The following is a 529,689-nucleotide window of genomic DNA, read 5'->3' as shown; positions in this document are numbered from 1 at the left end:
TACACGGTGAGGGGGCTGGGGCGGGCAGGGCCCCGAGCCCGCGGGCTCCGCGCCTCGGCCGTTGGGGCGACGCCGCCCGGCAGCAGGCTGTGAGGAGACGCGGGAGCCCCGGGCTCTGCGTCCCGGGCGGGAGAGCGCTCCAGGCGCCTCGGGAGGCCCAGGGGTCGCGCGCGGCTGTGCCCGCGGCCGCCCGGGCTGCTGCTTCGGCAGACGGCCTTCCCGCTGCCCTCCGGGGGAAGAGCTGCTGCGCCGGCCTCTCTGCGCTCCTCGCCGGGCCCGCGTGACGCGCCGGTGTTTGTTGTCTCGAACACGCGCGCCCGCTTGTTTGTTCTCCTTCTCCGAACACGATGAGTTTTAAAAAAGGAGGTCTCGCAAAGAAAGAGCTCCTGATTTGCTCCTCACTCCGCGCTCAGGCCTGTCACATGTTTGACTGATAGCCTGGCAACAAGCAGCGGAACGGGTTCCGGCAACGTCGATCATCCTCCTTCGTTGCTCAACAGAATAGAACTTGCCTAATTATGACTCTTTTTTACTGCTGCAATTATACTCATGCAATTCCTCAGTATGGACAATCTTGTTCCAGACTAACAAGCACTTTTTGTTACTAATTCTGAACTACCATAGTAATCTGCCAAGATCATATATCCTTTTCCCACCAACATACAGAATAGGATATTTCCGACTGCTTTTCTGGCATTCCTTGTCCTGGTGTTTATGTAGCCCTCCTTTCCTGTCATGGCAATTAATTTCAGTAATGAGCATATAAGAACAGTGGTATTATGTGTTTTTCTCTGTTGCACTAATGACTCTCATTTAAGTTAAGCGAAGCTCTTAATAACCTTGATTATACTGAGGGTTCCTCGTTTGATGTCTATTGCCACTGCACTACTTGAGTTAATAATCAAAACTTAAAATTTTAACAAAAAATAGAAGCAATAATATTAGTTTTACTTAGAGCAGGTTATTACAGGAACCTTGGCAAGCTGAAAAATTAATCAATGAACTATAACAAATGATCTGATCTAGCAAAAGTATTGTACAAAAACCTGCTTTACCAACAGGTCGTGATTTACTTGTAACACTGTTCTTCTTATGTAGCAAATTGTGAATAAGTGGTTCCCTAACACTAGCTAACTAAGCCTGATTTCCTATGGATTGTGTCTCCTATATCCTATATATACTCTTACTTTAGTAACTGTGCTTTGTCCCCCCCGCCTTGCACACTAGTCCTTTTGAGCTCCCTCTTCCTTCGCTATCGTATCAAGTCCCGTAAGTACTAGCAGGAAAGAAGCTGCTTATGCTGTAGCTGAGCCCAGTTTGGTGTGTGCTGATTAGCCATTTGGAACAGTTTATTTGTGGGTAATGCAGCACTGAGAACTCGTATTGCAAGCTTTCCCTCAGCAGGAGCACTAATCTGGATCCATTTCCTCAGCCTACAAAACTGCATAAAACTAGACTGAATACAAGGCCCCCATGTTTCTCTCAAGTTTTGCAGAATTGGTTGACGATGCCAGAAGTTATTGAGGGTGTGCGGTTTGGGAGGGAAGAGAGATGGACAGGTGCCCTAGAACTGTTCAAACCTTGTTTCCCTACAGAACTAGTTAAAAATTGGACTTAAAATTTGAAGGTCTTTAATTGTTGGAGTAAGGTTACCTTGTGTGATTGTACAAAACACTTTCTGTCGTTTAAAATGACTTCTGTCAGCAAAATGTAAGGAATGATAATCTCAGCTCTTCCCTCATCCCGTGCTTGTCAGACGGAGGATGCTCTGACACACTAGCTCTTGTTTAGGCTTGTACGTTTGATGTGTTTGAGCCTGCATGTTGCCTTACAGTGAAGGGAATAGGGATGCTCAGGAATTGGCACCCTTTTCTATTAGTGGTCGTTCTGTTATTTCTGTATCAGGTTTCCCTCAGCCATCAAGAATGAAGTGACTTCAGTCTCTGCACAGAGAACACTGTCAAGAGGAGCTGAAAGTTTGTCATTAACTGTAAGTAGTTATACCTAGGCTGACAGGAACCCTTTTGCCAGAATCAGGTTAGTGCTGCTAGTGGATTTTTTTAAGATTTACAATTGCTTTATATTAAAGAACAATAATCTCAAACAAACCAAAGGATCATGCTTAAAACTGATTACTTTAACCTTGCGTTTCCAGGCTTTTCTATTTTGCGTTAGGCACTGATTAAGGTAATGCATGCGATTAATGTGTGAATTTGTGAAGGCATGCATCACTGAGAAATAATACAAACAAAAAAAAAGATCTGCTGTGATCCAAAAGCTTTTAAACATTTGTTTAACTTCAGAAAGATTGCTTGAAGTTAAGCACCCATGAAAGAGTTTATCGGTTCAGGGATGTAGGATGCAAAGATCTGATGGTTTCATGTTAATTTTTGTTAATGAAATTAATTCCTCCCTGCCCCATAACATTTCTGTTCAGGAACTGGATGGTGTTGGTTATCAGAGCTCTTGATTTGCTTACTTGCTTTTAAAACTTTGAACTCCAATGACTCTTGCAGACACCCTCTTTCAATCTAACTGTAGTGGGTCTTTGATAGCCATGTTAAAAGCAGACAATACTAGAAGCTGAGAAATAATTTGTATAATTCCTAGCTTTACCGCAGAACAGCATGCAGTTCAAAATGGCAGATGCTACTGAAAGGAAGCTCAAGCTTTAGCCGAGGCTGGCCGTTGTTGCTCTCTGCCACACCGGGAAATGTTGTTATTTCCAGTTTCCTTATTCACAGGTTTCCTTTCACTGTATTGCCCTTTCCCGTTTGTGGGAGAAGAGCCATGAAGAACCGTTCCTCATCTCCCCCTTTGCACGTCCATGTGGATGAAAACACCCCTGTCCATGTCCATATTAAAAAGGGTCAGAAAACAACACCTGCAAAATGCCAGGTAGGAGTGTGTAGCCGGGCGATTGTCCTCTGCAAATGAGGAAAGTGAAGGGTCCTAGAAACACCACACAGTCTTCAAGGTCTGTTTTTGCTTTTATGAGAGAACTGTAAAACTCATTGCCTTGTTAACTGTATTCATATTCAATGGTGAATTTTCAGTAGCATTTTTTATGATTAAGATTATTTAAGTATGATACAGAATATATAGTTAGTTTTCATGGCTTGTTTTATAATGTTTAAATGTATGATTGTGAGAAGTGCCGCTTCTGATGGTTTTTAGATAATATTTTAAAAGAATCTTACAAATAATTAAACTTTACATTACACTGTCCTCTGCGTCACAATTTAGGTAAGTAAAATAAATGACTTTGAGTAGCCCCTCAGCCATGGCAAAGCTTGAAATAAAATTAGTCTTTTAGTGTTGAATCCTATCAAACAGAGGCTTTTGTGTGTCTGTTAATAGAACATCTCCCTGTCCTTTTGGCTGAAGCATGGGAAAGTCCTGCTCCAATGCTGTGTGGGTTTGGGGATTTTTTTTTTCCTCTTATTTTCCTGAATTTGTGCCCTGATAATCAAACATTTGTTTTTTTGGCTTCATCCCAAAACTCTTCCTTTTAAATAAACAAACAAAAAAGGTGGGGGAAGGGGAATAATAGCTGGGCATTTCAAGTTCCCTCTGGATTGTATTAAATTCAGTATGTATTTATGAGAAAAGAGAGTCTGGATTTAAACCAACCTTCTTATTTTGCTGAGCTATGTGGCAAAGAATTTCCTGATAGCCTTATCCACAATAGTCTAGAAGGTGATAGTGAACTTGGTTTGCTAGCTATGCGATATCCTCTCTTGTAGCTGGATGTTGTTTATGCAAAAGTGTTCTCAAAAGGTGAGGGAAGTTGCTAGCTCATTCTTCCTCGTATCTGCAGATGTTCTGTTCTAGATCCTCTATTAATTTATCTGTGTGCTTATTGCCAATGGCAAATATTGTAATGGGATAAGGGCTGACAGTGAAATCAATGCCTCCTTCTAGTGAATTCCTCGTGAGCTGCTTTGGAATATCTGATTTTTCTTGTCTAAGGTTATAATTGAGTGAAAACACTTTAATTTTATTTTAGTTCAAGCACCTCAAATTCAATTCAAATAAACATGGATCTATTAGTTGACCAGAAAGCTGGTAAAACACTTCAGGGGCTTTTTATAACCAATTAGACTGCACTATTCTTTTTTCTCTGGTAGGGCTGCTGTCAAATGTTATAGCTGCTGGTTTATGAGATGAATCTGGACTGGAGAAGGGATCTCCCAGGTCATTCCTTCTGCACATAAAGGGATTGTATTACAGTATTTTTTTGTGCATCTCCATACAGAGGACGCTAGGTGGTTTTTTTGTTTGTTTATTTGTCCCCCCCACGCACACACCCCCGGCCTGCCAGGTGACTGAGGTTCTCATTGCGTCACAGGCGCAGAGCCCCCAGCGGTGTCACAGAGTCGCTGTGTGATAGACAGCGAGCATGTGCTCCGTCTAGCCACACTGTCAACTGAATGTGCAGTAACCTTTCCTTCTGCCTGGTGTGACCCTGCTATGACAGCTGCTTGCTCAGCTGAGCTGCCTGATCTGACGTATCATGTGAAACACTAGGTGATATTTTTGCGTGCCTGAGCTTTCGTTTGTTTTTACAGCACTGAAGGTTTTAAATGGTTCCTGTAAAGTCTGTGACTTACCTCATTTTCTCTTTCCCCTTCTTTAGCAAAAGCACCAACAGAAAACAAAAGGGGATACTGTGAGCATGCGCCGAAATGTCCGGGTGAAAACTAAGGCCCCCTGGGTGCCCCCAGGCAAAACATCTGTCCGGGAGTCCACCTACAAATGGGAGGTATGGCTGATTCTGCTTCCTCTTTATAGCAAAATTTCAGGTTTATTTGAGGTTGAAGAAAGCAGTTGGGTAATGTCAGGCTGGAGGAAGCTGCACTCATCTGAAAGAAGGGCGCTGTCACCTTGCATCCATTTTAGGTATCTCATATTCATCCTTTTCACTTTTTAATAAATAAAAATTGAGAATTAATCAGCTGCCTATGTGGCCATCTCATACATTTTTGTCTCAAAAGAACAGACAAATCCATTTTTGTTTATTATATTTCAACTCCTCTCCCTTCAAAGTCTCATATGGGGCACAGAGAGGAACTGCTGCTGTTTGTCTTTTCTGAAATGTGGAGCATTTGTGTAGGAATGCATAATATTTTCTTTCTCATGGCTCAATAGTATTGTCTCTTGCACTACTGGCTCGTGCTAGATGAGAATTTGAACTTACATTATTTCTTCTTCTTTTTCCTGTTTGAATGTTATACCAGCCCCCACGTGTGCTGGATTTAGCCTTCCTATGTTCTTGACCTTTCCTGATGGACATGAAGGAGCTCTGTTCACAAAATTCTTTTTCTTCCTTCCTAACATTATTGCTAGTGATGTGAATTGGTCTCTGTTTTTGGAGGAGTTAAGGTTAGAACATTGTTTACAACTTTATATAAAAAAAAAAAAAATGCTGCCCTTTATTGCTTTTCTACCAGGGACCAACTCACCGCCTAGAAATTACACCTTCAGATTCAGAAAAACTGTTGTCAGTATTGCGCCTGAGTGACCTCTCTACAGATGAGGAGGATGCTGTTTGCTGCAAAATGAACGAATATGAAAAGAAGATAGATAGCTTGATGAATGTGGTGGGAACGCTGAAGAATGAGGTGAGGAGACTATGTAAAGACCTGCAGGCTCAGGCTTCCTGGCTGATCGTTTGGCAAGAGGAAGCTAGAGGCTGGAGTCCTGTCTTGGCGGAATGGAAGGCTACCCAGGCCCTTAGTTAGTTAGCTGGCTTAAAGAGGTCAATCTGATTTGTTTAGAAGAGCTGATCTACACAGTGAGAAATTCACTAATGCCTACTATGAAACCTTTAATGCCTTATCCATTTAAAAAGGTTTTGCTGTGCTTCAGTTCCCAAAGAATCTTGCTCCTGGTCAAGCCTAAAATCTGAAAACCGGTCATTTCAGAAAGTGAAAAATCATTGTATGATGATGTTTTATTGTCAGAGAATCCACTTATTCAACAAGACTGTTCTGATTCTCTTTCCAAGTATGCAACACAGTAATGTTGTGTTCACCAGCTAAACAGCCTCTTAAGGACTTGACAGCATTTAAAAAATGGATAGAAGAGGTTTCCAGACTCCATAGCCTGCTCTATGGTGGGAGCAAACTGCAGTTTTTTTCCCTCTAAGTTTACACGGAGGGTAGCAGATCTTGTATTCTTGTTGCAGTACTCAAATTCTATTTTTATTGACTTGACCTTCAGGTGATTTTGAGTCAAGGATTCTTATAGCAAGCTTTTCTATTTTATTTATGCTACAAAATCTGATGGAATTACTTGCATGATTATGAAACAAAAATTAATTTTAGTATATTTAATACATGAATTGAATCTAAACATTTTGTGGTGTTACTTAAACAAATCCATAATGCAATATCACATTCATTTTCTTAGCTTTACTTCTGTACAAGCCAGGGAATCTCCAGCGACCTTTTTTGCTGCGTAAAGCAACAAACCTGGTACACTGGTTAAAACCCCCTCCATATTCTGTCCTCCTGCACATCTTCAACTGTTTGTAGTGCTCTTAACTGCTGAATGGGACATGCATGTCATTCATGAGGAGTAGTAGTCAGCTTCTAAGCCCCCTTCAGCTCTTGAGCAGTCTGTCTGCAGCTCCCACTGTTCTACCAGTAGTGACAGTGGGCTGCCACAGGACCTCCTGAGTAACCCAGGCTTGAGGTGTTGGAAATGAGATGCCAGGGGCTGTTTTGGTTGGTTTCATCCAGTCCTACTCCGGGCTCCATCTCCCAAAGCAGCAATGGAATGATGAGAGCTCTGGCCATCTGCAGCCTGTGAACTGCTACCTGAGCTCCCTCCCTGTTAGGTCTGAGGTCTGTCACATGTCTCATGGCTGATTACAATTTTTGGTACGTAACTTAAAGCCAGGAAGCTTGGATCTCCCTGTGTTTGTGGGACGCAAGGTATTTCCAGGCAATAAGTAAAGTATGCCCCTTGTGAACTGTCTGGAAGTATCTAGGCAAAAAAAACCGTGGTCTTTTTGCTATTGCTATTTGCTATTTGAATAGCTGGTTCAATGGTTTGAGATGTGTACCACTCTAAAAGCAGCTGTTTTGACTCAAGCTCTATTTAAATGTATCTTTATCAGGCCAAGATGCAGAAACAGGAGGAACAGCAGCAACGGACAAAGCGTCTCCTTGAGGAGCAGAAAGAAGAACTGAATGAGGTCACTCAAGAGCTGGTGGAAACAGAACATGAGAACACACTGCTCAGACGCAATATTGAGCGCATGAAAGAGGAGAAAGATCTGACTGTGTAAGCACCAGTTCTCCATTGTTCCTGCAAACAGTGGTATTTACAGGGCACTTACCTCCTTCGTTGCTAACATCGCTTAAAGCTGTGGTTTGTACCCTAGATCTGGGTGGCAGTATTGCTGAAGAACTGATATTCTTGGGGGTTTTTTTTGTCTTACTTGAGAAAGGTGACTTCAGATGGCAAAAGCTGCAGAGAAGAGCTCTAGCATCATTATTAGAATTGAGAAAAACACTTTGAGAGGAACTTGAAAGAGGTTGGCTTGAATGGCCTACTAGAGGTCACCCTGGCTCTGTTGTTAATATTTTAAAGGTCAGGAGGTGTTGTTTGGGTTGTGATAATATTGGTACAAGAACAAATGAATAAACGTGGAGCTGGAAATTAGAGGAGGATTTTTGGCCTTTGTGGAAATCGTACTGAGACAAGAGTGACAGCCCCTGGGAGGACTGAATCGCGTTTTTCTCTTGATGACCCTAAATATCCCTTTCAGTCTGATGTACTTATATTTGCCTTGTGTCTGAAGAATTAGGGAAGCTTGTGTTTCCAGGGAGACACTAGTTTTGTGAGAGGATCTTATTTTTTCCTTAAAGATCACTTGGAAGTTAATACTGTGTGTATTCCTTTTCTGAAAACTCTGAATACTCCTGAGACTTACAAGTACCTACTAAAAACTTTGAGCTATAGATTTTGGTGTGCTTTTCTGTTTCCATGTTCAGCCATTGCTCATTTGGAAACTTATTTCTGGTAATGACTTAAGTGCCCAGGAAAAACAGCGTTATGTTTGGGATTAATAGTGTGTGCACACTTTGGTATAAGCCCCACTTGTTCCCTCTAAATTCCTTTCATAGTTGAGTTCCTAGCAAGCTCCTGGAGTCTACTGGCTTCTATCAGAACAACTTCCACACTGAAAGAGGGTGAATCTTAGGTGGTACTTCTTTAAAGCTTTTGTACTCATGTTAAAGGGATTTTATCCATTTTAACCCTGGGAGCAGTATATCCATAGTGGCTGGTATAGCTGTCACAGCCACTTCTCACTCTGATGGCTGAATTCTCATTACAGGCTACAGAAAAAGTGCTTGCAGCGTGAGAAGGAGTGTCTGATGTCCAAGCTGAGTGAAGCAGAGAGGGATGGAGCAGCTGCAGCCAAACAGATCCATGCTCTGAAAGATACAATTGGGAGACTCAACGTTGTAGGTTTTGGCTGTTTTTGTTCTTGCTTTTATTATGTTGTCCTGTTATATGGCTGATTCAAAACTGTAATGCTCGTGTGGCTGATCCAGAGAAACATAAGGAAATGTAGAGGGGTTTAACATGCTTAAGGTGTTTGCTAAACCTGTTTGGAATTGGAGTGTTTATTTGCAGCATCCCAACGCCCTTCTGCACATACGGTGACAACTATTGCGCTGCTTATGCTTGTATCAGCTTCATAGCTTAATTTCAGACTTTGAGATGTTGCATGTGAGCACATCTCCCTTTTTTAGGAGAAACACATGAGCAGCTCAGATATTAACACACTGACAAGACAAAAAGAGCTGCTGCTACAGAAACTGAGCACCTTTGAAGAAACCAACCGGACACTCCGAGAACTTCTTAAAGAGCAGCAAAACCGGGAGGTGAGCAGTGCTGTGTGCTTGAACTTGGATGACTACAGGAGGCAAATAGTGTCTTGTGGCCTGAAAATGGAACCTGAGTTTGGAAGCTTTTAACTGTTGTTCCCAACCTTGCTGCTGATCCTGTGTGATAAAGGATGGATTGTTACTTTATTGAAGTAGGCAGAGATAATGAAAGACTGACTGCTGTGGGGATGTTGTAGCATCTGAGTCTCTTACTCCATTAAAAGGCATAGGCTCTACTCTCTTGCCAGCTCTTTCTCATCTGGGTACAGCTGTATTTGCAGATTTTAGACTTGTATCTGTACAATACCCCCCTTGGTTATGTCTTTGGCATCTCCACCAACACTTCTGCTAATCATGGTAGTCTGAAATATTACTGCTATAGTTTTGTTGCCAGAAGTCTGAGGACTAGATGTATCCTTAGCTAATGGTAGCATAAGGATGTTCAGAACTTTATTTTCACAAGCTGGACTGTATGAACAATATACAGAAATGGAATTGCTACTATTCCTGTAGCTTATATCCCATTTGAGTAAAAGCAGGCCAATGGTAATGGTTTTATCAGCTACTAGTGAGTATGGAGAAAAGAATTGAGTGCCTCTTTGTGAGTTTCCCTCAATAGTGAGAGAGTTTTGAAAGATCTTAAATTGCCATTGTGCTTTTTAATACCATCCTTGACGGGGAAAAGAGAAAAAGCTTTCTGGGATTAATGATATTACGTAAAACATGTAGCCAAACTGTTTCTTGCTATCTTCTGAGAACTGCTGCTGCAACAGGAGGGAGATGGTTGATTTCCCCAGTTCCATCTTAAGAATCTGTATAAAATACTGACTTGCTTTGGAAGGCTGTTTTTTGGGGAATAAAAAGTGAATGTGGCTTTTTGGGTAACAATTTTTCTTACATATTTCTCTTGTAGAAGGATGCTCAGAAGATATTGGAGCAGCAGGGAACACTGTTGAAGAGGCTGGCTGACACAGATGCAGAGAAAGTGGTAAGCAAACCAAAATCATTTTTTCTGTGGAATGATAAAGCAGAGATACCTAAAATTGCAAGCTCTTCTTTGTCTTGTGTTCAGCCACCAAGTCTTACACCAAAAAAAAAAAAAAGGCATTTGTTCTAGTCAGAGGCGCTACATTGCCCATCTGGTTAACAGCCCGCTATGCTTCAAAGTGGATAGATTTTCGTAGCCGTAAGAGTACTGCTATGATTTACAGTATTCATCTATAAAGGAGAAGAGGTGCTGATACTTCTCAGTACAAACATAAATGATTCTGCCTTCCTTTCCTTATGGTACTGAATGTACAAAGCAGGAATTGTGCTATATGTGTCTTTAAAAAGAAATCTCTGGGGGTGAGGGAGAAAAAAAATATCCACCACCAAAATACCCCTGACAGCTGGGATAGAATTCTTCAGTTTTCACTATGGAAATCATCTTATACTTGGAGATAGTAAAGCACAAAGAGGGCAGGTTTTCTGTTCCTGCTTCCGACACTGAATGAGTGAGTGACCTGGTGCCGGTTTTGTTTGCTGCCTTATCTGTAAACTGAAAAATAGTTCTCGCATTGCCAGAAGTTTTAAAACTCTCTGTGAGACATGAGCAGTGCCCTTTTCTTGACTGTGAAGTATATAGTGCCGTTAGGTTCTGGTTCTTGACTGGGTATGCTAGGCCCTCTTACGCAATTGTACGTGCTTCCCTTTTGCTTTCTGCTTGAGAAGAATCGAGACTGTTTTTCCTAGGCTGAGGAAGCTGTTGCTGTGGATACCAGATTGAGTGTTGTGCGTCAGAGGGTCTCGGGAGGGAAGCAATTACACCTCTTTCCCTCCCCCTGCCAACCTATATGTTTTTTACTTAAAATCTGAGTGGTGTTTGTTTTCTAGCAACTCCAGATGATGCTTCAGGAGAAAGAAAAAGAGGTGGATGACCTTACCGTTCAGATACAGACAGAGAAGGTAGTTTCCTTCTTCTGTTCTCCCCTCCCTGCTCTACCTTCCAGTTCTGCAGAGGCACAGATATTCCAAAACATAGGTCTGGACTTGTAGACAATTATTCTCTAAGGGATCAGATCACTGGCTTCCTTAAGACCAGACAGATAGCCACCTGTTTCCCACACGATTGTAGATTTAATATTCTATTAATAAAACATCCATCACAAAGATGAACAGGTAGTATTCTCTTTTTGCCTGGGCTTATCAGTGAATTGCCTTTCTGGCTAAGGTTCTACTGGTCTCTAATGTCAAATTCCAGTCTGTTCCTTTCTATAGGAAGTAGAAGGGAAAGGTGGTGGAAGAGACCAGATGTGAAGGATAGTTTATCCTAGAACAAATCTTTCAGGCTAGTCATTCGCATCCAATGTAAAAGAAATGGTTGCTCTTTTGTTGCCCATCTGGGTAGCGAATGGGAGCTGGTGAGGGTCCATCTGAGGAAAGTGGAGGTGGCTGGGGATAGTATCAGACTTCTGCACTGAATGGTCACGTATTAGAAAGCATTTCTTCTACTTGTTTGCCTAGAAAGAAAGTGTGTGTCTTGTTTGTTTCATATTTAGGACCAGGCAAAGACAGCGTGTGAACTCTCCAAATCTATGGAGGTTGTGAGAGGCCACTTACAAGCGCAGCTGCGAAATAAAGAAGCTGAAAACAACCGTCTGACTATCCAGATCCGGGTACATTTTCAGTGGTCTCTGGGGGTTGTCTTTTCATTTACATTCATGAGCCAAATCCACTGACCAGGGAAATAGAATTTACCAACTATTTTTCTGCTGTGTCTGGTAGACTGAAATACTATCTGGTGCTGTTTATGCCATGTTAATGTACATTGTGCCTCTTGGCTGAAGTAACAGAAGAAAAATCTGTTTACTTCTGATGGCATGAGGCAAAATCATAAGCTTAAGGGCAATGTATTTATTGGAAAAAATTTTCTAAGTTAATTAATATGTAATTATTTAAAAGATGGCTTTGCTTAAATCGGCCATCAAGACACACTGTAAACTGTTTAATTTGCTTTCTTGGAAAAATGCTGTGCCATGAGCTCCTGTATTTGATTGCACTCGCTGTTAATGAGGAGGAGAGTGTTCCCCTTGATTTAAAGTTCAATATCTTGATTTAAAGTCTTATGTTTAACATATCCATTGATGTAAAGAACATAACCGTGTTAATGGTTTGGAAGAGCTTTAATTCTGTTAAGCAATATAGCTGAACATAGCAATATTATTATATGTGAGCATTTCAGTTAGAACAAGAATGTTCTCAGGTAGCTCAAAAGCAGACCGTTATCTGTCTTGGTCAGAAGAAGGAGTCAGTATTCTGGACATGAGAAATAAAGGCTCTTTCAGAAACCCTACAACTAGCAAGAAATATTGAGATAAATTTAGTTCTGAAGTACTGAGAGGTCAATAGAGTTGCACTCCTTTAAATTAGGTTGCTGTTTGCCTCACTTCATTCGAGTTTGACAGGCATTTGAGAGAGTCTACTTTTTAATTCTGATTCGTGAAATCTTTTGTATCAAGGTGGAAATACTGGATATAACTTCTGTTTTTTAAACCTTCCTAGAAAACAGCCGAGTTACAAAAGCCCTCTCTCCTAAAGGATTTCTTAGTTTTGGCACCTTCAATCTTAATTTTTTCCTATATTATTACTTTGTAAGTTGCAGCGAAGGGAGTTGTTTCTGTGTGTCCAGAATAGGCTGTGACTTTCTGTTTAAAAGCAAACAGTGTTGGGATTGAACCTATAGCTTTTTCAGTATTATAGAGGTCATGCTGACGTGTTTGTCAGTGTTAGGACAGGATTGTGTAAATGAAATGAGATTACAAGTACCTTCAGACTGAAGGTTTGAGGGCTTGTGTCCATGTCTCTCCACTATTGCTAGGAAAGTAGTTGACCATTTGAGGATTTGGGTATAAGGTGGTTATTCCCTGTGGTGTGTTTCCTCCCCGCTGCAGAATCTGGAGCGCAATGGAGCTCAGCATAAGGTAGAGGTGGAACATATCATGGAACAACTGAAAGAGGTAAGGCAGAAGGCAGACCGTGATAAGGAGGCCCTGAAGAAAGCTATCCGTGCACAGAAGGACCGGGCAGAGCGGAGTGAGGAGTATGCAGAGCAATTGAATGTCCAGCTGGCAGAAAAGGTACCTGATAACAGGGGGAGGAGTGATGTCACTTCAGATCACGCATCTAAATCCTTGACTTCTGGTAGCAGCCCTGGGGAGAGAATCTGCTTTCAACTAATGAGATTTATTTTTGTCCTGATGCTTTGGCCCATTTATGCTAAGTTTAGAACAAATCCACTTTTCTGAGCTGTCGCTATTCACTGCAGTAACTTAGGACATGGAATAACTTGGGTCATACTAAGTGAACAGATCTGATTTTTTCACCTGGTTCTCTAGTACCATCCGAGGGTTGACAAAAGTCAATAAAGCCTTGTGGTTTGGCCTGAAAATTCTGAATGGGATTGGCTGTTAATCAAAAAGCTATCCAGAGCAGAAAAATATAAATAGTTAGAGATGCACTGAAACTTCCTGTTGGAAAAACGGCCAAAGGATATCAAACAAAAGCAGAAAAGCAGGATGAAGACAAATCAGAAAGGACCATGGATATGATGCTACCTGATTCTTTCCTGTTTTTAGAATTCCAGAGACCAGAGCCTCTAGTGAAATCTTAGCCATGCTTTGTATTTCTGATATTTGATTTGCTGCCTTCAAAGAGGATTCTCCTTTCCCTGCTGATATGTATGCTGGCTGGCATTAATGTTGTTGGAGAATGGCCTTCTGTAAAGGGTCAGGAAGAGTTAAAATAAATGTCTTTGGTAACTAAAAGTCTTAGTGAAATCTCTACACTTATCAGTATTCCAGCATATTGTCCGCATATCCCATGTACAGTTACATTTTTGTCACTCTTGCTCTTTTCCTCATGTATTGTATTTCCTTGTTTTGACAGGACAGTTATGTTGCTGAGGCACTGTCTACTCTAGAGTCCTGGAGGAGTCGCTACAACAAAGTAGCGAAGGACAAGAGCGACCTTGAACTGGAAATTATTATGCTGAACAGGTTAAAAAAAAATTAGTGTGGAGAAACTGGCAGAAATGGGGATGAGTTCCTAGTTCAAGAATGAGTCAATGGAACTTCCAAGATTGTCTGTAAATATCCAGGCAAAACCATTACTATCTAAGGGTTAGAACAGAGGTTGGAGAGAGAGAGAGAGAGAGACGTGGTTTCTGCTGCTGGCTTGCCACAGCAAAGGGTTGATTTAAGGGCTTTGTGACCCTTAGGTCTTTCCGTTCCTTTGCCTTTTTGTGATGCTTTAAAATAATTTAGGTTAAGGATTAACCTTAATTAACAATCTCCTTTTGAGATGTTTGAGATCCTTGAATGAAAGGGGTTAGAAGTTACAGGCAGTATAGTTCATGCCAATTTTCTTGTGAAGGTAAATAAATCTGTCAGTATCACTGCAATACAGTTGTTGTTGCAGGAAAATTAAAAAAGAAAAGTAGGTGTGTGGCAGGAGAGAAATCCCTCTTTATCCTGCACATCTTGGGGGCAATGCATCTCAGCTCTGGGAGACAATTCCAGTGAATTCCTAGTAGGCCAAGGAGATCAAGGGAGTGTAGCAACATAAAATAAAGGTGTGCATACCTGCACGGAGGGGAAGATGAAAGGGTAGGGAAAAGCCATATTTCTGAAGCTAACTTTCAAGGACTAGGAGTCTTGTTTTTTCTTGTCATTTGAGGGTTGATTTTCTTTGTATGGCAGCCGTATTACAGACTTGCTGGAAGAGCAGAAAACCCTGGAGGACAAGATGCGAGAGGACAGAGATGTTTTGGTAGATAAATTGCATCGTCAGGCCACAGAGACCACTTCTTTCAAAATGGAGAACGAAAGGCTAAAGGTTAGTGATTCCAGGGTTTGGAGCTGAAATGCTGGAACAAAAGGGAGAAATTATAATAAGTTGCTCTGCCTCTGAGGACAGAGGTGAATTGCACCCACTGCTGCCAATTAATTTTGAATCAATTTTACCATAACCTGAGTAGGACAGAGCAAGCAGGCTGGGAAGAGACACAAGAAAGAGAAAAAGCGAGCAGTCTGGAAGGACTGGGTTTCTTCAGCCTTTTGGGTAGGAGTATATCCAACCCAAAGTCCTGTACCTTCCAGCTGAGATCTTGCATCTTGTAATGATGCTGCTGGCCGGAGATTAAAAACTGTAGTTCACCTAGAGAGAATGGCAGTTTCCATGACATCCTGCTTACCTTTGGTGATCTTGTAGGTGAACAACATAATTTTACTCTTGGAAAGCTAGGCATCGCTCCAAATAAAGAGTGACCCTAATCCAAGTAGTACAGCTCATTCAGTCAAATGTAGAATCAGGATAAAAAGACTGTACGTTCCTTCCAAAGCCACGTGCTTTGGTGTAAATTTGGCAATCCCTTGGAATCTGGAAAACTTGGCTAATTTAGACCAACAAAAGTTTATTCTCCTTAGTCTAGACAGTCTTAGCCATCTAGTATTGTAGTTACTTCCAAGTACTGACTGGAAGATGTTTTCTTTTTTTCAGGCTAGTGTGGTCCCAATGGAGGAAAAGCTGAACCAGGCACACATGGAAGTGCAGCAGCTCAAGAGCTCTCTCAAGAATTATGAAGGGTTGATTGAAACCTACAAGTCACAGGTAGGTATCTTACCCCGTCCTTCAGCCCTTGCACTAAAGTGTTTTCTCCTCTTCCTGTTGTGCCTTAACCCTTTGTCTGCTCTTGGAGGATGTGGAGTTTCATGTGTTTTTGGTCCTTATGTTGCTATTTGCCTGTTTTTTTTTTTCTTTTTTGTTTGTTTTCAAATGGCAGCATTCAGATTGTCATGTGCCATATGCCAAAATGTGGAAGATCTGCCTTCCTCAGTATGTGCTGATAATTAAGTCATTACAAAGAGCTGACTCTACCAGTAGAGATCTTGATTAATGAAAAAAAAAAAAAGGCTTTAATTATTCCATTTTCCCTGCTCCTTTTCTTAAAAGGTAAAGGAAAATAATCATAGTCAGATGCTCTCTATTGCCCTTCAGTGTGGCAAGTGCTGTTCCTTGGCTGCTGCTTTGGGGATTTGCATATTGTGACACTAGAAAGATGAGGCAAAAGGAAGAGAAGGTTTGGTGGAAAGCCCACGTGATCCAGATGGGAGAGGCAGAAAGTGAACTTCCAAACTTAGTCTGGGGTCGTGGTTAGTACTGCAAGAATCCTGTTGCTAATCCTTGAGCAGTTTTAATTACTCCAAAGCATTGCACATTTTTTGAAAACTATAATAGGTAAGTTATGTGTGTGGTTTTTTTGTATGCCCAGGTGTTGAAGAACCGAATGGAAGCAGATGATGTGACAGCAAAACTGGAGATCTGTGATAAGGAGAACAAGACACTAAAGAATGAAATGAGCAAAGAGATTGAACTGGTAACTGTTTCTCTAACAGACTGATTTTTGCAGGTGTTCATGGATCCAACCTGTTCTTAAAGTAGTGAAAAATGGCTGCAAATAGGGAATAAAAGGGCTTATTTTCCATCTGAGTTTGCATTTTTCATTAGTTTGGCTCAGGGGATTGTTCATTCTGCAAAATTAATTGGACATTTAGCAACCTCTTTTGATTATATGGTGTCCTTCAGAGGTGTTTAAATTGCTTAGTATGCCCTTTGCTGCAGAAATGGCAGTTTAGAGCAGTGGACTCTGTAGGTTGCACCATTGTCTGTTGTGAAACAACTTTCCTCAAAAAAGAGCTTGTATATCTAGTAAAATTGAAGCCCAGGATTCTGAATGCTTAGTTGTTCTCTCCCCATAGGGCATGCCAAGTCTTAAGAGAAAGCCTGCTGGAGTAGGATGAGACCCTAGGCTTTGAACTCCAGTACTTGCCAAATATCCACACAGTGTCATTGTGGCAGACAAAAAAAAGCTCCACTGAAGTTAAGAACTTGTCTAGACCTTATAAACATTTCAAAGTGTCTCATGTTCTCTTCTTTGCCTGTCCTGTAGGCTCGTCAGCAGTTCCAGAGCCAGCTTGCTGAGCTAGAAAAGCTCCCCGAGATCCTGAAGATCACAGAGACACGGCTGGCAGAATGTCAGGACCAGCTTCAGAGTTATGAGAAGAAGAACGCGGACCTGTCTGTCATGATTACAGATCTTCGTCAGCGGGTAAGAGACTGGCAGAAAGTACCTGCAGCACAGCAATCTTCAAGTCCGAGATCAAGATGAATTTCTAATCACAGGAAGGTTCAGACTTCGTCTCTGTTCATGTCTCTCATTTGAAATAATTAAACGTGCACTGCAAAATAAAGATGTGTGCCTGTCTTTGTGTAAGATAGCAGCATAGTTAGTAGAATTCCTTGCTATGTAAGAGGTTTCTAATCACTTGGTGTGGAATGTTATTGGAACTTGGATGGTAGTAATGGCAACACTTGGAAATACCAGCGCTCACTTCTGTTACTTTCATCATCTTGTCAGCTTTCCCTCATGCATTTTTTTGCTGAAAGTGCTGTCCTAACCTTGTTTTTTCACCATGATTTCAGGTTGTTTTTCCAAACCGTCCTTCGTCCCTAGGAGGTGTGTAGGTGTTGCAGGCATGGCTTCCACAGCTATGCCTCAAGACACAGTGAATGATCCTGCAGCCTGAGTGCTTTACTTGATTTGCTTGGAGTTACTAACTTTCCTAGTATTTCAGGCTCTAATATTTTTGTGGGTTGCTGTCATGCATATGGCTGCTTTTAAAGTGTGCTTTACTATTATGCTTGCAGGTGACTGCTCTCTATGCAAGCGCTTACAGACCTGGCTGTTCATTTGTGATGTTGAAGAATTGGTCCACAAATGAACTGGAAGCACCAACAAACTGGACATTTAGTGCTTTGCTCTTCTATCCACTGTTCCTTTTCTAGGACTCTCCAGAAATCATGAATTGGGCATGTTTCTTTCTGGAGAGCAATATACATTTTAGGTGGTTGGCCATGTGTATGTAGTGACTATTCTGTAAAGTAATTAATTACTGTAATTTTTAGATTGAGCTCCAGGGGGACAAAATGGAGATGACAAGAGAGAGGTATCAATCTGCCCAGGAGGAGAATAAGCAGCTCACTTTGAAGGTGGAGGAGCTGGAAAGGTTAGAAGTAATAGACGCTCTTGTTCTCTTAACCTTCCCTCTCCATCCTCTTCCCATTGTTTTTTCAGGGGATTGAAACAGCTTCTGATCGATCTTGTTGTTCCAGTCCCCCACTTGCCTCCAGGATTCTTGTACATTCACCTATCCCACAAGGATCTCTAATTAGTAACTATCCACTAGAGAGTGAGTTACAGGTTTTTGAAGCACTTTTTACTAGTATTGTCAGATAGGATCATCGCTTAAAGCAGACAAACCAGCTCCTAGTCCAATCTAGCTTGGCAGTTCTGAGGTTACTAAATATTACGGTGTTTTTACCCATGCTCATAAGTACCTTTCAGTGATGATGTCTGGGAAAAGGCAAGTCTGTGAATACTCTGTATGTCCCTCAACCTTTGAAATTCTAATCTGAGAAGTGGAGAAGTGTTTCTTGGGGCTCTGACCTTTTGAGGGGGAATAGAATCTATTCACAGACTACTCAGTGACCTGACAAAAAGGCAAACTGAAGCACACTTCGTTTAAAATGAATAGGTTTCCTTCCCTTATTGTCTTAACCCAGAAAACTACAGACAACGAGTGCCCAGAACATAGAATTCCTTCAGGTCATAGCAAAACGTGAGGAGTCAATCCACCAGTGTCAGCTGCGGTTAGAGGAGAAGACCCGTGAATGTAGCTCCTTGGCACGTCAGCTGGAGATGGCTATTGAGGATGCCAAAAGACAAGTAAGTAATTCCTTGTGTTTGTGAATCTTCCCAAAATTACTTAGACTGTAAAAGAGGAATAGTGAGAACACTGGAAATACCTCCTCAGCCTATCACTAAATTCATGAAAGTCACTGCATATGCAGTAAAATGCAAACAAGAAAATGTCAGCACAAACCTTCCAGAAACAGAACCCTGCTCTGCAGTTTGCAACAGGAGAGGGGAGAGCACTAGACCGAGCTGCTGCTTATGTCTGAGAATGTGTCCCATTAAACTCTACAGGGCTTTTGTGGGCGATGGAATAGGGTAAAATCATTCTTCCATAGACAACCCTTTAACAAAGTCATTATTCTGTTATCTGTAGGTGGAACAAACACGAGAACGAGCAGCGTCTAGAGAGAAGGCAGCCCAGTCCAAGATGTTGGATTTGGAGACCCAGCTGAGCAGGACTAAAACAGAGCTGAACCAGTTGCGTCGGAGCAAAGACGATGTGAGTGGTTTGCAAGAGATACTCTTGCTGTGCTGGCACTGTCCTGGCAGCTACTGCAGTTCATAAACCAAGGTCCTACGGGCATGCTGCAGAAGACATGCACAGCTTTTTGCTGTGTCCAAATGTGACATGCTGTCATGTGTCCATGACAGATGTGTGACATGACGTGTCTGTTATGTCACTAACTCGGGAATGTGGAGCCTCATTCTCTATTAATTACAGTAGTGATTTGAATGAAATTGCTCTAAATTTGTTTGCATAAGAAAAGAATCAGACCTTTCTTATGTTCAAACAAGATTTGTACTGGATGATACGGAGAGATGTCACAACTCCAACTTTGTTCACTGCACTGGGTTATCTGAGAATGGGGAGCTATTTCGCTTCTGGGGGAAAGAATTTCTTATGACTGAAGAGAGATCTTTCCTAATCTCCCATTTACCCTGCCTGTTTCCTTGAGTTTTACTTGGAATTGGGCTGATACATGGATCAGCTCAAATTCCTCTTGAGAGAAAAGTGTGGTTTATTCCCCAAAACTAGAGTTAATCAGTTTAAAAGGCCCAATTGATTAGCTGTGGTGTCTCCTGTTTTTATCAGCAGGTTGGTGAATGGAATTGGGAATGAGCAGAACAAATTATAAAGTGTTGTAATATTGTGTGTGCCATCCATTGCTGTGTTAATTCGTGCTGTCCTCAGCACTTTTGGGGAATGGCTTAAGGTTAATGTGACTAGGATGAACGTTGCTATCTTTCAGCCTGTGTTTTGTGCTTCTTTGTGTAGGCAGAGCGCCGGTACGAAAGCCGCCTACAGGATTTAAAGGATCGGTTGGAGCAGTCAGAGAGCACCAACCGCAGCATGCAAAACTACGTCCAGTTCCTCAAGTCTTCCTATGCCAATGTTTTTGGAGAAGGTGCCTTGCTGAGCTCCTCCATCCGCTCTCGTTCTTCTCCATGAGGACAATGCTCTCCCTGTCCCACTGCTGTTAAGCACAAAAGGAGCCCTATTTCAAAGCCATATCTTATCTGGAAAATTGGTTGCCATTTCAGGGTAGGGAGAAGTTTTCATATTTTCCTTGCACCATGAGGTGGTAAAACGATGGTGGTATATGCCCTAAATGTAGGGTATCTGCAATACTGGTTTGGTATTGGACGTTGGCATCATGCCATAAATTATGCCCCAAAACCAGATGGTTTTGAATATGTAGAAATGGTCATCTTAAAACCTGGCAGTGGTTTTAGTTGAACATCTTAATGTTTTTTAGAGGTCTTTTCATTTTTATGCATCTGTCTTCATTCTCTGTGTGTTAGGGAGATCATGTTTCTGTGTTGTGGGTTTTTTGTTTTTTTTTTTTTGTAATTTGTAATTTTTTTTACTGTTGCACATTGATACAACGGATGGTGGGAGAGGGTCCACCCACCGGAAGTGTGAAGCTGAAAATAACTTAAGTGCCTGGGCTCTACACTTATAAAAGATTATCTCCTGAACAACCACCCTATTTGTAAATGGTTTTATACCAGAAGCAATGAATGTTATTTGCACTTGATTTTTGTATACTCTGATCCTCAACTTTTATCTCGAGTGTGATCTTAATGCATATTAAAGCTTCTAACTTGCTTTATACCTTCCAAGCAAATTTCCTGATCCCGATTTATCCCCAGAACTGAGCCAAAACTATCTGAATTCAAAGGAAAGATTGTGGTTTAATCTCAGCGGGACTCGAATTGGGGTCTCAGTGTGACGCCACGGGATTTGGGACTGTGCATGAAACGCTGGTTTGGTCTTAAGCCAATTTAAGAGCAGCTTTATTTCTGCTCAACTTCTTTATTGAACCAGGCTGCACCTTCTCCAGGAAAATCAGGTCTTTAGTGCGTCGACTCCCTAAAACTCATGGGCTCTCCAGGGCCCTGTTCCTTCCGGTAAATGGTTCCTAGGGGGAGAAAAATAAACATAATTGTTTTTATTTTCCTCTCTTTCGTATTCTATTTATGTGCGATGCAGTCATTGAGCAGTATTTGCCATAAGGCTTTTCTAAGTTAATCATTATTTGAGAGTTGTTATTTTGTGTGCATGTGTGTAACACTTAAAAAAAAAATTAAAGGTGCTATGGTAGAACGAACAATAAATTACCTTTCACTGGTGTCACATAGAGGATTTCCTCCTCGTTTGTCAAGGCTTCAGGGAACTTGCCGTTTCTTGGGACTTCTTTGGGCAAACAAATCACGAGGGCGCTTGGGAGGGCGGGGGAGATCCGGACCCCGTTTCTGGGGCTTCTCCCCCCTCAACGCGGCGCGGCCCCTTCCCCCGCCGAGACTCTCCCCGGGGCAGCCTCGAACCCGCGGCCCCGCGCTCGGAACGGCGGGGGGAGGGGCCTCGCGCCCCTGCCAAGGGCGGGAAGCGGCCGGCGGCGCCCCGGAAGCGGAAGGGCGGGGCGAGGTGCTGCCGCCGCCTGGCGCGGCCGTTGCTGTTGCTGTTACCGTTGCCGTTGCTGTGGGAAGCTGGCCGCCATGCAGCCGGGACGGCTCCGCTGGGAGACCCTGGCGGCCCTGCGCACCTCCAGCAAGGGCCAGCTGAGCTACTGCCGCCACTGGCTCCGCGACGAGGTGAGGGCTCGCTCCGGGCGGGCGGGCGGCTCGGCCTCCCCGCTTCCCGGCTCGTTCGCGCTGGTAAAACAGCGAAGGGTTCGGCCGGGGGGTCGCAGGAGCGGGGTCCTGCCGCCCCCGAAGGTAGGGAACGGGGCGCTGGAGCTGGGGTTACGAAGCACCTGCTGACCTGCGCACACGCTTCCAGTATCTGCTTGTTTATTAAGCTGTTAATGCCTCGTTGCTTTCCTGGTGCTTTGCGTGTTCACGGAGAACGTTCTCTGCGTTCCTTAGGATATTTTGGAAGGCTGCATGGCCCCGCTGATGCTGTCCTCCTACGCCGGCTGGGTCCTGGACAGAGTGGTCGGGCAATCAGCCCCAGAAACGGCCCCCTCCAGAAGTTCGACACCCAAAAAATCCACTCCTCACTCCGACCAGACTTCTTCTCTTGAGAAGGCCGTTTCTCCTGCTGGCCAGCAGGGCTTTTCACCGCTTTCATCTGCAATGCCATGTGCAGTAAAGGTAGCTGTCTAACTGGCCCGTGTGTGAGCAGCTATAGGAAAAATTATGCCAGCTTGTTGCTGTAAAGTGTCTGATAAAGATCGTTTGGTGGTCTGTTAATTTGTTTGTGGAGAAAATGTGCTCAGCTTTGGCTTTTTTTTTAGCTTAACCAGGAGACAATGAGATTGGGAATATTAAGATCTTGGTATAGTAATGTTTCATAGTAGGCCAAAAGCAAACTCTTTTTCATGGTAACTAAGAAAAACTTAGTTGGAACAGTATAGCTATATGGCTTATTAGCATGGGCTTCATCCATAAGGAAAAATAAGACTACAGAGTAGGATCAGACCTGTTGAGAAAGTCTTTGAGTACTCCTTGGGTTCTCTTCTGCCTGTTCTCTGGAGTCTTTTAATGATTTAGGTGTGTTACAACTTTCTTTTATAAGGCAAAATGGAAGGAAATTGGACTGCAAGCAGTTCAGTTGTGAACATAATGAAGTTGATGAAACATCTGAGAGGGAAACAAATGTATTTTGTTACGTATTAAATGATGGTTTAATTGCATAACAGTGGTATTGAGCTTAAACAGCTTTGCATCCTTTTGGCTCCATTTAGACTTATGAAATATCTTGTGAGGAAACCATCTTAATGAGGCAGCAAAACATGATAAAAGTTATGGTAGAGAGGCTGAAGGCTCTTCCTAAACAATAAATTCAAAGTAGAAACCTCTCTTGGATTCCTTCAGCATAACACTCTCATTGACGTTAGAGGGACCCTGGGAAATCTGGCCTCTCTAGGTTACAGTTGCCTTTGTGAAGGCCCCATAGGCTCTTGGTGTCTCTTTGAGGATGCTCAAAATTTGGAGACTGCACTAATGGGGTATATGACTACTCTAAAGAGTTGTATGGTGGTTGACTCTTTTGTCCGTTTCTCTGTAAATAACGTGCAGTTTAAGAGACTTGATTTACCTGGTTTCCTTCATAAGTTTCCGATATTATAATCAGTCACTGATTTTTGCTCATACACTGACTGTGCAGGGAAATGAAGATCTCAGTCTGTTGGAAACGGATCAAGAAGTCTTTCCAAATGTTCTGCCGTCTAAAGTTACAGAAGTCGAAGGCTATATTCGGATGTATGAAGAGATACACAGGTTGAAAGGAAAGGTAAAAAGAATGAGTGAGGGAGTATGCGAGTCATAGGAGAGCTGTATAATGAAATGTAACAACGCTCTGGTAGAAGTAGCAGGACAGTTATTTACTCTGTGGTTTCGGATAACCACAAGTGGGCTACAGAAATAGCCCACTTTGAGCTATTTCATTTGTATTTCCTTCTGTGTAAATTCCAGTGATTACTACATTGTTGTTTCTGGTATTTTTGCAATCTGCAGGAGGGGCTAAGGCAACGTCAGGAGCAGCAAGAGCAGATGGTGAGGGCAGTGTATGACCTGGCCAGTGAACAACTGAAGCGCTTTGATGAACTGAAGGAGCTAAAGCAGCATCAGGAATTCCAAGATCTGCGGGAAGTAATGGAGAAGAGGTGAGATTAGCTCTAATATGTAGTATCTTTAAAATGTTATAGCTGACTCTTGCTTTCAGAGTTTAATCAAAGTGAGGGTTAGTTCTTGGGCCTGACAATCTGCCCTAGTCACTGATGCTCAAAAATCTCATCTGCTGCTTTTCTTACATTAACTATCCCGTTACTGTTAGCCTTTCAGAGTAGATCTCTGGCTACTTCTGAGGTTTCAATGGTTAGAGGAAGATTGTATTTATCTGACAGTTAACATTCTTTTAGCTTAGCTTAAAAGTAACTTGCATGTGTTTGTATTTTGTTTTCTTCATATCTTGAATATAATAATCCCTTTCTATCTTTATGTGTATTTTAGCTCCAAGGAAGCTCAGGGACAGCAAGAGAAGTTGAAAGAAGAACATCGACACAGAGCAAAGGTCGGAGACTTGTAAGGGTTCTCTTTCATAAGAGAGAGTGACTGCTCAGTGGGAACTGGAAAGACTAATTGATTTATGCCTCCATATATCTAACATCCCTGGAGTGAGAATGTATTTTCTGGTGCTGTCCTAGACACCTGCTGCCTCATTGTGGAAATACAGTAAAGGCACGTGCGTTGTAGGAGCACAACAGTGGAGCCTTTACCTGTGGACTAACATTTCCGTTCAAAGTTTGCTGATGTTCGCGCTTGAACTAGGGCTTTGCTCTCAATGTATGACCAGTCAAGACATTGTCTTTAAAGGATAAGGCTTTATTCTTTAGAGGTTAGTTTACCTTTACTACTTCTGTAGTGACAGACTCTTTTCTCTCTTATATAGAGCGTTCTGATGTTCTTGTGCATATCCTTACAGCTTTGTCTGCTGCTTTCTTTGAGAGAACTTGAAAATACTTTTGTGTTTTGTATTATCCTGGCTTCTAGGATATCAAACAGTCTAAGATTTCTTCTGAATCTGTTTTTCTCCTGTTCTGTGACTCCATGGATGCTCTAGGCAGCAAAATTTGTCGGTCATACTATTGCAGGCTCTCCGGTACTTCTGTGCTGGGAATTCAAACCAGGACTGGGGAACAGATTAATTTATATATATATATATATATATATATATATATATATTTTTTTCTATATGCAGCTTCTCTTCATGGAAGCAGGAAAGATCTGGAGTTATTTTAAGTATTTTGTTTCTGTTTTGTCTTTCTCTCCCCAGGTATTAAACCTAAAACTACGCGAGGCAGAGCAGCAGAGGCAGCGTCAGGAGGAGCTGGAGCGTTTGCGTAAGGAAGAAGGCCAGGAAAGATTGCGTCGCCTTTATTCTATCCAGGAGGAGGTGCTGCAGCTTAACCAGCAGATTGATCCCAATTATAAACACAAGGACCTGCCAAGAATTGATCTTTCTGTGTACAGTAATCGTGGCAACCAGATCTGTGGGCTGGTGTCAGGACTCATCCGCACCACTAGTGAGGTGGGGGCTGATTTTAACTTTGGTTGTCATTGCTTTTTAAAACTTCCTGGAGTTGTCTTCAAAGGTATCTTGTTATGAGGCCATTAAATAAGAAGTTGTCACAGAAAAATTTTTAGATGTGCTTCCTATAAAGCAGCTAATTTCAAAGGAGAATTCTTTTCCGTTGCACTCTAGCTGTTCCCTTGAAAATGGCTTATAAAAATATATGAGAATTTCTACAGGAGGAAGACTGAATATTAAAATACTGTAAACTATTGATGCTGTAGAGTTCTGTTTGGAGACAGCCATGAAATTGGAGTGGTCTGTAATTTGTTCAAGAGGAATACTGAATGCACTGTGACACTGCTAGACTTCCAAGCTTTTTCCAGTAACTAGATTTCCTTGACAGTTTTTCTCTACTAAAAGTGGAACACAGAACTTAAAAATTAAACACTATAATAAGGCTCATCTTCTGTTCCAGTGTGTCACAGCTGTCTTCCTGCAGAGGAAGCAGTCTGGACTTTGCATTGGGGTTCCATTATATATGGGAAAGGGTGCTACTCATCTTTGTTGTCCTAAATCTTGTGAGGACTAGCCATGGACTAAGACCCTATTATGATTATCCTTGTGTACAAATAAATGAGGAAAAGGTCTTTTCGCCAAAGATGATGAAATGTATAGTTGGTTCCTGGACTGCCTAAAGGCTAATGCTTTAACAGCTCCTTGCTCTTCCTCTTGGCCTATGTGTAGCAGGGCTAAAGATTGATGTTATGTTGCCTTTTCTGATTCCTGATAGAGAGGCTTCCCTACTCAAGCAGATGTGGCCAATACTGAACGAGCACTGCAGGAGATGCGAGGGTTGATATCCAGCATGCAGCAAGAAATCGCTGCTGCTGTGGAAGAAAAAAAGAGGAAAGATGAAGAGGAGGAGAGAGAGAAGCAGAAAGAGTTACTGAAAAAAGAGCAGATGACAGCTCAGACTCCTGCCCCTGCACAGCATTCAGGGGGAAAGCAGCAGAAGGAAGGTTGGTGAAGGCCTCCTTTTTTCCTTTTCTTTTCTTTCCTTTCCATTCCCTCCTTATTACACCCTGTTTTGCTGTTTAGGCTAACTCCTACTTCATAATCTTACTGGTGTGATGACATACCTTCTGGTAGCCTTCACTTTTTTAGCACAACTAGCAAAATGGGTATGGAACTGCTGGCAGCAAACTTTATCAAGGACACTGACGCAGTGTAAACTGACTGTGTTAACTGGAGCAAAAACTGCTCTTCCTAGACAGTATGCAGTATAGTAGAATACTAGAGAATAACAGTGTGGCTTCTTGCAAGTGTAGATGGATCCTGCATGGTACCACAAACATACAGGGACAGATCACTGAAATAGCTTCCTTTTTGGTCATATTTTAAGTCCAGAAATTCTACATATATAAGCTACTGGGCTGAAAAACAGGGACTCCTGTGTAGTTTGCAAAATTGTAGTTAATTTATAACTATAACTTTCTAAACTGAATTCTGGAAAGAAAAAAAAAATGCTTGTAGCTGTTGGTTCTTTCCAACTTTTCTAAGTTTTCTTTTAGGTTTTCTAGTGTTCTGGGGCTTTCTTAGTCTTCTGCCATTTCTTTTTTAATACTAGGACTTCAAGTTAAAGCAGAAGAAAGTACCATGCAGTGGTACCAGCAGCTTCAAGATGCTGCTGACCAGTGCATTGCTTCCTTCAGTGCAATCAGCAACTGCAAAGACAACAATGAGGTATGAACAAACGATAATCCTGTTGAAGAGTGGTTATACTCATCTCCAGCGGAAGGAGGACAGCTTTCACTAAAAACAAAGACAAAAATTCTGACTTAGCAGCCTCTATTAATAGTCTGCTCATCCAAACTGTCAGAGTAATAATCAAGAAGAAATGTTTTAATCGTCTGTTGAAAAAATCAGTTTCTTCCAGTGGGTGAGCAGACTTTCCGAAAGGTGCTATCGAGCAGAATTCTAGCCTGTTTTGGGGATTGTGCAGTTTGAAACCGTAGAAGACAAGTAATCTGGTTAGGCTGCTATACAATCTTAAAAAACAATGGTGTGTGCTACCTCTAGTGGAATACTTTTCAGAACTCTTCTGTTTCTCATTTTCATTTATAATTCATTCTTTGTGGGAATTTTTTTGTCAAGTTGGTTTACTGAGTCCTTTGTATCTTAATATTACTAAAACCTTGAGAGAGAAAAATGTTAAACAGTGGGTTCTGAACATTCACTGTGTCCTACTGTTTCCTAATATTTCTTAGTTATTTTCATTTATCATACATTCCACAGCAGAATAATCCATATTCATTGAAGGCTTGAACATCTATTCAGAATGCAAATGAAACAAAACCTGTTAGATACTGTGCATTCAATCTTGCCCTCCCAGGACATCACATATGTGTGAAAAAACAGTAGATCTTCCTTGAGGCCAGACTAAACTGCCTGTCTCTTTTTGTCCTTTTGGAGGCTTCTTTAGCTCTTAAAAATTGTGTGTACAAGAACCTGGCATCTTCTTGTCTCCATGAGGGTTTTGTACTCATTATGTTGCAGGTCTTCAAGGTACAAATAAATGTTAAATTAAATCTTAGCTATTCCAGAGATGAACATCTTGACCTCAGTTCTGTGAGGAATAGACTGCGTAGTATTTTGAGTGGGTTTAATTCCTCTTAAGATCAGGCAGGATTTAGGCCTGAATTCTTCCTTTCAGAATTTGGTCCACAAGACATGTATCATCCCTATGAAAATCTGCTTCTTGATCAGGTCTCTTGTCTGTAAAATTTTCAACAGTATTTTATGTTCTTCTGCAGGTGAAGAAGATTAAAATGGACTTGCAGAAAGCAGCTACGATCCCTGTGAGCCAGATCTCTAGTATAGCAGGTCAGGAGAACACCGAGAACTATTGAGATGCAGTTTCCTGCAATGGTTTTAGTAGGACCCAATGCAGCTGATATTTCTGTATTACACCTACACCAGAAAGCCAGTCTACCTACAGTTCAAGCCTTTGCAGCATAATGTTTGCTTACGTTTTGAAGGTCTGTTGCCTCCCTTAGAGGCATCTTGCTTCATCATGATGTATTTTCTTTAATGAGATGTAGCAAACAAGCTGTCTGAGGTGCCTTGCTCTTCAGCATGTTGGTCTAGTTTTTGTGAAGATGATGTGATCTGCCTAAGGCTCGTCAGCGGTTTCCTAATCTTCTGTCTCTCTGCATTTTTGATGTATTCACAGGCTCTCAACTAAGAGAGATATTTGACAAGATCAATAACCTGCTCTCTGGAAAGTCTGTTCAGAGCGGAGGGCGAACTGTATCAGTGACTCAGCATCCACAGGGTCTGGATTTTGTTTATTACAAACTTGCGGAGAAATTTGTGGTGAGTAATTGTTCTCTTTATTGAGGGGTGAAGGCAGCTAGTACTTTTTTCTTTTGGATATTGTCCTGTCTCTTACTACTAAGAACAAAATTACTTGGAGCTTAGCTTGCATGTGTTAAGTGTTAATGGTCATATTGATTAGAGGAAATGCCTTTTGGATAAAGAAATGAAAGAACTTTTTTTTCTCTTTCCCTTCTCTACCCCACCTCCCATGCTGTTTCATCTTTTCTAGGAGGCAGAACTATTCTAAATTCCAGACTTATTCTTAAATAGCTAAGTACATCGTTAGTAGAAAACAGATTGTTAGTTAATTTATGATCTAGCACAAAATTGTACATGTGCTCAGAACCTTGCATATTGGCAGAACTGGGGGGAAAAAAACACTGCTAAGCTCCAGCAGGCAAGCTTCTGTCCCTGTCGTGTACTTAGCACCTCCCAAAAAAGAAAGTGCCATTGTTTGAAGTTGCTTTTTGAAGTTGGCAGTATTTTTTCTATTATTTTTGCCAAATTTGAACTGTTTGAGACTTACTTTTGTTCCTGCACTGACAAAATATATGCAAAAACTAGCCCATGGAGTAAAAATGGGACTGATTTGTGAGCATTTGAAAATGATTGTTTGGAGTGAAAAGATCTGTGGAGCCTCGTACCTTGTGCCTGTGGCTGCTAACTCCCGTTTTTTATGTCCTGAGCAGAAGTTTATTGGCATCCTTCTCTGTGGCAGCTGAGGACATAGGTCTTATCAGCCTTTCTGTGGGTGGCTACATAGTCACGGAGCCTTTAGTAGAGGCTAAATACAAAAAAAAAAAAAAAAAAAAAAAAAAAAATTGTTGTCTGAGAAATGTCTTGCAGGGGTGGGGACTGACTTTTCCCTCTCCCCTTCCCCAGAATCAAGGAGAAGAAGAAGTAGCTTCTCACCATGAGGCAGCTTTCCCAATTGCTGTGGTGGCTTCAGGAATCTGGGAAATACACCCTCGAGTCGGAGACCTCATTTTAGCTCATCTGCACAAAAAGTGCCCCTACTCTGTGCCGTTTTACCCTGCATTCAAAGATGGGACTTCTTTGGAAGAGTATCAGAGGTAACTTTCTTAACAGAGTCCTTCAACATGAACTCTGCAAGGGCAAAGACTGTCTTCTCCTGAGTGAACTCCACTTTTCCCCATCTTTAATTACTTAGGCACAGTGACATGCTGGCATAGACTCTGGAGATTCACTCACAAGTGTGCAGCTCCCCTGACCCTGCACCCTTGGAGGATGCTGTGTCCTTCAGCTATGGAAGTGTTTTTAGGGGTAATGGATGCTCTTTTGTTTCTTCTTCCTTGTCCTTCTCAAAGAACAGTTGATACCCATAGAAACAGCTTGATTCAAGTTGAAGTGTCCAGTACAGAATCTGAAGATTCTGATGTGGTACAAAATAGTGGAATGTATGATCCAGAGTGTAATGATCAACCTTTGCAATATTCTTGCATGGTTCTGGAGAATTCTTATTCTCGGTATGATTGACTTCAATGTAAGTTGAGAACTTCAGGGACACAAGTGAATATGTTCTGCTCGACTAATACTGGGACATTTTTTAATACTTAGGATGCTTGGATATCAAGTTAAGGATTCTAAGACAGAACAGCAAGATAATTTCCTTAAACGGATGTCAGGAATGATTCGTCTTTATGCTGCTATCATTCAGCTCCGGTGGCCTTATGGGAACAGACAAGGGGTATGTGTGTGTGTGGCTTCATTACTATTACTGTTAAATGTATTGTAAACATGATTTGCAGTTGAAGTTTGGTAAACTTAAACCAGCTGACAATATATTTGAAGGGAGATGATCATAACCATAATCAATAAAGCAATGCAAAAGCAAACTAATTTGTAGTGTAGCCCTTTACTTACTTCCTTTATATTTCCTAACAATCAAGTTTTGTATAAGGCTATTGTAAAATAACTTCATAAAGGAGAAAGTAAACTGGAAAATTTCTGTTTTGAGAACAGCATTTTGCAAGTTATAAAACAAGTGATAGGGGGTTTTTTGCTTTGTAGGCCCATCCTCACGGGCTGAACCATGGATGGCGCTGGCTTGCTCAGATGTTGAATATGGAGCCTCTGGCAGATGTGACAGCTACGCTTCTCTTTGATTTTCTGGAGGTAAATGATGTCCTAGCATGAGCCTGCTTAGCAGCAGCAGAACATTAAAAAGTGTACATAAGCAAACAAGCTTGGGGTCGGGGGGTCTTGCTTGTTTTCTGTGACAAGTTAGTAAAGTAGATTACTGGTGGTTAAAGGTATCTAAATTGGTGATATTTCGGTGTCTGAGATTGCCGACTGAGGTGAGATTCGTTTGTAATTTTTAACAGTAGTTTCTTTAACTTATCCATATCTCTTCACAAAGGAATATGAATATTTTCAGCTTCTTCCAATTATAGTTTTGGAGCTGAATGATTTAAAAAAAAATGAAGTTTACTCAGAGCACGTGCAACTTCTGTTGTTATATTTGTTCCTATGTAAGGTTATTGGTATTTTAGTTACGCAGTCCTGTAAGTTTAAGGTCTGCTAATCGCTTGGTATCGGTTTGTAGGATGCAATGCAGAACACTAGGTGCTGAGGTCTTCCCGCCTGAATTACATGATAAAACAGGATGAATTTTTTCATGTTAAAGGGGGCAGAGCTTGATTATATATTAATCTATATCCTAGGATATAGGGCTGTGTTAAATAAAAGCCAAAGTTGAAGGCTGAAGTCAGGGAAGAGAAACATTGTCAAATACAAGTAACTTCTGTGCTTATCAAATGTCTTCTGAAGAATTTTAGAAGAAGAAATGAAAAAAGTAGAAAGTGAAATACACCATAAGGATTCAGCAAGTAGTGGTGAAGTTTGAGGTAGTCTAAATTGAGGTTGTAAATTTTCCTGTAAATTGACTGCATGGAGAAAGTTGATGAATCCATACTGCAGTAATCAAGACGGGGAAATGACCACAGTATGTGCTAGCAAACGGTATTAAGGAAGGCTGTTATTTTTGAAGGGAGACTGGATTGAGAGGAAGAATAACGTAAAATTGGTGTCAGTGACCTCTGCATGGTCAATAAGAAGACAAGGTGATTGTGTTAGTAATACTGTAATTTACAGGCTTTGCTTGCTTTATGGTAGGTATAGGTGTATTTTTAAAATATTTTATCCAGACATTTTAAAACCTAAGTGGTTGAAAGTGAACAGATTTGTTGAAGTTGCCATGCAAGTCTGAGAGCCAGTTCTGGAATCTGGTCTTTGTGGATTTCTGTACCATAGGTGTGTGGCAACGCCCTCATGAAACAGTATCAGGTCCAGTTCTGGAAAATGATGTTGCTTATCCGAGAAGACTATTTCCCAAGGTAGTATATCTGTTGTTAGGAAAGTGAATAATCTTTGTTTTTCTTCTTATTATGAGTGTTTGCTCTTAAATGACTCTTCTGCCTTCCCCCGCCCCCCTTGTAAATCGACCCCGAATTTCTAAGTACCTTTTGGAACATGCTGATCTTTTTGCAGGATTGAAGCAATTACCAGCTCTGGACAAATGGGCTCTTTAATGCGTTTCAAGCAGTTCTTGGAGGTAAAGCAATTTCTTCAGTCTTCCAAGCTTTTCTTTTTTCCTCCCTTTGGTATACGCATCATTTGGATAATGAGGCCGGTGCTGCTTGCAGCATACCTGATAGTCCAGACCTGTGACTGTGATGTAACCTGCTTTTTTTATGACTTTTTGGTTATTGAGTTCACTTAATCTTGATGGTAGTTATGATATCCAACATCTCCTTTCTTTCCTACGTCACGTGTAACTTTCTCAGGGAAAACCGGTTGCAGTGAGAGCAGACGTAAAGGTGGAGAGGGATTCTGCTGTGTTGCTTCTGTAACAGCTCATTTTCGTCGGAAAACGATGCTTGGTTTTGTGCTATCCATTCTGGTCAGGTATACAAGGAAGCAGGCGTTTTGAACTGCTCTTTGTAGCCTCTATTTAGCACTGTATTCTACATAGGTCTCTTTTTAAAGAAAGTTTACAAAGCCATAAAATACTTCAATTATTTAAATTGCTTTGTGAATGTTGACTTAAATTGTGATATTAAAATACGATAGCTTCAGAGTTTGTACTTTCATTTTAAAATTAGTTTTAATATGCTTTACTAGCGATACTTCGAATGCTTGCAGAACTGTCAAAACTCCTGAGAAGAAATGGTAAACTATAAAACAATTGGAATTTAGGTTATTCTGTATGTATTTCCCCTCTTCATCTCGAAGTTTCACGTTTCTGTTTAAAATACCTTTTTTAATTGTTTGGCAACACTTTGATCTAACTCCTTGTTCAAATTCTTTCAGTCAGTGATAAATTTCAGACAGACAGACTTGATTAATACCTTGCATTTTGCTCTTCCCCTGAAAAATATTTAAGAACGACAAAAATTCCTGTATACTTGCATTTCACTGTTTCCACGTTGGTGGGTACAGAGATTTCTAGGATAATTTCTTCATATTGTTTGAAAATGCTGCTGCTAGTTCTAAGACACATGTTTCTTTTCCGTTGTGTTTTCTGTCCCTGTCTTCGCCAGAAATGTCTACAGCAGAAGGAAATTCCGTTACCAAAGGGATCTCTGCATCCTTCCTTTTGGAGGTCATAAATCAGTTCATGTTTCTTCCGCCCTGGATGTCAGCACTTTCAGACCTGGCTTCCTGTTTACATGTAGGGGCAAAATAAAATTATGTGTATTTAGAGGGAAGGTGAGAGTATATTCAATCAATGTGTTAATGTTTGTTTCATCAAGTTTTAATGTTGGGCAGAACACCAGTAACTCTTTAATTTGTTGAAAATAATCGGAAGTTACCCTTTGCATTGGATTTTTATAGGTTTTTGTACAGTAAATTATGGAAATAGATTTTTCCCTCATATGTTTAAACATGAGGAAGATACCTTAAATATAGTATTATGATTATCTTCTCTGTTGGGCCTCAGAGTTTAAAGACTCTCTTGGATTGAAATTTTGCTCAGTGCTAGTCTGTTCATGGAAGTGGAAATACCTCAAGGCCTTATGAAGTCTTAAGATCGTAATCAGTCTCAGAAACTTACTGGTAAAACTTTATTTTTTGTATTTAATATGTCTAGTTTTTATAATTCAGTTTTAACTATGTTGACATCCTGTGCAGAAGTATGTTGCAAGAACATCTTAAAGCCCCAGAGACTGGTAAAGGTATTTGGCCTAACAGTGTTGACTTGCACCTCTGTTGGATGTTAACTTTGCTCCAAGAGGCAATATACTTAAATTAAGAGAGCTAGGCGCGCTATTTTAAAAAGCTTTGCATATATAATAACTGTATGGGGGAAGAGCGGAGTTCCTGAAATTACAGAAATTCTGTGTTCATTATCCATCACATGGATGGAAGCTTATAATCCATTTTATTAAATTAAAAAAAAAAAAGTGGGGAAACCGTTCATTCTGTCATTTTCTACGTTGCTGATGTTCTGCCGTTGTTTGAGGTGGAAGTTGTATGCTTGGATTGTCTGAGGTGAAGCGCTTAATAGTTTTATAAGGGCTTTCTTATGTAAATGGATTTCTTCCTTATCAATGTTATGGCATTTTATGTATCAAGTACTGTAATACTTTTGTACCAATGGTGAATTATTCTGAGAATAGTTCATTCTAGAAATATGTTTAAATCAATACTAAGTTTAATTTTTAACCTGAAGCTGATGCAGCTTGTTTTTCTGTAGCTATTAAAGATGGAGGTCAAGCAAATCTGTGGCTCCCTTGTGAATGCAGAAGATGGGTATTAGAGGGAACAAGGTGGAGGGAGATTTGTGCTTAATTCGTGGATGCGTTGCTTTTGAGCTATTTTGCTGGCCTCCAAGATGTGAAAATTTGCTTCCAAGTTCTAGAGCTCAATGCCTGTTTTTTGTGAAACACTTGCAAGTCAGAATTATCCTTTTTTGTTTTTTTTACCAGATCAATTTTGTTTGTACTAGAGACTTTACAATTTGAAATTGTAGAAATTGTGGGCCATATAAGAATCCGATTTCACTTTATATATAGACTTTGGAGTCTCTGAGAAAAGGTTATGACATATGTACTTAAGAATTCAGACCTTTAAAACCTTAAACCGTAGGAAGTTGCTCAAATTTAAAATTGGTAAATAAATTTAATTCATAGTAATGTATCTATTTTGTAACCTGGCTCTGGAATTCATTAGACGAGCATTATTGCTGATTGTGCTAGGATGCTGGAAAACTCCTTCCGTTATTCTTTGACCAGCTAATACCTCAGTGGTACAACTTCCCTTAATATCTTTGAAAATTTGCAGCTTGTTTTATACTGAGCTGAGATGTCTTAATTACATCTTGCATATCTACGGTTTTGTCAGAGACTTACTGAACCGAGATAGTAATTGGTGCTGTCTGTTATAAACAATTGTCTGCCTGTTCCAAAACAAGGAATGCGATTTGATCATATACAAGACACAAGAGCTTTCTGCTTTCAGGCTTTATAGCTGTCTGAGGCTTTTTACATTTTGGGGGGGGAATGTAAGTATGTATTTTTATAAGTAATGTAAGCATAGTATCCTTCTCTGCCTCTGTAAGGGACACTGATATATCAATTTCAAAAGCTTTAATAAGAAATTTTTTATTGAATAATGAATGCGGTTGCAAAAAGATCATAATAAAAATATTTTTAGATGTAGCTCAAGGTTGTATCTTCTGCTTGAACTGATGGTTGGCTCCTATTACTGCGTTCGTCATTTTGGTAGTTTGGGATGTTAGCCAATTGGCAGTATGGAGATGCAGTGGAAATAGGGTCTTATGCATGCATGTATTAAAATGATCTATTTTCATAGGCATATTCATTTCAAATATGGCAAGTGGGAGCATCTCAGATGTGAAAAAACTGTATTTGGGCCCAGATGCATTAAACTTGCTGTGACTCATACTCCTTAAAGACAGCAGTCCCAGGCAGTCCTACAGGTTCTGCTGCAAGGGCAGTGGAAGTGTTTCTTCCATTTAAGTACTTGAATAAAAGAAGTGTTATTAACTCAAAAATCATGAAAACCCACTCGCTGTGTTGGACCCATGAAGATATTATTTTAGCTGTCTTACCAGGCCTTTAAAAACATTTTAAAGGGAAATTGGAGTAAACCTACTTCGGGGTGACTATTTTAAACATCTCCTGTATGCTAAAGGCTTATTTTCTTTTGAACTGATGCATTGGCTTTTTAAAAATAGATTGCTTTGGACTGGTACAAGCATTCGTACCCTTCTGATGTTATGTCCTTGTCAAGCTTGTCATTTTGACATTGCATGCACTTTATATAAAACGTAAAATGGGTGAGGCAGCTGCTTTATGTCCAAAGTCCGAGTCTGGCTCATTGATTTAAATTTTTAAAATCTATGATCTCTTTGCCTCTCCATCAGCTAAATGTTTCAAGGGCAGAAAACTGAACCCAGCTAGGGGGAAAAAAAGGGGGAGCAGAAAATCAAAACTGCTTCCATGCTGCAGTGCTATTTTAAATGATTTTCCAGGTGCTGCCTTGAATTTTTGCATGTGCCGAGGGGGCACCCCAGGCTGCCCCCGTTCCGTGCACCAGCGTCGGTGCAGCGGGTCCCCCCCGCTCGCCCCTCGCTCCCCGCCGGCTTCACCCCGTATCACCCCGCCCCGCCCCTCGGCTCTTTCCGGAACCTCTCGGCTCTTCCCGGAACCCTTCGGCTCGCTCCGTCTGCAGGCGCTGGCGCCGCATGCGCCGCTTCGTGCGTTCGGCAGCCGCCGGCCTGCTCCCGGGCTCGGGTGGGTGGAGCCCTCCCCTCCCCGCCCCCCGCCCCCCCTCGCCGCCACCGATCCTTTCCGAAGCTCTTCGGCTCTTTCCGCCAGCCGGGAGACCGTTCTGCGGCGCTGACGTCACCTCCGGCCACATTATAAAAAGGCCGGCGCGGGCGGCGCGCTGCGTCCTTATCGGAGGGCGGAGGGCGCGGAGCCGGCGGGGCAGGACCCTTCGCACCGACCCGGTGAGGCGGCGGGCTCGGGGGGCGCCGCGCTCGGGGGCGGCCGAGGGCCGCGCTTCGCCTTTATCCGGCCGCGCTCGGGTAGATAGAGCCCCCCCGCCGCTGCCGCCGCCGCTGCGGAGACAGGTGTAGGGGCGCGCGCGCTCCCGCGGCGGCGGCGGAGGCTGCGGGCGCCGCGGCGCTGAGGCCGCCCTGCCCCGGCAGCCGCGGCTTCTGTCCTGGGGTTTGTTATCGCGGGCGGCCGTCTCGCCGCCGCCCGGGGTCTTTCTCGGGGAGGGGGGAGGGGCGGCGGGCTCCGCCCTGGGCAGCTCGGGGCCGCGGCCGGAATTTCATTCAGCGCCCTGGGGAGGGGATAGACGGGCGGGCGGATAACACCGACGGCGAATCTGCGGCCGTGCGGAAGGAGCCGCAGGCACCCGCCTCGCCCGTCGCCTCCTTTTCCCCCCGGCGGCGAAGCGCTGCCTCCCTCCTGAGGTAAAACCGCGCGGGGCGGGCGGCGGCGGCGGCGGGGACCCGTTGCACAGCAATGGCTTCCCGGCGCCTTCGCCGGCGCAGCCCTGCCCAAGGTCAGGAGACGCAGCAAAGTGTGTGCGGAGAGGGGGGGAGGAAAGGGGGGATGGAGAGCCCTCTCCCCCGGGAGACAGGCGTCCCCGCGCGGTGACGGACGCGTAAATAGCTTCCCCCACCGGCACCGGCCAGCCCGGCGGGAAGAGGCTGGCAGGAATCCCTGAAATCAGCCCTGGCGACCCGTCGTCTTGCGTGTGCCGCTTCGGTGCGCAGGGCGAGCGCCGGGCTCCTCCGTGAGAGAAGCGGCGCTTGTTCCCCTGGGGAAGAGCCTGTTCTTCCTTTTGACAAAAGCCAAAGACACGACAGCCGCACATTTCTCTTATTTATTGCCTCCGTAGAGCTTAACCTGCTTAGAACGATATAAATCTACGTCGATGGGTCATAAATACGTACCAATGCGCTGATCGTTTGCCCTGATATTTAAGGAAAAACACAAGCGTTATCACTGTACGTTTTTCGGCTCGCCTGTGTTCCCAGTTCGGGATTTTTAGTAGCTGTTTTATGATAAAATAGCTGCGTTTTCCAGTCTTTAAAATGTACGTGACTGTTGAGCAGTCTCTCATACATATTTAAACAGGTTCTGAACAGCAGTTGTCTGGAGATGGCGAATGAACACGTTAGGAAAAAAGAGCCTGAAATGGTCCTGTATCTTTCTGGGAAAATTCTTGTTAAGCTTTCTGTTTGCAGCGAAGTGCCAGAAGATTCTGATGACTGCGTTCTCTGAAAGGTCTCAGTCGGGGTTTCAGATTTGTTCAAAACAAATATTAAATCACTTTGTGTGCCTTTATGCATTTAAATGCAATTAGCATATCAGTTTTTCCATGAAATCTCCATTTGTCATTATTTATAAATTGTGCACAGAAAATAATGAACAAAGAGGTTGAAAATAGGAAGCTTTCTGCTGCATTGTGTGCAGGATCCATAACCACAGTAATGGAATCATTAAGCTGTATAAAATACTTGAAACAGGGTAGCAGGTTACATTGTTCACATGAAGTAATTTATTTCCATTCCTGTTGGAAAAGAAATTGTACATCTGCATAGATCGCACTGAGGTTCAGTGGGCTCTTTTTTTTGCTGTTGTTTTTAATCAAATTTGGATGTTATCCTTCATGAGCTCCTTGACTGGTGAATTTAAGCAAGCATATTTGTGTTTGTTTAAAAAAAAAGGATAGCAACAATAACAAAAATCTAGAATGTCAAAGAGTATCCTTAAAGCCTTATTTACGATTTTCTCCTGCATACAAGAAAGGAAGGAGAAGCTTTAAACCCTTTAGGAGAGGATGATACCTCTTGGTGCACAATTCTTAATTCTCAACTTTTACGTTTATAACTGACCCTATTAATTTAATGCAAATAACTTAGTCTCTTTGTTGCCTTAATTTAACCTTTTTAGTGTATTTATATGGTTGTAATTGTTTTATTCATAAATACATTGCATTTTAGGGGAATTGCTTCCCCTATATCGGGGGAAATAATGTGAATTTCTCCCTCTTCTCCTCTGCATGGTAGTATAGCGTAGGAGTTTGTTTTTTCCATTCGTCCCTGGAGTGTAGGCAGCAGAAAAATGGGGTGGAGCAGACTGCAGATGCTGTTGATGGTGATTGCCAAGTGTAGTCCAGCAATGTGCTCCTGTTGCTGACCATGGATCAAATAAAGTGGCAAGCTGCCTTCTCGCTGCTGCAACCGATCCACATTAAGCTATGCAAATGCCACGGTAGATATGCACTAGCTTCAGCAAGCGCAAAGACACGTAACTGCAGTTGCCCACAAACTGTCTCAGGAATTGCAGTGTACTCATGGGGAAAATGCGGTTAGGGATGCAAGGAATTTTTCATCTTAAAAATTCAGTGCGTTAGGTCTACTTGGCTGTTGCCAGCTACATAACGATCCATCTCAAAAAATATTTCTGTCACAACTGCTACTTGTTCTTTTTTAACATGATAATTGAATGCGAATGTCTTTGTAGATATTTATATTTAAAACCTTCTCATTAAATTTGTTTGTGTCTTTAAATTAAGCCACCCTATTTTATTACTCTGTAGCAAGAAGTGTCATTTGCCAAGTCCAGATAACTTTACTTTTTGTTTCGACCTTCAGATTACGATACTATATTTTTAAATTAACTGGAAAGGTTAGTACGTACCAATGTCAGTTTTAATTAAGTTTTACTGCTGATAATTTTAACCTTTTTGCATGGGGAAGTCTGCCTCTCACAATAGCTTGTGTAACAGTAACTCCAGATCGTTATATGTGGTGAGGAACCAAAAGGATGGTGTGAAGTGTGTGCTGTGACTGAATATGTATTTTGAAGAGGAAGAAGAAAAATTAAACTATGTCCTTACCTAGTAGTTAGTTAAATGTTATCTTGATTTCCCCCTCCCTTTTAGACTCTGCATTCCTTCATCATGTTGTCATCGTTTCGTAAAGTCAAAGTCCAGGTATTTTACGTAATGCATGAAGTGTCATCGCTTATTTATTTGCCTGCCTTTATTGCAGTGACCCATTTGTAACAAAAAGCCATTCATCTGAGAATTTGAACTGTATAGGGCACAAAAATGTAGCAGATGCTTTATTTATACTTCAGTGTTGATTCTGATCTGTCTTTCCTCTAATACTTCAGATTTCCCAATTCCTTTCTGTGATGCATGATGTGTGAACATTTTGTAGTTATAGTTCAGTATGATCAGCTGTTGATGTGGATTGATTTTCTTCTAAGAGATTTTTTGCTTTAAAGAGTTCTTGAGTGATATCTTCTTAGTTATAGCTTCTAAAAATTGACCACGATATGGCTTACACTGTAGAACATTATACATTTAAATTTGGATACCTGTTCCTGCATCTGTAGAGTTTTCCGTTCAATGATGGTAAAATAAGTAGGATGGATGCATCAAACTTTAGTTGGATAATACAGGCAGCTAGATTTTATTTTGAAATAATAGTAATATAAATGTCTATACTACAATTAAAACTATAGTGAAAGATGGTAGGAATGGAAAGCGCTGGGGTTAATTGTACAGTATCACGTTATTTGTAAGCTTTGGATTTCTGCAATGCAGTCAAGGTAATTTGCTTTCTCAGGAGCTTCAGTGCAGAGTGCAGTCCCTGCCAGCTCTGCGTAGTTTCATCAAAGGTCTGGGGTGATATTAAAAACAAACTAAAACCAAAAAAACTTGTACATAAAGGCATCAAATTTAGATAGGCAATTTAGCTGTGTTATACAGCTTCATCAACTTAGGTGCTCTTATGTGACTAGTAGAATTAAAATTAAAAAAGTAAGTGCCTAAAAATGAATACACTTAATGATCTTCCATATTTCACAAGTACTTAGTTAAGGCTGTGCACAAACCCTCAAATCAGCATAAATCACTAGCTTTGCAGCCTGCTTAATTCACATGTAATTTACACTTTTTGATTGCTGTAGTTTCTTGTGTCCCTGTAATAAATCCATAGATTTTGGGACATGTTTGAATTTTACCTGCTCTGTGGTTAGTTTGTATGAACGTATAGCATTAACCAGTGACTTCAACACATCTTGGGTTTTTATATTGCTTTGAGTCTTTAGGTGACTTTTCTTAACAGTAACCAGGAGTATTTGGACCTAGGGTTTTGCTGCAGATATTCCACCATTGAGATTTCTTTATTTTTAATTTTAATTTATAACAAACAAAATTACTGGTTATTAATTTCTTCTCAGTAGCATTTAAAATATGTAGTATATGATATATGATACAATACCCTTCAGTTACTTCTTTGTAACACAATATGCTCTTGCAATTCCCTTTGTAACACCAGGAGCTAGTGTCCCTGCTACGGGTACTTTTCAGAAGCGCTGTTTTATTTATCTGAAGTACTGGTGCAAACTGAGCACTAAACCAGGCAGTAATGGTGTTTCCGTGCTTGAGACGGACATAGCGGCTTACTTCTTATCTAGCGTTTTGAGGAAGCTGTGAATGGAGCAAATGAAAGTCGGAGAAGTGTATGCTATTTTTTTTCCTCTGTTCTTTCCTTATAAAGATTATTTTCATATCCAGTGTTAGAATTCAAGCTCTTTTGCTTAAAAAAACAAAAAAAAATCCGCAATTCATATTCTCCCTCAAAGAGGGAGGCAAGAGAGAGTAGCCAATATCCGAGTTAAGTGCCCTTTTGACAGGGCTTACGGTGCCTAATATTGATGAGCGGAAAAAAGTGCATCAAGTTGCTCTGTGTGTGCATGTTTGGGAAGCAGGAGGAGGAATATTACTCATATTACAGGGTATTGCTAGGAGCACGTATGCTGAACACGCATAACGCGTCAGGACTTGTTTCGAGTAAACGTCATTATTTTACTACATATTAAGATAGTGATCTTTATATACTGATATCTGATTGCTTGTCAGGCAGAGTAGTTTAATTCTTTAAGCTTTGTGTAATTGTTTTAAAAATATGCCAAAATCTTCTATATAGCACTTGACGTCTTTTGCGTTCAAGTTTTTAAATTCCTGAAAACATGTTTTGGTAAGGGAAATGCTGGCAGGTCCGATGTGTGTCTGCCCTGACAGCGTCGCTGCAATTCCTATTTAACCCCCCCTTGATACAACTGTTTTCTGAACTTGAATGATGTTGCTGACATCATCGTTGTTGCACTGCGGCGTCTTTAAATATCCGCAGCTGTATATTCCCATTCAAAAGTCCAGCGTACCTTTTATATAATTTTTCTGGGGAAGGTGGGCATTTTGTATTGAAGGGTGAGAGTAATAGATTAATAGATAAGTCTTTTTTGTTTTGTTTTGTTCACCTCCCAAATTGTATTCCACTTTTTGATGTTTTTGGTAAAACCACCACCCCAATGGAATAGTGCAAAGGAGCACTGCTGATTGATTTTGGTTTTTGTTGGTTTTTTTTTTTAGATAGACTCAAGCTGATTAGCAGTTTTCTAAAGTTAGTTTTACAACATAAAAACGTCATGGCAATTCCCTTCGAAGCAGTTAAGGCAGGTGTGCTGGTTTGGAGACGTCTTTTGGGGGTAATGTCGTAGCTCCGTGGCAGGCCGAGGTTTTCGGTAGGAAACAGCCCCGTTAGTTCAGCCTCCCTGCGCAGCCTGGAACTTTCGCTGGGCCTGACCTTATCGGCTGGGCGCAGGCTGCGCCGGGAGGGGCCGCCCGCCCGCCCGCGGCAGCGAGGTGGGGAATGGCGCTGCGCCCGCGGCCCGCGCCGGAGCCCGTTACCCGGCACAGCCCGGGTGTTCACGTGCATCTGAATTTAAACAGCATTTTTCACGCTGAAAGCATAAAGCCTAACTTCTTGGTAGGGGTCCTCGCGGTAGGGCGGCAGCGGTGCGTCGTAGAGGAAGGTCGATGCCTCTTAATGATGTAAGCGAACCGCGAAGCTTTAGAAACGTGTTGGGGATGACTTCATTTTGAGAGGGGTACTGCAGTTGTAGCACGAAAGCATTGGATACAGACTGCATCATTCTGCAGCATCGATGACTTTTGAGTTCAGAGCTCCCTAGTGACTGCTGATCGCGTTTTGGCAGAGCACAGACTTGCTGACGTCAGCTGATCTGCTGCAGGAAAGAACAGTCTATTATTGCTAGACCAAAGCACTTCTTTTACAATTGACTGGCTCGACTTACTGTAGTTATAAAAAGAGTCTTTCTTTTAACAAATTCCAGCAGAAAGATGAGCCAGATTGCATGGCAAGAGGCCATTACAAAATGTCTTCTATTTGTAAATAATATATAGATATATATTTTTAATTATTTGGACTGTGGAGGACATTTCTAATAGTGAAATGTAAGTTGACAGCAAAAGATTTTACTGTGTTCCAAAGACTAACTAGGGTTTCATTTTTTCCAGTAACGTAGATAACCAGAGTAAACAGAGAGGTAGGATATGGCTGCATAATGCATTTAGACTATCTGCAGCTTTGTTCTTCGTGAACACAATTTAATAAATAAATAAATAAATCTTGGCCAAATCCAGACACAATGTAACAGCACAGAAAAGGAGGTTTTTAGCCATAACTTAGTCATATTTTACTCACTTGCTATCTTTCTGGAGGGAAAAGGTTATGTTTGAAACAGCGTTGAAAAAAACAGCTAGTTTCTTAGGAAAGTGAATCTGTAGCTGAGCTCAAGTTACATTCAGGATTTTGATCTTTAAATATTAAAGTATGCTAATCGAGTGTAGCCTTTGGTACCACTGTCAGGTGAAACTTGGACTTCATTGATATAATACAGTCCACACAGGCGGTTTTTGCCTTGCCCTCTCCTGACAGTAGTGAATGAAACGCCCAGGCTTGGATGAGAAAACACGGCTGAGTTTTCTTTCCTTCCTTAAACTGCCGCAATGCAGTTGGGGCTCAGAGTTCACTGGAGTAACAACTGCTGCTGAGATGGCTGTCCTGTTGCAGGGTGTGACTACGGGAAGAGAGCTCTGGAATGTGCAAATTCGCCCCCGTATGTTCCTTTCTATCAGATGGTCCCTTTGCAAGTGCCGGGATCCAAACAGAAAACACAAGCATATAGATAGTTTCCCAATCAACGGAATTTTTCACAGAATTGTGCAAGATAGGTGTCTAATTAAAGTGTGCAGCTAGCGACTAAATAACAGTTTCTTGTTTAACAGCACGTTTTAGAGATTGCCCATCTTTCTCGATATGCAGTTACACTTGGTTTCTTTTTTATTATTGATATGATTGAAGCTTACATTCAGCTTGATGCTTACCGAATTTATAATAAAAGTAGTGAGCTATACATGTAAACACTTGTACATCAAGGCATTAATTGTCTAATTGTTCCAGCACAGAATATTTGTTGCAACAGCTTCTTGATGTGCATAGTGAGTTAAACAAGTAAATATTCAAACTCCAATGACAATAACGAATACTGTTTTCAATTTGTGTTACAACTCTGTTCTAATGCATAGGTGTCTCATTAAAAATCAAATTGTCTTTGAAAGTTTAAGAACTGAAAATTAAAGGTTATTACACTTCTGTTAGAAAGTAGATGAAGCAGAACAGTAGTCATTTCTTTGCTGTCTATGGTAGCAATAACAATTTTTTTAATGTATAAAGCAATGCAAGAGGATTTTCAGTCAGTGGTCAGAGAAGGATCATTAGTTATACAGAATGCTCTTTAAATTCCTTTTCGTTTTTTTAAGGGGTCTATGTGAGCATGCTGTATTGGCTTTTGAAAGATTATGTAGGGAGTGACAGGTTTACTTTATAACTTTGAGAGAACAGAGAGGATACACGCACACACACATGTACGTATATATCTATATGCACACACACATATGCATACCTGTACAGAGCAATTAGCTGTTCTTAAACAACAGTAATATTCTTCTTGAAGTTTTTCTAAAACCACAATTTTAAATAAAATATTTCCAGATTTCCTGCATTTGTATGAGATATATTTTTATATATACACACACACACATATTTTTAAATTTGTATTAGACACTTGCATGCTGCAGTTTGAGATGACATGGCATTTGTATTGCGGGATAGATAGGCCACAACCATATTTTACAAAACAAGTAGATGCTAAACGCCTTTGTAAGTATTTCCTTTCTCATGATTTTTTTTGCTAGAAGCATGTTTTTATATTTGTCCATGTACACGTGCACACACACGCGCACGCACACATGCACAGAGTAAGACTTGAGTAAACTACATGTGAGTTTAGAAAACAGGCTTTTCTTGCACAGATCTCTTCCTACGCTACTTTTGTTTTATATTACAAGCCAAATGTTAACTGAGTTTTTTTTGGCTTTCAGAAAATGGATCCAAGCGGTGTAAAAGTGTTGGAAACAGCAGAAGATATCCAAGAAAGGCGCCAGCAAGTTTTGGACCGTTACCACAGGTTCAAGGAACTATCTTCTCTAAGGCGCCAAAAACTTGAAGATTCCTATCGATTCCAGTTTTTCCAGCGTGATGCAGATGAGCTTGAAAAATGGATCCAAGAGAAACTCCAGATAGCATCTGATGAAAATTACAAAGACCCAAGCAATTTACAGGTAAGTCCTACTCCCGTTTTATGTTTTTATACAATTAAGGCATATCAGGTCAACTAGAGTAGACAGAACAAATGCTCAAGTGGACCTTGAATGGAGAGTGATGAAGAGACGTGGATGCAAATACCATGGACCTGCAAAGTGTTCTTCAAAAGCCTGACTTCTTTGCTGATATGATTGGAATATTTCAAATAATGGATTAGACACTAAATCAGCATGCAAAAAGTTACTCAGCGCAATGTAGTGAAAAACCAGCCTTGTTTATTTCTAGAATTTGTTGGTCACTTTAGCTCTATAAATCAACGTGAATTAATTCTTATTGTTTCCACAAAAAAAAGATGTTTGTAGAAAATTAACTTGTGTGGGTGGGACTAACTGAATGGGCTCCCAAATGTTTGAACGCTCTGAAGTAAAAGAGCAAACACAATAATGAACTAACTAAAATTGGGATGTTTGAATCCACCTGTGAAGCATATGGTACAGCTATGATTTTAGCTGTGCTATTTTCTTGTTTGTTTGAGTTGGTACTAAATCTTTGCATGAAATGCACTTAAACTTTAATGCTGGGAAATGTGGAGGAGGGCTGTGCACCAAACCTTAGTCACGTTCTTTGATGTTTTACTTTTAGGGGAAGCTACAGAAGCACCAAGCCTTTGAAGCTGAGGTTCAGGCCAATTCAGGGGCTATCGTTAAACTGGATGAGACTGGAAATCAGATGATTAATGAGGGGCATTTTGCATCAGAAACCATAAGAGTGAGTTTTAAAACTTTTTTGCCTCTTAAGTTTTTTTTCCTTCAACAATTTGTGTGGATGATATGGATAACTCTAAATTTTAAAACGCTCTTTAAATTCTACAGGTATTTGATTAGTAAAATCACGGGAGAACTTGTATTTGTAAAACTTACAGGTATTTTTCTCTTTCACTGAGCACCTAGTTCATATCTTTTTTTGGAACCGATTCTTAAACGAAATATCTGCCTACAGAGTCCGGGAACTTGGACTGGAAAATTGTCAGTAATTCAATAACATGTTGAAAAGTACAGGTCAAATGATGAATTATACTTGTGGTTCTTCCCAAGACATCACACTATCAAGAAGCAGCAAATTCGCAAGGCCCCGTGTCAGGGGTCTTGGGCACTACATTTTTTGCTTGTATCATTATGGGTAATACAAGCAGCCACGTCAATAAACTTCAAAGGTCTTATTTCTGTTCCCAAACTGTAACCCAGATCACATCTTTGGTGATTTTAACATTTTGTTTGAATTGTACTGGCCATACATCTGATTCTCCTTGAGTTTGTGTTCCTCAGCTTTTCTAAGACCTCTAAGTACTGTACTCTCCCTGCTCGGTTTATCCAGCTGTAAACATCTCTTAGGACAGCTACTTCCATGACAGCAGGAAATAAGCTTTCTTCAAATCCTCATGAGATCTATTGTTGGGTTTTTTTGTTTTGTTTTGTTTTTTCCTCCCCTTCTCTTAGAATCTCCTGACCTGTGTAATGCAATGACAATTCTGTTTAAAAAAAATCTTTGCTGCTACACTAGATAAGTTTATATTTGACCAAATTTGGATGACTCACTATTTTAAAAAGTCCAAATAAGCTAGAAATTTTAATTGACGACTTAACTTGACAATTGCCCTTACCCCTTCTCTTATTTATTCTCATTTTTCTCTAGACAAATTAGTGTTTCTTTCCTATTCCTGGGGATGCTTTACACAGACACACACCTCACTAGTATATGGTTATTTTTATTTTCCTTCCATCAACTTCTTTTCTAGGACTCATTTTCTTAAATCTGTTTCTGGGCCCTTGGTAAGTTGTCTCAGTATTGGTTATAGCTGCATTTTCTTTAATGCAAAAAAGTGTTTTAAAGTTGTTTAAAGCTCTTTCCTTTACAAGACTTGGATGTGAGCTTGTATAACTTCCCAAAAAGAGGACTCCTGTGATATTTTTGTGGTGATTATCAAACTCACTGATACTTTATTTCATTGAATATAAGAAAAGGGTGGTGACTAACAAAAGCAGAAATGTTTTTTTATGCATCATGTAATAAAGCACTCTAAACTAATCCTTATTTTAGAAATCTCATTGTGCAAGTGCATTTTGATCATGTAATCAGTACTGCAGATGGGAAAAATGTTTTCAGTTGGGTGGTCTTAATAATCTTGTGTCTTGGCTCTGCTCTTCAATGTAAGTTCTTATTCATGTTCTGAGTGGTAATTTGTCTTTTAACGGTTTAGTCTTTCACGCCATACAGGACTGCACAGCGTCCAATAGTAACTGCTACCCAAGTTGGGTGCCACATACGAGTAGGTGAAACTTCTGGCTGTGCAGTGCAACTTTCCTTTGCAATGTGTGCTTTCTTCCATTGCCGACAGTTTGCGCTATGATTTGGGGCAGTGCTGGGAATTCGAGTGGTGTGAGCTGTTTCTTTCCTTGAAACCTACATAATTGAACTTTCTAAATAGATGAAATAAGTGCCCGCCCATGTTAGATGTTCAAAAGCTTCTCTAGCATGACTTTCAAGTTTCAGATCTCGATGTGCGAAGCATTATAGATGATGGGTGGAGCAGATTCTTTCCTGTTTTGCAAGTTGTGTGTCTGTGTGGGAGTGTAGTTTTTTTTTCTAATCGTCTGTAAGGTTTATGGTCTCTCCCAGATGTTTTGGAAGGCAGAGTGCAGCCAGAGAGACTCAGTGTTAAAACTAGTAATTGCTCCTAGTGTTTCAGTATTATATTACTCGTGTTGACTAAATATGTTAACTGACTAGTGCTAAGAGAAATGGTTAGCAAATATTGTAAAGTGGTACAGGTTTGACTTGAAACATAATGTGTGGTCTTAAATAAAAATAAATCCAAAAATGGAGAGAAGACTCGCTTATCGGGAGTTGACTTCCATTTAAAAGAATGAGCATTTGATGGGGATAGCAGCAGTTTTTTGTCTAACTTCACTCTAGCATAGAATTATAATCAATTTTATCTCAAAATGTTTACCCCATAAATAGTTATGTAAACATAACTATTTGATAGCTTCATTAACTAACAACAAGTGTTTAAATACTCAGTTCAGTGATTTCCAACTTGTGTGTTCTACTCCTCTGTTATATCATCTTATATCCTTTGAAAGCTAATGACTGGAGATGAAACTGCTATGTGGTTTGTCCACCCTTTGTCTAAAGTAAGGTTTAGGAACATTAAAAGGAGATTTTTCCCAAAGTTTAAGGACAGGGAATATAACTGCTCTGCAAAATGTAATCTTCCTTGAAACAGGATTTAATATCAACATCCTATCATTCTAGACTCGACTGCAGGAGCTTCACCGACTATGGGAATTACTACTGGAAAAAATGAGAGAGAAGGGAGTCAAATTGTTGCAAGCCCAAAAGCTGGTGCAGTACTTAAGAGAATGTGAAGATGTCTTGGACTGGATCAATGACAAGGTATATTATTATCTGCCTTTACTGTATTTTTGACGGGAAATTTGATTTACTGCGTGGAAATTTTTTATCAACATTTTTGCTGTAGTTCAGGTAGTCACCAGAGAGCTCTTGAATGTGGATACACATTTTATTGAGGTTATTTGTATTGTATAAGCAATAGATATGCAAACCATTATTCTTTCTTTTGCAGCCACAAAAAAAGGTATTAGACTGAGTAAGAGAGAAATTGGTATTTGGAGAGCATAATTAAACATAATCAATTCCCTCCTTTGCTTTAAGGAGACCTTCATATTTCTCATAGTAATTGTAACCAAGTTTCCTGTTAGGTGAAATCTATAGCATGTAAAAACAATTTTTTGTAATAAATGTTTTAAGTGAGCTGTTGGAAAGCGACCAGCCTAGCCACCAAACAGTGTGTACATAATTACATATGACTGGAATATCTTTAGATATACGTTGTAAGGACATTTCCTGCAAGAGAACTGTTTGCTTTTGACTTCTTTGAACTCTGAAGAAACAGACCACAAACCACAATATTGAGTAAAAAAGCCACAAAATGATCATCCTGGTTTTCTTAATAAAGGCTTGCTATTTTGTGTCACTGTGGGTTGGAACTGTAAATCCTACATAACTGTTGCTGAGTATGACAGTGCACTTTTCGTAAAGAAATCTCAGATTGGGAGCCTACAGCAATTATCCATAAATAATCTAAAAATGTAAACAAATTCTTGTCATTGTGTGTTCTCCTAAATAGTATGGCCAGTTATTTTGTTGCTTTGAAAAATATATATATATTTTTTTTTCCCCCATGCATATTTTCTTTCAGTAATTTAGGTTGTTGTAGGAATGATCATCATGCACAGAACACAAAACATGATAGAGAAATTGATAATACTCAGTTACTTGAAAAATGAATAAAAGCAAACAAGATAGAAAAACAACCCCCTTAGTGAACTTGGATGTTTTCCATAATAAAGGAAAGGTGTTTTTATTTGGGAGGGTAGGGTGTGTGGAGGGGTGTTGTCTTTTTTTTTTTTTTTTTTTTTTCCAGGGATAATTTTGTGGGAATATCATGCTAACTTAAGGTGTCATTTTAAAATGGCCTTTAAAACGTAAGGATTGTAACTATTTTTGAACTATTTAAAATGAGGAGAATTTGCCTCCTGAGTCCTGGTAGTGATTTCTCTTAGGTTATGCTGAAATTGACTTTTTTCCTCAATGTGCTAGGAAGCAATAGTGACCTCAGAAGAGCTTGGCCAGGACTTGGAGCATGTGGAGGTTTTGCAAAAGAAGTTTGAAGAGTTTCAGACAGACCTAGCAGCTCATGAGGAAAGAGTAAATGAAGTGAACCAGTTTGCTGGTAAACTTATCCAGGTAAATGGTCATGTGTGTTGAAAATGTCTCCTGGCAAGTCGGGAGACTTGTTCTTCTGCCCTCCTCCTTGTGTATCGGATGTCTATAGTTTATTCTCTGTGTGCCTAGAGACCTGCCTATCTTAATCTTGAATGGGTGTCATTCAGTTCACTCATTCTTCTTCTGGGCAGCTTGAATAACTCTGCCTCAGCTGAGGCAGTTCCTGCAAATGTGGAGAGTAGTAATTTTGTAAGTGAAACTGTCATATTTGAAGTTAAATGTATTTCCCCTGGATACAATTAATATATCTTCTGTTCTTGTATATCATCTGGGGCTTGGGCAAGGTTGGAGACAGGGCAGGAAGTATTGTGCTATAGCTACTGTTTCAGCCCTCTTTAGGTTGACTAATTAGTGCATAGAGAAACATAGGCTATTGGAAGAGTATTGCATATTTACACTATTGTTTCGGGAGAACCATAGATAGGACTGAGAGATCAGGTGGAAAGTGCAGTAATTACACATTGATCTCTTGGAAAATATGGGTGTTTCCAGGATTTGCTGATAGATACAAAACCACAGAACATATGAAAATAACATTTTTTCCATTGCTCACTAGGAACAACACCCTGAGGAAGAACTGATAAAGTCCAAACAGGATGAAGTTAATGCAAGCTGGCAGCGTCTTAAGGGGCTTGCCCTTCAGAGGCAAGGAAAACTCTTTGGGGCAGCTGAAGTTCAGCGCTTCAACAGGTATGAACGTGGTTGGGTCTACTAAAGTGGTGTAATACTTGTGGTGATGATCGCTTGTAGTGATGTCTAATGATACATTCAGCTACATATACTATTATGAGAAGAGCCTACCATCCTCTGTTATGTTTATGCTTTACTCTTTATGACTCTGTGAAGGGAGGATCTTGTTGTTCTAAAATTTACTTAGAATAATTGTTCTGATTTAGCTTTTCAAAACTCTGTGATTCCAGTCATCCTTGCTAGGTGACAGTTTTGCCACCCTTTCCTCTGAGAGCTGCTTTTCCTAATTCCATCCTAGATGAGCATCAAAAGAGGTGGTCCTCTGCTGTTCATGGCATTTTGAAATTTGCTGGAATGAAGGTGGAGAAAGGGCCTTGGTCCAGTGTGGGAAATGGGCCTATTAGGTGATGGTGTCCAGCAGTGCTGTAATTTCTTATTTGCATCTGATGACACCATCAGAAAAATGGGCAGCCAATACACTTCAGGGTTTAGCCTATCTTTTGAGATTTCCTTAAAAAAAGGATGATTGTAGTTGGCTGCAATGTTGATATATGCATTTGTATTGCCAGTAAGTCTGTGGTAAGTGAAAACATCCTGCTTTCTTACCCTCCCCATAAAAGATCGAGTCCATTCAATTTGTGCTCCTTTTTGAAGGGATGTGGATGAAACTATCAGCTGGATTAAGGAGAAGGGGCAGTTGATGGCCTCAGATGATTTTGGCAGAGACTTAGCCAGTGTGCAGGCTTTATTGCGCAAGCATGAAGGTCTGGAAAGAGATCTTGCAGCTCTGGAAGATAAGGTACCCATACGAAATTCATTTTACCTACAACATAAACTATTTAACTTGCTTGTAATAGGCTAGAAGCTTACTCGCTGTTTGTGACGGGGTCTAGGTAAAGGCTCTTTGCGCAGAAGCTGACCGTTTGCAGCAGTCTCACCCAATAAATGCCTCTCAAATTCAAGTGAAACGGGAGGAGCTGATTGCCAACTGGGAACAAATCCGAACGCTGGCAGCGGAGAGGCATGCTCGCCTTAATGACTCCTACAGGTAGGAATGCTGTCTTGCTGAAATGACTTCTTTCTTCCTTACTCAAATTTGGTAGAGGGCTGTTGGAAGGAGAAGAAAGGGAGATAATTTCCAAAGTTTTTGGATGATTCTGGTGTTTTTAGAAACACAGAGTTTTGTTCACTAAATTATATTTTTCAGTGACTTCTAATAGTGAAAAAAATATTTATATGAAAAACACATCTATGGCTTTTGGTTGTTCTCTGGATATGGATTATGAAAACGGACACCAGGTTTTAGGACATACTCACCTTTTTTCCCATCTGAGTTGATACTTGCATTCTGAAGTACATTATGTGACTTTTTTTTTAAGAATATGCATGTTGTAAATCTGTTCACTATGGAGTCATTATTCTGTGAAGTATGATGTATTGTTTTGATGTATTGTCCCAGACTAAAAGAAATACCAGTCTCATCTGTGATAGTTGCTTTGTTGTGGGATTTTTTCCTCATCCAGTCTTGTTCCTATACAAATCTGGTTGTCTAAGAAACATAAATTGTTAGATCATTGTTAAGAAGTCATACTAAAAATAAACTCATCCCAGTATGATGGTTAGTTTACATACTCTCTGTTTTTGTTTGTACTATTTTTTCTCTCCCATGATGCAAGATTGGTGGTAGTAGCCCACAAAATAATCTTTTTTTTTTTTTGCCTTCACTGTCATAATCTCTTCAGATCAATTAACAGCAAATTTAAAAGGCAAACAGAAAGAGATCACATTTGCTGATAAGTGTTAAGCAGATGCCGAAGGCAAAGAATAGTGAAGACATGCTGAAAGGAATCTGAGAATTTGTTTGCCTTTTTTTTTTTTTTTTTTTTTTTGACTGAGGCGTGTGCAGTTGAAATTTTCTGTCAGTCTCTCCCTGCCACTTCTCCTCTCCCTGCCCCCATACGCTGTGTTTGTCACAGGAGCGGTGCTGTGCGCCATCCTGAAACATTCTGCTCAAACTGTCTTTTGATTTCTGTTGCCTTCAACACGCAGACTTGTGGTTAGGAATATGCCGTTTACTTTCAGTATAGGTTATATGCAAAACATGTACTTGAGAAATAGCAAAAGTTATCTCCCTTGATTTTAAACCCAGCATTTTCCTAACTTTAGAAGACTTCTCTCTTGAATTGAGGGCACATTTATTTACTTAATATAATTGCTTTTTGGTATTGTCTTAACTTGTTCCTATCTGAGGAACAGCTTTTACATTTGTAATTCCTTATCTTTGGAGTTGAGGATAGCGAAACTATGCAAACAAATGATTCCCAACCATTTTTCCTTTTGCTTTCCCCAGGTTGCAGCGCTTTCTTGCAGACTTCCGTGACCTCACTAGCTGGGTGACTGAAATGAAGGCCCTAATAAATGCTGACGAACTTGCCAATGACGTGGCTGGAGCAGAAGCCCTTCTAGATAGACATCAGGAACATAAGGTATACTGCTTAGACAGTCAAATCTGATCAGTAATGCTCAAAGACCAATTTGTATGTCTAACACAATCTCTGAATCAGAACTGGTAATGTCGTATCACTAGAATCCTTTGATCATGCAACTAAAAACACTAGATTGCTAACTGTTCTGATTTAAGATTTTTTTACTTTATGGTTCTTGATAGTGGGTAGATACACCCACTGTTTAAGTGTTAAGTGTAAGTGTTTAAGAATGCTTGTGATAATATTTTATTAAAAATAATTAGACCTGACAGCAGTCACTTGGGCTAATGACTTTTAATTTCCCATCATGAGGGATTGCTCTAAATAAGCAGCAAGAATGTGACTTGACACCAACCTTTAGTTTCTGTTTAACATATGAATTTATACTTGCCTTACATCTGTGCTGCAAGATAGTACATTTGATTCTAGTTTCCATGTTCAGTGTAATGTATTTAAAGATGATTAAATGTTTATCAGTCAGGTATCCAGACTGTTGTCTCTGTTATTTTCATTAGCAGTCTAGCAACAGCATGCTATTTTCAATAGCAGTCTTCATGTTCTGACACTCTAATTTAAGATAAATTTTGAAAATGGCTTGTTCACATCCCCTTCAATAGGGAGAAATTGATGCCCATGAAGATAGCTTCAAATCTGCTGATGAGTCTGGTCAGGCTTTGCTTGCCGCTGGGCACTACGCTTCTGATGAAGTTAAAGAAAAGGTAAGTTGGTCAACTGGAGAGCAAGATCTCCTAGAAGAATTTTAAGTCGTCTCGTTCTTCTGTGTCCCTTAAATTAAAAGTTTATTTCTTGTTAAGATCTTAAGCTGCAAAGTATCATATCTCTAGGTTACAGAGCTTTTTTCATTAACTTAAGTAATGTGTGCAAGCTGAGAAAAGGTTCACGCTATCTGATGATGATGGTGTCAGTAACAGGAGAATGATTCTATTACCTGAGAGGTCATTCTCAGTCCTCTGTTAACCACCTTTTTAAAGTTCCAACTTGATTTTACATTGAGATTGTAATGAGCCAGTCTGTTAAATTAAGTGATTATACATGCCTCTTCCCAATCCCTTAGCTAACCATCCTCTCAGATGAAAGATCTGCCTTGCTAGAACTATGGGAGCTTCGCAGACAACAGTATGAACAGTGCATGGACCTGCAGCTCTTCTACAGAGATACTGAACAAGTTGACAACTGGATGAGCAAACAAGAAGTGAGTGCATATCTTTGAACTCTCCAGATATGGTTGATTTTCATTTCTGACTAGTTTTCTGTGGACTTTGATAAATGGCCTTTGTCAGTGGTGGTGACTGCCACTATACATGCTTTAGTGAACAAAATACTTTATAGAGTTCCAAGCTGCCCCAAAGACTTTTTCCATCTAATGCTAGAACTATTAGTTGTGGTGAATTGGCTTGAGATTGCTTTTATGTGTGCTAACGTAGTTTTTGAATAGGAAGCTAAAAAGAATTATTCGGGATCTTTGGTTTTTAGAGGTGTACAAAGAACACTATCCCAGTATATCATCCTTCACTTTCCTATAATGTCATATGTTAGTAAATACCGCTGTCCGTACTTGAGTTGACTTTTAGAGCAGCTGAGGATGGAAACATAAAAATCAGTGATGTGTTTGTTTCTTTACTGTAGGCATTTCTGCTGAATGAAGACCTTGGTGATTCTCTGGATAGTGTTGAGGCCCTTCTAAAGAAGCATGAGGACTTTGAGAAATCCCTAAGTGCCCAAGAGGAGAAAATCACAGTAAGACATTTACATTATGCGATCACCAAATAGGCAAGAAATAAAAATAAGTAAATGTATCGATTGGGTAGGAGACACTGCTGGGGGAATGACAGAGGAAGATGGAGTTTGCTCTGGAGAATGATCCGCTGTGATAAATGCGACGTATGTATTCTCTGTAAAATGGAACACTAATAGTGGAAAAGGTAGGATAGGGCTTGCTTGCTGTCTCAGAGATCTGAGTAACCCAGTACTTGCATATCATGGCAGCGCATATATGGGTGATAAATTGTCAAAAATCTGCCTTCATCCATATATGAGATGATGGTGCAGATGAAGAATTTTAAGAGTAGTTATCTTAATGCCTGTCTGTTAATTATACTGTGGTAAACTTTCAAGAACTAATTTACTAAGTAAACTTGCACAAACAATTTTTGTTATATCAAGTGAATGGAAAACTCTTTTGTCTTTAGGCACTAGATGAGTTTGCTACTAAACTGATTCAGAATAACCATTATGCCATGGATGATGTTGCTACACGCAGAGATGCTGTAAGTATTAAAAATAGTTTAAGACTTCAGACTTTAAATAATGTTCTGGTTTTTTATTTTAAAAGTTATGAATACAGTGAAGAAGTAATAAACATACGGTACAAGTCAGTGGAGCTCTCCCCAAAGTAGAGATACAGTGGTGGTTCTTACAAGCTTAAGAATTTAGTAGTCTTTACTTTTTTTTTCAGCTGCTGAGCCGCCGAAATGCTCTTCATGAAAGAGCTATGTACCGCCGTGCCCAGCTGGCAGATTCTTTCCATCTGCAGCAGTTTTTCCGGGACTCTGATGAGCTAAAGAGTTGGGTTAATGAAAAAATGAAAACCGCAACAGATGAGGCTTACAAGGTAAAAACAAAGTTGAATGCCTGAATAATTTTAAGGCAATGTCAGCCAAAATGTTGCTGATGTAGGCAGTATTAATGCAACAGAAGGAATTGTAAGTTCTCCCTGACCCCAAGAAGGATTGTCTCATCATGATTCACTTGTGCTCATTCAATAGCTTAAATGTTCTCATTTCACAGGTGTGTTTGTGGCAGCAATTCCTCTGATGACATCTTGGCCTGTATATGAATGTAGTCTAATTTTTAAAATTCTGCAGAGATTTATAGATACTAATTCTAGGCTGAAAGGTTCTTTTTCTTTCTTCATCTGTAGGATCCATCAAACCTGCAGGGTAAAGTTCAGAAACATCAGGCTTTTGAGGCAGAACTTTCTGCTAATCAGAGTCGTATTGATGCACTGGAGAAAGCTGGCCAGAAGTTGATTGATGTCAATCACTATGCGTCTGATGAAGTGGCAGCTCGCATGAATGAAGTTATCAGCTTGTGGAAAAAACTTCTGGAGGCCACTGAGCTCAAAGGTAAGACCTACTCAGGAGAATATGGACAATGCTTCTTCTAGAGAGTCTGGCCTGGAGAAGACTGGAAGTGAAATGAAGTGGAAAACTCAAATCTTCCTTTCCTCTCATCATTCTGTCTCACTCAGGAATAAAACTGCGTGAAGCCAATCAACAGCAGCAGTTCAATCGCAATGTGGAAGACATTGAGCTGTGGCTGTATGAAGTAGAGGGACACTTGGCTTCCGATGATTATGGAAAAGATCTTACTAATGTTCAGAACCTTCAGAAGAAACATGCCCTTCTGGAGGCAGATGTTGCTGCCCATCAGGTAAGGACAACAGTCTTTCTTCCTTCCCTTTGAGATCTGCTCACCTGAAAATATTCTCTCCAGAGACCTTAGGAGATAGTAGTAAGAATTTGTATTTGCATGAAAAATTTGTAGTTTCAAGCTTTACAGTTTATTTATCAGAATTAATTTTGAACTGAAGTGTAAATTATATGTCTCTAAGAATATCTTCACAACTTTGACAAAAAAAATTTTTTTTGAAGTAAGATACTTGTATATTGTTACCTGCTAGTGGCACAGCATTGTCCTGTGCAATGATGCTTCCGAGAACCAAGTATGGGCTTAAGAAGATACGCTGCACTTTGCCTGGGAAATAATTCCTCCAAATCACTTGGACTTAGACTCTACATTTGCAAACAGCTTATTCCCATTCGATTCACTTTCATATAGCTCTGTTTTGAAAATGGGAAGGGAAGGGAAAACAGATAATTATTTTTAAATGTAGAACTCTACAGCAAGTGGTTCCTACCTTTGCAGATGGTCTTTAGGGGAACTAAATCCACAGCAAAAAAATCGATAGAATTTATATTCCAGCAATTGTTAATTTTCAGTTGAAAAATGGCTTGTCCTGGCTATTCCCGAACTCAATTAACATATCTGTAAAGTTGTAATTTCAAAAAAAACTTTTGTATCTTTCTTTTATGAAATTGGCAGATTAAAAACAATTGTGTTTCATCTGCTGAATATTATTCAGGACATAATTATTGCCCAGAATTATTGCACTGACAATGTGCAGCTGAGATTCTCTTCCTCTGTCACAATATAAAGCATTATCTAAGACCTGAATCTATCTAAGATACTGTCTGAATGTTTTCAGTCCCTGAACATAGCAAGCATAATAAAAGCCTTGAAATGTTACCGTGATTCTGACCTAATGCTGTCATTGTATTGATTTTAGGATCGTATAGATGGCATTACCATCCAGGCACGCCAATTCCAAGATGCTGGACACTTTGATGCTGACAATATCAAGAAGAAACAAGAAGCTTTAGTAGCTCGTTATGAAGCCCTGAAGGATCCTATGGTAGCTCGCAAGCAGAAACTTGCAGATTCTCTTCGCCTGCAGCAGCTTTTCCGTGACATTGAGGATGAAGAGACCTGGATTAGGGAGAAAGAACCTATTGCAGCTTCAACAAACCGAGGTTGGTCCATCCTGATATCCACAGGATTTAGATGATGAAATTGCTCCATTATAACTTGTCTCTTTATAGGACGTTCTCTGGCAATTTCTGAAACATTTATTTTAAGTAATGGTGCCTGGAATTACCTATTTGCTGTGACCCATGGTTCTTTTCCTGTTACATTATTTGTACAGTTCTGGTGGGTAACTCAATTTTCATAGTGCTCTGTCTGGATTGTGATAATACTTCTTCTGCAAGTTAGTCTGCCAATGGTCACAGCTTCCTTAAAATTTTTGTTTAGTCTAAAGACTCTGAATTATCTGACTAACTGTCTTGTATCTTTCAGGGAAGGACTTAATTGGTGTCCAAAATCTGCTAAAGAAGCATCAGGCTTTGCAGGCGGAAATTGCAGGCCATGAGCCCCGCATTAAAGCAGTCACCCAGAAGGGAAATGCTATGGTGGAAGAGGGTGTGTCTCAATATTTTAATTCTTTCTATTTCAAAAATGCAAAATTCTTTGTACTGTGCTTTGTTCTCTGACCCTGTACAAATAAGCATCACTGCTTGTTTTTATCTGGGCTTTTAAGAGTCCTGTATTCAGGAACTTTGTGCCTGTGATATTTGGCCTGTGTTTTGGAGAAATGTATTAAAGGCTTGTATCTGTGATACACAATCATAATGTGGGAAATAATCATGCCCAAAGACGGTGAGAGCCAGTCATGTTGTTATACAAGTACGCATCTTTATTTTTGACTTGGCATTCTTAACTTCTGGGATTCAGAATGCTTGTCTGAAATAATATTTGTCTGCTGTAGAAACTCTGCTTCTGGAAAGAGATGACCTCTCCTGTTTCATCACTGAGAAGAAATGTTACAATGTAGCTTGTTTTGTTCTTAATGATTCAAATATTCCTAGTACAGTTTGATTGACAGGTACAGTGTTTTCCAGCCTGTGCCAAAAGGACAAGCTGAATTATGCTTTCATTATTCTAGTCAGAATAGCTAGATAGGTTTACAGAGGTCTAACTTCTGTGACTTTTAAGAAGTGCAAGTGACGTTTTTGTCTGTATTATTCATATCTCTAAGTTCTTCAGGGCCCTCTCTCTTTACCTTTCTGTACCTAGGACATTTTGCTGCTGAGGATGTGAAAGCCAAACTGAATGAGCTAAACCAAAAATGGGACTCTCTGAAAGCTAAGGCATCGCAGCGTCGACAAGATCTAGAGGATTCCCTACAAGCTCAGCAGTACTTTGCTGATGCTAATGAGGCTGAATCCTGGATGAGGGAAAAAGAGCCCATAGTAGGCAGCACAGATTATGGGAAGGATGAAGACTCTGCTGAGGTGTGTAACACTGTTGTATGAATCAGTTTTGCACATGGAGAGCATGGACTTTGTCCAGTGGTAAAGAAAGTAAGGTGCTGTGCTGATTTCGGAACTCCTATGAAAAAGGGTGGAAGATTCTTGCTTCAAGCTGCATTTTGGGTCAGAGTCAAAAGATGATAATAGTCGTTTTCTGTCTTAGTTGTTATTTTGCATGGTATTTTGCTGCTCAGTATATTAAACCAATTGCAAAGAAAATTTGCATTTGTATGCACTGTATTATAGGATTTTCATAAAGTGTAATGAGATTAATACCAGTAAATTGTTAATGTGATGTTGCATTTCATTGAGTTCAGTTTTCAGTAATGCACTGGATCTGAAAGTCATTTTATTTAATCTAAGAGTTATTTTACTGGTATTATTCTGTGGCCGAAAGCCACATTCCAGACGCTGCAGGCTGACAATTGCATCGAAAATAAGTGTAGTTTAAAGGCATGATTTCAGCCTTATGCTATTTCCAGAGTGATATGTTGTAGCCCTGGTCAGAACGAAAGAATGCTTCTGAGATAAGGTAGAGGAAAGGCCCCAGAAGCATTAGGACCACTATCCAGCCTGTGAATAAATAGAAGTAGTTATTCTCATGAGAGTCACAAGACTGTGGCAGCTTTGAAGAACCCACATTCCCCATATGTGGGACCAAAATACGTGTTTTAAAGCCCAGTAGCATTTGTACAAATGGCTAGGTGTACATGTTGTTGTTATCATTTGGTTTCAGGCTCTTCTGAAGAAACATGAAGCTTTGATGTCTGATCTTTCTGCTTATGGCAGTAGCATACAGGCACTCAGGGAGCAGGCCCAGTCATGCAGGGTAAGGAAAGATGCTAATCATGTTGCTAAAATTCTTGGGTCAGCAAAAGGTAAAGAAAAAGCTTAATAACAGTTGTCGTTGAGAACTTACTGCAGACTGTACTTTATTTTCCCATAACTAAGTTAGTGGTCTTTTTTTTTTTTTCATAATCATAACAGGCAGCTATGTTGCACTGGAAGAAAACAGCATAATGTGGTGGTTTTCAAGGTTTAAGTCCAGACAGCACCTAAAACAAGCCTGTCTTGCATATATTTCAACAAAAATCATTTAAAAGCATTACAGTAGTTTTAACTAAGGCTAAAATATTTTTTAGGACAATTACATTGATTATAGCGAACATTTAACAATTTCTATACCTTAACTTATTTTTCTTCTGCTCTGTCTTTGTTAGCAACAAGTTGCTCCCACAGATGATGAAACTGGAAAAGAGCTTGTCCTGGCCCTCTATGATTACCAGGAGAAGAGTCCCCGGGAGGTGACTATGAAAAAGGGAGATATCCTGACCCTACTCAACAGCACTAACAAGGTGTGCTCTTACCTTCTGGTTTTCTGAGCTGCTTGGCTCACTCAGTTTTGTGTATTTGTCTGAGTAGTGTTTTTAAACAAGAACATTCAAAGAAGTGAAAGCATTTGCATGTATAGTCCATGTTCCCTTTCTGCGCTTTGGCATGCCTCTTCAGCTCGTTCCCGTGACTCCCTTGTAGGTGCCAGCTTTTCTAAATCGGATAAACAACATTGTTTTCATATGCCATAGGGCATGTGTCTGTGAGGAAAACTTCTTTACCCACTGTAGAGGATTTTTTGACCAAAAACAAGGGGAGAATTGGGAGTAAGACCTAGATTCTTCAAAACGCAGTTTGTTTGAAATGACCTCTGTAAAAAGAGCAAACTGTTAAGATCGTTGATGGTTTTCCTGTGTTAATAGAAGCCTCTAACTTCCCAACTTTCAGCTTCAGACCCTGCTTTATGCTTGCCTAATGCCGGTCGCGTTTTTCTTTTTGTTCAGGACTGGTGGAAGGTGGAAGTTAATGACCGTCAGGGCTTTGTACCTGCTGCCTATGTGAAAAAACTAGATCCTGCCCAGTCTGCATCCCGAGAGAATCTCCTGGAAGAGCAAGGCAGCATAGCGATACGACAGGAGCAAATTGACAACCAGTAAGGTCTAACTGATAAGATATGAGAACCAGCCAGCACTTGCTGGCTTAGCCTTTGCCTTTCACATATGCCAGAAGTTTAGGTTGATGTATCTTACACTAGAGAGGAATTAAATGGAGCAAAACTGGGGGCTCCTTTACCAGAGACACCTTATTGAGTCTTTTTATTCTTATTCTAGATTTTCCTGTTGCTTCTCCCATTTTTAACTGTAAAATTCATGACACTTGAACTCAACTTACTGTCTGACTTCAGTATTTTATGTGTTCCTTTTGTTGTTGTACCTAACAACTTAAACTTGTTTGTGAGTTATATCTGTCCTAAGCAGCTCTTGTATTTGTAGTCGTCACTTCTTACCATGTGATCTGTTTTGAAATGCTTTCTTAAATTTGGTTACATAAAGTACAGTACCCTCCCTATATAGGGCTGCCTCTGCAGGTGACCTGCCTAGGAACTGTGGCTGTTTTGGCACTAGCTTGTTTCTTTTTTCCTGAATTGTGGTGCCATTATTTTTTGTCATTATATGGGTTAAAATCTCTTCCCCCCCCCTTCTTTTTTTAATTTAAAAAAAAAAGAGGAATTTGCTATTGCAAGTGGAGAAAGCTGCATGACCGCTTGCTAATAACCTCTTGGAACGCATGGTAGTTGTAGATTAGTTTGAGTGAGGGCTGTAGGCGATAGATGTGGGCTACAGGCTCATCTTATCAAGCCACTTGGAAGCCAAAGCTAAAAGTTTTGTGTATACTCCCATCTGTTTTCACAGTTACACTGTCACTCTACATGAGAATTTTTTCCCACTCAGTTGTTTTGAGTCACCAGTTATTACAATGACTGTCACGCTCGTCAATGACATACAATGATTACTTACTTTAGCTGTGGTTTTTTTTTTTTTTTTTAATTTAATAAAATAGCTCACACCAGTGAGAAGAAAGGATGCTGGATAATTGTGACACATGGTTCAGGTTTCTGATAATGTGTAACTTTCTCATGGGTTTGCATGGTACTTTTAAGAACTAGAACAGGAGTACCTTATTTTGGAGCCAAAGAGAGGGAACCTTACCCTTCATTTGTAAATCAAATGGCACAAGGATCAGGAAATGAGGAGACCTTATAGAGAGAGTTCAACTGTACTGATGAGGTTTCCTTATGTGATTTGCACTCCTGGTCTGATTTGTTGTGTTTGCTTTTGAATGACACCTAGTTTTCTCCATTTAAATGTGAACTCTTAACCATCTCCTACCACAGACAACCCATGGATGGAGCTGCTGCTTTCATTATTTTTGTTAATCTGACTAATTTTTTGCATGCATTTGCTGTGCTCCCTCTGTCTGTGCAGGACTCTCATAACTAAGGAAGTCGGCAGTGTATCTCTGCGTATGAAACAGGTCGAAGAACTGTGAGTAGGATTAGCCCTTTCTAAACCATGCTGTCTCCATACTGTCACTGCTCATTCTCCCTTTGTTTGTTTCTTTCTTTGGGAAAGCTGCTCCAAAGAGACATGAAGGAAGCAATTTCTGCAATGTGAATTATTTTAGTTTAGATCAGCACCCTGGTATGTGTTTCATGTGTTCTTTACAGCCAGCCGTCCAGCCAGCTGCTTCTCTTGTTGGTCACCTCTGCATTGCTAAATTGGTGATGGTGTTGTTTTCCATTATACTGATTTTTGCTTACCAAATGATGCTTTAGTAATGTCTAGACCATTTTTTTAATGCATATCTTGTGTTTTCTGAGGTCCAGATAAAAATATTACATTTTTCATATATATATGTACACACATACATACACACATGCACACTTCCTCCCTCCCTCCCTCCCTGTGTATAGCATATTGCATATGAGTGCCTTACATGTTGGAAAAGGTGGGGTTGTCATAGTTAAAATAACAGTTATGCTGGGTAGTCAAAATACGTTAGTTTGTTTATATAGGATGATTGTTTGTTATTATAACATTAACTTAATGTTAAAACTTGTGTTCAAATCTGCTGGAAAAAATACCAAATTTGCTTTATGTTCTTGAAAGTTGCCAGGCGATCCAAAGGAATAGTGTTCCCTGGCTGTGCCTCACTGTTTTTTCATAGAGGACATTTCTTGAGAATCCCAAGTGAAAGCGTTGTGTTAACCTCTGTGAACTGTTGCAGAGCAAGTTTGAGAGAAGATCTGCTTCTTAAAGGGATTTGGCCCCAGATCCTCTATGAGCTTTATAAGTATTTAAGACCTAAAATTGTATGCTGAAGTGAACTTCTGCAGTCAGCCGGGCTTTAAAGCTTAGTGTTTCCCGCGTACAGTAGCTCATTCGGGTCAGAGTAGAACGCTTCCATTCAAACCCAATACAGAAAGATTCTTAGTTCCTTTCTATTTGGCCTTGATTCAAAACCAGGATAGAAAGGAAACCACGAGGACCGCTTCATGGAAAAACCTAGAGCTGATTATCAGTTTCACATACAGACGGTCCTGCCCAAGGCATAAAGGCTTTTCTTCAACAAACTCTCACCTCCGAGTTAGAGGTTAGGAAAATGCTGCCTTCTCTGGCTGGGAGGTGTACCTGCTCGGTAACTACCTGTGCGCTCCAGGGTGACAAGTGAAAACGTTGTACGGCTGCCCTTCCCCATTCGAGGCTCCTGCAGGTGTCTCAGCAATGTCTTATATTAACTGATTTAATAACATCAAAATGGACATCTTCATAGCTTAATAAAGAGAATTAGTTGCTGCTGTTAATCACTGTACTAGGTCAACCTACAATCTGATTCAGTATATAAAAAGCATTATAGGTGCAGCTAGAATTTCTTATTTTCCAGAAGACTTAACATAGGGTGATAATGGGTGTTAAGGGTGGCTTTTCTGAGCGCAGGTTCTTTAAAAATGGGCATTATGCTTGTAATGCTAACAAGATTTGTAATTTAGTATCAGTAATGACTGCAAAACTTCTGTTGGCTTTTTAAGCAATAGCTTGGGAAAGGTCTTGTAGGATTGTCTGTGTCTTGTTGGTTGTCAGTACTGTAATCAAATAGGAGACTTTAGTCTTGTGCTTTTTAGAACGGTGATGCTGTTATACTTTCATGTTGGTCTTTTAAGGCTAATTTGCCTGTTCAAATGAATTTTGGAGGTTTTACTTCATATTTATTCTAATGTAAACAAGGAGTAGTTTTACTGATGATGTTGGGAATTCCACAGATAGAAGAACAGCACAAGTAAAATCAAGCAGGTGAATTTCCCACGCATTTGCAGGTATTTGTATTATCGAAGAAGTATCACCTCAGAAAAGTATTCAGCAGATTTTGCCCTGAGTAATGGCTAGGTGAGATATTTTGTGTCCAACGGCTGTGAGCCTAGGGGATCTTAATAATCTCATGGCAAACTTGATGTACTATAGGAAAATACTCAGAAAGTAAGCTCTTTTCCTTGTGTACCTTATGCTGTATGGATTCATCCCTGCACTGCAGTGCTGCTGTAGCTTAAGAGCATACCCTGAAATAAGCTGTGGTTCAGGTTTTGCCCTTGCCCACTGGAAGACTTTCGTTTGGAAGGTGCTGTTTCAGCGTACTTATCCACGGAGAGGGGAAACACGTACGGTTTTACAGCTTACATTTACCTAATCACATACAAGTAGATCATTCTGTAGAACAGTGTGTAGACTTGCAGGGATTTCCCGCGTCTTTGGTGCTACCAGTACATGTTTAATTACTGTGACTCTGCTCATAAATCTGACTGTCCCCCTGCCTTCCTTTTCTGCTTGTTCCAGATATCATTCTCTTCTTGAACTGGGAGAAAAGCGTAAAGGCATGCTAGAAAAAAGCTGCAAAAAGTTTATGCTTTTCCGTGAAGCTAATGAGCTTCAGCAATGGATCAATGAGAAGGAAGCTGCACTCACAAATGAGGAAGTTGGTGCTGATCTGGAGCAGGTGGAGGTGCTGCAGAAGAAATTTGATGATTTTCAGAAGGTATATTGTAATGCTACATTATCTGTGTTGGTTTTAGGACTTTCCCCTCTGACTTCCTGATTATGTGTCTATGGTAATTTCTTTCATCACTGAGTATACTTGAAAAAGAAACATAGTTCTCATGCAAACAAAAATATTTTATTTATTCTGGTCTGTGTGAGTATAGAGAAGAACCCACATTCCAGGGTATCTTCTGTTTGGTTACAGTTTCCAGGTTGCTACATGCTTCCCAGCTCCCAGAGAACCGCAAATCTTTTTATAACGCTTAAATATAGAACCTGCCATCTTTTGCAACAGTTTTCTTCTGTGCAAAGCATAACCTCCATTTAAGCTATTCTTCTTCCCTTTGGTTGAAAGGAAGAGTGTGTTTTAATTCTCATCTGTAGTGTTTTGTAAGATATGAAATGATAGTTGTGTCCGCTTCAAAGTGCGGCTGGCTTTGGGTGTTGGTTCTTTTTGTCTTTTCCCAATGTATGCAGTCCTTGTTTATTCTGCGTACAAGAAAGAATTGCTTGGGCAGATATATTTGTTCTGTCTACTTCAGTAAGATACTGCATGCTGAAATGCAAAGACACCTGACTTTATATATTGGAAAAGCCAGTGATTTGATAATTCTGTGGACATTAACCTCCAAGCCGCAAATGTAATAGCTAACAAACAACTTGAGACAACCTAATATTGTAGGTGAAAAGAGGATACTTTTTTTTTTTTTTTTAAACTAGTGGTTGAACTTAAACTGTGACACCCCTTAAACCTTAAAATCTAACTGCCATTTCCCCACTATTGCTTTTTTAAGCAGCTTCCCTTTCTGCTTTATAGAAAGCTTTTTGTTCGTCTGGATGTATTTAAGAGTATTAATAAAATTACTTATTAAGTTGCTTCCCTTCTAGCTTATTTATCCAGAAATATGGGTGATAGCTTTCGATCTTCATTTTGTTAATGCTGTTATCCTTCACAATTTCAAAGTTAATTCCATTGCTGATCATTAATTAATTTTGTGTATGGAAAACTGATAGTGGCTTTCTTTAATCCATTGATACTGACAGCTGGGATTTCTCGGTATAGGTTCCGTACATTGTATGTCCATTGGTAACTGTAAAGATCAAGTGGGCTTAAAGTCCTGCTGTTTACAGCCTGGGTACTTCTTGGCACCTCTGCTTGTGTAAGCTTGATCCCCATGCTTTGCTTATGTGAATGTTCATTTTGGGATATTTTGCTGTTCTGTACAGGATTTAAAAGCTAACGAATCGCGTCTGAAGGACATAAACAAGGTTGCAAATGATCTGGAATCAGAAGGGTTGATGGCAGATGAAGTGCAAGCGGTACAGCAACAGGTCTGCTTTTCTTTCTGACTTAGTCTAATGCTGTTGAGAAGCAAAAGAATTTCTTCCTTTCTTTGTTGTCTTTTCCATTGTCTTCCCCTTGTGCATGTAAAGGCTTGCTGCAAGATTCTAGGTGTTCGTTTTTGGTCTCTGGTCTGATATTACTGTTATTCTAACAAGACACTTAATGCCCCTTGTAGTGTGGCCATCACAAGTTTATCATTTGAATTGTTTCTTTTTAAATAGTGCTATAGCAAACAGCACTGTCTATAGCTTCCCCCCCCAAGGATTTCCAGCCATTAAAATGATATTAAAAGCCACGGAGAATCCATGCATTATTCTTGCTTCATATAAATTGGGAATTTTTGCCTTCATTTTATCACAGTTAAATGGGGATAATGCTTAAAAAAAAAAAATGAAAGAGCTCAATTTACAGTGCTTTTTTTTTAATCACTAATTTTTGCTAAGTTTTCGTATACATTCCCGTTTCTGTAAATAATTCTATCCAGTATCAGCAGAATATTGAAGCAGCTTCGTTATTTTTGATCTCTAAGATGATATGTTACAGTAGATTATTGAGTAGCCAGACTCCCATTTCTGCTGCACATTTAGGTGGTATGAGCACTATTTGGTTTAATAACATGCTGATAACCGATCTGTAGAAGAAGCTATCTCAAAGGATGGCAGCATATCTTCTGATATCTTCCCTTTCTCAAAAACAGTAAAATTCTCCTAGCCATTCTGTAGAAATAACTAATTGCTTCTGTTTTTCCTTTGCAGGAAGTCTATGGTATGATGCCCAGGGTAAGTGTTAATTTCTGAGACAGTGTGGCAAGTATAACAATATGGGATGTACGAGGTAAAAGTTCAGCCATAATCGTGATTCATTTCCGTGAAGGAACTCATTGTAGATAATGACTTTGAATGGATATAAAAAGATTATCTTTGATCCATTTAGTTCCTTTTCTTTTTTGGCCTCACATCACAAACCAATGCAGAGCAGGATAACCCAGAAATAATGCAAATGCTTATTTGTAACAGCTGATTTACTGTATCAAGGAGTGAACATGGGGAACTACAGTATCTCAAGGATTTTTCATGTATTCTGATAGTTTTAGATTTCGCTTCTTATTTTCTTCGTACATTTAAAGTTGTGTCTTCGCATTTTCAAACAGGATGAAACTGATTCTAAGACAGCTTCTCCTTGGAAGGTAGGTGTCATTCTTCAGTGGCATGCCAAACAGGAAAATAAAACAAGAACTACAGCACATCACCTTTTTCTGGACTGTGCACCCTCTCACGTGCCTTCCTCCCGCCCTTAAGACAGTTGACAAAGTGGGGTCAGTGGTGTCCTAGTCTCAGCTAGCATTTGAATTGATAATAATTTAGGGTTAGAGAATTTCATTTCACTTTGTTTACTTCAGCAAGCGTGTTGCAAAAACCTATAGCGTATTCACTAGGAATTCACCTTCATATACATGCATACAAACTCTCTATTGATCTATAAAGACGCCATATAGATACCACTCTTTAAAAAACAAAAAACCAACAACAACAAACAAAAAAAAGCAAAAGCCACCTAGGCAAAGTTAAATGACTTTTAGGTCAACTCTCTATTTTTGGGCATGTTTATGAGGATAACTGAGACAGTAGCCATAGAAATTGCTGGCAGACTGTTTTTTTACCTCTCTGCAAGGTTACTCTCTTGCTTAGAGGCTTTACTATTAAGACTAATAGCAGTTTTGATACCAACATTTTTAACTATTACAGCGGCCACTGAATGCAAAATCTTTCCCATTTACTTGGCATTAATTCTTTTTTATGTAGTGACCAGAAAGAAATGTTTTTATTCCTGAAAGTCAAAGCCATTTATATCAATATTCCTTTAAGAAGGAATATGCCGTATGTCTGGCAGTATCTTTGTCTTCCATTATTCATCTCTAGCTCATCTTCTACAAGAGTAGAGGAAAACTTTGTCCGCTCATTAGTGGCTTACAGTGGAATAGCTGTTACCCATTGATGCATGAAAATACTTGAATATTTTTGACATTACCTAACATTGTGCTTTCCTCTATAAAATTTCATTCCCATGTTTCATGTCTTACATCCACCCTCTTAGACTTAAAACTGCTTGTACATCTTTTAAACTGCGTGTGTATAGGAAAAACAGCTGAACATGCTCTGATTTGACAGCATTGTAGAAAATGTAGCCTTGTCAACAGGACTTAGTGATTTTTTTTTTGATAAATCTGTACATTGATAAATATGTACATTGAATGGTTGTCTCATAGTAACTTAGCACACTATAAGTTGTTCTCTGTGCATGTCTGCAAAGGGATGAATTTTGCAAGTAATCCATCCTTTTCGGATAAAGATATTGCACACCGGAGGGAATTGGTTATTATCTTTCTAATGAGCCTTCACCAATTTTGAATGTCATCTTGTGCTCTAGAAATACTTGAATTAACTATTTAGCTGATTTTGCAAAAAAATATGCCAGAAGTTGAACAGTTTGGGCAATTAATGTTCTCTGTCTGTGGGACTGAGTTTTGCAGGGGTTTTAATCACCTTATCAAATGTTGTATTTAATTTTCTCTTTTCTGTCCTCATTAAGGCTATTGTTGCTTGTTTTAATTTGCACTAACAAGATAATATTCACATGTAAATAACTAAGAATTTGTACTCTGATCTATTATACGTTAGGTATTGCAGATAATTATTTTTAGTTGCTTTTTTAGTTTACTTACGTTTATTTTCTTATTCTTTACTTCCTGTTTAATATTAAACAGTGTATTCAAAACACTGTTTTAAAGAAGTATTTAAAGAATTCAAGTTTTCATGGAAACTTAAAATCTAGGGTGTTTCTTTTTTTCCTATGTTCTATAAAGTTGATCTAGGCCAAGTTATTATGGATTTTTAAGGCATTTTAATCTGATTTTGGCTCTGATCGGTAGGATATGACTTTTAATGCTACATTTTTATTATTTCTGCCTTTTCATATAGTCTGCACGTTTGATGGTACACACTGTGGCAACCTTTAACTCCATCAAGGTAATAAAACAGCTCATTGAAACTGATTTAAAAGCTAAAAACTTTGTTTCACCCTCCCTTTCCATATTCTTTGTGTCTCAGTACCTTCTATAAATCCTTCTGGATGAACTTGTAGAAAGAAATATTGAAATACAGCATTTGCCTTTCAGGCTATATCAGGATGTTAATAATTTGTTTTTTCCTCCCAGGAGAAACCCTTACCATGCTTTTATTTTGCTAGGTTACTTGAATTTGTGCGTTCTTGTGGAGTTAAGCAGAATACAGTAACTGCATGCACAGAAATTCTGTATCTAGATCTTCACCTGTAGTGAAAAGCCAGTCTTGACCTTTCCTTTATTTTATTGACTGCTTGATGAAATTTGTTTACATACGCTAAAACCCTGAGGTGCAGCTATTTTAGGAAATATTCCAGCATTGCTATTTTGTAATCTTAGCAGACCCCTGAAATAAAGCCTGTAAAGACAGGGATGAAGAAGGGGTTGTTTGCAGAAGTCAGCAGAATGAAAAAGGCTGGGGATCATTGTTTCAACTATCTATTTTTAGGTCAGCTGAAATACAGGTTTACAGGATCCTTTGAAGAAGAAGCTGAAACATTTTTGTACCTTCAGAGAAAGGTTGTTGTAAAGGCATAGTGAACAAAATGTTGTTGGACAGTAAATTTTTCTGTTTGGCATCATAAAGCTTCAGTGAGCCCAATACAGGAGTTTCTTGTTGAAACAAAAATGCTAGAAACTGTACTCTGCAATATCAGTGGTTCTTTTTGTGCAGGAATTGAATGAGCGCTGGAGATCTCTGCAGCAGCTGGCAGAGGAACGAAGTCAGCTGCTGGGCAGTGCTCATGAAGTCCAGAGATTCCACAGGTGGGGTGTTTATATTGTATTTGGTCTCAATTCAATAAAATAGATTATAAGATTTCAAAAACATACTGGGACCTATTCCAATCAACTCATATTCCAACTCCTGGCTTTTTCAGTGGAAGTTGGACCAGCCAGTGGTGCAACAAGAATTCTTTACGTGCTTACTAAAAAAAGGAAAGCTAGTTAACACGAATACATGGAAGTGCTAAGGGGTTGATAGATCTGGGCTACTGTCCTATTTTGCCAAAGTTTGTCTGTATCATCTTAGAAAATCAGTTTAATGGAGCTGTCAGATACTTGAGCTTTTCTGGAAATAGGCAACTTGGTAGATAACAGATCCTAGGATGGCCTTCATTTTAATTCTTTTCACCCTCCCTTCACTCAAATCAGAGATGCTGATGAAACAAAAGAATGGATAGAGGAGAAAAATCAAGCATTAAATACAGACAATTATGGACATGACTTGGCCAGTGTGCAGGCTCTGCAGCGCAAACATGAAGGCTTTGAGAGAGACTTGGCAGCTCTTGGAGATAAGGTGAGATCAAGAGGGGAGACGAAACCAAGAGCTTCTTCTCTTATCCAGCAGAAATGATCAAACTATAGAAAAGACCTTTTTGGTCTTCATTGTGTTTATTCTCCTTTCTCTATTTCTAGGTGAATTCTCTTGGTGAAACTGCCCAACGTCTGATCCAGTCACATCCAGAATCTGCTGAAGATCTCCAAGAAAAATGTACTGAGTTGAACCAGGCTTGGAACAGTCTGGGAAAACGTGCTGACCAGCGCAAAGAGAAGCTTGGAGATTCTCATGACCTGCAGCGTTTCCTCAGTGATTTCAGGTAAAGACCATCCCCCGCCCCCCCAAAATCCATCTTTCATGTATATTACTAGTGAAGTGTGTATGGTTCATTGTTCCACAGGAATATTTCTGGGGAGGGTTGGAAAAGGAACTGCTTTTCCTATTCTGGCTTACTTCAGTGGAGGAAAGGAAAAAACCTCTATTAATGCGTGTTTACAGGGACCTTATGTCTTGGATCAATGGAATCCGGGGCCTGGTGTCCTCAGATGAACTTGCGAAGGATGTGACTGGAGCTGAGGCTTTACTGGAAAGGCACCAGGTGTGTGAAAGATTATAAGTGTATATAAACATCCATAAAAACATCAACAGATGTTTCTTTTCCTGAGACTTTGCATTTACAGTTCCAAAAATAGATCAATTCTGTCTCTTGCAGGAACACCGCACTGAAATAGATGCCAGGGCTGGTACTTTCCAAGCATTTGAACAGTTTGGACAACAGCTTCTGGCTCATGGACACTATGCTAGCCCAGAGATCAAGGAGAAACTGGATATTCTAGATCAAGAACGGACAGACCTAGAGAAGGCCTGGGTGCAGCGCAGAATGATGCTAGACCAATGTCTAGAATTACAGGTACTCTGCTGCATTTAAAAAAAGAAAAAATTCCTCCTTCCGTAAGGAAGTTTACTGTTTTGTAGTGATGACTAGTGCTCATGGTCTGTCTGTCTCACACTTTGGAGTTTTTTTTCTCCTTAGCTGTTTCATCGGGACTGTGAACAGGCTGAAAACTGGATGGCTGCCCGAGAGGCTTTCCTAAATACGGAAGATAAAGGAGACTCCTTAGACAGTGTGGAGGCACTCATCAAGAAACATGAAGATTTTGATAAAGCAATCAATGTCCAGGTGAGGAGTATAGATAAAGTGAGGGGAAAATAGTTCAGGTTTTCTCATGCAGGTTATTAACAAAAGAAGCGTTTGCTCACCATGTACAGCTTCATGGTTCTAAATACTTAGTCGTTTGGGATTTACAGCAGTTTGCAAGTGGCTAATGCAGATAGGGATGTATCGATGTATTTCACCATTACACAGCTATGGTGTAGAAATAATGGCAAGTGTTTGTGTAAATCACTTACTGACTTGAAGTGGATTTTTTTTTTTTTAACAACAGAAAAGGTAAGTATATTTTCAGTTTCTCCTAAAAGAAAACTGCCTGCTTTTTTTGAGAGATCATAGTGCTTTAGCTTGAAGTCCAAAAGATACTTTTCTCCTAACTGCTACAGATGCAAGAGGTTTCTAAGTTGAATACTGTAGTCCTGCAGAAGGTGGTCTTCCTTTAGAGACTCCCATACATTTACGATAATGTATATTCATTAAAAAAAAAAAAAAGTCTTGTTCCATTCCTGTCGCTCATTATCACTTGGCTTTGTTTAAGGTAACATAGTCCTAATTAATGGCTTCTGTTTTGAATAGGAAGAGAAAATTGCTGTCTTGCAGTCTTTTGCTGACCAGCTGATTACTGCTGATCATTATGCGAAAGGAGTCATTGCTAAGAGACGCAAAGAGGTTCTGGACAGGTCAGTACGCTGATCACCCTGTTAGATGGGATGCAGATACTGACTGAAAAAGAACATTCTTTGGTGTCAGTTTGTAGCTGTTGAACACGATGCCATGTGCAATCTTAGTTTTTCATGTTATGTGTGTATTTAATTGTGTACAGGTGGCTTCATCTGAAAGCTCAAATGATTGAAAAGAGATCTAAGCTGGGAGAATCTCAGACTCTCCAACAGTTCAGTCGTGATGTGGATGAAATAGAAGCTTGGATCAGTGAAAAGCTCCAGACTGCAAGTGATGAGTCATATAAGGATCCCACAAATATCCAGGTGAATGTGTTTTTTCAGCTCAAAAATCGGAATGAAAACTGTAACTCTACAAAGCATACCTTATTTTGAAAGAATAGAGGAATCCTTGTTCTATGATAAGAGAATAATGCATCATGTTGGGCACAGTCTCCCTTTTACAAGGAGAAAATGGAAGTTGCATTATGCATGAAAGAAGGCCCGAAATAGAACTCACTAGTTGATAATTAATGTATACAGTTAATAAGATATGTAGTAGCCACAGCAGCAAGCTTCCTGAAGAAACCTCTGAGGAGGTATTGTCTTTTTCCTAGCATCTAGTTAATAAAATAAGGAAATTGAGTTCCCGGGTCTCATCTCTGTCTTATGTTCTAAAGTGTGAAGTCTCATTCATTTTTCAGTATTAAGGAATAATTACTTAAGTTACCTCGTATGTTTTAATACTGGCTAATGAAGTAGTATGAATGCACTGAACTACTTCTTTTCTCGATCTGTTTTATAGCTTTCCAAACTGCTGGTAAGTTTTGTAGTTTGGACTAGCCCTGGTATGTGAACTTGTTTTTTTTTTTTGTATAGCTTATATGTGAGCACAAGGTCTGGTTGCAATCTGTTGCTCCATCCATCAGTTCATCCAATCTCTTTGTTTGCTAATAGTTATTGACGTTCATCCAGGTACAGCTATTGATCTTCATGTTATGGATGTGGCTTTTTTTGTTAGTGCCTCCTCAGCATCGTTTATTTACCTATTTGTTTTGCAGGTGTGTTCTGCATGATCTGTTTAATTTGTGGTGCGTTAGCTGATTAGTAGTGATTGGGGATTTTTTTTAGCAGTTAGTCCATAGAAAAATTGGTTGCTATCCTCCTTTTTCAGAAGTTTGGCAATTGGGTCTGTCATCCTCCCTTTTGGAGGAGTTGTGATAACTCATGACATGTGATGTCAACTTTGTCAGCTTGTGTTTGTAAAATTAAAATTGCTGAAGGTGGAGGCTTCGATAAAGGTGATAGACCTAGTGGAGTAAAGTGAGGATATGTGGAAGGAGAAGACGGAACAAAGGAAAGAGGGGAGGAAGCAACCTTGAGAAGGGAAGGGGAGAGGCACTGTGTTTACTCTAGGCTGTGGTACATCAGATTTTTTTTCTTATAAATCATTCAAATTTTTCTAAAAAAGAAAAGTCTTGTTAGATTTGTTGCAATAGTAATTATATGGAGATATGCAATTGGCAGCTTTGTGTTACTTTTTGATTGAATTTTGCATGTTGGTAAATTTAGCTTTGGAGGATATGTTTTCATGATCTCAGCATTCGGGATTAGCAGTTTCCGAGATAAAGCAGTTCATGCAGAATTGCTCATGCCAGTGCTATAATATTTTCCATCTTTTATTTTTAACTTAATGTTTCCTTTCATTCCATTCTCTCAGGGCGTTGTATACCCATGTCCAGCGTTACTAGCATTTCCAGTTAATACGTGTAAATTCTGTCTTGTCATTTATGTGCTATTGTTATCTTCCTGGTGGGTAGATGGATGGATGCGTGTATATGTGAGAGAGAATTGTATACTTCCTCCTGTACCAAGGCTCCTGTTGTTCTCATGGTGCTCCCAGCTCAGCAGAGAAAAGTTTTCAGCAAATAATTGAAAGTTATTTTTGTAGTGGTTTTTGACAGTTAATTCAGGATTTCAAAATACGTGGTCACACATGATTTTGACTAATACCAAACTGTGCAGAAAGGAAGTAGACTGGAGCAGTGTTTTCTCTTCCCTACCTATTGATTAGGAAGGGAAGTAGAAACTTGTAAAACTAATAGGAGTAGAAAGCATGATCCGCTGTGCTTCTGCTTAGGTATGGATAATTGCTGCTTTCCAGAGGTGATGGCGATGTAAATGAGAAACCTTTACTTGAATAATACCTAAACTTAATACTAGGAATGTTTTATGGGCATGTGTAAAATGCAGGAGACCTTGTCTGAGTTACAAATATCAGCTCACTGTCAATTTTGTTGGGCCAAAGCCTGATGGTTATGCAGATTAATGGAAGAGTTTTGAGCAAATTTGAGTGAGCAAATAAGTATTCTTACTGAGAGAGAGAGAACTTCTTTAGCTCAGGCTATACGCAGACTTCTGTCCATAGACAGTTGTTGCACTCTCTTGTCAGCCTATGAGAACAACTTGGGAGCCCTTTGTTCAGTGTCTCAAGAGTTTTGTTTTGTCATATTCAGAGCAAACATCAGAAACATCAAGCCTTTGAAGCCGAACTCCATGCCAATGCGGATCGGATCCGTGGAGTCATTGATATGGGGAACTCGCTGATTGAAAGAGGAGCGTGTGCTGGCAGTGAGGATGCTGTGAAGGTAGATATAACAAGTCTTAGAAGATTTACTAAGTTTAAATTTTGATTTAACTGTTTGGATAGTTGTGAGCTTTTTTCCATGAAAAAAGACTGTACAGTAAAAATCAGGATAATTATTTTGCTTCATTCTTAAGAGCGAGAGAAGTTTCCTGATCCTACAATCAGGATGTAAAAGTCAAACTGAGCTATAGCGAGGCAGCATGAAATAGTGACTGTATAATTTGCATACCTGGAAACAGCAGCCAAATTTTTACCTTATGCTGATGTTGCATTTATTAGAACTTTTGTTTTATTTTGTTTTTATAGCATTTTTCTTTTCCATTTTGTAACAGGCACGCCTAGCTGCCCTGGCTGACCAGTGGCAATTCCTGGTGCAGAAATCAGCAGAGAAGAGTCAGAAGCTCAAAGAAGCTAACAAACAACAGAATTTCAATACTGGAATCAAGGATTTTGATTTCTGGCTTTCAGAGGTAAACTGCCTGATATTGTGATTATTCATTTGTGAGACTTGTTTTTTCCAATTTTAGATTCCCTTTGCTTATCTCTAGATTTTCTGGAATACATCTTTAAGCAAGTCTAGATTTTTTTGGAAAAATATATTTTTTATGAAATTCTGAAAAGCCTAAAAATCTTGTGGATGTTTTTATTGTTTATGTAATAAAATATCTTACGAATGAAACGGGTGATGCAGCAAAGGTTTGTCCATGTTGTTGAAAATTGAGGAGAGAATTAATTTGCATAATTTTAAAGGCCTTATATCTGAAGTTTTGGTGAAGATGCAGCACACGACTCACCCTCCCTTCCCTTTTTATTTGCCTACCCCCACAGGTGGAGGCTCTGTTGGCGTCTGAAGACTATGGGAAGGACTTGGCATCTGTTAACAACCTTCTGAAGAAGCACCAGTTACTGGAAGCTGATATATCTGCTCATGAGGTATTGCATTCTCTTTTAATTTTGAAAGATAAATCATAGTAATCAGCAAATTCTACAGATAGCACTTTAATCTGTGTTGCAGTCATAAACCTGTTGAAACATGTTTTCCTAACACAAACTGTGACTCGGCTCAGCAGCCAGCTCTTTATTTCTATACTGAGATAACGAACACAGAAATGAGATCCATGTTGTTCACACACCTCTTCACCCGTGTTTCTAGGATCGTCTCAAAGACCTGAATAGTCAAGCTGACAGCTTGATGACAAGCAGTGCTTTCGATACTTCCCAAGTAAAGGATAAACGTGACACCATTAACGGACGCTTTCAGAGGATCAAGAGCATGGCAGCTGCCCGCCGTGCAAAGCTGAATGAGTCCCACCGTTTGCATCAATTTTTCCGTGATATGGATGACGAGGAGTCCTGGATCAAGTGTGTATTTTGGAAGTTCTGGGTGTTGGCGTGAGGGCATGTGCTTATTGCCAACTTGCTAACAACACTCATAGTCTGTAGTATGGTTTTATAACTTGCTTTTCCACAGGTATGTGCCTGCACAAGAAATCACCTTTGCCTCCCAGTCAGGGAAAACTATGTTCAAAATGGCTTCAGCACTAGTCTGGGTGTGGACCTTTTATCTACAGTTTTCTTTGGCCAGACCCCAATAAGAAAAGCTCTTTGCTGAAACAACTAATGCTTTTTAACACTGGACCAGATAACTGAAATTTGACTCTAGTCTTTTTGAGAAAACGCCTAACAAAAATTCAAACCTTACTTTTTTAATTTCAAATACTTAGAAGGTTTTTTTGTTGTTGTTTTAGCCTGATGTAATAATTGATCAAACACATATTGGTGTTAATATCTTGGGGGTGGAGAAAAAGACATGAGCCTGGTAGAAATCATTCAGATTGGAGCACTTTTTTGTCATGCTTCTAAAAAAAAAGAACAGCAAGTAAACTTTACAAAAGGTAGCTATTTTCTTAGAAAGGAAGCAGATAATACAGAGAAACCCTATCCTTTGTACACAAACATAAAGGTAACAGGCCTTCTGCCTTCTCTTCTTTCTTTCCCCCAAACTATTCTGAATGTGCTGCCAAGCGTCAGCTGCTGTTGGCCGATAATTCATGTGTATAATTTTTTACATCCAAGATTTTTGTGCTGTGAAAAATATCTCATCATCTGCAGTGATTTTTTTTTTTCTACCCTATGTCCTCTGTATGATAAGTTACTTGAAAATTTATTAACTTCTAAATACAAGGAACTTTATTAGACACTTTATACTGCTGCTTTCCTGTAAAATATATAACGCCCTATAAACTCAATTAGAACGAGGAACATCCTATAACACGATAAATATGAAGATGTTTGCTCTAGTTGTGAGGTTTGACCTGTGTAAGAATGTTTCAAATTTCATCTCTTTCTCTTTTGAATTTAGAGAGAAGAAACTGCTGGTTAGCTCAGAGGACTACGGGAGAGACCTAACTGGTGTGCAGAACCTTAGGAAAAAACACAAGCGCTTAGAAGCAGAATTAGCTGCCCATGAGCCTGCTATACAGGTAAAGCAAATGTGTCAAGGAGAGAGGCCCTATAAGAAATGTGTTGTTGCATGTTTGTGATAAATGATTCAAATATAAATTTTCAAGTGAAAAAATACCTTTTATCATAAAAGTCAGTATATGCTTAGAGTCATATTTCAGAATTCAAGTACTAGACGATTGAGATTATGTATCAGACAACAGGCATCGTTCTGGTGCCCTTGTAGCTGTTTCTGGCCGAAGAATACGAGATAAAGAAAAGGCTTTAGGCTACTGCAAGAAGTCATTTTTAAAGAAGTGACAGGAAGTTACTCCTTGTATAAACTTGCTACCTCTATGCTAAATCCACACAAATATCTGAACTAGAGAAGTTAAAAATTCACTTGTTAAGTTATGTAAGAATGACCCGATACAAGAAAACCCATAATAGATTTGTAGGAATCCAGTTAAAGTGCACAAGAAGAGAGCAAGTCATGTTCTAATAACTGTGTGTTTGTGTGGTCTGCAGGGTGTCCTAGACACTGGGAAGAAGCTTTCAGATGATAACACAATTGGAAAGGAGGAGATACAGCAGAGACTGGCTCAGTTTGTGGATCACTGGAAAGAGTTAAAACAGTTGGCAACTGCTCGGTGTGTGAGACTCAGCTTTGTGTAAAATGCAATATAAATAAAACAGTTACATGGACTTGTAGTAACCAAATTTATCTAAAAACCTGAAATTCAGTATAGGTCATTAGTCAGTAATATCATGTAGTAGCACCATCCTGGTGGGGATGTTTTTCTGAAAGAAACTCTTGGCAGAAAATGATTTATTACAGTTTTGGATAGCTGCAGGCTTTGTGGCCTAGTGAATTTCTAGAGCTGGTGATATCGCAGTCCGCTGCTGGAGGAGGAGAGACGTGTGAACGATTGTACGTTAGGGTTCAACCTTTGTTTGTTCTCAGGTTCTCTGCCATTGTAATTTGCTTTTACACCTTATGTCTAAAAGTGGTGGAGCAGCAGTAAAGCAGCACTTTAGCTAATTTTGCCTTTCCTTTCCCATACAGAGGTCAGCGCCTAGAGGAGTCTCTGGAGTACCAACAGTTTGTAGCAAACGTTGAGGAAGAAGAAGCCTGGATTAATGAGAAAATGACATTGGTAGCTAGTGAGGATTATGGGGACACACTTGCTGCTATCCAGGTATGGAGAAAGTTGTCATCTCTGTTTTTATCACACTGTTGTTGGCTAGACCTTAATGGATCCTTCCTTTTAATTGTTTTTTCCAATTTGGAGATTATTGTTTGTTCATTTTGAAAGCATGTATCGTAAAACATTAATTCATTATACAAAAACATCCCAAACACTCATTTTCTGTAGAAATGGCTTGCAAATTTGGCATAGTTGTGCATCTCTGGATTTGCGATGGGCAGTTCTGGTTAAATCAAATGGCTTTTATTTGTGCTGGGCAACTGGCTGAATCAGACTAACTCCAAAATTATAGGTATGTGAGGATGGCTAAATGTTTTGCCTTCTCCTTCAAAGTACCAATAAGAAACTCAGAAGTGAAGCAGGACTGTAACCAGAGGCTTAAGACATCCTCTGGAGAGGTTTTTAGTATGTTTTAACTATATAGTGTACCTTACTGTTTTATAGCCCTGGACTTCACACATTTAATTGTATTCAAGCACTTCAAAGAGCTTTCTTTATCTGGATTTGTCTGCCACGTGCTTTATTAAGCTTTGTAAATAGTGTGTAGGAAAAGATTTGACACTGGTCTGAAGTAAATTATTTCTGTGTGAATAGCTCTTTTCCTGACGAGAATCAAGTTTTCCAAGAAATCCAGCAAAGATAAAAGAAAATTAGCTTAAAGTGGTGTTAGAAGTTATATCTAGACTCCTTTTGTCCACAAAAAAACCCCAAGAAGTTGTGTTAACAAGATAAGATTAATAGTTTTGGATAGAAAAGTTTATGCTAGGTGACTTAAAACAATAAATTCTATTTTTCTTTTTGTTTTTAATAAGTAGTAAGAAAGTATTTTTAAAAGTGACTACATATTGTATTTGCAGGGCTTGCTGAAAAAGCATGAAGCGTTTGAGACTGATTTCACTGTCCACAAAGACAGAGTGAACGATGTTTGTGCTAACGGAGAGGATCTCATTAAAAAGGTGAATATAAACTGATAAAGAAAAACCCTCCAAGGCGCTACCCAGGATATTTTCATGTCCAAGTAGACTTACTTTTCTCCCAGGACTGATTTCTCATCTATTTTATTTCTTGGTTTTGCAGTCTGAATAAGATGCAGTCTGAAAAGAATTCTTACTCAGTTTTTGCATTAAGCCGTTGGTCTTAACTGCTTTTAAAGCTGTTTCTTGGACAGCATTGTAGATTGAGAACAGAAAATCTTTCAGTTGAATTGCTTGCTCTGTCACTGACATGCCTTGGAGGACCTTAAGATCACATAGTAATTTTTTTTTCCCCTCCTGTCGTGTAGAACAATCACCACGAGGAGAACATTACCGCCAAGATGAAGGGCCTCAGAGGCAAGGTGTCAGATCTGGAGAAGGCAGCAGCTCAGAGGAAGGCCAAGTTGGATGAGAACTCTGCCTTCCTCCAGTTCAACTGGAAAGCAGATGTAGTAGAGTCATGGATAGGTATGTCCTCTATTGAGACACAGGGCATTGTCACAAAGGAACTGAGATGTTCCTTTATTCCAAAAGATCTCAGATAGCTTCTCGCTTGCTGTTGTAATGAGGAGACATAAACCCAAAGTATTCAGCAGTGCTATACCTGATGCTTTGTTTTATGTTGTTGGGGGTAATTATGTCATTAGACCATGAGGCTTTCCCCGATTAGGAATAGAGGGAACATTTGGAAAGAAGAGATGCTGATGTTTTTATTTAATTTGTTTCATTTCCCAGGTGAGAAGGAGAACAGTCTGAAGACAGATGATTATGGACGTGACCTCTCCTCTGTACAGACACTACTCACCAAACAGGTTAGTGCAAATGCTGCTTCCAGCCTTGTAAGTGATGGAAAGAACATGTGAATGCTTCTGGAATATACAAAAATTTGGCATTTATATTTGCATTTTTGTTTAACCATTCCTATATCTTGTATATATTTCAATCTAAAATAGTTCATTCTTTTTTAATATTACAGGAAACTTTTGATGCTGGACTTCAGGCTTTCCAGCAGGAGGGAATTGCAAACATCACTGCACTGAAAGACCAGCTACTAGCTGCCAAACATATCCAGTCAAAGGCCATTGAGGCTCGGCATGCTTCTTTGATGAAACGCTGGAATCAGCTGCTTGCTAATTCTGCTGCTAGGAAAAAGAAACTCTTGGAGGCTCAGGAGCATTTCAGAAAGGTGAGCAGCGCCCAGACCTCGTGGCTACAAAAATCTAATTGTCATCTTTGAAAAAAAAACTTACAACGCTGTCAACTTATACAGCTTTTTCATTTACAGCTAGTGACTGTGGAGACAGGAATTATTCATAAGTTTTGAGATACTCGCAAGAAATGAGTAATAAAGGCAAATGATCATTTATGCTTGTTAACTGCAGATCATCTCATATAGTGCATTACTGCATAACTGAATAACTGGATTGTTTTCTCTTTTCAAGGTTGAGGATCTGTTCTTGACTTTTGCAAAGAAGGCATCTGCCTTCAACAGCTGGTTTGAGAATGCTGAAGAGGACCTGACAGATCCTGTGCGCTGTAACTCTCTAGAAGAAATCAAAGCACTGCGAGAAGCTCATGATGCTTTCCGTTCTTCGCTCAGTTCTGCCCAAGCTGACTTCAACCAGCTGGCTGAGCTTGATCGCCAGATCAAGAGCTTCCGTGTAGCCTCCAACCCATATACTTGGTTTACTATGGAGGCTCTTGAAGAAACCTGGCGGAATCTGCAGAAAATCATCAAGGCAAGTCAAAGAGAATTTTCATAGCTTATGACCTTTCAAGTCTTCCCTGGAAGTTGTCCTTCCAAGATAGTCAGTAGAAGAGCTCAGCACTCAGAGGAGAGAAAACAATCAAAAAAAACCCAAAACCCTACAAATGGAAATATCTCTAAATTTGGGAGCAAAGAAGAATTTCCATTACCTGTATACTTGTGCTGCTGTTCAGTCATTTTCAGTCTTCCATTTGTATCCTTTTAAAAGGAAACAAAACACGTCCCTCACTTCCTAATTGTAAGATAAATCTAACATCCTTACTATTCAGTAATGTAACTGCTACGTGAGTTCCAATTCTCGAGACTTCAGTAGGAATGTTCTGTGTTGTAGTTTTAGATTTTTGTCTAGCTATCCAAGACAATCTCTGAGTCCTCAGCCTTGCTTTGAGCTTCAGAATTGCACTCGCATGCAGCTCTTAGTTCTGCTTTTTGTTACAGGGTGAAGATAATCACATTAATTCCCCATTTGAAATTATTATTGTTTGTTTCTCAGGAACGTGAACTGGAGCTGCAGAAGGAACAGCGAAGGCAGGAAGAAAATGACAAATTGCGCCAGGAGTTTGCTCAGCATGCTAATGCTTTCCATCAGTGGATTCAGGAGACGAGGTATAGTTTGTCTCGTGAGGAGCTGCCCTTTGAGAATTCCTCGGATAATATTTGTATCCATCTTCCATACATATCTATCTTACATCTAAGGTCAATCAAAGTTGTAAGTGTCTCCTGCTGAAAACGGAGCTCTTGAGCACTTGTTCATTTCCTGCAGCTAGGATTTGCAGGAGGAGCAGTTAGAGGAAACCCCTGAAACACAAGGCTATAAACATGTTTTTGCTTCTGAATTCGTTTTCCTGCAGTGATTCCAGTTATCCAGGACTTGGCTCTTCTCCAGTTATTCCTGAACTAGTCTGCAGTACAATCAGGGGAAAAAACAAATAGCTAGAAGCAGACTGTGTAAAGTGCCAGTGGTACTTCTGTTAACGTTCCCCCTGTATTGATTATTACAATAGAAATCTCCCTAGAGCTTCAATAGAGAAAGACTATGAAAAAAGCTTAAGACTACATTATAAATGCCTATCCAGGGTACTGTCTAATAATATCCGTGCCTGGGGAGAAGCAGTAAAGATTTAACAACTGCTTTGGAAATAAAATATCTCAAGACTAAGAACTGCAGTGAACTGAGAAGCATGTTTGTAGAAAACAGAGGTAGCCGTGCTCAAACACTACTGTTAGCCAATGCTGACATGCATTTGTTGTGATTACGAGGAGGTGAGTTCAGTTTCCATGTAATCCTGTGATTCTCTGTCTCTGTGTTCACAAATAGTTCTGTATGTGGCTTCATGAAATGCTGAGATATAAATATGATTTTTAACTTTTGATGTTTGCTTCCCACCCAAATCTCTGTCCCTCTCTCACTGTCTTGTCTCTGTCCTGCTGCCTGATGTTTGGATCTTCACATTCTACAGGACTTACCTGCTAGATGGGTTAGTATTGAATTTTATATCTTTAAAAATTTGGTGATGTGTTCTGCTCTGTCTGTTTTCTTCTGTCATTGCATTGCTTGTGAAAGCTGCACTGAACCGCCTTTTATTTGAAAAGAGCAATCCATAGCTGAGGTGCATAGACATATGAAACAAGATTTTGGAGTAGATTAAATGAATACAAACCTATAGGGACATTACTTTTTTCTACTTCTGACTGGGAAATAATATTAATGGGTTCCCACTGGCACACTCATGGAAGTCCTTACTTTTGTTCTTCCTTTCCCTGGGGGCTTGCACAAGAAAATGCTCTTAATCTGATGAGATAAGGAAGAACATAATATAATTTGCACTCACTTGTCTTTGGGAAACAGCTGACACTCCTAATTTTCCAGCATTCATAGATCTGCTTAGTGAAACAAACCTATCCGTTTTAACTGTGCTCAGAACATTTCAAGCTCCAAAGTTATTGAGTGGCTTTTGCGAGGGGGAGGGAAGAATCCTCTGAAGAATTTTACTGAAATTACATATCTTAAAACTTTGTAGAATACAAATATTAACTGTCCCTTTTTTAACTTGCTGCATAACTGTGCTCCGGAATAGGTGTTCACTTCACAGAAAGAAATGGCACCTTGATAGCAGCAGACAAAACCTTTCAACGTGAACCCCCCGACTTGCCTGGGTTGGCCGGCAGTCTGACGCATGCACTTCTAAGAAATATGAAATGGCCCGTTTGTGTCTGCAGGAATAGTTCCTGATGAGGATGCGAGTTGGTTATTTGCCAAAAAGTGGAAAGAATAAAATCTGAAACGTCTTCTGACTGCCAAACCCTCCGAGAAGGGTGTCTCTCCAGTTAAATTTGTTCGGTACTAAAAATCAGCTGCACAGTGTAAGCTTTGTAATGAGCTATAATGTAAAACGTTAACAAATGCTCTGCGAGCCTGGTGCCGAGGCTTGTGCTGGCCCTGTGTATAATGCTGGAGAGGAAGCAGGGGCCTTTCTTGGAGAGAGGCTTTTCGTAATAAAAGGCTGGGATTCTTTGCAGATAACTGTGCTGCTTATGTGCTCTGGAATAATCGCAGTGTCTTGTGTCCTGCTGTTTCTGCCAGATAAAAATAATTTGCCCCATTTTTTTGTTGTACGGTTTAATGGAACCGAGCAGATTTTCCTGGAACGGGTGCTGAATTCTCTGCTCTTTTGTAGAGTAATGTTGTAGATTAGTTCTGGTATCCAAGAACGAGCTAATAGAAAGGAGCCCTTCACTAAAAGCTGCGGGGTCAGAGTTCAGGATCAGTATGCCAAGCGCTTTTGTTGAACAAATTACCAGCAGGCTACTGATATGCAAGGCAGGGTTTGTCCTTAATTCTGCGTGAATAGATTAAAAATGCAGGCTTAGCTCTAAGAGGCGTTGGCTGGGCTTAGACGCCTTTGGCTAGAGGGAAGGCAGCGCTTCAGAGAAGCTTCGAGATTAGCAGAGTTGTCCCACGTAGATCTCGCGTCTCGGCGTGCCGCAGCGGTGTGCATGCTGCCCGGCGTTGCCTGCGGGAAGTTTTCTTGGGGGAGAGGAGAGAGTTGCCTTTAACGAATTGGAAATGAGTTAACTGCAAGGCTTTGATTCTTTTCTTAGCAACTCTCCCTTTTCCGTAACTTACGTGAAAATAGTTATTTGTGTGTGCGCGTGCAACCAGTATTTGAGTATTTCTCCTTCATTAAGTAATTGCTTGTTTGCTGCAAGGTGGTGCTAGCTTGGAGTGTGGCTCCGTTGCAGTGGCCATGTTTGGGCATGTTCTTTCCTCTGTTCGTTCTTCTTCCTTTCTGGAATTTACCTGGTTTCTTTTCTTTGACTAGCATAGCGTATCGTCGTGTCATTCGTGTCTATCAGTATGAAGTTGGGGATGATCTATCTGGAAGGTTTTTTCCTCGTATTTTCTTACCTCACTTTGGTTTTCACATGCACTCTTAATTCCGAGGCTCGCTCTCCTTCTAACTAACCTTTCACTGCTTAGAGATGCTTGAAGGTTTGTTTCCCTGTTGACCTTTCCCTTTCCACAGTTGGTTCCCAGCCTCCTGCTCGGGGCTGGGGGCGTGTGCGCTTCATCTCTTTAAACCTGCGTTCTGAGCCTTAACCCTGCGGTGAGAAACACCCAGACGTTTGGTGCATTTTCATTGCTACAGGGTGATTCAGCACTTGAAACCCTTCTCAAGAAGCTCAGGAGTGTTTAGGAGGATGATAGGTTTTGGCGGGGGTGAGCACCTGGGTTTAGAGACAGGGACTTAAATTCCCCAGGGTGACAAGCACAGCACAGCCCATCTCTGCAGCACCCACGCTTGCTGTCTGTACACGGGTCCTTTGGTATGAACTCCTGCCATGAACGTTAGGACAGAGGTTCTTAAAAACTGCTGCTGAACGTTGCTTTGGATCAAAGGGGAAAAAAAGCAACATCCAGAGGCTTTCTGTAGCTGGTCCATGTGGAGTGGATCTTGGAGACCATGACCACCATCAAAGCAGTGATCTTTACCTGCTCGTGTGGGGGGCCGCTGTGTGCCAAGCGGCTCAGTGTGGAGCTCAAGCTGGATACGCTGCTCTGGGCACAGGACAGGAGAGGCGGGGAGGGGAAAAGCAACGTTCCGCCCAGCACTGCGGTGTCGTGGAGGCCTTCAGTTTTCTGTAGTGATCATGCCGTTATTAAGATCACACTTAAACCAAACCAGTAGTTTTCAAGAGGTCTTTTTCCATATTTCCCCTCCTTTCTAGAGCTCCCATATCTAACCAGCAAATACAGCTCCAGTGAATCACCTGTAGTTCGTGCGTGTGTGTGTGTGTCGAGCACAGTGGAGTGGGGCGGGACTGCACCGAGTTTCTAATTTCCTTGGGTCCGATACAGCGGGTGCTTTGGATTTGGCATGAAGTGTGGCTACTGATCACGTTGCCTTTCAAATGGGGCTAGAAATTAACTACATAAAGAAATGAGATCTAAACGAGATGTACATGCGTCTGCCTTATGTAGGATGAGTCAGAATCAAGCAAAACACAAAACCAGTGTTAAAACATCTACAGAAGAATTTTACTGCTGTAAGAAGGACTGTTAATTTCAAGCCCCACCTGCCATTTAGGACGGGCTAAGTGCTCTCTCTCACTGCGACTCTGTGTTTAGGTCTTGTATGGTGGAGGAGTCGGGAACGCTGGAATCGCAGCTGGAAGCCACTAAGGTAAGCAGTGCTCACCTGTTGTTAAACACTTTTCCCAAGAGATACTTGGGACCACAGGGCAGGAATGGAAATATGTGTAATTATACGGTAAAATCTTAAATGATTTTATCAGTTTTTGAATACCGAAGAGATTGTTGGGATTATCTATTTACCTATCTGATGTTTACTTATATCACCAGCCATTAAATAGCACTCTAACATAGTTTTTCTTTTTGTTCTTCTTTTCTAAATGAGTGGTGTAGAGCAGACGGGATACAGTATTTTCAGAACTTTTCCTAATAGAATTTTTGTCTCAAGAACTCGTTTGCAGACCCTGTTGGTTTCCAGCAACAATATGCATGAAGAAATTATTTTGAGTACTACTTTACAGATCCCAGTATATATGTGTGAACATGTAATCCCAGCAGACAAAAAGAATAGTGTCATAGCAGAACAGAGCACACACGAGCCTGTGTTTTAACACACTTGCTCTTTTTTGTGTTCCTTGCTAACCTCCTCTTTGCTCTCCTAATAGCGCAAGCACCAGGAGATTCGAGCTATGAGGAGCCAGCTGAAGAAGATCGAGGACCTTGGAGCAGCTATGGAAGAGGCACTTATCTTGGACAACAAATACACAGAGCACAGCACTGTGGGGCTGGCGCAGCAGTGGGACCAGCTTGACCAGCTGGGAATGAGAATGCAGCACAATCTGGAACAGCAGATACAAGCCCGGTACTACCTACCCCCTGCGCAGTATAAAGTGTGTCTAACTCAGGGGGGGTAGAAGATGACACATCCATCTTTCTAAAAATAAACCTCTGCACGGTCTGTGCTGATGCATCTCTCCTATGTTCTGACTAATCTGCACAGCAGTGTAGAGAGCCTGAGACTCTCCACCATCTCCTGGCCCTCCTCAGAGGGGTGCGGTTGGGAGTTTGGGAAATAGCTCCTGTTGGCAACTAGCAATGATGACATCTCGGAGAACTGGTGATTCTGTTGAGCTATGATTGGTGATGTAACGTACTGTCTGACCATTTGTCCTCACCTTCCAATGTAGATGGCTGGCTGGGGGCAGACTAACTCCAGCGGAGTTCTGTGATTTAGGAACTGCTCACTAGCTTTGTTTCTTCTTTTTCAGAAACACAACTGGAGTCACCGAGGAGGCCCTGAAGGAGTTCAGCATGATGTTCAAGTGAGTTGCAAGGAAAGCATGCCAGAGGAATGCTTGTGAGATATTTCTGGCACACGGATGGCCCCTGTTCACAGTTAGGGTTAACTGACTGATCTGTTTGCGGCTCCTTTACTGTCTGCTCAGCTTTGTGCTGCGCGGCTCTGATCTCTGCCAGATGGCAAGAGCCTCCAGCTACACTTGCTGCTGGCTGGTGCAGCCACACTAGGGGCTCTGCTGCCACACTCTTCGGTTGTGGGCACAGTGGTGAAGGAACCGTCAATGCCAAGGTATCCCAGCTGGGGGATACAGCTGGGGTTTTTTGCTGCTTTTTAAGCAATGTAAAGAACTTGTGCTTATGTTTTACATATGTTAGATATGAAAAGCTTATTGATTCAAACACATCTGTCCAGAACAGTGGACTGGTTATAATCTGTTCCCGTTTTCAGCCCGCTGTGTAGCTTTCAGTCAAATACTACAAAGACTGACACTTAAAACGCATGAGTTTTTGTTTTTGTGTTTTTAGGCACTTTGACAAGGATAAATCTGGCCGTCTTAATCACCAAGAGTTTAAGTCTTGCTTGCGCTCTCTCGGATACGACCTTCCTATGGTTGAGGAAGGAGAGCCGGACCCAGAGTTTGAGTCTATTCTTGACACCGTAGATCCTAACAGGTATGTGAATTGGGACGTTTTATTTTTCTTTTGCAAAATGTTGTATCAGTATCACTTGTGGTTTTGGCTGCAAAGTCTGTCACAGGCTGAGAGCTTTGGTTTCCCCTTGTTACAGAGAGGCTATGGTTGTTTTCATACCGGTTCATGTAAAAAGGTCTCCATGAAGCTAAGACTGACACTTGTGAAAGAGAAATTTAGTTTAGGAAATGGAGTTGATGTAATCTCCTGTGTTAGACTTTTCACTGCTCCCAGAACAGCTAAATCTGCTCTCAAAAGGGTATGTCCGGAAGTGGTGTCTTCTGAGTATTACTGGATGGCAGCGTTCACATGCTGTTTGTTTCACCGGCAGGGATGGACATGTCTCGCTGCAGGAGTACATGGCGTTTATGATCAGCAGGGAAACAGAGAATGTGAAATCCAGTGAGGAGATCGAGAGCGCTTTCCGTGCTCTCAGCTCGGAGGGGAAGCCCTACGTGACCAAGGAGGAACTCTACCAGGTAAGTATTGATTGTGGCCCACCGGGGAGGAACGGATGGATGCGTTCTGTGCACAAAGACCAGCACTTGCTCATTGCTGGGAGGTTCGTGTCACTGTGGTTGAGTCAGCTCTGAATCTGCAGAGGTGTCCTCTGCACCAAACGGAGACGTGATGGTAGGGATCCTACCCAGCTGCCTTCTTGGCTATATGGAGGAAGAGGAAAAGCTTTAACTGCCGAATAACTACTTGGGTTAAGTTTAAAAAAAAGAGAGAGAGAGAGAGAGAAGTACTTGGGTTAAGTTTTTAAAACAAACAAACAAAAGCTCCTCAAAGGCCTGGGAAGGGAGTGTATTCACAGTGCCTGTCCTCGGAAACTTACACTTTCCTTTAATTGTTTGGGAGACTAGAGGGAGATGTTTCTCCAGACGGTGATTCAAAGGAGGAACTTAAGCATCTAAGCTTAGGCAGTATGAACATCTCCTCCCTCTCATTTCCCTGCCAAGGCATCAAGTTTTTCCTGTCTGAATCCCACCAGCTGGCAGAGAAATTAAAGAGGTTGCTCTCCTTCCTCATATCGGTTACCTGTTCTGTCTTCTCTTTGGTGGGAAGACTCAGGTCAGACCTTCCAACCTTTAACCAAATAGTGTAAACAGGAACAGCCAGAACATTTCCATGCCAGTCATAGCTCTGGTGCTGTGGCTTCTGCTCCAAGCTGCTTGCCTCTAGGAATGGGAGGAGGGCTGCCTGTCAATGCTCCATCTACAGCCGCAAAGCGCCTGTCTCCACCTCAGTGCTGTCTTTGTCTTTCAGAACCTGACCAGGGAACAAGCCGATTACTGCATTTCTCACATGAAGCCCTACATGGACGGCAAGGGCAGAGAACTTCCTTCCTCGTACGACTACATAGAATTTACACGTTCACTTTTTGTGAATTGATACAAAACACTAGTACCAAAAGATGCAAAGAACATGCTCACGTTTGCCGACTATAGCTCTGCATGCGTCTCTCTCTCTTTGTGCTCTACAATAATCAATGTTACTTTATGATGTAACCTTAAACTGCTTAGCTTAAAACTCTCTTAGGGAAAACAAAAATATTGCAGTGTGCTTCAATAAAAGTTATTGGTCCAAATATATCATCTTGTGTTTAATGGTTAAATACAAATTCAGCTGCTATTTGAATGAAACTCCAGCTGTCATAATCAGGTGTGTTTTACAGGCCAACTCTATGGACGAGGTAAAGGGGCAACTTTTCCTGGAGTCAGAGTTGCAACAGGCTTCAAAGAGCTGGTTATGTTGCTGTCTCAGTCTGTGACCTCGCTTGCCAGCTGCTCCAGGTGATTCATTTCCCTGAGTCTCTGCTCAGTAAAGTCAGAACTGAGCTGCCAGACCTTGACTGTACCGGTGGCATCTCCTGCTGCCAAGAGCTGAGTTTGCTTGACGTTGAATTCTAAACAGTACACGGGGCTCTCACCCGTGGTCTGCTTTATGGAAACGGCAGGCTTCTGGGAGCTCTTCTCGAAGTCAAACAGCTGCACGTCTCCTTTAAAACACAAATACTTATCATTACATCTGTATGGTGTAACAGCCTTTGTATTTAAGAACAGTAGATTAGAAATTCCCTAGTCTTGCACTTGTAGTGGTTTGTTTTGTTTTGACCTGTTCCCTCTGATGGGGTCTAGACTGTGACTGACACCTGCCATCACTGCAAGACAGTGCAGACTTCTCCTTCCACTGGCAGAGAGCGCTGAAACTAGCTTGCCAAAGTTCTGTGAAATGTCCATTCCTTAACTCAAATATATCTGGGCCAACTTTCTAAGAAGGTCTTGTTTTAAACTATTAGTAGTAGAAGCAAATGCCAAAAACAAGAAAGCTGAAAATAAGTTTTAGCTACAGTCCATACACCTACAAGTGAACAGCTGTGGCAATAGCAATAAAGGTATGATCAAAACCGAAAAATAACTGCTACTGAAGTCTTGGGGAGTTAGAAATGACTCCATTATACTAATGGCGTGGTACAAACAATGGTGATTACCCTCAGTGGAAAGTGCTAATCAGTACAATTGACTTGTATTAATTAAGAAATATCCGGCACAAAACCTTAACATCCTGTCTAAGAATAGGCACCTACAGATACTTGCCTTCCCCAGAAGCAGCTGCAAAGACCAGTGGTCGTACTGGAGACCACCGTACACAGAAGAGGTATTTTTTTGATAATTGAAGAGAAAGGAGGGGTTGTGCCTGCAGCATGGAATGTAAGTGAACGTGTCCATCAGTCCCACAGCTCAGAAAGAGATTCCTGGAAAAATGGAGAAACACTTTACAGGCTGTGGTATAAGGTTATAGAGTAAAACTCAAGAAGCATGACCTGGGCTGGTGTTACTGGTTTTTAAAGGTCTGAATGTGTGTTTCTTAAAGCAGCAGTTCCTAAGCTGTACTCTGGGATGTGGCCTACAGCTGGTCTGCAGAAGCATAGCTTTGTTAGTGCTTTCAATTAAGCTTAATGAGGGCTCACGTTGTCCACTGAGTACTGATGGTGGTTTGTGGGCCAGAGATGCCTGGGAACTGCTGATCTAGAGAGAGCCATTGTTAGTCGTGTTTGTCTAATGCAAATTAAATGCAAACCTGGGCTGGCAGCATGGTTTGTGGCCTCTTAAATGGATGGTGGGTAAACTGCAGGCAGAGATGTGAACTTCTAATTTAAAGTCAGGCAGCTACTAGTAAGATTTGTGAAGGGCACATCACTTTAGCACTGATGAAGTAAGTTACTGTTCTTCAGCACCTTCCCTTGACTTCAAATTGCTCTTTAGTATTAACACAACGTGAAGGATCCTAAAGAAAAGTGTTATGGTCTACAGTGGCCTGAGTGGAAACACTATTTGGTGTTACTCGGGTTCTGCCTCCATGGAGCCCAGTCAAGTGGGCAGCTTCACCAGCACTAATAACTGTGTTTCTGCTGCCATGGGAAGTTACTTTGTCAAATTCAAGATGCCAGGTGACCCTTTTTTGGATCTTGTACCCCCCGGGTCACCTGAAAAAGGTATGTTTAGAGCCAGCCAGTAACTTGTAATACCAGTGTGCTTTTATAGCACTTGCCTGTGGAAGGGTGAGCAGCTCACGGAGTACACTGGTCCGCCGTGCGGGGCGAAGGCGAGCTCTGCTGGGGCCCTGAGGGGAACAGAACTGCCTGTCCGGTGGAGCGCCTCAGTCTCTACTGCTGTGGAGCACTGCAGGGAATAGCCGCCTTCCACACCGACAACAAACATGCGGGGATCAAAGTGTGAAAAAGAGAGCGAGGTGACGCCCACAGCAGCCTCTCCCCGTGCAAGCTAAAAGAAAGAGACAAATCTACAGTCTCCAGGGTAGCACCCGTGCAGTCACAGTGGTATGAACCAGTCTGTCAAGGACCCAGTGAGCTGTTCGCGGCACAACTTGCACCAGCTCTGATATTTGTAGCACTGTTCAGCCTTCAATCCCTACAGCATCCTCCAACAAGGGGATTTGTGTGAATTATTACAAGCAAACAAGTGTTTTTTCTATCCTAGCAGCTTTGCTTTAGAATCGGCTGTCGCCAGTCTTCCAAGGAGTGGTTTCAGTATGAGAAGGGAGATGGGGATCAAGGGTTAGCGTGGCTGTTCAGAAAGGCCTTTGCCTTGCCCTTCTCATGTGAACAGCATGCTCTGCCACTGGGCTCCAGAGTTACTGAGTGCTTTTTTGTCAAATCAGCCCTCTTTGAACTGCCAAACTCACCTTCTTCAGCTGAATGCTGCGAGGGATCTGCTGAGCCACCAGGGCAAATCCTTCGGCCAAGGCCAGCCGGCTGTCTCGCTCCTCTCGCCACACCAGGATCTTTCCATCTGTGGATGCGCTCAACAGCTGAAAGTGGTTCCTGTGCTTCGCATCTGGTAACCAGTTAACCTGCTCCAAACACAACACGTTCAGGAGGAGGGGGACTGTCAGAATCGCCATGCGCCTGCTCAGCAACCTGCCGTCCGCTGTCCCAGCAAGACAACGCAGGAACAGCGCCAGGTGATGTTCAGGAAGCTTGGTATCAGACCAGCTTCTGGGAGGCGCTTGCACACAGACACATGCTAGGAGAGAAATGTGTTCAAGTGTTGAGGGCTGTATTTTGTATTTTGATTTCTGCATTTCACCTGCCATCATTTTCTAACGGGATATTTATAGCACTTTTGCCCAGCTATAAACTGCATTTTCCCAACTTTCAGATGAGGAAATACAGAGCCTGCCTAAAGAGACAGCTCCAAAGTCACAGTACCCCAAAGAGGGCCAGAAAGCACTACCTTTTTTTTCTTTCTTTCTTTTTTTTTTTTAAACTAACCCCTTAATTCAGACTAACCATTAGCAAATTTTGTCCTTCAAGTTCTAAGTAAACTGCCTCAACACTAAGATCCTAGGGCAGTTAGAACAAAAGCCAGCAGTTTGCAGTAGGAGAGCAAACCTAGAAGTATTAAGTGCTCCTGAAAACGAGAAGATAATTTTAGCTAGCAGGAAAGAATCAGCAGCTTGCACTCGGGTGTAAGTCAGGGAGGTCTGAAGGTTCAGTTAAACTACCAGTGAAGTCAGACTGTAAGAACAAATAGTGACCCTTTGTGCAGCTTTAAGTGCTCAACTAAGGATCAGCGCTAATTTGCTTGTACCTTCAAAAGACTTGCAAATATATTGGCTTCATCTGTGCCACTAAACAGTTACAACATGGGAATGGGCCCACTCCTCATTTATCCTGAACAGTGAGAAGTTATTTTTACAGGTAAAGTGTCCAATTCAGCAAATACTGGTTCAGTGGCACGGCTCTGTCTAGATCTGGGGAAAAAAATAGCCCACTGAGCCCACCAAAAGAGACCACAACTGCTGAAACGCAGCAGCCCTCCTGAGAGCGTCAGGTGAAGCAGCAGCAAGTTGTGTAAGAACTGAAGGAACGAAACAGCAATGGCAGCTCTCTCCTTCCCCAGCGACATCTGCTGTGGATATTCTGTTACCTCATAGACTGGATCAGTGTGCGTATCATCTGTCATCCCCGTCCTCAAGATCAAGGGGTCTTCTAGTCTGCTGGTATCCCACACCATCACTTCTCCACTGAAAAGGCCACCTAAAAAGGACAAAGATACCGATAAAAACGTAAGCAAGGTCTAGCAGTGCACAAGATGAATAATGCAATGGGCAGTTTGTGCTGTTATTAGAACAGAGCTGTGGATAATGTTTTTTGTTGCTTAGGATTGCTAGGGAGCATGACCAGAGTTCTGGGAAGCACAGTCCTGCGCAGAAAGGCACAGGAACACAAATGAATGTGGGAACAGGCAGGGGCCTGGCAGCCGTATAGGGCACAGTCAGCTCTGGTGTAAGAGATGCATCACTACGGAAATAAGTACATTCTTCCTACTTACAACCAGAGCTGAACTGGCCTTTACCACCTCTCTCTGAGATGATATCAAGGCAGACATCACTGAAAAAGAGGTAAGTCCCAGGGTCCAGAAGCAACAAGCAACAATGCATTTAGGCTCATTAGTGAGCATTAGTTCCATCCTTTTGCAAGAAATCTTAAGTTGAGCTGAAAGAAAAAGATCCAAACTACAGGAAATATGGGAACATTTCAAGTAAGAGCTAAGGCAAGAGCAACCCACCAACGATCAGTGAAGGCTGGGAGGGATGGAAAGCCACGCACATGACAGAACTGGGAACATCCACCACTAGGTCAGGACGTTGGGGATTCAACCCTCTTCTGTCCAGATTCCAGGTACAAACATAGGATTTTTCTGTGGCCCAGTCCCCATCGTCCAACCTGAAGAAGAGAAGGCTACATCTCATCTCGTGTGTTACAGCCAGGCTCCCAGGCCAGAGGAGCTCTGGTATGTTCCAGTCATCATTTAAGCACGTGCTATTTTGTGGGTAAAAGGAAAACTGAGGTCAAGAGATCATGAGGTGATGAAACTTCTTCGCAGGCTAGTATATTTACAGTACATGTCAGTGCACCTACAGGGCAAAGTGCCTGCAAGTAAATCTCAGGTATGATTCACTATTCCAAGATCAATTAACTGTTCAAATAATGGGAACAATCTAAGGGGCACATTACAGAAAGTTGCTATGAATATTTAGAATCAAAATCCAAAGAGACCAAAGATCTCTCAGTCCAGGATCTGAGAATACACAGAGAGGAAATGTCTTGCCTGGAGGACTGATAAGGGCTGAAAAGACTTACAGAGTCTTTCCTGGCCTGAGATAAGCAGCATGATTTGAAGTCTGGATGCCTGCACAGAAACATAGAACTTTCTTCACAACCACCAAATGATGTTGGTTACCGCACACTAATCATGCTCCGCACTCCAGCTCTACAAATTTCAATACTTGTTTGTCACAAATAAGTGGCTCTCATGAATCTTTTCATTTGGGGATTCTAAAAGACATCTGCCACTCTACTTCTTTTGTTATTCATAGCTGTTTCATTCATTGCACACTTATCAAAATGTAACCCTCTTTTGACAAGGGACAGAACAAATCCAAAATAACGACTACGACAAGCCATCTGCCCAGAGCAGAAGTAACAAGACACCTGCACGTCTACCACTCTAGAGCCCAGTGAATACCCATGGTGTTACCCATTTGCTGAAGCTAAAGGTTTCCCAGACGAAGGTACTTTGAGCTAGCGTATCTGCAAAGTTGTTCAGACAAGTAAGGGTAATGGTAAGTAGGTGGTTCGGGGCAGCTGCTGGCAGAGGGCCTGCTTGCAGGATCTCCATGCGCTCTGTCATTAGTGCTACACTGACATGGTGTCTCATCTTGCTGCAAGGAAACGACATGAAGGACAGAGATCCACAGAACAGCGAGGGGCCAGGACAGGAAGCAGCCGTTCTGAGCCTGACCTCCACTGCCTTTATTTGATGCTCCTAATTCTTGTATTGAGGGAGTGTTTGAGATAGATAGCCAAAAAAAAAAAAGAGCAATTCCTCATGCAATGAGTAGCTGATTTGTGAAACTCCCTATTAAAGGATGTTGCAGATTCTAAAAGCTTACACAGATCCATAGAGAGACTGCACCTCTCTGCTCAGGGAAGGGAAGGGAAGTCTACCGAGAGTAACCATGCACGCAGAAACCACATTCTAATTTGAAAATAGCTGTAGGCTGGGAGAGTAGAAGGGGCAAGTACCATACGTGTTTGCCCTGTTTTATTCTTCCCTACACATTCACTCACGGATACTCTTTTGGGGGGGCTTTTAGCCTAAGAAAACAGTAGTGGAAGGAAAAAAGAATAAGGGCAGCAGCAAGGCACAGAAAAGAGACACTGCTAAAGATACCTTTTGGATTAGATGAATGTTTTGTCCAACTCTCATTTTAGAGAGGGCCTACATCTTCTTAAATGATTGTTAGCACATGTCCATGGCGTTAGGCGCATATGTGAAAAGATGCCAGGTGCATCTAATGCGCTAAGAGACCACATTAAAACAACAAGATCTTCAGTGAAGATAAGTGTGTACTTCCAAACCTCACCCACATATATTTGCGAGTGCATCTGCTCTTTACATTTTCTTTCCAAACAGAATCTATCTGGAAACAAATCAGTAAGAGCATATGTATCTGTTTTATAAATAATAATAATAATAATAATAATAATTTAACATTGCTCTGAGACTTGGGTTTTTTGAATATGGATTAAGCTTTTCAATGTGAATAGGTGTATCTATATCTGGTTTATTACTGTAGACAAAATGAACATATCTAAAACTCAGGTCAGCCTGGAATGTCACATCAACCTCAGTCACTCTCAATCCATCTAGATACTCACCGGCCATACGAACACGCAACAACAGATCCTGTTGCATTCCACGAGACACTGGTGACTTGTAGTTTTTGATCCTGAGCCTCTGGGTATGACAACTTATGCAAACACAACACCTAGGAGAGATCAAATCCCAGCACTGAATCTCTCTGAACACAGAGAGGATCTCTCTTTTGCTGCTGCATATGATCATATGGTCAGAACCCTATGTAGCATATAGATATATAAGTGAAAAAAAAGCTCAGTTCCTACTGGGAGAAATAAACTCCACATGACCCTACCAGAACAACCGTCCTTTCATAATTACCGTTCACAGACTGCACACTTCGGGGGCTGCAAGACATGTCTGGAAGGCCAGGCAGTAAGGTCTTACGGGAGCCTGTCGCACTCACTGAGCTTAACAAGCAATGGTTTGAAAATGACTGTACCAACATGTACAGACAGATCCAAACTGCCTCCGCTCTTGAGCACTGTACACTAAACAAATATAATCCAAATAGGAGGAGCTGCCAAATCACTGACTTCCACTGTTCCTAGACAACTACTAGTCTGGCAAACTCTAAAGGGGCTACCGGAAACTGAAGGTAAGCCTACACCAACTGGAAGCTTCCTTCTCACAAAGCTGCTGCAACACAGTCACTAACAGCAAGAACAGTTTTACCAAGCAAGGTCATCCTGCAAGCAAAGGAAAAAGCTGGAGAAAAAAACTAGAAATTTCTAATTATTAAAATCTGGCAAGAACAATCCTAGTAGTAAGAAACAGAACTAACGCGTTAGAGCCACTGCAACCAGCTCTGCTTGGGTAATGACAAGGATCTGAATTCTGTCAACTTACTGTTTCATTCTGATCTGTCCAGTTCACTTCAAAGCCATCAAAAGCATGACTTTTCCAGTTTTTATTTAGCTCTTTGATAACAACATCCTCCACTCTCTGAAGGAATGATAACAGGTGAGCGGAATCTACTTGGACTTCTTGCTGGAAGTCTTGGGCAGCATCTTTACTTTGATCAGTCTGCACACCAGCATCTTGGCTCGTACGAGACTGTACCGCAGCTTCTGCTGTTGAAATTTCCCCAGTCTGGCAGCTTTTCTAGTAAAAGAAGACAGGCACTCTAAAATCCAAACAGAAAGAAAGAGTGGTGCACAAGACACTTTGTCACTTTGTAGAGCCATTCAAACATATTTGCGCATCTCTGGGTCACAGTTAAAGCAGGGCGTAACTGCCTGGATGTTGGTTATGTACTTGTGTCCTTCGCATCATCCAGCATGAGACAGAGATTCCTCGATACTAGTTAAACACGGGCAGCGTGCTCTGCAACGCGGGACGGGGAGGATGAGCAAAAGGAAAGCGAAACGCAGCGAGTCTTCAGAAGCTGCAGCCGAGCACGATGACAGCGGCTGTGTTTTGGGGTCGCAACGGGTTCTGCAGCGGCTGCGCGTGTATTTGCCACCGCTGCAAGAAGGGGCTAAACTAGGAACCCGCAGAGCGGCAGAAGGCGGCGGCGGCGCTGCGGGCTCTGCCCCGGGACCGGGCTCCCGCGGAGGGAGCTGTCCGGGCCGGGCCGCGGAGGCGCAGCGGGGCCTTTCGCCCGCCGGGCCGGGCCGGGCCGGGCCGGGCCGGGCCGGGCCGGGCCGGGCCGGGCCCGCTGACGCCTCAGCGGGAGGAGAGAAGGAGCGGGCCCGCGGTATAAGAGCAGCGGAGCGAGCCCGGGGCCGCCCCGGGGGCCTCTCACCGCCTCGCAGCGCGCGCTCCGGGCGCGTCTCCACAGCGACCCCACGTCGGCGCTCCCCGCCGTCCCGTCCGCGAACATGGCGGCGGCGAGCGGGGGTCGCGGCGTCACGCGGCCCCCAACGAGCTTCCGCAGGCGCCAGCCCCGCCGGTTCCCATGGAGACGGGGAAGGCGCCGTGGGATGACGTCATCCCCGAGCGACAAGGCCGCTGGCCCTCCTGGCGGTAACTGACCTGGGCGGGTGCCATGTTGGTGAAGGGCGCGGGGCTCCGCGCTGGGCGGGCGGGAGCTTCGCCGCGGGAAGGGGCACGGCCAGGCTGCGGGCACCGGGCCGGCACCGCAGCCGCCATCTTTGCGAAGGCCGAGGGGGCGGCACGCTCTAGCGTTGGCGGCAGGGGTTTCTCCGTGCCCCGCGGCCGTTAGCCAGCGCCGCGCCTGCTCGGGGCCCGCGGCGGGGCCGGACGCGCCGCCGGAGGGGGGGGGGAAGCGAGGAGAGACGAGCAGCGGGGAGCTGCGGCTGCCAGCACTCAAGATGGCGGAGGGGGGCAGCAAGGCTGAGCGCGGGCGGTCGGGCCGGTGCCGCAGGCCGAGGCGGCGGGGCCCGGGGGCGGCGTGCGGGGGGCCGCGATGCGAGGGGAGCGGTGTGTGAGACGATATCTGATACTCGGCGACGGGAGGCACGCAAATGCTTCAGCTCTTAGCGGTGTAAGCTGCCTCCCCGGCGGCCGCTGCGGAGCCCCGCAGGCAGATCCCGCAGCGCAGTTTGGAAACGCGCCTGGAGCGCCAGTCGGGAGCCCTCCACCCTCTGCAGGATGAATTATTCATATTTGCTAGAAGCAGTTTTAATTACCCGGCTTTGACTAGTGTGTACGGTGCCTGCTTACCAATTAAACGGGTGGGGGAACCGACTCTGAACGTGTATGTGCAGACTGGTGTTGTATTTTGACTTCCTTTCTTTTTATGTGCTCTGTGTTTGATGAGGGAATTATGGTCATTTGTACGGTGTGGGAATTGCTGTTCAAATTCCACTCCTAGCTGGCTGAAAACCAGCTCCGTTGTCAGAGCTGGGCACTTCTCCCCCCGGGAGACAAGAACACCCAAAGTCGTGTCTGGAGGGAGCCCCGGCAGTTAACCTGCCGCAGCGTCCGCCCCGGATGCGGTTACGGATGGATAAAGGTCACGCTACTTAGGTGTGCAGAGACATATATGGGTATAACAGCTTCTGTAAGTAGCTATCGCTTAGCATGTATAGCTGTGCTTAGAGGGTTTATTCTGATTGTAACTATTGGAACAACTTAATGATGAACGCACTGGCTAAATTTAGCCCTGACATAAACAGGCACAGATGCACTAACTTCGGTGGAGTTATCCCTGCTATTGCTGGGAAGGAGTTTGGCCTGTGAGTCAAAATCAGGATAACAGGCTACAGAATGGGCGCTCTTGAGACTGGACATAGTCCCGCTTCAGCAAATGTGAATCCGTGTATGCCAGAGCTCTGTGCAGCAGTTCTTCTGAGGCGTTTAAAGCACTTGACAAATAAACTCGTATGATGAAGAAGTATTATAGCCATTTTCTGGATAGTGGAACTGAAGCAGAAAGAGGTTGTTAAGTGGCTCCTCCATCAGGAAGGGGGGGGGGGGAAGGCATGGTGGAACTGAAGTTTCCAGATTTCAAGCCTGTGCTGTACATCTCCTGCACTTCTTCCCCTAGTTCATGAAGACCTTCATAATTTGTAGTGCAGTTCAGAACATAAAAGAATGCATTCCTGGGTTGGACCAATGGTCCTTTTTAGCCCTGCTGTCTGTCCCCGATTAGCACAGGGTTAACCTTATAATCGTCAGGGTCTAAGCTCTGGTTCCAGTTCAGCCTCTCCTATGCTGGGACGTAGCTGATGCAAGTGAAAGCCCTGAGAGTGGCAATGGGAGGCTGCTATTTAGTGGCAGGACGTGAGCCTGACTGCTTTCTGCAGTCCTTTCCCCTTGCAGGCCCCTGGCATCTCTATTTATTTATTTTTTATGATGGTCATACAGAAAAATGGGATAGATGGACTCTTGGTCTGACCCAGAAGGGTATTTCTGATGTCCTTGTTTTCTAGTATGGCTTATGTTTTATCAGTTCAAAGGTCAGGGCATGAGCTAGAAGGCTGAATGACAATGTTTCCTTTGCTCTCCTTTTCTATCAGTTCTAACACAAGTGAAACATATCAAAAGCTACAGCTGAATTAACTCTCCTTTAGATTTTCAACCAGGCTTCTGTAGCTGTGGTTTTAACACTACTTTACCTTCTTCATTCCTCCTCCTCCTCTGTTTCCACCTTTTTTTTAAACCTCCATTTACAAAGCAACATTAGAAGATATAAGAGGAGTACTGGAAGCAATGTAGTGCTTTTGTCACAGCAGGATTACTGTCCCTTGTCTGGAGAAAATACTTGAGGTTCCACCTCATAGTGTATTCATTCAAGAACTAGACTGATGTATCATAACAGTGCTCTGCTCCTGTTAGTGCTGAAATCCCAGTACAGCACTTTCTGAGATACGCTTATTTTTTAAAAAGTTCAGTAGATTGTCCTGCTTGAAGATCCAAAACAGTGACAAGATGATTTGTCCCTTAATGATGGAAATATATTTATTTCCTATTCAAATTTAACAACCCATTAAAAGTATGTAAAGTGAGCTTTGTTTGAAGGGTTCTTTTATTGCAAATAGTAAGTGCAGGAGGTAGAGGGGTTTTTTAATCTGTTTACTTTATGTTGAATAACTGGTACTGAATATTTGAACCCAACAGCAGAGTGTTTTTAACCTCTTAATCCTTAAAAGAAATATTTATCATTATAAATGGATCATCTTCAGTCATCACTAACTTAATTGGCATGATTTAGAACTGCCAAGGAATACTACTGTTTGGTAATAGAGTAAACATTACAAGCATGAATTTGCATACAGTCTGCATCCTAATAATTCTAAGCTTAGGCTGCAATTTAAAAATTGTAACTAACTTGTCACAGGGAATTTGAGAGGAAAAGTGTGGGGTTTTTTGAGTTGGTAAAGTGAAATAATAAAACTGGAATTTGAATATACAAAACAGACCAAAAATAAACCAAAAAATTTTTCCACAAGTAATATGCAAATCTACTGCAAAGGGAGTACACATTGCCCCATAAAATGCTGCATGTCTGGACTTCTTCCCCGAGGATGAGAAAGGAACAAACAGCTCCAGAAGACAGTTCTAAGAAAGTGCTGTTTAATTCTTCTTTATTCACGTATCTCTGATTTGCTGGAGTGTCAATATCTTGGCTGTATTTCAATAAATCATATTTCTTGGTTTTTTTCCCCTTCACATGGCATCATCAGATGCATAAACATTTTTGTTTTGACATAGTAACACTACACTGGAAATAAAGTAAAATCAGGGATAACTGGGGGAGGATTTTTACTAGCCTGAGGCTAGAAAGCCTTTCAAAAGTGGCTATTACTATAGTGCTGATCTGTGCTTTCTTTGTAGTTCTCAAGACAAAGTATTAGTAAGTTTTCACTTTTGCATAATGAAGCAGATAGCATCAGAAAACAAACAAGAACAGGAGAAGACTCTGAATTACTGGAGAAAAGTATCAGAAAAAAGAATGAGGTATAACAAAGTGTGCACAATGGGGATGCAATTTCTATGGCCTGATGCAAAGCAAATATTCTAAGTTAAATCTCACTAAAAATTCACCTGTTAGTGGGTGCAGTAGCTGCCCTATATTTGAGATAAATGAAACGGCTGAGTTCTGTTGTGGCTCCAGATAGCTGAAACAGCAGTTTCTACCCAAAGTGTGGAGCGATGTGCCAGAGCCTTCCCTTTGTACGCCTTCCCCACCTCAAACAGATGCAAGTAAAGAGCAAGAAAACACCAGGCATAGTGGAAACAAGAATGGAGCGTCTGGCCATGAGAAAGAGCTCTTGGGGGCTTACGTTGGCAGCAAGTGGCTTGAAATGGGAACAAAGACGTTGCCTTTCTTTGATGCTTCTACTGTTCAGAGGAACGGAATTTCTTACATATTTTCATTTATAACTCCTTCCACACACACACACACACACACACACACACACACACACACACCAAAACTCTCCGAACACCACAAAGGGGTTGTATCAAAGAAGCATTTCACTCCGGAACCAACTTCTCTCCCCAACTGGAATAACCAGCAATACCCAGTCCAGTTTCCCTGATCACTCCCTTCAAGCCTATGCACCAGCGTATTGCATAGCATGACTAATTTGATTTGGATGAGGCATGGGAGCTTAACTGTATTGCCCTTGAATTCGCTAGAGTAAGCAATACAGATTATGCTGACACTTTGCGCTCGTTACTAGGGTACAGACAATACCTGATCTCAGGTATAAGCTTGCTATTACTAAGATTATCCCATAACAGCACTTTGACCATCGTTGGCTTGGCAGAACGCATTTATACTATGCTGGTGTCTTACATTCTGTGACTGAGGCATTTCTGAGCCAGGACTAGGAGTCTTGAAGTCAGATTCACTGTATCGTTCATCCACAACCCCAAATTTTGGCTAGCTATGCAGATTACAAAATAGGTACAATAGCGAGAGTTGTTGATGGGAGACTAGCATGAAAGGGAAAATAGGGAGAGAATAGGATAGAGAGAGCACAGTGCCAAAATGATTTGCCTTTGAAACAACCTATAAATACGCTGCAAGCCACTTGCAAAACCACCACTATCATCACCATCACACTGGCATTTTATGTATTTATAGGTGGCAGATTAAACATACCAGCAGTTGCTCAGGATAACTTGGGGTCATGTTGCTTAAAGTCTCTGTGTCACAGTTGTTCTTGTTCTGGGACAAGCTGCTGCACGCTATTTTCCCCACTTTCTCTTTGCCTTAGAGCTGTGTGTTTTGGTTTTTTTTAACTTTAAGATAAAAATCTATTGTTTCTGATTATTTGAGGAAATATTTGCATTCCTCTTTGGTTTTGATATGGGAGCAGAGATTAACTAATTTCTAAATGCTTCTTCCCAGTGACTCCTATACTGTTTATTTTTGAACTAGGTCTTGAGTGTCATTTGCTTTAGAATGAGGTTGTTTGCTCTACTGATCTAGAGGTTAGTGTCACTGAGGCTTTGAGGCTTGTGTTCAATGGGAATATCCCTAGAGAAGAATAATCAAGATGGTACGAGTGTGAAAGGCAAGAGGACAGATAAGCAGATACTGTCTAGAAGGAAAATAAGGACTGGAAATCTCCTTGTGTCTGTAGCACTACTGAAAAGCAAATCCCACTAATAGTTTGGTGTAGTCCATTTCTGAAGGCTTTTACTGACAGCAGCCCCCCATCATGCTACTGTAGGTGGTGAAATTGTAGCATATAGTGACGGTGAAACAAGGAACAAGGGTGAAACAAGTAATGGTGAAACGAGGAAAACTTCAGGTGCAAGGGTTAGATAACTTGTGAAATCATACTGGAAATTTATGGCAGAACAATGAATAGGACCCAAGTTCGGAATTGCAGACTGGTGTTTCAAACCGTATCTGATAAAATTTTATGGATGTGCTTGCTGAGGTACACATCTTATTTCTTTTTGTTAGAGATTCATGATTTAAAAATCAGGTGTTCATGCATTCACTAAAACTGAAGGAAAGAAAGGTCACAACAACTGTACAATATTCCAAACACAGCATCTGTGTAGCCAACTGGATGCTCAGTGAGGCTCAAGTCCTTGCATGGACTCAGTGTGCGTTGCCTAAAGCTGTGTGAATCCATCCAGCTATTGCTTTTCCAGTACCATTCATAAAAGGCATATGGATATTCTCTAATTTCTGACCTCTTTTATCCCAAGTATCCTGCTGTAATGCTGTACTCTTTTTGCTTTGAAAACCATACTTTTAAATTTGTCAGAAAACATGTTGGCTTGTTTCTGAAGTTCTGTTACATACAGAGAGACATGATATAAAATCTGCCGCTGCTAAGGTCATGGATCTGCTATGCTTTGTAGAAATAGAATTTTGGCATTTGTTTCCCCTTAAGCCTTGTAAATATTATGATTTTTTTACACGGTAGAGGTATTGCCTATCTCATATCAATTCTTACCTTGATGATGAGACAAAGATTTTAGCCAAGGATCACCAGAATGGGAAGGAGCATAGGGAAAGCCTGCTTTACTGCAGGTGTCAGCAAGCTACTGTAGGGGCGCAAAGACCACGTGCAGGCAGATTTTGAATGGCAAGTAAGAGCTGGCACAGGGCCGAGAGCCATGACATATTGAAAGAGGCATCTGTGAAAGGCTGAGGATCCCAGTTCCTGGCTGTCATGGTGCTCCAAACTCAGTGGCAGCTGGGAGCCTCTGCCTTGGACAGAGGCAAGATGCTGTCAATAAGGTGATTGGCAGTGTCTCTCTCTTTTTAAACACAGCATCCCCTGGTTCCTGCTGAGTTTATACCAGCATGCTCACCATCTAATCTCAGAAATAAAAATACAATCTGGCATGCCACTCCTGAAAGGTAGCAAACCCTTTGCAGTGCTAACAACATGGCAGAAGGCACTGGGATCCCTTAAATTAATCCCATATTCAATAATCATGCATGACTAAAAGTTATTTATCTGTTCTGTGCATCAGCTCACCAACTCATGCTATGTCTACAGTACCTCAAACAGTTGTTAGGATGTTATTTGATATGTATAAAGCACCTGGCTTTCTCAAAAAGCATTACACAGGTGGTATTTGTCTGAATAAATTGATTCTCCTTTGTAGAACTTGTTTCTAAAAGTACATTCAGAAATATGTAGTTACATTCTGCTCAGTACCATCAGATTTAGACTTATAAGTAAGCAGAATTTGCCCAATAGTTTTTGATTGCTCCTAAGAAAGATAGACATGCACACATATATATATATATGTTTGTATTTAATTTCAAGCATCCAATTTTAATTTCTTATACATGATTTATATAAACACCGAATGAGACCTGCTCAGTACGTAAAAGCTTTGCTGGGATAGGAACACGTAATTTAAGAGTGAAGAATGAAATCATGTTCCTACCATAATGTTAGCAAACACAGTAGAAAAGACAGTCACATTTGCAAGAACTCCTTTTACTGATAACTTCATCACATTTAGAAAGTTTGCATATTGTCACTTTATTTAAACCAGCAAAATCTTTCTATGCTTAGTCTGAAAGTCAGTTCTGAAATTGCAAATAAAAATATCCCATTTTGATTAGTCTATGTTATCCTGAAGATAACAAGGATCCCAAAGGATACTAGAAGACATTATACAAACAAACACACAGAGCAACTCTACAAAATTTTATATAAACAAAAACACAGAGCAATTCTACAATGTTATGCACAGCAGAAAGATTATCATCTTGTCAAAAGTACGTGGAATATTAAAGGAGGCAGAATATCCTGTACAGGTAAATTGGATATAACAATGTGTATTACATAAATTGGATATAACAATGTGTGTATTTCTGCTACTGCAAAAAATGCTGAGTGATTTGTAATGATCGGTTTCTTTTTATCTCCTCTAAAAGACAGCACCCTTATACCCTTTAGCAGGATTGTATGATAGTAGCCTGATATTGAGCAGTAACAGAACGAACCCCCAGCATATCCAGCTCGTGTAGTTTTTCCTTCAGTGTATGTGTGTAGGGAGCCCAAGACCAGTAGTGACCTCAGTCTAATTCAGGAAAAGAAGAAATTGGTGTGAGATCATGACAAAACAGGGCACAAGAAGGTATGAATGTGGCTTTCTGGAGAAATGTAAAAGACACCATTGCACCAATTACGTGCCAGTCTTGGAACTCCCTGCAGCCTAAGCCTATTGAAACAAATATCCATAAACTGGAGTGATGGGGCGGGAGCATACATTGGAATGAAGTCTGGAGCTGAAATGCAGTGGTAGAAGCAGTAGGAGAAGAGTGCTATAAACTGGCTGTGATCCTCAAAAAAAAAAAAAAAAAAAAGTCTGGAAACATTTTAATGCCAAAACATGTGACATCTTTCATTCCTGTTTTTCTTTTGTCCTTAATTTTCCAGTTAATCGAATGATTCAAACTTTTCCTATTTGTGCTACCAGTTGTGGAAATGTGTTGCCTACAGGCATTTTTATTTTGCTCCATTCTATCCTGACAAACTCCTGCTTATACAACAGCCTATACCTTTAATAACACCAGTACAACTGCATCAATACTAAAACCCGTATTTCTTAGCATCAACAAGGCCTGAGAGAACTTGCTGCAGCGCTGGGATGTGGGGGGAGGCAATTTATAAGGAATTAACTCTGACACTCACTTTATACAGCTGATTTTCAAAGATCTGGGCACTAAAGATGTGTTAATGAGGCTACTGAGGCTTCATAATTAATTATATTAGCATCTCTTTGTTACTCTCTAGAACAGTAGTGCCTGGTTGACATTTCAATAGGAGTCTGGTAGTATTCTTTGTTATTATTATCCAGGAGTACAGTTATACCTTTGCTCCCAGAGGGCAATGTTGCATGTAAATGCCTCTGTGAATTGCCAGAGTCTTTGGATCTCAGTAAAAGCCCTTGAAGGAGACCCGGCTGGATACTGAATGGATGTCAGTAAAATTTCTCTAGTCTGGAGTCTCTCTTCAGATATGGACTCTCCTCCCCTTTCACTTCTCCTTTCCCTTCCCTCCCCCCTTCCCTTCTACTGTGCTGGTCCTTCTCACAAGGCTTAAGAACAGCAATATCCAGTATTTTCTGAATGTTTAGTTCCAAACATCTAAAGGAAGGAATACTGACCTGAACAAAACAGTGAGCAGAGTAATCTGAAAATAGGGACTATTTTCACACGCTTGAATTTCCAGTGCAATAAAACTAATGCTGCCAGAAGAAATCACAGAAGTGGTGAGTCAGATAACAGATGTACAATTGTGGTGGGAGGGAAATGGTCTCTATTTATTTTTTTTCTCCTAACAAAGAGGTTTTGCCCCTCTTTTAAATGCAGATGAAATTATTTTCCAGTCATACCACTACAAAAGCAAACATGGAGTTGAAAGCTATTTCCTTTGTATGCTTCTGAGCGTAGTTATTTCTGAATCCAAAAGGGGAAAGATGACCTTGTAACTGATGTGAAATTCTACTCTGAAAACTTTTACATCACCTGAGATGACAGTTCTGCTATTTCCATAGATTGGTATGTTCCACTTGCTTGTATTAATTTAAACAAAGCTAACAAAAAAAAAAAATGCTGGTTTTCACACTAGCTACAATTGCAACTTTGTCAGGGTTAGGCTAAGTTAAGGGCACAGTTTGACAAACATTTCCCCTAAATAAACAAGACTTGGGCAACCTGTTCCTTACCCTCTTCTCATTCGTTCCTGCCTTCAAGCGACCTGCTTTCTTCTAACACTGTTCATGCACCTGTAACAGGTCTGAGTTAAAAATAGATGTTTTTTTATGTGAATTACTTAATCGAAATCAGTTTCCTGATTCAGTTTAGCATGGGGCTGGACAAAAAATTGCACTAGCACAATTCAGGGATAATGTGACAGGGAGGAGAGGAGGAATGTATGATGGGGAATGCATAGGCAGGGACTTCTACCAAAAACATTTGTCAAACTATGCCCTGAAAGACTTTACGTTCTTCCAAGCCAGAACCACCTTTCTGTTTTGTGTTCTGATAGCACCTTGCACAAAGGGATCTTTAGTCTCAGAGCTCTCAGGACTCTCGGAGCTATTGCAATACCAACAAATAATAAGCCTTCCTACAGACTGACACAATTAACCAAATTCCACTTGCAGATCTTCACTGTTGGCTACATATGCAGCATTTTATGTAGTTAAAGTTGGAGACTAGTTCTATTCCTGAGTGCTGGCTCTGGCTCTAATGAGGACACTAAGTCAATCTATCAATAAAAGAATTACTTCCCACAGAGCTTTTTATATTTAACTAGATTTTTTTAATGTGCTTTGACATTCTCAGGTGAAAGCAATAATATGTACAATATATTATTATAGCAAAAACCTGTATATGACAGATTCCTACCTATTTTCCTTTGTTTCACCTTTTCTGTCACTATACTCCTACGCAAGACTCGAGACACACTGCAAATGTTTGAATAATGCCAACTTGAAACTAAAGATTTTAAATAATGTCCTCACTCTTCACTGAGCAATGTTCTGTGTGTTTATTTTAATCTAATATTTCCTGGATAGAAACAGGTTGCTCCCCCTGAGAATGCAAATATCAGTAGTTTCTCTCCATAACAAGGGAAGTCTTTCATGATTCCCACAAAAACAGCTGCCACTTGGTAACAGGGAGAATGGACAGGAGACACGTAAAGTTTGTGTCTTCACTGCTATTCATGAGGGGTCAAATCCTGAGGTGTTACTCAATCTTGTTTAAAAGTCAACAAGAATTTTCCTGACATAAGACTGAAGAGAAGATAAATAAGATTTTCAGGAATTGGCCAGAGTTAAAATCCTGGAAAGCAAACACTTAAATTCTATTTGTGGAAAACCTGGCTCCCTCTTAATTTTCCCATGAGTGGAGAGGAGGGAGTGACTCATCTGAAAGTCTCCTTCAGGAAAACCTGCAGAAGACCAAAGTATAGTTTGTCCCAGACCTCTACAGTGTTCTACCTCCAACTGCTTAGTTATCCTAAAACTTCATATCGGCATTCATACAAGTTATAATACTGAAACTTCTGATCTGTATCATTTTGATCTGTATCTGCTGTGTGTAGTTAGAAAGACTCCATCTAGGATGAGACCTCTGCCCTAGCTGTGCTGAAATTAGAGCCTTTCTTGAGACAGAACACCACTGAAGGAAACGGGACTAGTAGCTATTTCCCCATGTGAATTATGTCAGGGCCTTCTGCATAGAAGTGTGGTTGGCCCAGCTAATCCAGAATAACTCCTAGTATAAATATTGCAGTATGCCAGTTTGAAAGTGTCTCTATTTGTGACTGATCATTCTACCTAGGATACCTCTTCTTGTAAGTGGTCCTTTCTTCCAAGAAATTCTCTTTAGAGCGTTCATCAGTCAGAAAGGTATGTAGTAGAATAATGTCTAAATACAAAACCAACCACAACAGATACGTAATCACCAGATGATTCCAGGTAAACCACTTGTTCTTCAGACATTTACTACAAAACTGTTCAAGCTGTATTAAATTGGGTTAAAGTCTTCCATTGCCTCAGCACATGATGGATACTGTCCTACAAAACTAGTAATTGTGTAACGCTACTGATAAGGTTAGAACATCCCTTGGTGTGAAGGCATTAATAAAATCTAAATATCTGCCCTTGCAACACCCTGCAGGTGTTGCAAACGTTGAAGGGCCACATTTACATATGCCGTTTTGTGTTTTCAAACAAAAGCTTTTGTACGTTTCAGATCCTGACTGGGACTGCAAACTCCTCAGGCAAAAGGAAATGGATGTCCACATCTGGAAGTGGTGGTAACACATTTGGGGCCAAGTTGATATTTAAAGATTTTTGCTTTTAAAAAAATGCAATTTAATAGTGCTGGATTAATAACAGCATCTATGTATGTGTCTGATGTCAGTCAGACAACAGTTACAGGTGCAGGGCTCCATCTGAGCCAAGAAACAGGACGTCATCAGTGTCTGAGATATAAAATCTGAATGAAAGTCAAGGAGAAGGTGGGGAGCCCCTCCAATTAAATGACTCTTTGGGCAGGGACTCTTAATTTCACAATACAGAGTATAATTTAATAGTGAATTTTCCAATAAGCAACTTCACCTTTTATTCTGGAAGACACATATCAATTCCCTGCACCATTCACAACTGTACACCACTTTCACAGCCGCGCAGATGGCTTACGTGCAAAATCTGAATAAAACACTCATCAGTACCTTCATATCTTAAAAGCTTGTATCTCATGTTCAGAAGTGCCTTAAGTTTAACTGACTTTCAATTTCATTTAATTTTTTAATATTTTGATTCTCTCTTTATGTCTCAAGCATCTGGAAGCAATGAGAACAAGTGTTACGTGACCATCTAGCTCTCCATAGATTATAGGCAAGTGCTCTGCTAATTTAAAAACGTTGGTGTAGGAAAAATAAAAATCAGATTTAGTTAACTGTCTAATGAGAACTTAAAAAAAAATTTTTTCAAAGAGAATCACTGGATTTATTAACTATATAATATTAGTCGCTCCCTGTTGTCTGTGTTACTGAATCACCATGCTGCTTGAAAGGCAGTTATCAACCCAGAAATATTTTCATCCGAGGGTTTAGACTGCAACAACTGTGAGGACACGTGGAGGATTCTTCAGTCATTATCTAACCATTCAGTCCCCATGCGAGTGCCTGACTGGGAAGGTCTGTGACTAGCGGAGATGAATAAACAGTTGGAGGGGAGGTATTTGCCTGTTTAATATATGTGCCAAACTCTCTTTCCAGGGTCATGGAGACTCGGCAATTCCTGGGGGCTGTCAAACTGATTACATGCAGCAAACCAGCCGGAGCGTCTCTGCCTGCTGCTCAGAGTAAGCACTGATATGCCAGTCAGACTTTACTATCAAGTACATCCTTATGTGTTCTTGAGATGTTTTGCAGCCTTCGCCTCACTGGAGTACTAAGTAATTCAGAAGCTTTCATATACTTTTAAAAATTTCGTCTTGTACTCCAAGGGGGGATCTTTGTTCCTAGTATATAGCCTGAGCCTGCAAGCTTTTTGCGGAGGACGAGGCTCCCAGCATAGATGTGTAATTTTTAAGCAGTTGTTTGCATTTCAGCAGCAGGTAAAATGATCCTTGTTTTACATTTTTCTACCATAATTTCTGTAAAGGCTGTGAGTTCTTGGGGATGGAAGGCTCTATAAAAATAGAAGTTGCTATTAATTATATTGACTTGCATAACTTTACGTATGCTCATTTTGCATGGCACGAATATTTAGAAGGAAATTTACTCTTTTCTTCACACATCATTACATTGTATTTGAGAGGATTTAGCACATTTTCCTGTTTCACTCCCCAAATCAGAGGTCTGTGTTTAAAATTCACAGCTGACTTGACATTCCAGAAACTAAACATGATTACGAGTTATGTCTCTGTCTTGTAGCAGCATACCTAGCTAAGGAAAGAAATATTGTGAGAGCTGAGCTTTTACATTAAGGAGCAAATCTGAGATCATCTTTATGAAAAGGCCTTGTTTTTTCCATTCTTGAAAACATGTATGATATTATCTTATTTTGAATCAATTACAGAGCAGGATGGTAGTCCCCTTGTCCTGGCAAAACTCCAGTACGGTGACTGTATTCTTATTATATAAGTCCCCCCGAAGTTTTGGCTGGAGAACTTTCTTTCTTTACTTCCTATCTTTAACTGAAAAATAAGATTGCTGTTTAACAGCAGTGATGTTCCACATATCAGTAGTAAGTAAAGTGATTTCTGCAAATACATTTCCCTATTTTGGAATCCTTCAGAATCAAAATGATTGATTGTATATATTTAAGATATTACTGCTACACTCTATGTGAATTCTAGGGTCATTAATCATTATCAACTGCCCCCAAAACCCCAGATACCCATAAAGGAAAATGGAAACAAATTCTCTTTACTTGTCTGACAAAGTCACTGCCATCCTGATGGCTGCAAAGATCTAACTCCCTTACTTGTCAGCACTGGAGTACTCTTGCAGTGAGTTTGAAAGATACCAGATACAATATATTTTTGCAGCCTTTACCGCACAACCTGAAGTTCAAACAGGAGCAGGAATATTACCGCTGTAACATTGAGGGAAAAGAGCTATTTGTGATGTAGGCAGAATAAGTATTAAATAGTGTAATTCAGGAAAAAAATGTTACTGTCCTATTATATTTGATGTAATCAGAACTGAGAAAAGCCTTTAAGGAGAAGGTGAGAGAATGGGGACATCATCTTCTCTAATTACACCAACACATCCCGTATATCATAGGAGTATAACCTCCCCCCCCCCACTCTAACCCCTCAGCAGTTATTCAGGGACTGAAACTGCCTTAGATGTCAGTTGCAGGTAATGAAAAATATTGGAAAGTAGTGAAAGGAGGTGACTGAATATTTGTATCTATTAAACGCATAATATTTATATTTTTATAGTATCAGGGATATTAAACACACAGTTGCCTATGAAGTGTCACGTGTTGTTTCTGAAAAAATCTTGTAAAACAGCAGATAACTCATGTAAAACCAAGGCTTTATAGTACCTAGATGCCATTTTCTTTCTTTTTCTAATAAAACTACATGGACTTTCAGATACCAAAACAGAAGAACAGTTTCAGACTGAGCTGAGACTTGTGCTGCTACTTGCTTCTTCACAAATATTTGAGTCATGTTCCTCCTGAGCATACATGTTAACAATGCAGCAAGAACAAACAGTAAATCAATTCAGCTGCAAAAGCTGCTGTGTGCTCTGCTCTCATCCTTCCTAGAGCTCAGAAACTATTCTAACTCTGTGGCTTAGTTTTACTTCTTTGTATCTCTATAAAGCAAGATGCAAAAAGCTATTGACCTGTTCTGGGAGGAGAGTGCAGAGAGGACATTATTCTGTGAAATGTTGTCAAATTCTTTGAGCCAAACCCCAGGAACATGTAAGCACCTGTTGTTTTGAGACATTTAATGAAATGTACCCAGAACTTCGCTTAAGCAGTTCAACTGCCATCTAAGTTCTCTTTCAAAAAGTAGAAAATACAGGCTGTTAAAGTAATTTTAACTGGTCAGTTGGAGTAGAAGGATGGATGATTGGAGAAAGAGTACTGATGGTAACATAACTTTTCTGACGAAGAAAAATGAGGAAGAGGAGAAAAATTAGGAAGCTGAGAACAGCACATCACAAGTGCTAAATGAAAGAAAGCGAGCAAAACAGGAGAGAAAGTAACACTGTGAAAGGACAGTCATTCCTCTTAAAACAGAAGCAAAATCTTTGCTTTCTCTTACTGCATCAGAGCATGGGTTTGTATTTTCTTTCTCAAAATTAAATATATAAAATTTGACTCCTTTCTAATTAATGCATTCTGTTTTCTCAGATAATAGCTAGTTTTAGGGTAAGATAAACAAATCCTTGAATTGTTTTAAACAATATGGCAGTTAAGGTTCAAGATTCCTTGACTTCAGATACATCAAGGGAACATATTAATCACGTACTTCAGGAATACCTAGTAATTTATAGAATAAACAAGGGATTCTAGCAGGGAGCAGGCAGATGCTGCTTTGATCATGATATTCCTGCTTGAAATTGACTTTCAAATATAAGGCCCATATTTTCAGATATTTGTGGTCCTTCGCAGACTGATCTAGAGAATACAATAAATAGTAAATTATAGGAGATAAAAGAGGAAAAAGAAAGCTAAACAGATACAACTGCATAATAGAGAGGCTTCAGGGAAACCTGAAGGAAGAAAACCACATGAGCTTACCTTTTTTAAATGTAAATTCATCCATAATAATCAAGCTTGGGAGATGCAGACAGCATGAGAGAAGTTTTTCAGTGTGATGGGTTTCAGGAAGGCCTCGAGACAGGAGTTGATAATTTTGCATTTCTAACATTGCAGTGTTTTGCTTACTTTTTGCATCCAGCAGTTAACAGAGCTCATTGCAGGAATTACTGCTGTAGGTGAAAGCACAGAGAACTAATGGATGGCAGTTCCTCTCTCCTGCTATTTGCATGGGGAAGCACAATACGAATTGCGGACATGCCACAGCAATTGTGGGTGGCAATGGAGCAAAGACATAGCTGGTGGGAAGTGACAGCTGGGAATATAAAAGGAAAAGCAGTTGGGATTTGGAAGCGAGCACCAATTGGGTTTTTAAAGGCAGAAACAACAGGTGGGAGTAGGAATCAGAAAACTATAGTAAGTCTGCTGAGGAGGCAGGGAACTAATCCAGGCCCTGTTGAATAGTATATTGGAAGGGTAACTTGAAGAGGAGGCAAGGAAAGGAAACAGGAGAAACAGAACGTAGTCTGACTGGAAAGCAAATAACAAAAGGCAAGTTCCTACTTTATCAAAGCTGCACTTGTCTCTTAGCCTATACTAATCTGGGAATGATATGCTGCGTTTTTTGATACAAGAGTGGCTCAGCTGTTACTTTACGTGCAAAATGGACCTAACTAACTATGAAGCTGCAATGAGCTCTTCCACGACAGGTGGGCAGAAAAGAGGCAAAAAGGGTTATTTTAAGGCTGCTAGCTCTTGGTGTTGTGGCAGGTGTGCTGGCAGGCAGCAGGGCTCCATGACCTTCTGGAGTTGTGTTCCCACATTAACTGAGGGGGGGGGGCTGTGACTGACAGGGCCACCGTGCCCTTAAAACGTAACCGTAACATCTGAAGTTATCACCTTGGGTCATGTTCCAGCTCCAAGAGGCAGCGCTCGCCTTTCCGCACCGCAACGAGGTGGGAGCCGCTGCGTCCCCCCAGCCACGGCCGGGGTGGAGGGCAGCGCTCACCTCACGCACCCTCTCCGGGAGCTGCTGGCGCTGTCTCCAGAGAGGCCCCCCCCCCCCAGGCAGCGACAGCAGGCGGTTGGCGAACGGCGGCCTCCCCTCAACCCCGCCTCAGGCAGTGCCGCCGCGCGGCAAGGGCGAGGGCGCGCGGCCGCCCGCGGAGGTAACGGCCGCGTCGCGCGCACGCATGCGCGCGCGCCCCCTACTCCCCACAGGCACACCTGCGCGCGCCGCCGCCCCGCTCTCTCCTCTCCTCCCCCCCCTTCTCCCGCCTCTCGCGCCGTCCTCTGTGTCTCCGCACCGAGCCCCGCCCCCCGCTCCCTCTCAGGGCGCTAGGCGCGGCCAATGGGCGCTCAGCGTGGGGTGGTCGACGGGGGCGGGGCCTGCGAGGGGCCGCTCTGCGGCTGCGCGCGGGCCGCCCGCGGCGGGGAGGCGGTGTCCGCGCGTGCGCGGAGCGGGGCGCTTGTCCTCTCCCGAGGAGGCGAGCGGGGCGCGCCTGCGCCTTCCGCCTCCCGCTCCCCAGCGCCCGGGAGGGGGGCCTGGTGCGCCTGCGCGCTGCGGCCGCCGTCCCCCCCGTGCCCCGGAGGGGGGGGTTGCTGCGCATGCGCGCCGCGCTGCCCGCCCCTCGCCAGCAGCAGCAGCAGGAGGAGGAGGCGGCGGTGGTGGTGATTCTGGCTGTGGAGAGCGTGAGGCAGTGCGAGCGCCGCTGCTGCCCCTGTTATCCGGGAGCCCCAGGTCCGGGCGGAGGAGGCGGGAGCGCCCCGGCGGCGGAGGGAGCCCGAGCGGTGGCAGCAGCAGCAGGAGGAGTCTGTGCCCGGCCCCCCCTCCGCTCAGTCCCGTTACAGCCCCCTCCCTCCGCGCTCCGCTCCGCAGCCACCAACATGTCGGCGCCGGCGGCCAAAGTCAGTAAGAAGGAGCTGAACTCCAACCACGATGGGGCCGACGAGACCTCAGGTGAGGCCGGGCCGGGGGCGGGAAGGGAATGGCGGCAGCCGCCGCGGCCTCCGCCTCGCACCGCGCCGCACCGACCGCCATTTTCCCCAGCCACACGGGCCGCGGCCGGGCCGGAGGCGGGAAGAGCGCGGGGTCGGCCGGGCGGATGTGCAGGCCCCAGCAGCAGCAGGAGGAGGCCATGTTAGCGCCCTTTTGTCTCCGCTCCCCGGCCCGGCCTCCTTCCCCACGGGCGCAGGCGGGGCCGGGCGGGGGGCGCTGCGGCCTTGGCGGAGCAGCGGGACCCCCCCCCCCCGCCCCCCTCCCGGAGCAGCATCCGCGGAGCCTCATTGTGCTCCGCCGCCGCCGCCATGATGCTTTGCCGCCTCCTGGTCTCGGCGGCGCCGCCGCGGCCGCGTGGTGCTGCCCCGCCGCGCGGCGATGGAGCGGCGCCGGCTCCGCCGCCGGGGCCTGCCAGCGCGGGGAGCCACGCGGTGCCCGGGCGGCGCGGCGACGGGGCCGCCCGCCGCTCCCCACGTGCCAGCGCGGCCGCCGCGGCTTTCGAAAGGTCGCCGCTCCGTCGCCGCGCCGCGGGTTTCCTCCCGGCCGCCGCCGGGGGAAGGGCTCGGTGCTCCCCTCCCTCCTTCCCTCCGTGCAGCCCGCCGCCGTGCTGCGCCCGCTCGCACACGTGCTTGCCGCACCTGGCCGCCCCCGCGGAGCGGGAGGGGGCCGCGCATCCGGCCGGGGGCGGCCCGGCGTGGCGACCCCGCGGGGAGAGCTGTCGCCGAGCGCGGGGCTGAGCCGTGCGGGAAGCTTCCCGGGGGAGCGGTGAGGCTGCTGCACTGCTCCAGCCACTTCCCGCTGCCCTTCGTTCGGCTCCCCGCGCGATGGGTAAACAGCCCCTCTTTCACCGAGACCTTCGCCAAACTTTGCCGAGGGGAACTTCTGGTTAGGAAATAGCTGCCGAACGGTGACTTTGAAGTTTTGGGCTTAAAACTTTCCTTTTGAACGTGCCTTTGGGTTTTTAGAAGGCGGTATGTTCCCAGTTACGCTATTTCCATTGATATTGCTGTCCTCACTAAATCGTTTAGTACTTGCATGTTCCTTCAAATGTGTTGGGCTTAGAAAATATGACTTACAACTTTTTCATCAAATTATTAATCTATTATGGTGCACCTTATAATTTAAGATGACTTGTAAAACTGTATAGAGGAATGTGAGCTGAGAATTTTTGTGGCCTACTCAAATTGAGTTTGGTTTCAGCAAACTTTTCAGCACTTAAGTTATAGCTCACACTGGAAGCAGCTGAAGTTTTATGGGGCCTAGTAACCATTATGAAATCCAATAGGAACATCTCCACACTTCCGAAGTAGAGCTCTAGGAGATATATTATGGGAAAACCCTCCAGGTGATTTGTTTGACCCCAGAATTAAGGGATTTTGATGCATTTTTAATTCTTTTTCAGAAAAAGAGCAACAGGAAGCAATTGAACACATTGATGAAGTACAGAATGAAATAGACAGGTAAACATTAAAAAACTTAGAGTGATTTAGCAAAAATTAAAATGTAATTTTTCTTTAAATAAAAACACTAAATATTTCTCGGTAGTAGATTTCACTTTTCAAACTCCCCCAAGATGTGCTTATGTTTTGACCTGTTAGGTGTAAAGAGTATTTGTGTGTGATTAAAAATTTGAAGCACTATCCTGGTTTCTTGTTTAACTATGTATAATTTAAAAAGTGGAACTTGATTTAAAATTGTAAAGTCACTGTGACAGTTTATATTATTTGCTGCTTCAAGTTAACATGTATGCCACTTTACAAAAGTGCGTTAATCTTTGTGAGCAGAACTGAAAATTTGCTTTAAAAATTAGCTTTTATTTTAAATATTTTTACTATACCTCCACGTGCTTGTAAAATAATATGTAGAAAATATCACTGGAACATTAGTTCCATATCTCAAAACTCTGGGTTCTATGTCAGTATTCTGCTGGATCTTATTTCCATGCACGGTGTCCTAGAGCAACTGCAAGTGAGTACTGGGTCTGACCATATGAAGCAGCTTAAGTATCACGGCTCTACCTTTTTAGAAAACCAGTTATGAGTTATGTCTTAAGATTCTACTTGTGTGGGATACAAACTTACTTTGCTTTAGTCATGCCTGCTTGACCAAAAATTATAAAGAGCAGGTGATAGTGTTATATGTTATCCTTCTACAGGTGTTTTGCGGGAAAATGTTTGAGAGCTAAAACACTCCTTTGCTTCACACTAAAGGTTCAATCCTTTATGTCATGCTGCAAAACATACTATGTGTTAAGAATGCTTCATTTAAATCAATGAGACTGCTTCTAGTAGTATGTTTTGTTTTGTTTTTTAATGGTGTTTACTGGTTTGGGCCTCAGGTTTTTGTTTGACAGCCCTCATTTGTTGAGCATGGCTGGCTAGTTTAATTGTATTGTCAGTAGTTAGCTGAAAGCTGAATGGATTTATCTCCTTTAAATTTCAGTTCTCTCTCCTGTGGCGCTGTGGCTAACATCTCTTTCTCTATTACAGACTGAATGAACAAGCCAGTGAGGAAATTTTGAAAGTAGAACAGAAATACAACAAACTCCGCCAACCATTCTTCCAGAAGAGGTCAGAATTGATCGCCAAAATCCCAAATTTCTGGGTAACAACATTTGTCAACCACCCACAAGGTATATTCTCAATAGCCTTCATTTTTTTCCTCTGTTCATTTGACTTCAGTGTTTGCTTGCTTGTTATGTGAGCCTCTTACAGCTCTGAGGGTTTTTAGAGTTGTCACTCAGCATACATTGAAATAGAAGCCTGCTTCATATGCAAACACTTCCTTCTTGTCCTAGAATTTATTTCTGTAAGCTTTATACCTCTTGTATTTGTTGGAAGGAACATCTTGATCACTAGAATCCTGTGTTGTTTTCCTCCCATATTTGAAACAACAGGTTTCCTGCTTTTCTCCTTTAATTGACCCTTTAAAAAAAAAATCTGTATTTTTGGGGGGGGGGGGGGTTGGAGTCAGGACTAATGATAAACTGTTTCTGAGGGAACAAAAACAAGCCTGTAGACTGCTTGAATTGGGCAGACCAAGCTCTAAGGGTAGATATATTCAGAAGCTTTTGCTGCTTTTTTATGTTGTACTGCAGCAAGCAAACATAATCATATCACCTTAGCAAAATCACGGAAATGCAGGTGGTTTCTTGGTTGTTACCTCTTAAAAAAAAAGGGGGGGGGAGGGGGTAGAACAAGTTGGCTCTGGCGAGTATGTGGTTTTTCAAATTTTGCTTAGAATTAACTTATAGTTCATCTCCGTGACAAAAATTTCATAGTTTTGTTAATGTGAGATTACTGATTTTGTTTTAGTATCTGCACTGCTGGGGGAAGAAGATGAGGAGGCACTGCATTATTTGACCAGAGTTGAGGTGACAGAATTTGAAGATATCAAATCAGGTTACAGAATAGATTTTGTAAGTATGTTAAATAGTCCTTCACTTGCAGTTTTGCCGCTTTCTTGAACGTAATTGCGTATTAGGCTGTAGTTTGTAATATAGTCTCTTTAGTTAATCCATGTAGTATCTGTTTTGACTTGGGGGTGTGTGTGTATTTGTTATGTGGTTCCAACTCTTTGCTTTCAATTGCAGTATTTTGATGAGAATCCATACTTTGAAAATAAAGTTCTCTCCAAAGAGTTTCACCTGAATGAAAGTGGAGACCCATCTTCAAAATCAACTGAGATCAAATGGAAATCTGGGAAGGTATGTATCTGCCTTTGGGAGAGATAATTGCTGCTCTACTCAAACAGCCATTTTCACCGTTATGCTCATCTACTAGGTAGTTGACTTGAGCTACTTTCTTTTCTCTTCCCCTCTCCAACCTATTCCCCACTTCTCTACATACATAGTTCATGCCTACCTTGCAGAGTTTGGAATGTACTATTTACATGGAGATCTGTAGTTAATTCTCTTGCTTAGCCTAGCACCATCAGTGAAAGTACAAGTATGACCAGATGGAGAGATTAACGATTACATTAGCTTGTCTCTCTTCGGAATGGATCTAGACAGTGGGTGGTGTTTCCTTAAGATAATTCTTCAATTAGGAATTCTTTGGGTAGCAGGGTTTGGGGGCAGAGGTCAGGGTGTGGTGTCTGGATTGTGGGTTTTTTTTTCCTTCCCTCCTTCCAGACACCACATCTTTGGACAAGTTGCAACCACAAGATAGTGTGGGCATATCTTTTATCTAGAGAGTATTCAAATTAAATTAATGTTCTCTAGTTAGATTCCATAATAGTTGGGAGCACTTTCATGTCCTCCTGAAGGTTTTGAAAGGAGTACTTAAAAGTAAAGCTGAGGGTTGCAGTTAAACTGCTGCTTGTTTTGTCGCCCTCAGACCAAGAAGAAAAATTCATCTTTTTTCATTGAGAACTAGAACTTTTCCAGAAGTTACGGTCCCGTACAACCTAACTGAATGATTTTTACAACATATGGCAAAATTCATGCAAATTCTGGTATTGTTCTTCATTAAACAATGTAAACTTACAAATGTTAAGATTCTATCAAGAAAACAAATAATGGAAGTTTGGAATTACCATATGATCAAAGAAAGCATGGATTTAAATAGTGGCTAGTTACATCTTTTCAGATTTAAGGGAACAGATTGTTGAAAACGTATCTAACTTCTGGAGTAAGGTGGTAGGTGGCAGGACTTGTATGTTCTTGTGACCAGATGTTTTAGTGGTTTGTGTGGTGGTCTGTATTTCCTGCAAAGAATGGCCTGAAAATTTCAAAGGATAAGAAGGATAGGAAGTTCTTTATCCCACTATTGAGTTAGAGCTTAGATGCCTGGAGACAGTGTTTCTTAAAACATGTGTATATGGTAGTTGAGCGTTTAGACTTTGAGAAGCCTTAATATTTCATTAATCACCTGTCACACTTGTGATCCCCTATGATGGGGAAGCATAAAGCCCAAGGTCCTGTTGAGTTTTCAGTGTTTCAGCAGAGACCGTTAAAGGAAACAGAGGTGTTTTTGCTGTTGTTGGGTCCTCTTCATGAGAAATGCAGTTAGGCCACATGGCTGAGTGGTGTCTGTTGCTGTGAGTCCTTTGGGTCCCAAATGTTTCCTAAACATTTTTCCCTGAAGAAGGGAGTAAATGACTTCTTGTGGTTGTTTAGCCAAGTACTTTTCTAAATGGTGCTTGTTGAAAAATGGCCATGTAGAGAGCACTTTTTTAGGGAATTTCTTAACTTTCTTTCCAGGATCTGACAAAGCGTTCAAGCCAGACACAGAACAAAGCCAGTAGGAAGAGGCAGCATGAAGAGCCAGAAAGTTTCTTTACCTGGTTCACTGACCACTCTGATGCAGGGGCTGATGAACTAGGAGAAGTCATCAAGGATGACATCTGGCCAAATCCGTTACAGTACTACTTGGTAACTATAGCACTGAGCTGCTTATCCGTAGCCATGATAGCACTGTGCAAGTAAAAGTGAATTTGATCACTGTAGTTAATGTTGCATATGTGTCTTTAAGGTTCCTGATATGGATGATGAAGAAGGGGAGGGAGAGGAGGACGATGACGACGATGAAGAGGAAGAGGGATTGGAGGATATTGATGAAGAAGGTGATGAAGATGAGGGGGAGGAAGATGAAGATGATGATGAGGGAGAGGAAGGAGAGGTGAGCTCTCTTATCCCTTATTCTTTCAATTTCTCTGGTGTATGAGAATTGAATAGATTTATAAGAGGAAACTTCTTGTAAGAACAATGAGTAATTGTTGCAAAGGTAAAGTAGTTCTCATTCTGTACAATCACTCGTAACGTTTTTTGAGAGGTGAAGCAGAACTGTTACTACCTGAACTTCCAACACAGTGAGAAGTGTGTTTGTGCATGTGAAAGTGCAAATAAGTAGCTTTAGTAAACTTGGAAGGAAAGTGCTCTAGAAGAATTAGAATATTAGTGTCTGGTCTAGTTTAATGAAATTCTTATTAACTAGTGAACATTCTAGCAAGACTTTACTTCTAATTAGCTTTATTGATGTATCTAGTTCTGTCATCCTCCCACCTATTAGTTTATTTTGGCTTATTGTCAGCTACATATGAAATCTGTCTCTGAGTTCAGGAATTAGAAATTTCCTTTAGTAGTAAGTTGGATTCCAGAGACAGCATTCAAGATGTTGATAATATAAAACTTAAAACTTTTGTTCCTGGTAATTGGGCATGATCTGTCTTAACTTCAGTAGCAAAAATTACTTTTGTTGAGATGTAAGGGATGCTCTAGATGCTCTTTGCCATAGAGCCAAATGGTGGTTAAAACCACACGTGCTGCCACTTTACTGTTATATTTCCATGAGCGAAAGAAGAGAAAGATAATCTCAGGCATCTTTGAGTATAAGCAGTAGCCTAACTTCCCTGGGTGTGTAAACATACTTCTGTAATCCTGTCTCTTAGAATTCCCCAGTTAAATGCAAAATATTGGGCTGTGTTGTGTTACTAAGTGTGTTAGCATCTGAAAGATGAAGCATTTTACCTTCAGAGTTCAAAAGGGGGAGGGAGGGAGACAAGGAAACCTTTCAATTTTTTTAGGTGTTAAATTTATATTAACATTGGTAGCAATTCTAAGTCCAGTATTAACTGACTCCTATGTATGTACTCACAGCAAGTGTTACTACTCCTTAGTGAAGAGGGAGAGAGATCAACTTTACAGCATCCTATGAGTAATACCATAGGGCTATAGTCTCTAGGGTAGCGAAACATTCTGGTTATTGCATTTGAAAGTCAGTGTTATGCAAGTTTAGTGATTATATTTTTAATTGTTGCTTATCTTTCAACAGGAGGATGAAGGAGAAGATGACTAATTGAACACTGATGGATTCCAACCCCCCCTTTTTACCTTTTTAATTTTTCTCCAGTCCCTGGGAGCAAGTTGCTGTCTTTTTTTTCTTGTGCTCAGTCGCCTTGTTCTCTTGAGGTCTCTTTTTCTCTCCTCTACACCATGGTTCACAATTTATTTTGGGGGAAATACCTTGAGCAGAATACAGTGGAAAAGAATCTGCCCGTTTCTGTTTCAAGTTCCTTTTTATCCCTTTCTGTCTCAAAACAAAAACTGTTTATGGAATCAACACACCATGTTCTGTGGGAAAAAAGAAAACCTTCTGCTCCCTTCACTCTGCTGGAAGCTGAAGAGTGCTAGGCCCCTGTGTAGTAGTGCATAGAATCTAGCTTTTTTCCTTCTTTCTCTGTATATTGGGCTCAGAGATTACACTGTGTCTCTATGTGAATATGGACAGTTAGCATTTACCAACATGTATCTGTCTACTTTCTCTTGTTTAAAAAAAAATAAAAAAATAAAAAAAAATGGGGTTATAGAAGGTCAGCGGGGGTGGGTTTCAGATGTTTGGGTGGGTTAAGTGGGCATTTTGACAACATGGCTTCTTCTCCTTTGGCATGTTTAATTGTGATGTTTAACAAACATCCTTGCAGTTTAAGATGACACTTTTAAAATAAAATCTTCTCCTAATGATGACTTTGAGCCCTGCCACTTGATGGAGAATCAGCAGAACCTGTAGGATCTTATTTGGAATTGACATTCTCTATTGTAATTTTGTTCTTGTTTATTTTTAAATTCTTTTTTTTTTTTTTGTTTCACTGGAAAGGAAAGAAAGATGCTCAGTTTTAAACGTTAAAGTGTACAAGTTGCTTTGTTACAATAAAACTAAATGTGTACACAAAGGGACTGGTTGGTCTTCACTGAAAGAAATAGTTTTAATACCCTGTTTTGAACTTGCTTATATTTTCTTACTTGGCTTTTTTGGTATTTGGTCAGGATTTGTGTATTGAGAAGCAACCTTGTGGTAGCATGGACTGATCATCAGTTTATTTTCCATTATTTCAGTACTTGGAAAGTGTTTCATTTGATAGTTACTATTGCGCATTCTGTTTCTCTTGAATTGCCCAGCTCTTTAAGACAGGGCCATAGATGCATGTCTGGTGTGAAGGTAGATGTTCATATTCACATTTTGCAACAAGAAAAATGACTTGATTCTTTTTAGTAGCAATGTGCTACTATACCTCCAGTAAATGAGTGAAAAGGTTATGCAAGCTGAGAATAAAAAGACCAAAGATTTGAGGTTCCCCAGTAAGATTTTTGGTATTTTTGCAAGAGTCTTTTCAGTTGGAAATAACTAAATCTTGAAAGTGTAAGCTAATTTTTAGGCTGTTTAAAAGAGCAAGGTTCTTAGTGAAGCTCATATGAATATAAGGAAGTTGCTACTTCACTGCTTTCTTTCCTTGTTAGCAACATGTATATATGCCTTATAGATAAACTGTGCTTTTCCTTTTTAAGAGACTGCATTTGAGTAACTTCAAACAATTTCAGTTAGAAGTTGTTGTTTCTAATACTCCACAAAGTGTAATGAAGCTTGTTTTACCATGCTGTGCATTTGAAAATATTTAAATTGTTGTATCAGCTAATCTCAAATTCAAATAGCTAGTTCTCTTTGGATCTGTAGAGAAGACTGTCTTCTGGGAAGACTTGCTGTTATATTCTGTGGTTCCTTCTTCTTCCCAGAACTTGCTATAGTCAAATAGAGCATTTTTTTGGACGCTTAAGAATGCACTTTGCAGAACAAGATTAATCTCTATTTGATGCATGCTTAAATAACACTGGGGAAAAGTGTTCTGTACATGTCTGATCCAGTTTGGATGCAATCCAGTCGTCGGAGACAACACAATGTATGTGATCAATGCAAAATGAGACAACCATCTACTTTTTTCCATCTCAGCAAAAGCTTCTGCCCTTGCTCTTACTGCTCTCAAAGTAAAATGCTAACTGGTAATAGTTTCTTACTATCTAGAGAAAGAACTAAAACTATGAAGTCTATAAACTTTAAATTCCTTTTTATTCCTTTTCTATTTTTTCTAAGTCCTCATTCTGTTGTGGTAGAGGGTAAATACACTATTAGTTGCCCTGATGCCTTGTGAATGTCACTTAATTTTTATGTAATCCTAATTGATTGTAATTAATGAAGGAAAGAAGCTTTTCCTAGTCTTATTTTAATGCCTTAAGAAAAATACTGTGCCACTGTTGTTACAGCCCTCTCCCTCCCTAGCACAAAACTATAAAAACTGTTTTGAAAGTAATCAAAGCTTCATGTTCTGTTCAGTTATGAATACCATGAACAAGAAATGAGAAGACTGGATAATCAAGTGCTGCATTTTAAACTCTTATACATTCTTCAGGATTGTACGGGGTGATAAATCACCCTTGCTCTAGTGTACCGATAATACTGAATTTCTTGTGAAACTTCTGGGTTTACTCCTTGCAATGGCTAAAGAGTAAACCTTTTAAACCATATTTGTTATGTGTAATCTTAATTGCTTTCTAGCAATGGAAATGAGTAGCGATTAGCACATTTCTTTGCAACACTGAAGTATTACAGATGGCCATCATGTGCTCTGACTCCTGGTTTAATGTCTAATTAATCTAAACATATGTAATGAGTACCCATTTTTACTTGATGTAATTTGTATATGCATATAAAAGCATTTAAAGGTAGAACTCCACCTTGGGTAAGAATGGGGGGGTTCATTCGTATTAAACATCTATCTCCAATTTCTCAGTGCTGCTTGAGCTCCTTGCATTCAGTAATCCTGTTGAGGGAAACTTGTCACAGGTAGAAGCTGAATTCAGGCTTTGTGGCCTCAATTTCCAGGGCAATGGTTAGAATACAGAAACAGAGGCAGTTTGATAAAGATTAAGCTATTGTGTTGGGGCTGTATGAGTTACGTAAGGCTTCAGGTTAGCTTTGTTTCAAGTTTGAACTTTAATCGCTATCAAATGGCATCTTTTGCCTGCAATTCCTAGTGCCAAAGGTAAGCAAATATAACCATGGGTGTGTAAATATAGTTAGAAAGGTTTTTTTTTTAACAGATTATCTGTGTGCTTATTCGTAGTTGTTGACAGTTTTTGTCCTTGTAAACAAGCATTATCTGAATCGATTTCTATCAGTCACTTCTGCCATTCATCTGAATTTGTAAGCTTCTCTTTGCTCTACTTTAAAACAGGTGCAGGAAGGCAGTACTTTGCTTATCCAATAGTAGTGCTCCTGAGTTTTGAAACCATGCTTTTTTTTCAAAAGAGACAGAACTGAATGAAAAGAAACTAATTTCTCTGATGTACCTTCAAACTCTCTTTCTGGTTGAAGGAATTAAAATACCTTTAACTGTTATTTGATGTTACCATTTCTAAGAGTTTTTTTTTTTCTTGTTCCAAAAAGAACGAGTTAAGCCTCTCGTTCTGTGCTCTTTTTCATGGGTGACCCCAATAGTGTTCACTTTATGAATTTCTGATGCCCAGCTGGTGACGGGAGGTCACAAGTGACTCTGGAACAAGAAGCTTGCTTCCTCTGGGGAACAGATTTATGCTTAATCTCTTGCCCTCCCTCTCTTGGATTAAAACCGGAACTTTCCCAGACTTTTCCCTTGATCATCACCCCCTCTGAATGAGTGTGCTCCAGCGGAGGGAGTCATCTAAGACAGAGCTCCCGGAGGGGGCGTAGCGGGAGCTGTCGGAGGCATCGGGGATTTTGGCAGCGCCTGCCCGACCGGGTCTGGGGGAGTAACGCTGCCTCCTTGCGTGCTGACCCGGGAGACTCGTGGTCTATTTTCCGGCTTGCTCCTGCTTCCTCCATGTGAGCCCTCCACACTGCCGCTGCAGTCAAGCTGCCGGGGTCGATACACAGAAACCAGTGCACCGGTAGCAGCTGGAGCGCAGAGCTGGTGAGTCCAAAACAGCCAAAGAGTGAAATTTCGCTTTCCAGCCCTTGGCCGAGGAGGCGGGCAGCTCCGCAACGCCAGGGCACCATTCAGCGCTCACAAGCCTGCAGGCGAGACAGAGGGGGGCAAGAGGCTTTCCTGGCGCTGTGAGTCGCCTATAAGACGTTCCTGCACATGCCCCTTCTCCTGCGGGCTTAGCAGCAGCCAGGAGCTGCCGGTTCGAAAGCAGGACATGTCTCAGCTCCTGCTACTCCCCCGGGAGGTCTTCAAAGAGATCAGACAGCTCAATCCTGCGACGCTACATGCCTCTTGGAAGCTGCAGCCTGTCCCCTGGGGCCAATCACGTGCTCCTGCTTTCCAGGGATGACTTTACCTGAGTGGGATCCACAATGGGGACGGCTCACCCAGGCCCAGGAGTGTCCCAGGAACCGGGAGGAGTCCTGCTCTGCTGGCCAGCGCTTGGGCGCTGACACCTGCTCCCAGCACCCGCTGCCTGCCTCTCTGCTGCTGCCTCCTGGAAGAGCTGGGTGGGCGCTTGGCACTCCCCAGCAGTGACACCCACTGCCTGCCCTGCCCCAAGGGTGGGAGACCCCAAGGGAAGGGGGGGGGGGGAAGCCCTTGTGTGAACCCCATGCTGTGATGGGAAACCAACCTCTGCTGCTACGGCCTGCTGGGGGCTCCCACGTGTCTCTGGCTGCTGTGCCAAGTGCGGCCCCCAGCCCTGTCTGCTGGGACAGGCTTTGTCCGCTGAAGGCAAGGCGGAGTGCCCCAGCCCCTGCGAAACCTGCACCTATTAATTTGACTTTCCATTTTCCAGTATTTCCACTGAATGAATGCAGCCTAATTAAAAGCCTTCCTTAGACACAAAACAGACTGTACCACATTACAAATAGCAGCAGGTTCCAGAAGGGTTTATAATAGTGAGGGCCTGTGATGGGCTCCTATGGGCTTGTACAGACTTGTGCCTGGCTCTGCGGGCTTGTATGGGCCTGGGCCGGGCTCTACAGGCTTGTATGAGCCTGTGCTAGGCTCTGTGGGCTTGTACAGGCGTGTGCCAGGCTCTAAGGGCTCCTATGGGCTCGTTCCAGGCTCTGTAGGCTCACACAGGCCTGTGTCGGGTTCCACAGGCTTGTGCCAGGGTCTATTTGCTTGTACTGACTTGTGCCAGGCTCCATGGGCTCCTACGGGCCTCTGCCAGTACTATGGGCTCATACGGGCTCATGCCGGGCTCTACGAGCTCTTATGGGCCTGTGCCGAGCTCTACCCACCCATACGGGCCTGTGTCATGCTCTCTGGGCTCATACGGGTCTGTGCTGGGTTCTACAAGCTCCTACTGGTGCATGCCGGGCTCTACGGGCTCGTATGGGCCTGTGTCAGGCTCTACAGGTTTGTATGGATGGGTTTCGGGCTCTACGGGCTCGAACGGTCTTGTGCTGGGCTCTGTGGTCTCATACAGACTTGTGCGGGGCTCCATGGCCTTGTACGGGCTCGTGCCGGGATCTCCCACCTCATATGTCCAATGCACTTGCTTTATTAACGACAGCAGCATGTTTAAACCTTTTATAGAAACCTCACACATTTGCTTTAGTAATTCAACTTGATTAAGCTAGATTTAAATTTTTCATTTTTCTGGTGATTTCCTTTTATTAATAATTTACTTGCAGAGCATTTACAAATGCTTACGTTAGAAAACCTGTTCTAATTAAATCAAAGGAAAACACTTCTCTTTCTAGGTATATTTTTAAATGTGTGCAAATACTATTAACTCTAGATTACCTTCTGACTCGGAAGTTGTGTATTGCTCCAGGATAGAAAAAGCGTACGCTTGCAATAACAAGCAACATTACGTAATAGTGCCGAGGAGGGATCGTGGAAGTGGAGGCCTCCGCTATCTGAAAGCAAGAAGGATCTTCTTCACCTGTTTCAAACATTGGGCCTATGACACACTGCATATCAATGCCGCATGACACCATGACATTACAGCAGCCTCTGGTGTTTTTTTACTCACGTTAGGTAGGCCTGTTGTCAGCCTGTCAATGCTTTTGGGTTATTTTTAACTCGAATATGCAGCTGAAGCCCAATATCTTAATCCTGGGTCTAGAGGGGGAGCATTGCGGAGGAAAAGTTAGTCAATACCAGCACCAGAGGCAGCTATTGCCTCCTTTCCGGGGAAGCATCCTACCTAAAGGAGCGTTGCAGTAATTGCCTCCCCTACGAGCAGGTTTTCGAAGTTACAAGTCAATCGGTAGCACTAAGACGGAAAACCAGGTGGTTTCCCCAGCACGGCAAACTGGGCCCAGGCTGGGGCCGGCCAGGGGGCTTTTCACCGCAGTGCCCAGCTCCCGCTTGGAGGGGATGTGAAGAAAGCTGCAGCGCCTGAGTTGAGACCTGTCACTCGGTAAATCCCTGTGGTTTTGGCACAACCGCGCGCTTCCCGGGCACCGAGGGCACGGAGCCCCCAGAGCCTCCCCCTCAGCGGCGGCGAGGTGCGAGCGGCGGCCCGGGGGCGGGAGACACCTCGCTCTCCTCAGCGCCCGGCCCGGCCCGCCTCTGCCTGCCCTTCCCTTCCCGCGCGGCTCCCGCCTTTGCCCAGGCGCCTTCCCGCCGCGCCGTTCCCCTCGCAGGGGCCGGGACCCCGCGAGAGGGCGCTGCCGGCGCCGCGCCGCCTCCCGGCGAGGCCGGAGTTTGAAAAAGTGCCGGTTGCCGGCGGCGCCGCGCGCAGCAATGGCGGCGGGGGCCGCGCAGGTGAGCGGGGGGCGCCGACATGGCGGGCGGGCGGGCCGGGGGGGGGCAGCGGCGCCTCCCGCGGGGGGGCGCGGGGGCTCCCCTAAAAACGCTCCCGCTCGCTGGAAGAAACGCGGTTTGGGCTAAATCGGTGCCCGCTGAGAAAAACGAGCCCTTTTTCCCCTTCCTCCCCAGCAGTGAGGGGTCGTGGTGGGGGAGAGGCGGCTGTTCGGGCTGCGTGAAGGGGAGCAGCCAGCCCCCTCGCCGGGAAAGGCGTTAGTTCCTGGGATAAGCGCCCCCGAAGCGGGGGAGATGCCTTCTTCCTTGGGTTGTTTCAAGCTTCATCTGGGGAAAAAAGCCCTGGAGAGCGTGGCATGAAGCGGTGCCAGGCGCTCCCCAGCTCTGTGGCTTTTCTCCTACCCAACTTGGCAGCGGTTGCGTGGCCGATAAGAAAAATCATAACGGGGCTGCAATTGTCCTTTTCCGCATGGGAAAATTTTCCTCTTAACGAGTGAATGTGGTCGGTGCGAGCCTGCCCTGCTCGGGCTTTGTGGCCACAGCGCAGAAGTGGTGCGAAAAATGGGATTTAAAGCGTCTCGGCAAGAGGGGCGGCCAGCGAGGGAGCTCCCTTTGCGGGTTGATCTGTGCTGCTGGTGCAGCTGTAGAGGCCGGAGCTGCTCTGGGCTCGGTGCAGGTGAAGCTCGGCACCAGCCTGGCCACTGCAGCCCAGGGGATGGGGTCTCTCGGGGCTGCGGCCCAAAGGCCTGAGCGCAGCTCTGATGCTGCTTAAATTTTTGCTATCTGGGAAGCAGTCTTGGCGTTTCAGTCCGGCGTGAGCCTAGCTGCAGCCCTGGGTGCAAGTACCAAAGCAAGCTAATTTAGGATAGCTTGGGTGTTCTGCGTTTATGGATGGCGCTGAAGACGTGCCCTGAGGGACTGACCTGCTCCGGGAGCCCGCGAGCAGCAGTGGCAGTATCCAAATGCCCTGCCAGAGTTCCCGAATCTGCTTGCAAAACGCATCAACCCTGGTGCAAAATCAGCTTTCTCATCTTCCTCAGTATTTTATCACCCTGGTGCAAACAGTGTCTATGTTATGGTACCCTCTGATGGATGGAGGAGAAGAAAGGCTCAGCGAGACATACCGTGCTTTTATTCTAAATATATATAGAAAACGAGCATGGTGCATTAGCTGGCGTTCAGGCTAGTCTTGTCAGAGAGTGATGTGGGGGAAAATTCGTCTGGCGACTGCCCAGTCTGCACCTGTTTGTGAATCAATACCCAGGTCTGTGGATTCAGTACCGTTTTCAGCGTTAATCTTGCACCAGCTACTTGTTCCATTGCTCTGGGCAGAGCCAGGGGGTGGATTGCTTACGCCCATTTGCATGGTTGGAGAGAAAATAAATCTGTATGCTTTTCCTAATATTTATTTAAATGAGAGTTACAAATAAACTCCTTTTAGTCACTTACTACAAACTGGATAAAGAGCTTTCTGATTCTCCAGCTTACAGCTAGTAAAGGTTTGCCTGTGACTCAGGAACTCCATGAGTCAAATTCTTCCTCCTGAAGCTTTGGATGTTTTTCAAAGCTCTGGCTTAATTCCTGGCTTTACTAATTGGGCGAGAACTTCCTGGAATCAGGATGTTAGTCTGAAGTTTTTTGTTTTGTTACCGATCTGAACAACTCCTATTTTGGCTATTGTGTGTCTGTTGCAGACCCAACTTGGTTTTAGGCCAATTTTAAAAATAGATTTTTTTCCTTCTTCTTCTTTAATTTAATTATTTTGCCATGACACTGAAATTATAGCAAAAATGGATCAAGGAGATTTGTTTGGATCTTTGAGATGCTTAACAAAACATGGTAATAATGTGACTAAATAATTGTATGTTACTGTGTGAATGGCATGGGCTTTGGATGCATAGCATATTCTTAAAAAGCAGTAACATATATGAGTAATACAAAACCAGTGTGGTTTATTGTTGGAAATGTGGTCAACTGATTAAAGAATCTGAAAGCAAGTCAGGATTCCTGAGTTCTGTCTTTAGTCACTGACACGCTGTTTGATATTAAGTCAGTTAGTGTAGTGGAGCTTGACTGTGCTACCCTTTTTTTTTTGCATTTAAGTGGGGAATATGATGGGCAATTAACGTTAAGCTGTTAACATAGTAATTGCTATGAATGCCTTAAAGCCACTCCTCCTGTTTAAGAGGAAAGCATAAGCACTTGCTTGGATCTGTTTGTTCTGCTGTTAGGTAGCATCTTCAAGGATAAAGCTTTCCCAGCTCCTGTCCGAGTTCAGTGCGTGTTTGGTCAGTGAGATACCCCTGTGCTGCTACTGCCTGGGCTATGGATGTTCAGAGTCTGTAAATGGAGCGTCTCTGTCCAGAGCTCTCGCTGAGGCACGTTTCACCAGAACAAGTAGTATTGTATAAAACAAAGCCAAGAACCAGCCTGAATGCTGCTAATGCAACTCAGAATAATCAACATTTTAAAGAAGCCTTACTGCATGTAAATCACAGGTAGAACAGACATTGGAACGACAGTCTGTGGTTACCTTTTCGGATGCAGCTGAAAGTAAAGCTGACTCTTTGCTTGCTCAGTTGTAAAAAAAGATGTAGGTTTTGCATTTTGCATTATGGGTGTATTGCTGTATCTTAAAAATGGTTGGATGGTGTTATCTCTGTAATCCTCTTGCCCAATACTGCTTGATTGCAGGGCAGCTGTCTCTTGCAGCTGGGCAATGGGGTGAACTTAATGGATCCAAGCTTCCAGCAAAAACTGGAGGGTGAGAAGGAACTAATTCGTCGAGCTATTCAGAAGGAACTGAAAATTAAAGAGGGAGCAGAAAACCTGCGCAAAGTGACAACAGACAAGAAGAATCTTGTGCATATAGAGCATGTTCTGAAATCCTCCAACCAGAAACTGGAGCAACTGCACTGGGAACTTCAGGAACTTAATGCAAGGATTGTAATAACAGAAAAGGAGGAGAGTAAGACAGGTAGGTTTGGGGTCATGATTGACAGAAAAATCCAGTTAGATAGCTTCAGCACTGATTTATTTATTTATTTATTTATTTTCTGTTGAGGGCTCATGAGTAGTGGGAGTTTCTCTTGTGGATACTCAGCTAATGAAATTAGCTGTGCAGTAAAAAGTTGTGATTGGAGCAATCAAGGTGAAAGGAGGCAACATGAGATCAGTGTGGGCAGAGGACCAGCCGAGAGTGCTGGGCATGGATGATGTTCAGGAGTAGGCTGTAGATGGAATTGAAGAGATTTAAACAGAGTTTCTGGGCAGCTGAACATCCAAGTACCTTGTGGGATGAATAAGTATAAAATTGGAAGAGTGCTTGTTAATACTGGGTCACCAATAAACTAGGAAATATTTACGGGTTTGAGCTTAATTTGAAATTGTATTTTGCAGCTAGTTTTGTAGGTGAGATCTTTTTATACCTTATTTTATAGCATAACCTTCTTTTATAGATTGACTTGTCTATAACTGAGTGAGATGATGCAGGAAAAGGTGACTAATGGTATTGATTGTGTTGTTGCACAGATGGCTCTTTATCTCCAGACCCTTGTCTCTGGGAAAGGAACCCAGACCCCATGGCGAGGAAGATTGAAGCTCTGAAAAGGCAGCTGCATGTTGAAATGAAAGTGAAACAAGGAGCTGAGAACATGATCCAGCTGTATTCAAATGCAACATCCAAGGTAAGAAGGAATAAACAACTATGTGGGAATAAGGATTCCTGGAGCACAACTTGTGTTTAAAGTCCAAGCACAATCTCTGTCTGGTGATTGGGATGTGAAAGAAATCCATTTGTGAGGCCTACTTGACTGAATCCTAGCTTTGCATTTTGGTGTTCAGCACTGTGACAGCATGTCGTGTTACTCCATGGGACAACTGGTATTGTGAATGTTTGTGCATTAGACTTGTTGCAACGTGTTAACAGATTTCAAGAGTTTAGTGGGAATCAGAAAGGAATTGGATGGTGCATATTTCATGCATCAAGAGTTTAAGCTAATCTCTAACTACTGGATGTCAGGAGAAGGTTTTCTGGAAGGGTGGCTTATTCCACTTCTGCCTGTGATGTAATTGTCTCTGCCTTTTTCCGAAGTATCTGGTGGTGATCACTGTCAGAGAAAGGCTATTGGATTGGACAGACTAGTGTAATCTGTCAGTTTTGACCCTTTTAGCGGTTCTGACATGGCAGATACCATTGTGCTTCTGCTCTTGAACATTGCTTAGTGGTATTAATCATAGAGGTGGGAATCATGTTGTTTAATGTTAGTTGTCTAAGCTCCTCCTGTAGTCTCAGTGAAAAGTGGTAGGCACCTACAAAGACTACCTTGTCCTGTCATTCTCAGAGATGAATGGTCCTTTGGAAAGACCTACATCTTCCTACTAACTACAGGCTCTACGTGACTACTTTAGTCTAGATGCCTAACAGTTGACTGAATGCCGCCCTAGAAGTGTTAATGCATCTAACCTCAATGTTCATAGTGACTCTAGATTAGAGGTAGTTTTGAGCTGGAGAAGAGCATCTCACAGGAAATGGCATGACAGGAGTACTATCTCTAGAGAAACTGTTTCAAGCCTGGGAAGACAGCAAGGGCAGTGTAAGAGGTACATTCACTGACATCAGAAAAGAAGGTACAAAAGCATTGGTGTTGTACACTGAGTTGGTGTGATGTTTTGATATGACTAGATAGTTCAGGATAGAGCACAGCATGTGGTGTCTCTTTATGTGAGAGATCTTCAGAGATTTACTGGTTTCCTATTCATCCCACTTACTGAGTTTGGCATAATCATATTTAAAAATCAAAAGGATAATTAAAAAAAATCCAAGCTTATTAAGCTTCATAATTCAATAAGACCAGCGGTGTAAAGGGCTGTAATATTTTGATTTGTTCCAAACCTCTGCTCACACAACTCTGTAAGCACAATTGACCAGTGAGCCATAAGTCTCAGTGACTGCAAGATTTGGTATTAACTGGACATATCTGCAAGGCAGACCCTGTCCCTTAGCAACTCACCGTTTTCCCTTGGTGTCATAGTCCAACAAAGGCTCCTTGACCTGTCCTTTCCCTCTACAGATGGAGGTAGGTATCTTAAAGTCCTTGGTCCTCAGCAATGTTTCCTTTACAGAATTGCTTATGTATGATATATCACGATCATTTATGACCCTTCTTTCAGGTACCACCTCACCCTCATCTCTGAACACATCACCGTAATCCATTTTTTAATGAACATGGTCCTTGGTCCTCTCCTTCCATATGTTCTTTTTCTGGCAGGAGCGGAAGCTGCTGGCTACAGCTCAGCAGATGCTTCAGGACAGCAAGACAAAGATTGAAATAATCCGTATGCACATTGTGAAGGTGTCTCAGTCAGCAGGAGGGATAGAAGATGCAGTGGATCCAGCAGGTAAGGTGTTTTAATTAACTGATACATCTCAGCACAGATGTGGCCAAAGCCCCAGGATCCCAAATACTTGATCAGTTTGCATCCTTGTCATGTTTTATCTCCAAAATGGCCAGCGAGGATGGGGACCACCATCAGTGCTTTGGAGCTGCGTATTGAGGAGCTGAGACATCACCTGCGCATTGAAGCTGCTGTAGCTGAGGGGGCAAAAAATGTGCTGAAGATCTTAGGAGGGAGTCGGGTGCAGGATCGCAAGTTTTTGGCTGAGGTAAGCACTTGTTCAGACCTTCTAAAGAGGGCTGTTTCATGCCTCAACATTAATGATTTAGGATGAATGAGCAGAGACATCTGGGAACTTCCCAGATTCATAACTCTTGGTTAATGACTGTCTGTGAGGACCCACTGATTGGGATCACTTTCCCTTCTAGGCATAATATTCCTTGCTTTGGTGAAATTCCTCAGGAACATTGGAAGTGAGCCTGATGGTGTTTCAGGATCTATGGGAAAATATTCCCTCCTATTTTTGATTAGTAAGATATTAGCTAGTCTTTTGTTGAGGCTGGCTTCAGTAGTTCACAAAGTTCTTTTTTTAAAGTACCAGGACCAGGGCTGTTCATTCAAAATTTCTGCCTGTTCTCTGTTCTACTTCATATTGCTAGGCTCAGGGTCGCTTGCAAGAGTCCTCTCAGAAGATTGATCTGCTGCGCTTGTCCTTGGAACATCAGCTTAGTGAACTTTCTCCTGATCACCCTAAGCGAGCACTCATCAAGCAGGAACTAGTAAATACTTCCTCCCTGGGAGCTCAGCATGGCAGCATCCAACCTACTTCAGTCATCAAACCTACAGCTCTTACAGGTACCTAAATCCTGCATGACATGTTGTTGTGGGGAGGATGTTGAAAAGAATGGGTTGCATTTCTTCTTATTATTGTGATGCCTCTTTTCATATGGACGTTTGATTTTTCTCGGAACTGGATCTATTTCTTCTAGGCCAGTAAAAGCTTTCCAATAGTATGGATTTGCAGACTATTAATAGTCTGGGATAGATTTGAGCTACTAACCAAGAAATCATGAACCTGAGAAGTTCTTGGCCCTCTGTGAGGACAGGCTGACTGGAGTCACTTTGCCTTTTTAGGAATAACATTCTTTGCTCTGATGAAATTCCTCAGGTACACTGGAAGTGAGACTGATGGGGTGCCAGAATCTTTTGGAAAATGTTCCAGGACGTTCCCGAATGGCTAGTTCTTCTCCCATATGTGGCAGCCCAAGTGATCTGAGGTCCCTTACCCGAACACGAGTTGGCCTGAGTATCCATGGCCGTAGTGTTGCAGGAAAGTACCTGCGGAATGAAGAGCTATGTAGTGAGTATGGGGTTCTCTGTTGAATCATGAGTGGTGTTTTGGGGCATAGGGTCTCATCTGAATGCTATGTTAGCCTGATAAGAGTGTAATTATGAGAAATCTGTTTTCTGCAAACTTAAGAGAGAGGCTGAATCACATTATGCCTAATCCTCCTAGAACTCTTACATGTTTTCTCCTTTGTCCAGATGAGGTCCTTGCTGTGCTCAAAGTGGACAATAAAGTGGTTGGTCAAACAAATTGGGGACCAGTTAATAACCAGGCGTGGGACCAGAGCTTTGTCATTGAGTTGGACCGGGTAAGACTGCCTTAGATTCCCCTTGTGTTGTATTTGTTTTTCTGTTCCACCTTACCTGGTTTGCTCATTTAGTTGCCGTTCCATTTGATTTAACTCTGTATAGGCACTGTCCCCATGCCCTTTTATGCACCAGTTGTCTTCCCCCCAAGGCAGTGCATCTCTGGCAGAGCTTCAGCCTGAACAGCATCTGTTGTCTCTCTCTCCCTATCTGAGCAGCTTTATTTCATCTCGCCAGCAAAATGGCTCTCACAGGGATTTCTGAAATGGGGAGCAAAGACAGCCATCTCCAAAAGGGTCTGTAGCTGGGAAGGTCTGAAAAGATCAGAAAAAGTGGGGAAACAGAAGGATTAAAGAAGTTTTTCCTTGCATACTGTCTATTTTACTGAATTGTTACAGGGTAAAATAAAGATCTGTTTTGAAAGTTGCTTGGGGAAAAGCTGTGTCTGTGTGCGTCTGTGCGCCCCATGTCCAGAGCACGGGGCAGGATGTGACTGTTGCCTTTTTTTTTTTTTTTTTTTTCCTCCTTTTCTTTTCCTCCCCAGTCTCGTGAGCTAGAAATTGCAGTTTATTGGAGGGACTGGAGAGAACTCTGTGCAGTGAAGTTTTTACGTTTGGATGATTTCCTTGATAATGAACGCCATGGGATGTGCCTCTCCCTTGAACCCCAAGGAGTGCTTTTTGCGGAGGTACAGGTTTCAGCTTTGTTTCTTTTTCAGAGAAGCCTGTCTGTTTAGGGTGCTCCTGCCCTGAAAGCAGCTCTTCAGCCCAGGATACAAGGAGTGGAAGGAGCAATAATCTGGAAGGAACCTGAAATCCTTTAGAATTGGGCACCTGAAATCCTTTAGAATTGGGATCAATATCACATATGAGAACAAAGAGCAACATGATATAATAGGATGTACACATGCCATAGCCTGGAGTGACTCTTCAGAGCTGCTCTGTAATTACATGGGTGCTCTGTGAAATCTGTTGTTTTTTATTTGCTTTCATTATGAGTCATTGGTATGCTTTAATTAAACATATGGCTTAATGGTCATATTTGAATTACACAGACTGTAGAATCAAAGATCCAGATTCCCTCTGGGTATGCTTATTTTGTCATCTTTCTGAGGCTAATAATAAAGAGCTTGAAGTCTCATCAATGAAGAGATCATCCACATAATCCCTTAAAAGCCTCACTACTTTCTCCTTTGTGTTGTGATAAAAGTTTCTGGTCACCTTTCCAAAAGTAGGATCTTGACTTCATACCTCCCATTTGCTCTTTTTAATTAATTTATTTATTCCCATGGGCTAACTGCTTCTTACCCTACAAATGGCTGCATTATACAGCAGTTCTTTATGCATGGCTTTGGGAATTAGTATAACTTTGCTCTTCACTTTTTAGATTTTTCCACATTTCAGGTAGCAGAAAATTCCAGCATCTAAAACCAGAGTTGAAATAACAGATGTTTAGAGGGTGAAGCTAGAATAACACAGTCTGGAGTCTGTCTGCAGGAGTGACTCCTTGCTTACCAAACAGATATGAACGGGGAGTTTGATGAGAGAGCAGGCATGTGTGCAAATTTGTGCTCGCAGGGTAAATGGAGTGTCCTGACAAGTCCCCTTTACTCCTCTGACAGGTGATGTTCTGTAATCCTGTCATTGAGAGAAGGCCCAAGCTGCAGCGACAGAAACGCATTTTCCCCAAACAGAAAGGTAAGCTGCTAGAGAACTGCCTGCTTACTAGCAAGGGTGAGCGGGTTGAGGGCTAAGGTTTGCAGTAGCAGGCTGGCACGCATTCCCCTCCCCTTAAATTTGTGAGACCCATTAAAGTGCTTGCTGATTATTGCGTGTAGGTAGGTGGACTTTATTAGAATGTGGAAGTTCGTTCTGTCGCAAAGTGCAGGCAGCCTGGCTGCAGTATGCTATGTAATGTTGTGATATTGCAGCAGTATTTCTACTCATAATTAACAGTGTCAGGAAGATATAATTACTAGCTTTTTAACAGACTTCTTAGCACAGCTTGAGTATTGGATATTGCTAATTTAATCAGCAATGCTGCTACTGATGAAAGAACAGGTATTGGAAGATTTTCTGGAAAACTCTGAATTACAGAAGACTGTAGCATGAACAGACTGCTGATTGTCTGTCAAAGCTTTAGAGTTGGCGTCTCAGTCAGATTAATAGTTTAGGGTCTTGAATAACTTGTGTATTTGTTTTTGTCAGCACATTTTTTCCTGTTAGTCTAGATAAGGTAAGACTTTTTATACTGAGGACTCTTGGCAGTGGGGATAAACTAAATTCCATATTTATATTCTTCAAGAGGTGGTAAAAATAATGAAAAGATCACATATGTTTTAGTGTTTGTAAGATGTTTTCAGAAACTTTCAGTTAACAGGCTGCATGATTAAAATGCAGTGTAGAAATAGAAGAAAACTTGGCTAAAATAGAATATTTTTTAATATCTTATGTAACCTTCACTTGAGGATTATGTTATGACATTATAGGGAGCCGAACTTGGTGGAACAGATCTACTGTTTCACCTATCACTATTAAATGTTCTTCTCCAAAAGAAAGCCTGTTTTCCCTAGGGTGGATTGCCTTTAACTCATGGGTATTTGGGTGAAAAAGGTAATTTAACAATTCATGGGATTGTAATTTGTGCATTGTAACCTCATTGGTGTTTGGACGCTGACTCTTCCAGGGAAAGAATTTCTCCGAGCTTCTCAAATGAACATAAATGTTGCAGCTTGGGGTCGCCTGATGATGAGTTTCCTCCCTCCATGTAGTTCTATGAGCAGTCTGAGCCCCTCACTTCATGATCCCGTTCATACAGACTTCTCTCCAGTTCCTCTGCAAAGTCCTATTGATTCAGTGTCCAAACTGGCTAGGTAAGTCCTTTTCTGAGTATTGCTAGATGACAATCTGGAATGGGCATAGAATAGATCTTAAAATACGGTTGCAGCTTTCTAAAGTGGTGGAAGATCTTGATGCAAAAGTTTTATTTGTGGAACTTAATTCATAATTTTAAGGAAAGGCAATGCTGCCTGAAGTTATGTGGTTTTAGTGGGATGTTCATTACTGCCTGGCTAGTTCTGGTTGATTGTTAGCAGTTGGACTGATTTCCAGAATCGCTATCCTACTGAGCAGTGTATTCCAGACCAGGGGAACCTCAGCAGCTTTCTTATCCTCTGCAGTAAGAGCTGTGGGCATAAAAGTGGTGATAAGTAAATGCCATGATAAAGAAGAAACTAAAGCAGATTCTCGAAAGTTGTTTTATATACACAGAAAGATGTTCTAGTTCTGCACTGTAAGGGAAGGAAACTCCACTCATTCAGTGTCTTTACCTGCATAGTAATTGAACTCTATGCAAGGTCACAATGTGATTGTTATAGTAAAAACATGCTCCTCTTTCATGGGATTACATGTACCCCAACCATGAGCCTAACGTATCATTCAAAAGTTACATAAATAAGCTTTTAAATATTCTATAGAAGAAAATGCTCTAAATAATAGTTTCTCTAAAATTGTTGAAATTAATTGTTAGAGAATTCGTTATTCTCTAGAAGAGACTATTCCCACTGATCCACAAGATCTTGCAAAGAAAAAAAGATCAAGCCAACTGCTGTGATGCTATTAGAATCCAGGTTTGTTTTAAATTCTTGATCAGTGAATCACTTATTTCTAAGTACTGGTCTAGCGTTAACTTCATAGCATCAGCGGTCTGGGGATGGAACATGATTCTAACCATCAATGGCTTAATTTAACCATCAACAGCTTAATGACTCATTTTCTTTTAATTCAGAGGAGTATATTTCTTTTTGATACTTCATAGACTTGTGGTGTGAATCAAGGAGTCCTCTTGTCCAATGTGTTGGAATGAACTAAACTTTGTTATATAGCTTCCAGTGATATATTTGTGCCTGTGTACAATGTTGTGCTCCAAGGCAATCTCCTTAAATTTTGTCTTATAAATGCAGTGACTTTCCTGTGGCTAAGCTTACGTTTGATGATGAAGCTCCACCCAAGCCTCCACGCCTTTTTCTGATGGCCAACTCCAAAGAATCAGCACCATCTCCTGCAGACTCTCCGGTAATCAGCTGGGTCAATAGGAAGTTTTTTCTTTTCTTCCAGGGCTCAGTAGTTCTTACTTTTTTGGAGAAAATTTGGAGAAATACTGGAGAAATTAGCTATACTTCAGGCAGGTACCTCCTTATTAAATGAATTATTTCCAGAGATTCAGAGTCCAATGAGCTATTTTGGCACAGGGTCTGCGGGAAAGTACTGCATCCATATATATAATCCTTTTTTTTTTTTTTTTTTTTTTTAACTATTATTATAAGTTGCCTTTTCTGGAGAAGCAAAATGGGTATGAGAATACTATTATTATGGTTCAGACAATTCACTGGTGTACGGGAATAGTCTTATGTGGCCATAGATGATCTGTTTTCATGCTGCTCCTCTCCCAGCAGAGGTGACAACTAATTGCACCATAGCAAGGACTGTGGCCATGCTGGATGGGGACACAGGAAGAAGTTAGGATGTGGGTGTTCAGGTCTGATTTGGTGATTCCGGAGAATGACATACAGTAACTTTCTCTCGGTTCCTAGTGTCTGAAGAGGCTGCATGTTGAGGAGAAGTATTGCAACTCTGCTGTAACAGGATTTCCAATCCAGGCATCTCTAAGGTAATGGTGGACAGCACGGGCTGTCTTGGGTCACAAGTTAAAGAGGCACCGGGCTGAAATATTTGGGCGTGCAGTCTAAAATTGTCCAAAAGATATACTCTGGATTTTCAGCAGCAGACTCTTAGTGCCAAGTGTAGACAGTACCAGGAAAAGTCTGCACTGTACTGTACTTGTCCAAATATCTGCTGTGCCTTGTCTGCTTGTTAACCCCAATACTTACCCTTTTAATAGACTCTGCAGTACAATGTAACAGGTGATTTTAGTAGAAGGTAAAATCACTCAACTGTCTTCAAGTCGTTCTTCATGTTTAAGTGTTGGAAGTTTTCTGGTGTAGCATATTTAGACATGTCTGAATTTGAAGTAGAATATTTCAAAAACACTTTTGGTACTCCTTACACTCTTCTGTTTCTGTTGGTATGCAAGATACATTGTCTTTCATTACATAGGGAGGCATAAAACAGCAAGTTGTTTATAGTCTATGGCAGTTATATATAACATGTATACAACAAGGATACATAGTAGTAAATATACCTAAAACAGGGCAAGTAAAAAAATTAATATTGGTGAACAAATACAGACTGAAAAAGCACACATAACAAAATTTATCTAAGCTATTCGCATGGTTTAAGTACTTCATATGTGGGATCATAGAATTACGTTCATAAGGTCATGGTCACTTTCGAGGGGTCCCATCTTCAAAACCCTGTAGCAAAGATGCAGTCAGGCACCTATCTACCTTCTCTCTGAGAATACTGAGGAGGGAGTACATACAGAGCCCTTCATTTCACTCACCAGAGGAGTATGGAACATCTGCTCCCTTTTAAAGATGATCCTGGACTAAAGCTTTTAATTGCTTTTTTGTTATTCTTTCCAAGCAATTCTGCAGCCTGAGTTTCCTTGGTAACACCCTGTGGCTGACATAACATTCTATAGCATCTCTTTATTCAGCTACATATTTTTTTTTCCAGCAACATCTTATGTCTGTTGTTTTTTCCCTGTTTCATTTTCAATTCCCCTTTGAGAGCTTCTTTTCTCCATATCTGTGTCCTACTGGCACTTGATACGTACACGCTCATGTCTGATTATCACAATTGCTGTTGAGCCTGCTGAAAGGAGTGTAGGCAAAATTGAATTTTACTACCCCAAGGATGGGAAGTAACAGAGAGAGTGAGCGTTGGAGAGGCAAAATTGTTTCTCCTGTTGCCAGTAGGGATGGAAGGCAGAAACTGCTACCGCGGGGAGCAGTTTCCTCAACTTAGGGTTCCCTGCTCCCTTCCTCAGCGGCACAGCAGCAGCAAGCCTAACTTTCCAGCATTTCAGCCTAGGAGAGGAGTGGCTGAGGCAGCTCTTCACTTTGCCCATTTGCTCTACAGAGCTTCCCCTTCTATCACAAGTACACGCTCCTTTGGTATCGGCTCAGCAATTTTGCTGTGTTTGCCTGCAGGAAAAGGACAGTTCAGCTTGAGGATTTTCACTGTATCGCCATGCTGGGACGTGGACACTTCGGGAAGGTAGGGTAGAAATGCAGGCTCTGTGGAAGAGGGTGGTAGGACTGTGGGTATGAAGATGGGCTTCTGCCTCAGAGTTTGAATACAAACGTAGTACCAAGAGGTTTGTTGCAGTGCAGATATACAGAACAAACTTAACCCAACCACAGAAGCAGTCAATGCTCCTGTCAACCATCAAAACACCTGAGGATTTTTGGCTTCAAATCCTGGATAAAACTCTGGGAACTGACAAAATCACTTCATAAAGCCCATCAATACCCTTCCTTTCATTATAAACTGCAATCACTAGTGGAATAGCTTCATTGCTAAAAACTGCATGCATAGCTGCTTGCTGCGAGAGCTCTGAGGTGTTCTCAAAGCACTGGGCCAGCTGTGATGCTGCTGTTTCCGAAAAGAATGCAACTTACAGCAGCATCCTTCTGAACCACTGCAGCGCAAGGAGCAGAAAGGAAGTGCTCCGTCTTTGGAGTTGCTTGAGCTTGGTTTTGAGAATGACTGTCTGGAATGGATGGAAGTAGTTTGTGACAATGGGGGTCAAAGTAATCCAATAAGGAAATGTCAGAATTGTTCGGAGTACAGCATTTCTGTTATCTTTCAGGTGCTGCTGGCCCAATACAAAGCAACTGGGAAGCTGTATGCTATCAAAGCCTTGAAGAAAAAAGATATTATTAATAGAGATGAAATTGATAGGTGAGCTTTGTTTAGAGATGGTACTATTGCCGGACGCTGCAGTGTCACAGCTGTGGTCAACTGTTAGTAGGTATGATGCCTACTAGTCTTGGTACTATTAAGGTTATGATTGGCCTTAAAACTAAAATCAGAAATAGCAGGAAGCTTATAACAGTGCTGCTTCCTAGCTTCTGGTGGAATAATACTCACCTGAAGAACAGACTAAAACTCAAGGATTGGAAGCATATAAGATAAATATTTGTATAAGACCACTTTTTTTTATTTCTGCAGCATAAGGTGTAAAGATTTCCTCCTTCATTCTGTCTTTCTCAGAACTTTCTGCCAAGCTTTAACACTGACATTTTTGTTCTTTGAATCCTGGCAGCTTGAACTGTGAGAAGCGAATCTTTGAAGTGGTCAATTCTTCTGATCATCCATTCCTTGTGAATATGTTTGCCTGTTTTCAGACACCTCATCATGCTTGTTTTGTGATGGAATATACCCCAGGTGGTGATCTTATGATGCGCATACACGAAGATATCTTTCCAGAGCATATGGCACGGTGAGTTAGAGTTAGTCTATTTTCCAGGCACTGTAAATTTTTAACTTGGTTCTCATATATCTTTCCTGAAAACTATTCCTCTTTTTTAGGTTTTATACAGCCTGTGTAGTCTTGGGGCTCCAGTTCTTGCATGGGAAGAAAATTATTTATAGGTAATGCAGCAAAAAATCAAGTATAAGACACTTCAGCAACCTGAAGGTTTATTTTTCCTGTAGCTACATGTCTGGAGCTCACTGTCTTGCTGGGGTTCCTGATCCTTCTGTCTTTTTTTTATTTTCCCCATCTCCTGTTGCTATCGGTGCATGTTCATCATTCATGTCTTTGTTACCTAAGGTAAAGAAAGTCATCTAGAAGATATTCATCTGACATGTTGCAGGTGATTCATCTTCTGTGACATGTCAGTACATTCTGGGGGGCACCTGTAAGTCATTGCTTTCTTTTTGATTGAGACAGTTGAGTAATTCTCCTGTTGTTGTGGGATGCCCTTTTAGCAGATGAATAAGCCCTACCCAGCTCTAAGCTGCTTTGTGAGCCTTTCATTAAGAGCAAAATGTCAGTAAAATAGCCTTTGGGGGGAATCTTTCAAATATTATTTAACTTTATTCTCTTTACTAAAATCTAGTTTCTGCCTCTTGCAAAAAAGCTGTTGGATGGCAATCCTCATCCACTGTTTTCTTTCCCTTCCTTTGCCCTCAGGGATCTGAAATTGGATAATCTACTTTTAGATGTTGAAGGCTTTGTGAAGATCGCAGATTTTGGACTGTGTAAGGAAGGTGAGTCATTCTGGTGAAGCCAAAGTTGAGCCATCAGGATGAAGTTTAGGATCTGCACTCTGGTAATGTGTTTGCAAATACAAATACTGAGGTGGCTCTGTTTAACTGTTGTGTTTATTCCTATCTAAAGAAATCTCATCTGTCTGGCCATGATGAACTAGGAAAGAGTATTTTGTCCTCTGCTCTTCAGGAAACTTATCAAGGAGTTTACAGTATACTTGTTTGCCCAAAGGAGCCAGGATATGGAGTAGTTCAAGATGCGTTCCTGAGTGAGCAGTGGGGTCTCCAGGAAGTTTCCTCATTCTTTGCTGCTTTTTTAAAGCATTGTCTGTGTATTTCTTACTTTGAGTTTTCTAAGCTGAGACTCAAGAGTTGTTGCTGGGAGCCTCAGGCTCCATTCTTCCTAAATGGCATTTACAAGCACAGATGAGAGCTCTTGCACAGTTAAGGACATTAGTTTCTCAATATGGCTTTCAAAGGATAGGACTGCATGTGACCCATTTAGAAATGTGTGCTGGATTTTACAACACTTTTTTTTTTCCCCCCTACAGGAATGGGTTTTGGAGACCATACAAACACCTTCTGTGGCACTCCTGAATTCCTGGCTCCAGAAGTCCTGACAGATGTTTCGTACACTCGGGCAGTAGACTGGTGGGGATTGGGCGTCCTCATTTATGAGATGCTTGTTGGTGAGGTAAGATCACCTTTCTCTAACGGGGTCTCACCAAGCAGCCTTGGGGAGAATTGTACCTGACTCTGTGAGGTAAAATTTTGGTGAAAGTGGCCAACAGCCATTCAGGTGTTTAAAATAACTTCAGGCATGTTTGGGAGTTCCTCATGCGTTCAAACTATGAGTCTTCTAATTGCCTCTGTTTTTTGAAAACAGCTCTAACAGTCTGATATCCCCAGTCTTACCCTTGGCCTTTTTGCCACTAACACTTAGTATTTCTATCACATTTTTCTCATTCATATTGCCTGCCAAACACTAGTTAATCCCTACAACTTCCTCCTAGTCTCATCTCTGTTTTGAGGTGAGAAACAGGTGCTATGTGGGTTAAATAATAAAATGTCATAATTGCAGTCACCATTCCCTGGAGATGATGAGGAAGAAGTCTTTGACAGTATTGTCAATGATGAAGTCCGGTATCCGCGATTCCTTTCATCTGAGGCACTTTCTATAATCAGCAAGGTAATGGGCTGGGGGTTCTCCATGATCCTGAGAAATCTGCATTTATCATAAGTAGATCCAGAGGGATATTGTTCAGGCCAGGTAGCATCTATGTGTGTAATCTGGAGCTGCCTACACAGGCTAAGGAAACATTTAAAATTTACGTATTATAGTTATTTTCCCTTTTTTTCTTTCTACAAAATGCTACTCTTCTGGCTAAGGATGACTAAGCAGGCTTCTTACTGAGGTCTATTGCTGCTAATTCTGAAATGGAGAAGCATTGATTCAAGGGCAGGAATGTCAGAGTAATTTGGAGATGGTTTGATCAGTTTTTAAATGTGATCCGTTCATCATGTGTGCACGATTAAGATGAGATGCTACATGCAGTTTATAGCAGCTATCTTATTGATATTAGCAAGTTGTATGCAAGGAACTATGTCTGAGCTATTACCAGCAGTTTACGACCTTGCTGCAAAAGGAGTGTGGCAAGATACTGAAGGCTTCCATCTCTCTTTTTTTCCCCCCCTCTGGAGCGTTATTTCTGTCCATCCTTGTTCCAGTTGTTTAATTTTGGACTGATTTTTCTTGCAGCTGCTTCGGAAATGTCCAGAGCGTAGACTGGGAGCAGGGGAAAGAGATGCAGAGGAGATTAAAATCCAGGCTTTTTTTAAGGTAGGAGCTCCCTTTATCCTTCCCCTTCAGCTCTTGTATTTGAGCTGAGAGTGATTTGCTTTCTGTTGGTATTGAGGCAAATTTCCATTAGTTATCAGTGAGATCTTAATGGCAGCTTCTGTTGCATCTTGTTGCTCTAGTCAGGAATAAGTGTTTCAAGTTATGTTGGAAATGACATTCCCCAAGTGTGTTTTCTGGGATCTGTAAGCTTCCAGGACCAGTTGTTATTTCTGATTGTGCTACTTCTATGTATAAATACACCTACCTTCTGAGCCATCAGCAAATACCCCTTTTTAGCTCAAACTGCAGCAGTCAAAAATGCTGTCTAGTGATGACAGTGATTGCCAGTTACTCTGATGGCACCTGCATTTGCAGGATATACATGAATCATAAGAGAAATTGAGGTTAAAGACGCATTTGCTTTGGTTCAAGGGTGCATGGCTGTCTAGGCAAAGATGTTGTTAGAAGTTATTAGCCTCACAGCATCTGGCTGGCTTTGCACTGGGGTAAACAAAGAACTCTAATGTTGGCAGAAATCGCTGGGTAAGTCTGCTGATATGCCTGGCCATGGCTGCAGTTTAGTTTTGTCCCTACTGAATATAGTTTGAGCTGTAGCATGTTCTGATGCACAGCCTTAGGCTATGTAGAATCTCTGTATTATCTGGCCTGCACCAACTTTGCTGTTTGTCTTGGTTTTTTTTTTTTTTTTTTTTTTTTGCTTAGTAGAAATTAGGCTTGTTGCAAATGATCTGGGAGGCGGGCTGCAATCCTTCCTCTTACTTTCTATCTCACATTTCATAAATAATCTTAGTGGTAATAATCAGGCCTGTTTGCTTTGTTCTTTCCAGGAAATTGATTGGGATGCCTTGCTTGCCAGGAAACTGAAGCCCCCTTTTGTGCCCACTTTAAGAGCTCCAACTGACATTAGCAACTTTGATGAAGAGTTTACATCGCAAAAGCCAATTCTGACTCCTCCAGAGGAGGCTGCTCTCCTAACCCGTAAGGAGCAGGCTGTCTTCAAGGATTTTGACTTTGTCTCCACACACCTTTTGGATGTTTGACTGATGTGCTGTAAGAAATCTGAACGAGTTGTTACCATCATGAGCGTTTGTAGAAACAACTTGACATGGGCAATGGAAAAGTCGGAAGAATTCATAGAACTGGTAGTGCTGATGACCGTAGGAAGACAGTGTCTTGCAAGCTGAGTTGCTCTACTGTGTTTTTTCAGTCTCAGTTTTTGGAGGGATACTGGATGTGAATTACCTTAAGAAGTAGTCCATTTTTGACTGGGTGTGTCATCTGCCACTGAATAGATAAGGAATTTTGGAATTTAAACTGGACTTAATGAAATCAAATCTTCTCTGCACCCCAGGCTACTCTTTGCAAAGAGCCTCAGTAAGTGGCATAGCTCTTTTAAGTTGCATGATAGCAGGGGGAATGACTACATCCTGCCTGTTTTCTAGAAGAGATATGCAATGTTCCCTCTTTGTAATGTTTTTTATCCATTCCTATTCATAGGTATGTATGCAAGGGAAGGAATGGATTTTAATACAACCAAAATAATGAAGTTTGGGTTTGATAATGATCCAAATGAACTATCTTAAGGAAGAAGACTTCTACTTATTTGATGATGCTAAATCTTAGCTATTGTTTTTAATGAGATAAAAACCCCACAGCTTTGCACATGCTATTTTTTTTGAAAATAAAGATACTTTTCCTTATAATGAAGTCCCAGCTTTTCATCTCGGTGTTAGTTAGCTGAATGTGTTTCAGATCAGGGCTAACCATGTTCTGCTCAACAGAAAAGTATTTTATTTTTCTGTGTAAATGTCATGGTAGTATTTTCTTTCTTCCCTCCTTCTTTCTCAGTCCAGTTTTCTGTGTACATATTGCATGATGTGATCACCTATCACATCCAAATGATTGCAGGCAAGTTCTCTTTGATGTTTTTATCTATGTGTATATCCTATATCTTTTTTGGAACAGCTAATATAATGACAATTTTAATACTGGAAAAATAATAAGCTTAAGTTTATTTCATTTGTCTGGTAACCTATCATGTGTAGTTAGCACTTGATAAGATGCATTTTCTTCTCCTAGATTCATTATACTAGCTTGTAGGGCAAAACAGGGAAGGGTATCTAGAAAGGAAATATCCCCCTGAAAACAAATAGGCACACAGAGCTATTACTCTTTGGTTTATCTTCAACAGAAGTAGACAGAAGCTGAACTATCACAACTGTGCTATTTCTGGAGATAAGGCTGGGGTGCAGTCAGTGAGTAGCCCTCATTAAATCAAGGCTGGTCTAAGTGCTTCAGGATTCAGAGAGGTAAGAGCAGTAAGAGTGTATGTTAGTGTATAACAAAAATAATTCACACTGAACATAATTTTCCTCTTGTCAGAGCTAAGTGTAATTGCTTCTGAAAATTCCAGAATATCCTTTCAACCTCCTGCCATTTAAGGCAGGATACACCTCTTCCTCACCTTTGTTTAAATAGTAATGGTTGGTTTGTTTTTGGTCCCTACAGTGCTGTTTTGTGGCTTTTTTAAGGTCAGGGCTACTGTAAAGTAAATAAGTAGCACAGTGAGTTGTTAGCACAGGTGAAGCCTAGGACCTGGGATTCAAAGGGAGAGGCATAAAGAACCACAAAAGGTGTATTTAATCTTTTAATAGTTTAGAGTAAAAAGACTGTAATTTACCATCCATGTGCATTTAAAAAAGAATTACCAAACAGAGCAGTAGTATGTTTTGAGTATTATTTGGCTGATAACTGAAGAACCAGAAATTGCTACGTGGCAGATGAGCCATACTTTGGTAGATGCCACACTGATATGAATAAATTACACAATCCTTTAGGGATTGTACATCATTATGATGAAAACAATTCTTAATATTCTGATAGCCCTCTGATAAGAGCTTCTGCCCTGAACAAACCAGACTGGACACAGATTACAAGCCCTTTCTGGAACTGGCCAAAAAAAGGATCCTTCAGCTGTTTTTCAGCTTCTTTTGGACTATAGTGCTGTATCAGTGACTCTGCACTTCCCTTTCCTGAGTGCTCATCAACCTTAAACCCCAAGTGCATCCTACCAGCTTGCCAGATGCACTCCTGAACTGGTGTTAACTCCTGAGTTAAGGAAATTAAGGCACAAAATAACTTTAACTAAGACTTTTTTTAACCGAAAAAAGTTGGGACTAAAACTCACAGCCCAGGCTTTTCTGCTTTTAAAGCTGAGAGGTGCTTATCCCACCCTTCCTTGTAGTCCTTCATGGAAACCTGCAGTATGACCTATTACAATGGAAAACAAGTGCTCTTGCTGCTATCCTAAAAAGCTCTCGGCACCCCTTAATGCCATAGAAATAAATAGGACCTAGAATCTTTCCTCTTGCATTGAAATTTTGTATTCTTTTGTTAAAATTTTACTAAGATGTTGAGGTAGCAGTATTGCCACTCCTGTTACTTGAGCCAGGCAAGAAGTAATCACCTCTACTATTAGTTTAGTATTTTTCCTGTGTATATATAATAAATTACGTAAAGGCTCTTTCCCCAGAAGCTACAGTAAAGGCTGAGGCATGAAGCTGTCTGCAGAAATAACCTGGTAGGCAAGTATTTCTTTTGTGTCCAATAAAAAGTGAATGGCGTCATTCTTAGCCGAATGCATTCAAAATAGTCTCTGGACTGTGTACTTTTTTTTTCTTTAAGCTGATGCCACTATTAGGAAGTGAGTCAGGGCATCACAAAGTATTAGGCTAACTATCTCAGCTGAATTTTGTCTTACAGCTGTTTCTCATGCACATTAACACTATTAAACCTCAAATCTTTGTGACAAGCATGAGAGTTAAGCATGTAGTCAAAATGAAACTTGCTTTTGACTATCCATATATTTACTCAAAAATTTCTAGTGTTTGTCCACCACTGAGAAGGCACGGTGGTTCTCACAGTGAGAACTATGTTGAAGAAAGGCCACATTATACTATATTGAATTATACTGATTCTGGCTCACTTGTCTGTAACAGCTGCTGTTTCCTAGCAGCAATAGGAAAGGGAAGCTTTAGGGAGCAGAAGTGCACATACCTTTTCACACTCCTCCTGCATTTCTTCTGGAGAGATCTGGATGCAGTTAACAAAAGGAAGTAAGTTTAAAGAGATACTTCTGCTCAGTCCAAAAAATCTGGCCACCTGGCCTTCCCAGAACCAATGTCTCCCCTTTAACAGTGCTATTCATATATAAAGAATAACCCTAACTATCCTTCTTGAAATGTAATTTGCTTTTATGGACGAGCAGGCTGTGGAACAAGTTGCACAGTTCGTTATATACTGAAGTTCCATGCAAGGAAACAGCAGCAATTGTGTTAGTAAAACTTCATCCAGCAACCTGCAGGTGTGTTGGCACTTTACAAAGCAGGTCCTACTGTGACTAGACAGGTTCACTGTCTCTGTGAAAGTAGATTTTCTCCCATGCAGTGAGGTGGCATGAACAGAAGAATCTCCAAAGGTTGAGGACTACCCCTTGGTCAAAGGGATTCTCCAACTCGGAGTGTTTCAGGTAGGAGATGCGATGATGTGACATGAATTCCCAGGTGGTGGTGTTGCATGAGACCAGATAGAGGTGTGAAATAAGCAGCAACAGGACAACAATGGTGAATATGACTATCAGGAGGAAGGACGTGATGAGGAAAATGTTGTGCTGCAGCCAGTCCCAGGACTGTTCAAAGTAGAGGCCTGACCTTTCAATTCAAAGAGAAACATGCTCAAGGTTAAAGATGTAAAACTAAATTACATAAGCCAAACAAACCTGATGGCACATTTAAGTTTGATTCACAAGTAGTGAACTTCTGATATACTTCAGAGATGTTAATATGCTATAAACCCTTAAGAGACTGCAGCAGTGGTGACTTAAAATCTAAGAAGTTTAAAAGATGCTGGTTCTCCTAACTGAGAGATACAGTAATCTTCTTCAGTTAATTCCTGTCCTGAACAGGTGTACAGCTGAAACCCACTTGGAGTTTCCAATATGTCAATTTGTAAATGAAGATTGTATTACAGTAAGTGAAGCAAAATTCATTAGGTTAATAATCCTGTTAAGTTAAGCTTAAAGCAAAGATAAGCAACAAAACCCAAATTATCAGATTCTGCTTAACTAATTATGGATCAGCTACCTCTTTAAAGAGAAGGGGCTCTGTCTAACTATTCCTCAGCAGATTAGGGGTCTCAGAAGAGCTGAGCGTCAGTATGCAAAAGGAGGTGAAGATACAAAGCTAATCCAATCACTGCTCTGTTCTGCACAAAACCTTCACTAGGGCTTTAGGAGCATCAAAAGGAGTGGTGAAACTGCTGCCTCCAGGACTCACCAAGCAATATACCAAGCCCACAGCAGAACTACAAGCTGCACGCTCAAGTAGACTATGAAGAGAGGGTGATTCTTCTCTCCTACACAGTTCTCAATCCAAGGACAGTGATGGTCATAACGCCGAACACAGTGTTGGCACAGCTGGCAGTGCTTGGCTCGCATTGGTTGCTGCAGAAGAAACAAGACACTAGCAATAGTCCATTCCTGTTCAATTCCCTATTTTGTAGAAAAGAGCATCATGCAAAATTGTCCTCCTCCACAGCAAGGCAGCCCCAAAAGCAACTCCCTCTTGAGATCAAAGTACAACATAAACAGTACTAAGACAAGTAAAGGGGATCATGATCGCCTGGTACAGATCCAAAAGGGGTGAGATTCAAATTAAATGACTCTCCTGCACCTGTATATGTTCTTTATTATCTACCTATAGGGGAAGCCCAGTGTGCAAAGTAGGGAGATATGGCCGATCAATTTATTCAAATAGGCTGTAGCTATTCGGGAAAGCATGAGCAGAGAGTTGAGGTGAAAAACTAGGACCGCTGCTATTGAATGAGTGTGCAGGGATGGGATGTCTTTAGGGGACTGCATAGAGGAGGGAAGTGTCTCTACTTCTGTATGAGCACAAGGCACTTGGGCAGGAAAGCAGCTCAAGTACCAGGGCAGAGAAGATGAAAGATATGGCTGAGGAAAGTAATGTGGATGTGCCTCCTAGGATTTGTTCCCTGAAGCCAGCTTATCCTCTTGCTACAAGCTGATTATTTTTGGCAGATACTCTTCAAGAATACATGGAAGCTGGGATAATACTGGATTTTATTAAACTGATAAGGAGCACTTTGAAAACGGGCATTTCTAGGCTTTAGGCAATCTCTTTGAAGAACTAATTTAATTGCTCTGATTTTTTTCTTCATGCTATGTTTTACAATTCAGGTTAACGTTTTGTTGTTTCTAGGCTTCCAAACAAGCTCACAGCTGCTACAGGTTGTTATATGTTGTGCTCAGCTGCCTTTCTGACTTGCTATCAAAATAACTTCAAGATAAGCTTTTATTGACAATACAATAAGGTCTGACTGGCATGGCAATAAGAACGTAGAATCACAGAATCGCTGAGGTTGGAAGGGACCTCTGGAGATCATCTAGTCCAACCCCCCTGCTCAAGCAGGGTCACCTAGAGCACATTGCACAGGATTGCATCCAGGCATGTTTTGAATATCTCCAGAGAAGGAGATGTAAAATATAATTTTCCCATGGTGGAATAGAGCAAAAGCAGATCCTTCTTTCTCTAAGCTAGCAGGGACTTTTTTCAACCTTGGAACCTTAGCATACATTCCAATTTCTATCATTACATCTTTAGTTGCACAATAAGTCTGGATCACTCTCCCGTGCAGGATTGTACCTGAAATCAATTTGCTAGCTGTATTTGCTTTTGCTGTGAGTCTTTCAGCAAGAGGGTGATGCTGTGACAGAACTGATCAGGTCTGCCATGCCTCCAACCCACAGAACAGTGAGGAGCAATGGCTGAGCAAGAAAACACAGGCGACACCAGCCGTACAAAGATGTTGTCAAAGGAATACAAACTTTTAAATTGGCCATCCCATTCCCTTCGAGCGTGTCATGAATACTTACCTTCACCATGCAGTAGCCACAACGCCGCATCTTAATATTGCTTGAAACTGGGGGTGTCACCATGCTTTGTTCTTCAGTCTTTCCAGCCTACCAAAAATGACAGAGGGAGCGACTAAGGACGTTTCACGTGCTGCTGCCTGAAGTAACAGCAGCTATTAGCCCATTTGGCATAACTGAGCTGTCTGGATCCTTTTACTTCATGAATATACAGTGCTTGTTATCTCTATCATGAGGAATAATTCCTGGAGAAGTACAGAAGCTGCTATGTAAGTACTGTTCCATGAAACTCCACTTTGGATAGTTAAGGTACAGCCAGAGAGAACAGGTTACTGTAACCATTCAAAGGAATGTTTGTGTTCAGGCAGAAATAATTGTTGATAAGACACCACCTGGACCCCCAAACTACATTCTGGGATGTAAATAAGCAAGATCAGACTCTGCTTCCAAACACAATAATGATGTCCTTTCAGTAAAAGCAGTGCTACTTATTCATAATCCAGCCATTTACGTTAACGGTGGAAGATTAAAAATAATAACGCCTAGTTGCTTTTGTCCTACCCAGTCAGTAAGGCAGCGAACCTGGCGTAGGCTCCCTCTCAGTTACCGTAACTTCACACCTCCATTTATCTTGCTGGTGCTTGTTTGTGTGTCTGTCCTCTGAGAGGGCAACAGATCTATGAACAGCTCGATAAATAGTGCTGCCAAGAGTATTTCCTTCCAAGCTTGCTGTTCAACTCGGTTCTTTCTGTACTCGCACCAGGCAGCAGCCGTTAGCCCGCGCCAAGACCTGTTTGCCTTCCACGGGGCCTGGCAGCCTCCGGGGCAGGAGAGGACCCGCACGGAGGCGGCGCAGCGCCCTTACGAAGGGAGCGTGCTCCTCAAGATGCGCTTCAAGTCTGGGTGATCCCTGCTGTTTTTATACATAAAATGAATCAGAGACTTAATCCCCAAAGCTCTGTGCATGTTTCCTTCACGCCAAATGCAACAGAAACCGTTTCAGACTGTTATCTGGCACAGTAGGGAAAAAGCAAAAAAAAAAAAACCAAAAAAACCTACAGATTTTATAGCCCCAGCACTTTCAGTCATGAAGTGATTTACCTGTACTTCCTCATCAGGCTGAACGAACCCCGGATCCATGAGGGACACCTTAAAGTAAAGCAGGACGGAGCACAGTACCAGCAGGACGAAGACCAGAGGCTGCAGCAGCTCGCCGCGCTCCTCTTGCCTCCGCAGATCTGAAAGGTCCCCCAAAACCCCAGGAGAGCGGTAATTCCTTGCCAAAGGTTTAGGGATTTTCTCCGTGCCCCGAGCGAAGGGGTCGCGCAGCTCAGCGGCCGGGGAGCATCCGCACAGGGAATTAACGCTGCTGTCTAGCACCGCTTCCCCCCCGCCCGAGGTTTGTAAAGCAGGACGATCCCGTGTCCCGAGTCAGCGTCGCTCCGGAGCCCCGCTCGCAGCGTTTCCCCCTCCGGCTGCCCGGCGGCGCCTTGCGTAACGCGGCCGTTGGAGCCGCCTCACGGCGCTGGGCGCCGCCTCCCCGCGGCCCTGCTCTGGGGGCCGCCCCGGAGCCGCCCCCGGGCAGCGGGGCGCAGGGAAAGCGAAAGGGGGCGAAACGCGGCGCGAGAGGGAAGTGGAAGGAGCGGGGGAGAGGCGGGGAGCGGGGGGCGCCGGGAGCGGCCGCCGCGGCATCGCCTCAGCGGGGCGGGCGGGCGGCGCGGCCTCACCTGTGCGGTGCAGCAGCAGCCCCAGCGCCAGCGCCGCGCTGAGGGCCGTATGCGCCGCCCGCGTCCGCAGCCCGCCGGCTCCCATGGCGCCCGCCGGCCCGGAAGGGCGGGCGGCGCCGCCACGGTGGCGCCCCCGAGGCGGGGCCCGGCCCGGCCCGGCCCGGCCGAGCCGCTGCGCGGTCGCGGAGCCGCCCCGGGCTCCCGCCCCGGCTCCCCCCACCCCCCGGCGGCGCGGCCCTGTCGCCGCCCGGGCTTGTGGCGGCCGCAGCGCCCCGGGCTCCGTCCTCCCCCTCCGCCGCCTGCCCGGCAGGTGTTCGCCTCGGCGGCGGCGGCCCGCTCGTCCTCGCGGGCCCCGCACGGGGGCCTCGGGGCTTCGGTCGGGCGGTTTTATTGACGCTACGGCGGGCAGTGCTGCGAGGGTAGAGCCGGCTGCGTGCTGCGGCCGCGCCTGGGGCAGAGACTGCAAAAGAGAGCAATGAAAGGGGGCTTGTAAAGACGTCCCGTTCGAAGGAGTCGAGGTGCTGCGCCAGTGCCAAGTCTGGTCCAGCCGATTTGATTATTTCATCTGTTGATTTCCATCCTCTAGAGAGGCGCAGAGGTTGCGCCTGGCTGAACACGTGTGGACGGTCACATTAACGCGAGCCGAGCTTGCAAAACGTGTGACGTAACTTCGGTAGGTGGCTGCCAGGACGGGACTTGATCCAACTTCAGCTAACAGCCAGGCCCCACAGGTCACTTGAATTGTTTATGCAAGACAACAGCACTGAAATGTTAACAAAAATTATAGTCTAAATTTACCTTCCCAGCAATCATTCAAATCCCTTTTCATTCTTCTTTTTTTCCCCCTTAGGTAAATGCAAGGGCTACAGAAATCCTCCCTCAAAACCTCATAGACTGGGCCACTGTTGGTCAAACCTCATACTAGAAGTTCAGAGATGGTCCTGCCTCCTGCATGCTTTAAATATCCTAACAATGTTTCTGTTCCTTTAGCTGCAAAGGAAGCCTTTCAGAACAGTAGGAAGCTCAGCACAGTAACATCAGGCTCTGTCTACAAACAGAAAAAAAGGTGGGTAGTGTCTTTCTGTTCATCTCAGAGAGGTTTAAAATCTAAAGCTTAACGAAGGCAATTTAAGTAGTAACAGCATTACCCATTTCAAAGTAGAAACATTCTGATATTCCAGAATAATTTGTCCTAAGGAACATATTCTCTCCCTCTTTGTGATTAGAATAATTTGGGGTGTGTTATGCTTTTTATCTTTTCTTAAGGCTTTGAAACCTGTCTTACAGAGATCAGAGCTTATCTCTCTCTCAAGGGTTTCAACCTAATGACTGTCTGGTGGAAATTAGGCTTAGTTCCAGAAAGCCTCTATTAGCAGGTTTCTGAGGAGAGAATCTAGATTCTTATAGCGTGTACCCAGCTAGAAATTTCATACTGCTGGAAGCGTGAGGTATGTCTCTGTACCCTTACAGTGATACATTTTCAGTTCCCTAGAGGCAGTTCGCTTTCACAGCATTCCTTCTCCTGTTTAATCCACTTAGAGTCTGATCCTTTAGAGAGTTTATGGTGACCACTGAATTCCCTGGGAGCTGAACTCTTGCGGGATCAGGCTCTTAAGAAGAAAGTCACACTGGCAGTAAGGCAGATTGCCTGTTTTAAACTAGAAGTCTTTAAAGCTAGAAGTTTTAAGCTAAAAGCTTAAGCTAGAAATCTTAAGAACTCAGTTTCTGCCAGTTACAAAGCTTAGACTCACAGATCCGTTACAGAGTTTAGAGGCAATCTGTACAGTGAAGTATTGTCCTGATTTTTTCCTCTCACATTGTTTCATAACAATACTCTCTTCCTTCATGCCTCTCTTCTATTGACAAACAGTACTGCATCCCTTGGAGTGATGAAGGCAACAGCCACTGAACTGCATCATCAACGCATGGCAGTTCTTTCCATTTTTAATGAAATATATGACAGCAAAAGAACCAGTAACACACCTAAATAAACCACATTTATAGACCAAAGGAATAAGACATTGTTAAGCACTAAGTTTAATACACAGCAGGTATCCCAATGGATACAACAGAAAAAAATAATTCATTCAGAATTGTAAGGAAGCAACAGTTGTGCATTTCTTTTTTTTGCTTGGTTTCACCATGTACAAGCATTTGAACCAGGCTTCTCAATGTTAGGCAAATCAATGGACAGAGTAAAAGCAGAAGCTTGCTCATTATAACTGAGATTATTTTCTTGAAGCAAAACAAGGAAATATATATTTGGTTAGCTTAAAAACTTTTTTTTTTTTAACAAGAAAGGAATTACAGAGAGATTCAGTGACAATTATTTGAAATCAAAATATAATCTGTAAAAGCGAAGTGTTTCAGTTCAGCAGGAAATCTCCCTCATTCCTTTTTCAAAGTGCTGCCTTCTCATCCAGCCCCCATGTTGCTTTTCATCCATCACTGACAGCTGTTAACCTCAGTGCTTCTTACCCTCTGGTTGTCGTGGAGACCAGCTGTTTTCTTACTTTTAATTCTCTTTTTCCAGCACAAGCCGTCCTTTAACACCTGAGCTGTGTCAGGCTTCTCCCTCAGCAATCTCAAGGCTATGTCCATTCTTTGAAGTGGTGCCTCAGTGTAGTGCCCCTATCCCCCTGCCCTTCTTCCTCCCATGATCGGAGGGGAATAGGTTCACAGCTCCAAAACTCTTCCTCCCCCTCATCTTTTGCAGAGACCAAAGTGACTCCAACAGGAGCCCAGTGCAGGTGACAAGCTGGGTAGGATTCAGTGCTGAACAGATAGCATTTGAGCCAGCAGGTAGGTGCAAGATGATAACGACCATGATGCAGATGGGACAGATTTGTAGTGTTACTAGTAGCGATGGCTTTTAGTCCTAAACCTTCCTGGCTTGGTCCAGATGAGCAAGTCTGGTACTGCTTGGTGTTAAGCATCACACAAGTAGATGCCAATCTGTATAAGGAGTTCCTCCCACAGATTTTGTAAAATGGAAGCACCAGCTTGCTGTCTTATCTATTCCAGAGAAAATGGCAAACACCTGACATCTGACATGCTGAGGACTGCAGTGCCATTGACCTGGGCCACTGAGACCAGGAGACATCCCCCAGCCAGGAAGGAAACTACTTACAGTCAAGGTAGAGCTTTGTTGGCACAGTCTCTGCAGAGAACTACTGAGTTGTGCTCATGCTCTGCTTGCCAAGCTACTGAATATTAAATAAAATGTAGGAGTGAAAACATGAAAGCATAAGAGTGTGAAGGGGACAACTACAGAACACAAGGTGTCCCTCTGCCATATCTTGACATGCTATGAACTGCTTTTCAGCCTGATTTTCATTTGGCAGATATAACCCCATTCTAGTTTTCTGGGAAGGACTGGTCCTTAGCACTTTAATTCTCTCTGTGCAGTTAAGTCTCCTGTTTCATTCCTTTGCTCCAGCAAAGCTGGAAGGACTGAGAAGCTTCTGTGTAACTGGTGAGTATTTCAGGATATCCAGCTTCCCCTTTTCATGTAAGACCTTCATAAAAATCAGGTACTCTGCTCTCCCCTCCTTTGCAGAATATTGATGTGATGGCTGGAGACAACTGTCCTGTTCTGTCCTGAGCATTGTATCTACAGCAGCAATTCGTTAGCTCCTCTTTGCTTCCAAAAAGTGCTTCAGGTCATGGCACAAGCCTTAAGCCTAGGGTTCAACAACTCCTTTTGTTTCACAGTTAGGGAAACTGAGGTACAACCTAGTTTCAGACTCCAAATCACAGGCATTCCTGGATTATGCTCAGATGTTTGAGGACACCTTTCTCTCTTTTGCTCCTTATTGAAAGGGAAGTGTTATTTTTCAGCTCACAAAACTTATTGGCTTGAAGAAATAGAAGCTTGTAGCCAAAGCTCTTATTACTCCAACAGGGATGCTATATATATATATTTTTTAATGCTGTCTCTGTAATTAATCTTGCTGGTGGCCTGACTCAAAAGCTCATGTGTAGTTAGCTGTCACAGATCAGTTTATGGAAAATCCCCCTTCCCCCTGGGAGCAGTGACAGACTTCATAAAGCTAAGCCCTTCTGGCAGGCTGGCCTATCTGACTCCATTAATCTCCATGTTGCTTTTTATTCTCGTTAAGGTACAGCATGCCTAGAAGGCTCTGCAGGACTTGCCTGATGATATGTGAGCAGTGAGGATGGAGGTTATCTATACATTGTGAAACAAATATTTTATGCAGCTTGGAACTGGTTAGTTTGGGATTCCACAGTCCAGCTGCAGCAGGTGGGACTTCAGTAATGACTGAACTTATAGGGGTGTGAGTTTGAAGAAACTCAAATCCCTTAAGTCCTGATCTGGATGGAACCGAGCCATCTTTTGTTCATTAACCTTGGTGTAGTTTTGCCAAAATCTCAGGGTGAAACCTAATTGTTTGGCTCTGGTTACAGTACAAGGCTGAATTCTGCTCTAGCTGAGAACTCCTGAGCTCCAGCTGGCTCCCCATCATGCCAGCTGCATGCTGGGGACATGGGTTTGTGATACCTGTCACATCTGTGATGTGTCCCTTCTGCTCCACTTCCACCTCCCCAACATAGTCAGAATCCTGAGTTCTTTTGTCACTTGATTTAAGATTTTAGTGGTAGCAGCTTTCAATATATGGCCATTAAAGAGGAAGAAAGCCTGGTGGGCACTGTCACATGAGGCAACTTAAAAAAGACAGCACTAACTGGAGAATTAAATGAGCAAAGCCTGACTTCCCTGATGCATGGAGGCTGGTCAGCAGTATTTGCAGCCTCTCTTAGTTTTGCATCTAGGAGAAAGATTAACAAGTGTTACATGGAAAACAGATCTTGAAATCAGCTTCCCTGTCTCAAAGCTTGTACAGACACAAATTCTTGGGGAACAGTAATAAGAGAGAGAAAAATACATTTGAATCAAACGACTGCAAAAAAGTATAATTTGTCAAGTTTTGCAAACCATATGAAAACAATTCAAAAGTGACACAAAAATATATATGTTTGAAAAATACTTAAAGAAAAAAGTACAGATCTCACAATATCAAAACAAATGACATATGGTTAAAAAGAAAAAAAAAAGACATTGAGTAACACCATGTTGGCAGAAAAAGTAAACCTCTGCAGGGCAGCTGTGTTCTGTCATTTAAAGTGTCAGTTTGCGTCTCTAGGATCTGTCTATAATGTGCTCAGCAATGACAGCATTAACTGAGCATTAGAAGAATCTGTCATAGCAGCGAATCAAATCTGAGAGCAATGTACATGAGGGAGGAGAGCAGTGAGGTTTACTGTGCTATCTCAGAGGCCTGAAATGTCCTAATTCACATGGCCATGGCCTTCTCTCATTGCTACCAGACATAAAATCCCTTTCAAAGGAAGAAGGTTTGTGAATCATGACAAGCAGAGGGCTCTAAGCATGGACTGCACAATGTGGTGTTGAGAGCCTGGCTGTGAGATAGACCTTGGCCTTTGGCTTCTTGAGCCACTATAGTCTGGAGTGTCTTACAAGTGAAAAACACTTTAGTGGGACTCTCCTCTCACTTGCATCAGGATAAATTGGAGGAATGCTGCTGATGTGAGTGGGACTGCACTGGTTAGTGCTGGTGAGAGTCAGATAAGAACAGGACCTTTTGTTCCTCAGAAGAGGGGGGAAGATGCTTGGGGTGGAACAAGAGGTGCTGTCTCATGGGATCACCCGCCAAAGGGTGCCTGGAGACTCCCTGGTCTCTGAAGAGGATGTCAGCACTTCCATCTACAGCATTTGTGCTGCAGTGAACTTTCTACAAGGGGAGACCAATTTGCCATTGAGCATGGCTAGCACTAATGCAGACCAAAGAAGAGTAAAACCCCTCCAGTCCATTACTGGGACTTGTACAAATGGTACAAGCTGCTCTTGCCTAAAGCCTAGTAGAGCTTATTATGATGAGCAGAAACTCACTCTCTGGCATTTGTAGCCCTTCCCCATAAAACAGAAGGCAACTAAAAAGGTGGTGAAGGACTGGAATTAAGATGTGTAGCCCTTTGTGAACAAACCTTGTTCCTTGTTGCACAGGCTCCCTTAGAGAGAAATCTCTGTGTTGCCAAGGTTGTGCAACTGGCTTTGCTGGTCAGCCCTGACCTTATGAGGCCGGGTGGGCTGACAGATCCTACTGTACCACCAAAGGGGACAAAACAGAACTCTTGACTTTAACAGGAATGTTTTACTTCCGATAGACCCACATACAGTTAGCAGTGCTTCCACTAATATGAGTCTTCTATAAAAACCCATTATGGGAATGAATAGACTTGAAAAAAACTTTCTTCCCTGTTTGCTCTATTTACAAATATTATTGAGAAGGTCAGTTCATTTGGTCTAACTCTCTGGTATCACGTCCCCCAACTTCTCTAAGCACATAAATAACTCATCACTGCCTGTAACCCCATTTGGTGGCCAATGCCAGTTCAGGACTGGTGTTCTTGTGGACATTACAGGACCTCATGCAATACAGTGAAAGGGAATTTTCTAAAAAGTGGGAAATTAAAAATGTCACGCTAGCGATCGCACAACTAGGTCTTCAAGCTCACGGTCATCTGAGGCTTTCTGTGTGGTCTAAAAAAAAGGTTAAAAGATACATAATGTAGTTGTCTTTGTTTTTTGTTTTCTTTTTATACAGAAATCATACACACAAAACTTCAATCTGAAACTTCATAACGAAAAAGTCCACTAATTTAATGAAAGCATTTTTTTGTGCAAAAAGTCCCTCCCCCCTCCCCTGTTCACCTTCATCTACTGAGGGTCTCACACACACACATAAAGTTTCCTTCCAACAGCCAAGTTGGTAAGAAAGAGTCCTCCCTATATACAGTGAATTAGAGAGAAGCTGGATACAGTGCTGGCAAGAGGCACTAGATGATTGCCTCTATCTGGAAGTGTCCATGTTCTCCTCCTTAAAGTTACTGCAGTGCTCTATAACTTTCCTATGGATAAAACAAGGACAAGGAGAGAGGGTTTAGTTAAAAGCTTATCCCATTACAGTTGTGGGCCAATAACAGTAACATAAGGAACAGTCCAACAGCATGATGTCTATGTAAATGTACATTGCTTATACCAAGCCGTCTTTCCTGAGATATGCATCAACCAATATCTGAGTCTAAACCAGCATACTCCACAGAAGCAGCTTAGAGCTCATAAATGCAGTTCATCTCCTCTGAATTGTAAGCCATGCTAGTATACATCCAGATCTGTATGTGACCATTCAGTCATCACCCCCATATCCAAATCATCAGATAACTTTGAATCACATCAGGAAATGCAGGCATACAAACATTTGTTGTTCATTCTTCTGTCATTTGTCCCTGCTTTTCCATTTGGAAATTTACCGTTCTTGTGCCGTCCCATCACTTGTTCACTTTCTAAGCCATACGCAATCTGCTTAACCTGTAATAGTATTCTGCTATGTCTTCTGCAGGCTTCTGTCACCTCCAGCATTTAGCAATTTAACTTAGCATTTTAATTGTGCAGTCAGCTCTTCTGGTGACAGACTGGTATGATACTGAACAAGGAGCCCACACCACAAGTATGGAGGAGACTGATGACTGGAGACTATCAGCATAAGAGATGTAACTAGCAGGTTTGGTTCTCCTGACCAACAAGCCACTTCTACAACCCAATTGCCTAGCGCCCATCAAACCTGTCTGTGTACCATCAATCAGTCTGTGTACTGCCCACCTATAGAAACCTCTCTAGGTGCCTGCTTCCATACTCTTATTTTTGCTCTTCACCCATGTTTGCTTCACTCCTCATACACATCAGTACAGGCCTTTATTTGGTAGCCTTACTTGATGTGGGGAAATAAAAACTAAACTGAAGCTAAACTGAATGTTTGACGACAGCACATCATTGGTTTCCTACCGGGCCATTTCCTTGGTCTCTTGTCGTGCTGAGGCCATTTTAATCATGTCCTTCAGAAGGGGAATCCCACCTTCTTTGATCAGCAGTGGGCAGTACTTGTCAGCTGCAGAGAAAAGAATAAAACAGGTCCTTGTGAACCTTCACAGAGGTGGGAGACAGGGTGGCAGGAGGGGAGCTTGCTGCATGAGAAGTCACAGAACTTTTTTATGGAGTCAGCCTGTTACAGGTACGCTGGCTGTGAACACAGCAGACGCAGAATGGATGAGAATGTAAGAACATGGCCAGAAGGATGGAAACATTGAAGGTATTTGCTACGCACTACATTTCATTGTTTCTGTTCTGGCTGTGCTGCCTGGACATTCCTTCACCATTCAAAGACTGTTCTCTCTACTTACATAAAGTTACATTGGGAAGACTTTTTCTTCTAACAAGCTCAGATCCACAACCCCAACTTTTCCAGTGAAGTGAACATGGTTTTCTAAAGTAGAACTTACGGTAGACAGAGACCAGGTTATACAGTGCCCAGGTTGCCCAGTGCTGGCTGACTGGAGAGATCCCTTGTGGAAGGAGTCGAAGAATTGGTTCAAATGACCTGCACAGAAATATTGTAGAAGTGAAAAATCCAAAGGCTGCTTCTTTCAGCAGCTTTGGCACTCAAAGGAGTACAAACTCTGTGCTCATACATACCACAGCAGTAAATCCCATTGGCATGTCAAAGACTGTGGCATCAAAGAGTAAGCCTGTGTCACATGGCAGTACTGGCAGGCTTACAGGCCCTACCAGCTTAGCATAAACATGCTGCCCAGAGAAAAGGATGCAAAGAATTTGACTGAGTCCAGGAACTAATTTCTATCTTGTGTCAGTCATTTCCTTATGACAACTGAAACCCAGCATCACTGATCATTCTGTAGAGCAGCCAGAGTAAAATTACCTCCAGCCAAAGCTGGCTGCTCACGTGCAATGATTTCTCTGTTTCTTCTGGCAACAATAATGTGTCTACACTGCAACTCAGGCATTGGAATACCACTCATTCTGGATCCCTGCCCAGCACTGTGGGAATACAGAGTACCTGATGCTTTCTTAAAGGAAGGGCTTTGGAGGATTCCACCAGTTATATTAGCTCTTGAAATGATTTCTAGGAACTGTGTTTAAATATCCTCCAAAGAAGACTGAAAGCTACAGCGATCCATGTGACTTTCAGAAGGAAACAGACTTAAAGAGGTAAAAAGGACAGAAGTCTCAGAAAAAAAAAATCACTAGGCAGTCTCAGAGAGTCAGATCATAGGTTTCCTGAATTATGCATTTTCACCAAAAACATGCAGCAGAAATTCTGTTGGGCTCCCACATTTCTCCCATAGGAATTGCCAAGCAAGGTGTCTAATTTCAGCAGCCTGTGTGACACACTTTAAAGGAAGATGTAAAACCCTCACTAAAGAATATGTCCCTTCACCCTTGGCAGAGCTGGGCTGTGCCTCTTTCCTCCTGTCTGCTGCTGCTTGTTTCCTGTGACAATCCCAGCTCTTGGGTAAGGGGGCCAGGCTTCTCTATTCCTCACCTGTAATTGATATTTCTTCTGGAGTTGATGTCCCAGCTCTGGATGGCTGCCCACATCCTCTTTACTACTTCTTCTCGGTGCGGCTCACATATGCCCCAGGCCTCTGGACCATCAAACATGATATGGGAGAGCACACCACAGGCGTTATAGGATACCTCAATCCCATCTGCTTTGCTCTCCAACAGGTTGCTACAAAGACAGAAGAGATCATTTAGAGGTGCCTGAACAACCTTACTCAGCATTTCACAGACATTAAAGCATCATGTCTTTGATCTCTACTAGAGAAGATTACTGGAGAGAGTATCTCTGGCCTGAAATGGGCACAGTGCTCTTCAGGGACTCAACTTGTCAGTAGTACTTGTATCACACCTAAGCCGTGCAATCCAAGCTGTCTTATGCTTTCCTTTTAGCTCTTCTTTGAATGGGAAAGCAAGCTGATGCATCAAATGTTTAAAAGTTTCCAGGTGATTCAACAGCAGAGCCCCAACACATTTACCCTGCCTGGGCCCAGCTGTTTGTCAGATGTATTCACCTGAACACACTGATGAACTGGGAGGTCATGAGCTGCGGGCGGAGCTCCTTCACCTCTGCTACATTGCCCAGGAGTCCCAGCATGTTGCGGTGCAGCTCCTGTTTCTCAGGGAACTCCTAAGAGAACAAGAGATGGGATTATACAAAAGCAGGACTGTGGGTAACACTGAGAACAACCAACCCTGGAGAAGGATTGTGCAGTGCATCTAGAAAGGTTGAGTACTTTTGAGTAGTCAGCAATGGTTCTCTAGCAGATCTCTAATGGGATCTCTAGCATTCAAATCACATGAAATGAGAGAATCAAGGCTTGTTATCCACTGCTGCCCTGCTTAAGGGGGACTGTGTTTATAAGTACAGAATAGGAAAAGAGGGGGATGATACATATGAGTAAGTGAATTTCTTCTACTGGGTGGATGGCTGTGAAAAAGAAATAAACTGACAAAATATGCAAGTTTTTATTTTATAGTAACATATGAAGGTCTGATTAAGGATCAGTTCAGCCAGGGATCATGCCCAGGCACCTGCATCTCTACTAGTAATGCCAGTATTCCTCTGGAGAAAACCAGAAATACTTACTTTCAAGCACTCCAAGAAGAGTTTCATGCCACTGTAGTTGAGGAACATCTCACAGTTATCAGGGGTCTCATCAGTGATGTTCCAGAGGGCACTCCAGGAGAACTCCATCACCTGATCACACTATGGAGCCGAAGAGATAGGGACAGAAACAGAGCTTTGCTAATGTGGGAGCCGAGTGCAAACCAAGTACTTGTATTTCATCTCTGGCGTCACCTCAGAGAGCTTCAGAGGTAAGAAGACCTTGTTATTCACTTTCAGCTTGTTGATGAGTGTTTTTTTTTCATTGTTGTTTTTGCCCCTCTGCCACCTCCCCCCTCTCCTTTGGAGAAGATATCCTACAGCACCAGCTGAGATGTCTGGTGTTTGATAGAAAAGCTGGACTGGCACACTGGACTGATCACCATGCCTATGTGAGGCTGAACAGAAAATACTCTGTGTGTATATTTTGGGGGGAAACACTCACCGTTTTATCAGCCAGCTTCTTCTGAATCAGCTTTAGCATTGTCTGTGGGCAGAGGAAGGGGAAGAGTGAGAACAGTTCAGAAATCACAGAGCTAAAACTGACACCTTTAGGCAGTGCAGGGCTGGCTACAGGCAATTGCAGGTATATGCAGCCTCAGAATTTGACCCTTTGTAGAAAACCTAATTGGTATCTCTTCCTCTGATCCAGTGGGACTGGGTTATGTTCAGTGCTGCAGGTATTTGCAGAGCTGAACTATGTCAGAGTCCCTCAGCTGTAGAGTTTACAGTCAAATCTGTTGTAATGTGTATTACAAAGTTAGGAATGTGGTAACTATATCAGAGCAGTTGCCTGAGCAGGTCTTTGGAAAGGAGTGGGATATGGGTGGACATGAATTGGGAAGCTGGTGCAAACTCAGGGGGGATGCCAAAGGAGCTAGGTAAAAGATCATACCAGTTCCAAAAATAATATAGTGAAGAGGGGAGGTATCGGGTCACGCTGCTTCCCTGCTCTCACACAGAGCCTATCTGTGAGATTCTGATTTCCAGTGCTGACAAGCCAGTAAGAGATGTCACATGGAGGGAGAGGTGCCAGGAGAGGTTAGCACTGCTGGGACACAAGTTCCCTCCTGCGATGCTGTAAGGTTGAATCACTGGCTGGATGTGCTCGGTGGACTGCTGCAAGGGAATTGTGGTAGCCTGGGTTAAGTATAAGCAGACACCTTGGGACCATACCAACCATGACAAAACCCATCTTGCCCACAGCTTCTTTATGATCGTTGTCCACCTGGCAGACCAGAGCATTACAAAGGTGTACGGCGATGCGCTGGATAGACTCGTCCTGCCGGCTTTGGTTGAGGATGTTCAGCAGCAGCTCATTGACTCGGCGGTACTGGAACTCCAGCTCCTCAGGGATGCTGAAATTGCACAGTGTGAGGCAGCAGTTCCGCTGTACCTAGGACAAGAGCAAGCAAACGCTGGACCGGGAGGCTAAGAAAACATAATCCCATCACCTCATGTTCCCTTGCTGTTTGGTACTGAAACCATTTTCTTGCCTAACTACTACCACTAAAATTTCTGTTACCCTCATAGCTATCATTGTGCTTTATCTGCACCCTCCCTTTTCTCTTTTACTGTCACTCTAGTATCACACAATCAGCCAGTCTCATCACTTCGCTGCCTATAAACTCTCCATGCAGCAATCACCACTCGACAACCCAATAGCATCGTACTATATAATGTCAGCTAGCTACCAGTACAGTGCCTTAGAATAACATTACTTTCTGCAGACTCAGTGCCCCCAACGCATACACATCTTCACCCCTTATCACCACGATCAGTGCTGGACATCTATGCTGCGGACTGTATGCACCCTTTGACTCACTACCATCACCTAAAAAGGAGCCTTGCTATCATCACTAGCTTCTTCTGGTTCTGGAGAACATCACATGGAGAAGGAGTGCCCTGCATGTAATCTCCATTACGGAGTGAAGGCAAGGAGCAGATCTGGGCAATAGCTTCTCTAGTGCTTGCCTTGGCTCACATCCTGGAGGCTCAGAAGGCCTAGGTGCTACATCAGGCTAAAGACAGAAGACAGGGAAGGCAGGACTATAGGAGCTGAAGGAGGCTGGGCTGCTCTTACTGTGACTTCCTGGTAGGACTCCATGCCATTCAGTACCACCTGGATGACCTGGTGCCGCAGCTTCACACTCTGCTCCATGCGGTACTCAGAGTTGGTCAGGTAGAACAGCGCCGCACTGCCCGTTACCTGGATGTTTTTGTCGTCCTTGTGGCACTTGAGGGCTGTGATCACCAGCTGCAGAGAAGCAACATGCAGTAAGTCAGTGCCACTGACTTGCTGCTGAGTCTTGGAGTGACTGTTATGGCTGTGTGGGGCAAAGACTGTTACCAGCCTGCAAGGAATGCATGGCCCAGGCATTGCAGCAATATGCTATAAGGCATCTCATGAAATCAAGGTATCCAGTTCCACTGCACAACTGGAACTTTCTCCTGAATGACCTGACATGATGTCCCAGGGTAGAGAAGAGGCTGGGCTTGAAAAATCTCCCTTGTGAGGGTGAGGTAGATGCTAGCATGGGCTCACCTGGAGGGCTCGCAGCAGCTGGCTACAGCGCTCGATACGGGCAATGTCAAAAAGGAGGTTGATAGCCCTGGAAGTGATTTCTGGTCGGTGTTCAGTGTAAGCCTCAATAGCATTCAGAACCTGCTCTTCGTTCTTGTCCCCGCTCACCTGGCATGGAGGCAAAAAAGAGGCAGGGAAGAAAGGATGAGGGAGGAAAGCCAACATGAGAAGGAAGCTTTGAGGGTAGATCTAGAAGGTCAAAGGGTGCAACCTCTGTCCTGCTGGTAGGACTTGGCCCAAGATGGGAGCAAAGGGGCTGAGTCACTTCTCAGCCCAAAGGGACAAGAAATGACCCCTTCAGGATAGGAAGATGCTATTCACAAGTAGGACTCCTCTTCCATTGTCTTAAATTTTTGTTTTGTAGTTGTAGACACCCTGCTGCTTCAGGTAGGGTGATTTTCCCAGGCCCTTCTCCAAGAGGCGTATATTTTCCCCTTGTGAAAACTGTGAAGTGCAGGTCTTGCCTTCTGGCAGCTTTCCTGCATTACCAAGTGGCTATTGAAAGGTCAGAGCTCAGTTGTCACACCCCAGAGCCCAAGAACTCCACTCTACTGGCAGCCAGTGATTTTCATGTTCTTTGAACTTTCATCAACCACCCACTGCCAATATTATTGCTGCCTCATTACCTTGTAAGCTGGAATATGTGTCAGGCGGCAGAGAGATGTTTCAAAAAGGCCCAAGAACTGGAGTGGTCGTTTCAGAGCCCGGAAGGGAGCAATGCTGCTCTTTGCTGGTTCAATGCTGAGAAAAGAAGAGATCACTCATGTTGGTACCCTGCTTCTTCAGCTCTCTCCTGCCACCGGGACAGCTATCTGCTCTCCATTCACTCTGACTGCACTGCTCCATAATTGGAGTGACAAAAGCTCCATTCAGTTGTACACCAGCCAAATTCTGCTAAAGGTAACACTAGCCTTTCATTCCAGGTGATCCTGACTGAAGGAGTAAATGTGTTGAACAGAAATAGCAGTAAGAATTCAGGCAGACAGAATACAGCTCTCCCAGACAGAATTTGTCTTGGAAATTGGCTAGCTGGCGTAAACACTTCCTCTTAGGAAAGGGCTGTGGACTCCACTGATCCAAACAAGTTGGGAACTTGATTGCATGTCATTTGATAGACTCTGACAGACTTCTGATAGAAGCATCAGTCTGCTTCTGTGCTCATGCAAGAACACTTGTTGTTTTGTTGCCATGTTCCTTATTGACCAGGAGCCAGTATTTTTTTCACCAGCTTTGGAAAGGAGCCAATACTGTCCCACTTGTTTGCTTTTGTTCCTGAGTGCTTGGGGAATAGGTGGGCAGAGCTCTTGGTTGACCTGGAAAACCAAACTTCCAAGTATGCCCCCACTGAGGTGCACTGGGATTTTCAAAGGCTGATCTGCCTGGCATCAAGGTCAAATCTGAAAATCAGCCTTTAGATTCTAAGTCCCTAGAACACCCAGTCCTCCTATAAACATTCATGTATTGACTCAGTGCAGAAATGCCTCAAAGAGCCTGGACTTTGGTTGGGGTAATAATGTTTTGTATAGAAAATGTGTAAAACAGTTTGGAGTCCTTTCAGAAGAAATATAAACTAGTGCTCAAGATCCCTGGAAGGATGTGTATGGAAAAGAAGGGCTGAAATACTTCTTCAGATATGTATGAAAGACAGGTAGAATGAATTCTTTATTACCTTTAAAGTTCTTACCCGTCACATACAGGAATCACAACTAACTGATTCCCATACTAGTCTTTAGTATCAGGGAGAATTAGCAACAGTTGTATCTTGCTTTTTAATATTAATTAGACCTAAGAAATTTGAAAGCTCAGAAGAGAGAACTGTCCTTAATTCAGCTTTGGCAAAACTTTCCATCCAAGCAGACATCAGTAATTGCTGTTCCCTTACCTTGTCTGGCCCATCTTCTCCTCCATGCTTGGGATAGTGCAGTTCTCCAGCATGGTATGCCCTGAGATATCAAGCGAAGTGAGGTTTACCAAATTTTCCACAAACAGGTTTAGAACCCGCCGGGTCAGCTTGAATTTGTAGTAACTGGACAGATGATCTCGGGAGATATCCAAGTGCCTGCAAATGACAGAGAGCAGCTCAGAGCCTGGAAAGCATCAGCTGGGACTTCCCCCACTCTACCAGGGAAAGATGAGAAGCCAAGGTTTGTTTTTGTTTTTTTTCTTCTTTTCTTCTTCCCTCTTCCTCTCCAAGATACAGGAATATGGTTCTGTAGGATCTGGCAGCAGGATCTGGCTTGTGTCTAACCATAGTCACGGATGCCTACTCAGAATGCAGCACAATGAGTCACTTGGCCACACCATCGTGAAGGCAATTGCTCTAGGCTCAGGAACTGCCTTTCCCAAGCTCTATCACAGCAGCCACCTGAGCATTTCTGCCTGGGGATTAAGATGCACTGGAGGATCTTTGCATCCCCCAAAACATATGTTGCCTCATCCCACAAATTAAGTTACACAAGTTTTTGTCTGCTCCGCAATCTTGTATTATTTTCCACCCCAGGCTATTACTCTCTACTTAGTTCATTTATCTTTAGGCATTTAAATGCTTATGCTTCGGCAGACTTTTGATGCTGCAGGAGTTGTGGGACAACTTGACCAACTGCCATGTGCAAGTGGTGCCCCTTACAGGTCTGCTCTACAGGGCCTGCTCTGACCTGTGAAGCAGTAGCTAAGACTCCTTGGGAGAGATTTTCTAAACTGCCTAAGACAGGAGCCAATGTCCTGTTTATAAAAGTGACTTCTACACGTTGTGGACCAAGCTTCACTGAAAATCATCAGGAGTTGAACTAAGTTACTCAGATTTAGAAAATGCTGTCCAGGAGATTCTCTGAGACTTCTAGGTCATGTGTAAGCATGGTACCCCCTAGTGTTTGCAGCCAGCAGAGTCAGTATTAAAGCCACTGGAAAGTATCCTTTGCTTGAATAGTAAGGCCCTTCTTTTTACCTCGGAAAGTCCTGGATCCCTTTCCTGATACCATTGTGTAGCTTGAATAGCAATTGTCTCAACTCTGTTTCAGGAAATCATTCCACTGTCAGCACGGTTAGGTCCTGAGTGCCTATTTATTTAGACTGCTCTTTCCCTTGGTTGCTCCATCCATGCACAGTGTGCTTCCAGAGAGCAGAGCAGACAGTCTGAGGAGCTGCTGAGAGTCTTTCCTAGTTTTATCTCAGAGCCAGGCTTAAACTTTAGACATTACTGTTTGACCGGTGGTTTCAAGGATTGAATTTCACAGTGTGATTATCACTACACCGGTACCTGTACACATCTACAGCCATTTTCCCCATCTCTCATGTGTTCTGTTATCACTTTTTTAAGGGAATTTCTGCTATGTGAATGGGCTTGATGTTGTTTTGCAAGCAAAACTCAGGCTGGCTTTAGATATTTCAGCTGTATAGCGAGTCAATGACTGAGCTTGTTTATGGGAGAGTTTATAACTTGAAAGCAGTTGCAGGTGGCTCTCAGTTAATTGGCTGGTAACCCATTCCCAAGAGATCTGCATGGCTCCTATCTGTGGAAAAAGGATAAAGAAGGAAGAAGAGGTCTGCTGACCTGAGCTTACGGAGCTGTGCGATCACTTGGATGTGCTCCTCTGAAAGGTCCATGTTGTAAAGCACTAAGGAAACCAGACTGTCCTTCCACTGGGTCAGAAATCCCACATCATTCAGCTGGATCCCAGAGAGATCAAGAGCTGCAAGGGAGGCCAAAGGCCGAAGCAATGTCTCCACGTTTACCCCCTCGATCAAGCGGCCGAGGTTCAGGAAGCGCAAGCGGCTAAAGCCTTCAAAAGTAAAGTCCTTAACCAAGACCTGGCGAGTGGGATTCACCAAACAGTCATCTTCACAGCCTCCAGGGTTCTCCTCCTCGTAGAAGATATTACAGCAGCCAAAGAGGCTAAGGGAGATAAGTGTGTGGCTGAAGCTCACCAAGGTTTGCAGGCTCTTGGCTGTCAGCTTCTCACAGTTAGTCAAGTAGAGCTCAACAAGATCCTGGAAGATGGGAAATCAAACAGTTAGAAATACTTCACAGGTGGAGTGCCCACCCTGTTCCCTACGCTACCTCCTGCTGGGAGAAGCCTGAGACCAGGTATCACCTGACTTGGCCAGTGTCCCCATCCCATTCCCGACAGGGGCTTTGGGATCAGAGGAGGGAGATGCTGAGGTTCTCCCAAAGAATGAATTTGGATGGGGAGGGATGGAGTCTTGGGAATCTCAGGATGCCTGGGATTCTAGCTGGTGCCCACACGTCAGTGCTGCTATGTGATGTGACAACTAGAGGCTGTCAGTGCAATACCACCTGCTTTCTGATGGCCTCCAGGTCCTGGTCCTGCACAATCTGTTCCCGCAGGTGGATCCGAGCTAGCCTGGTGCTCCGTGGATCAGAGAACAAGGTGAAGAAGCTTTCATGGGGTTCAAAGATGCTGTCTGTCTTCACCAACTCCACATACCTGTATCAGGGGCAATGATGTTAGCACAGCATAACACAAAGGCTCAGCTACAGCTCTGCCATCTGTGCTGGTCATGAAAAAATGTGACCGAGTGGGTGAGCACATGCAGACTCCCTGCTGATCATCCAGAATAACCTTTGGGGTAATGGGAACTGGGCTATAATCTCTTCTTGCACAAAACTAGCAACCCTTAGGAAAATCGCATAGGAAGAGATTTGTGCAAGGTCATACATATATTTCTGAGCAAACTGGATTCTGGCAACTATGGACATCAGGACTTTTCTTTCCTACCCGTTTAAAGCTAGTAATTTGATTTTTTTCACTTTCAGAAAATTAGCTGGCCAAGGTTCTCTGCCAGAATCCATGGGCAGTAGTTCAGCCAAGACAGACTGGGATGACCAAGTTATAAATCCCTGGAAGCAGGTTGCTTTGTAAAGCTATAGGAGTAGCAGCCTTAAAATGCAACTTCTGCTAGCACTTTGTGCTCTTATTCCTCTGGCTTGAGAGTTTTAATGCTTCAGTGGTGGGGAAATGGGAAGGTTCCTTTGCTGCTTACTGATGCTCTTGGAACAAATAATGACTTTTTTCACTCTGGGTTTACCTATGTGGGGAAAGGTGACTGCCAAAATTAGAATAGCATATAGTGGTACAATAACCCTTCGGGACACCTCCTTCTGATGTTAATGCAGAGCCATATTTCCAATATGAGGATCAAACAGAAAAAAAGCCCCAAGAATTCCTTCCCATTTTTTTCCTTGCATCCTTCTCATCACTCTTTCTTAAAGAACTTCATTCCCCCTTCCCTGGACTCCCGGCTTTTTCCCAAATGAGACAACAGCTTCTCCACAGGCCTGAGACGTACTCGTTGACAAGTTTGTCACAAATCTCGCTTGGTAAGAAGATGTCAGGATGAAGCCGGAGAGTTTCATTGTCTAGTAGGTAGCAGAGAGTCCCCTCCAAGTTGCGAAGGCAGTAATCTGTGCACAAGGTCATTAGTGACTCCGGGCTGTCAGATGCCATCTTGAAGGAAGGAATTGGAAGGGGAAGCGTAGAAGGAAGCTTTTGATTCAGAAGATCCTCCACGCAAAGGAAATTCCAGGGTGAATTTACAGGGACATCAGGACAGCTATAAGCAGAGGAAAAAAGATGCATTGAGAAAGGGACATTGGAAGTGTTCTGCAAAGCTGTTGTACCAGTGGGATGTTGACAGTTGTATTTACAGCCAATCACTTGCTGACATCAAAAGAACCTGCAGCATTTTGGCTTCTCTGGGAGTGTGCCCTTAATTCCTTGGTATCCTCACTCCCCTGTTGGTAAACAAGGGATAATATGACAGCGAAGCTTCTGGGACACTGCAGGAATGAGTTAATATGAAACACATTTGGTAAAGAGGCTACACAGCAAGAAAATGTTTCCTCACTGCAGGGTTATCTGGCTGATGAAGGGTGTCTGAAAGGGAAGTAACAGAAACCACATTGCTTTGTTCCCTTCAGACTGGGTTGGATGAACCACCACAAAATTTACTGTGGGGAAGATTCTTTGTATAGGCCAAATGGGATACGGTAGCCCCATATCTTGTGCCTGTAATTCTGTTTGCCATCATTCCAAGTGAAGTTTCATGTTTAAGCTGAATGTTTCTTTGCAGCTCCAAGCCAGAAGCTTTGGGCAACTCCTTGAACTAGAACATGAGGCAAACCAGAAGCCAGAGAAAAACATACTGACTGGTTTGGCTTTCCTTTCCAAGTGCAGTGAAAAGGAAGGTTTATGTCAGGACATCTATGCATGCAGCTCCCTGGGACTTGCTCACCTAAACCATTCCAAACTATCATAAAAAAGTATGGGTGAAAGACCTGGAAAAAGGCAAGGGAAGGGGCTTTCTTTTGCCGCTCTTGTTCTTTCATACTGGATAAAGAAGAAAGGAGAATTAGGGGAAGATATTCCTGTCTTTTTTTTTTTTTAAATCTAGTGACTCTAATATAAAGACTCGCTCTCTGGCACTCAATGAGGACCTGTTGAGGGTCTTGAAGTTGTTTAGCAGAAGCGACTAAAGAACGAGAACTCCACTTCACTTTCAAAGGGTCAGATCACATTAGAAGCAACCCTAACGTGAACCCTTCTAAATATTTTCATGCACACGTATAAATTGTTTGAAATGTTTATTTTTGAGGTAAAACCTGTGCCTTTTCAACTGTTGTATCCCTACTGGTAGTCAGGACACCAGTGCCATGGAGCCAGTTGCTCTCCTCTGCGCTACGGTTGAGTAGCCGTTGCTGTTGAAGTTGTTGCAAAACGTTTTTAACTACATCTCCAATCTCTTATCTTCATCCTGTGGCTACAGAGAGCAGGATACTTGTCTGTGTCCCCTGCTCTCTGCTTCTGAGAATTCCTTTAAAGTCTCCTGTGCTCTTTTCTTCATTCCTGCAGTATCATAACAATACAGGGTGTAAGAGTTTAACTCAGTTTCCTCACCTTAATCACTATCTCCAAAGGCACCCTGGATGGATCAGGCACCCTTCTCTCTGAGATGCTTTCAGATGCTCTGTTCAGCTGCTGCCTGGGCCATGACACCATTAGAAAGGATCAGTTAAAACTGAGGATGAGGTAACCTTTCAAATTCAGGCACCAAATGGTCTCTGTGGGAGACAGGAGCACAGCTGTGCCTGAGCCTGCCTGGCAGCCCAGGCTCCCAGCCTTCTGATCCCTCCCTTTGCTGCAGAATGGATTTCTGTGCAAACATGAGGGCAGCACAAGTTGCAAATCAAAGCTCTTTTCTTCCTTCTGTGTCTCATTAATTCTCTTTTTGAGGGCGTGTTTCAGTGCCAGGGACAAAGAGTTGGACAAGGAATTAACCCAACGCAGAAAGCAACCACTCAAGAAAGCAGGCAGCGATCACAGAACTGCTCTTTGCTCAGCAATGGAGGAATTGCCATGCTAGATCAGCCCTGAGGTATGCCTCCTCCAGGCCTTGTCTCCCTGGGCCAAATCCCCTTCTAGTGTAACTGGATGAAACTTTATTGACAAAAGCAGGCACCAGTAGTGAATGTGACTTGTCTTTTGGCTTTACTTGAACTTGACCAATAACTTCTCCTTCCTATATGCATCTGCAGGCAACTGGCAGGATCATGTTTCAATCCCAAAACTCCTTATGACCCGCTGTGTTCTGACCTAGAACTTTCAACAGCCCTTCCAGAGGTGATCTCAGGCAGGTTCTCTGCTGTTCTTGGCTCAAGAGGTAGAAAGGTCTCCAAGCAAAAGCAGATGCAGAGAGTTGAGAAAAATTAAATAAAACTCAGCAATCATAAAAAATGTACATAACATCCAGATGGGAGACAGTTTAAAGGGTGTAACCAGCTTTTCTGGGTCACTGAATCCTGAGCCAGGGTCATAAGATAAAATTACAGCTTCCCAAGGGTGCTTTTATAGCTCAGAGACCTTTGTGATATATGTGGTACAAAGAACTAAAGAAAGATGGTAGGTCTTGAGTCATACTGAAAGAGAAGGAAGTCCATAATCAACAGCCCTCTCCTTCGTAGTTATGTCAGGAGAGAAGTCAAGGACTACACGGGCCATTGACTGCAGGGTATTGCTGCATTGGCAGTTTCCTCCAGGTCCCGACTAGGGAATTGCAGATGGGAAGAAAATGTCCTGGGCTCTGCACTGTGTCTGTTCTGGAGATGAATCTGCTTCACTTCCAGAACAGGTCCCTCTCACAGATTTTGCCTGAAGCTTGCTGGGGAGAATCTTTCCAGAAAGGCAAGATCAACAGGAATATCTGAACCAGCAGGGAAACACGTTCTGCTATTCCCACCAGCTCACCTATGCTATCAGACAGGAGGTCCCTGGAGCCAGTGTTCTTCCGCTGTTTACTACTGACAGCCAGAGAACTCAAAAACAAATTCCCATTAACAACCTGTTATCACATGCAGCTGGAAAAGGCCAGTGCTTGGGACTTGTCCAAGCAGCTTAGAGCACTAAAGGGCAAAGACTGCCTTTCTGTGGCTCTGACAATCCTCTAGGGCCCCTCTCTTGAGACGATTGCAATGTAGCTGGTTGATCCTAGCCCTTGAGAAATCAGCTGCACTTTTAACTTCTGAGCTCCCTATGATCCACCAACAAAATCCCCTACCGAAGGTTATTATAGAGGAAAAATGGTTAAACTCTCCCAGTAAAATAACACCAAAGAAGAGCTTTCAGCCTTGTGATTTATTACCCATATTAGAGCAGCAACCAGAGCTGCAGCTGAGTCCGTGGTCCTTTTGTATAAGACAGGATACAAGCTAGTCCCTCCTCTAAGAAATTCTAAATAGACTCAAGACATGACACGTGGGCAGGGGGAGATGGAAGTAAGGGTGCCAGTAGTGGGACTGCATTGATGAATGTTCTCTCTAGATACAAGCTCAATGTGCTTTGTTGATAAAAATAAATGAACTAGGGATGCTGACAAATCATTAACATTTGCCTAATCATTATCCTCAGGCAACTTTCCACAGGCAGTAGATCAGCAAGTTGCCTGCCTACCAGACTGTCACCAGTGCTGTCTAGTGCGTGTGTTTTTGAAGCATCACAACACATATGTGAAAGATGCAGAAAATTCAAGTGCAGGAATCGAGAAGGCATCGGAACTACGGCTGCCAATCTTTTTATCAATTTATTTCTCCATCAGATTTCCTGCCATCTTCATGCACAAAGGAATTGAGTCCCTTGGAGACAAGGTAGCTGGCATATAAAAGCTGGTATACCAAACTACCCCCAGAAGCAGCCCTATCAGTGGAGTAATAGCACCCTCCCACCATCCATGGACCTAAAGAAAACTGCAATACCATGAAATGCAGCTTTAATCTCCCCTGTCACCAGCCTTCCAGATCCAGACAGCCTCTCCTGCAAATATGGCTTATTTGTGGGCTACATCCGTATTTTCAAGGTGTTTCTGGCTTCACTGGCCTGCTGCTGCTCTTGGCGCTCCTAGGGATGCCTATGCCAGTAATTCTCTGCCTTGGACTTCAGATTGATCTTCTCTCCCTCGCTCGCTCTCTCCTTCAGTCTGCTGCCTGAAGCCAAGCCAGACGTGCTGTGGCTCTGTGCCAACCACATGCCATTTACACTGTCACTACAAAAATGATTGGCAAAGCTGAGTTTTTCAGCATCAGGGACACCGACAGAAACTGATCACAAAGAAAGACTTTAAAAGAACAAATTTAATGTAAACACAGAGTTTGGCACAGGTTAGATTTTGAAGGAAAACTGCACTGTCATTTTGTTCAGCGTCTTGCAGCTGCAAATCATTGCATTTTTATTAATTGATGGGTCACTGCAAGTGGTGCAAGAAATACCACTCCTGGCTTAGAGCAGGACAACCGAAGTAGGAATAAATTGAACTACTCACAGCGGCTGAGCAAAGCCTCAAATTCTGAAACTCCTGCCTGCCCAGATCGCACAAGACGTGGCAAACGAGAGGACTCGTGCAAGACAGGAAACGCACTGACCTTCGTACCTGCCTGCGGCGAGAACGCTCCTTTCGGACTGATGAATTATATGGCGGATATTCTCTCCAAAAGGTCACCCACCCGCGAAGACATCTCCGGGAGCCCTCGGATTGCCGCTCCCGGTGCGCTGGGCAACCGGCGCCGCCGGGCCGCCACGGTCTCCGAGAGCCTTTGGAGCGCCTTCGGAGCGCCTTCCCCGACCTGCGGGCAGGGTCTGGTCAGCGAGGCGAGCGACCCCTGCGCCCGCTGGCGCGGCGGCGGCCCCGGGAGCCGGTTCCTGCTCCCGAGGCGTCTCGAGGTCCCCTCGCGAGGCGGCGCCGCCGCCCTGGGGCGGGGGCAGCTGCTGCCGGGGCCCGGCTGGTCGCGGCAGGCCGCGGGGGGGGGGGGGGGGGGGGCGGACCGCGCCGGGATCCCCGGGCGGCCCTGCCGGGGGCGGAGCGGGGCGCGGGGCGGCGGCACTCACCTGGCGCCAGGCCCCCGCCCGGCGCGGCGGATGGGGGCGGGGGGAGTCCCGGCTCGGGCCGGCTCCGCTCCCGGGGCGGGCAGAGCTCCGCGTCCTCCTCGGGCCGCTCCCCCCGCCGCGGCCTCCGCTGTCAACAAACCCCGCCGTCACTTCCGCCAGCCGGGCCGCCCCGCGCCGGAAGCGGCGCCGCCTTCCCCCCGGAAACACCGGCCCGCCCGGAACGCTCGGGGCCCTGCCCACGGTTCCTGCCCGCCCTCACAGCCCGGCGTCAGCGCAGCGTGGCCTCGCCGCGTTATCGAGCAGCGATGTGACGTCACGAGTGTGGTGACATCACGCCAGGGGGGCGCGATGGCATTATCCGCCCTCGGGGCCCAGGTACGGTGCTCACTGCGATGACATCGCAGCGTGCTGCCGTGATGTCGCATGGTGTCAGGGTGCGAGCCCACTGGACTGCTCGTGTCACCGCCCGGGCCGGCGTGGCGGCGGCAGCCCCGGCTGCGAGCGGGCATGTGTGGCGGCGGCCCTCCGAGGCAGGCAGTGAGGCCTCCCCCGCGCTGTGGGCCGGGCCTCCCCTCCCGGTTCACCGGTTTTGCCGCGAGCAAACGCCGCGGCCTGCCGCTCCACTGGGCCTCGCCTGGGCCGATCGCTGCCGTCTCCTGGCACTCCCTCCGCCCGTGCCAGGCTAGGGATGAACGGAGCTGCTGCAGCCCTGCGCGCCAGAGCGGGCCGCCGGCCCTTCCCTTAGGGGCCTCCCTCATGCAGGCGCTCTATAGAGGCGTAAGCTTAGAGCAGCGCTCGGCCCTTTCGCCCCAGCTCCCCCGCAGAGCCAGCACCTGGCGCGGCCCCCGGGGCGAGCGGGGAGCAGGGCGGTGCCCCGCTGCTCCCTCGGGCGGCCCCCACGAACACCCTCGCCCCAGGGGCCGGGGCCGCGGCCCCCGAAACGCTGCCAGGCCCCGCAGAGGTGCAGCCACGTCTCCTCACGCCGCCAGGGCAGGGGTGAAGGTGGGGAAACGCAGCACCCCTCCCCCGCCGAGGGCGTGGTCCGAAGAGGGGGCGTGGTCTCACCTAGCCCCGCCCACGGGGATGGGAACGGGGCGGGGCCTCCAGGGCCCTGCCCCGCTCCCCCCCGTCTCCCCCCCATCCCGCGGGCTGGGTTTCCAGCCGGAGCATTTAGGCGGCGCGCGGGGAAGGGGCGCGGGGGGCCGCCATGTCGCGGCTGCACCGGAGCAGGTGGGTGCGGCGAGGCCCCGCGGCCCGGCCCGGCCCTTCCCTTCCCCGGGGCTGCGGGGGGCGGCCAGGGGCGGGGGGGGCCGCCAGGCCGTTACTAACCACCGCCTCCGCTGGCGGCTCGCGGGCCTGCTCCCTCCCTGCAGGATCGCGGACTTCCAGGAGGTGCTGGGCGAACCCACGGTGGCGCTGGCCAAGCTCCGCGACCTCTGCTTCAGCGGTGAGTGGCCCCGGCCCGGCCCGGGGCGGGGGGGGGAGCACGGCGGTGCTGGGCCCGGTGCTGCCCCCGCGGGGCTGGGCCTGCCGCAAGGCACCGAGCCGGGTGTCAGGCTCGAGGGCAGCCCGGCAGCCGCAGGTCGTCTCTGCTCCCGCCAATTGACCCGCTCCGAAGCGTTTAACGAAGCGGCGGGTGTCAGGACTCCGTGCCCGGCAGGCGGGTCTTGGAGGTGACGAGCCAGCGCCGCGGCGGTCTCCCGCCGGCCGTGGCGGCCTGCTTGGTCTTCAGGCGCAGGCACAAACTTCCAGGCCGACCCTTCCTTCGCCCTCCTTCTGGAGCGCTTGGGGGTCCTGTCGCTTCCGCTCTGTGTCAGCTGCGTGGTCTCCCGTCCCTCTGTGCCCATGGTGCCTGCCGCAGGCACCTCCTCTGCGAGCGGCGCCAGCAGGTTTGGCATCGTGTATAACCCCTCTAGGGCCCCTTTGGAAGCTTCTTACCTGCGGGGAGAAAGCGTGCTCTCTTGCTGTTTACATGGTGACGCCTGCAAACCGTAGTGAGAAGGCCGGGGCTAACTTAACTGTCTCTCTGCCTGACGTTTCACAGGAATCCCTTTTGATGGTGGGCTGCGCTGCCTGTGCTGGAAGGTGGGTTTTGCTTGGGGAGCTTCTGTTTCCTGCAAGTGATGCTTCGGGTTGCTCAAGTACAGAAAATATTTTGGGGCACGTAAAATCATAAACAAAAGTAAAAATATGGAACTTAAAATCCACTCTAAATTAACAGTAGTCTGTGGAGATTAGCACTGGCCCAACGGCAATAGCATGTACTCATAGGACAGCCATTATTTTGGATGGTAAAAAGTGGCTGTCTGCTCTTTGCATGAGCACAGTATTAAGCTAGCAGTACAACTCAATCAGCTTTGCTATAGATCAGCCATGAGAATAGGCCTATTTTGAAAACCTGTCCCTGCAATACTCCTGACTGTACCTTGGCAAAGCACTAGGCTTTCTGGAGAAAGCTCCCAGTTGTTTGAGAGAGCCAGTTCTAGCTGCTGTGTTTGGTTTGCTGATCTTGCAGGTCTAATAGCTCATGCTTCAAAGACTAATATTTGTGCGTCTTTCTTCTGTACAGATACTCTTGAACTACCTCCCTTTAGAGAAAGCCTTATGGAGCTCTTTGCTGAAGAAGCAGAGGTGAGGAGATCTATACTTGTTCCCTTATTTCTAATGATATCTGTAGAGAAGTGGAATAGTTCCTTAAATAATTAAGTACCTACATAAAAAATGAAGTGTTCTCGTGTGGAATGCATTGTTCTGTAGACTGTCTCATGGGGTTGATGGATTGACCTCTTACTTGAACTCAACTGAAGAGCAAATCAAATGTTTTCTGGCTAGCAAGCTGGCACAGAAAGATCTATTTGAACTCAGTCTGGGTACTTACATTGATTTAATCTTCTGCTTCATCACAAATTCCCGTTTCTCTCGTTAAGGGATCTGTATTCCCAGTTCCTGAAGGAAATGATTATCCAGCCTGGGATTGCCAAAGCCAACCTGGGTGTTTCCAGGGAAGATGTGACCTTAGAAGATCACGTAAGTGCTGTTCAGCCTTTATGTTGCAGAAGGTTCCCCAAAGTTATGAACTGTTGTTCTGGAGTTAAACTCCTAGGCTGCTCTTGGCTCATTTTTCAGACTATTTTGCCCTGCTGGCAGGAGGGAATGTTCCTAGGTACCAGCTCTGCACTTCTGTCTTAGTAGCCTTCAGCCTGAATTATTGGCAGAGCACCAATAGCTATGAAGGGAGCTGTTCTCAACTACACGTATCCCTTCTCCCCTCTTTTGGAGCTGGCTCCCCGGGCTATGGGTCTCCTAGAGAACAGGAGAGGGTCACAAGAGATGCTTCTAGCAAGGAGATGTTCTCCTGGGAAGTAATTTCCATGGATAGACTCAGAACAGGCTACTCTGAATGGAGGCTGTAAAAGAAGCAGCAGTCGAATGGAGGCTGTAAAAGAAGCAGCAGTCGGGTTGGACTATGACCATGGGAGGCAGGAGACTCATTTATTTCTAGTTCTGTTGCTGACTGTGTGATTCTCTTTTAATACTTATTTTATTTTTTAATTTTTGCTGTATCTCCTGGCTTTTTGCTTCTCTGAAAGTGCAATTAAGAGTGTATGTGTTAAGGGAGGGGGTGAAGGAACTGATCGGACGAGACTATAAAATGGTACAACTGCTCGCATGTCTTGTCCTGAACATGAACTCCTCTGCTGGTGTACAGTCATCTGTGCTGCTGTGGTCTCTGGAAGGCTTGGTGCTGTAACCAGCATGTTTGTAACAGTCCAGGCGTTGGCACATTACGATGATCTTTGGATCTCCTGGAACGTTACAGGGTTTTTTCTGTCTCACAGGTGATTGTTAACTTTTCATGGATCTTGATCTAGGGAGAAGAAAGTATGTGCTGGGGTGGGGGAAGAGGGAGTTAAGTTTGTCATATGGGAAAACTGGTCAGATACAGGATAGGCTGTTTGTATTAATATGTATTTCCTTTATCCTGGGCACACTGGTGATGCTTAATCAGCCCTCTCAGAGCTGAGCTGGTGGCGGATACCTGCAACCAATAACTGCAACACGGGAGTACTGAGGGTGACCCTAACACTAGGTGTAAAGACTGTGCCCGTTGCAGGAGCTGGAGCTGCAATCAGGAATCCTGTTCACGCAGGATGGGATACCTGATTTTGCGAATAAAGACATTAAAAGACAGGAGAAAAGAGATTGAAAATGTTGGCTTCTGCCTCTCTAAGTGATTCTGCATCCTCACTTGTTTTCCAGACACTGGTCCACTTCCTGCACTGTAAATACTGTCTGAAGAAACAACACTAAATGTAGCTAGTAAGAACAAAGATTAAACCTGGTGTGCTAGGAGAGTGCTAGTACTGGCTGGTAGAGGGACAGCACAAATGTTAAATCCGTGTGTATTTGCTGAGGATTTGGTACAAATGAAACTTGTTTGTTATGTTTATGTCGTTTATTTCTTTAGCCCCTCAATCCAAACCCAGACAGCCGATGGAATACCTACTTCAAGGATAACGAGGTGCTTCTCCAGATCGACAAAGATGTCAGGTACGTGAGGCATAATGACTCAGGTTTCTGAAGCAGAGTGTTTTAGTTAACACTTTGTACTTTGAAAATTAAGTTTAATATTAAACCAACCCTCCCATTTCAGATAGAGCATGTACTTCCTTCTTCTTATACTTGATTTCCTCCTGTATCCATTCTAGGAGGCTGTACCCTGACATGGCATTCTTCCAGCGCCCAACAGACTACCCCTGCCTCTTAATCCTGGACCCTCAAAATGAGTTTGAGACGCTGCGCAAGCGGGTAGAGCAGACCACACTCAAGTCGCAGACAGTGGCGCGAAACCGCAGTGGGGTTACAAACGTAAGATCTATGTGAGGGCTGCCCATAGGGCAAGGCATCATAGCTGATAAGGGGAATGGCATTTGTTAGGCTCTTTTTCCTCTCTGCCTCTGCTTGTGTGAGGGAATTATACTAATATCCTAGCTGATGCTATGTATTCTAGTAGCTAGACAGTTGACATTCCTGACAGCTGGTAAGGAATTATAGGTGTATTTAATCTTAAGGTTTTTCTTCCTGACTTCTGGTGGAAGTAAGAGTTGCAGGAAGATGTGAGTAGATTATGCCTGACCTATACGTCTTCCTGCATGGGAGCAAGGCACTGAAGGGTAAATTCACTGAAGTTAAATTTGCATAGTCTTCCAGAACTGGATCTCATACCACTGGAGTTAGGGAGAAAAGAGCTGAGTATCTGCAGAAACATGTGTTGTATTTTTCCTCTCGTGAGTGTTAGTGTGTTAACACCGCACGCTTGCTGTTGGGGGAGGCAGCTTGCTAGTATTACAGCTTTGTTCTCTTTCCTCCATTACTAACAAAGTGGAACTGCTACGTTTTCTTACTGCATGGGTGCAGGTTATGCTATGATTTGGGGGGACTGTCTGTTGCTGTTCAGACTGGTTTGTTCTTCAAACATAGCCAGTGCTAAGATTTCAGTGCCTTTGTGCTTCCTGAGTTACCTGTCTTGATTTTTGTCAATACCTGCCTGCTTAGGATATGCTACCCAAATCTGGGGAGCTATGTGTATTAAGAGCCAAGCTTGTCACGTGTAAGAAACTGTCTGTACCAGCTGGTTACCCTGAATCAGCCCTAGTTTTACCTTGCTCTTCAGGTGAGCTCCCCTCTTAAAACACCTCCTAATTCTCTGAGCGAGTATGAAGTTCTGCCCAATGGCTGTGAAGCTCACTGGGAAGTGGTGGAGCGAATCCTGTTCATCTATGCCAAGCTGAACCCCGGGATAGCGTACGTTCAGGGGATGAATGAAATAGTGGGGCCTCTTTACTACACCTTTGCTACAGATCCTAACAGCGAGTGGAAAGGTGAGAGACTGTTTTAGCTGCTCGGTAGTGGCTGTCATACTGCATGCTCTTTGTGTAAAGAACTGGTTCAGGAATGGGACTCTCTTGAGAGAACTCTGGCATGCAGTGATGGGCTCCAGGGGGGGACTGATCTGCAGGAAATGATGTTTACTAACCTGAATTAGTGCCCAGCTGAGGCTTAGGAACAGATTGTGCTGGGAGCTTTGAAACTCAACCGAGAGGGTTGTGTTACAGAGGGGACAGAAAACTATCAAAATACCAATAGTATATTTCAAGTGATCGGGGGGAAAAAAGTGAATAGGGCAAGAGATGAGGAATTTTTAGGACCCTAGTGAACTGACAGAAACCCAGGGGGCTCTGAGTAATAAGGATATGGGAAGTGAGTATTTTCTTTTTGTTTGGTTGTTTTTGGTTTTTTTTTTTTTGCATGGGTCTAAGTTGCACTTTCTGACTGAAACTTAAGTGACTTATAAGCTATTGTTTGCTTGTACTGTACATACCTTATAAAAGAGGATGAAGTGGGAGAACTTGGCCTGTTATTCCTACTTCACTGGAGCTCTGAGGGTGTTTGCAGGCAGCAGGGAGAGCAGATGGTGTTCTCACACACAGATAACTGGTTCCTGACCCCATGTCACGAAGACCTTGTGTTTGATACGAGGTCTGTATTTATCGTGGCTCTGTAGACTCTTTTTAGCCAAAAAAGACTGTGCCTAAACTTGTCCCAGACCAAACAAGCCAAGATCTTGTTGGATCTTCTGCTTGGATCCAGTACAGCTGCCAGGTTATTGAGCAAGAGCAGTTCTAAGTCTGGGTGCCTCTGTCAGTGATGCTTTCTCTATTCCCTCATCATCTTTTTCAGAGCATGCTGAAGCAGACACGTTTTTCTGCTTTACCAACCTAATGGCTGAGATTCGGGACAACTTCATTAAGAGCTTGGATGATTCTCAGTGTGGCATTACCTACAAAATGGAGAAGGTTTATTCCACCCTGAAGGAGAAAGATGTGGAGCTGTATTTGAAACTGGTGAGGAGCTAGGTGTTTCTCTGAGTCTTGGTTGGAATGTGAGGAGTGGGACTTAACAGTGAACCAATCTTGTTAAACTGTTACTGTGCTTGAGTAGAAAGGTTGAGAGAGCATATAAAGAACTTTGCCCACAGGCAAAGGCTGTCTTATCTATGGGCTGAAACAGTCTCTCCTTGGAGTAAGCTCAGAGCGAGCTGACGCAGCAAAGCTTTCCTCCCATGCGTGGCTGTGAAAGCAAACAATTTTGCAAAGCTGCCAGTTGTGACTCTGAAGTGACTTGGCCATGATCCCTGGTCACCTGTGTTGAGGCTTAGTTGGAACTGGAGTCTGTACTTTCTTCCTGTCAGCAGGCCAAACATGAGTTTTCCTGTAAAGTTCCTTGGAAACTGAGGTTACAGGGATTGTGTTTCTGTCTTTTTAATTACAAAAATAAAATTAAAAAAAAGTCATACCTCTGTTGCCACTGAATGCCCTGACAGCACTAACTTAAACTACCTGGAGATCACTGTGGAAGTAAATCCAGCAAGTTGGATCATCCTGCCCATCTAACTCTATCATTTTTCTTCATCCAAGGACCTCTGAGTGCTTTGGGTTGTTTATGTGTTTTGGTAGAGGGATTACAGAACATCTGGAAGGCAGCTTTTGCTGAAAACAACTTGAGGTCTTACAGTCCTTTTAGTGTGAAAGTCCAAGGAGAACTTGGAAGGAAAAGCTGTTCTTGTTACTCCACCCTTCACCAAATCATGTTGATATTTCTTGCATTTAGAGAGCTCAGGATGTTTCTTGTTCTTGACAGACAAAATTCAGTCTGTCAGCACAGTGATGCAACCTACAGTGTTGGTTGAAGGCTGATTCAGTGGGGAGAAAATAAACTGCTTCTGTTTGGCCAGCAGGAAATGGTCTTGGCTGTGCTTCAGCTAGTCCTGGATCATCAGAATCCTGACTCATTTGACCTTGCTTAAACTTATGATCCTTTGGTTTTGACAGTAGAAAACAAGAAAGCTACAGGCTAAAATTGCTTATGGTATCTTTTACTGGCCATCAGTATGAGCTCTGCTCCGTCTTTGTTTCTTTCTGTAAAGAGTAAACTTTTGATAAATACAGGACTTCTGGAAAGGAGAGGCAATCGTGATCAAAACAGTATCTCTGCTAGAGAGGGAGGGCTGTAGCTTCGGAGATAAATGCTGTTCAAATGGGAACATTCAGATTGCTTGGGAAGTTTAACTGGACTAACCCAACCAGTGCCTTTAGGAAAGGAAAGGTTCCTTTACTCCATGTCTTAGAGAGGGGCATTTTCTGACTTGTCTATAGACATAGAGTATGGTGGCGCTGAAGAACTGTCTCTCTTGATCCAACTTAAGTGTAGAGCCTTCAAAGGAGGTGGTGGACTTGCTGATGCTGCAGTGTGAGTTGGCAGCCTGGAGCTATATCAGGGTGGAGATGGGGATGGAAACATGGGGTGCATCTCTTACTTGTAGGGAACTGGCCGAGAGCACGTACTCATTCTTTGCCTGGTGCATGTCTGACAGCAAGAACAGAACATCAAACCTCAGTTCTTTGCCTTCCGCTGGCTGACGCTGCTCTTGTCCCAAGAGTTCCTGCTGCCAGACGTCATCCGTATCTGGGACTCCCTCTTTGCCGATGACAAGCGCTTTGATTTTCTTCTGCTCGTCTGTTGTGCCATGTTGACGTAAGTATAGAGATAGCAGCTCTTTACTGCCCTTTTCTTTCCCTCCTTTGCCTAAATTCATGGATGCAGGAGTCTTCTACAGGCACGTATTAGTGTGTCTGGTGAACGCGCTATAGTCGTCTGTCACAATGATGGAGAAAGTGTTCTCAAAAGCATCTGTAAGGGCACTCTGTGGCCCATTTTTAAAGTTTCTCTGTAAAGAATCAGAAGTAGCCGGATTAATTTCTGTCTTTCAGACTAATCCGGGATCAGTTGCTGGAAGGAGACTTCACTCTGAACATGAGGCTGCTACAGGTAAGAAATAAATACTTTGAAAATCTGAAAATCTCTTGAAATAGTACTGTGAGAGAGCATGATGACCCTAGGAGATGGTAGGAGAATGCCTGGGTGAAGAGAAATACCAGATTTCTGATGGTTGCATGCAGAAAAATCTTAAGCTTGGTATTACAGCATGCCTGTTACTGGAAGTGTGAGTCTTTGCACACCGTGGTCCCCACTGGCAAACTGACCTCGCTTAAGACAAATGACTACTTTAACTGCTTGGGTTTTCTTGGTGGTGGTGTCTGTCTGTCTCTGCTCCCCATACTGCTAACTGGGTTTTCACTTCCACATGCAGAAGATGGCTGTATGCTGTCCATTTTGTTTTCCTAGCTCTGTCTGGATCTCTTCTCCTTCCCCCCTCCTCCCCTGCCTTTTCTGCTACATCTTGGTGCTACAATAGTAGTGGCCCCCATTTCAGAGTAGTGTTCCTTCTCTGGTCTTGTGTTTGTGAGACACAGCACTGCTGTCTGAAGTCCAGCACCACCATTAAAATGAAGCCTTCTTTCACTTATGCATCCTTCCTACCCTACAAAGAACTTCTGTTCTTAGACTAGAGTTTTTTTAACCTTGTTTTGGTTTGCAAATAACTGAATATTTTCCAGCAAAGATGTGAAACCCTGTATAACAGTCTTAAATTTGTTGGCAAGTGGCTTTTGTTTAGTTCTGAGGTCTGTGAGAGCCCAAGGTTGAAAACACCTGCACTGAACAGTAGGATATCTTTGATTCTGCCAGTTCCTGCTTTGGGCTGTGCAAGGTACTGGCTTTGATAAAGCTTTCTGGCATGAAGGTAGTACTTGTATCAAGCCAGCTTAGCTGTACCCTTGGAGGAGAAATAAAAAACCTTCTTGAAGGGTATTCAGGCTTGGTCAGTTACAAAATAAACCAGGAAACAGTTGTTAGGGGAGTAACTGAAGATGATAATATTTAACTTCAAGCTTAGGGGTGTTAGTGTGGCCAAGAATGCTACTGTCAAGGTTTGCCCTGCTTGGATGGAATGGTGCGTGCAAGGAATGTTAAGGAGGCACTTAAATCACTTTGTTTCTTTGATGCAGGATTATCCTATCTCTGATGTTCACCTGATTTTGAAGAAGGCAAAGGAACTTCAGGATTCCAAATAGTCCATGAGCCTGACAAAAGGTGTCAGAGAAACTGCATGGCAGTGGATCCTAGGAGATGCCCCCATACAGTGTGGTGCATTAAAGTTCCTAGAGGTCTCTGCAGGACTTCAAGTTTTGTGTTTTGGCAACTGGCCACCTTGAAGATTTCCTTCTACTCTATTTATTAGGTCAAGGACTGATTACTTCCCCATCTACTTGGGTCCTGCACTCCATATTTTTCAAATCTCAAATGCCTCGTACTGCCAAAAGCAGTTCTTTGTATCTTTTTTTTTTAATGACTTTAAGTCTGGGGAGAAAGAAACCATCTATCTGCATATCCCTCAAGTCCTGTGGGATGAAATCCTTCTGCATTATGGAAGTATGCTCACATGGAGTAACTTCTGATGAGGAAGGGACAGGCTGGACCCAGTGAAGTTGGTGGATGAGTAGAGGAGGATCTTTCTCCTGTAAATAGAATGTATCCCACTGAAGTCACTCATCCTGCCGTTCACCTAGCTTCTGGATTCTTCTCCTTCATGTCTGCACTTAGCCATCGCTGGGATGTGCAAAAAGGAAGACTGCATCAGCTTCTGGTGAGTGTCATCTGACATCCAGCTGTTTGGACTCCATCACATGGAAGAGAGACCTTGAGAAGCTGAGATGGCTGGACACAGTTACAGCTGGCTGCTTTGTGCACTGAAGTTGCCTGAATCCAGAATCGCCTTATCCACAAGGTCTCCTTGAAAGATAGACTATGGTGGTTTTAATCAATGAGGGAAGCGTAGTTTGATTAAGTCGAGCCTTATTACGCACAGCCTTAGAGCAGGAGGTTGTTGCTGCAGGGAGGCTGAGACCTCTAGCTGTCTGTGATCAGCAGCAGCAGTGCTGCTTTCCTAGCTCTGCACTGGAGGACGTCCAGCCACAATCAGGATTCTGAAACACAAGAAATGGGCATCTAGTCGCATGCTGTGAAGGCAGCTGTATTTAGGGGCTTATACTGGCATGACATTGGGGTTTTCTGCCTCGGTGACTTGCATAATACTGCCCTGCATAAGCTGTGGTCACAGTGACCTTGAAATTGTCTAACAGTACTTCTTGCCAGGAAGAGGTTTTCGCTTTTAGGTCAGACCTGCCTTTTTCTGGTGTAATCCAGTGGGGATACAAGCATTTCAGTCACTAGCTTACTCCAGGGGATGGTCCACTTCTCTGTGTACCAGTCCTGTTGGAGTGACTGTCCTGAATTGGACATTTGTCCCTCTTGAGAGGGAAACTTGCATTTCAAATACAGTGGATCAGGCTTAGGTGAATGAGAAATGTTAACCTTCAGGAATGTCAGATTGATCAGAAACCGTAATCCTCCTCATAGGGAGGAACTGGAGCACCCAAGTGCTCCGACTGCGCAAAAGCTCTTGAGTGAACACTAATCCAGCATGCTTTATTCTCTTTTTCTGTGCTATGCTGGCTCACCTCTGCATAGCTGTTTGACACTGCACTTTTCTGTATTTATGGGTACCAATATGTTAAAGGTCAGTCTTTTACTTTCTAAGATCTGCTTATGCTGCTGATGGCCTAGAAAGGCCCTAGCAAGAGGGGTGTTGTCAGCATTCAGCTTTGTACTAGTGTTATTTCCTTCAGCTAAGGCCAGTTCTTTACAGACTACTGTAATTGTCACAAGGATGGGTGAAGAGCAGGTTGAAACATGTTCTTATGTTCTTGTTAGCAACCCCAAGCAGTTTTTTCCTGACTCTTCAGAAGATGCTCTAGTGACAGAGGTGCAGCCAGGTGTTGCTGCTGTAGTGGAGCATGAGCACCTGGAGATTTAAACAATCTGTAGCTAATGCCTGTGGCTAGCAGTATCCCTCTGTGCTGTAATCCTTTCTAGAGGGTAGATTTTTCCTCCAAGAAATATGGAACTGATAGAACAGGACAGATGTGTGATGGGGCATCCTGCCCGCTCTAACCACAGTGATAGGAGGCAGGAAGAGCATCCATCCCGAGCTATTCTAGCTGGTCTCATGGGCTCAGCTCTTAGGTACTCTGCACTAGAGAGGCCAATAGTCGGACCTTTTATGACTAAACATAAAGCTGGTAGACACAAACGTAGAACTGGAGGATGAAACTCCTAGGCAGGACTGGACCTCCTACAAAATGCTTCTGCCTCCAAACTGCTGTAAATATTGTTGCTCTCTTACATTCCATGCACAAGTTTGGCTCTCGCCTCCCTGAATTCCTGGGCCGTCCAGTTCAGGTCCCCCCAGTAAGTGCTGGGTCTCCCTAAGCTGTGTTTTTTCACTGCTAACAGGAACAAGGATTCCTTCTCTGAATGTCTAGAAGTCTCCTTAAAATAACCTGAAAAGGCAGCAGGCTAATCAGGATTCAAACGCTACTTTCTGATGAACTTCTGCTTGTTCTCAGAGTAGTATTTGGGCCCTGAAGTTGGCTTCCACTGCAGTGGAGTTGCCCCAGCTCTGACCTGAGTGTTGGACTGTAGATCACAAACACTTGAGGGAAGATAGCAGGGAGGTGGCTATCGGCGTAGCAGTGCAGAAGGCTGGCTGGGTACAGGCAGCATGCAGCCTCTTTCATTCCTAGGTTGTAAAGGGTCTCCAGTACCTTTCTTTAAGGGCAAAAGTGCATTTTCAGAGGGGAGAAAAGCTTTTGACTCTCCTGATGAGTTACCTTGGCTTCATTCCTTGAGGCTGTTGGTGATGTTGCTGAGGTCGGACAGCATTAACTAGCCCATGGCAGTTCCTTGCTTGTGTGGCCAAGTAACGACTGCTCTGCGCTTGAGACATTTCCACCTCCAACTTCCCCAGTAGCAGATCAGGGATGAGAGCAGCAAGACTGGTTGAAGCAGCAGTTCCTAGAGCCTGAAGGTGTTAGACTTGAGAGGGTGCCTTGAGGAGCCCTTGCTTTGCAGGGGCCCAACTAGAGGAAGTTTAAAGAGCTCTTGCTAAGCATTCCTTGCAGGCAGGACTACTGCCAACCAGGGGAAGGGGGACGCTTTCCTGGGAGGAAAAATAGAAAACTATGCTGGATGTGGGAAGAGATGGTCCCTCCTGATGAGGAAAAAAGATCCACTCTACCCTTCTTTCACCTTGCTGTAACTCAGGCCTCTGGAAATTTTGTAGCTTTGACAATAAGGTAGAAGAAATGGGATATGAGAGATTAAGTAGTCAGTTGTGATCGCTCAGAACACTGATTTTTTTGAGTTTGAATTTCATGACCTAATGCAGAATTATTCAGTTTGGCAGTGAGTGGAATGAAGGTCATAGGCTGCTTTAGGGGAGTCTGGGGTATTTGGGAAAACAGAGGCTATTTTCTCTTAATGAGTGTCAGTGATTTTGTTTTAGCCTTGCACCTTTTAGCCTAAAACACCCTTTCCTAGAAAAAGAGAGCAACAAATCTGGTAGTTTTCCAAAGTAATGCTTTTTATGTCGACTGGAAAGAACTGTGTCAGAACAGGGTATAGAGAACACCTCACCACTCTAAAACTCCTTGTTTTAGGCTGCTTTTTAAACACTATTTTTTGCAATGTTTCCTTTAGCTAAACTGGTGGCTTTGTGCAAACATCTCTTGGTGATGTGACTCACCTTGTTGAGCTCGGAGTTAACGCTGCTACACTGATAACTACAGTATTTCTCAGTGCCCTCCTCAGTAGTGACCGAGAGGAGCCGAGAGGCCCCGTGCTGGGTGGCTGCGGGTGGAAGCGTGCTGTGGGGGCAGAGCGCTGGAGCCCGTTGCGGATCTGCACGGACGAGCCGATGCCTCCGCCTTGCCGCCTCCGCTCTGGCGCGCTTGTGCTTGGCTTGCCCTCGCCGAGCCCCCGCTGCCTCGTCCCGCAGCGAGCGGGAAGAGTCGGGGGAGCGTTGGCTTTTCCCGAGGAATACTTGAAAGGTAACGCCGCAACCGGGAATACCGCGACGGGGAGGGAGAGCGGCGCGGCCTGCTGCCACTCGCGGCCGTGGGGAAGGCAGGAGCCGGACTCGCGCACGGGCCCCGCCGGGAGCCAGCTGGGGAAGGGACGGGCGGTCTGTGCCGGTTTATTAACTTCTTCCGCGCTTTATTTTTGTAACTTCTCCTGCGAGCGTCGTGCTGTGACCGCCGGGCCTCCCGTTTGACGCCGTTCTCTGGTTTGCCCTAATAAAATGGTTTCTTTGCACCTCCGCCTCGGAGGCGTTTCGGGGCGGCCCCGCGGGCAGCGGCGCTCTCTAGCTCTTAAAGCGGCGACGCTCCTGCGTGTGGGCGACAGCGGCCTCGGCGCACCCGCCCCTGCTGCCCTTTTAAGAGGCGGCCGGCCGGGCGCACGGAGCGGGAGCGGCCATGCTGCGCGGCCGCTGGCTGCTGCCCGGGGCCTCGCTGGCCCTGGGCGCCGGGCTGGGCGCTGCCCTCGCGGCGGCGGCGGCGCGGCGGCGGCGCGGCGAGGGCGAGGAGGGCGGCGGCGGGGGCGGCGCGGCGGGGCTGCTGGGCCGCCTGCCCGTGGTGCCGGTGCTGGCGGCCGCCGGGCCGCCGCAGCCCGCCGGCTCGGGCGGCGCCGATCTCGCCAAGTACGGGCTGCCGGGGCTGGCGCAGCTGCGGAGCCGCGAGTCCTACGTGCTGTGCTACGACCCGCGGAGCCGCGGCGCGCTCTGGGTCATCGAGCGGCTCAACCGCGACACGCTCCGCGGCGCCTCCGACCGCGCCGCCTGCGCCTTCCGGGAGGACGACTCGGTGCACGAGTACCACCGCGCCACCAACGCCGACTACCGCGGCAGCGGCTTCGACCGCGGCCACCTGGCCGCCGCCGCCAACCACCGGTGGAGCCAGAAGGCCATGGGGGACACCTTCTACCTGAGCAACGTCGCCCCGCAGGTAGGGCCCCGGCGGGACGCGACGGCACGGGACGGCGGCCGAGGGCCTCGCTCGGCGTCCCCGGCCCTGCCTCCCGCCCGGCTCCGTAGCCGCCCTGGCAAAGCGGGGCTGAAAGCGACTACGCTCGCTCGGGGGTGGCGTGTGTCGTGCCAAACCGAGACACGCTGGTCCCGCAAACGCGCCTGCCGGTGCGCCTCTCTTGCCGTCGGAAAGACCCCGGTTACTTCAGCATGGCACATTGCGGGAGTAAAGTTAAATACTCGGACAAACGCTCGCAAAAATGAGGGCCTGAAACCTGGGGGGCCTGTTCCTGGGGGGCAAACCAGGACCCCTCCTTAGGCAGCTTCCAGAGTGGAGGTGACTCGTGGCCTCTTCAGCATTGCCCTGAGCACCTTACAGAGAAGCGTTATACAAAGTCGCATGTTATTATTAGGAAAACTCTGAACAATGAGGAAATCCCCTGGCGACTGACCTTCCTGTCTGCGTCGCCCTGCCTGTGTTTCTAGGATCCCCATTTAAACCAGAATGCCTGGAATAACCTCGAGAAGTACAGCAGAAGTTTGGCTAGGAACAACAAGAACGTGTACGTCTGCACAGGTCCCCTTTTCCTGCCCAGGTAAGTACGAGGGTTGTGCTGGGACCGCGCTCAAGAGGTGCATCACGCTGTGGAATTCAACTAGGCTGAGGGTTCGCTGTTTCCTGAGCGTGCACCCAAACAGAAGTGATCTGCTCAGCCCCAGTTCAGTAAGCAAGTCCAGCTGTGTGCAGAGGGCCTGCAGACAGGTGCTTTCTTGGGGCTGGGATTAGTTTGCCCATTTCCAATTTAGTAGATCATTTCAGGAGTAGGTAGGGTCGGACCTCTCCCAGGCAGGATCCAGCTCTGTGGCTATTGCCTGGCTGCTGTAATTGAACTGTGGCATCTATTCTAGTACTGCTTTCTTGAGATAAAATGCAAGGATTTTATTTGCAGTCTTTACTAATCCAGCAGTATGTAACAGCAAATTAGACTGCAGAGGCATTAGGCCTTCGCTGCAGTATAAAGCTTCTAGGTTTTATTTTATAGCCTAGTTCTCCTCGTAAGAGCATAACTTTATTTGCAAGTATCTTTGTAGCACTGAGAAGAGCAGTTTCCACAAATTGAGATCTCTTCAGCAGCAGCAAACAGCTTGGAAAGGCTGTTAAATGAGACGGCGGGGAAGCGATTTGGAGGAGCAGATCTGACACGTTGCTCAACCTCACTATGTCACGTAGCCTCTGTTTCAGTGACCTTTTTACATCCCTAACGTAGATGCAGGGCTGCTCTCTGCCGTGTTGGAGGGGGGACTCGGGTGGTGCTGGAGGGCTGAGGGGGTAGATGTGGGACCAGGCCAGGAGGTAACAGTAACAGGTCATTGCTGTTGGTGCAGGATGGAAGCGGATGGGAAGATGTACGTCAAATACCAGGTGATTGGGAAGAACAACGTGGCCGTTCCCACCCATTTCTTCAAGGTGCTCATCCTGGAGAAGGAGAGCGGGGAGATTGAGTTGCGCTCCTACGTGATGCCCAACAGCCCTGTGGATGAGAACATACCGCTTGAACGATTCTTGGTTCCCATCGAGAGCATCGAGCGGGCCTCAGGGCTCCTATTTGTCCCCAACATCTTGAAGAAGACAAATAACTTAAAAGCCATCACAGCTGGGAGCAAGCATTGAACCCTGACTAAACAAATCAAGGTATCCTCTGGCAGGGACTGTGCAGCAGTAGTTAGCAGAATCGTGTTTCCTTGCGCAATTTTACATGTGCAGAATTAGAGTCAAATCAGTGCTTCTCTCTACATGAAACTGGAGGAAGGGTGATATTGAAATGGATGTGCAAGGCCAGTCTTGGTGGCAGGTCCTACAGGAGGCTCTTGAGCCCTTGACACCATAGTAGCATCTCCATCATTTGCCCATAAATTGCAGTACCAGGGATACTCCCGTAAATCGTTCCCTTTGAGTTGTGTGTGGCTCATTAAGAGACAAAGGGAAGTTACTTAATTTCCGATATTTGGCAGGGAAGGATAGGTGCAAGACGGGTACAGGGGGAGAGGGGGAAGTCCCTGCCTTTCTGTGGCCAAAGGATTGTATAATCTGTTTTCTTTTAGAAAATGGTTTTTAGCAGTAAAGCTTTGAAAACTCAAAGTATTGACTGCTTCTTATCTGCTTTTACCAAAGCCCTGAATGCCTAAACAGTAAGGGGGAGGACAGAGCCAGCTTTTCCAGATGTCTTCTTGCTTGATCTCACTGTAAATGGAGTTTAAGGCCTCATAATTAGAGCCAACTGTTACAAGATGCACTTACGTGCTTTAGCTCTGAGGCCCAACTGAAGCTCCAGCCCTTCCTGCTGTTGGAGGGATGAAGCCTGCGAGTTAAAGGGGACGCTGTGGGACAGGAACAGCTTCCTGGCATAAAGACTGTATTTTGACTTTCTTATGCTGACTTAAACTGTGAAGTCCACAGGGCTCCAGCGGTACTGAGAGGGCAGGATCCCTGCAGACTGGGTGCTTGTCCTCTGTAGCAAGATACTTGCACACGGACTTTGAGGCAGATGAGGTTCAATACTGTTTTATTCCCCACCCCAGACATCTGAACTGAGTCTGCTGTCAGGCTTGGCCCGTGTGGTTGAGGGGCAGCAGCCAGCTTTGCTGGCTGGACCACGCGGGCAGGAGAGCTCAGACTTGCTGGTCCCAGCACAAAGCGGCACTTGGCCTAGCTGCACCGTCAGCTCTAGTCACGTTGTGCCTTTAGCTTTCCCCAGGCTCGGCCCTGCCAGGCTCTCGGAAGGATTTGCCCAGTACCTGGCCCTTGAATAGCAAAGGGCTCTTCCTTGAGCCAGTCTGCAGCTGGTGGCAAGGTCAGTGGTTCTCCCTCTCTTGGCTGTCACTGGGTGTCTTCACAGCCTCATCGATGTGGGGTCTCAGCGAAGACAGAGAGATCAGCAGTGCTTCCTGCAACAGACCAAATGATGTGCTTGCAGCACGTCGCTGCCAGAGGCGCAAGCACAGTGCTGCTGCGTGCGCACAGGCATCGCGCCCCACCGCGCCGTTATCCACCTGCCCTACCTCCGTCCTGATGGTTCGGCTGCCTTGGCTGGGACAAGTGTTCAGGTAGAAGTCAAACAAGACGCTTGGGTCAGTGACCTCCAGGTTTGGGTCTGCATCAACCCCAGCTTCCAAGCCCTGGAGCCCTCCAAACACGACCAGGGCATGCCTAAGGGAGAGCACGGGAACAGGATTAGAGGGGAGACAGGCTCCCACCCCTGTACCAAGGCAGAAGCTATAAGCTTTACACAGGAGAGCTTTTCATGTGCCTTGGGCCATCAAGTGGATTAAGAACTTGCTTCACTTTTTTTTTTTAAAACTTGTTTTGCAGATCTGCAAGAAACAGGCCCATTTCTTGTGTTCAAGTAGGTGTAGTCTGTGCTCAAGCTCCTCTGCGCCTCTGAGGCAGGGAGCTGGGTCCTTTGTTGACAACTGCCCAATGCAGCAGCCTCCCTAACGAAGCTCACAGCACCCAGCCAGCATGTCAATCACTGCTACAAACTGAATTGGGGGGCTCACTCCAGAGAAACAGGCAAGAATTTGGCCTTGTCCCGGGGAACTTCCCCCAGCTTCTGCAATGCAGTGGAACATACATCCCTGTAAAAAGGATGGGAGAGCACAGCCAGGAGCCTGCATGTGAGTCTTGCACTTGCCCCTAAGAACAGCCCCCTCTGGGAGAGCACCGAGGCCACCGTGCAGCTTTCTGTGACTGCAGGAGCCAGGTGGCCATTCTGCCACCTGCACCAGGCCCTGCCGCAGGGAGCGAGTAGGCCTAGGTGAGGGTGACACGTACCTAAAGGAGGGGAGAGTGGCCTGGTCCACAGAGCTGCCCCGCTCTGAGGTCCCGATAGAGAGGTCGTAGCCTTCCTTGAAAGGGCACTCGGAGAAGACAGCACCTGGGAAACAAAGGCAACGTGCAGTTATCTATGTGGTGCCCTCACCTGTGCTGCAGGTCTCTTGGACAGTTTCAGAGGCTCCACAGATGAGTGGTAGCAGCAGAAAGGGAATTGCTTTTCAGTGTTGCTAGTAGATCAGAAGGCAATAAATGCAGGGCCACTGTCCCTCTTTCTTGCGTCATCCCCTAGCTGCAGGGGTCTCCTAGCACCTTTCTCACCCGCAGTACCTTTTCCTGAAAGCTCAAAGAGGCACCAGGAGCTGTTCTTTGGCTAAAGGAGAAGGAGCGTCTACATGTGCCTGTGGCTCGATACAGCAAGGAAGCACCTTTCTTCTTTAGATAGATCTCTGTACAGTTTATGCCAGAGACCTTTACATTTCAGAGCTCATGGTTTGCCTAGGAGGTCCTAGGCAGTCAGAAGACAGTGGAAGAAGATTTTGCAGGGCTCGAGCTCAAATGTCACTGCTTGCTTTGATGTAAATGAGCAGGAACTAGGTAACAGGGAGATGGAGACAAGCTGGATGGAGATGATGAGCACTGATTCTTGTCTGTGTTGCTACAATCGCTAGTAGCATTTGGAGCAAGGGTGAGCGGAGTTCCAGGACAGAGTATTGGTGGGTGACTGGGATGATTCACTCCCCAAACTTTATCCCTCAGATTGGTATGGAAGCCCAGGCAGGGTGAGGCTGGCTTCTGCTGCAGGGCAGTGGATGCCTGAAAACACTTACTCAGGCAGGAGGCGAGGCGGACGCTGTAACCCCAGTACAAGCCTGACGCTGTCCGAGGGTGATGTGAGGACACCACGGTGCCTTTCCGCACTTTACTATCTGAAATGGAAGCAAAGAGATTAATAACCCCTTGTGCTCTCCTCGAGAGCTGGGTTTGACAAGCCATATACTGAGATTTGTCCCAGGGCAAGGCCCTGACTTGATGCACAACCAAGAACCACCATCTTGAGCCCATTCTGGAAAGCGTGCAAGTGTGCTTGGGCTATTTATTGTTGGTCAAAGAGCTGCCAACTCTTTCCAGTAAACTAGGGAGGCGGGGTAAGGGTGTCATTAAAACTGTGTGTGGGTGAAGGAGGCATGCAGCGCTGTTGGGTATCTTCGAGCATTAGTAATGTGAAGGCTATCACACGAAAGGACCAACTCCTGCAGGAATGAAGTCTACAGATGCTAACAGGAGCAGTGGATTACCTGGATTCTGGGGTTCCTCCAGGTGCACGGTGACTCGCAGACCAGGATCCAGCTGCCTGTCAATCCGCACCTCCTGCAGTGACAGTCACCAACAGTGTCAGGCAGCCTGAAGGTACTGGGGGAATCGGGGAGGGAAGGGACCCCCCTGTGCAAGGGGAGGCCCATTCCGGCCTGGAGCTGGAAGCAGGACCTCTGCGGTCATGGCCTTGTGTTTTGTGCAGCGCAGAGCAAGCTCAGGGTGGCTCAGATCAGCAGTCAGCTGGTGAGTGAGTTTCCAAGACTTATTTTGCTGCCCAAAGGCACGAACACTGGTGCTGTACTGGAATGGGCAAGGACTCGACAGGGGAAGCTACAGACGTTAAGGAGCCGGAAGGGAGGGGAAAGCGACAGCATTAAACTACATCCCAGCCCACTATGAAACAGGGCCTTCAGAAACCCAGCAGCACCAGCCCTGCCTGCTTCGATTCTGCCAGAGAGACGGGGAAGCCATTTTGGGATCTGTGAGTTACTCGCAGACGTACCTTCCTCATCCCACAGTTAACAAAAGAGCCTCTGCCTGGCTTAGTTGGCCGGTCCAACACCACACCTTCTCGGTACTCCGAATCCTCGTCCACCCGCATGTGGTGGGGGCTGTCCAGGGGATTCAGCAGCCCTAGAACAGCACAGAAGAAAACAACAGCTGAGAACAGGACACAAAGTGGGGGAACACATGTAAGCGCAACTGCTCTGCTGTTCCCTCCCTCTCTGGTCCAGTGTACCACGGCAGCTCAGTGCACTTGCACTCTTATGCAGGGAAAGGCTTTCCAACGTCGTGTATCATGTGCAAAGCAAGAGCCAGAGCGCAGGAAGGGGGGAGCTGACAGCTTGAGGTGGAGGGAACAGGATTTTTACCTGCAAACTGCAGATCCTCATGTTTTGGAAAAAAGGATTTTCTCAAGTACCTGTTAACAAGGAAGGTCCAAATGTGAGAAGTTTCTAAGGAATTCAGGCCTCAATTTAACCCTTTACTGGCTCAAAGGAGCTGCATGCTCCTTTGCATTCTTAGCTCCCCGATCTACCCCTAAGGCACTGAGCAGGCTGTATCCTGCATTCAGTGCTGTTCTTTCAGTTAAACTCATGAACAACGATCGTGAAACGATCGGCTCCCATGTTCCTGCAGCACAGTGTGACATAAATAGAGTCTGAATCCTGCTTCTGTAACCTCTAGCATGAGATGCCCACGGAAATGGGCTGGTAGCCAAACCTAATGCCAATCTGGTGCACAGCCTGACCACACTGGACTTACTGAGGGCACTCCAAGTACTGCAGGATCCGAGCCAGCTGCACACAAGCCTTGCCTCTCTTCCCAATTCCTTCAAACTCCCCCTCCACGCTCCTGAAAGAGAAGGATAGCAGCCCGTGAACTTAATCTGAGAACAGCAGCATTCCCCCGCTAGAAATAAATGGGTCCTCTTCTAAAGGGACTAGCTCCAGAGATGCAGACTGGTAACAAAGACAGAATTCCAAATCTGACTTAAGTCAAAGGTCTTTTTCAATTTTGTTTCATTTTTAATCTTAGTCTATTTGCCTTTGACACAACCTGGTAGTTGGAGGCTACAGAGATGGATGCTACAGGATCGCAGGGCCTGGCCAGTTAGCACAGAGGCAGGTCCAAGTAAGAAGCCAAACAGGAATTCATCTTCCAGAGAGACACAGGCAATGTTCCCATCCCTTCACAGCAAGATTAAGAAGCACGTAGGAGAACTTGATCTCCTGCTACGCTGTCCTCCCCCTACTGGGATAAATGACTCTGGCTTCTAAGGCAATTAAGCCAGCAGCATCTTTGCCCAGTGGCACAGGGGTCCCTGCAATCCTGGCACATATACGAGGTTCAAGCATTTGCTTGAGGTACATTCTCAGCTTGAGGAAAAGATCGGAGAAACAGAAAGCACAAAGGTAAGGTTTTCTGAGGAACAAGGCAGCTCATCCTTACTTTACGTCTTCTCCGTGCTCATCAAATACTACAATCTCATCCACACAGAAGATGGCACAGGCCCGAGCAATCTGTCCAGCAAGGTATGTCCGCAGCTCCAGGGACTGGGCATTGTTCAGGATAGAGCCTGGCAGGGCGACGCTCAGGGTGTAGTGACGCCCTGGGGAACAGAATGCAGTTGGAGAAGAGCCACAGCTTGACAGCTCCATCTCCATCATTTTATTTGATTCTTCAGTTGGAATAGGTGTGGGAGAAAGGGGAGCAAATTATATTTCTTAGATTTTAACTACTGGTTTTCTGCTAATAAAAGTCTCTCTTGCAGTGCCCACTACATTGTGTTCATGCCTGTTGACAACCGTGGATTGATCTATAGGAGATACATGAAGCTGAGCCTCACCTTTCACATTGATATGTACAATTGTCACAAAGAACAGTTTTCTGACCTTTAACGACCAAGTTTTTCCCAGCCCTTGCACTCAGGCCTCTCATCAGCTGACAGCAGCACTACCTTTATCTTCCTTCTGCTCCTCTTCCTTTTCAGCTTGTTGTTTCTCTGCGAGCTCCTGCATCCTCTGCTTTTCTAGTTTCTTCAGTAGCTTTATCTCCTTCCATTTTTTCTTCTCCGCTTTCCCTGGGAGGGAGGAAAAACACCTCATTTTAAATAACGAGCCGCCAAGACGGGGGCGGGCAGGGCGGATGCGGAAGGGGAGGGAAGAAGGGACCGGACGGCACGAGGGGCCGCGGGCCCGGGCGCCACAGCGCAGACGGGGACGGTTTCTCCCGGGCAGGGGGCGTTCACGGACCGCAACAACCGGCCCGGCCCCAGCGGCTGCGCCCCGGTGCCCCTGCTCCCCCCGCGCGAGGGCCCGGCCTTACGCTCCTGCTTCCAGCGCCGCCAGTCCACCCTCCTCTCCAGGCCCTGCGGAGACAACGACCGTTAACAGCGACCGTTACCGGCGACCGTTACGGCGTGACGGGCGGGCGGCGCTGACGCACACACGCACGCGCCCTCCAGCCCCTCCCCCCCCCCCGCGCCCACCTGCACCTCCTTGGGCCGCTTCGCCCCGCCGTCCGCCATCGCCGGCCCGCGCTCCCCGGCCACGCCCCCTCGCGGCGCTGATTGGGCGAGGGCGGGCCAACGGCTGGGTCACGTGAAGCGAAACGCGAGCCAATGGCCGGGCAGGGAGGAAGGTCGCTGCTGGCCGCTTAAGTCCCCTGCGCGGTCTGTCTTGCTAAGCAGGAATTGCCTGGTTCCGCAGCGGAATGGGTGACCTGTGCTCACACATGGATTTGGGGTGGGCGGGAGTGGATGCGGGTAAACCTACTGAGGGCTGCGACAACGGTGGAAGGGCTTAAAATCCAGGCACCTATGTCCAGTTGTATGGCCACAAGCACTGCATGCGTGGTGTAGCATGGTGGGTGCATCGTGCCCCTTGCAGGGTGTCTCATGGCCTAGAACAGGAGCCGACATGCACGGAGATGTTGCAATTAATCTTCATGCCAATAATCTAATCTCATGGCTGTTTACCTGTTTTGAGGGTTCATAACTCTTTGGCATGTACATGGCAGCAAAAAGTCTGAAGCGGTGCCCTTGCCCGACCTGGCCACGGCAGGACAGCGAGCCGCCTCTTCAGCGGGAGGAGGTGCAGCTCTCGCTCCCGAGGAGGAACGGTACCGATGGCCACAGCCCAACATGGAAAACCTGCAGGAGCAGCTACCCACCGGCCCAACGGGCAGGAGGAAGAGCTACCGCTGCAGTGCAGGGTGCAACGCACGCGTTGCATGGGGTATGGCAGCTGGCCTCCAGGAGAACCGCATCAGCCACACCATCATGAGAGAGAAATTTATTCTGCATTAATTGAAGTAATTCAACTTTAATAATTTAATTGCTACAAATACTTATTGCGCCATCTGTTACGCACAACTTGTGCGTGAGCTAAGATGCCGTTTTACATTCTCCTCCAGGTTTAAAGCAAGAACGGCCTGTCGGAAGGCTGCTCCCATTGCGCGGCTCGGCAGCGGGAGTGTGCGAGGGGCACGAGCAGAGCAGCAGCCCTGAGCTGCTCTCCCTCGGCGCAGCCCTGCCGCCCGCCCGTGCAGCACCCGGGCACTGGCCTGCGCCCTGCGCGTCTCCCCTTCCTCCCCGCCGCTGCGGGGGCTTGTCAAAGCCCTGGAGGTTTCGCTTTGCTCTCTGAGGAGCCCTGACAAAGTGCCAGACAATGTCAGCTCCTGGGACTCACAATTTTGTGGATCACGGGAGTCAACCCCTCGGTGGGTGGCGCCGCCACGCAGTCCCGTGGGGCACCCGGGTGCTCTTGGAAGTGCCGAGGGTGGGAGCCCAGAGCTGGGCGAGCTGCCCTCTGGCATCACCCTAAAGGTCAGTCCCAAAACGCCTTCCCAGAACGTGGTGGTGGAAGAGACCCCTGGAGCCATCCTTACGTTGTGTGGGGCCGGACGGGTCCCAGGGCGGGTTAGCAATGGCGTTAGGTGCAAGGAGAAGCAATATAAACTACGGCCGGCGCATGCAGAGGCTCCCTTGTCCCCGGGACCGGCACAGCCGTTTCGTAGTGACGGAAAGCGTCCCCCAGGCTGGCGCCTGGCAAACCTCTTACCCGGCCGTCTGACGGAAAGTGTGGTTGAACGCACAAGAATAGGGATGACGCAGAGTTTGCAGGCAAGCAAAGGACCAGGAAGGAGAGCGGGACGGAGCGGACGGGGTCGGAGGAGAGCCGGCGTCGCTGTCCGCAACCTTCAGGGACCGGCTTTTTCCCGTTTCCATTTTTGCAGTATGTCATTTGCCGCCTTCAGGGTGGCGTCCTCCTAAACAAACACCGCAGGCTCGGTCAGCGGCCTCCAGCCAACTCCCCTTCCCCTCACTGCCCTCGCCATTTACAGAAATAGCCTGTTTTTATCCCGAAACACCACAAATGCCCTGCGTTGGGGATGATACGGGCATGGCCATCTCTGGAGCGCAGACAGCAGCCACGAGGCAGAGAAAAGCACATCCGAAAGGAGGGATCGGGGCGGCTGGGCCTGGCTGCACTCGTGTGCTCGATGCTGCTAAGATGCCACGAAAACAGCCCCGATGGTTCCCCCCGGGCCTCGCTTTCCTTCCCGCTGCCGCCACCGCCTCACCTTGGCAAAGCAGAAGCGGATGAAGCGGCTGTAGTCGTTCTTGTGGGGCCCGGAGTAGAAAGCGGAGAGCGGGATGGCGGCGAGGCCCTGGCGGGAGGGGGGGACAACATGGCGCCACGGTCGCTCCTCGCAGGCGGGCCGGCACAGAGCGGGGCGTTAGTTTACCTTGTTCTTGACCATCCACTTGGCAAACCTGGAGTCGTAGGGCTCGTCGGAGCCGGGGGCGTCAGGGACGTCGGATGCTGGTGGGGAGGGAGAAGCGTGGCAGCTGGGAGCGCGGCGGGAGCCCCACCAAGCCCTGGGCCCGTGGCGGCAGCGGCTGCCCTGCTCCCTGCCGCGGCCGGGCGACTCACCGAAGGCAGAGACGTCCGCGACCAAGAAGTAGGTGCCCTCGGGGACGATGGGTTTCATGCCCGCGGCGTCCAGGCTCTGCACCAGCCGGTCCCTCTTGCCCTGCAGCTCCCGCGCCAGGTGCGCGAAGTAACTGTCCGCTTGCCCGAGACGCTCGAGCTCCCTCTGGAAACCCTGCGCCACGGCCTCCTGCAGGCGGCCAGGAGCTGGGGGTCCCGCCGCCGCTCGGGGATGGCGGATGGCTGCCCCACGCCCAGCTCGCGACCTCCGAACGCCGCCCCTTCCCCCCCCGGCGGCCGTGGGCGCCGCATCAGGATCGTACCTGGGCGGCCGTGGCGCAGTGGTACACGCTGTTCTGGTGCACCGTGCGCAGGTGCTGCAGCAGCCGGGTCGGCCCCACGGTCCAGCCCACCTGCGGCCCGCGAGGAGGAGGAGGAGGAGGAGGAGGAAGGCGTTGAGTTGCGGGGAACCTGCTCGGCTGCTCGCTGGTGCCCTGCTTTCGGCCAGCCCCCCCCGGGGGTGAAGCAGGGCCAGCGCGGGGGCTCTCACCTTCCATCCCGTGGCGCTGAAGGTTTTCCCGGCGCTGCCGATGCTGACGGTACGGTCCCACATTCCCGGCAAGCTGGCTGCCAGGGAAACGGGAGGGGAAGAAGCGACGGCAGAGCTCGCGGCGTTCGCTTTCGTGCCGCACCGACGCCGCGGTGGGAGCTCGCTGCCCACCACAACCCGCTGCGGCCCCTTCTGTTCACCGCGTGGCTTTCACCCTGGTGGGCCTCAAAGCCCACTGTGAGCAAGTGGCCAGGTTTTTCCAGAGCGTCTCTCCGTAACTGAGTGTTTTCATATCCGTGTGGCCGGCCCCAGGGGCTCCCGGAGGTGCCAAGCACCATCACTCTCCCAACTGCACCGCAACAGGAAGAACAGGCCTCCGAAATCATGGTGCAATGGAGGTCCCAAAGCTAGAGAGGCCCAGAAAACCATGGTTTGAAAAACCATGGGCAAAAATTCTACAGGAGCCGAAGGGCTCCGTGCTCTGCATCTCCTGCGGTGACGCCAGCTCTCTTTCCTCTCCCTGGCTCTGGAAGCTGGGACTCGAGTTTAAGATCCGGTTTGGAGGCCAAGATGAAGGTGCAGCAAAACACCTCCGAGGGCGACACGTGCCTGGCACGGCAGTGCTGGGGGGAATCTGCTACCACTGCTTCCCGGGACGGCAGGGGGCTGCGAGGGGATGGGGACCCCCCGGCCGGGCGCTGCAGCCGGAGGAGATGCCCAGGCTCGCGCAAGCGTACCGATGCGGACGTGCTCCTTCCCGTCGTAGACCAGCCACTCGTACACTTCGTCGCTGATGCACAGGGCGTCGTGCTTCACACACAGATCCGCGATGAGCTCCAGCTCCCCGCGGCTGAACACCTGCGCCAGGCGGGGGGATGCAGCCGGGAGGGACGCGCGTGAGCCCCGGCCGCTCCGGCCGAAATCGTCTCGCGGGGCAAAGCCACTGCCCGCACGAAAGACCAGGCTTCCCGGCCCGGAAGAGCGAGCGCCACGTGCGCCACGCACCCACCGCCCGCTGGCACCCTCACTGCTTCCCGGCCCCGCACGGCAAGGCCAGCGGCGTTACCTTGCCCAGCGGGTTGTTGGGCGAGTTCAGCACGACGGCTTTAGTCCGTTCGCCGAACTTGGAAGCCAGTTCGGCCGGGTCCAGCTGCCAGTCTGCGCTAGACATGAGTTGTCCAGCTTTCGGCGCTTTCTGGAAAGCACGGAGGGGAAGCAGGGATTCGCGCGAGGCAGCCACGGCAGGCGGCTCCACGCCCTGCTTTGCCGCCTTGGCGGCTTCGCTCCGACCCGCTCACCGGTCTCAGCGGGACGAACACAGGCGTCCCGCCGGCCATCTTCACCATCGGCTCGTAGCAGTCGAAGAAGGGCTCGATGATTATCACCTGGAAGAAAGAGGCATCTCAGCACCCTCCCGGCCCTGCTCAGCCCTGACGGGACGGCAGGGACAGGAAATTTTAATCCCCGAATGGGGATCCTGCATTGCCAGGGTGCAGTGACAGGGAGGAACGATATCACTCAGGGCAAAAGGTGTATTTTGGCCTTATGCAGCAATGAGAAACTGCAGCAGAGATGCTTTTCCTTCAGCAGCTCAAATACCTGAGGACGGGGCTATGCAAAATCTTTTCTGTTCTGCAGAAGGACTCTGAACACCCGCCTGCGGCCCCAGGCAGGAAGGGCTCTCCGGGGCGAAAGCTGCCTGTGCAGCAAGCCCAAATCCTCGCTTACCTCATCGCCCTCGTCGACGAGGGCCTGGAAGCAGCAGAAAAGGGCCTGGTATGCCCCCACGGTCACCATCACGTTGGTCAGAGGGTCCAGCTCTTGCCCCAGCAGCTTCCCAAAAAACTGGGCCAGGATCTTCACCAGCGGAGGGTGGCCCTGTGGGGCGAGAGGGGGCGGCTGGGCTCGGGGTGCCACGGAAGCCTCCGCCGACGCGGACGAGCCCTTCGGAGGGGTTCGGGCACCGAGCGCCCCGTCGCTGAGCGCCCGGGGTGTCCTCCAGCCTGGACACCTCCAACGCCTCGCAAAGCAAGGGGCTTCGGCCCTGGACTTGGGAAGCCTGAGGCTGGAAGCGTGATTTGCTCGCGTGCTGGAAGCTGTGCATGGCGGGGGGACATTCCTGCCACCCTTTTCCAGCTGCCCGTCCCCAGCAAATGCGATTTGGGGTCAGTCCACCCCCCAGCAGAGCAACCGAGGGGGTCCCGGCTGGAGCCAGCCCAGGTGCCCGGCCGAGGCGCCCTTTGCTCGGGGCGCGGGAGCTGGTTTCGGCCCTGCCCGTCCGGCCGCAGGGCGAGCGGCTGACGGGGCAGCGCCCGCCGCGGGGAGCGCCACGCACGAAGGCCCGGGTGTACTGGTGCAGCATGTGGTTCTCCCCGCTGACGGCTCTCACGAACGCCTCCCTCAAGAAGTCCGGCGGGGGAAAGTCGGGGAAGCCCTGGCCCAGGTTCACCGTGGCGTGGGTGGTGGCCAGTTTCACAAACTCCACCCTGGGGAGAGGAAAGGGCGAGAAAGTCGGGTGTTTGCAGAGGCTCCGGGCAGCAAGGCGTCCTGCTGCTTGCAGGTGGCAGGTCAGCTCACCAGATATTCTTATCCACTCCCTCCAGCCTCCGAGCTTGCACCGGCCTTGACATTTTTGCCTAAAAACAGAGAGAGAAAGTGAGTTTGAAGATTTCATTGATGGCAGCAGAACCATGTCCGAAGGGGTCGTGGCCTCCTGGGGCTGTTTTTTCCCTGCCGCCTGGAAGGTTGTGCCCTTTAGTATTGCTTCATGTGTCATTGCTGCCCGGTCTTGGAGCAGCAATGCCGAGGCCGGGGCTTCCAGGAGGAGCTTTGAGCACTTTTCACGAAAGAGCAAAAAGACTAGGGCTGGCAGAGAAGGACGGTTCATTTACAAGTTTCAATAAGAATTTGGAAAACAGGCGAACAAAAGGAGTGTGCACGCTGCCTGGGTAGCTAGCAATGCCTTAAACCTCATTTTCAGTTGGTGCCAGGGTTAAAAGAGCTCAGCCATGCTGTAACGGTCCATAGCTTCAGACCCCAGGCTTTCGCCTTCCTTAGTGTCCTTCTTCTCCCTCAGAAGGACCTCCTTGGTCACTACAGACCACATCCCATTTCCCTAAAAGAACAAACTTATTTTTATTCCACGCTGCTCTGGTTTGTAGCAGAAGTGGTATTTGCTCCTTCGTCCCGCTGGAGCCCTTGGTGAAGGTAGGTGCTCTAGATCCTAAACTAAATGCTGGGTCTCTGCACCTAAAGTTCACAGCGAAACAAGCCAGCGCCCGAGTGTGGGCAAGCAGGATGCAGCCAGAGTCTCCGGGTCGGCCAATGCCCGGGAACGCCGTGGTACCGGTTCCCTGACGGGTATCTAACGCCCCCCACGCACCGCGGCCGGGAAGGGGCTGAAGAAGGACAGTAGGCAGCGGTCAGAGCGAACGCCTCCTTCCACTTGGGATGAACAGGCTGGGAGAAAGCACAAGTGCTTGATGGGGAATTTATCGTGAGGATGATGAAAAACGGCGTTGCTGGCAGCGGAGGCAGAATTTAACAACGCAGCAGCAGGTGAGGCAGGATAGCTAGGCGGCGAGGGGCCTGGAAACCAGGGACAAGCGATGGGCAACACGCTGAGAAAAGCCAGCGTGGGGCTCACGGGTGGCGTCGCTGCTGCAACGCACTGAGAAAACCATCCTTGCCCCAGCAGCCGCAGGGCATTTGAACAGAGAAGAGGAGGGCGCCTGGCAGCGGCTGAGATGTGAAACGAGGAGCTGGGATGTGAGCGGGAAAGCCCTGTGCCCTGCCGGCAGCTTGCCACGCCAAGAAGGTCGGAGGATACAAGGTCTCCGCTGTCCCCAGGCTGGCCCATGGCCTCGGGGCGCCCCGCTTACCTGCTCACCCCACTGAACTGCACCAGCAGTCGAGAAATGCCCCGCTGGGATTTTGCTCTGAGGTCTTCAGCTTTCTATCTATCTCGCTTCAGCCCTCGCTAGGGGTTTTACAGCGAGTCGCCGATAAGCCCTGTGTCCCTGCGTGCAGCGGTGGACTCTGAGCTGCCCCGCGGGGCCGGGCACGGAGCCAAGGGCGAGCAGGAGTCGCTGGCGCCTGGAGGACGGGGCAGCCCGCAGCGCACCCCCAGCCCCGCTGTTTGCTCTTTCTGCACAAGCTCAGGGATGCTGCAGTCAGCAGGGCCTGGTGTCCGAGCTGATGTTGGTGGGCATAGAAGGGTTAATGATTTAGGAAGTATAGGAAAGTTGGAGGTTATACATTAACAGCTCTAGTGTGCTGTTCTCGTGGTGGGGTTGCTGCTGGCCGCAGGTCAATGCATCCAACAGCATCAATGAGCATGGTGGGGACAGTGGGAATAAGGTGCTTTAAGCCTAGAAATGCCCAGTTTCGAGGAAGGGCCCTGCCTGCTCCAACCCTTTCAGGAAAGAAAATGGCAAAAACTTTCTTCTGCTGACTCCCACCGGCCCCGTCCTCAGCCGACGCTGGCTACCGCTCAGCGCAGGGGGCCAGGGCGGCCCCGTGGGCGGCTGCCCTGCGGGCTGGAAGTGCCACAGGCTCAGGGCCACGCTGTCTCCAACCCTGTTCCAGCCCCTTCGGCTCCCCAAACCTGGTGTGTTTCTCTAGCTGGAGTTTGCCTGGCAGTCGGAGAAGCTGGTGCGATGGCTCACGGAGGAGCTCCGGCTGCACTCCCCCCTCCACCACTGACTCCCTGCCATGCGCGGTTCCCTTGCTCTGCGTGTTGGCGGAGGGATGCTGATACTTCCCAATGCGAGAGGCTTTAGCGGAAGAGACCTTTAGATGAGGCAACCCCCAAAACAGCTTTTTTCCATATAAGCGAGATTCTCCTGCTTATGAGACGTTCCTTTTAAGCAGGATATCTGGAAATAACTGGGCACGGAGGTGACTGCGTCAGTGTGACTTTTCCTGCAGTGCCCCTCCGCCAAGGCTGGCTTTCTGGGCCCGCACTCGGTGCAATGGGCTCCCCGGGCACCGCACCGCTAAAGCCTGAGCCAGGGACCAGGCTGAAGGCCGGACCGGTCCTGTTTCAGTACCTTGCTGAAGCGTAAGCTGTGTCCAGCACTGTTCGCCCTCTCCAGCAGGACGTGACGCAGAGACGGCCCCGCTCGCCGGAGCATGCCACGGCTCCTGCTGCTCACTCCGACGGGCACGGACCTGCATTTCCCCCGGACACAGAACAGCGGGCTGAAATAATCATTGCACAACCGCAGGCGTAAAGCAAAGCGCCCTGCGCAGGCTGCTCCTGAGCCCCGAAGCTGCGGTCACGCTGCTGCCTGCGAGGCTGGCGGCCACCCTCTCCGGCAAGGCTGGGCGAAGGGGAGGGAAGCGGAAAGGAGAAGGAGGGATGAGACGCTCTGCGTGTTGTTACTGCAGCGTCAGACGGTGACGGGACGGCACGTCATGCCCGTAACGCACATGGAGGCAGGATCCCATCCGCCTTGGTCGCCAGCGTTTCTTGCCCTTCCTCCCCCTGCAGCACCTTCAGCTTCCTCATCCCCCAGCCCTGCAGATGCCCCGGCCCTTTGGTGGTCCCGCGCTGCGCTGGGGCTGCCCCCAGCCCCGACACGGCCGATCAAACCACCCTTTTGTCTTCCTGCACATTCTTAAGGATGAAAAAAATCAAAGCGACGGTCCTGCCGTTTTAGAGCAGCTCCGGCCACCCCTCAGCTGCTGGAGCTCCAGCCTGTTTAGTAGCAGGTTTCATCCTGGCTAATTAGATGTTTGCGCCCACTTCCAAAGGGACTTTGGAGTTTAGATTTCATTCAAGGCACCAAACAAAGTGATTTCTGAGCCTCGTACAGCTTTTTTCTCCACCCCATCTCCTCATCTGTTCCACAGCATTGCTTAAGCACATGGTTAAAAAAAAAATAAAAGCTAAAAACCCTTTGGCTTGCTGCTTTGTTTGCTACTTTAGATAAAAGGGGTGAGTGTGGAGGACACATGCACCTCTATGTTGACCAGCCACGGATTAACTTTCCCAGCTGCCGAACAATAAAATTAAAACAGGTTTGAAACCGGCCATCCCACAGGTAAGGTGACCTTCCTGCCAGCTGCACTTCCCGTCCTTACGTGCAGGACGAGAGTCTCCTCGCTTTTGCATTTTGTGTTTTTTCTGAGACGAGCGCAAAGTGGGGGTCAGCTGAGACCGGTGGCGTTTTACATCTCTTTACTCAGGTGGGAAAAAATAACTTACAGAAAACGTGGGCCACAGCATGATCTTGCTGAGGACTGCAAAAATGCGCAGGGCGGGGGCGCTGGGAGGTGGGGGGGGGCTGCGTCGGGGTGCGGCGCGACTGCAGCCAGGGCACCGACCCCGCCGGGGTGCAGAAAAACCAGGGGGGCAAATAGGGCTTGGCCGCACTGCAGCAAACGAAGGAGCCGGGCTGAGACGTGGCCCCAGGGCTCGTGCAAAGTGCTCGCGGCAGGGCCGCTCCGAGCAGCCGAGCGGCCAAACGGGGCCAGGGCAGGCGGCGAGGCAGAGCCGAAAAGCCTGGGAAAGGCGGCGAGGGAGCCCGGGGCCGGCAGGGTGCAGGGGACAGAGCACGCTGAGGATTTTGGAGGTCGCAGCCGTAAGGTCACCTCGAGGGACGGTCACTCGCACCCTCCGGCCCGCAGCGGCCGGCGAGCGGGCGCCCCTCGCTGCGAAGCCTCGGGAGGGACGGTGCAGGGGGGAAAACCCGACTTACACCCAGCGGGGCTGGTCTGCTCTGGGCTGCAAAAGTCCGGCACCAGTCCCTTGGCACACATGCCGCCGTCCCTGCGCATCCGAAAGGCTTCGCTCACAGCGCTGACTTCCTGGGAGGAGTCTGGGAGGCTGCGGGAAGGTGGGAGCCGAGCTGCAACACTCAGGCAGGGAAAACCGTACCGGGCCAAAGGCCATCCCTGGCCGCTCTCGGCAGCACCGGGGCGAGGGAGGCGACAGCTTTATTTTAAAGCAAACGGCTGGAGCATTTAGGAACAGCGCTCTCCTTTACGGAGGGTTGGAGCCAGGGGTGCCGGAGTAACTTGGCTGCCCAAATATCCCAGCATATTGTTCAGATGCAGGCTCTCAGCGGCATAATTATAGTGGGATAATTATTGCAGGGTGGCTGTAATCACTTTGGCATGGCCATGGCAGGAAATTTCCCTCTGAGCGAAGCCTTCAGTCATTTTGCAAAGAGTCATTTTTGCTAGACACTCTCAAAAATCCCACCCTGCAGGTTTAGGATTATTAGAGATGGGATTGCAGATGCGAAGGTGAAGACATCCTCGTTAGGTTTGTCGGAGGTTAATGACTGGCACGTTGGCCTTCTCTCCGCTTCCAATTTCCCTTTGCACCAGGGCTTTACGTGTGCTATGAATCAGGCCTTGGGGCTCTCTCAGGGAGTGAGCAATTCCCGTCTCCCTTTCGCAGTAGGAAAAAGTGAGACACGGGGAAAGGAAGCTCTGGACATCGGCCGTGCCAAAGGCTCCCGGCTGCCGACCTGCCGTGGGCTTGCCGCATCCCCACCGTGACTAAGTGCGGAGGGAATTTCTGCACGGGCAGATGCAAACTCTTGGCTTTTTAAACATCTGTTTAACGCAAACACTGAAATAAGCACTCGGAAGGAAAAACTCGTGTTTTTGCTTCCGTAAGAGTTGGCACGGCATGTCTGGAGCCAGCCGGGAGCTCCCTGCCCTTTCCTCGTCCCCCTGCCTCACCGTCCTGCTTTGCCTCCTCCTCCCCGAGTCTTGCACCATCCACGGTTGTTGTTTAACCCCAAGATGAGCTGATTTAACTTGCTAAAGGAGCAGAAAGCTAACCCGGCAGAAAAGTGGACGGTTTCTATCAAGTCAGAGAGCTGAGCTGTCTGAGGGCAGGGCACGAGCGCGAGGGCCGCTGCACGGAAATATAGGCGTGGGCAGGGAGGAAGGGAGGAAAAGCGGCACGAGCCCCCGTCCGCCGCTGGCAGCGTCCAGCCCTTGCCTTGGTTCACCAGGAACGTGTAGCTTCTCCTTAGCATCCCGCTGAGGTGCAGCAGAAAGCGCTGCTGGATAACACGCACGGATCCGCTGGGAGCTGTTTGACCTCCCCATGGCTTGTGCCATAAAACTCGAGGAAAATGAGGAGTCGCTTTGATTTAACAAATGCGTCTGGACACGAACAGTTCTTCCTCTTCTTAATGTCGTGTTTAAAGAAGAAAAAAACTATCGCCTGGGCTGGTCAGTGCCTGCAGCTCCGTGCTCGGGTCCCCAGTGCAGGTCCCGCGCCGACGCCTGCAGCGGGGTGCTCCGGCCTGCGATGTTCCTCGAAAGCCGCGGACGAGCCCGTTTCGCTATAGCTGCGATCACGGGGAGATACGAGTTAAAACCGGCCGCGCTTAACCACGCGGAGCTGCCTCTTGTAGGCTAATGAAAAGGTAATGAATGCCTTTGAACTATCCTTCATGAATTTTTTACGGAAATGCTGCTGCCCGGTGCCCTCAAATGAGTCAGCCGAATGAAAGTAAGCATTAGTGAATCAGCCGGCTTTTCAGATACCACAAAATGACTCTGGGTATATCCTCCGCACGCAACCGCGTTGCTATTCCTGATGCGAGGGAAACAAACGCTGTGTTTTTTGAGCGGCCTTAGCTCGGCGAGCTGCTGTTAGAGAAAAACAGATCGGCGTTTGCAAAATACTCCGCTTCGAAAATTGCTCCGGAAGTAGGTTGGTTCTGAAGGAAAAAAAAGCAGTAAAACAGGTTTGCAGCAGTGGCAGTGCGTGTACAAGCAGTGTGCAGGGTCATCAGGCCCGGACTATGCACCATCCCCTCTCCTGTGCGACACGGCCACGGCGCGAGGCAGGCGCGGCTCATTTCAGCCATTTACGACCCAGGGAGAGGGCTGACGTGAAAGTTTGCGTTGCCCTTAGTGAGGCGACCGCTGTGGCATTTAAAATGAACGTGCGCTTGCCCCCGTGTGCGAGCCGTGCTTTGCCTGCTGGGTTTAGCTCATGGAAAGGCCCAGCCTGAGCCCACCGGCATCACTGGGATGTTTTTGGTGGTCAGGAAGGAGCCACGGGCTCGTCCTGCACCCAGACCTGGGGGACCTGGTATATAATAGATAATCATATATATAATAAAGCTTATCGAAGAGGTAAATCTCTTTTTTTGGAGAGAAACAAGCATTTGTGAGCTCCAAAATATTGCTGTCCTGCTACAGCAGGTGAAACCACACAGGCCCCTCCGGGTCTCCTGGGCTGAGGCACGAACGGCGGCGGCCCCTTTAAGACACTCGCCATTTTGCGCCTTGCCCTGCACAAAGATGGCGCCGCCGCCCTCACTGCCCCTCCGTTCCTCCCCTCCTCATTATCCCCCCGCCACCATAAATATCCGCCCCCCTTCGCGCGCGCGCGCCGCTGGTTGCGCCCTGCACAAAGATGGCCGTGCCCGCCCCCAACATGGCGGCGCCCGCCCGTCCTCCTCACTAGCGGCGGCGGCGGCGGAGGACCGTGCTGATGGCCGCCATGCCGGGCGGGTGAGGTCAGTTCCGGGGTGGGGCGGCTAGGGGCGAACAAAAGGAGCCGGAGCCGGTGTGAGGGAGAGAGGGAGAGGGAGGGAGGGGGCCGAGGTGGCCGGTGTGGCGCGGCCAGGTGGGTGCCGGCGGAGGCGGCCGCGGCGGGGTGGGCGCTGCGGCACTGCGGCGCGTCTCCCGCCGCGCTGCCCTGGGCGGGAGGCGCGCGGGGGCTGCGGGACGCGTCCCCCGGGCGGGGCGGCGCGGCGCGGCCGCGAGGGGCCGGGGCGGGGGCGCAGCCCTGAGGTGAGGGCAGGGGCGGGCGGGGAGGATTTGCTGACTAACGCGGCGGCGGTTCGCTTCCTCCGTACTCCGGCGGGGCTGGGGGCAGTTGGGGCCGGAGGGGGAGCGCGCCCCCTCCCCCCCCCCCCCCAGCGCTTGTGGGGCCAGGCAGGGCCGCCCCGGGTGCCCCCTGCGGGCTGCCGAGCCCCTCGGCGAGGGGGAGCAGCCCTGGGCTTGTGCTGGGAGCAGAACCTGCTTGCAGGGGTTTTTTTTTGGCAGCTTTTTTCCACAGAGAAAGGCTTTTCTTCCCCCTCCCCCCCTCCTCCCAAGCTCTGAGGTGGTTTGTGGGCGCGCAGGGATGGTGCTGAGGTGCTCTGGGTTGGGGCTGGTGTGGAGGCCACCCCAGGAGGAGAGCGGTGAGGTGGTGAGGAACTCCTCTCCTTTAAACGCGCCCTTCGCGGCGCTTTGTCGCAGCGGAGATGGAGAAGCTCTGGTATAAGAGCTCGGGGATCCCTTTGAAATCCGTCAGCCCTAATGGTAACTTTGTGATTAGGAGGAATGTGTTCTTGGATCGGGCATCTTCTCACTGCTGGGTTTTTCCACTGTTGTCTCTTCCAGTGCTGCTTTCCCTCTTCTTGACCAAACGCTCCCTGAAGTCCTGCAGTCCTCTCCTGCATAGCTAGGAGGCCCAAAGGTTGAGCAGTCTCCCAAAGCCTGGATCTGCTCTCTTGTCTGTCTTCCCATGCTGACATGCAGGAAAAAAATAAACATGCAGTTGTGATTCTTGTTGATGGTGCTAAACTGCTACCACCTCAGGAAGAGTCATACTGATAGATAGGTGTGGAGAAGAAAGGGGACAGTTGCTTGAAGGAAGATGATCTGCCTTTTCAGAAAGGCTTCTGATAGTAACATTTCAAAGTAATTTCAAAGTTGTCAGGCTAGAAAGTAGGTAGTAAAGCTGTGTAGTCCTTCTCCCCACCTGAGAAAGTCTCCTCTCTCTTGCAAGAGGTTAATCGGTCTTTACCAATTTAGGCTTAGTTCTGATAGTAGCATTCAGTGTCTCCTTCAGCTGGGTCTGCAGTACCTGCTTTTTGATATTTCTGGAATAACAGATGTTGGAGAATCCTTCTTTCTAGGAGTTTTAGTTCTTAGTTTGTAACCGATCCCTCAAGTTCTGAAGGGATCTCAGTGACCCGTTGAGTTGTTCTTTACATCTTGGACATCCTTTCCCAAGCTCTTATGTAATGTGGTCTCTTTGAACTTTGGCTCTCCCTTCTTTGCTGATACCTTCTGTTTCATTTCAGGGAAGCTGTTCCCATGGCGTGTGGGGAATGCAACGTTTCAGCACCCGCTCAGGATCCAGCACGCAGGGACATCATCCTCTTCCAGCACAGAGGCCTGAAGTGCAGATAGCAGAACCCAGCTGCAGGGTAAGGGCCACAGGCCAGCTCTTGAGTGGAGTGATAAAGCAGAGGAATCATCAGGATACTACATGAACATAGTTGCAAAGCAACAAGGCAGTGATGAGATGACTGATAAGAGGCAAAGAGGACAGGTGGTTGATCAGAGGGTGATGTGGGGAGAGTTTTGGTAGACTAAATCTGTAAGCCCTTAGTTGCTGCTTGAACATGGCGGGGGCAGGGAGGGGAGTTAAGGTACTGAGCACTCTACAAAGTAGAACTTAACTGTTGCATTTGCACATACATCTGACTCCTGGCCACATAAACTCAGCCTTCTCACTGCACTAAACGGTAGGTACTTGAAAGCTGTCTGCAATCCAGTAAACGGGCTGGTGACTGCTATGTAAAAGGAATATAGCTGAGAAGTAGCAAGCAGTGTTCAGTCTGATAATGCTCTTCCTTTCCCTGCAGCACATTTGCATTGCTGTATAGGCAGCTCCTAGACAATGTTTTCATCGTGCACTTAAAGGAATGTACTGACTAATCTCCTGTGTGGGTGTTGGTTGGGCAATGTCAGAAACCAGTTGCAAGAAACTCCATTTTTCCTTGGTTTTCTATTAGGATAGTGATAAACGGTATTGTGGAAATCCCTTCTCATTTCTAACATGAGAAATGCTATCTAGATTGTTTATATTCTGAGCAGCTAGAGGTGCAGTATATTGCTTCCAGAATATAAGTATCCTAAAGACTTGTATAACTAATGTTCTGGTTGGCATTCTAGCAGTTCATTGATTCTTTGTTTTCTATACTGATTTGAAAAATCTTAACTTTATTCCTGTAGGTCAAAGATAAAATGCATAAATAGTTCCTTAAAATATAGCAGAAGTCAAGTGTTAAAAGTTAATATTTCCATTTGAAATATGGAGCACCTGAAGCCTTCCAGTTATGACCTACTGAATCGTTTGAGTTAATTATATTCTAGTAAATGCTGGAGGAGAGGTGTTCTGTGGGTCAGGGAGCTCTGTGGTGTGGGTTTTTTATGTATAAGCAGCAGAGTTCAAATGTGTAAGTTACTGTATGATCAGAGCAGGCTGAATTACAGAGGCTGCCATGTAACTCTTCTACATTTTGGGGGAGGATTTTGTTTCGTGGAGTATTTAAAAGGGAAGTAAAACTCACTTCTGGTGTTAAATTGAGCCTAACTGGTATCTAGGAGAACAGAGTAGCAATGACAGGGGAGTGGTGGTAGAGCATAGATGGGAGGGTTTATGTATGCTGTGTGGGGCTTCTTAATATAGGGGATGCTTAGCTATTGTTTTGGTAATGATTAAAAATAAATGTACTCCGTTGTGATGTAGTGAGCCTCCTCCCTGCATGTTTCCAAGTGTTTTGAGAATTAATCTGTTTAACATATGCACACTATTCCTGAACAGGAGTTTAACTGCTTACCCCTACACGGTTTGAAGAGGCTATTGTGAAAGCTTTCAAGCAGCTTTTTCCTTAAACTGTTGATGGTGCATGTATTTTGTATTGTAACTTGAGATCCAGTTGATATAGCTGGGTTATACATGGCTCTTGCTGCTATCAAGCTGCATTTCAGATTTAAAAGCTAGTCAGTCATGACCTCCCTGCCAAAATAATAGTGCTTCCTTCTCCTTGTGTACTAAGCATTGTTAATGTTTGATATAGAATTACTTTGGCAATTCGCACAGTTCCTCCTTTGTGACAAATTTGTAAGCTGCTTCTCTAGCTACAGTCTACCTTTGTGCACAGTAAAGCTGTGGTAAGGGACTTGTTACCTGGCTTTCCTTTAGAGTCTGTATCAGCTCTGGGTGATCAGACCTTAGGTGGTCCATCCCTTATTAATCAACTACGGCAGCCAGCAAATATTCTGAAGGGGAAGTTAGTCATTGCTTTTAGTGTACTTTAGACACCACTGCTTTGGAGCTGGTGGTCCTGAAGGCACAAGGCTTATAGGGGAGGGATAAATAGGTGAATGTGTTTATTTCTCTTCCTTGGCAGGCTGAGGCTAATATAACTGCGCTGATAGTTGATGTCTTATCAAGCTTGATAACAACTGTGGCAACACCTAAATGATGAGCTGGTTAAGATGAAAGAAGATTCCACTGAGAGAAGTGAGAGAAATAAGGAAAGGTAAACAACTGTTTCCAAAGACAGAAAGGGTGAACAGAGCAGAGCTTTGAAGTATCGAACAAGAGATTAAGAAAGCAGGACACTAGAGTCAAAGTGAACAAAAACCTTAAAGCAAGGATAATCTTAATTCTCAGAGAGACTCAACGTGCACAAAATCTAAGCTGAAAACAGTTTGCCTTTTCTTGTATGACTCTCCTTAATGTTGGAATTTAATGCTGAATAGCCTCCTCCAGGAACTGAGGAGGGGCTTGAGGCTGTTCTGGTTATTCCAAGTTAATGCTGTTGCTATGTCTTAGCTTAAGTATTTACTAACAGTTCACTTAACATTAGTCAGTAAAAGGAAGTGTTTCTTAGTGTCCTGTTGGAATAAGGCAGGTGTATTTTTCTAAGACAAGCTCCAATGTCCTGTACTTGAAGCATCTTTTCTATTGCAAAGAGGAAATTAATTTTGGATTGGAAACCTGTGACCATGTACATTCATAATTTATAAGCTGACACAGACGTTTTTCTGGTTTGCATCTTGTGTCTTAGCAAGTCATCTGATAGCATTTGTATGTCATAGCTGTATCACTGACATAGCTCCCTGCTCCAAGTTTCAGTGATTCGGATAGCTTCAGACTCCATTCTGTTCTTAGCAGCTGGGGAAAAGTGCTGTCGGAAGTCAGCAAATGGGGCAGGCCAACCCAGGTCTCCAGCATGGGTGGTTCTCATAGTGCAGATGTTCTTCGCTGTACTTGCTAGGACAGGTTTGCTTGTGTGATGGCAAACAGGAGCTGTTGCACTATGCTGTTAAGACAAGAATGGGCTGTCAATCTTGCTTCTGAAAGGAAGAGTGTTCTACGGGGTGGCAATTAAGATGCTTCAGCAAGTGGTATCCATACTGTAGGTGGAATTTTTCCTTTTCATGAGCTTGAATAAAAATGTTGTTACTCAGTCTTACTGAGTCTTACTCCATCCTGCTGTGTCTTGTGGCTTGGGTGGGGCTGCATGTTGCATACAGTCGGTGCATGGTTATGTGAAAACAGCTTGCTTTGCTCTCAGCATTGAGTTCACAGGCTGTCCCACTAAGTGAAGAATGTAAGTGATGTTGGCAGCCACTGTTCCTCTATTTCATCCACTATTTAGACTTAACATGTTCACTTTTCCATCTCAGAAGACATTTTATCCCCCAGGAGGGATTTCTTTATTGGAGAAAAAGCCTGATGTAGGGATGCTAGTTTGTTGGTCAAAGCTCTGGCTCCTGGCTTCATTGCTGTTTACTTCTAAATGGCAAAGGACAAAGTTGCTGAATTTTATTCCATCTCTTTTCTTGGACTTTTCCAGTTGATCACGTGGCTGTCCCTGTGCTTGGAAGCTTTTCTGAGGGGTGCCTGGCAGCAGCTCCATGGTTCAATCTCTTTTTTTCTTTTGGGCCTAAAACATAGGGGAGGAGATGTAGAAATTGCCTAGCCCATTTCTGACCTACAAAACTCTTGTTTCCTGATCCTCAAACAAAGAGGTCTGTCCTGCCCTCCTTCAGGATTTCAGGTGGCAGCATGTTGAAGAGGGAAGCTCTGCTCTTTTGAAGGCTTCTTGTAACATGCTGTAGCTCGTCAATAGTCAGCACTATAGTCTTAACAGCATCAAGGTTTTTCTTTTCCCTGTCTACCTCTGATGCTGTCAGCACATGAACAACTCCTTTCCTCTCTGGGCTTCTGAGAGGTAAGAAATTGTTAGTGGTATTGCACTTCTCGACACACAAGCTGAGAAGAAAGCCACAGAGAACTAAGAATAATTATAGTGGGAAGTAAAGAGTTGCAAGTGTCCAACCTGCAGTGCAACCTCAAATTGCACTGCAAGGTTGCCTCTTTGGAAGCTGCATCCTGCTAAAGGTAAGGACTTTGCTGATTTTGGGGAGGTCTGGGAAATAAGGTATGGAAACTTAGGACATCCTTGGGCGTGTCATGCGATCTTCGATGTAGTCCTGTTTTCACAGTGACTCCATTAGTAACAGAATGATCAACAGAAGGAAAGAGGAGAGGGGAGGCTGGATCAAGTATTCAGTAAATGATGAGTCAAGCTGACAAACTAGCCAGTGAAACTAAACAGTGATGTTTCTGTTCACTTTATCCCTAGCTGGATATGCTGATCAGCAGTTGCAGATAGGAATTTCAAGCATAGCTAAGCCAGGTGTCTTAACAGCCATAAAATCCGTCTTCATTTGTCTAGATTGGTTGGTTTTGCATAGAGGAATTATGTTGTCTGAACTAGAGAATGCTTGTGCTCCTGCAGCAGTTGCTCTGTTACTATCTTGAACTTGTTAAACTATTACAGGGGTTCTGGAGTTTGCGGAAAGGATTGCTGCTCTCAGCTCTGTCAGTCTTTATCTGGCAAGATACATGCTGCTGTAGGAGGTCTTTGGCAGCCAGATATGTTCAATCTTGTTTCTGACTGATTTTACTGTTTAGGTGTGGTGTGCTCAGGATGTCCCTGTTCTTGTAACATGAGTGATTATCCTTCTCTTCCAGGTGTCTAGTATAACATGAGATTAGAACTTGGTGATGCTTATGGTTGGCTGAAGTCTGGGTAGGTTTGGCAGGCTGCTTATGTAAGTCTGAAACTGCCATTTCTTCTATGGTGTTGGCCTGTTTAGCATGAATGGTGAGGCTCTGCCACAGATGGTAGGTAGGTGCCCAGCAGGCTGATGCGGGGATGGTCATACTAGCCTAGCTTGTTCTTATTGAATGGACACTGTTCTTCCTGAGGCTGTCTGGCAAGAAGAGTGCACGGGGGGATATAAACTTGGATCCAGGTGAATCTGAAGAGATATGTAGTATTTAAATGTGGCATGTGGGCATTGCAGAAGCTTTAAGAGGGTGTATTTATCGCCTGGATTGATGGATATATCAGTAATCCTGCTGTATGACAGTGCAGCTTTGCATACAGCTCTTTCTTTATACAAGTCTCTGAGATGTTGCTGCTGCAGACTGTCCTGGCATGTTCTGTGCTGGGTAAGAATTGCACTCAAAGTAGTAGTGCTACTTTGCTGCTGAACCCTTAAAAGTAAAGTCATTCCTTGGTTGGGGGGTGAGGAACTGCTTTGGGAATTGTGTGGTAGCTGGGAAAGCACTGTGGTATAGCAAAGCTAAAACACCTCCGAGACAGATGGACAACTGTTAGATTTTCTTTAGTGTGCAATACCTCAAGCCTGCCTGTTATAATTATACTGCTGCAGCTGGAAAACTTCCTGCTTTGTTTCTGAGAAGTTGTCGGGGCTTGAGGCACAGATGTTCTACCTATCAGTTTATGTGAGTTTAGTGAAATCAACTTGTCTTTAGACCTGAATAAAACAGTCTTTCAAAATCTCATTATTAATGCCTTCCATGTGGCAGAGTTAACTGTAAACAAATCATTTGTTAGTGAGCTCAAACTGGAAGCGTCTGCAGCTTGAGATATACGCAAAGGAGCTCAGCTCCTCCTTCACCAAGTCTCTTCTGACACAGTGCTGCTTTCCCAGTTTTGACTGTACCTGTCCATAAACTCCTTCACTGCATGCTGATGTTGTTGGGACTCTGAAGCATCATGAAAACTGCTGAGAGGTCTTGCACAGCTGTGATACGTATGTGAGGGCAGCCTTAACATGTTACTGCCTGGGAATTTCTCTAGCTATGTAACATGGGAGCTGAGGTGTCACAGCCTGGTCTCCGGCTAGACCTCTGTAGCAAACTGTTTACCTTTCTCCTTTGGGGTCTGTCCCACTCAGTTCATGCCTTCTGTGCTCAGCCTTCTGTGAGGCTATGTGATAGAGCTTCTGTAAGGTGACCTCTATTTTTATTGCTCTTTATCTGTGACCTGAACAGTGACTCCACTGCTGCCAAGAGGAGTGGGGACTTGCTATGAATGTCCTTCTCTTCCTTTAGTGACCTTGTCATTGTTACTGAAAGGCAGAGGTTTCCTGCTCCACCCTACTGGGGTCTAATTGCTGACATTGAGCATTAATAGACTACAGCATGGGACAGGCTGAACACATTCAGAGGGGCTTTCTTGTAGGTTAGCTTTCTTGTAGGTGCACAATGTAAAGGAAGATTTCCTACTCCATGTGCCCGGGTAAATAAAGAGAATGTGAGCCTGCTGCACTCATTTGTGGATTTCCTTTTTAGTCATCTTGAGATACAAATCAGAGTGAACGTTTTGATACAGTTAACTTGTCAGAAGAAATGGCATTTCCTGGATTGGGCAAAACTAGCAACGGAGCACTATGGCTCCAGTCTGAAAAGGCCTTGGCCTTAGCCACGAGGCCCCAATGCCTGAAAAGAGGTCTTTCCTATTTCATAAGCCTACAAGGGGGTGACTATGAAGGGCTTAACAAATCCTGCAAAAGTTTCCCTACTGGGAGTGATGAAGTACAAGAGGCAGCAAAGAGGAAGAAGAATCTCTGGGGAAGAGCAGTATCTGGGCAAGAGAAGGAAGGAGGTGAAAATATATATTAAATATATATTTTTCCCTTCAGAGTAGGATAGGAGGAGTAAAGAGTTGAAGTGGGGAGCAGTTCTCTTCCATGAACAGCATCACTGTTCTCACTGCATGTTCCTGCAAGGAAAAGAGGAACAGGATCCTCTATATGAATCTGGTAGATTCATGTAGACACAGGTGGGTTTGAGAAGCTGAGCTGTGTCAAAGTTAACTGTTCCAGCAGATGTCTGCAGCATCTTTTGGTGTTCCCCTGTTGCCATGCTCTCTAGGTTTTCTCTTATATGGACTGTGGAAGAGCAGGATTTCTCTCTGTCAGCTTGTTTATGGTGGAGGGGATTCACAGGGTAACGGGGAGGGCTGTGTGTGTTCTTGTTTCGGATTTTCTTTTTTTGAGGGACAGCAGCATGTCAACCATCCTGCTCTGGCGCTCAAACCCTTCAGAAGCTGAACTTAATTCCTGGTTCCTCTATGAATTATTTCAGTCTTGTTCTCCTGGCCTGGTGTAGTGGGAGTCCTTAAAAAAAAAGTCCTTGTGGGGAGGGATGGAATAGATGGGTGAGGAGACTGAGATAGTACAAGACTTCTGTCAGTAATGATTAAAAGCCTCTGTCAGAGCTATAGATTCTCCAGCAGAAAATCCAGATATAAAATGGCTTTTGACTCTGAATCTTCTTGTCTATGTGGACAAATTAAGGGCATACATTACTGGGAACTATGATTTAGAGAGCCTTTAACATTCAAATTCATTCTAGGTGTCCTGGTGTGCAGGGGGGGGTAAAGAAAACTATGAACCCCTTTTTATCCTGGGTTTAGTATTTGTGTAGTATGTACAGGCAGCACTTCTCAAAGCTGCCTTGCAAATGAACCCCATCTCCGTACAATGGGCAATGAGCGTATTCAGACAAGAAAGCTGAGGCTGACGGTTCCTTGCTGAGGGCCTTGCAGTGAGCTAGCAACAGAGCCAGGAGGGGGCTCTGAACTGTCATGCCTCTCATTCTAGCAGCTCAGGTGCTGTTCAGAAGATGTTGTTTTGCCTGTTCTTTCCTGTTGCTGTGAATGTATAATCCTCTTGTCCTAATCTGATCAATGCAGCCCATTCTGCATAGCAAAGTGACTGGCATGCCTAGTCCTCTGCAGCTCTGTTTAGACAAGACAGCAGTTGCTTCTGACAGTGCTGTATATGGCTATTTTCATCCCTTATTTCTGCATCCTGTGCCAGGATTGTATGAGTTACTGGCTGATAAATAGATCTGTTTATTGCTATGCCTTGTCTTACTGAACTTCTTAAACAAACATTGCCCTATTGTCTTTCAAAATTCATCTTTCTCCAAAACATGGAAAAATCACCCCAGTCTGTCTCTCATAATGGATTAATATAGTATTGGAACTGGATGGGCAGAAAGGCAAATGCTTCCTTAGGGATGGCTGTCATCTTTTATCTACCACCTTCTAGCTTCTTGCAGCCTTCCCAAGTAGCACTAAGTTCACCTTGGCATTTTACCATTTATTGTTGTAAGCAGCAAACCAGGGAGCAGAATGCTGTACTTAGCCTCTAGGGAATGTGGTGCTTTTTGAGGTCATATTGGGAAGGGCTTCCTTTGCAGTTTTCTGCTGGAAGTTCATTTTAAATACAAACTTAAATTCCACAAAAGCAGACAGCGTGGGTGCCCTGCTTGTCAAGGAAACCTTATGAGGCAGTGGTGTACAAAAAATCCTGCTTTCAAGCTTGCAGTCCCCTAAGACTTGTCAGTAGTCTGCACAAACGTTATCTTGGCACTTGCTCTGTTAGAGTTGAATTGGTGGGCTTCTCAAAATGACTGAAAGATTAGTCCTCGTCCTACTCCTGAACTTTGCTAGCAAGTGTGATGTAATATTGCTTTTCATTGTGATTAGAACAAGTTACAGTAACTTCATGATCATGGCTTGTGGTGCCTTGCAGATTTGGGGGAAAATTTTGAGCTCAGTTATCCATGGATGAGTCAGATTTCCAGATTTTCTCCAGTTTGTAGAAGAACGTGCCTAAAGTTCTATCTGAAAGTCTGAATCCCTGAAGGAGAAAACAAGTCCTGCCATAAGGTCTCTGCTTCCCAGAACCTTTTGAGTTCCCTTGTGATGCTTAAATCCCAGTTGAGGTGAACTCTGGTAGGTGGGAGTGGTTGGTCAGGGAAGTGAATCTTATTTTAAGTTTGTCTCCCCCTTCCTATACTTCTGAAGTAAATAAGAGAGCAAGAAAGTAAAGAGCAGATGTTATAGGACTGCAGTATCAAATCTATGACAGGGCAAGTAACTAATTTCTCCTTGGAGAATTAATGCAAAGGGGGAGAAGCCAAAACTCCTTACATGGAAGGCAGAGACATCATATCAGACAACTGTATTTACTGTTTTCTTTTAAAGCTTGTTTTATCCCATGTGGTGATGAAGTGCATCGATGAAGTGGTTCTAGGAAATACAGCTATAGTAGCTATAGTGCATGTAAGTCTTCCTCACCTCTGCAGTTTGAGAACAACACAAATGTGGAATTGTTTTCTGTTTCTGTAAAACAGTAAGAAGCTCAGGATAAGTACGTTGTGCATGAATTTGGTCTTTTCTAACAACTCTGGCAAATTTCTTCATCCCTGAAATATAAGCCCTGGATACAATAGCAGGGGAAACTTCCAAATACTGGCCTGGCAGGGCAGTTTAAGTCTGTCTTGGGAGCTTTCCTTAAGTGTGAATGTCTTTTATCCCACAGACTGCTAATGAGAGGTGCCAATTCTGATAGCTTTTGACAGAGCCCATCTGTCAGGGAAGAAGACAAACTTAACTTCACAGCCTCAGCTGTAGCAAATTGCTCACCAGGTAGCCTCATTCATTTGTCTCCAAGTGACTTGAAATTGGCACTGTCCTAATTCCAGTCTTGCTGTGCCAGACTTAATAAAACATGAGCCCTCTTGAAAAGTGGAGGAAAATAGTTTAAGCCAGTAATGCCTCCTTCTGGTTTCCTTTCAGGTGAGCCATGATTCCAGTCACTGAACTGCGCTACTTTGCTGACACTCAGCCAGCATACCGCATCCTGAAGCCATGGTGGGATGTCTTCACGGACTACATTTCCATAGTAATGCTCATGATTGCTGTGTTTGGAGGGACGCTTCAGGTCACCCAGGACAAAATGATTTGTTTGCCCTGTAAATGGGTAACCAAAGACTCTTGCAATGACTCTGTCAGAGGCTGGACAGCTGTAACCCCAGAGCGTACTTACTATAACGCTAGTCTTGTTTCCTCTACTGACACAGGGCCTACAGGGATCCGATATGATTTGGACCGGCACCAGTATAACTATGTGGATGCTGTGTGTTATGAGAACCGCCTTCACTGGTTTGCCAAGTATTTTCCTTATCTGGTGCTGCTACATACTCTCATTTTCCTGGCTTGTAGCAACTTCTGGTTCAAATTCCCAAGGACCAGCTCCAAGCTGGAGCATTTTGTGTCTATTCTGCTGAAGTGTTTTGACTCTCCATGGACAACAAGGGCATTATCTGAGACAGTGGTGGAAGAGAGCGATACCAAACCAACCTTTGGGAAAATGAATGGCTCCATGGAGAAGAAATCCTCCACAGTCAGTGAGGATGTGGAAGCCACTGTTCCCATGCTGCAGAGAACAAAGTCTCGAATCGAGCAAGGGATTGTGGACAGATCCGAGACGGGTGTCTTGGACAAGAAGGAAGGGGAACAGGCCAAAGCATTGTTTGAGAAAGTGAAAAAGTTCCGCACACATGTGGAAGAGGGAGACATAGTATACCGCCTCTACATGAGACAAACCATTATCAAAGTGATCAAATTCATTCTGATCATCTGCTATACTGTCTACTATGTCAACAACATAACATTTGATGTTGACTGTAAAGTGGACATTGAGAGCTTGACTGGCTACCGGATGTACCGCTGTGCTCATCCTCTGGCCACTCTCTTCAAAATTTTGGCATCTTTCTACATAAGCTTGGTAATATTCTATGGCTTGATCTGCATGTATACGCTCTGGTGGATGCTGAGGCGATCGCTTAAGAAATATTCCTTTGAGTCCATCCGGGAGGAGAGCAGCTACAGTGATATTCCTGATGTGAAAAATGACTTTGCTTTTATGCTGCATCTGATTGACCAGTACGACCCCCTGTACTCCAAGCGCTTTGCTGTCTTTCTGTCAGAGGTGAGTGAGAACAAACTGCGGCAGCTGAACCTCAACAATGAGTGGACTTTGGAGAAGCTGCGCCAGAGGATCACCAAGAACTCCCAGGATAAGCTGGAGCTGCATCTCTTCATGTTGAGTGGCATACCTGACACAGTCTTTGACCTGATTGAGCTGGAGGTCTTGAAACTGGAGCTTATCCCTGATGTCACTATTCCCCCAAGCATTGCCCAGCTCACTGGCCTTAAGGAGCTGTGGCTCTACCACACAGCTGCCAAAATTGAGGCTCCAGCCCTTGCCTTCTTGAGAGAGAATTTGAAATCTCTCCACATCAAGTTCACAGACATCAAGGAGATTCCTCTTTGGATTTATAGCCTGAAGACGCTAGAGGAGCTTCATCTGACAGGGAATCTGAGCGCTGAAAACAACCGGTACATTGTGATAGATGGCTTGAGGGAGCTGAAGAGGCTGAAGGTGTTGAGGCTCAAGAGTAACCTCACTAAGCTGCCACAGGTGGTGACAGATGTTGGTGTGCATCTTCAGAAGTTATCCATCAACAATGAAGGCACCAAGCTCATTGTCCTCAACAGCCTTAAGAAAATGGTCAACCTGACAGAGCTGGAGCTGATCCGTTGTGACTTGGAACGCATTCCTCATTCCATCTTTAGCCTCCACAACCTCCAGGAGATAGACCTGAAGGACAATAACCTCAAGACCATTGAGGAAATCATCAGCTTCCAGCACTTACATCGTCTCACTTGCCTTAAACTGTGGTACAACCACATTGCCTATATCCCCATGCAAATAGGCAACCTCACCAATTTAGAGCGCCTTTATCTGAATCGTAACAAGATAGAAAAAATCCCCACCCAGCTCTTCTATTGCCGGAAGCTTCGATATTTAGATCTTAGCCACAACAACTTGACTTCCATACCGCCAGACATTGGACTTCTTCAAAACCTGCAGAACCTAGCTGTGACAGCCAACAGAGTAAGTGAGCAGGGAGCTGAGGGTTGCTTGTGGGAGTAGAAACAACTCTGGCACTTCTGTTATCTGTGTGATTAAACATGCTACAACGGAGTGTGAAATACTCGGCACTGCTTTTCACCTTCAGAGAGAAACAAAAGCTTATCTAAGGTGAAACATTGCAAATAACTCCAGGGGCAATTCTTTTTTCAAACAGCCCTTGTTCTGTATCATTTCCTCTCTTCTTAACAGTGAACAGCTTTTAAGTGGCGCTCTGGAGGATGTTTCATAAATCCTTCATCTGTTGTTTCTCTGCAGTGGAAGTTTGTATCCTCTAGATTGACACTGGCTTTAGGCTTAAAAGGGAGGTCTGAGAAACTAGTCTTAATCTAGTAGTATACACTTACATACTTGAGCTGTGTACAAACACTGTAACGGTAGCCATCTCGGCAATGCATGTCTGGCTCACCAGTTTGTATATAGTACTGTGCATTTGTGGGGAATACTCTTATAGTTCAGTCTCAGGACATTCACTTTACATTTGAGAAGTTGCATGTAGGCAGACTTACAAAAATGGTTCTGAATCTATCACTTCTAAAATATGTTGTCCAGTTCTACAAGAGTGAATTTGGAGAGAGCAAAACTGTCTTCTGCAGTGTCGTTATTCAGTATAGAGTGAACTAAAGCAGGTTTGTTAATTGGCAGTCAGGTGAATGTCTGCATACTGTGGCAATGCACTGACTTCCAGAGAGCAGGGAATAGAATGGCACCTTGATATGCCTAAATAATGGCTGTGAGTGTTCCTGGATAATCCCAAGTGGATTGAGAAGTTGTCCTGCTATCTAAGTGCAAGAAGAGTTGGAAGGGATGACCAGGTGTGCTGTGCTGTCTGATCACCACAGGATTGGTTTCTTGGCTTGTGTGGGGTTTGTTTAAAGCAAACTGTATCTGAGGATTTTTTCCTGCGTCTTTGTTCCTGTGTTTGGGATTTAGGAGACTTCTACCACGTGTCACAGATCAGTCTGTGCATTAAGCTGAATGTCTCGTTGAAGTTTTTGTTCATTCTGTCTGCAAATTCCTGGGAGGTTCTTTTGCTAGAAATGTGTTAACAAGATATTTTTCTATTGGGGTTTGTTTATCACCTGAAGTTGCAAAAGGCTCCAATATAATTGTACAAAGAGCAGCCAGATCTGATTAGTGGCTTGTAGGGTCTTCTGTGAATATGCAGCAAAACTGCCTCTGAGCTCTCCTAGCTTCCACTGCCATAAATCAGGACCCTTACTGCTATTTGGCAAGATGTATCCATGACTGAATGCTGTCAAATTGCCTGTCAGAGGTGAACAAAGCAGCTCCAGTATTGTTTGCCTTTTCATGGGGGAAACGCTCTCTAATCAAGTACTTAATTTCTGATGCAGTTCAGTATTAAACAGGGTTCTGGAACTCCAGCCAGCATTTTAAAGTTAGTATCTAAAAGTTCCAAGTCTGTTTTGTGCCACTGAAGAACTGAACAGACAAGCAGCCAGTCAGCTATCCCAGTTTAATAGCTGCTCAGTCAGTTTTCCCAGCACTAGCAGGCATCGGGATGGCTGTGCATCTGTTTGTATAGGTGGATTAATCACTGGTAAACCTCCCAGTATGCACACATTTCATGTTAGGTTAAAAGCCAAGATATTTTCTCAAGGCAAGTATGGCTGATGTGGGCAATTTCTGAAGATGGCATTCAGCAAAGTGGAGGGAGCTTTAAAGACTCTAAGATACTGTCCAGAACCTGCACAATTCTGTGCCACTTGTCTTCTGGCAGCCTCCCTAACACAGCTTCCTGAGGGTTAATCTGCAGTGTGTCCTCTGCAGTCTTGGGGTGGAGCCTTTGTTGGATGAAAAGGAGTTTGAGGCAGCTCCATTTTCTGCAGCACAGTGTAGCACCACCCATTTCTCTGTGCAAAAACACTAATGCAACAGGAAGGCTGGAGCAGCCTGTGCTACAGTGTGGTCTGAAGTAAAAGATAGTGAGGACCAGTGAAACAGCCAAGCTGCTCTTATTGCCTGTAGGTGCCTGGGCGAGGCCACAATTAACCAGGCTGTCAGAGCCCTAGGCTACTTACAGTGACAGTGGGAAACACAAGGGGCTGGTAGACTGGCATTTCCCAAGGCCAGGAATTATCTCAATTGTCCTCCGCTAGCACAGCAGTCTTAGCAGAAAGATACTTCTGGAGTTGGCTGGTACCAGTGTACCATTCTGGGAAGCAGGCCATATTATAGCACATTGCTTCCTTCCTAAACCAATCCTTGTGCCTTAAATAACTATTATTTTCAAGAGTCCGTGATCCTTTGATTTCATGTTGCTGTTTGCATGACACTTGATATACAAATAACAATGATTGAATTGAACTGTCCTTAATTTGTCTTGTCTCATTATCTTGGCTTTTCCCTGGACTCCATCTCATTCAGAATGGACTATGGTCTAATTTAGCAATGACTGATATCATGTATAATTCAAGTTATAAAAGGGTGCAGTTGTATAAAGACAAATGATAGCCTTCATGGTGAGACTTTGAATTAAGGGAAGGATCCTGAATTGTTGCATTTAGTTCATACCCTAGTGTTTATTGAACCTTAACTGTGTTGTATTCATTAAAATTCACTGGAAGGAGGAATGGCCTGTTAAAAGGCCTTAACAGGAATACATGTTATCTTTTAAACTAGTGACTTCTATTTAAATTAGTGATTTTTTGGGGAACAGTCCTTCTGGTGGAAAGCAGGAACTCCCTTAGGAAAGAAGCAGATGACTGAAAAGCAGTGCTCTGTACACCTTGAAGCATTGTGTGGGTTTGTCTTGTGAGCACGTGTCCTATTTGCTGGTGACTTTGTGATTTGATTTCTTTTTTCAGATTGAGAGTCTCCCACCAGAGCTCTTCCAGTGCAGGAAGCTGAGGACCTTGAACCTAGGGAACAATGTGCTGCAGTCGCTCCCATCCCGGGTTGGGGAGCTGACAAATCTATCGCAGATAGAGCTGCGGGGGAACCGCTTGGAGTGCCTGCCGGTGGAGCTGGGGGACTGTCCTCTACTGAAGCGCAGTGGGCTTGTTGTGGAGGAGGACCTATTCAACACATTGCCCTTGGAGGTCAAGGAGCGGCTGTGGAGGGCAGACAAAGAACAAGCCTGAGCCCCTGAAAGGAGGGGGAAAACCTCTGACCAACTAGAAGGAAACAAAAGGCCATTCCAGTCCCCTTTTCCCCAAATCCTCCCCTTCCCCCCCCACCCCCAACAACTACCAGACTAGCCAAGGAGTCCCTGAACAAACATGGCTCTGAGGGAGGCTGATTCTTGCCTCAGATGCAGGATGGGGGAAGCTTGGGATCAGGAAGAGAATCAAGACAGATTGGGTGGCTCCTGGGCAAGGGCCAATGGGAGTAAGGTGCTGCTCTTCTTCTGGACAGGTAGTAGGGTGAGGTGGATGGTGCTGGTAAAGGGAAACAGCCTCTAAATAGAGGCAAAAATGTGTTGATTGCTGCATCGCCCCAAGTGGGGCTCATAAGTGTCAGGGACTGAGTGTTCGGTGTCCTGCAAACAAAGACCAAGAGTTCGGGAAGCCTCTTGAACATTCATCTCTGTGACACCTGATACTGTTCCCTCCTAACTCGGTGATTCAGTCAGTGAGGCCCCACAGTGGGGTGAGATGGGATACAGACAGCTGATTTTATCTAGATGCTGGCATTGGGATTTGGGGGGGTAAATTTATGTCAAACATCAGCTTGGATGCAGGATCCCTTTTTATGTTACACCTTCCCCTCTGCCCCTAGGCAAAGAACCAACCCCCCTGACCTCCACTGCTCATTTGACATTGCACTATTTTAACAGCTTCAAGTCACTTGTACTGACGAGTAAATCACATAGCATATTTCTCCAAATGGTGTACTGGAGGTGCTAACTGAAATATTTCCACAGCTTTATCCAGAACAGGCTTGTGTATGTTCTGATCTTTGTGAAATGGGTGGTTGTAGTTCAAGTGGAAGATAAGATCTGGTTTAAAAGCAGTAGGACTGTCTCATTCACTCTGCCAGAAGCATCAAGTTGCTTCAAGATCTTGGCTTTTAAAGTTTTTAAAACTACTTTTAAGTTCTTGGTGTTTTGTCATGTATCAAATATAAACATGTGACTAGGCCAGTGTGTCAGGGTCTCCCCTGGGGTTGGTGTTTATAGTAAAGAGGGATGCTCAGGTTTCCTCTGCGCCTCCTCCCCCATTAAGCTGTTAAATGCTTTGCCAGTATTTTTCATGAACACAGTCTACAGAGCTGCTTGATTGTTCTTTTCTGTCGTCTTTTTCACTTTAATGGCTGTCGGTTCCTGTTACACCTCTTGTCCTAAATAAGAGGCTAATGCTGATTGAACTTGGTGCTGGAAAGGAAACCTGTCTTCCTATTTCCTCCCCTTTTCATTCCCCCAGTGTTAAGGAGCAATAGGAGAATCCTCGGTGGACTGAGCTCCTGTAGATCCCTGGGACAGAGCAGTTTGAAACAAGTCTGACTTGTTTGATATTGTTTGACAGAAACCCCTTCTGCATTGGCAGAGGTAGATTACTGTGTAATAGCTACTGATAATCATGTCCTCAAGGTGGGGTGGTTAAGGTGTGCCTACAATACACCCTAAATCTGCCTTTTTTCCTTCTGAAGGAAGAGGAGGCTCATGGACCTGCAGGTCCAGGTTGCAGTACTCCTCATTAAGCCAGCAGGTTGGCTCTGAGGTGGAGTGCTGCAAGCTGAGGCATGAAGCATTTGGAGGCCTCCCATGAGTTACAAAGGGGGAAGCTGCAGCCATCTCCAGACCAGCTCCCTGCAAGCTGCTGGTTAGAGCCCTGGCTTAGCAAATCTTGGGTATCCTTGGATGTTTGGGCAATAGGGCACACTACAGCTTTCTTCATCAGATGTAATATATGAAATTTACACACTAAACATGCTGAAACCATGGACAATGTTAACTGGGCTCTGGATTTGTTGATGTTCAGATGCTTAAATAAAGCTACATTAAAGTCTAGGAAATCTGTTTATAAAACTGCTTTTGAGAGATGTAAATTCTGCCTTCCTTAGTTCATTCATCATAAAGTTTAAACAGTCTAAGGGGATAATAATCTTAAATCTCTTTATCTAGAAGGCAAGGTACTGTAAAAACTCTTGTTCCTGTCCCTAACAGGGTTAGTATGTTGAAATTTTATTAGAGCTGGGGCAACTGGTAAAAGGATGAGAGGAAAACATTCCAAAATGTACTGCATCGGAGCAAACACTGAGGTTTGGAGGTGTTGGTGCGGATGCTTCTTGGGCTGGACACATTCCATTTGCACTAGTATTTTGGATCAGCACAGGACGGAAACTGCTAGGTGGACTTAATGCTGCTTAAGTAAAGAAGGCTTCAGGCTTAGGTACAGTAAGACTGCTTTGCAGCCAGTTCCTCATGGTGGGCATGGGGGCTGTTTGGTTGGGAGAAGAAACTTCTTTTCCTTACTCTGTGCCAAATGAAAGTGCTGGAGAGTGGTGGCAGCTGAATAGAGGCTTGAACTCTGTTAATGACTGTGCTGTGTTCAAGGACTGTGCTGTGTTCAAGGCCGTTGGGTCATCTGGTTACAATGCAACATGTATTTTAGCCTAGGCAGGGCTGAAAGGGGCAGTGCACCTTGAGCAATTTTAACCTAGCTTACAGGAGCAGAGATTTCTCTTGTAGGCCTAGATCATTATAGATGAGTGCTCTGACTCTTGCTTTTAGATATGTTCCTGGTCATACAAGCTGAAACTTAGGCAGCTAGATTAGAGGTTTCTATAAGCAGCTCCTGAAAGTCTGCTCTAGTGCTTCTAGAAGCTTGCAAGTCTCCTGAACTGCAGTGTATCTCAGTGCTGAATACATAGGACAAGCGGATGGTAGGCTATTTTGCTAGAGATGAGACTCTTTCTGACTCCTACAAATAATAGAGCTTTACTCCTGCTGCTTGCTGAGTAGAGACTGCCCTAGGCCTGACTGAGCTCTGCGGAGCAGTTGTAAGACCATGCATGGAAACACTAGCTTTTTGCTGCTCTTCAAATATTCCAAGCTCAATACTTCAACAGTGGCTGCTAAGGCTAAAGATAGCTCCCTGTGCGGCAAAACTGGAAGGAGCAGTCTAATAACTTGTTGCACTGGAAACACAGGTGGTACAAAAATACATCGCCACTCTGCAAGGAAGTGCTATGTACTATATGCTCTTGACATGTTTCTTCCTCTTCCCCCAAATAGATACTGATTGCAGAGTATCAGTCTCCTATTATGAGATGGAAGAAGCTTGAAATTTTCAAGGATAAGGTCAAAACTGAGCTCCTGAGCACGTTTACTGCACAGGACTTCTGCAAAACTCAACCCACAGCAGAGTGAGTCACTCCTCACTTCCCATACTTGTCTGGATTGTTCAGTCTTTGAGGGATGAGTTTACATCAACAGGCCTTCCTCATTTGCAAGTATTCAACTTATCTGTTATTTCTTCCTTTAGTCATTGTCACACTGAAGCTTGGTTTTCCTGACACCGATCTCCCCACTGGGTGGGGGGGAAAGGGGTGGGAGGGTTGTTCTACTTAAGCAGACAATCAGCAGTCTGGTCAACGTCTTGTTTTCTGGACTCTTTTCAAAGGACTCTTGTATTAGCAAGCCAGATTATCTATCAGCTGCTAAGCCATAAAACAACTTGAATTAAAACAGTTTCCTTAATAGCACTGCTGAGCTGAATAAGTTCTTGGAGCCCCTGTAGATCACAAGCACACTCATCTCATTTTAGGAACCAAGGTTAGTAAAATGGGATTCTACCTTTCATGCTAAATTCCCTGATACGATAGGTTGCAACTAATAGATTTGAACTAACTCTAAGACAAGGGATGCCAAGTGATTAAATGTGTTGAATTTTGCTGTATCTCTGAAACTATGCACTGGAATGTCAGCTGAAGTTTTTCCTGGTTTTAATGTCTTTTTTCTGAATTTACCATTTGGTCCTCAGTTAATTCAGCAGCTGGAATTAATTTACTCTGCCAGTCTGAACTGTTGCATAGCTGTTGCAATTATCTTTCATGATGTGATGTTCTTTGGTATTAATTGTCACTTCCTGAGAATGTCCTACCTCATTTTTTTTTCTTATCACCATTTATACACTCCATTTAACTTCATTTTAATTGAGTAAGTTCTTGGTGTTCATTATCATAGAGTTAAGTAGCTTTCGGTCGCTGAACCACACTGAGGTCTTTTTTTGCTCTAAAATGTTTCTAGGAAACCTGAAAATAACATCCTTTGCAAAGGATGAGGTGTATTGGGAGGGAGGCAGGGAAAGGCTCAAATATTGATTCAACAGCTCTGACATTGTTTCATTTCAAGCCATTTTTTTCACTTCCACTTTGGAAAGGGACTTGCGTGTTTTGAGTTCTCTGAAATGTTTTGATTTTTTTGTCTTCCTTCTGAGGAAGGTTAATTTTTTCATTAATAGCTGGCGTGCCTTCTCTAGAGATACATTAAGATTAACGTCTCCACTGAGACGCTCACTCCTAGTATATTTATAATAGTCTCTGCCTGAAGCCAGCTGTTCCCTCAGATGCTTTTCCTTTCAACCATGGAGAGAGTTCTCAGATGTTGGTGTGACTCTTCTTGCTGAAGAACAAAATGTCATACCTTAAACAGTAGCATTGTCTGCTCTGAAATGTTATTTAAGGTAAGGCTGAATGAATGCTGACTAGTAGAATTATCACTTAAGCCTCAGTTTAATTTTCCTTCCCCATTGCATTTTAAAATGACATACTTTTTTCCACTGTTGGATACACAGTGGATCCTGTAGCTTTACTAAACACTACATGTGCCAAAAGAGAATGAGTTTTCTGTCCTACCTGCACTCTAACAATGCGTGAAGCAGAACTTGGATTGGACAAGAATATTGTTGGATTTGGACCTTTCTCCCTCCATCTCTCCAGCTCCAGGGGCACCGTTAAACTGCTTTGACAGTGAAATCCTCCAGAAATCCCATCTCTGAAATCCCTTTTCAAAAGCAGCTGTACTGGAATTGCTGGACCCCAATCCCTAAGGTGAAATAGAAATCACACAAAGACTCAATTTGGGATTTCTGGAAATACCCTTCCTTTCCTCTCTCTCCTTTTCCTTAAAGGAAGTTTCTTGAACAATAGGGAATTTTTTTCTAGAGGAAACATAATGAGAAGGGGGCTAATGGGTCTGAGTCATCTTTTACAGCTGTGTCCATTTCATTAGGACACTACTCATGGCTTAAATGTTGTTCACTCCCTTTCTGTAAGCGTACTAGCAGGGCTGTGGTTTGGCATCCGAGACCTGCAGCTTGGTGTAACATTTCAGAATCGTGACATTCACTCTGTGTGGGAGTATGTTTGGGCAGCTGATCAACAGCACCTCCACCTTAAGCACTGAAGGCTGCTATTGTTTTCTCTGAAAGACTTGTAAGACTGGACACTTTAACAAAATAAAAAGTTTTAACTTTTAATTTGCATTTTCCTTTTCATGTCTGCTTTCTTCTAAGTTTTCTGTATATGAAGGCACTTAGCCTTTGAAGATCTCACTTCTCAGAAGACGGATGCTAATAATTCCTGCTATTGTGTAGGATTACTGTCTTTTTTTTTCAGTCTTTGCTCATCACATGAGCCCTTCTGTATTAAAACCTTTATAAAGAGCAAAAAGTAGGTATATTGCAAAGGAGCTACTACATGATGACAAGGTTGGACTACCTATACTGCCTTACTTATATTTCACTATCACTTAAATGGCTGAAAGTGTAAATTGTCAAAAACAAGTGTTGGAGTATTGTCTGCTCAGTGCTAAAGAACTCGCTTGGGTTTTCAAAATGCATGTTGTGCTCTCCCTCCCTAGGAAAGGACTGAAGACAGTGGGGAAAACTGCCTGTTGCCATAGAAATAGTGCCTTCAGCCAACTACTGGTAACAAATTATTTCAGCATGTTTCCTAGCTGTCTGCCTACCCCATGCACTACCTCTTTCCCTTTCAGCCGAAAATGCTGACAGATACCTCTTTCCTAATTGACTGCTTATGATGCATTCCAGAGAATATTGCTTCAGCCCATAACTTCCAGAGACAGTTTGAGTTCCTGTACAGTTCACTGTATGGGAAAGGTATTTCTCTTGCCTTCCCTTGCTTCCTTTGCAGAAGACTGACCACAGTGATTTTGGTCTCACTTCAGTGACAGAAAATGTGAGCGGGCTGTGAAACATGAAAGGTGCTAGTCTGATGCTGTTTATTGGCACTGAGTTTCAATGAAGTGCTTAGAACTGAACTAAGAAAGAGGACAAAATGCCTCTTGTCACCTAAAGCTCACTTGGACTGAAGCTGCCTTTGGCAAGGATTCGCTAGCTCTTTGAATAGTTGAGGAAAAGGAAAGAATGAAAGGTACCATCAGAGAAGACAATTTATGCTAGTTTGAGTCCTGGAGGACTGAAACATGGTGATGGGGGAAGAGCCCAAGGGTAAAGAGGTGATGCATCTTTACTGAAAAAAAATTTTTTAACCTCTACTAACTTTATTCAGGTACAATCTTCTAGCCCTACCACATGGTAAGCCTTTACCTTGATTTTTTTTTTTTTTAAGTTTCCATGTCTTGTATCTGTTTACAATAAAGATTCTCTTGACAGAAAATACCTGTATTTCTGAAGCTCCTGATAACTTGGGAGAAAGGACTACTGATACAGGAAAACAAACACTCAAATATCTATGCCATTTTTAATAGATAGTAATATACTATTTAATACAATTTAAATACTCATGTTATCCTTGTTCCCATGCTCCTTGTTTCTCATGGAAATACTTCATCATTTGTTGCTGATCATATCAAAGGCTTCAGGAGAGGTGATAAGGCATCTAGCTGAAGTGTTTGCTTGCCCAAGAAGCCTGGCAGCTCCAACACACCAGTCCTGGCCAGAGTGCTGAGCTGCTTAAACTGGCTACGGGGAGCTGGCAAACTGGTTTGGCTCCGAATCATATCAATAGGAACTATTATTGAGGAGGAAATTAGGATAATGGCAGCAGTCAAAAAGGCATTTGAAGCACTTGTGCTTTGTCTGCTGCTGGGTTGCTCATGTTCCACGTGTTGTGCACTCCTATACCCTGTGTACAGACACAGGATGGGCTTTGGCGGCCTCCAAAGGAGTCCGCCAGAAGTGCAGTGTTCTTATGGACTTGTCAGGAGAAAACGTTAATCGTCTGCAACAGGGCTCTTGCAGGGGGAGGAAGGGAAGGAAAAGGGGGCCGTTTCCCAGTTTTGTCTGAGTGCTTTCTACCTTCCTTATTTAAACTTACTGGAAGAGAAGGTATTTACAAAGATGACATTCTTTTTAACTTTTGGGGGCATTATGTGGGGGTTTCTTGCTGAAAAACTTTCTAAGCCTCAAACTAGGAGCATGTCTGGTGTGGCAAAGAACTGGAGAAAGCCTAATAAGCACTGATGAATGTTCCTGTAACCAAGATCGTTTGCCTTTCCCAATTTACGCAGCCAGCTGTCTTCTAATGCTTGTTGTGTTGATGTGTTAGGATCTGCTGTTTATACAGCTCACTTGTAAAGCAATCCATAGACTGAACAGGAAAGCTGTGGTTTACTGTTGTGAGTATGTGCTAGAACAGTTTCTGAAGTTGTCAAGTGTGTGTAAGGTGGGGAGTGGAAGAGATGACGTGCTAAATTGCTGGGAAAAAAAATACCAGGAATGAGAAGTATGTGACATTAATAAAGCAGAAGAATGACACAGCAGACTGAGGAGTGGCATGGGAGTGCGTGCAAAAGGTATGTTTGTCCAGGATCAGTACCTCTCAAGCAGGGCAACGTAATGAGTGGTGAGGTCTCCTTGCTGGCAATAGCTACAGCAGGCTTTTCCCGTTGGTTACGGAGCTTTCTAAGAAACAGCTTAGCTTCATCTTTATGTTGGTGAGACCCCTGTAACAGGAGGGAGGGAGGCACTACTGCCATGAGTATTTTTGAGTTTTACAGCATTGGATGCTGATTGCTGCCCTCCACCTTCGTAGTCCAGTCATTAAATTCTCTTGCAAGCTTTAGCTTTTATAACTACCAAATTCATACCTACTTGTGTGCAGAAAAAAGTTTGAAAACAATCTTTAAAGGCTCAAAAGTGAAATCAGGTATTTTCACTAGAAAACATTATTTCCTATTCATAAAAAAAAAGTAAGATGTAGAGGGATTTTTATCCAGATATTTTTATTTCCTTGCAGAATAGTGGACTTGCTCTTTTTTTTTCTTTCTTTTTTTTTCCCCCCAAACAATATTTCTTTCAGATGGATTTTTCAGTTGCTAGCAAGCGTTTTTGGAAGTAAATACCTTCCCACAAGCATGGGAAGTTCATTTGTGCTCCTTCTATTTGTTTTTGGCTACACAAGTAATGCATAAAAACGTCCCCATGATGTTATTGCTTTGCCTATCCTTTCAGTGCTAATGAAAGGGGAATGTCCTTTCGGGGAATGTTTTCAGTGTTTCCTGCAAAAGCCAAATGCATTTTTCTCTGGAGAGAAAAAATCTTCCCCAGGGATTCTTGTTACATGGGAAGGATGTATTGGCAGTGAGCGCCACTGCTGGGTTGGCATCTATTATTTGCTCTGTCTCTCTTCTGCCTTTTAGAGCTAGTTTTTGCACTTAATCCATCTTTGGTATGAACTGTGGCTCTTGGCTTACCTATTTACATGCACATTTGGAGCTCCAGGACAGCGAGTCAGGCAACTGAAGCTGTAAATCACCATAGAGCAGCTGTGAATGAAAATGTCAGATATGTTCTGTAAGAAGTCTGCTGAATCCTTAGCAAAAGCCCTTTAGTCTAATATTTTAACCCCTTCAGTCTAATATTGTTTTCTCCTGGGCCACTGAATTTCCTTTCAGATGAGTGTGCTGAAGTGCCAGCAGGACTCGCTGACTGTGAGCAAAAAGAGCCCTGTGAGGGTTTGAATTGCCGCTTGTTTAAACTTGTTGCTTCTCTCTTCAGTGGCCTTTAAGTTTTTTTTCATCCACTTGCATCTTATTTTACCAAACTTATTTTACTTTATTCTACCACTATGTTTGTGCCTTAACTACTTTAGTTTCTTATCTGGGTTATTAATTATAAAACAATGATTTCTCCTTGGAGTTGAGAAGTGAATCAAGTTTGTGATTGTATGATATAAACTTGAGAATGTTTTTGTGAAGCTGAAGTTGCACCAAGAGCTGAAGCGAAGCTCTGCAGCCCTAAGTGTCCCCACCAGGAACAAATGGCCGGAGTCGGGAACAAAATTCCTTGAGAGGCAGCTCCTGGAGAGGCCGCGCAGCAGTCCGACTGCCCGGTGCTTGCTCTTATCACATGCTGCTAGAAGGGTCACGTGAAGAGGCGGGGAGTCAGCTCTGCAGAGCCCTGGCGGGTTTGTGGTGCTGCTGGTGGGGTACTGGGAGCTTCCGCCTCTGATGGCGTTTGTAACTCAGAATCTGATTCAAAAGGTAAGGGAGGAGACCAAGGAATTACACCCTGGGAGTCTGTAGTGCAAGCTGGTCACAGTACTTGTAAGATACGGTCACTACTACTTAACCAATGATTAGGTGTAGCAAAGATCTGCTTTGCAAAGGCTTTATATTCTCAGCTTCTTGTATTGTATTTATTTTGAGCGTGTGAGGACCCTGTTGCAGCTATGAACTTTTCCAGTGGGCAGCTTGTCCTGCAGAGTGCTCTGAAGAATTTTTCTCTCTTGCCCTTCTGTCTGTCTGCTCAGCGCTCATCCATGAAGTTGAAATCTGCCTGTCAAAGGATAATCTCCAGGGTATTCTATATAAAGAAACAGTAGTGTCAACACAGTTCACTTCCTTTTGTAAGGGACTGTGTAGTCGACCATGAGAAATCACCAACGGATTTTTACCTCAAAGAAAATAACTTTTTTCCAGCTTGTACATGAGTCTTATTCTAATTTGGAATCCAGGTATGACTGCTCTGTTCATTTTAGCAGAGTTTATAGTTCAATTGTTGCTAGACGTGTTTCTTTTGGAGAAGATATCCATAAGCCACAAAGACACTAGCAATTGTATCTTCTCTGGTTTCAACAGCCTGTTAGACTGCGGAGTTGAAATATGTTGTTCTTAACTGTATGAAATCTGAGCCTGAGAGTAGAAAACCCTTTTGAAATAAAAAATTAAGAGCATTTAAATGTTGTCCTAAATGGATGAAACCATAAAGAGCAAGCATACCAGTAGTAGTAAAAAGGTTAGTGTTGGACTAGAGCAACTGAAAGGTACTCCTTCATCAAATATATGGTCTGAAGAGCAAGGTGTCTGTTTTACCTACTACCTAGTGTCCAGGTGCAGAGATGAAGTTGAGATATTTTTACAATAAGCTAAGGCACAGTGAAAGGCCAGAAATGTATTCTCTTGCTTTTTACCGTTTTCTCCGAAGACCCTGGAGGAATGCAATTGCCCCGTCTTCCTCTGAACTCCAGTGCTCTCTTCCAGTTCCATGAGGATGGCTTCCTTGTGCTGGAGCGTTTCTTCACCGTGGAGGAGTGCGACAGCATGAGGAATCAGATTCAGAGAGTTATAGCCGAGATGGAAGTGCCGCCGCACTGCCGCACGGAGTTCTCCACCAAAGAGGAGGAGCAGCTCCAGGCGCAGGTACCGCCGTGGGCAAGGCTGCCCCTGGTAGAGTTCTGGAGGAAGAAAGGGAGAAGGCAAACTCCTTGGATGAGCTGGCAGAAGACAACATTTTTAAAACTAGCTACTCAGAGTGGTGGTGGTCAATGCCACCCAATGTTCAGTGGTGGTCTTATCGGAGGGTGAAGGAGGAGAGGACCGATGTGGCCCTGCTGTGCTCTCAGCTGCAACGATTGCTCCTGACAGCCGTAGCAGCTCTTGTGGATAGTTGTGCTGCACTTGTTCTACAGACAGAGAACAAGGTATTTTCCAGGGCTGTAAGAGTGACAATTGGCAAAAGGAAAACATGGGTAGCCCGTGTGTGTGCAGCATTCTTGTAAAGTGCCAGTCAGGGCCAAGGAACTTAGTACTGCGGAAAGCCTTTGTAAGAGTGATTTCTGTTGACTGTGTTTTGTTTATGCGGCGGCTCGATGGGAAAAAGATGCAGGTGAGTAACTCTCTGATGGGATGGTTTGTGCATGTATTTATAAGGATATTGTCTTTACTGGAGTCTTATCCCTGGCAGGGTAGCTCAGATTATTTCCTAACCAGTGGAGACAAGATTAGATTCTTCTTTGAGAAAGGCGTTTTGGATGAGAAAGGTAAGTTCCAACCTAAGTTATCCACAGTGGGTGGAGTGAGGGGAGAGGAGAAGGCTGAGGGAGGAGACAGGGAAGAGTTTCAGCTCTGTGGACTATTCTTGCTTTGCATACCCTGTTAAATTCTTATTTTGTTTCATAGGTAACTTTCTCATTGCAAAGGAGAAATCTATCAGCAAGATTGGCCATGGTATGTTTAAATGGCAGTGTTTTGAGAGGGGTGGAAGAAAGGGATGTATTTTTCAGAAATGAGGATTTCTCCAGACCTAGCCATTATTCATAACTTTGGTTGTCTGAGTTTAAAACTTTCTTGCTCCAGAACTGATTTCCTCCTTGTTCTTACTTCTCATTGCGCTCCATCAGGACCACTGCATGCAATATTGCAAAAATCACCCCCTTTTGCCATTATGGCCACGTAGCTCCTTTCTTTGCAACCCCATGCTGGTTTGGTCTGGGTTTCCGCATTAAGTTCTTCAACTCAATTTCTCTATGTGTCACTTTGCTTTTTCCTATGTACCTCTATCACTATCTCTGCGATTCTCTCCATGCTGAGAGAACTGCAAAGATCTCACCCTCTCCTGACAGAAGACCTCAAAGTTTTCAGTTAAATCCCTCTTCAGAAAGCACTTCTAGGAGGTTTTCAGTTATGCATAACGCAGAATCACTGACATGCAAAAGTTTGGACTTCAGCCCTTTTATCTCTTATGTAAGAGACTGGTCTAACAAATTTACTGCCTAAGACTGGTCACATTCAGTACAGTTCAAACTGTCTTCCGTGTCCTGTACAATGGTGTGTTGCCAACACTGTCTTACCTCCTTTGGTGTTGTCAGCACCGTTTCTTTACTTTTCCAGGTCTCAGTTTATGACCTATTTCCTCTTTCCCAGCTACTGAACATGCCTTTTCATCCCTTTTCTTTTCAAACAATACATGGAAAGTACAAACAGGATTCAGTACATCTCCAGTCACATGAACTTTGTCCAGATTTTACTTCGCTGAACTTGGAAAGTCAGTACTGAGAGTTCATTTCCGTGGTTTTCTCAGGAAAACAACATTCTTAAGCAGAAAATCACCTTCCCACAACCCCCCTGCCATTCTGATATACTTCAGCTTTTCCTCAGAGGAAGTGAAAACAACTGCAGATGCCTGCTGACTCAGCAGCCTAACCGTTTAAGGCTCCTCTTGACTTATTTTTCTGTAGTTACTCTTTTTAGTTGAGTCTGGCTTCTTCCCTTGCTCTGTAGCAGCCCCTGCTGGAGTAAGTACACTGACCTAGCTGCAAGTTTTATCATAGCTGAGAATGAACCAGAATTTGAGGTGTTTGCCTTAAATTTTGGTCAGAGTTGGACTACAGCAAGTTTATGCGCACAAACAGCACTAACCTGCAGGTTGTGGTTCTCTGCCTAAGGGAACCAAAGATGACCCCTGGCTCATCTTTGCAGAGTTTATAATCTTGTTTTTGTAGGTAAATAAGAACTGTGTTTTTTCAAAGAGTAAATTGAGATAGTACCATCCTTCTGCCTCAGGGTCATGTATAGTATTCATCATGTTATAATTTTTTATAATATGATATTTAATCACATAATACTCGGATCTTTTTCACTCTTAGCTATACACTATTATTTTTTATATATCTGCAGTTTGCTGCCAGTGAATGATTACATTTTTGGTCTCTAAAGAAGACTGTTCAAATCTGGAAGCATCACATCACCTTAGACATGATGATAAGCCATGTATATAACAAATCCATTATTGGGAGGGCTGAAAGTTTCTGGTTGCAACTTATATTGCTTGGCTGGAGTCTTCAGCAGCCCATCATAGACAGCATCCAAATTCCCTTCTGTTAATGAAATTTTCTGTCTGAGTCATTTTTTTTTCCCCTTAGCTTTACATGCTTACGATCCGGTCTTCAAGCAAATCACTCACTCCTCCAAGGTGCAGGTAAGCTGTTACTGTTTCCTAGAACTGCCTGGAAAAAAATAAATTATGGAATGGTTAATTTTAATATTCTAGACTAAGAAGTCATTTTTGTCCATAAAAGGAAATCTAAATATTTTCTAAGAATAACGCTACATAGTGTGCAAAAAACAACAAACGTAAATTCTGGAAAGTTTGGGGTTTTTTGTTTTGTTTTTAAGGAACTGGGAAGAAAACTAGGCCTTGAGAGACCAGTAATTGTGCAAAGCATGTATATCTTCAAGGTACAGTAATTCAAGTCTCCTTGTCACTCAAGAACTAAGACACTGTTTTATTTGCGAAGCTGTAAAACTATTCTCTTCACAGACTTTTTCTTATTCTTGCAGCAACCTGGCATTGGTGGTGAAGGTGAGATTCCTATTATCCCTGTACCACACTGCAGATAATATTCCATCAGGAAAGGGGGGCAGAATCAGAATAAAGTCTGAGTTTTTTTTTTTGTGTCCTGAATCTTGTTAAGAATTGTAGGAAAAGGCATCCACTTTCCAGAAATGTTTCTACATCGTGTGTGACATGACCAAAGGGCTAATTTTACATTTGCAGCAGGCTGAAAGGTGGCATTTTAATGTATGGCTTAATGTGTATGCCAGATAGGTGGAAAGGGAAGGTCAAGAAGACAGAAGTAAGCGTGCCATCCTTCTGGCAGTTCTGAATTCTGCAAGCATCCAAAGACAGTAACCAATGTCTTTTGTTTCAGTGACTCCACACCAGGATGCCACATTTCTGTACACAGAGCCTCTAGGCAGAGTCCTGGGCTTCTGGATTGCGCTGGAGGATGCCACACAGGAGAACGGCTGTTTATGGTTCATTCCTGGCTCTCACACCAGTAAGATTATGCTATTTTGGTGTATGCTGTGAAATGCACTCTCCTTTTTTACTTAACGGTGGACAGTAACGTGGATTGTATTGTCTTCTCTGCATCACACGGTGCCTACAGAAGCATGCTACTGCCTTTTTGTTTGCTGAAAGGGCACCTTTATTTACTACAAGGTATCTCCCACTGTGCTGTTGTCAAATCTACAGTCATGTTTTTCAGCAGACAACTAACTGCCTCATTTTGCTCTTGGCCACTAGTGCATGAGATGAGCTTAATATACAAGAAGTGGTTTTGATTTAAAAACAAAACTTAGTAGTATACATGACTGACACGGTACTAAATTTTAACTTGAAACCTGGCCTAGAAACAAAGAATCTAAGGCACCAGGGCAAGGAAAGACAGAGTCTTCCTGAATTTTTAGTTACTCCAGAATCTGTATGTTAAGGTCCATTAAAACTGCTTGTGAATCTTTTCCTTTTATTTCAGTAGCCTCCTTCTGTGAGATTCAGACTCTTCCTTGCCAGGCCACTGAGACTTAAGCCCTTTATGAAATTAAGGTCTTAAACTACTGAGCACTTTCTTCCTGTAGTGAAAGTCTCTTGCTGTCTATGTTGGTGTTCCTTCCACAGTTCTTGACTGCAGCCTTGAACATATTGATCAAGCCTCATATGGGATGCAAAGAGTAATTTTTCTTATGCCTTCCAGAGTAGGAATAAACAGAGAAACCATCTTTTTTTTTTTTTCTCCCCTCACAAAACAATGTTTCTTCTCAAAGTTGCATCCCCTTCACAAAAATCCCATTTTTGTTGCCCTGAGTCATGGGCAATAACATTTTTACCCCTGACAGTGCTATCTGAGGGGAATAAAAGTCCTCTTCCGCGCACAACTGTCAAATACTGGTCTGAATTTCAGTAAACAAGAAAGCCTCCAGGGCCTATGCAAGGATCACCTGGACAGCATCCAAGCAATCGGGGAACAGTCAGTGGCTCAGGGGAACACACAGACTGAACCAGGCCAAAACTAACTCATGTAATAGCTGCTGTGACTGATGGAAGATGCCATATACTTCTAGGCACTATTGGGTTACTAGCAGTTTTGTGTTTCTTTCACTACCTATAGAGCATACTCTTTAGCTTCAAACTGTTGCTCACCTAAGCATTTACTCAGAGTAATCACACTGCTCTTAAAATATTAAGACACTCAAATTTTGGAGTCAATTGCACTAAGATTGCAATTTATGCTGTTATAGAAAAGGGGAACGGACCAAAGGTTGGCTTTGCATAAGTGTATGACCATGTGTGTTCCTACAGGCCTGTGTTGCAATGCCCAGAAAGAGCCAGGAAGGCAAACAAAAGGCAGCTGCATCACTTTCTGCCACAGCTGGAAAACCCTAAATCTTTGCTTAATGAAAAAAAACCCAAATTACTAAGGAAAGAATGGAATAAACTATAGTAATATGGTTCCAATCAGTGCCAAGAGAAATCACAGATGTTCCACAGCTGTGTAAAGTCTAGTTAGCTTTTAAATTTTTGTGCATGTTTGTTTGTTCTGTGGATTTGCAGGTGGAATTACCCGGAGAATGGTTCGTGCCCCACCAGGTACCTCGACGTGTGTCGAGTTTGTAGGGTCAGAGATGACCTATGATGACAACCGTTTTGTACCTGTGCCTATAAGTAAAGGTAAAAAAACCCGCCCCAAAACAAGACCTCCCTGCTTGGAGTTTTCCTTATGCTGAGCGTTGTTTTTAAAGGTAGCCCTGAATTTTTGGGAAATGAAACAAAACAAAAACACAATAGACTTCTTTCAAACAGGTGGGCTTATTCTTATCCATGGTGAAGTTGTCCATAAGAGCGAATTGAACAGGTCAGAGTTTTCTCGCCATGCCTTCACCTTCCATGTGATGGAAGCTAAAGACACCAGCTGGAGCAAGGAGAACTGGTAAGGTCACTTTTGTAACAGGTAGCTGAAGAAACTAGAGCCTTTTCAATGCAATAACCAAGATAAGCCTTTATTGTCTTTCTTGCGTGTCACACTGGCAACACAACGCTGTCAATACATGCAGGAAGTTGTTCTCTGCATTAGGTAGAGCTATGCTGGCCACCGCCTTGTTTAAATAAATGCTGAGGAGCTTCGCAGTATGATCTCTATGTACTCAAACTTTTCTCTCCACCAGCCCAATTGCAGTACTAGTCCTAAGATTTTCTAGTTCAGCAGCAAGTACAGCTCCCTACAGCTCACTGCATCTTCTCAGGAGAGATGAGCAGCGTCTCCACTAACTGACATTCCCTAGTATTTGTACAACTGGATCTGCTTGATTTCAACCAGCGATAAAAAAAAACTCATTTGCAATACCCGATTGCAGAACAACAGGCAATGATCTCTTGGGAACAGAACAAAATTTAAGAAAACAGAATGAGAAGCATGTTTCTTAAAAGCTTTTATTAGCCAGATTTTTTAAGTTGTCAAATCTTGGTGTTCTTAATGATTTATCTAGGTCAGATGCAATAAGCATGCGGGGCTAGGAAAAAATTCCATGCTTAAAAATCACAATGTGTTTTTGCCTTGTAAAAGTATGCAATCAGTTACATGCCTTGGGGTGCCTCCCAATTAAAGCAATTTACACTGGATAAACAACTGAGTGCTGAAAAGACAGAACTACTGAATTTGTAATGTTCAAACTGAAGCGTTCTAAATGTTTGCTTTTTACTCTTGCTAGCCAGGCATTGTCTGTATCGGATCTTGCCCGAGGGGCTGCTAGTTAAAATGCTCCTTTGGGCACAGTTAGTTTCTGTCAGTAGCACCTTGGTTAGTATTGATTTCACATTGGAACTGGAATAGCCTCTGAAGTTTTGTTTTTAACTCTTCTTTACTTTGTAGGCTCCAGCCAACTCCTGAACTGCCTTTTCCATCACTCTACACCTGAAATTAGTGTTTGGCTTCTGGAGTCAAATAGTTGGTCAATATTCCTTTCTGATTGCTTGTTCCTGTTCCCTTCAAATATAACTTTCCTTAGATCAGCTCTCAAGATTCATTTATCTTCTGCTCAGGAAGAGGCGTCTTCACACAGCTGAATATGTCGCATTAGACAGCAGCTCTCTACTACAGCATGAGCCCTACTAGCACTGACAATAATCTCCCAGTCCTTTTGGTAAGGAAACTTCTTCAGTCTGGGGAACAGACCTGTAAAGACCATTGCACCTTGACTGTGGGACCAGTTAAGAAGTACTTCTTCTTGAGGACACTTAGTATTTTCTTCTAGTTTAGTCAAGATCTTATGTCTTGTTTATTCACTTGGTCAGGTTTATCCCAGCAACGCAGGTGAATCTGTCTTGTGAAGATAGCTGACTTTTAGCCCTAGATCTGTCTTGCTGCTTGAATAATACTAATTAAAAATAATCCTGTTGTGAGCAAAATGAAGCAGGGAGTCTGCTTGTAAAATCATTCTTCTGACTACTTCTGGCAAATTGCAGCTGAGTGTTTGATCTCTAGGTTTAACTCTTGTTAATTAAAAATATTACAGATCTTAGAATTCATGCTGAAGTTATGAAGACAAAAATTCAGAAATTCATTATAAAATTTAAATTAAAAAAAAAAGAAAACCTCATTTTCTGTTCATTCATATCCTCTTTGAGGAGGACATCATGGAACCATGATGTCATGGTTCCATGGAACAATCCATGGAAACATCCTTGGAAATGTGCTCTAGGTGGCCCTGCTTGAGCCAGGGGGGTTGGACTAGACCTCCAGAGGTCCCTTCCAACCTCAACCCTTCTGTGATTCTGTGAACCTTCTCCCAATATACTAGGCCAGAGCAAAGATACGTGATAACTGCTTTTGACTCTAAACATGCACAAGAACAAGTACTAGCCCAAAAATCCCAACAAAAACAAACCTATAGGAAGATGAAATCCAAGGAATGTTAAAAATTACACTGGAGGCAAGCTCATGCCTGTATCCTAAACCAAACAGAAGCCACATAGATTTAATTACACTGGCACTGGTGTGCTGGCAACCCCGAGTTATGAGCCTGGTCTCATCAGTGCACTAACTGCACTAACAGTGCACTAAGGTTGTAACCTTAAGACTGCTCAGAGCCTTGGCAGAGTGAGCTTGTATTTTCTTGCCATGTAGATATGCCTGTAGCTGCTGTGAAATTCAACTCTGCTTTGAATTGTTACTTAGCCATTTATTGGTGTTGTCAGTGACCAGCTAAACTCTGGTGGTTGGCATTTCTAACTAAATGAGCATATTTCATAGGAATCAATCCTGAGGGAATATACTCTGCCTGGCACAAATGATGCAAAATGAAATTAGGTATTTTTTAATACCTAATACGCACAAGGAGAGTTGCTGCTCTTTAGCTAAATGCTTTTTGTGTTCTCAAATGTATTATAGCTGACAACATGATTTAGTTCAGCTCAGCAGAGCACATGCAGCATTTCTTAGAAATTGCAATAGACAGTATCTCTCACAGTAGCTCTTGGGGTGTTTTAGAGATGCCAGATCTGTAACAGCTTGGAAGTGCTGTATTATGTACAGAGAAACTAAAGCAGAGTAGGTAGGGAACAGGGAGAAGGAAGAAAGAAGAGAGACTATAGAAATGAAATGCTGTCATCAATGAGAATGAGATTACTTCTAAGGACTGTCATGTAGTCTGGAGTTAAGTGTCCCCTAGCAAATTTCTGTGGCCAGCCAAGCTAATAAAGCAAAACCACGGCAGAAGTCAGGAGATGAGGTTCTTCATCTCCTAAATATTTCCATTTTTTTTTCTTTTACTTTCTGAGTGCTTAGTATCAATTGAATATTTTGAAATCATGCTGTTGAAGAATAAGAAGAAAAAGACAACATGCTGTCCTGGGAAGAAAGAACAGGGATTTAAAGAAGAATAAAGCTGCAGGCAACACCTTGTTTCCGATGGAGACTGAGGTAGTAAGAAACCTGCATGCAAGTGGATATCAAGATAGCAGAAAGGCTCTACAGCAGTCATGGCTGATCAATAATTACCTTTTATGGCTGAACTGTCTGATAAGCAGTCAGTTCATGTATTGTGGATCAGTTCAACTCTAACATCAAGGAATGCACTGCCAAGGTAGTCTAGGGCTAATCTTTACATTTAAACCTATTTTTTTCTTAGACATTTTGTGCTGGATAAGTGCTGATCCAGATTTCTCTTAGCCTAGCAGTCAAAATCTGTATAAATGCAGTCTGAACTGTATTAAGGAGATTAAGAACCGTAATACTTTATTTCCTTTAAAAAAAGTAAAACTTATGCCTAACTAGAAAAGCTTGATGCAAAAAACAAAATCGCACAAGTAGAATAAAACCCAAAACTTTGCAAGTTGTTTTTAGAAGTGATATAGAGAAAACTAAACCAGCCTTGCCAGTGCCCAGTTAGACTAGATGAATCTTGCTCTGCTGAAGACAGAATGGACTTGAAAATATCCACTTGTCTTCTATCTTATATTCTCTGTCAAAGTAAATTGGTTTGGGAGCAAGGTTCCAGTTCTTACCAACTCTTTTTTTTTGTTTTTTTTTTTTTAAGAAGTATGTTGCCTGCCTCTGGCATTTGTCTGACATGAAATAGTCAAATTAAGTTTGTTTATGGTAAGAGGTTTCCTTTCATCCCTTTGGACTTTGCTGGGCAATGCAGAATAGGTTCACTATGACAAAGAAATTTTCATAGATCTCAAATCCTTGTAATAGGAATTAGGAAGCTGGGTATGGGCAACTGCAAAAACCTTGAGTTCAAAGTTTCTGCTGGTAACAAGTTTTAGTTGCTGTCCTTCCCTACCTTTTCTAGAGTTTGTTTGAAAGTTATGAGCCAGAGGAGGGGAGAGTGACTAACTTCACTATTTTATGACTTCAGTAGTATATAAATCATCACCCTGAACAGTTTTGTCAAGGAGTGAAGGCTGTGGCTCATGATGAAAGCAACTAAAGCATTTTCCATATCTTTCCATTGGAGGAGTTAATCTTTTAGAATAGCACCTTTCTGCTGAGTAATGTTTGTCCTCTGATTATACGCAACCCTACCTGCCACTTACAAAAACTTCTTCTGCAAGTGTATAAAGAAAAGCAAAAACCTAGACTGAATTTGCAGGATTTATGGTTATGTGTGAAGGAAAATTGTCCTTGTGCAATTACTGAGTCTGTTTTCCTAGCAGGAGTATCTGAAAATCTATTACTTTATTAATAAAAACAAGGATTTTTGAAATCCTCAGGAAAAGCAATATCAAATCTCAGGAGTCCCACCTAGGCAAGGAGGAGATTGGGCAATGCTGCCTCTCAGCTTTTCGAGTCCTGGCTTGTTCCAGGGACAAGAGCAATCTGTATTAGATTCTCAGGCCAGTTTTGTTGGTTCTTTCTGCTGGCCCAGAGCACTTGTTTTACCCCACCCCTTGGTCTTATTCTCACCCATAAGCCACAGTCTTATGGTTGGGGCTGCATGAGAGGACTGTATAAGGTATCTTAGACTTGCATTAAACTTTTCCCAAAAGTCTGTCGTCATCCCCCTATATGAATAAGTAGTACCAGAACTTAACTCCATCCTTCAAACAGGAATCCTTGAATGCAAATTGATGCTTAGGCATTTCCCAGGGTAATGGAAGAGGCAGGGAAGATATGAGATAACACATTGCTGTAATGAACAGTTGGCAAGAAGTGATTCTCCAGACAGAAGTGTTTAAATATATAGCTTTTTTTTTTGTAGCTATAATTTTAATTAAATGGACAGAAGTAGGTGGCTTTACTCAATTTGTCAATAAAAATGTCCTCTCAAATGATTTTTGATTAAACAGCTAACTGGAAAACTACTTCATGGCAATTTAAGCTGAAAAAATGCTGGAAGTGGAAAACTGTAGTAGTACTAGAGAAGTATGTTGACTTTAACATACTTTCTCCCTCACATTTAATGTGCAATTAGTTTTTCAGTGAGTTAGCTTAGTTTTTTTCCCTTCTGTTAAATAGTGCTCCAAATGAATTCAGAGATCTGAATTCTGACTCTTGTCAGTATTGTCTGGAATAGTCTCCTACATTCTCCAACACTCCCACCCCCCTCTGATAAACTTAACCCTATAGCTGCTGTATTTGAAGTCACATTAATACATTGCAGTGCAGTAATATGGCTTTTGTTGATGGAGCTGGATGCATTAGGACAGTCTTAGTCACTGTGTTGTAGATAGTGACCACCCTCATTATAAAAGCATGCTTTAAATAGTGCTTATACAGAAACAAGAGGAGTTCACCTGTGCAATAATACAAGGATGGCAGGACTCAGTACAGTGGAACAAGTTTTATAAACTGGCTCTAATGCACTACAGAGGTAGCAAAATAGGAGAGGTTTTGATTATTTTTTCCTCTAATTGACTTACCTCTTTTTTTCCTTTACTCCCTCTGCCTCTGGACACCCAGAAGAGACTTAGAAAGAGTGTTTGTGGTTTAGTAATCAAATTAATAATTGTATTTGTGTTCCTGTGAGAAGATAAAACAACTCACACTGTTTTAAACAGGGGGGAAAAAAACAGGAGACCAAAACAAAGCCTTTATTTAAAACAGTGCTTTTCCATTTGTGTTTAACAATTTTACCTGCTGTACCAAATGTAGTATTTAGGCTTTGAACTTTCAATACAGTGCATATTCTATTACCACTTTTCTCTAGGAAGGGAGAAACCTTCTTTTCTGGAAATGCTTCTAAGCCATTAACATTATCTGGAGGTAGAGAGGCAACAGCAGATTATCTATTTGGGTAGTGTAAGCTTCCAAAAGAGAAACTAAGCTCACAGACCCCAGAATCCAGGCATAGCTAGAGTTCAGATTCACACTGCTGTCAAAGATCAGAATAAGAGCCACAGCAATGATCTGAGCAAAAATAGCTGTCATTGTCCCTTCAAAGGTCTTCTTTGTTCCTGGCCATTTGATTTCCCCCATTGTACTGCCAAAAACTGAAGCCATAGTGTCTCCTACCCCTACTGCCAGTACGCCAGAATAGGGGACCAACGCTCCTGCCCCAGACAAAATACCTTTAGGAGCACAAGGCCTCGGAAACAACCACACTGGGAGGGACATGCCAAGAAGAAGATAAATATGAGTCAAGATTAGAGGTCCACTGTCTCGTTCATCCAAGAAGAGAGACAGTAAATGCCTAAGGGTTTGGCCAAATGGTTTGATCCTGAAGTATCGAATGTACTCCAAGAAGATAAATACTGCCAGACACAATACTGCAGCAACGTAGAGAAGCTGGCGGTCATAGATCAGTCCAGGGACATAAGTAGCTATCACAATGAAATGGAAATACTTCCTGGTTATGGTTGAGGCCTGGTGTTTTTTAGATTCAGATGATCTTTTAGCATTCTGGTAGAAAACCACACCACATGCTGAAGCAGCCAACATGGTCCAATATACAAGAAGGTAAACTCTTGTCTGCGTCTGAAATAGAAACTGGAGTAGCCAGAACAAAGGATTCCTCTGGATCAGCCGGTAAAGCCAAGGCATGATGACCCCTAGGCCTAACACTGCTGTCATCATGTGGAAAAACATGGAGGAGATCCAGGTACCTGAATCCATGAAAATGAAGAGAACAGTGAAAAAAATCCCAAGAAGAACAACTCCAACAACTGCCACGAGAAGGAAAAAGTCTATGGGATCGCCTCTGCTCTCGACTACATTCAGTGAGCGTTTAATGAGCTGATTGAGCACAAAACTTATACCCTCAAGAACTAACAATGCTTCTCCAGGAGTAAAACATCGAGGCAACAAGTAGAGCAAGATCATACTGAGGTAGACAAAAATTAGCAGCACTTCTAGGACCTCTATCACTTCTGAAACAGTCAAAGAGTGCTTCATGGTATAGATAATTACACTGCCAGCAATACCAGTAAGTATGCAAGTGTTGGATGGCACAGGTTTTGTGATGCCAACCGCTATTACAGACAGAAAGAGAGCAACCAACATGCCAGTGGAAGCTACAACTATGCCAAAACGTTCAAAGTATACAATGCCAGCAGACTTGCATCTCTCTTTCATCACTATCCCCAACAAGGGGATGACCATGCTAGCTGGTAGGAGGCCACTGTTTGCTGCTGTACGAAACTGGAATACAGCCCCACCCAGCTGGAGCAGACGGTCCCATTTGAATTGGACATAAAAAGCCTGGATGGCAAGAGCTATAGCACACCAGGAATACCGGTCCCACACCACCGTGTGCACACACAGAACAATGATGAACACGATCAGGGATTCCACCAGCACTGGCTTGTTTAACATGATTCCAGTCCGACGTGGCTCAAGCTTTCAAAATCTTTCTCACGAGTCCCAAATATTCTCAACAGTGATCCATCAGTAAGAATTCCCTTTCATCCTACTGCAATTCCTATTAAAAAAAGAACAAACAATTAAAGCAGCTACTAGAAAAGCTAAAGCTTCCACACAGCTGTGTTGTTCTTAAGCTCAGTTTAAACTGATAGCCATAGGCAAACTATCAATGGCAACACATAGCCAAATGAAAAAATAAAACCAAATAGATGAAGGATCAGCCAACATTTTTATCCCAATTTGAGAATTGGAAAAGTCAGTCTGCAATGACAGAAATGAAACACTCAGTACTGTGGTATTCAGATACAAATACTAAATACTTCTGTTGCAGTGTCTCTGAATGGAAATATGAAGCAAACAAACCATAAATACTCCCAGAGGATTTGGTGAGGCATTGCAGCAATGCACATTTAGAATACAGTTAATTTAAAATAGTTTAGAGGTAATTTTAGGACCTAGTCTTGTATGGTGTTTTTGCTGTAGTTTTACAGCATTTTTCTCCTTTTAATAAATATTTCTCCTCCCACTGCTGTGCAAAAAACACACATAGCTCTCCTTCCATTACTGATGTTATGATTCAATACTTCAATTACTACCGCAGCTGTTTTATAATGCTATGTAGTGTTTACAATAAAAATAGGAAAGAACACATTGCAATCATTAAATAGTTTACTTCATCTAATTTTGACCTATTGCCAGAACTGTCAAGATAAGCTAAGTTGGAGAGCTGAGCTCAGAAAAATCAAATGAACGGAGTTCCTCTTGCATACAGCCCTCAGAGACCTTTCATCACATCCTTAGTATTAAGCAGCTTAATTTGTTTTGCTTCTGCAGCACTGTTGGATCATATTTGTTGTGAAGATATCAATTCTAAAATACATCTCCAGTCCGTCTTGATATTGGCAATATTCTATATGTTATAGCAATACAGTTTAACCATTATGCAGCTTAATGACTAAATTTGATTGATTTATCCATGTTTATCTCTAAGGAAAGGTATTGGCTTCTGTTTCTCCTTAACTCATGTCACAGTCTCTTCCCGATTCCAGCTATCTCAATTGCCAGTGAGAACTGTGCACGTTTCTTTTACACAGAGCCTAGATCTCTACTGACTAGCAATATTTTTAGTGTTAGTCTGTCATTAATGACATCTGACAAATATTAGCAAACCAAACTATTATTTGGGACTCATCCCCAAAATGCATCATCACGTTATAGAAATGATTTGTTTAGCTAACTGCTGGGTAGTTATGCACCATTTTCTTGAAATTCTTCAGTAGTGAGTAAACCTTGTAACGCATTCTTTGTCATGATATAAAGCTGTAGTTGCTTCCTATATTCCCTCACTTCCATGTCTTACTAATGTTGGCTGGATTTACATCACTTCACCTTCTCAGTATCAAGTCTCATAGCCACTGACAGCTGCACCACAAACTAATAATTCCCTTAAACCTTTGGACTATAAGATAAATGGTTGAGATTATCAGCAACACACGCAATGATTCTATTACGTTAAGTTATATCTTATCTCTTTCAAAGTATTGTGGACACTCTCAATATTGTGCAATTCTCACCAGCATTTATTGTTTTCTGGTAATATATATTTCTCTTTATCTGTGATTTGATATTATATCATAGCTATATGTAAGCCAAAGACATACTAACATCTCTCGTGGGTTTGCTGAAGGTATTAGTTTCCATATTTCTGTTGGTAATAGAATGGCTGACCCAGGTGTATATATCCCTCTCTAGCCTTCCTACTGTATGCTGATAAGGTATCTCCGATTGAAAATTTGAATAACTTCTTTTCTGGCCCACCCTTAAGTTGATCAGCAGTAAACTCTTATCAAGTTCTGCTTCCCATTCTCATTACTAATAGCTACATTAACTCCCTCATGCAAGGCTATCAGTTTATATCTAGAATTCTGTTTCTGGTTTTCATGCAATGCTGACTGGTGTCACCAGATTATAATGCTGATACAGGTTTTATTAGTATTATTACTGGGTGACTATCAAAGTTCGTATTGCCAAACTCCCTTACATTGTGGGTCCAGAGAATGTTCTTATTTATGACATCTCTGTACTGAAAATTCTTACTTTTAGTTTTCAGTAGCTTATTCTCAGTATTTTTATCAGTACAGCCTGAAATACTTGACTGCCAAACCTAATGACATTACGTTTACTGTTGCTATACAGCTAGATCAAGCCAAATGTAATCTCTCTCCCCATATTTCATTTTTGAAATAAAAGAGAAGAATTAATCACATAGTTAACAAAACAGAATTGGCATAGGCCATATGACCAATAGTGGTTTTGTGGTCCCCACTCTTTGCTGCTTCTGGGCATTGAGGGGAAAAAAACCAAAACCTTGAAGCTTATTGCGAAAAGCCTGGCCAAAGACAGAAGAGAATCCCTCCTCCGTTCGGCTGGCGCAGGATGGCAGCCCAGCTCTTGCAGCAATAACGGCACATGACAGCTTCACCCTAGCGGGCAGCCCGCCAGCCGGGCTGCAAGACGAACCTTAAAAACGCAGGTTTTTCTCTTCTGACGCAGCGGCCTTTGACAGCCGCTGACCTGCGGCCGCGGCTCGACGCGCCTCGCTGCCGAACTGCCTCACCTCGTGCCGGGGCAGCTCCCCCTCCCCTCGCAAGGTAAACCGAGGCCCCTCGGCACATGCCGCTCCCTCGCGCGCACGAAGGGGGCCCCTCGCTCCCAGTTTCCAACAATTTTGAGTGTTTTCTGGCCGTTTCGGGTCTAGCCCCCGCCGCCCCCCTGCTCCTCCTGCCCCCCGCGGGCTCCCTCCCGCTCCGCCCTTCCCCGCGGCGACACCCGCCGGTTCCCCCTCAGCCGCCGCGCCCTGCCCGGCCGCAGCAGCCCCCCGGGCCCCGCTCGGCGGCTCGGCCCGGGGCTCGCCGAGAGGCCGCGGCCTCCCGCCGCTCACCTCGCAGGGTGCCGCCATCTTGGCGCTGGCGCCCGTCACATGACCAAAGCCGCCGCGGGGGGGGGCGGGAGGCGGAGCGGCAGCCCCGCCACGTGACGCCGACGCCGGGAGGGGGAGGGGGAGGGGGCCCGCTCCGCGCGGCGGGTCACGTGAGAGGGGAGCGAAGATGGCGGCGGGCGGGCTGTGCGCGAGGTGCGGGGACGCGGCGGCGGTTGCTGCGGCGGCGGGGGGAGGGCGGCGGGGGAAGCACCGTCCATCGCTGCGCGCGCGCCTCACCTCCCCGGGAGGGGGGGAGGGGCAGAGCGGGGCCCCGCGCGCGGGGGGAGGGCGGGGGGGGACACGGCGCGTAGGGGAGAGTTAACGGCCGCGGGGCCCGCGCCGGCCTTCCCCCGCCGTAGCCCCGCCCCCCGCGCGCGCGCAGCGAGGCCCCGCCCCCTCCGCTGAGGGACCCCCCCCGGGGGGGAGGGGAGGGGAGAGGAGGGGGAGTCGCACCCGGCCCAGCCTGCGCCATGTTCCCGCCCCCGCGCCGGCTGCGGCGCGTCCCCGAGAGACCGTGTCCCTCGCGGGGGTGCGCGGGGCTGCGCCTCCCCCCGGTGCAGAGACCCCCCGGCAGCGCCGCGCCCCCGTCCGTGTGTGCTGTCAGCCTGCCCGTGCGCCAGGTGCTGGGCAGAGCCGTCAGGGAGCTCTGCGGTTCCTCGTTTTGGGGGGGAGCAGCAGCTTTTCTGTATTTCTGAGGAAATTCCGGAATTGCCCGCTGAGCAGGCGGAGCTCCCCTTTAGGTTTGAACGTGGAAGCTCTCGGTGGTGGCATTCCTCAGTGGGTCAGGGTTTTTTTTCCCCCCCAAACTTAGCAGGCATTAGTAGTGATTTTTTTAGCATTTCATATTTCTTTTATTCTGCCGTAATGTAAAAGATTAAGTGCTAAATAGAACTGCTATTTACAAGCTTTGGCCACCAAGCTGAAGTCTTGATTTGTGCTAAGGTTTTGAAAGTATCATTCAGACTTTTTTAAAGTTGCAGAGTTCTTCTCATGAAGAGCGTAGCTTTCAGGGTTTGGTTTCCATCTTTCAAAGAACTGAACCCTTTGCAAACATAAAATTAAAATAGCAGAGGTGAGGAGGATGTGTGCAGGAAGCTATTTTTTTGATGACATCCTGGCCCAGTGATCACTTTAGATTGGTGTCTTCTTCTGTCTTGTCCATGGGTTTTGACATATATTGTAACGTTTTTAGACTCAGGAAAGTTCCTAGAAGTCTAATTACAGTGATGCTTCCAAGCGCTGATGGGGACAGGAACACCACTGTTACATGAGACCACATTAAGAGAGCTTTCTTAGCTATCTTACAGTCTAATTAATGAACTGGCAACAAACAGTGGTCTGTTTTAATCATGGAAGAGGTTTGGATGGAATGAAAACGAGAAGGGCTGGCTGTGCTATATTGATGCTCTGTTCTGCAAAGTGATTCTTTTTTTGGAAATTAGCAGGCAGAAATTATGTTGATAGTTCTGCTGAAAATTATAGAGCGTGTAATCCATTTAAATAGCACTGTGTGTCAGAAGTTACAGATGACTTTCACTGCCATAGTGAGTTCTTTCGAAGATACTGTTCCAAAAATAAGTTAGACTATTTTTTTTGGTTTTTACAAGAATTGTACAAGATTTTGTACAACAGTCTTTCCATGAGGAGTTGTGCTGTTTAACTCCTGCTTTGTTTTATATTACTAACAGATGATCAGTTAGCTCTGAGTTCCTGAAGTGTTCTATTTGGGTAGCAACTTTTTGCAGAGCTGTTTTAGGGAGATTCATCTTTCTGATTTGCATATGCCTGAGTTAGGATTTGATCTGTAATGCTTTATAGCACAAATTGGCTTTCCTACAAAGTTCTAAGGAAATAGGAAAAAACAAGAAGCTCAGGGTTAATGTTTTGAAGAATTGAGGCAAATATTCTACCTTATGTAAAAGTGTTGCAATTTTTCACTTCAACCAGTTTTATTTTCCACTTGGAGTGGAGGAGGGAACTATTATAAAGGAATTTGTTTGGAGGAGAACAATTAATGAAATTGAATAAAATATTGCTCTCTAATTAGGTTTCCTTTTACTAACCTCAAATGTCCAAGTAGCAAAATCAGATTGAGCTAATAAAATGATATAAATGTGCTGCTTCCTTAATATGAGTTTACATGTTTCCTTATGTAACTCTAATGCGATCTGCTTTAAATAAATTGCAACTTTAAAAAGGCATAAGCTAAATATAAACCTGAAACAGTGTTCATTAATAAAATACTCTCTACCTTTTCCCTTTGTTTATAGGAGCAGCAGAGAATTGTGGACTATTCTTCTGGGCAGATCAGCTTTAAGAGAACCAGTAAGTCTGTGTCTTGCTAGGCAGGTTTGCCTGTCACTGAATGGACTCCATGGCCTGAATGCATCATTTGTGCAGCTGTTTGAATATTAGTGAAAATATGTTTTGCTGCTTTTCCCTCTTCCTCAGTGCGATTTTTTTTTTTCCTCTTTCTCCACTCCTTGTTTATTCTTCCACTCCTTGTTTATAGCTGCTTCATGAACTTCTGCCTGGAAGGGTGTATGTGAAAAGGTGGTTCCTTTTCTGAAGCGGACACCAGTGCTACTTTCTAGACTGGCTGGCCTGGGGTATTCATGAGTGGTACAGCCTGCTTCCTTATTTTCTGGGATGGAGCCCGTGCTTTCAAGAATGTGCCCAGAGGTTGGAAATCCAAATGTGTTTCTGAACCTAGTCCATTGCCTCCTCTTTCCTCCCCTTTCCCATGATTAGGCAAGGCAGCAAGCTTTCTCATGCAGTATGCACCTTGAATCAGAGCCTGAATCATAGATGCTCTTGTTGTTCGTCTTGTGTTGTTCCTGTCTCTTTGTGGTGGTGGTGGAATTACTTTGCCTAGTTTAAATTAAGCAAATCTGATACTTGGAAGTGCATGCCGAGGAATCTGTTCAGTAGTAGTTGTTTCTTTTTTTAGGCTCAGATTGCGGCAGAATTGAACAAACACTGGCAGAGGCTGTTAGAGGGACTTTCATACTACAAACCTCCAAGGTATAGTAATTGCCCGATTTTAGAAGTTAACCTCTAACTTCTAAAATAGGATCTACTAATATATAGAGAAGAATGTTGAATATTTCTCTCTGATTACATAAAAATAGATTTTTACTGTCTTGCATGATTTGAGATTTCAGGAGAGGAGTAAAAAGAGAAAGTGCTTCTATCCAAATAACATTTTGGGGCATGAAATGTACACCAGAGAGAAGTAACAGCGATTTCTGCTCTCCTTACTAATGTTAGGTAGCTCTCAACCCTTGCGTCTGCTATAAACTGCAGTGATCACATGCAAGTATGCATCCTGCAGAAAAGTGAATCCTCTTGACACTTAGTCATCTCAGAAAGATATCCAGATTCCCTCACTGAAAAGGAAGAAATGAATATATTCTGCATTTATTATAGTAATAAGATAATGAATGGTGTTGAATTTCATCTGGTGGGAAGATTACAAAATAGTATTGTATTAAATATTGAAAGGCTTTTGAAAGTAAACAAAAACTAAGTTTAAACTGATAAAATTGAAAATTTAAAACTAAACCTTTTTAGTTCATTCCTTGAGATTGCTGCATTTTTAATGGCTAACATTTCTTTTTTCTTTAGCACGACTTCAGCAGAAAAAATAAAAGCTGATAAAGATGTAGCTGCTCCACTAAAAGAGTTGGGTTTGAGGGTCAGCAAGTTTTTGGTGAGTGAAGGTGCTATTCTGTTTTTTGTTTTTTTTTTATCCTTGCACTTGATTACATCGTTACTGGGATTACTTTTTTGAGTAAGTCTTTGTGATGTTGAATAGAGGCAAACTTAAGTTCATTTCAATTTAAAATAATCTAAAAGGTGTTACAAGTACATGTTGGGGCTTTAGGTCAGATGTCTTGAAAGAATCTAAGAAAGACTGATTGGTTAAAAACTTATGTCCCTTAAATTAGTTGCCATGTTTGAAAATACTGGCTGATTACCTGCAAGGTTATGTTCATTCAGGCCAGAAGTTAGAATTAGGTGGTTGGTGGTGGTACCTTTATTGAGTGACGTTATACTCCTTTTGCTGAAGTTGAACTAGCTACATCTAAGTCATATCAAAGCTTATTTGTTCTGCTTTAAACAAAAATACTGATTGAAGCAAGTAACAACCTGAGAAGCAAAAAATTTCTTTTGATGTATTTTGGAAATTGCTTACTCTGAAGAGAAGAGCTGCCTGAATATTTTGAGTGAGTCTTCATCTTTAATGAATTTAGTTGCATTTTATTCATTTCAGAGCATCTCTCTCTCTGTCTTTCAGGGTCTGGATGAAGAGCAGAGCGTGCAGTTGTTACAGTGTTATCTTCAGGAAGATTACAGAGGGACAAGGGACTCCTTGAAGGTCTGTAGCTCACATTTATGTTCTATTTACTCCACATCTTTCCTTAATCCCAGTAGTTCACTGATGAATATGGTCACATGCGAGTCTGAGTACTGATTTGGAAATGGCTTTGTAGCTTTTCTTCTCTGAATCTGTAATGCTCAAGTGCTTTACAGCACTTGATACTAGATAACCAGGCCTAACTTTCTAGTACCTCATCCTGCTTTCTTTGAATCTCTCTGTGAGGCTCATCTCCTCTATCACAGAATACATGAAAGCTACAGATTTTTAAAGGAGAGTGAGTAGAGGTGAAGAACATTTAGTTACAAATGAAAGTTTTGGCTTTGTACTTTTGAAATCTGTCTTTCCAAAAGAAATGGAAAGAAACATTGTCTCTTGTTGCTTTCAGTCCTTTTTGTGAGCATGTATTTTATCAGCAGGTATTTCTGCAGTAGGTAACTCCTTATTTTGTTGTGTTTTGCTTACAGACTGTTCTTCAGGATGAAAGGCAGAGTCAGGCTCTGATGCTGAAGGTTAGTCATTTCCATTTGTATTTTCTTTTGAAAAGATCTATTGACAGAGAACCAGCTTTATTTATATGGATTCAGAAAAGCTTGGAAAGATTAAGCTATTCTTTCATATAAATAGCAAACTTTGGAAGATGCTTATGAAACAGGGATATACATATAGATTTGAACAGCATTAGTAGTTGCTATAGAAATTTTAGGCGTAATGCCAGGGAATTTAGCTACACAAATGTATGCTCCCAGGTTTTCCAAAGCTTACAAGCTTATGCACTGTTATATGAAGTGACTACTCTGAAATGGGTACTGATGGTCATACCTGACTGAGGATCATGAGGATGAGGAATAAGAGAACATCTGCCCCTTTTTTGAGAGATCATCTCTCCCTCTTCCAAGCTTTCTCAGCAGCATAATTATAGTCATGTCCCCATGGACGTGTTTTATTCAGTTCTTTAAAGTTAATTGAGTATTTTTTCAGATAACCTAAAACTGCGTAGAAGCATGTTGAAACTCCAACTATTGCAATGTTTGGGCACTGTATATTCTTGTGCTGAAGGCCTTGGCAGTATATGGGAGAGGATACAGAATCCCATATTGATACTAATGGCACTGTATATTCACAGCTTGCTGACTATTACTATGAAGAGAGGATCTGTATTTTGCGCTGTGTCCTCCACCTACTCACTTATTTTCAGGATGAGAGGCACCCTTATACAGTGAGTACAGGAACCTTTTCCTGGTTATAATCTCAGTGAATAGGCTAAATATGTAAGTTACACAGTAATTGCCCACCTGTGACTGTAATAAGCACATGAATGTGCATATGAGAAGTTCTTTTATTTTTTATCTTTTTAAGGCACAATACTTTCAGTGTGTTGAAAAGTTGGACAAGGAGCTGGTTCCTAATTACCGGAAACAGTTTGAAGAGCTGTACAAAGCAGAAGCTCCTACGTGGGAAACGCATGGAAATCTCATGGTATTTTGTTTCTTGCTATTATTTATTAATATTGTAAAGTCTTTTCTTATATATAGTTTGCTGAAAAATGAGTATGTGCCAATGCAGTTACAAAGGATGTTTTTCTGGTCTGTGAAACCTGAAATATTTTTTTCCCTTTAAGGGAACACACTTTTGCTCGGGAGCAAAAGGAGATGTTTGAAACACATTCTTCCTTGTTACAAATCCATTGATAGCGCTAGACCAACAGATCCATTTCTCTGCATCAGCACACTCTGTGTTAACAGTGGGACAGAAGAGCAGGTTTCCTTGCCATTGGTGCAAGCCACTTACTACACAAGCTGTTGAAATGCCTCAACACGTCTTGGTTTCTGGTTGCTTTGACTGATCTGTGAACTGCAACCTATAATAGTAGGACCTTTTTCTGTGCAGACAGAACGTCAGATTTCCCGTTGGTTTGTGCAATGCCTCCGTGAACAGTCCATGCTCCTGGAAGTCATCTTCCTCTATTATGCATACTTTGAAATGGCACCTGATGAGCTTCTGGCATTTGCAAAGATGTTCAAAGAACAAGGCTTTGGCACTAGACAAACAAACAGACACTTGGTAGATGAAAGCATGGATCACTTGGTGGACCGTATTGGGTAATTACCATGTATATTTGTGGAGTGAGTACGGAGCAAAACAGCTGTTTTCTTCAGTATGAAAGTATTTATAATTCTTGCTGCTGCCTCTCAAAATCACCAGTATTTCAAACAAACTAATTGCGATGAGGGTAGAATTGGCTTTTCTGGTCACACCAGTCATGTGTGGCAAAATGAAGGTGTAGTCATGAAGTAAAGAGGCATACGTGTACTAGCTTTAATCTAGCTGTCATTGGTAAGACTAGCAATGAAGACCCAGTGTCATTAATTCTTAGATTGGCTAGTGGTGAACTGAAGTTGCATCTTCACCGTCCTTGCTGTGCTTGTAGTCTGGTTGCTATCTGCATGGAGGCTAGCACTCCCTCTCTGATCTGTACTGTTAACTGTGAGGCCTCAGTTCAAGCTGTCATGGCTTTGCTTACAAAAACAGCAATGTCTTCACTTCGCTGTGTAAGGCATAACTTAAGCTTCAGCTAGAAAGAATGAAAATGCTGTCAAGTGGCAGAGAATTACAAAGGAGAAAGAGCTATCTTCAAATTTCAATTTTTTTTTGGGGGGGGGGGAGGGGGCCTGTTCAACCAGGAATGGTTTGGAAGATTTTACTCTCTCCTATACTGGCATTTTGAGATCAAGAATTTGGATTAGCTGCTCTTAATTTCATGCAATTTCTACTTGCTTCAAAGTATTGCTGGACAAATATGAACTATAGATTGTTCTTTGACTGTTTTTCCCTCTTCTTTTTCATGCTGAATCCTTAAATAACTCCTGCTTTCAGATACTTTAGTGCTCTTATTCTGGTGGAAGGCATGGAAATAGACTCCCTCCATGAGCGTGCTTTGGATGACAGGACAGAGGAGCACAAGTTAGCCAATAATGACCGTATCCACCAGGTAAGCCACTGGCAAAGTGAGCCCTGAGTAGGCCTAACAGTATGGAACTTATTGAAGTTATCCAAGCAGTGCTGTTAGCAGATTATATCTTTAAGTTCATGATCCTTGGACGTGTTGACTGAGTGAAAGGACTAATATCCACATAACGTTCTGGGCAAATAAGAAGGAAACTAATTCTTCTCCCGCATGCTTGCTTGGTTATCTTGGGCCTTTCTCCGAAGAAAGGTGTGAGCAAAGAATTAGACAGTGCGAACTTGCCAGAAGGGGATGAAACAAAATATTTGTATTGTCAGGGATATTTAGGACAGAGAACACCTGGGGCGAGAACAACTATGAGCCGATGAACCATGCAGAAAACCAGACCAAGGCTGCAACTATGTATAATTTGGTCAGTTGCATGTTTGAGATAGTTATCTGCAAAGGAAAGGTGACTGTTAGTGCTAAGACACAATCAATCAACTGTATGCTTGCTGAGCATGAGTTTAAGACGGACTTGATTGTTTTGCTTCTGCCTTGTCTTTGAGCAGGAAATGGACAATCAGCTGCTGCAGTTAGGGGATGTCTCACATCATGCACCCGTGCTTTTGGCCTGGGCTCTGCTCCGTCACACTGTAAACCCGGAAGAGTCAACAAACATGATCAGGAGAATGGGCAGCACTGCTATCCAGCTGAACGTGTTCCAGTATCTGACAAAGCTTCTCCGATCGCTGAGCAGTGGAGGGAAGAATGTGAGTTTCTTACAATCATATTTTTAGGCTCTTTGAAGGTTTTTAACTACTAATGATGTAAAGGCATGGTGGGAAGCAGATGATTTTGGACCAGTGTTCTTTCAGTCTAAATCTGTTTTTAAGCAGAGCATGTAGTAAAGGAACAGTATGTGATGGACATTTTATCATCTCCATTGCTTTCAGTGAAGAGCAGAAATCAAATTGAAATTAAACAGATTTTTATGCCTGAAGAATAAATAAAAATTACTTCTGTAAGTCAAGGAACTATATCTCATTTGAGCAGAACAGACTGCGTTAAGTCACGTTTGTTGATTTGCCTCCATAGGTGTACCTGCTATTGTAGATCTTGATTATTAGCCGATATCACTGTGCCCTGTTTTCCCTATATGGTTTCCATAGATAATGCAATGTACGAGTAAACTACTTTGTAGGCAGAAACCAAGGAAAGTAAATCCTTTTTATTTCTCTGAACACTAAGTATTTCTTTTTATGATGTTTTGAAGAAGTTTCTGGTGATAATGATAGTGGCAACATGTCTCAGTTCAGTGAAATCTTTCATGTTATGTGGAGCTTAATTAATAACTGCTTCCTATTTTACTGCCTCTCTGCTGACTGCAGCAACGGGGTATGAAAGAGGCAGTTACTCAGATGTGCCCACTGTCCAAAAAGGAGATTGAGTACTGTTACAATGTGTTCTGTACTTCATAATCGTTCCTATAATGGTCTTGTGCATTCTTTCTTTCCAGTGTACTGCCAGCACAGCTTGCATGTGTATTTATGGGCTGCTTTCTTTTGTCCTGACATCACTGGAATTGCATACATTAGGCAATCAGCAGGTAAGCATCCAAGACTCATTTTGTCCGTTATCTAATGTAAAATAACCTGTTGTAACTGACACTACCTATGTGAAATGTTAATTCTGCATTTGAAACAGCAAGTTTTATGTGATTTACATAGTTCTAAAAGAGTGATTTACTATTTTTCCTCCTCCATTTACACGATGTAAACTTGACGAGCACCTTTGCATACTAACAGATTAGTAATGAAAGATAATGTGCCTTGCAGTTTTGAAACTAATTGCTGATATGTTATTTCCAATAGAATGGAAATAATACATACTCAGTTTCTAAGTTTGGGAAGACTTCATGCAGCCCTCTGCAGATGTAGTGGGCAGATTTGTTTTTGGCCAGTCCATTCATTGTTAATGAGTGTGGCGTTAGAGCGATTGCATGTTCTGGGTTTGGGTGTTCTAGATGTTTTCCCTCTGTTTTGAATAGAGGAAGTAGTTCCATTTTAGTGAATAAACATGGAAACTTAAATTCCAAGGATATGACAAAACTTGCTTGGCATGAAAGCCCTCTGTGTAAAATAACTTTTGTTTTCTCCTTCCTCTCTTTCTTTGAAGGATGTAATTGATGCAGCATGTGAAGTTCTGGCAGCTTCCAGCATTCCTCAGCTCTTCTGGAAGACGGTGAGTGTGTTGGAAGCTTCTTTGACCTACCTTGCTTAGACTTAAAACATGATAAAGAAAAAAGATCCCTTTTAGGAAAGGAACAGACTGATCGTATTTAGTTAGTTTCTAGGAGGGCCTGAGGAGTTAGTTTTCATTTGTATCTATCTTTGATTTACTTTTGCCCTTTCCTGCCTTTTAGGTACAGCCTTGGCTTTACTCTTGAAGGATACTGGAACAAGTTTTAATATAGGTGATAGTTTAAACCAGAGCTGGGGTTGCAAGGATTGAACTAACTGCTGGCAAAAGCATCATGCTTATTTTTTGTTGTCACAGAATTAGGATGATACGTAATGCATTATAGTCTTACTTCCTGCCTTATACTTGCACACTGCCTCATGCTTTAGTCTGTGCAAGGACTGGAGTGATACTTTTTGCATGATTAATATTAAATGTACACCTTAAAAAGGAAAAATATCCTTGTGTTATACTGAGACCATTTTAGTATTTCTTTTTAGTAATAAGACATTTGCTTTCTGTTTCCGCCACCAGGAACCAACTGCAGGTCTGGGTATTATCCTGGACAGTGTGTGTGGGATGTTCCCCCATCTTCTTACTCCTCTCCTTCAGCTGCTCCAAGCCCTTGTGTCGGATAAATCTACTGCAAAAAAGGTACGGGATCTCGCTTAGCATTTGGGAGGTGATTTATTTCTAGACATGGAGAATGTGCTGTGTAATACTGTTTTCTTTCTTTCCATTACAAATGCATATCACAGTTGCAGCCTTAGATAACAGATATCAAACTTCTGCCAAAGAACAGTGGTTAGGGCTCCTTTTTAGTCCTTTGTTGTTGCTAGACACTGGGGGGACCTGTTTCCTGACTTTTAGGAAGCTCTTCAACTCTAATGACTGAAGATGAAGATACTGTCTCTTTTTTCAAGTTGTACTTCATTCATAATTCGTTCCTGATTCATTGGGTCAGACTTGTCTGGACATTTGGACTTTCTAATAGTGTTTTGGTAGGGTTGGCATGTTAGAAGGATATTGTGTGTGTCAAGAAAACTTACCTGTTCCTAAAAATGACCTGGTTGATTTGTTTTTGATACATTCTGGTTCTCTGGCTGTATTCTTTAAGCTCTCTGTGTTGTGCAGGTATACAGTTTCCTGGATAAAATGTCATTCTATATTGAACTGTACAAGCATAAACCTCCTGATGTGATCTCTCATGAAGATGGCACACTTTGGCGAAGACAGGCTCCAAAGCTCCTCTATCCTCTTGGTAGGGGAACTGCATTTAACCTTTACTTATTCAAGTTTTGGGGATTTAGTTCTTTAAACTGTCTTCTAACTCATGGGGAAATTCATGACAACTTTATTTCACCTCCTCCTCCTTCAATCCTTAGGGCTAGGCCAAACAAATCTGCGGATACCTCAGGGAACAGTGGGCCAAGTGATGCTGGATGATCGGGCTTATTTGGTACGATGGGAGTATTCCTACAGCAGCTGGACACTATTCACCTGTGAGATTGAGATGCTGCTCCATGTTGTATCAACAGCAGGTAGGACATGTTGGGAACTGGAGGTATGAAAGAGAAATAAGTATATCTGTTAATTGGTAGCGGTTGGAGGTTAATAGTAGGACTGAGCAGCTCTAAGTACTTTTTATACTTTCTTCACCTCACAGAGATTGCCTGATATTGTCCCAGTTGTCATGATCAGGTGACGACTGTGGAATACAGCAGCATATGGAGGGCCCTGATTAAGTGGGGGAAGAAAGTACTGTAAAAAAGCATAGAGAAGGGGGGAGATTTGTAGAAGAAAGACTATGGAAGAGAGAGAGCAAAGTCAAGTGCACAGGAAGATGAAAGATCTTGGAATACTTTTCTGGAAACCTGTTTTTGTATTATGATAATTCTATAAAATTTATTGGAAAATGCTAAGCACGTGTAGCGAGATGAGATAAATTTTAGACGATGGAAAAGTTTAGACAGATTAAAATAAAAATGTTTTGTGGTATGGGAATAGATCCAGGGGATGTGCAAAGAGATTAATGTGCATTTCTCCAGATTTGATGACTGCTTAAGTGTGATTAATTCTAATGTTAATGTTCCTTACCCAGATGTGATTCAGCACTGCCAGAGGGTAAAGCCTATCATTGATCTGGTTCATAAAGTCATCAGCACTGACGTATCAATAGCAGATTGTCTTCTACCGATCACATCGCGAATCTACATGCTCCTGCAGAGGTAAGTCACTAACAGTTGAGGTTCCTGGGAAGATACAATTAGCAGGAAGAATGATCAATTACCAGTTTGGTTAAAAGCTTTGCAAGAAGTGTGTCTCAATGCTGGAACTCTCCAAGACTGTTGTTCAGTTCTCAAGACTGTTCTGACTACACACCGTTTAATGCTTTAATTATAATAATACAGCAGGATGACCTCTCACTCTCTTCTTGAATGTAGTACAATTTAACCTATTTAAAGGTATTTTATCCTCGTAGTTATACTTGCACAAAAGGGGAATAAAGCCTACCATTAGAGCAATACCTTCCTGGTGATAAAACAATCGGTGCTTATTAACTCTCCTCTCACTGCTAACTGCCTGGAAATAGATTTTCTGCTGCATAATCATTGTTCACTGTGACAGTCTGCTGCTTTGCCAGCCTTACCTGTCACAGTAAATTGCTCTGATTCAGGTGCGAGGCAGAGACTTCAAGTCTAGACTGCAAGTCTAGACTCTGGTGTCTATATTGTATCTGATTAGGCTTTATGTGTGTGTACTTCAGTGAGAAATACATCTTTTTGATCAAAACAGTAATATGCAGGCTGGACCACAGGTGGCAGTGCATTTTATGCATAATACTTCTCTTTCCTAGGCTAACGACTGTAATCTCTCCCCCTGTGGATGTTATTGCTTCTTGTGTCAACTGTTTGACAGTACTGGCTGCTCGGATGCCAGCCAAGGTAAGGAAATGACCTTCTAGATTTTCTAGAATTGAGTACTAATAGACATGTATGTGTGAACGAAAGGGAATATCTGTGCTTCTTCTCTTGCAGGTTTGGACTGACCTTCACCATACAGGGTTCTTGCCATTTGTTGCCAATCCAGTGTCCAGTATGAATCACATGATTAGGTAATCCTTTCTTTTTTTTTTTTTTTGCCTAAACTTTTCATAACAAGGCATAAAACCTTTTTCCCGATGTGAAATCTGAGGCTAACGAAATCCATGCATCTGACATGCCCTTCACTCATGAAAGGGCAGAGAGCTGGCAAAAAGCTTTGCTATTGCTTCAGTTTCATCAGAAAAGCTGGGATTCTTTGACTGAAGTGTGATTCCTGGGAAGGTCCTCTAAAAATCCCTGGCGTTCAGCATCTCTAGCTCATGTAATCTGGAATTTCCTTACGTTTGTCAGATTAAAATCTTAAATGGAGATCCATAAAATAATGTCTGTTGTCACACAGTGGGAAAACAAACTCTGTAATATTTGATAGAACAGTGAGCATTGAAGCTCTTCACCACTAATGCTGCCTGTTGTTTTTGCCCATTTGGGCAATCACTTGCACTGTCAGATGTGTAAAAACTCTTCAGCCCAGCTCTCTCTTTCGCTTTCTCCACAGATTCTGTTATTTTGCACTTTGTAGGATTGCATGCAACTGTAAAGCGTTAGTTTCACGATGGAAAGTGCTTAAATAACAAGAAACTTATTTTTAGACGGGGATGAGTGTGCTGAATTTTGAGTTGAGAGTAAGATTCATCTTACTCAAAATACAGGATATGGCCCCGAGGAGAGGCAAAATACAGCATCTTAAAGTGCGTAGGATCTGTGCTGTTCCGAATCAGTCCCTTCTTAGGGATCATATTTCTTGTAGCTGGTAGTAGATGAAGTAATTTAGGTTATACATGTGCACCCACTGTCCTGAAGCAGATTCCTGCTATTCATACCATGAACCCTCTGGCTCATTTCACAGTGCGGAAGGGATGAATGCCGGGGGCTATGGAAACCTACTGATGAGCATAGAACAGCCTCAAGGCGAGTACAGTGTTACCATCTCCTTCCTGAACCTGATCACAACTCTTGTCCGGGTGAGTGCTTCTGGAGTGGTCTGCATGTGAGGTCAGCTGCAGGCTGTTGTGATAGGAAAGTGAAATACAGCAGATGCCCTGTACAACAGGTGTCTTTGGGTAATAATTAGTTGACACTCTCCTTTGTGCTATTGTTTCTGCTTTCTCTGTAGTCTGGTGCTCTCAAAAACCCCCAGTTTTGATTCATCTGATCTGCTACGGAATATAATTTGCATGTGTAAATTTGTAAATCTGTAAATCTCCATGCTCAATACTTTTCTCATACATTAGAGATAGATGTAGAAGCTGGGATATCTTTTTACAAAAGGTTTCATGTCCTTTGAACCAGAAGCAGAACAATAACATTTCTGTTTTTCCTAGGGACAACTTGGTAGCACCCAGAGCCAAGGGCTTGTGCCCTGCATCGTGTTTGTCCTGAAGGAGATGTTACCAAATTACCACAAATGGCGCTATAACTCCCACGGAGTAAGAGAGAAAATTGGTAAGGATTGTGGGGTTTTTCTTGGGGGTGGGAGGGAGGAAGGATCAACTGTCTTATTGGAGAGAATGTTGATTTTATTTTTCCCCCCTTTTTTATGAGACCTTTTCTGGAAGCCATTTGGGGTTTCCTTTGTGCATTATCAGTATTGCAAGATGCTGTGAACTTGTTTGAAAATGTTAGGAACTTGGCAACAGCTTTTCCTGAAAACTGAGTAGTCGTTTACTCTCTGTTTTAGGGTGCCTGATTCTGCAGTTGATCCATGCTATACTGAATTTATGCCCTGAAATGGATCCTCGCAGCAGGTAAGATGGGCGATGGATTTCCGATCTGCAATAAGCTCATTTACAGTGCAAGAAGACTGTCACTACCTTTTTTGTTTCAGTTTTTAACTAAATTACTAGGAGTAAACTGGTGTGGTTGTGTAGTGCTGATTTCAGCCCTTGTCTGCATTACTGAGTTCAGGGAGGGTAGAAAAAGTTTAGGGGTAGAGTAAATCACATTGCTTTTTAGAGCACCTGATGAGGAGAGAGAAAACAGTAAGTAGGTTCCCCAAGACAGATTGCCATCCACTTTCATATTTGGTATACCCACTCTGAAGAAAGTAGAAGGGAGAAGAAAGTAGGGGTGTTGGGGAGATGTAGAAATTCATAGAGGCTACTTTGTGGTAGTTTACTTGATGCTAGGTGAGAAAATACTGCAAATGCTCCTAATGATGATGTCCTGCGTTGTTCACGTCTCACAGCAATGCCCCCAGCCTTCAATCCTTGTGCATCTTCAGTCTGGCCAACACTGAAGCAGGGCAAGCTGTCATTAACATCATGGGAATTGGTGTGGACACTATTGATATGGTAATGGCTTCCCAGTCTAGTAGGTGAGTTGTGTTAATCACTTCAGTAGCCTGAGGAAAGAAGCAACAGATAATACTTGAAATGTAGCTTTAACTTGATTAGTCTTAGCTGGGCATCAGCATAGCAGCTAGCTAAAGCAAACTGCCTCACATGTACTGGAGGAGAAGCCTTCTGTTTGTCCCAGACCTGTATGCAGTCTTTGCTGTACACTCTCCGTTTCATGCAGTTGCTTTAAGTTTTCTGTTTTGCTTAGCTTAACTGACATTTGGAGCATGTCAGTGGGTGTAAATGTGCTCATTTTTTTAATGTTTGCTAGCATTACCTTTTTTTTCGTAAAGAATTCACTTGAGTTCAACGTATGAGAATGAATAAATGAATGAATTAGAAGCAAGAGGATTATAGCCAATGTTAGAATGTCTGTGTCTTCAATTTACACCAGAGTCCAAGTAAAGCTATTATTATGAATGAATCATTATCAGTGAATTATTATTATTATGAATGTATTATAACAAAGCTTGAGCTGTCATTTTAGAAAGTGCTAGGGATGATCAGTCTTTTCAAGTTGGATTCTGAAGGCAGCTTGAAGTACTCTTGAAATCAACTGTATTGAAGGCTTTTCTAGTACTAAGAGTGTTAATTTTCTTATGGTTCTCACTGAGGCTTGAAACTTTTGCTTTAGCTATGGTTGAATCCCTCCCCTTTCCTCTGCTCTCTTTTCCTAGCCAACCTTACTCAACACGCAGACACAGCCAGACTTGCCAGCGGGTTGTTTCTGGGAATGTCTGCCATTTTTGTTCTTTCACAACAAAAGATTGGAAGAGAATCCAGATTTATTAAGAGGAAAGTGAGATCTGTTTGAAAAGCCTGTTTTGGCTTTTTCTCTAGAATGTTTGTCTGATGAGGAAAATCTTAATGAAAATACCAGACTTCGAGCCAGTTTAATCTCTTCATCCAGTTTGGATACATTATAATTTCTGAGAGACTGGTTCTGGAAATGTTTCTACCTCTGTCCTAACGGATGTAAAATCTCCGGATCCAGAAGAAGAAAAAGAAAGTGACAATAGGCAGTCAGACTATTTTTCTTTTTTGTTATTTGACACTGAAAACTCAGGGCTGGCTAAAAATATTTTGTGTGTGTTCTGGGGATTTGTATTTCAACAGCTGTTATGCGGTGATATGAGAGACTGAGTAAAGATGTCTTATAACCCCTGCCTGACAGCATATAGAATTTGCTCTTTGAATGTTGTGCAAATAATAAATGTCGGTTGTCAACACAATTACTTACTTTGTTTTCTTTTTGGAAACACAGTGATGAGTCACAAGGCCAAGGTCAACTGCTGATACAAACAGTTAAGCTGGCTTTCTCAGTCACCAATAATGTCATCCGGTTGAAACCCCCCTCTAGTGTGGTGTCTCCATTAGAACAGGCACTTACTCAGCATGGTACGTATTTCTCCCTGGGGGCAGCTTACTAAGCTGTGCTTTTCTGTTATATGCAGTTAATGAGAATGCGTTTCTTTACAAACATATTTGAGATTTGAAGGTTCCAAAAAGTGCTCTCTGGTGATGGGTGAAGGCCCTTTCTCCCTTCTCTGAGGCATTTTTCTCCTCTAGGACTGCTTCTGAAGTATTAAACAAACATGGCTTGGTTTTGCTGCTTTGTAATGAGATGGGTGTGAAGCATATAGTAAATCAGTTGCCATTAGAACCTCTGACTGGGCCCATGCCTTATTCTTTTGGAAGATTGAGCTAATTTTCACCTTCCACTATTGAAATCATTGGTAAATAATTACATCTTATTACAGGTTCTTCTGTTTGATTTTAATTGTGTTTTCTGCAGGTGCTCATGGAAACAATCTTATTGCGGTCTTGGCCAAATATATCTACCACAAACACGACCCAGCACTTCCACGCCTGGCCATCCAATTGCTCAAACGACTGGCTACGGTATGACAAAACTTACTTAAGCGCTCCTTTGCTTTTCCCTTTTTGACTGATTCCAGCGCTGAAAGTCTTTCAGGATAATTTCTTCAGGCTTATTTGTGTCAGAGTACGTAATGCAAATCTGTTGAAGGCTGCATGAACTGAAACCTTTCCAGTTTTGCCACGCTCCTTGTGAAATAAGGGAGAGAGCAGAATCGCCAAAGAGGAAATTTTGGATCGGTTGGCAAGTTTCTTCCTGCTTAATGAAAATAACCTATTTTTGAGTTCCCTCACTTCTATTTCTAGATTCAGTATAAAATATTACAGAGTTTCAATTTAAAATGCAAATCACCTTTGTAATAGAGGGAAGCAGCATTCTGTAGAGGTTGGTTATCCATGTTTCTGACATTTCTTTCCTTTTGCAGGTTGCTCCCATGTCGGTTTATGCCTGCCTTGGTAGTGATGCTGCTGCCATCCGTGATGCCTTCCTGACCCGCCTGCAGAGCAAGATTGAGGACATGCGTATTAAAGTCATGATCCTGGAATTCCTCACGGTTGCAGTGGAGACACAGCCTGGGCTCATTGAACTGTTCCTGAACTTGGAAGTGAAGGATGGCAATGATGGGTCAAAGGTACAATAGCAGATACATGCCCAGGGCCTTACTCGTTTTTTTATCATAAATTAGTCCAAAATACATTTATAGCAGTCTCATGGCATCAGTCTCTAAATTCTGACAGGCAACCTGATATGCCTAATGTAAAGGTAAATGCAGCATGTGCTTACAGTTGATGGATGTGCTGCTATCCCAGCTTCACCTTTCCTTACAACCAGAGAGAAGCTTTTCCCAAGGTCTCAAAGCAGATACTGAATTAGCATACGAATGGCTAAAATGGGTCAGACCGAAGATCCCTCTGGCCCATTTTCCTGACTCTGACAATGGACAGTCAATGGAAGAGCTGAAGACTGAGATACATGGACAGTATCAGTTTTCCAGAATACTCTGTCTCAAGTGTTTTGCAGTTCAATGTCTTCTTGGGGTGGGACTTTTAGAAGGCACTTGGTCTTGTTGAGTCCCAACATAGCTCAAAGACAGGAAAATTAAAAATGAGATACCTACCATGTGGAAATAGTTATTTATTTCTCTCCTCAGTGTTACACATTCTTTGTAGTCATTTATATTATACATATATGTGTACAAAAAGTATGCCTGCACCACACACTAAGGGTTTACTTGCTTGTGTATTGTTTAAATAGAATTGAGCAACATTCTGCCTTAGGAGGTGCCTATATAGCAGTTCTGTGGAGAAGTAACTTCTCTTGTTTCCTTTTGCTTTAGGAATTCAGCTTAGGGGAGTGGAGTTGCCTCCAAGTTGTCTTAGAGCTGATAGACTCCAAACAACAGGAGAGGTACTGGTGCCCTCCCCTCTTGCATCGGGCTGCCATTGCCTTCCTGCATGCCCTGTGGCAGGACCGCCGAGATAGCGCCATGTTAGTTCTGAGGACCAAGTGAGTTGTTTTTCTACAGTGCACTTTGCTGCCTTTTTTTTTTTTCCCCCTACCACTTTTTTCTTAGTTCGTCAGGCTTTTCAGAAAAATCACATCATAGTCCTTGTGTGTCCTAGTAAGGGCGTGCAACATGTAGGCTTCGTGCTTGACCCCTATGGTAGTCTCTTGAGAAAGGAAGTGAGAAGCCTGTATGCGTATATTCAGAAGTGAATATATTTCATTCACTTTCTTTTACACAGAGCTACGTGAGCTTGTGTTTAACTAAAGCATATTTTCTGTGAAGTCTGGAACTGTCAAGATACTGTTAGGCATGTGGCATGGGAGAGAGAGCTGATATTACTTCTGTATCTATCTTTTAGGCCAAAGTTTTGGGAAAATTTAACCAATCCTCTCTTTGGGACACTTCCTCCCCCTTCAGAAACATCAGAGGTGAGTTGCATCTGAAAAAAATGAAGGTAGTTTTGTGCTTCTCAGAATGGATTTCTAAGTGTTGTGTGTGGCTCTTCCTTCTGTTTGCAGCTTTCTGAAAAGAGATATGATCAATTGGTTTAAACACAGGCAGGAGTTGAGGCATATGCTTTCTGGTGTTGCAGAGGTTGGCTGTACAGCCATGGACTAATTTTTGAAATCTTCTGCTCTTTGTTGACATATGAAACAAAGATAATGTGACCCTAGCATCTGTGATAAGACTTGCTCTTTGCAAGGAGCTAATATACTAAGTATGCTGTGTATAGCATATCCATACTATATTTTGTGTGCTTTTTGGCAAAAGAAACTCTCTTTTGCTTTTCTAGACGTAGCTCAGGCTGACTAGTAGCACACAAGAATCCATTAGGTTTTTGTTGCCTCTCCTTTCTGGGGGAATTTCCCTCTTCGTTATGAAGGTCCTGGGCTCAGATTCAGTTCCAGCGCGGGTTTGAACAGACCATGTGTTCCCTATTGTCACCAGTCCCTGGTCAAATGACATAACGTTATTACTATCGTGGGAGAAAAACCTCCTGGAAAACTGGAGTATTAGTCGCCTCAAGTGGATGGGTAGGGATAAATTAGAGTTCCAGTCACCCTGCAGAGTAAGATGCTCAGATCTTGCTTTTATTTTGTTTATAGCTCAGTGTCTTGGACACTTGTGCCTTAATCATGAAAATCATCTGCCTGGAGATCTACTATGTTGTCAAGTAAGTCTTTGATAGTCTCTCCTTCATCCCAGTTGTTTTTAATTATTTAAACTGTGTGTGTTAAATATTGAGAGACCGTGCAGGCTTTGAGGGCGTTGATATGGTACACATGATTCTGTGGTAACATGGGAGGAACAGTGATTTATAAACAGATTGTAAACATGCATTTGAACTGCCATTTAATATACTGAAAAGTCAGGATTAACTAAAACTTCTGCTTAAAAAAAGAAATCATACATTTTCTTCAGGGTTCATCTTTTTCCTTCACATTTGATGCAAAAAGTGGGATTCCCTGTACAGGTCTAATATGTGGAATAACCTTCACTTGCAAGCTGTGTCCTTGGCTTTCCTGCCTGCATCTCAGAAGGAGTATATTTTCTGACCAAAGAATAAATGAAGATAACTTCTCCTCTTGATTTGGTCAGGGGCTCACTGGATCAGTCCCTGAAAGACACGCTGAAGAATTTCTCCACCAAAAAGCGCTTTGCTTATTGGTCAGAATATGTGAAGTTACTGGCATATCATGTGGCAGAGACGGAGGGGAGCAGCTGTGCCTCCATGACAGAATACCAGATGCTGATCTCAGCCTGGCGGATGCTCCTGATTATTTCTACTAGCCACGTAAGAGCTACTTAGTACTTTTTTCCTCCTAACTTTCAGGATAACCTGAAATTAACATTTTGAATAATGTAATGTCAACTTCTCGGGGCCAGATAAATATGGCATAATGAAGAAACCACTGTTTTTTTCAGTTATTTTATATGTATGCTTACAACACAAGTTGGCACGAGCCTTGTGCAAGAGAACAGTTAGAGTAGGTGGTGTTTTGCTGTTTGATCAAAATGAGCATATTGTCTGTCTGAGCAGAGGAGGGAAGTAGTAAACAATCTTTATAGCGATTCTAAGTAATTCTGTGATCCCAAGGAGATTTTGCTGAGTCGAGTGAGATAAGGATACAGCATGAGGGAAATTAGTCATTGTCAACTTTTTGTCAAATGTTAATATAATGCTTCTGTGATTTCTACAAAGCTGTATCATTCAACAAATATAAAATTTGGTGAATTCTTTAAGTAACAAATTAAAACAGTGGACTGATATTACACTGGAAAAAAAGTTGCATTGTTTGTTATATTTGTTTAAGCTCATCTCTGATGTTTTTGCATCTTAGGCAGATATAATGCATCTGACTGATTCTGCAGTCCATCAGCAATTGTTTCTGGATGTGCTAAATGGGACCAAGGTTTTGGTAGGTGCTAGTACTTCTTAGTTCTTAAATTTCCCAATCATCAATTGCTCATCTCCTTTGTACTAAGAGGAGTTTCATTTCTGCGGCTGCTTGCCATCAGAGGTTTTTTAAATTTTGTGAAATCAAGCCGAATCAAAGTCTCTCTCCCTGAATTCCTGGGCTTCGTATAAGTCTTTATTTTTTTTGTTTCATTCTCATCATCACTGGGCGACCCTGCAGAGGGTCCTGACTAGGGATCCCACGATGCTGCTACTTGTTGAAAAACAAACCTGGTCATTTGGTGGTGGTGTCTGGGGTGTAGAGTCTTACCTGTGACTATCGCAACTATAACTCTTGGGGTATCTCTTCTTAGCTTCTGGTTCCCATGTCAGTGTCCTGTCTGCAGCTGGGGTCCATGCTATGCACTCTTCTTCTGATCCTGCTCAAACAGTGGAAGAGGTAGGTATTTTGTATGGATTGTTATTAGTCACAGCTAAGTATAAAAACTTGGGAGATTGTGTTCAAGTGTTTTGCTCTAGTGAGATTCCCTTAGTGATTTGTGGAGGAAACTGATGCCTTATTAGGGGATTCTCTTTTGGGGTGGCAATATTGATACTTTGTTGCTGAAATCTCTTGTCAAACAATATATTTATGGTTTGACTTCCTGCTTCCAAGTGTATCAAAGAAACTTTTGTGATAGTCCTGCATTCTCGCTCTATTGTGGAATGTCTTTAATGAGATCCAGGTGATGACTTCAAGTTTACCTGGACAAACTGCTTTTATTTGTGTGGCTCATACAACCTATGATCCACACAGTTCAGTCAAGCCAATATATTTATTGAGGGATCTTGTCTAATCTGAAGAGCTCTCCCTTTTTATTGTCAGCGAGTTGGGTTCTGTGGATAAAATCATAAACTCCTTGACGCAGATTCTGGAGGGAGTACTACAGGCAGATCAGCAGATGATGGAGAAGACCAAAGCCAAAGTGTTCTCATCTCTCATCACTGTCTTGCAAATGAAGGAGATGAAAGGTGAGGTGGTGTGGGAGTATCAAGAGCAGGGCTGTCACAGCTGAATACACTCTTATTACTAGCGTTTCCAAGATAAGAATGTGTGGTGTTAGTTGTAGTGCAGGATGCACTTACTTGTTTTAGCTAGTTTCAGAAGGAGATGAGCTTTTGTCATTCCCAATATGTGTATATCTTTCCCTTCTCCTGTCTTTCCTCAGCAATGATCCGTTTGATAGAGAAGGAGATAGAGATCTCAGAGCTGTTTAAGTTCCTACATGTTTGTGAAAATAGCTCAGCAGGTATGGGAGAGGCACCCTAGTAATGTCATCTCACAGAGCTGAGTGTAGAGCTTTTTAGATTCTGATATGAATTACTTGTGAGACATAACGAGTGATCCAAACATAGGAAAATCTTGTGGGAATACATTTCATTACAAACCAGAGAAACCAGTCTGGTTGTGACTCCTGTCACTGTTGGGACATTTTACATTACAGTAGTACTTAAAGACTATCACTGGAATCTGGACTAGGTGCTGTGCAACACAAATATAAAGGCAGTTGTAGTGCTGAGAGGTATATCAGCTTACCTTTCTGTGTAGTCCTTATCCTACTGCTTGGGTTCTGCAAGACCATCTCTTTTGGAAAATAATTCAAATAAAAAGTTGAAAGTTTTAAATCTATGAATATTTTTGTTTGCTAATGAATTTGAGTCTGCAGTAATAGTGGGAAAAGGAGGTGCAATTTATAATAATGTTTTTGATGAGAATTTAGTATTATAAGGACTCTCAGAACATAGACTACACCCATGACCCTGTACCAGCAATCTGGAGAAATATGTAGGAAATGTTGCAGTGAGCAGTTACGGAATAATCTTCCCATAATAGTGTTTGGTTTGTGCTCTGAAATGTCATGGGTTTATACGACTTCTTAGGGAAACTACATGTTCTTATGGTGTCTTATTATGTCCTCCTAAGCTTAATCATCTAACTTAGTCACAGTTTCTTGCATTCTGTTTTCTAAGTTTTGAAATGAAAACGGAAAAAATACTAGTTCTAAGAAATGTGGCCCCAGTGATGTTATCAGTTAAACTGGAAACCTAAGTACAAGGATTGTGTTAACTGTTTTCTATTCTGTCTCTGTCACAGTGAATGAGATCCCACAGTACTCCCAGCTGGTGCTCAGTGTGTGTGAAACACTCCAAGATGAGGTCATTGCACTCTTTGATCAGACTCGGAACAGCCTGACCTCTGGAGATGCTGCAGATGATAAGGACAGCATGGAAACAGATGACGCCTCCCGAGTTAAACACAAGGACCAACGAGACGGGGTAAAGGACCTGTTCATCTGCTTTATCACCATGTTTCTTTTCTCTAAAAAAAGTTCTATGTATGTTTGGAACAATTCTGCCTTACAACCTGCTACCTGCAAAGGGAGCTTTGGGAGTTTCTGCCTCAGAATTACTTCGTGTCTTTTTGGCCTGTGTCAGCTTGGGAAGTCAGCTGTTGCTGCTTCTCTTTCAGATCCGTCCTAAGAAGCTGTCACAATTGCTAATACAGTCATGAAGTATGCAGAGTATGATGTGAGGAATACCAGATGCCCTAACTGATGACTCTTGAGAATGATTGCACTTTAGATTGTGTTAGTAAATGCTTTCAAGATTTTTTTTTTTTCCCTTGGTATACGTGAAAAACCTATACCTTGTTCTCCTTCTTTCCTTGTCACTCTAGGTATGTGTTCTGGGTCTGCATCTGGCAAAAGAACTCTGTGAAGTTGATGAAGATGGAGACTACTGGCTACAGATTACTAGGAAAGTCCCTGTGCTTCCTACTATCTTTGCTGCCTTGGAGATCAGCTTGAGAGTTAAACAAAACCTTCACTTCACAGAGGCCTCATTACATTTACTGCTGACCTTAGCAAGGACACAACAGGTGAGAGATGCAAAGAAATGAGAGCATATTGCTATGCGTTTTAAATATGAGCCATACATCTCATTATATTGTCTGCAATGCAGCTGAATGATAATTTGTGGATAAAAGATTTCTTTAGAGGCTGGCAAGCAGTAGGTTTTGTGTGGATGTCTGCCTAGTTTTCCTTGTTCTTCCTGATAATGGAATGTCTCGGATGGAAGAACTGAGCCAGCCAGAGCAGACCTGTAATTTAGAGTGAACATTTTTGCTGAATATATTCTTCTGCAATGCAAATTAAACCCCCTAGCTAAAACAGCACTGAGTGTTGGAACCTGCTTTCTCATTAGTTGCAGTAAAGCATTACTTATCTATTGCAAATTCAACTTTGTGTAGGATTTCAGGAGAAAGCAAGGTCCTTTCAAAGCCAGACCTTTTTGAAGATTAGATATATACCAAACCAGGTGATATGGAAATGGATTCATGGTACAGCTATGCAGATTAGTGTTTGCAGTAAGAACAGTGTTGCTTTTCTTGACACTGAATTTCTGAGCAGCGTATAAGAGGTGTGTGTGGATGAAAGTTCTCTAAAAGAAGGGTGGCAATGCAGAGGACAGAAATACTTAATGCAAGAGGAGTCTCTTTGGTCTGAGAGAGGAAGGACATGCAGATTTTAACAGTAATTTGTTCTGTGTCTTGTAGGGGGCAGCAGCGGTGGCTGGAGCTGGTGTCACACAGAGCGTCTGCCTGCCCCTCTTGAGTGTGTACCAGCTTAGCACTAATGGAGCCATTCAGGTGGGTGCTGCTGCTTCTGGGTGGGAACGCGCTAGGAGAGCTCTGCCCTGCCCTGCCTTACTGGCTGTAGTTGGAGAGGAGCCTACAGGGCCTGGGAGGGCAGCATCCACCCCTAGAGCCTGGGCGCTTCCAAAATGTTTTGAAGGGTTTGTGGCTTGTGCCATGCTGAGCAACAGTGTAAATAAGTCATTTGTTTTGGTTTTATATCTGGTCTGTTCAGACATCTGCTTCATCTCGAAAATCTCTGGATGCCCCCTCTTGGCCTGGGGTCTATCGTCTCTCCATGTCACTGATGGAGCGTCTTCTTAAGACACTTAGATACAACTTCCTGACAGAAGCCCTGGACTTTGTGGGTGTCCATCAAGAGAGGATTCTTCAGGTATGTCATGTACTTCCTCTGAGATGGTTCACTTGGCTTTTGTGTTACAATAGCTGTGGAAACATGTCAGAAACTATAGAAATGTTGAAAAGACACAGCTCCTGTCTCAGAAAGCTTTACTGTACAAATAATTAAATAGTGGCAGAAGGAGAATAGCATACAAGCCGGGCAGTCAGGCAGGGATAACTGTTAAGATAGTTGTTAGAGCATGTACACTCAACATTTGTACATCCTTTTTACTCTCGGGGTTATAACTTTGCTACAGCTGTTTGATACACCTACTCAACACAGTAACAAAAGGGAAGGTTTGCTGAGAACTGAGTTTGTGACCATCTGCTCTGAAAAAAAGTGAGAGCTGTTCTTAGAAATGGTCTCAGTTCAGACGTGCTCAGGTAATGAAAATGCTGTGGTCAGGGTTCAGTCACTGTGCAGGTGGGCAGGCGCTCATGTCCTGCAAAACTGAAATCCGTGTATCAGCTGAATTGTGTCAGTGCGGATTTGGTGAAGAATCCTGTATGCGAGTAGGTGCTGTATGCAAGCCTGCTCCATAAGCAAATAGCTGTCTTCTCATATGGCAGCACGCCTGTGAAATGCACTGACCCTTAACCAAGAATGTAGTGCGCCAGGAGTCTGGAACCCGTGTGCTGTGCAGCTGCTTTCATTTTGTCAAAATGCATTTTCTGTGCTGAAGGCCAGATTCATGCACCTTCAGCTTTTGCTTCTAGGAAGGGGAAGGGGCTTTTTGTGCTTTAACTGCCATTGTCCTGATGTACTTCTTTCTCCTCCTCCAGTGCCTGAATGCAGTACGGACAGTGCAGAGCTTGGCCTGCCTGGAAGAGGCTGATCACACCGTTGGCTTCATTCTCCAGCTCTCAAATTTCACGAAAGAATGGCATTTTCATCTACCACAGCTTATGAGGGATACGCAGGTAGGAATCAGGATACTGCTCTGGGTAATATATTGCCTTGGAGTGCAGGGAGTTGTGTGTGTTTAAGAGAAAATGGTGCTACCTGGTCTTTTTATTACTGCTCTTTTAATAGGAACTATTGCTGAAGTCCATTTAAATAAGTCTCTTCTGTAGAATGAAGTCCTCTACATTGTCTGAGTTGAGTGAGGAAAGGTGGTTGTTGGGGACAGAGATACGGTTGCTTGGAAATGTAACTTGGGGAATTCAATGTCTTGCTCTCAGTCCTTAGTGCCAGGTGCCTCCAAGAAAATACAGGGGAGCTGAGAGAATGCGTTGATCCTCTAGAATCACGAGGTTCTGTTTAACTGGATTTTCTAGCTTCCCCGAATGGTACTTTGGTTATAATAGTGATATAATCTGGTCTTGTTCGACTGATGCGTGGAATGATTGTGTGAATGTGCGGATGGGATCTGATCTTTTAAGAGATTATTTCTCCCTCACCCTTTATATTTTAGGTGAATCTGTGTTACCTGTGTCAGGCCTGCACCTCCCTCCTGCATAGTCGCAAAATGCTCCAGCACTATTTACAGGTGAGAAGGGGGACCCTAAACCAAACTGAAGTTTTGGGGTGGTGCACACCCATGTTCCCCATCAAAAGGCAAATATACTCAATATCCAGGCTCTGTTCCCAGTGGTGAATGCTGACATTCATCAACTGGGAATTTAATAGTTAGGACTTGCATCTCTCCACAGAAAAAGCTTGCAAAGAATAGTCTAGGCTCTAAAATCTCTAGACTCTGTGGGCTGGTCCTACAGAAGCAGCAGCCATTGCTTGAAGAGAGCTATTATCATTTTAGAGCTGCCTGCTCTGCAGCGAGAAAGCTGCATTGCTGTAGTTCCCTGTGGTGTCATTTCTGATGAGTTCAGACATGTTGTTGACTCGGTGTCCTTGGTTTGATTTAACTTGGTTAAGAGATAATAGCTCTTGGGGAATCCTTAGGTGGGTGTGAGGTGCAGAGGATGCATTGCTTTGAAGTGCCATTTCAGCGTGGCTAAGGCTTGGTGTGCTGGTGAGTGGTTCCTTTCCCAGAATGTGGAGCAATAGCCTCTGCAGCTGCTTCCCTGCAATGCAGTGCCTCCCCTGATGTGCACTAAGCATGAATTCTCATGCTTCTAGCAGGTGAAAAAGTTTAGGTGCCTTACTTCCTCATTCCTTTTGCTAGTAACATTTTTTCCTAAAAGGGTTGGCTTTCGTACAAAGCAGTGATGTCTGTATTTAAGTCTCTTTTCTTTCTTCCTTTCTCTGCAGACAAAAAATGGTGACTCCCTTCCATCAAGTGTGACTCCACGAGTGCAGCGTAACCCCCAAGCCTCCTCCAAACATCCCAGCCCTGAGTCGGAGGCAGCAGAGCAGAAGGCGCTGCTTACGGTGCAGTACAGCCTCTTGAAAATCCTCAGCAAATCTCTTGCTGCCCTGCGTCATTTTACCCCTGATGTCTGCCAGATCCTCCTTGACCAGGTAGAGAAAGAGGAGAGGCACTGCTCTCTGAAGGGGGGAGTTTCCAGCATCCCAAATGATGCTCTGGGTCTATGAAGTGTTTGAGAGAGTGACCCTGCTTTTACCTCCGTCTGCTGTTCTGCACAAAGCAGGAAGGCAGGGCATAAGGAATCCCCTTAGGAATCAGGCGCTGCTCAGCGTGAAGGGAAGGCTTGGCTGAGCTTTCGTGTGCTCTGTTCAGCACAACATTGCGTACTGGCACAGGCTAATAACCCAGCTAGATTTGTATCCTCAGCATGTCACTCTTCAGAAAAGGCATCCTTCTTTTCCCCTCCGCTTGTGAGCAGAGCAGTCGGTCTGCTTGTGCAGTACTGTCCAGAGTACTCTCTGCTGCTCCATCGGTGTACTTGAGATTTGGGAACTGACCTCAGTGCTTCAAGTTCTCCATACAAAAAGTGTGATATAAGGACAGCGTATTCGTATCACTGTGACAATAGCATACTCGTGGCCTCTGGAGTCACCCACTCTTCTTTTTTTCCCCCCACAGTCACTGGACCTTGCTGAGTACAACTTGCTCTTCGTTTTGAGTTTCACCACACCAGCCTTTGATTCAGATGTCGCACCCTCCTTTGGGACCCTCCTCGCCACAGTTAATGTGGCCCTTAACATGTTGGGAGAGGTACTAGTCATTTCTCTGTTTTGGAGAGCACAACAGTTGCAATGATGTCCGAGCATCCATTCAGCTGGTATTTTGAAGAACACGAGTATTTCTTCTTTTCTATCTCCTGTCTCTAATGCCTTTCTTTTTTTCCCCTTTAAGCTGGATAAGAAGAAGGAACCTTTCCCTCAAGCTGCAGGGTTGAATATGCAAGAGGGAACCAAAACCCTCAAGTAAGTTTCCAGCTGCTTTATTTAGTCATGGTTGAGGAGCAGAAACCAGTGCTCCTCGGATCAAAATCAAGATCCAGAGGCATTAGTGGGGTTTCTGAGCTTCTCGCCCTGAGTAAAGCAAAGGAGCTCAGGAAGCCCATCAGAATCTCTCCAAAGCGAGCAGAGATTTTTGGGGAGGATGTTTGAAGCCATCCCATCCTGAGTCAACCACTGAAGACGCAGGTAAAGAGTTAATGTTCATTTACCAGTACATTTAAATCAGACTTCCTTGTTGGCCAACGGGCGTTTCTACTCTGCAGATCATAGCTTTGGATATCTCTGCTTGAGCAGAATCTAAACAGTAACAGTGTTCCCTTGTGTATACTTTGTGTGTGAAGTCTTTCTAAGGGTATGTGACCTTGAAACTGGAATAGTGCTGATGTTTTTGGCTCCTGCTGATTGGTGTTTCTTTGCACAGGTCTCTGCTCATGTTTACAATGGAAAACTGTTTCTACCTACTCATCTCCCAGGCTGTTCGGTACTTGAGGGACCCAGCTGTGCATCCCCGTGACAAGCAGCGGATGAAACAGGAGCTCAGCTCTGAGCTGGTGAGCGGCTTGTTACATCCTTTCTGGCTGCTCGGTGAAAACGTGTCTTGTGGGTGAAGATCATTTGTCTTCAACTGCCCAGTACGGCCCACTCCCCTGCATGAGTCAACAGCCTCAGGTCATCCTGGGCTGCGCCCACTGGTGCCTGTCCCTGTGCCACAGGCGCCTTGTTTGGGGAGGGAGAGGAACATGCGTTCGGAGGACGCTAACTCATTGCCTGCTTCTCATTTCAGAGTACGCTGCTCTCCAGCCTGTCTCGTTACTTCCGCCGCGGTGGCCCCTCTTCACCTGCCAGCGGGGTTCTTCCCTCTCCCCAGGGAAAGTCTGCTTCCAAGCTGGGTCCTGAGGGGCAGGAGCCTTTGTTCCAGCTCGTGCAGGCCTTTGTCAGGCATGTGCAGAGATAGGTCCCATCCTGCCACTGCCTCCCTTTTCAGGACCTGCACCAGAATGATTCATGTCCACCACAGAAGGCATCACCCTTGGCAGAGCTCGTAACAAGGGCTGGGAAAGGGAGGGAGGCCTGACTTGGGCAGTGCTGTAAACTGAGCTGTAACATCAGCAGCAAGATCCCGTTGAACTCTTGCAACCCAGTAGCACAGCGAATGTAAAGAAATCTGAGAGCGGCTCTTCAAACTGATCAGCCCATGTGCACACCCTGCCGGCTCCGTCTGCTAGAGCATCCTGGCTGGGTACAAGCGCTGAACAGTGGAAATCTTTATTTTTATAGCTTGTACTTCAGCTGGGGAAGCTGTGGCTGGACAGAGAGAGGGGACAAACTTTCCTCTGGGCATTAACTCTGCTCTCAATACAAGGTGCAATCTGCCTCTCCCTAGCAGTCAGTTAAGGCACAACCAAGGGATCAGCCAGCAATTCAGAGACCATCTTTCTACTGCTATTTTTGTACTGAATGGTTCAAGGCAAGATGGTGTATGTGTGCTCACGCCTCCCCTCCACCCAGCAGTCTGTGTGTTATGTGTGTTTCTGAAGAGCAAGGCCTCACTCAAAAAGTTTTTAAGTCAAAATTCCATTGCTCCAGTCTTGCAGTTTTTTGTAACTGTGCCCTATTTATACTGATATTAAAACCTTTATAGACAGCAGCTGGATTCATGGTTTTGTATTGGTCATAGCAGCCTGCAGTACCAGTCTCTGCGTCTTTTGTGTAGCAGTTTGGCTTTGTCGATTAAAAACTCAGAGGCTCTTGGGCTAAGTACAAGCTAACAATGCTGCTGAGTTGCGGCTTGTGCGTGACAATCCAGATACTGTTTGAAGTGATTATAATCAAAGGTTGATTCTCTCAGCTTTCCGACACCCACTCCCTTTCTCTTCCTCTCACGTTGGGGAACTTGTAGGAGGTTTTCAGCTGGCATCACTATAAAATGCTCCTCAGGGATGATTTTTCTGCCCACCATGGTGTAGACCATGAACACAGATTACCTTGTGCACAGGACCGTACCCGTTGCAGCGTCAGGGGATGGTGCAGGTTCAAGCTAGAGGGAAGACTTGGAATTCTCTAGCGCAAAGTAGCGTTGTGCTGTTGCATCACACTCAAGCTGATCATCAAACTCTGTAAGGTTCCAAGGTTCAATGGAGGATGGAGATAGTAAGGGAAGGTCAGCTATTATTGTTTAAAATAAAGCCTGATGCGAGCTCTGAAATCTAGACAGGCTTTCTAAGGTAAGAAATCAAATTTCATCGTAGCTGTGAGCTCGTAACCTACCAGTTCTTTCCAAAAGAGACACCTGATTGCTTTCCAGTCAGAACCTTTTAAGTGTAATGGTTTTAAGAGACTAAATTGAAAAAAAAAATGTTGCTTTAGATTATGTTGCATTAAGATTGTCTTTTTTTTTTTTTCTTTTAAGCTTAAGTGATGGGGATATTCTAGCACAATTGTCTGATCTAGTTTTAGTTGCCCTGGAGGCTTCAGAGAGATTTGAACTAGCTGGCTGGAATAAATTGGTCTTGAAGGAAGAGAAGCGTGATTGCCCTCCAAAAGCTCAGGTGAGCTGCTCTTAGGGAGAGGGAGGTTGTGTCAGTCATAAGCCTAATGTTTGGATGTCGGTGCTCAGCAGGTGGCTATGGATAACTGGGGTTACCTGTAACACTTAACCCTTTCTGCCACAGGGGAACCAGGTGTGAACATGGAGATTCAAAGATGAAGGACTGTGCAGAAAAGACAACAAATTGGTGACAAGCAGAATTCAGTACTTCTAATCAAGTTCAGTAGTATCTAGGGCGGTTGTTTGAGAGGTTTTTGTAGTTATTTTTCCCTGTGTCACAGCTTTTGAAGTTAAATGCATCATGCTAGTCACTTTATTTGCGTTCATCAACAAGAATAGATAGAATGAGAATTTAGGGGCAAGTAGTACTTGATTAAATAGAGGGTATAAGGTGAGATTTGATGGTGCTAGGCAGGGGGCCTTAGGTGCCAAACATAAAGCTTCTGCTGCTGTTTGCTGTTTTAGAGTTGCACCTTCACTTCAAGCAGCAGCATTTCACCCCTGAATTGCACCTGTTTCTGTATCTGCCCCTCAGCCACAAGGTGGTGTAAAGCTGCTTTAAGTGAAGAGTGGCTCACCATGAAGCCTTCAAGTAAGCTAAGCAGTTAGAGTGTCATCTTTCTGCAGAGCCAGTTACTTCCATAACTGCGTTAAAAGTAGCACTAGAATGTCCTTGTGCTCCTTCTGCTGCAGAGGGATAGGAGTGCTGCTGCTGGAAAAGACTTTCTTCTTGCTGTGCTGAGGGAAGCCACACTAGTTGCTGCATCATTAAACTGCTGCTGCTAAAGCTGTTCTCCCTTTTGATTTAATGCACCGGGGAGATGCATAACAGCGATGCTACTGGCCTGAGGGAGAGATACATACTAGAGGATGGAAGGGGAAGAGGCAGAAGTAGAGCTATAAAGGGGTAGAACTGTGGTAGCTGTAACCCTGGTCGTTGTAAAACTAATTAAAATAGTAGCATAATTTAACTCCCCATTCCCTTTTGAGTTTGTTAGCTGTAGAAAAAGAGAGAGATAGTGCTATATTACAGAGCATTTTAACAGTTTCTCTTCCCAGGAGTTCCTTCCATCCCTTCTTTCTAAGCTCAGTGCTAGGGACAAGTCTTTAAGTTCGCAACAGATCTAGTTTCCATAACAACAAAAAGGGCTGTTAAATCCAGAGCAGCATTTCCAGTCTCTCAAAGTCATAATGCTGCTCTATTTTTGCTTCAGGTTAAGGAGGAGCTGTTGTTTCTTAGAGTTCATCAATCTGTAGTACAACCAAGATGTATAATTTGGGAAGGGAACTGAAAGACATTAACATGTTTAAGGCATGCTGAGAGTTTCAGCTGGGACAGGAACAATTAGGGAATTTGTTTGCTTTTACCCAACTTCCAAGCCTAGGCCCCCCCTATGGCACAGCTCCCCCGACCTGCATCCCTTTCCCTCCCTGCCAGTGCTGCTTTTCAGTGCAAGCTGCAGTCATGTGGCTGGAAAGTAAGAGCAGCCCTGAACCCACACAGGACACTGAAGCAGGAGGTCAGGCAGTTTGTTTATTGGCAAATAAGTGCTGAAAACCATGAGCCCTACATACACAGGTGCTCGGTGCCCTGTTACATTAGAGTGGTCACAATACCATGGGGAAAAGTGCAAAAGATCAATAAACAAGCAAAGGTAGTGTCTGACATACCGCGAGGAGGGTCGTGAACAGAGAACTTGGTGCAGGTGAGTGTTTCTCTTCAATCCAGCTTGAGTTGAGAACTAGTTACACAGCAGTTGGAGTCCGTTAGCTGAGCTCCAGCTCAGAAGCTCAGCATAGGATTAAAAGGCATACACACCTAAGCGCTCCCCCTTTGAGCTAAGCCACCACAAACACCAAGGGCAGCCTGGATTGTTTAATGGGAAGAGGATGAGAAAAGCTGCCTCTGTGTATGGCCAAGAGCGGCTTATTGTTGGGGATATAAGAGCAAGGGGGACTATCCCATACTGTACTAGGATGCACCAGGTCTGTTCACTGCGGAGATGGGAGGGGAAAGTATTAGTTAAAATCAGTGATCTAGGGGGAAAATAAAGTCAGGCTGAAACATAAGCCTGGAACAAACCACTCAAAGAAGAGCCTGGACAATTAACACAGGGAGCAAAGCTTGTAAAAAGGCTTGTAAACTCTTTGCAGTCCAAGAGCAGTTTCTCAGAGGAAATGCAAGCAAGATGCATGGTCCCTTGCACTGAGGTTTCATTCTTGACATACAGGCCCTATGTTTTAGGTTGGTCTTCTCAATCAAGTCTCCTTCCAGCTTCCCAGCTCAGTTCTACACTGAAGCCATCAGCACCACTACTAGTAAGCATGGCTCTTAGAAAGCCTTGCATTACTGTTCTTCCACAGGTGAGCAAGATGGTTCTGTTTAATGGGCTTTTAACTCTTAAATTCAGCTTCCTTTCCTTAACAGTCAGAATACGTCAGAGGGTTTGTGGGACACTTCCCCACTGGAATGCTTGATGATTTGATTCAGGCAATTCTACTGCTGAAGAACAGAGGATGGGAGGGGGAGACAGGCACTAACCAACACCAAACACAAGGGAAGTGTAACAAACTCCATGAGCAGCTGCCGAAGGAGACAGTGTGCTGGCCCTGGGAATGCCACTGCAATAAACAAGACTAGGGCAGGGGAGAAAAAGGAAATCGAGGAATCTTGCATCATCAAGATTAACCTCAAAGCAGGCTGCACTGGTAGTTAGTGAATTCAATCCTGGGTGCCATTAGCCCTTTCTCCAAACCCCACTGTAACAGCTTTACCACTTTCCCATGATTCCCATATTAGCAATGGAGTGTCAACCCTGAAGAGAGCAATGGTCTCTGATGAAGAAATCCGCATTAGAAGTGCCAGGAGATGAGGGGTGCATTCTGCTTGTACATTCTTCTTCCTGGAGACATTTAACTTAACAGTTCCAAGTAAGTGACAGGAACTTTTCCTTTCTGGTTCCCTCTTTCCCCTATGAGCCAATCTGGGTCCATGCCTGGCAGGCTGTACACAGTGATCATCTGGGGAGAGAAGACAGCATTAGACAGGACCTTTTTCTGCAGACAGCCAAGACAGTCAGTCAGATGGGTACTAAAAGAATGAGTTAATTCCTGAAGTTCATTTAGCAGACATCTGTGCCCTTTCCCTGGAGCCATTTCCAGCTATACCAGAAGATCTACAGGAATCCATCCAGTGATGTTCCAGCTGCCTTTTCATTCTCTGAAGTGGCCTAAGGTATTCTTTGATACAGGGTGGCTTAATGTTACTATGTTATCCCTTCTGAGCACAGAAATTCAGTCTAGTCACCAAAAGAGCTTGGAAGTTGCCAAATTGCCTTTGTTCTCAGTATGATTAGATCAGGCCTCTAGCCAGTAGCTTATCCCATTTTACTCACATATAAGCTACTTAGGTTTGAGAGTCCCCATGAAGATACTAGATGCTTGGCAGAGTATTTTGTTAGCTGGATACAGCTAGACTCCAGAAGGAATAGAAGTTACTGCGGTATTCTTAAATACCAAATGGCTGCGAGCTCAGCACAACTAAGAATGGATACTAGTGTCAAGAAAGATTCTATCGGCAGTTCCATAAAACAGAATTTTTAGGGGCAGGAAAAGTAACCAAGACCTTGTTCAGCCTACAACTGGGCTGCTAGGCAGCTATACAGAAATTCCTTAAAAAAAAAAGCGACCAACCTCATCTGCAAGAAGTGCCAGTTCACTGCTGTCAGCTGCTTCATAGTCATAGAGGACTCTGGCCTTCCGTGTCCCACTGGCAGGAGGCTTGACTTCATTTGGGTTCAGCACACCCTCTGCCACAGTATTAGGCACCCCAACAATTGTGGGCACAACTGGAATGGTAGGCACAGCAGGGACAGTGGCAGCAGCAACAGCTGGAGGAGAGGTAGCAGCTGCAGGAGATGTGGATTCTGCATTGCCTACAAATGTGCCTGAAAATCTTACATGGGGAGAGAAGGAAGGGGAGGAAAAGGGAAAAAAAAAAAGGTTTAGTAAGGCTCTAGTATGAGGAACCAGGAAAGAGCTAAATTGCTCAAGAGTTCCAGCTGCCAGCTGTAACAGGTCTATGCTGCCCTTCAAATGGGGAAGGGCACTTAGTTCTCAGGACCTGAGACTATCCAACAGGTACTATTTGTCTGCTTAATTTTCTTCCAGTGTCCTGTTACAGGACTGGTACCTAACTTGCAGCTAATGAGTTGCCTACTCAGGTCACACTGAAAAGGAGCATTATGCTTTACCAAAGTCACATGCAGACGGCTCTTGTTTCTATTAGAGGTGCGCTACACCTTTATCGCATACCTAGATCCAGAGCAGAAGTGCCGTTGTGTCCACAGGAGCCACTGACAGTGGTGGCTGGAGAAGCCGGGCCAGAGGATACCCCCACATTCGAGTACGAGACTGTGGCATGGCACCAGAGGTGGGTCTGGGTAGGCGCTATTCTTGGCTCTGCAGCTGTCTTACTGAGTCCCTTGTGCTGTGTGTCCTGGCTCTGCTCTCGCATGCTCTGTCTTATCTGTTTAGCCTGCCAGTTCCTCAGGACAGGGACCATCATTGCTGCTGTTAGCTGGACACCATGCTTGGAGGCTCCTAGGCTTTCTGGGATCTCTAAGTAGAGGTGGTAACCGAGTCGGGTCTTGCATATTTGTAGATTCCCCTTTCTGGACTAGTGGAGTGCAGCTGCACCCCTTGCTGGCCTTTGTAGTGAGTCTGCAGAGACCAGTCCTAGCACTGTGGACCCTGTGAGTGTTACGGCAGCCACCCTTCGGCTGAAAGGAAAAGAGCTCTTAGAGCCTGTTCTGTGTGACATCTTACTTACATTTCTCCTTTGGAACTGAAAGCATGGAAAGAAAAGCAAGAGGAGTAGTGAGCGGTCACAAGAAGGCAACATGCTCCTGGGTACGATTGCTACGTTGATGTAACTGGGTAACAGACAAAACAGCTCTACCCACCCCCACGAGACGTGCAGCCAGTGGCACAGAATTAGTTACTGCTGCCGCTGATTACTCAGGCTTGTTGCTTGGCAGCACGAATTTGTCTCCAACATGATTTAATTTAGAGGAGGAGTGTTCTGGCTGTTTTGCCTTCACGTGTTTAAATGAAGGCATCAAAACTGTGGCTCTAAATGCAATACTAAAGGGATAGGTCACCATTCCCTAAGCTCAGGAGCTCTCAACAGAGCTTGGACAGGGCTTTCAAGCTTCTTTCCAATGTTATGATGTGGGATGGGGGTAGGTCTGAACTAGTGGAAGTGGATGAGAGAACTAACCCTTAGAGAAGTAAGGGCACTGCCTTGTCTCACCTGCCCAGTTGCTTCTGCAGGTCCAGCATGTACTGGTAACACTGAGCATAGTAGTTGGTCTGAGACTCCACAAACTCATGGAGACAGCGAAGATGATTCACCTGGAAGGAGAAGGGCCATTAGCTGGTCTGTGAGTTTGGAGGCTGGGGCATCTGAACCCTCTTCCTGTAGCTACTACCTACCCCCAAGAGAAGCAAACTCATGCAGCCCAGTATTTAGAAGAGTTACTTGGTTGTCTTGAACACACTCATTTGTCAGGTCTGGGGATGCTGTGTAGGCCCAGGGTGACCTTAGACAGGAGGCTTCTCCTGGTGCTCTGATAACACCTGTGTGGCTAGTCCATAGCTCTACTGAGGGAAGAACAAGGTTCTTCTAGCTTGGAAATGCATTGAGAACTGCAGACCTGCTGGCATCACAGTGGCACTGCTTGTGCATGCCTCTGCTTTCTCTTTCAGCTATCCAGATCGTATGAGGAGGTTGCATCCAAATTTATGACCTCTTCTACCTCTGCTCCCAACATAGGCCTCATCATCCTCTTGGTATCCTTCTAGAAATGAGCTGGGAGTCCCTGGGAGTCCCCCATAACACCCCCCAGTTACCTAGGAAGACTCACATGCGTGCTGTTGATCCCCTCTAGCAAGAGACGCGTCACCTCTGCCTGTCGATCAAACTCAGTCTGAGTGAGCCGCAGCTCGTGTTCAGCCTGCAAGACAGAGGACAGGGGGCTCAAGACAGCACAAGGCAGGGACCCCTGTGCTGCCTCTTCCAGGGAGAGGCAACACCCCCTTCCTCTCCCCCCCCCCAACTCCCCCTTTTTGGCACTGAGACAAGTGCACTGTTGGCTCAGTAGGATCCACATGCACCTGCAATACCAAACAACAGCCACAAGACACCCTGGGTTGGGATCCCAGGGATCTCTGGCTGTATTTCAACTTGATTCCTCCTTGATCCCACATGTGATCACTGCTGTTCATGGAACGGCAGCTGAAGACTGATGCATCAAGCTGAGAAGCTCCTACCCTTGCGCAACCAGAGCATGAAGATGAAGAGGCTTTATCATTCCTGAGGTATGTGGAAGGCCAGTCCCATGCCACTGCCTGACCTGTTATGGTCTGCTATAGGAGTCCACCTAGAACTGGACAGCCAGTGCTGCCCATCACTAGCTGTCCTCTCCAGAGGAGTCATTGGGATCAGGACAGTTGTCCCAGTCAGCATGCCAATGAGTCTGCTGCTGCAGAGTACTGTTGTGCATCTCTCTCTGAACCCCTCTCCTATCCCTGTAGACTTAGAGAATGTGAAAGTCTCCCTAAGTTTCTCTCCAAAAGTTGCACTTTTGCCAATTTTTTTTTTAAATCACCACAGAGCACAGACCAAATGCCAGGTAGCATTTACCAAATGGGTGTTACTAACTACACTGCAACGGAGATGAACGTCCCATTCCAGCTCCAATCTAAAGCTCTCCTTTGAAGCTGGCTACTTATTTGGTGCTAAAAGGAGTTAAACAATGGTTATTAAAAGGCAGCTATGAAGCAGACATCAGGAATTCAAAGAAAGATTGACACTTGAGACCCTCTTTTCCAAGCAGATAAAACATCTCACCCACAGCAGCAGCCAGTGTATTTATATTACAGCAGTTTTGCAGTACCAGAATACCCAGATGGATCCTTGCAAAGAGAAAAGCTCCAGAAGTGTTAGAGCAGTCAGATGCTCTAGGGCCTGCTCTCCCCTCCCCACTGCCAGAGGGAAAAGGTTGGCAAACAGGCACAGTTGTTCTCTCTAGCATGCATCATCCCTTAATGGCACCATGTGGAACATGCCACTTTTCTCTTAGGATACGGCAGTTCCCTCAGGCTGACAGCGCTATTGCTGAAGCAATAGTTGCAGTTCATTAACTGGAAGCTATCCATTAAGCTACAGTTTACAGGGGAAGAGCAGTAAGGGGTCTGCGTCCCCCTTCCCTCCTCCAGTGGCGTGCAGCCTGCCTCGGTGCAGTGGTTCTTGCGTGGCTCCAGTTCTGGGATAGAGCACCTTTTGCTGACTTGGAAATGCCCTGATCATTCTGGCACAGGAGTGATTTGTCTGGAATTGCCCCCAGGGAGCTAATTCAGACCAGCTGAGAGCCTCAGAGCAGAGGCCACATCGCAGTGGTGTTTCTGAGCAGGGTCACCCTAGAGGAGTCCCAGTCTTCTCAGTTGGGCAGGCTAGAGGAGCTGCTGTGGGCCATTATGCCTCATTTCTTGTGCTACCAGTACTGTTGGACAGCTAGGCTAGAACAAAGAAATGCTTTGACTGTCTTCTAATCAGATTTTTATCTGTTTTAAGCTACAACTGATCTATTTTCTTGCATTTCTGTGTGGAAGGGATTATTTAAGGGGGGGGAAATCTAACAGGAAACATCAGTACAATGCCTTATTAAGCACAGAGATTTTTTTTTTGCTCCAGTGAGCAGAGACTTCTGTAGTGGCAGAGCTAGTTGAAGCTTGTTGTGACAGGCAGACCCAGCTCCATTTGCCACTGCCTGGGATTTGACCTGTTGCCTCTCTCTGCTAGCTATGAGTTACAGGATGTGCTTTCCCATATAGCCAGCATTGAATGGTGACCTGGGAGGTCCCTTCCAGTCTTATGCTTCTCCAACACACTGAGAAGTTTGCTGACTCCATCAGCACTTTGGTCTACTCCATCCAGGATGAGAGGAGCAGAGCCTTGCATATTTATAGCTGATGCCCATCAGCCCATTTGTTTGAGGTACTGGAGAAGGATCTAAAGTACAGGGTGAGCTGGTTCAAAAACAGCCAGTCTGCTTTCATGATGCATTTAGACTAAGGCAATAGTAGGTTATCATGCACAGCATGCAGGAATGTGCCATTCTACCACCTTGCAGTTCAGGCTAGCATCTGCTGAGGGGCTTTGAGGTATGAAAGGCAATGGGATCCCAGAAGCCCCGTACCATGCCAGAACTCCACGCAGAGCTCACCACGGTCTCTAGTCCACTAGCAGCCCTTCATCCATCTTCATGGATGAAGAGTCACACTCCCCTTGGGGAATCCACAAAGTAAACAAGATCTGGGGCTTGGCCTTGATGGATCTACTCAGAAGGGTAAGCACAGCTCACCCAGAGAGAGTCAGCTCCAAGACAGGCTCCAAACCGCCCGCCTTCAGCTAGGGCTGTTCATGGGGAGACCCTTCATCTGTGCCTCAACTCTGCTCAGAGCTTTTACTCAGACCCTGGGAGAAGCAGGCAAGGGACTACTAGAGGCTAATGCAAGGCACATGCAAATCAGAGCAGGCAGGGCCTTTGCTACAGGAGCGGAGCTGAATCACCATTGCAGTGCGTCAGCTCTGCTCCCAAGTCACTGGTGCAGGGCTCTCAGAGCTGCCTTTTATTACACACACACACACACACACACACACACACACACACACACGCCTGGTTTGCCTGGCAAGTCTCTCACACGAGATACAGCCAAATGGCCCAGGGGCAGGGCTCTTCCCAATCTGCTATCAGATCGAACCTTATAGCTTGAAAATCGGGAACAGGGCTGACAACAGAAATATCCTATTGATCCTCTGCCTGCACATGTGCATGCACACATGCAGGAAGGAGTTTGCAGCACCTCCCACCCCTAAGACCACTGGCACACCCAGAAGGTTTGAGCACCATTTTCAGCTGGATACTTACTTTTTCCACCTCGTCGCTCCAAAGCTGTGGGGGCCACAGAGCAACAGGAAAGGAGATCAGTGTTGGAGACGTCGAGAAGCACTCAGCATTAACACCAATTGGCAAGGATGCTCCGTGGACGCAGCAGGCCAACTCCGGGAACAAGCTAGCCCTTCACCCAGCAGCAGCTGCCAGCTCAATGCTCCCTCACCTCATTCCTGCAACCCTGAGCTCAGTTTTGCAGTGGGAGAGCAAGTCTGTGCTGCCGGAGCCCATGCTCCAGCTCTGCTCCCTGCCAGGGCTGTCACAATAACAGCATTCAATGGCCTCCAGGAAGAACAGGATTAAGAAGCAGATGTGCAGGGAGCACAAGCTGCCTGGGAGTTCTCCGAATGGCCTGCAGAGGTTGGTGTTGATGAACAGCCCTTCTTGTAAGCTTGGGGAGAGGCAGACAGGCTGATTGAGCCCACAGCAGGGCAGGATGGCACACACAGCCTGGCAGATGCTACCATAATCTGGACAGAGGCCAGCATTCCTCACCCACTGGTCTAGAGAGCTCAGGTTAATGGGATCTTAATCCAGCTAGCCCACAGCTACCCAGTGGGCATGTTAGGGAGATGGAAGATGTAGCTGGATGTGGCCTTTGAGCCAGACAAAACATCTTCAAGTTACTCTGTTTTCCTCCCTGGATGCTTTATTCTAGCCCTGTCCATGCAGGCAGGGATGTCTGCCCTACATTTGAGGGTGGGCAGCTACTCCTCAGACATGCTTCCCCCAGCAGAAGTCTCCCATCCCCTTTCAGCATCACCCACAAGTGAATATTTGGGGCAGTGCAACGCTGCCAGCTGCTTGCTGGGATCTGGCTCCAGGACACGAAACAATCGACAACAAAAGTCACGCACAGCGATGGTAAAGGGAGAGAAGAGGCAGAAAAACACATTGATCCTTCCCAGAGGGTCCTTGGCCTGGCCTTTCCTCAACTGACAACTCCCCTCAGCCCTGGCCCCATGAAGAGGAAATCACCATGGATCAACTGGAAGTGCACCAACCTGCTGACTACACCCCACATCAGTGGGGCAGGGGGAGATGGCCTCCCTAAGGCTCTCAACTTCACCCTCAGAAGTCACCTTGTGTCACCTTTGCAGGTCAAAGTTCACCATGGCACAGTTGTACCTGTGTTGCTGACACCTGAGAGCTGTTTCTTCTTGCCCTATCAGTGTCAGCAGTGCCCCAGTGAACAGCACAAGGCTGTAGAAGCAACAGGCAGAGCCACAGCTCTGGGATGATATGTGGTTCTCCCCACCTCTGTGCTGCCCTGCATGGAGATAAGGGCTACAGTCCTAAGCCATCCCACCTGAGTAATGCCCTCCACCAGCACAGGGAAAGGGACCACATGCTGGATGTTGTGGTGTTGGAGGGAGAACATGCTCTGTTTAGGCCCAGGATCTCCCTGCTGAGTCTTGCTGGGGTTCACTCACCAGCAATAGCCCTCAGGTGGGCTGTGGTAGCCTCAGGTGCAGAAGCAGCTTCAGCCAGACAATATAAGGAGCATCTGTAGGTGCTGCCCCCATTAGCGAACAGCTGAAGCAGGAAGTGGTTACATCAGACTTCAGCATCCTCAGTTCCTGTTTTGGCTCCTATCTGTTGGCTTGCAGCTCAGTTCCTGAGGTATGTAGCCTGTTTGGCACCTCTTCCTTACCTGAATAGAGTTACTGTAGCCAGTTCCCATCTAATCTAGCAAGCTGTCCCTGTTGCAATGCTAAGGTAGCTGTGTACTGAGGCTAGATGCCTTCTAACTTCTGGATGGATGTTTTGTTATTGCAAGTCAGAAGTTGGCTCAAATAAGGTCCAGGCAATTTCAGCCATGCTTGGGGATGCAACCCCCTTCCCCTTCTCAGCATAAAAGCCCCTCCTACAGAAGGCAGATGGTGGGAAGATCCTCATGGGCAGCTGAGCAGCAGGTCCTAGCCTGAACTGCTCTGGTGTAAAGTGTATGGTAGCCTTGTGCCAAAAGTGCAATGTGGGCTTACTGCTGGGGCAACAAGGAAACCTTTTCACCCTGGCTAAAGGTCTTCCTACTTAAGCTCTGTAGCTAGTACTTAGGCCATTTCAGGCCCATTTAGTCCTTGCAGTACCTATTAAATTCTTATCCAGATTTGTTCTACTTCTGTTGGACTTCCTGAAACAGTCTCCACCTCTGTCCCTGTGGTGCTTTCAGGCAGTTTTGCTTTGCCCAGATCTATCCCTGGGTTAAGGCTCTAGTCAGAAGTACTTCAGAAAGCTCATGAAACAAAACAGGGCCATGACCTGCATCTTTTCTGTCTTCTTCCACCCCAGGCCTCATCTTAAGCCAGAGGAACCCTCTTTAAAGTACTCAATATGCTTTTCTTGGAATCATTCCTAGGAATTTAGAGCATGGCAAGGGGCAGGGTCTGAGTGAAAGGAATACTTAGGCTTATGCAGCCCACGTATACCCTCTTACACAGCAACAAAAGGTCAGTGTGGGAGAGAGGAGAAATGGCTCCTCAGCCTCCAACTCATACACAACTGCGCTGAGACAAGGCCCCTCCTTGACTCCAGGTATATCATTTCTAAGCCTTCACATTACAGAAGACAAAAATAAGACCTTGTTATCCACCTCTCCAAAAGTCAAGATAAGTTTAGCATTGAAATCCAAGTTCAGCTGGCCCTGCCCAGTGTTTAGAGGACATGGGCCAGGAAACAGCTGACCTGTTTGCTCACCTGCAAGACAAAGTTGTTACCTGGACATAAGCAATCCCTCCCTCCAGAAGGGAACAGAGCTCAAAAGCAAGGTTAGCAGCAACCACTGCTCTACAATCTCAGTGTGTACTGACAGCCAAGTAGTACAATGGACTCTGGCCTGGAAGAAAAGCAGAGCAACAGTATGAAGAGCTCCTACTCTGCTGCAGTGCCTGGCCCTTTGGGATGAATGCTGGGATTAGAGAGCTTGTTGCAAAGTAGTCCTGCCTGCACAGAGCTGGGGAGCAGTCTGGGCCCAGCTCATTTTTCACTACTTAGATGCCAATTTTATATCAGTCACCCCTGGTTGTGCAGACTGGGTTCAAGGTGGCACTTTGACCACTGATTGCAGCCTCTAAAGGAGGTAGTTTTGGAAGCCACAAGGACTACTGCTGGCTAGGGTGTTTGCCACAAGGACTCCTGATAGAGGTACTGCAACCAATAAGTGATCAAGGTCAGTGCTGGCTGCTTACCTAGAGCAAGTCTGTGTCCTAGAGCCCTGCTTGGACTTCACTGACCCCTATGATTGTTGCTGTCAGAGCTTCCCCAGCAGGGCTCTAAAGACTGACCACTCAACTGGGCAGAGATGTACCAGGTGGACACCTGTAGGCTTAAAAAAAACCAAACAAACCTGTCTCCTATGTCATGTTGCTGTAGTTGGCACCTGCTCCCCAAAACAGCTCTATAATACAGCAAACAAACTTGCAGTTAGGTGGCCACTAGATATGTAAAAGCTCAAGTGAGCATTTGCACACTCTGCAAGATGCTGCATGTTACTAACACTTGTTTTCAAGTCTGTTTTAGAAAGACTCAGGGGGATCAGCAGGTTACACTGATCTAATCAGAGCTATTCAGAGGCAAGGAATGCCTAGTTTCTCTCCCCTCTTTCTCTTAGAGCTCAGTTTTGGTCCATTATTGCAATACCTCTACTGTCCTTGGAACAGACCTCTTCCCAGCAGAGAAGGCAGAGCCACAGGGTGATTGCTAACTGCTGTGCTAGAAGAGGTGGAGACTGAGCAATTGCTGCAGCATCCCCAGTAACAGCTTCTTTCTAAGGAGCCTTGTCACCCAGCCAGTCACTTTTTTTTGTGCAAAGCTATTTCTGATCCCAGTATCACTCTCCAAGAAGGTCAGGACAGATCCCCCTGGGAACTAACACTGATGCTATCAGCCCAGACATGCCTTTCTCCAAATGGGATGTTGCCCATTAACCAAAGCCAACATACTACTATGAGATTTTTGGTTTGCCAGTAGGCTGGGGCTGTCCTTTTTCACATCTGCAGATCCCCCTCCCCAGCCCTTCTGCCCCTTATTATTCTATTAGCAGGCATCAGTGTTGTTCTGAATGCTATTTAGGAAGCAAGATGATCAGTTTTCAACATTTTAACGAGAAATGTGACATCGTGTAATGGGAAGCCACAAGCACAGCAAAGTCAATTGCTTGACCACAACCACTCAGTGCAACACATTGGAGATGCAACAGGCTATGCACCCCCTGCACATCTGGCTGCGTTACAGCCACCAAGGGCTGCCACCAGCAGGCTAGGCCCCAAGTTGAAAGAAAAACAGACCTCTATTTGCAGAATACATAAGCCTGTATCATCATCCTGCTGGGTTATTGATTCTACGGGTGATAGAGAGACTCCTTCCACCTTTTCCTTTCTTGATCACTCTCCGAGGCCTCTAAGCACTGACACTACAGCACTGATCAGGCAGTCACGCATGTGATGTTACCAGTGTTATGGCTGGAACCACTCAGAAAGGCTAACCTTTCCAAGTAGATTTCCTTCCAATTGCTCCACTAGCAATGAAAACAGACACATTCCCACTGGAAATGGGGAAAGAGGTGGGGAGAGAAACTGGAAAGCAAGCCAAACAGCAAAGTGCCAAACCCTGACAGTGCACCCCCGCTGGGGTGGATCTGCATTCTTAAGGTTGAGTCAGAGGAATCCTAGGCAGCCCATGTCACATTAAAATGTTGAAAACGGCAGAGCACTGGGTGTGAGTTGAAGTCGGGTAAAGAGAGGGGCAGGAAGAGGTTGGAGAGGCAATATCTAGGAGGAGGCAATCTTACCGCTGATGCGCTGGCGGAGAGAACGTAATTACGAGGTCTAGTCTCCTGAAAGTCAGGCACAGCCTAGTGGGGGGAATAGAGTTTCATGTACAAGTCATGCAGAAGAGCCGATAGGAGTCAGCTGGGCAACAGATGGAGGAAGGGGCCAGTGTTTCCCTGTCTGTGCTGGGAGCTTAGTCCAATTTCCTTGGGGCTGCAGGAGGGAGGTCTCCAAACAGCTTGGGCAGTGATGCATGGAAACTTCCCCAGGTGGATGCCAGGCCTGTGCAAGAAGAGATGGACTGCCTCATGCAGTCATGCTAGATTAGTTCCACCCAATACTTCAACAGATGTTTCTACTGCTAGAAACTCTGCCTGTACTTACAGCTATTTGCTCAGACAGTGGCCAGTCAGAGTGGAGATGAGACAGCAAACAATCCTGAGTGCGTTTCCCCTTCCCTTGCAGCCAGCAGGTTGCTCATCTCATGCTGGCTCAGTTCAGTGGGGAGGAGCTTCTTTCCCTTTGCTTCCCACCAGTTCCTAGAAGTGTCCCTGTACGGGGCCTTGGCCTTTAAGTGGACATGTTTACTAGCATCAGAGCATGCTTTCCACAGTGCCTCTTAAAGGCAGAAAATAGGCAGAAGGGAGATGCTGACTCATCTATTTGTTTTTACTCTCACCAAGCCTCTGGGCATGTTTCTACCTACCGGGCTCAGTTCTACTATTTTCAGCAAGGGCCTTGGCTTGGTCAAAGCAGATCTAGCCCAAGGCTTTGCTGCTGTCCAAAGAAAGCACACATTTTGCAGTCTAGAGGTCAGAAAACCACCAAGCCACCTTCTCCATAGCTGAACCTCTGCCCTGGGACAGGAAGGCTTAAGCACTCCAGAGTTTTTCCTCTCTGGGAACACAAATGATCCAGTCCACCCCCACAAGCAGTGTGGGTTTGCTAACCATCATATAATATGGTCTATTCAGCTAAACTCAGCTTAGGCCTCCTTCTAGGATAGTATTTGGCCTTAGTGTCACCCAAAGAGACAATCCAGCCTGTTATTTTTACATCAGGACTATCATCAGTGCAGTGGATCATGGCATGGCCCTGGTCAGCTTTTATTCTGCAGCAAGCTGGGGTGCAAGGCCAGCACACAATCCAGCTGTAACCCCAGTTAGATCTCTGTAACCCTCTTGGGCCCCACATTTCCTCTCCCTGGTTAATCTCTGTGCAGCTCACCCAGATCTACTTAAATGAGCCGACCCGATTTGCTGGGAGCTGCAGCAGCCCTGAGCAGCCTGCTGAAATGAGTGACCAGTGTGTGGAAAAGCAGTCAGACAGTCCCAACAAGATGAGATTTTTAACCATCTAGGAGTTTGGGGGAGGGCAGGAGGAAGGAATATGGAGGAGTGATTCCTATTAAAAGTCAGGCCTGAGTATAGGGAGAAAAATGCATCAGAGATATTTGAGGCCATTACAGTGACTAGGCTTGATTCCTCCCCATGAGGAGAAGGGATGTTTCACATAAATAGCTTATTCTTTTGTTTTAAAGATCAGGAGCAACTTAGAAACCTCTCCTCCCATTCCCTGGTCTCCAGGAGTCCCCAAACCAGTCATATAGCACATGGGATGAAGGAGGCAAGATGCTCTTTCACTCCTATGCATGGGAAAGTTGTATTTGCAAGCAGTGGTCAAACGGACATTTCCTCCCCACCCCCCCTTTCACTGTTATAATGGAGAAAACAGGTAGAGCCCTGGAGCCTGGAGGACAGAAGAGCACCACAACCAGATCAACCTGCCCATCATTGTCTCTGGATCTGCCTCCGCTCCAGGAGAGGGACTTGCTACCCAACCTCCTCCTGCCCGGAGCTGGAGGAGCCTGAGCAGGTCTTTATGCGAGACCCTGCCTCCCTTGAGCACTGCTTGCAAGCAGCGATAATGGGACCCAGTGCATGCTCCAGAGGGGCTGCAGGCAGTTGACAGATGCTCTTGTCTTTCTGGGGCACTTTTCCCAGGCTGCTGTAGCCCTGACCACATTCAGTACATGCTCCAGGGCCAGCCCTTACAGGACAAGGGAGAAAGGAACTTTTGCTTAAAATGGGAAAGAGACAATGAGAGGTGTCAAAGAAAAATCACAGCACTGTTAGCGCAGTCAATACTCACATCTCCCTCACACTGAGCAAATTACAGAGAAACAAAACAAAAAGGTTAGTAAACAAAACAGCATTAACAGGAAGGACAAAGCACAAAGTCCAAGGGAAATGCATAAGCCTGGACACTTGAATAGCAGCTCACAGGTCTGGGCAGCAGCCCACTTGGAGGGTTGTCATGAGACAAAAGCTGTGGGAACACAAGTTTGCACTACACAGGGGAAGAGCGGCAAGAGACTAGTGAGCTGGGAGAGATGCGATACTTTGGGCCAGCTTGGCTGGAGAGGAGGTGCGACAGAGGACTCCAGGCATGTTACAGGGATGACAGTGGTCTAACCATACGTTAACATGCCTAGTGCCCAGGGCAGCAGTTCTCCCCTCCATGCTGGGAGCTTCCACTCATGCCTTGTCCTCTGGTAGTCAGTGAGGCAGCCCTGAGGCTGGGGATCCTGCTTTTAAGCTAGGCTGGGTAAGTGATGAACGCCCACAACAGCAGCTGAGGTTGCTCTTCTGTTTCAAAGAGGCAGTTGTATGTGGGCAACTGCACTGCTGGAACACAGCTCAAACACAGCTTGGGCTAACACCCTGGAAAGCCTCAGACTGGCTCTACAGCCTGCTGCTCCAGGGGGAGACCAGGTTGTTCTTATTCAGCTACAGGGAAGCCCCCTCACCCACAGGTCTGGCCTTTCAGATGCAGCTGAAAGGCCCTGAGATCACTTCATGTAGGAAGCAAGGCAAAGAGGGAAGGGGTCAATGGAGGAAACACAGGTGGTGTTTGAATTTCTACTCTGACTTAAGCCTAAGATAAAGCAATGGCCAGTATTTCCCTTTGAGACTGGGGGACCATCCCCTTCAGGAGGGGAATCGGGGATCCCTGAAGTTACCCTCAGTGGATCTGAGAGACCTGACTGCTTAGAGGAGGCTTTTTCTTTATATTTTCTCTTCTGCTTTTGATTACCCACAGCCTTGTTCAGGGCCTTCCCACATAGGCATGAGTACTGTTAGCCTCTGTCAGACCTGCTGATGAAGGCTGCTGAGCTTAGCACGGCTTCTCCACATTGGGTGTACACAGAGCTGGAGAGAAGGGAAAGCCCCAAGGAACCAGCCACCCAGAGAGCTGCAAGGCCAGAGGCCCAGCCAAGCAGAGGGCTAGAAAATGGGCTCACGGCAAGGCTCCCAGGCGGGTATCTAGGGCATCCCAGGGACTGCCCGACAAGGATTCCTGCTTGTTTTGATCATACACATTTGTTACTTGAGCTCCTGGCCCCAGGCAAGAAGCAGAACTTTGCAAGTCTTTGTGCCAACAGCCAGAATAGTACAGGATGGCAATCTGCTTCAACAGGGCTCTCCAGGGAGTCCATCAGCACATGACTACCTGTCAGTACCTCCTGCCACCCTGCCTCTGCCTGGAGAGAACAGAGCTCTAGGAGATACCTCGGGCCCAGGGAACATCACCAAGCTGACGGATCTTGTCAACTTCATCAGATGAGCACTTTGCAGCCCACATTCCTACTGCTCAGGCCTGTGGACAGGGGGATACTGGCTAACTTACCAGTCCCTTCTGCTCCACAGTGACCCAGGAGTTTTGCTAGTTTACCAGCTGTTAATTTCCCAAAGCCAGAGGGCAAGACTAGTCTGTAACTAGACAGTGCCATGAATTAAGTCATTGGAGAAGCTGGAACAACAGCTTCTTGGTAGCCAGTCTGACTCTGATCACAACTCACAGGCTCCCCCGGCACTCCTGCGTGGGGGAGGCTGAGTTGGCAGAATCATAACTAGTTTGAAATTCTGGGACTCCTGCAGAGGCCCAGCATGCTTTCCCCCTGCACACCTTCCAGCTCAGCTCTTTTGGCTTGCTTGGAGACCCCTAGGGAGGTTTTTAAACAAGTCCTCAGAAGACGCAGCCTTTTAGTTCCTAGCACAAGTCACCCAGCCAGAAGCTGAGCAGTCAGGAGCCACTGTCAGAAGGCAGGAGCTTGTGTCAAGTGGGAGTGTCCAGACTCTGGTAGCTCACATTTAACTTGTTGAAATAACTACTGCATGGGATGACATCTGAGGAACAGGCGCGTGGCTCCTGCAGCCAGTTCCCTTACACACCAGGCTGATTCCTCCTCCAGCCTTGCAGGAACCCCCACCCATGCCTGTCAGAACCAGGATTCAGTAGTGCAGCCTGACTGTGGTCCCAAGAACACGTGACATTGCTGATATGAGCCAAACCCCAGGGCCAGAAGGACAGAGAGGAGGATAAGGGTAGAAATTACCGCTGCTTTTGCCTCGGCAGCTTTGGCTTTCTTCAGCCTGGCTTTGCAGGCATCTAGATCCAGGCGGCGGTTCTGCAGGATCCTCCGCTCTTTCTGAAAGGGACAGAAGAGGGGATTAGAACAGGTTGCTCAGGAGCTGTTGGGGAGGGAAGGGACAAAGTATCATCTAAAAATCAAATCTATTTCCTTGGGAAGTGTGAGAAAAGCAGTTGCTATATTCACCCAGCTAGCAAGAGTCATGGGCCTGACTACCAGAGGGATACAGGCTAACCTGGAGTCAGGGCTATGGGCTGGTGGTGCCCACCAAGCTGCAGAGGTCAGGAAGAGAGTTACCTGCTTCATGTATATCAAATAGCAACCCTTTGGCATGGCAGGAGAGGGAGCCCAGAGCAGATCTAGGATTGGGATTCCTGTTCCCCTATCCTTGCTTTCTCCAAGGGGAGGGTAGATGTGGAGTCCTCCTTTCTCATAGGGAAGGAGGATGGGTTCCTCTGGCACTGTTTCCCTCTCTACCCACCCTCCTTGTATCCGGTGATCTGATGAGCTCCCCTTTCTTGCTACCATACTTACAGAGATAGTTCGCCAATCGCCCTCTAGGAAGTTGCGCAGTGGGGTCAGGAAGTTGATGGAGGCAGAGTGGATGAAGTCCCGTTCTGCTGCACCTAAGCGCCTTTGGGTCTCTCCAACTTTTATCAAGGTCTTCCCTGCAATGATGGGAGCTTTCAACTCCAGGAGAAACCAAATAACATTGTGTTGGCTTCAGCCAACTTACCCAGGGCTAACAGGCTCCAGTGTTGTGGGATAGAAGGCACAGTTTACCATGCCTGAACAAGGTGACCATGTCCCTACCATATTAGCTTCACAGTCCTATCTGCAATCTGCCTTTAGCCACTCCCAGTGCAGCTTTGATCTTATCTGTCTGTTGAGGCACTTATTCCCCTGCCATTCTTACTATTACACCTGCCAGAAACATGCCACAGCCCAGAGTCTTGGGCAGAACGATCTTTGTCTGTCCCGTAAAAAGATACACCCAGGCCTGGAACAGAGGCACAGAAAAAGAGCAGCAAATTAAAAACCATCAGAGCAGAAAAAATAAGTTGACTGGGACCCAGCTGAGGCAGTGCTGGCAGTTACAGTTACAGCAGTTCTGCCTGCAACAGGACTCACTATTGAACAACTATTGATTTTGGAGAACAGTAACAAAGCTCACAGCAGAGGCAAGGGCAGCTGGAATTAAGGCAGTGCTTCTGTGCAGATCTGCTGCTTAAAGAAGCCCTAAGTTCCCCCAGGAAGGGGAAACTTAGGTTTTAGGGGCAGAAAAATGCACTGTGTGATTAGGAAGGGGGTTGTTGAGGCCTGTTGCCAAGCACCAGCATTCACAAGTCTGCTTTCCTGTTCTCTTACAGCTGGAGGGAGATTCCCCCCTCCACTTGCAGGACATACTTAAAGGATAGTTTTGTTCCTGTTCTCTCAGCGGAACTAGAAACCCCTTTAGACAGTCAAGCTGGACAAACCATTCAGTATAACTTCCTGTTCCTGCTAGTTTAGAAAGCCACAGACATAGCAAAGATGTTTCTGCACCTTGTTCCACTAGCTAATGTGGATCAGCATCTCTTTCCCCTCTAGCCTGCCAGACTTGAGGGCTATAGTAGGGATGGGGAGGGCCCCCCCCCAAGCACAGATGATGCTTTGCTGCAGAGTAAGACTATCTTCCTATCAAGGTGGGCCATTTGCTGCTGTGCTAGAGACCTTTCTCTGGCATCAGCTCTGATGCACTAAGGTAGGTGGCTACATGTGGGGCAGGCCAGCCTGCTCACTTGCAGGAGGCAAACTGCAGAAGTCTTGACCCAAAACAGTAGTGGGGGGCAACCTCTTAGGAAGGGATAACTTATAGGGCTTAATCAGGCTGACTTACCATAAGGTGTCCCTGGTCCAAAGTCATTAGCTGCCTCTGTCATGTACTGTGCCAGCAGCTCCCCATTGGTGACCCGGGAGGGCACCTTCCGGTCAAGCTTCTCATAGAGGAATTCTTCTACTCTGGCACCTGGAATGAGGATGTCACTGGCTGTTACAGGATAGAGGACAGACAGGGGCCCTGGAAGTGGCATTCATGGTGGTCCACCCCACATTGGACAGCAAGCCCCACCACTGGGAGAAGGTGTCCCCTCCCTTTCCAACCACCTCCTGGTCCTCAGGAGCACTGCCAGGCTTTGTAATGCAGCCAGTCATCTCAGCTACCTGGAGAGGAGGGACAGGCCCTGCAGAGAGAGATTGTTTCCAACCCCCACAGCCTCAACGGAACAGGGCTCTCTGCCAGAGGACGTCCTTTAACCCTGTTTGAACTGCAACAGGGACATTGCGTCCTTCAAGCATTAGAAGGACCTGGGCTTACTAGGGTTTGGCTGCAGCAGAACCTCAGTCTGACGCAAGATCTTCTCTGTCCAATTCTTAGTGCAGTCTGCCCTGGCCAGAAGGTTTTCAAAGTGGGCATCCAGTTCAGTCTTCTCAGCTTGGCCCAGCTTTTCTTCTGTAAACTGCAGGAAGGAGGTGGTCATTAGAAGGTTTGTTCTACTACAGCAAAGTTAGTGTGCTATAGCGTTAAGAAACACTGAGGCCTGCCTTATGCATCTATCTTAAAGTGGAGCTAAAAAGCTTTCGAGGTATCATTCTTTGTTCCCAGGCATCTTTCAGAGGAAGGGGGCTTCCCCCCCCCCCCCCCAAGAGTAGAGCAAGCACTGAGCTAAAATAGAGCCCAGGTTGGAGACATGTTCCAGCATAAGCAACTTTTAACGAGGGAAGTTGTCTGGTACAAAAATGCTCCAGTTTTACTGCAAGTCATGTGCACATTTAAACAAGACAGGTTCCTCACTTCATGCAGGAGAATAAACTGCCCTTCAGGTGAGGCAAGATGCCAACTCCCTTCAGCTTCTACTAAGCAATTCTATGTCCTGCAAACCCAAAGGGATCAGGAATGCTACTATCAACTCACAAGTCAGGCTTTCTTCCCATCTTAGACAACTGCACACACGCCTGTTTCACTACAGGGCTTGAGTGCCCTCTGACAGCCATCAGATCAACAGTGTCAGATCAACAGTGTCGAGTGCTGCCTCCCAGCTCATCTCCTGCCTTGCTGGCAGTGAGCTGCCAACTAAGCACCTGAGGCTTAAGGAGGCTCAATCTCAGGATTTAAAGTGGAAATGCTTCCACTAAGTAACAGTTCTTCAACTCTTGCTCTAGGCCGTGTGCTGGCTGGGCAGGCTCTGTAAGCACAGGGTATTGAGAGAAACACCGGTGTCTGACTTCTCTCAGCATCCAGATTCATATTGGCAGACTCTTCCCCTTCCCCCTGTGGTTCCTATAAGTTTAAAATTAGCAGCAAGGAAAAGCAGGCTGTGCAGGTCTTCAGTGTTTTCACACTGGGCAATGACATCTGATATGCAAGATTTATCAGTCTGGAGGGATCGGTGTCAGATGGTGCGGTACACCCCCCTGTTGTTTCCCTGGGAGATTTGAGAGAAGAGCCTATTCCCTCTTCCCATCCCCATTTTTCACTTTCTCCTCTGAAGCTGGCTAACTTCATCACATTTTTAAGCGCAACTTCAGTGTTTAGTAGTTTTGTTACCTTACCTCTTATTGTGCCAAGCATAGGAACAGCTAGCATAAATTTGCTATGATGCATCCAAAGCTATTGAGACAGCCTCAGAGCAGAAGTCTTCTCTGAGATCCACCCAATGCGGAGGGGAAGCATGTCTTTGTCATATAATACAAAAAAACCCCTGCAGTCATCACATGGCCTGGTGGAGGTCAGGGACTTTGTACAGAACAGACCCTGACTTCCTGCTCTTGATGGAAGCCAGCATCTTGTTGGATCACACCAGGAAGACCCCTTTAGACAGCTTTGCCACTTGGGATCCTACAGACTTTGCAGTTTTTAGTCCTTGTTGCTGGCCTCTGGTGCCACTGCTCAGTTATCAGAACATGGTACAGCACAATACCTGGCACAGTCAGCTGCCAGGAGCTTAGAGCCAGGCTAAGAAACTTTTAGTTTAAATACAGCTCCTTTCTGAGCTGCTGGTTGTACCTCTTCTCCCCTTGTGTATCCCGTGGCTCAGTTCTAGATGAGCTGGGAACCCCTTTTCATGGAGTCTTGTTCTGGTGCCCACTGCCCCTCCCAAGAGGCTTTCTGGCAAGCTCCATTCCCGTGGCTGCAGAAAGTCAAGCTGCCGAAGAGCCCTGGCTGCGTTCGCATCCAGAATAATGCTGAGAACAAAGCGAGATAATGAGCGAGCCCAGAACCAGCGTGGGAGGAGGGCACACAGGCAGACAAGCCTTTAGGAGTCCTGTTACCAGCCATGTGCAAATGTTACTAGATGTCCGAGATATGCCAACCCTGCAGGTCTGTTTACACAGTGACCTGCTCGGGCAGGATCATGCTACCGCCAGAGAATTGTTTTGTGGGATTTGTCAGAGACTGACACTGAATTGCAAGGGCAGTTCCACTCCATCTCCCAGCCTGGTAAGGAGAGTTGAGCCGCAGAGCCTTGCACAACTATGGATTGTTTCAGTAATCCTTCCCAGCCCCAGCAGCTCCTGGTTAGCCTGGCACTTATTTTCAGTTCAGTCTTGCCCTGGCCTGCGGCTATTGTTGGACATGGCTAAAAGCAAATTCAAGATGAGGGCACTGTGTAGTTCCTAACTTCTAAGATTGTCTTGGGGAGGAAAGGGGAGCACACAACCATTGGGCATATGTGAGCAGCTGACAAGGCTCCTTTTCCTCTGTAGCTGTTGGAAGCCTGGCGCCTGTTTTCAGACTCAGCCAGGCTGGACTGAGTCACAGCCATGCAGCAAACTGGGACTTCCCAGGTATTTGGCTCTGATACTCAAGTCATCTGTTTAAGAGCTTTTTTAATAAGCCAAGACTACTTAATGCAAGCATATAAGTCTCCCTCACTCCCCTTTCTAAGGCAGCTTTGAGATCTCATTTCTAAGTCAGGTTCTTCTTCCTGCAGTTCAGACATCCTGCACCAGCATCTGCCCTGGAGCTGTCAGGCCTTAGCACAGTTTCTTGTCAGCAGAAGGTTTTAAGTCAGCTTCTTGCAGCATTGCTGCAGAGTCAGTTCACTGCTGAAGCCCTCCAGCAGCTCTGCAGTGCTATAGCCAGGCTCCTGAATCACTCCAGCTCTGGGGTTCTTTGCTATAGTCACAGGCAGCAGCTCCAAGCATCATTTTGCTGTTTTCTGTAACCTTCCCCTTCTTCCAGGGCACTGAAAGCTTGGGTCACTCATGCAGCACTTGGCCAGGGAGCAGCCAGGACAGAGTCACTCAGTTCTTATCTCAAGTGAGGCACTAAAGCTGTTTGTCTTGCAAGGCTGAGGACGTCCATCAGGGTCACTGCTAGCCTAGGCTATGCCAGAAAGGGAGGATGGGCAGGAATTTGAGTCACAGCCTATGGATGTAAAAGGTCAGGCCAGAAAACAATCTCTTATTCAGGCTTCCTTTCAGAGTTGGAAAACAGGGCACATACATCATGAAGTGGGTGCAAGGGTATGGGAGGCTGCGAGCTCACATGCAGGGAGGTTGTTGCTCAATTTCCACCCAATTCCCTTAGCGTCTCCCTCACCACTGCCTAAAGTTTGCTATGTTGCAAGGCTCAGGCCTGGGCCTAGTCTCTCATTGCAGTTTTCAGATTGATCAGAGCATTCATCCAACTACGCAGCATGAATGGGAATGGGAGATCAGGGCAGGGGAGAGCAGGACCACATCTTTCAGTAGCAGCTTGCAGTAAGATCAGATGAAGCTTCTCATGAAAGCACAGCTATTGAAGGAGATCACAGAAGTTATACCAACTTATCCTATGAGTTGGTTCTTTCTAATGTCTGGTATAAGTGGAGATCTAAGCTCTCAAGCAGCAACAGGTCTCAGCTGCTGGTGCCCTCTTACACAGCTGCCTAAGTAAGTGTCTCTGATGAAAAGGATATTGGAAAAAGAGCAGTTTATGAAATCTGTCTACTTAAGTCCTCCAAGCAAGGTGTTCTCCCCCCACTTACAGGATTTCTGTTTCTAAAAATCTGTTTTCATAACACTTTCAGAAATTTGATTCCATTTTTCCTTCCCACTGACAGGCATAAGTTTGATAGTAGGGTTGAGAGTTGCAGAAGAACAAACAAGCTGATCTTAAAGCTTTCTGTCTGTAAAAAAAGTCAGATTAAAAATTTTATCATCTTGCTGCTTCTGCACTAGAAGCATTGCTGATTTTTGCAGCTCCAAATAGTCCAGATGCCTTCAAACGGAAACCTTATTTGGTAGTATCAAAGGTGTATCAGTCACCTATGGGCTTGGTGCGCATCCACCTGGGAGAGAGCCAGGGCAGGCAGAGCACATGCAGCACCTGGGGAGAACCCTGAGCTCCTCGGTTCTGCTGCAACAGGACTAGGCCTTTTGTGTCTGTTTTCTAGAACCTGACGGCTGGGGCAACAGTTCAGCCCTGAACCAATGCCAGGATCTGCATCCTGGGATCACATGCCAAATCATGGTGGTTAGAGGCTCCACTGATGCCACCCTGCAGGAAGCATCCCTGCAGCTGGCCCGGCTGAGCACTAGTCCTGTTTTTGTGCAGGGAAGCCAAAGAGGTGATTAATAATGCAGGGCAGCCTTTTGTTGAGTGCCACACTCAATCTCCAGGAAGAGGAGAGCTGTGCTACATTCCAGGGCATCAATAATTCAGCCAAAGGTTGGGTTTCCTCTGGGAGGCTTGGCTGGCCAGCAGGAGCACTAGATGCATTATCAGGGTCCGTGTGAACAAGCAGGATGACAGATCAGGAGAGCAATGCTCAGAACAGGCAAGGATTGCAAAAGAAACAAGACCGTGCTGGACTGCAGTTAGGGCAGCTGCCTGGGGTCACAGTTTGGGGGGAAACTTACTCTTTCCCCACAAGAGTTGGTAGAGACACTACTGGGATGTCAGGAGGGTGAGCAAGTGGAGCTGAGCTGGACAGGCCCTCTGCTCTACAGCTAAAATATCAAAGAGGCTGTGCCTGCAGCCCTAATGACTTGTGCTATTTTTGAATCCTCTCCTGGATGGCCTACGCGTTGCTTTCTTTGCCGAAAGCATTAGCACCTTTCTCCCTTTAAAAGGGAGGGAAATAAAATCTCAGTGCTTCCACTGAGTTATGTCAGCACTACATCTATTTTGCACAATGCAGCACAAGCCAGACTTATTTCTTACAGGTCTGTGTGATTTTTCTATACATCTCCCCTCCAGCAGACCCACACCTGTACACAGGGAGCCTAACAGAGTGGCTGCAGCCCCCTTGCAGAGGATGTGGTGGCAGAGTTCAGGCCCTTGTACCACTTTCAAGGTATCCAGCTTTTCCAGCTGGACATTCCTTGTCAGACATCATTATGGGGTAATGGTGTTCCATCTTAAATCACAAGGCTCAAACCAGGGCCAGGAGTCTTAAACCAGGAATTCTGTCTCCTGCACCTGCCAGTAGACTTGGGCCAGTGGATTTTCTGAAGCCTAGAAACAGCTTCATAATGCCCAGGTTATTGTAACATTTGCTCTTTTGTTGGTCAGAGACATGAAAGAATCAGTTTAGGCAAGTCTACCTCCCACCTTCTAGTGTCACATTAGAAAAGAAGCCATAGCCATTCAGCATCTAAAAAACTACTTGAAACTCAACTGCTCTGGACTGAATACAGAGTATGCTTCAAGCATTTGGTCACCTGGAGTCAGAAAAGCTAGGATGTGAGCCAAGTGAAACTGTTAGAGGACAAAAGGAAGCCATTAACAGGACAGCTTACTAACTCAGGAACAAGGCATTTAGGAGAGAGGAAAAAAAAAAATCCTGTGCTCATATGTAGCCATGAACATGTTCTGGCCTGCACCTCTTGCCTTCAACCCCCCTTTTCTCTTTAGTCACATCCTGTTCTCTTATTTTGCATTTTAAAGTGCCCAGTAGCCAAGCCATTAACACCAGTAAGTTCTGTCAGCAGAGCTAAAAGTCTATTTTATCACCCGAGTTCAGGAAGATGGGGGAGTGTCTTTTTTGAGGAGCTGCAAGATAGAGTAAGTCAGATTCTAGTAGTGATTACATTAGCAGTGGGATAAGCACCCAAAAGCCATACTCATGCTTGGGCAATTTCACCCAGAGCCAGCTTCTATCAGGACTGTAAGAGACAGGCACCTACAATTATTTCCAGACATCCCCAAGAAAGCCTGGTTTGCAGCCTAGCTAGAGCAGAGACACCCAGTGTGTTACCTTTGTGGCAAGAGATGCCAGTTCTGTAGGCAGGTGGGAGCTCTTACCATAGCTCTCTGCAGAGGTTTGGAGATCTGCCCCACTTACAGACCACTGAAAGGTCCAGCTGTGCAGGCAGAAAGGCCTTAGTTTTACTCAAGGAAAATGAAGAGAATGATCTGTTTGAAGTTTGTCTGCAGGTGCTGGAGCAGAAGCTGTTAGGGGCTAAATGCTGCATCCCCTCTGAGGGGGTACCTAGATGTGACTGGTGATGTGATCCTTAAGTGGGATGCCAAGTCCTACAACAGCTTTTTTTATCCTTGCAGCTGCCCAAGCCTAGAAGCTTGTCTTCCACTTCCCAAGGCAGCGGAGTTGACTGCATCTTCCTGCTCTGCTCCATCCCCCAAACTTATCTGCTTTGCTAAAGGAGAACATAAGAGATGCCATGGGGTCCAGAGACACTGCCTTGTCAGTGAACCAACACACAATCCTAGGAAGACAGTCAATGCTTATACAGCTTTGGGGAGATATTGCACAGCTTTTGTCATGGCCACCTCTATTCTGCTCATGCTGGAGATGGGTATGGGCTTGTCCACTTGAGAACACAGGCCCTCCAAACTGCTAGCTTCTCCTCATGTAGGAGTCCTGCTAACTGGTGCCTGAGCTGGGAAAAGCCATATAAAGACAGTGATGGTGTTTTTTGCCACTAGCCAGGTCAAGCCTAGGTCAAAATCTTTCCTGCTCGTCAGCCAGTGTGTGCATCAGGTTGTACTTAACAGGTTTCAGACCAGGGCTGCTCCTGCACTAAGTCTCTGGGAAGCCACCCCAGAGGTTGTGCGCCGACCCAATTCTGCCTCCTTTCCCCCTCACCTTAGCAGGCTGAGCAATGCCACAGCACTTCTTCCGCTACAAGTTAAGCTCTTGTGTGTTGGCCAGACATCTCAGCCAGACAGTAACAGCTAATGCCGTCTGAGCAGCACAGCACATTATGGCCGGTCCATTTATCTCCCAGTCGCTGCAGTTCCAGTAAAGCATCACTTTGTTAAATGCCTGGAGCTGAAGGAAGCATCCCCAGTGCTATAGAAAATTGAGCTTATTCTAGCCAGGTCTTATTCCTCTCCTGGAAGATCTGCTGTGCTAAGATGACTGCTAAAAACCTAATTCTCATTGCCAATAGCAGACCTCAACTGTCATTTGTTTCTTGGTGCAGATAGGGCAATGCTCAATGGGGAGAGCCCAAATCTGATTATTTTCCCCAGCAACTGCATTTCAAGAGGTGGTTGTCAGCATCAGTGATCCATATTCTCCCAGTCTGCCCTACTTATGCAAAAACCAGCACACACTCCTCAAGTACCAGTGCCCCTATGCCACTTTGTTTCGAGTAATTACTACTGTAATTAATCATGTGGATATTCATATGCAGGATGATATGGAGTAGGTGTAGCAGGCTGGAGCCACTATTTATAAGTGCCTCCCTGCTCTAGAATCACTGCGTGCAGACACTGCTCCCATGCCCGTCTCCTTCCTACGCCTTGTAGGAGTCTGATAAATGGTTTTTAGCTTCAGCAGGGCTTCTAAACACTCGATTTCATTATAGCATTTCTTCCTTTCTTTGTTACCAAGGTCATGTGCATGAGAACAGCATCTTTAAGCTCTCCATCTGCTCCATATTTTGCACCTGTAGTTAATATTTCTCTTTTCATAACATATGACTCATTGGCACAATAACAGGAGGTGATATCTGTTTACAGGAGACCAGTTGCTAAAAGAGCCTGAATTACTCTGTTGCACAGAAGGCTTGGAACAAGCCAGCACTGTTCTGGATGTTTATCAACCCCCACATAATAGGCAGAACAAGAAGCCCAGCCCCAGAGTCGCCAGCCGAATTTCAGTTCTCGGGCAGGATCCCAGCAAACTCCAGCTTAGCCTCTTCCCTCTCCTTCTGCCCATCCCAGAACAGCTTTCCCAGCTGTTACGCCCAAGGAGCAGACGTGCTCAGCAGCCACATCTCACCACCTGTAGGACACTTAGGTCTTCATGGGTAGCCAAGTTTCTTCAGCCCCTGTCAGCTTCAGGGGGTCACTGCATCCCCAGCAAGCTCCCAGTACTAAGTCCTGGTGCCAGTTTAGTCCAACTAGACCCTGCCAGCTCAGTCTCAAGAGCCCTTTCCCGCCATTGTAACAGCACTGCCTTTTGGCAGGTCCTGGGAGCCGTTGCTACCCAGCCTCAAGGTTGGCACATGGAGCATCTACAAGCCCATCTCTACTGCAAACGTCCACCTCGCAAAGGGAAGAGCTCCCGATGGGCCTGGCCACGGGCCAGACAATTAACTGAACAGCCACTTGCAAGATAAGCTTCTAGGAAAAATAGCCATTAGACAAGCCGTTATCTCCGCACTTCCCCTTCTCCTCCCCTCCAAAACCCTGTTTATCAGAAGCCTCCCTGGGGCCGTTTCCTTTATTCACCTCTACGATGCCCTGGACACCCCCTCATCAAGGGGGGGCGGCACTGCCCAGCTTTGCTCCTGCTCGGGGCTACCCAGCACCGCTCGAAGCCCTCAGCGCCCGGAGGTCACCGCTCCGGGCCGCATCCCGCCCGGCCGCGGGCGGGGCGAGGCGAGGCGAGCCCGCAGCACCGGGGAACCGCCCGGCCCCAGCCCCGGCCCCGCGGCGCTTCCCGGCCGCCGAGGGAGGCGGCTGCGGCGGGGCCCGGGCTCCCCTCGGGCCGGGCCCCTCCCCGCTCACCTGCACGGCCCGCGAGAAGAAGACGCCCGCGTCCGACGCCAGCTTCTTCACGTTGAAGTCCATGATGGGCGCCGCGAGCCGCCCCCGCCGCGCCGCGCCCCCGCTGTCTCCGCGGCCGCCGCGCAGCCCGCCCTTTATAGCGCCGATCGATGCCCTCCTCGCGCCGCGCCGCTGCCTCTTAAAAGGGCCGCGGAGAACCTTTCTCCCACCAACCCCTCCACTTCGTGCCTCTCAGCCGTGCGGGCGGCCTGGCGGGACAAACGAAGGAAAAAGCATTGGAGGAGGTGGTGAGCTGGGATCCGCGCTCGCGGGGGAGTCGGTGAGTGATTCAGACCGTGGGGCCTCCCATGGAGGACATAGCCCCTTTAAGCAGGGCCCGTCGCCTCGAGAGGAGCTGTCAAGTGCCACCGAATGGGCGCTCGCACCGCCCCCTTCCCGCCCCGCGGCCGCTCGGCGCTCGCTGCTCAACCGCACTCGCCGCCGCAGCCCCCGGCCGGGCCCGGCGAAGCCACCCGATTGGTCCTCGGGGAGGCAGCTCGCCGCGCGGATTGGCTCGGAGCGCCGGCGGGCGGCGGCCCCGCCCCCCGCTAGGGTAGGCTGCGGCGCGGGGGAAGGAGAAGCTGCCCTTCCGCGGCCATGGCGCGCGGCGGGGGGAGAGGGCGCCTCGCGGGGCGGCGCGCGCCCCCCCGCCACGGTGAGTGGTGCCGCCTGCGCTCGCGGGGGCCGGGCCGGGCGGGCCGCACCATCGCTGCGAGGGGGGGGGTTGCGACCGGGGTCTATCGGGGACGGGGACCCCCCCCCCAGGGGTGCAGGGCAGCGTGGGGGGTGCCCCGGGGTGCGAGAAGTCCGGGGATTCCTGGGCTCCGGGGGGCACGGGGGATGCCCCGGGGTGTAAGGAGCCCGAGGACCCTCTCTAGGGTGTAAGGGGTAGGGGGAATGCCCCAGGGGTGCAAGGAGCCCGGCCCCCCCCCCCCCCGGGTGCAAGGGGCACGGGGAATGACCCAGGGGTGCAAAGAGCCCGGCCCCCCCCCCCAGGCGCAGCAGATACGGGGGATGCCCGGGGGTGCACGGTACGGGGGGTACAGGGGATGCGCCCGGGGGGCAGAGGGCCCCGGGGGGCCCCTCGGGTGCGTGGGTACAAGGGGCTCGGGGAGCCCTGGTCGCAGGACCCGGGTGCGCTGCGGTGCTGGTGCGGGGTGTCCCGTGGGGAGCACCCTGCCCGGGACGTGCCTGGCTAGGGGACGCGGGAACACCCCTCGGGTGTCCACCCCCCCGTGGCCTGGGGCGCCGGCATCGCCTTGCCCTGGGAGCCCCGGGAGGGGCAGGGCTCTGCGAGATGCCCTGGGGCGGCAGGATGTCCCTGGTGCCTTGCACGTGTCCCCACCAGCCGGACACGGTAACCCCCAGGCTGGACTCTGTACCCGGGGTTTCTTACACCCTGCTGGTCTTGTCTCCGCTCTGGCCAAAACGTTGCATTTAACCTTGCGCTGAGAGCCCGTCATGTGAGTCTGGTCCCTGCAGGCTCCAGCCACCTTGAGATGCGTTTCCAAACGTGGCTCCCGGATGGGGTCGTGCCCTCCTCGGGGGCCCTGAGACCTTGCGTCTAAGGTCGCTGCAAGCGGCGTGGTCAGGTAGGAGCAGGCAGTTATCACGCAGCTTTAAAACACAGGATGGGTTTAGCTCGTCCGTGTGGGAAGACACCAGAGCACGGCCCGGCTGGACTGCAGGCCGCACGCGGGTAGGTGCAGCGTCGCCCGGCCGCGGCGGACGTGGCTCGCCGGAAAGGCTGCCTGGGCGGAGCGAGCAGGGCCAAAGCGTCTCTAACTTTGTTGCATTTAAAAGACACCCCCAGGTTTCAACATGTTCTTTTGTAGCTCTGTCCTTGATGTGAAGCACGCCTGTCCTCCCCAGCTCCCAGCACGGCCAGCAAAGCTCTGCTTAAACCCTTGCTGCTTTGAAACCTCTAGGCAAACACCCTTTGGCTGGTGGCTTTTGAGCAGGTCTTTGATGCAGTCACAAAATTGAGGGGGAGCAGAGTTTTGCCAATTAAAGTGTACAGAGGGGTTTTTTTTGGAATAAGGAGTTTTTTACATGGGGACTGCAAGCAAAGTCCCTGCAACTGCGTGCAGCCTCTTCTGGTGCACGTGGAAGTCTCTGGCGTAGTCGCAACTATCAAGTTCAAGGATGCTTGGTCTCCTGGGCTCCTGCTGTAGAGCAGTTTGGGAATCTGCCCCCATGGTTAGGAGGAGAGACAGAAACTGCTGCTGTCTGTGAGAAAACGCTTTAGCTCTCCTGTTTGGTCCTAGCTGTGTGGCTGCTCTGAGCCTGGTCCGCATTCAGAAGCGCTGCACAGAGACATGGGCGCACGTTCCCTTCACTCACCTATTTTTCCCTCTTTGTGCAGGAAGAGGATTGCTGGATGCAGACTGACCCTAGGACTCTGAGTCAGATGTCGAAGGCAAGCTGGGTTTCCTTGTGAGCAGCTGACGCAGCATCTACAAGTGCTCTTCCCCGTGGCGGCTCCTGGAGGTGCTGAGGTCCTCCTTCAGACATGGCATTTCAAAGGACAGAGGGGATGTCCATCATCCAGGCGTTGGCGATGACTGTGGCCGAGATCCCCGTGTTTGTTTACACAACTTTTGGACAGGTACAAGAAGCAGAAAGGGCTTTTCTGACTGGTTCCTTGGATTTTCTCTTTGGGGGTTGCCTGCAGAGAAAGAAGAGTCAGCTTTAGTTGAGAGGGACAGAGGCACAGTGGGATGATGCTGGCAGAATGTGGCAATTTTCACGCATCCCATCCAGGGAGAACTCTTGGGTTCAACCTTTCTCATTTTCAAAGGCACTAAAACAAGATTTTAGTTTTAAAGATGACTAATGTACTTCCCTCTTGTAATAGTGCAACACTTGGGGCAATAAAGCTCAGCTGTGTATCGGGGTTTCAGAGCTGGATCTGGATAAGTTGGATCTCATCTGTTATGGGCTGTATGCAAACTTTGCAGGGTGTTTTGATAACGTGCACACTGAGACCATGTTCTCCAGGCTCTGTCAAAATGAGGCTACGCACTTTCTCTGCTATTAAGTAGTAGTTGTATAGTGGGGGTTGCGTTTTGTGAGTGGGAGAGAGAATGCCAAGGTACGTTTCAGGTCTGTTTTGTTTAAGACTGCTTAAAAAAAAAGAAAGGGGTGGTGGAATTAGTTTTTCATTGTTGCTCTTTCATATCTTTTGTGTTTAAAGTCTGTCTTCTCTCAGCTGCGGCTCTCTCCAGGCCTGCGTAAGGTGCTGTTTGCTACAGCTCTCGGGACAGTTGCCTTGGCTCTTGCAGCTCATCAGTTGAAGCGTCGTCGGCGTCGGAAGAAACAAATCGCTCCGGAGAAGTGTGGCATTAAGCCTGGAGGGATAACAGTGCCCATCTTGCCAACCAGAAGGATCTCTTCCGTGAAGAAAGGTTGTTCCCTTACAAAAAGGGAAAAAAACCCAAAAGCTTTAAGTGAGGGTGCAAAGAGAATATTACTAAAGTAGCATTAAGGAAAGAGGGTGTACAGGGAGTGATGGGACCATGGAAAGATGCAGGCAAGTGGGAGGAGAGGAAAGCAAAGCAAAGCAGTTTCTGTCTAGCGTATTGATGCAAAATGAAAATAAGAACCTGAAACAGTGCTATGAACACAGGGTTAGTGGAGGAAAGAGAGAGACCCTTTACAGAGGTCTGTAGTTCCCATCCCCCTTCGCACAGAAAGACTATGGACCCGTTACGCCATGCTCTCCCCCAGCAGTAAGAGCTGCGAGCGTGCAGTGACCTGGTTCTGTATTGATCTTGGCAGCGCTGGGGTGACGCCTGGCCTGCGGGTCCCATGCGCAGCCGCCTTGGTGGGGCTGGACGGCAGAGGAGAAGGTGACGTGGGATGGGCTGGGGACGTGGGAGTGTTCATCCAGCTCCGGGCTGGGCTCCCTGACCTTGGGCAGCTTCTTCACCTGCTTGTTTTGGCTTTGGGGTAAGACTGATCCAGCTGCCCAGCAAAGCACCGTACGGATTAAGCGTTAATGTTGTGAAATACATGAAAATCTTTCGTTGTGTTTAATAATAACCAAGGAAGCACCATTTTCTGTGCTGGTAGCTGCTACGTCAGTGCTCTGCCGGGCCTGAGGGAAGCTGGAGGAGTTTGTCTCCTTGATGCTTTCCATTTGTACTTGCCTTCTGTCATCCAAAGAGGTGAATATTCATCCCACAACCTTAGATCCCCACTGATACTGACTTTCTCAGTGTCTTAAAGCAAAATAGAGAATAGAGCAGAACCATGACTCATTTCTAGATGTTGGATGCTCCTGTAAAGTCACACTTGACAGGGTGCTGTTCCCCTCCCTATTCACAGCTGCAGCAAATCCCTTTTGCTTTGTACCAGGTTTTTCTGCGACTGCGGTAGTTCCCTATGTGAACTGCGCTCTCTTGCAGGGACCACATGTGCACTAGTGCTTGCTGGGACAGCAAGGGTCAGGAGAGCCTGCCTCCATCCTCTGTGTGAGTAGGCCAGCAAGCCTAAAAGCCTGTTTTTGTGTGACCTTCCCAACTGCAGGATACTCCAGCAAGAGAGTCCAGAGTCCCGGCAGCAAGAGCAATGACACGCTCAGCGGGATTTCCTCCATTGAGCCCAGCAAACATTCCAGTTCCTCCCACAGCCTCGTCTCGGTAAGGAGCCTTCTTGGATGTGCTGGGAGAAGCAGGGCTAGGAGGTGTGTGTGTACCTACCTGTAGCAAGATCACCACGTCTTTGGGCTTGCACTGACCAAACCTTTGAAAGCAGAACAGGTTATGGCATAATTAGAGGGCAAGTTCCGATAATAACTTCGCAGTGACTGTCTGGAGTCAGGATTCAGGCACCTGACCTGAAATCAGAGCAGCATTTTCCTGTGGCCAGAAGCCCCAGGGTATAGCCCACTTCTTCAGCTGGTTGTGAGGGGCTGCAGGGGGAGAGCTGCAAGTGAGACGTGGCCGTGATCCCTCAGGGCTCTCCCTGCCCCCTTGAGGAGTGAGGCTGGGTTGTAGCTGGGTCTCAGAGCAGTGGGGTAGCTTGTCTGCTTCCATCCATGGTGGAGGTTTTGGATGGCCCAGCAGCCCCTAGGCTAGCACAGCTTTCCTGCCTCTGTATGGGCTGCTCACAGGTTGACCAGCATGGAGCTAGGGCAGGAGATCACAGTGGATATTTCACAGGGTGTTTTGGGCTGTCCTGAGCTACCAGATGCAGAGAGCAAACTTTATAGCACTTCATAGGTCTTAGTTTGGGTTGGAAGCTGAGAAACGTGGGCACTGTAACCTGTGTGGATGCTCAAGTCCAGCAGGGAAGCTCTAAAGCTGCTTAGAATTGTATAAAACTGTTTTTTAAAACCAAGTTAACTACCAAAACCAGCTTGCTCCATTCAGGAAACGGAGCAGTGTGGGAACATAGCCTAGCAGTTTTTCTACCTCCTCCAAAGCCAAGAACAACCTATAAATACAGGTATTTCAGGCTTGACTAAGCAGGAGAAGCCATCACTGCTTACATCCACCTCTTTGAGACCAAAGGCAGAAGCATTGAGGAGTCTTTGTGGCTTCAATTCCCACTGCTCAAAACCTCTTATGTTCCCGTTGGAGCAGCAGGCAGCACAAGCGATCCTCCGCTCTGCAGCTTGGTACACAGCGATGTACCTTCTTGGTGTCACCCGTGGGAACACCCGTGAGCTGTGTCGATGTGTGCTGAGGCTGGTTAGCAATGCTGGGGCAGGAAAGGGAAAAATCACCCCTTCGAAGGGAGCTATCTGCCAGCAAAGCCCTGCAGTATGTGCATGTATTGCTTTATTTTAGCTTGTCCTTTCTGGGTAAAGCACTAGAAACTGTCCGAAAACTCGTGCTGGCCGTGGTGAGTCTCCAGCAGGCGGCAGTGCCGGCACAGCGCTGGGTGTGCAGGGCTGGGTGTGCAGCCCCGCACCAGCACTGCCCTGGGGGAACTGGGATAAGGTGGGAAAGTTCCTGGGACATGTCAGTGCAGACCAGGCTGTGTCCAGCCCTGGCCTCTCCCCGTCCAGATACTCTCACATCCGTTTAATTCCCCTGTGGCCTCTCCCTTCCCACAGATACAGTCTGGAGTTTATAGCACTGAAGTCTCTTTCCCTTTTTTTGGACCTGGGGAGGAATTCGCCCACCAAATGCAATGTTTACAGGTTATCTGTTATCATGGCGGATGAGAAACGATTACAAAGCCAGCAAACCAGCCCTGAGTTTTGGATCCACTGTTTCCCAACTGACCTAGTGAATTTGGCTGTGGCAGAGGGGTGGGGAGGTAGCAGCAGAAGCCTGCCTCTTCTTAGCTAGCTGTGTGACTTTGGCTTAATCTGTTGGGGAACGTAACTGCTGACTTCCATGACTAGCAAATGCACCAGTTCAAAACCTGCTTTCCATGTTTATGAATTAGGATCTCTAAATCTTTGCTGAGACCCAGGCTAAAAAAACTCTCTAAATTCCTTTTTCCACTGCTTATGCATGGGTGAGGGTGAAAACCTAGAGAGAAATCTCTTCCTGTACCCACTTCTCATGGTGCGGGAACAGAGCTTCTGTGACGTTACTTTTATGTTAGTTGATGGGGAAAACAGCTCATCCTTCACACAACTGCAGTTTCTTTGTGTTTTCATCTGCTTCCCTGTGCTCTTCCTTGCCATCTGGTAAATAAGTCAGTGGCAGTGAATTGCTGATGTGTGGTTCTGGATCTCAAGGTGATTTATTAACATTCCACAAAGATTAATCGATGGAGGCAGGGCAAGAGCACATTTGTGAGCTGTTCACTGTAGCTTGTTCTCTAACATCAGGCTCATGTTTGGACATCTTCCACTAAGCCGTAGAGATTGGAAACCTTTTCTTTCTACCTTTGTTTAAAGAAATAAAAAAATCCAACCCAGAAGTTGGGATTTAGCAGAATCTGAAAACACTGTGTAGGTCACCAGCATGTCCTGGCAGGGACAGCTTCAGCCTGAGCCAGGGCTGAGCACCAGTTCCTTAGGGCTTGGGAGACAGCGGGTGGGTCAAGCAGTTTCTATCAGTCTGATACATCTGCACCTTCTTACCTGGTTGAGGGAGAGGATAGATCTGATCAGAGACTTTTGGAAGGCAGTAGAGACCTCCAAGCCTGGCTTCGTATGGCCACTTCGTAGCAGGTGGAGTGAGACAATCTCTGGTTCTCCTCCCCAGAGCACAGCTGAGAGCTTGCAACCCTATTGCTAGCATGCTCTGGCTCCTCGTCTTGGGCTCTGGGCTTGCACAAACAGGGTGGGTGGATTCCCTCTAGAGCAGAAAGGTGATCTTAAGCACTGGAATTATAAGATGTAATAAGAAACCTGCTTGAGATAAGAGTTTCACATTGAGCTAAAACTAACCCACAAGTTAAGGGATCTTCTAAGAACTCTTTTCATAAAATGACTATCCAGATTTCCATTGGCTCTTCTGAGCTGGAGGAGCCTCCTGAACAGCTTGGATTGAGCCTTTTCATGTTGTTGCAGCCTTCAGAAGTTGAAGATTAAATTCCCCTTGCCAGAAAGGTGATGTGAATTAGTCTTTGGAAACACTGATTTCTTTTTTTCTTCCATCTTGTTTTGAAGAAAACTAGATGATCTCTTCCCTTCTGCCTTCCCTGTCCCCCGCTAGAGAGTAATGCCGCAACTTGTTTGACTCAGACTTTCAGGTTTTTAAAGCTCTGGAAGTGAAAATTAAGATTTACCCTTTTTCTCTTTCAAACTTCCCCTTCCCTAAAATCACTTGTTTCTCTTTGTTATTACCAAGCAGTGCTTTGACCCCCCTGAAATTCCTGTTTTCCCATAATACAGATCAGTTCATAGTAGTCATTCATCATATGATGGACAAAAAGCAATCTGTGTAAGCTTTGGGAGGGAAAAACAAAGTAAAAAGCAGTTTAACTGATATATTTGACATGATACGGCCACCAATAACTATCCAATCACAGGCTATGCAAACACTGATCGTTGATAGGATTTGAGCACAGCACTTTCCTGCATCAGACTTTAAAAGACATTTATGCACCAGTGTGAAATTTGGAGGTTGATAAGTTGCAGTATGGATTTTAGCGCTCAGCCCTCCCACGAGGAGGTCTGACTACAAAGAAGAGAGCAGAAACTCCCCTGGCCAAAGTCCTCGGCCGTGTTTTTGCCAATAATCTGTTCCTTTGGATTGTGGTTGCTTCTCTTGCTGTCAGCTTTTTTTGTATTGAGAGCTGGGGTCAACATGTACTTCCTATCAAAATCCCTGTGCCCTTGTAGCAATTGCCTTGGAGTTTTCCTTGGTTGTTTGTCTCCATCAGTGCAATCCTAGCTAGTGCTCACAGCTGTACAACTGGCGATTTCCTAGTGATGCTTCACTGTAAGTTGGTTGGGAAGGTATTTCCCCCGCAGCTCTCTGTGCTTGCAGGCATCGCTGTGCCGGGTGGAGAAGGGGGGTGCGTTTCACCTCGCCTGCATCTCTCCATGCCTGGCAGCTCTCGGCAGCGTTGTGCAAACCCCAAGGAGAGAGGGTTGATTTGAACAGGATCACAGCGATAACCCGCTGTCTGTGGGGGCGATCCAGGAGATGGGGTGAGCCAAGCCAACAGCTCCCTGCTTCTGCTCCAGCGTTTCCTTCCCCTGCCTGCTTCCAGCCAGATGTGCCTTCACTCCCCATGCCCTGTCTGGTGCTGCCAAAGGTCTCCAAAACCACTTCAGCTCCCTGAGCCAGGAAAAAGAGGATGGTTTTTTGCTGGGTTAGAAAGTTGAGCTGGCTCATGGAAGGGCCTGTGAAGTTCAGAGCTGACACAAGGCTGGACTGCAGCTGCGAGCAGGGTGAAAGCTGTCGGATGGGCTCAGCCACAGGTGGAATCACAGCCTGAACCCTCAATACCTTCCCCTTCAAAAGTAAGGGAATACAGATACCAGGCAGTCATCGGGGTGGACATGGGGAAGAGGAAGTGGCTTATCATCCAGGTTTACCTGGTGGTGGTGTTTGGGTGGTTTCACTGCTGATTCTGCCCTTGGAGAGAATTCAAAAGGCATTTGCTGCTCTCCGCTCCCTTCCTGCAGATAGTAGCAGTGAACTCTTCGAGTCCGACGCCAGCATCGGCAGGTCCGTGGGAGGCCCAGGCAATAGGGGATGCTGGAGCAGCTGGTGATTCCAGTGCAGAAAGCCTCTACGTTCAAGGTAAACAAGAACAAGGGCAACATCACCTTGGGAGAGTCATTCCTCTTTGCAAGAGCAGAAGTAGTATGTGAATTCGCATCGATCAGTACTGGCACTGTGTGGATGTGCCTCTGTGCTCCGATTGGAAGCTCTCTCCCATCCTCAATTTAAACTCAGGCTCTTGATAGCTACAAAATCCCACTTGCACTTAGAGAACACCAACAGACACAAGTCTTCTCTGTTTCCTCAGTGGATAATTTGCTTCCAAAATACTGTTCTTCCAACAACAGGTTCATCCATGGCTCTTGTGTGGAGAGCAGTATTTTGGAAGTAACGTGGTTGGTGTTTTAATTGTTTTGGGGATGTTCTCATTAACTTCTAATCCAAATTAAACCATATTTAAAAGGGAAAGAAGTAGAATAAATTTAATCTTCCTCATCAGTTTGGGAGAGGCTTACCTCTTTGCTGGATTACCTGAGTGAGCGAGGACTCTTGCTGTATCACTCTGTTCCTACACGGCTCTGCGATCTCATGGCTTGTGTTTGGTTGCATTGCCAGGCATGGAGCTGTTTGAGGAGGCCCTGCAGAAGTGGGAGCAGGCCTTGACCATCCGGCAGAGGGACAGTGCTAGTACCAGCACCCCGGTGCCCTGGGACAGCAGGAAACACCAAGAGTCCATGTCCGAGGACATCCCAGAGGTAGGTCCCCACTTTTCCCTTGCTTTTGCCAACTGGGGAACATGCTGAAAGGTCAGACTGGATGCTAGAACCAGTAATGAGTAGGAGATTAAACACTGAAGAGCAAATTCGAGGCAGAGTTGGGCCAGACTCTGTTTAAGAGCTGTCTGTATCTGCAGCTTCCTTATTCAGTTTGAGTGGGTGTGTTTTTAATTTCTTCTTCTTCTTCTTCTTTTTTTTTTTTTAATAAGTCTCTCCCCCTCACTCTCCAATGTTTCTACCCACCTTCCAGCGTCAGCATCTCATGTCAGTTGCTGTCATGCGACTTCTCAGACAGCAGAGTCTCGTGTAGGAAAAGGCTGTAAAAAATACATCACCTGAGAGGAAAAAATAGCTTTTTGCCTGGCGATGTTGTGTCTGTAGCTTACTAACACATTTGTAAGTGGAGATCTTGATTGTCGCTATCGCTTCCTAGGGAGCTGGGAGGAGAAGCAGAGGCCAGCTGCCTCTGTGCATTAATGAGTAAAGCTAAGTGGTAACTCGGCAGGAGCTAAGTGTGCCCGTCTGCTGAGCACCTGGGGCAGGGGGACGGGTAGCTCTTTCTACCTACAGCTGCAGAACAAGTATTTTAGGACAATACCCTGTTGTCTTGGACCTGAGGACTATGCTGGGAAGATAAAAGGGGAAATCCAAACTAGAAAGGCTCAGTGGTGACCACAGAGCTAAAAAGAGAGCAGCTGTAGCCCAGGATCACGAGAGGAGCTAAACTGTGAACTCTGCAGGAGTTCGTGTTGGTGAAAGATGTTCCCAGGCTCTTATAAACAGGGCCTGGTGCAGTAAGTATGTGGGATGTTTGTCTTTTGTGGTGGATAATATTTATCCACGTCAAATTTGGATTCTCTTCTTGCTGTCTCTCCTTGAAGTGTCCTATAGTGTTTCTACAACTGCCTTAAAAACAGTTGCTTCATTATCAAAATAGATTTTATGCTTCTTGTTAATGCTTCTATCTGCTGGGTGAAATATTCATACAGACACAGGGGTATGAAGGCAAGATGCTGTGTAAGTTTTATTATTCTCCTTCACTGTTTCTGTCCCCCTGTCCTAACAGCAAACTTTGCTTATGCCCAACACCTTAATCCAGGGACTCTTATTCTGTTGTCCAGCTCTGGATACTCTGTTGTATTCAATACAGAGTTTTCTGATGTGAACAAACATTCCCTCTTGAAATTAGGCAAAAGTTGCAAGTAAAGAGAATTAAGTAATCTGTAATTCATTAAAAGGCCTGTTTTTCTGGATGGCAGGTTAAAGTTCCTTTTTCTTTTTTTAAAAGAAAAAGAAAATAAACTCTGAAGCTAAAAATGCCAGTGTTCGTGTAGGCTGTGTAGAAGCTTCCCTCTCATCTTGCATTATTAGCTGTATTGTAGGATTAATGAGTTCTGAATGTTTGTTTTTTTTTTTTAAACAGTTAATCTCCAAGCTGTAAATCCTATTTAACTGAGAATTTCCTTCCATATTTGTGCTGTCAATCTGGCTCTGTCCAGTGGGCTAATTAACAGTGGCATTTATGTATGTTCAAGGAGGAGTCCCAGAAAAGGGAGTTTGCTGAGAAGCTGGAGTCCCTCTTGCACCGAGCCTATCACCTGCAGGAAGAGTTTGGGTCTTCGCTTCCATCGGACAGCATGCTGCTGGATCTGGGTGAGCTGGGTATTGAAGCTGGGTTAGAAATTAATTAGAAGGAGTGTTTTTCTCTCTCTGTTCTTATGTCCTTTCTATAAGCCAGGCAACGAAGCAGTGACAAAAGAGCTATATGGGAGGGTGAGAAGGCGAGCGCAGTGGCCAAGAGGAATAATAGTCCGTATAGTCTCTAGCACATGCATTTTTTTTCCTCTTCTTCAGAGAAGACTCTAATGCTTCCATTGACAGACGGGTCACTACGGCTTCGGACAGATGATGAAGACAGCTCAATTTCTGAGGACTCCTTCTTCTCTGCGGCAGAGGTGACTTAAGTTTCCAGCTGTATGTAACAGACCAGCTGCTGGGAGGGGAGCCACAAAGACAGGGGAGCCAAACACATCTTGTTAGAGGAAGATGATAAAACATGGAGCAGCAGGCCCCGGTTGAGGCTTTGGAGGTTCATGCTGGACATCAGGAAAAGCTGTTTCACTAGGGGAATGGTGCAGCCCTCCCCAGAAAGGCCTGGGACTGTCACTCCTTGGAATTTTTCAAGATTTTTCTGGACCAAACCATGACTGACCTGATCTAGTGTCTGCAGCAGTCCTGCTTCAAGTGGGAAGTTGGCCTAGAAAACTCCAGAGGTCCTTTCCGACCAACATTTCCATGTTATTTTACTGTCTACTGTAGAAAACATACCTAAACAGCTAGAAAAGTACTGTAAATCTAACATAATGTGGCTTGGTTGTGTAGATGTTTTAGGGGAGATTGAGCTGTGTCAGAGCAGAGGCATCTTTGAAACTGGTGGGAAAAGAAATATCTTTGCATGAAATATCTGTGCCTGAAATAACTGGTACTGACAAGAGTTTGCTAGTTGAAGAAGGCTCATCTTGCTTGTGTGCAGTCTCTGCATATTTGCAAATATTTAACAAGATCATTTTGTTCTTCCCATGTCTCCTGCTGTCTTTACAGCTCTTCGACTCTCTTCATTTTGAGGAAATACCTTTCCATCTTTCTAAGCCAGTAGCTGCGTATGAAGAAGCTTTGCAGTTAGTGAAAGAAGGGAAGGTTGCGTGCCGGACGCTGAGGTGAGGTGCTGGCTGGAGTCTTGGGTCATTGCGTCAAAGCTTCTTTGAGCAGTGTGGACACAATATTTGCCTTAGAGCAGCCCCGGAACCAGAATAACCCTGTGGGGCAGGGAACTCCTAGCATCTTTCCTGCTGGTTTGGACCTCTCGGAGAACTAGCCCCAGATTTTAGGACATGCATGTTAAGAAATAGGGTAGTTGTCCCAGTTGTAATGAGAAATATAACTGTTCTGTGTGGCTGTGCTGCAGCAGCCTTCGGATAGGTGCTGTGGTCCCCTGGTGCGCTGTATGAAAGGGAATGCAGTTGTTACTTTCTTCTAGGCAGAGACTGGGACTTCTTAGGGGTCTCAGATGTTAGGAAAACAGCTGTCAGGAGAGCTGAAATGTATGCAATCCTTCCCTTTTCCCTCTAGGACAGAGCTTCTAGGCTGCTACAGTGATCAGGATTTCCTAGCGAAGCTGCACTGTGTCAGGCAGGCCTTCCAGGTAAGAACACCTCAGCCACGGCACTTGCGGCTGGCTGGCTGTCCTCGAGTCTGGGGGGATCTCGTGGCAAGTGGCTCTCGGCAGCACCTTCTTCTCTGCCACCCGTACGGGAGTGAAGTCTTTCCCCCTCTACAGCAAGTAAAAGCAGAAGCAGCAACAGCAGCTCAAGCTTGCCTTGTTTTGCTCTGTAATCCTGTCCTGATCGGTTTGATCTGGAGAGGGAGAGGATCTCCTGATCTCTGTGCCCAGCTGAGCAGTGGCCATATGGCTGCTAACACTGTCCATTACAGTTCTGGGAAGGGAAAATTTGGGAATTTCAGAGTGGTACCAAAGCTGCTACTCCCACTTGGGAGCTTTCCACACTAACTGGGCCTGATTCAAACCTCTGCGGTGGAGGAGCAAGGTTTCTGTCTCCTCACTCCAATTCCCTTGCTAGCGAAGTATTTCTAGAGCCTAAACAGAAGGGTCTTGGGCCCTGGCCCCACTGGCAGCCAGTGGCTCCCATGCCTTCATTATTGCTGCTTCCAGTCTTCCAGCCTAATTTTGAACTTTCTCCCTGGAGAAAGCAATTTTGTTTTCTGGACTCCAGCCTATTAAAGGTTAATGGTACTGGTGTATGCAGCACTGCACTGCTTTGTATCCTGTCCCTTTTTTTTCCCCTCCAAAGTCAGGGTTCACACAGGCCAAGGTGTTCACAGGAGACTTCTTGTGTTCCCTTTGCAGGAGCTACTGGAGGATGAAAGCAACCAGCTGTTTTTTGGGGAGGTTGGAAAGCAAATGGTGATAGGACTAATGACAAAAGCTGAAAAGGTAGGAAGTTTGTACGATCTCTCAGTTGTGTCATGTGAACACAGGGAGTTGTGTTCCTCCATCCCAACCCAGAGGTCGTCCACCGTGCTGAAAGGAAAACACTTCATCTTTGTTCTGGTCACCATTATGAGAAATAAAATGTGTATGTTTTTTCTGTTGTTTAACCAAATTCTCTTGTAAGCGGCTCTGTGCAGCTCCTGTCCACAGCCTGATACTATGTCTCATTAGAGAGAAGAGAGGGTACAGAGAGCATCAACTGACATCCTCCCCAGGAATAAGGGAGAGGGAGAAGATAATCCACCTTTGCATCAACTGTGTGCCAGTTCTCAGATCACTGGTTTAGTCGCTAGTCATCTTTTAAACAGAGAGATGATGACTTACACAGTGGAAAAAGTGATTCTTACTGGAACTGCTTTGTGTATAGGTGCCTCTAACCACTTCCTTGAAGAGAATTGAGTAACATAGGTGTTTGCAATCACAGCAGCTGAGCCTGGGACTGTCCGAGCCTCCCAGAAATTAATTCTCTCTTTTTGCAAAGTGTATTTGGGCTAAAAACTTTGGCCAGGCACATGTGTGTGGGTTGGTTTTTTTTGTTTGTTTGTTTTGTTTTGTTTTTTAAGCTCAAAATAGATTGGTCAAACTTTGGTGAAACATCCACACAACTGTTTCACTTTCTGAAATGCTTTTTTTTTTTTTTTCCCTCTGCTCTCTCCCAGAATCCCAAAGGTTTTCTGGAAAGCTACGAAGAGATGCTGCGTTATGCACTGAAGCAAGAGACCTGGCTGACCACTCAGCAGGAGCTGGAGGGAAGAGGGGTTGGTAAAGACTTTCTCTCTAGAAAATTGCAGAGGAGTTGGAGTAACCGATATGTAGGAATGTTCCAGGAGTGAAAGAACTGCTGCTGAAATATTATTTTGCAATTGTACACTGGAAGGTGGGGGATGTATTGGGATGTTTAAACTTTGTGGCAAATCAGGGTATGTAGTGGACTACTCTGTAATACATGGGGAAGGAAATGCCTCTAACCAGGGCTAAGATTGCCTTCAGCAATATCAGCAGTGTTGGATATAAAAAAACAAAACAAAAAACAACTCAGAGCTCTGCAGAGCCAGTTTCCTCTGGAGGGCATAGCTACTGTCTCTAGCTGTGTAAGATTTGTTTGCCTTTTCACTGGACTTTTCCTGGACACAAGATTAGTAAGTCCCTTGGCCAGCCCCTCTCTGATGTCCTGAGTTCTGGCTACTGATCTGAATGAACACAGTTCAGTCCTCTTATGTCCGTGGCAAACTTCCGTTCATTGTTTTGCTGCTTTAAACCAAAAGAATAAAGTTCATCACCTAAATGGTCCCTTTTTAAGCCAGTTTCCTTTACAGACTCTTCTGCTCTCTGGCAGGTGGTGTGCATGAGCTTCTTTGATATTGTGCTGGATTTCATCCTCATGGACGCTTTTGAGGACCTGGAGAACCCTCCCTCCTCTGTGCTGGCTGTGCTGCGCAACCGCTGGCTCTCCGACAGCTTCAAGGAGACGGTGCGTGAATTGGGCAGTCCTTGCTCGGAGCGTGAGATCACAGTGCCAAGGCTAGAAAAGGGTATAACTTCAGCTGTCCTGGCTGAGCTGAATTTTCCCTTTAAAAATATCTTGCCTTCCTGAAACTCCAAACAACAGACTTCTGGTACATATAAATTGTTTACAGGAAAGCTTTCCTTTGAAAGCAGCTGGGTTGGCTCCAATAGACTTATTTCTCTAGCAGCTATTATCAGTGATGCCAGGGAGATGTTAAAAGGTAACAGTGTATATTTTCATGAATAAGAATAAGAGGATCAAAACATGGGGAAAAAGTGTTTTCTTTGCAGCTGGCCATTCATTCTGGTGGTATCTCAGTAGACACTGAGGCATGAATAGCAGCACTTTCTTTTAGTCCTGGCCAGATGCATATAAGAATAGTTTTGAGGACTGAGAAGATGATGGTTGGGAAGTACCTTCCAACAGTCATCTGCTTACAGTCTGCATGCTGGGGTGCTTGCCAGCCATGCCAGGTTGCATTAGCAATCTTCAAATGCACTCTGGCTGATCTGCAAAGGATCTGGAGTGGCCAAATTTGCTTCCAGTTCTCTTAAATTTTGTAACTAATTTTAGAGTTTTTGGCCACAAAAGGGCCACCGCTTTAGTATTTTGCTGGCAATGTGCTGGTGAGCTCTGTTTTTCTGGAAAGTAAGCCCAGTAGGTGATTGTCTCTCTCCCTTAACTGTAGGCCCTAGCAACTGCCTGCTGGTCAGTTCTGAAAGCAAAAAGGAGGCTTCTGATGGTAAGTAAAATAAATTAAAAGGGAAAGAATGTAGTGTAGTTGAAGCTGAAAAGATATAACCTGGATCTTGCCAAAATACAACACCTAAGTGGTATAAGAATGAACTGAATCATGTTCTTTGTGACGCTTGGGAGCACTGGGGTCCTGCTGTTGTGCCGTTGCCCAGTACCACAACAGTTTTTACTGAATTAGTTCTGAGTTTATTCTCCATTTTTCTTAATGTGAGGATTCAAACAAATGTTCCCTATACAGTATTCCATCTCCCTGCTTACAATTCTGTAGGAATGGCCACAGACAGCAAGGGACTGCTCTTGAATTGTAGATTCCCTGCTGGCAGCGCAATTCACTCCTGCGCTTCTCTGCTTCCCAGCACTGCCAGTTGACCAGCTTTTGCTTAATGCGTTTCCCTTAAACCCATGGCTTCTTAAAGTCTCACAGCAGATGAGTTCATGGACCTGGAGAACAGGAAACCGCAGCTTCGCAGCCCCAGTTGTGCCACAGGGCCTGTGGCATCTGGCAAATTTTCAACTCCTATCCCGCAACCAGATGGTACGACTGGGTTTGCCTTGTGAGATGATGCAAAGCGTAATGAGAGCTTTGGAAGCTGGCCTAGCACTGTCACGCAGTAGCTCTGTTGGCTCTTGATGTAGCACTAGTCACTTCATTCTGGAGAAGCTTAGATATTTGCATGCTCTTTCTCGTGTTAGACCAAAAACACTATAATCTCCGGACTATAAAGACTGCCTGATAGTTGCCTTCCATTTTCTTCTGTTTACTTTCCTCCTGGAATAGTAGTTTAGAAACACGAATATAGAAAGCTCTAGTAATCCTTCAAGGGTTCTAAAAGATAAATGTAATTCTGCTGGAAGAGATGTTCTGTGTAGCTCTTCAGTTACTGAAACGCAGTGCTTTCTGGCATGGAATTTGGTAGATTATATGGAATAAGCTGGTAATTCTGTCTGAGACCTGAGAGGTATCAATTTCTTCCTTCCTTGTGGCAGGTACCAGACGGCTTTATCTCTCATTTCTACTCCGTATCGGAGCATGTCAGTCCTGTTTTAGCCTTTGGTTTTCTGGGGCCCAAACAGCAGCTATCTGAAGTCTGCGCTTTCTTCAAGGTAAGTTGACTTTTCTGTACATTGTCTGTGTGGGAGTCCTACTGTCTTGTGGCTTAAAGCTTACAGATTAGTGCTTTTGATGGATGGTTTTGACTGAAATGCTACTAAGAAACTTGGCTCGGTATAAAAGCCTTCTAAAAATCACTGTTTTTTGAAATGCATATTGCTGAATTAAGATTGATAAGAATTCCCATCATGATTTACCATGGCTGATAGCAAAAATAGGTTTGATGAGATCACTTTGTACCATCCTTATTGGAAAAGAATAAGGGTATATATGCATACTCTGAAAGAATAAGTTGCCTAAGAGTACATGGCATCTTACAAGTTACACATTTGATCATAAAGCCTAAATCCTGTTTTATTGTCTATGAAATCACGAGAGGTTGATTTTGCATTCATAAAATGTTTGCAGTGGATATTGCCATAGAGACTAGTATTGCATTTCTGACTTTAGGAGCTCTGCTGTCCTGTTTGATAGGCATGAGTGGTTTAGCCACAGAAGTAATAAACAGCCTGAAGTGGATCTTTACTTGCTGGCAGACATGCAAAATTCCTTACGGGATTCTCTGCTTGCTGCAGTTCAGGCAGTTGGTATTGGAAAGTGTAAGGGAACGTCTCCTTACTGTCAGCCTTCCTCGTATCTTTGCAGCACCAGATAGTACAATACCTGAAGGACATGTTTGACCTGGACAACGTGAGATACACAACAGTTCAGTTGCTGGCCGAAGACATTTTGCAGCTCTCACGGCGGCGCAGTGAGATCCTCTTGGGATATCTGGGCACCGAGACCTCCATTGAGATGAACGGCACGCTTCCTGGTGAAAATGAACCGCTGAAAGAGCTCATCTGATGTCAATCAGGGGAGGAAAAACAGTTTCATACAAGGACATTTTTCCTCCCAGAAGTGGCTAAAACTGCCTGCAATGGTCAGTGGTGGCAGCAAGACTATCTCAACACACAGCAACCCGGTGGGACCTTCTGCTTTTTGTAGCCAGTTGTGTTTGCTGGGATGGATCCTGGACCACTTGCCAGCTTATGGTTTGAATTTCTTCTTTGTTCCACCTTCCTGTTCTTTTTTATTATTATTGTTTTTAATGTGTCATATGAACCGTGAACTGCCTGGGCCCAGATTTTTGCCCCATTCTCTTGAATGGGGCAACATATGTACCCGTTCCACCCATGTGTTATCTGGGAGATGTTTCCTGATGTTTATGATCACATGGGGGAGCAGGAACATCATTGGTAAATTCTTCACTTCGCCTTTAGGTCCTCCAAGATAATTTATGGGGATTTGTTTGCTTTGGGAATTTTTAATGTTATTTCTCTGCTGTGTCTCTACAGACATTACTGCTGATTTTACCTTACATGTTTTAACACATGCAATGTGAATAGCAGAGATTTCTTCTCCCAGCAAGGAAGAAATACTTCTTTAAAGCACTGAAGTAAAATTCAGACTTTTGTAACCAGTCTGAAGCTCTAAGGGAGTTGGTCTGTTCCCTCTGTGTTGCTGTTCTTTGCAGGCCAGATGACTGGCTCTGTACTGTGGTCATCCTCACGTAGGAGACTGCTGAAGTCTGTGTTTGCTTCTAAGACAAACTAGGGTGAGGAGGGGATGGATTTGTATCCTGCCTGTGCACGCACAAAGTATTTAACATCCATCAAAGTGCCTTGCTGTATTTCAGAATTGGCCAGTAACAGTTTTCTTGAAGTACACAAGCAGAGACCTGGTATAGAGTGGTGTCGATTGCTGTTATGTATAAGGCAGTAAGAGATATAGCTGTTGGATGTGATGTATGGAAAAGATTATGTGTGCAGGTAGCTGGAGAGCTGGGATCAAGCTGCTAGAGAACAAACAACTTCTTATATGTAATTCGTCTATAGTAAAAAACATTATGTAGTTTTGGGTAGATACTGAATGCATGTGTAGTGTGTCCTTGCAGTGCTGAGAAGGGTTCTGCTTAAATGTCATGATAATGACTTCAGAGCTGGCACCTGAAATTTGGCTGCTTTTGATTACATGCTGAGTTGGATGCTAGTGTAAGATAGCAGCATCTGAGTGCGCTGGCCTTGAGGCAGTCCTGGGTTTTGTGTGAGATTTGCAGTGATATGCTTAGTCCTCTGATTGTAATACCACAGACGAAGGCTGAGGGTGCTGCCTGTCTTTTCTCCTGTTTTAGTCTGCATATGGCCCCAAATCCGAGCCTCAGATTGAGGAGGTATTCAGGGAGAAGAAAATGGGGGCTTTCACAACACTAGGCTTCACTTTTTTTCCAAAGTGATTTGTTAACCCTTGTGTCTGTCCCAGGTAACAGGCATAAGTCTTATCCAGCTATGTTTTTGTGAGTGAAAAATTTAAGAATCTGGAGCTTCCGTAGAAGGGGAAAGTCAGTGCATGGACTTGGAGAATATAAATCTTTTCTTTTTCCCTCTTCAGACCTCTAAAGTGGATTCTGCTGGTAAAAGCAGGAAGGAAATAAGCAGGGAAAAAGTAAACAAGAAGGTGTGAAATGAGTAGATAATGCTCCTGAAACTCTTGCAAGAAGCCAAGCGTGGAGCATATAGCACCTGCTGCTCTACAAGCACATCACACTGATGTGGCTTATCCTGAAGACTAGATTAATGCAATAAACAAGAAACATGGTGAGGCAAAGAGAGGAACAGCAGTCCTTGGTAAAGCTTCATGAAATAAACTGTTATGAGAAGGATTTAAGGGAGGGTAATTGAAACTAGGAGAGGTTTCTGAGGTGTCTTGCTCCTGCCATCATGCAGTGAAAGCAGAAACAGAGGATGTTGTGGTAGTATGTCAGACCTGTTATATGTGGACCGTGATTCAAAAGTATGTTAAATTCTGAAAGCAAGTTACTTTGCCAAAAATATTTTATAGTGCTCTGTGCTCTTGTATGGCTGGTTTAGAAGAAAGAGTAACTTCAGCAGCTTTGTATAGTAGTTAAGAAGATGCTAAAATGTGAAGATTCATGTAATAAGCTGGATTGTAATTCTAAAGAATCAATGCTGTTCATTTCAGATGTTTAGAGTTGTTTTATGTGTATTTATTTACTACTTTGAATGTCTTTAGGTCTTGGTGCTAGGGGCAGCCTACCTGCCTTGTGAAGGACAAAAACACTTGTGGCTGACTTTGGTCTTTTCACATCCTCACAGGAGAGGATACTAAAACAGGGTCTCCATGAAGCAAATGCTAACTTGCCTTATGGCTTTTTAAGCTAAGAAACTGTAAATTCTTAGTCAATCAAATGGAAGTAAGATACTTTTATTACCGTTTTATTCTCTTCCTTAGCCCCTCTTCCAAATAGGTATGCTGCCCTTCCAGTGAAGGTGAAGAGGAATCTTCCTCAAGAGCACTTAGAGATTTTTGAAGGTTGAGTTCCCCCCCTCCACCCGCCAACACTAACTTGTTCCTGCACAAGCCAAGAATGTCTGCTGAGACGAACTGATTTTCCCTTTACTGGGGAAGAAGGGAAAGTTTTCTAAAAGCTCCCTTCCTATTTCATTACTGCTCTTTCTCCCTCCCCCGGTAAAATGCATTGCAGCTAGAGAGGAAAAGCAAAAGAAAGAGGTGTCTGCAGGCTTTAAAGGATGCGGTTCAGATCACTGGGCTCAAAGGAGGTGTTCCTGGGCGAGAAGCTGTCCCTGACCTGAAGGGGTTGGTAAGTGACCTGCTGCATTAAGCTCCTTTGGACGTGAACCCAAGTTGGGGTTCGTGCTGCTCCCGCTGACCCTTCCAGAGCAGAGCTTGGCCGAAATGGCAGCCACCTCACACACATCTGTTTTGCAGGGTAGAGTAAAAGGTTATGGCTGAGCACCCCTCTGCCCTCCAGCTTAGTAAGATATCACTACAAAATCTTTTTTTTTTTCACCAGCATATTGTGTTTAGAGCAAAAGAAATTCTTCAGTATTAGTAGCAGATGAGATAGATATTTGGGTAGAATCTCTAGAGATAAGGTATTTGCCTCTTTTATGATGAACCCTTATTCTCAAGGGGTTAAATCATTCTGGGCTGACACTTGCAAGATTTTAACACTGATGGGGATTTAAAATGGCTTAGTGGCTATAAAATAAAATCCTTCAATAGTTTCTGATGCTTAAACAGATTCCAAATATGCATGACTTTCAATTTTTATGTGGAGGTTGTTATAACAAGCTTCACTAGTGGTTAAAGCACCTACTCAATACTTTAAGATGTATTTAGAGACTACACCAAATGGCTCTAAAAGGGTCTTTATGATCTTTAAATCACAGTTATATTAATAAAAATAATTATGAGCAAAAACTGCCTTGTTGTATCTACGAGACTAGTGTGGCTTTGAAGAGCATGACTTGTGCTGTCTCATACAAGGAGGTGGGAAAGCAGAATTTTATTTACCCTTCTTCAGCAGAACATTCCTCTGCCATATCTGCAACTAATGAATATAAACTTGTGCCTATTTTTTCTTGCTTTCCTAAAGGTGTACAGATCTGTTCTTGTTTTGCTTCTTTCTTTTTCTTTGCAGCTATTTTTTTTTAAATATCTCTAATCTTAGGATGTGGGCATTAAAACAAGTCAAATAAAACTTTCCTTCACAACTTGTTTTTTGTTTCTAAATTTGCTAGTGAAGCTTGCTATAAGCTCTCAGTCTCAGTTTTCTGATTTAGATGACAGTTCTGGTGATACCTCTCGTGTTAGATAGCATAAAACAAGGCTCTTTCTTCTTAGAGTCAAAATGCTAAACTTAAGTAAATTCTGAAGGTTTTGTTTGCATGGGTAGTCTTACTGGTACTATAAAGACAAGTCTTTAGATGAAGTGAGCTAGAAAATAAAACTCATCGTACTTCTGGCAATGGTTGAAAACTCTGGCATTGCATTTTTCAGATTTCTTTTTCAGTGGTGGTTTGATTGTGTTTGGGTGTGGCGTGTACTACGCTAGCCAGCTGTGATAGAGTGATAACAGAAATGCTAATGAGGAGCAGACTCTCTTAAACATTGTCCAATTTCTTATAGTACACTTAGCAGGCTCCCAAACTATGTGAAAGAAACCCAGACTAAAGACTGTGGCTTGATATCAGAGATGCCCATCTGCTGAGCTCTGCAGGAAACTCATCTTCTTATTCTTTTGAAGCAATTACAGTATGTTTAAATACTTTCCTTTTCAAGTGATACAGAAACCAGATTGAATCAGATAAGTTGTTTGCTTCCACAGTGATTAAGATTTCATCCATACACTAAAAAAAAAAAGCCTTCGTTAGCATTATAGTTAACCTGTCATGAACTATGATATATGCAAATAAAACGTTCATGAGTAGGAAAATTTTTGTTTCATGCCACAGCCTGAATGTCAGTTGGAAGAGTTAAAAAGGGAGTTTCTCATCGTTTCCATGGTGCCAGTCTGTATACTCATTACATCTTCAGAGCAGCTTCATGCCTTCTTATGCTGAAAGAACAGAGCAAAGGCTGCTCTTTGTATTGACACTTTATTCTTATATTCAGGAAGGAGTGGGTGAATACAGCAATGAAGCCCACAATTTTCAGTACTTGTCATGGTACATAGATCAAATGTAATCCATTCTGCCAGCATAACTTTATATTCTGGCACTTTCAATAGCTTGGAAAGGTGGAGATTTATTTAACTTGAATAATGAAAGCAGTAAATCATTCATGCTACCTTTTTATCAGTCTTCTGAAATGAACCCAACTTCTGCAGTAAATATTTATTCTTTCTTTCCAAATAATACGATTTTAATGCTATTTTTCTTTTTGGAATGCCAGGAAGAGTGTCAATTTTAAGAAGCAGTTAAAATTAATTGGACAGAATCGTAATTGATATCTGAAAACAGGTATCTTACAACTGTAGGAAAAGACGGCGCGTTCTCTCTATTCTGAAATCTTACTTTAAGATGAATGTGGTTAAGGGATAGAAATTCTAGCCCATGCGCTTTCTTGCCATCTAAAAATCAAAAGCAAACCTTTCGCTCTTACCGATGTTTGTAACTTCCCGCACTACTCTTGCATATTTGTTTTCTGTAACTTCTTTAACTTGAATGAACTTTGGTGGTTTTGGTCTCAAGGCATATTTGCCTTCTACAGGCTTTTCTGTGTAATGCTGCTAACATATCTCTCTTTTGAAGTGCTGCACTGTTTGCGTTCTGCTTCTTGCTCAGGCCCCCCAGGTAAGATTATTCTCTGGCGTAAAATACGGAAAGATTCATTTCCATTTGGTCTTGAAAGTGGGTGTTTTCAGTGGTCAAAGGTGTAAAACCCATATTGCCTGAACCGGGTGTTTTCAGGCCTCTGCAATACTTTTTAAAGGACACAGAGTATCACCAGCAGCAGCCTCCTTTCTCTTGAGATTCTGCAAGGGACTACGGCTCATGCTTTATTTTTGCATGCATGTACACACATGTGCTACCCAAAAAGCCGCTGGTCCTTTACAAAGCTATAAAGTAGATGTGGCTATAAAAATCCATCTTCTTCCTGTTGTTAAATACAAAATAGGTGTTTTCAACAGATCTCAGAATGTGTCATGCAAAATAATCTTGCTATGTACTATTATCTGTAACAATATAATTTATAAAACGAACATTTATCTTTTAAAAATTTAACTCTCACCACTGTAAAGGGTGATGTGAGAGGAAGACAAGTTCCCGGCATGGTTTGGTTTTTATTCTTTGGTTTGTTCTTTGTCAAGGGGAGCAGAAGGGGAAGCAACTCCTCGCACTACCATCCCCCAAACTTTCCCTTCCCAGGCCCCCAGCCCTTCCCTTAGTGGAAGGGATGAAAGGTGGGATGGGGGAAAGACCCGTGATATGGGAGCAGGACGAGTACAAGAAAGGGGGCTTGTAGCACAGCCCGACGCCCACAGCGCGGGGCTGTGAGGGGGACAGGCAGGAGGGCAGCCCTCACCCCGTGGGCGCTGGACACCCCCAGCCCTGCTCCGGCACAGGGTCCCTGGGGGCTGGCCAGGCCGTGGCACCTCAGGGTGGTGCTGGTGCCGCGGGGGGAGGGGAGGGAAGCGGAGGCCATTTTAACCGCCGCGTTGCCAACAAGCCCCTTCCTCAGCCCCCCGTGCCAACCGCCCCAGCCGTGCTGCTGATTGGCTAAGAGCACGCGGGAATGCAAGCTGGTGATTGGCTAATCTGCATCGCCCTCTTCGCCAATGAGGGCGGGAACTGACGCCCGCCTTTCTCCCGATTGGTTTTGCCGCTACCTGCGTCCCCCCTGTATTGGGCAGCGATGCTGGTAGCCTATTGGCTCTGCTGCTCCCCGGGTTAGATTTTTAATTGGGTGGCTGTGGGTTGGCCGGCGCCTCACCTGCCGCGCCGTGTTATTGGGCCACCGCTCTCAGCACCCCCGCCCATTGGTCGCGCCGCCCCTTAAGTGCGCTCCGATTGGCTGTGGTGGCCCTGCCCGGTATCCGGGTAAGATGGCCGCAGTCGGAGAGTGCTCGCTCCCCGCTCCATGGCGGCCGGTCTCCCTCACTCACGTCGAATATCCCGCAGGTAACGCTCCGCTTCACGGCCCGCCCGACCTTCCCGGTGGCGGCGGCGCCGCCGCTCCCGGCGGCGGGCCCCGCCCGCCGCTCCACGGCACCCCTGAGGGCCGGGCTGGCAGCTGCGAGATAGTGAGCCATTGAGCGGCCGCCCTGAGGCGGTGGGGCGCGCGTGCGCACTGGGGCGGTGGGACTCGCTGCCGAATAGTGAGCCACGGTGGGGACTCGGCGCTGCGCATGCGCCGTGGCGAGGCGTTGGGCTCCAGGGGCTGCTGAGCCCCCCGGTGGTGAAGGGGTCGTGAGGGGGGGCCCGGCTCGGACGCCCGGCCCGGCCCGGCCAGGCCTTCCCCTGCCGCCCTCCCCTCACCACAGCGCTGCCTCGCCTCCCACTGGCGTTGTCCCACCACGTGCAGCTGCTGCCAGGCCTCGAAGCGCCCGCCCCACCTCAGTGGCGTGCTGCTCTCTGCAGCCCTGGCCTGTGTGGCCTTGCCGGCCCCTTGGCATCGCGGCTCCGGGTCGTTGCGTCCCGGGCTGACGGGTCCCGGCGCCTGTGGTGTCCCGGGGAGCTGTGCCGGGCGGCTGGCTCCCAGGCCGCTTTGGTGGTTGTTCGACCCGCGGGAGTCGGCGCGGGCAGCAGCCTTGGCGATGTCGTGCTTTGGTTGGGCAGCGCTGCGGGGCGGGAGGCGCCCAGAGGACAGGCAGCCCCGGGCTTCTCGCAGGGCGGCTCGTGGCCGAGCGTGTTTGGGGCCGGGCAGCAGCGGGGAGGGTGGTGGTCGCGTGTGGGTCGGGCTGTCCTGGCTGTGCGAAGGGCCAGTGCCCTGTCCTCTCGGCGCTGCCGGCCCGTGGCCCAGCCCAGGCTGTGGGAGGATGAACGCTGGACGTCCCAGCGTGCAAGGGCAAGCTGGGTCACTGTTCAGATGGGGGCTGTCTGAGTAGTTTCTTGTTCGTAACAGTAATCTCTGCAAGCTCCTCTTCAGGTGTGATGCCTGTGCTGTACTGTTCTGGTAAGATGGAAAAAAACCTGGTATTTGGCTGCTTGTTATAATCAAAGAATACCAGAAAAAGCAGCATGTGAAGTGTCAGAGTGTTAGTCCTGACAGTCTGGTCAAAACCAGGTTCAGTGTTGAGACAATTCCCTGTATTGCTAGTTCTTCTATCAAGTCCCTAACTTGTCATAAAGTGTTGCTGCATGTCTTGTTTCAATAGCTGGATTTTATTTCCTGATGAAAGCTTCTCTCAGTAGTGCAATACCTAAAGCTTCTAGAGTGCTTAGGGATCTTCTGGGCTGAAAGTACCCATTTAACTACAAGCCTTGCAGCATGACGACACTAAAAAAAATCTGGCACTGAAAGTACAGTTTTCTCTCCTAAATATGGCTGCTTTATTATGGTTTCTGTGACACTTTATATGAAAGATCTACACTTCCTTTTCTTTCTTGCATTTTTCCTTCCCTTTGTACATTCTTCTTCTGCCATTCTCCCTTCTTAAATATATTAATGTGAAGGCTTGAGAACTGGGCGGGGGGGAGGAAGGGGGGGGGAAATAATCTTTCCAGTAGCACTGATACGTTCATCTGTGCATCTCATCTCCTTAGCCAGCTCTGGCAGTGTACCCAGAGTGTCCTGTATACTATTTGTTGGATTGGTTTTGGAAGAGAAGGTGTTTGAATGGGCAGGTTTTTGCTCCACGAGGGTTATCTGTCAGCTCTTAAGGGCTGTAATGTAACTCCATTATTTTCTGTCTGTATTGCTTGCTTTTATAAAAGCAAAATGGAGAAGATAATTGAGTGTGTGTGTATGTGTGTCTGGGGGGGGAATTGCCAACAAGATTAGGCTTATGTTTTTAGGGAATTAGTATTATATTGGTCTTGGATAAAACATGTAATTATGGAAGCCCATAAAGCGGAGACAAAGGATTATAGCATTAAAAAAGCTGGAGATGCAGAAGTGTCTTTACTTCGCTTGGTCTAGGAAAATGAGTTGCGGTAAGATGTTGGGTGATACTTTTATCTGGACTTGAAAAAAGTGCTCTAACCTTATTTAAAAAACTGGGTTCTGTCTGTGTAGGGCTTAAATCTAGGTCCATAAAGCGTCTAGATAATATGTGTTTATAAAATAATAATGCTGGCAATATGCTCGGTGCAATGGAGTTAATGTAACCTTGTGCTGATAGAGAGGGGTCAGAATGAGAAACAGATACTGCTTCTACCAGCATAAATTATTAAACTGTTTTGGCATGTCATATGCCGTTGTGTGGCAGACTTCCCCCCCCGCCCCGTTCTCCTGGCTGATCCCAGCGAGGCTGCTGGCCGGGTGTGCAGCATGCTGAGCCGCTGTGGCAACTGGCTCTTAAAATCTCTTCTCTTTAAAGACTTCCAGTGCAGAACTGCTGTCATTCCAGCTTTCATTTGCCGAGAGTGATGCTCCCTCTCCCTGTGTTGAAAAGTAGTCGCTGCTGATTTCCATGTCTCCTGGATGAAGCCAGCCCTTAGGCTTCTGCCTGTAATTGTGAAGGGGAGAGGTGCCCCCAGAAGGGTGCTCATCCTCCCCGTCTTTATCTAACATTTCCTTATCAATAGTGATATAATTCAGACATAGTATGAAACACTGAACAGCCATCCTTACCGCTTGTGCGGCTGCTCAGCCCTTTGGGGCTTTCTGCAGTGTCAACTTTGAGCAAGATCAAATGAGAAGCAGCAGATAAACACTATGGTAGAGTCAACTGCAAGCTGGCCTAAGCAATGGTGTCTTCGAGGACTAGCTGAAAACTTAGTGATATCAAACCTAGAGAGAAGAAAACAACAGTGAGGACGTTATTTGACAGTGTGTTAAAGCATGTTGCTTAAGAGGACAGACTTCAAAGATGTTGTCCTGATGCCATGTTTGGAAACGGTTGGTCCTGGAGCTGTTCATATCGGCTACTGTACTTGGTGAGACCAGAAGGTGATTTGGCATAGTGTTAAGTCCCTGATAGGAGTCAGTAACAGATGCTTAATGGAAAAGGTATGAGGAGCAGGTATGCAGCAGTAATCCTTCCCTGTATATCTTTCCAGTAATCAGCTGGCGATTGCATCAGAACAGTTATGTCCTTTGATTGATCTGTAAAAGCTGTGTGTTCTGTGAATATGTCTAATTGCTCTTTGAACCCATTTCCACTTTGGATCTCCTCAGTATCTTTGGCACTGAACTTTGCAACTTAATTAAAAGTTGTTTCTTCTGCTTTTAAGTCCACTGGTCACTAATTTCATTGAACGCCTTCTATTTTATGTGCAGCGAGAGATAACAAATGCTTTAGTGTCCTTTTTTTTTTCTCTATCTCACTCATGATGCTTAGGGGACTGTTATATCCTCTCTGTCCTCCTCTCAGCTGAAAAATCTGAGTTCAATACTTTTTGAATGGATACTGTTCTATACCAGTTGTCTTTGTCCCCTTTCTATCTACCTTTTTTTGTGTTTCCTTTTTTTTTTTTTTTTTTTTTTAAGATTGTGTGACCAGAGTCACATAGTAAATTCTTACAGTGTTGCAGCAGCAACTTTTTTTTTCTCTCTTAAAAATGTTCTTGTTGCCTTTTTGACTGCCACAGTGCATTGGATTGTTCTCTGATGATATCAGCTCACACCAAGTCCAGGATCTTCTGTTTGATAACAACTAAACTAAATCCCATCAGTGTGCATGTATAATTAGGGTTGTTTTTTCCCGTGTGCATTACTTTGCATGGAATGACTTTGCAGCCTTAAAACTCATCTTCAATGACTTCCTGTCCATAGGGCGAGTTTCACTGGAGAAACATCGAGTTCCCAATTTGTTTGGATTTTTAAATTTAAAAACAACAAAACAAAAACAACAAAAAAATCTTCCTCTCTTCAGTGCAGCTGGGATTCTTAAAGCTCTGGGACCTTCTGGACCTCTTCTTTTATGGGACGTAACTCTTTAAGGGGAGAAAAGAGAAGAGAAACCTGGCATGATAAATCCTTTCATTGCTGAAGGACAGAATCTTGCTATTTTCTTATATAGGAAGGATGATTTACTGAGGACAGGCAGAGCTGAAGATCCAAGTGTGCCGAGTCAACTAATCGGTGAAAAGATGAATCCGAACAGAGGCGCACACACTCACGCTTTGTGTGTACTTTTGCTTAGCTGTTCAGTACAAGCATGTGTAGCTCCTACGTGATGCTTGTTCTAATAATCTTCGTTGTGATTTCTGTTTGGGGCAGCAGCTGACCAGTCAGGGCTCATCTCATAGCTAAGTAATACCTGAAGGAAGCAGATATGTTCAATCGTTGTGTCCGCCCCCCCCCCCCCAAAGGTTTTGAGTCTGATCTTACTGCGGAATTTTCCTGTCTGATGTATGCCTTTTATGCCATAACTTAAAGCCTCCCTGAAGGTATTTTACTGTCCCTATCCTGGTATCGCAAGCTGTGGCACAAGTAGAAGAAATGATGATCCATCATGAATACTTACTGGTCTACGTGAAAACACTGCATGTTGTCTGTGCATCTTGCACATGCACATCTCATCCAGAACATACAACCAGCAGAGCTGCCACAGATAGGTGCTTCAATAGGAACCAGTGGTGGCAGTGGTAAAGCTAGATCTTGTGGTAGGATGTGGTTAGAGTGCTGTTGATTCACGTTTTTGTTTTACATGCAGGTTAAGCTAATGTGGTAAACCCTGGCTATTTCCACTGGGTGCAGAAAGGATCCTGGGTAAAATGTTGAATTAGATCAGAAGCAGATACTGAATGAAGTGTGAAGAAATGGTGTGCTTCAGAGGAAATACTGTTCATTCTTGGGTGCCTAAAAATGAGGTAGTTGGGTTTAGGTATGTGTATATTTAAAAAAGTATATTTCCATCTTGAGCCTCAAATAGTATCTGGGGAAGGCTGGACAAAAGAGCGGGGGCGGGGGGGGGAAGCAAGCTTTATATTAAATAGGTTTTCTTCTTGCATCTTTCCAGAGGTTTTGATGATTTTGGTAGGCTTTGTTCTTATCAGCTGTAGGAACTTCTTTAAAATTCTTAAGTTTAGCAAAATGAATTAAAAAAAAAAAAAGGGGGGGGGGGACAGGGAGGAACCTGCTTGCTAGATCTGACTGGACATCACACTGTCAGTGTTCCTGCAATTGCTCTTTCCCTGGGAATAGGTCTCTGAACGCACTGGAGCGTGAGAGTAGATAGAAGCGGCACAAGTAACCGTGCTCTGAGACTCCGGGAGTGCTGCGCGGCAATGGGAGCTGGCTGTTCTCTGAGCTCACTTTGCATTCTTCACTGGGGATTTCCAGTCGTTTCAGTGCTGTTTTAGCTAGTACAGCCTGGGCTTAATCTGCTAATCTAGCAAACACATTTATGACAGTATTAGTGAGTTTCTGGTGTAGCTCCCAGGAAATAACAAAACTGTTGCCTTTAGGTAACGCACACTGGCTTATTTGCCCACTCACCTAGAAGGAGCAGCTCTAGAAATGTGATTCTCTTTGACTGCTGTTAGCTACAATAATGCAAAATACTATTAATACTCTCTCTGCTCTAGTATAAACGGACAGAGCTGAAACGTTTGGGGAGCACTGTGTGAAGAGTGAGACTGCCCGAGGAAAGGCCTGGTACTCTGCCTGGAGGCAGGAGCTGGGAGTGGTGGTAGGGCTTCTGCTTCTCGTCCTCCGGCTCGAGTGCAGGTTGTGTGCACTTGAGGACTGGATGGCTTGATTTATTGGGGATATCATATGATAATGTAGTGGAAGATATTGAGTTTGACACGACTGATACTACTTAAATTTAAGCCTACTTCCTTATGTATTCTTCCACCATCTGTGTAAGAAACAGAATCCTCCTGAGAAGGTAAATAATCTGGTTTGGGTTCTACTTGACAAAACTATGGGTTTTAGTCTTAAAGAGCGATTCTTTATATACTGTGGGTTAACAGAGTGAATGATCTGAAATATGGCAATTCCTGAATGAGGAATTATCTCTAGTTGATAACACTGGAATTGAGACTACTGGAAGCATTTTCAAGCCTTTCAGATTAATCTTGGCTGCCTGTTGGCTCTTAGCTCATGAATTTCCTCATCATTTAAGACAGGATTCATTTTGTAGGGTGTCCGTGACTTGTGTAAAACCATAAGAGGCCTGATTCTCTACTGCCAGCTAACTGAGACTGTCACTTACATCCGTTTTGCATTTCCATAATGTAGTGCTATTCTGATTTGGTAGCATTTGGCACCCACTTGACAGCTGGGTAAATGCTGCATATGTTCCAGGAAAAGAGTTTTGGATTCAGTGTGCTTCTCGGGTTTAAAAAAAAAAAAAAAAAAAAGCCCTCACTCCTATGAAAACCCAGTGCTCTTAGGGTTTTTTCCTCCAGCTCGCCCCAATTTCCTTGGCATTTCAAACTAAAACTCTTCTAAACTCTCTTTGTTGATGATGTAGCTGGTTCCCAAATCTAATGCAGCGTCTGGGATTAAAGAGGAGTCTGTGCGGGGTACCTGAGGTAGCTACAGCCCGGTGGCAACATCAGGAGCAGCGCGAGCTTTGTAGCAGTGCGGTAACTTTTCAGTTGCGGTAGTGAGAGGCTGAGGTTGAAGTCCATTACGCCAAGTGCTGTTTTAAAATGTGGTGCGTGGGTTGTGGAGACACGGTATCTTGCAGTGGAATTGATCTAGGAATGAGTCCAATGCTTGGCCTTGCGGAGGCATCCTGTTCCCTTTTGAGAGGGGGGAGGAAAGATCGTAAATTTGTGGGGGGGGGACTGATCCTTCTGTATTCAGTGATGGGATGGAGAAGATCTAGTCTCTGAGATATAGTGTAGAAAGACCCCTGTCTCTTAAGCCGCTCCCTAGGTTCATACCGCATTTGTTAGAGAGGCTGCTGCCCTTAAGGGTTCGCTGGTAGACGGCTCTTTCTCCTGATGGTGAGCCGCAATCTCAAAGCGAAATGAGTCCAGTAGCTTTCTGTTTATCTGCGTTCATGCTAACGTCTTCTCACCAAATACTTCTGTATGCGCCCTTTTTCAGGGAACAAACAGACAAAGTCTTAGAAATGTATAGCTGTTCTTTACTGTTGCTGTTTGCCTGCGTCTGATCGTTCAGAATAAAGTGGATGGTTTTGAGGTACCTTAGGTCCTCTTGTGAGGCCCCATTGCTGCTCCCAGGCTCTCTGGGTGGTGATTAGCTCCTCAGGGTGGAGGCCCCCAGGCACTTCTGGTGACTGCTGGTGAAAAGCAGGCTCCCTTCTCTTTCCTCTTCCTCTCTCCCTATGTTTAGCTATTTAATTCCTCTCCATTTTGCTAATGCTAGTGTTCGTGCAGACACATGGTGAGACAGATTAGGGAGCTGAAAACTAACCCATTTTAGGAAGGGAAGGGGAAAGATTTGTTTGGGGAGGGTTTGCTGGTAATTTCTGGCCCAGGGAGGCAATGTGAGTGAGGAGGAGAGAAAGACGCTGTCTCTTTCACAGCAGCCCGTCCTTATGTCGAATTAAAGTGACTATGGGCCCACACCAGCGGTGGCTGTTGTTGTAAATTGGCTGCCAGTAATATCTGCTGAATGATGCCAAGCTCCTCTCGTCCCTTCTCTCAAACCTAAGTGTGAGCACTGCTGCCTTCCCTACCCCGCTCCTCACAGGCTGGAGCGGGAATAACCAGTCTGCAAAATGGAGACTTGCTGCTCTCCTACTGCAGTGTTGAGCTTACCCCTCTGCTCCCAGTGATTTGGGGCACCAAGTCCTGGTGGCAGGCAAGTATGTGTGAAGTTCGAGCTGATTTGTTTCTTTTTTGTTTGTTTTGTTTCCCTAGGTGATTTCTCTGGTCAGCTTTTAGCTTATTTGAGTCTTGGTCCAATATTCATTATTGTTGGATTTGTAACACTCATCATATTCAAGAGGGAGCTTCACACGGTGAGTCCTCCTCTCCCCTCCCAGCATCTTCTTATGGCAATAATCTTTTTCTTTATGACCTGCTGCTCCTGTATTCACTTTATTTATTGGGTCTTTAAAGAGCAAGTTTAGGTAAAGTGATCTTCCTGTCAAAGAACAGCAGGAGATGCTGTCACCTGTAGCAGGTGACAAGACTGTCTAGCCTTTGCTGACTTTCTGACTCTGGTATGTTTTAGGCATTGTCTGTCCACAAGTATCAGTGAGAGAAGGCTGAAAAACTTTAAAAAAACAAAACCAAAAAACGATGTTGCAGAGTACAAATTAATAATATTTCTTCCCTCTCCCAAGATCCAGTAGGATCATAGCACTAGTAGGTTCTTGCAAGATGAGCAGAACATACAGGTGCTGCAGGAATTAGTGTCTGTAACTCAGTAGGATGTGCTTTCTCTGGCCATACTGAGGCAGAAAATGGGATGTAAAATAAAATCCATAGATTTCCAAGGCAGTGGAGTTGTCTAAGGACCACTTCCTTGCTAAGCACTCAGTGCTAGGGACAGAAGAGACTCTTGCTTCTTTCCAAATGAGCAGAAGGGGACTTTTTTTTTTTTTTTTTTTTGTCCTACATAATGCTTTCTCTCTGTCCTGATGGGTAGTTGAGAATCAATCTCCTGACTCAATTCCCTTTAGGAGGTATTAAGCCACTTGTAACATTTGCCCTCAGACAGATAAAATGGGGTCAGTGAAAGAATTCTGGTGGCAGATTTCTGATCTAAGGCAATGGTGTCACGGCACCAGTAGCTCAGGGGCTGAGAATGGGACTTCTGGGTTACGAAGCTGATGATAGCTAGGAGAGGCAGCTGTTAAAAGCTATGGTAGTCCAAAGGTTTCTTGTTGACCCAAAACAGAGAATAAGCTAGAGTAACTATTGTCACAGGTTCATAGGCACTTGAATACAGGGGCTGGTTTGATGTTGGTAAACAAGAGCAGTATTGAGGTTAGCTCCCAGCTCTGTGTGTGAGGAGTCACCGCTGAGCTGGAGCAAGGCAGTTGCTAGCTGGCTTGCAGCAGACTGGCCCATAGCTCAGGGCATAGAGTGAAAAGTCGCTTTGTCACCTGAGATAAGGCTGAGCTGTAGGGAGGCAGAGTACAATCACCGGACAGGAATTTGGTCACAGCAGCAGGGATAATTTAGGGGCGGAATATGGACTATGGAATTAAATAGTAAAAACAAGTGGTACTAGCCTGCCACAATCCAGAATACAACTTTTCATTGTAAACTGCAGACGGCAGTTTCAAGATGGAGATATTCTTAGAGGAGGAAAAGCCAGAACACCTAAAAAGCCACCCTTTTAGCCTTTTACCCAAATAATGATGTGTGCGCTCCCCCTGTTGGTCATCAGTTAAAAAAAAAATAATAATAATAGTAATAATCCCTTGAAACTTGTCCTGTTTGAAAATACAATTTTCTGCGCTTGCTGATGGAAGTGCACTAAAGCAATGGCTGTAACTGCTATATGATGTCATTTTTCTTTTCTTTTTTTTCCTCCTGTGAGTCATTTACTGAAGAGCTGTGTGTACACAATGTGTTGTCAGATACGCAAAGTAGGCTGAAAAATGCTTTTCTTTCTCAAGTAGAGAATTCTGAGGCTGTTGATTTTTAATGGTCGAAAAAGAAAATTGGAAACATATGACTTGGGGTTTTATCAACAAAGAGAAGCCTGATAAGTAGCTGGATCTCCTAAATAGGATGACACAGCTGTTTTGCCTTCACAGATCTCTTTCTTGGGAGGGCTGGCTTTCAACGAAGGCGTGAACTGGTTAATAAAAAATGTTATCCGGGAGCCACGGCCCTGTGAAGGTATAGTATAGCCCATTTGTGTCTTTTTTTTTTTTTTTTTTGAATGGAGCATTAGTAGTATGGGGGTTTAGAGGGTATTTTCCCCTCTGCCTCGTGTTGACTTTGGATATTTGGGTGTAGAGGGCTGGCAGAGCCATCTGAACAGAGACATGTCCTGTGAACTCAAGCACACATGCTCCTGCAGAGTGGTCCAGCTTCACCTTTGGAGCATTCCAGCTGCTGTGTACAGAATAGACCTTGACCAAACTCTTTCTTCTTCTCTTCCCAGAAGCCCATTCAACAGTGACCACAAAATATGGGATGCCGTCCAGCCACTCCCAGTTCATGTGGTTTTTCTCTGTCTATTCATTTCTGTTCCTTTATTTAAGGTAAAAACTCACTGTCAGGTTTTGGCTGTTAACATGTTGAAACACCTCAATAGATGGCTTCCTTGCTGTGCGCCCCTCCTCTTCCTGTTCAGTTGTAGAACAGGATTAAATTGGAGGACCTGTATGATTTGCTCTGTGGCTGGAGTGGATGAAACATGCCCATCTCAATCTGAATGTAGGACTGTAGTTGCAGTTGCTAGAAAGTGAAAGGTAGGGATGGGCCTCCTGATGCAAGCCCTGCCACGAGTGTGTCTGAAAACAGGTTGCGGATTTGCTCTTTGAGCCTTGATGTATCGACCCTCCAGTGTGAGGGGAGAAGGGGAATAGGGAGGAGGAAAGAAGAGCTGCCTTTGACACCAGCTGCAGTAACTGAGCATTCTGCCTTCCATCACAGCCATCCCTGTTAACAGTTGGAGAGAGAAGTAGGGCTCTCTGGCTTCTCTTTAACTGCTGCCAGTGGGGCAAACTGATGCCGAGATGGTATCAAGCTGCCCATGACTGTATTGGAGTAGAGCTTTTCTAGGGTTTTGGGCATAGTGAGCATAGATGTATGGACTGCTCAGCTCTCTGGCATTGTGTTAATGGCTTTCCATCTCTTTCAGAATGCACCAAACAAACAACGCGAGGTTTCTGGATTTACTATGGCGACATGTGCTGTCCATCTGCCTCGTAACAGTGGCTTTGCTAGTCTCATATAGTAGGTATGGAGCAACTGTTTGTCTTGCACTCTTGTACAGTCTTGTGACCTTTAACAGCAGCAGACCTGGCACTCCTTATCCTGCACTTCTGATCTAATTCTTGGTGATCACATTGTGCAAACGAGAGCTTTGGGGAAGTGGCAGTGTTGCCATGAGCCCCTCTATATAGGCATATAAAGATGCTACGTGTGTGGTGCTACATAGAAGCATTTATAAAACCCAAGATCAGCTGAGTCTACATCAAATCCCTGTTGGCTCCATTGCCATGCTCCAGACTCGCTGCCTAGCTCTTTCCAGCACTAATCACTAAAACGTTGCACTATGCCTTGGCACACCAGCATCTGCAGCACGTGGATTGCTTACAGTTGACCAAACTGATTGTGTGTTTTGTTTGAGCATTAGTTAATAAAAACATTTATAGCTGCTTGACTTGCAAGATTTAGTTATATGAAGATGAATCAAGAAAATGAAATTTTGATAATGAAGTTTATTCTCTTTAGTGGATTAAAAAAAATATAATGAGATCCAGTGGTTGGAAACCAGATAGATTCAGGCTAGAAATAAGGCCATGTTTTCCACAGAAAAGCAATTACCTATTGGCACTGTTGACTGTATACTAGAGCTGATTCCTTATTACTGGTTATTTTTAAAATTCTGACAGAACATTTTTATAAAAGAAATATGGTCTAGTTCAAATAAAAATTAATTTGAGGAAATCCAGTGGCCTGTGCTAGGCAGAAGGTCAGATTAGATGATCTTAATGGCTTTATGATGTATGGATGAAAAGAATTTTGAATGTGACTCATGCAGCTTGTGGGCAGGGGTAACTTAACAGACATATATACCACTTTCTGACTGGCTGCAACTGCAGCAAGTGCTCTGTAGTAGTGCAGACTTCATGCTGTCACATTTGAGTAGCAAAACATGGGGAAAAAATGCTCTGTTCTTGAAAGCCTTTAAGCCACAGCTCTGATGGTTTGGAGGGGGCTTGTCCTGGTGTTGGCTCTGGAGAAATCTCGTGGGAACCAACAGCAGTATGTCTTCTACTAATCCAGTGATCTGTTAGGAAGAGTGTAGAGGGTTATTGAGTTGAGCACAAACTAGAAGTGCTTTAAGCTGAAAATGCTGTAGCAGGGAAGGCACAGTTTTTCCCGCTCTTGCCATAACCAGCATTTTCACAAACAAGTAAGTGAAACATCAGCTTTTGACATCTGGGGAATAGCTTGTTCTGAACTTTAAAGGGTCCAGTGAAACATCAGCCCTCAAGTCCTGTCTCCTCTTGCTTGAAAGCCTGTCTGGTGACTTTCTCTTCCACTGCAGGGTTTATTTGCTTTACCACACCTGGAGCCAAGTCTTATATGGAGGTGTGGCAGGAAGCATCATGGCCATAGCCTGGTTTGCCTTCACACAAGAGATACTAACTCCTCTCTTCCCAAGGATAGCTGCATGGTAAGTCTCTTCATTCTGTTAACGTTTTATTCCTGCAAGTCTGCATTGCTTAGGTCCGTTTTGTCCATTAAGTGAGTCCCTTGGAATGGGGTGATAACACTGGTGTAGCAGAACTCCTGGGCAAGAAGAGATTTTGTGATCAGCTGGACTAGTTGTACCTTACATCTGAAGGAAAACAAATGCTAAGATACTTAAGCCTCTAAAATTTAGTTGTAGTGGTGCAAGTCTTGATTGTAAGTGGGTTGCTACAAACTGCCTAAGTTATAGATGTGAGAAATGGGAGCAAGGATTCCTGGATTCTGTTCCAGCTTTGCCTACTGACTATTGTGTGAATATGTAACTTGTTCATCTATGTTTCTTTTTGTGTGTGTATATACAAGGGATCTCATATCCTTGCCTCATATGGGGAGTGGAGAGGGGAGGTCTAGGAAGCTGGTACGTTTCTAAAGCTGTGAGGTGTGGTAAAGTGTTGGAGGAAGACACAATATTAAGAAGTAGCTTTCAAGTAGATAAGGCCTTTCTTAATCAATGCCTGATGACCTAGTGAAATTGCAATCCTGTTTAAATTTAATGGGGTCAGGAAACATTTTATAAGAAAGGAAAATAACTCTGTGTGTGTGTATAGTTACTGATTAAATTTAATGAGGCATCTTCTGTGTGTGTGTGTGGGTGGAGGGGAGTTGAATTATTTCTCCCTCCCCACCACCTTATCCTTTTTCAGGCCAATTTCAGAGTTCTTTTTAATCCGAGATACCAGCCTCATTCCTAACATCCTGTGGTTTGAATACACAGTCACGAGAGCAGAGGCAAGGTAAGTGACCTGATGGGTGGGGGGAAGATCTGTAGCTGATTTGCCTTGTCAGCTGTAGCTATCAATTGCTTTATTTTCCAATATGTAGATAGCTTCTGTGGATAGAATAGCGTAGAGTGAAGGAAGACCAAACTGTGGGTTAACTGCAGCATCTGGAAGGTGAGTCTGTTGGGGTGTGTTACAGTTAATGAATGTTTCAATGAAGAAGTCAATATTTTGACTCCTTAGCCTATGTTCTTTGTAAGCAAATGTTTATGGTCTTACATCCATGTGTGAACTTGTGCCCACTCAGAGAGGGTGGCTGTTGTAGGACTGTAAACAGTAGGAGGGACCGATCTCACTGTAGACTATGGTGGAGGCAGCTTTATTTTTGCGGAGATAGGCAGAGTCCGGCTTACTTTAATCCTTGTGCCTGTTGCCCAGTGGTTTGCCACAATACCCTGCGATGGGGTTCAGGGCCCCCCCTCTCACCCTGCCCTCTCTGTGTCGCTGTTGCAGAAACAGACAGCGCAAGTTGGGTACGAAGCTCCAGTGACTTGGGAGGCGTGTGGACCAGAGCGCACGTTTTAACGGAGAAAGACAAGAGCAGAGACCTGGGAGCAGCAAGGAGCCTTTTAACAGATGGACCAAAGGAACAGGCAGGGACCATACCCAAAACCTGAAAGCCTTTGCTCTGCTTTAGCAGCTAGCTGGATGCTCCCTGATGCATGTGGGACCGTGCAGGAGTAAAAACTCATTTTCAACACAGATGCACATTGCCGGTTGGAATGTACCATCATGTCTACGTCAGGGGAGGGGGGAGAAAATGCCTGGTGTCTTGTTTGGGGGAGGGGAAAACCAAAAACGAATAATTTCTGTGACTTTTTTTTTCTCAGCATGAAATATACACACTATTTATTTATTTTTTTAAATGGAACTATTACTTTTGGGGTGGGTGAGGCATTGATTGTGTGTTTTGTTTTGCTTTTTGTTTGGGTTTTTCTTTTTGGAAGAAGATGACAAAACTAATCTCAAGCTGATCATGCTTAATTAGGACTTTTAATTTTTAAAAATTCCTCGGGAGGGAGGGGACCTAGGATGGGGGTGACTTAGGTGGAAGGGAGAGGAAGGTTTTTCTTTCCTTTCTGCAGCCATTTTGGGAGATCAAAATCAATTCCAACTGCACTTTGTACGGATAGGAAGAAAGTACTGAAGATTTGCTTTTAACACTAGTGATGGTTCTGCAGGGAAGCCTGCACGGATACCATTAAGGGGAGTGTGTGTGCGTGTGTGTGTAAAACAGAGGAAAAACTGAAATATACTAATTTTTTTTTTTCCACTGCTGCTCCTGTTGTGTAATTAGCACGAATGTCTTTCTCAGAATCTCTTGTAGGTGGCCAGACTACCATATGCCTCTCACGTTTACCCCATCTCTTCCTTTATACTTTTATTATCTCAGGGTTGCTGTGGTCTGTACAGCTTCTGTTGTTGTACTTAGTGTGCTGTTGATGGCACTGGAAAGCCACTTGGTTTTAAGCAATGTGATGCTCCCAAAAGAGTCAGCCCAAAGCCTTACAAAATTCAGTTGCTAATCCCTGCCTTAAACCCTGGATTTTCTGTTTGTTTGTTTTTTGTTAAAGCTTTAAGGGTAGATTTTTTTTTTTTTAAACGAACAAGGTGACAACTAAAAACTAATAACAAGGTGAACAACTAACAACTAGCTCAGCTGTTGTCTGAATTATTTCTGAAGGGTCCTGTTTGAATTCAACAGTGAACTTGAGGCAGCAAGGTTGTCCTAGCAGATATTCGTTACGATGGCTTGGTCTGGATTCTGCAATGGTAACCTTGAATGCTGAACTCCTACAAGCAGGTCCGCTCTTGCTCCGTTAGAGCATTACTCTTCCTTCCTTTCCAATTCTTCGTTTGCCGGTTGGCTCCCTGGATGCCACGTCTCCAGGAGCGTGCCCAACAACTCTGCGTGCTGCTGCTGCCTAGAACTTCTGTGGTCCATGAGTTAACCTGGCGAGGGCTATGTTCAAAGTGCTTCAGGGCTATGCATGGACACTTTCTGTATTTCTCATGTATAATGCAGCGGTTCAAGTGTTACTACAGAGGAATATTTATTCAAAGCACAATTGACATGAACTGTCACAGATAAAGGACAGCTTCTGAACTGGCTAAAAGGTTATCTGTGTGCCTTTGATAGTCATGAGAACAGAGGTAAAACAACTGTCTCATCTCAGTCTTGCTGCCTGTTTTGCTAATCTCCACTCTAAACAGATTCCTGCGTTATAAAGATGCTTGAAGTGGGATGCATTTCTGTTCATCTTGATTTTGATATTTAAAGTTTTCATCTGTGCCTGTTGCCATAGGAGTTTGTGTGTTCATATGGAGTGGGAGTTGGCTGCTGTAGAAATCATTGGACAACCGGAGTGTTAACTGTTCTTTATCTAGGAGATCAGGAATGAAAGCCACTTACATTTTTGTGTTTAAGTATCTTTTTTTTGAGTAGCAAACTCTGAAATTGTTTTCAGTTGTTTTTTTTCACACAACACGAGCAGTCATGTTTCTGTTAACATCTGAAGGACCTGAGCACTGGATCTGCTTTGAAGGTGCATCAGAATAAAGAGGCATCTTGCAGCTTTTACAGGGACGTTAGATCTGGCTTAGAATAGCTCTATTAAAATGAGAACAGGACATCAGGTTGGCCACATGACATGGCAGTACCATATGTTTGAGTTTGAAAGCTGATACTAAGTACTCATTTCTTGCAAAGCCACTTCATTGTTCTTTGTTTCTCTTGTAAGTTAACTTACAAAGGCGGAAGGGGGATCACAGCTCCCTTTCCCAGGGACAAGGCTGAACAAGCAGATTGCTTCAAGAGCAGCTAGTACCTCCTTAGCCTCTCCTATAGCAACTGTTGTAAAAAAAAAAAAACAGCTGGAAAAACTATGTGTAGAAATGCTGATTGAGAAACAGAGCACAGGGGAGAGGGTCCATCTCCTTACAGGCAGCAGTGCAGTGTATAAAGCTGTACCACTTCATGTTGCCTTCAAACCCAAGCTTGGTACACTGATGCTTGGGAGTAAAGGAGAGGGAGAAGAGCTCTTGTAAGAGGCTGTAATAAACTCTCCACTGTTCTCTACTAGTTGTTGTAATCTGCATCTTCTGCCTACCTCTGCTGTACCTTTCTAGAAAGCTTTGCAGAACTTGATAGTAGAAATTCTTTAGTGATCCCATGTATTTTCTTAACTTGATGATGCTGTGTGGAAAAGAGATTCCAGCCCTACCTTATTGTCCTATGCTTGTATGAAGCCTCCTGCCACTAGTTTTCTGAAACAAAATGTTTTCTTTGAAATATGTGGCTTTGCAAGCAGATGCTTTCTGGTTCCTCCCCTGTAATCAAGGGCTGGATGGAGATATTAAGACAATAAAAGGAAGGTGATAGACCACTGTGGTTCATTGTTCTTGCGGTCCCCACAAACATTCTCCTAGAAAGATAGTTATACAACTTCTGCAATTTCTAAGGAGATTTAAGCCTTCTCATAGCACTTAATCTGTTTATTGTGTTTAAGTTTATTGGAAGAACATTTCAAATCTTTGCACGACATGATTAGACTATCAAAACAATATTTAATACAGCTAACCAGCAAAGCATGCAAACACTACTAGGCTGTGTCATAAATTGCACTCATACCCCAAGAGTTAGTTGAATGTTTTCAATCTATGCATTTCTTTATTTGCTCCAAATCAGTAGTTTTCCAGAACTTAGGTTCTCGTACTTAATATAGCCTTAAGACTGCGGACATCTCTTGAGAAAGAACCAGACAGTCAAAAACAGGGAGGGGAATAGTATTTTGCAAGTAAACACTGAAAAAATCAAGAAGGGCTAAGTCAGAAGGACATCACAATTTAGAACTTGGACGATAAGAAAGAACTTTTTTTTTAAAGGAAAAACCATGTAATGATTTTAGTGTCCTTTCAAGCACTTCAAAAAAGAACTTTGATCTGAATTTCAGCTCCTCATATCATTAAGGATGCATAAAATGGTTTAAGAATCTTGTGTCTTTCAGTGTGATACTGTGCTTCTGGCAGCTGTACTCTGCTGAAGCTAGTGGGATATCCAGATTTAGCTCCAAGACTAGATCAAATCCATCTTCTGAGATACATTCACAGCAGAGCACACTTCTGCTTAATCTTTAATAGGTACCTTCCTTTGAGAGCCTTCCCCTTTGATAAGACAGAAATAGAAAAGGGCCAGTCTCAAATACTTAAGTGATGATACTGTAGTATTGGTGGCTGAAGGCACTGTAGACAGGGAAAATAATTCATTCCCTAGTACAGAGGTTGTCTCAGTTAAGCAGGGAGGATTATTTCAGCAAAAGGAATATATATATATACTTTTTTCCAGAGTAAAAGGCTCCTTAAAACCAGATTTTATTCCAGCAAGGTGCAGTCTCTTACATAGTATTTACATAATCACTTAGATCTTGATAATACTGAGTATCCTCTTTGTAGTTTCAGTCTAATTCATAGTGGAGGAATCAGCAGGGATGTCTGTTCCTGGGTTTGTAGTGCTCCCATTGTTTTTAGGCTATCTTACTCCATTCAGGATTCTTCTATAAAATCAACAAAGTCTAAATCCATGTAGATGATGTGAAAGTGGCAGTTCATACAATCACTGGCTGTGCAGGTGAGTTTCAGTTAAATTTTCCTTTTTAAGGTTCAGTTAGGTATAAGAGAAGCTTTGAAATAACACCCTTCTAAAAAAACCCAAACATATAATAGTTTTGGCTTGTATCTTTCAAGAAGCACATTAGACTGATCTTTTTTCCTCTAAACATGTTTAGTGCAAGTTTGTTTTTTTTTTTTTTTCCACATATGTTTACCAAGGCACTTTGTCCATGTTCCTTGCTGGCCTATGACCAGAAAAGTGGCAGTTAGGATCAGATATTTCCCTGTAACAAAATAGGCCATCAAACTCCTACTGCTTGTTTATGGTGTTGTCTCAGCAGCCACATCTTGAAGTGTGTGCAATTAAATATCAAATTCCTGTTGCAGAAATAGCACTAGATTTCTTCACTCCCATATGGTTTTACATACTGCTATATAAAAGGATAGTTGGGAGCTTGGATTCTGGCAGATTCATAGGAATTTTTGTAAGCACTACTTCCAATGCCAAAACTGTAATTTTTATATATATAAAAAAACTTCTACTTTCTCAAGTTTTGTCAACCCAACATAAAAACACTGTCATGAGATCATTATCTTTCACAGAATAGAGCTAGTAAAAATCTGAGTAACAGTACAGCAAGAAAAAAATCCAAGAGTGGCAGAAAACGTGCTGCACTGCTACTGCCAGAACAATGACTGCCACAGTGAACAAACATCTGTACTGCCTGCAAGTTCTCAGCTTTATTCCTGCTTTTCAAGATCATCTGCCTTGTTAAAGCAGAATGATGTGGAAGAAGAGTGATTCTGCAACTGTTTTTCCTTTGGCTCTAACAGCTTTGAACTGTGTGGGCCAGAAATGGAAGTGTGTTCTGGAGCTCCTAATCAGAACCACTCTGTCTGATGCAAACTTAAGCATAACATGTTATGCATAAAGATGTTGCCTCTGACAGCAAGGTGTAAAATCGCGTTATAGATTAAAAACGTGTGCCATGAAGACCATCCAAGTGGCCTTCTGTAAACAGAAGGTCAGTGTTCTGCTTCTCTTCCTCAATTCCAAAGAAAGGCTCAATGAGGCGAGTTGGACGACAGTCCTGCTATAAGTATAGAGGCAAGCCCTTCTCATCTCCACAAACATCACAGTACACAAAGCTAAAGCTAGCCAAACCTGTGTGAGGGATGTTTTGTAGAAGCTTTGAGGGGGGGAGCTTTACTTTGAGCCTGAAGATCAGTAGCTAGGACCACAGCAGCATACTTAACAAAAAGGCCAGAACAAAAAAACCTTAGCTTGTGGTGATGATATTCTGTTAGTAGGGACAGTGCAACAGAAGGGAGATCACATGCCTGTCAAGCATGTAATGGTCAGGGGCCTGGGATGAGTAGTGCAGTGCACTCTAACAAAACTGGATCTGCTCTGATTTAGAGAACTTATCTCTCCCCTTGCCAAAGTTCAATTGCTGGAGCGGCAGAAAATTCTTTAGTCAAGCTTGAAAGATGCTGCAGACTCTTTGAAAGCCTAAACCAGCAAAAGGACTTGGTCTTACAGTAGTTCCATCATATAATAAACATCATTCCCTGCTCTTCCTGGAGAAGAACTACCTTCCTCACCAAATGGATTTAGATACTGGTAAGTACTGTGCTTTCTGTATTCCTTGACAGTAAATTCCATAAAACAATCATGTTTTGGTCCTCTCTGAGGACAGGAAGGTGCACTTTGCAGTAATGGGAGAGGACTAGTCAGTTCCACCTTGGATTAAGACGATGTTTCCTCTTGCCGTGCAGTCAGATACCTGTGGATGGCCTTCTGTAATCTGTTGCTGAAAACAAATGGTAGATGCTCTCCTAGGATCCTGTTGAGCAAGCAATCCCCTCAACCATTTTCTGAGGAACTGGGAACTTCAGTGCATGAGAGAGAGCCCCTTTAGTTTAGGGCTTTTGCATCATATTTGCCTCTTACAGTTTGGATTTGGGAGTAGACTGGAGCAACATCCTCATGTCTAGTAGTGCTTTCTCAAGATAATGTGCCATGCGAGCTGCATTTGTATCAGCACAGCTGTTGAATGCTGAAATTGCAAAGTTGATATGTTCTGCCATAGGGTTGTAACAGACTCCATAGCCATCTGGAACCACAGGACCAAAACACATCACGCAGTCTGTCTTTGCTGGGACCTGTGGAGACAATGTGATTAAAAACTGTCCAGCCAGAGACAACATGTAGATAGCAAATGGTGACAACTGGAAACAGAAAAAATTGCCATCTCATGAAAATGCTCTAGAAGAGGGGCTTTTGGTCAGACCCAAGTATTAGCACACACACGCTGGATTCTGCCACTCAGTAGCAATGTGTTTTCATATGCTTTTGCAAAGGAGCACTGCTTGCCAAGCTAAGCTTGTAATAAGTCACAAGCGAAGGCGTATGAGTAAGAACCACAGCACAGATGATGAATGTAAAGCTTTTTAGGCATCTAACTCCAACTGGTATCACATGTAGGTAGACACCAAAACACTTCTGCTGATCTTGGCCTTTGGCTCTGCTAGTGTTCGGGAGGGTTGAGAAGGGCTGTGGCAGCTGTAATCCCATAAAGCTGTAGATCTAGTCTTGGAAGCAGGCTTAAATTTTAGTCCCTAAATAGAGATTAGTTTCTAATGGAAAGGGATGATGGAGTACTGTGGAGAAGAAAAAGACAATGCAGAGAATTGAAGAGTGGTTCTGTTTTTACTCAGATGAGTCCTACCTGGCTGGTTGAGAGATTGAAGTGTGTTGCAACAGCATATGCTGTGTCCATGAACAATTCAGGAATGCTCACTAGGTCCTCAATAGCTTGAAGCTTTAAGCCTAAGAGGTGGCGGTCTATTGCATTCCCCCTTATTGCCTGTAAGGAAAAAAGACTAGATGAGAGCCTATGTAGCAGGCAAGCAAACAAAATTATCCCTGTTTTTGTGGGGGGGAGGGGAACAGACACACCTCAATTTCTAAATATTTAGAGTTAGAAGAAAACTAGAACTTTGTTTGTAAGGACTATAAAATTGAACACCCCAGTGGAATCAATCTTACAGTTCTGTCTTTTAGGCCAGTCACCAAGGACACTTGAACAACTGTCCCAAGAGGAAGCATTCCGTCAGTTCCCCAGAGCACTGTCGGATCAGAGTTAGTCCTGTGCAAGAGCATGAATGGCCAGATTGCTCTGCTGGCATATTGAAAGCTCTTAAGGTCTCTTCTTTCACCAGAACCCTCATGTGCTATGCAAAACCCCAAACCTGGCTGCATAGAGGACACTCACCATATCAGTGTATTCCCTGTGGGCCTGGGTAGCTCTCCTCAGCAAGTTTGCTTTCTCCTGGTCCTGAGGAGAACACACAGACCTGGCTGTTAGTTTTTCTACAGAATAGATAACCTGATTTTGGCCCTCCTTCTAGGATGGAGGACATAATCTGCCCTCTGTGTCTGTATTAAGCTAACGTTACTTTTTTAAACCATTTTGTCTGTCTGAGTGCTTCATTCTGAATGGAGTTCTCCATCCATCAGTAGTGGAACTTAGTTTGCGTGGCTAAACAGACATTAGACATGCTACTTCTGGTGTGATTAGAAATCTCCACATGCAGTTTTCCTGGCTATGAGTACATACAAAAGGAAAGCCAAATGAAACCCAAGGTGTATAACTATATACTCCAAGCTACATTTTAACCCAGCTTCTTATCAGATGCAGTTCTGGTTAACCGAAACCACTTGACACAGGATTACCCAAATAGGCAGCTTCACTCTTTTTCTGGAGTGCAGTCCTTTCACTCCACTACTTTCATACGCTCACCGATTTGTCAAGGTTGTCCATTGCTTGCACAAACTTGAGAGAGTCCACAGAAGTGGAGCGGATGGTGTCTGTGCGGCCCAGACGGAACATCCGTAGTGATGCACTCTCATATGTGGCACAGGCATGGCCATACATCCTGGGAGATGAAGAAAGTCATAGAAGTGAGTTTGCCTTGACAGGAATAGCTTCTTGTGGAGCAGAAGAGTTTTGGGAGAGGGGGGAGAAGGCGGTATTGAGAGCTGATCTCTGAAACATTTCTACAAAGATTTTTACACTCTTCTTAGAGCAAATTTCATTTGTTCCTTGGCATCTGCCACAGGTGAGATGTTCCAACCCAGTGCATGGGGGGAAAAAATAGGGTTTAAGAGTCTGCATAGGGCTATACAATAACAACAGGCCATGACGGCCTGCTGGTGACTTGGCTGTGACACCTTTAACAGAGTCAGATATTTGAGTTTGATGCTGAAGGGTGAAGAGGTTGAAAAGCTGCCTACTGATGGTCTTACCTGTAATATGCTAGCTGCAAGGCTTGCTGGATAAAAGCATCGGGACTTATCTTCTCTGATTTGGGGAAGTTTTTCCCAAATTGATGAAAGACCATGACTTTCACATCCAGGTCTTGGACCATTCTGCAAGGAAAGGAAGCAAAAATGTTCCTTTGCATGTTGCTTGTTCTTGTAACATAAAGGGAGGAACTTTGCTTTCACAAGGCTCGGAGAGAATTTGGTTATGATCTGCACAGGGACAGAGGGCTCCGTCACACGCAGACTTTGTGCAACAGGATTAAGCTCTGTGTTCAGACAATACCGTGGAGGTGAGTTTTTTGGCCATTGCTGAAAGTATGCCAGGTTAGATGGGCTCATGTCTCTGTATGCTCCAGTATCTCTAGCTAGATCTAGTAAAGCCTGCTCTTTCCCACTAAAGTGAGATGGGTAAGCAATCACCCCTTTTAGCATCTTTGCTGAATTTTCTCCTGGCAGGTGGCTTTAGTGTGCTTTTTGGCAATATTCAACATTGACCTAAGAAGTCACTGAGAAAAATCCCTGGCTGCAGTGAGGAAAGCCTCTTGCCTAAACCACTGATATGTTCCAAAGGGGGACATGAATTACTCCCTCAGTCACTCACCAGACTTCTCTACTACTTCATACTCACATGTTGAGGTTCTGCTTTGCCTTCTCTATGTCAGTCTTGATTTCTGGAGTGATGTTAAACCGTAGCTTCTTGGGCATTGGCAAAGGAATCATAGGCGATCTTATCAACTCTGGCTTCTTCCTGCATAAAGAAGTGTTTGTGAAGCCATTTAACCAGACCTTTGACACTAGGCTTGACACAGCAGAATTCTGGATAGAAATGCTCAAAGAGCTCATCCCTAGCACCTTATGATGCTTGTCACATGCTGAAAAATTCTTCACAGTGCCATTACAAAGTTTTTTGTTTTGGGTTTTTTGAAGGGCATGAATGAAATCTCTTCTGTGTATTCCACCCAGAGGAACAGCTTTGCCACGCAGAAGTCCTGTCAACTCTGAAAAGCAGTTTTCCTTAAGAATGGAGCAGTAGCAAAAATTACTCATGTGAGTTGGGCTTACTCAATCCTGATCGCTAACAAAATAACTGTAATAACTAATCAGCAGACCACTACCCTTCCTCCAAAGCAAACTCCTAGGGGGTGAGCTGTGAAGAGTATATTCTTGGGGAGCAGGTGGTTTAAAACTTATCTCCAAAGTGGAGGAAAAATATAGGTAGCAGGACTCACGTGTACTCCACGATGTGATCCAGAAGAGCAACAATGGGTGGGCCTTCTGAAGGAGCATGCTCGTATACAAGACCACAGGAGCCATCTTCAGCAATGATGAACTATGAAAGAAGTATGAGAGGACACAATGGTGAAGAGAGACATCCAGTGTGAAGTAGGAGTTATCCAGAGAGGGATCTTGGTATCTAACTGCTCTGTATCAGAATGGATAGTGATCATATTCCTGCATGCTGGAAAGGTAACATATTAGGGTCTCATTTAGCAGAACAGCAATAGAAGTCCTCCAGTAGGCCTAAGAGGATCTGATATCACCATTACACGGATATGCAGAAATTACACAGATAGAAGAATGTGCCTGACGTATTGGTGAGCTCAGTCCTTTGGCAATATGGACTGGTTCAATGGGTTTGATTTACTTAGAAGCTCATGTAATACAGGAATAATATTGCCTTGTGCTGACTTACCCTTACTTTTCAATTAGCTGAAACACTTAAGCTTTATTCCATCAATGAGGAGTTCCAAACAGGAACAAAATAGCTGAAAACATTAGGAAGCATTCGGCAGATATGGAAAGAATCCTTTTAAAGCACACTGAAGTGTCTAGGAGTGAGGACAGATCAACTCATACAGAAGGAGCAACTCGAATAGCAGCTACTCTTGAAGGATCCTGACAAGACTGAAGGGAGAAGAGATCAGAGGGATACTGTGGGATGGCAGCTGATGCTTGGAAAAAAACCTGGGTAGTGTCTGGCAGAGACAGGAAAAGTGACAAGCCTGGGGGAAATACAAGAAACAGACCTCCCTACGTTTGGGCTGCTTCCAAGCAGACAAGGCATTGTTCACCGCAGGCAGAAAATTGATTTACAAGGAACATAAAGAAGAGCTATGCTGAACAAGGCTGCACTGAACAAGCGTGGGCAGAAGCAGTGAAAGAACTGAAAAATCCCTGAGGCAGGAAGGAGTGCTTGTGGTGACTGCAAGGGAAACCAAAAGATTTTATACTGTCAGCCTCCACACCTTGCCCTGCTTATTTCTCCGCTCTGTTATGAGGAAAGCTTTCCTGCAAAAGGTTTCTGGAGTCTCTTAGATGTTTGTAGTCTCAGGAAAAAGCATCTCCTCCAGACCCATGTCTTCAGTGTCTCTATTGCATCAGCACTTACCTGAAGGGTTTTGTCAAACCATCGGTTCCCACTGTTCCAGCGACTTCCTCCACCATGCAGCATCTGAGCAGCCACACGGCTCTTGTAGATGTCCTCAGACACCCGGGGCATTGGGGCATCGAGGCAGACAGTAAAAATGCTCTTCTCAATTGCACGCACAGATTCCTTGTTGGTCTTATCTGGGACAGAAAGGGAACAGGAAATAACAAAGAGGAGTTGAAAAAATTGTGTTTTAATTGGAGGGAGGCTGAAATTTGAAAGAGCAGGATGGAAGGACCCAGTACTGGATCCCCATTGTACCTCATGCACTATTGGTCATGTAGGGGTCTATACACTTACTAAAGCTGTACGTAGTTGGGTTGTTACAGATGGGAGCGTGTTACAGTCGCACTCTTTTTGGCATGGTTCTTACATCCCACCCATTTGTAAGGCAAAAAACTCTTATGATTTCAGGTCAGTTAGCGAGCCAAGCTTCACACTTCACCCATGTAGCTTCCAAAACAGAAATAGCAATGCTTTGCAATGAAATTAAGTTGCTGCTTTGGGGGTGGAAAGCTTGCGTATCTGTCCAGAACAAGCTTCCAAAGGCTTTTCAAAGTAAAGAGCCAAACAGAGCACAGTGGAGAGGTTGGTAGTTGGTGTTTGTTAGCACTTGCATGGGAGGGGCTGCACAGACCTTTGAGAAGGTTGTTGTAGGCTTTTGCCCAGCTGTTTCGGTGGTTGGTGGTGAGGATCCCAATAGGCTCTTTATTCGTTTGGAGTGAGGTGTTCCAGATCTTCTCCAGCTGAATGAAGAGCTGGTCAGTGGTAAGGGGACTTCCATCACTGTTGTAAACATCCAACTCAAAGAACTGAAGATGAGAAGAATGGACAAGGACAGAGACAGAAAATGAGAGATCTGTATTGTCCAGCCCCAGAATCGAGGAGCAGCCACTTTGAAGAGGTAAGACCAGAGCTAGGAATGTGGCTTACAAGGAGACCTTTATACGCTGCTCAGAATTGAGAGACCCAAGTCCAACTTCCCTTGCAGGGCATAAATACAGTCAGGGTTTTAAGGAGCTCAGAAAACATGGTAACAAGGGTCAATACCTAAGAGGAATTACTATTTCTGAGACTTGTCCATGGTGGCAGGGTTCATTATCCCCTTTCCACCTGAAGTTTCCAATTCCAGACCCCATCTGTTAAGTCTTAGCTTTCAAAGACAGAAATTGCAGGGATAAGAAATAGAGGAGGAGAGACCTTTTCTGCCCTGCAGTCCCTTGCTCTGACAGGGCAATCCCAGGTGTTTGCCAGCTGAGGCCAAAGGGGATAAAGGGAGCAGGAATAAATCCCTGGTGAGGCAAACCTTGTGGGTTGTTCCCTTTCCTCTGGCACAGCCAGCTGAAAGGGACGCCTGCATTCAAACCAACCTCCTTGAAAGCCATACCTGGAAGTTGTGAACCACCGTGATGTGTCTGGACTGCTTTTTGCCTTTGGCATAGTTGACAATGGAGTCCCGCTTGGGTCCAGGAATGCGGCAGGATGAGAGGATCTGGTAGTACTGGTTCATGCAGAGGGGCTTCCCACCCATGTACTCCACTGGGAGGGTCTCACTGCAGAACATGGCAAAGTAAGGAAGGAGGGGATGAAAAAACAGCAGTGAAAAGTCCCGCAGTCCCCATACAAGACAGGCTTAGCCATGCAGCCAGTTATCACCCACTCCAGCAAGGCCTAAACATGTGGGTGCAGGTAGTCTTAAGTGGGGTCATTCCTTCCTGTTCCCACCAGCCTTCTTAGTAAGGACTACAGAAAGTGTCTGCTTGCTGATCTTTCACTTGGGAAGGGGAAAAATCACTATCCTATCTTATAAACACATATAAACATGTTTGGGGGATGTAACATAAATAAGCCATGTTCAACAGAGGCTGGTTGGGGCTCAGAAGAGAAGGGGTAGGGAGGAAGAAGCTTCTCCAGAGCTCATCCTGGCTAGCCTGGAGTTGAGAAACACCAGAAGCCCAAAGAAGACACACACATTCCTGCTGCCTGAGCTGCAACTTATTGTTTGGAAAAACAAAGTATGTAACTCTACAGGACTGTCAGTCAGGTTCACTCCCTCTAAGTGTGCACACGTGCCAATGTAAATATTAAGGTAAACAAAGAGCATGAAGAGAGAAAAGTAAATTTGCTTTTTTCCAGTGGTGGTGACCTTGGCAGTGAGCAGTGATGTTGATTACAATATCTCTCTTCAGATATATGCTGTTTTCTCTTGGCTTTCTATTTGAGAAGGAGAGGTACGGACTGAGCTCAGCCTCTCTGTGGCAGTAAGGAACACTCAGGAAGTTTGGAGGGCCATTAACTCACTTGTCAATCATTGTCTTGAAATCCAGGACGCCCTCGATCAGCTTGGCAGCAAACCTGGAAAACAATCAAATGTAATCAGTAGAGATAAAGCCCAGAACAGCTGGGACTTAGGAAAGAGCTGAGCAGGGCTCTGCTCCTTGGGTTCAGCCTTTCTGCCAAGTCCCTATTGTATGTGTCTTTGGATAGCTGATGAAACCACTCAGAGTTTGAGATCTGAGGTTGCTGGATAGTCCTATCATGTAGTACTTCAATGTTTCTTTTTGTGTAACTAAGGAAGCCTGGACAACCTTGAAGAAAGTAGCATTCAGCTCAGATGCCTAAATGATACTTCAGCAGCAGCATTGTTCACGCATGTGTTGTGACTTTTGTCACTCCTAGTTCTGAGTCTTAGCATTAAAACTACACTGAAAAGAAGACTTCTGCCTTTCCTTGGCCAGGGGCCACCTCTGAGTTTCAGGCTAAGATGCAGCTGTATCTCCCTGTGTCCAAGACTTTTACCACTGCTGACTTAGCATTCCTACCCAATGAATGTGCTGCTGCTAAAGCAGCCCTAAGACCATTCCTCTGGCATCTAAAGATCTGAAATGCAGATATGCTGCATGCTGACACTGAGGCGTTGCGTTTACTAGGATCAATGTATACACCACCAACGCCAACTCCCAGCAGGGAGGGAGGCTCTGACAAGCCACATCAAACTGCTTGGCTAGGGAGTGACAGGTTGGACTTCTCTGATCTAGGAGCTCCCACCCACACATAGGAGGAAGGAGGTCACTGTGACAAGAGGTTGCAGTCAGCTGAACTTCGAAGGCATTAAAGTGGCGGGAGCAGTCAGCATTTGCAGGCAGTGTCATCTTGATTTGTTCAGCCTCCCCATCCCTAGTAAAGATCAAAGGAAATAACTCCAAGGACCTAAGGGCTATTAAATAAAACACACATTCTCTACAGTCATTTTCAATGAAAACTTCCCAGCTTTATTGCAAAAACTTGAGAAAGTAAAACAGCTAGGAAGCAAAAGTGAGAGAGCCTATGTTCTTTTCCAGAGAGCAAACAGCCTGGGAGCAGGGCTAGACCTTGAGGGGGAGATATGGGGAGAGGTTAGTTAGTTGGCTTGTTTTCAATCTGCAGTGTTGCCAGATTAAGGATTGGAGAACTCCACTTTTTTAATTTGCCTTCTGGTTTCTGAATCTTTTGTCTCAAGTCATGCTGTCAGACTTCTTTCTGCAGCTGCAAACTACACAATCATGCTTTTAAATTGTGTTTCACATGGGAGTTCAGATTCTCATGCTGCTGCTTGATTCCACCGGTTGGGACTCCTGGTAATGCTCAACATCTTATCTTCCATTTGGATGACTTAAAAGTGAATTATATGATCAAGAGCTTTTAAAATAGGATGTTTAGTCTTGCACTTCCCGGTAAGGCTCACCCTCTGCACCCCTGGTCATATGTGGAAAGTAGGAATTTGTTCTTGCCCTCACTCCCCCCTGGCTGGTATTTTGATTTGCTGGAGCAGTGATGACTGGTTACTGTGGAAAAGGTGACCCTGTATAAAGGCCAACATTAAGTTTTGTGGCTAGAGTTTGATACGTGCACATGATGGCTGTTAAAAATTAAAGGGGGCCCACGAGGAAGAGAGGATATGAATCAGAGGCAGGTTCGGGAAAGAGTGAGAGAATCCACTGTGTGCTTAGTGGCAGCAGTGGGGTGGTCTCAGCTGTGGGACACTGCGATGCTCGTTAGCAGAAGGGAGCCGGAAACATGGCAGTGTTTGATTGCAAGGAAGAGTTGGGGGTGGAGAGAGGCTGGTCTTTTAAGCTATAAATCCACAAGTGTAATGACATGGGAGGGGACAGTCCCCTGCAGGAGCAGTCTGAATGACAGCAGCAGGCTCCCCCCATCCCTATGGGCTGGCAGACTCCAGAGGCATTTCTGTATGGTCTCCCTTCGTGCCTCTTAGTCTTTAGTGTGTCTATCCATGCAGAGATCTGTGCTACAGCAAAGACCTAAACCTATGTTTTGAGTCCCAGTTTAGTGCCTAAACCACTGGACTGTTCCATTTTCCCCATTGGTGAGCTATTTAGCCTGGTGCAATCAGGAACCTCCTTACAGCCCAGCAGTCTTTCCTTGTCCCTACAACCCTCTTGCCCAGCATAGACAGCTATCAAATTTGGGGACCACATGCTAATTACTCCCTTTCCCAACCAGCCTGAATACCTTCCTCCCTGTCCAGCAGAGAGAACTCATCTCATCCAAAACCTAGGGGAAGCAGAAAAGGACTTTACCTGAGCTGACCTTGCCGATCCAGAAAATCCTGCTTAGGTAAAACCACGCCTGGGCTGGAGTGAACCACAACTGGCAGGCGATACTCCAGGTAAGCTGTCTTCAGCCACCAGTCAGAGAGCTGGGACGGAGAAAGGTAACACGCAGGCATGGTATCTGCTGCTGTTCGGTCCAAGCCCAGCTGAACAGCCACAACATCCTGCCCCCAGCTCTGTCCCGCACTTTGCAAACAGTCTGGGTTTTATGCTTTGCGTGTGTAAGGGAAGCAGGGGATTTGAGCAAGGCAGTGGGGGATCTAGGTGCAGGGCTGGAACAGAGGATTTCCTACTTCTTGGGGGCAGCTGTGTGATGCTAACAGGTTTAGGGGCTTCAGCAGCCACAGACAGGGTCAGTGACTCCCTGTCCTGCCATGTATCTCTCTGCAAGCCCAAGTCCTGGTGAGACGCTCATGCAGCTCAGAAACCTGAGCAGCCAACTGGTTGGGAAGATGAAGCCATAAAAACACAGATGCCGGTGGATGCACCCAAGACTGGAGAGGTGTGTGTCAGACTTCCACCCCTTCTAATCATAGCCCAGGGATGCAGTCCTGACCTACCCAGTTCTCCGTTTTCTTGGCTCTTCTCTCCAGGCCCTTCTGCAGCCTCTCCCCGACGCCTCCTGGTTTGCGGAACTCATTCACCAGCTCCTGCGTGTGGTTCCACTCCTCCTCGCTGATGATGGGCTGCAGAGCCTGCAGGTAACGGTCCAGGGTCTGCTGGAGCGGTGGCACTGGGAGACTGGGCAATGCTTCCTGATGAAGTAGGAATCTGCCTGGGATCTTGCCTAAAGCTGTTGGTTTCAGCAGGCCATAGGGCCTGGCCTGCAAAGCACAGAGCAAACGTTGAGACAAAACTTCCTCCCATTGTGAACGAGGCAGCAAATAACTTGCATCTGGGAATCTCCATCCCAACCTCTCTGAGGACACATAGATGTCTCAGCATAGGAGCAGAGCACTCAAAAGCAAAATGCAAGACATAGGTCTACTGATAACATGCTAGAGACGGTCATAGGTTATCCAGAAAAACTGCAAAAGAGAAACTAGATCTCCCAAGATACTGATTCTCAGCTCATTGAACAAAATGCTGCCACGATAATGATGCATCTGCCACCTTCTGGGCGCCTTCAAGCTGATAGTTGCCATGTGTTTGACAAAAAACAAACCCTTCCATCCCATGGTAAGTGGGAAGAAAGCAAGCTATGGAAGAAATATTAATCTTGGGTATTGTCAAAAATTGTTTCATTCCTTCTTAAAATGCACAACAGCATAAGATCAGAAAGGTAAGCAGAACCTTGTGCCAAATCAAACTACACAGTGGGCTTTAGGAGGCAGAATTTAGTTAAGGTGAGTCAAGCCTGGGACGAGATTAAAATACCCCTTCTCTGGCTGGCCAGCCAATGTACAGAGCCAATGATGATCAGGGAAGGGTTGACTGTGATGTGCAGGCTTTGGGGCAATTCTCCTTTATAGTACTGGAGATCCTCCCAGTTACTGGAGGACCCAGCTATATTAGAAGATCCTCCATCCAGGTATACTAGTGTGGGCTTGGCCCAAGTACAGATACCTTCGGGGATGGAGCAGGGAGAGCAGTCCAGGAAACTGTGTGTGATGTCAACACTCCCCTAGGATCAGACTGGGACATGTGGGTGTGAAAACCTTAAAAAGCATGGCACCCATCTCCCCAGACTGAGAAATGGAACAGAGCAAAACCCACTGCTAACCAGGAAATGAACTCACCATATTCCCCCCAAATTCAAAAACATCCCCTTGGGTGAGCAGGGTTGGACACCCTTCTCCTTGAAGATGTTTAAATTGTACTCTAGTGGTTTTGAGTTCCCTCTGCTCCTCCCCCTCTGTTGGATCTAGTGAATCAAACACTCTCCTCCAGGACTCTGGACTTTGCACTGAGGATGCAAAGCCAGCGAGAACATGCCCTTTGATTTCCAAGGCAATGAGAAAATAGCCATCCTCCCGCCTCCTCCCAGAGGTAAGCACAGAGAAGTAGAAAGAAAGGGCCAAATCTGCAAGGTGACAAAGTTTTCTCCATGGTGCTGAGCCCTCAGAGAAAATACTGTGTTCCTTGTAGGACCTGGCAAGAACTAGGGGATCAAAGTTCAGACAAGGAAGGTTTAAAAAAAAAAAAAAGAGAGAGAGAGAAGGGGGAGATTACTGAAGCATGAAAGGAGAACAGAGCTAGGAAGAAATGAAGGGGGTTAATCGTGGCTGTGCGGGGATACTGTACCTTCTCTGTTTGTTCCTGCTTCCTATCCATGGCTGGAAGGACAGAAAAGATCGTAAACCTCTCCCTCGGCCTGCCTCGGTTTCTTCTTCCACCTGACAATGCGCTGCCCGTGCAGGGAGTCACCTCATTAGCAAACTGTCACACGACTGCTCTGTTCAGAAGGCTCAAGGCCAGACATGGGCCTGGGAGAGGCCAGGGGTAACCAAACCATCAAATTGCATCAAATGCCATGAAGGCATCTTTCCAGAAAGCCCTCCCTTGGCCAGACAGTCGGAGCCTGTACGTGCTGCATTACCCTGTCGTTGTTTGCTGACTGGTACACGTGTTAGCAGAGGGCAGAGTCTCTCTTTGATCAATAGCTCTGGGCTTCCAGCCTTGGTAGATGTGTGGACACTGGGAAGTCATCCCAGCAGTTTGTGGGAGCAAGGAGGGGCTTTTCCTTTAGCCTCTGCCTAGTGTGTGAAGCTACTGCAGCTGTTTTGAGACAAGCCAGAACATCTCTGGACAAGAGAGATCCCAATTTATGTCTTGGAAGCAGGTGGCACTCTGGGCTGTCATCACTTGGGATGAGCCATAGGGAGCACTTCTGGAGGCAATGGGGAATTCAGTCCTTTTGCTCAGACTGAGCAAAGGTGGCCAGAGGGTGTCAGATGGGGGCAACTCTCTAGCAGGAACTGGACCATAACCCAGCATTGCTGTAGACAGATTAGCTGGAGATGGGAGCAAATTCAGCTTGGGGACAAAAGATGGTGTCTTACTGCCCTCATAATTGTTATTGCAAGCTGGGTCTTTGGGGAATTCTAGGTTGTCAAACCTTAAATTAAAAAAAAAAAAGGTATCTCCAAAGTAGGGCAGCAACAGAATGAGCATGCATGAGGCTGTCACACCCTCCTCAATGTCTAATTCAGTTAAACAACAAGGCAGACATAAGCAGTCTTTGGCATAGCTACGATCTATCTAGTATCATGATTCCAAGCAGTTTCAGATTGACTCTGGAGTAACAGGGAAAATCCCAAATCAAAATAATTGAAAATTACTGCATGTTAAAGCGTGGGATAGGCTTGCGCCTTTCCTTTCTTATGTCCTCTGCCTGTTCGTTTTGAGGTCAGACTCAAGTGTTTGGTGGGAGGAAGAAGAGTGACCACAGCTGAGCAGAGGCGGCAGCTAGCTGGCAGCAAACAGCCCACCTTTCCCCATGAGCGACAGGGGAAACGAACAGCAGCAGAGCGCGGGGCGTGCGGCCGTCGCCAGCTCGCAGCCTGGCATCGCTCCCAAGCCGCGTTCCAGCCAACAGGCAGCTGACCTTTTCCAGGGCCCGCAGAGCTGGTGGCAGATCTACCTGCAGCCTGGGGCAGGAGGAATTTCAGAGCGGTATCCGATTCCCAGCACGGCCACAAATATTTAGTGTCGGATGATAGGGATCTGTCGCTCTCTCTCTCTCTCTTTTTTTAATTTGAAGCTGGACACCCCTCGAACCCCGAGACAACCAGCCCTGCCCGTCTCCTGGGGAGCAAATCCACCACGTAGCTGCTGTTGTCCCACACCGTCTCCTCCCCCCGGGATCTGTGGGTGTTGGCAGCAACCAGTGGCTAAGCCCAGGCGCGGGGCTGGGGGTGGCAGCTCCGCCGCGTGTGCGACCGTCCCCTCGCCGGCAGGGCAAGGCGCGTTTCGCAGGCTAAGGCTGCGGCAGCCGCTGCGGCTTCTCGGCCTTCCCTCGCCCCTGACCAGCCGTGGCCGGCGTCCGGCTGCCCCGCGGCCTTTGGGCCCCGCGCGGCTCTGCCCCGGGTCGCGGCTCCGGGCCTTAACGGCAGCAGCGCGGCTGCCCGGCACCGCGGCGACACCGCCGAGGCCTCGCGACCGGGCCGCTTGTCCGCGGGACCCGCGCTCGCGCCGCGCGCCCCGACCCAGCGAAGGGGTTTAGTCCCCAGGCCCGGGAGGGCCCGGCCCGGCCCGGGGGGGCGTGTGGCCCTCGCCGCCCGCTCCTGGGGCAGGTGGTGGGGCCCGGCCCCCCTCCGCCCCGCCGCCTCCCCCGCCCCCCGAGCCCGGCTCCCGCACTTACCGCAGCCCTCGCCACGAAGGCCAGCATGGCTCCACGCCCGCCCGCCGCTCTGCCCGCCCCGGCCTCGGCCTCGGCCACCGCCCGCCGCAAGGACACCGGCGACACCGGGCGCCGCCACCCCGCCGCCCCGCTCGGCCGCCAGGGGGCGGGGCCGCCCCGCCGCCATCTTGGAGCGGGGCGAAGCCCGCGCCGCCATCTTCAGGAGGGGCAAGGCGCTGCTGGAAGGTTGGGGGGGCGCTGCCGCCGGTGTAGGGGCTGGGAGCGGGGGTGAAGTTCCTCCGTCAGCCTCCGGCTCCTGTGGGCAGGGCGGGGGACCGGGGGGAGGGGTCGTCCTGCCCTCTGAGGCGCTCCTCTTCTCCCGTCCGCGCACACCCCCTCCTCATGGTGCCGGGCACTGTAGCGCCCCGCACAAACATGGCCGCCGGCGGCCCTGTGTGGGCACAGGAGGCTGTGCCCCGCACAAGCATGGCGGCGTGGGCAACGACGGTGGCTCGGAGGGGCCAGGCTGCCCACTGACAGCTCCGGGAGCCGTGGTGCCGGGCGGCTTGCCCTGCTCAAAGATGGCCGCCGGCGGCCTCGGCGTGTCAGGAGGTGAGAGGTGAGAGGTGACAGCGGCGGGTGGCCTGGCTCTAGGAAGATGGCAGAGAGCGAGCGGCAGGCAGGTGAGGGGCAGCCGGTGCCCCCTCCTCCCCCGCAGCCGAGGCGGGGGGCGGCTGTGGGGCCCTCTGGGATGAGGGCCGTGCTGGGGGCCTTTGGGGGATGTCTGCAAGGTTGGGGTGCCCGAGCCCTATAGCCTATGGGAGTCGGGGGGAGGGCCGGGCCCCATAAGATATGGAGGGGCTTGGAGTCAGGGGAGGTCAGGGCCCCATAGGGTATGGGGGGGGCTTGGGGTCAGGGTGTGTGTGTGGGCCCCATAGGGTATGGGGGGGGGCTTGGGGTCAGGGTGTGTGTGTGGGCCCCATAGGGTATGGGGGGGGCTTGGGGTCAGGGTGTGTGTGTGGGCCCCATAGTGTATGGGGGGGGCTTGGGGTCAGGGTGTGTGTGGGCTTCATAGAGTATGGGGGGGGCTTGGGGTCAGGGTGTGTGGGGGCCCCATAGTGTATGGGGGGAAGCTTGGGGTCAGGGTGTGTGTGTGGGCCCCATAGTGTATGGGGGGGGCTTGGGATCAGGGTGTGTGTGGGCTCCATAGTGTATGGGGGGAAGCTTGGGGTCAGGGGGTGTGTGGGCCCCATAACGCAACACAAACCATGGTGGTGATGGGGCAGGAAGGGGTTGCTTGCTGCTGAGGCGAGGAGAAGGCTCCACAGCTCGCAGGGGCTTCCTGCCCCATGGGCTGAGGCACCTTATAGCATGGGGAGCCCTAGCAACTCCCCAAAGTTCTACTTTTGCGGCCCCCCCCCCCCCTTGCTCTGGGCTGGTGCTTCCTCAGCAATAAACTGCCGGCACGACACAGGCCTTGTGGTGGTGCTGCTGTTAATATATTATCTCCCCTAAGAGAGGGAGGGTCGGGCTGGTGCCCTCTGTGGGGTCTGCGCCCCCAAGCAGGGAACAGAAGGGGAGGAGGAGGCAAGGTCTGCAGTGTGATGGGGGGGGGGGTCTGCCTCACGCATCCCCTGGGGCAAGGTGTTTGGGATGTAGGCTACTGCAGCAGTTGAATCTGGGCTCTCTGGCAGATGTAGTCCATCTTCTGTGCCTCAGTTTCCTGTTGATGAACTAGGGATAGATTTACGTATCTCCTAGGAGTGCTTCAGAGATGTGCCATATAAGTGAAAAGGTGTGCACAGATCTTCGAGCAAATGTCCGCAAGTAATTGAAAAGTAGCAGTTTTCGTTATTGTGTTCCTCCCCACTGATTTATTCTACCTTGCACCTGGCTACTGAAGGGTTCTCAGTGGCGGTATTGTACATTCAGATCTGGTAATGGTCTGATATAAGGAGCAGACGTAGAGCAAAAATCCAGCAACTCTTCCTTGTCGGTGCTGAAATGGACAGTGTTTGCTCTTGTAGGAAGTCCGTCTGTCAGCTGAATTTGGTGTTTTGGGTTTTTTTTCCCCCCATGCAGATAAGACTGGAAGTGCCTCCTTTGTTAAAGTTGCGTCTCATCACAAAAATAACCTTTTCTGCTCCTGTCTCCATCATGTCATTGTTCTTAGACTTTTACTTATGTATTAACTGTATAATATTATAACCCCTGCAGACCTCATTGGTTTTTTCTTAAAAATCTCTCTGGTCTCTTTCCCAAGAGGAAGTGCGCAAAGTGTGCATAAGAAGTGATGGTTAAGAAACAAATGCAAAGAGATGTAAAAAGTTCTTTAATGAGACAGAGCTTGGACTAACAGCTGGATCCCTGTGATCCAGGTCACTGCATTGGCCATGCCTCTGGTTTTTACATATAATCTGTATTAATGGACAAGTCAGTGTTAGCCGTTTTGTATACCACTGCTCTGGAGTTTTTTATTGTGTTCATGTTATAAACTATTTTAAAAAAACAGCTCCGTGATTATGATGCTAGTTATGGCAAGGAGTTTGTTGCATTTTCAGAAAAGAGGCACACACGTCTTTCATTTAAATTCCTCGCACATTGTTCCTCTCATCTTTGTATCTGGGGCTTTAACTTATGAACAAGAATGAACCAAGTGCCTTGACATCCTGGGCAGGTGATGAGGCTACATCAGTTTTGTAGATGTGGAGCTTGAGAGGCAGGAAGTTAAATGACTTTCTAAGTTTATGTGACGAGTCTGTAGCAGAGTTCTCAGTGATCTGCTTGTTAGACAGCACTGCTCTGCTGGACAAAAGGGAAAGAGCCGCTGACGTTTCTGGGTAGCATTTTCTATGTAAATGCAACTTATAATATTTTAAGGAGTTCAGATTTGCCGGCGTGTGTTACAGAGCCAGTGCCTGAACTTGCTGTAGTGTGGAGAGCGGTCACTAAAATGTTTCCAGGGTGGCTGATGCCGAAAAAACGGCTTCAGACTTTCTAGAATTAAAATGATGAACTGGGTGACTCTGATAGAATTCATAAATTCACATTAACAGCCAGTTTCCTTAACTATGGCCTGCTGCACTGCCCCTTGCTATTAAAGTTTTGCTTATAAAAACGTGATGCAAATTGCCTTTAACCTTGTGGAGCATTTCTGGCTCTGCAGTGTGCTGGTGCAGGACTGCCGGCTGAGAGCAGAGCCAGCGCTCTCCTTCGCTGCGCAGAGCTTGGGGAAGGAGTGACCCTTCAGGCAGGGTTGAGTCCTTGGTTTGGGTGCCCGGGGGAAGAGCTGATCTAATGCATTAACAACGTGCATTCACATTAAATATTACATCCTGGGCTCTTGGAGAGCTTTAAAATTAAATGACCTTCATTGCTTTCACTTGGAAGATGCTGTGTCCCAGTATCCTGGGAGCCCCCGCGCTACCTGGACTGGGGACCACGGCTCTGGACTGCGCTGGGCTGAGCGCCATCTATTGAATTGTTCCAGCTTTGTCTTTGCAAGAGTTGTGCTTTTTAGGGGACTGCAGTTCTGGCTTAAAACCCCCAAACCAAAGTGCAGGTAGTTTGTTAGGAGAGTTCAGTGCTTCTCCCTGACCTGAGGCTTGTCTTCACTGGATAGAAATAAATTATCTAGCTGGACCTTGACTTTGTTCGCTCCTGCAACAACCTCTCTGTTTTAATGGGAAATGCATCTTTAGCAGTGAAAACAAAGCATAGTGCAACTTTCTGAAGCCTTGCGGTGTCCTTGGGATATGTTATCCAGGGACTGAGAGATTATTGCTGGGTGAGTGGGACTTGGTGGGTTAACAGTGCAAGCTGGGACAGGTTTGTTCACTCTCTCGCCTGAGAAATGCATGTTGATTTCTAAGGACGGACTCACATTAGAGGATTTCTTCTTTTTTAACCTCTCTCTTTTGTATGTCCCAGGCACCTCTGAGGAGGTGGCTCCTCCCCTCCAGCAGAGCTTCATGATCCCCAAAAAGGAGATAAACATGGTTTCCGACATGGCCAAGTGGAAGCGCTCTCAGGTATGGGTCTGGGCTCAGGGCGAATTGGTAAGCGCTTATTGCATTCCAGTGGCAGCCAGGTCTGGTCTGGGAACAGCCACTGGGTAAAAGGGATTTGGGCAAGTAATGGGAAAGTATTTGATTTATGTTTTAAAGGAGAAGAGTCCCTGGCTGTTTGTAGGAAAATAACTTGACAATGAGGTGCAGAATCTGATAAAGGAGGGAGCCAGGGAGAGCCCAAAGGCTTGAGGGTGACCAGAAAATTATCCCTGTTCTATTCCAACAGGCTAGTCTAGAAACTGATAACTATTTTATCCTGCCTGGCCTGTACATCATGTCAAAACTGGATTTACACAGCGTTGTCTGAACTCAGCTTGAACATGGTCCAGCTACGTGGCCCTCTAGTAGCAGCAGGCTGGGTTGGTTCCTGGGGCCTTCCCCACCTTATTGTACTGGAAAGGGCTTTAGAGCTGAGACCTTCAATTTCCTGGATAATATTTATTTACTGTGTATGTGGAACTGGCAGAACAGGCAGGTTCTCTGCCTTCTGCCTTTGAGGTATTGAGATGATGACCTGAACTTGTTCCTCCTGTTGGCCTCACCTTTTAGGAACAAATTCTTGCATAATGACTGATCTATGATGACTTAAAAGAAGCTTAAATTATAGCAAGGTCTCAAAAACTCATGGCTGCAGCTTCCTTTGTGAAATCTCCTGGGCTTAAGGACTCTCTCCTGATCAGGGTTTCTGTGCAAGAGAGTCCTAAGGAGGGACAGGTGACAGCATGCTAGTCAGGGGGATTTGAAGACTTAAGTTGCTGAGCTACTCTGGATATGATGCTTCAAAAGCAGCAAATTTAAAGGGGAGAGCAGAGAGGAACTTGGGCTGTCTCCCACTTCTCTGTTGTGTATGCACATGGGAGAAGAGTTGAAGGAAGAAGCGGGAGATAATGGCACAGGTCTGGGAGAAGCAGTGCAGAGCAGGATGTCCAGACAGGACTGAGACTCTGCAGAGCCTGGGAGTTTGAATTTGACCTGATAAGAGGGAGGCAGCTGGGGGAGGATATCAGGGGAAGTGTGAGCTTTCTTAAGATTCTTCTCTCTGTAGCTTCTTCACTGATGCAGAGTTCTTAGTGCAACCACTATCTCCTTGGAGGTCTGCAAAAAATAGTAACTTCACAGCAAGCCCTGGATCCTGGGTTTCCTCAGGGAATCAGTGCTGTGTGTTGGGAAGGGTTCCCTCTGTATGGGAGTGCTCCCATGCTGTACTGTTTGTCCAAACAAACTCGGTGTGGTCACTAACGCCCTGCTCTCTTGGGTGTGTTTGCAGGCATACGCAGATTACATGGGCTTCATCCTCACCCTGAATGAAGGTGTCAGGGGCAAGAAGCTGACCTGCGAATACAAAGTCTCAGAGGTAGGAGAAGGGTTGGATCCTCTTGTTTCTCCTTTTTTACTGCTTTTTCTGGACTCTACAGTGAATGTTTTCTAGGTGAGGAATGAATTGGCAGCTTATCTGGGAGCCAGGGAGAATAAATGCATTTGGGCTGCACTTGGAGATGCAAGCATCAGCCTGCAATGCTTCCTGCAGGATGCAGAGGCTCTGTGCTTGCCTGCTGGATGGAAAATCAAGCAAGTTGTAAGTGGACAGAAGCTGAGAGTGAGGAGGAAGATGCAGAAAGAATGTGTTTTGACCCTGCTCTTACAGTTTGGCTTTGACCAGTGATGCCTTTTGAAGATGTGACCTACCAGCTGCAGCCAAAAGACTGAGACCTCTGTAGTATTCCAGCTTCTCCCACTGCCTTTCTGTGTGACCTTGGACAAGTCACCTATCTCCCTGTACCTGGGCTTCCTCATTGCTTAGACTGCGCTAACGGTGCTGATCTCCTAGGCCCATGCTTTAGTTGAGCTGCGCTGAGGTCTGACTTGACAGCATCAGTGGGTGCAAGCTCGAGGCAAGTCCTTGGCTGGGCCTGCCTTGCCAAGTGTGCTCAGAGTTACAGAGGTCTGAGGAGTGCGAAGGTGGAGTGTCAGGGCAGTAAGTTTAGCCTGTGGAGAAGGATTGCTTGTTCCAAGGCGTTTAGCAGAAATGGTCTTTTTTTCCCTTGCATTGGTGTGACTGCCACCTGGCCCTGTCTGGTGCCATGGCTGGTTTTAATGCCTATTTACCTTACCAGGTCTTAGTCAAAGGAGGCAGAGTCCCGTCAGCATGGCAGGATCGTTTGGAGAAAGAGCTGGGATACAGAGGGAAGTCAGAGGGGAAGAGCAGCCTTCCTCACTGGCGTTATTGCCTGGCCTCAGCTCTGTTTACTTCTTGAGGTCATCCTGAGCGTTGCAGTGATCTGCAGTGGACATGCTGGCTGCCAGCTTTGCTTCTGTGTTGCACGCTGAATTGTTCTGCCTTGTTCTGCATTGCAACAAGGAGATTCTTGGGTGTCTCTTTGCTCTTCAAACTTATCGCTGTTGTGCAAGAAAGCTGGGAATGGTCTGTTCAAAGACGACTTGGACAGAATGGGAAGCAGACTGGGCCCTGCCTGTTTACAGCTTCATTCTGGTGTGGAAGGGCAGCCTAGTGATCTTTAACCTAGTCATTTATGTTTGAAACAGGCATGTTAAGTCCAACCTTCCCTTCAAGGAGCAAGTGTGTGAATGAGAAAGTTGCTTATATTTCACAGGGGGGATCAGGTATAATGAATCCCTTTCTAATAGGCTTTCTGTCTACCTTTTGTTCCTTCAGTCCCCTAGAATTTGCTGGTCTGAGGTGCTTCCTTCAAATGCCACTCTTCTTTCAACTGTTTGTATTTCACCTTTGAGTTTTGTTTTTATCATTATCTCACTCGTTCACAGGCATTCAGAGATGGGTTCTAGGGAAACAAGGCATGAAAAAGGAGCAAAACAATGAAAAAAAAACCCCTCTTCCTCCAACTCCTTTGAGCTGTGGGCCATCACGGAGAAGCTGCATTAGGGCTGCGTCCATGCAGCAGATTCCTCTTGGAACAAATATGTTCCATCTGCGGTCCCGGTACAGGTGATGATCAGACTTGATCCTGACCAGTTGGGGAGTGGCAGCGAACGTGTCTCATTCCCCTCGCACTGTGGAGAGCAGAAACCTGTGACTTGAGGCACAGGTGGAGCGTCCCCTGGGTCGCCTTGTTGATGAGGTTGCCTGTTCACAAGGGTTCGTTTGTAGATCAAACTGCTTATCTTTGCTTTTAAAGGCTCAGCCCCTTGTGGCCTCTGCTTGCATCTCTGCTCTGCTTTCTTCTCTTTTGCTGTACCTGCTGCTGATGTGCTTTTATGCCGTCCCATCTTCCTCCCTGATCAAATGCTGGAGACGCCTTCCCTCAGCAAATGACCTCCTGGAATCCTTTCTGCTGAATGCGCATCCTCTTTGTGACTTATTGGTGTTGCTTTGCCAAAGAAGAAAGAAAGTATGGTCTGCTCTGCTCTGAGAGAGCTGGCCTAATGGTTTCCAGAGCGGTGTGTGTCAATACCAAAGTGCCCAGTCAAGTGAGGGCTGGATTCTGTGGGGCTGAGCCCCTTCTGAGAATCGCTGAGCTTGCTCTGCTCTTAGTGAAAATGGACGAGTTGTTGGGGGCTGAGCTGGCTGCTCGGCTCTGGTTGGCTTATCAGGGAGCCATATTGCGCGGAGCTGGCTGGAGTCTGCCTGGAGGCATCTGACAAGTGGCGACAGCAGAGTTGTTGTTCAGGGCTCCAGCGTAGCCCCTACGTCTGGCCCAAAGTTGCGTGACTGATGGGCTGTGGCCTGCCTTCCCGTGCTGGAGGGAGCGCTGTCACACGGCGATCTGTGCAGCGACTGCGGGGCTGCAGCCTGGGCCGCGTCTTCTAAGCGCTGACTTTGATCCGAGGAGCAGTGCAGCAACGAGGAGGTTACGTTAGCCGTGCAAGGAACAGACCTTTCCTTTAAACAGCCTGCTTCCCAGAGGCACTGGGGGAAACTGGTTGTCCTTGTGGCTTGCTCTGGTTCCAGGAGGGAAGCAGCAAGCGCCCGATTTCAGCAGCTCCCCACTCTGGCACAGGCTGAGGAGCCCAATGGGGCAGGCTTGGTCCCATCACCAGTGCTTGCTGGTGATGCCACCTCAGCACCTCTGTCTGCCTGGCCCCTGCTCTTAAGAGATGCTGACAGGTCTCTGCTCTGCAGGAGACTTTGTGGTTTGCCTTTGGGACTGGTGGCAGGCTCGGGGTCAAGGGGATGCAAAATCAGCACAACAGAAGAGCAAGGAGAGCGGGGGGGGCTGCCCTTGCTTTGATCACTGGAAAGGTAAAGCAAAAATAGAGCTTAAAAACCCAGCCAGGAAGGCAGGGCTGCAGGGGTGCTGCTGCTCGTCTTCCCGTAAGCTCTGCTCTTCCCCTCCTGCTCGCTGGCTGGGGTCAGCCCTGGCTGCACAAGTTTCCTCTGCTGGACAATGGGAAGCTGCTTCTTTTAATAACCCCCTTTTCAAAGGGCCTTGAGCCCGAAACGAGCTGCATCTCTTTAATTATTTATTGGCATGGCTGAGCCAGCAGCTGGGTCCTGCTCTCCCATGTTCAGCGGGGCTGGGCTTTTTAATCCCTTTAAAGCGAGCGAGCAGGGAAGGGGAGGTTCGACTCTCCCTCGCGCTCCCCAAGGCCTGCGGGCAGATCTGGGGAGGGGGAAGGAGGCAGCTCTTGCCAGCCATTTATCCAGGCGGTGCTGAGCGCTCGGTGAGAGGGGTTTGAAATATGGGAGCTGCTCGTAATGAGCTGCTGCTGCTGCTGGGGGATAAATCACCAGCGCAATTTAATTATTTAATACAACCCAGTGCTGGGGATGCTGTCGCTTAATTGGAGGGGAGCGCAATAGCCAGGCAGGGGTGGAGCTGACTCCAAACGTGACCCACTGCAGTGGGGAGATGCTGGGTTTGTGCAGCGTTTGGGGCAGCTGAAACAGAGGGGGTTGCGCTGCCTCACTCTGCCCAAATCCTGGGCGCCAGCTGGTTACTGATTCCAGCTTGCACCCTCACAAGGGCACCCAGTGCTTCTGGCCTGCTGTCTCTGTCGGCACACCTGCACTTGGGGTCTTCCGTGTTCCTGGCGTGCTCGAGCCCCAGCCTCTAGCCTGCTCCGCAGTCGGGTTGCCGAGGTCCCTCTGGGATGGGTGGATCCCTCCTCTGGCTGCTCCCTGCTCCCACTCTCTATTTTACCCTCACCATGTCCTCAGCTTCCAAGGAGCTGCTGTCTGTGCAGGAGGCTGAGCCTGCTATGAAACCCTTCCCCCCCACCCCGGGAGCAGAGGTGATGGGGAGCAATTCGAGGCCGGTTCAGCGGCAGCACGGCTCTGCCTTGCCTGTCTCTCCTCCCCCGCCCCCTTTAAGTGGTGCTTCAAGGGCTAGAAACTTGCTGGGCTCGGCTGTTTCCTCGTCCTCCCGGCAGGCAGCATGAAGAATTGAACCACAGCCCAGGAGACCAGCCGGCTTCACATGGTTGATGCCTCCAGCAAAGTCAAACCAGCCTCCGTTTCTGCTGTCCTTTTTGTCCCCTTTGTGGAGGAATCCCCTCTTGAGACAGTGGAGCCTACCTTGCCCAGGGCCTGGCCAGCTGCTGCAGCAGCTGGTGGCTCTCCAGCTCCTTCAAGTCAGGCGAGGAGAGTCCCAGATCCTCTGGCTGGCTCCACTGGTTGTCGACAGAGCTTCCTAAAACTGTTAGGAGCTGCTTTGAGTGCTGCCCCTGGTTTGGATGCTGATCTTGCCATGGTGCTGCCTCTCAGCATGTGGTGCTATAGCTGTTCCCCAGCTGTATGGACAAGGCATGGAGGAGGCCACATGCGTGGGCCAATCCTGGTAGTGACAGTACAGCTTGAGATGCTGTCCTGTGTGGCCTATTGCCCTCTGCACCTCTCTTCTTTTCCCTCATGGTCATGGCAGTGCCTCCTCCAGTCTCTGCCTCTCCTACATCCTACACAGGTTCCTCACTTTCTCCTTCTGGCACTGGGTGCGGGAAGGATAGCTTTGTTGTCTTGCTGTTTCCCTTGTCTTCCCATCAGCTTCATGCTCTTACTGGGGCATTTCCCAAGGTCCACGTACTTCTCATCTGTGCTCTGATGAGACCACTGGTGGGAAAACCAGGCTGTCTCTTCCTAGGGATGGGTTGTATGTTGTCTACATGTATTGACTAGGTGCCTTGTGCACTTGTGCTGTGACACTGGGTTGGAGCCCCCTTAGCAGTCTAGCTGGTACAAATTTGAAGCCACAGGAATCATGCTAAAAAGGTTGAATTGAGATTGGGCCCTGCTGTGTGAGGTGCCTTACAAACACTAAGACCATCTCTGTTAGTCCTGGCTCCTAAGGACTCAAGACACCTCAGGACAAAGATTAGAGGTCCTGAGAGGGGAAGTATACATGCAAGACCACATAACCAGCCACAGAGGAGGATAGACTATAAATGCTGTGCTGTATCCCATGGGATACATAGGACTGTAAAGATGCAGATCCTCAGTTTTGTGTTGGAGAGCCCTCAAACAGGTAGCACTTCTGCCCCTGCTTCTCTGTCCTGTATGTCCTACACCTAGGAGCTTGCTTTAGCTCTTCTGCCGGAGGTTTTAGAGTGTGGTGCTGTTGTAGCTCATGAAAGGCTGTGCGGGCTACTGGAGAGCCTGCCTCAGGCTGCATTTTGTATTGGGCTGATCTTCTGAGGGAGGGGAGATTTGGCCTGGCCCCCCTGCATTTCAGAGTGAGTTGACACGTCCCATTCCTGCTTTTCACCCTTGGGAAGAATGGTGTTGGCTTTAACAACTCCAGTCCAGGCCAATGATATCAGAGCCTGAGGGACTGCTCTGTTTTGTGTCACTGTGATCCCTCATCTTCTTTGTCTCCACAGCCCATTGAAAAGCTGGTGGCTCTTCTGAACACCCTCGACAGATGGATCGATGAAACTCCACCAGTGGATCAACCTTCTCGCTTTGGGAACAAAGCCTTCAGGACCTGGTATGCCAAACTAGACCAGGTGAGCATGTCTTTCATTCATACTATTAAGTACAGCTCCTGCGGAAAAGCAGTGTGTCCAGCAGTGGTAGCAGAATGGCTGCATCCCTCTGTGCTAGCCAGGCAGTCTACAGAGGAGTTGCAGTCTCCAATAAGCAGTGGAGTGATCCACCTCTTGATATGCATCACTTATTCCTGATCCGGTGCTGTCTTTACCTCTTATGAGAGCAGAGGCTCCATGTAAATGCTCTTGGCTGAGTCGCTCTGAATGTCATTCCAAGGAACTCCTTTGCTCTATAACTACTCACCGTGTCTGCTAGCTGATAGGTGACACAGAAGATCAGGAAGGTGGTGAAACTGCCTGACTTTCTTCAGCTCAGAGCACTTGCCCTGCACGGAGCTCTGGAGGTGGCAGAGGCAGAGTCCAGGCAGCAATGTGCTTGCAGGTGGTCTGCTGCTCTTTCATCCTTGAGATGACTCCCTGGGTAACTGGGCTGATGTGCCTGGATGCTGAAGTCTTTTTTTTTCTTTTTTTTTCCCCCGCCTGATGCTTACCCAGGCCACATGCAGCCTGCGAAGCTCTCCCCAAATCGCTCTGTGGAGGTGACTTCTTCAATAGGAGAGTCTATTCCTTTGCCGGGCTGGCCCTGGGTGCTGTAGGAGTGCACCAGTGCAGCTCCCCCTCTGCCTTGCTGTGCAACGCTTTGTGTGAGCAGAGGACAGCATGCTCTTGGGGACTGCAGCAGATCTGTGCTCACTCAGGGAGTCTTTTATGTCTTTCAGGAAGCAGAAAAGTTGGTGGCAACAGTGATCCCCAAGCATTTAGCTGATGCTGCACCAGAGGTAGCAGTGTACCTGAAGGAATCCGTGGGGAACTCCACCCGCATTGACTACGGCACAGGTACCCTGGCACACAGGCTGCCCAAGATCGGACTCCCTAGGGGAGCCACCCTTTGGAGCCTGGTGCTGGGTTTATTTAAATATACTATAGCCACTGCTTTTAGTGCCGACTTGGTACCGAGGCCAGAAGTTGCCCGCCTTCCTTCTTGGGCCTCCTAACCCTGTGTCCAGTGTGGGCTCTGACTGAATGGGGCCTGGAGAGAGCTGGGGTTAGGAACTGGGCTGTACTAGAGCTATGACACCCTTCTTGTGTCTCATCCGAGCACCTCAAAGTGGTTTAGAAGTGTGAATCAAGCTTTGCAAGCCATTCTGGGGTGAACTTTGGGAGCTGCTTTACCACATGCAGCAGTACTGCACAGCTGATCTGCAATAGGCAGTTGGTAGGGATGAAATGTAGTTGCATGAAATTGAACTAGAGTGGGAAACAAATTTGTGTTCAGTGGGAAGCGGCTTGAGTTCTGGTGTTTCCTAGGAGTGGCATCACTGCTTAAATAGAGACTTTAAAATCTGAATGCAGACACATTTTGCACCTAAGAAAATACAGAATTGCAGGCTGGGGTAACCACGTTGGCTTCAGTTAGACATAAATCCAGAATCGTTGGTGTGAAACCACATGGTTACTCCACGCTCTGCTCCTTCGTCTGGAGGGCAGGTGTGCTGAGAAGGGTGTCCCTGACAAAAGGCATGAGAGTGGGACACTGGGGGAGCAAGGAAACAAGACTTTGGAAATGGGTAAAAGGATGAAGTGCAGAGGCTGAGCAGTGCCTTGCCAGGAGAGCTACAGCTCGCTGGCACCAGGGGGAGATGTTGTCTTTGGAAAGGGACCTAGTGGCTGGGATTTTGTCAGCTCAGGGAATAAAATTCAGTCTTTCCTCCCCTCCCATGTGTCCTGAGCCAGGGGCCCATGTCCTAGATCCCAGTGGCTAGACTGTAGGTGCAGTTTGTTCCTACACTGGCAGCTACATTTCTTTATAGAGTGAAGCTGCTTATCTTGTACTCTCCCTTGTTCTATGGTCCCTTCCACTGAAGGACATTGCTCTGTTTTTGCTGGTTGCCTTTTTCTCCTTGCTGTTGGCTGGAGGACAGAGCTGCAGAGCCCCAGTCACTGATCCCAGTACCTTCTGGGAGGGACTGTTCCCAGCACTGGCATGGCATCTGCATCCTTCTGACACAGAGGTCTTTCTGAAGCAGGAGGAAATCTGTTTACTTGCAGGTGTGAGGTTCTCTTGCATCCTCAGAGCAGACGGTTCTGCAGTGCTCCACTTCCCCTACTATGCTGATCTCCTGGGAAAGGCCCTGCCTTGCTCCCAGCACACCCAATGTTGGAGCTGCTTTTCCTCAAAAACTTTCTTCTTTCTTTCTCCAAGTTAATAGTGATCTTACAAACATCTAGAAGGCACTTTGGCTGGGTGTTGTGTGGGAATGAAATGTTGTTGGCTCAAGTCATTAATAGGCCGCACCTTAGGGACAGCTGGCTGGGGCTTTAGCCCTGGGAATGTGGCTGTTGTGATTTCTAAAGAGGCGTTGTAGTGCCTACAGAAAGTTTGTCCCAGGGACCGGAAACACCTGTGTCATGTCTCTTCATCTTTTTTAACTTCAGGGCACGAAGCTGCATTTGCGGCCTTTCTCTGTTGCCTCTGCAAAATCGGTGTTCTCAGAGTGGATGACCAGATGGCCATTGTCTTTAAAGTGTTTAACAGGTGAGCTAATGGGAAGAGAAGGGCTGGAAGCTTCGGGTCGTTTGGGGGTCGGATCTGACAGGGTCCCCTTCCAGCTGTCCGAGATGTGTGAGATGTTACCACCTGTTCTGCACATCAGTCTCTTCCTGTAGTCTGGGCAGGCTGTGCGCCCTTTCTTCCCCCCGTCAGCACCCATTTGGAAGAAAGAAATTCTAAGAAGATCCTCTTCCTGGGATGTGATCTGGGAAAATCAAGATCCTTCTGCAAAGGTGTATGAGTAATAGAGAACACGAGTGCTGAAGAGCTTGCTGGCCTAGGGAAGAAGGGCAGAGTAAGAAAACTGTGTTTGAATATAAATGTAGACAATTTAAAATTAGGAAGCAGACGTACTTTTTAATGGAGCGTATCGTTACCCATTATGACTATATCTAAAGAGTCTGGTGGCACCTTGTCTGTTCGAGGCTGGTTGTCTTTTTGGAAAGTTTTTAGTTGAACACAAGTTAGCAAGCTCTGCAGAGGTATCTGGGTGAAGTTCTGTGGTTTGTGATAGACAGGAATGTCTGACCAGATGATCTAATGTCTCTTCAGGCATTAAAAAAAAAAAAATCTATGAAACTGGCAGGCATCCACTGCTCCTTTAGATGTGTTTCCAACCCAGGAGGTGGAGTTGGTCGTGATGAAACCAGTGAAATGGGCATTTGGAGTCCAGAGATCTAATCCCAGATGTAGCATTGATTGGTGGCATGGAAATGATTTCCCTCAGTGTTTCTTTCTTGCATTAATTTTCCACCTGAAAAATGGAAGTAGCAGTTGCCATACAGTGGAAAGCTTTCTGAGCTCTTTTGGAAGTTATTGGAGGTATCAATATTCTCAGATAACAGTGGGAATGGGGAAGGATCTGCACCAACATAAGACACTGGATAATATAAGCCTCCGGCACTTGCTTTCTTAGAGAATTTGGTGCAAAAAATGACTTTAACCTGAATTGGGCTCTTCTGTTGGGTCAAAAAAATGGGCTTGGGGCCCTCTAAGAGTAGACCGTCTCTCTGTTTGGATCTCCCTCTTGTTCCATGGAGGGAAAAGCCTGGACCTGGTGTCCGTAGTCCAAAAGACTGCCTTGTCTTAACTCTTCTTTCTCCCTTTTGTTTCAGGTACCTAGAAGTGATGCGGAAACTTCAGAAGACCTACAGAATGGAACCTGCTGGCAGCCAGGGTGTGTGGGGCTTGGACGACTTCCAATTTCTACCCTTCATATGGGGCAGTTCCCAACTAATAGGTAATAATAAAAATTTTCTGGTGTCCCAGCCTGCCCTCTGTCCTATTGGTCTTGGTTGCAGGGGTGATGAGGCTTGCCACTAATTTTTAAATATAAATGTGTCCAGTTTATATATAATACAGTGGAAGAGTTTGCTTGGGGCTCAGAAATTTTGTTCTCTGCTTTCCAAATAAAGCTAGTTGCTTAGGTTGGAAGATGGAAGCTTACCTTGTACAGTACATCTGTCTTTATTGCAATGACTGCTAGTTTTTTTTTTTAAAAATAGGAGAATAGTGTTTTTCTGCTAGAAAACACGCTTTCCACCCTGGTGAGTTTACCTGTTGCTCTCTTTGCAAAGGCATTGGAGTGGGAGCTGGGAGATGAGTTGGGAGGGAACAGGTCTGTGCTAACTTCTGAAAACCTCTGTTGGGAGGATCACGTCTCCTGTGGAAGGTGGGCAGGACAAGACCTGACTGCCTGAATTTGGTCTCAGAAGAGGGGGTGCTATACAGGTTACTTTCTATTTTCTTTTATTCTTTAGACCATCCAAATCTGGAGCCTCGGCACTTTGTTGATGAGAAGGTGGTAAATGAAAACCATAAGGACTTCATGTTCCTGGAGTGCATCCTCTTCATTACAGAGGTGAGGACTGGGAAGTTTGTCCCACAGGGAAGTTCTCTTGATTTTAGACACCTGGCGCTAGCTGTGGCTTTCTCTTCCTCCTTTGCTTGTTTGTTTGCTCTCATGGAAGTGTGTGGATGAGCTGTTGTTGCATGTCTGAGGTGCTGTTCTTGAATGAGTTGAACAGGGGTGTTGAGAGAAAAGTATAATTAAGCTAGATGGGCTGTGGATTGCTATTGAAGGGACCTCTAACAAGAGCAAGCAAATAACCTTGGATCATCATTTGGATCAGTGAGTGGGAACTCAGATGGAGAAGACTGGTGCCTGCGTGTGTGCTAGGAAGATAAAGCAGGAACTGCAAAATGGCTGTGCTTGCCAAGATAACCTCCCTTCCCTCCAGCCTTTTGGCCCTGCCTAGGAGTCCGTGAGCTTTCCCTTCCTTACGGCAGGCTCCCAAACCTCCACACAACTTGGTCTCCTCCGGATCTGACCAGACTCTGCCATAAAAGTTGCAAAAAATGTACATTTCTGTAAACTATTAAGAGGAGATGGTGCTGAAGTTAACCCAGCTGGCAGCGCCATCAGGACCATGTTTTTGCTCAAGGACTCTAGGGTCCCTGGGCAAGGGACTGGTGATATTTGGTGTGTTGCCAACCACAGGCAGTGTTTCTAAATGAGGGAGTTTACAGCTTCCTGCCCTCCGCTGCAGTGAATGACCTGACTGTTTTTACTGTCCCCATTGCTGTAAGATCTGGGCAGGGAGAGCAAGAACCACACGCTCTGTTCTGGTGAGGGATTTCTCGTCTCTGGCAAGGAGGAGTTGATGTGATGAATTTTGAAGGATAGAGTGCAGTTCTTCCTCTTTGTTCCGTTTGCTTTTTCCCTTCCTCGCCTCCCTAAATTGGTGATGAGATGAGAAGGGAGGTTAAAGAATATATATTTAGCCTTCCATGTAGAAAACTTTCATAGGAGCCTTTGGCCCAAACCCCAGGAGGTGCTGAGTCAAGTCCTACTGAATTTGGTACAGTTTGTTGGTACCTAGCAGCTCATAGGATTTAACCCTTTACGCAGAGTTAAATTGTGCCATGGATAGTAAAGAGGCACTGGCTGAAGAGACAAAGATGAGGACAGGAAATCTGTTCTTGCTTCATCGTCACTGGAAGCAGGAGCAAAGATGCTCTAAGATTTATTTTAATTTGGGGCTGTGTAATATACTACAGCATACTAACTCGAAAAATATAAATCTCATGACGTTTGTGGAAAATTCTGCAGAATACAGATGACACGTAAAGTTTAAAATCCACAGCAACACACTGCTTCTAGTCACTTTGCTTTTGCCTGCAGAAACTTCGCTTTTTGGTAGGCTTTTTTAATATGTGATTTCACTTCTCTTTCCGCCCATGTATTCATAAGTGATAGTGGAATCTAGTTCTTTAGCTGAGCTGCTCAGTGCCACCTGGTGGTAGGAAAACCTGCTCTTGGTCCCTCCTAGTGTGAGCTGCTACAGAATTGGAACAACCTGGATTATCCAGTGCAGGATATTTCCAACCTGTTTTCATGGGAATATGTCTCCTTTTTTTTTTTTTAAAAAAAAAAAAAGAGATTTTGCTTTCAAAATTTGATTTTTCTTTCTCAAATGCCAGGAAAGGTTGCTCTTGCCACTAGGGGGGGCTGAGACAGCCTCTAATGCCTGCTTTCTCTCCAAAATCAACAACAAAACAAACAAAATATCAGGGAAAAAAGATAGATGGGATTAAAGACTTTAATAAATTAAGAATTTTCTTCTGAGCTTTTCAGTTGGAAGCTCCTCTCCTTTAAAGGTGTTAATTAAACAGATAGCAAATACCACCACAGTTCCTGCACTGGGTCTAGTACACCTTACTGACACGAGAGCAGCTCTTGTTTCAGCAAGCTGCAGGCAAGGTGGGTTATTTTCTTTTAATTAAGAGAATATTCTCTTGAGCAGATATTTTTCTCAGCCTCCGGGTGACGTTTTGGGGATGTGAATATACAGTGTCGTGGTGTTTGCCACGTGTATGTTTAAACCTCAGACTCTTAAAGTAACAGCGAGACGAGGTCCGGTCTGAACCCACTAAAACATTCCCCTTAGAGCACCACCCTGCACCGCACGGAGGTGCGGCAGCAAAGCTTACGTAAGCTGGCCTGCTGTTGGGAAATCTGTAAGGTGGTTTTAGACCTGAATGTTTGATTTATTTATTTATTTAGAATAAGATGAAGTTCACTGAGCTGGCTGGCATTTGGGCTGTTTCCCCCACCTCCCGGCACTGTGTTTTGCCCAAGCGTGCTCGGGGGCAGAAAGCAGGGTGCTTACGATAGTTGTAGATATAAGGATGAAGATGGTTTGGGACCACGTCAGCAGCGCCTGATGCAATAGGAGCTGTGAACGGAGCTGCCATGCTGGCAGTAACGGGAAGGTTGTGCGCGTTTGCATACTGTAAATGTAAAAGAGAGGTGCTGGGGTACGACCGGGTGGTCTCACTGGCTCCGCATGGAGCTGCGTGGTGGAGCAGCGAGAGCAGCCAGGCGCTCGCTCTGAGCAGCACCGTCTTTGAAGGGAAAAATGAGGACCCAACGCAGCCTGCCATTGAACCAACTGAAATCCAAGCCCCTTGGAAGCAACACCCTCCCGTCGGGATCCCCAGCGTTGGAACAATCCCCTCGATCCTGCAGGGCCGTTTCCCACACCCGCGCCGAGCCTGAGTGCTCCCGCGCCGGCCCCGCAGGATGCAGCGTGCCCGGAGGGGCCGCGGCCCGCCGGGGCTGCGTGCGGAGGCGCGGGGCGGCCGGGGGCCGTGTTGCTTTAAGAGCCAAGGGCAGGCAGCAAGAATTTCAGTTTCAATCTGGCTTCTAAATTTGGAGGTTTGGGAAGGGAGGGCTCGGATTTCGGCTGGAAGGGAAGGAGCTGACAGGAAAGCACTGCCTCAGCCGTCCCCCTCCCCCAGTTACTGACAGAGGAACCATTTACAAAAGGCTGATTCTCTTGGGAACGGAGAGGCAGGAACGCAGCGTCTGTGAGTAATTTCCTGCTCAATATGGCTGCTCTGACTCACTCCATTCCCCTGGGGTCACTGCGGGACTGCAGCGCTCTCGCTGTCTCTCTCTCTCTCTCCAGCTCGCTCCTTTTCTCCCTCTTCTCCCTTTGTGGCTGGAACGAGCTAATTTTTCCCCTCTTTGCCCCGCTTCGCCTCCCTGCCCAGTTTGACCCAAGAGCAAAGGCTTCTCGCGCTGGGCGCCCGGCTCAGGAAGGCCGCGGGCACGGCCGGGCCAGGCGCTCGCGGAGCCCGAGCCCTCAGCGGCTCGAGCGCGGGGCCGGCCGGCCTCCTCCGAGCGCTCCAGCGCCATCCGCTCCCATCCGCCCCAGCTCAGGAGGGGCGAAAAAAGCAAAGGGCGGCGGCGGGGGCTGATCCGAGCCGCGCTCATGCGAAGGAGGGAAGGCACGGGCATGCCGGAGGAAGGCTCGCCGCTGAGGCGCTCGCAGCCAGGTCTCCCGCGCAGGGCAGATGTTTTGTACAAACCGCCTGGCGGCGAGTTCCGCAGCGCTCGAGCCTTGGCCGCGCGCTCTGGGGCCACGGCGCGGTGCCCCGTCGGCGCCTGTGTCCCCCCCACTCCCGCTCCCCTGCCACGCGCGCCCTTTAACTCCGGTGCCCGCCACCGCCGCATCCTTGGGCTTCGTAACGCGCCGGCTCTGTGGGATAATGTTATGCTTTGTGTATCTGTGCGTTTCATCTTGTGTCTGCAAGGAAAACACACCCCGCGGAGGGGAGCGGGAATGGCTTAGCGGCTCATCAGTCATTCCCCAGCTCGCAGGAGCTGCGGAGGGGAAGCGGGGCCTGGGCTGCGCTCTCCTTGCAGCTGCTTGGAGCGGGCAGATCCACCGAGCCGCTACCCACAATGCTGCACCCCGAGGTCAGCGGGTTCGAAACACGTTGTCCTCTGAGCAGCGTTTTCCCCCTCTTTTCCTCCTCTTCTGCTTTCTTTGTTGCAGACTGATGCCACGCAGACCTTGCAGAAGGGCAGCAGCAATTTCCCAAAGCGGATTCATCGGCTTTTCTTTCTTTCTAGCAGACAGAGATCTGGTTTTGAAGCTCTTTTCCCACCCTCGCTCTAGGCCTGTGCGCTGGTGGAGGGAAGGGGTTAGCTGTTCAAACCCCAGCCTGAGTCGAGACCGGGAGTCCAAGAGATTCCTGTCTCCCCACGCTCCTTTTTAGCGTAAGCTTCGGCCTTGTGGTTTCTGATGTCATGGGAAATTTGCTCAGTCGGAGTGGCTGCGTTATATTTCTTTTTCTCCCTGAGGGTCTGTTTTTGTTCGTGGAGGAGAGGAGAGGCAGCTACCCAGGGAATCTACATGCAACTGTCCATGATTGCAGCTTCCCCCCCCCCCCCCCCACCGCTCTCCCTCCTCCAAGCCCTTCTCCCTGGGAGGAGAAAGGCTGGAGTTTAGGAAAAAAGAAAAGAAAAGAGAAAAAAAAGAAAAAGAAAAAAAAGAAAGCAATGTTTGCTGCAAGCTGGCAACTTGGAGCTCTGGAGCCCCTTTGGAGAGCAGGACTTGAGCGTGACCCCCGTCCCCTCCGCCCCTGCCTCCCCCGCAGCCCTCCTCTGCTTGAGGCAGGTGCGGAGTGGGCTGCGGACACTGGAGCTGCTGCCAACCTGCGCTGCCCTCTGTATTCAGGGAAGGCAGCGGCGGCTGTCGCTGCTGCTTGTTGTTGATCTGAATGGGGAATGAGTCATTTTCTTGGAAAGCCCAGCAGCGCTGCACTGGGAGGTTTTTGGGTAGAATAGGAGCAGCACTGAGCCAAGCTCTACTGGGGGGAGAATGGGACTTACGTGGGGTTTTTTAATGCAGTCATTAAAAGGGAGGTGTGTAAAGGGAGATCTGATTAGAAGAAAAGTGTGGCAAGAAAAGGCTTAACATTGTCCGGGAGGGGGGGAGCTGAATTGCCACTACTTAATGTGATGTGGCTGCTGCAGGAGGCAGTGCGGAAGGACGGAGGGAGGGGACGGTGCAGTGAGGTGGTGGCTGCGTGGGTCACGGCGCCTGGTGGGAATGTTTGCTTGGAGAGACTGTGATCGTGAGTCACTGCCGGTGCGCAAACTTCCCGGCTGGCTGTGCTCCCTCAGCCCCTCTCTGGATCTCTTTCAGATGAAGACGGGCCCCTTCGCTGAGCACTCCAACCAGCTCTGGAACATCAGCGCCGTACCTTCCTGGTCAAAGGTGAACCAGGGCCTCATCCGCATGTACAAGGCAGAGGTGAGCGCCGTGGGCAGCCGGAGACTGAGTCAGTCTTGCCTGCTTGACTGCATGACTCCTCCCTTCCACTTCACTGCAGATCAGCTCTTCTGCTGCCTGCATGTCTGCTCCTTGGCCTAGGATCCCTTTCACAGCCAGTTGCTGGCCCTTGCTGAACATGGCTCGGGTGCCCTTGGCTTGCATCCCATGCAGGTGCTGCTGGCTGGAAGGAGTCTCCTGCCTGCCCTGTGTTTGCCCCAAAACTGGTCCTTGAACTGTCCCTTCCTTGCAGACATGACTTTGCCATCGCTTGTCTTTCCATTGTGAAAGTTGCAAGTGTCTGAATTAGGACTAATGTCTTGACATGTTTGTCTTTCTGGTCCCTGCACTGCCATTGCTCCAACTGGAGGCAAACTGGTTTAAAATCTCGTTGCTTGTTTCGAGAAACCCAGAGCAGCCCAAACACTTGCCATGGACCTCACCTTGCTGCGAGTCCTGTCTGCACAGCATGCTTGGCAGCCAGGGCCAAGGCTATCTTCCACAGCTTGGCCAGCCTCCATCCACCAGAGCTCTGCTGGCACTGCCCCAAAAGGCTTTCCTGGTGAACCCTGACCTGGGGAACTGGGCACTTTTGGCTGTCCCTTATCTCTCCTTCCTGCTAGAGCTAACCCTGAACTTGAGGAAGCAGGACAGGAACTGCCACATGTGGGCCTCCTGAGAGAGCTGGCTGAGAGGCGGCATCTCTTGCTGGGAAGGCCAGGGCCATACTAGCTCTGCAGGGAGATGCTGGCTGTGCTAGATGCCTCCGGAGGAGCAAGGACAGCACAGCTGGCCCTGGAGGCATGCCAGTCCCCCCACGTAGGGCTTGAAAGAGTTAATCCTGTACCCTGTGGTCTCCGGTCAAGTCAGCCATGCTCCTATTGCTGGGCCAGAAGGCAGAGGCTTGGTGGGCAGCTCTGCTCCGGTCCAGCGCACAAAGGGGTTAACTGCGCCGAAGTGGCCTGCTCCCTCCCCCACCCCTTCCTCTGCACTTCACATCCTGTGTTTAGGTTCCAGGCCACATACCTCTCTAATCTGCGAGGTGTCACTCCCAGGCCCGCCGGCTCCTTCCGCCCCCAGCTCAGCTTTCCTCCAGCAGCCTCCGAGGAGTGGAGCCGGGCTGGGGGTCGACCCCTGCGGCTCCTCAGCCGGGTGCCTCTGTGCTGCCCCTCCGGGTTTGCCCTGGCCCGGAGCTTTGTTGCTGGGGCCAGAGGTGCTTCCTGTTGGGAAACCCCAGGTTGGACGCTCTGGTATGGGAGCTGGGGGGTCTGGAGGGAAGACCGCAGCCCTGAGAGCACTGTTAAAGTCGAATATAGGTCCCCTAACCCCTAGAGCCTGAGCAAGGCCTGCTGCTGCCTCGATGTCCCTGCCTTGGTCATCTGTCTCCTTTGGACCGGTTCCTTCCTGTGCTGTTCAGGTGCTCCCGCCTTGTGCACCATGTACTCTGCAGGAGGTGATGCGCCCACAGTGCACTGTGCATGTCTGCTCACACCTTGGGGTCACCACGTTCTGGCAGATCCACCTGGCCTGCTGGGGACGGCACAGCCCTGGGATCCACTAGAGAGGATTATAATATATGTTTCTTCTCCTGGGAGAAGCTCTGGCCATTTCTAGGTGCACCCAAGGCTCCAGCACTGACTGTGTGACATGGTCTTCTCTGGAGGCCTTGACCTCTTCTAGATAGCAGATGACATTCTGCGTGGAACTTCTGGATCTAGTACTGGTGGGTTTCTAGAAATATCTAGGGAAGTAGCTGTGTCTGGGGAAGAAGGCAAAAGCTGCTAGGAAGGACACTGATGTAGGCTAAGGGGTAGAAACTATTGAGTATAGTCAAAACTGCTGCGCGACTTTAAATTTAGCTTTTTGCTCAAAGAATGTGTGCAGATCTTAGAGGAATATTAGTCTCATTTCCTAAGTGTGTGGCTCTTGCACAGCAGAGTGCTCTCCTGACACTGCAGAGTGCCTCTGCGACTCTTGCTGAGGAGTCAGCACTGATTCCTCGTATTTGTTCTGGAAAGTCTCCCACTCCACAGCTGACTTGTGCTTCTTGCTAGCTTGGGAGAAGAGAGAAGTATGGAGATGGCAGCATGGCTGGGCAGAGCTTTTCATTATGGTGTGCTTGGTCGTGCAGTTTTGACCAACACATTTGCAACTAAAGGATCTTTTTGAATGATGTTTTGGGAAGGACCTGATGTTTGGGAATTGCTGAGGCTTCTTCCTTTGAAAACTGAATCCTTTTAGGGTGTCTCAGGCTAGGCATCCGCAGTTGCTCTTGAAAATCTTGTCTATTTGCTACTGGCTCCTGAAGCGAATTTCTGCCCGCTGTTCCCAGCTGTGTTGCCTTTGCCTTCTCAGTTTTTCTCCTATTAGCCACTGCCAACATTAGCAGAAGGTAAGTGAGCTAACAGCCCCCAACTGCTGACTTGGGTCTTTGTCCAGCTCAAGGCAGGCAGCTTCTGTTGACAGTGTTTGTGGCAGCAAAGAGATGGTAGACTTGTGTCTGTGGTGTTGCTTTTTGTCTGACTGGCTAGGGTGAGAACAAGATTTTTTTTTTTTTTCCTCCTCCCTGCCTGTGTCTCCACCCTCTAATCACTTGTTGCAATTAGATCAGATGAAATCAGACACCAGGATGGAGGCTCCGGCCAGTGATAATCCAGCTCCTTAACACTTCTGGGGGTAATTGAGAAGTGCTTGGGGGCCTGACAGTGCCAACAGTGACCAGGCTTGAGTGGAGCCAGCAGGGTAGAAGGATCAGTCAGTAGAAGCTGGCCAGAATAAATCAAATGTTTACTTGCAATCAGCTCTCACTTGGTAGAAGTGGGGCAGTTTCCAGGCTTGGTTTGTTTAAAAAGCAGTCTGGCCACTTTGTCTCTTCTCTGTCCCCTCTATGGGATGACTTTAAGCAGTCAACGCAAAGCCCAGGTGAGTCCATGTGATTGGGAGCTCTTGTCTGGATCCAGGCACTCCAGGTTGCTTGCTACAAGGTCTATGGATGGGCAGGAGATTGAAGACAATGTGTCTTCTGCTTTGTATGTTTATGAAATCTCAAATGTGTCTATTTATAATATAAATAAAATGGGTGAAGAAGAGTTCCCTTGGATGTGCAAGGGCTTTTCTTATTTTCGCCATCAAAGGCAAGTGAAGAAGTCGACAGAATGGAGTGTGGTTAAAGCAGCAGCCTTGATGTTTTCCCCTGAGCCTGCTTTTGAGTCTCCTGACCTTTCCTTCTCTGCTGCAGTCAGATGGGAAATACTTTCCATTGTAACTAATCTAGTCCCAGTTCCATCTTTAAAGGCTGGTCTTGATGCATGAATCTAGCTCCCCAGTTGAGTCCCGAGCAAGCTTTCAGCACAATAGGGATGACAAGAAGAAAGAATAAGCCTGTTCCCTCCAAGCGCGTCAACTTAGTGTGTCAGATGCGTCAGTTTCACCTACAAGTGGGAGGGGGGTCCTGTTTCTTGGCACATCTAATAATCCAGTAATTTTGCTGGATATAGGAGGAGAAATTTCTCTGCTTGTCTTTTCTTGGGCCATCAATGTGTTTGCTGGAATGGATACCAGCTCTTCCCAGTGGTGGTAAAGATGTTTCATTAGGAGCCCAAACCAGTCCAGTCTTCCATGGGGCTTCTTGGAGCTAATTGGGATGCCATATCTAGCTGTCAGTATCTCAGATTTATTTCTCCTTGTCCTTCCTTCTTTCATGCCACTATGTTCCAACACTGCATCCTCTTAGGGTTCCTCTAACAGTGGTTGTGCTGGGAGACGGTGGCTGTTCTGTCCTGTGCATTGGGAAGCTTTGAAGGTGATGTGCCCTAATGGTTGCAGGACTTGCTTCTTTTTGGTGCTCTGCCCTGGAGGTTTTCTGCATAGCTCTTATTTCCCAGGAATGGGTGCAGCCATGCTATACTTTCACCATCGCAAATTTGTTTTGGCTCCAGTGTGCTTGTAAGCAGTTCAGTTGTGCTGGAAGTTGCCTGACCTCTGGCTTGAACTGGAATATCACAGGCCTGGGCTTCTGAGCGCAAATCCCACTGCTTCCCCATGACGCCAGCACGCGGGCAAGCTGCCTGCCTCTGGCTGTGCCCTGCATTGGGGTGAAGGGCTGTCTGCAGCACACCAGGTCCTCCCCATCCCCAGAGCCAGTGTCTCAGCACTCGCTAGGGTCTCACCCCTGCAGCGGGTCCAGCTTGACTCTGCGGAGGGTGCAAGGCCCTTCTTTGTGGAAGGGAGTGTTGTGGCTAATAGGTGGCTCTTGCCTCCCTTCAGTATGAAGGAATGGTGCTTTGAAAGAAGTGTCTGGAGGAATGGGCCGTGCATCTCATCTCTGGGGCCTGCCTGGGAGGGAGGCTGTTGGTTACAGGCAGAAGCTGGTGTGGCCCTGATGCCTTCCTGTGGCTGGGTCTGCAGCCAGTGGGTAACTGGAGGTGTCTACCCAGTGCAGCAGGGAGTCTGCCGTGTCCGGTCCCATCCTGCCTCTGAGCAGATGCTGCTTGTGCCAAGGACTTGCTGGGCTCCTTTTAATTGTTTTTCTTACAGGTAGCTGCTGTGCTTTGATTGCATGTGCTTCATGTCTCCTCTAGAACAGGACTCCCATAAGCAGGTCCGTGCCCCAGCTGGGGCAGGGGAAAGGCTCTCCTCCTAAGACACAGGGCACTTGTGTTTCTGTTCTCCCCGTCATTCTGTGTTGTCTAGGGAAGCGGTGAGAAGGTGGCCACAATCTTGTTAGCTGTGCCTCCAGGGCCCTTGTAGATGAGTCCCCATTGCAGCACGGTGATGTGATCTACAACCCTTCTGCTTAGCACAAGGTCTCACAGCTAACGTGGGTGATGTTAGTGGGATGTAGATAATTGATTGACATAGGCATATTGCTGAAGTTTGTGTGGCTGGAGCTGAGCCTGGATAGGCTGTTCTAGGCTCTGTGTGGGTTTTGGGCAGTCTGAATCTGCAATGACTCAAAAAACAACTTGAAGGGCTGTGCCATGCATGTTCTGGTGAACTTTGATGTGATTATAGGCCACGGTCACTGGCCTTCCTGCCCTGGCAGAAAGGTGAGCAGGAGGGGATGTATGCTCAGAGGCTGGTTCTTCTGGCACAGACCCCTGTCTGAGCTGACACCCCTGGAGAAAGCAGCTCTGAGCTCAGCTACCTTGTAGTGGACATACGTGATTGATCTGTGGTCCATACTTCCTCTATGCTTACTCTGCAATGGGAGTGGGAATTTCAGGAGTGAAGGGTAGCTGCGAAGGCAGAATAGGTCTTACCACAGCAGCCAAATCAGTGGTGTTTCTTTACCAAAGACTTGAGAGTCTGGAAGGCAATTTGAGCAGTGCTTCATGGCTGCAAGATGGTGCCTCAAACCCAGAGCGTGGGCACCATCCTGGGGAAGGAGAGTCTTTTCCCAAGGGGGTTTCTGCCATTCTCAAGGGGTATGTAGGGTGAAGTTCTTCAAAGAGATCAGCTAAAGAAATGAGGAGTGGCTGACGTAAACATGCCTCCTCTGTTCATGCTCCAGGACTGAATTTCAGCAAGCGAAAGGCTCAGGCTCAAGGGAAGGGGATGGGGATGCAAAGTGTTCCTGGGCTGAAGAGCCTGATGGAAGCTAGTGGGGAGAGACATCAGCTTGATCCTGCATGCAAGCTGCTGCTCTGCCTAAAGCTGAGCTGAGCTGTCCTGTGCTCACTGCCTCCTGACCCTGGAGGCAGGATGTAGCTCTGACTGTGTGTTTAAGGTGGAAATGTCTCCTGAATTCACCCCTCTTTATCTCCCCTCCTGCAGTGCTTGGAGAAGTTTCCTGTGATCCAGCACTTTAAGTTCGGCAGCCTGCTCCCCATCCAGCCTGTGACGTCCTAAGGAGGCCACGGGAGGAGTCAAGGCAGCGGAGGCGTAGCGCGGCGCTCTTCCTCCTCCCCTCACCCCCTCCTCATCACCTCGCCCGCCACACAGCCCATTCATTCCTGAACATCCTCATCGGCAACCACAGATCCAAAGCACTCGTTGGCCTTGCACGGGAGACGGGACCGAGAGCGGCTCCTCCTGCAAGTCCCCGCCATGGGGATCTCTCGCAAGCGACCAAGCCAGGGCTGTGCTTCTCCGCTCTGCCGCGGGCAGCAGGGCTGCTGTCTATGGATCTGGGCATGCAAACGGGGTTTGAGCAGGGGCTGCCTCGTGGAGAAGGCCCTCTGCTTTCCTTCCTGGGAGGAAGGGGGTGGGGAGGGGAGGAAGGCACATGTATATGTGTTGGGCAGCAGTAACTGCAATTTCCCGTCTGAATTTCACTGAAGTTTCCTGTTGCTGTTTGGTTTGGGAAACCACTGTGAGGGGTGAGGTGTGAGCCTGCACGTGTCTGTATGCAGCCGCCTTTGCTTGCACGGGGTGTGCTTAAAAGGGTAAAGGAAGTTGTAGGGAAGGTCTGTGGGTTGCTGGAAGCCCAGGGTGACATCTCTCCCTTATTCTGGGTAAGGAAAGCCATCTTCCTCCTCCCTCCATCTCTCCTGCAAGGTTCCCTGAGTCTTCCTTTCACACCACCACCTCTTCTCTAGGGTGAAGCTAGGAGCCTTGCGGGCTGTGGGGGTCTGAACTGGCTCCATAACCGGAGCCAAGGTCTCCAGAGGGTCCCAGCTCTGTGGGAACGGCTATGCAAAGACACAGCTTGAGCAGAGCCTGGTCGGGCTCCCTCCCTTCTGTAGTTAACGGGCACAAAACCTCACACGTTCCCACCCATTCATTGCTGTTTAGAGATCAGCTGGGTCCCACCTGCCCTCTGCACTGCCCTTTTCCTTCTCGGCGCTTTGCTGCCCTGCAACTGGGCTGGCCTCAATGGCACGAGGTGACTGTGGCTGCTACCGCTTGGTCATAAATTGTAGCGACAGCCCCGTAGCAAAGGGATTTTCCCATGAAGCAGCATGTTCCCCAGCACTTTTAGGGAGGCATCCCCAGAGCAGAGGCAGCATGGGATCAAGCATGCAGCCTTACGTATATTTATATAACTGTGCTAAAGCACATAAATAGCCCAGGAGAGCGATTTACACCTTGAGAAAGCTCTTTCCTTTCCTTATTGCCTGCTGGTGCTGCCGTGCTGGACCTCAGATGGAGGGACCACTCATCCAATGCCACCAGCAGCAGCATCCAGAAGGCAGGTGAATGAATGGGGACATGATCCAGACCGTGTTGATGCTATCACTAGGAGGGCAGAAGTGCTTGGTGGTGAGTTTGAGAGGAGCTGTTGTGTCCGTGTGTCTGACCAAGGTGCTCTACAAGTTTCTGACAGGAGGGGGGCTGTTTCCCCTTGGGGTTCCCATGCTGGGTGTGGAGGCAAGAGGGCTCAGGTCCGGTGTTTGCTGGGTGTTGGGGACAGCTGGGATCCTTTCCCTGGCATTGTCCCAGGCTGCAGAGAGGATGGTGGTGCTGCCTCCAGCCAGGCTGCTCAGCTTTTGCTGCTGCACTGCTTTACTGTTACTGTTTGGAAGAAAAAGCCTGTTTGCATTTCTTTTTTTTATGATTTTCTTGTTGCCAGACCTAACTGCTCCCTCTTATAAAAGGTTCTCTCAGATGCTCTAGGGAGGGAGAGCAAGAATCTAAATTAAGAGGCAGTGAAATGCAGGTGTCCATAGAGCTAAAGCAGAGCTTTCTAGCACTGCTACTGTCCTGTCTGCTCCATTGCTTGGCCCTGGGCTGTCTGTCATCTGTGTGGGACAGTGACAAGGATCTTTCTACCTACCTAAAGCAACTTTATAGAATTGCATTTTAAATGAAAGAGAAGGAGACTCAAGTCAACTCTTTACTCCTAAATCATTAATGGGATGTGTGTGTCAACTCAGCTTTCCAAATAAATCCACTCTGGGAGTGCTGCTGCTTTGCTTATTTGGGACCTGAGGAGTCTGTTTCTGGTGGTGCAGTTCAGCAGCCACAACCTGGAGCAAGGAACTCAGGCTTTTCAATCTGTGTCCCCTCTCTCTGCTGGTGGCTTTTGCAAGTGCCACCAGGCTGTGAACAGCTGTACAGCATCTGGCCAGCACTGGATGAGCCAAAGCTTATGGTTTCTTAAAGCTGTCCAGGGGATTTGAACACGTCTCTCCCAGTAATTTTATGGAAATGGGGCTTCTGTGTAAAAAAGGTGGATGGAAATATTGACATCCACACTCTAGATCCTGGGAGGGACACCAAGAACGTGAAACAGAGCACCAAAAAAGGGTGGGGAGGTGTTTCCTTCCACTGCAGCTGCACCCAGGGGAGCACGTGTCCCTGGGCTTGGGACCTCCTGAGGAGGTGGGGAAGAGGCTCGTGGAACTCTATGTTTCTTGCTTGCCTGAGTCTGCACATTTATCCCATTAGGGATTTTTGGACCTTAAGCAGTTAATATTTGTTTGAATTGTATCATCCCACTTGGGATCTGCCCCCCGTAGCGTGGCAGTTGGCTGCTCATGTTCCTCCAACTCCCACTGGCGTCCACCACTGGCCCATGGGGCTCTGCTCCTCTCCCAGTGGGTCTGCACATGTAGCAGCACCCAGGGCTGCTCGATGTCTAAAGCAGTGCTCCCCCACCTCCAACTTTGTGGTTTTAATTAAAATCTCTGTGTTTTGCACCGGTGACTGTGCTGGTCTCTCTTGGACTAGGGTTTGCTCCCACTTTGGGGCCCTTGGGGAGCCAAGCTAGCGAAGCTGGTGGCTGTAGACTTTGGCGGGGGGAAGAGACTTTCTTGAGGCACTTGCTGTGTTGGTGGTTGATCTTTTGTTTGCACCAAAATTGACTTGTTATTTAACTGCATGAAGCAAGTATATTTGGACTGTCTTTGTATCCTTGTTAGGTCTGTCTCTTTCTGTCATATAATGTTTTATTTATTTCACTTCTTTGGTATGTCCAATCTCCCTCTCTCACACTTTGGACCTTGCAGATGGGTGATGTGTGAAGCCTGCTCCTAGGCCAGCAAATATCTCTTGAAGATCGGACACTCTCAAAACCAAAGGATGTCTGAGCCTTGTTCCTGGGGCAAGATGAGAACTGGAACCCTTTTTCTTAAGATGTTTTTCCTGTCCTGCTGACTCAGGACTTCCAGCACCAGTTTAGCTCAGTGGTTTTGTTGGATTTATACTGAAAATTGTACCTGGATCTTCTCAGGATCAGCTGGAGCTGGTAGATGTGTCTAACAAATGCTAGTTTTCTTGTCACTAGGTTACATCCTTTCCTTCCACGCAGGCCAGCTGTGAGTGTGTGTTGCTAAAAGTGGAAGCAGACTGGAGGGCTGGATGGTGAGCAGTAAATGTCATCTTGGATCCCAGATGTTTTCCTTGAAGGTACTTGAATTTGTCTTGAAGGTGTCCCTTGGCGAACGTGACACACTAGCGAGGGGGAAGCAGACATGACGTAGTCTGGGTTTCTCACCATCTTCCTTCCCAGCCAATCCAGGTTTTCAAACCCAGTTTTCAGAACTGGACTCTTTGGGGTTGAAAATGCTTTGGCTAGTTCATGAGAGGGTCCGTCTAACAGCTGCCATGCGTTCCCTTTGTGCAGGGCGTGTTCCACAAGTCTCCCTCAACCTTCCTCTGTCTCTCTCCTCGCAGCCCTTCTTCATAAATGATCATTCATGACAGCAAGTAATAAAAGAGGTAAGAGTTAAGAGAAGCAGCCTCATACAGTGATAGTAGTAAAAGAATGAAAAACCAGAAGCGTTTCATGCCATTGTTGCTGTATTAACTTGTCCCTGGTGTGTGGCTGAATTCTGTTACGTAGCGCTGGGTTCCTGCTATTAAATAAACAAAGATGTCCCCACTGCAGGACCGGGATTTGTCGAGTAGCAAGATCCTAGTTGGCAGTTTTCAGGATAAAGACATACTTCATATCCCAAGGAACTTGGTATTGAACCATACAATAGCGCTGGAGCTGGCAGAAGCTGCCTGCTTCAGAGAGCCCAAAAACTGGGTCTGATCTGCTCTGGAAACTTAGAAGTTACTGGAAGTGGTAAAAAGCTTGGAAGAGGATGGGGCTCACCAGCCACGGGAAGGGCATGCAGAGCGAGGAAGGAGTGGTGACAGCAGTGGCAGAGGTGGCACCGTGTCTCTCCAACTACATTAACTTGCTGCCTTCAGAGAGGAAACGGTGCAGGAGAGAGGCAGAAATGGGCAGGGCGAGAGACGATGGACTTGGCAGTACAAATAACTGCTCACTTAACCAAAGCCAAAATTTCCTGCTGTGGACACGTCGATGTGAATCTTCCACAACTGAGAAGCACGTTGCGGGTCCCATCGCTGCTTTAATGAAGAACTGTCCAGGCCGAGACGTGGAATTTGGCAGGGCTTTCAGAGGTCATTTCATGCTCTAATAGCAAAGAGGAGAGATCTCAGACCTTTAATGTGACAGATACAGCTTCCCCTTTGGTAGACGAAGGCTCAGCAATCTTCCCATTGACATCAGGACAAACTCCTTGAGTGTCCTGGGAACAGCCTTGTCTTTCTCTGTTACCGGTCTTGTAAAAATTGTGCCAAACTAGGATTAGCTAAATTGAAAAAGGGCTGCGTCCAAATCAGGTAGGATTTAGGCTGAAACATGGCAGGCATCTTCAACTTGGAGCTATTCTCATTGCGAAGAGCACAATGCTGAGAGCAGGCTCCGAGGTTAGAAAAGGCTTTCGAGGGGGTGGAGTAGGTGCTTTGGGTTGCTATAAAAAGACGGGGCTTGGGAATGTCCACATCGGCTGGCTGTACACAGCATGTAAATACAGTTGTTGCTAAAACTGGAACAAGTCACTCCCCATGTTCCCAGTTGCAACTGTAACATGGATAATAAATAACCACAAAATTCCTCATTACAATTTGAGATCCTCAATGGGTGCAAACCCGTGGAAATGTGACGGGTCTCCCGCGGGAACTGCAGTGTGGGGCCCTGATTCAGCGGGGCACTTAAGTGCGTTTTTAAGTCCTGCTGGGCAAATGCTCACTTCCCTTTATAAAAACAGATTAAGGATGTGCTCAAGGATTTGCTGAGTCCATAAACGGAGGAAGGCGAGAAAGCAGAGAAGCAGTTCCTTATCAGTTCTTATGTTTCTAAGACACCTGGGAGAAATAAACTGAAGCATACTGTACGGCAAAAGTCAAGATACCCAAATGATCTATTTTTATATGAATTCCTCCTGATTTTATGTGTGGAAACTGGCTTTTTGGAGACTGTGAGGTCTACAGTGTTGAAGCCCAATTTGGGGAATGGTTGCATAGCTTTAGGCCGCTTCGTGTACGCAGAATTAATGAGGTTCACTAGCACTGCACTTTCACAGCCTTAATGTAGAAACAACATCTTGGTTTCAGCTGGAAATGGTAATACTGCTAAAGGAAATATATGATATGCTATTGCTAAAGGGGCAAAATACTCCAATGTTTCTAAGAGTCAATATGTCATATAATGGCTACGAACTATATAAAATTGGCTGGTGTGGTGGTTATAGAGAAATTCCAGCTAGATATTCTGTATATTCTTTTATTGGGTACTAGCTGGTCTCTGAAAGTGAATGTTCTGTGAAGTGTCTTCCTTTTTTTGTGTTCAGAGCATATACCTTTAAAAATATTAGTTTAGGTATTACATATCCCCTTTGAAAAAATTCCCTTGTAGGCAAGAATAAAAGTTACAAAAAGGCTGTTACAGAGATCATCAGCTCTCTATTAGATAGCTTGGAATATGCTCCACTAGCACCAGAGTTTAGTCTTCTCCAAATTACTGTAGAGGATTTGACTGTATCTTGCTGATCCATCCACATTTTAATTTCCTCTGCACGGATACATATTGCAGGATGCTGGAAATCCCCAAGCCCACTGGAGCTGCAAGACTGGATGTTTCATCCTGTAACACCAATAAAATGTTAATGCATACTAATAGCAACAGCAAAGGGGTTTATGGAGCGAGCTTGGAAGTATTTTATAATTGCCAGGGTATCTGTGTCACAGAGAATTTGGGGTTAAAGTCATCAAGTATTGCACTTTGTCAGCATAGGGGCCCCCCCCACCTCCTCAAAAATAGCTCAAACCTGCTAATTTTTGTAATTAAAGGTGGAAGAAGGGAGATGATTCCTGGGGGACAGTCTCAACCATAAATTACATGTACATGAGGGAGCTGCCCTGTGTTTTGGGCAGATTCGGATGACGTGGGTTCAATTTGCTACTCTTATCGCAGACCCCCACTGTAACCTTAACGAAGGACGCTGCCTCAGTTTCCCACCTATAGACCAAGAGAAAAGGCACTGTCCTGCTTTGTAAATCCAGGCGTGAGGAGTTTTAAACACATAACTAAAATAAAAGCCAGGGAGGTGGTGCAGCATTAGCTGGGCGCTCTGCACGTTGCTCTGCCCACCCAGATCGACAGCACCTACTCGCGTTTCAGCTCAGCCCTGTAGCCCGGTAGCGGGTCCCTGTTTACTGCACCCTACAGATACCAAAAATTGTCAAATCTGAGCTCTGGGCTGGGGGAGAAGGTTCCCTCCATCGCGCAGCATTTCCACGGGCTGCTCTCGCTGGAGCTGTCAGCCTTTGGCCACCTTCCCGCATGTCCCCACCGCGTGTCTCCAGGATGCTCCGATTGCCGCCCGCCGGCGTTGGAGGACAGCGCGGCACATAAAACAGCAGCGGGGCCGTCACGATGGCATCCCCTCGGAAGCACCGCTGCGGGAGCCGCTGATCCCGCTCGGCTGCTGCTGCGGTTTCTCACGCCGGACCAGAGCACGTGGGCTTGGTGGTCCATGGGCCGACCAGGAAGAGCCTGGATGACCACAGAGCTGCTTGTTTTCATGCAAGTGCTCCAAAACCTGGGGATTTTCCAGAGTCAACAGATCCTGAGCCAAGGTATAAGCCAGAAGCATTGCCTAAACCGTCAGACAACAGAGGGCCCGGCTGAAGAAGCGCTCCACGTAAATGCTCCTTAAACAGTGTTAGGCTGAGTTAATCCATCTGTCGCTCCGGGGGGACAAACCGAAGGCTGAACCCTCCCCCCATCGCTTCTTGTCACCGAGCCACGGGAACAAGCCCAGCCAACAGCGGAGCACAGGCTGGGGTGTCTTTTGGTCTTTTTAACCACGTTCTTGCCTTCTGGCTCGGGACAGAGTGGAAGAGCTGGGATATTGGAAAACACAAGCGTGGCCTTTCCTGGGAGGATGACGTCTAAGAGAGGAGCCGGCTGCGAAGCTGGGTGCAGCTGGTGGGTCCCCAGCCCAGCGAGCCCACCAGGCTTTTGGGGGAGCAGGGAGCGTGCCAGGTCCCTGCCTGGCCCCCGCACCAGGTCTTCCCGCATCCTGACCCCAGTCCTGCTGGAAGCCGCCTGCAAAGTGCCGCTTTCCCGTCCCTTAGGCAGGCACAGGGCTCCTGCAGGAGACGCCGTCCTGTAACACGTGTATTTGGGGCTTTTGCTCTCCAGCACCAAAACAAATGTAATAACGGGCTTCTGCAAGGCTGCTTCCGAGCCGGGCAGCCGACACGGCCTGGGTGTCCTAGCGGCGCGCTCCCACTCCGGCTACCCGAGCGCCTGCGCCCAGCTGCCCCGTTTGCAAACGGGGGTTTGGGAGAAGGAGGAGGAGGAGGAGGAGGAGGAGGAGGAGGAGGACACTCCAGCAGCGGCCGCACAGCGCCGCGGGGAGCACCGGCAGCTCCGCACGGGGCCGTGGGGCGGCGGCGAGCCGCGCGTCTGCACCGCTGCAGGCAGCGGCGGAGAGGAAGAGCAGCGGGCATAAGGGAAGCGCGTGAGCTGGTGCTTGTTTTGTTCAGGCTCACTGGGGAGCACGGGAAAAACAAAAGCAGGAGCGGTGCGGGGCACCGGGTGGGCTTTGCGGAGAGAGGGGGAAACGTGCAGGATTTCAGCAGGGAGGGGCATTGGGGAGCTTGAAAATAGGCAGTTTTGGGAGCAAACGGTCCTCTTTCAGAGCAGAACCTTCCCCGTTTCCAATTTCAAAATTCTGTTCACATCAACATCCGCTTTCACGTTGTAAAACCTGGGGAAAAAGAGAAAAAAGCAGCTAGTCACACGTTTCAATGCAAAAGCCTTATTTCGGAGAGGAAAAGGGGGGAAAAAAGCAATGCTTTGCAGGTAGCCTAAAAAACACAACCCCCAAAAATGAGAAACTGTGGAAATATTCACGGACCAAGGAGCAGGCCTGCCTGGCCCCGAAACCCACGGGGCTGAGCCCGAGACGGGCCACGAAGTGGCTGTTAGCTTTCCACCCCCGTCCTTAAAGGATGCGACTTTCGCTTTACCCCGGTTAGGAAGAATTAAAAGCGGAGTCAGTCGGGATTGACTTCACAGGTGCCTCTCAGTTGTCTCCGCTGCCACCGTCCGCATTTCTTACACCAGAAATCCGGGAGCAGGGGGCACGGCGCCGGCACCACGCTCCCACACTGCCTGCATGCATATGAGCCCGCGCAACTTCGGCACCGCTCAGCGCCGGGAGGAAGCGCTCTCCCTCGCCACGCTCCTCCCTTGCCAGCCCTGGGCCTCCTGTCCCGGCGTGGACATGCTGGTGATCGAGAAGGGACATCCTGTGTCCTGTAAAAGCAGCCAGAGGTGGGTATGGAGGAGCGGAGATGTTCCATGGCAGCGCCCAGGGTGGCTGGTGCAGAAATCCTGTCCCCTTCCTCTGGGCAGCCTATGGTGGGGCTCCAGCAGCACGTGCAGAGTTAATGCAGTCGATGCCAAGTTAATGCCAAGTTATTGCCCCCAGGTGTGGGGCAGCTCGCTCTGCCCAGCTGGGGGATCATGGGGCTGGAGCAGGCGCTGGGAGTTGGCAATCACTGCTTTCCCCGGAAGGGCACCTGTCCCAGGAGGCTGGTCCGTGCCCTTTGCTACGAGGCAGCGTGGGGATAACGTGTCTCCTGGCTCCCCGTGTGCCTTGGACACCTCTGTTCTCCTGCTGGGGCTTTGCTGGCTCCTTCTGGCCATGCTGACCTCGGCGTGCCTTTGCCGGTGAACAAAAATGGCAAATTGGCATCCGGCAAGGTCCTGGGCAAAGCTTGTGCCCTTCCTGCTTGCTCAGTGTGGAAAACGCGAAGACTAGGCGGAATGGAAATGCCTCTTGCCCTGACGAGCAGCTGAAGAAACGCTCACCCTGAAGGGGCCCTGCAAACCCACCCCAGGACCTGGCACCAGCGCAGCCTCTGCCCCGGGGCTGCGGAGGCAGGTAGGTCTGATCCCGGGTAGTGTCGTGCCTTGGCTGAGCTGCGTCAGCCCCGGCGATGGGGACACGAGCAGCTGGGTTTTTGGGTTCCCTGGCAGATGGGGATGGGAGGTCCTTCTTGGAGACCCCCTGCCTCAGCTTTGGTGCTGAAAATGCAGCCGGGGGGGTCCGGCCTCTGCTGGTGGCTCGGCGGGTAACCGGGCACGTCCCTTCCCCGCCGCGCGCCTCCGCTTCGCTGCGCGGACCGCGCCGTTCGCCTCCCCGGGGAACCGCCGAGCCCCAGGCAGCCGGCGGAGGCGTCTCCCAGGCGCGCGGGGAGGGTTTTGCTTCTCCTGGTCTACGTCGCTGAGGTCCCCCCGCGTCCTCGACGGCGGCGGGGCGCTCCCGAGATGCCGCTTTGCGGTTAGCGTCCGTTTCTGGTGGGCCAAAGGCTTTTTGCTCCGCTCCTGTTGTACTCCTTTTGCCGTTAGATATAACAGAAAGCAGCTTTTGTGGCGCCGCAGCCTCCCGGTAACGTTCTCGAGGCGCTGCTAAAGCCAGCCAGGGCTTAACTCGAGGAGCACCATTAATCATCGGATCTATAAGCAGGATATAGAAAGGCCAAATGTGAATAATTACCACTCCGATGCTAATTACCCAGCCTGAGACCAAACCTAACATACTAAACACCCTGCTAGCCGGAGCGGCCTCTCGACCGAGCTGCTGCGGCCCCCGGCTCTCGTGCCGGCGTCCTGCATGGGAGCCGTTCAGACATCGAGCGTGCCGGCACGGGAGCGAGGACGTCTGCTAGCAGCTCCCGGCCGTTCTCTGTCCTTCCTGCCCGCTCCGTTGAGGGTCCCCCAGGGAAGCAGGGCGGGTGCAGCTGCATCCAGAGGTTTGGGCTGAATTTCTGCCTCTGCCCCGGAGCCTTGCTGCAACCTCGGGCTCCCTCTGCCTCTCCACAAGATGCAGGTGCCTCCAAGGAGCTTTGCCATGTTTAAGCGCTTTGGGACTCTTGCCCAGCGTGATGGAGCCCGACCCCGGTTAACACCTCTGGGAGCCCCTGCAACACAGAGAGTCACCCCGGAGGGGGAGCGAGCCCCGGGGACATGGGGGGGTCCTGCTCCGCGCGGCCCCTCTGCTCCGGCTGGGTTTGCTTGCACCGTCGTGTACAGGACGGGTACGGGGGCAGCACGAGCAGCCCCGCGCCGGAGGCGGCATCTCCCCCGGGCGCAGGGTGGCTCGTCCCCGAAACCAAAGGGAGGCGGAGGAGGCCCCCCGGGCCGGTGGCGGCATTTTGCATGGGGCTGGGGAGGCCACAGCTGTCTCACGGTCGCGCTGGGTCCTGGCGCCATTTGTTGCTCCGCGTTTCCCAAGGATGGGCAGCGGCTTTGGGGAGGGCTGTTCCCGCAGGGGAGAACAGGCTGTTCCCTGCTCCGGCGGCTTGGAAAGCCAGGCTGTCCCCTTGGCTTTCCTCCGGAGCCGCTTCTCGCCGGCGCTGTGGTTTGCTGCAGCTGAACTTAAAGTTGGTGCAGACAGGAGGGTGCCGGGGCCCGGGGGCATCGCTGCCCCTGCCTCTGCCAGCGCCGCGGGTCTGGGCCTGGGATGGGGGGATGCTGGGGAAGGAGAGGCGCTTGCGTCCCTGCGGATGGGGGGCTGCCGGGTTCTCCCCGCGGCCCCCGAGCCCGGCCAGGCCTTGGGTCCTTCCTGCCCATCTGTCGGGCACCTTCGCCCCAGCCCCTTCTCGGGGGCGGCCGCGTGCCGGCACGCTGCGGGGCCGCGGTCCTGTCTGCTCCGATCTGGGAGCGCTGGTGGGGCTCAGGCGAAGGGATGGAACCAGCGGGCGGGAGAAGGGAGCGCGGAGGAGCGCGTGCGAGCCCGGGACGGGGCTGGGGCTGGGGGTGCGACCTCCCCCGTCGCCTCCCTCCCAGGCTGTGCGCTCCCGACATCATGATTAATTTATCAGGTGCGTATGAATATGCAGATGAGACGCTGCTTTCCAGGCTCCGCTCGCAGGCGTGAGACTGTGTGATGGGCTTGCTGCCGCCGCCGCCGTCTTAAGAAGAGAAATGTCATGTACTGGAGGTTAAAAATAAATAAATAACTGCGCCGCCGAGAGCGGCTGAGTCTCCGCGGCTCCACAGAGCTGCGGGATCCTCTCGTGTCTCTTAACGCCGGGGATTTGTATTTGTGCCCCCGTCGCGTCGGCGCCCTGTCTCCCCCCGCCCCTCGTGGTTACTGCTAACGAAGGGGCGTCTTTGCCAGTTCTGGTCTTTGCGGTTCTTTGCAAGAAACTTTCACCCTGAGCAGCGGAGAGGGCTGGTGCCCCCTCGGAGAGGGGAGGTTTCGGGCTGGGCGTGCTGGAGTGAGGGGTGTAGGGATGCAGGATGGGGGGCTCCCCGGGGGACTGTCCCCTTTCTGCCGGAAACCGAGATCCAGAGGACCCGCAGTGTCTGAGGACCCTGCGGACCTTGCTGAGTGCATGTGTGTGACTGTTGGGTTGAAGTGAGCGTCGGGTGCACGCACCAGGCCCGAGCAGTCCCGGGGCGAACGCCGCCGTGCTGCGGGGGTGCCGGGGGCCACGGGTGCAGCGGGGCGCAGGGGGTAAGCGGAGCTGAGCCAGAGCCGGCGGCTCTGCTCAGGGCTCTGGGCTTCGCACTGGTCGCGCCGAGGTTCGGTGTTTGGAGGGGAGCGAGGGCGGTCATTGAGAACGGCACCCGCTGCCCCAGCTCTGGGGAGGGCGTCTGCGCGGGGCGAAGGGCCGCCGCGGCGGTGCGCAGGGTGCTGTGAGCGCCGCCGGGAAAGGGCGCTGTGCAAAACGCCCCTGTTCCCCCCGGCGCTGTGTGGCCGCTCCGAGCTGCAGGAGGTCTCGATGCGGAGGAGAGCGTGGCGTCTTGCCAAGGGGCTGGGGGACCCACGGGCACCCGCGGGGCTGCCTTGTGCTCACCCCCCCTCCTGCGACCATTTGCAGCTGCGGTTTCCCAGCCCGCTGCGCACGCTGGAGCCCTCGGCTCTGCTGATCCCGCTGCCCGCGGGCCCCCGTCCAGCTGCCGCAAGCCCCGCAGAGGCCAGCGGGACGTGCCGGCGAGGTCTGGGGGCGCCCCGGGGGTCCCTGCCCAGGGCCTCGCTCGGGGGGGGGGGGAAGCCCAGAGGCCTCCTGTGGGAGATCCATGGGTGCCGGGAGGCCCAGCTCCCCCTGGGCGGCCAGGGTATGATTTTTGTGGCTTTTTTTTTTTTTTTTTGCTTTGTTTTTTGTTGTTCCCCCCCCCCCGCCCCCCCGTGCTGAGGCCCAGCTGCCCCCCCCGAGCTGGGGGGAGCTGCCCTGCCGTGGGCCTGGCCCGCTCGTGCAGGGGTCTGGCCCAGCGAGGGGCCAGCGGCGCCAGGCTCTGTTCACAGACCCCCGCCGCAATAGGGCGGTGCGGCAGGGACGTGGTTTTGAGGGGAGGCGGTGGGGCAGCCCCCCACGGCAGCGGGGCAGCCCCCGAAAGGGGGGGGGGTCACCCCGCAGGGTGGAGGGGCCCCAGAAAGCTGTGCCCCCCCCTCCCTCCCCCCGAGCAGGAGCCCTCAGCCAGCCCCGGCCGGGGGAGGTGGGGGCCGGGACCGGGGCCGCCCCGCAGCGCCCCGCGCCCCCGGCCCCGGCCCCGGCCCCGGCCCCGGCGGGGCGCTGCGGCCCCCGCGGCGGGCGCTAGGGGGCGCCGTGGGGGCGGGCGCGGGCACCCGGCGCGGGGACCCGGTTCGGCCCGGCGCGGTTCGGCGCAGCCCAGGCGGGAGCGCGCAGTGCCGCGGCGGGAGCGCGTCCCCGCCCGCCCGGCTTGCAGCAGCGCTCGGGGCTTTAGGTCGCATTTTGCGCGGCGCGCGGTGGTGCTGCCTCCTCGCTATAACGCGCTCCCGCCCCCCCCCCCCCAATCAATCAGGTTTTTGGCCGCTTCTCCTTGGGAGGGGGCCAGGCTGCGTTTCCGCGGTGCTGCGCGGACGGGAGGGCTGGGGAGGCTTTTGTTTGTTTGTTTGTTTGCTTGTTTGCTTGTTCGCGCGTCGGTCCAGGCGGAGGGAGCCTGGCGGTGCCGGGGATGCGTGCGGGCAGAAGGGCAGCACCAGCTGTCGGGTTTGCGCCGAGCGCTGGAAAACTGCGAGCTGTTTTGCACGGGATTTAAAAAAAAAAAAAAAAACTCTCCCATTCTGAGGTCAGCCTGTAGGTGGGTCAGGAGCTTTCATTGCATTCATTCATTTGGTTTAAAGGAGGAGGAAGGAAAAAAAAAAAGACCAAAAAAAAAACAAAAACCAACACCCAACACGCACCACCAAGTGGCACAGAGCAGTGATAACAAACTCGAACTTAAAAAAAAAAAAGAAAAAAAAAAAACTTCCCGAGCGCATCGGGGGACGCGGAGCGAGCGCGCGGGCGGGCGCTGCCCAGGTGGCCGCGGCCGCGCAGGTAGAGCCGGGCCGGGCCGGGGTCGCCGCGGGCCCGGGGAGCGGGGCGGGGACGAGCCCCCGCGGCGGCCGAGCCGTCGCCGTCCCACCTGGGGACTTGCCGCGGCACCTCCGAGCGCAGCGGGAGCCTTTTGTTAGCTCCTGCCGGCGGGGAGCCCGGACCCGCTCGGAGCGGGGGCAGCGGGGGAAACGGGCCGGACGGATCCTGGGCGAACGGACAAAGGCGTTTTGCTGGGGCCGGGGGTGGAGGGGGGGTCGCGCCCGGGTTGGGGAGGGGGGACCGGGGTCATCCCGGCTCTGCAAATCCTCCGTGCGGAGAGAAAGTGGCGGCTTGGCGGAGGGGCTTCTGCTGGCTGCAATGACAAGAAAAGCGAGGGCACGCCAACTTTATAATCGACTTTTTATTAAGATTATAAATTTAAACAAATCTGAACAGTTTTACCCGGTGATATACAATTCCATATGCACAAAAATACAGGCTTACAAACAAAGAAAAAAGGAAAAAGAAAACCCAACAGACCGTTTGGCAAAGCATCCTCAGTTACACATAGTGCTGATACCGTGAAGTTGGGAGTGGGCAGGCTGCAAAAAAACAAGAGGGGGGGGGAACCAGAAAACCCACCTTTTTACAACAAAAGGTTTTTCTTTTTTTTTTTTTTCTTAAAAAAAATCAAAAGACTCTACAGGAGACAGATCTCTTCACAAGACCAAACAATGCTGGTTTTATGATTTTGGAAGGCTGAAACCAGAACAGCTGAACTTAAAGAAAAAAAGAAAGAAAGAAAAAGAAAAGAGGACTAAGTAAAGAGACCCGACACAGCACACCGGAGACGTGAGTAGTGTTACACGGTTACCTGCGGCAGTCACAAACACCGAGCGCAGCGGAGCAGAGCGGGGCGGGCGCACCGGGCGGCGCGGCCCCCGCCCCCGCCCCGGGCCCGGCCGCTGCCCGCGGGGGGGGCCCGGCCCCGGCTCCCCCCCCGCCAGGAGCCCTCGCACCCCTGCAGCGTTACCCTGGCACAAGCGGCGGGGAGGATAAGTCACATCGCGCACGTTTCTTCTGGGAGGAAAGTTGAAATGTTTTCCTTACTGCCTGTTTGTTTGTTTTTTTTTGCTTGTTTGTTTCTCTCTAAAGAAACGCACAAAAGCCAAGGGGGAAAAGGCTGTTTTCTCCCCCGCACCCCAAACCTGGAGCCGGGCTGGGGAAGGGGGGCGGAAACAGAGGGAGCCCGGTTAAACAGCTCCGGGAGGGGGGAAAAGACGCCGGCGGCCGCGGCGCAGCCGGCGGGCGGGTCCGGTCCGGGCCGGGACCGAGACCGGGGCGCCCCGAGCCGGGCCGCCGCCGCCGGTGGGCCGGGGCCCGGCTCTCACGTGGCGCCAGCACCGGCCCCGGGAAGCCCGCAGCAAAGAAACCCCCGAGCGGACACAAAGAGGATCATTTAAATAGGTGCTTCGGGTTTTTGTTGGTGCTTGCTTATTTTTTCTTTTTTGTGTGTTTTTTTTTTTTCCTCTCTCTCTCTCATCTCTGCAAAAATAAAGTCCCAAGATCTTAGATTTTTTTTTCTTTATTGTACAATTTATAAAACACTAGCGTGGCTCTGCCCTCCCGCCTCCCCTGCGCACCCCCCCGCCCCCCCCAGCCGCCCCTCGCCCCAGCCCCCCCCGCCTTTGTCTCAGGGTCCCCCCCGGAGCCGGGGTCCCCCGGATCGCGCCCCGCTCCGCCCCGCTCCTCTCTAAAACGCGACGATGGCCCGAGTCCAGGCTCCCAGGCTCGCCAGCGCCTGCTTGCTGCACAGCTGCCCGTTGAGGGGCTGCTCCGAGTCCGCCTGCTGCCGGCTCACCAGCCCCGTGAAACCGGAGCCGAAGATGGAGATCAAGTTGGAGATGTTGGAAGAGTCCTGCGGGTGCTCGGCGCTGTACTCCTCGAAGCGGGCGCGCTTGGTGCACGGGGCGAAGGGGGGGCCGCCCGCCACCCCGCCTCCCCCCGGCTCCCCTTCCTCCACCCCCTCCTCTTCCTCCTGCCCCGGGTAATACTTGCGCTTGGTGCCCGGCGCGGGCGGCGGGGAGGCGAGCCCCGGTGCCGGCTGGCAGCAGCAGGGGCACTGCGAGCAGCAGTCCTGGTGCAAGTACCCGTTCTCCACCGTGGTCACGACGTGAGTGTCCAAATCCAGCACGGTGGTGCGGCTGCTACAGTGCGGCGCCCCGCCGCTGGCGAAGTCACAGCCGGCGGCGTAGAGCAGCCCTGGGGGCGCGCTGCTGCCGCCGCCGCCGCCGGGGCCGGCGCTGCCGGCGGCCCGGTAGAAGGCGGGCGACGAGTCTCTGCAGGGCGCTCGCTGCAGCTCCGGGGGCGCCGCGCACACGGGCCCCTCCAGCAGCTCCGCGCCGCCCCGCGCGGCCGCGCAGCTCCGCGCCTCGCGGTCCTGCGCGTCGGCGGGCAGCGGGAGCGCCGCCAGCTCCGGCGGGGCGGCGGCGGCGGGCGGCGGGCAGGCGGCGGGCATGGCGAGGAGCGGGGCGCCGTCGGGGTAGTGCTGCTGGCGGCGGTAGAGCTCGGCGTAGCGCTCGCTCAGGTAGAGCTGCCGGGCGTTGCGGAGCACATAGGAAACGAGCAGGTTCTTGTGGAGCTTGATGCCGCCTCGCTGCGTGCGGGAGCTGTGGATCTTCCGCAGGGAAATACTGATCAAACTCTGCGCATCGAGGGTGCACTCCATCCTCCTCCGGCCCCTCAGCATCTGCTCTCGCCACCCTCGCAGCCAGACACCCCGGGCCGCATCCACACGCCAGCCGGGGAGGGTGGAGAGGGTTGCAAGAAGGAGAATAAAAGAGGTAGGGGAGGGGGAAAAAGAGGGGGGGGAAGGGGAAGGGGGGGGAAGAGCTCGAGGTTGCTGGAGGGGGGAAAAAATAGAGGGGTGTCTTCAGGGGGTGGTCAGCGCGCGGAGCAGAGCGGGCATCGCCGTGCGCCCCGGCGGCTCTGGCGGCTGCTGCTGCTCGTCGCTGCTGCTGCTGCGCTCCGTGCAGGCACGGCGCGTGCAGGCACCGCCACCAGCGCCGCGCGCGCCCGCCCGCCCGCGCGCCGCCCCCTCCGCCCGCCCCGCGCGCGCACCGCCCCCCGCGCGCGCGCCGCCCCCTCCTCCGCCCCCCTCCCACCTCCCCCCCCCGCTCGGCGGCCGGTACCTGGCGTGCAGCGGCACTGAGCGCCCGCCCGCCCAGCCCCCGCCTTTTATAGCGCCGCGCCGGCCCCGCCCCGCCCCCCCGGCGCGGGCGGCCAACGGGGCGGCGGCGGGCGGCGTGACGGGCGGGCGCGGCGGCCAATAGCGGGAAGGCGGGTCCTTTGTGCCGTTCAAACGCCGCCAGGCGCGCTGTGGCGGCGGCCGCCGCTTCGCGGGAGGGCGGCGGCGGGGCTGGCGGGCAGTGCAAGGGGAAGGAGCGGGTTTTGCAAGGCGCCGTGGGCCGTGCAATGGGGCCCCGGTTGGAAAGGTGTAGGGGGGAGTGACGGGCGGGTGGGCGGTAGCGGGAGTCCTTCCTTTTAGCGCCGCTCCCCCTCGCACAGGTGAGCGGAGGTGGCTCCATGCCGCCCCTCCCCTCCCCGCTATCGGCGGCAGCGGCAGAGCGCGCCGCGGCCGCCCCGACATCTCCCCCGGGGGTACCGGGGCACCCCGCCCCCCGGAGCCCCCCTCAAAGCCCCCCCCCGGGACCAGGTCACCCCCCCCCAGTAGCATCACGACCATGGTACATCCCTGCCCCCCAACCACCCCACCCGCGACCGGGGGCACCCCCCAACCCCCCCCCCGGGGCATTGGGCTTGGGGCACCCCCCAATAACCCCTGGGAGCCCCCCCCAGCCCTGCTCCCCCGGGGGTGTCCCTGCCCTACTGCACGGGGGGCCGGGGGCAGCACTGGGAGCCCCCCGGCTCGGCAGCAGCTCCCCCCACCCCACGGCCTGGTCCCCGGAGCCCCCTGCGCCCCCAGGCAGGGCCCCCTCCTCCTCTGACCTTGCAAGCCCCTGGCTGTGCACCCTGGTTTGCAGAGGTTTTCCCCAAAGTGGAAGCAGGACTGTGCATCGGTTATCGCTAATAAGGGCTCCAATCCCACCTGTTTTTTCCCCAACGCGGGAGCAGGACCATGCATTGGTTGTCACTAATAACAGGCTCCAATCCCACCTGTTTTTCCCCCAATGTGGGAGCAGGGCTGTGCATCAGCTGTTGCTAATAACAGGCTCCAATCCCACCTTGCACCCAGTAGCCTCGAGCCTGTGGTGCAGCAGGGTGCCCTGCTGGGAGAGGGGGCCCTGGCCAGGCCCCCACGGGGTGGAGGGGTTAGGGGGAGCCTATGGGGGCGCAGGGCCTCGGGGGATGGGGTGCCCCCATGCGCTGAGGGATGCTGCTGCGCACCCGAGGAGCGGCGATGCCGGCGGTGCCGTGGAGGAGCAGCCCTCGGCGGGCAGGTAAGAGCCGGCGGTGGGTGCTGCGTTGGCAGGGGGGGATGCTGGATTTATGCCCCAGGGTGGCTGTGCCCGGTGCTCTGCTTGCTGCGTCGCGGAGCCCCGTGGGCCTGGGCGCTGCACCCTCGCCTCCGACAAGGGCCGGTCCCTCCGGCGTGGGCTCGGGGATGGGAGCTGCTGGTCCGCGGCTTCTCGGAGCGAGCGCGCACCTTTCTTGCACGGGGGGGGCTGCAAAGGTGCTGCTGAGATTGCGTTGGCAATAAAAAGCGGGAAGGTAGAGGAGAAAGGAGCGTTTTTTTCCGTGGTGACTGCGGGAAGGCGCCCCACATTGGACAGAGCCACCAGCGAGGAATTCGGGTGCGTGCTTCGGAGGAAGCGCTAGTGCTGGAGCGCATACCTTAGAGGTGACTAAAACCGGCCTGGTGTCTGCAGCCGGTTACGAGCCCAGTGGAGAGCAAGTGCCGGAGCCCTCGCTCCTTGCTGGTGCGGCCAGGAGCCCTGGTGCTGGGCGGCCGGTGGTGCCATCCCTGGGCTCGCCGACGGAAAGCAGAGCAGGCCTGGTGCTAGGGAGGATTTTGTCCCTGCGGAAGGGCCCTGGGGACACGAGCTGGGCCAGGGCGGCTCGTTACCCCCCGAGAGCCAGGCTGGCCTAAGTCATGCCTTGCTTGTGGAGCAACTGCGTAGTCTGTCCTCGGCCACGCAAACCAAGGGTGAATGACACGCTGTGCGTTCCCAAGCTCCTGTAGGATCCTCTTGACCCGGTTTCCTCATCTGTAAAATGGAAAATAATCACAGTGCCGTCCACAGGGTGGCTGTGGCTAAGGACTGTGGGTATGGGCAGCATCTGAGGTGGGTACGGGCAGCATCTCTCCTTCCTCTCCTCCACCAATCTCTCTCCCTCGCAGCTCCTCCTTGCTGCAGGACGGTCTTTCCAAGGCTGCGGTTGTGCTGCAGTTGGAGGTGAGGGAGGTGACGCCCGGCGCTGGTCTGCACAGATAACTCGGGGTTGGGGTTTGGGGCTGATTGCACCGGCCTGTGCGGTGGGCCATCGGCCAGCTGCTGCAGGGGTGGCGTTGGGCTGTACGGACGTTGTCGGCCACAAAACATCTCCTTGGCGTACGTCCTCTGCCTCGAGCCACGTCCTTGAGCTCCTGCTCGCCATCCCGTCTTGGCTCAGGCTTGCAGCGTGGCCTCGGGAGGCTGCTCGGTGGCAGCCCTCGCGGGGTCGGGTGGACTTTGCAGTGCCCTGCACGCACCGAGCCGGCAGCGGCGCCGGGTTAATCAGGGTGCAGGGCACTAGCGTGGGTGTGGGGCGCCTTGTGGAAGGCGGTGTGTCCTCGGGGCCGTTCGGGCGCCGTGGGGCAATCCCGACTCCGGAGAAGGTGCTGCCGTCCGGGGCAGGCAGAGAAGTGCCCTCTGCTGCAGCTGTCTGAGAAGCTTCGTGGCACCAAAAACCCAAGAGCACAGTAGGAGCCTCTAGGAGACGGAGATGGAGTTAAAACCTTAATCTTATTTACGCTCTGGGTAATTAATACAACGTCTATAAAACACGGGCCTGATGCTCTAGCTGGCCGCGGGGCGCCGCGTTGCGGGCGGCGAGGCCGACGCCGGCTGCAGGCTGCTTCTCCTCTCCTCCCCGGCCTGCGCTCCTGGCAGGCGCGAGCATTTTGTTTGCACACACGGCGGCTTTAATCCCGCAGCCGGGATGGGCCGCGCTCTGGGAAAGCTGCGCTGCCTCGGTTTGTGAACTCCCAAATCTCCTGGAGACGGGAATCTGGCTGATACCTGTCTCGGCACATGACCGTAGGCTCTGCTTTCCTGGCCGTTTGCTGGCTCCACAGCAGCAAGCCGTGGAGGGATGTGTGTGTTTGGTGCCTGCCTCCTGGGCTGCCTTCCTGGGAATATCGGTCCGTCCTGTCCCGTGCTGCTAGCCCCCACTCTCTGCTGGGGTTTGCGTACCCTTCCCGTGGGAAGGGGCCCGAAGGACCCGACCGCTGCAGGGGAGGTTTAGTCTGAAACCACCTTGGTTAAATGTAATTGCAGCTTTTAACTGGCCGTTAAATGGCGAGTACCATTACTTCCCCCGAAGGAAAGGAGGATGGGCCCCGTGGTGGGGCCGGGATTTGCTCTCTAACTCCTGGAGGGCTGTAGTGCACCTTCCTCTGCATAAATGCTGCCAGTCCTCGGGGCTGGTCTGCGGTGCCGGAGCGGTGGGGCTGGCCCCGGGCCGCGGACGGTGCAGATGGGTCGCAGCAGGTTCAGCCCCGCTGATTTCCCGGTGCTAGGGTCCGGCCTCGCAGCCGTCGAGGCGGCGGCGGGCTCCGGCAGCAAACCTGGCGGTACGCTGTGCTCAGCTGCAGAGTAAACAAGCTGGCAAGAGAAACCATTTTGCTTCAGCTAGCAGGAGAAACCCTTTTTAGGTAGCACTTCCAACTGGCAATGCTCTCCTTTATTAACCCCCTCCTTTCCTCCCCAATGAAACACGACGTTGCAGCGGTCAGAAAGCGGGCGCCGTCCGGTGCGGCTTTGCCACCCAGAGCAACGAACGCAGACGTGAATTTACTGCTTGGTATTGCAATTCCAGAGCAATTAGACGAGCTGCTAAACAGCAATTTCCCCTTGAGCCTCTGAGTCCTAGGCCTGGCGTTGCCCAGCTTTTTCCAGACGAGGAAGCGGAGGCATTTGAGCGTTAGTCGAAACACGAGTTTTTTGGGTGCACCTGGAACTTGACTCTCTGGAGACGCGACTGCGAGTTTGAGTTGTGGGTGCCCGGCGTGTCTGAGAAGGAGCCTGCTTTTCAGGCTCACTCATTACAAGTCGGGCACCCCAAGCTAGTGGGAAGACAAGCCAGAACAAGGTTGCGGGCTGAGCTCCGGGAGCAGGGCTGGCCTCTGCCGCCTTGTCCCGTCGGCTCCGCGGGCTGCGGCGCGTCCCTCCGCATCGATCCAGCCTGCTGCAGGCAACGCTGTCGCCCCACTTCGCCGTTAGCTCTTTCTTGCAGCTCCGGCTCTGCCCGTGCGTCAGCCTCGTCCATGGTCAGACAGTTTGTAGCAAACCCTGGAGAAGAGTGAGAAAGAGAGATCAAAAAAATCACCCGTTTCAATTATTCTCGCTCCTTGCTTTTAACCCGCGAGCTGTCTAATGCCCCCCGAGCACCAGTGGCATGGTGTGATGAAGTGTTCAGTGCTTTGATCTCGTCCATACCTACCTAACTTCACTGGCTCGTTTCCTTGATTTCTGCTACGCTGAAGCCAGCCATCGCCATGTCCCTGGGTGGGGTCTCTACCTATAAGGCTCCTGGTGCCTACGAGTGCTCCTGGGGCTTCCTGACGCTCCTACCAAAGTGCTGGGAGGCCTCCGTGGTGGGGCACTGCGTGACTCTTGCCTCTTTCCTTTGACTAATCCTGGGAGGGTGGGTTGAGGAGGTGATGGCTGCCGCGACCCTATGGCTGGTCTCCCTGCAGCGGGTCCTGCTTGTCCCGCTGTGAGCGGCAAACGCTGCCTGAATTGGCCACTTGGTGATGTGACCCAGCGGAGAAGGGGGCCTCTGCCTGCACTGCTGGTTTTTAGCCCCTGCATCCTTTTGCCACCAGCTTGCTGTGCCCACAAGCCCATCCGCATTAGCAGATCTGTTCCTTGCTGGAGGAAACCGGCAGGACGGCTGGGGGCTGCGTGTTTAGGAGCTGCCTTTCTGGGAAGGGGGGACGATGTTGGCGTCCCCCCACCTCCAGGGAGCTGGTGTTTTGCATCCTGGACTGTGTACTCCCCAGGACCCTGCTGTCCCCCGGAGCTCATCACAGCTCCCCGATGGGGCCGGTGCCCTCGCTGGGGCAGGAGGGATCCCGGGAGGTCCTCTGCCGCCCTGTGTGGGGCAGGCACGGCTGCCGAAGCAGCTCCCCGTGGGGCTTGCAGGGGACCTTGTGTCAGTAGCATCCCCGCATCTTCCCTAAGAGTTTCTGATGCTGCTGCAGAGGTCAACGTACCCTGCAGCCTCTGCTCTGCTCCGAAGTGACTTACATGTGATCTGAAGTCCTGCTAGAGGGGCAAATTCCTACTGAATGTTGTTTGTGCCGGGTCCAGGTGTGCTCTGCGGGGTGGCTGGTAGCAACGAGTAACCAGAAGGGGCTCTAGGTGCTCTGCTAGCTGCTGTTTGCAGTGGCGTCGAAGCTCAGCCGGCTGCAGGTCTGGCTGGCTCCGAGCTGGGTCAGCTGCCTGGGTGTTTTCTTGACACAGCAAGAGCCAAGGTGGTAGAAATGGTGCTGGAAATCTTGAGGTGCTTCTGTCCCCAGGTGCTGGCAAGAGCCTGGGCCCTGCTGCCTGCAGCACTGGGCACGGCTGGGTCCTGCGTGGTGCGTTGACGTGTGTCCTGTGTTCAGCACAGGGCTCTGGCCTGGGTCTCCTCTCCTGCCTGGAGATGAGGCCATGGGTCAGCAGCTCCTTTGGCGACTGGGCAGTGGGGCTTTGGCCCTCAAGCATGCAGTGATTTCTCTGTACTGACCTCCCATTTGTTGTGAAATTTCTGTGGGGTGTGAGAAGGAAAAATGAAATTTCAGCTATGGGACTACCAACCCTTCGGTTTGGGGAGTCCTGCAAGAAAGTGCTAACAGATGGAGGAGGTTTGGGGGAACCGTCCGGCTCCATATGGAGGGTGTTCGGCATTCAGCTCCCTTTAACACATCTGGTTACCCATGTAAATGGTACCTGTAAATCAGGTAGCAGAGCAGTACCAACTAGGGCTTTTGCCTCCTTCTCCTCTCCAGCTGCCCCAGAAAGCCACCAGGAGAACCATACAGGGGCCCTTCTCCAGAAAGGAGAAGAACTGAGCAGACTTCTAGGGTGAAGTTCACTGTTTCCCCAATTTCCATGAAACCTGGCTATGCTTAGTGCTAGCTCTCATATGGGAAAGCCAGAGCCTCAGGGTGCAGGGTGGTCAACATAGATCCCTTATCTGCTGGCTTGTGGGGTCACCCCTGGGGGGATGCTTTGAGCTGTGGTGGTTCTTGGGTTAGGGACAGGAATAAAAATCAGTTGGATCATATGGAGATGCTGATGTCAGACTAAAGATTGGCTTTGAGCTCCATCCCTGCCTGGGAAATGTGCTTCTGTCTCCGTGGTCTGGCTGTGGGCTGAGCAGCCGGGATCCTTCCCCGTGCTGGTGTTGTGGCGCTTACGTGGGTTGTCCCAGGGAGAAGCCAGGAAAAGTGCCCCTAAGTCATTTGCTGCATTTGGCAGCAGGGTCTTAGAGTGGGTTTTGTTGGAGGCCGTGGTCGTGACCACCATCTCCTTGGAGAAAGCAAGTCTGTGCTGGGTGCTGCACCCAGTTGATGACAGCCAGCCACGTGCTCTGAGCTCCTGGGAGCTGCAACGAGGACTCGCTGCTGCAGCCCCTGAGTGTTGCTTCCCAGAGGGATGGGATGCCCCAGGCTGGGCTGTAGTATCTGATAACGACCTTATTTAATTGCCAGGTCAAATACCCCAAAGTCTTTAATGTTGCTTAGCTGAGGCTTGATCCTTGTGTTTGGTCTGAACCCATGCTAGAGCTGCAAACGTGGCAGTACTGGAACACAGTCTGCATCCCAACTGGAAAGTCTGTCTTCAGCAACAGCATGAAAGAGGGACGTTACCTGCAGATCCCTTTCACAGCCGTCCCAGCGGGAGCAGGACGGGACTTGCTGGGGACCGAGTGGCGCTTGCTGCCAGGCCCATACCAATGATGGGAGCAGTGGGCTCTTTGAGGAGAACAGGGAGCAGGCTGTTATATGGCAACCGGAGGGCCTGGAAGCCAGGCGCCTGGGATTGAGGGCTGATCGTGTGTCTCTGCCTCGGTTTCCCCTCCCACCTGTGCTGCCTTGTGGTTTTTAGATGCTGATCTGTGCAGGGCAGGGCCTGTCTTGCAGCGCGGGCAGCGGCTGGCTCTGAGGGGCCTTGGGCAACTCCAGCCATAGGAATTGCCTGTCTCCAAAGGGATGCTTCCCCCGGTGCTGCACCGGGGCTCGCCATGCCAGGCTGCGATGCTCGGCATTGACAGCGACCAGAAGAGCAGGTCCTTCCCTGTTCCCTGCGCCTGCAGGGAGGGCGGTCGGGGAGACGGGAGGCTGGTCCAAGCAAAGACTGTGTTGGAGCTGGAGCTCGGGTGGGATCGCAACGCCAGGACCCTGCAGCGACGGCGCAAGGAGCCTGCCTGGACTCCTGGACCCAGCCGTGGTGGGGGTCCCCTTCCTCTGAGTGACCGGAGCGTGTGTGATCCGTGCTGCCAGCCGAGACGGGGCTCCGACACAGTTAATCGCTGCCTGCCTGCGATGGAAGCTGCAGCCTCGCCAGCGCCGAGGCTGTTTCGCCGGGGAGGCGCGTGCCCCGCGACGCCCGTGGGAGGAGGGCGGCCGCTCGAGGACTACAATCCCCGGCAGGGAGGCAGACCCCCGTGGGGTGCCCGGGGGATGCCGGGACTGGTAGTCCGGGCCTGGCACGGGGGTCCCCGCTGTCACTCGTGGCTGGGGCGGGGGGACCCGGAGGGAATGTGCAGTCTCGGGGAGGAGCCAGCGTGTTCACCCACTTTGTTGTTAAATACCTTAAAGGAGCAGCGGCTGTGCCCGAGCGAGCTCCCTAGCGGAGCCGCGCAACCTGGGCCGTGGGCTTTTTAAAGATAAAAATCACTCGGGTGGCCTTTGTTATTAGCGAGCTCGCCGGCGCTCAGTAACTCCTTCGGCGCCTGGGCATCTGCCGCCGGCAGGCCTGCGTCGTGGCGAGCCGCGGGGCTGAGCGCGCAGGGCGCACGGCTGGACCAGCGCAGGTCCTGCATCCCCTCCGGAGCATCCTCCTCCTGGCGCTGCTGGGATGGGGGTGACGAACAAGCCGGCCCCCTCCAGGCCAAGGAAAACTGGTGCTGGTGCTGTTTCCTCGCAGGGGAGCCATGCCAGCTTCTGGGAAGTGCTGGCTTGCAAGCCCTGCAGCTAAAGAGCTCTCGAGCGAAGCACAGAGCAGCGATGGCATGGGCAGTGATGCAGATTTCTCATGCCACGGTGGCACAGCCGTGACCTGGAGACTTCTTCCCCCCCGGCATAATTCAGTCTGGCACATGGTGCCTCCAGCCGAACGGCCTGGCCCTGGCGTGTGCCCAGCCAGACACCCACATCAAAGCAACCAAGATTTGTCTGGCGCCTTGCCAGCAGCTACCTCTAGACAGCTTGTGCAGACCTGGAGGGAGATGACAGCTAAGCATCCAACCCTTGGCAGCTCCTGCCTGCGGTGGAGCAGCCGGGGCTGGCTTGGGCACGGGGCAAACGCTCGTGTTGTCAGGGGCTCGCTGACGGCGCGTGGGGGAAGCTGGGGCTGCCAGCGGGAGCTGACCGTGCCGGGATGCAGCTGGGCGAGCAATCCTGCGCCGGGAAGGTGATGCTGGGGGGGCCCGAGAAACACCCGCCCCAGCGGAGCAGGCCAGCTTTGTCCAACGGCGCAGGATCACGCTGCCCTTTTCTTGCTGCCCTCGCCTTGGCCAAGGGGAATAAAATCCCTCTGCCAGGCAAATGAGCTGGAGAGGGGCTGCTGGAGCACGGCACAGGAGCATCACTGACTGGAAAAGCAGGAATAACCACTGAAATGCAACTGGCAGGGAGGGCCCTGCGCTGCAGGGAGCGAGCGCCAGCTGAGCCGGCTGGCGCTGGGTGATGCTTGGGGCAGATGCTCCAGCGCTGCCTGGGGTCGCACACCGCTGCTCACCCTTGGGCTCCCGGTGATCTGAAGGGAAGGGTTTGGGTGGCAAGGATGAGCCCTGCACTCTCAGTTGAGCTTTTTTTGGGTTGTTGGGTGCAGCTCAGCCTCCTCACAGCCTGGGGGATTGGCTGCTTGCTTGTCGAGGGGCCGCATTCAATCCTCTTTTCCTCCTGGCTGCAGGTGTTGGAGAGAGTATCGGGCACATCTGTTCCTGTCCAGAATTGGGCTCAAACTGGCCCTTGCTGGGAATTCAGGCTCTTGTCCATACTGCTTCCAGCCTGGTGCCCAGCCCAGAGCCTGTCCCTTCCCGGCTGGCAGCAAGCTGAGCTGCTCGTCTTACTGCGAGTCAGGGTTATGTGGGTAAAGTTATTGCCCAGAGCAGATGAACTGTTCACCAGGGTGCAGAAACCTCCTGCTGCATGAATGACGCCATGGGCTGAAGGCCTGCAGAGGTTGCATCCAAGCATGGATCTGTGGGTGCTGGGACCCAGCTCCCCTGTGTGCCCAGGACTTGGGTGGTTGGAGAGGATGACCCAGGGGGGCTCTGACCTCCCAAGCCCGTTGAGGGCAGTGGAAGGACCCTTCAGGGCTGCAGTGGAGTCTGGATCAGGCCCTTTTCCATGCAGGACGGAGCAGTGGAGTGGGAGAGGCTGCCTGGGGCGAGCTGCCAGCTGCTGTATCCAGCAAGGAGCCCCCCGCGCTTGGGTGCAGGGAGCCCACGCTGCTTCTGCGCCGCAGCTGCGCCAGTCTGTTGTGTCCTGGATGCCGAAATAACAGGCCCGTGGGGGTACGTCCTCTGGCAGGGCTGAGCCATAGCAGCGGGTAGGAGCACGGAGCGACGGGCGCATCTTTTAAGGCAAGGTGTGAACAAAGCTGATTTGTGGGAGGAAACCGTTCATCTCTTCTAGATGCAGGGGATGGGGTGGTGGGTTACCCTAACTTCTCCTGCCGTCCCTGACTGCTCTTCCGGGGGGGCCGCTCAGGTGCCGAGTACGGTGGTGCGTGCCGGGCACTGGGGCTGCACAGCGCACGTCGCAGCCGTGCTGCGCGGCCTTGGTCCGGTCACTTAGTGCGTGTGCTCTCTGCGCCCCTCGGTGCTGCAGTTGTCTTGTGCGGAGCAAAAGGCTCCTGTATGCGTGCGTGCGCCGTGCAAGGCTGTCTGAGCCTTGATGCAGTGTCTGGGGGGGCTCATGGGCTGCACGGGGACCCTGGTGAAGCTGTCCAGGGTTTGGGGGGGGGGCACAAGAAAGCCTCCCTGCAGGCCTGTCTAGCTTAGTTGCTTGTTTCATTTTGCTTTTCATCCCTTCTCTGCTGTTTGGGAGCCTTGTACCAGCTGCCTCCCGGCTGCCTAATGTGTTATGATGGTCGCGCTGCAGCAGGCGCCTTGGAGGAGCCCCGCGCCGAGGCCTGCTGAGGTGTGCTGCCTCCCGTGTCCCTGTGCCGATTGCTTCTGACACAGCCCTGCTCTCCGGCGTGTGCATCCTGCTCCCCGCCAGAGCTGGACCCCTCCTGCTCCGGCATTAGAGCAAAAGCCCTCAAGGGTGAAACACAGCTGCTGGTGGAGGCGCAGGAGCTGCGGGCTGGGAGCCCTGGAGGTAGAGCTGGTTGCAAACAGCTCCTGGCGTGGTGCTGCTTTGCACACCGGCCCGACTTTTCCATGCGTGCAGGCCTTCCTGAGGCTGGAGGGAACTTTTCCCACTCTGGAAATGGCCAGCCTCCGGCCAGAAATGAGACCTGGCTAACATTGCTAGGCTAGCGTTGCTAGAGGAATTAAGAGCCAAGCAACTGCGTCCATAGGAACCTCAGCTCTTCCCTTATCCCTTTGCCCATCGAAGTTAATTGCATTTCCAACTGACACATCAAGCTGTCCTGCCACAGTCGTCCGCAGCAAAGTCGGCACGTAGTGGTTGCTCCGGGATATAAACCTCACCTCTGGTGTCTTGCTTTCTTGGGGGGAATAACCTCTTTCTCAGGGCTGTTTGTGCTATGGTCAGGTCTTAGGAGCCCAGGGCTCGGGTTGAGCGTATTGCGAGGTCTTTACGGGTGTCTCTCGGAGGTGAGACTTGTCAGGCTTAAGCAATGGATGAAATTTTTTTTAATGGGTGTTCAGCAGCCACTGTGGAGACGCTTAAGGGCATACATTTTTTAAGAGCATAATGGATGTTAAGCTCTCAGAAATAAATCCTAAGTCTCTCTAGCTTGGGTTTCCCAAGGTATTGGCGGCTTGCTTGAAATCAGGGAACTAGTGAAATGAAATAAAAGGTATTTAGATGGTGCTGAGCACCAGTGTGAAGCTTCTGCTTTCTTTGTGCAGCTGAGCTACTTGTCAGGCCCCACAGTGAGTGGTGACAGGCTCTAAAACCCAGAAGACCTCATGGATGGGAGCTAGAGAGTCTGGTCCCATCCTGCATTGTGGTTTTCCTACTAAAATACAGTGAGCAGAGCCTGGGTATGTTAGATGGAGAAGTAGCTTCATCCCTGCCAGCAAGAGGGCAGGAAGACCCTGGATGGAGCTGCCCTGCCTGAAGCATCGCGGCAAGCTGATGAGGGAGCTGGGAAGAGCCGGGACCTCCTGCTTTCACCCAGCAGCAGGAGCCTCCTCTTCCACCTGCTGTGGATGAACCTTTCCCTGGGAAGCGACAGCTCCATGACCAGTGTAGGAGTGAGGGCACCGTAAAGCGTTTTCCTACTCGGTTCTTGCAGCACCGGGAGCCAAGGAGGCAGGACGGAGGCTCTGCCCCTGCCTGGGGCAGCACCCGGAGGCTGGGAAGTTGGGAGGGATCTGCTCCCTCCTTCCCAGGCTGCCGTTACCCCCGGGCTGGGAAGCAGAGCCGCTCCTTCTCTCTCTGAACGTGTAGCGATGCCAAAGGGAGCAGGAAGCGGAGGATCGCCGTCCTGGCATGGGCTGCGCTGCCGAGGGCACTGGGAAGCCGACAGCCCGAGACTTGCTCAGCGTTGCTGCCTCCTCCCGCCGCCGGAGCGGGCAGGAGGATGGCGGCTCCGGGAGCACTGAGCTCCCTGCTTGTCTCCTCCTGCCCAGGGAGATTGGCTCAGGGGAAGCGGGACCAGCCCCGATCCCTGTGCACAACCCCGCGTCCTGGGGGGCAGCGGGCGAACACGAGCGCTGGCATCCCGCAACGCTGTGCCCTTGCGTTGCTCCTGCCAGCTGCCCTCCCGGGTCCACCTGGAAGTGCTCCTGCCTTTCCCTTGAGGTCAGCTCCGTCGCGGCTCTGCTCTCCGAGGTCGGCTCGTTCCTGCCGAGGGCTTGGCCCTTTCTCGTAGAGCATTTCCACGCGGTGTGCCCTGTGATCGCCCTCCCTCGGGCTGCGCTAACGGTGTGTGGAGATGAGCAAGGCCGGTGCCTCCCCGGTGCCTTTGGGACGGCAGCGCCGTCCCATCTGATGGAGTGGGGGCTCCGAGATGGACCCCGAGTGACTTGTGCCAGGTCTCTCCATTCCTTGCCTGGATCTGAGGGCAGGCGTTGACCTGCTCGGAGATGACGGGTCCTGAAGCGGGCCGTCATGTTGCGGTTGCCTCGCTGGTAGGAAGAAGCAGGTAAAATGTAAGATCTGGGGAAGACTAGTAAAAAAAACGACCGGCTGTAGTGCTGGTTGATGCAGAAACTTTACCTGCTGCTTCAGTAGTTCAGTTTAACCCTACAGCTCTAGTCCTGGTAGTGATCAGCATGTAATTGTAGAAACTGGAAAATCATGTTTTTCTAATATGGAAAAGTAAATACCAAAATGGGACTGTGGCCTTGCTAGTGGCCTGGGAACATCTCCCAGGGAAAGTGTCCTTGAATGACAGAGCACCAGAAATTCTCGGGAAGGGACTGTACTGGGTCTCTTCCAGTGCTGACAGCCTGTGCTTTTGATGAATGAGTGTGCCGTTCTCTGCTGCTTCGTTGGTGGGACATGTGCAGGCTGAGATAACCTTGAGTCTTCTCAAAGGGCTGCTGTTAGTGGGGTCTGTGAGGGGGTTAGTGGTGCAATCACCCCAAAGGCGGCTCTGGATGCTCAGCCCCCAGCGCTCCCATGCTGTGCCCTGGGAGAACATCGCAGCTGACCCAGAGGAAGAAAAGCTCTGTCCTGATCTCCTCTGAAAGCCCTGAGGGTCGGGGCTTTCGCTGCTCTTTGAGAACGTGATTTGTGACTGCATCGAGACATCTGGCAGGATGCTGGGATGAGATGTGAACAGACCCTGGTTGCCTCCTTATTTGGTTTATTTGCTTTGCACGTCTGGATCTTTATTCCTGCTTCTCCTCCAGCCTGCTCTGGGCAGCAGTCACCTCGGTTCAGGCTGGGAGGGTGTTTTGGGGTGATTGCTGTTCCTACCTAGCCATGCTGCAGTAGGCTGCTCTGAGGCCCCAGCGGCTCTGCTCTGGGAGAGGAAGGATGGTGGATTGGACTCCTGTTTATTAAAGAGGACTGTTTGCAGAAGCCATTCTGCCTCCACTTCACGACTGGTACCCAGGATTTCCTGCCCTGTAACCTTATCTCTGCTCCAGCTCCCCAGCCACTACCACAGCAGCGAAGGAAACCTGGAGCTGCTTCGTCTGTAACCCCTGACTTGGGCCGTTTTGGTGCACTCAGATCTTGAGTGCAGCCCTGGGCTGTGCAGGGCACAGGAGCCTGCGTTGTGTTTGCAGCCAAGGTTGAGCAATGCCGCTGGAGCCCTGCTCTCCGGGAGGTGCCGGAATCTGGCCCAGGGACAGCTACAGTGCAGATTTGGAGCAGTTGTGGGATGGGAGAACATCCTTCTACAGAGCACGAGCTTGCTAGTTCTCTGGGTTCCCAGCTGTTCTTGCTGCTGCCTTGTGGGGAGAGGAGAGGAGGGATGGAGCAGGGGCCTCTGCTCCTTGGTGCAGCTGCACCAGGCTCTCTGCAGCTCTGAGGCATGGCAGCTCTTCCCCAGATGGAGAACAGGGCCCTGGGGGTATTTGCCGTCTGCTGCTTTGCTGCCCAAGAAGGTTTGGAGGCTGTTTTGCACTGCTGCTCTGCTGTTATCCATTGAATTGCACCAAAAACATACTCCCTCCGTTATCCCTGAAGATGGGTGCAGATGACTCCCCTCCTGACATGTACGTGATCTGTGCACGCTTGGCTCTCGTCTCTTCCTGGGCAGCTGGCAGGTTATTTTTGGTTCTGGAGCGGCCCAGATCTAGTTTCTGTTGGAGTGAGTCCCTGCCCAGTGCAGCGCTTACGTCTCCTGTGCTTGCGGGAGGCGAGACGCCCCAGCTTCCTCCGCCAACGTGTTGGCCCGAGCCTGCTGGGGCTGCTCCGATGTTCACCCGCCGAAGGGCTGGCCTGGTGTCTCCATGAAATGGCTGCAGAGGAGGGGACTTTGGCCAGGACCAAGGAGACTCACCTGGATGTAGCAGCCCTGGAAACCCAATCTCTGGGACACTTAGCAGGGAGAGGGACAGGCAGGAGCAGCTGGTGCCGTCGCAGGGCTTGGAAATCCAAGCCAGCGCCTACTCACGTGCTTTGCCCTTGGCTTGCGGGCTGGGGGAACGGCAGCCCCCTTCCCCTCCGCTCCTGGCCTCCTGCCCAGGTCCTGCAGCAGAAACCCCTGAGGAGGGGGCAAAGGGTGGGCTGAAGTGCTTGCTGGTGGCTTCTTCAACCCTGGGGAGATGCCAGGGACCTCCTGCCCTGCCCCTCCTCGTCAAGGGCTCACGATGGGAAATTTAGCTGCTGCTATTTGGCTACCTCAGTGCAAGGACATCCCAAGCCCCCCCTCCAACTGTTCAGATGTTTGAACTGTTCCTTAAAATCAAGGTTTGTCCCGGCAGTTCTGGAGCAGTGGCTTACTCCATCTCAATAGGGTGCTGTTGAAGGCATCTCCCCTGTCCACACCTTGGGCTGCTGTGGGGTCCCCCCCTTACTGTAGGGGACAGCCAAGGGCAAATGCAATCAAACGGGTTTTTCTCTGGGTTAGGTGCGGGTTGAATGTTTACCGTATCCAGCTTGGTCGCTGTGGGACGCGTGGGAAAGCGTGCCTGCTCGTTTCTCGGCTGGTGGGCTGCAGCGGAGGTGAGCGCCTTGCTGGAGCAGAGCCTCGGGAGAGCAGGGCTCTGCCGTGGACCCATGCCCCCAAGCGAGTTGCCTCCTTTCCAGTGCTTGCCTGCTCCTTCTCTGGACACTGCTCCAAACCCACCGGCTGTCCAAAGGGGAGACTATGCTGCACATGGGCTGGGGCAGCTGTCAGAATTGGGCATTCGTGGGCTGCAAGGATATTGTATGAGCAAGGTGTGGTGGGGGAGATCCCCCAAACCTGCAGGGATAATAACAGTAAAAAACTGCAGCGATGGGCAGGTCATCTCGTCCCCTGCCAGGGTCAGGAACAACCCCCGTGCTCCTAGTCCTGGCCATCCGCCCTGACGGAGCTCCTGAGCTGATCCAGCTTTCTTTCACTGAAGCCTGCTGGATGCTGATGACTTGAGGTGATCCCAGCCGTGTGCCCTTTCCTCAGGAGGGGAGCTCCAATGCTTCCGCCCACGCTCCTGCTCCCGCTCATCCCTTTCAATGAGCGCTGCGTGCGTAACCCTGGCGTTTCTCTCTGCTGCTGGCAGAGACCGGATCCGTTTCCCGTCTGTAATTGAGGGGCTCCTGTTGTAGTTCACAGGCCTCTGCTGTCCTCCTCCAGTCTCCCCATTTTCCTTCTGGCGTGGGGTTTCTAGATTTTCCTCCCCAGACTGTCCTTGCTCTTAATCTGCAACACGGGCTCATGCCAGCGTGGAGCTAGTCTCCCATAAGGCATTTGAGACCCTCAGGCTACTCAAAACAGAACTGAATCAACTGTGAATAGGTTTAAACTTACTATTCAGGAGTAGGATAGAAAATCAAATATATGCCGTATCTCCTTCTACTGTCTGTGTGCCTGGTTTTCTTGGTGGCAGGTAACTGGGGAAAGAAAATAGGCTTGTTAAGAAAGCACCAGGTCCAAACTGCCCGGTTCTCTTAATCTGAAAAGGCAGAAAAGATGCAAAGAGGGTGACTTGTGGGGGAGCGGGGCTGTCGTAGGTGAGAACAGTGAGAGGCTGAGGCTGGCAGCTCTGTTGCCCCTGTGTTGGCTGTGTTGTGTGCAGAGAGCATCCAGCCTTTGCTGGCGCCGAGGGGTTTGGTGTGGATGGCTTTGTCCAGCCGTTCCTCCCCACCGAAGCTCTTGCAGAGGAGAAGCCACCTCCTTGTGCTACGGCACAGCCTGGTTCTTGGTTGTACAACATGGAGCGTGTCTTGCACCTCTGTGCTGGTCTGCACCGTGCTTCTTCCTTGGCTTGGTGGGGAAGAGCCTGCTCTCTGCCCTCTGTCCAGCTGGGCACAGTCTCTGGCAAATATCACCTGAGCTGAGGGTCAAATGCGAATGCATAAAGCAAAATCTTTGGTGTGAAGCCTCCTAGGGGTGCGCGGTGCCACTGAGATGGCTCCTGGGGCTGGTGGCAGGGCTACGTTCTCCACAAAGCTGCTAACAGCGATGTGCTGCTGAGCAGGGAAGGGGAGATGATGGTTTTTCTCTCCTCCTCACTAAGCTGATTTCCAGGAGTTCTGCTTTTGGATTAGGGCTTGTTGGTGGAGGGCTGAATCCCAGCCCCACAAATCCCCCAACAGGCAGTGGGGACAGCGTGGCACCAAGGGCAGAACCACGGTCTCCGTGTGGGTTTTGGCGCACGCTGGCCCTGCTGTGAGTGTTGGGGACCACCTGGCCTCTTTGCCTGGGGAGCCCAAACCCCACAGCCCCCCATTGGCTCTGCTTCACGTCCAAACCCTCCTCCTGTCTCTGGTGCAGCTGAAAAACTCAGAGCGCCAAGCTGCAGGTGGACGGATGGATGGAGAAAGCAAGGTCCCCACCTGAAACCAGCAGCGGGAGGGGAGGCAGCGGGCCTTCTTGCATCCTCTGCAAACGCCCGTCTCGATGGCCGGTCCCCACGGGCGGCCTGTCCCCGCACCTCTCCTCCGCGGCGCGGCTCGGCGGGTCCCGCGAGAGCCTCCCGTCCGGCTCGGGGCTCTCCGGCTGCGCGGGGCCCCGCGTGCCCTGGGTGTGGGAGCTCGCAGAAGCCTGTGGTTAGGCTGCGAGTTCGACATGAATGCGATGTGAACTCCGGCTTCCCTTTTGAAGTTTGACACCCAGGATTTTCCCCACCCACTAGAAGGACTGAAGACAAAAAAAGACCAGAAAAGAAAAAAAGGGAGGGGAAAAAAAAAAAGCCTCTTTAAACTACTGGTGGGGACATGTCGAGGAGGCAGAAGTTAAAAGGGGCTGTGGGGGAGGGTTTTCGTGCATGCCTATCTGGCCGGCCGGCTCTGACTCACCAGCACATGCAGGTACAACCCTGCTGCTGGCTGCAGCCTGTTTTTGGGTTGAGCCTCGCTTGCAAGGCGAAGCTGAGAGGGGTTTGCAGAGGCAGGAGGGAAGCAGAAAAAGGGAGCAGCTATTGCAGCTCACGCTTGTTTGCTTGGCGTGTGACGACCTGGTATCACGTCCCCTCTTCCCCCCTATGCGGTCATTCGTCCTGCCCAGCCACGTCCCCCAGGAAGGGCCCAAAGCCCAGTTTCTCCCACCTCCTGGATGGGAGCTGGCCTCCTGGTTGTGGCTGGGGGTGTCGCTCCCACTCCGCACGTGCGCTCGGCATCACCCCTCGCTCCTGCGCTGGCAGCCTGACCTCCTAGGGCTTGGCTTCAGCATCCTTCAGTGTCCCCTGAGCAGTCTTGCGCTGTGGGCAGCTCCGCAGAAGCTGGTGGGGCTAATCATGCATGGGGTAGGGGGGCTACCTCGTGTGAATTAAGAGAGGCAGGATCTGGCCCCACTGATTCAAGGTGTGGAGGATTAGGCTGCCTTAAACAAAAAAGCCTCGCTCCGCCTGTCAGACAGATACCCCAAGGGCAGACTGCAAGGGTGTGGAGCCAAGGCTCCTCTTTGCAGAGGTAGGATGGGAACGTTTTCTGGTCCTGCCTGTCTGGTTTAGCACTCCTAGCTGGGGCTTGGAGATCCAAAACGGAGCTTGATCTGAGATGGCAGGCTACGACTTTTTATTATTATTACTATTTAAAACTTCTGAAGCTGCTAAGCAATAACTTGTGCCCAGGTTCACCCGACAGACCTGATCTACCAGGGATGGAGTGGTGGACGGGAGGCTGTGTGAGTGTTGGATGTGATTCCTGTGTTCCAGTGGAAATGCTGGTGCAGGTCCGAACGAGACCTGGAAGGACAGCTACAGGATCCCACCCTGTCCCTCGTGATCCATCCAGCCGTTGGCCTTGGCTTTAGACTGTAGGTTTGAAGTCAAAGCTGCAAGGGTTTGAAGCTGGTTGCCTTTGGCATTCCAAAGCCCCGACTTGACTTGCACCTAGAGTACAGCATGCCTCATCTTTCTGGGGAGAAATGGACATTTTGTGTGGCAGAGGGCAGCCAGACAGGGCCTGCCAGTGAGGGAGAACCTGCCCAGGCCCTGCCAGAGCCTGGGGCAAGGCCAGCTACGGCAGCACCTGTGCAAAGCAGTGCTTGGTCCAGCTTGCACCAGCTTGCCCTCCCTTTGCCATGAGAACAGCCAAAGAGTGAAATTCCAGTTCCCAATACCATCCTTTACCCTCTCCTGTGGGGAGGGAGGGGAAAGGGGCCATTGCCAGAGCCTGCTCTGACCACGAATGACCCTGCACCTCGTTTGGTATCTAGAAAGGAGAGGGCAGGAGGGTTCAGTGGAAGGTGCTCTGCCTGCTTGACTCCAGAGAGACCTAAGGATTGGGGCTGAGGTTATAAACACTTGTCTCATGGTCCTGTCTCTCCAAGAACAAGGCTGCCAGGTGGCCACCAGGCAAGCTCTATATAGCTCTCTCCAGCCTGTATAAGGTGTCTGAGGTCCAGAAGGACTCAATAGCTACCAGGAGAAGGTGCTGAATGCTGGCAGTACATGCAGGAGGAGGGGAATCTGTGACCAGATGACTACCTGGCCTGAAATACCCCAATGGGAACTTGCAGCAGCTCAAGACAGCCACCTTTCTGTGTCAGCTCTATAAGGTTAGCTCTGTGGGGTGTTGTGGGCAGCACCTGAAGTTGAAAAGAGCTGCTGATGTCTCCTCCTTGTCAGGAGGACAAATGGTTGGGCCATTGTCCATTGCAGTGGTGTCAGGACTGTATGGAGCTTTGCATCTAGGTGGTCGCCACTTGGTGAAGTGAACCACCTGTCCATTGTAGAGAGGTGCTGTGTAGTCTGGAGGTAGCTGGAACGCTGCTCTACCATCACCCCAAAAGCTCTGCTCCCTTCGCCTTCCCTCCTTGCTGGCCACGCGGGGCCATCACAAGGCCCTGCCATCTCGTTGCAGTTGCAGGCAGGGCTTTGGCCTGCACTCACCTGGCTCATGACTGTGAATGTCACAGACCACTTCTCTTTGGGAACTTGCAACCTGCAAGGCTGCAAAACAGAGCAACCTCTGGCCTCTGAGGACGTCCTGCCCTTGGTGTCGCAGCTGTGCCAGATGCTGAGTTCTAGAGAGCAGCACCAAAGTCCCTGTTTCAGTTGGAGTTCCTTGCTCCTGTCCTCTTGGGAAGGATGCTGCCTACCAGCCACTGCCTGCGAGAGCTGTGTGAGTGCGCACCTGAGGGAGAGAGCTGCTGGACCACCTACCAGAGGGGACCGGAGAGCTTTGTCCTTGCTCTCGATCCCAGGGCTATGAACCACAGAATAACAGAGGGAGGGATGTGGCTGTTCCACCAACAGGGTGCAATGAATGTGCTGGGATCCTGCTGTTAAGTACCAGCGCTTTGCACGTTTCCATGCGATGGGAGGCTGCTTTGCAGGTGGTATGTAGGCAACTGCTGTCTCTGTGCCATGGCTGCGTTACTTTAGGTGGAGGGGAGCCCGGTCCGTGCCATTGGCACATTGCACAAGAAGGGAGCTGATTTGGGGAAGGCTGCCTGCGCTTGGCAGATGGGTTGAAATGGAAGGGGTCTCTTCCAAGACAGCAGTTGTTGGAAATTAGCCTTGCGCAGCTCTGGGTGTAGGGTGTGGGGGTAAAGGGTGGGAGGTGATGCACAACAGTCACAAAATTTAAGAGAGCATCATTTTGTTGGTTATCTCCTTGTCCACTGTGCTAGATTCTATCCATGGCCCACAGCCCTGGTCCTGACCATGCTTACGAATTTTGAGGCGTGTGCATCTGTGTTCATGGGAGAAGATTATTCCCCTCCACCTCCCCTTGCATCCCTGAGACCATTAATCTTTCATGCTGCCTAAACCAGCCCCCTTGGGGAAGAAGTTGGTTATTTAGCCCCTTTTCCCCGCACTTCTCACTGCCCACATTTCCCAGACCCTACTGCCTGGTGACCCTCTCTGCAGTGCATCTGTGAAGCTTGTTATCTGCCCTGTACAAATTTCCCTGGCGGGAAGGAGAGGTGACACTGCAAAGGCTCCAGCTCTGGTCACGAGCGTCTGCTAAGGCCTGGGGAGCTCTCCCCAACCTGGCCTGGCTTGTGTAGGTGTTGGGGCTCTTGCCCAGATCCTGGACAAGGTGGGAGGACGTTGTCCCTGAATAGTTTGGTCCTGAGATGGTGAAGCACCTGGAGGGGAGGGCAGCTGCTGCGCTCATGGTCAAAGTGGGAGGGATTGAGGTGTCCCTTGCTATGATGGCACCAAGACCTATAGAGGAAGGGGGATCCTTAAAAGCTGAGTTGCTGTATGGCCCACCCTCTGTTTCTCTGGGGCAGGCTGGTCCCTCTCTGTCCTCTCCTAATGTCCTGAGGAGGCTCAGCTTATTGCAGCTGGGACCCTACCTGAAACTAAACCCAAGAGGGAAAAAAACCTCACCCAAAGTTCCCAGCTGGCCTCATGCCCAGCGCGAGGGGGATGGCAAGGTGAGGTGGTTCATCTTGCTGAGGCTGTAAAAGGAGAGGGGGAAGGAAGAGGGGATGGATCTGCAAGCGAGGGAGCACCCGAGCTCGCCAGCAAGCCTCTGGGCTGCTGTGCAGCAACTGCTGAGCTTGCAAACAGGCCGTCGCTGTCTCCCGCGCGTGTTCCTCCGAGGAGCGTGGCGGCTGCGTGTGCGTGCATGCAGCTGGGCGCCCACGCCTTCCCATGTGTGGCTCGAAGGGAAACCAACTCTGCTCTTCCCCGAAGCGGTTGCGCTTTGGGCTCCGGCAAGGAGGGCAGTGTGCCCAGGAGAGGGGGGCTGCTAGCAGGCTGCCCCCCCACACACACCAGGGTCTACCTCGTCCAGTGGTTTCTTACATGTCTGGGACAGATCTGCTTTCTGTAGCTGGGGTTAGGGGGAGGGAGGAAGAAGCTGATTGTGCAACTGTTCATGGAAAGCAAATGTGAAAGGAGTGGGAATGTGGCTGCGCAGAGGAGGGGGCACATGTTCCTGTACGAGGGCATCTTCGAGGGGGACCTGCGTGCTACCTGTGCTGCGTAGATCAGCCCTCTCCCAGACCAGACGCTGGGCTCGGTGCTGTTGAGACGCAGGGAATGGTGTCCCTTGAGTCCCCCCTCCCTTTCCCATGCAGTGTGGCTTAAGGTTTGCAGTAAACCCTAAAAATGCCTCATCCTAGTACTGTGCCTTCTGCCAACTTCTTTCATCAGATCTAGCGCTTTTGCCTAGAGCCAGTAGCTGTAAGGATAGAGAGGGGGGGAACAGGCTGCTGTTATGCTGCTCTCTTGCCTGCAGCCTGTTTGCATTCATGATTGCATCCGTGCATTAAAGTACTTTGAGCTCCTCATTACCAAAGTGCAGCCTCTGAGTTATAACGAGTCACTCGTGGGAGCTGGGACCGGGAGAGACGAGCTGCCGTCCTGCTGAACCGAGACAGAGCCTGACAACAGGCACCACTGCCTGGAAACGGTGGGCAAAGGCTTTATTGACCACTGGAGGTCACTTTTTCAATAATGCAGTACAATCCAACTTTATTTTGTCAGTACCTTTCATGCAGGCTGCTCCCAAGCTGCTTGGCAGATCAAGCGCAAAAGGAGGGAGAGGAGACGCTTTTCTCAGAGCCGGGGAGACGGAGGCTGCTGAGGCAGCGCAGGGTGCACGGGAGAAGGCTCTTGTGCTTCAGTGAAGAGCTGGAGGAGGCGAAGAGCATGAAATGAAGCAGCTTGATCCTGCTCGCCTGTGCTGTAGATGCACCTTCAGGCTCTTCATAAGCAAATGAGCATGTTTGGCCCAGGGTGGCTGGGGAGGCAGCAGAGGTGCTGGGGAGGGAAGGGAGCTCTGTGTGGGGGAGCTGCGTGGGGAAGGCCAGCCTGCGCTTCTCCGCCGGAGAAGGGCAGTCGTTGGGAAACGAAGGCCCTGCAGCAATGTGGCCACGAATCCAGCTTGCTGCAGCTGTTTTCTTCTCCTAGAGCAAAGGAGTTTCAGAAACCCTGTAACTTGGGCTCGCGAAAGGGCTTGGTCGCGGGAAGCCTGGGCGGGCTCAAGCTGTTTTCCGCTGACAAGTTGCACCTGAATTACATTGCTTTGCTCCCTGCATAGTGCTGAGCTGCTCCTGGGAGGAGACTAACCCGCCTGGCTACACTGCCCCGCTGCTGCAGGCGTCGAGGCGAGGTTTCTGCCCGGGCCAGCTCTCTGCGAGGGCTTGGCCAGACACCTCTTCCCAGCCCGGTGCAGGCAAATTCCCGAGCCCTCTCTCTGGACACAGGGCAAATCCCAGCAGGAGCCGAGGGGGGCTGTGGGGAGAGAGAGTCTCTGATCACCCCAAAATCCCACTCGGGAGCAAGCAGGGTTGTCCCAGGACCATCTGGTGCCGGCGACTGCTGCATTTGCAAAAGGGCTGGGGGAGCCTGTGTGCTGGGGAGGAGCAGAGGCCCCGAGCACAGGCAGGGCTGGAGGTTAGGGGTGTGAAACCCAGCAAAAAGCCTTTGCTGACGAGTCACAAAGTTCCCTCTCACAGTGACACGCAGTTTCCAGGCCTGGAGCTGGCCTCGTGGTACTGGCTGCGCCTGCTGTGGACGTGGTCCATGGGAACGGCACTGCGTGTATGACAAACCTTTCTGAAAGTTTTCTTCCTCTTGAGAAGCTTTCAAGCAAGGAGAGGATGCTTTTCATCCTCATTTCTTCCACCTCCTGCCACCATCTTCTTCTTTAGGAGGGAAAGAGAGCAAAGGGAACCCCTCCACGGTCCTGCCGGGCTGTGGGCAGAGCCGACAGGCAGGAGGGAGAGGCGAGATGCTGCTTGACATTTCCAGGGAGCGCGATGCCGCGCAGAGCGGGAGCGAGTCACAGCTGCTCTTGGCTTCGCAGCCTGCAGCCTGCTGCCTGCGACGGCTGCGAGAGGAGCCTGGATCCCCGTGCTAACCTGCTGCGTGCAAGGCGGGCAACAGCCCCATTTGTGGGGGAGCACAGGAGGGAAGCGGGGGAAAGCTCCCCTCACGCATCGTTTGGGTACTTAGGCTGAAATTCGCTCCTCCTGCCTTGTCTGCAGCCGGTGGGAGCTGCTTCAAAGAACAGCCAGGTTTAGCAGGGACTTTGTGGAGCCTGGGCTCCTCTTGGCATCATCTGGCACTGGGAGGAATCTGGTCTTCTCCTGTTCCTTCTTGCCATGCTGGTTTTAGAAGCTGGTCATGTCATGCTTGCCCTGCAGGACCTGCTCTTCCCTGCCGTGCTTTGGGGACCTGGTGTGCAGCTTCCCCAGAGCCATGAGTGGCCATAGCTGTGTCCAGGCTGCAGACCCCCAAGGCAGACGACTGTGTCGTCTCTTGTGAGTCACAGTGATGCTGCTTGTTAAACTAGACGTCATCCAATTCTGCAGGGAAGCCTTAATTCTGGAGTAGCTTGTTCAGACGCTGATGTTTCCGTCATTACTGAACAGTGTCGCTGAAATGAGCAGATTTGGCGAACTGGGCTAACTTGAGATATCGTTCCTCTTTGAGAGGTGGGAAGGGAATAACTGCGGTTTTCATATTCATTTCTTCTACAGGCTGGGGAGGAAGGGGTGGGTTTGTAGCGGACATGTCAGTGTTGTGTTTGGAGATCTGGGGTTTGGTCTTTGCTCTGCGGCAGCATGCCTGGCCTCAGCCCTCCATCTCTCACATGGGGACTTTATCTCCTGGAGCCGCAAATCCCACCACGTGGCCGAGAGCCGGAACTGGTTGTCCCTTATGTGGGGTCCCTGAGGCCGAAGGGCTTTGGCGCTCCCAGCTCGCGCTGCCCCTTGGGAGGCTGGGCCATTCCTGTGGCAGGGGATCGCTCCCGTGCCGGAGCCCGCTCTCCTTGAATTGCTGCAGGCGCCGGACGCATGAGGACTGTGAGCGTTTGACTGCCAAAGCAGATGTGACTCTGAAGACACGTTGAAGCAAATATTTAAAGATCCATTTTTATAAAGCCACTTTCTGGCCTGTAAACCACCCTCCCCGCTGCTCCCGGTGCTGTTGCTGTGAACTCCACTGTTTGCTGTTCTTGCTGTTCAGCCGCGCCACCATCCAGCAGGACTCGGCCAAACGTGCTGCGTTTGTTTAGTGCTGGACTTTTCTCTCTTCCCTCCCACCCCAGGGTTTAATTTAATTTAATTTTTTTGCAAAGGGATTTTCCTGTTCTCAGCAGAGTGGGACGGGAAGTGACTGCTCTAGCGAGGCAGACCATATCCTTGCCAGCCCTGTGGCTCTCTCCTTCCTGCTCATGCAACAGTTTCTCTATTCTTGGCTCCTGTTCCTGGGGCAGTAAATGGTGAAACTCCTGTGCCTGTGGCAGGGAGCGCTCCGTCCCTGTGCTGCCTCCCAGGCCCTGCTCTAGGGACAGACTGGGAGAGAAGGACAAAGGGACGTTGTTGGAGGGGAGTTCTGAGTCTTGCTTTAAACCCCCCATTATTACCCTACGGGCTTCTTGGGATCAGGCACACATCAAGGCCTGGCAATGTTTGGCCAGATCCTGGTGGATGTCTTCCCACTGCCTCAAATGCATTTTGCAAAGGAATGAACTGTGGACCATGTCTCCAGGGGTCAGACAGGCTGTGGTCTCCACGTCCCTTTTCACTCCAGAATATGTCAGGTAGAAATGTTAGGTCCTCCAAAACGATCCTTGACTTGTTTATCCAACGTGGAGTGATTTCCGGTTTGCTCTTCCCTTCGCTGATGTTGTCTTTCAGCCTGGATCCCATGGAGCCAAGAACTGACGTGTCTGCTAACACTGGCAGCTCTGCTCCTGAATGAGCAAAAGAAAAATAAATAGCATCTCAAATTGCAGCTTGTATGCAATGGGCCAGATTTCTGCTCTCTCTTTCCAGCTCTGTGACTCGGTGTAGTTACTTCTGACTTGCATCTGCAGTGAAAGCAAGATGATAATTGGACCCAGGGACATTTTGAGATAGACCCAATTTAATCTCCCAGTGCTTCCATTTCTGCCTTCTATTAAACCTGGCTCAAACTCTCCTAGGAGAGTTGCTAACATAACTCACTGGTGTCTCTGTAGTGCTTTGAGATCCTTAGATGCACGTGGTTTCAAAAGCTTTCAATAGCACTTATTAACTCCCTCTGGAATGGAAGTCCAAAGCAAGAGGAAATTCACAATTGATAAGAAAAGACATGTTGGTGCATTAGGTTAAACCCAGCATTATGCCCTCTAATTATGTAGTGGTGGCCTAGGCTGCTAGAGTAACTGGTGAAGACGGGATGGTTGTGCTCGGCTGGAGAGAACCAGGCCTTGATTTAGTGCCTGATGAGATCAAGAGGCCTTTGATTTCGATGGGCATTGAATCAGGCACTGCCATATCAAATAGGCTAATCAGATAATAACTACAGATCGTCTGACATAGATTCATATCTCTGAGTTGGGGCAGGCAGAGCAAATTGGGCAGCCAGCTGGGCAAGCCTGTGTGAGCCTTCGAGCAGACAGCTTGTCCCTAATGAAACAGGATGTCCAGCTATAGACTGGTGGCAAGATGTTCTGGTATCTGGGATGGGGTATGGGTCAAGCACCATCCCTCCAGGCCAGGAGATTCAGGGTGAGCCTGTGCCCCTTTCCCATCTTTTTCCTGAGAGAGGGCTAATTGCAGGAGCTGCCTATATTGGCTAACATGCAGGCTAGTGGCTGGAGAAAGTAAAGAGGGAGAAGAATTTGCTGGGGTGATCTTGCATCGTTAATCCCATGCTTCAAGGCTTCTACTGGCTTCCTACAAGGAAGGATTTTTTTCTTTTCAGCCATTGGTGTATCAAGTTGGCACCTGAAATCATTTCTGCTGTTTTCTAAAGCAGTGGGGAGATTTGGGCACAGCACGAAGTGTGCTATAAAGGGAAGGATGTGCTGATGTTCCTCAGGGATGTCAAATCTCCAGGATGCCTGTTTTGGGGGTGGTTGTCTATACGCATAAAGCTTGAGCTTCCCGGTCCTGAATCTGGCTGTGTGGGCAGGAAGCCTGTTCTGTAGCATGGGACATGATTCCTGTCCTAAGATCCTCTGGGAATTTTGCCTCTCTTTTGCAGAAACTTGGGATGTTTGCAATGTCCTTTGTCTCTCCTGCTCTTTACTTGTGGCTTGGTAGAACTGTGGTTCTTGGTCCTTTTTCATTTGGCATTTCTGGGAAAGAGTGTGGGTGGTGAGCAGGCGTTTGGGGGAGGTATTCTGTGGTGGGATAAGCACCTATGGTGTGATTCCTGTAGTGTTGTGTGTGCTGTGTTGGGAGAGCTGTGGCTGGTGCAGTGTGGCTGGCTCTGGAGCAGCTCCTGCAGCAAACACCTGAAGCCCAGAGGCAGCTGTTCTGAGTCTGTGCTTCGGGGGACTAACTCTGCATGGGCTGGCAGGTTTGAGGTGGATGGGATGACACATCAGGTCTCATCTCACTTCTGATCCTGTAGATGAACAGCTTTGAATGTGCTGCTTTGCAAGGGTTGGAGCTTGCAAAGCCTGGTTCCTCTGGCTTTGTCTAGCAGTAGGGTAGTAAACCATGAGCTCCAGTTTTGAACCTTGCTCTTTTTTGTTCCCCTGTGATTGGGGAAAATCAGTGTGTTGCACTGTGTGTATACTGTGATGTCTAAGCAGTGAGTTTGCACTCCAGCCTCTCCCGTAATGTCTCTCTGTGACTGCAGGAATGTTATCTCTAAGGTCTCCACCTGCCCCGATAAACTTGGCTGGAAATGGGTCAGTAGGTTTATAAGTTCTGGGGAGATACAGTGTGATCGTATCAGCCTCATACCTTAAAAGAAGCAGGCTGAAGTCAAATTCAAGGCAACAATGAAAACTTGGAGAGGACCAGAGAGAAGAGGCAGGGGATTAGCAGATGCAGAAATCCCTGTGGGTCCTATCAAGTGTTTTGTCAGTGTTAAATGTTAAATAAAATATAGTGTCTGAGAGATCAGATCACCGGGTATTCCCTCTGGACCAGGGAGACCCTGGGTTTAATACTTCTTCGGTGAATCATCTTCTGGCACTATCAGACCAGAGATCTGGCACAGGGTTCTCCCTGTGTCCGACTGGCTGCTGGATGTGACATTGGTTCCAGACTACTAGGGCAAATCACTTGAAGAAGACACACACATAGTGGCATCCAGCTCTCTGCTATTAAAAGCTCCCTGTTTCCTGAATACTTGGATTCAGCAGCAGCAAACAAAGCCCTTTGGGATGGCCTGAGCACCATGAGCTGTGGTTTTCAGAGGAAGGGACAACCAAAAGGGTTTTGGCAGGAGTGTGCTCTGTTCCTGTAGCATCTCCAGAAGGGCTTGGGGGAGACTAGCCCGTGAAACTCACTGCATAAAAGCATCTCTTGAGTTTGCAAGGCATGTTGGGGGGCTCTTCGAGATCTTGATCACCATGTGGCTGTTTTGCCAGATCCTTCACTGTGAGTTGAGGGGGGGGTGACTGGCAGCCTAAGAAGATAAAAGAGGTCAATACAGGGGAAGGAACAGTTGCTAAGGGATCTCCATGAAAGGTATTGATAGGCCTATGTGGCACAGGGAGGTGTCGGGTCTATACAGGAGAAATCTTACAAGGAAAGCCTGTGAAGGAGATGGTCCAGTTAGATTTGTGCTTGTTTTTTTCCTTTAATCGATCACTGGAGACCCTTCCAAAGAGGGGAACAAACATTGAGGGAATGAAAAGATTTTGTGTGAGGTTACAAGAAGAGTGTGGTGGGAGGGAGAGGACTGTGCAGCCTTCATTATGTTGTGATGATGGGTCATCTTCTCCCCTGAGACTGGTCAGGGGACATGCTGCGAGGAAGAATTATGTGCTTGCCCTTTTTGCTTGTTTTGAGGACTCAAGTGTTGGAGGTAGCTGGTCTGGGGAACGCTTGGCTGCGTCCTTCCTTTGGGATTGAGGAGTAGGAGAGAGTCTGTGCACAGCGGAGCTGCCGATGCTGCGTTTGAAGAGCTGTGGAGTTACTAGGAGGGGGAGCGCATTTACAGTCATATCTCCTCCGATAAATCAGCACAGTCTGGGCCTCCCTACCCCCATGGGCAGTGGTATGCTTGTGTTTGAGAGAAAACCCCAAAAGCCTTGAGGACTGATGCCTCCTCTGGTCTGCCCAGCCTTGCACCAGCGCAACCGTTACTTATACCAGAAATGGTGTTTAAAGCCATAAGTAAAGCAGATCTTGTCTGCACTGGGCTGCTTTGCTACTTCAGTGCTTCGAGTACAGACAGCAAGCTGTTCCTGCGCGTGGGATACCGTTACTGCCAGGAAAGCTATTCTCTTTCAGGAGAGAGAAATGAGCTGTGCGAAAAGAAGGCACGTCTTGTATCGATAGGCATCAGCTGCCAGTTCAACCAGTACGTGGTGATACTGCTGCCTGGACCTGGCTCAGTGGGCTTGATAGGGGCTTGTTTTTGATGTGGGCAACCCTAATTCTGCCTTTGGACTGCTGGGTCATGCTGGGGTTGGCGGAGAAGCGCCCCGGCTGCTGTGGCTAAAGCGGTGTGGGCGGCCTCGGGTGGGATTCTGCAGCAATCATTGCGACAGGAGCAGTCGTTGCGATAGGAGCAGAGGACGCAGTCCCTCGGACCCGCCGGTGTGTCAAGGTGGTGTTAAAAGGGAGGTCCCAGCGCTGTTCCCAAGGCGTTTTTACCTGTTCTGGCCTGGAAAGAACCGGGGCTTAGAAGAGACTTGGATTGCTATTTGGACCTCTTTATTCTCTTTAACTTTTTTCCTTGGGTGGCGTTTGAAGCTTGCCGAGGATGCTGCCCTCGCGCTGTGCGGGGAAGGGATTTTTTCAGCCCTTAACCTGTATCTTTCAGGAGGAAACTCCTGGGAGTTTAAAAAGAAATGTTGACACCGACCTTCCTTTTGGAAAATTTCAGCTCCCGGCGGAGGTGCCTGCGTGTCAGGCAGAGCCCTTGAAGCTGCAGGCTGGGCGGAGGGTGCCGGAGCCTCAGCGCTTTCGCTCGAGGGCTCTGATTTTTGGGAGAGCAGAGCCAGCAGCGTGCCGAGCCTCGGGAAAGGCTGGCCCTTCCCTGAGCGCCTCTGCGGGTGCCCGTATCTCCTGGAAATCTGGGATCTGCTGAAGTGTGGCCGCCTTGACGCCAGTGTGTGCTCGGATCAGTCCCAGGCTGTCTGGAAGGCGTGTGCGTCCCGCCGCTCCCGCGATCCCGCAGCCCCTTTCGGAGCCGGGGGCTGCCTGCGTGTGACCGCCGTGGCCCTGAGCTCAGCGCAGGAGAACGAGCCGAGGCTGGGGAAGCCGAGGGATTTTCGGCCGCGCGAGCTGTGGCGCGGTGGTGAGAGACGTGAGGTGAGAGACTAAGTGTCTCCTTTCACCGTGCTCCCCCTCCAAAAAAAAACCCCCCAACCCCCCAAGGCCCAGCAAGGAAACCGGAGCACGACGTGCATCCCGCCCCACCACAGCAGGGAGCAGAGCCCCAGCCGGGGGGCCGGTGTCCCCCCCTCAGCCCGGCCCGGCCCGCCGCGGGCCCCGTCCCCCGCCGGATGTCAGGGAGCCAGCCGGGCCGGGCCGGCCGTCAGCCGAGCTCCCGGCCCCGAACAATGGCGCCATTGAGGGCTGGAGCCGGGGGTCGGCTCGGCCGGGCCGCGCTGCGGGCTGCGGCCGGGCAGAGCAGCTGAAGGGCGCTTGTTCCCCCCCGACCGAGCTGCGGCCCAAAATAGGAGGCCGGCGGGAGGCTGCGCCTCTCTGTCCGGAGGCCGCGGCCTGTTTGCGCGTGGGGTTTTCTCTGCGGTGTTTACGGCCCGGAGTCGAGGGGGCAGGAGATGGAGGAAGGGGATGGCAGCTGAGTGAACTTATTTTTATTTATTTATTTATAATTTTTTTTTAAGAAAGGAAGAACTGCTTTCCCCCACACACACACCCTTACGCTTCCCGGCAAACTCGGAGCCCAGGCAAAGGGGTGACTGCCCAGCGGTGTCTGGCGGCCATCTCCCCCTTGCTGGGCGCTGCCACTTGTCCCACATGGGCTTATCCCACCCCGCGAGCGGGCAGGGATGCCGGTGGCCCGTGGCTGCCGGGACGGCCTTGTCCACGGCGAGGGAAAGGCCGGAGAGACGCTTTAACCGCGGCGCGTTGGGCTTCGAGGGCCGTTCGCTTGCGGGAGCGACAGCTGGCGAAGCCATCCAGCTGTCCCCGCGGTAGGTGCTCGCCTGTCTCCGTGTGCCTTCCCGTCCCTAATCCAGGCCTCCCATCCAGCTTTCGGAGCTGCTTCCCACCCGGTGGGGTGAGCGGATCACGTCTCCCCCTTCCTCCCTCTCCGAGCGCCCTCCGAGCCGTTTTCCTGGCACCGAAATAGATGCTGTCTGGCTCTTGTAGACACAGAGCATCTGCTGTGCCCAGTGACTGGAGACGGGGCCTCTCGCGCGGCGCTCTCCGCGTACGGATTCAAGGGCTCAACGCGAGACGTCTGAAGAGGTGGTCTCGGTTGGAGCCCGCGCCGAGTCGCGCCGCCGAAAGTGGGGGCGATGCCTGCGCTGGGAGTTGTGTAAAATTAATTCAATGCCTCGATCAGCTCATTAACTAACTGTGCCGGTCCGAATCTTGCCCTCGGAGGCACGTGTGTTGCTGCCAGCGACATCGACACAAAGACGCTCCCCAGCACAGCCGGGGATAGGATTTGGCCTGTTAATAAGCACGTTGCAAAAAGAATCGAAGGATTAATGACTGATTATTTCTTAGGCCAGCAGGAGCCGCGGGCGCCTGTCTAGTCTGCAGATAAAACGCAGGGCAGAGCAAGACGAAGCTTTGCCCCAGCATCCTCCCAATTACCTCGCCGAGCTCCCTGCGCGTGGCAAAACGCGCTGTCAGCTCCACCACCCGCTGGCTCAGCGCGCGGTGATGTTTTGGGGTGGAAAGCCTGGATCGGCGTCCCCTCCGCCTCGTGATCATCTCCATCCGAGGCATCGTTTGGAGGCGGTTTGGTGGAGCCCTGGCTGGTCCCTACCTGTGTGTGCGCGCGTGTTCGAGCATCATATCCGCGCCCCCCGCAGCGCGGCTGAGCCTGCGCGTTGGCTGCGGTTTCTATGGTTACTGCAGCTCCTGGGGCCCGGGAAGAGCAGTTGGATGCTGGAGCTGGCAGGACCGACGTCTCCCTCTGGATCAGCCAGGAACTTGACAGGGAGTCGGGGTGTGCGAGAGCTGACAGAGCGCAAGACAAAGAAAGGAAGAGAGCAGGAGAGAGGGAGCGCAAGGAGAAAAACACAGTGTGTCCGGGGTGCCAGGGTTGCCCCCAACAGGTTATCCTCTGAACAGGCTTCAAAAAAGAGTAAAAAGTGTGTGCAGGGGGGATGGATGATGAGAAAATTGCAGTTCTGGTGCTCGCATGGAGGTGATATTTGTTGTAGCATCTCTAACTGTCGATTCAAGAAACCTAAACACAAGGAAGTTTTAACTGCTGACGGAGCCCGACTCTTCCTACCCCCTCCTGTTTCATTCCTCTGAGGTTCTTCGTCCTGATGTTTCCCTCCCTGCACACACGCGCCTTTCTTCCCCATTCATATATATTCCCTTCCAGGTGGCTAGGCTAAAAGTTTAAGGTGTGTTTAGCCTTGCCACATGCACCGTTAGCTCCACTGGGGAATCGACCTGGCATTGCTGGGAGAGTTTTGCACCCATCGCTGGCCTTGCTGCTGTGTCCCTGCCGGCGTCCCGCCGGTGGACGCCAGGGCTGAGCTCCCTGCCCGGTGCAGCCGACTGAGTTCAGTGTTCGCAGTTAGGGACCCTTTTCTGCCCCATCCCTCCTCTGCCCTCCCCCAAATGCAAATGGTGCCTGCAAAATCAGATTCAGCCCTTCGATACTGGGTGCAGGACTTGTAAAGCCCTTTCCGGCTCGGCCGCTTCATCGCGTCTAAGCTCCTGGCAGACAGGGAAGCACCGCAGAAATGCGTGTGCTGTAATAGGCATCTTTATCCCTGCTGTTATGGGCAGGGTGTGGGGACAGGAATGAAAATAACTAGGCCAAAAGCTTGGGAGGTGAAGGGCCCTCGTCCTGACCTGCTCGGGAGGTAACTGGGAGCACAGGTCTCCCCGCGCTTTCCAGGTGAGGAAGGCTCCTAGGCAAGGTAGCTCTCAGCCAGCCCTGAGCCAGTCAGACTGGCTCTCCCGACTCCCTGGGGCAGCTCCTAGCACTGAGGCTCCATCAGGCGAGCGGCTGCGAGGGGTTACGGCTGCGTCTGACTCGGAGAGGAGGGGGCAGACAGGCAGGGGAAGGGATTCGTAGGGTGCTGGCAGTTCCTGGGGCCACCAGGCTGCAAAAAGTCCCCATAAAGCCAGGAAACTGTGCCCTGCCTTGTGCTCCAGGGAGCCCGTAACCCTGAGCCCCCTTTGGCAGCTCCCGGCTGGAAGGAGAGGTGAAAGGATGGGGCATGGGCCCAGCAGCTATTCTGGGCGGTGGGTTCACGCCGGGAGCTGGGGCTGCCTGCCCTGCCTCCGTCGCATGTGGGGCCGGTCGCTCCTGAGACTGCGTGGGTGGCGTTGGGGCGGCGAGTCTCTTCTGCGCCCTGTGGCACGCAGGGCCAGGCCGGCTACTCACCCTCATTATGGAGAGGAGAGGCGGCGGCGGCGCCTCGGGAGACGTTGCATGACTTCTCTGAAGCTGTGGCCTAGTTTTGAGCAAATCGTTCCCCTTCCCTGCCCATCCACCCTGTCCTCTCGCGTGGCCCACGCTCTCCCATCGCTGCTCACATTCCTGCCTTATGCTGGAGCTTCTCGCTGGGCTGAGACCTGATTCACCCATACGAAATATCCCTGACTGGTTAGCTGGGCTCGTTATCAGGTCTTGGGTAAGGTTTGGGCTTCTTATTCATCAGTTTGGTTGCAGTTGGAAAGGCTCCCTCCCCCCGAGAGTAATGGCAGCATCTGTCTCTGCAGCTGGATGAGGACCAAACGCCCATGGTCCCGAGCCTTTCTACCACGCATGGGAGCCTGTGCAAATCCCAGGCCGGATTCATAAGGGCTTAGTCTGTGCTGGGTGTTCCCACGTCCTCGCTGAGGATTTGGTGGTGATGTTCAAATTGCGTCATGTCTGTGACAGCACTGTACGTTATGTAAGAACCCACGTCTGTGCCAAATTAGTGTGAAACATCATCCACTCGTGTACCGAAAGGTCTTGGCTGTCTTTTGGGGCACCGTGATCATTCATGGTGATTTTCTTTGGCTCATGGAAAGGCCGATGGAAGCAAAGGCAGAAATGACCCTCTTCACCAGGCTGATAACAGTCACCCTTTTCTGCCAAGGGTGAGGAAGCCGTTGGTGCTGGGACAGGTTGGTGGCAAAGCCAGGCCACGGAGCAGGGGCTGGTGGGGGGAAGCGTGGCCCTGCAGGACAGAATAATGCTGAGGTTGCCCTGCGAGCCATTGCTGGGGCAATGGTGTAGCTATGTTTCCGTAGGGGTATCGCTGTGGAGGCGTCTGAGGGGGTGTTGCAGTGGTCAGTCGCGGTGCCGAACACTTTACTAGTGCAGCATGTATGAACCGATGCTCTGCCTCGCTCGCTCTTCCTGGGCCGTGTGTCCTTTGCGTGGGATCAGAGGATTTGTACAGCACCTTGCACAGTGACAGACAGATCCTGGATGGCGCTCCTGGGTCCCTTGGCAAAAGCAGATGAAAAACGCAGATGCCTGCAGCACTTGGTGCCGTGTCCAAGCGCTGACGGCGCCTCCCGCAGCCCCGTGGGGAGGGTACCTGGGCTCCCCTCCACGCAGGCGGTGAGGCAGAGCAAGATGCAGCACTTTGCCCCAGGTCCTGCACCGCAGACTCCCAGTCCTGCCCTTGCAGCCCTAGCGAGGAGCGACGGATGCTTTGGCCCCAGGAGCGGGCACATTCCACCCGGCAATTCCCGGGCCACTGTCGTTACTGGCCATCTCGCTGAAGATGGCGGGAAGCAAAGAACAGGGTGTCTGGAGGCCCCCGGCTCTCTGAATCACCTGCTCAGCCCATCGGTTGCTGGGACTCGCAGCTGCCGAAGCTGTGTTTACCATTCCCCGTTCCCTTTTCTCCCTTCTCCCCAGGCAGATTAAAGGGAGACAAGAATGGGCAGATGCAGCTCCCCCTCGACAAGCCGCTGCAGGTGAGGCGGGAGCTGCTTGGCACGCACACCTGAGCCACCTGGCCTCTCCGCTGCATTAACCATTTTGTGCACCCGGGCAGAAGGTGTGCGGCAGGCAGAGGCTCCGGGCGGCTTGCCAGGGGATGCGTGGGAGCAGGGGTTCAGGGACGCTTCAGGGAGAGGGAACGACTTTAGCGAGGATCCTCTTCCTGGTGCAGAAAGCCGGGCCACTCCCAGTCTGGGTCGGTGGCTCAAGGTGGCCCTTGGAAATGGAGCATCAGGACCGTAGTTTTCATGCTTCCCCTCCCTGCTTATGCTGTGCAGAACGGAGCCCCCAGAGAACAGGCCCATCGCGGGGGGAGTGTTAGCAGAGCAGATCCTTTTGCTCCCCTGCGCCTGGGCGAGAAGTGCCAGAGCTGGTCCTGGCCCATGGCTCATGTCTCATCAGCTGGGCCAGACCCAGACTGGTCCCCGTAAGAGACGTGGCCTGACTTGATGTTGAAACTGGCCTCTCCAGAGGCACCTCACGTTTCACGTACAGGATCAGCCGACCTGAAATGCTATCCCCATGCTTTCCCTGGATTTCAGTGCGTCTGTGTGGGTGGCAGCAGGAGCAACCTCTCTCGGAGCTGGTTGCAGTTGTTCTGTCTACATGAAAGCTGCTTGGAAAGTAGCCTGGTTTTCTGAAAGAACAAAACTTTTATTGAAAATAAGACTTTTCCCCTCTCTGATTTATTTTCCTTGTCATGAAGGCGTCATGGTCACTTCTGTTGAAGAAAACGAAACCCAGTTTTAGTTCGTGTTCCTAGTTATGTTTGAAATACCGTTGAGAATGTCTCTGGATTGGTTCTGAGACCAGCCAAAGGGCAAAAACTCTTGACTGATTTATATTTCAAACCTCTCTTACCCCACTCATCTGCCTGGAGCTCCAACCCCCCGAGCGCCTTAGCTCCAAGGAAAGGAATATTTTGCATGTGAGCTAATTTGGGTTAAATTCAAGGCTGTTTCTACTTGCTGCAGGCAAATGTCATTGGGCTCCTTTTGGGGTCACTTTGCTGTTCCCAAGTAGTTTCCTGGGGAAACAGAAGGAAGCTGAACATGTACATACATCTCCGAAGCACTTGGGTATTTCCAAGTGATGCAACTTCAGATTCCTTCCCTACCCCCACCCTTCCCCTTCTCTTCAAAACCCTTCTTGGCCTCAAAGATTGGCTTGAGGGGTTTGTAACTATTTTAGACTTTTTGAGGCAGAGCCTTGCACAGAGAGATGGTGGGTAGCCCCAGGAGAGGGCTGTGCAAGCAGGCTGGCTGGCTGTGAAGGGAGCTGACCCCTTTGGGGAGGAGAAACCTCTTGTTGCAGCCTGTAGGGCTGTCTGTGACTCTGGGACCTACTGGGTAAGCGTCCCCATGGCTGGGACCCATCAGTAGGTGAGAAATAATATCAGGTTTTTGCATGCTAGCTAAACACGTAGTTCAGGCTGAGGAACGTGCTCTTTTGTGTGCGACTCCTGCTGCCTTTCACTAAGGACACCCCCTGTTCTCTGTGTTAAAACAACAGTTCAAGTCGTCCCCTGCTTGGATGCTCCATGAAACTTGGCCACTGCTTGGTGGAAGTATCTGGCTTTCTCCCTGGCCATTGCTTCTAATTGCCTGTGTCAGCATGACACTGCAGCACGGCTTTTATCTGGCTGGATGCTCTGGAATAAGGTCTTGCTTGCTGAGTCTTTCAGGCAGGCTGTTCTCCTCCAAAACCTGAACGTGCCGGACAACTTTTGCCAATAAACCAGCACAGGGAGAGACCGTTCAGGTTTAGCTCATTCTCCAGCCCTGTGACCAGCTGGCAGGGATGTCAAACATGACTTGTCCCTGTGGACAGAGTCATGCTCAACATCGCTGTAATTAATCCGATTCCTTGAGGTCGTGGTTCTTACACGACCTAATTGTCTTGGGGAGGGAACGCCCTCTGGATCGCGCAGTGTCTTCTAGCAGACATAGGTAGTGTGCGAAACCGCAGGCTGGGAAGCAGCTGTGCACGGAGGTGGATCCTGACCCTGCGCGCTCGCGCTGGTGTTGGGGACTCCCAGGGTGATGCTTTGCAGCGAGCGAGTGGCTTCTGCTCTGTAAGGAAAGATGGGGACCTGCCTTTTCACTGCCCACTTTCCTAAGAGGGAAACAGCCCAGTCTTCTCAGGAAGGGAAAATGGAGAAAAAACTTGTTTGCTTCTTGGGAAAGGTGTGAGTGGGAAGGCTCTGTCTTGTCATTTATCCTAGTGGGACCTGAGACTGGAATGGGGAGCTCAGAGAAGGCAAGGAGAGATGTTTTCCTCTCCAGAAAAATCTTAAAAGAAAAAAAAAATCCTGCCCTCCTGCTGTATAGGACAAAACCTTCTGAAAAAAACAGTCAGAAATTTCCACGGAAGCCAGACTTTCCAAACCTTGTCCTGGAATATCCAGTGACAGTGTCTCTCGCACTCGTGTGGGCTGAGGGAACCCAGGTTTCAACCCCTTGACTCTTGATTTGGGACTGACGTGTGGTTTGCCCTGAAGGCTATCTGTCTGCCCGTGCGCAGCTTCGAGGAACTCCATCCTCTGCCACACAGACCTTCCCAGCAGAAGTCTTGCTGGGGTCCCGCTGTTCCCCATGAAAGCTCTCCTTTTCATCTTGATGAAACCGTGTTTGCAGATGAAAGTCCATCTCTGAGAATGACTGAACCAGTTTTGTTGGGGGGGGGAACCAAGTTGTCATGCAGCCTTCAAGGGGACGTCATTTTGTGGCCAGTTCTGGGGTCTGGCCTCTGGGTCACATATGGGTGAGCAGGAACTGTTTCCCCTGTGCTGTGATATACTGATCCTGAAGGCCAGTGATGTGGCTGGAGCCACCCTGTGCCTTCTCCCGTTGTTCCCCACTGGCTCTGCCCTTGCAAAGAGGCACATGCGGTGGAAGAGATGGGGAACTCCAGTATCTTCGTTCTCTATTTCCCCTGCTTGGAGACAGCAGTGGTTTTATTTCCTGAGTGGTCGCAGCTTGTTAGATGGACGAAACCCTGTGCTTTCTGAGCCCTTGCAGTCGTTTTGTCTCCTTACACCCACAGGTCTCCATGATCTCACTGTTCCTCCTGCTGTCACGCTCCCAAAGCCTTAAGGGAAGGGGTTTGGGCCCGGCTCCGCGGCGTGCACCTCGTTTGCAGGGAACGAGAGTCCTGGCGACGAGGCCGGGATCTGAAACAAGCCGAGCGTTTGTTTTGTGGCTCCGTGCACGGCAGCGTGGCTAAATGCACAGGCAGATTTGAAGGCACGCTCGTTTAACTACACTGGGAACGCCTGGTTCCAGGCATGCTTATTTCACAGATTTTAGCCGCACATTTCCTGGGCAATGGTTTTGCAAATGTAATTCTGCAGGTAGGCTTTGTGGGGCCAAGCAGAGGATGGCTCGTGCAGGCGGGACGGCGGCGAGCTAGGTGCTCTTGGTGGGCTGGCGAGCGAAGGAACGTGAAAGCCGCTTCCCCATGCGCGTTGTGGGTTTGGTGTTGTTTTGTTTTCCCCTTCCAAATGAAGAGTCAGAAAACATCTGAGACCAATATTGGGACAGAGTGGGAGGAAAGGGAGATTTTAAAGTCCCGTTCAAGTTAATGGGAGTCTTTTTCCCTACTGATTAGGAACTTCATTTTTGTAGCTTGGCTCTGTTTTGTTTGTAAGGAGCGCGGTTTGGCTCCCACTGACTTCAGCAGAGGCAAAGCTTGACCAAAGCGGCTTTCAGTGCAGGAGAGACCCTCCGTAAGAGGGGATTCAACTTTATCTCTTGATGGGCCCATTCTGTTGCCTGTTAATGGGTCAAATGTTGGAGCTCTGACTCAGCCTGAACTTTCATTGGCTTTTGCACCTGGAGATTTAAATACCTGTCTGCAGGGGAGGTTAACACCAAACAGCATCCCTAGCTGCAACTCCTTAAGATGTTACCTCCTCTTTTTCCCCTCCAGCTGTTTATTATTTCCCTCCCCACCGCTGCCTCCCACCTCCACTGTGAGTCAGAAGAATGGGACATGAACGCTCCAGCCTCAGCCGCTTCAGCACAAAGTCTGGCAGCAGCTTCCTTTCAGCTGCTGGGGAAAAGAAAAGGGGGTTTCGGCAAAGCTGCTGGCCTTTGCCCAGGAGACACAGAGGAGAGTGCGAGAGCGCTTCCACTGACGCCGCACCGGCAGCGGGAGCCTCCAGCACGAGGGAGCAGATGAACATGCTGCCGGGGGTGGCAGCAGTGGTGATAACATCTGGACCCACCCGACGAGAGCGCATCTCCCCATGCTGTAAGTGCAGGGTTGGGACCTTTTGGTGCCGAGCTGCCTCTGCTCCCACTGAGTTCAGCAAGAGTTCAGGGTGCTCAGCCTCTCGCAGGAGTGGGGTCGTGCAAGCCGTCAGCGCTGGGTCGGAGAGGAGCTGTGCCCGAGGGAGCGCTCTGGGACTGCTGCCTGCCAGGCTGGGCTCGTCTTTTTGGGGTCGCTCCTGCCAAGTTTGCAGAAGCAGCCTTTGCAGAGCGTATCCCAATGCAAGAGGGAGTCCACTGGAACCAACTGTTGAGCTGCAATGCTCTTCCTGGCATGAGAGGGTGGCTAAAAAGCCCCAAATGGCCTTTTAAAAAGCATAATTGCAAAAACCAGAGAGTCCCAGGGGAACTGGAGCTTCCCCTTTCCTCCCTTTGCTGGCTGGAGGGGGGCTGAGAGCGAAGCACCCCCCTGGATCCACGCAGGGCTCTTCCGTGGAGACGGCGCCGTTGCCCTGCGGCAGCCAGGGAGGCACCGGTGCTCTGCCTGCTTGCTCTTCCCTCCCTTTCATCTCGCTTTCCTCCTCCCGTGGCCCCCCGCATCCCCCCCCAGCCTCAATCCGGCATTAAAATCTCAGGGCGAATCCTGCTAAACGGGGAGCTTTAGCCCGGCTGCTTCCCTGCTCTCGCCGTGCTCTCGCTCCCTTTGCCGTTTCTGGCCTGCTGGGTTTTGTGTTTCAGTTGTTATAAATAAAGCTCCAGGCACTGATTTGGGTATACAATGACACCTTGTGTTATTAGACAGCACAGGACAGACTTTGCAAGGGGAGCCTGCTCTCCCGCCCTCGCGCTCGGCGGCTGCCTGCCGTGCGCGGGAAGCCTCGCGCGCGCCGCCGGGGCCGTGGCGGCAGGTGCTTCTGCTTCCCAGCTGCTGCCTGCCACCGCAGCCCCTTGCGAAGAGGGAGGATCCCAGCCCCTGCTCGGGCTTGCGTGGGTTTAAAAATAGGTGAGGGGGGAGAAGTTTTTGCGTTTAAAAAGAAGAGCAGGGCTAAGGGTGATGGTGCAAGCTGGGGACGGCCAGGAAGGGGAGAGAGCTGGGCTCCCGTGGGTCTGCGCCCCGAAACGGTGGGTGGGAGGTGTTTGCAGGGGCGAAGCCGGGTCCGGTGTTGCCACCTCGGCCTTGCCGGGGGGGACGTGGGTCCAGGCAGCGAGCGCTGCGGGTGCAGAGCTGCCTCTTGCCATGCTCGCGGAGCAGCTCCGAGCCTGGGGCTTTGCTGGCCGGGCTGCAGCGTTCGCCCCAAATCGCCCATTCCCGTGGTGCCGGGGGGACTTCACCCTGGGCAGGATGTGACCCTGCAGCCTTCTCTGCCGGCTCCATCTGACTGCGGACGGGAAACCGAGGGAGAAACTGGGTCCCGCGTGCCGGGCATTGGCTTCACCCTTGGCTTTTCCTCTCTCGCTGCCCTGCTTTGGTAGCAGCGGTGTGTGGGAGGGTGGCATCCTCGGAGGAAGGAGGGGAAGGAAGAAAATAAATCGGGGGATGGCCTGCCATCGCGACGGCTTGTGGGAGGTGAGGGGTGGCAGCCGCTTGGACCGTGGGCCCAGCGTCGGCCACGTGGGGCGAGGAGCTGGCTTGACAACTCCCGTGAAGCTCGAGTGCTGCTCTGTTTTCCTGGATATGGCTCCGTCTTCTTCTTTTTCCCTTGGCTTTAAATTAGAAGGGCAAGCGCTGTGAATTTCTGCTTGGGGCATCCAAAACAGATGTCTCAGAGCTCCAAAATGCGTTTATCTAAGCTGGTTTTACCCTGCTCCCTTGGGACCCGCTTTGCACCCAGGCCTGAGTGGCCTGGGGGAGCTGTAAAGCCGAGGTTTGGAGACCGGACCCTCGAGCAGCTCTTCCTGGGGGTCTTCTGTGTTTCACAGGCCTTCTTATGTCCGGAGGGAAGCGGAGCAGGTCTCTGGGTGCCCAGGTTGTGGGGTCTTTGAGGCAGTGATTTAAAGGAAGATGAATAAAAGTCCAGCCTGCAGAGTTAGGAATCTCACCTCTTTCATCAGTGCTGACTTGACTGGTACAGCTTATTTTAATTCCTTTTAAAGTTTTCCTTGGATTTTTGGAAGTGTTTATTTTTGTTAGCTTTGCTAACTGGTTCTGATGATTACAATTTTGCTGATAGTTTAGTGCATATTTTCAACCATATTTGAAAAGTCAATGAAAATACCGAAATGGGGAATCCCCCCTGGGAAACTGCTTTTTCTTTGTTTCCTTTTTTCTCCCCTGCCCCCGTTACCTCTGGGTTTGGCTTGCAAGAAAATGGTAGCCCAGAACCTCTTCTGGCCAGATGAGAGGTCATTCGCACTTGACAACCGTTGTGATGGTCATGAAGTAGACTTGGATTGCTGCTTGCAAATTGCCCGTACCAATTCCTTGTGAGCAAAAATCTGCAATTGCATTGCTGCCAAGATAACTGCTCTTCTCCTCTCTTTCCCCCTTCCTTCCCACCTCTCATAAAAGAAAGTAAGATCGTTTTGCACGAGTTTTGTTCTGTTTTTTTACTGTTGCGTTCACTCATCTTGTGGAGGTGCAGACTTGAGCAGGAGGTACTAGAGACCCCCTTCCTGTGTTTTGCGATGCCCATGTTACTTTATAAGGTAAATAATCTAAATGGTCCAATAAACTTCCAATGTTCTGTGCATTAACAAAGTGATGGAGATATCTAACATATGCAGTAAAGCTGCTATTCCAGAGCCCTAGGCCTACTTTAGTAGCTGTAACAGGAGTGAATAAGATCTTTTCCTGCTTTTATTTATACACATATAATATCAAATATTACTGAGTTTTTGCTTGTTAATGTTAGCCAAAGGGGTTAGGAGATATAAAAAGGGATTTTGCAAACGTATCAGGGGAAAAAGAGCAAACGTAGGCCCATTAATAAATGAGGGAACTGAATTCAGCAATGATATTGAAGTGACTAAGTTACTGAGCTGCTTTTAAAATTGGTCTCTAGTAAAATCAGTGGAGACAATTAGGAGACCTTGTCAGATACAATCACGGGCTCCAAAATAGAAAAGCAACCCATAAGGGAATAGACAGGCCAAGTGGAATATTGGAGCGAAGCCAGAGACTGTTGCAGTCAGCAGAAAGATTCCCGTTGCCTCCACGTCTCTGGCTCCAGGAAGGTTTGTCAGCGGGTTGGGGAGATGGTCTCGGTGTTGGGGTGTTAGCTCACATTGTGCCTGGGCTGTAGGTGCATGTTTTGGGCAGCTGCAAAACATGAACTGGGATCTGAAAGTCCAGGGGAAGGCAGCAAACGAAGCATGGCACAAGTCTTCGATGGAGAAAAGTAGTCTGATATGGGCAGTTTCTATCTGGTGACACAACATGAGTCTCTAGCAAAGGAGTGGGGTTGGCGTTGGGGAGAGAACTGGTGTTTAAATGGATCTTAGCACCTCAAGTTAAAACATTGCTTCTGCAGTGTCGGAATCGGTGCTCTAGGAGGTAACAGGACTAAGAGCAGTTAGCAGGGCGGGTTGGAAAGAGCAAGTCACAGCAAGCGTGATGGCTTTTTAGTTGATATGAGTAGCGCAGGGGAGCTTGATGATCATAACACTCTATAGCCAGTTTTACCCAAGCACTTTGTACAGTGTCTCCTGGCATCTCACTGGAAATGTAAGCAGACATGGGTAGAAACATTATAGTGAGATTCTGCATATGAAAGATCTAGATGAACAGGCATAGCCTGAGTGATGGGGAGGCATCTAGCAGTTGTCCAAGGCGCTGATTGAAGGCCCCGTTTCATTTAGCAGGCCACATCCTCCGTCATGGAAGGCCTTTGCTCAGCAGAGTCCACATCTCTGTTTACAGCCCTCTCCCAGGTCATGTGAATGCGTTCGTTAGATGCAGAAAGATGGAGAAGCTGAAAATGCCGGGGAGGAAAGAAATGCAGAGAAAGCCTGGGAAGGGTAGATCTAAGGAGGCAGAAATAACCATGTGATCTGGAAAATGGCAGTGGATACCTCTGCAACAGAGATCCAGAAGGAAAGAGCTCCTTGTAAAACAGTTGAAAAGTGGAAGCACTTGGAAAAAATGGCACCACAGACTAGAGAGTACAGTATAAGCACTGGTCAAGGTGGCCTCGGGGAAGGCCCAGTTCCTTGACTTCTCTGAAGTCAGCTATGGTCGCAGAAGGGCTAAAACCTTCTGTTGTGCAGGTCTTGTGTAAGTGCAAGTTCTATTCTTTGATATTTTTGGGGCAGCAGACGCTGAGGCCACATGTCAGACAACACTGGAGACAGCACCCTGTTTCTTTCTCTCTTGCTCATGCTTATCACACTGTTTTCTAGTGCCCAAGCCTGGGTGCTGCAGTGACATTCGTGTGAAGACCCATTGGGAAGGGAGTCAGAGAAAAGCACTGTAATGACATAGAGCCTGACGGATAAGATTAGGAGGAGAGGTTAAAAATGCTAAGGCCCTGGCTTCTGCAGCCTCCTTGGCTTCTGCAGCCTCCTTTGCATGGGTGTCCACGATGAGAGGGTACAACCAAAGTCCTGGGTGCAGTCTTTCGTTAATGAAGAACATCAGAGGCTGTTGCTGTCCTTTGTAGGAGAAGGCTGTAAATGCGAGAAAAGAGGCTTGGGGGTACCCAGCCTTTAAAATTTCAAACCAAGGTAGAAACAATGTGATTGAATTGAACAAAGGAGAACGAATCTGAATAGTGGGTAAAAACACAAATGAACCAGCAGCAGGAAAGAGGCTTTCAAATAAAAAGCTGGCAGTGCCAGGTTGGAATTGTCTAAAACACCATCACGCAAAGCTGAGATTTAAAGATGATTTGCAGGAACGCAGTGAAGGAGTAGGTTTACACCGGCATTTTCTCATTGCTTGCCCCAAATTCCTTTGGCTAAACCTGTTGGCATCAGTGGACGTGGTTGTCAGGGGCTCAGCCGCTGCGTGGGTCTGTGCTGGGCTCTGTGCAGGGTCTGGAGAGGTGAAGGGGGGTGAAGCGCGAGAGCGGCGTGGCTGCATGGCTCAGTGAGGTTCAGGGCTTGGTCCTGCTGTCCTTGCTGCCCAGGACAAGCTCCCTTGGAGTTCCCTAACTCCTCTGAAATGGGAGGAAGGTTGTTTGGGTTTTGTTTGTTTTGTTTTGTGCAGAAGGATGGGGATTTGGGACCTGAGTTTGATTCCTAGCTTGTGGGCTGTTAAGTAAATAGTGAAAGCTCTGTTCCTTGGCTCTCCTGGCTCTGTAATGGGGATAATTACTTTCTTTCCGGCTTTATCTGCGCTGTCTTCGTGCGGTCTCATCCAGTGCCCACTGAAGTTACTGGGGTGGCTCCTGCTTCCCTGATTCTGCATTACTTTGGCCTTTAAATTACGAGCTGTGGGAGGGGAAAACTGGGACAGTGGAGCCCAGATCTTGGCAGAAACATTGCTCCCCTTCACTGCCTGAAACCACCTGTTGAAAATGTTTGAAGGCCACTGGATGTGCTTCTTCGAGTGTTGTGTGTATGTTTGTTTGGTACAAAATTTCAGGAAGGAGGGTCACTGCTGAGGTGTAAAGAGATCCCCCTGGGAAAGGAAAACCATTTAGGAATAATTTCTTGATTTTTTTTTTTTTTTATGGTGGTGTTGTGAGGAGGAGGATCCCTAGAAGTATAACGAGAAAAGCAATTCTTTATTTGCAGGAATGAGAAATGATCACGGCTTCCCACGTGGCAGGGGCTGGGGCCACCGATGCACGGGTGGCAGTGTCCTACTGCAGAGGTGTCCATAATGCTGGAGAGATGCTTCAGCCACCTCACTCAGACCTTCCTTCTGCTTTATCCTCTCCCGGCTCCTCAGTCTTCTTTCCCCTTCCTCTTCAGCTCTCTCTCATGTCTTTTATTATGCGGCTTCCCTGCACCCAGCTTTCCTTTCTCCACTCCGTGCAAACACTTTTAACTCCCACCCACCAACCCCTTTCTCTGCCCTTGCCTGTGGTCGTGCTTTCCTGCCTCCCCGTCCCCTGCTCCGGGGCTACGGCAAGCGGCCGCCCCGGAGCTGTGCTCGCGCCCCGCAGCCAGCGTTGCCCCACGGGGGGTTTGGCCGGCCGCGCGGTAGCGCCGGCAGCCAGCCCTTTCTTAGCACGTCACTCGTGAGGCTCAGCGTGGTTTTTTCCCTGTCGTGTGACTAAAGTTTGTGTGAATCTGTTCTGGTTTAAATGTGAAAAATGCATTTGAGAGAGAGAGAGAGAGACAGGCATGCAGACCTCACCCTTAAAGCCCAACCCATCCCCACTCCAAGACGCCTTCCAAAAGAAAGGCAAATAAGAAGAACCTGATCCTTATTTCTTCCAAGCCTCATGATTTATAGCCAGTCTTTTGGGCTTATCTTTGGTAGGGGGCTGCCAGATTGTGCTAAACTTCTGGAGGATACAAGTTTCCAGTGACTCGTCTCTCCTCCATCAGTTTTCTGTGCTTTCCCCCTCTCCTGCTAGCTCCTCTCCCTGTTTTCCACTGCTTTCTCTCCTGCTCTCACTCCAACCTCGGGAGAGCTCTCCGAAGGAGACGTGCAGCCGGAGAGCGGCTGTGGAGCTGGAGAAGACGGGGAGGGAGCGGGGTGGCCGGAGCCGGGCTCCTCGCCGGGGCATGAAGGGCTGCATGGTGGCCTCAGTGGACACCACAGATGCTTAATCTCACATGCGCCCATTTTAGGGGTTGGAAGTGTCAGCTGGCCCTTGTCGCCCTCTCTCCCAGCGTTGCCTCCTCTTTCAAGGTGGCCCCGCATGGCTAACCGGGGAAGCCACCCAGCTCTGCGAGGGGACAGATCCTGGACTTGCAGAGCCTGCGGTGTGTGGCTGAATTAGACCCAGTTTGGCCCCTTTTCTCCCTGCAGAGAACTGGCTGAATGTGAGCGTGCTGGAGACGTCCTGAAGAGAAAGTAGCTAGTTCCCCTGTATTGCGCACGCACACGTGTGTACGTAAGGGGGTGTGTAGCTGCTTCTTTCCCACTTGAGTTTCCCATTTAAACACACCCCCCTTCTGCTAGAGGTGACACATTCCCTCGGTGGCCTGAAAGGAGCTGGCCACCCGCTTTCACCTTGCGTGGGGAGCCGTGAAGGACTCCTGCCGGGAGCCCGGCGCTGCTTTGCAGTCTGTGCTCCGCGCTGCTCCCTGCTCCAGCCTGCCTGAGACAGGAGCTCGCTGGAGAGCCGGCGAGAAAAGAGGCTGCAGCAAAGATGGAACAAACAGAATTTTTTTTTGCATCTAGAGGGGGAAGCACAGAGCTAAAAATAAAACGGGAAGATCAGTATCTGTCAGGCTGACGGCGGATTGGCTCTTTGGAAATGCATGTAATTACCAGGCTGTAGGTAGACATTTGCATGGAGCGAATAGCAAGCTACTGAGACAAGGTTACGCTTTAACCTTTAAGTCCTGAATCTGCTGGAAAACTAAGACAGAACTGCAGGAAATTAACTTAAATTAATAGAGTGGCTGTGGCTGTGCCACATGTTACTTTGGTGCATGTCACTTAACGGCATGAAGTGTCTTTCTGCCCCTGCACCCTGGCTCCTGGTGGAGGGAGATGCGTTGGAAGCAAGTTTGTCTGTGTGGATCTCCTCCGTCGTTTGGGGGGGGGTGTCAAACTTGACTGGGGAGAGGAGCTGTGGCTTTTTGTGATCCATGTCCCTCCATTCTTGGCGTCCTTTGACTCTGCAGTCTCTAAAGTGGTTGAAGGAATTTGCGCAAAAGGAGCTGCCCTGGTGGGTGCTGTGGGGTGGGGTGGTGGGTGCAGGTGAAATCCAGTTGTGCTTATTCACGACTCCCGGTTGGGAGGCCCAGGGTAGGCAGGGACGTTTTGCGAGCACCTACAGCTCAGGCTATATGTGCATAACTGCGGGCTCTGTTCAGTACTGAGATTGTACTGATTAGAGCAAAGGGGGTCCCTTTGGGTGTTGTGTTTGTGGGTGCGCAGTGCCTAACACAGTGGGTACAAAGCTGGTCCAGTGAAAATCACACACTACAACAGTGGCTGCAGGAGAAGCAGAAGCTGAACTAAAAACATGCCTGTATGCTCCCACCCTGGGCTCTCACCAAGGCTCCTGATGCTCTCAGCGTTCACGCCACCTTCTTACCCTCAGGAGACCTTGCTCTCTTGCTGCTGCCCATCATCGGTGTAGGGCTCCAGGAGTCTAGGGATGTGTGGCGCTGGGAGGAGAGGGGACCTTGCCTCCAGGAGGGGTGAGGGAGATGCCATGGGCTTGTGTTTCTCTCTCCCACCTGGCACAACTAGTAGAGCTGCTACTATGGTGAGGAGTCCTGCGAGATGTGGGTATGAACAGCTGAATCAAGCTGAAGATGGAAGGGAAGCAGGCTGGAAAATGAGAGGCTTTGAAGCCAATGGTGACACCCTTTCTTCTGCTGTCAGCCTTGATCCATGGGGGTGGTTTGGACCATGAGGATTTTGCTGGCTTCTTCTCTAGCTGTGATGACCAGTCAATGCCTGTTTCCAAAAGTGCTGTCTTTTCTCCTCTAGTTGGGATGGGGGGATTTTGTCCACTGCGTTGATCCTATTGCTTGGCTCAGCCTGCTGGGATTTCTGTGACTTGTAGCAGAAGCTGAAAGTAGAAACAGTGCAGTGGGGCCAGCTGATACAGAGCACAACCATTCACCTCCCCGAAGGGCTGGGCCACCAGGAACTCAAGCTGCTCCATTGGCTTCCCATCAGCTGCTGGAGCCAGTTTAAGGCTTTGTCCCTAATCTTCAAAGCAACTAATGGAGGAAGTGCCAATGGCATCAAAGGCTGAATTTTGTTCTGTGAGCAGCACAAGCTGCTTCTCTGAGACAGTCCAGAGCGTGAAGGCTGGGATGAAACCTGGGAGAGCAACCTCAGCTGGCTGGATGGAGCAAGGGTAGGCAGGGTCTGACTTTTGGGATTTTGGGTTGGTTCTTTGCTCTGGGTGACCTTGGGCTCAAGTTCAAGTCCCTGAATGCCATGAAGTCCCCAAGCCTGGTGCTTTGAGCAAAGTTTAGGCAGTGAGAAGCTGGGTCTTTGTCTCTCTGTGCCTCCAGTGACCCATCTGTGAAACACAGATAAGTGCTGCCTGGCTTCATTGGGCAGTTAGAGGACAAGCATGTTAGAGACTGTGAGACCTGTGAATTCAGCGACAGCCCAGGACGTACCTTAGATGTGAAAGGGAACAGACCTCTGGGTGAGACTGCTGCATTGTGATTGTCATTAGGGAACAACCCACCCTCTTCTGCGTGCTCTCTCAGCGAATGAAGGGACCTTCATCCCTCTGGCCGGACATCAAACCCAGCAGGCGCCTGACCCCCAGGGAAGCGCTGCCAGAGACTCTGTGGAGCCTGGTGCATGGGGTGACATCTGATGTGGAAGGTGTCTGTGAGCTCCAGCAATGACTTGGGGTAAAACCCAAAGGCTGGACCTGGCGGTCCTCATTGCTGTGCTGCTGGAGCGTGGCCTCTGTGTGCTCTTGGAAACCCCGCTGATTTCTCTGCCACTCTTGCCCTAATCCTTAATGAACTTGAAATTACCTTGGGTTTGATGGCCTTCTCGGACAAGGCCTGGTTCCTCTTACGATCCCAGCTGGGGCTATATTTGTGGCCTGAGGGGTCAAAGCCATACAAAACTCATGGGTTTGTTTTGTGTGGGTATAAACAGCCTCCCCTTTTTGTTGGCTTGCTTCCCCTCTTCCTAGCTGCCCTGCTTTTTGTCTTTTAATTTCTATCTGCTTCTAGCAGATGATGGTATTGGGGTGAGGAAGCCGCACTTCTCCAAAAGCCATTGCAAGACCAGGACCTAGGATGGGAAATGTATTGGGCCAGGTCTCTCTCTGCCAAATGAAGGCAGAGTCCTTCTGCCTGGCTGTTGGGAGATGGAGGAACGAGTTGTGGTAACCGGGGGCACAAAAGTGGGCCAGAAGGGCTGTTTTGGGTCAAAAGCAATAGACACGTGTGAGGTTTGACTCTCCCTGGTCCTGAGTCCCTTTTGTGCTTATCTGGTTGCTGAAAAAGAGAGTTAAAGTAGATGTGCATCCACTTAAAGGATGTTCTTCTTCGTGGCTTCTTTACAATGAGAGAGTGGCGTAAAGGGGACATTAGGCTGAGATCTGCCATCGTGTTTTGTTCCTAACTCCAGCTAAGGCACCTGCCTACCTGGACTCTACTAGAAATGGACTTGGAGCTCCTTTCTCCCAAATCCACCCCTGTGGGGACTGATGCAGCTTCATGCATTGACGGTGCTGTAGTCTTGAAGCTGTCCTGAAGTCAGGTCTTGGAAAACTTTTCCTGCCCAGAGAGCACCCCACGCAATGAGCACTTTGGAAATCTTGCTTTGATGGTTTCTTCTCCACCTTTTTGGAAATCCCCCTCTTAGATGCCTTCCTGTCTGAACTCATTATTTTTTCCAGTCCTTCAGCCAGCGGTGTTTTTAAGACAGGGTGTTCCAGTTTTTTCCTAGGCTGCACCCTGAGTTGACTGCAGGCATCTCCTGCATGCAACGTAGACAGATCTTGAAGAAAGCCAGTTGTGCCCCAAATTCAGTCTGTTGTTTTTCTGGCTCTGTCAGTTGGCCTGATAAAAGCTATGGCCTCTCCCTGTAAATTCTGTCTGCCTTGGATCCTTGCTCTTTTTTTGGATGCTGGGTCCTCATCAGTAAGCAGAAAGCCAGAGCCCTTCCCTTCTTTACAGCAGCACAAGGCAGAATTTAACATGATCAGATATTTCAGAAGAGGAGAGGGAACTCTGAAATAGCTCATGGAAAGAGAGGAGCCTGCAGCAAGAATAGCCACCGCATTTTCTAGTGTGGCTTTGTCTAGTGTGCACAAGGAGCGGTTTGTCACTGCCACTTGTCTGTCTGTCATAACAGGCTGCTTGTTCCCACAGGCTTTACCATTACTTTGTCACCTCCTCCCTGGGTTCCTACTTTTGTGGACTGCTTGTGAAGTCCAGGGGGAATTGTCCCTGGAGGGGAGCTACCAGAGAGCGCTCCAGGGTGCTGAGGGACGATGGAGAAGCTCCCACCCCGCTGTCTCCACGGCCGTTCATGCATGCGTGCCTGAACCGCTTGGGGTGCAGCTGTGGAACCGCTGCCGTTCGTGGCGTGGTGGTTTGAAGCACATTGCAGTTGGCTTTAAAATGCCATGCTGTAAACTTGATCTCAGCAATACAGTGTGCAGTGTGGTGTGCCCATATCTACCTGAACTAGTTTTAAATTAGCTTGATCTGGTCTTGGTAGCAGAGCATGAAGGACTGGCCATGTTGGTTAAGACCGGGTTTAACTAGCTCTTTGCCCAGCAAGAGCAGGAAGACGGTGAGGGAGTGCATGTAAGAAATATGCTGATGGGTAGTCTCGAAGGGAAGATCATCTCCAACAATGTCCACTCAGAAACCTCCTGAGCAAGATGCCCTATCTGCATCTTTGTGTTTAAATAGCTCTGATGGTTTTATTCTTCATGGCTGTGGCTACTCACTTTCTAAACCTGCTCCTCCAAACTCCCACCACCCGCCATGGCGTGGTGCAACGCAGCCTGCACCGTCCCACGCAGCACATCCCCAGCTTCTCCCCTGGGCCTTGCGTTCCCGCACTGTGCTCTACCCGTCGCCCGACTGCAGCCACAGCCAGGCTGTGGTCTAGATGGTTGTTAGACAAGCTAGCTAACAGGATCTAGCGCTGCAACTTCAAATCCATGCCTAGGCAAGCCCGAGGAAGCCAGGAGTGCTGCGAATGTGCAGCTCTCCAGGGCTGCAGCACCAAGCACTTGGTCCAGCCTTGCGCTGGGTGTCCTTACAACTCTAACACAACGATACATTTTGTTTTTGTAGAAATGAACCAAAAGAATGAGGGGAAGTGCTTGCAAGCTCATTTTTAATGAAGGTCCTGACTTGTGGACAGATCTTTTGTCCAGATATGAATGTATTTATGCCGGTGGCACCTTGCCATTAATGCAGCGACTTACACATTTGTAATGTGATATTGGTGTATACAAGCGAGGCTGGAGTACAAAAGACTGAGAGATCAGGGTTTGGCCTTTCCTTCCCCTGTTCTTCATGGGCTTGCACTGGCTGATACCAGCTGGGGAGAAGAGGGTGCCTTTATTTTTCTTTGATTTTTTTTTTTTTAAGAAGGAACGCTATGCTCCAGTAATTCAGTGTTTGTTTTATAGCTGTGGGACCCTCGCACGAGGGGTGCCTGGTGCATCGCACCTGGTGTGCTGAAACCCTCATGTCCCTAGTCTCTGAGCTTCACTGTGGTAGAGATGGTGGAGAGAAGATGAAAATCCCAGCTTTCATCTTTTGTCCCAAAGAGTATCTGAAGGAATTTGTACTATTTTTACTGTTTGTTTTCGTTTCTCCCCTCCCCTTTTAACTATGCACCTTAGCATTTCTATGGGCCCTGTCACTGGGATATCTCCATTTGGACATTGAAACAGATTGCTTGGCTTCATGGTTGTTTAGAATGGTTTAAAGTTATTTGTACTCTACAGCCCCATTTTCTACCATCATGCTGCAATTACTGGAGTGCCGTCTCCGCAGGTGAACACTTGCTTCTTTTAAACAAATGGTTTCCTTCGGAGTTAAAAACTAGTTTATGAAACATTTCTGTGGGCCTTTGATTATTAATTTATTATGAAAGGTCTAATTCTGTTTTATAAAAATACAAAATCTTAGTTTTAGAAGACCTGAATTTGGAGGCAACTTTTAAACCAAAAGTTTCGTGTGCGTGTTTCTTTTTAAATGGCAAATCTGCCTTTGCCTCGCGCTGTGTTATGCGGTTAATCCTGTTGGGCCTGATCTGATTGTACTAACACTGGAGGAAACCAAGCAGAACCGTGTATTGGTGTCGGCGATGCGATCGCAGCCGGGAGGGCACCGTGGCCCCGGGGCCGGCTTACACCCCGTGCCCTGTGCTCTCCTCCTCCATCTGCTGAAGCCAGCAGGCTCAGCCCTGGGTTTCAGCGACGTTACCTGCACTGCGAAGGACTTTGTCCAATTTTTCCACTTAATCAAAAGGAGAAAAAAAAAGAGAAAAGTGTTTGCTTTCATGTTTGATCCATAAATGTGTTTTTATGGGACCAAACAAACTGTTGCAACTGTGGCTGGAAACTGCTCGGACCAAGCCGATTTCCAAGAGGGGGGGCACAGCCCTGCCCAGGGCGTTTTTGGTTCATTGATCCGGGTTCAAGGGACACCTGGTCGCTGCTCTTTCGAGGAGCAGGGGTGTGCTGGTACCTGCTCCTAATCCTGCGCCACCTCCTCCGGCCCTGGCTCTTGGGGCCAGACAACCCGGCTGTCGAGCTGATGCGGTGCCTTGTGTGGGACAGCAGAGCCCAAGTGCCTTGGGGGGGGGCAGAGAAATTGGGCTGAGAGCAGGGCCGGGAGCAGCCCCGCGGGACGGCCGGGTTTTCCCTGGCACGCGAGGACGTGAACCGGCACGTGCACGGGGCAGCGAGGCTGGCCGAGGGTCTCGGCGGGTGCAATGCACCACGTGCAAACACGGGGCAGGGGCGACCGCCTGCCGCTCGGAGAGGTCCGTGCGCTCTCCCATTGCTTTGGGTTTGCTGTCGGGGAAGAGCCGGCGCCGCGGGCGTAGTGCGAATTCCCACCCTCGGCTTCTCTCGTTGTCCCGCGAGCCCCGACGCAGGGGCGCGTTAGCCGGCCGGCTGCGGCGCCGGGCGGGCTGCTCCGACCGGTCTTTGAGTCGCGGGTAGATTCCCACGTACCTCCCTGAGAGCAGAACCTCATCTCGAGGGCTTTCTCCTTCACCGGCGTTTATGAGAAACCCTCCTCGCCACCACGGCTTTGAGCAGCGTGAGCGGAGGGGTGCGAAGCACCCGCTCCCCTTGGTGCGGAATAAACCTTGCCGACTTGTGGCCGTCCCTTGGGTCCCCTCCGTGGCCCTGCTGAGACCGTCCCACGTGCCCAGTGCCTCGGAGCAGGGCGCCCGGGCCCTGGGGAGGGCTCTGTGCCGCCCGGGGCTGTGCTGGCTCCCGGGAGGGTTTATGGCTTTTGGCCAGGGGGGAGGATTGTCCCCTGCCTCCCTGCCAGGCCTTGGGAAGGGGAAGGGGAGGGCTGCGTTCCCAGGGATTATTTAGGGGAAGGGGGGCATGTGGAGTCGGGATGCTTGGCCTTTTGGGCAGATTGCTCTCTCCCACCGCCTTCGACCTCTCGGGGAGCCGGGGCGAGCTTTGCCGTAGTGGGGAAGGGGTTAAGGCTTCCTCGCCGCCCGGCCTGGGAGCGCCGTGGGCTGCTGCGTTCCCCTTCCGGGGCTGCCGGGCGCCGAGGTTTGCAGGAATGTGTGCAATGCGGAGCCGGCCGGGGGAGGCAGGCCCGCGAGCGCCGAGCCCTCGCCGGAGAGCCTGCGAAAGCGGGCTGCCTTCCCAGCACGGCCTCCCGGCGCCCGGGACCTGCTGAGAGAGCAAAACCCCCCGGGTGGGAGAGGGGCCGAGGTGCCCAGCTTCGGTCCCTGCTTCCCCCCGGCAAAAGGCGGCAGCTCCTGGCCAGACTTACCCCAACCGGCCAGGCAAGCGTCGCGGCCTTTGCCGGGGCTCCAGCGCTTTACCTGCCCGAGACGCTCGTGCACGGGCAACGTCTCTGGGCACGTCCTTGTGCTGGCCAAGGTTTCGCAGCTCCTCTGTGCTCACCCGAGGTGGCTTTGCCTTTGCGGTGCCAGGAGCTGGGGATCGGAGGGTGGCAAAGGGCTGCGACTGCCCCCCTAGGGTTAAACCAGACGGGAGGTCCCTGAAACGCGGGAAGCCGTATTTCGCGAGGGCTCCCGCTTCCCCGGGGCGGGGGAGAGGGTTTACTGCCGACGCAGCCGGGAGCTGGAAAACTGCAGCAACAGCAGCAGTGTTCACGCTGAAGCACAGCTAGGAGCCTTGAAGGTAGCTGCAGGTTGCCTGGAGTTCTCTCTGCAACAAAAATTTATATCCCTTATATTACTGGGGAAAAGCGAACAAAGAAACTTGTCCCCAGGTGGGAACATGGTGTCATTGGGAGAAATCCCGCTGCACGAGTGAGACCTCTGATCTGCTCTCAGGGCTATTAACTCCTCGGCAGAAGGGCAATGCTTTCATTGCTAAATTTTCACAGAAATTACTTTTGGATATTCCTGAAGAACTGTGTTTGCAGGTTGCCTAATTTAGGCAAATGGCAGGAATAAGCTTTTACTCTGGAGCTTTTTGAGGTTCAACAGGGCTTCTTCCGACCAGGGAATGGATTGCTGCTGGCTTTGCTGTGCTCCCCATGCGCTCTTCCACCACCCAAAATGTTTGTTGTTGCACAAGGACTGTGTTTTGCCTTTGATCTTCGTGCAATGCTGCCATTGACGTTGGCAGGGACTGTCTTGCAGGCCAAGGATGTTATATGGTGCTAATTTTGTAGTCTCAGATAACGGAGCCTCTCTAAAAATGTCATTTGGGGCCATTTGTGGGGTGAGTCTGACACCTCTGACTCCTGCTGGGACATGGGTCCTGCGGGAGGACCTAGCAGGCGTCGCTGGCTATTCTGCTGGCAGCCGCCGCTATGGGATGTGTTATGCTGCATCACTGGGGAAGTTAGTGGACGTGTTTCTGAGCAAAAGAATTTCCATTTTTCTGCTGTCCCTTAATCCACCCCAAACCGACAAATAAAGTCGTTGGCCTTTGATTGCTCTAGGCTGTCAGACTGGTGCCAAAATAAGATCACTCAAAAAGGGAATAAATGTGGGGGGTTTTGTTTTTGGATTATGGCTACACCATAGCTTTCTTATTAACTTAAGTTAAAAAAGGAAATTGATTTAACCAAGAGAGGCTTTTCAGATGCCAGTGGCAATAGTCTTGATTTTTTTTTTTTTTCCTTCTCTGTATGGACAATTATCAAATTAACCTCCTTTGATATGAGCCTAATATCAACACAATTGCTAATATATTTACACTTGCCAGATGACAACTTTTGAATAAGTTGTTTTGCTGTTGTTTTGTTGAACTCCGCTTTCTTTTGCCTTCCTGTTTGCCTGATGAGGCCAGGGTTGTGTTTCTGGGTGGAAACCCATGGGTTCCCTCTTTGAGATCCTCCTCACTGCCCTTTCATGGGAGCATTGTTATTGCAAAAGTTTAACCAAAGTGTAATTAGCAGCGCTAAATACTTATATACTGTCACTTGCTCTTGGGAATGGAGCCACTCTTGTGCAGGGTGCTGTACAAACACTCATGTGTGGTTGGACAAACCCTCCCGAGCACATTTGTGTCTGTAAATCCCCAGCGGATGATGAGGAGGGGATGGGACTGTGCAGTGTACAAGCAAACAGACAGCTCGGCTTGTACACATGGCCACTGTATTCTTACTTGTTTTTCTTTTTTTTTTTAAGGGAGTAGGGCCTCTGCGATCCAGTCTGTGCATGTGTGCGTACGTGTCTCTCTCTCTCTCCATTTGTTCCCGCCTCCCCCCATTTTTCACCCAGCTACAAGTTTCAATTATGTTTGGCTGAAGGGGAGAGCTCTTGGATCGCTCCCGCAAGTCTTGTGAAAATGGGTGGGTGGGTAAAGGGGAGAGACTCTAAAGCACAATTGCTGCATGTGAACTCAACCCTTATGAGACACCAGAGAATCCACACTGGCAAGCGCTACTGGGAAGCCTGTTTTGTTTGCCGTTTTGCTCAGAGACCACCTTGTTTGGAGGGGCTGGAGGTTGGAAGGGAAGCAGAAGACCATTAAAAGTTGCTGCACTATCGTTGGCTTGGCGGCCAAGGCAGAAGCAGTATTTCTGGGGGGCAGTGGGGAAGGTTTGCTGAACACCAGGCAGGTGCTGGCAGTATTTTCACCTTTCAGGTCCTTTGGGCTATAGGTGCAAAGGCAGGTGAGTATGAGTCAGCTACCTGTAAGCAGGCACTCAGATTAGATCTGGCCATAGCAGTGTGCAGCTAGGAAGGGGAGGAGAAGTGAGGCTCCAGACAGCATTTCCCACAGGAACAGAGGGGGCCAAACCTGGCTCGGAGGTGCGGTTTGGTCAGGAGGAGGTGGTGCCTGTAGGAGCAGGACGTGACGCTTGAGCGGGAGGTATTTCTACTCATCTGTCTGTAGCCTCGAGACCTTCGGGAATGGACAGCAGAGTCTGACAAGCTCCGGGCTTTCCAGGGGAATGTTGCTGGGAGGACGTGATGCAAAACAGCAGTTACTGATGAGTCCCGTTCTCCCTCCCAGCAGGAGCTTCACGCCTTTGCCAGCTTGGAGTGTCTGAACTGGACTTGATCCTCGCCGTTCCCACCTGCTCCTACAGTGCATAACCTCTGCTTACCTTCGTTCTCCATGTGCACCTAGTATTTTTTATTGCCATGGCTGGGAAGCGAAACCTGACATAAGTAAATATGTTGACAGCCGGCTTTTAGCTGGCACTGAATGTAAATTATCTCATTTGAACAAGGCTAATGCAGAATCAAGCTGTTGGTCCCAAATATCCCTTATAAGTGCAGATGAGAAATATTCATGGCATCTTCACTCCCAGCATATTGCTTTTATCTTTGTGTTCCTTGAGTGGCAATATGAAAGTTACTGATTTTGCACTTTTTATGCATCTGAACCTGAAGACTTTGAAATCAGTAGGTTTGCGTGCATGATTTGCCTCGTTAGATCCATACCCTTGCAGGCACCTAGGAATGATCTACTCCATAAGCCCTATTGCACTTACTTGTCCCCTGGTTGTAGTGTCCTGCCTCAGGTACATCCTTAACCAGGACATTGGAACAAGTGGAGGTGAGGCTGGGTTGGGTCCTTCCAGCTCAAGGTAGATCATGGGCTTGGGAGCTGCTTGTGAAAAGACCGACAAAACCTCTGGGATTGGTGCGTGCATGTGCAGTGCTGTGTCGTGACCTGTACAGCACAGTCGGTGTGTGGTAGGGCAGATGCAAAGCTCCATCAGGCCAGCAGAGAGAATCCCAGGGACTTTGGACCAAAGCTGTTTCCAGGAGCTGGTCAGTCTGTCCAGGCTCAGTGCCTCGCTTTCTAGAGCTTGCTGTAACCAAGGTCATACCCAAGGCCAAAGAGGGACATGGCACTTAGCACTCTCTTTTTCAAAGTATGACGGTATTGAGATGGGATGCAGAAGATGGGTTTCTTCAACACACCCAGATGTAACTTATTTCCTGCATGGATTTCCTCCAGATCCTCAGCCCGGCTGAGGTTGTTTCAGGGAGGTCTGCTGTCCTCGCCTGAGGGCTTGGCCAAGGCACGCAGAGGTGGGAAGATCTCGCTTCAAGTCAAGCAGGGAGTTGAGTTGTAGGCTCGGGGTGGGGTAGCTGGGTCCTGCAAACTCTCCTTCCCTTGGCGCCCGTGATGTTTGGAGGAGGACCAAAGGTCCAGTCTGGCCTGCCGTAACCAGGGCAGGGACAACAACTGGAGATGGAAACTCCAGGCAGGGTCTTGCCCTCCTACACGACAACCTTGGCACAGCAGGTCTTTGCGAGCGAAGGCAGAAGGTTGGATTGTCTTGAAACCTTGACCGTGTTTGCAAGCGGACGTCTTTTTGGCTTTGCTTTTCACTCCGTAACAGGTTTTTCCCTTTAAGAAGGAAGAAGATTGATTCCCTTGCAGGGCGCATCGCCGAGGCGAGCCATGTCCAAATGGTTTGCACGTCTGCATTTTTTACTGCTCTCGTTTAATATGTATGCAAATGCAGTCTCTCCTGTCCTCACTCTCTGTGTGGGTTTGCACAGTCAGGAGCACATTCCCATTACTGCTGCCCATCTCCTGCTCTGCTCTGCATTTGAGGAGACTGCCTTTGAAACGCTGATAGATGGAGGTGCAAGGGAAAAAGAGAGAAATGACGGATTTTCGTAATTTCTTTGCTGGGGAGGGTGGAGGCGGGAGGAGTTGGGAAACCAGAGGAGGGAGGTTTAAATATATGCAAAATTGTTTATTGGAGAAAGGGGGGCCTCCCACCCTGAGAGCCAGAGAGCATATTTCGTATGCCGTTCCATTTTCAGAGCGTCAGCTCAGAGGATTTTAGCTGGAGGTTAGGGAAAAATCCCGGCACCAGCAATAATCTTGTGATAGCAGAAATATTCAGCTTTTGTGTCGTAACTGAAATCAGGGTTTCAGTCCTGGAAAGCAATGTTGGCTTTTTTCAGTGAATAATGGACAAGGTGTCCAGAGTTGTTCCCTGCAGAGGGGCAGTGTTTGGCTGTTGCTATTTTCTTTTCCTTCCGTTTTTAATAGCTGTATTTTTCCAAAGCACTTCAAAATTGGCACCTGTGAAACTTGGACACTCACATATCCAGAGCTCTGTTTGCATAAGTAAAATGGGAAATCGTGTGCTCCAGCTAAAGCCAAAATGTGGGAACCACCTTTGGAAATGTGGCCAAAAGAAGGGTAGTTTTTCCTGTCCCCAAGTGATGGTGTTTTTCTAAGTCACATTGTTCAAACCTGGAGTCTCCAGTTTCTGCATCTGCTTGGGGGTAACCATGAAGCCTGAGGAGGTCCTGGCTTTTGGCATGGGAAGCAGTGGGGGGAGAACGTTTTCCCTTCATTGTCCAGAGGATCCTGGGGAAAAAAACTGAGGTTCAGTGAGTGCATCCCAACTGCTTCACTTGTGCTGCATTGAACTCTGGGGCTCTGTGTGGAGCGCTGATAATATGGCTAAAGCCAGAGCTTTTCCAACCTCCTCCAAGAGCTTATAGACAAAAAAACCCCCCAAAACCCAATATGCTTCTTTCTTTCCTCTCTAGAAGCCAAAGTGGTGCTTGCAACTGCTGTGCACAGGGGGAAAACCCCTCTCTTGCAGTACAAACTTGTCAGATATGTTTACTTTTGCTTCTCCAAGTTTTGCAATAGTGTTTTGTGTCTCGGTAGGTCTGGATGTTGTGAAATCCTTTTCCACGCGATGTTGTGGATATGCCCCCGCATCTGCGATGGGAAAGGCAGGAGCCAAAGCAGTGGCAGAGCCCGGCAGGGCGCAGACCTCGCGCTGTGACTCCGGTCTGTAAAACTCACTGTCACCGACCTCGTCTCTGATGCAAAGGACTGTTCCTTCTGCTTCTCTTTTCCTTCCATCCGATTTGGGAGGCTCGTTCTGTCCCTTATTGAACTGCTGCATCGTCGGATGCGGCCCCCGCGGGGGCCCGGGCACCTGGGGCAGGGCGCAGAGGTGCCGTGAACCAGCTGCAGCTCTGACGCTCTCGGCTGAAGAATGTCCCTTAGTCCCCCTGTGCGATGCGTTTGCTGAGAAGCAAATATCCTGCGCTGCGGTGTCCTTACTCTGATGAATTTGTGCAGCTTGCGATCACTGCCTCCAAACTTCCCCTATTACAGTTGCTTTTTTTAAGAGTTTCTTTTTATTGGCGAGTAGATTCATGGAGCCTTTCTACTTCCTTCGTCTGTAAATTGTCCTCTACATAACTAAGAAACCATTTTGACTAGGTTTTGATGTGTTTGTCGCCCAACAGATGTCTGGGTGGTTAAAGTGCCCCCTGAGTACAAGTATCCTGTGTTCGCGAGCGCTTTGATAGTTGGTTCAAGAATCTTTTTGTTCTTTCTTTCTCTCCCCGAGTCCTGGGGGTCCGTAGCAGATGCTTGCTGCAGTCTTGCCTTTGTTTTCTCTTCCCGATATCCGTGCCCACGGTGCTATCCCTCTACCCTCTCCACTATCAGATTAGATTATCTCTTTCTTGTAAGTGCTTCTGACACGTGCAGCCACGTAAAGGAACGATGAGCACGCTGGGTCGCACTGTCGTGTTTGTGGTGGTGGTGTCTCCGCGGTTCTCCGGTGCACCTCACCAGCGTGGCTGGACAGCACTTACAACCCAGGGGGCATGTTACCTGCCATGAATAACAGTAATAGCAAAACCAAGGCCAGGTAGCTCCTCTCCTCGGCTTGTAGATAAGCTGCAATTGCTATCTGGCATTGCCATATCACGTTGAATAGGAAGCTGGGACCCATTTTGTCTCTGTGCTCTGAACCATGTCACTACAACCCTCTTTTCATTACTTTTCCTCTCCATTGGTCTGTGTCTCCAGCATCTCTCCTTGTATCCTGAACTTGTCCATTGCCACTTAAGGTCTTCAGAGTGTTACGTGCTGCTTGTTATCCGTTCCTTTGCTCCCTGCCTTTTACTGGGCTTCCTGGTTTCCTCATGCGATCCAGAAACCCTCTATGTTATTCTGTCCTTCCTCCTCATTGCAAACCTGTTTTTCTGTTTCATCTTTCATGAAAAGGTCTAAGACTGAAGGTGAAATGTGATAACAGCCTTCAAAAACATGTCAGTGGTTGCTACAAGCAGGATAGGAATAAACTATTCTGTGTGTCCTACTGTGAGTAGGACAAGGAATTATGGGCTTGAACCACAGCACAAGGGAGATTTAGGTTTGATGTTCAGATATCTTGTGGTTGAAGCACCAGAGGAGACCGTCTGGAGGCTGGGACTTGCTGGAGAGGCAGGTCGGACGAGCCTCAGTCAGGAACGGCTGAAGGGGAGTCAAGGGTAGCAGAGTGATCTAGATGAGCATTTTTCATCCTCTGCAGCCCTCTTGCCTCCCGTTCCGTGTGCTGGAAGCCTTTAGCCAGGCAAGGAGCTTTTGTGGCTTGCTCTGCCAGGCTCAGCTCTTTTTCTCTTCTTGCTTTTCATCTCTGTTGCAGCAATCCTGGCGTGTGCAATTGCAGCAAGCCTGGAAATAACCATGGCAAACCTCTGCTGCACAGATCTCTGCTTCATGCGTGGTGGCTCTTTTCAGACCTTGTATGTTGGGGGAGATGATGGCAGCTGCAATCAGAGCACTGGGACGTGCAAGGGCGACTAGAATACATAGATTTTGCTACCCCCAGAAGGGTCAGGACAGCCTCTGAGTCTGGGAGCTGCCTTGATAGGTGCTGCTCAAGGTCCTTGATGGCAACCCACTGCGAGCTTTGCGGAGGGGCGTTGTGTGTGCACGTGTCCGTGCACGTGTGTGTAAGGTGGAAACATGAAGGTGAGCACGGTTCCTGGAAGTGGTGTGTCAGCAGGCGGTGCAGTGCTCAGCAGTCTGCTCGGCTGCGTGTGGGAATGCGTGAGCGTATGGATTTGTGCCTCCTCAGCAAGTGCAGCAGGAGGGATAGGACCCGTCTGGCTGCCTTCACTTGGGTGCCTGTCCTCAGCGGGTGCAAGAAGACACTGGTGGCTGTGGAGCAGGGGATGTGGGGCGAGGTGGCAAGAGGCAGAGCTCCTGCTTGGACGGGGCAGCCTGGTGCGTGTCCCCACCACCCGAGAGGGACATTGCAGGGCATCAACCAGTCTGATGGAAACCGCTGCCTTTGCTGAAAGAAAATCTGAGAGACCGGGAGTCAGAGGGCTCCTTCCAAAATCGGCATACGGGGCAAAAGCAGCAGCGGCATTTCTGACATCGCTGCTCTGGAGGCCACCGGGCGCCTTTGGCCACGTGCTCCCAGCGCCCACCTCTCCTGACCTCCTCGTGGCCGTTCCCCACCCGGTGCCGCAGCGGCTGCGCCGGGCTCGGGGCGCTCTGGTTACTGTTTACGAAGTGACCGCGTCCCCCCTTCCCTCCCCGAACCTCCCGCGACCTGCGGGGGAAGCGCGCGGCGGTGGCGGGCGGGCGCAGCGGCCCCGTTTCGCCCACCACCGGACCCCGCGCCACGGCCCCCTTCGCGGCTCCCTAACGGCAGAGGCGGGCAGGGAGAAACAGGCGGGTGGATAATTTATTGCAACGATGCAAAACAGGGTTTTTAAGCTCTCCCCATATAAATATTTATTTTGATTAGTAGCACCGTGGCTGCGTCTCTCTCCCGCTCCTCTCCTGCCCCTTTCCCTTTCCGAAGCCCCCGGCAGCCTTGCAACCACCCTGCTTCCACCCGCGTGCTTGCTTTTTCCTTTCCTCCGTCCGGCTGTCTCTCCCGCGCTCGCTTTGCACATGATCCGCGCCCGGTGCCAAGCGTTTCCCGGGAAAGAGAAAAAACTCGCCGGCGCGCGCGCGCACGAGCACCCACCCCAGCCTGGGGAGGGGGAAAAAAAAGAAATGCAGAACCACACACACACGCACACGCACACACACACACACACATACACAAAACCCCTTTGAAGCCTCCGAAGGGGAAAGGTTGTTTCTGTGGAAACGGCGCGGGGATTGGCGGCGCGGCCCTCGTTCCCGCCGCGGTGCCGAGTGATTAATGAGCCGCTGCTGGGCGCGGGAGCGCGCGGGCCCCGCCGTCCTCTTCCTCGGGCCGCGCGGCGGCCGCCCCGGGGAGCACGGCTTTCGCCGGCCGCACGGCTCCGGGCTGTCGAGGCGCGTCGTGGCCCAGCTGGGCCCCCAAAGCGGTTTGGGGGCAGGCGGCTATTTATAACGCGGCGCCTTCCTTTTCCAGCCGGAGCGCTCCCGCCCTGGGCTCCGGCGTCACCAGCTCCGTTTGAAGCTCTAATCCGGGGCCCGTTCCTGGGGCCGCTCGTAAACCAGAAGCAGCCGGGCCGGTGCGGCCGCCCTGCGTGGGGCCGGGGCCGGGACGAGCCGGGAGGCCGCGAGGGGGGCGAGGCAATCGCGCCTCCGCCAGCGTTTCCCGAGGGAAGGGTGGTTGGAGGGGCGGGAGCGCTCGCACCCCGCTCCGTGTTTCCGGACGGCGCGGAGCATCGCCCCCGGCGAGGCCGGAGGTGGCCAGCAGCCGGGAGGAGCTCTGCTCATCTGGAAGGTGCCCCTTCCCCTTTGGAAAGGGCGACGCTCCTGGAGATCCTCCAAAGCACCCCCAAAGCAACGTGCGATGAGTTGCTTCATGTCTCGTTCCCTAGGGACGCGCTTGCCTGCTGTTTTGCAGACGCCGGGGTTGGGGGTGTGCACTGGTGGGCAGAGACCCCCCCCCCCGACCCCGAGCTCTGTGCTGTAAATCCAAATCGTGCCTGGGGGGGAGCGTTAGCCTCTCCTGCCCCGTGAGCTCCCGTCCCGTCAGCCTGCACGAGTGAAGGGTGGCGATTTTAAGGTACAAACACCACCAGGACCCGGCACGATGAGCCGCCTTTCAGCAGAAGCGGGATTTGGGGAAGGGGCCGGGGCCCGGCTGGTGGCCTCTGCTCCGGCAGCGCGACGGGGCGGCTGCGGGAGGCGAGACGAGGTGCGGGGAGACGCGGCACGTGGGCGCAGCGGGGACCTGGACACGGGTTCCCGCGGGGGACGGCCCCTCTGGCCGAGACCGGAGCGTTCCCGGTTTCCGGTGGTAACGGATAAACCTTTGCTCCTGGAAGAGGGACTGTAACGCAGCCCGTGGCAGCGAAGTCTCTTAAAAGCCAGTCTCATTGCTGTTATGTTAATTATTAATAGGATGTGGGGAAGAAAACACTGGAAAACCCCAACGGCTTGAGTCAAGCTGCTACTTCATCTGTGCCCAGCAGAGCGGACCTGGCTTTCCCCCGGCCGCAGGGGAGATTCCCGGGTGCCTTTCCTGTGGCTTAGGCCCGCATGCCAGGAGCGCAAGTACCAGAGGTTAACGGAGAGGCTCAGAGACCCAGGGCCCTCCGAGAAACTGCAAAGCTAAATGAGCTGTGTGATTCCTGGCTTCATCTTCAGCAAAGATCTGCCCACCCGAAGGGACGAAACCCCTCTTGGCAGAGTCCCCTTTTAGCATGGCACTGGGATCGCAGCGCCCAGCAGGACCCCGGCGCTGGTGCCACTGCCCATCCCAGCCTGGGAGCCCTGCCGAGGTGCGTGGGCAGGATGGGACCCCGAGATGGTGCTCGGACCGCAAGTATATGGTGGGTCGGAGCTGGGGTATCTCAGCAGAGCCATCTGAACACAAAGCAAGCCGAGGTGGAATTTGCACCCCAAATCCTTGTGGACCTGGCCGAGGGTTTCAGGGATGCCTCCGTATGGGAAACTGGGAGGTGTTTCCATGGAAACTGGCAGTGTGTCTGCGAGGGGGGGGGCAGGTTTGGCCCCACGGCGCAGATTTGGGGCTTCCGTCGGCTCTGCCGAAGCCGTGTGCGGCGGGGGGAGATGCCAGCCCGGCTGAGGGCCCCCGGCGTGGGAGCAGGCGGTGCCCCAGCAGCAAGTCACGCAGCTGAGGGAAGCCTTGCTCCACGCTTGGTTCTCCGTGCGTGGGAAAGATCCCAAACTCGGCTGCGGAGCAGGGGCAGGAGACGGCTACGGGGGGCAGGAGACGGCTACGGATGCCTGGAGCCCACCCGTGCTCCCACCCCCGGCCGGGACCTCCCTCCCCTGGGCCCAGCGCTCTCCTCTCGCCCCGTCCCCCCGCTCTGCCGTCTTCTCCCTTCCTCGCTCCCTTTCTCTCACTTTTTCCCCCTTTCTCCGCCTCCCCTCCAGACTCCTCTGCGGGGCATTGATTTTTCCATCCGTCAGCGAAACGCCTGAGGAAAATGAAAGAGCATCTTTGTGATCGATCAGGAGAACTCTTCAGCCCGGGGTCAGCAAGGCTTTGAATCAGCTGCTCCCCCGGCATATAATTACCCCCTCGCTCCCCAGATCGGGGCTTTGCACCGTGCCCGTGGGGAGCAGCCGTCCCCCCACGGGGCCGGGGCTGTCCCGCACCCGAGCCCCTCCGACGCGGCGCGGGAAACGGCCTGGGCACGTGCCAGCGCACGCGCACGTGTTTGCTGTTACCAGACCTCGGCTTTCGGCTGGGGTCTGCGCGTGTGTTTGCACTCGCCGGGCAGGTGTGAGCGCGCACGCGTGCATGCTGCTCCCTCGCCGGGATCGATCGCTCGGCGCGTAGCTAACTCGCGCGCTGCCGCCCGAGCGTGGGGAGCTTTGAGGCTGCGAGTTTAAAGAAGCTAAAAGGAAAGGAAATGCAGCAGAGTCTGGGTGCCCAGCTCCCTTCTCGCTTTCGAACGTCTCCTTTGGAGGGAGCGTCACCCGGGGCGTGCTGCACGTACAGACCGTGGTGCTAGCGGCCCGGAGTCGCCTTTCCGAAGGGCGGCATTTGCCACCCGGTACCGCACAGGGCCCCCGAGATCCCTGCGGGCTCCGCTCGCCCGGAGAGGCAGCGTAGGAAATAGCTGAGGGAGGTTCTCATTCCTCCGTGGGGTAACTGCTCGCAAATGTTGACTTCTTCATGGCAACCGTCGTGAGTCATGCTGTGAGCCGGAGGGTGACGTTGGTGCCTGGAGCCTTCTCTGTGCACGCGGACGGTTGCCTGGATCCGTGCGGGCAGTTTGCACGGAGGCGGAGGTAGCGCTCCGTGCAGCTCGATACGGAGGGCCGCGCGTGCCCTTGCGGGTGCCTGGGGTTTCCGGTGCTTGCGTAGGCGACCGCGGGGCCCTGCGGGCGAAGCGTGTCCGCTGTCTCTGCGGGGACGCGCGCGGGCTGCTGCGGCAGGGAGCGTTTTGTGTTGCAACACAGCAGCAAAACGTTGCCGTTCGGACTCGTCTGGAGGAGAGCGCCCTGGAGCCCGCCAACGCTGCCGGTGCTCCGAGCGGGGCCGCGCCGACCTCCGTCGCTCTGCCTCCGGCTGTGCAGAGCGGCGCGGCTGCTAATGTCATCAGACCCCACGGAGGTCCCAGCCCAGGGCCCAGCGCTCCCTGTGCTGGGTCACGTGTGCCTCGGCTAACGCGTCCGCCCTGGGCAGAGGCAGGGGGAGAGCGTCCCTTCCGAGAGGCCAGCAGCGAAACGAGGAGGCCGAGGGGCAAACGGGAGTCGAGGCTCTGCTCCCTCATCCCTCCTGGCCTGGGCGTGGGTTGTGCCTTCCCCCAGCCGCCTCCACCAGGGCTTGCAGCCCTTCGGCCCTCGGTCTGCGGAAGATGTGGGGGTGGCTGCTGAGCCGCGCTGTGTGTCAGCCCTGCAGCCCGGGAGTGCTGCCGTTACGCGGGAGCTCACGCCCGTTTGATTGCTCACCCCGGTTTCCACACCGGCACTGGGAACGAGCGCACATGGAAGGAGGTCGGGACAGAAAAGCAGTGGCAGGGAGGGAAAGCAGGGCCACGCGATCCTGCTCCCATCGCAGCCAGCTGGGACCAGAGCGGCTGGAGCGCTGCAGGGGAAGGAGAGTGGAATGGCCCTTGGCTCTGGCTTTCTCCCTTGCAACCAGCAGGCATAAGTTTGCTCCAGCACGGATGCGTTACAGATGTGCTGATAGCAGCCAGCCGAGCGCTGCCGCTGCCGTGGAGGAGCTGGTTGTGGAGCGGTAGGTGAGGCTGAACCGAGCTATGTTTCACAGATAACGCCTCATGCTGAAAGCAGCTGAAACAGCTGCATCCTGGTTTTGTTGGAAAGTTTATTTTACAACGTGTAATGATAACTTACCCTGTGTCCCCGGTAAAGCCTTGACAAAAAGCCCCGTCTGGGGAGGATCCTTTGCTCGGTGTAATTTGGCATCAGTCTGAGAGCCAGGGGAACTTTGTTTAACCTGTGAGTGTTGCGTCCCAGCACAGATATGGATCTAACCCAGTTTCCTTAAATCTGTGTCGCTCCATTGATAGTGAGGGAGAGAGGCTGATTTATGCAAGTGGGGAATCTGGGATTTTTCCTTTATTCTGTGCAAATATTCTGTGCTTTGGTGAGCTTTTGCTAGGTAATATCACTGCTGGGGTCAGTGCAGGAGATGGGCAGGGGTCTCCTGGGGTCTCTCCGTTGCCCTGCCACCTTTTTGCTGACCAGCCTTGGTCTTATGTCCCTTGGCTTTCCTTCTGTCTCCTCGCTCCAGGTTTGTAAAATGAACATAAAATACTAGCTCACTTGCTGGGGAGCTTGCAGCCCAATTAAGAAGTGCACGCTAATTAAAGCGAGCGCCTCTGTTCCTGTTCATATCCCATACCCATCAGCGGGGTGTTGGAAAGCTCTGGGATGCCGGAGTGGAAGGTTGTGACAGAGACAAAACAATATTCTCTAAGACGGCTGAACAGAAAGTGAATCCATGTGTTAATCTGGGAAAAGGAGTGTGAAAATAGCTGCAAATCCATCACGACTTTGTTGCAGCTTCTCCCAGACAGGATGCAGACAGGAAAAATGTCGGCTCCACACTTAAGCCTTCTTGGCACCTGGTGGCCCCACATGGCCGGTCAGGGCCAGACTGTTACTGAACTGACCTAAAGCCAGCGCAAAAGGAGCCGCTCCAAAATGCCAGCGCGAAACCAGCCCTGTCCTGTGGCCGGGCTTCACGTGTGGCTGCTGACGATTTGGGTGGAAGGGGTTAATAGTAATAACAGCAACAAACGGCTTAGGTGGCCCGGAGGGGTCCCCGCTCGGCCCCCTGGGGCTGCCTTTAACCCGGACAGGTTGGGAGAGGCGGCTTTGCGGCGCTGCCGACGGTTTGGGCGAGGGGCCGCGGCGGGGAGCGTCGCCCGCTCGCACGAGAGGCTGCTCGCTGGCGCGGGGCGCCCGGCTCCTTCTGGCCACCGCGCGGGCGTTCGGGGGGCCGGGAGGAGAGCGAAGGCTGCTTCGGCGTGGAGCACGGCCTCCGACAGCAGCGTGCCCTGATGGACGGACGGACGGACGGACGGGGCGCGGAGCCAGGCCCCTCCCCGGCTGCCCAGCTGCCTTTCTGCTAATGCTCCTCTAATTAAACAGCAGCCTGGAGTGGCTGAAACCCGGGCAGCGGGAGAGCTAAGGTTTTTATCCAATAGGTTCCCGTCTCCAGCTCGGGAACCAGAATAAAAACCTCTTTCATATGGCCAGATCAGTAAGCAGGTGGTGTTCCCCCTCCTCCTTCCCTCTCACCTTCTCGAGCTCCCCGTTCCCCCTGCCGGCTGGGGGGGGCTTTTCGGAGCCGTCCCCAGAGCCGGGTGGGGATCTGCACCCAGGGGACTTTGCACAGTGCCTTGGGCAAACCTGGGTCACTCCTGTCCTCGCGTTGCCAGGGGAAGCCCAGAGAGCCTGTGGTTTCGTTACGATCCTTTTCTCTCCCTCCACCTTGGTCTGGTTCTGTTCCCAGTGAAATCAGCAGTGAAACTTATGTTGACTTCAGACTGGGGCGGGATCTCTCCTTAAAGGATGATTTTGGATCACAAATGTCTCTGAAGAGGCAGTTGCTTTCCCTTCCTCTTGCTGAGACAGTCGGCAAAGCTACAGCACTGTGAACGAGGCAGGATTTGACCAGCAACTTTTGCACTGCTTGCTTAGGTACAAGCAAGGGTTAACAAGAAGCAACATTTTATTTTGCTTTGCATCTTTGGTCTCTGGAAGGAGATGCTCTTCCTGTTGCTTCGGCTGTTGTAAATGCATTCTTCTTCCCAAGGTGTCTTCTGAAAATTAGCTCCAGAATGTCGTCAGCGGTGGAGAAATGATTATGGAAAAGCAGCTGTCCATCCCCTCCTGCCAGCTCCCAGCGAGATAGCAGGAGGGGTGACGACTCCTTTGGGTGCTTGCTGCTGGCAGCAGATTTTGCAGTAACCGATTCCAAGCTCTGGTATAAGTAGGTAGCGTCGAGCTCTGGCCTTTTCCATCACAACTCCATGCACCAGAGGCGAGAAATGGTCGTGCAGCGTCCAGCTCGGTGAAACCTGCAACCACGGCCAGTGGAAACAGTAGAGATGGCCCTGGTGGGCCGGGAGGAAGCTCTCCCTGGTGTGATCCCTGTATCACAGCTCTCTCTCATGACTGCACCAAACCCAACCGACAAGCGCGTTTTCCTTCGGTCGCCGCCGCCGCCAGCCTTGCGACCGGGGGTTGCCCCGGGGTGCGTTTCTGCTCGAGCGTTTCGCCTGCGCTGGGCAGCACCGGGGTCGGGTCCCGCACAGGCAGAGCACCGACGCCTGCAGCCGGGCAGGCAGCCACGAGCGCGGGGCCGCCGTGAGCATTCGTGCCGACGCTCGGCTCCGCAGCGGCCCGGTATAAACTTAGCCACGGCTCGGTGCTTGTCTTCAGGATATCCCCGTTGATTAGGAGAGGGTTTAATAATAGAAATTGTATAGTGGGTTTGATAATAGAAATTTTATAGCTGGCACCGTTTAAGAGGCTGCCTAGCAGGAGATATGTCACGGGGCTGTAGGTGCACAGGGTGGGCAGGGAGGGTTTTGGAGGGGCAGAGCAGCCCTGCACATGTCCCTGGGGGTCCTTGCAGAACGAATCCCACCCTCGAACGATCCCTTGGGCTGCAGCTTGCATGGAAAAGATCTGCCGTGGGAGCTGAGCGTTTTTTTCCTGTGCAGGGCTTGACCCAATGCTGCCACTGAACATTTTTTTAACAGTAAGAAAGTTGTACAGATTTTCCCCCAAATGTCAGCCTGGAAGGGGACTTGTTTAGCTTCTTTATTGTTTCTCCCCACAAAAGAGAAATTGCTGTCCTGTTTCTTCCTGCAAAAATGGAGGATTTGAAAGCAGGAGGGAGGCAAGAGGAGCTGGAGGTGCTGACACCGAAGGTGTCCGCCTCCGGCTGGCCGTGCTGGAGCTGTCAGCACCTGGGTGACCTGGCGGCTGTCATCTCCTTGGCGTGGGTTCACGGGGTACCGCGAAGGCATCGCCGGGACCCGGGGTGCAGGCAGCTGCGCCCTGTCCTAAGCAGCATGCCTCGCCCCAGAGACCTTACAATCTCGGAGGAAGACGGGCCAGCGTTTAGGTTACCAGCTCTCTGTCCCTTCCCTGGTACCTCTGTCATTAATAAGTAACCAGGTTTATTAGCCTTGTTCCTGTACCAGGCTTCAAACGCTGCTGAGCAGCAGCTGAGCCTGGTGCTAGATTGCAAAAATGTCTCGGGATGCTCCAGCCAGGAGGGAGGTGGGCTCCACACCTGATAACGGGGAGCCCTGTCGCGGCTGGGTGCAAGCTCTTTCGCGGTGTTTCCCCCCGCTCCCCGCCTTCCCCCTGTCCTAGCCTCAGGCCAAGCAGGGAAAATCCTTCAGCAGGACCCCAGCTGGGTCTGCTCGCTGCAGCCTTTCCATAGCAACAGTCCATCAGGGGGTCGGAGTCAGCAGCGAAAAATTCTGCCCCCCTCCTTCCCTCGCCTTGCCTCCCGGTCGCTATTTTGATTGCATTCCTGGGGAGCTGGGCTGCAGATGTGGTCTCCTTATCTTGGGAAGGTCTGAGTCAGTTTTTCCCTGTGTGACGGAGCAGGCAGCTGAGGTCTGGAGCGAGGAATAAATAGATCCCGAAGCATGCCAAGGATGTCTTTCACTGGGGACAAGGTGATGGGGCCAGGAGCCTTCACAGCCAGGATCCTGGACTTGTGGTGCTCACGTGGCATGGCACCTAAGTATGAGACAAGGGAAATGTCCCCGTAGAGCAACCTTTGTACCTCCTTGACGTCTTGGCCAAGGGAAAATATGGTCAGTCCAGAAGTACCTGTGCTGTGGGCCAGATCCTGGTCCCAGGAAGACCTAAGGAGTACGTTCATGGGGGAGGAAGTGCATTCCCCCCCCCAGCACGTATCCAAGATGCCTACACTTGTCCCTCTCCATTAAACCAGGTGAATAGCTGTATGAATTCAAGAACTGAATCCCCCCAGCTTTATCCAGCTATAACCAAGAGCAGGATCTGGCCCCAGAGACCCGATATATTTATTCACTGAGTCTCCCACGCACTACCGTGAGCAGACTGCATCCAGGCGTGGTCTGCACAGGTCAGGGTGAAGCGTCCTTGACGCTGCAGCTATCTGACTCCGGCATGAAGGCTGGAGGTGATGCAGTCAGGCCGAGCGTGTCCACCGTTTGCTTTACCAAAACGGGGGGTTTGCTTTCTTTTCTTCCGCGTGCTGGCTGGCTGGTGGAAATGATGTCCTCTGATTGCTTTTCTGCTAAAGCAGCTCATTGCTGAATGCTTCACCATGGAGATGTGATGTCTCTGTGTGCTGTTGGGGAACAGTGGAGCCCTGGCGACCGGTCCAGGTTTCGTGCTAGGAGCTGAGCTCCTCCTACAAACCAGGACCCAGTCTGACCGGAGCCGAGGGAAGGTCTCAGAAAGGGTGCTGTTATCAATCCGAAGCATTAAACCCCTCCATAGGTCAGGCACTGAATAATCGTCAGTCCAACTTAAGAAAAAAAATAACCGCATTAAATGTTAAACAAATTGCAAGTTTTCCTTCCATTGCTGAGACCAGGGCTCAGGTTTTCCAGCATTTCCCCAAAGCCGTGTAGCTCAGTGAGCAATTTGGCTTTGCTGTCCTTTTTCTTTTGTTTTTTTTCTACATGAGAGCGGGGGTTCTTGCGTAGTCCCCAGACTCCAGGAGCTGGCGATTAAACGCTCTCGGGACAGGGAAGACCTTTAGGGATGGAGGGTGCGAAAGGCAGGACCCAGAAGAGGCGAGGACGCCCCGGGCTGGCTCGCGGTGGGGTCACTGCGTCCCGTGCACCCCGTCTCCCCGCTGCAGTGGGACCTGGGGGCAGCGGCGCTCGGTTTTGCCCACGCTGGGAGACCTGCCGGGCTGGTTGGGTGCTGCGGGTGTCCCCTCCCGGCAGGGCCGGGCCCAGCCCGAACCGGGGGAGCCGGCTTCGAATCTCTCCATCTCGGAGCTGTGCGGCAGCCGGGAGCCAGGGCTCGGGAGAGGGTTGCTATAGCAACAGCTGCCACTCACTCCCCATCTTGGATGTAAATTAGTTAGGATTTTATTAGTGTGCAGAATTTCAAGAGGCCGGAGCTGGCGGCGAGGCCTGCTAAATTCGTGACAGCAGTGTGCAAGGGGCGGGCGGCCAGGCGCCGGTGCAGCGCGCCTCCCCGGTGCTGCCAGGCAGCGCCCGTTTAGGAGCATCTTTAGGAGTCTGGACCGAGGCAAGTTTGGGGGTTTCCGAATTGCCCAAACGCCCTGCGTTTTGCCCTGGCAGCTGCATGCTTCTCTCCGCAACGGCTCCAGGTTTCCAGGGCTCGGGCGAGAGGCTGGAGATGGGATGCAGACAGAGAGGGCTACGTCAGCCCCCCAGTTGGTGCAGACGAAGTTGGGCTGCTGCAAGATGGAGAATGAGCCCTGAGTTTTCTTAATGGACAGTAAGAGGGGTCGGCGTCGAGCGGCCGTGGCTCGAGGGAGAGCGCCGGGTGCTGTCGCACAGCGCACCAGGACCCCGGGCCTCTCCCGGGCCGCACCAGCCGCAAAGGCGGCCAAGCGCAAGGTGGAGGAGACGCTGGCGGGGGCATGTCAGTTTGCACATCTTACGTCTGAAGATTTTAGCTTCTTTCAAATTTTCCGTGCCGTGTAGCTGCTCTTGCCACCAGGCTTTGAGAGTGAGGGAGTTACAGTGGTGTGCAGACGCTTGTGAGGGACTCGGATTTACACCAGGAGAAGACGGGAGCCAATGCGTGCTGATTTACGCCAGCTGTGGAGCCAGCCCAGCCTGGGTAGCTGCTGCGGAGCCAGCTCAGGTTGCTCCGTTTGCTCGGTTTGATGGCCCTGGGTGTCCCCTGCTGATGGGTTTCCTGGGGCCATTTGTCCTTGCTGCCTTATGGCCCTTGCTAGAATCACCACTGGGTATCTCACACCTGGGCAGACAAACTTCACAGGTCCCTTCTCCATAGGGGAATGTTTTGGTGTGAGTTTGGCTCTGGCAAAAGAAGAGCCTGGGGAATGTGCTCTCTGATCGTCCTCTGCAAACATGGCTCAAGGAGCTGCTCCGTTCCCAGATCCTGAAGGCTCCCTAAATTGAGGTGCTGAGGGTGGGTAGGGAGGTCCATAGCTACATGCAATACAGATCAAACGTCACTTGAAGGCTATTTGCCAGGTCCTCATTAACCCACTGGTGGCCTGCAAGTGCGTACGTTCTCAGAAACCTGGCCAGGGTGTTTGGTGTCCATCTCCTCCCGGCTTACCCCAAAGCCCAGGAAAGGGAGTGCTGTGGGGCAGTCTCCCTGTGCCAGTTCATGGACCTGACCCTGAGAGAGACAACACTGTTAGGTATGAAAGCCTGAAGTGCTCTCTGGACTCCTGGTAGCCCTTTTGTTTCCTGAACCCTCTATTGGGAAGACCAACAAGGACAGGTTGATGGTGATGAGTCTGATAACATATTCATGGGAAACTAGTCTTGTTATTAGTTACAGTTGCTAGAGCAGCACTTTGAAGCTGCAGACAGGGCTGAGCCCACTGGATTTGGGTGCTGGATAAATACCTAAGATGCTCTTGGTTTCATATATCTTACAATCCATTTAGAAGTGGCAGGTAAGGAAGGAAATCAGCCTAATAAAGTGTTAACATGGGATCACTTGGAGCATCAACCTGCCAGAACTGGGGAAGTGCTTTCAGGCACTGTCCTGGGCAGCTTTGAGATCTTGAGGTGGAAATTTCCATATCCCATTAACAACCTGTTGAGCCATCCCTTTTGCAAAGTGGTTCCTACAGAGTGCTGATGGTGCGTGAGACCTTCTTAAGTGACCACAGCTGATGCACTATTGCCTCTAGAGGGTTTTCAATTAACAGCTTGATGCTGAAGCTGTATGGTGATCCAGCGGAGATGCTGAGGGCTAGTAATGGTCTTCTGAGCCAAAGGGTTGGCAAACCAGGGCTGCTTTTTGGGAGCTGTGGGAAGTATTGCAGTGGGGGTCCTGCTTGGTTGTTCACAGTTGCTGTGGGGAAGGCCCCTTGGGTGTCTCATCTCCCTGGGCAATGGGAGCTGCCATGCAGCAGGTTCTCAGGTGGGATCAGCTGCTGCTTAGACTTCTCAGTGGACATCCAGATTTTCTAAAGAGCTGGAGCTCATGTAACCCCGACTCCATGAGGAAAAACGGCCCTGGTTGTGAATGCTGATCTGTTGGGATCTATCCTCTTCGCCTCCTCAAATGTAAGCAAATAAAAAGTGATTGTAATGCTAGTTGCTGCCCCCAGACTGAAAGTTTGGTGTTAAATTTGTGTGATAAAATCTTGGTTTCTATTTGCTTTCTAGTTTCTGAGTGTCTAGGGGCACCTCAACTTGTATTTTCAACATTTTTCCTCTAACCATGGGGGCTGGGATTTTGTTGTTGTTGTTGTTAATGAAAGCTGAGATTTCCTCCATATTCTCATGACTCTGGGAGCTGAGGCTTTATGGAAGTCAATAGGTTTCACAACACCTTGTGATAATGTGATATTTGCCAACTCTGGGTTATAATCGGATGGTGATGTGTAAGATATGTACGTAGTGTAGATGTAATATGAATGTGCTCGTGTGCAGCAAAGGAAAAAGGCTGGGAAAGTCCTTGAAACATTAAAAGTGTGTGGCTGGGCTGGCTGGCAACTGTCTATTTGATTTTTTTGAGGAAAAAAAAAAACAAAACGAGTTTTGATGCTCTGGGAGTTTGTCCTGCTGCAGAACGAATTATAAAGGGGTGACTGATGCTCGGTTTGGCTGGATAGTGCTGGGTCTGCCTGGGTCAAAGAAGGAGTTTTCCCACTCAGTCATGTGCAAGTGAGGCTGGTTAATATGTAGCTGGGTCAATTTGCAATTTTCGGGGGGGATCCTCTTGGGCTAATCTATAAATACTGATGATGTATTTACTATAGAATTCGCTGTCTTTTCCTGCATGGTGTTCATGGCTGTCCTCTGGGCTTATGAGGCACTTTGATTCCCCCCCCCCCTTTTTTTTAATTTCCTCAATGTACTGTGAAAACATTAATTAATCAGAATAATAGTTGTTATTCAGGAACCGACCTGGTATAATGGATTGCTCTGGTACGGTGAAAATAACCAGTTCAGGCTTGGAGAAACTCGTGGAGATGGTGCTGCCGAGCTGGGCTGGGGCCGGGCGGTCGATCCGGCAGCCTCTTCCTGCAGCGATCCCCCTTCCCCGGCGCTACCCGCGGGGGGTAACCACGAGCCCCACAAAGCGATAGCGGGGGTGTTAGTCCCTTTAGGGCCGCGGGCTGCGTTTTGCCTGCCGTCCTCTCTGCCTGACGCCCAGGGGAGGGTTTCTCCCCGTCATACCAGGGGTCAGCACGGTGAGGGGTGCCCCGGATGATTGCTTTTTGCTCTTCTAGTCTGCAAACTTCACTGAGTCTGGGAACGTTTTTCCTTGTAATTTTAACCCCTCCTCCCCCTTTTCTCCGAAGGATTGTCAGGGCATAAGGCATCAGCGATGCTGATGCTGCATGTTGGGCTTAGCAGGACTCTCGGCTCTGCCCAAAGGCTGCTTTGGCACCACTGATGCCTGCTGGAAAGTGCAACCTCCGAGGCAGGGGGTTTGCTTGGAAGATAAAATAGCCTTTTGTAGGGGAGCATGTCCTAAGAATGATTCAAATGCCAAACGTGCTGATGATGCACCTTGAAACAGATCCACGGGGACTTTGCAGCGGTGTCTTGGATGCTATTGTGAGTAGAAAAGAAATTGGGTGAAGCATGGGGTAACTGGGCTGCTGCACTCTGTGCAGATGGGTCGGTGCCAGCGCGGAAGGTGTAACGCAGGACTGACCTGGAGGTGTTAGTGGAGAGGATGACCCCGGGGTGTGATTTTGATGTTCAGGCCAGGATTTGAGCCCTGTGAGGCTCAGCATGGCAGTGCAGGCTGCGTTAGCCAGGAGACGAGCACCAGAGGCTCTGCCTTTGGTGCCTTACGTAGAGTTCAGGCTTCAGGTCTCGGGTCCAAGTGACCCTGAGCCAGTTGAGTCCATAGCACTTGTGGGACAGAGTGGGAGTGTGCCTAGCACGTGAAAAGTAGTCTGTTGTTCTGTCTCTGAGTGGAAGGAGACCACGTGATCCTCCATCATTGCAATGGTTTCTGAAATTAGATCCTGTAAGCTGTGTGTTTTCATGGAGACCAGTCGACCTCCAGGCTGTGGATGTGCTTCTCGGTTGTCTTTGCAGAGCTGGTGGCTTTGGACACGCTGTTGCTCTTCTTGGTGTCTGCTGGGGACAATGCAAACCTACTGCAGAAAGCGATGATTGCTTGATGCCTGCTGTTAATCAGTGTCTTGAAGGATGATCAACCCCAAGAGCAGTGGGTTTTGTCTAAATTTGCAGTGAAGGGAGGGGAGGGGGGATGTAACTGCTTCATGACACCCGAGTGACCTCCCTGGGTTTGGGAGGATGAGGCCCTGAGCATGCACCCTGGAGGCGCCGGTTCGGAAGACTGACCTTTGCTGAAAGCAGATAATCATGTGCTAACCCTTAAGCGTGTCCTTCAGTTCCATTGAAGAAAATAGATTTTAAGTGTGTGCTTGAATTTAAGAGCATGGTTAAGTATGGTCCCATTCCCGAGCCTCAGATAGGGTAACGATGGCTGCAGAGAAGACTGCTGGGTAAACCAGGGGGTCGTGCCGCAGTGGAGGCGTGAGCTCGTTCCCCTCTTGCAAAAGGGATTATCATGGGGGCGCAGGTCTTGCAGCCCTAGGAATCAGGCCCTGGGTCTGTCCTGCCTCTTTGCACTGTCCCTCCTTACGCCAGGCTCATGGCATGGCTGAGGGCCACCTCCTGCATGTGGGAGGAGAGGGGTCACCCAACCTGGTCCTGGGAAACGATCTCATGCCTCAGTGCCTCAGACCAAACCAGAACTGCCGAGTGCTCCCTTTGCCTTACCCGTCCCTTTCTCAGCTCATCGTCCCCTCTCCCCGTGGCCTGCTGCTCCTTCCCTGCGCTGCCAGCCCGCTTTGCCCGCAGAGCGAAAGCACATGGCCCAGATATTTTACTCCACATCAGCACAAACCTGACCCAGCCCTTCCCTCGAGTCGGGTCTCTGATGGGCACGGCCGCCCGGCGCGGGCAGAGCAAGCCTCGCTGCTGGGCTTTTTTGGGGGGGACCTCTCTGGGTGCCTCTGCGTGGGGCCCGGCGTTGTGGTCCCCTCTGCAGCCGCACATCTGGCTCGCCGGGTCTCGCTGCGAAGCTGCAGCCCGCGATCGGCTCCGAGCGCAGCAACAGCAGCCTCTGCTTTTCCACACGTCGGTATTTTTAGCTCTGCTGTGCATTAGCGTGCAGGAGCTCAAACTGCGAAGCCTGGCTGAGGTTTTATCTGTTGTGACAGCCCTTAGGGCTGTAGTCAGACACTCTCTCTCCTGCTCTCCTTTTTCTTTTTTTTAAAGTTTGCAGCTTGGGTCTGCTCTCTCCCTGTGGATACTTTGTGCAGCTGTCAAGACAGGGGACCAAAGGTGGAAAATGGGGTCCAGAATGTGGTGTGAACCCTTTTATGAGGAGGCTTTATTGAGGTCCTTTCTGTATTTTTCCATTCCTTCTCGTTGCTGTTGTCAGGGCTGTGGGGGTCCGAGCTGATGCGGCAGGATTAGCTGCTGGCTCGCCCTGCTGCTCTGCCCCAAAGGGTCTCCGAAAAGCTGCACTGATTGATGACTGTGCAACTACCAGGACAGTAAAACAGAGGACAGGGCAGCCTGGTTCAGCGTGCGCCCACCAGAGCTCGGCGGGCGGCACAGAGAACCAGGGGTGCTATTGCTGCTGCTTTTCCCAAACTCCTTTTATCTGCCCTGGCGTTTTGGAGCATGAATGTTGCCCCTTTCAGGGCAGCTTCAGCCTCTGGGCAGCCCTGCAAGTAGAAGGGCCACCCCAGGGGAATCGGACAGAAATCAAATGTCCCTTCAGGTCCATCTCAAGCTTCGCTGTGTTTTAACCTAGAAGGTTTTTTTTACCATGCCTAAGTGACGTGTCTGACCTCCCTCAACGGCATGGGACTTGTGAATCCACTGTCCTGTCTGGTTCTGCACAAACACCCAATGCTTTTGTTTGGTTTCTAAGGAGAATTGTCTCCATCACTACTTTTCCTGGACCTTCCCAAGCTGTTCTGGAGGAGAGTGACTTTCTCCCAGCTTCCAGGGAGTTGCACGAATGCAAGACATCTCCTTCCTACCCGAGTACCTCTGCCAAATCAGCTAGAAATAGGATAGCAGAAAGGCAGTGTTAGTGATGCCATTTCAGCAGGGTGAGGAATTGAGGCACTGACCTAGGGTTAGACTTTCCAGCAGGCTCAGCATCCTGCCTGCCATGCCAGGCTCTGCGTAGGTAAGCCTGGGCCCACGCCTGAGCAGAAATTGCCTGAAAATCTGGTGCCCCTGGAACTTGTCCAAGGTCATGGAGGAAGTTGGTGTCAGAGCCAGGAACTGAATCTGGCTTCCTGTCCCATGTGTCCAGCCTTCCCCTTTAACCCTTAGCACATCTTGGTTTCAGGTCGCTCCTCGTTGTCTTTTTGTATTTCAGTCATTCCCTTTTTTTTTTTTTTAACCACTCAGCAGAGGTAGATAGTTACTGTATATCTTTGTCGTATTTCCTCAAAATCTATTAAATTCTTGTCATTCTTCCCAGGACATAAGGGAAGAAGCAGCTGAAGGATGCTTTCTGTGCAAGTGTGGAATATAGTCTAATTAGCAAGCAGGGATGGCCACGGGGTCTGCTGGAGCTTCCTCGAGCCTTTGGCTCAAGTCTCGGGATGTCTGTATCAATCCCGGTGTCTCCTGAACCCACTGGAGCAGGGAGCCCACGCGGGGATGACTGGGTGCTTGCTATGCTGTGAATCCCTGGAGACAACAGCTCTCCACTTGGCGTTGTGCCGTTTCCGTCAGTGCCATGGTCTCTGCAGGTGGTACCCTGAAGTCAGCTGGTGGTGGTGGAAGCAGGGTTTGTGCTTGCTCCCGGGGCTAATTTTGACCCTGGATTTGTGCAGCAGCCTGGGGGAACGCACCCTCTTCTTCCGTAGATGCAGCGATTTGCGGGCAGCTTTCAGCCCTCCCCTCCAGGCGATGCTGGCGCGAGCGCGTCTCTGTTGGACGTGTGCAGGCAGCCTTTCTGCGAGCAGACGGGTACGCTCGGGCGCCAAAGGGGCTGGAGGGGAGGTGGGGAGGGGAGATGCACTCTGAGGGGAGAGGGTCCACACTGCATTTCTTTCTGGAGTCGCATCGTTTATGAGTGCAGCAGGTTCAGAGGGTGGCAGCTTCCGAGTCTTGGTCCGAGTTGCTGTGGTCGGTGCTGACAGAGACTAAAAGGCTGCAGCTGCAGATCGGAGGATGCCGTGGGTACCACGGGCTGCAGATGCTCAGCCTTGTGATCTAGTTATCCGGGTGTAAACCCAAAGAGGGAGCATGAGACGTCTCCCAGGCCCTCCTGTTTCATTTGCATTGATGAGGAGTGAGCGGCATCCCAAAGTTTGTCTGGAAAGCCTGCGTCTCGGGCAGCTTTTCCAATTAACTGTCCCCACATCATGTTTGTTCTGTCCTTCTCCAGCAATTCCTCCTTTTTTTGCTGGCAACAACCAATGCCACGTGCCATGGGGACTAACTTCACAGTGCTCCTGGAGCAGAGATCTCTGGAAGTATGCGGTGCTTTTGCCCCGTTGCAGAGAGCTCCCAGGGACGAGGATTTTGTAGCTCAGCTTGTGGCTTGCAGCAGGGTGTATTGAGTTCTGATATGATGGCGTTTTCCTAGCGCAGGTTGGTTGTGTGATGTGTGAGTCCCGTTTCCTCAGAGCTGGTAGCAGCCAGAGCATGGCAGGCACCTTCGCGCAGAGCTTGGGAGTCCTGTTGCCGGAGGGAGTTGGCCAGAGGTGTGAGTGTCACATGCCAACAGCCCCAGCACCGTGGGACAGGACTGCCGTCTTCCTCCTCTCCCCCCATCTTCCTGGGGCAAAGCCTACTCACGGCTCCAGCAGATGAACGCAGCTACTCTGAATCATCAAAGAAACGCCATATGGTCCAAGAGCCCAGGCGCAGAGCTGCTTAATCCTCTCTGTACTCTTCCCCCCTCTCCAAGAGGAGCTGCTAAATGGCAGCTGGAGCTGCCTCCTGGGCTCCTGGTGTGCGCAGGAGTGCCGAGCACCCTCTGCCATCACGCGGAGGGTGTCAGCGTGGGGCCGAGCAGGAGCCCGCTCTGCAGGTGCCTGGTGAGCAGCAATCCTTGTTCCAGGGGGGTTGACATCTGAACAGCTAGGTGAGGTCTGGGAGAAATGAGGTATTGCTGTTTTTATTTCCAGATGCCAATCTGAGAGATTTTAAATTTTATTTTATTTTTTTGAGGAATAGGAGTGGTATTTTAGGTGCTTTGAAAATACCTTGTGGCATCCATGTTAATGCATCTTCCTGCATTAATAAAAGTCCTTATAGATTGCTAAACACCTTTTAAAAACTGTGCTGTAAAAAGCTGTGCAATGTTCCTCCACAGAAGGTGAGAACAGAGTCTGGAAGCTGGTGAGCATCTTGCAAGCAGTGGTGCTCCAGTCCCTCGGGATGCCTGCTGCTACGCGATGTCTCCCTCCTTGTGCCCCCTAAACCCTACGTGTGCCGTCAGAAGGGCTGCTCGGGCACGCCAGGTCTCCCTGCCCTGGCCTGGGTCCGGGGAGGGGCTGGATATGGGCAGAGCTCGGCCGGATGTGGGCCTGATCTGGCAGTGAGCACTACAGAGGAGATGCTCTCTCCTGCTTGAGAAAATGCACCTGCTCTCAGGTGCTTGAGCTTTCCATGCTGTGAGCAGTTTCTCCACTTGCACCTGGAAACAGCCAGCTTTTCCCAGTCCTGCTCCTTTCCGCCCTTACTCCAGAGCTGTCTGGAGCTCGCTGCAGATTCGAAGCCTTTGCGCTGCCGGGAGTTTGATCTCCAACTGCCTCCCAGCCCCCTTGCTCATGTGGGCAAGGAGAGAGGGGCTGAGAAAGCAGGGAAGAGAGATGAACAGCAGGAGAAAGTCTTCAGGGAGGGGACGGGGGAAGGATGAGGGAAAGAAGGGGGGGAAAGTGAGAACAGAGAGGAGGAGGGAAAAAGGATGCTGCCTTGTCTGTTTTCGGATTTATATTGGTTGAATTGCACTGGATTAGCTAAAAGTGGTGCAGAGCTGCCTTCCCCTCCCCTTTCCTCCAGGCAGGCACTCATATTTTGGGTTGAATGCCTTAATTCACTTCAGTTTCAGCCTGCTCCTAATTGACTTAAACCACACTGAAAGAAGCTTGGCATCTAGAGCAAGCGTCTGCAGCAGTTGCAGGACTGCACCTTAAGTTAAGTCAGGGCAATTCTGCACATAAGGAAACCTTGAGCCTGGAGCAGATGCCTGTGGGGATAGGTGTGTGTTAGAAGGCCAGGCTGAGCAGTCCGCAGCCCTGCGCTCCTTTGGGTTGCTCCTCTCCGTCACGGTCTCAATCTGACCTTGAGCAAGTTGGGACTTGGGGGTGGGGAGCTTTGAGTTGGTGGGATTCGACTGTCGGAAGAATTCCTGTTCCTTTTGATTCCTTTCTCCTCCATCCCTCTTCTCCCACTGCAGATGTCTGCTATAAAAAAGAAAGAGAAAAAAAATCCCCAAATGTCGTGGTAACGTTTACTGGAGGGCTGTTTCTGCTGCACATCTGATATGTATGACAAGGTCAGATTAACCCAGCCTCTGATTTCCAACCGCAGCTCTTTGGGAGGCACAAAAAAACAATGCAAAACAAACCAAAGGAACTCCTCTGTCCTGGCGGAGCGCTGGGTGGGCGCGATGAGTTAATGGTGCTCGGTGCTGGGCAGACTGCAGGGACACACGAGCCCCATGCTTGGCAGGGCAGGACACTGGACAAGAAAGACAAGATGATGCTATGGGGGCGAACCTGGCCTCCTCCAAATCGGGCTGCTGACTTTCAAGGGGCCGGAGGCTTATCCTTCATGTTTAAGGTTGGGGCTTTCTTAGGGCAAGAGGAAAGTTGTGATATTAAGCGGGAAGAAGGTATCTAACCCTGGAGGATGCTCTCAAAACCCCCCTCTTCCTTGTGGCTGGCTCTGTTGTCATGCCTGGACGCGCTGTCGGAGCCGGAGGCAGGAAGGTCTTTCTCACTTCTTCCTCCCGTTCCCGCTCCTTCCAGCTTCTCTGCTTCCTCCATCACCATTTTGGTCTCCCTACGTCTCTCTCCCTCTCTGTTGAATTGAGGATATTAAACACTGAGTCACCCCTGGTTCTGGCTCAGCTACTTTTTTAATGAGAAATTTAGCCTTTTTTAGTTGTTGGTCCTTGAAAATAAGGCTGGAAAGGACCTCTGGAGACTGACGTACTCCGTTCGGAGAAGGAGTTAAGCCTGGGCGAGCATTTGTCCAGCTTGCCCCCTTCGGAGCGAGTCCATCACTCTGTACATGTCTTCTCCTGCGTTTCTGCACTCTTTACCTAAGTCCGTCTCCTCATTCCTAACCTGGATCTGCTTGTCTTTCCCTCGCTGGATATGGTAAACGTCTGATCACGGTCCTCTTTGAAACGGCCTTTTACGTCTTGGGAAGCGGCTCCCAACCCAGCAGAGATGACCCTCGTTCCGGCTGCCCCCTTCCCAGCCTGTCCCTCGTTCCCTGGGCCAGGGCGACCCCGGGCAGCGCGGGGGGTTTCTCGAAGGCCTGCGGAGCTCTTGGGAGAGAAAGAGCAGAAAACCGGGGCGAGAGGAGGAGGAGGAGGAGGGAGGGAGGAAAAAGCCAGCGCCAGCGAGCGGGAGCCGGGAAGCGAACCTCCTTGAGCGAGCGAGCGAGCGCCGTTGCCATGGCGACGCGGCGGCGAGGCACAGGAAGCGGCACAAAGCAGCCTGGCGCTGGGCTGAGGCCTGCGGGAGCGTGCATACCCCGGCCAGGCCGCCCGTCGGCCCCCCTCCCCGACATCTTCCCTCCTTTTTTGTTTGCTTTTTTTTTTCTCTTTTCCTTTCATTTTATTTATTTTTCCCTCTCCCCCTGCTATCGCTCCTCTTGGCGCGTGATTTGGGCCTTCGGCGCTGTGGCGCTCTCGGGACCCCGGCCCGACCGCCCGCGACCGCGGCTTGGGGCCAGCGCCGGTGGAGCGAGCGAGGGGTGCTCCGTGGGGCTGGAGGCGGCCCGGTCGGTTCCCCTGGGGGCTGACAGCCCTTGGAGGGCTGGGACAGCTCCAGGCTAGGGTCATGTGGGTGTTCAAGGACAGGAGATGGTGCGTGGAGATCCCAGGGGCTGGAAGAGCTCCGGGGCTGTAGCGGGTTTGGTGGAAATGCTCTTCCACGTCTTCTCCAAAAAGCTGATTTACGCTGGGTGTCCCCTTCGCTGCCGGAGGGATGGTAACGGAGATCTTGCAAGGTGGGGGAGAAGGGGGTCGCCGGCACGACCCTGCCTCCTGCCTCCCGCCCTTCCCGCGAGGCTCGGAGCTACCTGCAGACCTCTGCGGTCTGAGTTAGCACTTTCTCACGGTCAGGGAGCCTCGTGCGTCAGAGCGAGGCAAGCGAAGCGGCCGTGCCAGACGCCTCGGACCGCTCGCTGCGAGATGGGGCCTGTCGTCTCCGTGTCCCCGGAGCGGGGGTTTTACCAGGAGACGTGTTGCCGTTTGAGTTGAGAAGCTTCCAGCGTGGTTGGTGCAATATGGGTTCTGGTACCTCGGGTCTGCGCGTGGGGCTGGCTGGTTCATCTGTTATCTCCTGGAAGGTGATGCCCGGTTTTAAGGGAGGAAAGAGGTTTTGTTTCATGCACTGAGTTGTTTTCCTTTTTGGCGAAGTGATGCTTTGTAACCACAATGAGTCATTTCCCCTCCATGAGTCAAACTCGGGCCTCTTGCAGGGTATAAATTGGGAGTAACTGTTGCAGCAAAGCTCGTTGCAAAGGAAGAGAGACTGGCCGGTAATGTTGGCCTGGCAGAGGTCTGTGCTGGATGTGAGAATGAAGAAGAGTATGTCCTCATGCAAAGTCCTGGGGGTATTTCCCCCCAAAGCACCATCACCCACCAACTCCCATTGCTTTATCAATAGTGAACACTTCCCTTAAAGGCCAGGTCAGGGAGTCTGGTGGCCCTGTGAAGGTCCTGTCTTACAAAAGTAAAGGTAGTCTTCCTAACTCTCATGGCTGCAGAGGAAGGAACAATGAAAAACGTGACCTTTTAAAAGATCAAAAAGCAGGAGGCACATTATAACCACCCCAAACAGCACGCTTCAGGCACCTCATTTTTTCAGACCACCCTCATAACTTTGTGTCGAGCTCCATAACAACATGTGAAAGCCTGAAGCTGGCAGTGCTGCAGATGTGGAGCTCTTGCTGCCTACTTTTCCTTCTCTGTTCCCCTCTCCCCTTTCTCCCTTTGTTGCCTTTGCAGCAAACGCTAGTGCTGTGCCTGCATGTATTTGTATGTGAGTGCATACCAGGCTGCCTGAGCTGGTGCAGAAGTGCTTGTGCCTTGGTAGCTCCATGTACATGAGCGTGTTTGTTGGCACAAGTCTTTGCAAGCGTTTGTGCAGTGCGTGCGTGTGCGTTTCCCTTTCTCCTTCCACTTGTAGGCATTTTGCTCCAGGAGAAAACCTCCTAGAGCTCCCACCTTCTTCTTAAGCTGGAAGCCACTATTACAGTGTCTCCAGCTTCTCCCTGCCTTTGTGCCCGTTTACAACATCAGCCTGTGGTCTCTAATAACTCGCGCTGACGCTTGGTATCCAGATGGCCCAGTTAATAGGGCTCAGAGCAGTAAATCTCCATTATTGTTGCCAGCCTCGCCATCCCTCGCTGTGGCCCTGACCATCACCTCGCAGCAGGCTGAGTCGATCGACCGCTCCGTGGGCTGTAATCGCCTGCCTGACCCTGATGGAGTTCACCCACTGCCAGACACCCGACACTCGTGGCCGGGTGCTGGGATGGAGGCTGTCATCTAGAGCCTCCTGGGGGGGTTGATAATAAGGGCTTAATTTTTGCTGGTTTCCATTTGCACCCACCAGGCATAATAAGAGTGCAGGCTGTCCTGCTCTGCCTCGGCCGCCGGCGTGGAAAGGCGGCCGTCCCTGGGCGGCGATGGGGAGGGCGGCCGTGCGTCTGGAGTGTGTGCGTGGCACCTGGCTCTGCTCTCGCCCGGCTGTGGGGGGAAGCTATGTGCGTGCTTGGGGGTGCACGCGTGCTTGCGCATCGTGGGGACAGGCATGGCTGGGGGATCGCGTGGGTGCGATGCACGCACCCCACGAGGAATGGACATGCATGTGCAGGCGCAGGCGTGCACTTCATATATAAAGGTGCCGCCTTGCGTGGGCAGACGTGGGGATTTGCCCAGGCTGGCGCTGGCGTTTCCCTAGAGAGTGAGCACCGTGCAGCACATCCCCACACAGATTGCCACCGTGCACCTACCCCTGCGCCAGGGCAGTGACCCTCCTGGCATGAAGGAGAGCATTCAGGCCTTCTGGGCTCTTGTGCAGTTATTTTGGGGGCTGGCTCCTCTTACAAGCTGCTGGGGCGCTTGCTGCCTTCCCTGTAATTTCCAACGGCTTTTTTCAGACAATGCGGCTCTTGCTTGCGAAGGAGGTGCCGCGATATCTTTAGACGCAGCTGGAAGCACAGAGACGAGGCCACGTGGCCATCTGGCTCCTTGTGCATCGCCCGACAGCAACGATGGCTTCGTTCCCTTGTCCCTAGCCCCAGGGCTGGCCTCGCCGTCCTGCGACCTGGAGCAATCTCTCTAAAAGGAGTTGCCCTCCTCCGAGGGTGTTTGGCACTGCAGTGGATCACCTTCTCATGGAGGCCTGTGGGTGGGAGCAAGGGGGAGGCACGAGTGGGGGGATTGCCAGGCAATTGGGGTTTTTCGTGTGAAAGCTGCATAACGTTGAGGAAGCAGAAAGCTGCCTGAGATTGAGAGACTGAGTCGGGGTGGTGAGCTCACGTGTTCAGCGCTGGGAGGAAAGGCGCCGCATAAAGAGCGGACCTGATGCATTAGCTGTGCCCCATGAGTGTCCTGTCTCTGTCCTCGTCCCTTGGTCCGTCTGCGGCTGGTGCCCCAAGCAGCGCGGTGCTGGCAGGGGATTGCAGTGTTTCTGTAACGGCCCGGGCATGCTGCCGCCGACTGCTCGAGCCGCTGCTGCAGTGAGTGCTCTGATTTTGGCTGCATTCCTGCTCTCCGGCCATTTCTGCTTCCTCCGTTCTTTCTCTGCTCTCGGAGAGATGTTGCTTGGAGGGGGAGGATATCTCCAGAGGAGGGATTTTTTTTATTTTATTTTTCTCTTCAGAGGGGAAAAGGTAGCAGGAGCAGAGGACACAAAGCCTCCTGTCTGCAGGTGCTCTCTGTGCTCCCTACCTGCTTGGGAAGCCGCTTATTTCTGTCCCACTCTACTGTTTTGAAAATGAACGTTTCTGTATGGTCTAAATATTAAGCACAGCTTGACTAAAAGTTTGCTTAAACCAAGGATGGACAAATATCTGAAGGTCATAAACGCCCGGCTGAGTAATTACTTAGAGTGGTCTAAGAGATATAACCATGGGTAATGGGATGAAATAAAGAGAGGAAAATGCAGCATAGTTATCAGAAAACTCTCCCTGATGCTATGCTCAGTGCTAGAGTGGGAAACATACAGGTCCTTGATAAGTCCTAAGGAGCGAGCGGGTGATGGCAGGATCAATACATGAAATGATGGGAAAGTCCCTGCAGAGCAGTGGTGGACGGTCCATCTCCAGAGACTCTTGAAGCTCGGTTTCACAAAGCGGTTGGACCATGGGACATAGAGCACCGGGGTGGGAAAGGAGCTGTTTCACTGATGGATGAGAACAAATGGCTATAAACTGCCCAGGAATAATTTAGGGTGAAAACTGAGGAGCTGCTTTCTGGCAAAAGGAGGGATGAGGTAGTAGGGCAACCCCGTGGGGCAGGAGAGGAAGCCTTGCAGGCCTCAGATGCAGCGACCCCCAGGCAATCCCAGATTTCTCTACAATGTGCACTAGCAGACCAGGTCCATTCTCATCTCCTCCGGTACTGCACTTCTGCTGAAAGTCAAGGTTCAGGGAGAGCAGTAAACTTCCTTGGCAAACACTTAGACATTCCCCAGCACATCTGGAGAGTTTCTTCTTACCTCAGCAGATGACGCATCTTGTAACACTAAGGCTTATATCTATTGGTATATTTAGTGAAAATATATCTCAAGGAATTGCTTATATTGATTTAAGGGATGGGCTGAATTACCTCTGTGGTCATTTCTACCTGGGCCTGTGCATTCTTCGAGTTGGCTGCATTTCTGCCCGGTGGAAGGCACAAAAACCTTTGTGTGAGGGGTACCGTGCAGCTGAGATGGGCTGTTCTGATCTGATTTTGCTGTCTTTATAAACTAACTAAAAGAAAAATTAAAACACAGCGTGTTGTTTTTAAAATGCTTTTTGTGTTGCTGAGGGTGGTGTTTCAGGAGGATCCTCCCTCCCCTGGTTATCAGGCACCCAATGCAGGATGTTGAGACACGTGAGCTTTTTCTGCTTGAGCTTTCTCTTTTCTAGACGGAGAGTTGAAAGATGTCTTGAAAGGACACGGGGAGATCAAGGCTTGCGAGTGTGAGGAGCAAGGCCAGGGGCTGACATGGTCCTTCTTGGTGTCATGTTCAGCTTATCTTCACTCAAGTATGTGTGAGTGGTGGAAGGAGGAAGGATTGCTTACAGCCCTGGTACCCTGCCTGAACGGGAGGATGGGCTGTTCTGGGACGGAGTATCTCCGACTGTGGGAAGTAAGGAAGGAGTGAGTGACTTGGGGCTGTTTTGTGAAGGCTTTGGTATTCCCAAAGTATCCAAAGCATCACCCTCCTGGGGACTTCTGGGGCAGGAATCCACCTCCCCTACCTGCAGCTCTCCACTCAGAGCTGCACATCCAGACTTCCAGTACGGCCGGCGGAGCGAAATGGCCGGGGCATGATTCATCCTTCCAAAGGTAGATGCCTAAACTGGGTTGGATGATTCATGCGAGTCTCTCTGCTGATTCTCCTGGGAGGAGAGGCTGGTGCAACTTCCAACGTGGGTGAGATCCATCGCTGGGAGCCCTTGGCCGGTCCCAGCCCTCCCCAGAGTGTCTGTGCTCAGGGTGCGTGTGGGCGATGGGCTGCAGTGAGACAGTTGTGACCAAGCAGCTTCCTTCTCCTCCCAGTTCTGGCAGTAGAGGGGCCTGGAGCAAGGCTGCGTGCCCTTGCCCTTCGCCGCAGGGTGCAAGGGCTCACGCCTGTCTGCCTGCATCCCCCTGTGCCCTACTGCGCTGCCGTTGCCCTGCTGTTGCGTTGCCTTCTCACCCCTCAGACGGGGACTGTCTGGAGCCCCTCGTGAACCTCAGCCGCCTCCTGCGGCCTGGTCCTGCCACCTCGTTGTTCTGGATGCTCAGCAAATGGGCTCAAAATGCCGGATCTGGTGGCTGTCCTTAGGACACCCTTCTTTTTCTAACCTCCTTCCAGACAGGGGTATTAACCACTTACTCCCACTTGCTGTTTTCTGTCGCTTAGCTGCTTCCCGCTCCCCGACAATATTTTACATCTCACCCAATAACACTTGGTTTCCTTAAGAGCGTCTCATGTGGGATTTTGTGAAAGGCTTTAGGACAATCCCAATAAATTATATCTGCTGATTTTCCTTTATCCATTGTTTTGTTGATTCCATCAGAAATCTTCTCCCAGAGCAGACACGCACGCTTTGCCTTTTAGAAGCTGTCCCAGTTGTTCCGTTTCTATCTTGTCCATTTAATGTTTCAATTAATTTTTCCGGTATTGAATTATTGTTCTGAATAGCTCTCAAAAGGGACAATCTGGGGAGTAACATCGGCTTTTATTTTGTCTGGGATCTGAACGTAGCAATTGTAGTTTCTGGTGTCAAGAAGCACCTCGCTGGCTGTAGTGCCGAGAGGGGATGCTGTCGGTGGGATGTTTGTGGAAGTGGCATGCAGATCGAGACATCTTCCTGAATCTAATAGCGGCGAGGGGATCTGTCTAAAACGATCCAGGCTCCAGAAAAGCCCAGGCTGCATCGGAGCAGAGATGCATGAGGCTGCTCGTTGCCTGTGACGGCTCAGTTAGCTGAGCCCTACGTTGGTCCGGCTTCGTCCTTGAAACCCAAAGAGCGGGAGTTTGCCGCCAGCCTGGCTGCCGTGGGTTGCATGGCACAAAGCGGGAAGGAGGAAGAGAAACCAGCCAGCCAAGGGTTAATCATTTCCATTGCAATTGTGTCATCTCTTTGGGGACCTCTCGCTCATTTTGCGAGCGGCCGCTGAAAGCCGAGGCGTGGGGGCTCTTTCTTATTCAGCTGCACGCAGCTTCAGAAGCACCGGACAGCCGCGCAGCTGCACTCGGCCGCCTTGGCCTTGCAGATGGATGGAGAAAAGGATTTGTGTGCGCGCGTGTGCTTGCGTGTGTGTGGTGTGTGTGTATGTCTGAAACCTAATTGTCTGCTGTCTAATCCGTCAGCCAGGGGGACAGCTTGCCCAAGCCCCTTCCAGGCAGGCTGATAAATGCAGCTCTGCCAGGCCCCTTTGCGCTGTAGTTTGGTTTAATTGGTATTACTACGTGCACGGACTCCGCGCGTCCGCCTTCGTGTGCGTAAGGGACGCTGCGCTCGGGGGAGTGTGCGGCCGCTCTTCTGAGGGATAGACCTGCGTATCTGGCCTGGCTCTTGGTGGGGCCCTGGGACACGGCATTTGGCAGAGTGACGTCAGGGTAACCCAGGGCTGGACCGAATGTTGTTAAGGGTGGCTCCGTATTGCGTTGAAACAGTAACATTAATGGGTGAATTATCAGGAGCGAGTAGTCCTGCTCTTATGGCTTTTGCAACCTGGGGGGTTTAGTACCTTCCGAGATTGGGCTGTAAGTACACTGGGCTGCTGGGATTTCAGGACTGCGTGGGGTTGGTGTCAGCACCTGGCTGAGAGAGGACATCTGCAGCCTTAGTGGGCTTTGGATCCAGCCTGTGCCCGCATGCATGTGAAGACCGGAATGGCCATGTGGGGTGGCAGCAAAGGCCCAGCCAGCCCCTGCCCCATCCCAGCGGTGGCTAGCAGTGGCCCTGGGGCAACCATGTCATGAAGCCTTCCTTGCCCTCCTCCCAGCCTGGCGCCGGCAGCAGCTCAGGGACTCCCTGAGCCGGAGTGGCGTTTTGTCTTTAACAGCCCTCAATGGATTTCCCATGAATTTGTCTAGTTGATTTTTGTAAACATGTAAACTTTAATCATCCCCAGGGTCCTGCAGCAAGGGCTTCCACTGCTTAACCATATACCACATGAAGAACCATCTCCTCTTGTTTCTTTTGAACCTGCTTCCTCTTAATGTTATTGGATATATCCTAATTCTTTTATTGGGAGACGCAGTGAACAATCAATCTTGGTTCAACTTCTTGAGACCACAAATATGCCTCTGTAACTGCTTGTTTTCCTGGCTGAAATCTTCTTCCCATGGTCTCATTTTTTGATCATCCTACTTTGTACCTTTTTCCAGCACTGCTGGTGGTGTTAGGACTCTGCATGTGGTCACATTCTCATTAGTTATGTAATTAAAGGTGATGTCACGATTACAGTATGTGGCATTTGCATCAGCATTGGTTGCTTAGTGCATGTTGATGTCAGGAGATCTTTGTGTCCTGCCCAGTTGTGAGAAGTTCTCATGGAGCTGCTGATTGTCAGCATGGGGTTTTAGAGTAATAATATTTTGCCTAGGAGTTGCCTGGTTGAAAGGGATCATGTCAAATCATTATTTATCAGGAATTATTTATTGTGTTTTGCAAGATATTCCTGATTTAGATGAGGGATGTGTCTATGTCATTTCATCCCCCAAATGCAGTCATGTCCAAGGTGGTATCCAGCAACTCTTCCATACTAAATGCACATCAGGTTTCAGGACAGGTGATACAAGAGAATCACATTTCCAGGTGGGGGATTTTTAGGATCACAGACTCTGGCTACCTGTGTGGCAATCAGACTGGGTGCCAAAATCTCCCTCATGGTCAAAAAGTCACTTCATGGTACTCATTGATCCCAAAAGCTTTAAGACCAGGGCTTTAAGTTCAGTTGGAAAGACGGGTCCTCTGACAAAATAGCATCCCTGGCGTCTGTGCCGGGCTTGCTGCTGTGGGAGGTGGCTGGTGACTGACCCCCAACACCGGCAGGACTCAGCCTGGCCTCTGCGGGGGACCTGAGCGTGTCCCACCATCGCCCAGCCACAAACCAGCAGTGCAGGGATGAGCGCTAAGGGACAGAAAACTGTGGGTCTGCGAGCCTGGCACTGGGGATTTGGGTTAATGGGGTGGGCAGAATCCCAAGGAAAAGGCATGGGGAATTTGGCATTAGCGAGGCGGCAGTAATTACCTGCAGCATCCCGTAACGAGGGAAGCTTGGCTCTGTCAGCCGCAGGGCTGGTGCACCCAGACACAGCGGCTCGGAGCTGTGGGTGCCCCAGGATTTTGCAAGCGCGGGCGCAGGAATGGGGTTTTGACACTGGCAGCTGCCCCTGCCCGGGCTGCACTGTGGCTTGGCCGTGGACGCCGTGTGCCCCGTGTGGGTGACAGGGGTCCCTAACCGTGGCTGCCCCACGCCCAGCACGCACCAGGGAGGACTGTGCGGTGCATAAACCTACCCCGGCCCATCTCCCTGCCCTCCCGCTGCTCCCTTGCCTTCCCAGCCCTCTTCCTCCTCCCTCTCCGTTTCTCCCTTTGCCCTCTCTTTGCTTCTCTTTCTCTCCACACCTGCTCCTCTCCTTCCCTCCCCTTTTCTCTTTCCTTCTCCCCCTCCCCTTGCCTCTCTCTCTATCCTCTTATCTCATCCCCCTTGTTTTTCTCCTCTCTGCCTGTCCGGCTGATTTACATGCATGCTGCGTTGAAGCAGCTCAGCTGGATCTAATGCCTCCTGCCGCGAGGAGAAGGGCCGTCTCCGGACTCGGCACGGCGCTTCCCCGTGCCAGGGAAGGGAGGCGCTCTGCCTGGCCACGCACCTTGACCCATGCTTTGGCCCCTTTTTGCTTTGCTTTCACCTTTGCCCCCTGCCTCGGCATCGTGGCCTGCCCTCCCTGGGAGAGCATGCACCCGCCAGCTCCCAAGGGGGCTTTGGAGCCCATAGTGCCGGGGAAAACCCTGGGACGAGCTACCTCTGGGTGCTTGATCCTGCCTCCTTCCCTCGCGCTGTCTTCTCCCATCCTTCCTTGCGCATCTCCTGCAACCCCGCTCGCTCTTGGCTCTCCTCTTCTGCTCGCTCTCCCTCACCTCTCCTTCTACCCTTTCCTCTGTCCTGCTTCGCCACTGCTGCCCTCCTCGCTCCCTTCCTCACCGTCTCTTCTGCCAAGTCCCCAACCTGCACCCCTGCGCTCTGCTCGGGTCCCCTCCAGCCTCCCCTTGGCGGCCGCTGCCCCTCGGCCCATGCAACGTCCCGCTCCCGAGCGTGCAGGCAGCGCCGGTGAGCCCAGCCCAGGCGCGAGGGCAGAGAGCAGCGCTGGGGAACGCGATGGGGGCAATGTGGGAGGTGACTGCGGGGCGACTCGTCCTGCTGTGCTCCTCCTGGGAGGGTGCAAGAGGAGAGACCAGAAAGGCTGCAGCCAGCTGGAAGGCTTGGGGCTGGCTTTCTCCAGTTGGTAGCCTTACCATGGCGTTTGCAATGTTGACCTGAAAATCTGATGCTAAATATTCCTGGTGGAGCCTGTGGTTTCCCTATTCTTCTAGGGGAGAATATAAAGCTGCCAGACTCGAATAACCTTGGTGACAGGGACTTGGCATGTGCACCCAGGCCTGGGTCCCCGGTGCCTGGGTGGAAAGCAGCCTTCCTCCACCCTGGTGTGCTGGTAAATCGTGGGCTCTGCTCCTTGCGCCCGTCGTGCACGGAGCTCGGATCGAAGGCCCCGCGTTGTTTGCTGATGGCTCTAATCACTCAGGTTTCCATTCTGCTGATTTGCATTTCCGTAAGAGGAAGATGCCCTGATTAATATCCCCTCAGAAGAGCTTTATTGCGGTGGCTCCTGCCTCTCTAATTGGAAAGTGGTCTTAACCTTTCACGCAAGTGGCTGGTACATTTCCTGCCTGCTGGAAAACCCCAGGAAGGGTCTCGCTAGCCCTGCGCTCTTTCAGAGGGATCTGTGGGATGTCCGGAGGATCCAGCTCTGCCTCCAAACTGGGGCAGGGATTCCTCTATCCAAACAGGGCTTTCATAGGTGTCATGCCCATGACACCAAGAGATGTGACCATCTCCAGCAGAGCAGGAGAAGTTGAGAGGGGAAGCAGAGCAGGGGGACGTGCTGGGATGACCCAAGTCTTCCCAAGATCAGCGAGCACCCCTCCAGCTCTGGGTGAGCAGGTTGTGCTCCAAGCTCAGATCCACGTGCTAATTAATGTCCCGTCGGAGAGTGCGTTCCTGCTCTCCGTTATGCCAAAAGAGCTGCTCCTCGTTCACCCTTGTGCAGCTTGGAGGCAGAATCTGACCCAGCAGCCCGGACCTACAGCTGCTGCTCCCTGGGAAGTCCCAGGCCCACCACTAAACAGCGCTGGCTGCTTGACAGCCTGCCTTGCGCTTAGCTGCTTTGTGATCTCCAAAGGCTCGGCATGCCCAAGGAAATGAGACCTCGTGGCTGTCCTTCCAGCGCGGTCCCGATCCAGGCTCGCAGGTGATTTATCCCTGGCGTGTGCTGCTCCCCTCCCTGTCCCAGCATGGTGAGCAGGGGATTGCCCTACGGCTCTGCCTTGGGGTGCAGGACCCTGGGAGGCCCCGAGCGAGGCGTGAAGTTGCTGCTGCTTCTTGCACCGTCCCGCGACGCTGGAGGAAAGGCCCGGGAGAAGGGCCAGCATAGGCACGGCTGACTTTGTCCTGGTCGGTCTTCCCGCTGGGCTTCCCAGCAATGTGTCCACCCTGAGGCTGGCAGCTGCCCGCTTCCAAGCGGGTGCCTGGGACCCTCTGGGGCGTGTGGCCGCTCGCTCCTGCCTCCGGCCAGGGGTCTCGGCTCCCTGCAGCGTGCAGCGAGGCTGCTTCACCACGCGTGCCCCGAGCTGGGAATGTGGCTCTTTGGTTAAGAACCCGACTTGCCTCCCAGGTGCTTCTACCTCCCCTTCCTGCATCTCTCTCCTTTCGAGGTTAGAGAAGTGATTTTTTTTTCTTTAATTTTGCTATTTAAGCTGGTTTAGCGGCTGCAGCAGTGAGTGTTCCTGATAAACAGCCTGGGAGATCCAGAGAATAATCTCTCAGCTTGGTGATGGCAGAGGTGCATATCACAGCTGCTGGCAGCACGCAAAAAGCTGTCCTCATCCGCTGCGTGCTCTATCAGCCCAGGGAGGGGAAAAATTGCCTCAGTCCTTAATCACAGAATTTGAAATCCCAGCTAGTTTGCACCAATTATTTCCATGGGTTTGCAGGGCTGGTTTTAGCCTCTAAGAGAAAGGAAGATAATTCCCACCCCTCAACACCACCCTTTGCCTATAACTGCCCGCGGGGCCAGAGGGATATTTTTAGGGCCAGGGGGCTATTTTTAGGGCGAGGCGATTTGATGCGAGGGCTGCCCTGAGCCCATGTGTGCCGCAGCAGGTCTCTCCTGTGCCGCACAGCCTGGGGGGGGGGCTTTGCCATGCGGGTAGGAGCAGAAATGAGCAGCTCCCCAACCCGGGAAGGGATCGGGCGAGCAGCAGCTGGTCCCCATTTACCAGCCCTCTCCTGGCCTCACCACCTTGCACGGCCTCCGTGGCGCATCTTGTGTCGGTGCCGTGCTTGGTACCCAGCGTATCGCTGGAGCTGCAAGGGAAACAGCTGAAAACCCACCTTGTTTGTCACCCCCTCCCTTGCCCTGTTTCGGTGTCTTGGGTGTCTCTCCAGCCCCAGTGTGGTGACAGAGACATTGGAGGTGGCCCAGCCATGCCAGGTCCATGCGTGGACAAGGCCACCAAGATGGGGGACAGCAGCACAGGGTTGGTGGAGAAAGCCTGGCGATGGGAGGGCAACTCCAGCTTCTAGGCCGGCTGCGACTGGTTTAATCCATTTACGGCGCTCTTGGCCAGTCTGGCAGCCCACTCACTGTCCCCCTGCGCTGACATCTCGCTCGCATGGGAATTACCGGCTTTGTCCCTTCCCTGGGATGCAGATTTTCTAGCCGCAGCCCCAGAAATCCCCCTGGATGTGGGACTCAAGGCCGCCTCTCTTCCCAGCCCACAGCACACATCATGGGACCTTTTTCTTTGGGATGGTTGGGGGAAAGCTGTGTTTTTAGGTTAGAGTCACCAAACCCTGTTGGAACGGGCTGTTGTGTGGTCCGAAGGTGTGTGTAGCGCCATTCTGGTCGGTTGGAGGACATGCACTGAATGCCATGCTTGTGAGACCCCTGGTCCTGAAGCAGCTCCTGAAGAGGCATCGGGGAAATATGGTAAAAAGGGTGGATGAAAGGACAGAAAAATATGGAGAAGGGCCAGAGGTGCTTCGTTCTGGTCTCAAATAAACACCAGGGAGAAAGCAAGCTGCTCAAACTTGTCCCTGCATTATAGACCGGGTCAAGTAAAGCATTGGGTTTGTGGCATGGGGATAACCGGCGAGGTTGGCATAGACGTATTTGCATTGTCCAGGGAAAACAATAGACTGGTGCTGGACTGCAAGACACTGCAGCCAAGCAGGCAGCGTCTGCAACGAGCCTCCCTCTGTTTAGAGCACGTGATACATGAAGCAGCAACATCTGCCAATGGGCCGCAGGTAGCGGCTGCAAGCGTAAGGGTTTTGGGGTGACGTATGAGGCTGGACGTACCCTGATAACCCTCCAGTCGCTCAACCCAACGGGCGACTGCCAAGCAGCGTCAGGCTGAAAGGTGCCTCTTAACAGCAGGTACAGAACCAGGCTCTGATCCGCGCTTAGCACGGCTGCGTTGCAGAATGGCGCCGGCGAATGTGGGCTGTCACTTTTGACAGTTTGCTCAACATCACATTGAAAACGCAAACGCCCGCCATGGTAAAGATTGGTGTCAGAGTCGCTGGAGACTTGCTTTAATGAGACAGATAAGGCAAAATCAAATGCAAAGTAAGATATAGGGCTGTGGGAGCTGTCTTGAACATGGTGCCGTGATTTTTCTCTGGGGGAAGCAGCGGCTTGCGAACGGCAGCAGCGTCACTGGAGATGTGATCGTAGGGAACGGTCCTCTTGCGTGGACAGACGAGAGAGCAGGCAGGTCCTTTCCGGTGCCATTTGGAAATACCCTCCTCCTGGTGTGTCCAAGCGTGAGATACGAAGCAGAGCCCCATGTCGCACCCAGCAGTCTCAGGGCACGTGAACGATTCTGTATTTACTCTTGTCGCCCCCCCCTTGGCTCCCCTGTCCTCTCCCTCCTGTCTTCAGTGCTCCGGGGTGGGTTTTGGAAGCGCTGAAGGGGAGCGAGTGCCTTGCTGACCGCATCCCATGGGCTGACGGGAATCACGCGCTGCCTGAAGCAGGGCTGCCACGGCTGGGGCCGTCCGGGATATTGGCAGTTCATTAGAAACTTTCCATGGAGTTCAGAACATCTGAGCTGTTTCTGTAAAAATCCCGTGCCCTTTCAGCAGGAAGGAAAGGGGATACTGCTCCAGTCATGTCTATTCTTGAGCAGAGAGAGTTTAACACAAAAAAAACCTCTCCTGTTTTTGAACAAAAACGCTCAGGCATTGACTATCAACGTGAGCAGCATTGCTCAGGCAAATGGTGTTTACACCCCGAAGCCTTCAGACTTTTGAGCTCTCACCTGCTTCTCTGCAGAAACCCCTTGAGAAAATGTTACCGAACAAGGCAATATTTGGGTGGATAAATTGCCTGGAACAAATGAGTTAGAATTCATATGATCCCATTCCTCATGTAATTAATATGTCACTCTTCAAGCAATCCTTGGGGAAAGTGCCCACCCTGGAGAGGGAGACCCCAGTCCGGCCAGGCTGTGCTGTGCTCCCCGGGTTGAACATCGCGGCCGCAAACTCGCAACGCTCCCGCTTGCACGCGCTGCGGTGTTTTTTTGCCGTTCCTTCCCGTGCGCACAATGGGAATCACAAACAGCAGCGATGCGAGTTTTTTGCTTTTTTTCAGACCCTGGGTGGAGGGAAGGGGCGATTTTGGCAGTGCTTTAAGCTCGGCTAGTGAAACGGGGTGATGAGAGGGAGGCTTGGGGCTGCGTTGTTCTGCTGCTGCATCCTGGCGCTGCGTCGTGGGAGCTGATTCCCCTGCCAAAGGCGTTTTGGGACACGTACCCTCAAGTCATCCTTGTTAGTCCCTCTTATGGCAGAGCTATTTCTGCCTCAACTTTCCAGCAAGCTGCCTCCAACGCTTCCCAGTCTAAAACCGCGCTGGTTTAGAGAGCTAGTTTCGCCCCCCCTGCTTCCCCTTCGATGTCTCATTTGCATACATTTGCATAGCACACAGGTTGCTGGGAGGGGAGGAGGAGCTGGAGGAGCTTTATTCCTTTCCCCCCCCAGCAGAATTGTATTTATTTATTTAAATGCAGTGCTCCACCGTTGCTAAGCGGGGCTCGCTGCTCACCGCGGTCCTGTTGGATGGTGGCTGCGCCCGCGAGGGGAGGCCGGGGCAGGCCTGGACGCGCTGGAGCTGCTCGAGCCCCATCCTTGTGCTCCAGACCAGCGACGTGCGGGCAGGGGCAGCCCGCGCCCCCCTCCCGGTGTGGCTGCTCTTCCCTCGGCCCCGTTTCCAAAAGCCAGCTCCCCCCCAGGCCCTCACTGTTCCCGAGCCACTGCTGTGTGTCCCAGTGTCCCCTTCCTCCCGCTGTGGAAGGATGATCCCCATGCTGTGCACCAGTCCAGCGTCTTCCTGCGCTGGAGACTAATGTGTTTTGGGGGTGGTGATGGGGTGGGGGGAACTGGCTCCTCAGGTCTCGGTTTTTCCAGTTGCCCAACCAAGCTGGCAATGCAAACAACCCGCCTTCCCCTCCAAAATCCGGGCAGCCAGAGCACTTGAATTTTGGCAGCACATCTCTTCCAAGGATGTTCTCAATGCAAAATGCCGCTGGGATTAAAGGTAACCCGGGTGTAAACCTACTGGAATTGCCACTTGCTCTAGGTCCCAGCGCTGGCCAGTGTTTCCATGACATCTCCTCTGTCGGATCCTGCTTCTGGCTAAAAGCTCTCACCGTCTGGCCCGGGCAGGTGTGCCAAGGCTTCCTCAGCCCTGCTCCCACGTTGCGATGGGCTCGTGGACGGGAAGCTCTGGGTTTTCGCCCTGGGTTGCTGGTTTCCTTTCTCCGGTGCTTTGCTGGACTCGCGCTCTGCTGTGTGGTCCCTTTCAGGGTTTGGTCCCTTCCCCTGGTTCTCCCGAAGGGTTGGCCCAATCCTCCCACCCTTGGGATTTGTGGTATTACAGATGGGAGCAGCTTTCTGGCAGGGGGCAAAAAGCAAAACTTCTTGGTAAACAGCAAACCCTTTCCCTTGGGATAGGTTTCATCGACCCCAGCAACAGCCCTTCCTGTCCTGCTTGTCCTGAGCTGGGGGGGCACCCAGGGGCCCTTGATTTCCCTCCTGCCTAGAGCCCTGCTCCCATGGTGATCTGAGGTGGGGGCAGCCGGGGCTAACACATCTTAGTTGGGATATGGCAACCCACGAGCTACTCCGGCCCCATTCCCGTGCACAACCATGAGTGTGAACCGCTAGGAATCGTGCCGTCGAGCTGATCAGCAGCAGCTATTTAAGCCTTTGGTGCCTTGGTTCCTGCTGTTGCCTGTGTTCTCGCTTGTACATGGGGTTTGCCTTACGGGCCATCATTTCTGCTCTTCCTCTGAGTTACGGGAACATGAGCCCCTTTAGGGATCTTCCACACGCATGCCCTTATGCTGGGGGAGTCCAAGGTGTGCTTGCAAACTAAACGAAACTCATGCAACCCCCCAGCCTAACGTGTCCGTTGCCTTCCACGTAAGCTGTGTTTCTTCCCAGGTGGCTAAAGTGACTCATGCTGAAATGACTCTCATGTCACGTAGAATGAAACCCAGTGGGCGCTCTCGTGTACGCGTTGCTTCAGCTGGGCTCTTGGAGCATGCAGGCGATGGGGGAGCATGGTCGGACAGTTGTAAGCGGGGTGGCAATGCTGCGACCACCCGCCAGGGCAGGTGCATGGTCCCATGGTCTGTGGCAATGCCGGACATTCGGCTGCCCCATGGCAGCATGCCTGTGGCTGGGCAGCCTGCTACACCGTGGGGACTTCTGGAACTCATCACTTGCAATTCTCTGACCATCCCAAGCAGTGAATAGCCATGGTGGGGTCTGCATGCGCATGAAGTTGATCTTTGTAAAAATATATATGTAAATAAGCGGGTCCAACTAACTCCTTTGTCTGATTCTTTGTCCTCCTTGGCCTCAGGCAAGTCCCTTAAGTCTTTGCTATGCTATTGTTTTCTATAAGAGGGATTAAATCAAGGTACCTATTTATTGACCTACCGAGGTGGAATGGAAAGTTAGCAGGAGAACATCAACGTTGGGGTATTGGGCTATCACCATCTGTGCTGCATGAACAGTGGGCTCAATTCAGCTTGAATTCTTCCTCCCCCAGGACAAGAGGAGGAGGAGAGACCAGCCCGTGTGCTGGGATTGGAAAGACGGGATGGGGAAGGCGACGGCCAGCCGTCAGCGTGAGGGACGAGGGGAGGTAAGATGGGACCGTTCCTCGGCAAGGCGAGGTGCTGATGGCAGGGCGGGAAGAAGGCTGGCAGCAGAAGCACACAGCCACCTGGAATGTCTCACACCTGGCTGGGGCTTTAATTTTTTATGCTAACTCCTGTTTGCAATGACCGTGGTATTCCGGTTCCTGTTATTTAAGAGCGCCGAGGCGAGTTAGTGAGCTGCTGGCTGTGCTGAGAGCTGCATGTAAGCAAGCGAGGTGGAGGGCTGACAGGCTGCGGCTGGCTCAGCACAGCTCTGCCGCAAACAACCCCACCATCCCTGCGCTCCACGGGGACAACCAGGCAGGGCAGGCGTGGGAGGGCTATGCTCTGCCCTCGCCGGCCTCAGGCGGGGGAAGCTGGATCTGGGCAGTGAACGTGTTGGGGCTTTGCGGACCTCAGTGCTGGAGATCTCCTTTAAGATCTGGGCTCAGGTCATCAAAATCCAGAGCCAACTTTGGGGTGACTACTGCAGTTACCCCATCAGCCTTGGATGCCTTTGGGTTTTCCTGCAGCCCATCTCCAGCACGGGCTCCTGGCGTGGACGCGGACCGCTCTTTGCTCCTGTGCCCTCTTGCTCGAGGAGCTTTCCAAGCAGCACGGCTCAGAGGCTGTTTGTCTTCAGCTTGACCGTTCCTCCGCCTCCCCCGCCCTGTCTCCTCCACTTCCTCATTCTCAGTGTCGGGTTGAGCAAGAACAGAGCGGAGCCTCCTCGGGATCAGGGTGAGGCCGTGGGGGCCTTGAGTTCCAAGTTCCTTTTTTTTTTTTTTTTCCCCCCCTTCTTTGCTATACACACAAAGCCGGGCTATGATGAAACTCCAGCCCTGTCTCAGTTGCAGCTTTCATGCACGGCACATGCTGGAAATAATTGTCCTTGGTAGAGCTCTGCAAGCTGCAGAATGATTTAACCGAAAAGAGATGGAAAGGGCTTTTATTTCTACATGCTGCGTTTTAGTCTCGCTCCAACCCCGGGTATGTCTACAAGGTGGACGGGAGGCAGGCGTGAGCTCGGGCCGTCTGCACCCCAAACCGCAGGCCGTGAGCCAGCTCTGACCCGAAAGCCATGTGACTGTGTCTGTGTAGTGCCAAGCCTGAGCTAACGTATCTCGCTATTCAGCAGCACTTATTACCTTGGGCTTGACATGGCTTTGATCTGTTCAAGCTCAAGCAGAGCAAGCCCTGTCTGCCTGCAATGCACCGTGGAGCGTCGGCACCGCTATGGCTCGGTACAAACCCTCCTGGAAAGTGCCCTATTGATTTCTCCAAGTTTGGGATCAGGTGCTGCAGCAGGAATTTCTGTAGGTGCCAAGTCCTGCTGATAAGGCAAATATGTTGGGTGCACACTGTATGCAGGCTATTCCTCCAAACCTGGCCTTTCCTTTATGTGCCTTAACTAAATAGCAGATGATTTAGCACATCTCACTTTACGTTTTCTAGCCATGCAAGCTAGCTCATGAATGCCTGCTAGTAATGTCCAGTCCTTCACATTATTCTGATGGGCAGAGAAAAGCATGGCGACCTGAAAGGGGAGGGTTGGCTCTGGATCCAGGTCCCAAAGTTTTGGAGATGTTTAGATCAAGGATTTTGTTTGAGCTGCTTTAAGGAAAGGACCTGCATGTGGGAAGGAGTGTTGCACACTCAGCACCATTCAGGATATAGCTCATTCTTCTCATATTTTGCTCATGATTCATACCACATCTCTTTTCTCTTCTCTTCTCTTCTCTTCTCTTCTCTTCTCTTCTCTTCTCTTCTCTTCTCTTCTCTTCACAAAATAATGTAGCAGAATTTGTCAGGCTTTTTTCTCTTTGGTGGAATATCTGTCCACAGAAGCATTTGGTTTTCTTCAAGCTCGCTTCCTTTTCCAAATGGCCAACCCATTCCTCTATGAATCTCCATAGTTTTGTGCCATTGGTCACCAGGGATCTCTATTTTTGTCTGTCTTGGCTGGCTTAGCTCTTTGTGGTTGGTCAAGGTCAGGTGTGGCAGTTTTCTGATCCAATTGGGTAAAAGCCCAAATCCTTTTGCCATGAAAACTCACGGCTGGTGGTACAACCATCTACCCCTTGGTGAGCGCCTGCTTGCCACTGCTTTTTTGGTTTTACCAGTTTCTGTTTCCTGAAGAAGTGCCAACCAGCACGAGGAGGAAGAGTACATGCAACCTCTAAATCTGTTTTCTCCTACCGACTCAGTAGGATGTGATCTCATGTGTGTTCCTCCGATTGGTGCAGGAGGCAGCTTTTGCATTATTTACTCTGTTCTGGCGATGGAGCCAGACTTGACCTGGTCTAATTCAGCTGCAGTCAGTAGAGCTGGGAGCGAACCGCTCCTAGTAACGCCATCGAAGTCGATGGGCTTGGGGTCAGATTTCTTCCTGGCCTAATTCTCATGCTTCAGCAGAGTCTGGCCGCGCTCCCCCCGGTGCAATGCTGACGCGGGGTTTTTAGCTCCGCTCAGCCCGGGCGTAGCTTCCCCGCGTGGCTGCCGAGCAGGAAGGCTGCGTGCTGCGGGTCGCGGGAGCTGGGCACCGCCGGCCGGGGTGGGACGTGAGCCCGTCCTGGGCGCTTGGCGGCCGGGCAGAGCCAAATTCTTGACTTTTGGCCCTTTGGAGCGCGCCGGTCGCCCTGGGTCGGGATGGAGGAGGCTCGGGGCACATTTTCCTCCCTCCGCCCCCCTCGCCTGTGGGAACGGTCCCAGCGAGACCCTTTGCCTGGTGGCCAGCAGCTGGGCCCCCCTCCCTTGTCATTAACGGTGGCCGAGTGTCCGGCAGATCCGTGGGAGCCGGGGCGGGGGGGGGGGGGGGGACAGGACCTGTTCCTCCCGCACGGACGCAATCACCCGCCGCCTGGAAAACCTCCGGCGCTGGGTTTCCTCGTCCCCTCCTGCCATGCGCGTGTGTCCCCCCCACCCCTCAATTCTTGCATCCCCCCCAAAACCGTGCTCTCCCTGGCTGCTTTTATTTCTAACCTCGGCTCGCTTTGCCTCTCCTCCCCTCCCTTCCTTCGCTCCATCTCCCTCCCTCCCTCTCTCTGGGGGGAAAAAAGGTCATTGCGCAAATGATTAGTCAGAGCTCAGTTGCTGTAGCAACCAGCTGCTGTAACTGGGACAGGCATGCATCGAGGACAACGGAGAGGTCGACCATTAGCGCGGGCTGGCGAGCCCAGCCTTTGTATCCGCTTCCAAGAGGCGGCGAGCGCGGCGGCACGCAGCCCCCCGCTCCGCACCGCTCCGCACCGCTCCGCACCGCACCGCTCTGCACCGCTCGGCACGGCGCCGCGGCCCCCGACCCGGCCGCTCGGGTTTCGCAAGAGTCGCCGTCGCCCGCGAGCTTCCTTCCTTCCCCCTCCCGGCTTCCCGCTCGCCGGCGGAGCCGAGGAGGCCCGGAGGTTCGCTGGAGGCTCCTTTCGGCTTCGCGGCCCCCCAGCCCGGCCGGCGCCTGCCCGTGGCTGCTCCGGGCGGGCAGCTCTTCGCCGGAGCATGGCGGCGGGTTGCTTTCCCCCTGCGCGGGGGAGCTCGCAGTGCTGCTCGGAGCAGGCGTTCAGGGCTCCTGAGCCTCTTGCGACGGCTTTCACGTGAGGCCAAGGTCTCCCGGTCCTGCAGGAGTGACCGGGCGTTCGCTGCGTGCTGCCTATTGCCGTTTCAAGACGGCTGCGGTCCACCTCCCTTTGCTCCCCCGGCAGCTTCGGCTGGGGACGTCTCTAAATCCTCTGCGTCCCGCCCCAAGCTCTGCCCCAGCGGCGCCCACCTGGCCTTGGAGAACGGGCGACGGCCCTTCTGGGGCAGCAGGGATGGGGCACATCCGTGGGGGATATTGAGGGGTTTTCTTGTGGAGGCTGCCAGATGCAGGTCCCCCGTCCCAGCCGGGCTGGGGTGGCCTTTGTGGTCCAGGCCCAAGCCCAGCCCGCAGGAGGGGGCCAAGCAAGGCCAGCCGCAGCGGTGCTACGTGCTGGCTGGTGGGACCCCATGCCGGGCTACAAAACTGGGGAGGGTGGAGAGGGGACCCCATTTCTGTCTGTGCGCTGAGTAGCACTGGCTGGTTTCGAGCAGCTTGAGCTGGCTTCAAGTCTTGGACCACCACGTCCCACCGTCCCTCTCGTGCTGGGCCTGCCCTTGTACCAGGGAGGGGGACAAGGGAGGGCTGCACCACCGGGCTCCAGCACCTCTCCGAGCCCTCTGCAGCACCACTTCTTTCCCATGCAGACCGCAAAACCTTGCTGCATGTGCCCTTCGGAGGAGTGGGATCTGCTGGGACCATAAGGAGTCTCCAGGTGGACACAAGGCAGGGCTTCAGGGTTGCCCACATGGGAATCAGGCCCTGCAGGAGCTGGACTGATAGATCTGGCTGCTGTTAAGTAGCTGTGACTTCTCCAAGGAGAGCAGAACAAAGCTGTGCTGTTCAATGGACTCGTGCTTCAGGGCAAAGGGAGCTGGGGAGGCCTCTCCGTGCGTGCCTGGGGGGAGTGGGAACCCCTTCCCATCGCTCGTGAGCAGGTATCAGCCTGCCCAGGCGCGGGAGCCCTGCCGTCTGCTGCCTGTCTGCATTTCTGCTCTTCGCCTCGCACACAGACTCCTTTGGGGTCTGAACACTGCTGTATCTGCTAGCGTTCACCGCGTGGGTCTTTGCGCAAGCAGCTCCTCGCTCCGTGCATGTCCAGCAGTGATTTGGGGCTGTGTTGTCTGGGGTGGGTGTGGAGGGGAGACGGGCCTGCGCTTGCAGAGTGCTTTGAGATCCCCAGAGGGAAAGTGCTAAGGAAGAATAAAGTGTTGTAGCAGTTTGAAGCTGGCATGAGCACTGCTGGGAGAGGATGTAAAACCTCAACAGAAGCATCTGGGAAAGCAGGGTGGGCTCTGGACAAGATTTCAGGAATGTCTTGGGTTTCTTGCTCAAGGCTGAGCTCTGTGCATCCATCTCGGAAGCTGTAGGCTGGTGTCCCTCAGGCCTAGGATGTGATTTAGTCTGAGTTTGTGGGAACAGCAGGAAAGAGCTATTTATGCAGAAAATGGCTTCCAATAAACATGCTTCCTTTGGAAGAGGAGGGAAATTGCTGAGATGTGCTACAAGTCTTTTCACTCTCCTGGGTCTCTCCTTGATTGCAAAGAGAGAGACAGCCCTGCACCGTGGCCGGGGAACAAGGACCCACCCTGGTGCTTGGCAGTGTTCACGGCCATGCTCCTGAGCCCTCATTTCCCGACTCTCCTTTACCATGGATGGAGAGGGTGCAGCGTGCTGTGCCTTGCCTACTAGATGCTCCCCTCGGTCTGGCTAGCTCTGGCAATTTACCTCGGCTCACAGCATTTCCTTGTTTCCCTAAACCTTGGCTTTTGAAGTCGTGTGATTACGGAGCACTGTCAGGCTTTTTTGCTGTTTTAAGGGTTTCTTACCTCATGGTTGCAGAGAAGGGCTTAGCAGCGTGATGTAAGACTGGCCTAAAGGCTCAAAAGCCAACAGGGAAATAAAAACAAGCCAACTGGTCTCCTTTCTTTTTTCTTGCAAATCTCATTATTGTAAAGGCTGTTGTCTGATTTTTCCAGGGCCTGGAAATCTTTAGATCTGAATGCTCTGAGCTGGCCGTACTGTTTCTGTTTATTATTTACCTTCCATATTGTAGTCATATTTTTCTTTGGAGGTGGTGAGTAAAACATGCAGTTTTAGACTAGCTGACTAATATTTCAGGTTATCGAAGAAGACAAAGAAAGAAAGAATGAATGTAAGGCCTCCAGGAGAGGGACAAACAGTCCAGTGACTCACTCTAACAATCTGCATTTGAGCCTGAAAACAAAAAATGGTGCCTGCTTCTTGCTGCCTCTTGCAATGGTGCAGGAGACTACTCGCCATCCAAAATTGGGCCACTCTCCTTTTGGTTACGGGGCTGCCATGAGGCATTGCCACTATTTTTCTCTACATCTCTCATCAGCCCCTTTCTCACTCCTGAAGGATCTCCAAGTTACAGGCATAGCGGCCCTATAGCAAGTAACATGAGCTAAAAGAGGAAGGGAAGAGATTTGGAAATGTTGGCCAACACCATTAGTAGAGGGAAGAGTTTAAGAGGAGAGGATGTACAGACTGATCTACCCGCCTAGCTGTTGGCAATCAGCAGTTAAATGTCTTCAGCAGCCTGAGGTTGTACCTGTATGTTGAACCTCCTCTTCCACAACCTCCTCTGAAACCTTCGGGAACAATTTGCACCTTCGCAATGTCCCGCAACGCTTGAGTCCTGCCATTTCAGTACGTGTTGTGTGAAAAGGGATTTCTTCGCTTTTACCTGATCTGTCCCCCTGGCCTGCCCTGTGCGGATAGCGGTCATGGTTCCTGGTGGTATGGGTGCTCTGCAAAGTGAATAGGGCTGGTATGGGTAGGAGAGGACATTTAGGCTTTTCTCCCTACAGATGATATCCAATAGGGACTTCAGGTGAGGTGTGCTCTCTGAGATGATTTGGGAGCACGTCTATGACGGTGTGGATTATAGACAGCTTATTGGTTGGAAATGAGAGCAGAGGGAAGCGCTGGGGGCATCCTAGTCCATCACAGAGGGACTTGGAGTTACCAGCCCCTGCGGCAGAGGTGAATGCAGTCCGAGGGTAGAGGGAAGCTTTAATGCCATTTGGCAAAGCACTGCTTGAGGTCTCGCTTGTACCACTGCGTACCACCACTGCACTGTGTTTGATTGGGAACCATCCAGGGAGCAGGATGGCACCATTTGCAAATCTCGTTTGCAGAGCACCCCCAGAGCGGGGTGGGATGTGACCCTGGCTGGCCAAACCTTTCTGCTGGACCCTGAGCTCTGGTCCCACGGCTTCATGGACAAGTGCATGCGCAGGACATCCTGAGTGTGGGGTGCAGGGACACAGCTGAGAGGCACTTTGGAGATCTGGGTTCTCCCTTTGGTTCTTCTGGTGGCCTGCTCTGCCCCCACTTCCTCCTTGGAAAGAGCTGCAACAACTCTGGCTCCACCAGTGCCTCGGTCTGGGAGCAACCAGCAGATGTGTCTGGCTAGCGAGCATGGTGTCCATTTGTGCTGAGCCTGGATTTAAAGTATTAGATGGGCAAGTGAGCACAGGGGAAAAAGGAGTGAAGCCTTTCCTTTGGTTTTATTCTCTTAATAAGCTTTTGCTCCTCCACAGAAATGTACTTGTGAGCATTTGTCAGTGATTGCCATCGAAACAGGAGAAAATCTATAACCTGGGGTCAGGCCCCTTTTCCAGGCTTTCATGTCATGAGATTCCCTCCACCTCCCCTCTAAAACCACAGGGAACAGCCCCTGCGCTCAGCATTTCATCTTGCTGACATTGTTCTGCTGTAGCCTTTGTCCGCGAGGTCTCCAGTGGACGTTAGTTGTCGGTGGTGAAGAGTTGGAGTTGCATCCTGGAGATGCCGTAGGTCTGGGGAACTCGAAGTGACCCCATTGCTGCTGAGCCCCTGATGGATTAGTCCCACTGCGCAAACTGTGCTGTGTCGTACAGGCTTGGATTGACGGTGCTCTCAGTGTGTACCCTGCCGTGACTGGTGTCTGACGATGTTCTTCACTGGAGTACATCAAGGGAAATCCACCATGGAGTTAATGCATGCTCCAGTTTCAGTCATTCCTTTTGTTAACATTTTTGGCCTTGTGCCATGTGGAAAATGCAGGCAGTGAGTGCTAGAGGCCAACTGGGAATTTTTTCAACAAAGTGGCTTGTCATTGGAAAGGACAGTTCGCCCAAATGGGAAGCATTTTGCTATCACATATTAGCGTGGTGGTCACTCACCGTGGGGAGAAGCCCAGCTGCTCTCGCTGGTGTATAATTCAACTCTCCCTTCACTGAGGGTGCCATGGGAGCATTAGGAAGTAACTCGCTCCCAAATACCACTGGGAATTTTGCTAGTGCTTTGGCAGATCTCTGTTCAATATGTTAGCGGATGGGTGCTGGAGTGTCTCTCTTGTAATGCCCAGGAGAGATCCTGCCCCGACACGAGTATTTGGAGTTTGCCATTGACTCAGTGAAGTCTCTCATAAGCTGGGTTGGTAATTCAGTGCCCTTAAAAACTCACCCCATCATCTGGCGTGGCAGCCTCTGCATGGATGGCAATACCTACTCATGTCTGAGAACTGAATTTGGTCTGGCCCTGGGGATGTGAGCAAACACTGAAAGTTGGGTGGGCTGAGAAGGGAGAAAGCTCTCCTGCCCAACCTGGGCCAGGTCTGGGCTCCAGTTGGCTTTGGTTAAGCACAGCACTGAGAAAGGACTTCTGGATTTAGGCATCTCCATTTGCTGTCCTTGCAGAAATACATTTCACATGGCCTTTGCTTCCTCCCAGCTGCTCATTATCTTTAATGGCGTTTCCCCCTCCTCTTAGTCTTGCGCTGTTCAAGGCTGCTGGTGCAAGCTCAGCTTTTGGCTTATACTAGTTCATTTGAGCGATTCTCTGTGTAAGTCAGGTAGGGGTTATTTCTTGCGTCCATGTAAAAAAATCACTCAGAGAGGAACTGAGGGGAGTGGGATGCTCGTGTGCTGCACCGGGCACCCGGGTCCAGCCAGGGCTCCGGTGCAAGGAGACCCGACTTCGTTTCCGCTCCTTGGCTGTCCCGGCTTCTTTACCTGGGCTCAGACGAGACCTCAAAGGCTCGGGGCCGTGTGGGGAGAGCGTGCCGCGGGGGTGCAGCTCCCCGGGGGAAGCCGTACCTGCCTGCGAGGGCTCGGACCTGGCCCAGCTCTTCGACAATAGGCAGGAAAACCACGTCCGTGTGGGATCGAGCGTCCAAACGGCACAAGGGGAATGACGCAGCAAAGGTGAAATATCAAAGGGAGAAGGGAAGTGCATGGCAGGAGGAAGGGAAATGGATGAGAGAATAGCCGGATCTGACCTCACCGGGGCGCGAGCGGGGTGGGGAGTCCGACTGCCCAGATGAAAGGGAAATGGGAAAAGGATACGGCTGGGACGGGCTGCGGCGGGCGGCCCTGCTGCAGCTGCCTTGGTGCTCCCGCTCTGCCCGCGCGGGTCCTGCCGTCGTCCTCGCGGAAGGGCTTGGCGCTGCCCTGCGCCACGTGCGTCCCCCAAGCAGCCACCCGGCTGCAGCTTGGCTTGGCTCACCCCCGTGCCGGGAAGCCGGCCCCGGGGAAGCCGCCCTGATCTGGTAATCGTCAGCTCGGGCTCGCTGCTCATCAGCCGCCGCCGCTGCTGATTTCAGGACACGGCAGAGCCGGCTTCCCGGACCCCTGGGCTTGTTTAAAGAAAGCGCGGGGCAGATTGCGTCCTCCGACCCTTCCCCGGCGCACAGCGAGAGCCGGCAGCATCGTGACGATCAGGGCCGCCTGTTGAGACGCGGCACCAGCCATCCCCGGGTAGCTGCCATCCCTTCAAGCGCTCTCGGCTGTGCCCAGGGACGGCTGACGATTTTTGCATGTAGAGTTTTATTTTTAGCTGAAAAAAACAGCCTTTAAAAACAAACGCGTGCAAACTTTTCGTGAAAAATTCTCAACAAAATGGAAGTTTTCTCTTCTTCGCAAAACCGCCCGTGACGTTTCTGAATGAAGGTTTTCTCCTGCCTCTCTGCTTTTCCCCCTCAATCTTCAGTGAAATTTTTTCCTTCTCTAAGTTGCCCTGTTTTCATCCCTAAGAAATGCTTTCTCAGGAGAAGAAATAGCAAATATAGGAACTGTTTTTCTGAAATGTTTTGTTTTTTGAAAAGAGATGGAAAACATAGTTGAAAAATTTTACAGAAGAATCCCTTTTCAACCCAGTAAAATGGAACGGAATTAATTACTTCAGTTCCCCCCCCCTCCATTTTTGAACTAATTCTGGTTTATTCTAAGCTTTTGGAGTGGAAGGCCTGGGCCAATAAGTGGCAAAGAGCAGCTCTTAACTCTTTCTTTATTCAAGGGGAAAGACTTTTCCATCCCAGTTAAGGTCTACAAGACCCTCTTCCTATCGGGCTGGAGAGGAGTCATGGAGAGAGCTCGTGAAGTTGTTGCTATCTGAAAGCCAATGGCTGGAGGGCTGCCCATGTCTCCATGACATGGAGATATCATGCAAGCTTTGTGAGGTCCATCCCTGGGAACAGATAGGGGCTGCGGGAAGCCTGAGATCGACCCATCGGTAGGCCAGGGTGGATATGAAGGCTCTGGAGCAGCACATGAGAAACCACAGGTCCCGGGATCCGTACCCAGCTCTTCAGCACGCTTGCTGAGTGGTCTTGGGGAAGTCCCATATTCCCTCTTTGCCTTCGTTTCCTTTCCTGGGAATGAGGAATGCTCTTTCTTTGCATCCACGGGCTTAGTTAGTTAATACCTTTTGAGTGCTCTGAGTCGCCACAGGGATTTGATCTGTCACCGCAGCGACCGGATGGGTGCAAAGGGCAGTAGTTTTCCTTCCAGGTTAGAAGTGCTTTGGTCGCTTTTTGAGAGCAGCTGCTGGTTCATAGGAGTTGAAGGCACCAGAAGTGCGGGTGCTTCTGTCCTCAGAAGCTCGTGACCCTTGTGGATATGTACTTGACCCATCATTTCTGGTGCTGGAGACTTTGCAAGTTTTGTGGAGTCAATAGAACAAAATATTTGGGGATCTCGAAGGCTGCGGTAGCACCTTCAGCTGTGAAAGCCTGGACTCTGCAGTCCCGTAGGCAGCAGGCCTAATTCTGCCATCCAGATTAACATTGTTTCCCAAAGATCCTGTTGGAGCAGATGGTGCTGCGCTGCCTTGTGTGTCCCCTTCCATCAGCTTGGGAGGGAGCTTGCTGGGGGACGTCTTGGGAAGGGCCTCGTGCTTGTGTGCATGGCTCGTGGGAGCTGCTGCGAATCTCTCTTCCCAAATGGTAGTGGAAATATCGCCGCTCGTAGGCAGTGGCTGTCTGCAGCCCATGTGGAAGCCTTGCAGCCCCCAACTGTGCAAAGCCGGAGCAAGGAAGGGGAGCAAAGCAAACACACTTTGTCCAGGCAATTTATTTCGTGCTGGGGTAAAGGATTTTTTTTTTCGCCTCAGACATGCGATGAGTGCGTTACTCAGCCATGACTCGAGAACTTGTGAGCAATAAAGTCATCCCAAAGTCTGCCAAAAAAATCTTCTTAGCACACCCACCTCATCACACGTTCCCACTGTAGATACTTGAGTGTGATCCACTGCTGAAATGCGGCTACCTCTAGGGAAGGATGATGCGGCCATCCGACAGCTTGCAGCGATGGCCAATGGGCAAAGCGGTGTCCATTGGCACAGCAGCAAGGGAGGCAACTGGCCAGTGACAGGGACCATTTGCCAACAGCATTGCAAAGGTGGTGGCCTGGGGTTTGCTCCCAAATCTGAGAGAAACCAGGATGGGAAGGGGTCTGGAGAGGTTGCCTAGTCTGGCGTGATTCATTTTCTCCCACAGCCTGGGCTGGATCCCAGGTTTGGGATGTTGGTTTTGACCTTCTGGGGCAAGCGAGGCCAACCTTAGTGGCCCTGTGCATTTCCTCCTGAAACCTCCGTGCAGTGGAGAGCCACAGGACATCATCCATGGAGACCTGTGCGAGAGAGACCTTCAGGAGCAGCTCATGGGGAGGCCTCCAGCCTCCATGAGCTCTTGGGTCTACCCACGGGGCCTGAGCTGACACAGCTGGTGTTGGCTGACATGAGGTTTTGGGGCTCCAGAGCCCTGAACTGGCCACTCCTGCTGTTTGGGACGTAGCTGGAGGTGGCAATCCGTGGTGTTGCACCTCCTCCAGGCAGCGTGGCACGGGTGGAGAACAGGGTTTGCTGGTGGCAGGGAGCCCCGCTTTGGGGGAGGCAGGAAGGGCCGGGGTGAGAAACAACCCCGTGCCGAGCGCTGACGGGGGGGCAGGATGCAGGGGTGAAGGACGCCATCGGCAGCGTCCCCCCCCGCGTCCCCTCTCGCCCAGGGTGACAGCGGGGAGCCGGGTCGGGGCAGGAGCCCGTCGCCTGAATTGCCGGGGTAAAAACTACCTCTGCGCCAGCCTCCTCTCCCCACCCCTTCGCAGCGATGAGGCTTTTAATAATTGATGGGCTGATAAATAATAGATCTTGTATTTGCTCCCTCGCTCTCCTCCGCTGGGGTGTGCGCGCTCGCAGCCTGGCGGTGCTGCATTAGGGTTACGGTGATGGGCGAGCGCGCGTGCACGCGCGCGCGCGTGTGTGTGTGTGTGTGTGCGCGCGTGTGTGTGTGTCGGACCAGGGTAGGGAGCTCTGCAGCGGGGAGAGCATTCCGGGGAGATAAAGGGCTGGTTTGATGTGTGTTCATGTGGCGGGGCTGTTTTGCCTTGCATGCCTTTCTCTTTTGCTTTATTTTTTTCCTGGAGTGAAGCCTGGCGCCAGCAGTCTGGAACCAGCCTGACAAGCTTTTGAGTTATGGAAAGGGGGAGGAGGGGGGAGGAGAGAGAAAGAGGGAGCGAGAGAGGCAGGGAGGAGGAGGGCGAAGGGAGAGGGAGGCAGCTGGGATGGGGATTATTAGGGGAGAACAAGAACGCGCACCGGAGGCTGCCGGGCTGGGGGCTAGCGGGGCTAGTGGGGAGGGGGCAGAGCTGGCTTCTAGCGAATGGTTCAAAGGCGATTTTTGCATGGGGGGGAGAGGGGGAATTGAGTCATTTTGGGCATGAAACGCAAACCTCGCTGCGTCAAGGAACAAGGAAGTTTTTTAAAGCGCCAATTAAAGGGCTTGGAGAGGTCCGGGGCTTTTAAACAGCCTTGGAAGGGGGGGGGGGGTCCTGGCTGGCGTTCAGGCTGCCGTCCCATCAGGACATTCCTTTCTGCTGAACGCTGCTGCTCCCGGCCCTCTCCTCCTCCTCTTCCAAGCTGCCGTCGAATCCTTTCCAAGCCCCGCGTCCGAACCCGGGGAACTTTGCTCCGTTTCATCTCGCGCTGCCCGCCTCCCCCCGCTCCCCGTCCCCGGGCTGCGCGCAGCGCTTTGATCCCATGCTGCTCGCGGAGAGCCCGCGGAGCGCACGGCTTCACGCGCCCGGCGGCCCGAAGCCCCGAGCTCGGCCCCGCGGCTGAGCCCCCCCGGCTGCCGTTGCC

At 47.9% G+C, this 529,689-nt stretch overlaps 21 protein-coding genes and 1 long non-coding RNA gene across 51 annotated transcripts; 14 read left to right on the top strand and 8 right to left on the bottom strand.

The window, feature by feature from the left end:
* Positions 1-1,906: 1,906 nt before the first annotated feature.
* On the top strand, positions 1,907-21,343 carry ODF2 (outer dense fiber of sperm tails 2). Of its 2 annotated transcripts, none has more exons than XM_067309408.1 (20): positions 1,907-1,990; positions 2,745-2,898; positions 4,640-4,765; positions 5,454-5,624; positions 7,127-7,293; positions 8,351-8,480; positions 8,772-8,903; positions 9,820-9,894; positions 10,782-10,853; positions 11,447-11,563; positions 12,839-13,024; positions 13,833-13,942; positions 14,645-14,780; positions 15,444-15,554; positions 16,216-16,320; positions 16,894-17,052; positions 17,910-18,010; positions 18,567-18,729; positions 19,073-19,198; positions 19,976-21,343. In XM_067309408.1, exons 2-20 carry the CDS (start codon positions 2,791-2,793, stop codon positions 20,147-20,149), a joined length of 2,469 nt encoding a protein of 822 aa, XP_067165509.1. In that variant the 5' UTR covers positions 1,907-1,990; positions 2,745-2,790; the 3' UTR covers positions 20,150-21,343. The 2 variants fall into 2 exon arrangements, with proteins under 2 accessions (XP_067165509.1, XP_013811333.1); XM_013955879.2 differs by having other exon boundaries at positions 1,922-1,990; positions 2,730-2,898.
* Positions 21,344-21,670: 327 nt separating this feature from the next.
* On the top strand, positions 21,671-35,306 carry GLE1 (GLE1 RNA export mediator). Of its 3 annotated transcripts, XM_067308945.1 has the most exons (16): positions 21,671-21,795; positions 22,069-22,296; positions 23,312-23,437; positions 23,662-23,810; positions 24,157-24,217; positions 24,980-25,234; positions 26,010-26,238; positions 26,847-26,962; positions 28,033-28,102; positions 28,452-28,594; positions 29,480-29,670; positions 30,176-30,305; positions 30,629-30,733; positions 31,871-31,953; positions 32,108-32,171; positions 33,160-33,322. In XM_067308945.1, the coding sequence occupies exons 1-16, from the start codon at positions 21,700-21,702 to the stop codon at positions 33,226-33,228; spliced, it is 2,115 nt and encodes a 704-aa protein (XP_067165046.1). In that variant the 5' UTR covers positions 21,671-21,699; the 3' UTR covers positions 33,229-33,322. The 3 variants fall into 3 exon arrangements, 2 of the variants coding, with proteins under 2 accessions (XP_067165046.1, XP_067165045.1); XR_010886129.1 differs by lacking the exon at positions 31,871-31,953 and having other exon boundaries at positions 33,160-33,176; XM_067308944.1 differs by lacking the exon at positions 32,108-32,171 and having other exon boundaries at positions 33,160-35,306.
* A 1,229-nt stretch (positions 35,307-36,535) lies between these two features.
* Positions 36,536-89,795, top strand: SPTAN1 (spectrin alpha, non-erythrocytic 1). 8 transcript variants are annotated; one of them, XM_067309237.1, is made up of 57 exons: positions 36,536-36,596; positions 44,924-45,163; positions 45,789-45,914; positions 47,404-47,472; positions 48,462-48,602; positions 49,830-49,976; positions 50,572-50,705; positions 51,360-51,504; positions 51,599-51,753; positions 53,056-53,191; positions 53,809-53,910; positions 54,267-54,404; positions 54,839-54,949; positions 55,402-55,479; positions 55,668-55,823; positions 56,133-56,337; positions 56,463-56,644; positions 57,561-57,804; positions 58,130-58,252; positions 58,907-59,124; positions 59,879-59,971; positions 60,363-60,497; positions 60,978-61,126; positions 62,460-62,519; positions 64,863-65,061; positions 66,291-66,395; positions 67,164-67,187; positions 67,559-67,594; positions 69,387-69,434; positions 70,203-70,294; positions 70,682-70,826; positions 70,946-71,127; positions 71,307-71,406; positions 71,521-71,718; positions 71,842-71,988; positions 72,556-72,659; positions 72,803-72,965; positions 75,155-75,286; positions 75,618-75,755; positions 76,114-76,218; positions 76,439-76,647; positions 77,648-77,768; positions 78,256-78,377; positions 78,794-78,926; positions 79,793-79,891; positions 80,218-80,377; positions 80,645-80,721; positions 80,886-81,095; positions 81,352-81,648; positions 82,171-82,283; positions 83,138-83,155; positions 86,308-86,362; positions 86,877-87,073; positions 87,480-87,533; positions 88,036-88,182; positions 88,532-88,679; positions 89,470-89,795. In XM_067309237.1, exons 2-57 carry the CDS (start codon positions 44,927-44,929, stop codon positions 89,593-89,595), a joined length of 7,488 nt encoding a protein of 2,495 aa, XP_067165338.1. In that variant the 5' UTR covers positions 36,536-36,596; positions 44,924-44,926; the 3' UTR covers positions 89,596-89,795. The 8 variants fall into 8 exon arrangements, with proteins under 8 accessions (XP_067165338.1, XP_067165345.1, XP_067165337.1 ...); XM_067309244.1 differs by lacking the exon at positions 36,536-36,596 and adding an exon at positions 41,102-41,139; XM_067309236.1 differs by lacking the exon at positions 36,536-36,596 and adding an exon at positions 42,482-42,511.
* On the bottom strand, positions 89,792-98,395 carry DYNC2I2 (dynein 2 intermediate chain 2). The gene is made up of 9 exons (XM_067309246.1): positions 98,182-98,395; positions 97,284-97,538; positions 96,455-96,564; positions 94,299-94,456; positions 93,657-93,766; positions 92,410-92,577; positions 91,756-91,988; positions 90,801-90,958; positions 89,792-90,202 (listed from the first exon to the last, which is right to left on the bottom strand). Exons 1-9 carry the CDS (start codon positions 98,257-98,259, stop codon positions 89,964-89,966), a joined length of 1,509 nt encoding a protein of 502 aa, XP_067165347.1. The 5' UTR covers positions 98,260-98,395; the 3' UTR covers positions 89,792-89,963.
* Positions 98,396-115,181: 16,786 nt separating this feature from the next.
* SET (SET nuclear proto-oncogene) lies at positions 115,182-123,258 on the top strand. The gene is made up of 8 exons (XM_013955835.2): positions 115,182-115,548; positions 116,990-117,047; positions 118,077-118,219; positions 118,902-119,005; positions 119,180-119,293; positions 120,791-120,961; positions 121,062-121,208; positions 122,361-123,258. Exons 1-8 carry the CDS (start codon positions 115,197-115,199, stop codon positions 122,382-122,384), a joined length of 1,113 nt encoding a protein of 370 aa, XP_013811289.2. The 5' UTR covers positions 115,182-115,196; the 3' UTR covers positions 122,385-123,258.
* A 5,769-nt stretch (positions 123,259-129,027) lies between these two features.
* Positions 129,028-147,839, top strand: PKN3 (protein kinase N3). Its single transcript, XM_067309358.1, has 22 exons — positions 129,028-129,048; positions 131,740-132,022; positions 132,577-132,731; positions 134,316-134,445; positions 134,559-134,710; positions 135,102-135,297; positions 135,611-135,802; positions 135,988-136,097; positions 136,640-136,783; positions 137,717-137,792; positions 138,781-138,967; positions 140,057-140,168; positions 140,687-140,763; positions 142,208-142,274; positions 142,870-142,961; positions 143,326-143,502; positions 143,592-143,654; positions 144,199-144,275; positions 144,827-144,969; positions 145,357-145,464; positions 146,035-146,115; positions 146,964-147,839. Exons 1-22 carry the CDS (start codon positions 129,028-129,030, stop codon positions 147,174-147,176), a joined length of 2,856 nt encoding a protein of 951 aa, XP_067165459.1. The 3' UTR covers positions 147,177-147,839.
* A 935-nt stretch (positions 147,840-148,774) lies between these two features.
* ZDHHC12 (zinc finger DHHC-type palmitoyltransferase 12) lies at positions 148,775-154,897 on the bottom strand. The gene is made up of 5 exons (XM_067308940.1): positions 154,813-154,897; positions 154,187-154,323; positions 153,089-153,175; positions 151,470-151,636; positions 148,775-150,845 (listed from the first exon to the last, which is right to left on the bottom strand). The coding sequence occupies exons 1-5, from the start codon at positions 154,895-154,897 to the stop codon at positions 150,536-150,538; spliced, it is 786 nt and encodes a 261-aa protein (XP_067165041.1). The 3' UTR covers positions 148,775-150,535.
* A 186-nt stretch (positions 154,898-155,083) lies between these two features.
* On the top strand, positions 155,084-159,656 carry LOC136993892 (uncharacterized). The gene is made up of 3 exons (XR_010886156.1): positions 155,084-155,485; positions 155,803-155,878; positions 157,529-159,656. It is a non-coding gene; the product is annotated as an uncharacterized lncRNA (long non-coding RNA).
* A 76-nt stretch (positions 159,657-159,732) lies between these two features.
* Positions 159,733-178,756, bottom strand: ZER1 (zyg-11 related cell cycle regulator). 4 transcript variants are annotated; one of them, XM_067309258.1, is made up of 17 exons: positions 178,741-178,756; positions 177,890-178,090; positions 173,269-173,532; positions 172,256-172,406; positions 171,512-171,948; positions 169,844-170,020; positions 168,588-168,702; positions 167,923-168,069; positions 167,461-167,634; positions 166,558-166,773; positions 165,823-165,864; positions 165,360-165,479; positions 164,785-164,900; positions 164,253-164,441; positions 163,192-163,289; positions 162,698-162,800; positions 159,733-161,763 (listed from the first exon to the last, which is right to left on the bottom strand). In XM_067309258.1, the coding sequence occupies exons 1-17, from the start codon at positions 178,749-178,751 to the stop codon at positions 161,706-161,708; spliced, it is 2,619 nt and encodes an 872-aa protein (XP_067165359.1). In that variant the 5' UTR covers positions 178,752-178,756; the 3' UTR covers positions 159,733-161,705. The 4 variants fall into 4 exon arrangements, with proteins under 4 accessions (XP_067165359.1, XP_067165360.1, XP_013811244.2 ...); XM_067309259.1 differs by lacking the exon at positions 178,741-178,756 and adding an exon at positions 178,353-178,488; XM_013955790.2 differs by lacking the exon at positions 178,741-178,756 and having other exon boundaries at positions 177,898-177,980.
* Positions 178,757-179,540: 784 nt separating this feature from the next.
* On the top strand, positions 179,541-191,937 carry TBC1D13 (TBC1 domain family member 13). The gene is made up of 12 exons (XM_067309261.1): positions 179,541-179,582; positions 179,726-179,799; positions 180,397-180,437; positions 180,922-180,983; positions 181,280-181,379; positions 182,821-182,903; positions 183,062-183,221; positions 184,027-184,234; positions 185,094-185,257; positions 186,787-186,947; positions 187,184-187,241; positions 188,321-191,937. The coding sequence occupies exons 1-12, from the start codon at positions 179,560-179,562 to the stop codon at positions 188,384-188,386; spliced, it is 1,200 nt and encodes a 399-aa protein (XP_067165362.1). The 5' UTR covers positions 179,541-179,559; the 3' UTR covers positions 188,387-191,937.
* Positions 191,938-192,673: 736 nt separating this feature from the next.
* Positions 192,674-195,667, top strand: ENDOG (endonuclease G). Its single transcript, XM_067309262.1, has 3 exons — positions 192,674-193,216; positions 193,723-193,832; positions 194,623-195,667. The coding sequence occupies exons 1-3, from the start codon at positions 192,689-192,691 to the stop codon at positions 194,906-194,908; spliced, it is 924 nt and encodes a 307-aa protein (XP_067165363.1). The 5' UTR covers positions 192,674-192,688; the 3' UTR covers positions 194,909-195,667.
* Positions 195,668-195,783: 116 nt separating this feature from the next.
* On the bottom strand, positions 195,784-211,256 carry LOC106490298 (kynurenine--oxoglutarate transaminase 3). The gene is made up of 26 exons (XM_067309357.1): positions 211,078-211,256; positions 209,425-209,545; positions 206,951-207,009; positions 206,709-206,859; positions 206,102-206,251; positions 205,672-205,758; positions 205,440-205,568; positions 205,111-205,231; positions 204,374-204,450; positions 204,147-204,236; positions 203,827-204,013; positions 203,639-203,715; positions 203,474-203,560; positions 203,094-203,158; positions 201,378-201,480; positions 201,215-201,257; positions 200,847-200,969; positions 200,339-200,498; positions 199,652-199,741; positions 199,258-199,307; positions 198,888-199,018; positions 198,367-198,439; positions 197,899-197,997; positions 197,069-197,171; positions 196,297-196,444; positions 195,784-196,182 (listed from the first exon to the last, which is right to left on the bottom strand). Exons 2-26 carry the CDS (start codon positions 209,506-209,508, stop codon positions 196,090-196,092), a joined length of 2,580 nt encoding a protein of 859 aa, XP_067165458.1. The 5' UTR covers positions 209,509-209,545; positions 211,078-211,256; the 3' UTR covers positions 195,784-196,089.
* A 4,217-nt stretch (positions 211,257-215,473) lies between these two features.
* LRRC8A (leucine rich repeat containing 8 VRAC subunit A) lies at positions 215,474-235,770 on the top strand. Of its 2 annotated transcripts, XM_067308846.1 has the most exons (4): positions 215,474-215,556; positions 217,549-217,680; positions 225,121-227,284; positions 230,149-235,770. In XM_067308846.1, the coding sequence occupies exons 3-4, from the start codon at positions 225,128-225,130 to the stop codon at positions 230,422-230,424; spliced, it is 2,433 nt and encodes an 810-aa protein (XP_067164947.1). In that variant the 5' UTR covers positions 215,474-215,556; positions 217,549-217,680; positions 225,121-225,127; the 3' UTR covers positions 230,425-235,770. The 2 variants fall into 2 exon arrangements, with proteins under 2 accessions (XP_067164947.1, XP_013805131.1); XM_013949677.2 differs by lacking the exon at positions 217,549-217,680 and having other exon boundaries at positions 215,524-215,556.
* A 1,239-nt stretch (positions 235,771-237,009) lies between these two features.
* On the top strand, positions 237,010-247,738 carry PHYHD1 (phytanoyl-CoA dioxygenase domain containing 1). Of its 6 annotated transcripts, none has more exons than XM_013949680.2 (11): positions 237,010-239,753; positions 240,753-240,911; positions 241,456-241,531; positions 241,671-241,718; positions 243,413-243,468; positions 243,666-243,728; positions 243,831-243,852; positions 244,202-244,330; positions 245,884-246,000; positions 246,133-246,259; positions 247,199-247,738. In XM_013949680.2, exons 1-11 carry the CDS (start codon positions 239,721-239,723, stop codon positions 247,242-247,244), a joined length of 876 nt encoding a protein of 291 aa, XP_013805134.1. In that variant the 5' UTR covers positions 237,010-239,720; the 3' UTR covers positions 247,245-247,738. The 6 variants fall into 6 exon arrangements, with proteins under 6 accessions (XP_013805134.1, XP_067165171.1, XP_067165173.1 ...); XM_067309070.1 differs by having other exon boundaries at positions 243,639-243,728; XM_013949679.2 differs by having other exon boundaries at positions 239,733-239,753; positions 240,697-240,911.
* Positions 247,739-251,846: 4,108 nt separating this feature from the next.
* On the bottom strand, positions 251,847-256,604 carry DOLK (dolichol kinase). Its single transcript, XM_067309068.1, has 2 exons — positions 256,572-256,604; positions 251,847-253,688 (listed from the first exon to the last, which is right to left on the bottom strand). Exon 2 carries the CDS (start codon positions 253,580-253,582, stop codon positions 252,011-252,013), a length of 1,572 nt encoding a protein of 523 aa, XP_067165169.1. The 5' UTR covers positions 253,583-253,688; positions 256,572-256,604; the 3' UTR covers positions 251,847-252,010.
* Positions 256,605-256,737: 133 nt separating this feature from the next.
* On the top strand, positions 256,738-286,467 carry NUP188 (nucleoporin 188). 2 transcript variants are annotated; one of them, XM_067309066.1, is made up of 44 exons: positions 256,738-256,763; positions 258,881-258,935; positions 259,561-259,634; positions 260,238-260,322; positions 260,911-260,991; positions 261,459-261,503; positions 262,118-262,210; positions 262,351-262,470; positions 262,882-263,093; positions 263,869-263,983; positions 264,511-264,711; positions 265,458-265,547; positions 266,117-266,182; positions 266,714-266,833; positions 267,314-267,440; positions 267,565-267,720; positions 268,281-268,407; positions 269,037-269,124; positions 269,218-269,294; positions 270,131-270,245; positions 270,606-270,726; positions 270,962-271,028; positions 271,469-271,597; positions 272,884-273,017; positions 273,415-273,521; positions 273,923-274,129; positions 274,835-275,004; positions 275,364-275,433; positions 276,112-276,179; positions 276,605-276,800; positions 277,348-277,425; positions 277,778-277,863; positions 278,290-278,435; positions 279,559-279,740; positions 280,141-280,341; positions 281,020-281,112; positions 281,333-281,491; positions 282,283-282,420; positions 282,915-282,989; positions 283,709-283,918; positions 284,445-284,576; positions 284,718-284,788; positions 285,246-285,375; positions 285,609-286,467. In XM_067309066.1, the coding sequence occupies exons 1-44, from the start codon at positions 256,738-256,740 to the stop codon at positions 285,777-285,779; spliced, it is 5,214 nt and encodes a 1,737-aa protein (XP_067165167.1). In that variant the 3' UTR covers positions 285,780-286,467. The 2 variants fall into 2 exon arrangements, with proteins under 2 accessions (XP_067165167.1, XP_067165168.1); XM_067309067.1 differs by lacking the exons at positions 256,738-256,763; positions 258,881-258,935 and adding an exon at positions 259,261-259,292.
* Positions 286,468-288,888: 2,421 nt separating this feature from the next.
* On the bottom strand, positions 288,889-316,630 carry SH3GLB2 (SH3 domain containing GRB2 like, endophilin B2). 3 transcript variants are annotated; one of them, XM_067309079.1, is made up of 11 exons: positions 316,542-316,630; positions 307,950-308,091; positions 307,473-307,601; positions 306,128-306,261; positions 305,558-305,650; positions 301,179-301,241; positions 296,366-296,389; positions 293,300-293,389; positions 292,687-292,787; positions 291,066-291,327; positions 288,889-290,393 (listed from the first exon to the last, which is right to left on the bottom strand). In XM_067309079.1, the coding sequence occupies exons 1-11, from the start codon at positions 316,602-316,604 to the stop codon at positions 290,286-290,288; spliced, it is 1,209 nt and encodes a 402-aa protein (XP_067165180.1). In that variant the 5' UTR covers positions 316,605-316,630; the 3' UTR covers positions 288,889-290,285. The 3 variants fall into 3 exon arrangements, with proteins under 3 accessions (XP_067165180.1, XP_067165181.1, XP_067165182.1); XM_067309080.1 differs by lacking the exon at positions 296,366-296,389; XM_067309081.1 differs by lacking the exons at positions 296,366-296,389; positions 301,179-301,241.
* Positions 316,631-317,173: 543 nt separating this feature from the next.
* MIGA2 (mitoguardin 2) lies at positions 317,174-340,513 on the top strand. Of its 3 annotated transcripts, none has more exons than XM_067308982.1 (16): positions 317,174-317,235; positions 318,946-319,188; positions 319,792-319,987; positions 321,111-321,223; positions 325,627-325,744; positions 326,282-326,421; positions 327,978-328,095; positions 328,297-328,397; positions 329,044-329,159; positions 329,572-329,644; positions 330,368-330,454; positions 331,171-331,269; positions 331,848-331,982; positions 332,707-332,760; positions 333,762-333,878; positions 334,531-340,513. In XM_067308982.1, the coding sequence occupies exons 2-16, from the start codon at positions 319,093-319,095 to the stop codon at positions 334,729-334,731; spliced, it is 1,764 nt and encodes a 587-aa protein (XP_067165083.1). In that variant the 5' UTR covers positions 317,174-317,235; positions 318,946-319,092; the 3' UTR covers positions 334,732-340,513. The 3 variants fall into 3 exon arrangements, with proteins under 3 accessions (XP_067165083.1, XP_067165082.1, XP_067165081.1); XM_067308981.1 differs by having other exon boundaries at positions 319,777-319,987; positions 327,981-328,095; XM_067308980.1 differs by having other exon boundaries at positions 319,777-319,987.
* A 780-nt stretch (positions 340,514-341,293) lies between these two features.
* On the top strand, positions 341,294-356,049 carry DOLPP1 (dolichyldiphosphatase 1). 3 transcript variants are annotated; one of them, XM_067309297.1, is made up of 8 exons: positions 341,294-341,372; positions 349,143-349,243; positions 350,996-351,080; positions 351,349-351,448; positions 352,051-352,149; positions 353,467-353,595; positions 354,317-354,406; positions 354,905-356,049. In XM_067309297.1, exons 1-8 carry the CDS (start codon positions 341,297-341,299, stop codon positions 354,939-354,941), a joined length of 717 nt encoding a protein of 238 aa, XP_067165398.1. In that variant the 5' UTR covers positions 341,294-341,296; the 3' UTR covers positions 354,942-356,049. The 3 variants fall into 3 exon arrangements, with proteins under 3 accessions (XP_067165398.1, XP_067165399.1, XP_067165400.1); XM_067309298.1 differs by lacking the exon at positions 354,905-356,049 and adding an exon at positions 354,495-354,589; XM_067309299.1 differs by lacking the exon at positions 354,317-354,406.
* A 1,892-nt stretch (positions 356,050-357,941) lies between these two features.
* Positions 357,942-374,774, bottom strand: CRAT (carnitine O-acetyltransferase). Of its 3 annotated transcripts, none has more exons than XM_067309296.1 (14): positions 374,734-374,774; positions 370,991-371,254; positions 370,398-370,516; positions 368,119-368,172; positions 367,205-367,370; positions 366,455-366,629; positions 365,779-365,957; positions 364,619-364,719; positions 364,018-364,137; positions 363,372-363,494; positions 362,866-363,001; positions 362,338-362,400; positions 361,792-361,929; positions 357,942-361,225 (listed from the first exon to the last, which is right to left on the bottom strand). In XM_067309296.1, the coding sequence occupies exons 1-14, from the start codon at positions 374,758-374,760 to the stop codon at positions 361,010-361,012; spliced, it is 1,881 nt and encodes a 626-aa protein (XP_067165397.1). In that variant the 5' UTR covers positions 374,761-374,774; the 3' UTR covers positions 357,942-361,009. The 3 variants fall into 3 exon arrangements, with proteins under 3 accessions (XP_067165397.1, XP_013805126.1, XP_013805127.1); XM_013949672.2 differs by lacking the exon at positions 374,734-374,774 and adding an exon at positions 372,675-374,039; XM_013949673.2 differs by lacking the exons at positions 361,792-361,929; positions 374,734-374,774 and adding an exon at positions 372,675-374,040.
* A 502-nt stretch (positions 374,775-375,276) lies between these two features.
* Positions 375,277-404,695, top strand: PTPA (protein phosphatase 2 phosphatase activator). 2 transcript variants are annotated; one of them, XM_067308925.1, is made up of 10 exons: positions 375,277-375,395; positions 378,643-378,743; positions 380,050-380,136; positions 385,575-385,700; positions 386,462-386,579; positions 388,179-388,278; positions 389,409-389,533; positions 390,054-390,154; positions 395,295-395,402; positions 401,196-404,695. In XM_067308925.1, exons 1-10 carry the CDS (start codon positions 375,371-375,373, stop codon positions 401,268-401,270), a joined length of 966 nt encoding a protein of 321 aa, XP_067165026.1. In that variant the 5' UTR covers positions 375,277-375,370; the 3' UTR covers positions 401,271-404,695. The 2 variants fall into 2 exon arrangements, with proteins under 2 accessions (XP_067165026.1, XP_067165027.1); XM_067308926.1 differs by lacking the exons at positions 395,295-395,402; positions 401,196-404,695 and adding an exon at positions 390,426-390,618.
* Positions 404,696-416,634: 11,939 nt separating this feature from the next.
* Positions 416,635-418,031, bottom strand: IER5L (immediate early response 5 like). Its single transcript, XM_067308976.1, has one exon. It carries the CDS (start codon positions 417,694-417,696, stop codon positions 416,701-416,703), a length of 996 nt encoding a protein of 331 aa, XP_067165077.1. The 5' UTR covers positions 417,697-418,031; the 3' UTR covers positions 416,635-416,700.
* Between the last annotated feature and the right edge of the window lie 111,658 nt (positions 418,032-529,689).

Source organism: Apteryx mantelli, chromosome 21 (genome assembly GCF_036417845.1).
Source record: "Apteryx mantelli isolate bAptMan1 chromosome 21, bAptMan1.hap1, whole genome shotgun sequence".
Taxonomy (NCBI): Eukaryota; Metazoa; Chordata; class Aves; order Apterygiformes; family Apterygidae; genus Apteryx; species Apteryx mantelli.
Note: the sequence above shows the minus strand (reverse complement) of the source record. Positions and strands in the feature narration are given on the sequence as shown.

Coding starts and splice junctions, on each gene's coding strand:
- SET (XM_013955835.2), top strand. CDS start 115,197: ATGCGCGCCGCGCTGCCCGCCCCTCGCCAGCAGCAGCAGCAGGAGGAG. Junction 115,549..116,989: donor TGGGGCCGACGAGACCTCAG/GTGAGGCCGGGC, acceptor ATTCTTTTTCAG/AAAAAGAGCAACAGGAAGCA. Junction 117,048..118,076: donor GTACAGAATGAAATAGACAG/GTAAACATTAAA, acceptor TCTCTATTACAG/ACTGAATGAACAAGCCAGTG.
- TBC1D13 (XM_067309261.1), top strand. CDS start 179,560: ATGTCGCGGCTGCACCGGAGCAG. Junction 180,438..180,921: donor TGCGCTGCCTGTGCTGGAAG/GTGGGTTTTGCT, acceptor TCTTCTGTACAG/ATACTCTTGAACTACCTCCC. Junction 183,222..184,026: donor ACCGCAGTGGGGTTACAAAC/GTAAGATCTATG, acceptor CTTGCTCTTCAG/GTGAGCTCCCCTCTTAAAAC.
- LRRC8A (XM_067308846.1), top strand. CDS start 225,128: ATGATTCCAGTCACTGAACTGCGCTACTTTGCTGACACTCAGCCAGCA. Junction 227,285..230,148: donor TAGCTGTGACAGCCAACAGA/GTAAGTGAGCAG, acceptor TTCTTTTTTCAG/ATTGAGAGTCTCCCACCAGA.
- NUP188 (XM_067309066.1), top strand. CDS start 256,738: ATGGCGGCGGGCGGGCTGTGCGCGAG. Junction 278,436..279,558: donor GCAAATGAAGGAGATGAAAG/GTGAGGTGGTGT, acceptor TCTCTGTCACAG/TGAATGAGATCCCACAGTAC. Junction 284,577..284,717: donor CCCTTAACATGTTGGGAGAG/GTACTAGTCATT, acceptor TTCCCCTTTAAG/CTGGATAAGAAGAAGGAACC.
- LOC106490298 (XM_067309357.1), bottom strand. CDS start 209,508: ATGCTCCGGCGAGCGGGGCCGTCTCTGCGTCACGTCCTGCTGGAGAGG. Junction 205,569..205,671: donor TGTTCGTCCCGCTGAGACCG/GTGAGCGGGTCG, acceptor CGTGCTTTCCAG/AAAGCGCCGAAAGCTGGACA. Junction 201,481..203,093: donor AAACGGGAAAAAGCCGGTCC/CTGAAGGTTGCG, acceptor CACGTGACCCAG/CCGTTGGCCCGCCCTCGCCC.
- PKN3 (XM_067309358.1), top strand. CDS start 129,028: ATGGCGGCGGGGGCCGCGCAG. Junction 132,023..132,576: donor AAAGGAGGAGAGTAAGACAG/GTAGGTTTGGGG, acceptor GTTGTTGCACAG/ATGGCTCTTTATCTCCAGAC. Junction 144,276..144,826: donor TTTTGGACTGTGTAAGGAAG/GTGAGTCATTCT, acceptor TCCCCCCTACAG/GAATGGGTTTTGGAGACCAT.
- IER5L (XM_067308976.1), bottom strand. CDS start 417,696: ATGCTGAGGGGCCGGAGGAGGATGGAGTGCACCCTCGATGCGCAGAGT.
- MIGA2 (XM_067308980.1), top strand. CDS start 319,093: ATGGCATTTCAAAGGACAGAGGGGATGTCCATCATCCAGGCGTTGGCG. Junction 326,422..327,977: donor TGTCCGAGGACATCCCAGAG/GTAGGTCCCCAC, acceptor TGTATGTTCAAG/GAGGAGTCCCAGAAAAGGGA. Junction 331,270..331,847: donor AGGAGCTGGAGGGAAGAGGG/GTTGGTAAAGAC, acceptor GCTCTCTGGCAG/GTGGTGTGCATGAGCTTCTT.
- DYNC2I2 (XM_067309246.1), bottom strand. CDS start 98,259: ATGTTCGCGGACGGGACGGCGGGGAGCGCCGACGTGGGGTCGCTGTGG. Junction 96,565..97,283: donor GGACAGATCAGAATGAAACA/GTAAGTTGACAG, acceptor GATCTCTCCTAG/GTGTTGTGTTTGCATAAGTT. Junction 94,457..96,454: donor GTTGCGTGTTCGTATGGCCG/GTGAGTATCTAG, acceptor TCTCTTCTTCAG/GTTGGACGATGGGGACTGGG.
- ENDOG (XM_067309262.1), top strand. CDS start 192,689: ATGCTGCGCGGCCGCTGGCTGCTGCCCGGGGCCTCGCTGGCCCTGGGC. Junction 193,217..193,722: donor TGAGCAACGTCGCCCCGCAG/GTAGGGCCCCGG, acceptor CTGTGTTTCTAG/GATCCCCATTTAAACCAGAA. Junction 193,833..194,622: donor GGTCCCCTTTTCCTGCCCAG/GTAAGTACGAGG, acceptor CTGTTGGTGCAG/GATGGAAGCGGATGGGAAGA.
- DOLK (XM_067309068.1), bottom strand. CDS start 253,582: ATGTTAAACAAGCCAGTGCTGGTGGAATCCCTGATCGTGTTCATCATT.
- ZER1 (XM_067309258.1), bottom strand. Junction 168,070..168,587: donor CACATATTCCAGCTTACAAG/GTAATGAGGCAG, acceptor CCTCCATGCCAG/GTGAGCGGGGACAAGAACGA. Junction 164,901..165,359: donor TCTTCTTGGAGTGCTTGAAA/GTAAGTATTTCT, acceptor TTGTTCTCTTAG/GAGTTCCCTGAGAAACAGGA.
- SH3GLB2 (XM_067309079.1), bottom strand. CDS start 316,604: ATGGACTTCAACGTGAAGAAGCTGGCGTCGGACGCGGGCGTCTTCTTC. Junction 296,390..301,178: donor TCTCCGCCAGCGCATCAGCG/GTAAGATTGCCT, acceptor TGGCCCCCACAG/CTTTGGAGCGACGAGGTGGA. Junction 291,328..292,686: donor CTGCAGAAGCAACTGGGCAG/GTGAGACAAGGC, acceptor TCCCCATGTAAG/ATTTTCAGGCACATTTGTAG.
- DOLPP1 (XM_067309297.1), top strand. CDS start 341,297: ATGGCCGCAGTCGGAGAGTGCTCGCTCCCCGCTCCATGGCGGCCGGTC. Junction 341,373..349,142: donor TCACGTCGAATATCCCGCAG/GTAACGCTCCGC, acceptor TTGTTTCCCTAG/GTGATTTCTCTGGTCAGCTT. Junction 351,081..351,348: donor GGAGCCACGGCCCTGTGAAG/GTATAGTATAGC, acceptor TTCTCTTCCCAG/AAGCCCATTCAACAGTGACC.
- ZDHHC12 (XM_067308940.1), bottom strand. CDS start 154,897: ATGGGAGCCGGCGGGCTGCGGACGCGGGCGGCGCATACGGCCCTCAGC. Junction 153,176..154,186: donor AGCCTGATGAGGAAGTACAG/GTAAATCACTTC, acceptor CATTTTTGGTAG/GCTGGAAAGACTGAAGAACA. Junction 151,637..153,088: donor GTGGCTACTGCATGGTGAAG/GTAAGTATTCAT, acceptor TTTCTTCTGCAG/CAACCAATGCGAGCCAAGCA.
- GLE1 (XM_067308944.1), top strand. CDS start 21,700: ATGCAGCCGGGACGGCTCCGCTGGGAGACCCTGGCGGCCCTGCGCACC. Junction 29,671..30,175: donor TCTTTGGAAGAGTATCAGAG/GTAACTTTCTTA, acceptor TTTAATACTTAG/GATGCTTGGATATCAAGTTA. Junction 30,734..31,870: donor TTCTCTTTGATTTTCTGGAG/GTAAATGATGTC, acceptor TCTGTACCATAG/GTGTGTGGCAACGCCCTCAT.
- ODF2 (XM_067309408.1), top strand. CDS start 2,791: ATGAAGAACCGTTCCTCATCTCCCCCTTTGCACGTCCATGTGGATGAA. Junction 11,564..12,838: donor GTCTGACTATCCAGATCCGG/GTACATTTTCAG, acceptor TCCCCGCTGCAG/AATCTGGAGCGCAATGGAGC. Junction 13,025..13,832: donor ATGTCCAGCTGGCAGAAAAG/GTACCTGATAAC, acceptor TTGTTTTGACAG/GACAGTTATGTTGCTGAGGC.
- CRAT (XM_013949672.2), bottom strand. CDS start 372,704: ATGGATAGGAAGCAGGAACAAACAGAGAAG. Junction 368,173..370,397: donor GATCGGCAAGGTCAGCTCAG/GTAAAGTCCTTT, acceptor ATTGTTTTCCAG/GTTTGCTGCCAAGCTGATCG. Junction 367,371..368,118: donor TTCAAGACAATGATTGACAA/GTGAGTTAATGG, acceptor CATGTTCTGCAG/TGAGACCCTCCCAGTGGAGT.
- PHYHD1 (XM_067309069.1), top strand. CDS start 240,708: ATGCAATTGCCCCGTCTTCCTCTGAACTCCAGTGCTCTCTTCCAGTTC. Junction 243,469..243,638: donor CTCACTCCTCCAAGGTGCAG/GTAAGCTGTTAC, acceptor AATTCTGGAAAG/TTTGGGGTTTTTTGTTTTGT. Junction 243,729..243,830: donor AAAGCATGTATATCTTCAAG/GTACAGTAATTC, acceptor TTATTCTTGCAG/CAACCTGGCATTGGTGGTGA.
- SPTAN1 (XM_067309236.1), top strand. Junction 50,706..51,359: donor GAAGTTCAGCGCTTCAACAG/GTATGAACGTGG, acceptor TCCTTTTTGAAG/GGATGTGGATGAAACTATCA. Junction 86,363..86,876: donor CGCAGCTGGAAGCCACTAAG/GTAAGCAGTGCT, acceptor CTCTCCTAATAG/CGCAAGCACCAGGAGATTCG.
- PTPA (XM_067308925.1), top strand. CDS start 375,371: ATGGCAGAGAGCGAGCGGCAGGCAG. Junction 380,137..385,574: donor GCGAATACAAAGTCTCAGAG/GTAGGAGAAGGG, acceptor TTGTCTCCACAG/CCCATTGAAAAGCTGGTGGC. Junction 388,279..389,408: donor GTCTTTAAAGTGTTTAACAG/GTGAGCTAATGG, acceptor CTTTTGTTTCAG/GTACCTAGAAGTGATGCGGA.